Genomic DNA, 576,716 nt, shown 5'->3' with positions numbered 1-576,716 from the left:
CTGTTCTCCATAGTGGGTGTACCAGATTGCATTCCCACCAACGGTGTAAGAGGGTTCCCTTTTCTCCACACCCTCTCCAGCATTTATTGCTTGTAGACTTTTTGATGGTGACCATTCTGACCGGCATGAGATGGTACCTCATTGTGGTGTTGACTTGCATTTCTCTAATAATGAGTGATATTGAGCATATCCATAGCCATCTGCATGTCTCCTTTGGAGAAATGTCTGTTTAGTTCTTTGGCCCACTTTTTGACTGGGTGGTTCGTTTTTCTGGTATTGAGCTGCATGAATTGCTTATATATTTAGGATATTAGTTCTTTGTCAGTTGCTTCATTTGCTATCGTTTTCCCCCATTCTGAAGGCTGCCTTTTCACCTTGTTAAGCCAGCTTTTTCACTCTCCTCTTTCACCTTCATCAAGAGGCTCTTTAGTTCCTCTTCATTTTCTGGATTAAAGTGGTATCACCTGTAAGTCATAGGATTTCCTTAAACCCTGGGGTGGTTGGCCAGGCCTCCGGGGGCTCAAGAATTCCGAGACCCACTCCCTTTCTTATCTAAAGTGATGCCTGGCTAGCTGTGCTCATGGGCAGGCATGGAATCTGGGCAGTGTCCAGACAGTTCAGAAGCAAGGTCAAAGGTCTACTCTCCTGTTTCTGAAGTCTGAACAAGACTATCTCCATTTTGATTTCCCTTCTTCTCTGTCCGTGCGTGCTAAGTCGCTTCAGTCGTATCCTACTCTCTGTGACCCCAATGGAGTATAGCCCTTCAGGCTCTTTTATCTGTGGAATTCACCATGCAAGAATACTGGGGTGGGTTTCCACTCCCTTCTCTGAGGCACCTTCCTAATGGGGGGATCGAACTTTCATCTCTTGTGTCTCCTGAACTTCGAGCAGATTCTTTACTTCTGAGTCATTGGAACGTTATCTTTTTGAGTTAGTGTTTTCTTTTCTTTTTTTTCCCGATATATACTGAGGAGTGGAATTTCTGAGTCATGTTGTAGTTGCTGTTCCGCTGCTGATTTGTGTTTGACTCTTTATAACCCCATGGACTATAGAACGTCTGGCTCCTCTGTCCTCTACTGTCTCCCAGAGCTTGCTCAAATTCATGTCCATTGAGTCAGTGATGCTATCCAACCATCCATTCTCTGCCGCGCCCTTCTGCTCTGGCCTTTAATCTTTCCCACCATTCTGGTCTTTCCTAATGAGATGATTCTTTCCATCAGGTGGCCAAAGTATTGGAGCTTCAGCATCAGTCCTTCCAGTGAATATTCAGGGTTGATTTCCTTGATTATTGGCTGGTTTGATCTCCTTGGAGTCCACAGGACTCTCAAAAATCTTCTCCAGCACCACAATTTGAAAGCATCGATTCTTTGGCGCTCAGCCTTCTTGATGGTCCACCTCTCACATCCGTACATGACTACCAGAAAAACCAGAGCTTTGACTATGTGGACCTTTGCCTGCAAAGTGATGTCTCTGCTTTTTAATGTGCTGTCTAGGTTTGTCACAGCTTTCCGTCCTAGGAGCAAGTATCTTTTATCTCATGGCTGCAGTCACCATCTGTAGTGATTTTGGAGCCCAAGGAAATAAAATCTGCCATTGCTTCCACTTCTGAGCCATAGAGCATTAGCTTGGTATGAAAATAATTGTGGTTTTGCATTGTTGAAATTTGCTATTTTATATAGGAATACGTTCTGAAATAAATGTGGTTATGTTCTACATCATTTTAATGTGTGTTTCTTACTTTATGTCTTTTGCTAAGGACTTAATACTTGCTGCGCATTTTATGTTTATTTTAGGCTAGGGAAATGATGTTAGACAAAAAGCAAATTTGAGCAATTTTCTTATTTGAATTCAAAATGGGCTGTAAAGCAGCAGAGATAAATTGTAGCATCAACAACACATATGGCCCAGGAACTGCTAAGGAACATATAGTGCAGTGGTGGTTCAAGAAGTTTTCTTAAGGAGATGAAAGCCTTGAAGATGAGGAGTGAAGTGACCAGTCATCAGAAGTTGACAATGACCAGCTGAGAAGATCATCAAAGCTGATCCTCTTACAACGACACAAGAAGCTGCCAAAGAGCTCAACATCAACCATTCTACAGTCATTCAGCATTTGAAGCAAACTGGAAAAGTGAGACAGCTTGATACGTGGGTATCTCATGAGCTGACTGCAAGTCAAAAAAAGTCATCATTTTGAAGTAGTGTCTTCTTTTATTGTATGCAACAAAAACAAGCCATTTCTGGATCGGATTGTGACATGCAATGAACAGGGCATTTTATATGACAACCGGCAACGACCAGCTCCGTGGTTGGACAGAGAAGAAGCTCCAAAGCACTTCCCAAAGCCAAAAAAGGTCATGGTCACTGTTTGATGACCTGCTGCCCATCTGATCCTCTGCAGCTTTCTGAATCCTGACAAAATTCATTATGTTTGAGAACTATGCTCAGCAAATCAGTGAGATGCACTGAAAATGACAACATTTGCAGCCAGCGTTGGTCAACAGAACCAGCCCAATTTTTCCCCACAACAACACCTGACCGAACATAGCACAGCCAAAGCTTCAAAAGTTGAACAAATCGGGCTACAAAGTTATGCTTCATCCACTATATTTGCCTGACTTCTTGCCAACCAAGTACCACTGCTTCATGCATCTTCAAAACTTTTGCAGGGAAAATGCTTCCACCACCAGCAGGAGGCAGAAAATGGTGTGCAAGGGTCCCTCAAATCCCAAAGCACAGATTTTTATGCTATAGGAATAAACAAACTTATTTCTCATTGACAAAAATGTGTTAATTGTAAAGATTCCTACTTTGATTAATAAAGATGTGTTTGAGCCTAGTTATAATGATTTAAAATTCACAGTCTGAAACCGCAATTACTTTTTCACGAACGTAATAGTTCTATTTTGAGTTTTTTGAGACACCTCCATACTCTTTTCCAAAGTGGCTGACTGGAAGCAGGGTTTGATCAGTCACCAGTTTTAGGCTTTTTGACTGTTTGTAGACTTCGTTTCTTCTCTCTGTCCTTGCTTCACGCTCCTCTCCCTGTAAAGCCACTCTCTGTTCTTGCCAGTCTTTGCGGCAGGGCCTGACCCCATCCCCCAGGGCTTCCAGCAGCCGCAGTGAGGTGTGGTCGTGCCCATGCCCAGGAGAGAATGGGACTGGGCCCACTGGGCCCATGTCCACCCCTGGCCAACCAGCTGTGGATGCACTGGCCACGCAGGGCCAGCGTGGCAGCTCATATAGAACTGAGGACCGGCTTGTGAGGGCTTCTGGACACGCAGGGATGAAAGGCTGTCATTCCACTTCTGTTACCAACCACCCTCACTCCTTGGTTCTCAGACTGAGAGGACAACCCCTCACCCTCACTGCTCTCCGAGGAGGGAAGACAGACTCTCTGAGAGGGCCTGCCTGCAGCGCCTTCATCCCAGGATGCCCTGCCCCAGCGCCTGTTACCCCAGGGAGCTCCTGCAACACAGCCCTTCACGCATATGCGCACACACACCCACACACACACAATCACAGCACATCCCTTCACACACACACTATCACAACACATCCCTTCACACACGCACACACACATCCCTCTCAACACATCCCTTCACACACAATCACAACACATCCCTTCACACACACACACACGCACTATCACAACACACCCCTTCAAACGCACACACACTATCCCAACACACCCTTCACATGCACACACAATCACGCACGTCCCTTCATACATGCACACACACACACACACACTATCACACACATCCCTTCACACACACACAATCACAACACATCCCTCTCAACACATCCTTTCACACACAATCACAACACATCCCTTCACAAACACACACACACACACACACACACACTATCACAACACTACCCTTCACACATACGCAATCACAACACACCCCTTCACGCACACACACATGCACTATCACAACACACCCCTTCAAACGCACACACACTATCCCAACATATCCTTCACACGTACACACACACACAATCACACCACATCCCTTCACACACACACACACTATCACAATGCATCCCTTCACACACACACATTATCACAACACATCCCTTCACACACACACATGCACACACTCACAGTCGCATATCCCTCTGGACACAGCCGATCAACTCAGATTTGACCAATACCTAGACTTGTCCCCTGACTCCACAATCAGTCAGAACCACTAGTGGAAGGGCAACTGTTGACCATGAGAGAGGAAAGCTCGGGTTCTCCCGGGATCTCCGTGGGATCTGAGGAGGTGAGCGTGCCCACTGAACAAGGGGAGAAGGGAGTAGTTGATCAGAGATCAGAGAGGAAGCGAGATAAGAGAGACCTGCAGCCCAAGCACCGGGCAGGTAACTTCAGTCTCCGACTTCCCAGTTCCCATGTCCATCACCAGAGGGGCCTGGCTGGGGTTAGGTTTCTTTCTTTCCTGGGCCCATGGAGATCCCTGAAAATTCCAGTGGCAGCCTCACAATTCCATCCATCCAAATTTTTATTTCAGGTCACCAAAAATGCCTTACTCAGAAAAATTAACTTCCTTATTTCTCCCTAAAATGAACCACAAATAATCCAACTTCCTTATTTCACCAAGGAGAGAAGATGCAACCAGCCCACCCCCTTATTCCTCCTGCTCAAAGCGCCATGGACACGTGTGTCCGGAGCGTGCCCCAGAAACATCCATTTAAGGACACTTGGAACAATGGCTGGCACCATGGCACTCTCCTGTCCCAGCGCCACCTGACCTCCCCCCAAGGGAGGGCACAGAGAGCAGCTTTCCTAAAATGGCCTGCAGAACCATCCTTAGGACCGCACCCCCAGACGTGGGCATGGCATCCCTGGGGACAGAATGCGAAGGTCCCCGGAGAGCATGGCCCTTCTCCAGTCCCCAGAGCTGGGCTGGTCATGGCATGTCAAAGAGGAGCCAGAGCAGGGCTCTGAGAACAACGATTCCTCCAAAGCACCAGCGCTGGTGCTCCCGCACTTAACTAGCTTCAGAAGCTGTTCGTAGACTGGGCAACCGTTCCCTGGGAGGAAGGCGGTCAGACCCGGTCACAGAGCTCCTCTCTCCCCACCACGTCCTTACCTTGCGAAGTAGCTCACCCAAATGTGGGCTCAGTCACTCAGGTCTGACTGTTTGCAACCTCACGGACTGTAACCCACCAGGCTCCTCCGTCCATAGAATTTTCCAGGCAAGAATACTGGGGTGAGTTGCCTTTTCCGCCTCCGGAGAATCTTCCAGACCCAGGGATCGAAACTGTGGCTCTTATGTCAGCAGGTGGATCCTTTCCCACTGCGCCACGTGGGGAGCCCTGCTCAACCAAGACCTCATTCCAACTTTCTCTCTCCTCCAGCAAATCTGAAGATATTTATCCAAAGTCAGTAAACTTCTTTCTTTTTTTGGTGAAACTGATTTACTTAATTACTTCCAGCGGGCCTGGGTCTTTGTTCCTCCGCAGGCGCCTCCCTAGCTGTGCAAGCAGGGGCCGCTCTAGTCGCGGTGAGCGGGTTCTAGTTGCAGTGCGCGGGTTTCTCACGTTGCAGAGCACAGGATCGCGGGTGCCCAGGCTTCATTAGTTGCTGTTCCCGGGCTCTGGAGCACAGTCAACGGTCGTGGAACGCGGGATCTTCCCAGATCAGGGATCCAACCTGTGACTCCTGCACTGGCGGGAGGATTCTTTACCACTGAGCCGCTGGGAAAGCTCTCAGTGAACATTTTTACTTTGAGCCCACTGTGTGCTAGGACCCGCCTGCAATTAAAGTACACGCACACTAATCCCTCCTTGGCAGGAGCCACTGTTAACACCAAAATCTTATTTCCTTGTTCGTGAAATGACAAGTTTGGGCGAGGCATGGTCTCTGGCCCCGCCTCGCTCTGATGGTCTAGAAATGGCATGCCTCATCGCTACTGTGTGTCATGATAATGGATGGAGCACGAGTTTATTCCTTATTCTTGGGCCATTTTCTTTTTTTTTTTTTTCCATTTATTTTTATTAGTTGGAGGCTAATTACTTTACAATATTGTAGTGGTTTTGCCATACAATGACATGACTCAGCCATGGATTTACATGCATTCCCCATCCAGATCCCCCCTCCCACCTCCCTCTCCACCCGATTCCTCTGGGTCTTCCCAGTGCACCAGCCCTGAGCACTTGTCTCATGCATCCAGCCTGGGCTGGTGGTCTGTTTCACCCTAGATAATATACATGTTTTGATGCTGTTCTCTTGAAACATCCCACCCTCGCCTTCTCCCACAGAGTCTAAAAGTCTGTTCTGTATATCTGTGTCTCTTTTTCTGTCTTGCATATAGGGTTATTGTTACCATCTTTCATATATATACGTTAGTATACTGTATTGGTCTTTATCTTTCTGGCTTACTTCACTCTGTATAATGGGCTCCAGTTTCATCCAGCTCATTAGAACTGATTCAAATGAATTCTTTTTAATGGCTGAGTAATATTCCGTTGTGTATATGTATCATAGCTTCCTTATCCATTCGTCTGCTGATGGGCATCTAGGTTGCTTCCATCTCCTGGCTATTATAAACAGTGCTGCGATGAACATTGGGGTGCACGTGTCTCTTTCAGATCTGGTTTCCTCGGTGAGTATTCTTGGGCCATTTTCTACATCTGTTTCCTGATCTCTCCATGTCCCCAGCGCAAGAGGGTCTTTGTGGAGTAAACTGATAATTGCTTGCTGAGAGTCCAGTTAATGCCGGGGAGACAAGACCGGTCCCTGTCCGGCTGGCGGAAAGGCTGACGTCCGACCAGCAGCATGGAGCGAACCTGAGAGGTGACGTGTCAGCATTCGCAGCCGAGGCGCAGCGGCAGTCCCTGGGCTGGGCCGGGTAATGTTCCCACTCCTCCCTCTCTCCACCCCCACCCTCTCTTAGCAACTAGTGGTTAGGCTAAAAAGATGTGCCCAGGGTGCCAGAAAGGTAAAAGAATTGCCCCCCCAGTCCAGACAAAACTCAAGAATAAAAGTTCATTTCAGGGACTTCCCATGTGGTCCAGTGGTTGACTCTGCACTTCCAAGGCAGGGGCACTGGTATGATTCCCTGATCAGGGAACTGAGACCCCATGTGCCCCTCGGTGTCGCCTAAATAAATAGTAAATGATTTTTAAAAGTTCATTTGGACAATCTCATTCAAAATTCTGCGATCAGTAAATTTCAGATATGGAAGCATAAACTAGTTTTAACTTTGGCATGTGTGTTAGGTGTTTGTTTTTTAATGTTATTTATATTTCAAATTGTGGTGCTGGAGAAAACTCTTGAGAGTCCCTTGGACAGCGAGGAGATCAAACGAGTCAATCCCAAAGGAAATCAACCCTGAATATTCATTGGAAGGACTGATGCTGAAGCTGAAGTTCCGGTACTTTGGCCACCTGATGCAAAGAGCTGACTCATTGGAGAAGGCCCTGATGCTGGCAAAGATTGAGGGCAAGAGGAGAAAGGGGCCAAAGAGGATGAGATGGTTAGACAGCATCACTGACTCAACAGACATGAATTTGAGCAAACTCTGGGAGATAGTGGAGGACAGAAGAAGCTGCTATCTATGGGATCACAAGGAGTCAGACACAACTTAGTGAATGAACAACAGCGACAAATATTTCTAATTACATGAGAAGAGAATAGTAAGGGCTACCACAGTGCTCAGGCAGCTAAGGTCTAAAATGGGCCCTGGTGCTGGGAGTTGGGTTTGCAGCCTTGGAATTGGTGGCCCTGAGTCATCACTTTTCTATCTCTGCAGGTAGCCGGCTCTTTTTTCTTATCCCTTGTGGTTGTTGAGTCTCTCAGTCGTGTCTGACTCTTTGCAACCCTATGGATTGCAGCACACAGTCTTCCCTGTCCTTCATTATCTCCGCGAGTTTGCTCAAACTCAAGTCCATCGAGCCAGTGATGCCATCCAACCATCTCATTCTTCCCTTCTCCTCCTGCCCTCAATCTTTCCCAGCATCAGGGTCTTTTCCAATGAGTCAGTTCTTCACATCAGGGGACCAAAGTATCAGAGCTTCAGCTTCAGCGTCAGTCCTTCCAGTGAATATTCAGGGTTGATTTCCTTTGCGATTGACTGGTTTGATCTCCTTGCTGTCCAAGGGACTCAAGAGTCTTCTCCAACACAATTTGAAAGCATCATTTCTTCAGTACTCAGCCTTCTTTATGATCCAACTATCACATCCATACATCACTACTGGAAAAACCATGGCTTTGACTAGATGAATCTTTGTTGGCAAAGTGATGTCTCTGCTTTTTTTAATATACTCACTAGGTTTTTCATAGGTTTTTTTCCAAGGAGTAAGCACCTTTTAATTTCATGACTGCAGTCACCATCCACAGTAGTTTTGGAGCCCAAGAAAATAAAATGTTTCCCTGTTTCCATTGTTTCCCCATCGATTTGCCATGAAGTAATGGGACCGGATGCCATGATCTTAGTTTCTTGAATGTTGAGTTTTAAGCCAGCTTTTTCAGTCTCCTCTTTCACCTTCATCCAGAGGCTCTTTAGTTCTTCACTTTCTGCCATTAGGGTGGTGTCATCTGCATATCTGAGGTTATTAGTATTTCTCCGGGCAATCCTGATTCCGGTTTGTGCTTCATCCAGCCTGGCATTTCACATGATGTACTCTGCATATAAGTTAAATAAGCAGAGTGACAATATATGGCCCTTACATATTCCTTATCCCTTAAAATATCTTAAGACCTTAGTTGCAAAACAAGCCTCAACTCACCCAAACAACACCTGACCAAGTCCAGATGGCTTTGTTGTATCAACGTTTTTCCCAAGAGGAGGGGCTGGAGGGAGGAAAACAGCCCCTGCAGAAAACAATTGCTTTTTATCCCTAGAAGGTTGAGTTGATCCCAGGCCAAAAGGAAAATGCTCCGTCCTCTGGGGTATTTTGGAAATAGGTGGGACCAGGACTCCATAGGACAGTTGGGTGGGGGCCGTCTGCTTCCTCTTGCTTACAGGTGGCTCTTGGCGCGTGTGTGCATCACCACCTGTACAGGGACTGGTTGATACACTTCTTCCAGTGGATTGACTCTTTCCTTTTTTTATTCCAATAGATTCATTTTAGAATTAATTCACTATTGAAAACAGGAAGCCAATTTCTTTTGCCATGAATAGAAGGTAACACGACCATAGATTCAGTGAGTTCTCGCTTGAATCCATTGCCTGCCAAGGGCTTTTAACAAGTGGTAGGGAGGTGTTGATGATATATTTGGCCCAGAGAGAGTGAAATAAAATTAAAAAAGGAAAGCCTTCTCAATATGTGATCTGAGGTTATTTAAGACCACATCTGGGTAAATCGTTTCCTACTTGGGTCTTTTCTATGAAGCAATGAGCTCCCTGTTAGAAAGAGATGGGTCAAGGTCATTTGCTACCAGCAGAGCGCATAGCAGAATGTCTTACTTATATTGAGTGTGCATTCAACACTTCTACGTGTTGGGTACCCTGAGTATAAGGCGGCCGGCCGGGGCTGTGCCAACCAGGGGTCGGATCCTCCCTCAGACTTCTAACTTGATTAGGGATGGGAGAGCCTGTGCATAAAATTGGTGGGAGGAGTTGGAGCCTCCCTGTCCTGAACTGCTACCGAGTCCTGGGGTCTCACAAGCAGGGTGGGGCTGGGGGAAGGTGCCCCAAGTGCCTCACTCTGGTCTGACCCAGAAGGTTCTGGAGAGCCCAGTGAGGCCGTCCTCTTTTCTGGGAGAACAACACCCCAGCACATTCCATAAACTGGTCTGTTAGTACTTGCAATTCTTAAAAGAACAATAATTTGTTGCCACCTCTCCCGTGGCCCCCACCCAATGTTTACTTTCTCCCTATTTTCAGAATTCAGTGCTAACTGGGGGCAAATTGCCAAGTGTCTGAATGGGATATAATTATGTTCCCAGCTTGGGAATTTTATCTCTTTTCCCGCCACCCAGGAGGGGAGGGGAAAGTGAAAGTGTTTTGGAAATTAAAATTCAACTTCGCCATTCTATTAGCATCAATTTCATCATTTTCAAATTCCCGAGCCCAGGGAGGCTTCAGAACCAAACTTAACCTCTTTGTTCTGACACTTAGTTCCTGCCTTGAGTAAAGTCTTAACTCTGAGGCCCCCCAGCCTGGAGGTGCCGGGCCCCCCACAGCAGAGGGAAACGGGTTATGCAGCACCCGCCCTGTACCGGGCACTGTGCGCTGGCAGCCGGGACACCAGCTGCTACCAGGATGCTTTTGCAAGCTCAGGAAACAGTTTCTTGGCCTTGTTCTCGCTGGCTCCATCTTCCAGAAGAGGTGCAAAGTTGCTTCCAGAATACTCAGATAAGAATGCTCCCAGATCTGAAGCAGTGGAGCAGTTCTAACCACCACCTCCCCATCCCCACACACCAGCTGGAAGCTTCCTCGGGAGGAACAGGTGTTTATAAGAGTCTTACCTCCCATCCCCACCACACCCCACCATCTGGCCACAGCCAGTCCCTTTCCCTCGCAGAACCTCGGCTTCTTCAGCTCAGCATGGTCCCCCGATCAATCCCTCAGCCCTGGTCCCCTCAGGGAGCTCCTATCTCACCGGCACCACCCTTTGACACGTGCCTCACACCACAGTCCTCCTTGTCTCTCCCTTCTTATGTCCAGGCCATCTCCGAGTCCTGTGGGTTTTACCGGATAGTTTAGTTCAGTTCAGTCTCTCAGTCGTGTCTTTGTGATCCCGTTGACAGCAGCATACCAGGCCTCCCTGTCCATCAACAACTCCCAGAGTTTACTGAAACCCATGTCCATTGAGTTGGTGAAGTCATTCAACCATCTCATCCTCTGTCGTCCCCTTCTCCTCCCGCCTTCAGTCTTTCCCAGCATCAGGGTCTTTTTAAATGAGTCAGCTCTTTGCATCAGGTGGCCAAAGTAGGAGTTTCAGCTTCAGCATCAGTCCTTCCAGTGAACATCCAATGAACCGAATAAATGCCTAAATATCTCTCAGTTCTGACCACTCCCCTCCACGTCCACCACCACCACCACCCTGCTCCAGTTCCTCGCCGAGATGCATGCAGATCCTGCCCTGGCCTCAGGATGTGACACTGCCCTCTCTGCTCAGGGCAGATCTGATCGTATCGTGCGCCTGCCTCACCTCTGCTGAAAAGTCACCTACGCCTGTCCTTGCTCCTGTGCTGAAGATCTGATTCCTAACTATGGCTGCCGGGGGAGGCCTGGTCCTCGCCAGCTTCAGCCACATCTGGCCCTTGGTGTGGCTGCCTGGGCCTGTCTGTGGTTCCTTGAATGCCCCATGCTCTTGCCTGCCACAATGCACTTGTGCAGCCTGTTTCTTCTTCCTGGAAAGGCATACTTCACGTCTCCCAAAGCCTGGCCTCATTCTGTCCTATTACTCAGTTCTTGGCTGAAGGTTCACCTCTGCCTAGATCCCTCTTTGAAGAGCAGCGCTGAGAGCGTCCGGGCCCTCGACATACCCTTCCAGAGCACTGGGTACTTCTTCACCTTGCTCTAAGGTGGTTACTCCTTTAACCACCTTCTTGACAGTAACCCTCATGAAGACAGGGACAGTGGTTTTTTTTTTTTTTATATTTATTTATTTGGCTGTGTCGGGCCTTAGCTGTGGCATGCTAGGTCATTCTGTGCAGCACACAGACGCTCTAGTTTCAGCACGTGAGCCCAGTGGCCCTGTAGGATGTGGGATCTTAGTTCCCCGACCAGGGATCAAGCCTGCATCCTCTGCACTGGGAGGCAGATTCTTAGCTACTGGACCCCCAGAGAAGTCCCAGCAGTGGCTGTTTTAATTGACATTGTTGCCCCAGAGATGAGCACCTGACACACAGCATAGACACACAGTGTAGTTGAGTTGAGTTGAATGACTGAACGAAGATCGTTCTGAGAGCCAAATAAGGAAGAGGGAGTGTGAAACAGAGAGGAAATTGATGTTTGGAAGGTGTCCATGGGGTGGCCAGTGTTTCAGATACATGGTTCTGACTAATTTTCACACATCACCCATTTTTACATGGAGGAAACTGAGACTCAGAGATATCAGTTCACCTGCCCATAGTATTCAGCCAGCAAATGGCAGAGTTAAGAGTAAGAGCGTGGTCTGTTTAACTCCAGAGCTCATGATCTGCCCCACTCCCCAGGCTGCCTCCAAGTCCAAAAGAGGAAGGAATGTGTCTTGCAAATTCTTGAGATAAATATCAGTCTTTATTTACAGGGAAGCAATGGAGAAACAAATGTAGAGAACAGACTTATGGACATGGGGAGAGGGGAGGAGAGGGTGAGATGTGTGGAAAGAGTAACATGGAAACTTACATTACTGTGTGTAAAAGAGGTGGCCAAGGGGAATTTGGTGTGTGGCTCAGGAAACTCAACCAGGGGCTCTGTATCGACCTAGAGGGGTGGGGTGGGGAGGGAGATGGGAGGGAGGTTCAAAAGGGAGGGGATATAGGTATACCTATGGCTGATTCATGTTGAGGTTTGGCAGAAAACAACAAAATTCTGTAAAGCAATTATCCTTCAATAAAATAAATAAATAAATAAATAAACATCCTTAAAAAAAAGTCCTTTATGAGCACCCCCAGAGCTACTTTTACCATAATAATAACAGGTGTGCGTGGGGAGGAGTTGCTGGAAAGAAAAAGCTTCAGGGGCAATGGAAAGGGTCTGTATTTTGCTTGGGGGTGGTGGTAGCACAGATACAGACACACACATATATATGTATGGGCTTCCCTGGTGGCTCAGCTGGTAAGGAATCTGCCTGCAATGCGGGAGACCCTGGTTCAATTCCTGGGTTGGGAAGATCCCCTGGAGAAGGGAAAGTATTCTTGGGATTCCCTAGTGACTCAGCTGGTAAAGAATCCACCTGCAATGCTGGAAACCTGGGTTCGAGTCCTGGGTTGGGAAGATCCCCTGGAGAAGGGAAAGGCTACCCACTCCAGTATTCTGGCCTGGAGAATTCCGTGGACTACTGTCCATGGGGTTGCAGAGTTGGACACACGACTGAGCGACTTTCATTTTCATATACATGTGTATATGTACGTGCTCATTGAAATGTGCACCTAAGAGTTGTACATTTCATCATTTATAAATTTTACCTCCATGCCAGAGCTATGAATCGTTGGTACTGTTGAGGAAATTTGAGCATGTCTTCATTAGCTAATATTATTGTATCCATGCTAAATGCTGCCAAAGTTTACCCACAGAGTTATCATGTAACACAGGAATTCACTCCTGGTACCTGAAAGAATTGAAAACATGTATATACAGAAAAGAATTTGTATGTAAATATTCATAGCAACATATTCAGAATAGCCCCAGGGTGGAGAAAACACAAATATCCATCAACAGATGAACAGATGAATGAAATGTTTTTTTCTTTTTCTTTTAAATATGTTTTTTTAAGTACAAAAGACATGAACAAATAATTTTCAAAGGCAAAAAATCAACCTAAAAAATAAAAATCAAATAAGGTATGGTATATCTGTCTAGTGGAATACTATTTAGCAATAAAAATAAACAAAGAGATGCAATGAAATCAGTGCTCAGAGGGAAATTTGTACCTGTAAACCCCTACACTATCAAAGAAGAAAGATCTCAAATTAATGACCTAAGCTTCCACCTTAAAAAACTAGAAACAAAGGAGTAAACTAACCCCAAAGCAAGCATAAAGAGGGAATAAGAAAGATCAGAGTGGAGATAAATGAAATTAAAAGCAGAATAACAATAGAATCAGTGGAACCAAAAATTGCTTCTTTGAAAAGATCAACCTCTTGGGGACTTCCCCGGTGGTTTGGTGGCTAAGACTTCATGCTCCCACAGCAGGGGGCCTGGGTTCAAATCCTGGTCGGGGAACTAGATCCCAAATGTCCCAACTAAGAGTTCCAACACCACAACTAGAGACCCCACAGGCCATACCAAAAGGCTCCACATGACGGAACAAAGATGCCATGTGCCGCAACTGAGACCTGGAGCAGCCAAAGAAATACATTTTTTTAAAAAATCAACTTTGTTGTCAAGATATTGGCAAAACTTTAACTAGACTGATCAAGAGAGAAAAAGAGAGAAGACTCAAATTACTAAAAATCAGAAATGAGAGTGGGAACATTACTACCAAACTTATAGAAAGACAAAGAATTATAGGAGAATCCTATCAACAATTGTAGAACAACAAATCAGGTAATGTAAATGAAATGGACAAAACCTGAAAAGGCACAAACTGCCAAAAAAAAAAAAAAACAACCCTGAAAAACAGAACTACCATCAGTTCAGTCCAGTTCAGTTCAGTCCCTCCATCGTGTCCGACTCTGCGACCCCATGGACTGCAGCACACCAGGCCTCCCTGTCCATCACCAACTCCTGGAGTTTACTCAAACTCATATGCATTGAGTCAGTGATGCCATCCAACCATCTCATCCTCTGTCATCCCCTTCTCCTCCCACCCTTAAACTTTCCAGCATCAGGGTCTTTTCAAATGAGTCAGCTCTTTGCATCAGGTGGCCAAAATATTGCCATATTATCCAGCAATTCCACTGCTGGGTATATATCCAAAGAAAATGAAAACACTCAGAAAGATAGATACACCCCAATATTCATAGCAACAGTAACTTACAATAGACAACATATGAAATAAACCTAAGCATCCATCATCAGATGACTGGATAAAGAAGATGTAGTGATATATACAATGGAATATTACCTGTAAAAGAGAATGAAATTCTGCTATTTGCAACATGGATGTACCTTGAGAGTATTATACTTAGAGAAATGTCAGACAGAAAAAGACAAAGACTACATTATCAGTGATATGTAGAATCTAAAAAACAGAATAAACAAATGAATATAACAAAACAGAAACAGACTCACAGGCACAGAGAAAAAACTTGTGGTTACCAGTGGGGAGAGGGAAGAGGGAGGGACAATTATAGGAAAGGTAGATTAGGTACAAACTACTATATATAAAATACGTTACAAGAATATATTGTATAGCACAGGGAACTATAACCATTATTTTATAGTAACTTTAAACAGAGTATAACCTATAAAAATATTGAATTATATGTTGTATGCCCGAAACTAATATAGTATTGTAGACAGTAAAAAAGTGAAAGTCACTCAGTCATGTCCGACTCTTTGTGATCCCATGTCCATGGAATTCTCCAGGCCAGAATACTGGAGTGGGTAGCCTTTCCTTTCTCCAGGGGATGTTCCCAACCCAGGGATCGAACCCAGGTCTCCCAGCGGGCGGATTCCTTACCAGCTGGACCACAAGGGGAGCCCAAAGTAAACTCTGAATAGACATATAAGTAAAGAGATTGAGTCAGTAGACAAAAAATTTCTAGCAAAGAAAAGTTTAGAACTAGATGGTTTTTTGAATTTTATTAACTTCTTAAGGAAGAATTAACACTCTCCTTCTAAAATTCTTCCAAAAAAATAGAGAAAGAAACGCTTTCCAGCTCATTCTATGAGGTCAATATTACTCTGATATCAAAGCCAGACAAAGACACTTCAAGAGGGACTTCCTTGGTGGTCCAGGGGCTAAGACGCCGAGCTCCCAACCCCACATGCCCCAACTAAGAGTTCTCACACCTCAACTAAAGATCCTGCACACTGCAGCAAAAGTCAAGATCCTGTGTAATGCAACTGACCCAGTGCAGCCAAATAAGGAAAGAAAGAAAATATTTAAAATTTTTTCTTTAAAAAAAAAAAAGACATTACGAGAAAAGATAACTACAGACTGACATCCCTTATGAACATACATGCGAAAATCTCAACAAGGGACTTTCCTAGTTGCTCAATGGTAAAGCATCTGCCTGCCAGTGAGTTTCAATCCCTGGTTCAGGAAGATTCCACTTGCCCTGGAGTAAATAAACCCGTACGGAACAACTACTAAGCCTCTGCTCTAGAGCCCGAGCTCCGCAATGAGAAGCCACTGCAGTGAGAAGCCCCCACTCTCTGTAACTAGAGAAAACCCACACGACAATGAATAGCCAGCACAGTCAAAAATAAATAAGGGAAATGATTTTTTTAAAGAAATTCTTAACAAAATATTAGTAAACCAAATACAAACCAAATATACGATGACAAAGTGGGATTTTTTTTCTAGGAATGCCAAGATTGGTTTAATATACAAAAATCAATCAATGATGTATACCATATTCATGCAATAAAGGAAGAAAACCACATGATCATCCCAACTGTTGCACAGAAAAAAAATGCATTTGAAAAGCTCCAACATCCTTTCATGATAAAAACATCCAACCAACTAGGAAGGAAAAGACATTTTCCTCAACCTAATCAAGGGCATCTGTGAAAAGCCCACAGCCAACATCATACTGGTGATACTCTCCCCCTACGATCAAGAAAAAAATCAAGCATGTCAGCTCTCACCACTTCTCAACATGATGCTGGGGGTTCTAGCCAAAGCAATTAGGCAAGAAAAAGAAAAAAAGCATACAGGCTGGAAAGAAAGAAGTAAAATTATCTCTGTTCTCAAATGACATGATCTTATATAGAGAAAAGCTTAAGGAATCCACTAAAAAAAAAAGCTTGTTTAGAACCAATAAACAAGTTCAGCAAGGTTGCAGTATACAAAATCAAGGCATGAAACTAAATTGTATTTCTATGTCTTAAGCAATAAAAAATAAAAAGTGAATAAAAACTTTCATTTATATTATCATCAAAAAATAAAATATTTAGGAATAAATTTAACAAGAGAAGAATAATATATGTATACTAAAAGCTATACAGCATTATTAATAAAAATTAAGCAACAGTTAAATAAGTAGAAAAATATCTCATGTTCATGGATTAGAAGATTTAAGATTTATATGATAGAAGTACTCACCATATTGTTCTATAGATTCAATGCATTTCCTATCAAAATTCCAACTGATATGTTTGCAGAAATGGACAAGATGGTCCTAAAATTTGTGTAGAGACTCAAGAACTCAGAAAAGCCAAACAATTTTGAAAAAAAAGAACAAAATTGGAGAATTCACAATTCCTGACTTAAAAACTTACTGCAAAGGAGGAGAAGGGGATGACAGAGGATGAGATGGTTAGATGGCATCAGCGTCTCCATGGACATGAGTTTGAGTAAATTCTGGAAGTTGGTGATGGACAGGGAGGCCTGGTGTGCTGTGGTCCATGAGTCAGACACGACTGAGCGACTGAAGTGAACTGAACTGAACTGAATTACTCATCATACCTTAAGTATAGTGCCCTTGCTCCAATTCAACTAATATCTTTATGAAATATGCCTTATAAAATGTGGAGGGTTCCAAGGATAGGTACTTTCTGGCACATATTCTGTCATTACCTCAATACCTTACCTAGGTCACATATGATTTACTTAATTTTGTTAATCCTTTCAAAGGACCAGCTTTTACGATTGTTAATTTATGCTCTTATCTTTGTTGTTTTCTTCTTTCTTTCCCCTTTGCTATTCTTTTTCAACTTCTTGAGATGGACACTTGAATCATTAATTTCCAAACCTTTCTCCTTTTCTAAAATACCCATTTTGAGGCTGCAAATTTTCTCTAAGAACTGCATTAGCTGCATCCTACAAGTTTTAATATGAGATACCTTTATTATCCTTCAGTTCAGAAAGTTTTCTGATTTCCATTTTGATTTCTTCTTTGACCAGTTTAATATCCAGGCAATTGGGGATTTTCTATTTTTATTTTTTTGTTATGGATTTATAGTTCCTTGTGGTTAAAGGATCTAGTCTGAATAATTTCAATCTTTTGAAATGTGTTGAGTCTTTTTTTAATGGGCTGGTATATGGTTTATTTTTATAATAATGCATGTTCACTTGAAAACATGTAAATTTAGAGTTCTCAAGTCAAATTTGTTAAAAAAATATATATCACTGACTGATCACAGCTCTTCTTATATTGGGTTTCCCAGGTGGCACTAGAGGTAAAGGATCTGCCTGCCAATGCAGGAGATGTAAGAGACATGAGTTTGATCCCTGGGTCGGGAAGATCCCCTAAAGGAGAGCGTGCAACCCACTCCAGTATTCTTGTCTGGAGAATCCCACGGACAGAGCAGACTGGCGGGCTACAGTCCACAGTGTCACAAAGAGTCGGCCACTACTGAAGTGACTTAGCTCATAAGCTCAGGGTCCTCCACCCAAACTCTAGGGGCCAGAGGTGATTCAGAATTCAAAAGTTTTTCAGATTTTAGAAAGATGATTTTGTGCATATTCTGGAACCACACCTATTAGTCAACTACATTAACATACAATCAATGGGTTATTCCATTAAGACTATAAATAGCTTGGTCAGATCAGACCTTGCCGTCAAATGAGCTTTGGTGGCAAACTTGCAAAAACACTTCAGAGGGATTACAGATCTGTAGTGAAAGCTAGTGGCCAATATAGGCAAGCATTTCCTGCGCACTTACCAAGTGCCAGGAACTGTGCTGGGTGCTAGCCCTCACCTACACGCTATGTGGAGGGTATGATTTTTATGCACATTTTACAATGGAAGAAACTGAGGCTTAAAATTGAGCATAAAAGCAGGAAGTGTCCAACGCTGGGAAGAGACGTTTAATGGATGAGAATGGAGGCTCAGAGAGGTGAAGCGACTTCCCTGGATCGCAGAGCACGAGGGGTCCAGCTCAGCCCACCCGCTCCGGACCTTGTCCTGCAGAGCCTCCCCTCACCCTGCTCTTCTCTGTCCCAAATCTGGGCCACAGGGAGCAGGCAGCCTCAGGAAGGAAATGCCAGCCTCACAGAAGCAATTGCTTAAGCAAAAGAGAATGCAAAATACCTTCCTAGGAACTTGTTCCCACAGGCAAATGTCTACTACCTTGATGACTGGTAATAAACATGCAGATGCCTGAGTGAATCTGAAGGTTGGTTCTCTCTGTTCACTGCGTCCTCTTCAAGTGTCCTTTGACTAGTGGTTCCTAGACTTGCGGTTTCACAAAACTTGTTGCTGCTGTTCAGTAGCTAAGTCATGTCTGACTCTTTGTGACCCCCATGGACTGCAGCCCACCAGGCTTCCCTGTCCTTCACTGTCTCCCAGAGCTTGCTCAAACTCTTGTCCATTGAGTCGGAAATGCCATTCAACCATCTCATTCTCTATCAGCCCCTTCTCCTCCTGCCCTCAATTTTCCCCATATACATGCTACTATATATAAAATAGGTAACTAATAACGGCCTACTGTATAGCACAGGGAAGTCTACTCGATACTCTGTAAGTAATTCCTCTCTAAGGTAGTGGATGAACAGGGACGCAGAAAGCATTGTACACTCTTCATATACCTCACTTTAGGGAGAGGATCCCAGGAACAATGTGTTAACAAGCAGAACAGACGGTTGGGACAAGGATCTGGGAGTTTCCAAAGAACCTGGATTAACATGGTGCCGGGTCCATGGAATGCACATTGGGAATTTTTTGTTATGTTATTATTATCCTTCTTTTGAAAGAATAATAAAAGAAACACCTGTATATTGCTTCACCAAGACTTCCCATTTACTAATATTTAAACACTTGCTTTATCTCTCTCTATATCAGCACTGTTCAATAAAAATTTCTGTGATAATGGAAATGTTTTATACCTGAACCATCCTAGTGAATGTGAAATGGCCTCTTGTGGTTTTTAATTGCATTTCCTAACAACTAATGATGCTGAGTATCGTTCCATGTGGTATCGACCATTTATATATCTTCTCTGGAGAAATGTCAGTTCAAGTCTTTTGACCACTTTGTAATTGTGTTGTCTACTTGTTATTGCACATTAAAAAGCAGAGACATTACTTTGCCAACAAAGGTCCGTCTACTCAAAGCTATGGTTTTTCCAGTAGTCATGTATGGATGTGAGAAATGGACTATAAACAAAACTGAGCGCCAAAGAATTGATGCTTTTGAACTGTGGTGTTGGAAAAGACTCTTGAGAGTCCCTTGGGCTGCAAGGAGATCCAACCAGTCCATCCTAAAGGTGATCAGTCCTGGGTGTTCATTGGAAGGACTGATGTTGAAGCTGAAACTCCAATACTTTTGCCAACTGATGCAAAGAACTGACTCATTTGAAAAGACCCTGCTGCTGGGAAAGATTGAGGGCAGGAGGAGAAGGGGATGACAGAGGATGAGATGGTTGGAGGGTATCACCAACTCAATGGACATGAGGTTGAGCAAGTTCCGCGAGCTGGTGGTGGAGAGAGAAACCTGGCATGCTGCAGTCCATGGAGTGACAAAGAATGGGACACGACTTAACGACTGAAAAACAACAACACATTTTCTCCCATTTTGTGGTTTGGCTTTTCAATTCCTTTTTTATTGAAATATAATTGATTTACAGTGTTGTGTTGTTTTTTCATTTTCTTGATGGTGTTCTTTGATGCACAAGTTTTTAATGTTGATGAAATCCAATTTATCTAGTTTTTCTTTTGTTGCTTGTACTTTTGGTGTCATACGTAAGAATCCATTTCCAAACACATTGTCATGAAGATTTAAGTCTATGCTTTCTTCTAGGAATTTATAGTTATACCTCATACGTTTAGGTCTTTGATCAATTTTTAGTTAATTTTTGCATGTGATATAAGTATCCTACATAATTTTCATTCTTTTGCATGTGGATATCCAGTTGTCCCAGAACCATTTCTTGATAAGGTTATTCTTTCCTTAGGCTATTCTTCTTGGCACTCTTGTAGAAATTCAGCTGACTCTAGATTTATGGGTTTGTTTCAGTTCAGTTCAGTTTAGTTGCTCAGTCGTGTCCGACTCTTTGAGACCCCATGAACTACAGCACGCCAGGCTTCCCTGTCCAACACCAACTCCCGGACCCCACCCAAACTCATGTCCATTGAGTCAGTGATGCCATTCAACCATCTCATCCTCTGTCATCCCCTTTTCCTCCTGCCTTCAATCTTTCCCAGCATCAGAGTTTTTTCAAATGAGTCAGCTCTTTGCATCAGGTGGCCAAAGTAGTGGAATCTCAGCTTCAACATAAGTCCTTCCAATGAACACCCAGGACTGATGTCCTTTAGGATGGACTGGTTGGATCTCCTTGCAGTCCAAGGGACTCTCAAGAGTCTTCTCCAACACCACAGTTCAAAAGCATCAATTCTTCAGCACTCAGTTTTCTTTGTAGTTCAACTCTCACAGCCACACATGACTACTGGAAAAACCATAGCTTTGACTAGATGGACCTTTGTTGGCAAAGTAATGTCTCTGCTTTTTAATATGCTGTCTAGTTTGGTCATAACTTTCAAGGAGTAAGCATCTTTTAATTTCATGGCTGCAGTCATCATCTGCAGTGATTTTGGAGCCCCCAAGGATAATGTCAGCCACTGTTTCCACTGTTTCCCCATCTATTTGCCATAAAGTGATGGGACCAGATGCCATGATCTTAATTTTTTGAATGTTGAGCTTTAAGCCAACTTTTTCACTCTCCTCTTTCACCTTCATCAAGAGGCTTTAGTTCTTCTTCACTTTCTGTCATAAGGGTGGTGTCATCTGCATATCTGAGGTTACTGATATTTCTCCTGGCAATCTTGATTCCAGTTTGGGCTTCCTCCAGCCCAGTATATCTCATGATGTACTCTGTGTATAAGTTAAATAAGCAGGGTGACAATACACAGCCTTAATGAACTCGTTTTCCTATCTGGAACCAGACTGTTGTTCCATGTCCAATTCTAACTGTTGCTTCCTAACCTGAATACAAATTTCTCAAGAGGCAGGTCAAGTGGTCTGGAGTTAAAACACTATGAAGGAGATGATTTAGACCAGACTCTGTAGTAGGTGTGGTCTAATTCCATGGACTGCAGCCATGAAATTAAAAGATGCTTGCTCCTTGGAAGTAAGATTATGACAAATCTAGACAGTATATTAAAAAGCAGAGACATCACTTTGCCGACGAAGGTCCATATAGTCAGAGCTATGGGATTTCCAATAGTCATGTATGAATGTGAGAGTGGGACCATAAAGAAGGCTGAGCAATGAAAAATTGATGCTTTCGAATTGTGACGCTGGAGAAGACTCTTGAGAGTACCTTGGACTCCAAGGAGATCAAACCAGTCAATCCTAAAGAAAATCAATTCTGAAGATTCATTGGAAGCACTGATGCTGAAGCTGAAGCTCTGATACTTTGGCCACCTGGTGTAAAGAGCCAACTCATTTGGAAAAGATCCTGATGCTGGGAAAGACTGGAGGCAAAAGGAGAACAGGGTGGCAGAAGATAACGTGGTTCGATAGCATCAGTGACTCAATGGACATGAATTTGAGCAAACTCCAGGAGATAGTGGCGGACACAAGCATCTGGCGTGCTACAGTCCATGGGGTCGCAGAGTCGGACACGACTTGGCACCTAAACAACAACAACAACTGTTGTAGGTGACAGAAGCCCAAGTCAAACTGACTGAAGCAAATAAGAGACTTTATTTACTTGCATAAAAGGTCCAGGGGGATTTCTGACTTTAAGTACAGTTGGCTCTAGGTGTTTAAATGTTGCGGTCAGAGTGGCTCTTTGTGCCAATTTTCCTAATAGTGTCTACTAAAAAGGCTTTGATTTATGGTGCCATATTTGTTATATATCAGATCTATCATTTATTTTTATCTATCATCCCATCATCATCATCATTTGTATCTATATTTGTATCTATGGCTATCTATCTATCTGTATATATGATAGGATAATGTTTCCCATTTAGTTTCTCTTTCATAAAGTTTCCTTAGCTCTTTGCGGACCTTATTCTTCCATATGTAATTTTTTTTTTATTCTTCTGTATGTAATTTAGAACAAGCTTGTTGAATTTCTCCAAAATGAAATCCATCTCTAGATGTTTGGGATTGTACTGACTTTGTAGATCCAATTTGAGCAGCAAGTTTTGTGATATAAAGTTACCCTAACCATGAGTATTGAGAAGGTACTCATTTATGTCTTCTTTTGTATTCCTCAACAGAATTTTTCAAAGTTCACCTTAGGAATCTTTTGCATTCTTTAAGCTAATTTTTAGAGATTTTAATATAAATTTAAGGACTTTTTAAAAAAATTTGAAACAATCTTAAACATACCAGGGAATTGCAAGAATAATACAGAGATGCTTTTTTCCTGAAGCATTTGAGTTTTTGCTGGCAACATGAGGCCCACACCCTCACATACTCCTTTGGGTTTTTCATACAAATAAGGACATTCTCATCCATAGCCACATCAGAGTTGGGAAATTAACCCTGATACACGACTATCATCTCATCCCCAAGCCTCATTCAAGTTTCAACAATTATGCCAATCATGTGGTTTTTAAATAAACATCTATTTGTTTTTATTTCTGGCCATGCTGCATTTTGTTAGCTGTGCCCGGGGTTTCTCTAGTTAAGGCAAGCAGGGGCTACTCATTAGCTGCAGTATGCAGGCTTCTCACTGCAGGGGCTTCTCTTGTGCAGACCCCTGGCCCTAGGGCTCGTGGGCTCCCTCATTTTGGCACATGGGTTTATTTCCTCTGAGGCATGTCCCCTGACCAGGGGTGGAACCTGTGTCCCCTGCATTGGCAGGCGGATTCTTAACTGCTGGACCACCAGGAAAATCCTCAACAACATTCTTAATGGCAAAAGGAATCACATGTTCAGATCACATCTTGCATTTATTTGTTTTTTTGTGTCTCTTTAATCTCCTTTGATTTGGAACTGTTCCTCAGTCTTTCTTTGACTTACATGACCTTAATACATTGGAAGATCAAGGCAAGTTATTTTACAGAATGTCCCCCAGTTTAGATTTGTCTGATATTTCCTCACAATTAGATCCAGGTTACGCGTATTTGGCAGGAACATCAAACAAGTGAAGCTACGTTCCTCCCTTGCCATCCTGTTGAATAGCACGCAATTTCAGTCTGTCCTGTTGCTCAAGCTGTTTACTTTGATCGCTTGAGGACAGGTTTTGCCATTGTAAAGCGACCCTTTCTCTATTTGTAATTAAAAGTATTTTGTGGAGTGGTTCTTTTAAATTCTGTAAGTCATCTATTTTCATGGAGCTTTCAATTTATTCATCCATTTATTTATAGCAATACAAACTCATGGTTTTCTATTTCATTCAATTCATTCCTATAGTTACTTATTTTGCTTTCAAATTGTCCTGTTTTTGTCCAGTGGAAGCCCTTCCAAATTGGACATGTCCTTTTGGTGTGTCCGCTTCATTCTTTGAGAACTTCCTTGCTTTCTCTTGTGACAGCATGACCTAAGCTCATTTTCTACTTTCTCTGCCCTGGAATCAGCCATTCATTCAATGAGACCTGGTTCCTTTTTTAAAAAAAATCATTTATGCATGTATGTGGCTGCTCCAGGTCTTGGTTGCAGCACTTGGGATCTCTGATCTTTGCTGCAACATGTGGGATTTGAGTTGTGGCATGCTAACTCCCATTTGTGGTATGTGGAATCTAGTTCCCTGACCCAGGATCGAACCCAGTCCCCTTCCATTGGGAGTATGGCGTTTTAGCCACTGGGCTACTAAGGAGGTCCCAAGAGCTGGTTCCTTTTCATGGTGAAGAGTATTTAGAAGGGCTTCCCAGGTGGCTCAGATGGTAAAGAATCTGCCCGCAGTGCAGGAGACCTGGATTCAATCCCTGGGTGGGGAAGGTCCCCTGGAGTATTTAGAAGCCAAGAGCTGAATATAAGAGTGCTTATTGCTATTGTAGTCTCACTGGCCCCATTCTCGAGGCTGCAGAATATACGTCACTCTCTCCACCAGCCTGGGGACCCAGCATCCTGCCAGGCTCCCCCCATGCTGAGTACCCTCCCCACCCCAGGGGTCCCCAGCACCCCACACAGGCTGCCCCTCTGCACGGACGTCGCCTTGCTGTGCACTGTTGGGGACTGAATTTGGGGGAATGGGCAGGAGAAAGAATAAAAAGGGAGAGGAAGCTAATTTACTTGCTACTTTAGTATTGTATTTTTCTTTATATTTTTCAGTTCCCTATGGCTGATATCCAAAAAAATGCTCCTAATTTTTATAAATAGATCTTTTATCTGGTTATTATTCCATTGTTTTTTCTGCGTAGGTGACTAGTGTATAGTCTGCAAGTAATGACAGATTCACTTGTTAGCTTCTAATCCTTACATTTCTTTTGCTTTTGTTTATCATGTGGGCTAGAACCTTGAGGCTAACTGTATAGTATCTGTGATATCAGGTATCTTTGAGTTGTTTCTGATCTTAGAGGCATCTAATGTTTGTCCATTAAGAAAATATTTGTTCTAAATATGGAGGTTCCTTAAGAAACTAAAAACAGAGCTACCATATGACCCTGCCATCCCACTCTTGGGCATATATCCAGAGAAAAACATGATCTGAAAGGATACATGCATCCCAGTGTCCATTGCAACACCGCTTACAGTAGCCGCAGCATGGAATCAACTAAACGTCCACTGACAGGGGAATGCATAGAGATGTAGTATCTGTATACAAGGGATTATTACTCAGCCACAAAAAAGAATGAAACGATGCCATTTGCAGCAACACAGATGGGCCTGGAGATACCATACTGAGGGAAGTAAGTCAGACCAAGAAGGACAAATACTGTATGACATCCCTTACGTGCGGGATCTAAAATGATACCAATGAACTTACTTACAAAACAGAAAGAGACTCACAGAGCTAGAGAACAAACGAAGGTTGCTAGGGGGACGGATGGGGGCAAGGGATAGTTAGGGAGTTTGGGATGGACAGGTTCACACTGCTATATTTAAAACGGATAACTGACAAAGACCTACTGAATGGCACATGGAACTCCACTTAATGTTATGAGGCAGCCTGGATGGAAGGGGAGTTTGGGGGAGAAAGGATACATGCATATGTATGGCTGAGTCCCTTGACTCTTCACCTGAAGCTATTACATTATTGTTTGTTAATCAACTATACCTCAATACAAAATAAAATTCTTTAAAAAAAGAATATATTTGTTCTAAGAGTTCTTCAGCCCCAGGTCTTAGCTGTAGCACGTGAGATCTGTGACCTTCATTGATTGCAGTGTGCAGGAACTTTAGCGGTGGCGTGTGAGCTTTTAGTTGCAGCACGTGGGATCCAGTTCTCTGATCAGGGATTGAACCCCAGTCCCCTGCACTGGGAGTGCAGAGGTTTATTACTGAATCCCCAGAGAAGTCCCCATTCTAATTTTTTTACCTATAATTTTTATCAAAATTTGGAAGTTTTTTTCTATTTCTAGTACATAAAGAATTTTAAAATCATAAATCATTACTGAATTTATCAAAAGACTTTTCTGTGTATATGTGCCTCTAATGAAATAATCACGTGATTTTCCTTCTTCAGTCTATTAATTAACATGGAAAATTTTTGAAGGTTAATTTTCTTTTCTTTTTTTTTTTTTTGAGTTTCATTTATTTTTATTAGTTGGAGGCTAATTACTCTACAATATTGTAGTGGGTTTTGTCATACATTTACATGAATCAGCCATGGATTTACATGTGTTCCCCATCCCGATCCCCCCTCCCACCTCCCTCTCTATCCCATCCCTCTGGGTCTTCCCAGCCCACCAGGCCCGAGCATTTGTCTCATGCATCCAACCTGGGCTGGTGATCTGTTTCACTATAGATAATATACATGTTTCGATGCTGTTCTCTTGAAACATCCCACCCTCACCTTCTCCCACAGAGTCCAAAAGTCTGTTCTGTACATCTGTGTCTCTTTTTCTGTTTTGCATATAGGGTTATTGTTACCATCTTTCTAAATTCCATATATATGTGTTAGTATGCTGTAATGGTCTTTATCTTTCTGGCTTACTTCACTCTGTATAATGGGCTCCAGTTTCATCCATCTCATTAGAACTGATTCAAATGAATTCTTTTTAATGGCTGAGTAATATTCCATGGCGTATATGTACCACAGCTTCCTTATTCATTCAATTTTGAGATGGGTCTACGTGTTAGGTGTGACCTTGGGCAGCCTGTATGTTGACACTCAGGGCTATGTTCCTGCGTTGCTGGAGGATTTGCGTGGTATGTCTTGCTCTGAAACTTACTGGCTCTTGGGTGGTGGTTGGTTTCAGTGTAGGTATGGAGGCTTTTGGATGGTCTCTTTTTACTTAATGTTCCCTGTAGTCAGGAGTTCTCTGGTGTTCTCAGGTTTGGGGCTTAAGTCTCCTGCCTCTGGATTTCAGTCTTATTCTTCCAGTAGTCTCAGGACTTCTCCAACTATACAGCACTGATAATAAAACTTCTAGGTTAATGGTGAAGAGATTCTCCACCGTGAGGGACACCCAGAGAGGTTCACAGAGTTACATGAGGAAGAGGAGAGGGAGGAGGGAGAAAGAGATGAGCAGGAGGAGAAAAAGGGGGACTCAAGAGGAGACAGACAGATCTACGCAGTCGTCTGTTCCTAGAGTGTTCTCCGTAGACCAGACACCCACAAAGATTCACAGAATTGGATTGGGAAGAGAAGGGGAAAGGAGGAAATAGAGGTGTTCTGAGGTAGAAAACAGAGAGTCGAAAGTGGGAGAGAGTAATCAACACATTCCTGAATAAAAATGGGAACTGAATATTGGATTCTTAAATGTCCAAAATTTATATCACATACTGAAAAACAAAGATTAAAAATCTAGAGTAGAGGTTAGACTCTTAAAAATACATATTAAAAACAAAAACACAAAAAATTTTAGAAATATATATGAAGTTCAGTTTAAAAAGGGCTCTTTTTTTTTTTGCAAGGTTATAGTGAAATGAAAATGAAAATTAAGGAGTAGTAGAGGAGTAATAGAGGACTTAAAAAGAAAATAAGAGAAAAAGAAAAGTAATAAAAGAAAAAAAACAAGAAAAAAATTTTTTTCCTAATTAAAAAAATAATAAAAATATATGAAAATGAAAGTTAAGGAGAAATGGGGGAGTAACAGGGAATTTTAAAAGAAAATAAAAGAGAAAAAATAGAAAAGAAAAGAAAAAGAATTTTTTTTAATTAAAAAAAAAAGGTAAAAATATATCCAGGAATTTCTCTGGAGCTGTTGCGGTCAGTGTGGGCTCGGCTCAGTTTCAGATAGCTCCTCGTTCCAGCTTACACTTCTCGATATCTACAGGCCCCTTCCGGTGTGATCGGTGTTACCTACAGGGATTTTAATCTGTTGCACCGGTCCCTTCTGAAGCGGTTCCCTTTGTTTATTTGGCTTCTGTTTGCCGGTCTCTCTCATGCCTCATTTCTGCCCTGACACAGGCGGGCGGAGGTGGCCTCTTATTCAGGCTGCTAGTTCCATCACGCTGCGGGGAGGGGGGGCGCTGCTTTCCCCGTCTACGCTGCTCAGGCTCCCCGCTGCTCTATATGGAGCATGCCCTGCGCTGCGCGCGGTTCCAGCCCTCGGGTGATCCACAAAAGCGCGGACTTGGTTGGGCCTGCGTTTTGCGCCTTCCCTGGCCCGAGCAGCTCAGGTCGCCAGGCGCTTGACGGGCGTGCTCTCCCTAGGTGCGGTGTGCCTTATCCTCTCCGCGGCCCCAGCCCCAGTCCCCGCCCACGCCCGGTTGGGTGTGTGCGCCCTGTCTCGCCTCGACCCTCCCGGCGGATGTCGACCGTCCAGAATCTCAGGAGGTCTTTGATTAGAAAGTGGAGGCCTGTTTGCAGTGCGGCAGGGGGTGCGGTCCTTGGGGCCGAGCCTGCCCCTTTCCCTTCCCGCTGCCTCCTGCCTCCGGCGGGGCTGGGCCGGTCCGCAGCCTGCGAGCTCTTCTCTGGACTTGCTCGGTCCCTTTGTTCTGCGAACGGCCGGCAGTGTGTTCGGGCCGGTTAATTTTCTCTCTCTCTCTTGCTGTCCCACAGTTTAAGTTGGTATCCCACACAAGCTCCTTCCGATTGCCCCCAGGGCACTCAGGCCCGGTCCTTACCCTAAGCAATGCCGCCCGCTCCTCTCCTTTCTGCCCCCACTTGCTGGAGGCGGATGCGGCCTCTGGGGTACTTCTCTGCTGGGAGTTGCTTTTAGGCATGTAGTCTGTGGGATTTATTTATTTTTCCTTCCAGTTAGGTTGCCCTCCGAGATTCAAACACTTCCCCCAGACCCGCCAGTGCGAGGGTTTCCTGGTGTTTGGAAACTTCGTCTATTAAGACTCCCTCCCCGGACGGATCTCCGTCCTTAGCTCTTTTGTCTCTCTATTTATCTTTTATATTTTGTCCTACCTCCTTTCGAAGACAATGGGCTGCTTTTCTGGGCGCCTGATGTCCTCAGCTAGCGGTCAGAAGTTGTTTTGTGAAGTTTGCTCTGCGTTCAGTTATTCTTTTGATGAATTTGTAGGGGAGAAAGTGGTCGCCCCGTCCTACTCCTCCACCATCTTGGCTCCTGAAGGTTAATTTTCTGATGGCCAATTCTCCCTTCTTATATATGTTAAAGCCTAAACAACAGCAGCATAGGACTCAGTTAGACAATATGTTGTTTAGGATTTTCATCTTCATGTTCATCAGGCGAAAGGCAATGCCCCCCACCACCCCCCAACCTGATTCTCTGTCCCAGATCCTGGCTGCCAACTCTGCCTAAATTTGCCCTCCCTCTCCAGACTTACCTAAGCAAGGCTCATTCTTAACCTGGACTGAATTCGACATCTCATCCTCCGCAGCATGTCACTGGTCACCCACACAGTTCTACTTCAGGCCCAGGGAAACAGCTAGTATCGACCTATTTCCCTCCTGACTCACCCAGGCTTCTGCTCCCCTCTGCCCGTGAAGCTGTCCTGGCTATTCCCAGGGGCACTCCAGGAGCCTTTATCAGCTTTCTCCCACCCTATCTGAGCTGGAACTGCCCCCCAGCCCCATTCCCAACCCCATTCCCCGCTGTACTGGGACTCCGTGGTGTCCTGGGTCACCCCCAGCCTGCATTATTGGTCCCATGTGGAAGGATTGCACCAACCCCTTCCCTGCATAGACATGCTGCCCCCTGCTGGTCAGTTGGTTATAAAGCATGAACGTTTTCCAGGCCCTTGGATGCTTACTGTTATGATATTAAAAGCTGTGACCAACCTAGACAACATATTAAAAAGCAGAGACATTACTTTGCCAACAAAGGTCCATCTAGTCAAGGCTATGGTTTTTCCAGTGGTCATGTACGGATGTGAGAGTTGGACCATAAAGAAGGCTGAGCACCGAAGAATTGATGCTTTTGAACTGTGGTGTTGGAGAAGACTCTTGAGAGTCCCTTGGACTGCAAGGAGATCCAACCAGTCCATCCTAAAGGAAATCAGTCCTGGGTGTTCATTGGAAGGACTGATGCTGAAGCTCACCTGATGTGAAGAGCTGACTCCTTGGAAAAGACCCTGATGCTGGGAAAGATTGAAGGTGGGAGGAGAAGGGGACGACAGAGGATGAGACGGTTGGATGGCATCACTGACTCAATGAACATGAGTTTGAGCAGGCTCAGGGAGTTGGTGACGGACAGGGAAGCCTGGTGTGCTGCAGTCCGTGGGGTTGCAAAGGGTCAGATACAACTAAGCGGCTGAACTGAACTGAAATGAACTGGATGCTTACTGAGCTGCCCTGTCGCGCTTTTAAACCGCAGTTTGTAAGCACTTAACACGCTTTATCTAACTGACTCTTCACAACAGCTTCACAAAGAAGGTTTTGTCATTACTCCTATTTTACAGGTGGGGATGAATGGAGGCAGTTTTGAATCCAGTAAATTAAGAATAAGGATGACAGCAGCTCATCAACGCAGCCCTTCCTTGGGACCCAGAACTGTGTGTGTGTGTGTGTTTTTTTTTAATTTATGTTTATTGGCTGTGCAGGGTCTTCGTTGCTGCGCTTGAGCTTTCTCCAGCTGTGGTGTGCGGACTTCTCTTTGCCACAGCCTCTCTCGTTGATGAGTGCAGGCTCTAGGGCATGTGGGCTTCAGTTTTTGTGGTGTGTGGGCTTAGGAGCTGCAGCTCAAGGGCTCCAGAGCATGGGTTCACTAACTGTGGCGCCCAGGGTTAGTTACTCTGAGGCACGTGGGATCTTCCCTGACCAGGGATCGAATCTGTGTCCTTTGCATTGCAAGGCAGAGTCTTAACCCCTGGGCCACCAGGGGAGGCCCTCAGGACTGCATTGCTGTTTAGTCATAAAGCCACACTCATCTCTTTTGTGACCCCATAGACTGGAGCCCACCAGGCTCCTCTGTCCATGGGATTTCTCCAGGCAAGGATACTGGAGTGGGTTGCTATTTCCCCCTCCAGGGGATCTTCCCAACCCAGTGGTCGAATCTGTGTCTCCAGCTTGGCAGGCGGATTCTTTACCACGGAGCCGCCTGGGCAGCCCCTCAGAACTGCAGCAGGCCTTTCAAAAGCATGGTCTCCTTAAACCTTCTCCCACTCTCCACAGCCTGGTATCAAAGGTGCTCTGCGGGCCCCACGCCTCCAACACCCCGTCCACAGACAGCCCGCCCAGCCTCCCCGGCTCTCAGCTGGGAGCCCTCAAACTGCCCACGACGTGTGCCCAACTCCCATACCCTCCTCCTCAGCGTCCCCCCACGCCGACTCCCCAGCTCAGGCCAGCCTGCCCAGTCCTCTGGGTCCTCTTCCTTCTCGTCTGCAGCTATTTCTCTCTCTTTCTCCAGCACCGTCCACCACCCCACCGTCTCAACCAGAACGTTTCCAGAGACACGTAAAATGCTACAGGCTCTCTCGTCTCAAAAACATAAGCACACACCCACTCTGTTTCGGCCCTTCAATTCTAGCTACTGTCCTGTTTCTCCTCTCAGAGAAACTTCTGGAAGGGCTGTCCACACTCACGGCCCTCCTTCCCCACACCTCCTCATTCTTCAGCCCAGGCCATTGTGGCTCTTGGCCCGGGAGCTGCAGCCAAGCCTGCTAAGGTCAAAGCTCAGGGACGCGGTTCAGGCTGAGGGTCTTGATCTCTCTCTCAGCTGCACTAGACGCGGTCGGCCACACCCTCCTTCTGGCAAGACTCTCTCACCTCCTGGCTGCTGGTTCTCCTCCAAGCTCTCAAGCGTCTCCTCCCCGGCCTCCTTTGACGGCCTTTGTCATTTAGCTGGCCGTTGGATGCTGGCACTGTGCATCACTCCGTCCTGCACCCTCACTGCCCTTCATCCCGTCCTCTCGGCCCGGGGCATCTTATCCACACGTGCAGATGCTGATGGCTCCCAAGAGTATATCTCTGGCCCAGGGTCCCAACAAGGGGGCAGTTTGGCCCCCACCCCAAGGAGCATTCAGCATCGTCTGAAGACGTTTGTGGTTGTTAGATCTAGGGAGGGGTGCTCCTGGTGTTTAGTGGGCAGAGGCTCTCGGGGCTGCTAAAGAGCCTACAATGCCCAAGACAGCAAAGTACCCAGCCTGCAAGGCCAGCCGTGCCCAGGCTGAGGACCCCATCCTAGCCTAGCTCTTCCTCTGAGCCCCAGGCTGGTACACCCAACCACTCACACCACAGCTCCCCCTGGATCTCTCAAACACGCCTCGGACCCCCAGCTGATTCCCTCACGCTCCTCCCCACCTCAGTTGCACCCCATTTGGTCAGCTACAAACCCGGAGTCATCCTGGAAACGTCGCCCTGCCTCACTGAGTGTCCGGCCTGTCACCAGGTGCTGCCCGCGCTGAGCATCTCTCAACACCCCACTCCACGCACCATCGTCTCCTGCCTAGGCTTTCATAAGAGTGCCCTATCTGGCCCCCCGGCGCTGTCTCAGGGGCCCCCTCCAGTGTTTTCACCGCACAGTAGTCAGAGTGGTCCATGTCGAAACGCAGATCTGATTATGACGTCTTGTTTGAAACACAAATGGCTTCCTCTTACTCTTTGTATCAAGACCTAAAGCCTTAACTCAGCTTTCGAGGCCCATATGTTCTAGCTCTTGGCAATACTCCAGCCTCTCTTGGAGCCCCTGCACAGCCCTCTCTCTGCCCTGTGGCCACCATTGCCTGGATTTTCAGTTCCCCAAATCCACCAAGCTCCCTTCTACCCCAGGGCCTTTACACGTGCTGTGCCCCTGCCTGGACCGCTCAACCTAGCTGACTCCTGTTCATGCACTAGAAATAACTTCAGAGGTCACCACTTCAGGGCAACCATACATGACCTCAAGGTCTAGGTTAAGTTCTATGACAGCCTCTCTCAGAAGGCCATGTTTCTTTCCTCAGGAAGTTAGTTCAGCGTGCAGTTCCCCTACTTACCCTTGCAATGACTTGATTAGTGTCTGTCTCCCTGGCTTGATTCTGCACCCACCAGGCAGGACCACATCTCTGCTTGCTTACCGGCTCCTAGCACAGACTGGGCACATTTATGGAGGGAGGGGGTCAGCGCAACCTCTGAAGAACAGAGGGAGTGAAATTGGATCTTTTCTCCTGGTCACATTGTGAATCACAGCAAGAGAAAGCTTCTGAGTCATCACCTTTTCTTTTCCCCCTGAAAGGCATTGCATTCATTCTTTCCTTATCACAAAAACAATCCAGGCTCATGGTCGTAAAATCAGAAACACAAAGAAATAGGAGGAAGAAAATATAACCCTATTGTACATAGTATTTCCCAAACTGCTTTTTAACCTGAGCAACAAATAAAACCTGAACAATAGGTTCAGATGCTTGTCAGGCCTTACCTTTTTTTATCACTGTTTTTCCTGGATAATATCCCATTATATGTACAGAGTATAGATTCTTTCTTAAGGGACCTGCTGCATGAGAATGCCAGGGAGCTTTTCAAAATACAAATTTCAAGCTCCGTGCCCAGATTTGGGGAGACTTGGGTAGGTCCCAGGTATTGCTACTTTAAGTTTACCCTGGAGGCTCTAATGGGCAAGGCAAGTTTGGGAACCACTGAGTGAATGAGCCCTCTATTTTGGCCACAGAGGGAGGGCCCAGCATTTTGTTATTCTTAGTTGTGCACCACCAGTGAGGATCCTTATGCTCCCACTGGCAGATGACCTCAGTTCTCTCAGACAGCTGATTCCCAGGCTGGCCTTGCGCAGTGGTAGGGCCAAGCTGCCAAACTGCGTTGAGTTTTCAAACCCCTTTGCCTCATTCGGGTCTCTTCTTCCAAGTGAAGATAAGATAGACTTGGTCTGGGGAGGGTGAGCCAGGCCTAGGAAGAACGTGGTTTTCACTGTTTCACTTTATACCCCTTTGAACAGTTTGATTTTATGATGACTGGCATGTATTCTTTTTTACAATTAAAAAAGAAACCAATAGGTTTTTCCAAAATGTCAAATGACTTCCAGCCCAGATGGATCTCTTTTGCTGAGCTCTGATCCTGATCTCCAGCTGCTTCCTTGATCTCGACCCTCAGTTGTTGAACAAACATCTTAGAGTTGACACATATGTGAAAATTAACAGAAGCAAGCTCGTTTTCCCCTCTCAAACCTGCTTCGCCAGAGTAAATAGCACTTCTGCTCACCCAGCTGCTTGGGACAGAAATGCGGAAGCCTCAGCACCCTTTCACTCACCCCCATATCCATCCATTCAAGTCCTATGGATCCTGTCTACAGATCCCATCTCACACTGGTCCAGTTCTCTCTATCCCCATCACCATCGTCCTGGTCTAAGCTGTCTCCATCACTCACTGGACTTTCGCATCTCCCACCCAGACAAGCCATTTTACCTGCAGCAATCAGAGTGGTCTTTCAAAGCCTAACTGACACCAAGACAATCCTATTGGAGATTCTCTGATAACTTCCTGTTGTACTTCGGATGCAATCGGCGTCTTTAAGGCGGCCCCCCGGCCCCCATGTGGTCTGGCCCCTACCCATCTCTTGTCTAGCCTCTCTTTGGGCTGTGACAGCTCTGGCCTTCAGGTGACTCCTCATGACAACAAGTGGAGCTCCTTACCTGAATGCCTTCACTCATCTCTGGAATGTTCTTCTCACCAAGTCTCACCTTCCCTCGGCTCTCAACTTGAATGCCCTTCTGCAGGGGTTTCTCTGACCTCATCTAGGGTAGGTTCCCCTCAACCCTCTCTCTGACTGCCTATGCTTCTTCATAACCCTCAGTCTTGATTACAACAATATGTTTAGGTGTTGTCGTTGTTATTCAGTCACTCAGTTGTGTCCAAGTCTTTGTGACCTCATGGACCACAGCACGCCAGGCTTCCCTGTCCTTCACTACCTTCTGGAGTTTGTTCAAACTCATGTCCATTCAGTTGGTGATGCCATAGAACCATCTCATCCTCTGTCATCCCCTTCTCCTCCCGCCTTCCATCTTTCCCAGCATCAGGGTCTTCTCCAATGAGTCAGCTCTTCGCATCAGGTGGCCAAAGTATTGGAGCTTCAGCCTCAGCATCAATCCTTCCAATGAACACCCAGGACTGATCTCCTTTAGGATGGACTGGTTGGATCTCCTTGCAGTCCAAGGGACTCTCAAGAGTCTTCTCCAACATCACAGTTCAAAAGCATCAATTCTTCGGAGCTCAGTTTCCTGTATGTTCCAGTTTAGATGTTATACCAATATAATTGGCTGCTGTTGGCTTCACTCACTGGAATGGAGGCTCCTGGAGAGGAGAGATGTAGCTGTTGGTTCACTGTGAACGCATCACCAGCCCAGTGCCTGACATGTGTTAAGGTTCTCAGTACATATTCATCAAAGGGTTTGAAGGAGAAAGGGCCAAAGTCTCAGTCTTCCTGCTTTAAAGAGGAGATGACGGAGCCCTGAAACGCAAAAGGACCTACCTGGTGTCACCCAGCAAGTCAGCGGAGCTCGGGGCCTCACCCTGCCGATCCCAGATGGAGTGCCCCCCGGCGTCCTGGGCTGCCCGCCGTTTAAGCTCGTCACAGCCCTGAGAGGAGAGGGGTCTCCTCCTCCTGTCACAGGCAGGCCCACTGAGACCCTGGGACCGCCCAGAGTGAACACTGCTCACACCCAGTCTTCTGTCTCTCTCCTCCTTCCATCATAACAAGCTGCAGCCCACACATTTTTACTGGGTGCCTACTAGGTTCCAGGGACCGTGCTGGGAGCTGAAGAAGTGGAGTGAGCCGGAAGGCACGCCCCTGTTCTCCTAGTACTCACATCACTGTGGGAGGAGACAGGAAACCAATGGAGAGAAAAGTCCAGTAATAATTATCCATTGTGATATCAGGCTTTGAAACCTAGCTAAGTGTTCTAGGCACCGTCTGCTTCCCCGCCGTCTCTAGGCATCTGGAAGTTCTTCTGCTCCCATCCTTTCCCCAGGGCTTCCCTCGCTTGCTAAAGCTGGCGCTTTATCAGAAATAGTAAAAATCAGAGTGGAAACAAATAAGTAGCAACTAAAAGAAATCAGAAATGTTCAATGAACAGAGCTGGTTCTTTGAAAAGATAAACAAAATCAACAAACCTTTAGCTATATTTACCAAAAAAAAAAAAAAAAAGAGAGAGAGGACTCAAATAAGAAATGAAAGAATAAACGTTACAACTGATAACTTGGAAATACAAAGACCCATAAGAGAACACCGTGAACAATTATACACAAATTGGACAAACAGAAGAAGTGGGTGTTTTCCTAGAAACATAAAATCTTTCAAGACTGAATTATGAAGAAACAGAAAAATCTGAATAAACCAATTACTAGCAAGGAGATTGAAACTGTAATCAAAAATCTCTCAACAAACAAAAGCCAAGGACCATATGGCTTCACTGATGATTTCTACCAAACATTCAATGAAAAATTAATACCAATCCTTTGCAAACTCCTCCCAAAAAATAAAAGAGGGAGGACCTCTTCCAAACATTTTTTGAGGTCAGCATTATCCTGACACTCAAACCAAACAAAGATACTACAAAGAAAAAAAAAAAAGGAAATTACAAGCCAATATCCTTGTTGAACATACATGCAGAAATCCCCAAGAAAATAATAGCAAACTTAATTCAACAATACATGAAAAGGCTCATACACCATGATCAAGTGGGATATTTTTTCCAGGGATGAAAAGATGGTTTGACATCCATGAATTAATCAATCTGATACATCATATTCACAAAGTGATAAAATAGTCACAAAATTCACAAAATATTCACAAAATTAAGGATAAAAAATCACATGATCATCTAGATGCAGAAGAAGCGTTTGACAAAATTCAAAATCCATTTATGATAAAATTCTCAACAAAGTGAGAATAGAGAAGTAAAATAAAAGACATATACAACGAACCAATGGCTAACATCACACTCGGTGGTGAAAAGCTGAGAACTTTCCTCTAAAATCAAGAATAAGACAAGGATAGCCACACTCGCCGTTTGTAGTCAACAAGTACTAGATGTCCTAACCACAACAGTTAGGCAATAAAAAGAAATGAAATGCATCCAAATTGGAAAGGAAGAAGTAAAATGGTCCTGATTTGCAGATGACAGGATTCTATGTGCAGAAAACCCTAATGACCATTGAAAATGGTTAGAACTAATAAATTAAGTAAAGTTGCAGAATACAAAATCAATATATAGAAGTCTGTGATATCTCTATATACTAATAACTATATATAAGAAAGGAAAATTAAGAAAACAATCTCATTGACAGTTGCATCAGAAAGGATAAAATACCTTGGAATAAATTTAACTTAGAAGATGAAAGACCTATACACTGAAAACTGCATGATGATGATGAAATGAATCAAAGAAGACACAAATTAATGTTAAAAATGTCCATACTACCCAAAGCAAATTCTTATAGAGATGAAAATACCAGACCACCTTACCTGCCTCCTGAGAAATCTGTATGCAGGTCAAGAATTAACAGAACCAAATGTGAAACAACGAACTGGTTCCGAATCAGGAAAGGAATCAGTCAAGGCTGCATATTGTCACCCTGCTTATTTAACTTATATGCAGAGTACATCATGTGAAACTGCTGGGCTAGATGAAGCACAAGTTAGAATCAAGATTGTCAGGAGAAGTATCAATAACCTCAGATATATAGATGACACCATGCTTATGGCAGAAAGCAAAAAGGAACTAAAGAGCCTCTGGATGAAGGTGAAAGAGGAGAATGAAAAACCTGGCTTAAAACTCAACATTCAAAAAGCCAAGATTATGGCATCTGGTCCCATCACTTCATGACAAATAGATAGGGAAACAATGGAAACAATGGCAGACTTTATTTTTGGGGACTCCAAAATCAGTGCAGATGGTGACTGCAGCCATTAAATTAAATGATGCTTGCTCCTTGGAAGAAAAGCTACAGCAAACCTAGACAATGAATTACTTTGCCAGCAAAGGCCCATCTAGTCAAAACTATGGTTTTTCCTGTAGTCATGTATGGATGTGAGAGTTGGACCATAAAGAAGGCTGAGTGCTGAAGAATTGATGCTTTTGAACTGAGGCGTTGGAGAAGACTCTTGAGAGTTCCTTGGACTGCAAAGAGATCAAACCAGTTCATCTTAAAGGAAATCAGTCCTGAATATTCACTGGAAGGACTGATGCTGAAGCTGAAGCTCCAATACTTTGAACACCTGATGAGAAGAGCTGAGTCATTAGAAAAGACCCTGATGCTAGGAAAGTTTGAAGGCAGGAGGAGAAGGGGACGACAGAGGACAAGATGGTTGGATGGCATCACCAACTCAATGGACATGAGTTTGAAAAAACTCCAGGAGATGGTGAAGAATAAGGAAGCCTGCCGTGCTGCAGTCCATAGGTCACAAAAAGTCAAACTTGACCAAGTGACTCAACAACAACAACAATCCAAAGCAATGTACAAATACAATGTAATCCATATCAAAATTCCAATAGCACAGTTCATTGAACTAGAACTAATAATTTTTAAAGTTGTAAGGGCCCTGAATAGCCAAAACAATCTTGGGAAAGATGAGTGAAGCTGGAAGTATCATAATCCCTGTTTTCAAACTATACTCCAAAGCTGTAATCATCAAAACAGTATGGTACTGGCACAAAAACAGACACAAAGATGAATGGAACCGAAATGAGAGCCCAGAAATAAACTCACACATATACAGACAACTAATTTACAACAAAAGAGCAAAGAACATAAAATAAAGGATAGTCTCTTCAATAAATGGTATTGGGAAAACTGGACAGCCTCATGCAAAAGAATGAAGCGGGACCATTATTTTATATCATACATGAGAATTAACTCAAAATGGATTAAAGACTTGAATGTGGGACCTGAGAGCATAAAACTTCTAGAAAAAAAACATAGGCAGTAACCTCACTGACCTTGGTGTTAGTGATGTTTTTGTGGCTCTGACTCCATGGGCAAGGGAAACAAAAGAGAAAAAAATGGAACTACATCAAACTAAAAACCTTCTGCACAACAAAGGAAAACACCATCAAATTTAAAAAAAAAACAACCACCATCAAATCAAAAAGGTAACCTACTGAGTGGGAGAAGATACCTGCAAATTATATATCCAATAAGGGAGTGGCATCCAAAATGTATAAAGAAGTCATACAACTCAGCAATAGAAGAACAAACAACCCAATAAGAAATGAGGATCTGAAACAAGTTTTTTTTCCAAAAAAGATATAGAGATGACCAATAGGCATGTGAAAAGTTGTTCAGTACCACTAACTACTAGGGAAAAGCAAATCAAAACCACAATGAGATCTCACCTCAAACCTAACAAAATAGCCATTATCGAAATGGCAAGAAATAACAAATGTTGGAGAGGCCAGACAGCCTCGCACACGGTTGGCAGGACTGTAAAATGATGCGGCCACTGTGGGAAAGGGCGTGGAGATTCCTCAAAGCAAGAATAGAACAAGCACATGACCCAGCGATTCCACTTCTAGGTGTTTATCCAACAAACAGGAAAACATGAATTCAAAAACACAGATGCACCTGTATGTTCATTGCAGCATTATTTACAGTAGCCAAGATATGAAAACAGCTTAAATATCCATAGATGGATGAATGGCTAAAAGAGATGTCATATATATAAAATGAAATACTACTCACCCATAAAGAACAGTGAAATCCTGCCATCTGCAGTGACATAAAAGGAACTTGAAGTTATTAGGCCAAGTGAAATGTCAGATGGGGAAGAAGGAATGCAGTATGATCTCACTCATGTATGGAATGCAAACGACCCCAACGAACAAACAAATAAAACAAAAACTCACAGCTGCAGCGATCTAGTTGGCAGAGGAGGTTGGAGGGTGGATGAAATGAGTGAAGGGTGTCAGATGCATGGTGATAGATGGTGACTAGCGTTGTGGTGGTGAGCACTTTGTAGTGTATACAAGGTTGAGTTATAATATTGTATAGCTGAATCTTACATTAAAAAAAAAAAAAAAAAAAAAAGCTGGCCGCTTACCCTGTCTGTCCTACTGACCATATTCCCCAGCGGCACTTCAGACTACCACCAGGGGGCACTCGTGCCCCATCTCAGATGGATCTTCCACTGGCCCAGCTTGGATGGGGGAAGAAGGGGAGAGATACAGATGGGAACAAAAGACAAAATGGAACAAAAAAAAAGTTCTCAGACTCCCCAGCTCGGGTGTCTTGGGGAATCCGCTATGTCAGGCCTAGAGAAAAGTTTCTCGATTGTTCTTCCTCCCTTGTCTCCCTCCTGCTTTAATGTCTCCCCATTCACTCATTTAATACACTTTTAAAATAGCTTTATTGAGTTATATAATGTCTATCCCATAAAAGCGCACCCACTTAATGTGGACAAGACAATGCTTTCTAGTATATTCAGAGTCATTCAACTGTTCGTATAATCCAATTTCAGAACCTTTCAATCCCCCAAGAAGCCTTGTACTCATCAGCAATCACTTCTCAGCCCTCCACTCCATCTTCCTCTCCCCACTCTTCCCCAGGCAAACCACTAATCTATTTTCTGTCTCTATAATGGTAGTCACTCAGTCTTGTCCAACTCTTTGTGACCCCATGGATTGTAGACCGCCAGGCTCCTCTTTCCATGGGGGTCTCCAGGCAAAAATTCTGGAGTTGGGAACCATTCCCTTCTGCAGGGGATCTTCTTGACCCAGGGATCAAATCTGGGTCTCCTGCATTACAGGCAGATTCTTTACCATCTGAGCCACCAGGGAAGCCCCAAGATTTACCTATTCTGGACATTTCCTATAAATAGAATCACACAATAGCATATGCAGTCTTTTGTGACTGGCTTCTTTCACATATTGCAATGTCATCGCGGTTCAACCATGTTGTAACCTGTATCATTACTTACTTCCTTTTCATTGCTAAATAATATTGTCATGTGGATAGACCACACTTTGTCTATCCATTAATCAGTTGACGGGCATTCGGATTTTTTTCTAGTTTTGGCTATCATGAGTAACATTATTATGAACATTAGCATTTCACTTTTAAAACCGATGTAATTCATATACCATAGACTTCATCCTTTTAAAGAATAGAATTCAATGGTTCTTAATATATTCACAAAGTTGTGCAACCATTACCACTATCTAATTCCAGAGTATTTCATCATCCTGTAAAAGACTCCCTGCTTATTAGCAGTTACTCCCTATTTCTCCCTCCCTCTAGCCCCTGGAAACCACAAATCTACTTTCTGTCTCTATGTATTTGTCTCTTCTGGACATTTCATGTAAATGAAATCATACAATATGTGGCTTTTTGTGTCTGGCTTTTTTACTCAGTGTATGTTTTTGAGGTTTTTCCATGTTGCAACATGTATCATTACTTCATTCTGTTTGTTGCTTAATAATACTGCATTGTAATGGTATAGCACATTTTATTTGTATATTTCTTGCTGGTAGACATTTGGGTTGTTTCCAAACTGGGGAAGTTATGAATGGTGCTGCTGTGAACACTCACAGACGAGTTTTTGTATAGACATGTGTTTTCATTCTCCTGCGTACATACCTAGGAGTGAAATTGCAGGATCATGTGGCAACACATTAAATCATCTGTATTTAATGTTTTTGAGAACTGACTGACTCAAAATGGGCAGCACCGTGTTCTATCCCCACTAGCAACTGTATAAACATTCTCAGTTCTCCTCATCCTCACCCTTTTGATTCTAGCAGTTCTCCTGGGTGTGAAATGTTTGCTCAATCTGCTTTTACCGAGCACCTTACTACGTGCCCAGGCCATTCGAGGTGCTAGAGATGAACAGCGAACAGGACACAGTTGGCCCTGCCCTCCTGGGGCCCAGCACCTACTATAGACTTAGGCATCCAGGGAGTAGTGAGCCCGTGGACCAGACAGGAACAGGGTGCACCATGATGACTTGAAACAGGGTCTGAGTGGCCGGGCAGGGGTGATGGTGCCTAAGCTGCTTCACCTGGAGGACCAGGTGTAAGGTCCCCTCTGGGAAAGTGATGCTTGTCTTGAGACTTAACAGGTAGGAAGGAGCCAGCCCTTTCAGCCCTGAAGGACACCATCCCAAGTCCAGGGAGCAGCAGGGCCCAAGCCCCTGACACCTGATGAGCGTGGTGTCCCCTAGTGACAGCAGGGAGCACTGCGTGCTGGGCGCTGAGTGAGCCGAGGGGAGGGAAGGGGAGGCCGGGTGGGAGGAGGAAGGTCCACCATGGAGAGTCTGAATTTAACTCTGAGCTTTGGGAGAAGCCCCTCAGGTTTTGAGAAGAGAGCTTTTACATTCTGAGAATCTCCCTCTTTTTAAAATTAAAAAAAGATGGGGCAGGAGATAGGAGGGAGGTTCAAAAAGGAGGGGATATAGGTATACCTATGGCTGATTTCTGTTGAGGTTTGACAGAAAACAACAAAATTCTATAAAGCAATTATCTTTCAATAAAAAAAATAAATTTAAAAATATATATATTTTATTTATTTGACAGCTCCAAGTCTTAGCTGTGGCACCCGGGATCTTGAATTGCAGTATGTGAATGCTCTGTTGTGGCTTGCGGAATCTAGCTCCTTGATCAAGGATTGAACCTGGGCCCCCTGTACTGGGAGCTCAGAGTCTTAACCCCGAAACCATCAGGGGAGTCCCAAGACTCTTCTTTCCGTGTGTGGAAAAAGGGTCTCTGGGAGACAGGAGCTGAGCAGGGAGCCTGGGAAGGGCACTGTTCACACAGTCCAGGTGAAGGATGGCAGAGGCTGGGAGTGGAGGGGCTGGGGCTAGATATGCTTTGGAGGTGTGTGTGTGCTGAGTCCGCATCTGACTCTGAAACCCCATGGACTGTAGCCCACCAGGCTCCTCTGTCCACAGGATTCTCCAGGCAAGAATACTGGAGTGGATTGCCATTCCCTTCTTCAGAGGATTTTCCCAACCTGGGGATCAAACCGGTGTCTCCTGTCTCCTGCGTTGTAGGCAGATTTTTGACCTGTTGAGCTGTCGGGGAAGCCCCACTAGAGGGGCTGGGTGTGGATATGCTTTGGAGGTAGAATAAACGATTTACTGGAAGACTGCACGTGAGGAATGAAGAAAGGAGAGGCACGTTCTTCCTGGCTCCTTGTATTCAGCAAACTTGCCGCGAGGCTCCGGGGGAGTGATATGACCCAGTGGACCCCCTGGGACCAGGAGGGATGCGTCTTCTGCCTTCAGCCTGGAGACCAAGGACCCTCCCCCACCAGGGGATTGCAGGGTGGCGGCACGTCTTCGTGAAGCTCCTGTGGCATCCTGAGTCCTACCCTTGGCACTATGGGGGCTCAGAAGAAGACCTTCATTCTCGCCCTTAGGAGTTCAAGCCTCATGCCAGCCCTAGTCTAGCGGCTTCTGCCCCATTCATCTCCCTGGCGCTGGGCTCCCACAAGCTCACCCCCATCCTGGAGCCCTTCAGTGGGTTGCTGTGCCCCTCGCCACGTTTCCCAGCTTGAATAGTATATAGACATGCTCTCTGCAAGGAAGAAGACCTCCCAGCCAGACGTTATTGATTTGAAATGTTTTTATCATACTGTTCTATAAGACATAAAACTAGGTACAAACTCCATGGGCTCTCATAAAACCGTAAAACCGAGTTATAAATTAAACACAAGCACAGCTACAGACCTGCCCTCATTCCGATGAACTCTAGCCCTTTAATGTGCTAGATGATGTTGTTTTGCGGGATCAAAACCACCCCTTGCAACATCGAGCCCTTTGTGGGCTGTGCCAGTGTGGTTGCTTTGCTTGCTTGTTTGCTTGCTTTTTTAGTCTGAAGCTCCCACCTGGGCTGTGCAGGCTGAATAGACTCACTCACTTCTCTTTTCCATGTGGGTGATGGGAACCCTCTCACAGGTGAGTGCATGGGCTCATATTTGGGCCCCTTGCTGTGGGCATGGCAATTCCTCTGTGTTTCAAGCCCAGGACTGTTTTAAGAGCCTTCATAGTAAGTAAAGTAAAGTCGCTCAGTCATGTCTGACTCTTTGTGACCCCTTGGACTGTAGCCTATCAGGCTCCTCTGTTCATGGGATTTTCCAGGCAAGACTACTGGAGGGGGCTGCCATTTCCTTCTCCAGGGGATCTTCCTGACCCAGGGATCAAACCCGGGTCTCCAGCATTCAGACAGACGCTTTACCGTATGAGCCACCAGGCCTTCAGATGAGAAAATGTCTTAACGGCTCAGATAACCAGGACGATGTGGTCACTTACCAAGAGGCAGACATCTTGTAGCGTGAACTCAATCCAGAAGAGGAACGTCCCAGTCAGACATTGTTGATGTGAAATGTTTTTATTATATTGCTCCTTAAGACATAAAGCTAGGTAAAAACTCCACTCAGCAATGGCCCCAGGACTGGAAAAGATCAGTTTTCATTCCAATCCCAGAGAAGGGCAATGCCAAAGAATGTTCATACTACTGTACAATTGAGCTCATTTCACAAGCTAGCAGGATAATGCTCAAAATCCTCCAAGCTAGTCTTCAGCAGTATGTGAACTGAGAACTTCCAGATGTAAAAGCTGGATTTAGAAAAGGCAGAAGAACCAGAGATCAAATTCCCAACGTTTGTTGGATCATAGAGAAAACAAGGGAGTTCCAGAAAAACATCTACTTCTGCTTCGTTGACTACACTAAAGCCTTTGACTGTGTGGATCAAAACAACCTGTGGAAAATTCTTAGACATGGGAATACCAGACCACCTTACCTGCCTCCTGAGAAATCTGTATAGAGGTCAAGAAGCAACAATTAGAACCAGACATGGAACAATGAACTGGTTTAAAACTGGGAAAGGGGTACATCAAGGCTGTATATTGTCACCCTGCTTATTTAACTTATATGCAGAGTACATAATGAGAAACGCTGGGCTGGATGAATCACAAGCTGGAATCAAGATTGCTGGGAGAAATATCAAAAACTTCAGATATGCATATGATACCACCCTAATGGCAGAAAGCTAAGAGGAACTAAAGAGCCTCTTGATGAGAGTGAAAGAGGAGAGTGAAAAAGCTGGTTTAAAACTCAACAGGAAAAAAGTGAAGATCATGGCATCTGGTCCCATCATTTCATGGCAAATAGAAGAGGAAAAAGTGAAAACAGTGACAGATTTTATTTTCTTGGCTCCAAAATCAATGCAGATGGTGACTGCAGCCATGAAATTAAAAGATACTTGCTCCTTGGAAGAAAAGCTATGACAAACCTAGATAGCATATTAAAAAGCAGAGATATCACTTTGCCAATGAAGATCCATTTAGTCAAAGCTATGGTTTTCCAGTAGTCATGTACAGATGTGAGAGTTGGACCATAAAGAAGGCTGAGCACCAAAGAATTGATTGTTTCAAACTGTGGTGCTGGAGAAGACTCTTGAGAGTCCCTTGGACTGCAAAGAGATCCAACCAGTCAATCCTAAAGGAAATCAACCCTGAGTATTCATTGGAAAGACTGATGCTGAAGCTGAAGCTCCCATACTTTGGCCACCTGTTTCGAAGAGCTGACTCATTGGAAAAGACCCTGATGCTGGGAAAGATTGAAGGGAGAAGGAGAAGGGGACGACAGAGGATGAGATGGTTGGATGGCATCACTAATTCAATGGACATGAGTTTGAGCAATTTCCAGGAGACAGTGAAGGATAGGGAAGCCTGGCGTGCTACAGTCCATGGAGTTGCAAAGAGTCAGACAGGACTGAGTGATTGAACAACACCAAACAGGCCTCCAGCATTCTTAACTGTGGCGGCTCCACGTACCCCTTGTCAGACACATTAAAAATATACCCACACCTCACGTCAATTATACCTTTTCTTTTTGCTGTAAGAGGGGATTTATTCTTGTAATTCTGCAATTGAAAGTATTTACATTAACAATGTTTGTGGGTGTGCCTGTTATTTTAGCTGTTGTTGTTTGTTACTTCAGAGTCATAAATATTCTTTTTTAGATCTGGAACACTGTCTGTGCCCTTGGAAATCTCCCAGGCCCCGGGGCTGAGCTCATGGTCCTGGAAAATAAACCAGCCAAGTCAAGACCTGCTTCTTTCTTTCCTCATCAGCCCAAGACAATTAAAGGGGGGCAGTTGGCGCCAAGCTGACCCCAAGCACAGGCCAACATGGGCTCAGAAACAGCGTTGGCTGCTCTGGGTTTTGAGGCCTGGGTCACTCAGCGGAGCTAGAATTCGCTTATACTCATTGTTTTTAGATTATCACTGAATTGAAAGCCCCGCATTATGAAAATTCTAATGAAACCAGATTACTGGGAAGATGCCTGAGGCTTCGCAGAGGTCAGAGACCCCAGTTTGAGGCCCCTTGGACTTCAAGGTCACGTCACAACACCTTGACCCAGGACCAAGCCCTCCACCATGTACATCCAGCTCTCCTTTTCAGAGGTTTTCCTCCCCATCACTCAGCCAGCCTCTGATCCCTCTGCTGTCTCTGCTCAGAAGGACCTCCTCACAGTTTTCAGACTCTTTTATGGATTTGTTTCTAACACACTTGTTTACTCACTTGGCTGCATCAGATCTGTCGCGTCGTGCGGGGTCTGCACTCGGTCCTGGGGGATTTTGGCTGGTGTGCGCCATTTCTCTAGCTGTGGCACGCAGGCTTAGTTGCTCCGCAGCACGTGGGATCTCGGTTTCCCCACCAGGGATCAAATCCATGGCAGATTTTTAATCATTGAACCACCCCTAGACTCTTTTACTTTTTTAAGTTTTAAAACATTGTGCAGGTGATACATGTTAACTATAGGAAAATCAGATAATATAGCTATATCAAAATGAAAATAGGAACATTTAAAAAAAATCAGTAATCTCATCACAGAGAAATAATCATGATTAACTGATTATTGGGCTTCCCAGGTGGCACGAGTGGTTTGATTCCTGAGTCGGGAAGATCCCTTGGAGAAGGGCACGGAAACCCACTCCAATATACTTGCCAGGAGAATCCCATGGACAGAGGAGCCTGGTGGGCTACAGTCCATGTGGTCACAAGGAGTTGGACATAGCTAAAGTGACTTAGCACACACATACACGTGACTGATTATTGCTGCATCAGTTCAATTCAGTTGCTCAGTCGTGTCCAACTCTTTGTGACCCCGTGGACTGCAGCACACAAGGCTTCCCTGTCCATCACCAGCTCCCAAGGCTTGCTCAAACCCAAGTCCATCGAGTCGGTCATGCCATCCAACCATCTCATCCTTTCTCATCCCCTTCTCCTCCTACCTTCAATCTTTGCCAGCATCAAGGTCTCTTCCAGTGAGTCAGATCTTCGCTTGAGGTGGCCAAAGGATTGGAGTTTCAGCTTCAGCATCAGTCATTCCAATGAACACCCAGGACTGATTTCCTTTAGGAAGGACTGGTTGGATCTCCTTGCAGTCCAAGGGACTCTCAAGAGTCTTCTCCAACACCACAGTTCAAAAGCACCAATTCTTCAGCGCTCAGCTTTCTTTATAGTCTAACTCTCACATCCATGCATGACTACTGGAAAAACCATAGCTTTGATTAGATGGACCTTTGTTGGCAAAGTAATGTCTCTGCTTTTTAATATGCTGTCTAGGTTGGTCATGACTTTTCTTCCAAGGAGCAAGTGTCTTTTAATTTCATGGCTGCAGTCACCATCTGCAGTGATTTTGGAGTGCCCCCAAAATAAAGTCTGTCATTGTTTCCATTGTTTCCCATTTATTTGCCATGAAGTGATGGGACTGGATGCCATGATGTTAGTTTTCTGAATGTTGAATTTTAAGCCAACTTTTTCACTCTCTTCTTTCATTTCATCAAGAGGCTCTTTAATTCTTCTTCGCTTTCTGCCATAAGTGTGGTGTCATCTGCATATCTGAGGTTATTGATGTTTCTCCCGGCAATCTTGATTCCAGCTTGTGCTTTGTCCAGCCCGGCATTTCGCATGATGTACTCTGCATAAAAGTTAGATAAGCAGGGTGACAATATACAACCTTGATGTACTCCTTTCCCTATTTGGAACCAGTCTGTTGTTCCATGTCCAGTTCTAACTGTTGCTTCCTGACCTGCATACAGATTTCTCAGGAGGCAGGCAAGGTGGTCTGGTATTCCCATCTCCATCTCTTTAAGAATTTTTCAGTTTGTTGTGATGTCCACAGTCAAAGGCTTTCAAAGGTGTAATTAATAAAGCAGAAGTAGATGTTTTTCTGGAACTCTCTTGCTTTTTTGATGATCCAATGGATGTTGGCAATTTGGTCTCTGGTTCCTCTGCTATTGCTACATATACTCTTTAAATCTCAGTTTTCACATATTAACATATTAACAAAATGCAATGAGTGCAATTTTTCAAATGAAGTAATATAAGTAAGCAAAAATAGGGTATACTACAATATATACTTGTAATAATCAAATTTTGACAAAAAAACACTTTTAGTATATTTGTTTCAGCTCTTTTACTTATTTATTAAAATAAAAATCCTAACTGTTTAGGGTTTGTTTTTATTTATTTGGCTGCGCTGGGTCTTAGTTGCAGCATATGGGATCGTGAATCCTGGTTGCAGCACAGAGGAGATTTTAGTTGTGGCAGGTGGGATCGAACCTGGGCACCCTGCATTTTGAGCATGGAGTCTGAGCCGCTGGGCCACCAAGGAAGTCTGTTTAGCTTTTTTAAAAAAAAAATAATAAAACGTAGCAGACACGCTGAAGCACTCGCCCCCAACATACACACACCCGGTGCTCCTCGGCAGTCCATCCGCAGTGCTCCACTACCAGAGTCAAACTCACAAATCTGGGGTTTATCTTCCAAACCAGTGCTCCGGATATTGTTAAACTTCAAATGAATCGAGTCGTGCATATACGCCTTTGGGTCTGTCATAATGTCTTACAGATGTGTTCATGTTGATCCGCATCAGCCAGTTTGTCCGTTTACACTGCCAGTCATGATTCTGTGGGCTGAATGGACCGCAGTTTCTTTACCAATTCCCCTGGTGACTTTGCAAACCGTGCTACATGCTATACCACTCTTGTGTTGGGAACATGAATTTCTTTGGGATCAATACCAAAGACAGAATTGCTGGGTTGTAGGACACTCACAGTATTATAACCTTCCTTTCTTCCATTCAATCACAAGTCATGAATATTTTTCCATTTCAATACTTATCCCACATCAGTAGTTTTCCATGGCTATAGAAATTCTGCCACAAATTCCTCAACATAATTATGATGGGCATAATTAGTTTCTATTAAAGTCTACTTGGTGAGGGAGTACATTTGCAGCTATATATTTGTGCATATCTTTATTTCTGTAGGAGAAATGTATAAAAGTAGAACTTCTGGGTCCAAAGGGATATGCACTTTCTGTTTTAAAATTTTTTATTTATTTATTTGGCTGTACTGGGTCATGCAGGATCTTTAGTTATGGGATGCAGCATCTGGATCCCTGACCAGGATTGAACCCCGGCCTCCTTCCCTGGGGGCATGGGATCTTAGCCACTGGACCACCAGGGATGTCCCTGGCACATGCATTTTCAAGACCAACTTCACTGAGAATTCTTGGACCGACTGCTCCTTCCACCAGCTCCCACCTCCTTCAAGGGCAGGAGAGCCTGTTTCCCAAAATCTGGCCCACTGACCCCTCTAAGTAAAGCATTTGCCTCTGGAAATCTTGTCCTTATCCCTTCCCCTCACCCATTCCTTTTCCTCCTTCAACCAAACTCTGGCCTATGGACTTTCATAGCCCTTAATCACTCTTGTACAGCATTCATCACTTTTTCATTTCCTCCACAGCTATTTTGGTGTGTGATTTATCTTCCCGCCCAGATGTAAATATTTTAATGTCAGGAATTCAATTTTCTTCAGTGTTATTCTTTCATAATTTATATACCCCCAAGAAACATACACAACATCTACAACAGACTCCACATAGACTGTTAAAAAATACCTGGAGGGCTAGAAAAGACTTGATTAAAATGTTCTGATTCAATGAAGTTACTGCATTTCCATTCCTTTCCACCCAACTGACATTTGTTGAGAAATCTCTCTGGGACAGGAGCTGTGCTAGGCCCCGGGGAACCAGAGGCAAAGAGGCCCTAGTCCATGCCTACCAGGCAGTCAACTCAATGTTGCCCCAAGCATCCTCTCATGCAGGGCAAAAAGGGAAACATGTCGTGTTATCTCCAACCCCTGATTAAAGAACAAAGACTATTTCAGCTGGGAAAGACCCTTTACCCTGGCGCTAAGTACAAGAAGGATTCCTCACATATGGACCTATGTTTTGGACAATCTGTTTAGCAGCCTCTTAAAGACAGTGCAGAGATGCTCTTTTCCATGTGGATTTAATTTCTCCATCACATTTCAGAGAGGTAAGAACATACATCCTTCAGGGACTTCCCTGATGGTTCAGCGGTGAAGACCCCATGCTTCCCCTGCAGGGGGGTGCGGTTCCATCCCTGGCCAGGGAACTAAGATTTGACCATGCCACACAGCATAAATAAATAAAAAACCACATCATTCATAAGGGTCATTTTTGTAGATAAAAGACATGGTGCCACCTCATACACTGGTGGTAGGAATGTAAAATGATATGGCCACTTTGGAAAAGAGTTTGACAGTCTCTGAAAAAGCTGAATATACTACTGACCACACAACCCAGGAATTCCACTCATAGACACCCAGGTATTCGCTCCAGGGAAATGAAAATGTATGTCCACACAAAGACTTTTAGGCAAATGTCCATAGTAGCATCATTCTACAGAAAAAAACTGGAGGCAATCCAAAATTGAAAAGTGAATGGATTAAGAAAATGCAGTACAGCCATGTTGGGGCTTACTATTTAGCAAGAAAAAGAAACAAATATCCAACACTTGCAACACAGATGAAGCTCAGACTTCATGCTCAGTGCAAGAAGGCTTCATATTACATGATTTCATTTATGCACCTTTTCCAGAAGAGGCAAAACTGGAGAGACAGAAAGCAGATTGGTGACTGCCTGGGGGTGAGGGTAAAAGCAGGAGCCCTTAGAGTCAAAGCTGTGGTTTTTCCAGGAATCATGTACAGATGTGAGAACTGAACCATCAAGAAGGCTGAGCACTGAAGAATTGATGCTTTTGAACTATGGTACTGGAGAAGACTCTTGAGAGTCCCTTGGGGTACAAGGAGATCCAACCAGTCAATCCTAAAATAAAATCAACCCTAAATATTTATTGGAAGTTCTGATGCTGAAGTTGAAACTCCAATACTTTGGCCACCTGATGTGAAGAGCCAACTCATTGGAAAAGACCCTGATGCTCGGAAAGATTGTGGGCAGGAGGAGAAGGGGACGACAGAGGATGAGATGGTTGGATGGCATCACTGACTCAATGGACTTGAGTTTAAGCAAACTCCAGGAGATGGTGAAGGAAGCCTGGCGTGCTGCAGTCCACGGGGTTGCAAAGAGTCAGACACAACTAAGTGACTGAACAGCAAAAAGTGACTGAAGCTGCAAAAAGGCCCGAGGGATCTTTAGGAAATGATTAAAGTTCTACAACTGGACTGTGGCGATGGTCGTGCAACTCTATGAGTTTACTAAAATTCACCGAATTATACACTTAAAACGCATAAGTTTTGTGGCATGTTAGTTACACCTTGTAAAGAACCATGACAAAACAAGAAAGACACAGGCCAAGCATTTGTGGGTTTTATCATTTAATTAGACAGGGAGATGGTGGATCAGTCATTAAGCCCCTAAGCACAGAATTATAAAGTCTGCCAAAGAGAAGGAAGGAAAGACAGTGAGTGCAGTGACACAGAATAAAAAGGGAAACCTCCTTGGAGAGGGTGGCCAGGGAAGGTCTATCTCAAGAGCTGTCCTTTGGACAGAGACCTGGGAAGGACACTCCTGGTGAAGAGATGGCATGGTCAGAGTCAGGATAGGGAAGTCTAGGAGTCTTACACACTTGTGGTAGTGTTTAAAGAGTTGCCCTGACCTGCTAACCACATGGCCTATGAGTGATGGGCAGGGGTTTAAAACAAGGTCTTCTTGTGCCCTAAGTTGGCATCAATCTTCCTGCCAGTCTGTTCTTGCAGCTGATGCAATTGCCCCAGTCATACACTAGCTGCCTAGCCTGTCGACACTGGCCTGCCGCTGCCCAGGGCTTGGAGCACGGTGGGGCATGGAGGTGCCTGAGCGTGTGCGAGGTGAGGAGACGGCTGAGGTGTGTGTGAGCTCACGCTGCCCCAACACCTGCTGCCCAAACTGTGAGTCACGGGCAGGGATGACCTCGGGATCCCGCCTCACAGACTCGGCCCAGGCTCAGGCGGTCCAGGGTCCAGGGGAGCTGCAGGCTGCAAGAAGACCCACCTGCCCACACCTCCTCTCCATGCGTGGGACATAACGCTCTTTTTCTTTTAATTCTAATTTTTACCTTCCACCCTTTCCCTGTCTTTTTTTTTTTGGTTTTAATTGAACATTTTATATAATTGCATTTTCTCTCCTTTCTTGATATTTTGTCACACTTTTAAAAAAATTCATTTAATTGATTATTTGGCTGCATAGTCTTATTTGCGGCAGGCAGGATCTTCCATCTCAATTGGGGCATGCAGAATCTTTCGTTGCCACATGCAAGATTTTCAGTCGTGACATGTGGATTGTCCAGGGATCAAACCCAGGTCCCCAGCATTGGGAACGCAGAGTCTTAGCCACTGGACCACCAGAAAGTTCCCCAGGATATAATGCTTTTGAGGGCAGATCTGGATTCGATTCAGATCTCCACAATGGCACTTCCGAGCTATGTGACCTTGGTCTTGACTGAGCCTTGCTCTCTTCCTTTGCTGGATGAGGATGTTGGGGTATGGGAAAGAGCAGACTTGGGACTAGAACCCACATCCACTCGGCTATGAAGCTCTGGTTTCTCCACCACGCTATATGGACTGGCTTCTTGAAATGGCCCTCACTGAGGGGCTAGTTCAGTGTTCTCAGCCCTGACCATGCAATCAGATCAAACCTGGGAGTTTGATGAACTTTGGGATCTACCCTTCAAGATTGGTTTAATTGCCCTCAAGTGGGGCCCAAGGACCAGTACATTTTAAAAGCTCCCCAGAAAAAATAAATAAATAAAATCTCCCCGGACAATTCAAACAGGTTGCCAGGGTTGAGAATCACAGATCCAACCTCTTCATGTTCTTTTTGTTTTTTAAAAATCTCTTCATTTTAGAGACAAGGAGACAGAAGCACAGACTCTGAATGACTGTACCCATCCCCAAAGATCCCCTGGCCATTTTCAGCTGAGCTGAAAATTTTGAATTCTCCCCTCTGCATGAAAGAACTATAGTGTGGATATATAAAGCCTCAGTGAAGAACCAGAGCTTTGTAATCAGATGGTTGCTCAGTTGCTCGGTTGTGCCAGACTCTGTCTGATCCCATGGACTGCAGCACGCCAGCCTTCCCTGTCTATCACTATCTCCTGGAATTTGCTTAAACTCGTGTCCGTTAAGTCAATGATGCCATCCAACCACCTCATCCTCTGTCATCCCCTTCTTCTCCTGCCTTCAATCATTCCCAACATCAGGGTCTTTTCAAATGAGTCAGTTCTTTGCATCAGATAGCCAAAGTATTGGAGTTTCAGCTTCAGCATCAGTCCTTCCAATGAATATCCAGGACCGATTTCCTTTAGGATGCACTGGTTGGATCTCCTTGCAGTCCAAGGGACTCTCAAGAGTCTTCTCCAACACCACAGTTCAAAAGCACCAATTCTGGTGTTTTAGGGATGAGGTTCAGAGAGGTGTGGAACCTTGGCTAGGCTCCCTCAGCTACAGACAGAATCCACGTAAAGAGTCTGATTCCAGAGTGGGATCTCATCCCACGGCCCCTGGCCCTAATCAGAGGGGGTCTTTGGGGGCTCCCAGCCACCATCCTTGCTCTGACTGGTTGGGTGGTCTCTGGGGAGCTCTCCCCTTGACTCCGTGGGGCTGGGCAGCAGGTTTGCTTCGAGGGCACCTGGCTCGATGCCTTTCTCCCGTCCCCACCTGCACCCCCGGCCCAAGGTCAAGGACACCCAGGAGTGGGAAACAGAGCCTGGCCTGGGATTGCTCCTGAGAACGTAAGCATTCAGGTTGCAGGATAAAAGGTACCTTCCTGAGTGGCAAGACCCACCCCAGCCCCAGCTTCCGCACAGTCCTCACTGCCCCAAAAACACCAGACACTGGCCTTCTTCCTGTCCGCCCATGTCCTGCCCACATCCAGGCCTTTGCACAGGTGGCTCCAACTGCCTGAGCCCTCTTCCCTTCTCTGGGTGTGTGACTCCATCTTTCACACTCAGCTATCCCTCTCTAGTGCCCCTGACCTCCCCGCCACGTAGAGTACCTCCAGAACCCAGCACCTCTTCCCTGTGTGATCCGTCACATTTTCTTAGTAGGTCGTGACATCCTGTCCCTCCTGCCTGATCCAGCTTGCCCACCTTGGCCCACTCTACTTCTATGCCCTTTCCCATTTCTCTGCGATTTGCCTCTTTTCAGCTATCAACCAACGAATTCACGTGACAAAATGTTTTTTGTTTATGATCAACATCTTCTCCATTTACCAAAATGCAGTGAAGTGGCTGCTCAGTGTTAAAGCAAACATAATGAAACATGAATTTAGAAGAGAGGCTGAAGGCCATTAGAAGGAGATAGGGAGAGATCTTGTCAGGCTTCTGGACTGAATTAGTAACTGAAGTTGAATATATAACTTACCCAAGAGTGTGCTAGCAGCCAAAGCAAAAGGGGAAATATACCGGGCTAGAGCAGTCTGGTTCTGGGGTGACTTGGTTCCTTGAAAAACCACACCCTTCCCCCTCGACTGATAGGGGCTGTAGATAACAGAGCTGCTGCCGGCAGGGAAGACCTTTGAGGAAGTGGGTTTCCACGCTCTGCATTCCTGTTCCTACTGGCAGTCTCTGTGCTCATCCCGGCTAATTCTCAGGAATTTCTCTGCTTCACTGCTCCAACCTGGCCTACTTTCCCCAGCTCTGGGCTCCACAAAAGTAGTGGGTCCCCCATCTGAGAAATGTCCGAACCTGGGCCAGGTGACCACTGTGGGGGAGTGGCAAAGATTTTAAAACTTTGAATAGATGATCGGTTTGTATTCAGGTCCAGCCCTCAGGGTCTGTGAATTTATGCCTAGGTAACTGCGATGTAGCCCAGATCCCTAGCCAGCTCCGGCTCCTGTATGCTCCTTCAGAGAAAACAAATTCACACATCACAACTTAAAAGCTGCCTTACTGTGGGTTAGTGACCATGTTCCACGCAGCTTCAGGCTCTTCATGTAGAAAACAGGGGTGATACTGACCACAAGGAATCATGGAGTCAATGACAGTGCATGTCTAACTTTTATTTGTGTATTTTCCTACACGATCACAAGCAGAAAGGGTTTTGAAGCTCCTTAAGAAATAAACAACAACAAATAGAACTAAGCAACTACATTAACCAGAAGATTAAAATCAGAAAAGTTATTTCAGGGACTTCCCTGGTGGCCCAGTGGCTAAGACTCCGAGCTGATCGGAGATCCTGCATGCTGCAATTAAGACCTGGCCCAGCCAAATAAACAAATATTTTTTCAAAAGACAAGGAACCAAGGAGGCTATGAAAAGTTAATGTGTTTCCTCTCATAAAACAGACACACATCTATTAATGCAGCTCAATGCAGACTCTTATCAAGGAGTTAGCAGTGGTTAATACTTGAGGAGCGGGGTTATGAGGGATTTTTTTCCTGTTGTATTCATTTCCATATTACTTACATTATTGTACAGTGAGCACGCATTTATTACCCTTGAGATCAGGAAAAAAAACCAGATTTTCTTTATTTTTAACATTAAATATGGAAATCAGGGCAAAGGGAGAAATAGCACAAAGAGTAAAGGAAGGTCTTCCCTGGCGGCCCAGTGGTTAAGAAACCTGCCTGCCAACGCAGGGGACACAGGTTCCTTCGATCCCTGGTCCAGGAAGATCCCACGTGCTGAGGGGTCACTACTGAAGCCTGCACATCTAGATCCTGCGCTCTGCAAGGAGAGAAGCCAGTGCAATGAGAAGCCCCTGCTTGCCTCAACTAGAGAAAGCCCACATGCAGCAAGGAAGACCCAGGGCAGCCATAAATAAATAAACGTTTTTTTAAGTAAAGGAAAAGCAGGTATAATGTGAGCATGCAAAATACATCCCAGTATTTAATCCTGCAAAGTATTTAATCCTGGTCCTGTATTCAAACCACGCAAAGGGCCAAGCGTGGATCCCAATGCACGTTTGATAAACAGCACCTACCGTTGCTCAGGACTTAATGGACCGCCAGTCCCTCAGAGAAACTCAAACTGCCCAATGGAATCAGAGTAGCTAGTGGCCCAAAGAGGAAAAGGTCAGACTGAAACATCCTGGTCCCCAGCCACACCCCAGGCAACCTCTCTACAGGGTTGGGTGAGTCAAGAAATAGTCTAATTGGATCTGACAAGCTCTGCCTGCCCTCCTGGGCCAACCTCCTAATGGGCTCCTTCTAACTACATCCTCTTAGACAGGCTGGTGGGTGGGTGTGATAGGGAAGTCTGTTCCTAGAGAGTCTGGTGATACCCCCCAGGAGCTCTAGACTATAGTTTCAGTTCCGTTATGGAAGACAAGACAAAATAAAAAATTGAATAGCTCTTATAATGAGTGTCATTTTGTCTGTAGACCTGTAGCTGTCCAGTTTATCCAGACTCTGACTTGGTACGTGGTATCAGCAACCCCCTACCCAAATGAGTTAACCACTAAGGATTCCTTGGGTACCTACTGTATGCTAGACATCACCGTCAAGATGATGACAGAGGAAAAGTAGAGGAAGAATACCGATAAAAACTGCTGCCATTTATTGAAGGCCTATGAAATATAAGCCTCTCCACAAATTCTAGAGGATACTTCTTGGACCTGTGTTGGGAAGATCCCCTGGAGAAGGAAACGGCTACCCACTCCAGTACTCTGGCCTGGAGAATTCCACGCATAGTCCACGGGGGTCACAAAGAGCCGGACACGACTGAGCGACTTTCACTTTCACTTTTCACACTTCTTGCATCTTGATGAGTCCTCAGGCTGGGATAGCCCAAAATCCCACATAAACTCAAAAGCCAGGTACCTTTGAGACCCTCAGGCTCAGGGGCCTGGCCAATCAGAACCCCTGGCCACACTGATTGGCCAAGAAATGGATGCATGTTCCAGTAGCAGCCAATGAGACCTGATTTGGAGACCGCAGTTAGAACTGTTGAGAAAAGAGTCTGTTTGTGCTGGAGCTGCCGGAGACTAGGATGCATGGCTAGTGTGCTGGCAGCCACTCTGTGATCAGGAGGACAGCCTGCCAGAGAATGAGGCCAGCAGAGAGGGAAAGAATCTTGAGGGACCGAGAGATTGACCCTGAATCCTGACGCCATCATCTGAGCCCCTCAGTGCAGCCATGCCTGGAGCTTGCTCGACCCTGCCCTTACCAGTTTAAGGCAGTTTTCTGCCAGTTCGAGCCCTGATGCGCTGACTACTGTACCCAGAAACCTGAGTGTTTGGCAGAAGCATCCTCAACACCCAGTCGATAGGAGCCTGACAAGGGAATCGGGTTCTCCTGCCACACAACGGCCCACCTTTCCGTCGGCACAGCGAGTCTACAAACGCCAAGAGGAGCAGTGAGGAGCCAGAAGGAAGGAGCAAGTCCTCTCAGACCCGCTGGGCCACCTCAGGGGGGTCACCTTCCCTCTCTGAACGCTCATGTTCCTCACCTGCAACAAGGGGCTGGGGTGGGAATCACGGTATCTGTAGGTTTGCTCCCATGAGGCTGTTTGGGGGAGGGGAATACTGGGGATCAGCAGAGTGGGCAGCAAACCTCCTCCCTGGTGTCCTCAGAGCAGCGTGAAGACCAGGGCCTGTCCTTCCCAGGCAGCCTGGCTGGCTGGAACAGGAAAGACTCAGCCCGAGTGCTGGAAGCCCTCAGTTCTAGTCCCGGTTCGGCCGCCAGACCGGGGCGTGGCTCGGGGTAAGCGCCTCCCCGGGCGGTGTGTCCCCTTTAGAAGTGGAAAAAGCCTCGCCCTTCCTCCTTGGTTTTCTGGAAGAGTCAGGATCCCATCTTGTTCACTGTTGCACAGCCCCAGTACTCAGCTCAGCTCCTGCCTCACCGATAGAGCATCCCAGAATGCCCATCGTGTGAGCAAGAGAACCGCAGTCAGGATACCTGACCTTTCTTTTCGGAACATGCTGTTGGACTACGACATACACAGAAAAAAAGCCCAGATCCTAAGGAGTCTTCACAAATGGCACATCCCCGTACCCAACCCTCCCATCCGCAGGCCACACTCTACCAGCACCTGGAGGTCCCCGGGTGCCCCCTTTCCAGTCATTCCTTCCACAAAGGCAAGGCTGGCCTGACTTCTGACAGCATCAAAGTGCTTTGGACTGTATAGAAATGGAGCAATGCTCAGCATTTTCCAGTGATTCATAGCTTACAAAGAGCCCATGTGTACGTGAACTCATTAAATCTTCACATCAGTACTGAGGGTAGGCAGGAATTACAAATCCTACTTTGCAGAGGAGAAAACCGAGGCTCAGAGAGAAGGGAATCCCCCAAATTGCATCACTGGTAAGTGGACCGCCAGGATAACTGGTTCCATTTTCCGGTCTCCCTGGATCTCAGAATGTCCCTCCAACATTAGAATGCAATGCCCAGGAATGCTCTGGGCAGCTGATAGTGTAAGTCACCAGTCCCCAGATGGAGAGAGGGTCCAGACCTTCAGTCCAGAGAAGATCTGGTCACCTTCAGGGCAGGGCCCACCTCTCCCTTCTTTCAATCCCTGGCACTCAACAAACTTTGTGAATTCTGGCAAGTGGCCCCCCTCCCCATCTGCTTCCCTCCACGCTGGAGAATCCAGAGGCTGTACGGAAACAGGGGGAGTTATTTCCCCAGGCCCCTCCCTGCCCACCATGTGGCCACACTGCCCAGGAGCAGATGGTCCCTTTGCAGAGTCACTCTGGGCCAGCTCCTGAGCACGGGCTCTGCTGCCAGCTTCTCCCCCTCCCCAAGTCTACCTCTGTCCCCCATGGCTGGTTGGCAAGATTCCCCAGGTCTTTCCTTCGGGCCTCATGAACTCTTATACATCCTTCAATGCCCCAACCCCCATGTTCTCTGGAATGTCTTCATTTCTCCTAGCCATCCACTTATCACAGAAATTAACCCATATTAATTTCTCTTTCTCAACACAACACAATCACAAAGTTACACGGACAACACACACCCTGGCTGTATCTTTTTCTCTCCCTTTTTCACAAACTGGGCTACACATACAGTTGTGCCAAATAACAGCCGCGGCCTTCGCAGGCACGCACACGGACACAGCACAGGCCACACCACAGAACCCAGGGGTTTGGTTTCTACTTGCTTACAGCGAGACACAAAATGTCTTTCTACCATACCAACGTGCGTGCACAACAGGCCGCGAGAGTACAGATCACACGTCACACAAACACACACACACACACTTCCCTCACTCAGGCAATCACACGACCACAGGGAGAGACAGTCCTTCCCTGACATACAAGCCGGGCAGGCATGGAGAAGCATCAGTCCTCCTCTCTGGTTCCTTCCCTGCTCTTCTCAAGCCTCTGTCACCCTTACACACACACACACACACACACACACACACACACACAGCCCACCCCCCCCACGCACAGCCCACGTAAACACGCATGCGCACGCACACACACACACCCTCCTTCCCTCTTACACACACACACAGCCCACCCCTCCCACACACACAGCCCACGTAAACACGCACGTGTGCACACACACACACACCCTCCTTCCCTCTTACACACACACACACACAAAGCCCACTTAAACACACACACACGCACAGCCCACGTAAACATGCACACGCACACACACACACACACACACAGCCCACCCCTCCCACACACACACAGCCCACGTAAACACGCATGCGTGCACACACACACACACACACACACACACACACACACACACAGAAGCACGCAGTAACAAACCCTCATAGTCAGTCTCTGCCTTCTGTCACACAGAAACACATAGGCGCGCACGGGATCCATCCCTCCCCCGGGCTTTTCTGTCTCCTCCTTTCCTCTGACACACACACACACACAGATACACACACACACCCCTCCGCCTCTCAAGCACACACACACACACACACACACACACACACCCCTCCGCCTCTCAAACACACACACACACACACACACACACACACACACACACCCTCCGCCTCTCAAGCGCGCACACACACACACACACACACGCACACCCTCCGCCTCTCAAGCCTCCCTCACTCTTACACACGCGCGCGCGCGCAGCTGCAATGCCCTGGCTCACACTCCCTGCAGGCACCAGGCAAGAAGACAAAGGTCGCCGAGGCTCCCGGCGCCGCGCACCGAACGCAGCTGAGCGGCTCCCTGGCCTTGGCCGGCCCCGAGCCGGGTCTCGGCGAGGTCTGGAGCCCGCGCCGGGCGCGGGAGCCCCATCCCGGGTCAGCCCTCGGGGGTGCGCACGCGGCCCCCCGGCCCCGGCCCCGGCGCGCCGAGGGTTAAGGCGCGGGCGCGGGCGGGGGAGGCGGCCCCGGGCGTGATTGGCCGCGTCGCCCGGGCCCCGCGCCCCCGCGCCCCGCCATTGGCCCGTCGGCGGGCCCGCCTCCCGGGGCTCTTAGCGCGAGCCGCGCTCACCCGCGGGGGCCCAGCCTCGCAGTCCGGGCAGCGCGGCCGAGAGGCGGAGTGGGGCCGGGAGCGCGGCGCGGGGCCGGAGCGGAGCGCGCGAGCGATGGTGAGTGCCGCGCCCGGCCCGCCTAGACGGCCCCCGGCGGCGGCGCCCGAGTGGGACTCGGGGCCGGCCCGGCGCGCGGGGGGCCTGGGCGCCGGCTGCGGCTCTGGGAAGGCGTGCAGTCGTGGGGTGCGCGGGCCGCGCTCGGCTCGCCTGGCTGCGCCGCGCTCTGTTCCGTCGGGGGCGGCTGGAGGGGGTCGGGGTGGCCGCTCGGTTCGTGCTCCCTTGCTGTGGTTTTGCGCTGGGGCGTCCGGAAGGCCCGGAACGCGGCTGGGCTTGGAGACCCTCGGCGGGTTCCGTAAGGGGGTCGGGGGCCGTCCGAAGCGCTGGATTCGGTAGGACCTGAGTGTCCCGGGACTGTGAGGCGGGTCTGGGGCTGAGGCTCGGCTTGGAGCGCCGTGGGTGGCCGCGCCGAGAGCTTCGGAGGAGTAGTTCGGGCGCCCTGGGGCTGGATCCACTATGCCCTGAGGGTTGAGAGTGGATGCTGTCAGAGACCGGGGCCCCTGGGGTGCCCTAAGCCCAGCGATCTGGCTTCCCCAGCATGTCCCAGTAATGGGTCTTCATCGGAGGGGGTTGCCGAGGCCACTGACTCGGATGGGCAGCGGCACCAGGAAGAACGGAGTTGGACTTGGGGACTTGGGGGGACCCGGGGGGGGGGGGGGTCGGTGCTTCTGAAGTCCCCGGAGAGAAATCCGTTTGGTCAGGCTGAGTTCGTTGAGGCTGTTTTAGAGAGGAGGGTGGTTCTGGAAGGAAAGCCAAGATCTTTCAGTACCTCTCTGGGGCCTGGTGACCACCATCATGGAGGCCGAGGCCACCTACGTCTCTGCGGCTTGTCTTCTCCGAGGTCAGGCCCCTCCAGTTCCCTCTCTCTCATCCTGCTCTGCCCTGTGGAGTGGACACAGGGCACCATGTGGGGCCTGAGGAGGGCCTGTGTCGGTGATGGTGGCTGCCAGGGCCAGGGACGCAGCCACACCTCCCCGTCTCTGTGACCATGCCATCAAGCCTGAATGTGCCAGGTGTGGGCAGGAAAGGGCCCCTGTAGCCTGATGAGTCCCCCCAGCGACTCCCCGGGACCAACTCCCACTCTCTCCGGGGCTGGAGCCCGCATACAACATCCCGTTCTTCCCCTCAAGCCAGTCCCCCCTTTTCTCGCCCACGAGTGTCTGCCTCCCTGCACCACCACGAGCCACTCCAGAGTCAGTGATAATGAAGCTATGGCTTGATTCCGCACTAGAGGCGCGTAGAGACTCTTGGATCCAACCTAGCTCTTTGATCAGGAACCTCCCCCTGGATTGCTCTTCTTGAACTGTTGCAGCGGCAGGGTGCTCACTCCCAAGTGGATCGGCACTTGATTTAAGGTCTCAGTATATGGGAAATAAAAAAAGGGTGACTTCGAGGTCATATCATCCACTCTGCCTCCAAGCCCACCCTGACCTTAGTACTCAGAAAGAGAAATTTATCCTTCTCAAAAATCAGTTAAAGAAGGAGAGTTCGGTCACTTTGCCCTGGTGACACATTTCAGAGCCTTACAACCTTCCAGCCTGTCAGAAAGACCCCTGGTTTTGTCCTCAAACAGACTTGGGTTTGAATTCTGGTTCCTCTGCTTCCCCAGAGGGACAAGTGACATCATCACCTCTGAGTTTCTGTTTCCTCTTCATCTGTGAAATGAGATGATATGTCTTATCTGTCAAGGATGGTGTACAGACTTGGTGAGCTAACCCAGCAAGAGGGCTTTACTTGAATACAGCTTTCTGATACAACTTTAAGCTCAAGGTGGGAAGTTCTGCCTGACATCTAACCTCTTTGCTAAGTGCAGAAGAAGGATTAAAGTTTATCATGTGGGGAGAAAACAGGGAGGGTGATACTTAGAAAATCAGGCATTAGCTCATCATTCAACAAAGATTTATTGAACTCTTCTATATGCCAAGTCTTGTCTAGGGAGGAAAAAAACGGTCGTAAACACCATGGTAAGACCGCTCCCATGGGACTTCCCCTGGCCACCCAGGGGTTAGAGGCTGCGCTTCCACTGCAGGGTGCCCGGGTTCAATCCCTGGTCAGGGAACTAAGATCCCACATGGCACATAGCATGGCCAAAAAAAAAAAAGAGGGCTTTCACTAGTCTATAAATGTCCACACCATCCTCAGGCTAGGTGGCATGTCTTTAGGAGAGGTAGCGCGATGCTGCCAGGGGAGGGCTCCCTTCTGGATGGAGAGGTGGGAGAAAGCTTCACCGAGCAGGTGGCGTCTGAATTGGAAAGAACATCCCAGGTCAGGGCACTTCTGCGAGCAGAGGACCAGAGATGTGGGCGTGTGGGAAGTACTCTTGGAAAGGGCCCGATGGGGCTTGCTCGGCCTCTGGGCACCGGAGCGGCAGGAGAGAGGGGGAGGTGGCAGCGGACGCTGCTGCGGCTGGACGGTGGGAGGCTGGGGCAGGCCGAGGGGCCGCAGCTCCACCGTGGGCAGTGGGTCCACCACGATCGGGCGGGAGGAAGGCTGGCGTCAGGCCCCTCGGCCCCTGTCATTTTGGTTTCTCCTAAACACCAGGCCCTGTGCTCATTCCTGAGGTGGGGGTGACTCAGGGCTGCTAGAGTGTTTATTCCTTGGCTCTCCTGCTCCACGGGTTTATACAGTTCAGTGTTCTTGCCAGCATTGCCAAGCTTCCCCGGCCCCGGGGTTCCTAACGGGGCTCTGCTCCGAGAGTGCGTGGGCTGTTTCCTGTGTCCTGCCTCCATCTGCTTGATGGTCCCCAGCTCCCCACCTCCATCTCTAACCCCTTGGCAGGGAGTCAGCGCTGTTCTCAGAGGCTTCAAGTAGACCCCCTCTGCAGACGTGGGAGATGAGGGTTCTCAGGGGGCGTTTTGTCCCTCCTGTCTCTGATTGTCCTCATACTGCCCAGCAGCAGGCACAGAGAGGTGAAGGAGATTGTCAGGGTCACACGGCAAGACGGTACCAGAGCAGGCGCAAACCTCCTGGATGTCCGGGGGGCTACCAGACAGACAGGTTGGGGGAGGGAGGCCCAGCCTGCTCTTGTGGAGCCCTGGGAGTGTTTCTTTACCTTCCCAACTAGGGGCTGAGCTGAAGGGTCAGCAGTCATCTTTACTGTAAGTGGCTGAGCTGAGAACCAGGTCCAGCTCCCAAGGGTCAAGACTGGGTGTCCCACCCACTTGCCGCGTGACTTTGGGTCAGCTCTTCCTTCTCTCTGCACCCCCTTTCCTACCAAGTGCGGCCGGTTTGCTCCTTGTCAGGATCGCAGGCCAATACCACCTAGTACACGACATAGAAAGGTTTCACACACTGTTAAGAACTTGAGGGAAAGTATGATTGAAGGCAGGAGGAGAAGCGGACAACAGAGGACGAGATGGTTGGATGGCATGACCGGCTCAGTGGACATGAGTTTGAGCAAGCTCTGGGAGATGGTGAAGGACAGGGAGTCCTGGCTTACTGCAGTCCATGGGGTCACAAAGAGTCGGATGCCACTGAGCGACTGAACAACAACAGAATGACTGATTGAAGATAGGAGGCCAGCCACATGCCCGGGAACCAGTCTGCAGGGAGCTCCGAGAGTACAAAGTATCTCCCCAGTGTGGCCTGCCCTGTGCTGTTGGGTTATTGCTTATAGGCACATTATTAACTCTTGTTAAAGAACAGATACATTGTTTCCCAGGTGGAATTGGAGAGACCAAGCCCTATACAGGGTAGAAGCAGGATTTAAGTAGTAGGAGGGCTACAGTGTGGGTTCAACAGAAAGTTTCAGGTGTTGGCCAAGACATAAACAGCTTGGCCAAAGTCCACACTTTGATGTCAGGGTGATAGCAACAGTGAGGGAGGAGCCATCAGCAACTGTTTACGACTTTTTGTCCTTCTCAATTTTTTCTTTTCAGTTAACTAGGTAAGCGCCCTGCCCTGGTCAAAGTGCTGCATTCATTCATTCATCCACCCATTCATTCATTCACCAAAAAAGTATGCCTCGCATAATGCCAGGAGCTGGGGCTGTGGGCATGAGTGTGAATGAGACTGGTAGGTCTGTTTTTCAGTCTGGCAATCAGGAGATAGGGAGGGGGAAATTACAAGTGTGATTTCTGTTGCCAAGGAGACACACGGGGTGCTGTGTGCGCAGATAGGGCAACCTGGGGCCGTAGAAAGACTGCCCTAGAGGCCGTGCCGTGGAGGTTGTGGCCTTAAAGAATGGACGAGACGGGGAAGAGCATTCCAGGCGGGGGCAGCTGTAAGTGGGAGATGGGACAAAACTTGGTGCTCTGGGAGTCAGTTTGCCTGCAGGCTCGGAAGATGACGCCTGGGAGGTGGCTGGGGTGGGCGCGAGCAGGGAAGGCTTGGTTCAAGATTTGGGGCTGGATCCTAAGGGCGGTGAGGGGAGTGATGTGGTCAGGTCTGCATTTTTTAGATAATCGCAGAGGCTGCTTTGTGGAGAATGGAGGGAAAGGGCAAGCCTGGAGGCCGGGAAACCCTTTAGGAGGCCACCAGAGCGGCCCCAGGAGAGACCACAGTAATCTGAACACCCGCTATAGCCCCCACCCACCCCACCCCACCCCACACGCTGCCCAGGGTGGGCGGTGTGGCGAGGAGGGGGTCTGGCCCTAGAGGCCCCCCAGAGTCCTCTGCCCTGTGGGGTTGGACCTTCCTCTTCTCCTGCTTTCCTGCGAGTAACTAGCGGGCCTCCAGGAACTTTGATCTAACAGAGGAGAAAGGCGAAGTTTCCAAAAAGTTCTGAAATAAGGTAGAAAATGGGGATGTAGCTTCAGGGTCCCCCGGGCCATGCGGGTGTATTAGGGAAGGCTTTCCAGAGGAGGCGGCATTTGAACTGCTTCCTCGGGCCACAGTGAATGGAATGGAAGGCTTCCAAGGAGCCAAGCTTTGGAGAGAGGACAGTGAGGAGATAGGATGCTCCTATAGAGGACAGATAGGAGATAGCCAAGCTTTGGAGAGAGGACAGAGAGGACAGTGATTCACTGGGAAAAGACCCTGATGCTGGGAAAGATTGAAGGCAGGAGGAGAAGGGGATGACAGAGGATGAGATGGCTGGATGGCATCACTGACTCGATGGAACGAGTTTGGGTAAACTCCAGGAGTTGGCAATGGACAGGGAAGCTTGGCGTGCTGCGGTCCATGGGGTCACAGAGTCAGACACGACTGAGCGACTGAACTGAACTGAAGGTATAGTCTGGCCAGGGGCAAAGATTAATGAGTAACCAGTGCTGACTGACCCCACTGCCAGAGAGGGGCGCTGGGAGTCTAGGACCTGGGGGTCCTGCCCTTTCCCCAGTGGCCCTGAGGATGGGGTGCCCAGGCCTGTCTCGGCTCCCTGACGAGCCTCAGAAAGGCTCCCTTTCCCCACAGGGCTCCTGGTGGGGGAATTAGTGAGGGGCAGATGTAAACAGAGGAACAAGTTTCTGGGAAACATTCAGGAAATAAGCTGAGAGAGGATCCAACTTCAGGGAGGTGGGCCTGGCTGCTCGATCTCCTTAAAATCTTGGAGTGCTTGTGTTAAAGGGGGATTTGTAACCACCTAATTCAACAGCAACCCACTCCAGTACTCTTGCCTGCAAAATCCCATGGACGGAGAAGCCTGGTAGGCTATAGTCAGTCCGTGGGGTCGCAAAGCGTCGGACACGACTGAGCGACTTCACTTTCACTGTTTTATAGGAGGAAAGACTGAGGGGTGATGTGAGCGTCTCCCATGTGCCTGGCACTTACGTGTCAACCGTCATACCAACCGCAGGGAGCAGGTTCATCCCCATTATGGACCTGGGAAGGCTGAGGCTCAGTGATCAGTTAGGGAATTAGGACCTGTAAGCAGGCAGCAGCTTCCCGATTACTCAAGATTCTGGCTTCAGTCCCAAACTGCCACTCGATTTGGCAGAAACTGCCTCCCTGGGAAAACCCCCTGGGGACGGGGATGGGACTGTTGGGCAGTGGCCAGAGGTCCGGGGAGCTGATTTGGGCTGGACGCTGGCCCGGCCGACATGCTGATTACCTTTCGCCTTTGCCCAGCACTTGAAAGTGAGGTCCTTCCGCCCACCCCCTTCCCCACCTGTCCGTGATCCCACGGCCAACAGGTGGCAAAGCCAGGGCTGAAACCCAGGCCTGTGTCCCCCCAGCCCAGACCCCTATCTCCCAGCTCCCGGCATTGCCCCGGGGGCCCGGGACCAGGACCCAGTGGCCCCTGTCTGGAGTCCCCAGCCTCCTGACCTCAGGCTCACCGTGTGTGAGGAGCGGCTCCTGACCCAGAAGACAGACCCTCCTCCTTCCCAGGCTCCTCCCCACCAGCTCCTCCCCTCCTCTCTGGGGAAGGCAGGAGTCCGGTTACAGGGTAAACACCGCCGGGTCAATATTTACCTCCGCCTGGAGCTGGAGCCTGCCTCCCACGCGCCGCCTCCCCAGGTGAGCGGGTCTGCCCCGAGCTGGTCACCGAAGGCAAGGCCGAGGGTGGAGATGCAGCTTCAGCCTGCGGCCCTCGGCAAGATGCGCTTAGTTTTCCCATCTGTAAAATGGAGTGGCTGGAACAGACTGATTCAAGGGGCCCTTTTCAGCCGTGGTATGTAGGATTCCAGGCGTCATGCTCTGGTTGAGCACAGGTGTGGAGTTGGCCAGACCGGGGTTTCCATCTCAGCTTTGCATTTCCTCCCTGCGAGGTCAGTCCCTTCCAGCTTCAGTTTCCCCAGTTTGTAAAATGAGCTACTAACGGACCTGTTTTGGAGGATCACTGGTGAGGATGAACAAGCTGACACCTTGATGCGCAGAGTTTGGGGCACAGGATAAGAAGTGAGTGGGGCGTCCCTGATGGCTCAGATGGTAAAGAATCTGCCTGCAGTGCTGGAGACCCGGGTTCGATCCCTGGACCGGGAAGATCCTCTGGAGGAGGGCATGGCAACCCACTCCAGTATTCTTGCCTGGAGAATCCCCATGGACAGAGCCTGGTTGGCTGCAGTCCATGGGGTCACAAGGAGTCGGACACGACTGAGCGACTAACACACATAAACACAAGAAGTGAGTGGTGGTGGCTGGTGGTAGTGGTTGGTGGTGGTGGCTGTTATTCCGAATAAACATTTGATAATCCTCGGGATCCAGGCACTGGGTTGCGTCACTTGGGAACAAGAACCAAGGGTGGGGACTGTAACCTCAAACCCTCCTAGCACTTGGGCGGGGGGAACCCAGGCGTTGAAACAGCCCCTGGGTTAACACCACACATACACACATCTACACACGCACACACCCAGGTCCAGGACTGACCTCAGCGATCTGTGGCGTGAGAGGGGTGAGGGAGGAGGCAGAGGGGAGGACGGATGCACTTCCGAAGCGGTTAGTTCACAGGAGCTTCGCGTCCAGTACAGAGAGCAGCTGTTGCCTCCGGCCCTGGAGAGGAGGCGGCGTGGGGCAGGGCAGGCCCAGGGGGGCTCGGCCAGCTGGCAGGAGTGGCCCCGGGTCCAGCCTGGCCCCCTCGCTTTCTGCGCTGTCTCTTGGGACACGTCACCTCTCTGGGCTTCATTTGCCTGTCTCTCCTATGGAGATGGTGGCGGCTTGGTACTCCAGTTGGAACAGTTATATCGGATGCTGTTTCGGAAGAACCCAGCTCCCTCCTGGCACATCCAGGGGCCTCAGCCTGTTTTATCAGCCACTTTTATGGTTACAAGAACCACTCGCCGGTCCTGCTCATCAGCGTGCTTCTTGAGGGCATGATTGTGCATTTTTTAAAATTGTGACAGAGGGACTTTCCTGGTGGTCCTGTGGTTAAGAATCCGCCTGCCGGTGCAGGGGCCACAGGTTCGATTCCTGGTTGGGGAGCTGAGATCCCACCTGGCCACAAAGCAGCTCAGCCCATGGGCCACAACCACTGAGTCTGTGTTCTGGAGCCCGTGAGCCGCAACAAGAGACGCCCCTGCAGTGAGGAGCAGCCCCTGCCCACCGCAACTGGAGAAAGCCCACGCAACAGCACCGAAGACCCAGTACAGCCATGAATATAAAAGTAATTAAAACGCTGCGGCATAATTTACACCCGATGCACACATCCTGTACAACTCAGTTTTCACAGATGTACACACCTACCAACCACCACCTAGAGCAAAATACAGAACCTTCCCGCGGCCCCCGGAGAGTTCCCATGTGCCCCCCCCCCCCCCGTGGGAAGTTCCCAGGTCAATCCCCCGGCTACAGGGGCCGCTGACCCGTCTTCTGTTGCTCTGTTTTGCCTGATTTTAGACTCTGTCTGCGTGAATTCACATGTGTGTACACCTGGGTCTGGTTCCTTTCCGCTTCCGTCAGCACTGAGTGTTTGTACCGCCTCTGAGCTGGGGCCAGGATTCCTGCCTTTGGGCTCTGTTATATGCCGCTGGGTGGATGTGCAGGGCCATGGATGATGTTTGAGTTGATTCCAGGTTGGGGCGGCAGTGACATTCCCGTGCCTGTCTCTTGGGGGGGTCGTAGGAGTGGAACCGCCCGGTCGGAGGGTCAGTGTGTGTTTCCTAGAAACTGCCACACGGTTCTCCAAGGAGGGTTCTGTTCACCTCTTTGCTCGGGGGCCCATGGCCTAACCCAGAGTACCTGCTTGACGAATGTCTTTCTAAAGAAAGATGGAATTTGAGTCCTTGCTTGGTCTTAAGGCTTCAGACCTATGCCGATGCCCTCAGGACTGACCGGTCGGGGCAGGGGGTCTGCCCAGATCCAGAGCTTTGTCTTGGAGCCCCTCTGTCCTCAGGGCGGGGCGGGAGTCTGGCCCGGGGAGCCCAGGCCGTGAGGCTCGGCCACTGATTGGCTGTGGGGCCTTCGGAAGCCCCTCCCCTCCCTGGTCCTAGTTTCTGCTTCTCCCAAATGTGGTGTGGAGTGAAGGTTTCCGTGGCTTCTCCTCTGGGCGCATCTGCTCCCCGTTGCTCCATGCTTTTCCACCTCTGGGCTTGCTCCGGTGCCCCTGTGTCCCGTATCTCCAAGGAAGGACCGACCCTTTAGGAAAGTGGATCGTCTCTTCATTCTTGGCACCCTCGCTAAATACCTCCTCGTGAATCAGTCCTCTCTGGGTGAGATTCCCCACCCCCAGAGGGGGCCCCTGACTGTGGGAGCCCCACCCATGGAGGCTCTGCAACGGTGACAGGGCCAACCTGGATCTGAATCCTGCCGCTGCCGGCTCTGTGACCTTGGGCAGTCCACCTCTGAGTTCCTGCATCCTCTTCTGCAGGGTTGATGAGGCTGAAGTGAGGTCCTGCCTCATGGTGGGGGCAGCAGAACCCCCGCCCATGAGGAGCTGCCTTCTAGAAGAAGGAGCCACAGACTTAAACATGCAAACCAATCAACCAGAAAGATTCCATCAGAGAAAGGAGAGAAAAGGAAAACAGGGATGAGGCTGTGAGCTGGGGAAGGGGAAACTCGATGGCTGGGAATGGATGAGGAGGGGGCGGCCAGGCAGAGATGCAGGGAGCAGAGAGAATTCCAAACAGGACAGCAAGTGCAAAGGGCCTGAGACAGAGACGAGGGGTTTGGCACAGTATGAGTGGCCGGAAGGCTGATGGGGCTGGCTGATGGATGGAGGGAGCAAGGGGGAAGTGGGTAGGAAGAGGTGGGTGTGGAGAGAGCGGGTCCTACAGGGCCTTGTCAGGCTCGGGGTTGGGGGGCGTGGCGTTGGCATTTCCTTTTTTAAATTAATTAATTTTTGGTTGCACTGGGTCTTCCTTGCTGGGCGTGGGCTTTCTCTCCTTGTGTCCGAGCAGGGGCCTGGCTACTGTTGGTGTGGTGCATGGGCTTCGCATTGCGGCGGCTTCTTTTGTCGCCGAGCACAGGCTGTAGTGCGTTTGAGCTTCGTAGTCGCAGCCTGCGGCCTCAATAGTTAGGACACGCGGACTTTAGTTAGTTGCCCGCGGCTTGTGGATCTTCCCGGACCAGGGACCGAACGTGTCCCCCTGCGTCAGCAGGTGGACTCCCATCCAGAGCACCACCAGGGAAGTCCGGCATTTCACTTTTCAGTGATGGGGAACCTGCAGGCCTCCAGACAGGGAGGGGACGCCTTTGGCTTTAGGAGGGCCCTGGCTGCTGTGTGGGGAGATGGCCTGTAGGGGGCAGGAGTGAGGCAGGGAGGGCCGCGTCCAGTGGGAGGGCCTTTCACCTGCCCTGCGGCGAGGCTTCTGTTACGCCAGGACGTGGGGTTTGAGCAGCTCCTTCAGAGGAGGGGAGAGAGGTGATGGAGCCATCCCAGGTGCTGAAGACGTTCCTGGTAGCTGAGCCTGGTGGGCAGAGAACTGACCCTTGGGGCCAGAGAGACCAGTCTTAAGACCTGCCTTCGAACTCAGCCTTCCAGAGCAAGCTTCGGGTCCTCCCAGGGGGACCCCTTTCCCAGCACCCCAGGCCCTGGGGACCCAGGGACATGGAGCGAGAAGGGCCCCTCTGCACCCCCTGCCGAGAAGTGAGGCGGAGGAAGTGATGGCCTCCAGGGCTCCCAGTCCTCCCGCCCCTCCCGAGGCTGCAGCTCCCACGGCCCGGCTCCAGGCTGTCCTGTGGCTTTGTGGTTCCCGGGTGTCCCGGGCTGGTCTGAGAAAGGAGGCGGCCACAAGAAAGCGGTCCTTCACCCTCCTCTGCCCCTGAGTGGGTGGTTCCTCCGTATCCTGCTGGGCTTCCCCGGGTGGCGGGGAGGGAAGCCACAGGGAGGCAGGGCCTGGGAGCTCACGGTCTCATGAGAGCCACGTGCAAGTGGGAACTTAGATGTCATCTAGGGCGGCCGCTTCGTGGGAAGACAAAGGCTCAGGAAGGGAAAGAACAGTCTTGTGGACCCTGACTGCTTCCCCTTCCGTGGGAGCCCTCTGCAGCCAGCAAGAGTTAAGAAGTTAGTACGAGGTCTTTCTGTATATCCTCCCTTAAGCATCAGCTCTGGCTTGAGCTGGTGTCTTTGAGGAAAACGGGATCTGGAAGTTGAAACCCTGGAAAACAAAGGGCCTGTATCTGGGAGAGGAACGGGATTAGAATAGAGGCATTTAGTGGGAAGAGAAAGGGAACTCAGAAGGCTGAAAAAAAGTTGGAATTCAAGCTGAATCAGCATTTGCTGAATGCACCTTCTGTGCCAGGTATGGGGGTATCTCTGCCCCTGCCGCAAGGGACTCCCAGGCCTGTGGGAGAGACAGACAAGTCAATTAGCAACAAGTGAGAAGCCACAGCCTCTAAAGGCTGGGGGAATGGACAACTGATTTGGCTCAGGGAGGTGATTATTTTGAGCTGGGTCTTGAAGGATGAGTAGGAGCTCGTCAGCCAGGCAGAACCAGAATCTAAATCGAAAGAGTCTGTCTTGGCCTGGCCCCACTACCCTGTGCGCCTTAGGAGATGTGATTCCTCTGGTCCTGGCCGCTGAGCGTGGGCGCTGGGCAAGTGTCCAGCCATTTCTCAGCCAACCCTTGCTCCTGTCCTCTCAAACCCTGCTACCTCCTGCTTCTGCCAGGGTGGTGAGTGGTTGACCAGCCTTGTGTGGAGAGTCTCTGCCCTCTCTCTATGGCCGGCACCTGGGTCCTGAGAAGCACGCACAGACTCCACTGCCGGTGCACCTGTGGCTGCAGTGAAGGCGCAGAGTCGGTGAAGGATTTCCTCTTTCATTTTGCACCTCTCCTCACCTCCCTGCACCAACCCCCACCCCCAGCAACCTGAGATGTACTTTGCATAACGCACTTCCTCAGATCTTTCCAACAACCCCCTGGCAATTAGAGGTTCGTTGTCACCATTTTAAGCCTGCAGAACACCTGACCTGCCTCTTGAGAAATCTGTATGCAGGTCAGGAAGCAATAGTTAGAACTCGACATGGAACAGCAGACTGGTTCCAGATAGGAAAACGAGTACGTCAAGGCTGTATATAGTCACCCTCCTTATTTAACTTATATGCAGAGTACATCATGAGAAATGCTGGGCTGGATGAAGCACAAGCTGGAATCAAGATTGCTGGGAGAAACATCAATAACCTCAGATATGCAGATGACACCACCCTTATGGCAGGAAGTGAAGAACTAAAGAGCCTCTTGATGAAAGTGAAAGAAGAGAGTGAAAAAGTTGGCTTAAAGCTCAACATTCAGAAAACTAAGATCATGGCATCCGGTCCCATCACTTCATGGCAAATAGATGGGAAAACAATGGAAACAGTGGCAGATTTTATTTTGTTGGGCTCAAAAATCACTACAGATGGTGACTGCAGCCATGAAATTAAAAGATGCTTACTCTTCCTTGGAAGAAAAGTTATGACCAACCTAGACAGCATATTAAAAAGCAGAGATGTTACTTTGCCAACAAAGGTCCGTCTAGTCAAGGCTATGGTTTTTCCAGTAGTCATGTATGGATGTGAGAGTTGGACTATAAAGAAAGCTGAGTGCCAAAGAATTGATGCTTTTGAACTGTGGTGTTGGAGAACTCTTGAGAGTCACTTGGACTGCAAGGAGATCCACCCAGTCCATCCTAAAGGAAATCAGTCCTGAATATTCATTGGAAAGCCTAATGTTGAAGCTGAAACTCCAATCTTTTGGCCACCTGATGCGAAGAGCTGACTCATTTGAAAATACCGTGATGCTCGGAAAGATTGAAGGTGGGAGGAGAAGGGGATGACAGAGGATGATATGGTTGGATGGCATCACTGACTCAGTGGACATGAGTTTGAGTAGACCCTGGGAGTTGGTGATGGACAGGGAGGCCTGGCGCGCTGCAGTCTACGGGCTCGCAAAGAGTCGGGCACGACTGAGCAACTGAACTGAACTGAACTGTCACCATCTTAAGCCTGCAGAAGGCAACAAAGAGAGGTTGAGCTGCATGTCCATGGGCAAATGGCTAAGCAAATACTCTAGAATTTGCTCCTCAATTGGTCTAAATCTGAGGCCTGTGCTCATGTTTCTAAACCGTGAGAAAGCAGACCCGTTCATGATAGGCTGGCCTTTCTGGTGACAGGTGCTCCCACCCCCATCCACGCAGCCTCTGGGCTTCTCATCAGGGCCCCAGGATTGCTGCAGGGGGGCGGTGACAGTGTCACTTGACTGTTTTAGTGGCAGCCCTTCTCAAGCCCAAGTGTGCGTGAGAATCCTCAGGGACCCCGGTGACAGATGCACATTTCACTGCCATTGTCACACGCATTCTGATACCGTCTGAGTGGAGTAGGGTACAGACCGGAACTTACGTTTCCAGTGAGCTTCCTGATTCTGATGCTGGTGGGTGATTGATCACACTTGGGCAACCCTGACTTACTGCACATCCGCTCTGGAGCCAGCGCCCTTGTGGGCCTTGTTTTGTCATTTCAGCCATCAGAACATTGCCTGGTGGGGGAAGTTGGTACAAAAGAAAGTGGGGAGTCTTGAGACTTTGACCAGTCATAATGAGGACATTTGTAACCAATGTGTCATACGTATTTAATCTTCAGATTAATTGGCTGAGGAAACTAAGGCTCAGAGAGGTTCAGGGACTTAGAACCCACATCCCTCAGCCACTGATGCCTGTGTTCTCAGCCCTGCACGTGGCCTCTTTTGCACATTCCCAAACACAGGTTCTTAGAGGCCTAGAATCGAAGGAAATATGGGAAGATTGGTGGTGGTGGTAACTACCATTTGTTGACCAACTCCTATGTGCCAGGCACAGAGTATAGAATGGTGAGCACACAGAAGTGGTCTTGGGTGATTGCACAGATTTCTGATTTTGAGCAGGATACTGTGTGACCTTATGTCTGAAGAGCCCATCCCAGGCAGGGGTTGGGGGGAGGGCATCTCTCAGGAAGAAGCAATTGAGAAAGAATCTGAAGAGTGAGTTACGTATTAACCAGGTGAAAAGACAGAAAAGGACTCTAGGGTAAGAGAATGGCATGTGCAAAGGTCCTGAGGTGGGTGACCTATACAGCATGTTCAGCATAGCTGGAGTAGAAAGTAAAAGTGACCCAAGGTGAGGCAGAGGGTTTGCCAGGCCCTGGACCCCATGGGGCTGTGGACCAGGTGAGCAACTTGGACTTCATCCCAACAGCATGGAAAGCCACGAGAGTGTGTGTGTTTCAAATCAATAAACTTTATAGGCTTTATTTTCTTCTACAACGAAAGATCCCACTTAAGCCTGTGAAGGAAGAAAAGGCAAACATGTCTAACTCGTGGGGTGGATGGTCCACCCGGCACTGGATGGGGTGCCAGCAGGGGATGGCAGGACCCGAGTCGCCTTTTATTAAACTCTCTCTGGCTGCTGAGTGGAGACGGGTTCGGGTGAGGGGGCAGGAGTGGAGGTGGGAGATGGTGGCCCTACCCGACGGAGTGGAAGGGAGAGGCAGACCGAGATGCTGGGCGGTGGAGCTGATCACTTTGATGAGTGAGGACAGGGCCCGGGAGGTGTGTGAGCTGCTCTGGGTCAGGGTCACGCAGCGTGTCGGCGGGCCTTCCCGCAGAGCTCTGACTCGGGGCTGAGCTTCCGGGCAGCCCTTTTGCAGAGATCCTCCTGCCAGGCCTTCTCATGCCTGCGCCCACTCCCAACTCCCCAGGGGTGGGGCCTGCTGACTTCAGGGGTGGGGGGACTTCATGGCACAGATCTGTCTTTGAAGCATCTACCAGGGGGAAGGTGCTGCTCTGACCCCCGGATTCTTTCCTTATGACCTCTGCTCTCTGCCCTCTGCCCAGCCATCCCTGGGCTTTGAAGGAGTCTGCAGAAGTGGGGCTGGGATGGGGACTGGAGCCGCTGTGCTTACATGGCCCCTGCTTGGGCAGGAGTGGGGGCCCTTCTAAGGACCTGAGGAGACACCCTGCTGTGGAAAGAAAGGACCAGAGCCTGGGTCTCTGCCAGTGGGGTCCCCCCGCCAGAAGTAGGAGACGCCACTGCACCCACACCTCTTGAGCTGGAAACAGCTGGCTGCCATTTAAGGTTTTTCTCCTCCCCCTCCCAGCCCCGCACTAACTCCCGGGCACATGCCACCTCTGAGATGTTCAACTAGATGAATTTCTCACCCTGCAGGCCTCCCCCCTGCTCTAAACCATCCCCTCTGCGGCTCTGAGAGCCGTGATGCTCCTGCATGAACCGCATCCCCTTTGTGTGGGAGCCCCCATTTTCCTCTCTGTGGCTCAGGCTCCCCTCTCTCCTCTCCAGGTTCCAGAGCCCACTCTTCTCTCGGGACCCTGCTCCCTGGGAATCGCCCCTGGACCTTGGACCTGGGTGTGATCTCTCTCTGGGGCCCAGGTCCCCTGCTCTCTCAGGGGTGGTACACACACAGAGATGTGCACACAGACACACACCCACACACAGACGCGCACACACACACACGTGCACACGCGCGTGCGCACACACATGCATACACAGACGTGCACATACATGCGCGTGCACACGCATACACAGATGTGCGCACACATGCACACACAGAGACGTGCGCACACATGCACACACAGACGTGCACATACATGCGCACACATACGCACGCACAGAGACGTGCACATACATGCGCGCGCGCACACACACACAGACGTGCGCACACGCGTGTGCACACATGCACCCACAGAGACGTGCGCACACACACACGTGCACACAAGGGCTGGGTCCTTCTCCCCCGACACACAGGGTGTGCGCACTCAGTCGCTTCAGTCGTGTCCGACTCTTTGCAACCCCGTGGACTGTAGCCCACCAGGCTCCTCTGTCCCCGGGATTCTCCAGGCAGTAATGCCGGCGTGGGTTGCCATGCCCTCTTCCAGGGTATATTCCTGACCCGGGGATCACACCCACATCTTGTGGCGTCTCCTGCATTGCAGGCAGATTCATTACCGCTGAGCCACAGTAGGTACACAAGTAGGTACTGACACATAGTAGGTACTCAAGAAGTGTATTCTCTTTCTCCTGCCACCCCTCTCACCCCCCAGCCTGTGGCCCCTTCCGAGTCCCCCTCCCCTACATGGGTATTGCTGCTTAGGGGGCCACATGCTGTGTGACACCCGGGCCTGGGAAGCGATTATCAACTCGGCACCTTGGACAGGGAACAGGCTCAGTGCTTCCAGCCCAGCCCCCTGCCCTGATGTCTTGTTGAGTCGGTTTGAGGCAAGTGTGGGACACGACAGAGGAAGTCCCTTGCCACCGCCGGGAGCTCAGCTGAGGACGTTGGTGCCCTGGCAGGATACGGGCAGCAGCGTTGCAAGCGAGCTGGGGGGGTTGGCGTAAGAGCCACTGGTGGCTTCTTGGGGAAAGAAGCCAGGATCTGCCCGGGCCTGGAGGACAGTGTCTGGACACCTGCTGTGGGTGCAGCGCTGTGGGCCACCTGTTCTCCCCGTCCTCGTACCTGTCTGCTCCGCGGCGCGGGAGGCAGGAGCCACCACCGAGTGAACGCTACCTCCCAGCCGGCCCTGTGGCGAATGGCGGTTGCACACCATCAGAGTCAGTCTAAAGAGATGGGTCCTGAGACCTGCCTCATGGTCTGGTGGTTAAGACTGCACTTCCGCTGCGGGGGACGTGGGTCCCATCCCTGGTTGGGGACCTAAGATCCCACATGTTGCACAGCCACCCTCACCCCCCCCCCCCGCCAAAAAAAGAGAGAGATAGGTCCTAGTGTGTCCCCATTTAACAGATGAGGAAACTGAGGCTTGGTGAGGCAAGGGAACTCGGCCAAAGCCGCACATCTCAGAGCCATGACTCCAGAGCCAGGAGTGTTTTGCAGATTCCTCGGGAGTGTCTTAACTTCCGGGCTGGGTCGGGGTGGGCTTGTGGCTCAGAAAAGCCATCAAGCAGTGGAGAGAGAGAGGCTAGCCAAGGAGCATGAGAAGAAGATTGCTCTGGAACCCTGACTTGGGATCTCTCTGGAGGAAAGCAGGTGGTCCCCTCCAGGGAGGGACCAGGTGGCCGGAAGCAAGTTTTGAGCTGGATGAGGAGCTGGCACTGTTCTGTCCTCTGGGCACTTAATGCCCTTTAGTTGTGCCTGTGGCTTCCCTGCCCTGGAGGGGAAGCCCTGGAGGGCAGAGACCCTGCCTCTTGGCCCACCTGCTCTTGGCAGACAAGAGACGAGTTGGGGGTGGGGTGCAACCCCACAGTGCTGGAAGAGGGGAGCCATCGGGATGGGGAACAGCCTTCCCGGGCCAGAGGGATGGTCCTGGAGCCAGTGCGTGGTTCACAGGATCACCAGGGACGGGCTATTGAGTGTTAACGCCAGCTAATGGCGACATCGAGTCCGATACATAAAAATTGCACTTTGCAAGCAATTGCGAGCCCCGTCTGTTGTGTCATATGTTTCTTCCAAGAGCAAAATCTGGAACAAAATGTCAGGGAGCATCTCTGCCAGTGATCTAGGATCTCTCCAGACTGAAGAGGGATTTTTTTTCCCTTCTTTGGTGATCTGAGAGTTTTCTTACTGTCCCCAAGTCACAGTGAGTCAGCCATAAAGCTCATTCAGGAAAGTTCGGAGGAATCTTTCTCCTCCGTCAGGTTCCATCTGGGCAGGGCCAGGTGACACCCAGTGACACAGTCGAGGCTGGGGGAGGAAATCCAGGCATGCTCCACCAGCTGCTTGTCCCTGCCACCCCCGCCTGCGTTTGTCATCCGTTCCCAGGGCACAGGGCCATCTCGGCCCGGGCTGGCAGGCAGATCAGTGACCACAGGGCTCCTCCAGCCTGACTCAGCGCAGCCCTGGCCCTCTCTGGGGGAACGTGAGTCACTTCTTCAACCCTGGAGTGTTTTTCTTTGTGTGGAAAGAAGGGGAACGGAATGGGGGTGGGGATAGCCCCACTTGGGGCTCGTTTCCCAGGCCACAGAGGGAGGGGTTCCAGGCGACTGTTGGAGGGGGCAGCCGGACCCAGTTAAGTCAGTAAACTGCTGAGCTGAGCAAGTGGAAGGTCCCTCCCCTTCACCAAGCCTGATCCCTTTCCTCTGCCCCCCCCAGCACCCTCAGTTCAGTTCAGTTCAGTCGCTCAGTCGTGTCCGACTCTGCAACCCCGTGAACCGCAGCACGCCAGGCCTCCCTGTCCATCACCAACTCCCGGAGTTCACCCAAACTCATGTCCATTGTGTTGGTGATGCCATCCAACCATCTCATCCTCTGTCGTCCCCTTCTCCTGCCTTCAGTCGTTCCCAGCATCAGGACCTTTTCCAAGGAGTTGGCTCTTTGCATCAGGTGGCCAAAGTACTGGAGTTTCAGCTTCAGCATCAGTCCTTCCAATGAACATTCAGGACTGATTTCCTTTGGGGCATGCTACTCCTTTCTATCCCTTGTGAAGTGACCAAAGTGAAAGTCACTCAGTCGTGTCCAGCTCTTTGCGACCCCGTGAACTATACAGCCAGTGTAATTCTCCAGGCCAGAATACTGGAGTGGGTAGCCTTTTCCTTCTCCAGGGGATCTTCCCAACCCAGGGATGGAACTCAGGTCTTAACCACTCTTTAACTTGACTAGGTTAAGAAGGTATCTGGGGATGGGAGATGTTAATTGGGAATGACTGTTCTGCAGATTTGAAAACCTGACTTCAGCAAGGGTGAGAGGTGTGATGAATTCCATCCATCAGTGATGAGTGCCAGGGCGTGGGGACAGGGGAGCCGCTTCGCTGGAGAGGACCTGGGAGGCCTGGGTTCACCCTTCCCCTCTTGCCCAGATTCCCCGTTATTTGCTAGGTGACCTTACAAAAATCTTTTTCCTTCTTTGAGACACTTTTCTCATCTGTAACACAGGGCAAACAATTACCGCCCACAGGTGTTGAAAGATAAATGAGGAAGCATCTGCAGAGCAGCCTCATTTCCTTTGCATCCTAACTCAGATGTCACTTTCTCAGAGACCCCTTTCTGGCCTCGCTCCTGAAAATTGTCCCTCCCTTCATTTTCTGTCCGTTTCCCTGCTTGATTTTTCTCGTCAGCTCTCACTACAATCCAACACACTGCCTATTTTTAATTCATTTTCTTTCCTCCTCTCACTAACCCATAAGAATTTCTGTGGGTCTTCTTCCCTGGTTTAGCCGCTTAGAACGGGGCTGCCACGTGGTAGGCACATAAACTTTTGTAAAAGAACGAGTAAGTGAAAAAGCGAGTGAAAAAAATGAACAAAGTCATGTGAGCCTGGGTCACAGTGCATAGGCGTTGGTAGGGCCTGGGTTCCTCTTCGTCCTTCTCCAGCTGCGTTATTCTGGACGGCTGAGTCCTTTCTCCCCACTCTCTCCAGGTCAGCTCATCCCCTTTTTAAAAAGTGGTTTGGCTTCTCTGGGTCTTAGTTGCGGCATGTGGGATCTGGTCCCCTGACCAGGGATGGAAGCTGGGCCCCCTGCATGGGGAGCTTGGAGTCTTAGCCACTGGACCACCAGGGGAGTCCCCTGCTCACCCACTTTTGAGGGTTCATGCTTTATATGTGAGCGTTTCATACTAGTGCATGAGATTGCCCTGGGGAATAGAGTGGGGGGCAGTTATAATAAAATTAAAAGTTACTGGAGGAGGTGGAAAGGAGGTTCAGGAGGGAAGGGTATATATATATACACATATACTTACGGCAGATTCACGTTCTAGAGCAGAACCAACACAACAATGGAAAGCAGCTATCCTCTAACTAAAAATAATCAATAAATTAAAGGCACTGTTTTGGAGTTGGATGCAGAAGGTACATGCATTTTTAAGATTTTGTTTTTAAAAGAAGCTTCAGCGAAGACTTTCCTCCGTGTCCTCAGGCCTCCCTGGCTCCAGGCTCAGTCTCTGGGTGCCTTCGGGAAGGTGTGAGGAGGCTTGGTTTGGGAAATGACCCCGATCTGGAAGCCCCACAGCCTGCCCTCCCTCCCTCCTGAGTCCCCGCCCCGGATTCCGGCAAACGTGCACGGTTTCTGCAGGGCGCACACCCCGGCGTGTCTCATCCAAGGCCCCGGCCGATCCCCTTCTTAAGCTGTTTCTTTTTTTCCAGGAGAGTCAGCCCCTGGGACCTGGAGCCCTGAAACCCCCTTTCTTTAAATAAGCATTTTGTTTTGAAATAATTTGGGGCTTCCCTGGTGGCTCAGACAGAAAAGAATCCATCTCCCATATAGGAGACCCGGCTTCGATCCTGGGGTTGGGAAGGTCTCCTGGAGAAGGGAATGGCTCCCCACTCCAGTATTCTTGCCTGGAGAATTCCATGGACAGAGGAGCCAGGCGGGCCACAGTCCATGGGATCGCAGAGTCAGACATGACTGAGTAACTTTCACTTTGGAATAATTTTAGGTTAACAGAAAGGTTGCAAAGATGATAAGGCGTTTCAGTTTCCTCCTCACCCAGCTCTCACTCATGGTATTAATAACATCTCTCATGACCACAGGAGGTTTGTGAAAACCGAGACACCATCGGTGGTTCATTGAGGTTCATTAAACCCACACTCTGGATTTCACTGGTGTTTACGTGCGTGTTCTTTTCTGTTCCAGAATCCCATCTGAGACACACACGACAGTTAATCGTCCTGTCTCCTTAGCCTCTGGCCTGTGACCGTTTCTCAGACCTGCCTTGTTTTTTATGACCTCGGCAATGTTGAGGGCACAGGGCAGGTATTTTGTGGAACGTCCTTCTGTTTGGATTTGTCCTGGGGCCTTTGTGATGCCTTCCTCTCTGTCTACTGCACAGAGTGGTCCCCAAGGCCATGGCCTTTTCCTCTGCCCTGGACTCTACCCGCCTCTCTTCCGCTGATGCTGCCTGTCCATGGTGAAGACCACCTCTGCCCTCCTGCGTCCCAAACCCGGCTTTTCCTGCCCTCAGTCAGTGGCTTATCTGTTCAGTTGCCTGCTTGGAGTTCAAAGTGCCACCAGATGCCTCCTTGCTCAAATTCTATCAATATTCTGCCCCCCCTCCACTTTCCACCCATACCCTCTGTCAGCCATCCTTGTCCCTGGATTAAGGCAAAGTCTCCTGCCCTCACCTGCCTCCAGCCTTGCCCCTCCAACTTGCCTCCTCACTGCAGCTTTGGCCAACTTTCTGAAACATGTCTGGCCGTTCTGCTTAGATGCAGCCCATTGTCCTGGGAGAAGTCAGACTCCTCCATAGGAATTCTCAGGTTTTCGTGTCCTAGTCTTTGCCCCGTTCTCCAGCATCGTCTCTGGCCTTTCTCCACCCTGTCGTCCCTGCTTCAGCCAAATAGAGGTACAGTACCCCTGCCGGCCCCCAGGGCAGCGTTCTCTGCCCTTCAGCCTCTACCCCTCTGCATAGACGGTGCCATCTGTCTGTTTTCTGCCGTTAGAATGTGAATTTCATGAGGATACCGATCTTACTGGGTTTGTTCTCCACTTCCCTACAGTACCTTGGACATTGCCTGGCACATAGTAGGTGCCTGATAGTGGTGGCAAGATGGGGTGGGGGGCACGATGGGTGATGGGGCTGGGTTGCCATTTCCTTCTCCAGGAGATTTTCCCCACCCAGGGATCAAACCTGCATCTCTTGCCTCTCCTGCGTTGTAGGCAGATTATTTACCACTGAGCCACCAAGGAAGCCCAGGTGCTTGCTAAATACTTGTTAACCAAGGTGAGAAGAGCATGGGGTAAGAAAGTTACTTATCAGATAATCCCAGATAAGCGTGAAAGTGCGGCAGTGAGAAATGCTGTGAAGGCAGAGTTCATGGTGCTGCGCGTGCCTGTGTTAGGGGCCTGGACTCGTGGAGGTCAGAGAGATAATGACGCGGTCCGTGCAGTCTGAGGAGAGGTGCTGTGGCTAGGAGGGGAGAGAAGAGCATTAGGTACAGGGCGTGTGCAGAGGCCCGGTGGGTGAAGGGAATATGAAGGACTGGAAAGAAAAGCAGAGTTACTGGGGCCCAGCCAGGGTAGGGAGAGCGAGGGAACATGGTGACGTGAGGCCAAACAGGGCGGCAGGGCCAGAGCTTGGGGTGGGGTGCTTATCATTGTTAGCTTCATCCTCAGAGCCCCATGAGGCCACTGAATGGGGGTATAAAAGAGAGAGAGAGGAGGGGGAGAAGACAGGGAGAAAGAACCATGATTGTGTCTAGGCTCCGTGACTTTGGACAGGTCATCTAGTCTGCCTGAGTGTCAGTCTCCTTGTCTGTAAAACTGGGGACAGAACCACCTACTTTATAGGGTCGTTGAGGGGATCAAATGAAATAAGCACTTTGTCCCATTTTGGTGCATGGTTGGGGGCCTGGTAAATGTCCCATTTCTTCCCTCCCTTTGTCCCCCCACCACCAGCAGCTGCAGACTGTGAAAGAGACGTTAACGAGCCCTGTTCACAGCTCAACCGAGCTCTCTGCTCACGGCCCTTCCCCTTTCCCTGCCATCTCAGCCTCTGCCCAGCAAGGAGGGAGGTGATGCCCTTCTGTCCCTCCCGTCCCAGGCCCACCTCCTGCTCTGACCAGCCAGGCGCTAGGATCCCCACGGCCTGCCTCTCCCCGGGCTCCGCAGGGACCAGCGAGCGACTGGAAAGCCAGCCGACGTGTCCAGCTCGCTCTGGGGCTCACGAGTTCGAGTGCAGAAGGGCTGTGCCTGTCCTGGTGACCCAGGAGCCCACCCAGGCCCGCCCACTGCTCACAGAGCACCGCCTGCCCCGCTCCGTGGACACAGTCTCTCAAGCTCCCTTCTGTACCCACTTTGCACTCATCACCCTGTTGAAGCCACATCCGTGCAGGACATGAATCAGTGTCCGCTTTTCACAGATGAGGAAACTGAGGCCCAGGGAGCTGACATGATATTCCCAGGCTCTCATTGCTTGTTGGTGGCAGGTCCACCTGACCTGGAGACCCAGTGCCCTGCTTTGCCTCCTGTCGGACTTGGAGGCTGAGAACCCTGGGAGGAGCCTTTGAGGCTACAGCCAGTGCCTCTGAATGCAGCCAGTCTTGGCATATGGAGAGAGGCAGTTTGTATTATTTTGCAAGATTGTCCCACATACAGCAGAAAGTGAACAACTCTGGCCCCTAGGCTTAAAGGTGAGTCCTCCCCAGCCATTTGACAACCAAAAATGCTCCCACATATATCCAAAAACTCATTAGAGGGGTAGAACTGCCCCCAAATTGAGACCTGCTGATAATTGAGTAAAAAGAACGGTAGTACTAACATTATTGAGGGCCCGCTGCTGCTTCTGTGTCATCACTTCAGTCATGTCTGACTCCGTGCAACCCTACGGACGGCAGCCCATCAGTGTCACATGGGAGGTGAGCATCGGGGGTGAGTTTGAACTCAGGACTGGCAGAGCAGCGCTCTCTTCACTCCATCTGATGCTCAGAAGGACAAGATGAGCCCCACTGACTGGAGCTAGCCAGAGAAGCCACTGGCCCATGGCAGGGGAGGATTTCCACCTCTGTAGCCTGATGCTTGGGGTCTACTGCCGTTGCCTCCACCCAGACACCTTTGCTGTGTTTGTCCTCATCCCGTTTCTCTCCCTTCATCACCCCGAATCTTGTGCCCTTGGACCGGGCCCATCAAGCTCCTCCTCTAGCCTCAGTCTTTCTCCTCGTCCTTGGAATTATCCTAATCTTTCACGGAGTGGGACATTTTAGAGGATCAGGTGGCCAAACTCGTATGAAGAAAGTGCTCTGAAGAAGGTGCCAGGCGGGTCCTGTGGGTTCAGGAAGTGTTTGCGAACTCTGACCTCCATTGTCCTGCCCGACTCAATCCTCTGACTGTCCCTCTGTCTGTCCCTCTTCCTCTCCTCTCCATCCCTGACTTTTTCGGTCCTCACCTGGCTAGGTATGTAGGCCAGCTTCTGAAGCTCAGTGCCAAGCCGGCCCCACCTCCGTGTCTCCCATGCCAGTGTCTTTGCCACAGGGCCGGGGGCCTTGGGCTGGAGCGCATGGGAGAAGGGCCTGGCATGGTCCCAGCGTGTGCCCTCGGCCTGCCCTTTGCACTGACCAGGTGGGAAGGGCTGACTGGTCTCCTGCCCTCAGAGCACCACTGGCATTTCCATGGCAGCTGTATAGCCAGGCCCTTGGCTCCTGCTGGGCAGAGTCACCAGGTGCCCACAGCTCCTGGACGGTCAGCCTCTGTTTGGAGGCTAGAGTTGGGCAACATTCACCTGCCCTCAGTTCTTAGAGAGCGGAGCAGCACGTGGCTCAGGTGGGGTGCGGGGTCTTCTGGTTTCATCTGACGTACCCCTGTCCCCAGCTGCCCGTGACTTCTCTCTGAGCTTTGGTTTTCTTGTCTATAAGATGGGGATGTAATGCTGATCGCAGAAATCGTCCCAGCTGCCTGCATGAGCCTGAGGGTGGCGGGGCAGGGGGACACCTCGGTCAGCGAGCCTGGAGAAGCTGTCCTGGGACAGAGCTGTGGAGAGGCGGGAGCAGACCAACAGGACGCGGCTCTGTTTCATTAGGACTTGGGAGTCAGATCGGCCCACCCAAGCAGAGTGGTCTGCGCCTTTCTTCTCCAAGCCTCCGTTTATCCTCCCTAAAGTGAAGATAGTTCTTCCTGTATGACAGGATTGCTGGGAGCATGGAATAAGATATATGTGGCATGCCAAATGTGGCGCCTGACCCAGCATCCAAGAGGTACTCATTAGGCGTTGATTGCGTTTAAGGGCACTGGCTGGTCGCAGCCCCAAGGAGGGGTGTTTCCTGTGGTCAGCCCTGCCTGCACAGACCCCGGTCCTCCACAGACCCCATTCCTGGGCAGGGCTGCGGGGCGCCCCCAGGACGTGCCCCGCCATGGGGAATTCCTCCTGTGCTATTCACAGACTTCCCCAGGATGGCCGAGCCCCTCTCTGTAAACGTCCCCTGCCGCCCCGTTATCTGGCTTTCCCTGAAGGCCTTTGTCGATTTCTGGTTTGTGTTAGGTTGTTTGTGTCCCGTCTTATCTCCCCCAGGAGACGGGCAGCCAGCTGAGTCACAGTGACCCGCGTGTGAGACCCCAGCTCTGCCACCGATCGGCTGTGGGGTGCTGGGCAGATGCCTTCACTTCTTGGAACTTTGGTTTTCTCTTCCGTAGAAATGGGGATAATAAAGCCTCCAGCAAAGAGTGGTCGTGAAGTTTACATGAAAAGGCCGCATGGTGCCTGGCGCGGGGCAGAGGATGAGTCAGAGAGAGCCTGGCCCCACCCCCTTTTCCAAACCAGCAGCGGCGGGATCCTTACGCCCTGACCCAGGGGCCAGGGAAGAACCTCACAGATAATCAAGTCACCCACCGCCCGGGCAGTGGGCAGAGGCGGCTACACAGCCGAGCCTCCGTCTGCTGGAGTTCCCAGGACCTCATGGCCGAGAGGAAGCTGGGATCTCAGGAAGTCTCCCCAGAAGGAAGAGTGGAAGAGGAGACACAGATGAGCCCCCTGCAGGGATGTGGGCAGGCATGGAGGTTAAGAGCACAGACTCTGGATCAAGCGCTCACTTCTTCCACTTAATGAGGGCTGTGTGATCCCAGATAAGTGAACTGACCTCTCTGGGCCTCAGCGCTCCACCTGGGAAACAGGGTATGACGATGCACCCCATCTCCTGGGCTTGCTGTGTGAAGGTGATGAGGTGAAGCATGAAAAGTGCTTGGCACTCTTTGGTCATGATTTCCAGTTATTTATTTTTAAGAAGTGCTCTCTAGGACCTACCGAGTGCTTCACCAAACTCCTCAATTTCCCCTAAAACAATTACCCGTGAAGTTTTGTTGTTGTTGTTGTTTAATTTTATGAGTTTATTTTTCCAGTACCTTCCAGGAGCCAGGCACTGTGCTTCATGCCTTCATCATTTTAACTCACATAATCCTTTTTTTTAAGTTGTATTTTTGTGTGTGTGATGTGGACCATTTTTAAAGTTTTTATTGAATTTGTTACCATATTGCTTCTGTTTTACGTTTTGAGTTTTTGGCCTCAAGGCCTGTAGGATCTTCGCTCTCCCAGCAGGGATCTAACCCACACCTCCCACGTTGGAAGGCAAAGTCTTAGCCACTGGACCACCAGGGAGGTCTCTGCCCAGTGTAATCTTCATTGTCATCTCTCGTCCCCATTTTGTAGATGAGGAAACTGAGCCTCTGAGAAACGGGGCCACCTGTCCCGGTCCACATGGCCCTTGACTCCCAGAGTCCAGCCCTGTCTCACTTTGCCCCTTTTCTGGGGATCGTTATGGACCGGCTTGGGAATGTCTTGCCAGGTATCAGCTGGATACAGCAAACCCCAAACACAATCTGTGCAGAGAATCTGTAAACAGAGGATCCGGAGTGGGGTGGAGGCACCCGGGAGAGTGAAAGCCAGCTGGGAAGGGAGCTGGAGGCAGGAGCCTGTGACCGCGTGTGTTTATTCAGCCTGTTCCAGGCAGGCAGGGGGCCCTGGCCGGCCAGTGTAAACATCCGGCCCGCCTGTCGGCCTGCTGGGGGGAGGCTGAGGCAGCGGGGAACCAGCAACCAGGGCCTCCTGGTGGCAGCTCGGCGGGGTACCTTGAAGCCGACGGGGACGGCACTCGGTATTGGGCACCTAGCACGTGTCATGTCACTTACACACAGCATCTCATCACATCTTTTACAGTAGCCCTTTTGGTCTCTTATTTTTACCTTGCTGATGAAACAGCCCTGGGAATGGTACAGCCCCCAGCTGTCAAAAGCCCACAAAAGTCGATTTGCTGAGAGGGTGAGTTTGTCAGAGTAGCTTAGACAATATTCCTTTGCTTCCACTTCTGCTGGTGCCACTCTTCCTGGGCAAGCGCTGCTGGGACCCTAATTCCCTTTCTCCCCTGCTGGGGTGCGCCATCTGGGAGCTGTAAATCGCCTCCCCTGATTTAGTGCTTCTTAGCCCATCACCGCGTGCGGGACTGGCCGGGCTGAGGAAGGCCGGCTCAGGGTTTCTGCCCCTTTCTTAACCAGGGAAGGGAATTTGGCTGGCGCTGGCTTTGCAGCCTTGCGGAGTGAGTCTGATGGATCAATAAGACCTTAGGTGTCATTCCCGCCCATTTAACAGGTGGAGAAACAGAAGCCCAGAGAGGAGAAATGTTTGTCCCAAAGACTCACTGTGAATGGCCAAGGCAGAACCGGTGTTCAGGTCTCCAGGGAGGACACCCCTAGTCCTTTTATAATGGGGGTGGGGTTAGGAAAGGACAGGGATGGGGTAAGTGTGTTCCTGGTGCGTCATGATCTGAAATCGGATTTCACGGCCACCCCACTCCCTTCTGCCCTCTCCAAGCCGTGCCCCAGAGATGCCCTTGGACTCTGGGAAGCTCAGATAAATTCCTGTGTCTGTGCCAGCGGGCTGGTCTCACTTGGTTCCAGTGACTGAAAGCCCATGCAGGGGCCCTGCTCCGCCACCTGCTGCCCCTTTCTGCCCCAGGTCTTGTCCTGCCCCATCCCCGCACACTCCCACCACCCCCAGCACCACCCTACTCCCCCCACCCAAGTTCATCTTGGAGTCCAACAGAACGACCACTTGCGTTGTGCCAAAGCTGGGAGGAATCATTTAAATATTGACTTGGCCTAAAGGGTCGTTCGGGTCTTTCTGTAAATCTTACAGAAAATCCTGAACGACCCTTTTGGCCAATCCAACATGACAGTGTCCAGCGCCTAGGCACTGGTTGCCCGTGGGGCTCAGGCCTGACCAGGGGTGTTCCTGCCCCCCCTCGGAGAGGGCTGGGGCTGGCGGTGGCCCCAGTCGGAGGTTGAGGTCACACCTTTTGCCTGGATTTGAACCAGGAGCCACACACCCGAGGGTCCACACCCTCGGCCACACCTCTTAGAGCCTGGGACCTGGGACAGCCTCCCCAGAGGGTTGGTTTGGGTATGAGGCGGTTCAGACTCCACCTGGAGCGTGAGGAGTGCAGTCTCAGGTGAGTCCGAGGAGATTTGGGTGGGCAGGGAGCCCCTCTTTGCTGCCCACCTCGCAGCCGGAAGGGGCGCCGAGGCCAGAGCCGGCGAGGCTGAGGAAGCCTGGGGCCACGGCGGGAGTCCGGCCAGCCAGGCCCATGATCTCCTTCTGTGTCCCGGCCAAGGGACCACGATTGCCCAATCCCCACATGCGTCACCAGTTAGGAATCACTGAAGGCCGGCCTCGGGATGAGTAAACCCTTTTCTCCCCTTGATCTGAGGCCTGTGGACTGGCCCTGCACCTCCATCCGTTTGTTTTGGGAGACTCTCCCGACAGCTGTGAGGACAAGAGCAGCTGCCGTGCGCCTGGCCCCGCAACAGCACCCCGCACCCTACGGGGTGCCAGCCCCCGCCCCGCAACTATGCACCAGGCTCTTTCCAAACCCAGCCGTGTTTGATTCTCAGATAAGTCGTGGGAACTAACCGAGGTCTTATGATCCCACTTCCTGGAGGAGAAGACTGAGATCTTGCAGCCACAAAGCCGATTCTGGCTCTCCTTCCAAGTGTGCCTGTTTCCAAAGCCCATGCCTTTTTTGATATGGGACAGAGTGGTTCAGACATATAAAAAGCATAGAGTTCAGCAAAAAAGAAACACTGGTGAACATCCAGCTTAAGAACTAGAACTCTATGGCTGATTCATATCAATGTATGACAAAACCCACTGAAAAATAAAAAAATAAATTAAAAAAAAAAAAAGAACTAGAACATTCCAGATGCAGCTGAAGGCCCCACACGGGTCCCTCCCTGATCCCATTGCCTTCCACACACCCCCACTCCGGTTTCCAGAAGAAATGACTTTCTTAAATGACCGCCTCCATTCTTTTACTAGGTCTTTCTGCCTCCCCTGATGATACATGTGTGTGTTAGTCACTCAGTCGTGTCTGACTCTGCAACCCCATGGACTGTAGCCCACCAGGCTCCTCTGTCTGTGGGATTTTCCAGGCAAGAATACTGGAGCGGGTTGCCATTCCCTTCTCCAGGGGATTTTCCATGACCCCGGAATCAAACCTGGGTCTCCTGCATTGCAGGCAGATTCTTTACCGAATGAAGCACCAGGGAAGCCCAAATGATACATAGCATTGCTCCTCTGTTTGAAAACTTAATGCTAGTAATTGGTACAAGACTTTTCTCTCTGCGTGTTGTGCTTGGGTTGGGTCCAGGTCGCTGCAGTGGGGTAGCGTGTTCTGTGTCACATGCATCGGCACGGTTATGCCAGCCGGGAGAGGCAGCCATTTAAGTTGCTACTCATTCACTACTTTTTTTTTTTTTGAGTCAGTCTTTTTATTTTATCTTATTTATGTTTGGCCGTGCTGGGTCTTCACTGCTGCACGGGCTTTTTCTCTTCTTTGCAGCGATTGGGGGCTACTCTCTGGTTGCAACATGAGGGCTTCTTATTGCGGTCTTCTCTTATTGGGGCGCACGGGCGTATTTGTCCCACAGCATGTGGGATCTTCCCAGACGGGGGATGGAACCCATGTCTCCTGCATTGGCAGGCGAATTCGTCGCCACTGAGCCACCAGGATAGCCCCCTCATCCACTATTTAGATGATGCCATGGAGCTTCCTTGTCCATGTCTCTGAACACGGGAGAGTGTCCAGGTTGTGTATATATTTGGCCACCTGAGGCAGAGCCGACTCATTGGAAAAGACCCTGGTGCTGGGAAAGATGGAGGGCAAGAGGAGAAGGGGGCGACAGAGGATGAGATGGTTGGATGGCACCATCGACTTGATGGACATGGGTTTGAGCAAGCTCTAGAAGATAGTGAAGGACAGGGAGGCCTGGCATGCTGCAGTCCATGGGGTGGCAAAGAGTCAGACACGACTTAGCGACTGAACACCACCAGTGTTAAAGAGGGGCTTCAGTAAGCCCCCTGTATCACAGGACTCTTTGCTGAGAGAATTGATCAATAATTTGGGGGGAGGTTCCTGCTCGAAGAGTTAAAAACCCCTAATGACAAGAGTGTTCCTATTTTGTCTGCTGCTATGAACTGCACCCAGAACAGTGTCCGGCACATAGTAGGTGTATAGTAGATACCTATTGACTAGGTATGCATGTTCCAAGCTCTATGTGAAGCCTTGACATTCACAGCCGTAAGCAGTCTGCTGTGCAGATGGGTTCTTCCCACCTCACAGATGAGCTTAAGAGAGGTTAAGTCATGGTCCCAGCATCCCAGAGCCAGCAGTCCAGTCAGTTAGCTCCAGAGCCTGCTCTCTTTCCTAATTCCAGGCATCCTCCGAAATTGTCTGTGTAGCCAGTGGAGGCCTCAGAGGCCAGGAGCTGCTTCTAAAGCCTAGTTACTTGGGGACTTCCCTGGTGGTCCAGTGGCTAAGACTCCACGCTCCCACTGAAGGGGGTCTGGGTTCGATCCCTGGTCTGGGAACTAGACCCCACATGCCTCAACTAAGACATGGTGTAGCCAAATAAATACATAAAAATAACTAGGTATTTTTGAAAAATAAAGTCTAGTTGGCTCGGTAGAGGTGCTTAGGGTTTTTAAGGTGGTCTGGAGGCTGGTAGGGTGTGGTGGAGCCTGCTGGTTGTAGCTTGGGATGCCACCATGGGGTTGGTGGAGCGGCGGGGGGGTAGGGTGGTGAGTAACATCTCACTGCTGAGGCTGACCCATGGGAGAACTGCAAAGGCTGGGACCGTGCTGGATTCTGATGCAGTCAGTGGGAAAGACCTGCCTAGTGCAGGCGGCCTGACCCCTCAGAAGAATCATTTGTGTGGGGCGCGAGCAAACCCAGATTCAAATCCCAGACCAGCCACTTAGTAAATGTGTGGCTTTGGGTTAAGTCACTCAGCCTCTCTGAACCCTGTCATCTCCATCTGTTCAGTGGGGATATGGAGTTTCTCTTGCAGAGTTGTTAATGTGTTTAGAATTGAGCATAACAGGCGCAGTGCCTGGATAGCATAGTAACTGCAGTGCAGGGGAGAAGGATATTCCGTTAGGGATACATACACATCACTGCAGGTGCTCACAGACGGGGCAGCTTAGGACATTTAATGGAGGACATCTGATTTGGGTTCTGAAGGGTGAATAGAAGTTCTCCAAGCCAAAGAGTAGACTATGGGTCCAGCAACTTCTGTGTGTCCCGACTGGACTTGGTATTGAGAGAAACATCATAGTGTTGCTTTGAAAAAGCAAAAGGAAATGTAAGTTGCTTACAATCTGGTAGAGGTGGGTGACCTCTGACGATGATGCTGACCACATAGATAAAGAATCAGGAGTTAATGGTACTGGGATCCGAGGAACACGTGAAAACGGTGGGCTACGGCAGTCAGGAAGTTCTAGGGGTAAGTGATAGGGCTTGAATGAGAAAGGAGAAGACGAGAGGGAGAGAGACTGCGTGATTCCTGGTTTCCTGGCTGGGCTAGGTCAGGGAAGGGGCCTCCCCAGCCTGCCAGGCGACTAGGGACAAATCGTCCGTGTCACCAAGCCTGGTGCTGTTTTCGCCTTTCGAAGAGAAGTTGTTTCTAATTGTGCAATTGCAAATTGGCTCCTGCGCCGGCCTGAGGAGAAGCCAAAGCCCCAGAGGGAGGGAGGAAGAGCCGGAGCTGGATGGCTACGCAGCCAGGAGTTTGGGGGCCCAGGAGGGGGTTCGGGAATGGCGCTGAATGAGTGTCCCAGGCAGGGACGCCAGCCGCGCCTCGGCAGACCTCCCTGCCCAGAACTCCCCCTCCATTCTGCAGGACCCTGTGGTTCCCGAGAGGTGGGCGGACTGTTTGGATTATAGCCTCTCCCCGGCTGTGCGACCTTGAACCAGTTACCTAACCTCTCTGTGCCTCTCCTTTCAAACATCTCACATGTGATCGCTGCGATGGTTAAACCAGAAAACACGGGTAAAGCACACGGGGCCTGATGAAGTCGCTGCTCAAGGAATGGGTTTTGTCGCTGCTGCTCTTGTGATTCAGCAGCGGCAACAGCTACCCCATCGCGGCCGCTATCTGTCATCACCACCCCCGTGGCCCCAAGCCACGGTCTTGCTCCGGGGTGAACTCCAGCGTCATCCCAGCTGCCTCGGCATCTCTCCCTGAGCCAGAATGTTCCTATGCCATGGTATTAGCATCTAGCATCACAACCTGTCCCCTTGGCGGGGCCCCCTCTTAAGAGGGGGCAGAATTTGAGCTCTGCTGTGCCTTTTTGCAGATTATTTCCTTAATTCGCACCCTGTGAAGTAGGTTCAGGTGCCTCCACTTTGTAGATGAGAAAACGTGCTCGGAGAGGTAAGGTGACTTGCCCAGGGTCGCATAGCAGTAAATTACAGGGATGCAAGCCCAGGTCTCTCTGATCCCGAACCATCGCTCTTCCCACCCCAGGAGGGGGCGGCGGCTTGTTCCCATGGCCGGAAGCCTGGTGCTGTCTCTCCCTGCAGCCACCCTGCGCCCCCTTTATGGCCATGTCCCCCGGCTCCTTGTTCTCCAGCCCCCTTGACTCTGCTCCGCACCTGGGGACCACTCTGGGCCAAGACTGCAGACGGGGCGGCCTGTGTCATCCCCCACCATCAGCAGGAGTCGGGCCTCCTCGCCCCAGCAGGCATTTCCTCCCAAGCTCCCCAGGCAGCCTGACACATGTGTGATGAGGGGAGTAATGGGGACCAGATGGGAGGCTGAGCCGGGGGTGGGCTCTGTTAGGCAGACATTCCTGGTCACTGAGGCAACGCCAGCCCAGTAGCATCTGGTTTGGCCAAGGGTCCAGCCTGATTGGCTGGGGCTGGACTTGGGGAGTTGCACCGCCATCCCCCCGCCCCCGCCTCGGGAGGCCCTGATGTGGCAGCAGGTGGGGATGAGCAGTTCCTGCTGAGACAGCGTTTAGGAGTCCAGGAGGCAATAACAGGGGCCGGAGGGGCAGAGGGAAAACAGCAGGGCGTTCAGAGCCAGACCTGGCGCCCCGTCCTGGCTGTCACTCTCGGTCACTGTCACCCCAGCAAGTCATTGCACTTCTCTGGGCTGCAGTTTCGTCATCCACATCATAGGGAGACGATGATAGTACTTACTCTATGGGTGCGTGAGAATCAAATGCATAGCAGTGCTGAGGTCAGAATGCTTTACATATTTTATTTTATTTCATCTCATTCTCATAGCCACCCGTGAGACTAGTCTCTGTTTGACTCTGTGATGGTCTCTGTTTTACAGGTAAACTGAGGCTCAGGGGTCATGGCACTTGCAAAAGTCGGACAGGTCACAAGAGGCAGAGTTGGGACCTGAACCCAGGCTTCCAGGGACCCTTTTAAGTTTTCACGGCTGGGTGACTGGGACAGCCGCATACCCGGTCCCCACGGCAGCCCGTCACCCCAGTAGCATGCTGGGATCTGGTGGCCAGGTGTGCGGAGTGCCGAGGAACACAGAGGAAGGAAAGCGTGTGGGGCCAGGGTCTCCGGGGTGTATCTGTCAGCTGCCCTCCCCCCTCCGCTTGCTGACAGCAGCCCGTCCCTTTGGAAAGTGCCCCTGCCCCGCTCCTCAAGCTGTCAGCTGGGCGCCGGTCACAGGACCTTGCCCCGCCCCTTCCCAGGGAGGTCACATGCCCCAGGCCTGGCCAATCAGAGCCCTTCCCTGAGACTCTATAATTCAACCCAGAGAAAGGGAGGGGTTCTTTTCTCTAGGGCTCTCAGCTGCCCGGACGCAAGACTGGCCCCCTTCTGTGGGTTCCGAGGACGTCAGGAGATGAGGACATGGGACACACAGAGGGAAGGTGAGGGTGGGAGTAGACGCAGGGAGAGCTGCTCCAGCAGCCCAGCGCCGGAACTGGCTTTCCTGCTGCCCGAGGTCTGATCCTCCCTCCCTTCCAGGCAGTTGCAAGCCCCTGCATTCGCTTTGTTCCAAAATTCCCTACGAGCTGAGCTGTTGTCACTTACGATCCTGAGAGCTTCCCCAGTGGCTCAAACAGTAGAGAATCTGCCTCCTAACGTAGGAAGCTCAAGTTCCATCCCTAGGTCGGGAAGATCCCCTGGAGAAGGGAATGGGTACCCACTCCCAGTACGCTTGCCTGGGAAATCCCGTGGAGAGAGGAGCCTGGCAGGCTACAGTCCACGGGGGTCATAAAGAGTCGGACACAACTGAGTGACTGACATACACACAACCTTGAGGGTCCTGACTGAGGGGGCTTCACAGAGGAGGTGGCATTTGAGCCACATGTTAAAGGGGTTTTTGGATAATCAGCGATGGTGAGGTGGCCTCAGGCAAGAGAAGCTGGTGAGAAGAGCCCGCTCGTGACTTGCCTGCGGGGCTGGCAGAGTGTGAGGTTCGGGCAGTGCCTAATTACATCGTCCTAACAATCCGGTGAGGTCAACGCTGTTATTCTGTCACCTTCCAGATGGGAAAACAAAGGCGCAGAGGTTCAGCAGTTTGCTTAGGATCACATCGCTGGTAAACGACAGAGCTGGGGGTTTGAACCTAAGCCGTCTGGCTCCAGCGTTTCTTCTCTTAACCACAGAGTAGAGATGACCACCCTCTGACTGCAGCCTCGAGTTCTTTCCATGGAGCACCATGTCTCATAGCCCAGCAGGGATGCAGCTGCAAAGCCCGCATTTGGGATGTGGCCCCGGGACTCCAGGGTCCCAGCGTGGGCTGGGCAGCGGAGAAGAGAGGGAGGGAGGCCCCTGTGGAACCTTCCAGAGGAAGTAAGGTGCTCTCCTGGCCCACTTCCATCCCGGGCTTGCCGGGAGCTTCAGCCAGGTGCCCTGCCGTTTCTGTAAGCTGTGATAATCTCCAGACACGGTGAATGATGGGCTCTGGCTGTGTCTGGCTAAGCCCTTGGCAGGAGGTCAGCGACTTTAAGAAGCTCTGGCTTCCAGCCGAGGTGCTGGAGAGTTATAAAACCACTTCCAGCCCGGGAGGCCCTGGGCAGGCAGGAAGAGGGGAAGGACTGCTCTGAGAATGGATCCCCAGGGATTATCAGCCTCAGTCCGCAGCTCCTGCCTGCCCCAGGCTCCGGCACCTCCCCTGTGTCGACAGCTTTTTACCCTATACTTACAGTGTTAGGGAGCATCAGCCCCATATGATAAGCGAAAAGAGGCTGAGGCTCAGTGAGGCTTAGTAACCTGCCCAAGGACACACAGCCAGATCTCCCAGGTCTGTGTCCAGGGCTCTGAACAGCCTCACTTCTGCCTCTTCGGCCCCGTCCCTCATCTGAAGGATGTCTGGAACACACGCCAGAGCCCCCTCAGTTCTTCTGGTCTTTCCCCCAAAACACTTCTTCTTCCCTCTGATTCCAGAAAAAGGATTCTTCTTCCGTGAGAGAGTACTTCTCCATTTCTCCACTGGAGGAGCCCCCAGCCCCTGGGAGTCCCACCCATTTGGTTCTGGGCCAGGGGGTGGGGACTAAGACTTCCACCTGTGCACCCGTGTCTGGGCCCTGGCAGGCCCGGGGGAGCCAGTCTTGCTTGTTAGGCTCAAGCTCCAAGGGAGGAAGACTTTCAGTTCAGTTCAGTCACTCAGTCGGGTCCAACTCTTTGCGACTGCATGAACCGCAGCACCCCAGGCCTCCCTGTTCATCACCAACTCCTGGAGTTTACCCAAACTCATGTCCATTGAGTCGGTGATGCCGTCCAACCATCTCATCCTCTGTCGTCCCTTCTCCTCCTGCCCTCAATCTTTCCTAGCATCAGGGTCTTTTCCAGTGAGTCAGCTCTTTGCATCAGGTGGCCAAGGTATTGGGAGTTTCAGCTTCAACATCAGTCCTTCCAGTGAACACCCAGGACTGATCTCCTTTAGGATGACTTTAGTTGGGGGCAAAAGAAAGGCTGGGTAGGCCGAGCCTCAGAAGATTAGCCCTGCCAGAGTAGGGCAGGGAGCAAGGCTCTCCAGGTGGAGAAACAGCGAAAGTGAAGGTCCAGAGGTGGAGCAGTGGGCGTGCTCTAGAGCACAGCCTGGCCATCACCGTGGGTCTCATCTTGGCCCGCGAGGCAGAGCGTCCACCTCCAGCCCTCCCTTGTTAGCCTCAGCAGTGCAAAGAACCCCAAACTCTTTGCTCTAGACCCAGAGCTCCAGATCTGGTGGGGACAGGTGACCAGGACGGCCCCGGGCATGCAGGGAAGCCCCTTTGGGAGCCCGCGTGGCCCTGACATCCTCCCGTCCGTGACTGTGACACCGACGTTGAGAGCTGCCCTTTGTGAAACGCCTGCCCTGTTCCTGCCCCTGTGTTTTGCATTCCCCCCCAGGTCCCGTTTGACACTCAAGAACACCTTGCAGGGAGGCCCCTGCTCCTCTTCTTGCAGCGGAGCGGCAGCTCCAGAGGTGGCGCGACTCACTCAACGTCACTGTCACTGAACAGCTGAGCCGAGCGGGTCTGACGTCAGAGCCCGTGTCCCCAGCTGTGAGGGGTGGTCCTAACTCAGCTTTCGGGGCGTGAAAGCAGATTCAGAGGAGCGATCAAGCAGGGCATCCAGGGCTACACAGCCTGGGCCGGTGAGACTTGGATAGAGCTGACACCCTGGACCCAGGAGGAAGGCAGGGGTCTGGGTGCAGGGAGACGAGGGCCCCTCCATGGCCTTCAGCCATCCTAAGCCCACATCAGCTCCTTCACCAGCACCGAGTCCTTAGCAGCCACAGCTTTGAAAGGATGGTCCAGAGGCCTGGCTTCTGCTCCTGGCCGTGCCCGCTTGCTCAGGGGACTTCCTCCCTCTGGACCTCAGCTAGTTCATCTGTAGAATGGGCTGGGGCAGGCATGGGGAGTGTTCAGACAAGCATCCCCCGCCGACCACGACTCCAGCCACACTGCCCTTCTTCCCTCTCCTTTTTCCTTTAATACAGGTGTATACATTTTTTTAAATGGTATGTATTTATTTTGTTTCTGGTTGTGACTCTTGCTGCATGCAGGCTTTCTCTAGCTGCAGCAGGCGGGGGCTACTCTCGTTGCGATGCGCACTTCTCGCAGTGGTCGTCTCTCTCCCCGCAGGCCCCAGGTACGTGGGCTTCCGTCGCTGTGCTCTTGGGCTCTGTGGTTGCAGCGTGCAGACTTAGTTGCTCAGAGGCAAGTGGGATCTTCCCAGCCCCGGGACTGAACCTGCGTCCCGTGGAGTCTCAACCACTCTGCAGGCGGAGTCTCAACCACTGAAACCCCAGGAAGTCCCCTCCTGCCCCTTGAGCTCTGCTTGGTCCTGTCTCTGCTCTGGCTGTTCCCTCTGCCTGAAGTGCCCCCCTCACGGCCGGCCGGCCCCCCGGCATTCTGGTTTCACTTGGCGTGTCCCCTGCTCACGACGGCCGCTCCGGTCTTCTCCAGTATCCCCCGCCCCCCCGCCCTGACATCCTTTCTCCGTAACACAGGTCACTCTCAGCACTGAGACAGTCAGGGTACGGGTTAGGGTTTAGGGACGCCAGAGTCAAACTCAGTTCAGGTCAGTCCATTCGCTCAGTTGTGTCTGACTCTTTGTGACCCCATGGACCGCAGCACGCCAGGCCTCCCTGTCCATCACCAACTCCCGGAGTTTACTCAAACTCATGCCCATTGAGTCGGTGATGCCATCCAACCATCTCATCCTCTGTCGTCCCCTTCTCCTCCCGCCTTCTATCTTTCCCAGCATCAGGGTTTTTTAAAATGAGTCAGCTCTTCGCATCAGGTGGCCAAAGTATTGGAGTTGCAGCTTCAACATCAGTCCTTCCAATGAACACGCAGGACTGATCTCCTTTAGGATGGACTGGTGCCTGGGTTCAAATCCCATAGTCCACCCCTTAGAACTGATGATTTTGGCTATAGTCTCTCTGTGCCTCAATTGCCTCATCTATTAAATAGGGTCAATAATAACAACATACTATCATTTTTGTAAGGATTAAGTAATGTGTTAGAAAACACAGTTGTCAGCACACAGTAAGCCCTCAAAACGTTAGGTGCTGTTAGGATAGATAATAACTGTTAGCAACATTATTCCATCTCCGACACCCCACCCCGCCCCGCCCCGCCCCGCCCCACTTTAAACATCCAGCTCCTGAGAGCCAGGACTTTGTCTTGTTCAATGACGTATATCAAGCATGGAACCATTTCCTGGTACACAGTAAGTGAAGTCGCTCAGTCATGTCCGACTCTGCGACCCCGTGGACTGTAGCCTACCAGGCTCCTCCATCCATGGGATTCTCCAGGCAAGAATACTGGAGTGGGTTACCATTTCCTTCTCTAGGGGATCGTCCCGACCCAGGGATCAAACCCAGGTCTCCCGCATTGGAGGCAGACGCTTTAACCTCTGAGCCACCAGGGAAGCCCATGTCACAGAGTAGGTGCCTAATAAATAGTTGTTGAGTGAATGAACGGGTGGACGGATGAATGCTGACATTCCCAGCTTCTCAGCGGCTCCGTATGTCTGGACATGGGGGAAGATGGATTTAGGGAGGACGACCCTGGGCCAGCCCCGGCTCAGTGTCCAGCAGCCCCTATGGCGGGCACACCCCAGCCTGCCCTCATGGTGTCTGTGGGTGTTTGCTGCTGTTTCCCAGCTCGGAGTTTTGCATTTTTGCAGTCGTGCATGGAGGCTAACATAGATTTTCCCCTGTGCTCAGCGGCCTTCCCTCTCAGACAGAGTTGGGCCCAGCCTACTTATCTTTACCAGTGCCCATCACCCTTCCCCCAGTCCAGAGCATCAAAATTTTTTTGGGGGGGGGCATGCCATGCGGCATGTGGAATCTTAGTTTCCCAACCAGGGATTGAACTTGTGCCCCCTGCGCTGGAAGCTCAGAGTCTTAACCACTGGACCACCAGGGAAGTCCTCCAGAGCATCTTCACAAACGAGTCTAACAGAAATGTCCTCAACCGCGCCTTCCACCGTTCGCATGCCTCCCTCTTGTTCTAGGATTCAGGGTGGGACTGCTGACCCATCCGTCCCCCTGCAGGTCTCTTCTTGGCTCCTGGGCCTCTGAGCACCCCAAGAGGTGCCCAGTCCCAGGAGGGAGGGAGAGATGGGTACGTCGCTATCTGTGCAGACAATACCGAGGCTCCGGGGGGAGGTTTGCTGGAAGCCCTGCGCTGGCAGTGGCCAGAGGCAGAGTTCAAACCCAGGTCTCAACATGTGCTGCTTGTTTTCATTCATTCATTCGTTCGGCTCAGTTGCTGACCAGCTGCTGTGTGTCAGACACCGCACAGGGCTCACGGTGCCTGCCCTGGCTGGGGGCCCAGAGTTACCCGGCGACAGAGCCAGCTACCCCCGTGCTGTCCGCTGGGACTCCGTGACATGGAACTGTTCTACGTCTGTGGCTGCTAACCGTGTCTGACTACAGGACATGTGAAATGTGACTAGTGCAAATGTGGAGCTGAATTCTTTTTTTAAAAAATTAATTTATTTATTTTAATTGGAGGCTAATTACTTTACAGTATTGTAGTGGTTTTTGCCATACATTGACATGAATCAGCCATGGGTGGACATGTGTCCCCATCCTGAGCCCCCCTCCCACCTCCCTCCCCATCCCATCCCTCAGGGTCTTCCCAGTGCACCAGCCCCGAGCGCCCTGTCTCATGCATCCAACCTGGACTGGTGATCTGTTTCACATGTGATAATATACATGTTTCAGTGCTATTCTCTCAGATCATCCCACCCTCGCCTTCTCCCACAGAGTCCAAAAGACTGATCTTTGTATCTGTGTCCCTTTTGCTGTCTCGCATATAGGGTCATCGTTACCGTCTTTCTAAATGGAATTGAATTCTTAATTTTGACTTTAGTAGCCACATGTGACTCACGGCTACTGGGTTGGACATTATGGATATGACAGTCCCCTGAGGAGCAGTCCTTCGCGGCCTTGGATGGTGGGTCTCAGACTCAAACATGAGCAGGGGGACCGCGTTGATTTCCCAGGGGGCAGCTTAGGGTCTGTCTCCTTTCCCAGTTGTCAGTATGTTAAACTCACAGGTGTTTGCTTCACACCCACAAAGGAGTCAGTCACTGTTTTCTCTGAAATGCAAGACCCTCCTAACCCATCATGCAGTCTTCCCTGGGTTTTTTTTTTCTCGTTATTGCGGTGTAACTTATATAGAGTAAAATCGCACAGTCCAGAAGCAAACGGTTTGACGAGTTTTGACAACTGTCGACACCCGTGTAACCCCAGTGGCATCAAGATAGACACAGCCGGAACGTTTCTGCTTTCCCAGACAGCTCCCTCCTGCTCCTCCCAGTGAGTCCTGTCTTCAGAGCAACTGCCGTGCTGACGTCTGTCACCTTAGATTAGTTTTGCCTGTTTTTAAGCCTCAGAGCAATCATTTTTGCACTTTTGACTGAGACGAGGTTGTAAGAAATACGTCCCTTTGTTGGAGACACAGAGCATGATGGAAAACGGCAGCTGAACCTGGGTCCCAGCGAGGAGGATTCCAGAATGTGGGGGCCTGGGGCTTGTGGCCAGTCCAGAGGGGGCAACCACCCTTCAGCTCGAGCTGGCTGTGGCTACTTGAGAATGTGGGCCCAGCGCTTCCAAGTCTTTTTTTTTTAATCCTTTTTTTCCCCTTTTTTTTTCTTCTTCGCCAAGTCGTTTTTAAAGGAAAGCTGAAAATACTGGTTTTCATGTAAAATCTCCTTAATGTCGGCATTTCAAAACGTGTTACAACACTGCCGGCCAGGTAACTCACATCTGTGTGCCAGACTCGCCCTGTGGACTGCCGGGATGTGAGTTCTGCCTTGGGCTCATCAGGATGTTAGTTACCATTCTGTCTGATATCTGTGGCGTGGGCCCTTGGATTCAGGTCTTGTTCCAAGTACTCGATGTTATTAAGTCCTCTAATCCTCTTAATAATTTATTAATTCATCCATTTCACAGATGAGTAAACTGAGCCGCGAGAGGGATTACGTGACTCGCCCAAGGTTACAGGGTACTTGGCTGGCACTTGGACCCTGACTGCCTGCTTTCTGAGTCCCAGCTCTTAACCACTACACGTGCTCCCCCTTGAGGAGCGGGGGCGGAAGGCAGAGCTTCCCCGGGGATGGTTATGCCACTCGGGGTGCAGCTTGGCCAGCCAAGAGCGCTCCCGCCCTAAGCGAGCGGCTGGGGCCCCGCCTGCTGGGCCCACCTGCCTGCCACAGTCCGTGTTCATGTCCGGGCACCTTGACTGTCAGCTGGTGGAGCCCCAGTTTGGCAAAAGTGCTGGGAAAGCAGCCAGGGGTGGGGCTGGCAGGCTGGAAGCCTGGCTGAGGGTATCTGGGAGCGCTGGGCAAGTGGGGACAGAAGCCGCAGTAAGCTGGCAGGGGGAGGGCCCAGGCCTGGAGGGTGACAGGCGCTTGGAGGAGGTGCCAGCCGCGGAACAAGCCCGCTGGCCCGGGTCAGGCCAGGCCGCTGCTACCGGGAGCTGATGGCTGCGGGATCCCCATCCGCTGACGCTACGCTCACGCGGGCCTGTCTCCTGGGGAAGGTCGGGAAGGGGAAGGAAGGGATCCCAAGGCCAGACAAGGCTGCCTTTGCCTTCTCCCCTGGCGCTTCCGCACAGGGGGGAAACTGAGGCCCAGAGAGGGCACCACCAGGACCCAGACCTGGACTTCCGGCTCCCCGTCCTGTCCTCTCTCCGCTCCATTTGGGTCCACGTTCCTCAGGACCCAGAGATGTGGGGCAAGGAGGTCTGTGGGCGCTGGCAGGCAAGCGTTCCAGAAGCCCGAGGCACATGCCAGAGGGAGGCCAGACCCTCCCCTCTGGCCGTTGTCTGTGTCACTGAGCCAGGGCCGGCCCTGTATTAAAGACGTTTTTGCCATTATTATTTTTTTTTCTCCAATTCGATCGTCACACCTCCTGCATAAGGACCTCCTGCATAAGGTAACACAGACTGGGCTCAGCCTCTCAGGCAGCTGGTTCCCCTAAGGTCAAGGATGCTTCCTGAGTAAGACCAAAACACCACATAACGTGGGTGGTACCCCAGAGCTCTCAGAAACCTTTCAGCAGCCCAGCCACCACCACCCCCCGCCCCCACTGCCACACACACACAGGGGAGCCCTCCGGGTCTGGTTCCAGGTCTTGTGCATTTTGAAGGAGCAGCCTGGCCTTGAGGTCCTCTCATCACCTCTCTGAACCTCAGTTTCCTCATCTGTCAAATGGGTACAGTGCTACCTACTATGCAGGGTTGTGATGAGGGCCTGGCATATGATAAGATAGGTGCTCAGTAAACAGGCATCACAGAATCTCTAGGAAACACCTATTGAATTGAATTGAACTTTTAAGGACAGAGGACAGACACATTCCAGGTGTAGCCCAGGAGAGCTTGATCCACACTTTAGTGCAGAACCAAAAACAATCTCAACTACAGCTTTCAGGGGTCCTGTTTTAGAGGGTTAAGAGGAGCCGCTCAGCCCTCTTCAGCTATGTCTACACTGGCAGAAAGCACTAGGGGGCACGTTTGTCATTAGTTTCCCCGCCCCCCCACCCAAGAGCTGCAGACGCTTACTGAGCGCTTGCTGTGTGCCAGGTCCCATGCTCAGCCCTTCCTTTATGTCATCATTTATACAGGAGGAAGTGGGCTTGGTAACTGGACCCTGGACCCTCCACCAGTACGTGGTGGCCTTGAGACCTGAACCTACATAATCTGGCTCCAGACTCTGTGTGCTTAGGAATGGAAAATAATCTACCAGAACTATGTGCAAATATTCACTGGGGGCAGTCTTTCACAGTTCTGAAGCCTTTGTGTGCACGTGACCCCGTTTGGCCCTGGCGTCACTAGAGGAGGACGGTGTTGTCATGCCCATCTTACAGTTGAGGATGCGGAGGCCCCGAGAAGGGTTGCAGGGGGACCGAGGTGGGAATGTGGGTCCATCGCCTGATTCCAATGTTCTTTCTCCTTCTCAGTCACCTCTTGGGGAAACAGTTATCTAAGCTGAGTGGTGACAGCCAGCAGCCCCCAATGAGCTCGACATCGCTGTGGCCCAGCCTGGCCCACCGCCACCATGGACCCACCCTCACTGGGCAAGCACCATCCGAGCCCCAGACCCCATTTCCTGCATCCGTATCCCTTTGATATCAGAGCTTTAGAGCCATTAGCTCTCAGAGAGAAACAGAGATGAGGGATTTTCAGATTCCAGCCCTCAGAACCCCTGAGGAAAGCAGACCCAGGGTCAGGATGTGGGGTTACTGAGTGCATGAGTGGCAGCTCCACTCAGTCTGTTTTGTATTTTGGGTTGCAGTGTTACGTTTTCAAAAAACAAGCAGCTCGGCAGGACCCAGGCCCACACACCAGCAGGCCAGGAGCCCCGGCAGCCAGCTGGGCCCCCACCTGCCAGTGTGGCCACAGTAACTGGCTCTGCCACGCCGAAGGGCTCGCCCAGCCCACGCAGGGGTCCCCACATGACTCTGGTGACTAGTGGGAAGTCTTCTGTTGACTTACAGGACATCTCCCATGACAGGCCACTTTTTCAAAGACTGGGAAATGTAATCAACCTACCTGATACATGGAAATAAAAACAGAAATTAGGTGAAACAAGGCAACAGAGGAATATGTTCCAAACAAAGGAGCAAGGTAAGACCCCAGAGGAAGACCTAAATGAAATGGAGATAGGCAATCTATCCAATAAAAAATTTAAGGAAATGGTCATAAACATGTTCAATAAATATGGGAAAATGGATGAACACAGAAGTTTAAGAAAGAATTAGAAAATGGAAAGGGAAATTGAATAGCTGAACAATACAATTGTTGTTCAGTCAGTAAGTTGTGTCCAACTCTCTGTGACCCCATGGACTGCAGCACACCATGCTTCCCTGTCCTTCACTATCTCTTGGAGTTTGCTCAGATTCATGTCCATTGAGCCGGTGATGCTATCTAACCATCTCATCATCTGCCACCCTCTTCTCCTTTTGCTTTCCATCTTTTCCTGCATCAGGGTTTTTTCCAATGAGTCAGCTCTTTCCATCAGGTGGCCAAAGTAGTGGAGCTTCAGCTTCAGCATCAGTCCTTCCAATGAATGTTCAGGACTGATTTCTTTTAGGATTGACTGGCTTGATCTCCTTGCAGCCCAAGGGACTCTCAAGAATCCTCCAGCACCACATTTCAAAAGCATTAATTCTTCGGCACTCAGTCTTCTTTATGGTCCAACTCTCACATCCATACATGACTACTGGAAAAACCATAGCTTTGACTATATGGACTTTTGTTGGCAAAGTAACGTCTCTGCTTTTTAATATGCTGTCTGGGTTTATCATAGCTTTCCTTCCAAGGAGCAAGCGTCTTTTAATTTCATGGCTGCAGTCACCGTCCACACTGATTTTGGAGCCCAAGAAAATTAAATTTGTCACTGCTTCCACTTTTTCTCCTATTTGCCATGAAATGATGGGACTGGATGCCATGGTCTTAGTTTTTTGAATGTTGAGTTTTAAGCCAGCTTTTTCACTCTCATGAAACCTCATCAAGAGACTCTTTAGTTCCTCTTCACTTTCTGCCATTAGAGTGGTATCTGCATATCTGAGGTTATTGCTATTTCTCCCAGCAACCTTGACTCCAGCTTGTGCTTCATCCAGTCTGGCATTTCACATGATGTACTCTGCATATCAGTGACAGGGTGACAGTATACAGCCTTGATATACTCCTTTCCAAGTTTTGAACTAGTCAGCTGTTCCATGTAAGGTTCTAACTGTTACTTCTTGACCTGCTTACAGATTTCCCAGAGACAGGTAAGGTGGCCTGGTATTCCCATCTCTTTAAGAATTTTCCAGTTTGTTGTGACCCACACAATCAAAGACTTTAGTGTCGTCAATAAAGCAGAAATAGGTGTTTTTCTGTAATTCCCTTGCTTCCTCTATGATCGGTGAATGTTGGCAATTTGATCTCTGGTTCCTCTGCCTTTTCTAAACCCAGCTTGTACATCTGGAAGTTCTCGGTTCATGTACTGCTGTAGCATACCTTGAAGGATTTTGAGCATAATCTTACTAGTATGTGAAATACTAATACTAATACTTGTACGATAGTTTGCGCATTCTTTGGCATTACCCCTCTTTGGGATTGGAACGAAAACTGACTTTTTCTAGTCCTCTGGCCACTGCTGAGTTTTCCAGATTTGCTGACATGTTGAGTGCAGCACAAAAACAGCATCATCTTTTAGGATTTTAAATAGCTCAGCTGGAATTTCCTCACCTCCATTAGTTTGTAGTAATGCTTTCTAAGGCCCACTTGACTTCATACTCCGGATGTCTGGCTCTAGGTGAGTGACCACACCATCATGGTTATCTGGGTCATTAAGACCTTTTTTGTGTAGTTCATCTGTATATTTTTGTCACCTCTTCTTAATCTTTCTGCTTCTTTTAGGTTCTTGCCATTTGTGTCTTTTATCATGCACATCCTTTCATGCAATATTCCCTTGATATCTCCAGTTTTCTTGAAGAGAGCTCTAGTCTTTTCCATTCTGTTGTTTTCCTTTACTTCTTTGTTCATTTAATAAGGCCTTCTGATCTCTTCTTGCTAGTCTCTGGAACTCTGCATTCATTTGGGTATATATTTCCCTTTCTCCTTTGCTTTTAAAGTGGAACAATACAATAACCAGAATTAAAAATGAGCTAGAAGGAATCAACAGTAGATTAGATGCCACTAGAGAGTAGCCCGTGCTCACTAGACAAGAGCCCACACAGTGAGAAAGACCAGTACCGCTCCCTCCCCAAAAAAATCCTGAGCAAAATAGCAGATTGAATCCAACAATGCATTAAAAAGATCATACACCATGATTAAGTGGGATTTATCCAGGAATACAAGGGCGGTTCAATATTTGCAAATCATTCAATGTTATACATCAAATTAACCAATTGAAGAGTAAAAATCATATGATAACCTCAATGCTGCTGCTGCTAAGTCACTTCAGTCATGTCCGACTCTGTGTGACTCCATCGACGGTGGTCCACCAGGCCCCTCTGTCCATGGGATTCTCCAGGAGCATAAAAAGTTTTTGACAGAATTCAACATCCATTTATGATTAAAAAAAAAGTCTCAACAAAGTGAGTATAGAGGGACCATGTCTCAGTATAATAAAAGACATATATGACAAGCCCACTGCTAACATCATACTCAATGGTGAAAATCTGAAAGCATTTCCTCTAAGATCAGGAACAATACCAAATGCCCACTCTTACCACTGTTATTCAACATAGCATTGGGACTCCTAGCCACAGCAATCAGACAAGAAAAAGAAAAGGAATCCAAACTGGAAAGAAAGAAATAAGGCTATCACTGTTTGCAGATGACATAACACCATATATAGAAAATCCTGAAGATTTCATTTAAAAAAAAAACTATTAAAACCAACAAATGAATTTAGTAAAGTTGTATGATACAAACTTAATATTAAGTAATCTATTGTGTTTCTGTGCAGTAACAATGAATTATCAGAAAAAGAAATTAAGAAAACCGTCCTGTTTGCAATTACATCCAAAAGTAAAATACCTAGGAATAAATTTAACCAAGGTAGTGAAAGACCTGTACACTAAAAACCGTAAGGCACTGATGAAATAAATTGAAGAAGACACCAAAAATGGAAAGATACACCATGCTTATGCACTGGAAGAATTACTGTTGTTAAAATGATCATACCACTCAAAGCAATATACAGGTTCAATGAAATCCCTATCCAAATACCAGTGGCATTTTCACAGAACTAGGTAATTCTAAAATTTGTCTTGAAATACAAAAGACCCCCAAAATAGTCAAAATAATCTTGGGGAAAAAAAGCACAAAACTAAAGATGTCATCCTCTCTGACTTCAAACTACAACAAAGCTACAGTAATCAAAACAATATGCTGCTGCTGGTGCTGCTAAGTCGCTTCAGTCGTGTCCGACTCTGTGCGATGCCATAGACGGCAGCCTGCCAGGCTTCCCCATCCCTGGGATTCTCCAGGCAAGAACACTGGAGTGGGCTGCCATTTCCTTCTCCAGTGCATGAAAGTGAAGTCGCTCAGTCCTGTCTGTCTCCTAGCGACTCCATGGACTGCTGCCTACCAGGCTCTGCCTTCCATGGGATTTTCCAGGCAGGAGTACTGGAGTGGGGTGCCATTGCCTTCTCCCAAAACTATGATACTGATGCAATACAGACACACTGATCAATGGAACAGAATTGAGAGTCCAGAAAGAAGCCCACACTTACATGGTCAATTAATCTATGACAAAGGAGGCAAGAATACACAATGGGGAAAAGACAGCCTCTTCAATAAACAGTGTTGGAAAACTGGACATGGAAAAGAATCAAACTGGGTTACTTTCTCACACTGTATACAAAAAAATAAACTCAAAATGTGTTAAAGATTTAAATGTAAGACCTGAAACTATAAAACTCCTAGAAGAAAACATAGGTAGTATGCCCTTTGACTTTTTTTTAGGAGTATTCTTTGGATCTGTCTCCTCAGGCATAGGAAACAAAAGTAAATAAGCGACTGGGAACACATCAAGTGAAAAGCTTTTGCATGGTCAGTGAAACTGCCAGTAAAATGAAAATGAAAATTTCTCTGAGTGGGAGAAATTGTTTGCATATGATATATCTGAAAGGTTAATACCAATATATATAAAGAACTCATACAACTCAACATTGAAAAAGCAAACACCTGGGTTAAAAAATGGGCAGAGGACCTGAATGGTCATTTTTCCAAAGACATACAGCTGGTCAACTGACACATGAAAAGAACGCCCAACATCACTAATCAGCAAAGAAATGCAAATCAAAACCACAGTAATATATCACTTTATACTTGCCAGAATGACTTTTATAAAAAATGCAACATGGAGAAGGAAATGGCAGCCCACTCCAGTATTCTTGCCTGGAAAAGTCCATGGACAGAGGAGCCTGGCGGGCTGCAGTCCATGGGGTTATATGACTGAGCATGGAGGTGGAGGGAGATGGGTTGGTAGCAATAAAGTGGTAGAACTAAAAAAAAAAATGCAACAAATAAACATTGGCAAGGATGTAGAGAAAAGGGAACCTTTGTGCGTTGTTAGTGGGAATATAAATTGGTGTAGCCTCTATGAAAAAGTATTAAGGTTCCTCAAAAAATTAAAAATAGAAGTACCATGTTATCCACTCCTGGATAGTTTTCTGAAGAAAACAAAAACACTAACTTGAAAAGATATATGCACCTCAGTGTTCATTGCAGCATTATTTAAAATAATCAAGATATGGAAGCAACCTAGGTACCCATTGATAGTTGGATGGATAAAGAAGATGCGGCACGTATATATGCACATGTGTGTATATATGTATATATACAATGGGATATTACTTAAAAATGAAATCTTGCCGTTTGTGACAATATGAATGGACTTAGAGGGTATTATGCTAGTAAAATAAGTCAGATAGAGAAAGACAAATACAGTGTGATTTTACTTACATTTTAAAAAATGAATAAATGTATCAAAAAGAAACTGAGTCATAGATACAGAGAGCAAACAGGTGGTTGCCAGAGGGGAGGCAAGTAGGGGAAAATGAGTGAAACAGGTGAGGGTGATTAATAGTACAAACCTGCAGTGACAAATGAGTCTTGGGAATGAAGTGTATAACATGAGGAATAGTCAATAATATTGTGATCATTTTGCACGGTGACTGATGTTAACTACACATTGTGGTGATCATTTTGCAACGTATAGAAATAGCAAATCATTATATTGTAGGAACTAGTAATAACAGCGTTTGAGTCAATTATACTTTTTGAAAATATTAGAATAAAATTGGATGTGTTAACTCAAAATAACATTAGTAAATAAAGGACTCTACAGGGTTAAAAATGCATATGCTTTCAAACCACTGTTTAAATCCAGCAATTACTTCCCCATTTTACAGATGGAAAAAGTGACTCCAAAGCATGTGCTTTTCCCATAAATGATGATAAGATTCAGGCATGTTCCAAGTTTCTTAACTTACTTAACCCTTACAACCCTGAGGACGATAGTTGTCTCCATCTTACTGATGAGGACACTGAGGCTCAGATGGTTAAGGGCCCTGCCTCCCAAGTTCACACCTTCAGCCACTCCCAGCCTGACAGGCATACCTCTTTTTGTCTTGGAGAGGGGAAACGACTTGCCGAGGCCCAGGGTGAGGCAGTGTCAGAAATGGGTCCGGGATATAGATCTGCCTCCCAGCCCACGCCCTGGTTACCTGCCGTGGTCCAGGACGTCTCTGGACTGGAGTTGGAGATGACAGGCCTGTGCGGAGCCTGGCTCTGTTCTGCACTGGCTGTGTGACTGTGCCCCTGTGAACAGACCTCTCTGAGCCTGCTCCCTCTCCCTGGAAAGGGAGTGACAGGGCCCACGGCATGGAGTTTATCATGAAGTCTAAATAGGACCATCCACATTAGTAAGTCTACCCAGGGCCTGGCGCCAGCTGAGGACCCTGGTCACCCTCAGTTCAGGGATCCGAGGGATCCCCAAAGCTTCCTGCCCCACCCGCCTCCTCCCTGCCTTCTCCCCAGCCCTCTCCCGCCCACCTGTGTAACACAGATACTAATTACAGCCATTTCCAGGAACCGCTTCCTGCTTGAGCCTAATTAGGCAGTGCAGTCATCACCATTATAAATGTCACTAAGTGAGACGGATTAACTTTGTCCTAGGCTTTGTGTGATTAGATCAGCAAATGCTGAGGCACAGTTGGCATTCCCAGCCTGAGACTTACCCAGCCTGCTCATCCCACACAGCTTAGGGCCTGCTCCAAGTGTCTGGTCAGTCTCAGCACCCCTGATGGCTTGGTGATAACAGCAGGCAACTCGGCCCCTGGGACTTCCCTGGTGGTCCTGTGGTTAAGACTCCGCGCTTCAAATGCAGGGCATGGGGTTTGATCCCTGATCAGGGAACTAAGATCCCACATGCTGCACTGTACAGCCAAAAAAGTTTCTTTAAAAAGTGGACAATTCAGCCCCTTTGACCTGACTGAGAGGCGGTGCCTGAAGTGGAAGGACAGAGCAGGTTGGCGCTGCCTTCATATTTGTCATAATGGCAAAACCACGGGCTTTGCAAATAGACACATCTGGGCTGCAGCCCGGGCTTCGTTAGGTACCAGCTGTGTGGCTCTGGGGCAAGTCACTGACCCTTCTTGTACCACAGTTGTTTTACACTGTGTAATTGGGAGTTAAGGTTAAATTACACTGTGTAATGTCAAGTTGCAGCACGGTGCCTGGCATGCCATGGGTCCTCCCAGGTCCTCCCCTTCCCGTCTTCCATCATCTTCAGTGTGAAGAGCCAGCCCCTTCTGAACCCACCGCCCGACAGTAACATCACCTGAGCTCTACTTGTCTGTGAGGCACTGGGCTTTAGGCATCTTATTTAATGCATATAAAGACCCTGGGACTTCCCTGGTGGTTCAGACGGTAAAGAATCTGCCTGCAGTGCGGGAGACCTAGGTTTGATCCCTAGTTCTGGAAGATCCCCTGGAGAAGGGAATGGCTACCCACTCTGGTATTCTTGCTTGGGAAATCCCATGGACAGAGAAGCCTGGTGGGCTCCAGTCCAAAGGGTCACAAAGAGTTGGACATGACTAAAGTAACTTAGCAGGCATGCATAAAGACCCTGTGAAGCAGATATCACAATCATTTGATAGGAGAGAAAACGGAAGTACAGAAAGCTCTGTCAAGGTCACACAGCTGCAGTTGGCTGCTGGTCACTCTGTTGGGATGAGACGCTAGAAGCCTGTGTAGCTGTCTTCAGGGATCACAGTAAAGTCCAAGAAGGCTGCCTGTAGGAAGATGCATCTGAGCTGAGGGGTTAGACAGGGGAAGAAGGAGAGGAAAAGCCTCCCAGACAGGAGACAATGGTTATGCCAAGGCCTCGAGGAGAAAGCACAGTGTATTTAGGGGCCTGACTATTCATTTTATACTGAGATTCAGGCATCAGTGGGAGGCTGGAGAGGATCCAGGAGCAGACTGAGAGGTGGGCGGAGGTTGGGAGCCCCACCAAGACTCACGCTTTCTCCTACCAGTTCCGGGGAAACTTCGTGAGAAGGAGGAGAGTGACTGGATCATATCAGTTAGTTTAAACAGTTCTGCTGGAGCCAGCGGGAGGTGGCGGACTCGGGGGAGTGAGGGGTTCTAAATCAGGGAAGGCTTCTGGGCAGAGGAGGGGCAGAACCAAGTGGGCCTGGACAGAGGGGCAGAGATGGAGGCAGGCAGGTGGGGTGGAGAGAGGTGAGGTGGAAGCCTCACAGGGGGCTGGACAGTCAGCAGGATGGTAGGGGCCTGTGTCGAGGAGTCAAGAAGAGGCTGCCGGCCAAGCTGGGCTTGGGTGTGGGCTGGCCGCCCCGGCAGGCGCTGGGGTGCAGTCCCCTGAAGGCTCTCAGTGCCTCCCGGGGCCCCTGGGCAGGTGAGTCAACACCAGGCCAAGTGGGTGAGTGTTTTCCAGCTCCCTGCATGTGTGGGCTGGTCTCCGACTGCCAGCATGTGAGGGGGAGCCCAGCCTGGGACTCTGGTCCCAGCCTAGGGTGACTGACTCATGGACTGGCAGAGCTGCAGCCTTCTCCCTGGAGGTGGTGAGCAGCCTTGACCTCCCGTGTAAGCTCTGTGCCCTTGACCTTCCGGTCTTTCTCCCCTTTAGGCCTCCCTGAACTCCTAACTGCCCCTCGGTCCTGCTCACCTTCCCCTTCTCCACGCTCAGGCCTCCGGCCCCACCCGGCCCCACGTGCAATCCCTCTCCCCCACCCCACCCCTGGTTTTGTTCCTCTATTTCCCACGGCAGCCCGTCGTCTCCAGAAGTCGACCTAGAGAGCCAGGCTGCAGGGTAGCACGGGGAAGGAGGAAGAGGATCTCAGAGGGTCAGGAGGATCTGGGTTGGAGTCCCAGCTCAGCCCCAAGGGCAAGAGGCTTCCTGCCTCTGTCCTGTCTCTTCATCCATGAAACGGGTCCCTGGCTTTGTTCCACAGGGTGACGCATCGTGAGACACAAATGAGACCAAGGTATAAAGGAGCCTTGAGAATCGGGCGGTGCTGGGCTTGTGGTGGTGTCAACAACTTTGTTTTCTGGTTTAGGGGCAGCTAGTTATTTTTTTTAAATAAACATTTTATTTTAGAACTGTTTTAGATATATAACATCATTGGGAAGATTGAAGAGAGTTTCTTTACACTCCACACCCGGTTCCCCTATTATTTACATATGACATGGTACATTTGTCAATTGATGAACTAACACTGATACATTGTTGCTAACTAAAGTCTTTTATGCCTTTTTTTTTTTTTTTTTTTTTTTTTTGACCCTGCTTTGAGGGATCCTAGAGCCTGGACCAGAGATGGAATAAACCCAAGCCCCCTGCACTGGCTGCGTGGAGTCCCAACTACTGGTCCACCAAAGAAGTCTCTTAATTTGTCTTTTTTTTTTTTTAATTTTTTTTTTTTTTTTGCCACGTCACATGGCTTGTGGGATCTTGGTGCCCCTGGGGATTGAACCCTGGGTCACAGCATTGGAAGCACCGAGTCGTAAGCACCTGCCTGCCAGGGACTTCCCTCAGCTGTCTTTAAGTTTCTGCCTGAGGTCCTTTTTCTGTTCCAGGATCCCACCGAGCATGGACTGTGCTTAGTTGATCAGTTGTGTCCAGCTATTTGCAACCCCTCGGACTGCAGCCCGCCAGGCAGCTCTGTCCATGGGGATTCTCCAGGCAAGAATACTGGAGTGGGTAGTCTATCCCTTCTCCAGGGAATCTTCCTGACCCAGGAATCGAATCGGGGTCTCCTACATTGCAGGCACATTCTTTACCAGCTGAGCTACCAGGGAAGCCCCCCACCAAGCATAGTCCATTACTTTTAGTTGCTGTGTCTCCTTAAGTTCATCTTGACTGTGGCTGTTGCTTTGGGGAGGAAAGCACAGAGGTAAAGTACCATTTGCATCCCATCATGTCAGGAGTACATCCTATCCTTCAGTGATTGGAGTTATCCTTGTGGACTTTAGCCTTGATCACCCAGGAAAACAGTTGTTTTTGCCTTGAGTAGGGCAGCAGAGCGAGATGCACAACAAACGTGAACTGAGCTAAAGCCAAGGTCAGAAAACCTGGACGGGTGCAGAAGCAAATGGGAAAGCTGAGGAAGGAGAATAAACAAAAGCGTCTCATCAGGCTGCAGTGTCTCCCCCCAAGTGCCAGGTCACTTGGGGATGGGATGCTCGGTGCCAGGCAGTTCATTTCAGCTCATTACATCTTTTCAGGGACTCCCCTGGTGGTCCAGTGGCTAAGACTCCACACTGCCAACGCAGGGAGCCTGGATTCAATCCCTGGTTGGGGAACTAGATCCCACATGCCACAACTAAGAGTTCATATGCTGCAACTAAGACCAGTGCAACCAAATAAATAGATTTTAAAAAAAATCTTTACACTGAACCATTTTATAGACGAGGAAGCCAAGGCCTTAGGAGGGGAATGCCATGGTCACATGACCTAGGGAACCTGGGTTTGGGCCCAGGTCTTCACTGCTTCATTCCTGCTGTTGAAAAAATACGTCGACGCCGCAGTCCCAGGAGAGTCCAGTCAGGGCAGGGGTGTTTCATGATGCAGATTGTTTCAAACTCACTTTATTCCAAAAAAGATTCATGATGGGCTGTAACTAAACACATTCAATCAAATGATGCACAGAAGAAATGAAAAATCAGGAGCAGGGAAAATAGAGCAGAAAATGCGGACAAGGACAAAGCCGAACATAAAGGCCAGAAAAGTGCTTGATTTGGCTGTGAGCTCCCTCAGCTAATTCCTGTAATTCTTATCAAAGAGCTAAGAAGCAATTCACTCCTCCGGGAACGTTGTGGTAAATTTAAAAAGGACTTAATCACATGGAGGGGCTTCCCAGCGGTTCCAGTGGCTAAGACTCTGTCCTCCCAATGCAGGGAGCCTTGGTTTGGTCCCTGGTCAAGGAACTAGACCCCACATGCTACAACTAATGGTTCTCATTTGCTGTCACTAAAGATCCTACGTGCTGCTGTTAAGACTAAAGATCTCGAGGGCTGCAACAAAGGCCTGGCACAGCCAAATGAATAAATATTTAAAACAAGAAAGAAATTAAGCACATGGAAATTTCTCATGTAAAAGACACTGGGCAATGTTATAGATCATGTAACAGCAGTAGTAGATGTTACCTGCTGTCATCTTCAGGAGTGATGGCTATATTTTTACTATATGCTCCTTTGTTGTCCTATTTGAATTTTACTTGTCATCAAGAAACTCAACCCTGTTTCTTCTTCACTGAAGTCACAGATGCCTTTGCCCGAGTGAAAATCTTGGATACAAATTAACCAGTTATCTATATACTAGGTTCTGTGTTGGATAGCAGGGATGGAGGGAAATAACGGAATTGTTGCCCATCCCCCAGGTCCATCCCTGTGATGAAGACACCTGGACAAACGCCTGAATGAAATGCAGGTGCTGTGCTTGGGGTACACCAGAGGGGCGGGTATAATCCCCTCTGACTGGAGGGGAGGGGGGACTTCCTGGAGGAAGAGGTAGGCTAGACATGGAGATCAGCAGCTGTGGTGGAGAGAGCATAGTCTTGTATTATTTTGGCAGCATCGAGTCTTAGTTGTGGCACTTGGGGTCTAGTTCCCTGACCAAGCATCAAACCCAGCCCCCCTGCATTGGGAGTGCAGAGTCTTAGCCACTGGACCACCAGCGAGTCCCAAGGTGGGGACTTGGGGGAGAGGGTACCAGTCATAGGTCCCTTGAGGGTGGGGAGCGAGTGCTCTCCCCCAAGCTTACAGCCTGGGGCCTGACCGGCATCACGGACTCAGCGAACTCCTTTGGGAGGTCAGCACCCACAGGGACAGCTCGGGGGTCAGGGTGACAGCCGTACACCTGCGAGGTGTGTGCAGGGTGAGTCTGGGGAGGCAGGTTTGGGCCAGTTCAGGGGAGTCCTTGCATGTCAAGCTAAGGAGTTTGGATTTTGTTTTTAGGCAGTGGGGATCAATCGGAGGCTTCTGAGTCCCGTGATGATACAAATGGTAACAGTGAACCCTTAGTGGGAATATGCCTGGTGCCCAGCACTGCTCTAAGCACTTTATTTATTTATTTATTTATTTATTTATTTTTAAGCACTTTATTTTTAAGTTTTAGGTTTTTAAAATTTTTATTTTGGGCTGCACTGGGTCTCTGTTGCTAGGCACAGGCTTTCTTTAGTTGCAGCGTGCAGGGGCCACTCTTCTTTGCAGTACGCATGCCTTATTGCAGTGGCTTCTCTCATAGAGGCGGTGGGCTCTGGGGAATGCAGGCTTCAGTAGTTGTAGCACACAGACTTAGTTGCTCCACAGCATGTGGAATCTCCCCTGACCAGGGATCGGAACCGTGTCCCCTGCATTGGCAGGCGGATTCTTAACCACTGGATGACCAGGGAAGTCCCTAAGCACTTCATATTAACTAAGTGTCACGACAGCCCTGTGAGGGAGGTGTTATTGTTATCATCCCCGTTTTACAGGTGAGACTGCCAAGGTGGGGAGGCTGAGTCACTTGTCCAGGCTCACACAGCTGGGACATGGCGTAGTGAGGCTCTGAACTGAAGCTTGGAACTAGAGCTTTTCCTCGCTCTATTATTGTCCTTGTTAAACATAAGTATTTAACTAACATAAAAGACGGAGAAGGAAATGGCAACCCACTCCAGTATCCTTGCCTGGAGAACCCCAGGGACAGAGGAGCCTGGTGGGCTGCCGTCTATGGGGTCGCACAGAGTCGGACACGACTGAAGCGACTTAGCAGCAGCAACATAAAGTATGAGTGTGTGTTAGGTGGGCTTCCCAGGTGGTGCCAGCAGTAAAGAGTCCACCTACCAACGCAGGAAGTGGAGTGAAAGTCGCTCAGTCATGTCCGACTCTTCGTGACCCGATGGACTGTATAGCCTGCCAGGCTCCTCTGTCCGTGGAATTCTCCAGGCCAGAATACTGTTGTGGGTCGCCTTTCCCTTCTCCAGAGGACCTTCCCAACCCAGGGATCGAGCCCAGGTCTCCCGTATTGCAGGCGGATTCTTTACCCTCTGAACCACCAGGGAAGCCAACTACAGGAGACACAGGAAACACGGGTTCAATCCCTGGGTTGGGAAGATCCCCTGGAGAAGGGAATGGCTCCCCTCTCCAGTATTCTTGCCTGGAAAATTCCACGGACAGCGGAGCCTGGAGGGCTACAGTCCCTGGGCTTGCATAGAGTCAGATACAACTGAACACACGTAGACGTAAGGATTCAACAGATCCCAACTAGTTACTGGCATAAAAGGCAAGAACTGATGGGGGCTCTGGCCACATAGGGCAGCATCTCTGAGAAGCTGAGACTTGGAAACAGAATGTGAAAACGACTTGTGGGCTGTGGTCAGGGAGTCCCAAGCCTCCGAATTTCACCCACAGCTGCTCTTTTTTTTTTTTTTTTTGCCTCTGACGAGCTCTCAGTTTCTTGGAACATCCCCCTCCTTTGGGCAAACCAACACAAAAACCATCAGAGTGACTCACATGATTAGGAAAGATGACCTGGTGGGATCACCCCCGGTGCCACTGAGCCCAGAGGCCTCTGTCATCAGAAACAGGAGCGTTTATAACACTTCTCGTTTCTGTTTCAGCCCAGGCCTTTGATTTCCACAGGGTGGGGTTTCCAGAGCCGGGCACCATCACAGCCTCCATCTGTCTCTCTTTCATCACTGTGTCTGTGATGGATCTGGAGACCGTGGTTCCCACTTCTCCGCTCCTGGTCTCCACCCAGCGTTTCTCACGAACTCCAGGCCCTCACTTCTCATCCACGGCTCAGCGGGGGCCGGGAGAGGAGCGTGCAGATCAGGGTAGCATCTCCCCAGAAAGCCACCGTTGTTCGTCCCTTTCCTAAAGCTCCCTGGCTGTGGGTGTCCTCATGACCACAAACGAGGCCATCAGGGAGAACAGCTCTGGCTGGCCTGCCACTCACTGCCCCTGAAGGCAAGGCCATCCCCGCCTGGAGCAGCAGCTCCCCTTCTGCAAAGAGCAGGAGGCCAGGAGGCCCCACGGTCCAGGTCCTGCTCTGCCGCGCAGGAGCTGAGCGCCCGGGCTTCTCTGCAGGCGGGGTGGTGGGCTGAGGCAACCAGGACTCCCATCCCGGTTCTCTGGCTCTCTAGCCAGGGAGGGGACTGGGGGGAGGGCTGGGGGGAGCGGGGAGAGGGTGCTGATGCCTCCCCCATGCTCACTCTCCTCTGCCAGGTGGAAGTGGGAGGTGGAGATCCCACCGCACCGGGCTTCCCCGGGGTCAGGAGGGGTACGGATGCCTGGGGCCCAGCGGCTCAGCGTTGGTTGATGTGCCTCGCCCCCTCCCACATCTTCCGTGAGAGGGAAGTGATACCTGCTGAGGCCAGGGCTTTGGTGGGTGTGGGGATCCAACAAGACAGTGAGCGGAGGGCCCCACCCAGAATCGGGCAGGTAAGAGACAGGGCTCCCCCCACCCAGCCGCCCCCCCACACCCCTTGTTGGAATGCCACCTGCTGACTGGGGCCCACGGTGCTCCCCACGGATGGAGACGGCTTAGCCATTCCCACGTCCGAGGTGGCTTCTGTTTCACTCCCCGGCCCCAGGGCAGGCGGCATTTCGAGAAGGTCCCCTCATCTTTTGTGTGCTGAAAAATAAACAGCTCTCCTCAGATTTCTACTCCAGAGATGGGTGAGCTTCCTAGGTGAGCTTCCGTGGTCATCCCTGCATAGACAGCCCTGGGATGGGCTGCCAGCCTCCTCCCTCGCCTCTCACTTTCGCGCAGATGCCGGTGGAAGCTCCAGCCCCACTCTAGGCTTTTGGGGGCATAGGGCCTCGCAGGACCAGTCCTCCCTTCAAGGTTCCCCTAGTTAAGGTGCTGTGTGCATCACTAGAAGGAAACCCGGGATGTGGGGAGGGGCGGGGGAAGGCCGAGGACACGGCGCAGGGGGCCTGAGGCTGCCTGGGGTCAGAGAAGGCTGGGCAGGAGAGCTTTCCAGAAGGACTGATCTCTGAGTTGAGACGGAAGGAGGAGAAGCCATTGCTTCACTGCACCTGGGCCAGTTACTTCCCCAAACCTCGGTTTCAGGTTCTGTAAGAGAGACTGATGATACCTCCTTCCGCGCGAACAGCAAACAGTGAGAGGCTTCAGTGAGATGCTGAGTGTAAAAGAACCGACAGATACCTCGTCCGTCTAAGCGCCCAGGAAACAGTAGCTGCCTGCCGTGCCAGGCATGGAAGGTGTTTGGTGACTTGAATTTCTTTTTCAAGGGTCTTTTTCCTGGGGCAGTTAACACCTGTTACTTAGTGTAACTGGTTTCCAAAAAAAACCCAGGGTGAAATTAAAACAGCCCATGGCCCTTTCTGTTTCTCCGGGGAGCAATGGGAAGTCCTGCCCCCAGTGGGAGTGGAGCAGAAGACCCCAGAATAAAAATTCTTCCCACGGACCCTGCCTCCCCCAAGGTCCTCAGACATGTTCCCCTTGTCCTTGGGTATTGCAAAATTAGACGCATTTTCAAGGCCCTTCCCCAGAGTAATTTTCACTTCTCCTTTACTTGTTCTTGCATTCATTTTAACAGTGTTTGGAGCGCCTGTGCTATGGCAGCTGATGGGGATTCTGTGTCAGACAAGGTCCCAGCTCTGATAAAGCTCACAATTTTGGTGAGGGGGAAGGAGACAGACGTTAAAAACCAGCATAGATAAGTAACAGACTGCAGCAAAACAGGTTGCCATGATCGATAATTTGGGTTCTGCTCCGGGTGGCTGGGACATTTGAGGGTGTGACGTTTCCGCTGACCTCTATCTGCAACAGAAATCTGCATGGGGGGGCGCAGAGACATGTTCCATACAGAGGGAACAGTGCTATAAAGATCTCGAGGGCAGGAGACACTTGGAGAATCTGAGGAACAGAGGGAGGGCGGGAGAAGCTGGGACCTGAGTCAGCGAGGTGGGTCAGGGGGCAGGGTGGGCAGGGGCCACGGAGGACTGGTAAGGGGACTGTCCCCGCAGAACTGGGAGCAAGGGTAACAGGAGCTGAGTTTCCTGTTGAAGGCTGGGCTCTGGCTGCAGAGCAGGCTGTGAGAAGGCAGGAGGTGAAGCCAGGAGACCTTGGGATCTGTCACCGTGACCATCACCCCAGGTGTCACTCAGCTTTCTCTACCTGCTCCTTCATGCATCTGTGAAGTCAGCTATGGGAGGGAACAGGAGCGTGCTTTGGAAAGCTGAGAAAAATGTGTAAATGCAGGAGGGTTCCAGATCTCACCGGGCATGGATGGTCCTTTGGGAAGCTGCTGAGTAGGCTTTTCTGGGGCCTTGAGGGGCAGGGAGAGCGCCCAGGGCCCACCTCTGAGGGAAGGTGGAGGGAACAGGCCTCTTCTTGGCTGTCGGCTGGCCCCAGAGCCCTTCCTGTTTTGAGGGTAAGATCACACCTTGGAGCCTGGAGCCAAGCATGGGCTTCCCTCCAGCACGCACAGAACATTTTTCATTCTAAGGAGAGTGCTCTGGAATTTTCTGAGATCATCGTGAACTCTGGCTTAAAGACCCCTGAACTAAAGGGAGGCGGAATTGGGGGGGGGGGGGGCACATGCCTTTTTTATTCCCCCTGTGTGTGTGTGTGTGTTTTCCCCCAATCTTTCTCGCTCCCATAGGAGAGGCTGCTCTTGGTGCAGCTCAAGGACAATGGCGAGAAAAACTTCTCTCTTGACCTTTGTGGCCAAACTAGGGACCCTTTCCTAATACCTGGCTTTTGGCATCTGCCACCACGGCTTATAGATGGGGGACTTCATGTTTCTTAGAAGAAAGGGTGGCCGCGAGCCCCTTCCTGCCTGCAAGCGGGAGGGGCCTCTCCCCGACCCCCAGCCCGGCCTCTCCCCGACCCCCAGCCCACTCCCCGACCTCTGGGAAGGGGGAGAAGGCTTCGCCTCCCTGGGGACTCTGGGGGGCGGTCTCCCAGCGCGGCCGAGGAGGGAGCCGGAGCCGCGCGGACCAGGCTCCGCCCTGAAGGTGGTGCGAGGCCGGGCCCAGCCCCACGGCCGGCCCTCCCGGGCCAGAGCCGCGGGCGCGCGGCGGCGGGGAGCGGGCGTCGCGGGGTGCACCATGCGGAGCCTGTGGCCGCCGCGGCCAGTGGCCGCGGCGCTGTCGGCGCTGGGGGTAAGGCGCGGGGTTGCATAATCGGGGAAGGGGCGGGGGTGGCGGAGGGAGGCGGGACCCCCCTCCGCCTCCCCCGGCGCGGGCCTGGCCGTGGGCCGGTCCCGGTGTCCCGGCCGGGGCGGGGCGCGGCGGCGGCGGCGCAGGCGGCGGGTGGCCGCTTCCCTGTTCTCCCCATTCGGGCGTGGGAGCCATGGAGGCGCTAAGAGAGTCGGTGCTGCACTTGACTTTGCAGATGTCGACCTACAAGCGGGCCACGCTGGACGAGGAGGACCTGGTGGACGCACTCTCCGAGGGCGACGTGTACCCCAACCACCTGCAGGTAGGCGCCCCCAGCCTGCCAGCCACCGGGGGGTGGGGGGCCCGTGCCAGCCCGCCAGCCCTTGGGCTCCGTGGGTTTAAAAAAAGCCTTTTCTGGTTAGCAGTACCCCTGAGGCGCTGGGCTCCCCAGCAGGCCTCCCCTCCCCACTTCCACGCGTCCCCAACCCCACCTGCTGCTGGGTTACAGACCATGTGGCCGAGCAGAAGCAGCATCCTGGAGGGGTGAGCTGGTCCAGTTCTCTCCACGGAAGAGAACGGTCCCTGAGTGCTGAGACTTGCCCAGAGTTTTAGGCAGAGCCTAAAACCTTCCGAGTTGTCGCATGGAATGTCCCGGAACCCTGTCAGTCCTGGGCAGATGGGGCGTGGTTGGTCACCCTGTCTGGCGGACATTACCCCACGTTCTTCCTCTTCTTCCCCAAACCCTGTGTCCTCCGCTCCCCGGCTCTCTGCCCCTTCCAGCCTGTACTCGGGAGGCCCAGGCCCTCCCCCACCAGGCGCTGCCCCCCCCCGGGGCTCAAATGTGCCCACCAACTCCGCTCAATGCGGCTGCTTTCTGCTCTTACCCCGGAGGGATGAGCTGGGGCATCCAGACCAGGACCTCAGCCCCGGTTGGGCGTGAACTGAAACAGGTGGACCTGAGGAATTTGGAAATACCGAAGGATGCCCGGGGGGCCCTGTGAGCTGACACCTGAAGAACCGGCTTGCAGAAGGCCTGGTGAGCCGCTCAGTCTAGGAGGACTTCTGCCAGGTCGACCCGGGGAGGCCTAGAGGAGGGTCTTGGGGCTGCTGCAGGAACTGATACCAATTCACAAACCGCCCCCAGAGGGAAAGCGTAGGTTGTGTGGAAACTTAGGCTGCCAGGCCCAGTCCTACTCGGGCACACCTCTCAGAAGCTGGGATCATGATACCAGTAAGGGAAACAGCACTGATTGACGCTCGTTCAGTAGGCCCCGGGGAGGTCCAAACCCGACTCTGAGTGGTCTGCACACACTGCAACAGGACTCTAACCTACATGGTCCCACTCAGCCTTCAGGAGCAGCCCGTGAGTTATTGTCTTTACTGCTCCTCCTCACAGTCGAGGAAACTGAGGCTCTGAAAGGGGAGACAACTTGCCTTAGGTGCACTGGAGCTAGAAATCCAGGAGTAAGAAATCAAACCCGGTCTGTCTAGAGCCGCCTCCCCGTGGAGCCTTCTGAAGAGGCTAAATCCAGCAGGAAATTAGATTCCTGTGGCAGGCGCTTTTGCCTTCCCGAATCAAAACAGAATCTAATCAGCCGTCTTTTTCAGTCTCATCTTTCACAGAAGGTTCTAAAAATATCAGCACAAAAGCATTTCGGAATTCACAACAAAGTAATGTGCTGTGTTATCATCATAACGGCAGCCCGCATGGGTATAGGCTTTTTCAGGCCGCAAAGCACGTTCGTCGGCCTGAGGCCGCCTGGCAGAGGGGAGGCACCCCGGTCTCTGAGATGTGGGGGGGCCCAGGTGTGAATCTGACACCACCTGTGATCCTGGGCGATCTGAGCTTCTCTTCCTGCATCTGCACAATGGGAGTTAAGAGAAAATGCCTGTGGTGCACGTTTCGGGGCCTGCCAGGGTTGTTCTTTGTGATCGTGAGGTAAGGGCGCTTGTGGCTGTGTCACACTTGACAAAGCGGAGTCTCAGAGAGGTTAGGGACATTCCTGTGGCCACAGAGCGGTCATGAGGTTGGAATGTAGTGTTGATGCCCCGACTCCAAGCCACCCAACCGGGTGTATCATCCACTTTCACTACAGGAAAAGCCCTAAGGATTTGGAGGCATTTCTGTAGGTACCCAGCCTGGCTTTCCTTGAGCCTCCACAACTTCCCCAAAGCAGACTAGCTAACAATTGTTCTTGTAAGAGTCGAGAACCTTTTCATTTCATCTTACAGAGTTTTCTATGAGTTTTGTGTCTTTAATCACAGGAAGTTTTTTCCAGTATAACAATTTTTCATACTAATTTGTGAAAAAAAGAGTCAAGTATAAAAAAACATTTACAAAGAGACAGTAATGCCACCAATCAGAAATAACTACTTCTCATTTTTCACATTTGCTTATATGTATTTTTTAATATAATTGAGCTCACTCTACATCCATAACATTTTGTCCTACTTTTTTCATTTAATGCCACTTCATAAGCATTTTTTGTGTGTTGTTAGAAACTTCGGAAACATCAGCTGTACCGCAGTTTTAAAAATAGTTCCAAGGAGTTCCTTGATGGCTTAGTGGTTAGGACTTGATGCTTTCACTGCTGAGGGCTGGGGTTCGATCCCCGGCCTGGGAACTAACATCCTGCAAGCCTTGTAGTGCAGCCAAAAAAATAAAACAACACTTCCAAAACATGCTGCCATTAAATATCATACTACTTTATGGTACCAATATATAAAAATACATTTACTCAATCTGCTACAATTGGACAATAGACCCAGTATCTGTAACACTGTGGGTGACCAGCTTCTAACCTTTCGAATAATTTTCCATGAGTAATTGCTAGAAACTCAACTGTTCCCTCAATTTTAGGCTTTTTAAAATGGATCCAACCCCCCTCCACCACCTACCAAATCTCCATCTCTTGACAGGCAGCTATAAAAATCAGCTACTTGATTTTTCAAGATTTTGAAGCCCGTCGTTCCTGAAACTCCAGAGTTGTCAATACCAACACTAGGAAATGACAACTTGCATCTTTCAGCCAAACTTGCCACCTTTTGCCTGAACATGCTGACAAAGTGTTGTGTTTAGCTGGAGCAAATTTCTACTTGTACCTCACCTGAAAGGATTTTTCTTTTCCTTGATCTCATATGTGAGGTACAACTTAATTGCCATCAACTAAAATTCATCAGCGTGGACTGAGTGCAGAGTTTAAAGCCCCAGCTCTGACATGAAGCCCCAACTCTGCCTCTCATGGGCTCTGAGACCTGAAAGCTACTCAGTTAACCAGCTTTTTTTTTTTTTTAACAAGATGGGGTTGATAATAATCCACTTCTCAGAGCTGTTGCAGAGATTGAAATGAGACAATCCAAGTGAAAGCACGTAGTGTAATGCACAGAAAATGTATTTGGTTGGGATCATTATAAAAACTCACCCGGCGTGATATCTCAGTGATGCCCTAAATGTAATAGCTTTGCCTCTGTTCGGCTCAGACTGGCTGCCTGGTCTCTGTCCCTCCCGGTACATGCCACACCATTTCAATGGCTCAGAGGGAAATAACTAAAGTCATACCTGCAGCTGGGGCTTCCCGGGTGGTAAAGAATCCTCCTTCCAATGAGGAAACACAGGAAACAGGTTCGATCCCCGGGTGGGGAAGATCCTCTGGAGTACGACATGGCTACCCACTCTTGCCTGGAGAATCCCATGGACAGAGGAGTCTGGAGGGCTACAGCCCACGGGGTCGCAAAGAGTCGGACACAACTGAGCCTAAACTGGGGAGCAGAAGGCCACTGCTGCTGCAGCTTGGCCACTTCAGTCGTGTCCAGCCCTGTGCGACCCCATGGACTGTAGCTCACCAGGCTTCTCTCCAGGGAATTCTCAAGAGTACTGAGTGGGTTGCCGTGCCCTCCTCCAGGGGATCTTCCCAACCCTGGGATCGAACCCAGGTCTGCTGCCCTACAGGCAGATTCTACACTGAGCCACCAGGGAAACCTCCCACAGAAGGCCACAACTATTTACCAAAACCTTTGAAGCTCATCCAGTTACCCCTAAAAATCAAATTTATTTTTCAAGAAAAAGGAAAGCCAAGATATTTAATTCTTAGTGGTAGTTTTCTCTAATCCCCCCCACACCCCTTCCCTTCATGCACAGAGCTGTCTTTTGTCAGCAATTGCAGAGACAGTCCCGTTAAGTACTTTAAAAAGATCTCTCTGCTTTCCAGCAGACTCTTTCAACTCCATCTGCCTGTTTGATCTTTTTACTCTTGAACTTAGGGTTGCTTTAGGATCCAAACTGGTCAGACCTTACACCTCATCTAGCTTCCTCATTTTAAAAATAGGTGACTGGGACTTTGCTGGTGGTCCAGCAGTTAAGATTCCACACTTTCAGTGCAGGGATGCAGAGGGCACAAGTTCAACCCCTGCATGGGGAACTTAGATCCCCCAGTCTGCATTAAAAATATATATATATATATAAAAATAGGTGACTGAGGTCCAGAGGCTGCCCAGGGACACACTCGCAATCTTGATAAAGCCAGGGTTGACCTTTGACTTCTCAGGTTCATGCCCTTTCTCCTGTGCCATTGACAGCTGGAAGGTGCATCTTCTAAATACTAGACTTGGATTCCTGTTGAGATGCAAGGAGTCCCCTCCCCCCAGCAGGTACTGATTCAAGCTGCTCTCATTCATTGGGAGAGTCAGGCAGTGGGGTTGAGGGGCTGGTAGGGCTCCGGGAGGAAGTGGAGAGGACAGGAAGGCTTCATAGTTTCAGCCTGGCCTGGCCCCGGTGGCCTTAGCCAGAAGCTCGCCATGTAGAAACTGTCTTGGAAGAAACTTCCCCAGCCTAACACAGGATATCACGCAGCGCCAGGCTGTCACGGTCTGTCTGTTCCAAGGGGCTGACTCGGAGGCAGGCGGCCCCGTCTCCCTGCCAGCCCTCCCCGGGGTGGTCTGGCCTCTGGGCTGCAGGGGGTGGGCTCCCTGCCAACCCTTTGGCCAGACTGACTCCTGTTGGCTGCTCCACTCAGCTCAGGTCGCTGGCGGACCAGGCAGTGTCTCAGGAAACAACTGCCTTCCCTGCGGACCCCCTGCTTCCTCCGAAAGCCAGGCTCTCCACCCCTTCTGCTGCCGGCTTGTCTCCTGGGCCCCAGGTGTGGTGGCCCGTCCTCGCCCGTAGAACCCGTTCTTGCTGGGAGCCTCGCTGAGCCAGGCGCTCACTTCTGTAACCGAATATTTATCCCTCAGCAGGGCTTTGTTCCCTTGGCTGTGGCAACCCTGGGAACTCCTGGGCTGGATGGCTCAACCGTTCCTCTCTCTCTTTCCCCACCTCTGTTTCCTGCTTGGTCTTCCTCTCTACCTTTCTTTCCAGGCATCCTTTCCTTTCTGTCTCATGCTCTGTCTGCCTCCCAGGACCAATCACTAGGATGCTGAGCCGGCCAGCGAGCTGAGCATTCACAATGATTGTGACCCCATCTTCCAGGATGCTCCTTGGCTGATGCTGCGCCCAGTTACCTCGCTCGAGACCAAGTGGGCTGCCCGTCACTAACCCTCCGACCCTCCACGTTGCTGCAGACCCCTCTCTCACGATCCACATGCTGTCATTTCCCAAAGGCGGGCTCTGAAGGAGGCAGGGCGGGGAAGGGACTCACTGAGCCAAACAGTCCCAGCCCCAGCCCCGGGCACAGCACCCGGGAATTGGACAGCCTCTCCTGGAGCGACCTCTTGACCCCGGCACAGTCTGCTGGTGACTTCTCCTGCCGTGGGAGACTGCATCTGGACTTCGGCCCTCAGAGGCAAGGCTTGTCCAGAAGCCAAGAGGCCCCTCTGCCTGGTCGTTAAATCCAGCAAAGAACCGTACAAAGGCTAAAAACTCTGCCTTCAAATTCCATGTGCCCTTTCTCCCTGGAATTATGAATGTTTAATTTAATTTTGACTTAATTCTGTTTGCGTTTTGCAGTGAACGCCATCTGTCTGTTTGATGTTAAACAGTGAGGCGAGGCGAGGCTTGCTGCTCCTGGTGGGCAGCGCGGCCACGGGGCTGATGCTGCGGGCTCGGGGGAGATGTAGGTTTTTCTATCACCCTCTCTGCCCCCTGCTTCCTGTGTTTCTTCTGGAGCTAATACTCACGCCTACTCTTGGGGGTGCTGGGAAGATGGAATAGCATCATCCAGCAACAGAATAGAATTAACACGGGCACCCAGAAAGCCCTCAAACATCAGCTGCCGTGATTGCTGCTTTTGCCTTCCTTCCCTTTGTCCTTTCATCCTCTTCCTTCTATTTCTTCTTTCTCTCCCTTCACTTCCTCAGATTCCCGCACCTTGCTCTGTCTACATAAGAGTGAGTTTCCTGCCAAATGTCAACATGAATCAGCCATAGGTATCCATATGTCCCCTCCCTTTGGCAGAAAACAACAAAATTCTGTAAAGCAGTTATGCTTCAATTAAAAAATATTTAATGTAACAGATCACCAGCCCAGGTGGGATGCATGAGACAAGTGCTCGGGCCTGGTGCACTAGGAGACCCAGAGGGGTCGGGTGGAGAGGGAGGTGGGAGGGGGGATCAGGATGGGGAATACATGTAACTCTATGGCAGTTTCATGTCAATGTATGACAAAACCCACTGAAATGTTGTGAAGTAATTAGCCTCCAACTAATTAAAAAAAAAAAAAGAGTTTCCTAGACTCCCCTGGTGGTCCAGTGATTAAGATTCAACCTTCCCCAAACGGGGGATGCAGGACCAGTCTCTGATCAGGGAGCTAGGATTCCACATGCTGAGCTGTGCAGCCAAAAAAAAGACAGTTTCCTGCTTCCCCAGCCCCGACAGCTTTGCTCCCTGGCTTCCCAGGGCTCTGGTGCCTCTCCAACCAAGGTTAGCCATTGCTTAGCTTTCCACCTCTCTCCCCTTGAGCTGAGCCTTGATAATGGGGTCACTGAGAGGCCCAGCGGGGGAGACAGAAGGGGAGCTCAGTTCCGTGCCCCAGAAAGAATGAGAACAAATGTCAGCATTCCCAGACAAGGCAGCTTCTGCTTCAGACCCTTTGGGGGCCCCTCTGGACCCCAGTGCCACCAGTGAGCTGGGTGAAGGAATTGCTACCTCTGAGAAAGTGCTTCATAGACATCGAAGCTGTGAGCGCGTCAGCATTGTCCCAAGCTATGTCTGCACCAGGAGCGTGGTCAGAATCTTCATGTCTCACCATTTTAAAAAGATTCTTCAGGGGAGCTCCCTGGTGGATCAGGTGGTAAAGAATCTTCCTGCAATTAAAGAGACCTGGGTTTGATCCCTAGGTTCGGAAGATCCCCTGGAGAAGGGAATGGCAACCCACTCCAGTATCTTTCCTGGAGAATCCCATGGACAGAGGAGCCTGGTGGGCCACAGTTCACGGGGTCATAAAGAGTCAGACACGACTGAGCGACTCACACTTCAGGGCTTTTGGGAGGCGGTGTCCCTCTCTGTACCTGCTTTCATGTCCCAGCCTTCTGGACCTCCACGGAATTCTCACCAAGCCTCAAGTTCCTTTTCTTGGTTTTAAGATCCATCATCTTTTTTTGCATCCCCACAAGGAGTCCTTGTCTTCCCTTTCACCAGTGCAGCAGTCCCGTCATTTCCTGTTCAGAAAATAGCCAGTGATGATCATGAGGCTACTCAATGCCCTTCGCTTAGGCGACTGGCCTCGGGGTCCCCAGGCGTCGGTGTCAGGCTCCCTGAAAGCTGTGCCATGGCCCCCAGGGGCAGCCGTCCTCTCAGCAGTTGGGGGCCACTCTCAGGTCAGAGGCTGGGTCTCCCCATCTCCCCTGGCAGGCTGTGGGCCTCCCTGCCTCCATGCCCGTTCCCCTCGAGCCTTGCTTCCCCTTCCACCTCAACTTTTCCAAAGGGTGAATCTAATCCCATCGCTCCCGCCCTGGGAAGAAGTCCCCCACCTGTAACCCAGTTTATAGCACCCCTGAGCATCCAGGCCTTGCCCCTCTCCTTCTCCCTTCCCCTCCCCTTTCGCCTGGTCAGCTGCTACTTATTCTTTTAAGACCCAGCCCAGGGGGCCCCCACCTCCAGGAAGCCTTCCCTGGCTGAACCCCTGCCCAGCCCAATCTGTTTCTGTATCTGTCTCTCTGCTGGGCGGTGAGAGCTGAAAGCGAGTGGCCCTGAGTTGGTGCTCGACTGTTGACACGTGGCCACAATGTCACTGAACTGAATCCCACCTTCAGGGTTCCCTTCCTGTCCCGCGGCCCCGGCTTCGGCAGGAAGCACCTCGTGGAACAGAGGGGAGCCCCCAGCGGGCTTCGGGTGTGAAGGCCGGGCCCTGGGCTCTGAACGCTGTAGGCTGGTGGGTCCCTCCTCAGCTTGGAAGGCCCTGTCACACCCTTCCCTTCCTCTCATTGTGCCTTCTTTCCTGTTTAGCTGACTGTGAGTTAGGCCGAGAACGTTTTTTCCTCCCTCTGAGGACCTGCTGAGATGGAGCCGTTTCCCCTTTGCATCCCCCCTGACGTCTCCCAGGACTCGATGCTCTGACCCATGGGTGGGCTCTGGGATCCATACCTTTGGACCCAGATCCGAGCTCGACCCATCTAGCCATGTGAGCAGAGGCAAGGGGCTCACCCCTCCGGGTTGCGGTTTCCTCATTTGTAAAAAGAAACCTGGCGCGCAGTCCTCGCGGGGCCGAGCCGGCGTCAGCGGCCCAAGCTGCCCGTGCCCCCGTCTGCGCTGCGGCCGTCAGGCTGGGGGTTGTGTCCCCCTCAGAGCCCAGCCGGATGCGCCCTGGATGCCTGCGCGTGCAAACATCCTGTTCTTTTTTGAACTCCTTACTGGAGAAACAGGGAAAAACCCAATCTTTTTTTTTCCCCTCCTAAACCCGGATCGGGTGACACAGAAAACACAGGCGCGGCTGGCCTGAGCTGCTTGGCTGCGAGCTGCCGAGCAGCGTAGCCGCTCCTTTCCCGGATTGGGACGGGTTCCGTGGGAACCAGACCACCCCTGAGACGGGAGGGCGGCCCAGATGTCTCCCCGGGGCCAGGACCTGCTGCGCAGCCCCCTCCTCCTGGGCAGTGAGGGCCCCGGGCTCACGTCCTCCCCGTTCCGCCTGCCTCCCGCCCTGCAGGTGAACTTCCGAGGCCCCCGGAACGGCCAGAGATGCTGGGCCGCCAGGACCCCGGTGGAGAAGCGGCTGGTGGTGCTGGTGGCGCTTCTGGCGGCGGCAGTGGTGGCCTGTCTGGGAGTGCTGGGCATCCAATACCGGACAAGTAGGTGCCTCTCTCTGTGATGGGTCTGGGCTCCGCTCACTGCCGCCCCGGGCCGTGGCCCCGTGTGTCTGCGGCTGGCCTCCGAGGCTCAGGGGGAGCTGGGACTGGGGGGCTGGGGGGGCTGCTGCAGACCGAGGCCTGGGAGGTGGGCGGACGGGTGGCAGTCAGGTTTGGGTGTCAGGAGGAGGTGAGTGTGAATCCTGGCCTGGCAGCTTGTTATCCTTGTGACTTTGGACAGGTCACTCAATTTCTCAGAGCTTGTGTGTTTTCTGCTTTCAGTGGAGACACCGGTGGTCAGTTTGGATTCCTCCCACAACTAGCCCACGTTTCTCTGTCCAAACCTGTGTAACAATATGATCAGACCCCACTTTGACCTCTGAGGATTCGGGATAATCCTCAGATTATCTACCGGGCACATACCTGGTGACCGGTAGACCTTCTCTGGCTTCAGTTCCAGGTACTCTTATTGTTAGGATGTGGGCTGGTTAGACACGCAGGCTGGCCCTGCCGCCCATCAACAGTTCCAACAAAGCAGCAGTAATGGCTTCCGTTTGCTGAATACTTTCCATGTACCGAATACCTTGCCTCTCCTTTACAGATGTAATCTCGTTTCCTCCTCGCTGCCACTCTGTGAGGTGTGGTTGCTTCTGGCCCCGTTTTCTGCAAAGGAAACTGAGGCAGTGAAACTAAGCGGTTTGCCCAAGGTCATGTGCCTAGTGCAGGAGGGATTCAGCCACGGGCTGGCGGGCCCCAGAGCTCAGGCTCTGTCTTCTGTGTAATTGATGGTACACCCCAGTGTGTGTTACCACCCCCAGGAAAGCTGTTCTCTGAGCCAGGGGCCCTTTGCATACCTCTGTCATCTCATTTCTCTGTCCTACCTTGTATAGTAATATGATCAGACCCCAGTTGGATCCCGCTGTCAGGGGTCTGAGGCTGGTTCTCTGTGTCTGGTTGAGTGCATGTAGCAACTGCCTCTCGAAGAATCCATGCTCCGTAAGCTCTTATGGACCAGGAAAGGGCAGATCCAAGCTAATAGGGATGGGAGTCCAGATAATTCCAGGATCTCTTTCTCCTCTGTGCCCTTGTATCCAGCTCTCTAATGGCAAGAAGCCACCTGGATGAGCAGCCTCTGGGGCTATGCCAGGAGTTTAACCCCATCGACTTTGTCACCTGGGGCTCATCCCATCAGAGAGATTGTGAACCTTCATAGGATCTGTCAGTTCAGTTCAGTCGCTCAGTCGTGTCTGACTCTTTGTGACTCTGTGAACCGCAGCACGCCAGGCCTCCCTATTCATCCCCAACTCCTGGAGTTTACCCAAACCCATGTCCATTGAGTCGGTGATGCCATCCAACCATCTCATCCTCTGTTGGTCCCTTCTCCTCCGGCCCTCAATCTTTCCCAGCATCAGGGTCTTTTCAGATGAGTCAGCTCTTCACATCAAGTGGCCAAAGGATTGGAGTTTCAGCTTCAGCATCAGTCCTTCCAATGAACACTCAGGACTGATCTCCTTTAGGATGGACTGGTTGGATATCCTTGCAGTCCAAGGGACTCCCAAGAGTCTTCTCCAGCACCACAGTTCAAAACCATCAATGCTTCGGTGCTCAGCTTTCTTCACTGTCCAACTCTCACATCCATATATGACCACGGGAAAAACCATAGCCTTGACTAGACAAACCTTTGTTGACAAAGTAATGTCTCTGCTTTTTAATATGCTGTCTAGGTTGGTCATAACTTTCCTTCCAAGGAGTAAGCGTCCTTTAATTTCATGGTTGCTGTCACCATCTGCAGTGATTTTGGAGCCCCAAAAAATAATGTCAGCCACTCTTTCCACTGTTTCCCCATCTATTTGCCATGAAGTGATGGGACCAGATGCCATGATCTTAATTTTCTGAATGTTGAGCTTTAAGCCAGCTTTTTCACTCTCTTCTTTCACTTTCATCAAGAGGCTCTTTAGTTCCTCTTCACTTTCTGCCATAAGGGTAGTGTCATCTGCATATTGGAGGTTATTGATATTTCTCCCGGCAGTCTTGATTCCAGCTTGTTCTTCCTCCAGCCCAGTGTTTCTCATGATGTACTCTGCATATAAGTTAAATAAGCAGGGTGATAATATACAGCCTTGATATACTCCTTTTCCTATTTGGAACCAGTCTGTTGTTCCATGTCCAGTTCTAACTGTTGCTTCCTGACCTGCATACAGCTTTCTCAAGAAACAGGTCAGGTTTCTGGTATTCCCATCTCTTTCAGAATTTTCCACAGTTTATTGTGATCCACACAGTCAAAGACTTTGGCATAGTCAATAAAACAGAATTAGATGTTTTTTCTGGAACTCTCTTGCTTTTTCGATTATCCAGCAGATGTTGGCAATTTGATCTCTGTTCATAGGATCTGGGGACATCAACTCCAGGCTTTGTTGAGCCTTCTCCACTGTGGACTTGCTGGCCTGCATGACTGGCCACACTGCATTGGGGTTGCGGAAGGGGTTTGGAGGCCTGAAAAGAGTGCAGGACTTCAGCTGAGTCATCCTCCCATCCCTCCTGGATCAAGCACTCATTCATTCACTCATTCATTCACTCGTTATTCATTCCACAAACATTGAACGAGTGCTTACTCTATGTCAGGCACCTAGGTGGTACCTGAGAAATAATTGCTTAGTTATTTAACTGACTTTTAATGGTTTGTAGATGTTTTACCAAATGTGCCTAGCCCAGCAGGTGATTATTGCATATCTGATGAATTAATTAGTGATTTCCTAACCATATGTGCTCAGCATAATGCCTGCATGCCATAGGATACTTTGCAAAGTGAATAAATAAATGATTGAATGAACAAAGAGCAAGAAGGAAGACAGAGTGGGAACAGCCTTTCTCTATTGATCACCCTTGTCCTGCAGCTGCCATCTTGCTTCGTCCTAAAGCAGGTTTAATTCCGGAAAGTGCAGGCCTTCTCCAGCCGTGTCTGCCCAGCATGGAGTTGATGAGATTCCAACACGCACATGTTGCCCTGAGGTTGCCCCTAGACGTTCCAAGGACGTTTCTCCATCAGAAACCAAAAGGAAGCCCCTCAGGCCTGGCTTCTAAGGATGGGGCTGCACACACGTCTGTCGTTGCCAGGTGGGGCCCACAGGGAGGAATCCTGCTTCAGTCTATCCCGTTTGTCTCAGGTCTCCAGAAGGGTTTTCCCCAGCCTGGTCCTCGGTGAGGGGAACTCTTCCCCTAGGGTGGAGCTGGACTGGGGATCTGGTGACCCTTGAGCCTGTTCATGTGTCTTTATCAGCTGCCTGAGCCTGGGAAAGCAGTGGCCGCCCCAGATGCTGGTGATAACCTCATTACCCAGCAGCAGGTGCTGGCACTATCCACATCTGGGCAGACATTGGGCAGGTCAATGCAGATTTTGGTGATTCTCAAAGATGCACCTGTAAGTTATGTCTGAGCACTTAAATACATATTTATCCACCTTCCTGTTGCACCCTTCTTTCCAGAAACTTACAGATGCTTTGCAAACAAAGGCAGCAAAACAAACAAAACATTTTCCAGAAAATATTCTGAAGTGTCTCACTTAGTGTTGAGGCCAGGCACCATCAGAGCCTCTAACCGTTAGCTAGATCTGGGACCTGCTCCTGCCTTCTCGATGGATCATGCACGACCTAAAGGGAAGAAGTATTTCTGCATCTACAGGTGGATCAAAGGCTGGACAAATCTCCTTTATTCATTCATCCATTCATTCAACAAACACTTAATGAATATCTGCTGGGTGCCAAGTCTGCTGAGCAAAGGAAGTGTAAATGCAAGTAAGATGCTGGCCCTGGTCTTTGCAGTGGTAAAGAACCCACCTGCCAATGCAGGAAATATGAGACTAGGGTTCGATCCCTGGGTCAGGAAGATTCCCCTGGAGGAGGGCGTGGCAACCCACCCCAATGTTCTTGCCTGGAGAATCCCATGGACAGAGGAGCCTGGCAGGCTTCGGTCCATAGGATCGGAAAGAGTTGGACACCGCTGAAGTGACTTAGCATGCACGCACGCATGCAAGATGCTGGCCCTACTCCCAGGCTCACTTCCTAGTGGGGAAGGCAGGCAGGGTGATGGCCATGACACAGCAGAGTGTGTCAGGTGGCAGGCCTCCAGGCAGCCAAGGGGACCAGGCAAGGGTGAGGTTTCCCCAAGGAGGGAGAGCCTGGGCTGAGTTTTGAGGTTGTTGACCTGGGGTGAGAGGCACGTAGAAATTATGAATTAATTAATCAAATGTACACAAAGCACTTCCTAGGCCAAGGACCATTGATAAGGGATCTACAGGCCAATAATAGTTAAATAGCCAGGCAATTACTGCCTAAGTATCACCTGGGTGTTTAAGTATTGCTGTGTACCTAGCAGAGTAGGTGCCTAAGTGAAGAACTCAAGCCTGTCAGACTGATTCCTGGGGACAGGTTTCCTATTTAAAACCAAGGCCCGCTGTGATAACTGCAGAATATCTCTCTGTCTCTCTCATGCACACACATACGCACAGATTCTGTCTTGCTCCCTCAGGATCAATCTCTTTACAGCTGGCCTCTGGGTTTTCCCACCCGCCAAGTTATTTGTCAAGCTTGACTTCCTGCAGTTAGTTGTATAAAAACAATAGGTATTCTTTTCCTTTTCCAAATATGAAGTTATATCATAATAGTGAATAGGCTTTTTCAGATGACACAGAAACTCTTTTCCCCCACCCCCATAAAGACTTTGGTACATTTCCTTAGTTGAAAAGCAAGGCATGCAACTCAAAGGTCTCATCTAGAGATATTTGAAATTGTGCTATGTCCCCTACCATATCCTTTCTCTATTTTCATGCCTAAGGTGAAAGTCACTCAGTCGTGTCCAACTCTTTGCGACCCCATGGACTACACTGTCTGTGGAATTCTCCAGGCCAGAATACTGGAGTGGGTAGCCTTCCCCTTCTCCAGGGGATCTTCCCAACCCAGGGATCGAACACAGGTCTCCTGAGTTGCTGGCGGATTCTTTACCAGCAGAGCCACAAGGGAAGCCCATTTTCATGCCTAACGGTTCAATAATCTTTAATTGTTGTACAGTCATCTCAAAACAAGAAATTATTGGGTTGGTCAAAAAGGTTGTTCCAGTTTTCTGGAACATCCTCCAGAAAAACCTGAGCAACCTTTTTGACCAGCCCAATACCTCGAAATAGAATCGCCCTGACTTTTGTGCTGTCCTGCGACCCTTCTGAGCCCTTCGTCCACGCTCAGGACCTTGGGTTTATCATCAGATATTAATTAGCACACATGTTGCCCAGCCCTGGCTAGTGCTGCATCTCCAGGTGAGATGACCATCAGCCCTGCCAGCCGGTGCATTCTCTTCTGCTCTCTGAGGGTTGATCTGGGAACATCAGATGCTAAGACTCCAGGGAGCTGAGTCCCCTGCCCCCGCTGCCCAGCCACGAGGTCACTTCCTCATCATCAGGCAGTTGGTCCTCCTTTTTCTCATCTCCAGAGGGAGGAACCGAGCTTCAGAGGGATGAGGTTACCAGCACGAGGCCAGAGGCAGAGAGCTGGGCTTTGCACCCAGGTCTAGGAAGGAGCCCCCAGCACCTGCCCTGCCCCCCTCCTTTGCGCGCGGTGGGGAACTGAAGGGCCGGCCAAGCGGCGGTGCGGGCAAGTGGGAAGAACCCAGCTTTGGCATTGCCGAAGCAGCACAGAGCGGGTTCAGTCCGGGCGTTCCCCTGCCGCCGCGGGACGCTCAGAGCCTCGCTGTCCTCATCTGCCCCCGAGGGTCTCGCCCCCGTTATAGGGAGACCATCCCTCTGGTTGCCTGTCTGCTCCGGTCAACCAGTGGTGTGGATCCTCCGTCTCCTGCGGTCGGGTTCGTCTCACCGCCTAGGCCCGGCCCCTGCTAAGGCAGCCCCCTGCTTGCTTCTCCCGCTTGAGCCCACTGACCAACATCAGGGCCAGAGTCGGGCCCCGTCCACCAACCTCTGCCCCAAGTCCTATAGAATCAGCTCAAAGTGAAAAATGAAGTCGCTCAGTTGTGTCTGACTCTTGCGACCCCATGGACTGGAGCCCACCAGGCTCCTCCACCCATGGGATTTTCCCAGGCAAGAGTACTGGAGTGGGTTGTCATTCCCTTCTCCAGGGATCGAACCCCCATCTCCCGCACTGCAGGCAGACGCTTTACCGTCTGAGCCAGCAGGGAAGCCCATAGAATCAGCTCAGAGGAAGCGGATTTCTTTGTTCCTTGTGCTTTGGGAGCGCCTGTAGGATTTGGCAGCCCTCCCCCCGGGAGCCTGTCATCACGGGAAGAGCTCCCTTCCAGCCCCAAAGCGGAGAGAGGGTGGGACTCAAACCCCACTGGCCACTGAGCAGGGAGCTTAATCTCCCTCCCTGTGCCTCTGTTTCCCAATATACAAAAATGGCTTTAAGCAAAGTGATCTCTTAGGATTGTTTCTTTTTCGCTTTTTTGAAAATTCAGTGAGATGAGTCTCCTGCCTTGTACCCGGTGGGAATGGTTTTTCACGGTTCCTTCTGTTCCTCAGTCTTTCTTTCTTCCTGGCACCTCGTCCGCGTCACGGATTTGGCACAGTGAGTTCGTGTATAATAAGTAACGGACATTTCTCCTTCTGTAGTCTTTTGACTTTTCTTAGATAAGTTTGTATCTGCCACTAAATTATTAACTCCTGAAGGAAAAGACTATGCTTTTATATCTGCCACCACACACACACACCTACCTGCACTTAGCAAAGAACCTGGAAGATGCTCAGTAATTACTTTGTTGAATAAATGAATGCATGAATGAGTAAACCAATTTGTTGAGCATCAGGAAATAATTTTAAAAAATCAATGAATATTTATGGCACTGATTAAAAGAAGCACCTTGGTTCTGGTTTTAAAGTCATAGGAAGGATTTTAGGCAACTCGACAGAAGTCTTATTTGACAAGCCAGGAGATCATAAATCCACTGAAATCTTTGTCTCTGTAGCGTTTGGTCTCTCTGTTTGGTCAGGGCTGGGGTGGCCCAGACCACCTGCACTCTATTTGCATAGCCTCGTCCCTTCTGCCCTTCACTGGCCTCTTACCCTTGACCCCTGCCAGGAACGCCCTCCGTGTGCCTAAGTGAGGCCTGCATCTCAGTGACCAGCTCCATCTTGAGCTCCATGGACCCCAGGGTGGACCCCTGCCAGGACTTCTTCACCTACGCCTGCGGAGGCTGGATCAAAGCCAACCCCGTGCCTGATGGCCACTCACGCTGGGGGACCTTCAGCAACCTCTGGGAACACAACCAAGCCATCATCAAGCACCTCCTCGGTAGGCACCCGGCGGGGGGACTGGGGAACGGGCTGCAGAGGGGGGCTGCCCTCTGGACCCGGCCAGGCTTGGCTGAAGGACGGGGTTGGCAGGATGGGGAGACGAGAGGGTTGGGAGCAGACAAGGCTGGGTTAGAATGTCTGCCCCGTCTCTGGGTGTGTGATCCTGAGTCACTTATCACTGAGCCTCACTTCCTCCATCTGTAAAAACGGGACTAGTAAGGTCCAAACTGTGGAGTTTCAAGAGCTAGGGAGCACGTGTGTGAAGCATTAGCGTGGTATGTACGGCATGTCATAGGTGTGTAAGTACTGTGTGTGTAGCTGTGGTCATAATTTATGGCTTCGAGCTGTGGCTTAGTTTTTGACTGGTTTTGACTGGGAGTTTTGCAAGTTGTGAGCAAAAGGAATGAAGGCATGCTGGATCCAGATTTTAAGGTTGTGAGCCCATCCAGGTTCTGACAATGGTTTATCTGAGAGTCATCCAAAGGCAGGAGTCTTCCTTGGCCTTGTGGTAATCCAGCTTGTGTGATAAACCGTCTTACCAAAGTTCTTCGCTTTTTACCTTGTTAGGCCATTAGCACTTCTAGTTGACCTTGGTGTTGGTGGTTTTATCCTCAGGTTATAATCCCATGTCTGTCTTCTTTGAGGCTGTGTCCTTAGTTAAAGTCTGTTGAATTAACATCTGCCCCTGAGGGTGCTCCTCCATGTGGAATCAAAACAGGCTGTGCTGTAACCCGTAGAGGTCCCAACTTGAACCCCTTTGGGACCAAGACCTTCACCATGCCTGTCTCCTGCTGACCCCTGCCCCATCCTGGGACCCTCAATGCTGATAGGAGCTCGATCATGGAAAGTCAGTCCATTAATTCACCAATGATAGAACTGAGATTGAAGAAGTACTTATTAAATTAAAAAAATACTTTCTTAAAAAATAATACCTTCTTAATACTCAAAAGTAGGTAAATTGAAGAAGACATCTAAAAGAGGGCTCAGTCATGTCCGACTCTTTGTGACCCTTTGAACTATAGCCCGCCAGGCTCTTCTGCCCATGGGATTCTCCCGACAAGAATACTGGAGTCGGTTACCATTGCCTCCTCAAAGGGGATCTTCCTGACCGAGGGATCAAATCCTCATCTCCTGCACTGGCAGGCAGATTTTTTACCACTGGCAGCACCTGGGAAGCCCCTAAAAGGGGACAGATGGTCTCAACGGGACAGAAACCTTCCTATGAGACAGGATAAGATTTCTAACTTGATGATTATGAATTTCAGGAGACTGTGTCTTTAAGATGAAGGTGGAAATTTGCAAACCAGATTAAGGAAACCTTTGCTTTCTTCCTCACCTCAGCCCCAGCGGCATGGCTGCTGCAGGGTGGAACTCACCCACCACTTCTCCCTGGTACCCAGCAGCTCCAGGGCAGGGCCCCTGGGCACAAGGAGACCTGCTTGTCTCCCTGAGGATCAGAAAAGGTGGTGGGTGGAGGTGGGGCGGAGGGAACCCCAGGTCAGGAATAACCCAGCCCCCTGTGTGTGCTATGCCACCCACTTGCCTTTGCAGGGGGACCCAGCCTTTTATTTCAGAACTAAAAGCAAGTATGTCTGTGGTGGCCAGACCGAAACTCAGGGTTGTCCTTTCCCCAGCATCTAAAGACACAGCTGGAGACTGGGCAGAGATCATCAACCAGAGCAGAACAGAGGACTTCCCTGATGATCCAGTGGTTTAGATTCCACACTTCCGCTGCAGGGGGCACAGGTTCGATCCCTGGTTGGGAAGCAAAGATCCCATATGCTGCACGGTGCAGTCCAAAAAGTAAATAAGTTGTATTCGGGGACTTCCCCGGCAGTTCAGTGATTAAGAGCATGTGCTCCCAATGCAAGCGGCACAGGTTTGATCCCTGCTCTGGGGACTAGACTAAGATCCCACAGTGCTGTGCGGCGTGGTCAAAAAAATTAAAAACACAGCAGGAGGATAGTCTCGGTAGGATAACATTACGGCCTAGTGCCTCTGCGTCCTTCACCAGGACCTGGATTCAAGTCCTGGTTCTGCCACTTACTGTGTGATCTTGGGTCAGTGACACAACCTCTCTGGGCTTCTTGTCTCATCAGTACAATGGGAACCACACCTCCTCCAGGTTGTGAAAATTAAGTGGAAAAATATCTATAAAGCCCTTTGCTGGAGCCAGGCATATTGTGGTGGCTGCTGGCTGTGCTGGTGTTACTCTTGTTATTCACCCTTGACCTTTGCCCAACACTTTCCAGTTTACAGAGCTCTTTTGTAGATAACCATTCCTTGTGACCCTGCTCCTGTAGGAACTAGGAAGCTGTTGCTCATCCCACTTGATAGATGAGGAACCAGAAGTCCAGAGAGCTCCCCAAGATGGGCTAGTAGGTGGCAGAACTGCCACCGCCTGAATCCTGGCCACATGTCCCTTCCTGTCCCAGGCCACCTCCTCTGGGTACCAACGATGGTACAGCTCCCTGCCCATCTCTTTGGGGAGAACTTGCAGGAAGCACAAAGTGTTGAGAGTCTGAAGGAAAGAAGGAAACAGACTGGCTCTTGCTGAGCGTCTGCTCCGTGCTGGGCTGTGTACCAGGCTGTTTATATCCACTGCCTCCTTAATCCTCACGGTTACCCTGGGGCTTAGGAACCGCGGTCCCATTCCTGAATCACGAAGCTGAGAGAAGTTAAGCTCGCCAAGGACACCCTGCTGGTCCAGGGGCTTCAGCCAAGGGGACCAGTTCCCACCAAGAGGGGACTAGGGAGAAAGGCAGACGGGCCCGCGGACTCCCAGTCAGGCCCAGAGCTGGCCCTTGGGGAGGGCACCCCTGGGTCCTGATCTGCTGCTTCTGGGAGGATCGTGGGTCTTATCAGGAAGACCTCGGGTCTAGGCCGAGACTCAGCCCATCCGCACACCCCGTCCCACCCCCACAGCGGTGGCCTCCTGTCTGGACTCTGGCCTTTCATCCCCGCTGTCCCTGAGGCCGGGGAGCTGCAGTGAGCTGGCATGCAACAGCCAGGACCCTGTGTTCAGGCCCCTGACCCCGGGTCAGGGCCCGGTGGGGTCAGGAGCCCCGGCAGGCTGGCCGATCACGTGTGGCCTTGGACGAGTGACGCGCCTTCTCTACAACTCAGTTCTACGATCTGTAAGATGTGGGTGATGGTGTTGCCTGATGCTCAAGGTTACTGTGCATGCCATCTCGCATGTGATGGTTAGCATGCTTGGCACAGAGCCTGGCACCCAGTAGGCGCGCAGCAGAACTGCCCTCCTTGGTGGTAGGGGTGGGTGAGTTCCAGGTCAGCCCCCTCCCTACGGCCTGTGTGACTACAGAAGGCTGCCCCGCCTGCTTCAGCCCTTCACCTATGAAGTGGGAACCAACTCAAAGTACCAGCAAGGGTGTTCTGAGGATTCGTGGGTGGTCACAGAGAGAGTAATTATTGCTTGTTTTATTTCTTTTATTTCTTGGACTTGCCTGGTGGCTCAGACGGTAAAGCGTCTGCCTACATTTCGGGAGACCCGGGTTCGATCCCTGGGTGGGGAAGATCCCCTGGAGGAGGGAATGGCAACCTGCTCCAGTATTCTTGCCTGGGAAATCCCATGGACCAGAGGAACCTGGCGTGCTACAGTCCATGGGGTCTCAAAGAGGCAACACAACTGAGCCACTTCACCTTTCACTTATTTCTTAAAAAAAAGAAGTGTAATCGGAGTCTAGTTGCTTTACAAAGTTCTGTTAGTTTCTGCTGCACGGTGTAGTGAGTCTGCCTCACATGTGTGTACATCCCGCTCCGCTTTAGGCCACTCCGAGCATTCCGGTAGAGTTCCCCGTGCGGTATGGTAGGCCCTGCTTGATTATCCGTTTTACACGGAATATCCGTCCCAGTCTCCCAGTTCATCCCAAGCCTCCGCTTTCCCCACTGGCATCCATAGGTTTGTTCTCTGCATCTGTGACTCTCTATCTACCTTGTAAATAAGATTGTTTATACCGGCTTTTTCAGATTCTACACATACGCGTTAATATACGGTGTTTGTTTTTCTCTTATGGAAGCCCTGATGGAGCCTCTTATCAGAAGGAGGTATGAGAGTGTTAGTCGTATCTGACTCTTTGCAATCCCATAGTCAGGATGCCGCTTTTTCTCTCTTAACAGATGGGAGCTAGCAGTTCCAAAAACACTTCTTTAAAATGTATTAAAAAAACTGGGGACAAGTTTGATCCCCAGAATTTAAAAAGACCCTCCTGATCTTCTTCTGTGATGCTGAATGGCCACAGCATCCTTTGGAAGACGGGGAACGCTGGCCTGTTAAAGGGTCTCTCAATTATGATACTGTTTTCCTTGGAGGAGGAAATGGCAACCCACTCCAGTACTCTTGCCTGGAAAATCCTATGGACGGAGGAACCTGGTAGGCTACAGTCCATGGGTTCGCAAAGAGTCAGACATGACTGAGTGACTTCACTTTAGCCAGGTATTCTGTCCTTGGTATTCTCCAGGCGAGAATACTAGAGGGGGTAGCCATTCCCTTCTCCAGGGGCTCTTCCCAGTGCAGGGATCTAACCCGTCTCCCGCATTGCAGGCAGATTCTTTATCTGAGCCACCGGGGAAGCCTCAAGGAGGTGTGGGTGTATGCATCACCATGCTGGGTTGTTTACTTGTATTATTTTCTTCAAGCCATGGAGTATATGCCCATTTTACAGATGTGATTCACAAATACAAAGGAAACCGATCTCCTGGGAGAGGGTGGAGCTGGGGCCTCAGACCTGTCTTCTTTCTCTACTGATTCTGCTGTGCAGAGGTCAGGGACAGCCCAGAAGTATGGTCTGCCCTGCAATCTCCTTTCCCTGAGAGCTGCCTGATTTTGTTCTCCAGGCCAGGGGACACCTGGCCCGGGCCCAGTGAGCAAGTAGCTGGAGTCCCCTCATGTCGTGGTGACCGAGAGCTTCCCCACGAGGCATATCCTGGCATCCCCTCCCCCCAGGCTCACTCTTGAAAACCAGTCTGGAAACGGCCCCTCCCCTGTGGGCCTTGATACCTGGGACTCTTGATACCTGGAAATTCCTGAAGGGCCAGGAAGTAGGTGAGCAGGTGAACAAAATATGCAGGAGCGTGGGCCAGTGCATTCTTGGGCTCCAGGTCAGGCTGGTTTCAGCTCCCCCAAGACACAGGGGTCACCCAGCAGGCCCTAGCAGGGATTGGATACACAGGGGGCCTGGCTGGGCAGGCTGGCCTGGGTGGGGACGGGTTCTCTGGGAGGAGAAAGACAACTCCAAGGCCCATGAGGAATGTTATCAGCTGGCCGGGCAGGACAGCTGTTACCATCAACTTGCCCCGTGACCTTGGGCGAGCCGCTTCTTTCTATGAACAGTGGGTTTGCTCTGGCTCCCTCTGAGGAAATCCAGGGACATCTGTAGCAGGTGGATTGAGCTGGGCCAAGTGCCACCATGGCACGTCCTGGCAGCCTGCTGGCTAGAAGGGGGCGACCTCAGCCGCATGAGACCCAGGTGCCTCAGCCGAAAGACCCTCTGCCGTCCATACACACTGCCAGCGTGGGCTGCCCTCATAAGCTTTGGGGAGACCAGAGGGTGTCCTCACTTCATCAGGGGAAAGATGCGGTTGGACCTGTCACCCCTTAGGCCGGGCCTCGCCTTAGGCATTCTACCCTGTGTTTTTAGCACAGGCTATTCTGCCATCTGGAATACCTTCCCCACGCCCTCCCAGTCCTGCAAGACTGTCAAACCTGCTACTCCCGTTATGCCTTCTGTGGTTACCGAAGGGCCTATCCAGGCTTGAGCTACAATTATATCTTGTGTACTTGTCATGTTTACTGTATTTTATATTCTAAGATGAATCATGCAAAAAAAAAATAATTGATGCCTACTTGTAACAATTCAAGTAATGCAGATTCCCTAAAGCCCAAGTTAATGGTTTCCCTTTCTTCTACTCCTGACCAGATACACACAGAATCATCCCCATGGCATCAAATCTGCCCATGTCAGTGACTTGGCAGTTAATCATGTTACCCTGTGACATCTCTTCTACTGTTATTTTGTTCTGTCTTTCCAGTATTTACCGTCTAATGTAGCTTCGTCTTCCTGTGCACATTGAAAGCTCTGTCGACAAGATCTGCATGTGAAATGCGGGCCCTTCTTTTTCTTTCATGTTTGGTGGGGGGGTGGTTAGATGGATTGGTTTTTTGAATCAATCCTTTATTTGTTTTTGGCAGCGCGGGGTCTGGTTGCTGTGGCCGCACTGTCTCTAGTTGTGGCGAGCAGGGGCTCCGCTGCCTTACCTGTGATGAAGTGGCCGCTCGTTGCAGAGCTTGGCCTCTAGCCGCTCAAACTCAGTCACTGTGGTGCACGGACTTAGTTGCTCTGTGCGTGCATGCGTGCTAAGTCACTTCAGTTGTATCTGACTCCTTGCAACCCTATAGTCTGTAGCCCGCCAGGCTCCTCTGTCCGTGGGATTTCTCTAGGCAAGAATACTGGAGTGGGTGGCCATGCCCTCCTCCAGGACATCTGCCTGACCCAGAGATCGGACTTGCGTCTCTTGTGTCTCCTGCATTGGCAGGCAGGCTCTTTACCAGTAGCGTCACCTGGGAAGCCCTAGCTGCTCTGTGGCATGTGGGATCTTCCCAGATCCGGGGCTGACCCTGTGTCCCCTGCATTGGCAGGCCGAGTCTTCACCGCTGGATCAGCAGGGAAGTCCCTAGATGCATTGAGTGATGAGTTGATCCAAGGATGGGAGTGGGTGTCCAGGGCTTCTTAGGGGCGGCTGGATTGCTTCAGATCTCCCTCCGGTGTTCCAAGTCAATATGCAGGAGGGGAAAGGGAGGGCAAGAGAGCGCAGGCCTCTGCTCTGACCTCAGCCACTCACTGGTGTGACCTTGGACCAGTGACCCAGCCTCTATAAATTGGCACCCACTGTGGAAGCGGCTGTGACAAGATACACATACACAGCCACACCCACACACAGGAAGCTGTGTGTTATCTCCGGGAGGCTTGAAAATGCGTGGGTTCAAATTCCAGCGTGCCGCCCATCACCTCTGCCTTCCTAGGCAGGTTCCTTCATCTCCCTGAACCTCGTTTTCCTTCCGTGTGTAATGGGGTGACCGTATCCACGGCAGCATGTCCATGTGGTCATGAAAAGATCCCAGCACATGGCCTAACCCGTGGTGTGTCCCCAGTAAGCGGGAATGGTCTTATCATCTCGTTCTTCTGTAGAAAAAGGCACCTCCTTATCAGCTGCCCCTTACCCTCACCGGATGGGGCTCCTGAGGCCTGTGATTGTCAGAGCTGCGTCTGTGGTTTTATCTAAAACTGACGCCGGTCCTGCCCTGACGTGGAGTCGGGGCCCCACGCGCTCCTGGCCGGCCGGTCTGCTGCGCACAGTGAGGGGTGCCCCGGAATTTCGGGACCCCCATCTCTGCAGCCGCCCAGCGTCTGTTTCCTCCCCGGGAGAGCTGTGGGAAAGGGTGTTCCAATAAAAACTTCCAGAGGAAGAAGTGGGCCGATTAAATGGGATGCTCGCTTTCCTCTCCGGGACTTTGGGGAAGTGACAGAGAAAGTTTCTGGAATTCGGGGTCCCTGGAAGGAAGTACCCAGGCAATTGGGAGTCCTGTTGTCTGGTCCTGGGCTGCCAAATTGTTTCCAGACCACTGGGGTCCTGGAGGTGCCACCATTTTCAACAGATGGCCCCCTTCTGGGTGCCGGGGCCTTCCCTAGTGGCTTAGTGGTTAAAAAACATAACAAAAAATCCACCTGCCAGTGCAGAGACTCAGGAGACGTGAGTTCGATTCCTGAGTTGGGCAGATCCCCTGGAGGAGGAGATGGTAACCCTCTCCAGTATTCTTGCCTGGGAAACCCCATGGACAGAGAAGCCTGTTGGCAAGAGTCGGATATGACTCAGTGGCTGAGCACGCACTCACACTGGGTCCTGGACACTGCCCAGCCCCTTCCTCCTAGGCCGCTCTCTACTTCTGGGAAGAAAACACGGTCTGGGGTGTCTTAAAGGAAACCAGGCTTTTCCTCAGGAGAGAATCAACCGTGCCTGATTTCACTCTGAAACCGAGCCTCCTCGCTCGGGCCCAGGTGATGGACGCCTGTGTCTGTGGAGCCCCAGACACACCTTCGCTCGTTCTCTCAGCTGTTACATACTGTCCGCTGACTGTGACACAGCTTCGCTAGGTGCCCGGGGTCGTGTAAGGAAGTTAACAGTCTTTCTTTGTGGAGCTTCCATTCCCACAGGGGAGACAGACAGTCAACAAATTAATGAGTTAATAAATGACTTCAGCTTGTGAAGACTTCAGTTCAGTTCAGTTCAGTCGCTCAGTCGTGTCCGACTCTTTGTGACTCCAAGAACCGCAGCACGCCAGGCCTCCCTATTCATCCCCAACTCCCAGAGTCTACCCAAACCCATGTCCATTGAGTCAGTGATGCCATCCAACCATCTCATCCTCTGTCATCCCCTTCTCCTCCTGCCCTCAATCTTTCCCAGCATCAGGGTCTTTTCAGATGAGTCAGCTCTTCACATCAGGTGGCCAAAGGATTGACGTTTCAGCTTCAGCATCAGTCCTTCCAATGAACACCCTGGACTGGTCACCTTTAGGATGAACTGATTGGATCTCCTTGCAGTCCAAGGTACTCTCAAGAGTCTTCTCCAACACCACAGTTCAAAACCATCAATTCTTCGGTGCTCAGCTTTGTTTATGGTCCAGTTCTCACATCCATACATGACTACTGGAAAAACCATAGCCTTGACTAGACGAACCTTTGTTGACAAAGTAATGTCTCTGCTTTTTAATACGCTGTCTAGGTTGGTCATAACTTTTCTTCCAAGGAGTAAGTGGCTTTTAATTTCATGGCTGCAGTCACCATCTGCAGTGATTTTGGAGCCACCAAAAATAAAGTTAGCCACTGTTTCCCCATCTATTTGTCATGAAGTGATGGGACCAGATGCCATGATCTTAGTTTTCTGAATGTTGAGCTTTAAGCCATCTTTTCACTCTCCTCTTTCACTTTCATCAAGAGGCTCTTTAGTTCTTCTTTGCTTTCTGTCATAAGGGTGGTGTCATCTGCATATCTGAGATTACTGATATTTCTCCCGGCAATCTTGATTCCAGCTTATGCTTCATCCAGTCCAGTGTTTCTTGTGATATACTCTGCATAAACATTAAATAAGCAGGGTGACAAAATACAGCCTGATGTACTCTTTTCCCAATTTGGCCTTGAAAAAGAATCAAGTAGGAGGCAGGGCCAGAGAAAGAAGAGGTCTTGTAGCCTTGGTGATCAGGAAGGATGGGCCTGTGGGGGAGCAGCCCCTTGACCCAAAGCTTGAATTAGAGAGAGAACAGCCCACAGGGATGTGAGGGGAAGAGTGTGGCCGGCAGCAGGAACAGTGAGCACGGTGGCCCTGGGGTAGGAGCGTGGGATCAAGAGGGCGGGAACAGGAGACAGGCTCGAGCTGGAGGCTGCGAGGTGGTGAGGCCCAGATCATTCAGGGCAGTGTTTCCCCATCTTTTTTAATGACTGCCCCCTCCCTCAAATTTTAATACGTTAGATATACACTTGTTTCTGTACTGTTATTGTGGTTTAGTCGCTCACTAAGTCGTGTCCGACTCTTTTGCGACCCTGTGGTCTGTAACCCAGGCTCCTCTATCCATGGAATTTCCAAGGCAAGAGTACTAGAGTGGATTGCCATTTCCTTCTCCAGGAGATCTTCCCAGCCCAGGGATCGAACCCACATCTCCTGCACTGGCAGATGGATTCTTTACCACTGAGCCACCTGGGAAGCCCTGTATGTATTCATGGAAAGGATCAGATGTTTCTAGGGACTTCCCTGGGGGCCCAGTGGTTAAGACTTCGCCTTCTAGTGCGGGGGTGTGTGTGGCTTCAGCCCCTGGTTGGGGAGTGAAGATCCCACATGCCTCATGGCCAAAAAAAAATCACAAACATAAAACAGAAGGAATATTATAAAAATTCAACAAAGGAAAAAAAAATAGTCCACATTTTTTAAAAACTTAAAAAAAAAAAAAAAGACTCTGATTCCACTGCAGAGGGCACAGGTTTGATCCCTGGTCAGGGAATGAAGATCCCGTATGCTGCTTGGCAGAGCAAAGAAAAAAAAAAAAAGAATAAGATGTTTCTGCTATTCAAGAATTAATTTTTTCTCCCTTTAGGAGCAATATTGCCCCCATTGAGAATGCATGCTGTAGGGCCCTCTGCGCAATGTTAAGGATTGTGTATACGCCTGTGCCTCTTTGAGCTAAACGTATTCAAGACAGCAGCTCTGTCAGCTGCCCCCAAGGTTCCTCGTGGATGGCTGATAGACCTCAAATGTAAAATATCTGAAAGCCGAAGTGCTCGTTCCACTCCCCGAACCTGCGGTCCACCCCCCACATCTGTAGTTCAGCACCCCCCTGGCTCAGGCCGGGGAAACCTGGAAGCATCCTGACTCCTGTTTCCTCTCACGTCCCCCCTACTGGCTCCTCGGTTCTTCTTTCTGCCACCCTGGCCACCCCATCATCGCCCCATCGCTCCATTGCTCCGCCGGTCTGCTGCAGCGAGCTCCCAGCTGGCCGTCTCACCCTGGCTCCTGCCCCGCAAGGAGCCTGCGGGGTCGCAGGTGCCCTTGAGCAAGGAGGAAGGAGAGGAGGTGGAAAAGATGCCATGGGTGGTCCTGACGGGCGCAGGAGCCAGGCGGGGAGGCTGGGGGGCCGTGGAGGAGCTTGGCCTGCTCACGGGGCTCTGGCTCCAGCCAGCGTGGGCAGATGCTGGGGACGGCATGTGCTCAGTCCCTGAGGGACTCGTCCTCTGTCCCTCCTTGCCTCCCTGCCTCCTTTCCTCCCCTTGCCAGTCTCCCCTGGGCCCTGGCCTTAGCACTGTCTCATCCCCCAGATACAGCATCTTCCTCATCAGAAGCAGACTCTGGGCTCCGTTTTTCTGCACCCATCACTGCGAACTGCTGTCTGCCCGCCCGATGCTGGGGGTGCAGGGGGAACTCGGCCGTGGACTGGTGGGCGAGGCCACCAAGCACCACGTCCACAGTCGCTCCACGTCCAGCTCATCCTTCCTTCCCAGAGCTCCAGCATGGAGTTCCCGGGCCTCCCCGGCCATCCTCTTCCAAGCCCCTGGACTTTCTCCTCGTCGCATTACCCCACATGTAATCAGATGTCTTGTGTGGACCACACTGTTGTCCATCTGGCCCGTCAAGCTGCGGGCCTCACGCCGGCAGACCTGTGTGTCCCGAGTTGCCCAGTGCTTCCTCCGCACCCAGCCCGGCAGCCCCCACACCGTTGGAACGTAGTCAACGTTTGTGGGGAAATGAGCTGAGGTTGACCGCAGGGGTGTGGAGCCAGGAGGAAGGAAGTTTGAAGCAGAGAGGGAGGTCGAGGCATTTCGCCTCCTCCCAGCCAGCATTCAGGGTCGTATCTGACGGGTCTGCCTGGAACTCGCCGTAACGAGCGTAGCCAGGCTGTTCTTGGGAGTCTTTATCTGGGCCTCTTATCTCAGTGGCCTTGGAGTCACGGAGGAGGGCGATGCTAGGCCCTTCTGTGGGCCAGAGCGCACAGAACGTGCCTCCCTGACGCTGGTCTGGCATTTCAAGGTCACGGCAGTGGGATGCTGGCTGCTTCTGGGGTCTGGTGAGCAGTGATAGTTCTTCAAAAACCTAGCTCCTGGGGGATGTTGCCGCAGAAACGAGGCCCCTGGGAGGCAGTGGGAGCCCCCCACTTTGCATTCCCCGATGTTCTGCTTGGAGAGTCTGGGGAGTCGGGCAGCTCTTGCCCCATCTGCCCCACCCCTGCCCCCAGAAGGCTCTTCTCACGCTCCAGGAGGGCCCGGGGGGCGCTCAGGTGTCTCCAGGGCTCAGCCCTGGTCCCCTGTGAGCTCCGGGGCTGTGTGAACCCTCCGCAGCCCCTCAGCACACCCTGGACCTCCGTCTCCATGACTCCCTTCAAAGTCCCGTCGCCAGTTCAGGGCCGTCTCCTTGACGGCAGCCAGACGGGGTGGGGGGGAGGCTGACGTCCTCGGCCAGTGGTCCCTGTGACGCTGTTTATGGTAAGCATCGGAAGGCAGGGGTGCGCTGCGGAGAAGGGCTGGGAAAGCTGATTAGACCGGTCAGGAAATGACTCCCGCCCTTGTGAAACCGGCTCCGCCAAACATTTCTTTTCTCCCAGGCCGTTTTACGCTTCCTTGCTTTGCCTCATCCTGTCCAACTCCCCGCCCCCCAGCCAGACAGAATACCCTTTCCCTTCATTTCTGTCTGGTGAGTAGCTGTTTGTCTTCCAGAGCCAGCTCAAACCGTAGAACATCCTCTGGAGACCAACCCCCCCGCGCCCCCCCCCCGCCCCCCGCAGGCCCTCCCCACTCCGCCAAAGGCTGGGACCTTTCTGTAGGTGGCAGAGCCATTTGCATTAGTGAACGCACACCCTGTCTTGAGGTCGCCTCTTTGGAATCACCAGAGGCAAGAGCGGGTCTCGTTCATGTCTGTAAAGCCTCGTGCCCAACCTGGTACCTGTAGGTGCTCAGCGTTGTTGCCCTTCGTGAATGAATCTCTTAGGAGAAGCCTCGTAGGCAAGGTGGCCTCTGAGAGGCCTTGGCAGCTGAGTGCGGTGTGAGACCTTTTCTTTATGCGTTTCCTTGTTTAGTGTTTGTATTTATTATTTGTATTTATTCCTTCCAAAGGAAGCTCCATGGGGAGGGGGGCATTGTCTTCTGTGTCCCCAAAGCTGGCGCAGAGCCTGGCATAGAGTTAGCAACTAGTACCTGCTTTGTGAACGAGTAGATAAGGTTCTGCCACAAGAGTCTTCATGGAGGAAGTGGGGTGTGGGGAATCGCCCCAGGAAGCAAAAGGAGGGGTTTCAGGGTCCAGGAGGAGGAGCGAGGAGTGCCCCGGGGGAGCCAGATGAACAGACACAGATCGCCCGTCACCTCCAGTGGGGCGGACAGGACCCTGCCCCTGCTAGGGCACGTGCAGGAGCCTGGTCCTCCGTAGCTGGCGTCGGGACCAGGGCCCCGGGGGCAAGGTGAGGGGCCAGGGTCCCCGGGTGAGGCCCCGAGACGCTGCTCGTGGGGGTGGGAGGGACATGGCAAAGGGCCTCTGTGTCAACTCGGGGTCAGACGAACCTGCCCGGCCCCTCTGAGGAAGGGCGCTGAAAGGCAGTCTGTGATGAGCGAGGCCTTTAAAGCGCTGCCCAAGTGCAGTCTTGATCACAAGAGAGGCTCTCGGGTGTCTGGGGAAGAAAACCCAGGACAGGCTTCTGTCCCGCACAGCAGGCGGGGTGTGGGGCCACGTGCCGGCTGGCAGGGACGCCGACTCGTCTGCCGTCCAGGGACAGGTCTGAAGGCGTCCAGCGGAGGCGGGGCTTCCCCTGTGTGTGGCCGGCGGGAGTGAGGACCCCTCCAGCGTGCCCGCCACGGAGGTCGCGCCTCAGCCCTGGCCCGGCTCGTCGCCTACACTGACAGGCCCTCCCGGGGCCGCCCAGCGTGGGGACGGGGCTGTGCCGCCAACCGCAGTCCTTTGTCGTTCCAGAAAACTCCACGGCCAGCGTGAGCGAGGCAGAGAGGAAGGCCCAGGTGTACTACCGAGCCTGCATGAATGAAACCAGGATTGAGGAGCTCAAGGCCAAACCCCTGATGGAGCTCATCGAGAAGGTGCACCCCTGCCCCCGTCTCCCCCTGCCCCCAGCCCCTGCTTCCACCTGGCTTCCACCGCCAGGGCCCAGCCACCTACACCTCACCCAGCTGGACCGCGGAGTCTGCTGACGTGTGTCAGGCTGCCTGAGTGTGTGTGCACATGTGTGCGTGCATCTCTGCACCGGCGGGGATGTCTGTCACATGTGTGTGTGTGTGTGTGTGTGTCTGGGCATCTGTGAGCGGGGCAAGGGTTTCTCTTTCTGGCTGCGTCCATTCCCTCAGAGGGGACGTTTGTGTGTGCGGAGGCGTGTGTCCCGCAAGGACCCGCAGAAACTCTGGGGTCAGGGGCAGAGCCCGCCCAGTGAGGAGGGCCACACTGACCCGGGCCTCCCGTCCCCCTGAGCTGAATGCCCTCCCGGGCACCGTCCAGTCAGCCTTGGAGGGACCCTGAGGGGAGCCACCCAAGCTGGCCACGCTGCCCGGCGCACATGGAAGGGTGGGCGTGGGTGTTCCCGCGGGCCTGCTGTCCCCCTGAGGCCCCCTCCTAGGTGGCTCCCGGGGGCCCTGAGGCAGGGTGGGGCACCGCGGACTGGACAGCCCTCCCCTCTGTCCCAGGCCGAGAACACTGGAAAGTCCCGACTCAGAGAGACACTCTGATAGACCTTAGCTCATCAACCTTGTAAAGAATATGGACCCATTTTTTTATGGGCGCAGTTGAATTTCTGTTTTAATAGGAGTTGCATTCACACGACTGATTAATCAAAAATGAACAGATACAGGATGGGTCAGCCACCTGGAAGCAGGTGCCATGTTCTCGTGACTCAGTGGTCAGAAACCCCCAGTGAAGACCGACCAGACCTCTCGTTTGCTCCTGAGGCCCAGAGAGGTCGGGGGACTGCAGAGGGTCACGCAGCACGTCCACTGCAGAAGCAGAACCCGCGTCCGGTCTCCACGCGCCTCATCCCCGCCCTGTCCCCTCTCCCTCCCCACAGCTCGGCGGCTGGAACATCACGGGGCCCTGGGACAAGGACAACTTCCAGGACACCCTTCAGGTGGTCACATCCCACTACCACACCTCACCCTTCTTCTCCGTCTACGTCAGCGCCGACTCCAAGAATTCCAACAGCAACGTGATCCAGGTGAGTGGCCTGGAGGTCTGGGGCAAGGACGGGCCTGACCTCCAGGCCTGATTTGCGCTTAGCAAGTGGCGGGGTGGGGTGGGGTGCAGACCTGCCCTGGCCAACAGGCTTCTGGTTTTTGAGCTTGGTGTCCCTGGCGGCTCCCCACTGAGGTTTAGGGCACGGACGTTGGCAAAGGGCAGGCTTGCCCTCCTTGGGTAGGTGGGGTACCTGCAGTGCAGGTGAATTTGGGGGTTCTGATTGGTCCCTCTGGGCCCCAGGGGTGTCGGCACGTCCTGGGCACAGCTGGAGCCACCTCCTGGTCACCCCACCTCTGTCTCTCCAGCCTTTGTGGCTCTGATTGGCATAGCTTTGAGTCCACCTCTTCCCACCAGAGCCTGCCCCAGACGGTCAGCACACCCAGGGGAGCCCCAGCCCTGGTCTGCCCACTCTCAGATGCAGAGGTGAGAAACCCAAGCTTCTCCTGGGTTTCTCCCCACGCCTCCCACTCACTCACTGTGTGACCGTGGGGGAGTGCCTCAGCCTCTCTGGGCTGCAGTTTCCTTATCAGTCAAGTGAACCATAACAACACCTACTCCAGGCATGTCAGAGGGTGACCGAAGGCTCTCTCAGGAGCCATCAGGGATTGACCCTGCCTCCCTGCCCAGCTCCCAGCAAGCCCTTCACAGGCACTCTCTCCTTGTACTCTCATCCTAGCTCTGAGGACTCAATGGTTCCCCTGTCTTCCAGCTGAAGAAGCTGAGGGTCAGAAAGGTTCGGTAGCTTGTCTAAGGTGACATAGCTCTGAGTGATTCTGAACTGCTCATTATCTTAGGAAGTGGTTAATTAAACAGAGAGAGTCTGCAGAGCCTTGGAGTTTTAAGAGGAGGATGGCTCCGTCTGGCCCATGAGAAGGGCGCTGACCACATGCATCTGTCCCCTCATGGAGGGCCCATCCCAGGCGTGGCCCCTGCTAACAGCTTGTGCTTCTGTGCACGCCCATCCCTCTGTTGCTGTGTGCCGGCTGTCCCTGGGGCTGGTGGAGGCTGCGTGGGTATACGTGTATGGGTGTGTGTGTGCAGGTGTGTGTGCACGGGTGTGTGTGCATGGGTGTGTGTATGCAGGAGTGCGTGCACGGGTGTGCGTGCATGACACCAGATCCCCTCTCACCCCTACCTTTCTCTCCAGGTGGACCAGTCTGGCCTGGGCTTACCCTCAAGAGATTATTACCTGAACAAAACCGAGAACGAGAAGGTGGGTGTGCCTCTTCCGAGAGAGTGGCTCCTACCCAGCCCACCTCCCTCCGTGGTTCATCCCCCTCGGTGACCCCTCAGTATCCACACCTCTGCAGGTCTTTGAAGCTAGAGAAGCATACAGGGGTCCCTTACCTACCAGTCCCTGGCAGGGGGGAGGGGCCTCATTTATGCCCATTTTAGAGTGAGGCTCTTCCACGTTTCACCCTGTGGGCACAGTGGACAGGGACAGGTGTCATCTGTCCCCATTCCAGAGAGAGGCAGATCTAACGGCCACTACCTCTGGCCTTCCTGGTGATCCTGCAAGTCCTGAATGCCTCTGAATGTCGTTCCCCTCAGCTGTCATATGCATATTATTTTTCCCTGGCCTGTTTCAGAGGAGGAAATAAGGCTCAGAGATGCTGAGTGACCTGCTTAAGGTCACACAGCCGGCCGTCAGTGGTGAGGCTGAGATTCTCATCTAGATCCGCTGACTCCAAACCACCTACTCCCCCCCGCCCCCGCCCCGGCTGCCTCCCGTGATGTCCCAGGGAGACGTGGCCTGAGGTTCGTCATCTGTTCATTCACGATTCTACCCACTTCTATTGCGCGAGTGCGTACTAAGTGCCTGATGCTGGAGAGACAGTGGTCTATAAGGCCAGCCTGCTTCCCGCCCTGTGGGGCTTCGAGTCTAGGAGAGGAGGCAGATGTTAAATAACTCACCACCAGATTCGAGGTATAATGAGCAATTGTACTAAGGGAAGGGTGAGCTGAGAAGGTAACCTGAGGGTCTAATTCAGATCTGGAGGCCTGGCAGAGCGGGGTGGTTCAGAAGTAGTGTGTTCCAAGACGAGAACTGAACGCTGGCCCCACTGGTGGTTTTCATGCATCCCAGAGGGAGTGTGGGCCACGACAGCAGAGACCGACCCACGTGGGGCCCTGGGTGGGCCTTATCCTAGGGGCCAGGGGGAGCCAGTGAAGGGGTGTGCTGCCAAAACCATTGCTGAAGCTGGTTTCCTGGGTAGAACCCCCAGCTCCCTGGCTGCCCGCCCAGGGCTGACCTGACTGCCCCCTGGCTTGTCCAGCGGGCAGCGGGTGGCAGCCGCTGATGGAAGTGGGGGGCTGGGTCCCACAGGTGCTGACGGGGTACCTCAACTACATGGTCCAGCTGGGGAAGCTGCTGGGCGGAGGGGCCGAGGACACCATCCGGCCCCAGATGCAGCAGATCCTGGACTTTGAGACGGCTCTGGCCAACATCACCATCCCCCAGGAGAAGCGCCGGGATGAGGAACTCATCTACCACAAAGTGACGGCAGCCGAGCTGCAGGTAGCCGAGCTGGCTGACGCGGAGGCTGGGGTGGCCGTGGGATTCAGGATGCAGGGCGCTGGGCTGGGGGCATGGACACCTCCTTCACCAGAACAACCCCACGAAGCACAGGGGTGGTTGTTATCACCAGTTCACAGATGGCACTGAGGCTCAGGGAGGTTGAGTTGCCGGCTGAAGGTCACACAGCCAGTGACGCCAAAGCTGGTCTCTTGCTGTATTCCAGGCTGCTTTTCTGAAACCGTAGTTAGCTGGGGAGAGTCTGTGCTCGTGACAATATTGAATCGAAGTGATTGGGCGTGTCCATTCTCTCAAGCTCCTTGAGCCTGGCACATAGCAAATAAACACAGCAAATAAATCTGATGTCACCTTCCTTTTACCAAGCCAGGAGGTTAGGTGATGTGCTCAAGGGCTCCAGGCTTCTAAGTGGCAGGGTGGCTGGGACCCGGACTCAGGCTTGGCTCACTGGAGCTCTGCTCTTGACGATACTCTTGACCATGACCCCTGCGGCCTCCTGGAGCTGTAGCAGGGTTGAGGTCAGCACTGAACGGCTCTCTACTGGGTGTAAACCATCTGAGAAGCCACTGTCTTCTCTGTAGATCAGTTCAGTTCAGTCCAGTCGCTCAGTCATGTCTGACTCTTTGTGACCCCATGGACTGCAGCACGCCTGGCCTCCCTGTCCCTCACCAACTCTTGGAGTTTACTCAAGCTCAAATCCATGGAGTCAGTGATGCCATCCAACCATCTCATCCTCTGTTGTCCCCTTCACCTCCTGCCTTCAATCTTTCTCAGCATCAGTGTCTTTTCCAATGAGTCAGTTATTCGCATCAGGTGACCAAAGTATTGGAGTTTCAGCTTCAACATCAGTCCTTCCAATGAATATTCAGGACTGATCTCTTTTAGGATGGACTGGTTGGATCTCCTTGCAGTCCAAGGGACTCTCAAGAGTCTTCTCCAACACCACAGTTCAAAAGTATCAATTCTTCGGCACTCAGCTTTCTTTATAGTCCAACTCTCACATCCATACATGACTACTGGAAAAACCATAGCCTTGACTAGACGGACCTTTGTTGGCAAAGTAATGTTTCTGCTTTTTAATATACTGTCTAGGTTGGTCATAACTTTTCTTCCAAGGAGCAGGTGCCTTTTAATTTCATGGCTGCAGTCACCATCTGCAGTGATTTTGGAGCCAAAAATAATAAAGTCTGTCACTGTTTCCACTGTTTCCCCATCTATTTGCCATGACGTGATAGGACCAGATGCCATGATCTTAGTTTTCTGAATGTTGAGCCTTAAGCCAACTTTTTCACTCTCCTCTTTCACTCTCATTGAGAGGCTCTTTAGTTCCTCTTCACTTTCTGCCATAAAGGTGGTGTCATCTGCCTATCTGAGGTTATTGATAACTTCTCCCCGCAGTCTTGAATCCTCTGTAGATCAGCCTCTACCAAAGTCTGCCCCCTGGTGGCTGCTTGGGACTTGCAGGTGATGAACTGGCCTCGATTCCTCCTTCTTTTTTTTCTGTTTGTTTTTATTTACTTTTTTGGCTGCACGGGGTCTTAGCTGCGGCATGTGGTCTTTTTGGTTGTGGCTTGCAAACTCTTCATGGCATCATGTGGGATCTAGTTCCCTGACCAGGGATGGAACCTGGATCTCCTGCATTGAGAGCATGGAGTCTTCACCACTGGACCCCCAGGGAAGTCCCCAGTTCCTTCCTTCTGGTTCGTGGCTTGTAGACCTTCCCCCAGGCCCCGGGGTCATAGAGGAGTCAGCAGAAAGGCCTCAATCAATCCTCCTGTTTCCTGCCATTGCTTGGCTCCCCCCCAGGAAGGATGTCCAGGCCACCTCTGCCCACCAAGTCCTGCCCATCCATTCAAGTTCAGCTTATTTTCTCTCCTTTTCGGAAGAACACCTAGACCCCTGCCCCCTTTTCTGTCTCCATCTCTCCCTCCAACAGGTGTCTGTAGGACCACGCTGGGACGTGCTCTTGCCCCGCTTCTGGATGAGCTGGGGACACCAGCGAGGAAGCAAGCTCAATCTCATTGCCTCGAGCTTTGTGCAGAAGAGGCTGAGCCTTGGAGCTGGGGCCGGGCAGAGGCAGGGAGGGTGAATCTCACACGGGAGTGAGTGGGAGCCAGGCTGCCCAGGTGTCCCAGGTGGGCACACCGCCCACACAAGCCTGGGGATGAGGGCTGGAGAGCCCGGCCTCCTTCCGGGTGCCAGCTGCCCTTCAGGTCCCCAGAGAGGCTGGCATCGTGGGGAGTGGTGCTGAGTGGGTTGTTATGGAGATCAGAGGCCTGTGCTGGGTGCCATCTGGCACTGTTTTTCCCTCTCCGAGGCCAGGAAGTCGAAGGAGATGCTATTTGCTGAGGCAAGTTGATTTGGTTTGCTCCAACCGGTTCTCAGCCCAGAGGGACTCCGGCGGCCCCTGTCCCCCCTACAGTGGCCACGAAGCCCGAGAGTGGCTGAGAGAGCAGTCGCCCTGGGTGCATCTGCCCCAGAGTGGCCTGCTGGCTCTACCCCCAGATGGCCTTTCAGCATTTCAACAGGCTTTTGCTCTGTTCTTCCAAGTGGAAAGGAAAAGCTTGTCCTCCCTCCCAGCTGCAGAACTCCCCGGGTGGGGAGGATATTAGCAGAGGCAGCAGCCTGGAGCGGTGTGAGCAGAGGATTGCCCCAGCCCAGTCCCACCACCAGCCTTGGGCAAGTCACATAACCCCCTCCTCCTTTAGCCTTGGTTTCCTTCCTTATAAAATGGGCTTTGCTCGCTCACTCACACCTGCTGTGTTCCAGAACACAGAGACAGATGAGAGGCAGATCCTCCCCTCGTAAGGGGCGTGGTTCTTACCCACCCTTTTTTGTTAAAGATTTATTGTTTATCTATATTTTTGGCCGCGTTGGATCTCCATCGTGGTTCACCTTCTCTAGTTGCAGCTAGACTACTCTTGTGGTGCATGGGCTTCTCTTTGTGCTGACTTCTCTTGTTAGAGCTCCCGGCCTCTAGAGCACAGGTTTAATAGTTGTGGCACACGGGCTTAGCTGCCCCGTGGCATGCGGGATCTTCCCGGACCAGGCAGGGAACTGGACCCCTGCTGTGGCAGGCAGATTCTCAACCGCTTGACCACCAAGAAAGCCCAGGTCTTACCTTTAAGTCACAGAATTTTTGGAGGCCAGGTTCAAAGGTATGGAGTGTCTCCAAAGGGATGGGTACATATTACAAAATTATGTCTAAGTGTTTAAAGAAGTGGTGGATGCCTGAAGCCTGGTGTGCTGGATGAGAATCTGCCCTGCCCTGCCCATGGGGTTGCATGATGATGAGATTAGGCAAAGGCTGAGATCTCAAGCTTTGCAGACTGGCCTGCAGTTCGAACATGTGACAGTCATCGTACTGTTCCCGTGTCATCAGTGATGACAGCCCATGTCTCCGGCCCTAAACCAATTTGACTCATTTCACCCTTGGACAGGGAAGGATGTCTTTTTGTTCCTTGGTATCTGGAAATGTAGTCTTCTTCCTACACTTCAAGGGACTCAGGAGTGGGCGCCCCAGCCTTTCACAGTGTGGTTCTAAGAAGCCATGCCAGGTCAGCCCCCAGCAGCAGAGTCTGAATTGAGGACCACGAATCAAACCTCCTTCTGCAGCTTCTCTAAGGGGCCTGAGGACCTTCCTATTCCTTCCTAGGACCTTCCACATCAAAAATTGACTGGGAATGAGCCCCATCCTCTGATCTAAATTCTCTAGCTGAGGTGGAATCTGTGGGCATGCGTTCTCTCCCTTTGCAAGCCTCCTTGAGCTGGGGGCTTGGTGACCAGCAGGACTTTTCTTCAGCAGCAAGTGTAGAAAATAGAGCTCATCTGTGTACCTCAAAGGCTTAGAGTCACAAGTGGAAGGTCCTGATTGGTTAAAACATCTATCTCCATGGACACGGACCCAGGCACACGAGTTTTAAGTTAGGTGTTCGCTAAAGCAATAAAGAGTGAAAATTTTGGTAAACAGCACACACCTTATTTCAGAGTGGTGGGAATTTACCTGCCCAGAACACCTGCTCTCCCTAAAGGAACAGGCTTGTGTTAAGTACATAGGGATTTATCATCACCTGTATCTCTACCCCGATTGGAGTCCCAGTCACCAGCAGTTGTATAAAGCTCTCGTTAATTGTGTAAACAGTGACATTTTGTCAACTTGGCTGTTCTCGCAGGGGTCTTTGCCAGCAAGTCACACAGTCACATGGCACTAAGTGTTGGGCTCTGACCAGCTCACCTGGACACCATCACGTTTTGCAGCCACAGATATTTGAGGGGGAGCCCCAGAGGTTACTTGCTTAAGGAGCTCCTGCCAGGAAAAGAGAGTGGAATGGACAAGCTGGGGAAAAAAGAAGCTCAATTTGTTGAGTGAGCCGTCCCAAGAGGCACTTGGCAGGGACTGTTGCCTCCACTGAAAGAAAGCCTGTGGAGTGACTTGAGGTCCCAGAGCTGGTTCATGGTGGGCACCCCAGTCCAGGTCTCACGCAGGACATGGCTCTTAATATTTATTTATTTATTTATTTATTTGGCTATGCTGGGTCTTTGCTGTGGCATGTGGGAACTAGTTCCCTGACCAGGGATTGAACCCAGGGCCCCTGCCTTGGGAGCATGGAGTCTTTGCCACTAGACCACCAGGAAAAAGTCCCTGAGAGCCATTCGCTAAATGTTTCCCAGCTCACCACTGCCCGCAGGACTGGCTCCCTTCTGTCCTTTGAGATCCTCGCTCCCCAGCAGCTGAGCTGCCCTTTAAAACCAGAGAGACTGCCACGTGGGAGGTTTCCATGGCCGCCTGTGTCACTGAAGGCATTATCAGTATTTACCAGCCAGGTGTGGGTTCATCAGTGTAACAGGTTGAGTTCACTTTCTTAATTGATCTTCCCGTATGAAGGCCATTTATAATGCAACTCTCACTTCCCTAATTTGTCTTTGCACTTTGCCCATTTTCAAGGGGACAAAGAACAGAATTTGGAATGAGTCCCAGGACCACTCTTGGGAGCCTTTGAGCAATGATTGCAAAGCTAATCAATGATTATAATAACTAACATTGATTGAGTGCTTGCTCCTTGCCAGATACCATTGATATTAGAAGCATTTTTACTGTAACACAGGATATGTAGTCCTGAAAAACCTTTCTTTCTGTAAAATTACAGGACTAAAAATAACAGAACATATGGGGGAAATAGGACTAGAGCAGATCATTCGAAAGTTGTGTAACTTGAGGATATCATGCTAAGTGAAATAAGCCAGTCACACAAGGACAAATACTGCATGGTTCCACTTATATGAGCTGTAGAGTAGTCAGATTCACGGACAGAAGGTAGAATGGTGGTTGGCTAGGGCGGGGGGTTGGGGAGATATTGTTTAATAGAGTCAGTTTCAGTTTTGCAAGATGGAATCTGGGGATGGATGGTGAATGTACTTAATGCCATAGGTAAGGTGGTAAATTTCACGTTATGTGCATTTTACCATAATTATTTAAAATGTAGCATGACTTTGTAATCAAAACACTCCCAAGACAGTAACTGGAACCTTGGGAGAGAGCTCGGCATGGCTGGAGGCTGCCTGGGGAGTGGAATGGCGCTCCCGGCTGTGGACGCCGAGACCCTGCAGACAGACAGACAGACGGGAGCTCTGCGTGTGAGTGGGCTGCCGCTCGGCGGGCCCAGGGCAAGTACAGCCCTCTGGGAGCTGAGTCATGCGAAGCAGGCGTGTGCCTCTGTGGGGACAGAGCCCTGGGTGTTCCTTTTAAATTTTCTTAAAATAGAGCCGACCGGCTTCCCGTGTGTGTCTCCCTTTCTTGCTGAGGTTGACATCCTACACTTGCTTTTCCAGCTTCCAAGCCTGAGAAAAACTCCCCTGTGGACCAAAGCACTCCACACGCTCTACGGCCATCATTCTTGTAATTGACAATCATGTAGAGGACCGATCATGTAGAAACTAATGAATGTTACAGAAGCACTTGTTGAGTTGAACAGACGAGGTTAAGTTGTTTAATCCCCGCATTAACCCTATGGGATGGTTTCTATGAAGATAAGCCTCACTTTTCAAGATCCTGAGGCACAGACTGTGAAGTGTTAGTTGCTCAGTCGTGTCTCTTTGTGACTCCATGGACTGTAGCCGGCCACAGACTCCTCTGTCCATGGAATTCTCCAGGCAAGAGTACTGGAGTGGGTTGCCATGCCTTTCTCCACGGGATCTTCCCGACCCCGGGATTGCACCTGGGTCTCCTGCTCTAAGGGCTGATTCTTTACCATCTGAGCCACCAAGGAAGCCCTTGAGGCACAGGGGGCTTCATCAACTTACTTGAGATGACACAGCTAGTGAGAGTGTGAACCCGGGCAGTTTGGTCCAGGTTCTGCACGCCCCCATGACACATCCCCCTGAGGCTCAGTTTCTTCATCAGTAAAGTGGGGATAATGGTACCGACCACCCAGGCTTGTCGGGCAGCCTGGCTGAGCGAGGACGTGTGCCACCCGCAGTGGCTCCTGGCCTTGGAGGGCCTGACCGGCAGCTGCTGCTTCCATCCCCGTGTCTGCTCTTCTTCCATCTCAAGTGACCGATCGGCGTTCGGCGCCTTGTATGGGTCCTTCTGTGTAACGGGACTCTGCCAGCGGCCAGCCGGCCCGGGCCTGACGTCTGCCCAATGCCCTCTCAGCCAGCGCCCGCCTCTCCTGCTTTGTCGGTGGGTGGGGAGAGGGGGGCTCCTTCTTCAGAAGGGCGACCTGGAGACCTGGGCTCTGAAGAGAGGCAGCCCAGCCAGAGTCACCCTGTCCGCTTTCCTTTCAGACCTTGGCGCCCGCCATCAACTGGCTGCCCTTCCTCAACACCATCTTCTACCCCGTGGAGATCAATGAGTCAGAGCCGATTGTCATCTACGACAAGGAGTACCTGAGCAAGGTGTCCGCCCTCATCAACAGCACAGACAAATGGTGAGGGCACCCAGCGCCCGGGGACGGGCCCCTCTGCTCAGCCAGGACCCACCGGCTGGCTTTTTTTTTTAATATTTATTTGGCTGCGCTGGGTCTTAGTTGCAGCACTTGGACGGTTTTAGTTGCAGTGTGTGGCATCGAGTTCCCCAACCAGGGTTCAAACCGGGGCCCCTGCTTTGGGAGCACAGAGTCTTAGCCACTGGGCCCCTGGGGAAGTCCCCTGGGCTAGCTTTTCTGGGAGGCTGCAGGGCACGCTGTCTCCTCCACCGGCCCCCTCGGTAGCCTGGGGCACACTTCTTTCCCTTCATCCGGTTCATCGTCCTCATCCATGAAGTGAAGATACAAATAGCACTTACCACACAGGGTTGTTGTGAGAACTGAGTGAAACAATTGGTGTGAAGTGTGTTAACACAGTGCCTGACCCCGAATGGGACTCAGTAAATGTTCGCTAACACTTTTAGGTAATACTTATGATTGTTTTTAATTTTAAAGATTTGTTGTAGGGAATTCCCTGATGATTCAATGGTTAGGGCTCTGGGCTTCCATGGCAGGGTCCCAGGTTCAATTCCTGGCCAGGGAGCGAAGATCCCACGATCCTTGTGGTATGGCCAAATAAAAAGGACGTGTTATAGAAAATTTTTTAAACTACAGAAAAAAGGCGACAAAAATTAAAATTACCCAGAGCGCCATTGTTGATCTTATGGGATGTGTGTGTGTATGTTTGTGTGTGCATTTGTAGAGAGAAGCATGGATATGTAAGTGAGAGAGAGAGATGGATGTTCTAATACATCGTTCCTTTTTTTCCCCATCATTGTGACCACATGGATAGTTTGCCTTTCCTTAACATTTATCATAAACATTTCCCCATGTCAGCCCAGGCCCTCTGCACATCTCATTTTCCGTAACTCCATGATAGTCCATCGAGCATAAATGATCATTTATTCACCATTCCCTGTTGTCAGACATTAGGTTGGTTCCGGTTTGAGCCTGGATGTTCATTATAGTGAACACCCTGTGTGTGTGAAGGTGACTTGCCTGCAAAGGTGATATCAGCCCCTGATGACTCTGCGCTCCGGGGGTGGGGGCAGTGAGAGCTCCCGTCCATGGAGACTTGGGCCCGGCTGGTCAGAGCGTCCTTTCCTGCCCACCCGATTCTTAGGCCCTTTTCCCCTCTCTGGCCTCCTGGCTGGGACACCCTCAAGCTTTGGAAGTGGCCACCCCTCCCCTGCTTTGGCCGAGCCGCACCCACCATCCAGCGGGCGTGTCTGGACCCCTCGCGGTCAGTGGGGGGCTTGCTGCGTCCGGCCCCGGGCACGTCTGAGCCTGTCTGTGCTCCCGCTGCAGCCTGCTGAACAGCTACATGATCTGGAACCTGGTGCGGAAGACGAGCTCCTTCCTTGATCAGCGCTTCCAGGACGCCGACGAGAAGTTCATGGAAGTCATGTACGGGACCAAGAAGGTGAGCCTGTCGGCGGGCGTTTCCCCCACTCACCAGGGCACCAGGCCCTGAGCTCACAGGGAGGGAGGTGCCAGGCTGCGGAGGAAGAGGGCCGCCCAGGGGTCCGCCCTGGTGTCCGCCAGCGCGTGGGAGGGGACCTGAGGCAGCGGGGTGGCCAGGAGCCCCCAGGAAGGGGCGGTTACACTGAGTCTCCAGGTATAAGGGCTTCCTTCCCAGGAGGCTCAGCGGCCAAGAATCCGCCTGCCAAGGAGGAGACTTGAGTTCGATCCCTGGGTCGGGAAGATCCCCCAGAAGAAGGAAATGGCAACCCACTCCAGTATTCTTGCCTGGGAAATCCCATGGACAGAGGAGCCTGGCGGGCTACGGCCCACGGGGTCACAAAGAGTCAGACACGACTAAACTGCAAGTATAAAGTAGACCCAGAGGTTTAGCTAATTTACGGCAAAAAGTGGCTTCGGTTCTCTCGCTGCTGACTTCTCAGATGCGATGGTTCTAAGGCTTTCCTGGTGTAAGAGCACTCCCGTGACTGTCACATCCCTGCAGAGTGGGTACCACCCTCAGCCCCCTTTTACACGGGGGCTCTCCAGCTCCAGTAATCCTGCTTCTTCCCCGTACAAATAAAACCCTTGGAGCAGCCCCCCTGACTCCTGGAAAGTACGACACCAGTGTCCACCGATGTTATTCTTCTCCTCCCAGGCCCCAGTTCGGGGGTCTCTGCTACTGTAAATGCCCCACTGTGACCCCTGCCCGCCAGCTACTTCCACCTTCTCCAGGAAGCAGAGGTCATCTCTGTCTGTCTGTGTGCCCTCTCACCCGTGCCACTGTGCACTCCGAGCACAGTGTGCCCACACTGAGGTGGGGGCTGTGCCTGAGGCCCCCGTGTCTGCTGAGGGAGCTAGTAGAAACGGATCAGCCCTCGCAGGTGCGGAGGGGACCCCGAAGCCAAGCGGTACCCCAGCCGCAGAGCAGGAGAGGCTGGAGAGCCAAGCCTTTGGCCAGCGCGCCCTGCACCCACCCAGGACCACAGCTTGCAAGACCCCAGGGGGCAGGCACAGCTGGCTCTGCAGGGCTCTGCCCCCCACCACCACCCCACCCCCCGCCCAGGGTCCAGGGGGAGTGGGCGGGGCCAGGGATGGCAGGATGTGGGTCTCAAAGTTCATCCTGGGGCCGGGTTCTCCGTGTCCCTCTCTCTGGTGGGAAGGGGGCTGAGGAACAAGCCCTGATCCTGATGAGAGGGGCTTCCTCAGCCTGAGGGCCGCCCTGGCCCTGCAGGGAAGGGAGGGGAAGAGCTGGCTGCCCTGCCCGCCTCCCCGCTCCAGCTGCTCCTCCTGCCCTGGGCCAGCCCTGGAGGAGCGCCTGGGTCCAGACCTGAGCAGGCCGGGACTCTGTGCCCTGGAGCCCTGGGCCTCCCGGGGGCCTTTATACAGGAGGGGCCTGACCAGGAGCCGGCAGGGCGCTTACTGAGACGGCCCTGTGTATGGAGCACACACCCCCGCCATTGCTTCCCCCCACCCCTCGGGTTACAGATGAGAAAACGGAGGCTCAGGGAAGTCAGGGCTTTCCCTCGTCACCCTGCAAGGAGGCCGTCAAGCTCAAATTCAAACCCAGATCTGGATGACTACAAATTTTAGTATATTTGGCTACCCACTATTAGTAACAGTAAATAAAAAGTAGCCTTGTTGAATGTTTACCCTTATAGACATTATCTCCCCCAAGTTCCTAGAGTAGTCCTCTGTGTTGGAAACTACTGCCATCATCCCATTTTACAGATGAGGAGACTGAGGCTCAGTGAGGCGAAGGGACTTATTCAGAGTCACACAGCTTCCAAGTGGAGAAAGTGAAAGTGTTACTTGTTCAGTCGTGTCCACTCTTTGCAACCCCATGGACTGTAGTATAGTCCAGGCTCCTCTGTCCAAAGGATTCTCCAAGCGAGAATACTGGAGTGGGTTGTCATTCCCTTCTCCAGGGGTTCTTCCCAACGCAGGGATTGAACCCAGCTCTCCTGCATCACAAGCAGATTCTTTACTGTCTGAGCAGCCTGGCAGTTCCATAAGTGGAGAGTAGCTTTCAAACCCAGCATGTCTGATTCCACAGCCTGTGCTTCTAAGCTCTGTACCACTCAGCCTCTCCTCTGCAGGAACCAACAGTCACGACTGAGCATCCTGAGAGTTGCCAGGGGCAGCAGGTGGGGAGGGCAGAGTGAGGAGTTGTCAAACAGGTACAGAGTTTGAGATCTGCAAGGTGCGAAGTTCTGGAGATGGGTTGCACAACCGGTAAATATAACACTGCCGGACTTTATACTTAGAGTTCCCTGGGCCAGGCTCAAAGTGCAGCTGCCGCTCTGACCAATGAGACGCTGAGAGCTGGTGGGATACATGGAGGCCTGGGCAGAGGCAGGGGTGGCTGGGAGACCCTGAAGGTGCGAGGCTCTGGGCCGGGGGTCGCTGGATGCCCCCGGATGGAGGGATGGAAGATACTGCCTACCTGTTTCTCCTTCTCCAGCCCTCCTCACCCCCCGTCATGACTGCTCCTGGGTCCCGGCCGGGTCCACCCAACTTATGTCCAGCACAGCTCAAATCACAGCTCCACTGTGTGACCTTGGGGAGTCCTGGTGCCTCTCTGAGCCTCCGTTTTCTCATCTGTTCTTTGGGATCATGCCTGACCTCATCTCTTAGGACCCTGGGGAATGGCCTCCATGTGGGAAAACACTTTTAATTTCCTAAAGCTTTATAGAGCGTCCAGTTGTCCATCGGTATAGGGAGATAATAACGCAGAAGTTTGCGTCAGAAGATCTGAATTTACAACCACACAACCTTTTTAATATAAAGTTTTATTTATGTACTTTTGGCTGCTCCGGGTCTTCCGTTGCTGTGTGCAGGGGCTTTCTCTAGTTGCAGTGCTCTGATTTCTGGCTGTGGTGGCTTCTCTTAGTGGGGAGCATGGACTCTAGGTACACGGGCTTCAGTAGTTGCAGCACACAGGCTTAGTTGCCCTGTGGCATGTGGGATCTTCCCGGACCAGGGATTCAACCCCCGTCCCCTGCCTTGACAGGCAGATTCTTTACTGCTGGGCCAGCAGGGAAGTTCCTAACCACACAGTTCAGTTCAGTTCAGTTGCTCAGCCGTGTCTGACTCTTTGTGACCCCATGGACTGCAGCACACCAGGCCTCCCTGTCCATCACCAACTCCCGGAGTTTACTCAAACTCATGTCCATCGAGTCAGTGGTGCCATTCAACCATCTCATCCTCTGTCATCCCCTTCTCCTCCTGCCTTCAATCTTTCCCAGCGTCAGGGTCTTTTCCAATGAGTCAGCTCTTCGCATCAGGTGGTCAGAGTATTGGAGTTTCAGCTTCAGCATCAGTCCTTCCAATGAACACCCAGGACTGATTTCCTTTAAGATGGACTGGTTGGATCTCCTTGCAGTCCAAGGGACTCTCAAGAGTCTTCTCCAACACCACAGTTCAAAAGCATCAGTTCTTCGGCACTCAGCTTTCTTTATAGTCCAACTCTCACATCCATACATGACCACTGGAAAAGGTCCATATAGCTTTGACTAGACAGACCTGTGTTGGTAAGGTAATGTACCTGGTGGACGTTTAATAAGCATTAACTACTGTCGCTGATGCTGTTAAGCTTGTTGTGCGTCTGCTTCTTCCCCCAGATGTTCTGGGTGCTTCAGCTGAGCTGCTTGAGGGCAGGACCCAGCACTGTCAGGGTCCAGCTGAACTGCTCAGAGAACACTGGCTGTGTGAGTTAATGAGCACAGACATGAACGGATGGGTTAATGCAGAGAATCTCCTGAGGAGACAATGAGTAAGAATTGTTCCATCATTCAACCGCCCCAGCCTGGAGCCTTCACAGAACCCAGGAGCTACAGTCCTCTGGTCCTGACCTCCTGAGTGATCGGCCTCTGCAACTGGGGCAGGTGGGGCACATGGCTGGGGGAGTTTAAGTGGATTTAACAGCCAGGAAGTGAAAGAACTTAGGAAAGGCTGGAGGGCCTCTTTCTTTCTTCCCTCTGGTGTTTAAGAAACTTTTAAACTAAAGCATAATTTGTTGTTGTTTTTGTTTGGTGGCTAAGCCCTGTCTGACTCTTCTGGGACCCCATGGACAATAGGCCATCAGGCTCCTCTGTCCATGGGATTTCCCAGGCAGGAATACTGGAGTGTGTTGCCATTTCCTTCTCCAGGGGATCGTCCCAACCCAGGGATGCAACCTGAGTCTCCTGCTGGGCAGGTGGATTCTTTGCTGAGCCACCTGGGAAGCCCAACTCTAATTTACATACAAGTAGATGGGAAAACAGTGGAAACAATGAGAAACTATTTTGGGGGGGCTCTAAAAATACTACAGATGGTGACTGCAACCATGAAATTAAAAGACACTTGCTCCTTGGAAGATAGTTATGACCAACCTAGACAGCATATTAAAAAGCAGAGACATTACTTTGCCAACAAAGGTCTGTCTAGTCAAACCTATGGTTTTTCCAGTCATCATGTATGGATGTGAGAGTTGGACTATAAAGAAAGCTGAGCACTGAAGAATTGATGCTTTTGAACTGTGGTGTTGGAGAAGACTCTTGAGAGTCCCTTGGACTGCAAGGAGATCCCAGCAGTCCATCCTAAATGAAATCAGTCCTGAATATTCATTGGAAGGACTGATGCTGAGGCTGAAACTCCAATACTTTGACCACCTGATGCGAAGAACTGACCCATTAGAAAAGACCCTGATGCTGGGAAAGATTGAAGGTGGGAGGAGAAGGGGCCGACAGAGGATGAGATGGTTGGATGGCATCACTGATTCGATAGACATGAGTTTGAGTAAACTCCGAAAGTTGGACATAGACAGGGAGGCCTGGTGTGCTGTGGTCCAGGGGGTTGCAAAGAGTTGGACATGACTGAGTGACTGAACTGAACTGAACAGACTAAAAATGTGTACATTAAGTATGCAGTTCAGTGAGAGTTGACAAATGAAATCACTCCTGCTACCACCAGCCCAATCAAGGTAGAGAGCGTGTCCATCACCCATGTGTCCAGAGTGCTCTGTGTAGGAGGTTCCCTTGCACCCCCATCGGTCCCCCCACCAGCCCTGCCCCCCCCAGAGGTGGGTGTAGATGGGCTTCTTTTGCTCAGCATAACGGCAGTGGAATTCATCCACATTGTGTCTATCCATCGCCCCTTCTCCTTTTGTTGCCGAGTGGTGTGCTGTTGTATAAAAATACCACATTTTGTTTATCCATCTGCGTGTCGACGGGCATTTCATTTGTTTTCAGTTGATGGCTATTATGAAGCAGGCTGCCCTGAGCCTGGGTGGTTTTCACCACCTGTTCTTCCTAGTTAAGAGGACCCGGCTTCCTCTGCAGTGCAGAGGTAGTGTGAGCAGGGCCACCGCTTGTGGTCACGAGGACTGGGTGGGTGAGCAGGCAGCACTGAGCCCAGGCTGGGTGCTTGCCCCCAGGCCTGGCTCTGTGAGGCTTCAGCCCAGCTGACCCGTCTCCAGCCTCCAGCATGTCCTGTGGGCTGGCGGGCTTGTGGGTGAGACCGAGGTCGGATGAACACATCCAAGTCCCGCAGAGTCCTGGTGCCAGCTCTTTCTCCAAGAGGCTTTAAATGGGGCTGCAGCCCTTCTGGGGTTTTCTGTTACTTGGGGGGTAGAAAGGGAACTTCCCAAGGTTCTTTGCGACCAGGATCCTTAGCATCCTCCAGGAGAGGGGCGTGGGGTATGGAGTCCGGCATGTCATGGTTCCGGCGGCGGGGGGCCTCTGGACCAGTGGCTTCCCCTTGAGGACTGTCTGCGTCCTCATCTGCCTCCCAGGTCGTTTGGTGGCTCTGTAGGACACATCGGCATCTGTGGAGCGCTCTGCAGGAAGCGATGGATGGCAGGGATTAGGGTGATCCCCGGGCCTAAAATAACTTCCGCTGGGTCAAGAAAGGTCTCCCTCCAGTTCTGGACGGAAGCACGGACCCCGCTGTCCCGCCCCCCAGACAGACAGTGCCAAGTAACGCCTCTGACTTGTGTTTTCCAGACCTGTCTTCCCCGCTGGAAGTTTTGCGTGAGTGACACAGAGAACACCCTGGGCTTCGCCCTGGGCCCCATGTTCGTCAAAGCGACCTTCGCTGAGGACAGCAAGAACATAGTAAGTCCCCCCGCGCGCGGAGGCAGTGACGTCACCCCCGCCACCCCCGTGAGCCTGCCAGGCCGCGCTCTCATCCGCTCTGGACCAGCCCTCCCCCGGGCCAGGGCTCCAGCCCTAACTCCAAGGTTCCATTTTCTAAAGCCTTGCGTAATCTGAGTTACCTGCAATAGAGAGTACGATCACAGTGGCAGGTCCTTTGTCTGTGGGATTTCATGTCGCCCTCCTGGCTTCCCAGGGAGGCTGGTCTAGCCGTCTCCACCTCCAAGGGTAGGCAGGGCCCAGAGGGGTCATGTTGGCAGAACAGCTTGACATGAAGTGATGGCAGGCAGAGGACACCCTTGGCTGAGCATCTGGAGACAGCCGGGGCCCAGCCCGGGTGCCGGCTTTACCTCTTCCTGGTGGGGGGTCTTGGGACAATACTCTGACCCCGTGGACCTGGAGGTGGGTGCGCCCATCCTGCAGGCGGAGACGGAATGGCCTTGTGCACGTGGAGAGCAGCTGGCGCAGAATAAGGGCTCAGGGAGCGGTAGCTGCTCTGTCATTCTTGTTGTGGTTCAGCCGCTAACTTGTATCCAACTCTTTGCGACCCCACAGACTGCAGCACGCCAGGCTTCCCTGTCCTTCACCACTTCCCAGATCTTGCTCGAACTCATGTCCATCGAGTCGGTGATGCCATCCAACCATCTCACCCTCTGTCGTCCCCTTCTCCTCTTGCCCTCAGTCTTTCCCAGCATCAGGGTCTTTTCCAGTGAACTGGCTCTTCACATCAGGTGGCCAAAGTGTTAGAGCCTCAGCTTCAGCATCAGTCGTTCCAATGAATATTCAGGCTTGATTTCCTTTGGTCCCATTTTTATTACTAACTTTAACTGCACAGATTTTTATTTGCAGTCAGAGGTTAGCAAACTGACTCAAACCTCTTACGTGACCTTCCTGTTAGTGGCTGATGCAGATTCTGAGCCGAGTTCTGTCTGTCTTCAGTCTGTCTGCTCCCCCTGCTGCCCGACTCCCCCTTCCTCTGCTCCAGAGTCTTTTTCAGCCTCTGGATCTGCTTTTGACATTCATCTCCAGCCTGAACATAGTCTTTCTGGACCCACCCCTCAGAACTCGGCTTCTCTAGATTTTAAAGCCCAGTCCATTCGAAAGGAATTCCATCATCCGACACCTCTGAGAACAGCTACATGTCCTAACATCTCTGAAAAGAATCGCAGGGCATGGCGCTCAGTAAAGGCACTGATAAGTCCTGCCATGAGAGTCTTTTCCAGTGTTCCCAGAGCTTACCCTGAGTGTAAGTGACCAGGGAGCCCTGTTTATAGAAATCCGTCTCATCTCACAGGATGCTAGCACTCAGAGGAAGGAGGTTGGGGGACCGTGGCTGTGGACCCCCTTCCTCAGCCCAGCCCCTCGGAGCATGAGGCCTGGAGCCAGGATCTGAGTCCAGGCTCTGGCCCCGCGGCATCCTTCTCCAGGGGATGCCCGCTGCCCATGGGCAAGTTCAGTGCCCACACCTGACTGTCTCCTCAGGCCAGCGAAATCATCCTGGAGATCAAGAAGGCATTTGAAGAGAGCCTGAGCACCCTGAAGTGGATGGATGAAGATACTCGGAAATCGGCCAAGGAAAAGGTGAGGCTGGCCGGGAGCTGGGAGGGGCCCTGCACAGAGGAGGAGGTGGACGAAGGAGGGACTAGCTCTATCCGGTGAGCCCACCACGGATGCCGTGGGCAGTCCAGTGCGATGGGGGGAGAGCCGTGAACACATGGCTCGGATTAATGACTGGGTGGAAACAGACCGTGCTAAGTGTGCAAGGGAGGGACTTCCCTGGTGGCCCTGTGGCTGAGACTCTGAGATCCCAACGCTGGAGGCCCGGGTTCAATCCCTGTTTGGGAAACTGGATCCCTCGTGCTACATCTAAGACCTAGCACAGCCAAATAAATATAATTTAAAAAAAATGTGTGCAAGGGAGAGGTGCAGAGCAACGTGACAGTGGATTGGACATGGTCCAGAGCAGCAGGGAGGCCACGGAAAGCTTCCCGGGAGAGCTGACATTGAGGCAGAGATCCCAAGGATAAGCAGAAGTTAGACAAGAGAAAGGGACGTGGAAGCCCTGAGCGGGGAGGAGCCTGGCCACTTTCCCTGGGCCCCAACCTTGAGCCTGCCACCCACAGAGCCCTGCTGGGCGTTCACTGTCCTCCGTGTCTCTCCTGCCCAGGCGGACGCAATCTACAACATGATAGGCTATCCCAACTTTATCATGGACCCCAAGGAGCTGGACAAAGTGTTCAATGACGTGAGTGGCTCCCTTGCCTTCTGCCCCCTTGCATTCCTGAAATGCCCCCGGGGGGCGGGAGGGGGCCGGTGCTTGGGATAGGGCAGAGGCTGATGTGGGTGGGCTGCTGGAGGCACCATGACTGTCAAGACGTCTTGAGATGAAGTGGTGTGGGGTCTGGGGACAGACTGGGCACCAGGGGGCCGATCTCTCCTCCTTCCTCCCTGGGGCCAACCGGTGGCCCCTGCCCCCCAGGACCCACCAGCAGCCCTTGGCCAGCACAGCACAGTCCGCTCCATTCAGTGAGTGGGAGATAATGGGGGAGGGGGACAACCAGATCATAGAAGGCGTAGAGATGATCTGCATCCCTAAAAGCATCAGAGTGGAGCTCCTATACCTGCCAGCCCCCAGAGAAACCTGGACCTGTCTCCTGTCCCCTGGCTTCTCCCCACCTCCCCAGGGAAACCTGGACCTCTTGTTCAGACCTTGAAATGCTAATGGAAAGGAGGAAGCCTAAACCCCAGATGCACGTTTAAGCTTAATTTAGGCAGCAGAGTAGTTGATACGTCCCTGGTGGTTAGAGCTTTGGGCAAATCACTCCGTTAAGTGGATTGTGCTTCTGCCCCGAACGTTTCATACCATGTAATTGAAATTTGTGAATTCAGGCATTTGTGAAATTATAATAACCTCTCATTATGGTTATATTTAAAACCTAAGAATATGAAAATTATGGCTGAGAATACGGGACTCATCCATAGCCTTTTTCCTTGAGAATAATTTTAGATGCTCCAGGGTATCATGATACAAGATGAGGGTCTCCTGGAGACAGCCCAGGCAGACCCCATCTGGATTAGAGTCTGGACTCCAAGCGCCTGGCCTTTCACTGGAGCCCTGATGTAAAGAGCAGGTCTGAGAGAGAACCTCACACCTGTGGCAAGAGCCGAAAGGCCAGGCTGAGTGGGGAGGAGGGGTGTAGGCATGCCTGCGCCCTGATAGTTCACAGCTCCCCCTGGATTTATGAGATCTGTGCTGGCCTGTGTGGCAGCTACTAGCCACAGATCTCTAGTTTTGTGAATTAGAATCAATTAATTCATTAAATTAAAAGGTTGCACTCACCACATTTGAAATGAGCTAGAGCCACATGCGGCTGATGTCGACCATATCTGACAACACATGCATAGAACCTGGCCATCATCGCAGAGATTTCTGGACCCTGCTGGACGTATTGCCCACCCAAGGCCCTGGCATGATGGCAGGGGCTTCCTGTTGCCCCGAGGCCCTGCTGGGCCGCCCCAGGTGAAGCTCTTAGTGTGTCCTTGAAGGGAGAGGACGCCAGCCCCCGGCCAGGATGAGGGCCAAGAAAAGAGCCCCAGCCTGCAGCCCCCATCTGCCCTGCGGACCAGTGCCCCGGCCACGCGGGGTTTCAGCTTTCTCGGTTTTAGAAGACGGGGTCTGCGTCCGAGGCCCTGAGCGTGCTCTGACCCTGTGGCTTGCTCCCTCCTGCATAGTACACCGCCGTGCCAGACCTCTACTTCGAGAACGCCATGCGGTTTTTCAACTTCTCCTGGAGGGTCACTGCCGACCAGCTCCGGAAAGCGCCCAACAGAGATCAGTGAGTCCCTGGGCCTCGCTGGGGGGACGCTGGCTCCTGCAGGCAGGTGTGGGGCCCAGCGCTCCTTCAGCCTGAATCGTGTGCGGGAATGTAACTGTCCTGCTGGTCCTCTGAGGTGTGGGGACTGCTGTTATCCCGCTCGGCTGCCGGGAGCCGGGGTCAGCCTGAGTCCCTGTATCCTTAGTGTCCGGCCTGTTGGCAGAGGGGGGTCCACCTGACCTCACTGCCCAGCTCTGCCACTGCGGTGTTCAAGCCTTTGCTTCACTGTCTGCAAATAAGATGTGTGTGTGTGTGTGTGTGTGTGTGTGTGTGTGTGTGTACACACGCACGCACTCAGTTGTGTCTTGACTCTTTGCAACCCCATGAACCGATGCCCACCTGGCTCCTCTGTCCACGGGATTTCCCAGGCAAGAAGACGGGTGGGTTGTCAGCTGCTACTCCAGGGGATCTTCTGGGCCCTGGAATCAACCCCGCTTCTCCTGTGACTCCTGCGTGGCAAGCTGATTCTTCACTTGCTGAGACATCAGGGAAGCCAAAGGGTGGAAGCTGCTGCTTTCTCTTTGCCCCTGGTTCCCCCTTGTGGACAACAGGGGTTAGAACATCTCTGTTTCCTCTTTCTGTCTTCAACCACAGTACACCCTAAACATACAAGAAAGTGGTCTTTTATCTCCAGAATATGCTGCAGGCACTACCCCAGTGTTGTGAATTTACTAGAAGTCTTTTAGCTTAAACTTTTCCGTTTAAATTAAGTCTCCTACTCATTAATGTATCCATGCTTACTGCATCTCTGTGGGACTCACCTGGAGGAGACATAGTGACTAGCTAGGCTCTCGGAGAAAATAGCCTTTCTGTCTCACTCCACTCCCCACTCGTCCTTCATATCAGAACAATCATTGGGAGGCCAAATTTTTCATTAATATCTACCATCAGAGCCTGTTCTATGTTCAAAAAATCATTGAATCCCCAGAAGCTTGTTTATGGGGATTGCACTGACTTTTCTGAAAATTTTATGAAAAAGAACTGTTTTTTAAAGTTTACTAAAAAGAGAAGGACTGTTTTACTTTTTGCAAGTTTCTTTAATGTCTGGCTTAATGGGAGACAGCAGGACTCGCACATCTGCTCCTACCTTCAGCCTGCTGCAATATATTGTTTTGAAATGTGTAAAGATATTCTAGCCTTACACAGATGTGTAGTTAGAAAAGGAAAGAATATTTTAAGTCTTTTTCATACGTGTGCACATCCTTCATTGATACTACTCCAAAACATGGCAGGTAGTACTTTTTTAAATTAATTTTTATTGGCACATAGTTGCTTTACAATATTGTGTTTCTACTGTAAGGAAAATGAATCAGCTATACGTATACACACATCCCTGCTTTTTCAGGCTTCCTTCCCATTGAGGTCGCTGCAGAGCCCTGAGCAGAGTTCCCTGAGCTATATACTAGGTTCTCATTAGTTATCTATCTTATTCATGGTATCAGTAGTACATGTATGTTAATTCCAATCTCTTGATTCACCCCACCCTCCTTTCCCCGCTTGGTGTCCATAGGTTTGTTTTCTGGCTCTGTGTCTCTGCTTCTATTTTGCAAATAAGATTATCTGGTTAATTGCGCTGCAGAGCCTGAAGCCATGCTCATAAATGTTTCACATTCTGTTACACTAACGTTTCATCAGTATGTCTGGCCCTTTGAATGGATCCTTCCTTTACCCATGCGTGACTTTGTAACACCATGCATTGGTGATTTGGAAAACAATGCTTCACTGAGTTTCACATGTCTTCCAAACAGTAATGTCTTCATTATACATTATATATCCAGAAAAATCCACATCGGGTAATATCACTGCTGACCTCCAGAGGAAAGTCTAGGTACTGGACAGTTATCAAGTTTGCCATGGCCAATACCAATTTTTCAAGTTTTTGCTTGAAATTTCAGTTGTTTTGAAACCTTGAGTTTTTATCATTTGTCAGTTTTATCAACTGACAAACCACGTCAGTTGTTTTGCTTGAGGTGATGTGCTCACTCTGTTCATTTTCAAGAAAACGCCTGCCAGACACCCATCATCCTCTCAACTGCAAACGGCATTCCGTGAAAAAAACAGAAATGCTGGGACTTCCCTGGTGGTCCACTGGTTAAGACTCCATGTTTCCAATGCAGGGGACGTGGGTTCAATCGCTGGTCGGGGAACTAAGGTTCCACGTGCCACAGGGTGGCCAAAAGATTTAAAAAAGAAATAAAAACAGAAATGCTTACAAGTGCTTCCCATCCGGTCACACAGACTATTAAGAGACTTGTACTCAGGGTCTAGGTTTAACGAAGTTAATAATTATTATGCTGCATCATCAAGGATGTTCTTAAGTGACAAGACCTTTTTTTTTGGTGAAGAACATGGTGATCAACTGAACTGGTACCACTGCCTTGACTCAGCTGAGGCTCCAGCAGTTTTACCCAGCGTTGCCTTTCCCCCATCAGTATAATGTCAACACGGTGGGAAAGGTAAATAACATCTTAGTATTTTAATGAAAATAGTTTTGGCTTCACAGAGTCCCTGAAAGGGAACTGGGGGCTTCCCATCTCACCAGGTGTCCATGCAGCCCAGTTTGAAAACTGCTGGCAGATTCATTTTTGAGCCTGGAGAATAATGACTTTTATAGTATAGAATGGTCCATTTTGTTCTTTGTGGTTTTTTTTTTTTTTTTTTGAGATGTTCAACATTTTTAATAGTGAAATGAAATGTAAAATGAGATTTCATTGTCCACTTGCTAACACGGCTAAAGTTGATAGTTTCTAATACTGAAGAAGATGCTAGGCACCTAGAAATATCCAGCCTGGCAAGTGGAGGTAGGTGTAAAATGGTACAACCATGGTGGAAAACTGGGAGTTCTTTTCTCTTTTTTGGTTTTTAATTTTTATTGCAGTACAGCTGATTTACAAGGTTGTGTTAGTTTCAGGTGTACAACAAGATGAACCAGTTAGTTCTCCACATACACATATCCACTGGGTTTTAGATTCTTTCCCCGTTCAGGCCTGATAGAGCCTTGAGAGGCCTTGACCACTGTGCTCTACCGTAGGTCCTTGCTAGTTATGGCATTTCAGCTCTTTGCAGGGGTCTCACTGTGTGGTGTGACATCAAATCCGACCAGTTCCTTCCTAACAGACATTTGGGTGTTTCTAAGTTTCCTCTCTCAAAAGCAGGGCTGCCTCGTGCTTGCGTGCCCTGGGCCGGGGTCAGGGGGAACCCACGCTTTCAGGGCTCCCGGCGCCACGCAGATGGGCCGTCCCGCCCGCCGTCCCCGCTCCCCGGGGTCGGAGCGCCCACGTGTGTCTGGCTCGCAGGTGGAGCATGACCCCGCCCGCCGTCCCCCTGGGTCGGAGCTAGGTGGGCCGTCCCCGCCCGCCGTCCCCGGGGTGGGCGCGCCCACGTGTGTCTGGCTTGCAGGTGGAGCATGACCCCGCCCGCGGTCCCGCCCGCTAACCCTAACCCGCCATCCCGGGGTCGGGTCGCCCACGTGTGTCTGGCTTGCAGGTGGAGCATGACCCCGCCCATGGTGAACGCGTACTACTCGCCCACCAAGAACGAGATCGTGTTTCCGGCCGGGATCCTGCAGGCGCCCTTCTACACCCGCTCTTCACCCAAGTAGGACGCTCCTGGGGCTCCGTCCTGTCTCCTCCCTGCCCGCCCCCCACCCCTGCGACCCCTCAGCAGACCCCCAGCCCAGCCTGACGGCAGGGTCAGCCCACAGCAGACCCCGCCTGCAACCCCGTCTGACCGAGGGCTCCTTGTCCCACCGGCCAGGAGATGTTGCCATGGAAACAACAGGCTCACTCTCTGTGCTTCCCTCCGGGGTCTCCTAGACCTCGAAGTCCCTACACAGCGGGAACTCAGGGGCCCACCATGGAGGCAGTTCAGCTTAGTCGCTCAGTCATGTCGACTCTTTGCAGCACGCCAGGCCCCCTCTGTCCATCACCAACTCCCGGAGCCTGCTCAAACTCATGTCCATCACCATGGCATGATTGTGATCACCATGATAGTGATGCCATCATTGACGCAGGAGCCCCAAACAGGGGAATGCCCCTCTAGTGGTGTTCTAGAACAGTCCCAGCTGGGAAGTGAGGAAGGGTGAGAAGTCTCGGAAGTGAATTCCACACAGGCCTGGATCTGAACCCCTGGCCTGCTCTCTGCCGACTGAGTGGCCCTTGGGTAAAGTGGCTGAACCATCCCACACCTCCATTTGCCCCCTTATAGTCAGTTACTGAGGCCTAGCTCTTTGCGCTGACCCAAGAGGGCAGTGCCTGGCACGGGGCTTGGAGTGCAGCGGGCGCAGGCTGACACAGCCGGCTCTCCAGGCTCTGGCCGGCTCGGGGGCCCAGCTCCCGTATCTCCAGACTGAGGAAGTGGTGGGCCCTCTGCACATGGCTTCACCCTCACCCCCGTTTCTCCCCCTCCAGTGCCTTAAACTTCGGCGGCATCGGCGTCGTCGTGGGCCACGAGCTGACTCATGCTTTTGATGATCAAGGTACGGGTTCCTCGGGGTCCCCTTCAAATGAATCCCCACCGGCTTCCTGGCCCCACTACTCCTGCTTTTTTGCTTTTATGCTTCTTAGCCTTGGCGACAGAACGAGATAGAAGGTTAAAACACTGGCCCAGGCACCTACCAGTTTGTGTGGACTCTCACAAGCCCCATCATTTCCGCAGGCCTCTATCTTCTTATCTGTGAAATGGGCGCGATCATGTGGTGCTTGTGAGGACTGGGCAGGCTCACAGTGGGACAGCCTGTTCCCCGAAGGTGTGCAGTGCTGGGGGTTGTATAGTGCTCCCCCCTGTAGTCAGTGGGGAGCGAGCGTTTCTCCACCACCCCAGAGACTTTTCTGATCCAACGACAAGTAGAAGAGTTAGTACCTCACCAGCTAACGTCCAGAATCCCCCTCGTTGTCTCCTGCCTTGGGGACCCTGAGACCAAGAATGAGGAGGCAGGACCTTCCTGTGACTTTCACCCCGCCGCTGGGCGCAGGGTCAGAGGCCCTTCACCAGCCTCGACGGTGAATCCAGCTCCACCGAAACTTTGAACGTGCGGGTCCTCAGTCGGGTCACATTCCTCCATCCCCCACCCCACCCCAGACGGCTGATTCATCCAGGTCGCTCAGCACCCAGCCCAGCCTCATCTCCGCAGTGCTGGGGGGTAGACGGCCGGACCCGTGGCTGATTTCTCCCTGGGAGGAGAGGCGCGACCGCAGCACGGGGCTCTGGCTGTATGTCTTCGCCGCCCGGCCTGACGCTCCCCTCTGACTCCGCAGGCCGAGAGTATGACAAGGACGGGAACCTCCGGCCCTGGTGGAAGAACTCGTCTGTGGAGGCGTTCAAGCAGCAGACCGAGTGCATGGTGGAGCAGTACGGCAACTACAGCGTGAACGGGGAGCCGGTGAACGGCCGGCACACCCTCGGCGAAAACATCGCGGACAACGGGGGCCTCAAGGCGGCCTATCGGGTAGGGGGCCCCTCCCTGCACACCCCAGACCCGAGCCTGGGTCTGGCCAGGTGCTCCTCGGTTGAGAGTGGTGGGAGACAAGCTGGGCATGTGCAACGGGTCTGTGGGCCTCAGTTGCCGCATCTGTGGAATGGGTGGCCGTGAGGACCGAGTGTAAGGGTGTCTGTGAAGCACCCAGCTCAGAACTGACACACAGAGGCTGTGTACCCCAAGTTCAGCCTCCAGAAAGGGTTGGGCTGGACCCACCTGAAGACCTGCCTGTCCCTCTCGTTGCAGGGGGAGCCGCCCCTGACCCAGGCAGCAGTGGCCCCGGGAAGGGAGGGAGGGGGACACTGGTCACGGAGCCAGTTCCGGCTCTGGTCCTGGTTCTGCAGTGAGTCACTCAGCCTCCCTGAGCCTCGGTGCGTGTGGCTATGTCCGTCCCTGCATTGCTGGGTGTGAGAGAGATGGCACGTGACGGCTTGGGCACAGGGTCTCGTCCGGGGTGGCCCTCAGCGATGTTGGCTGAGTTGGAAGGGAGAGATGCCAGAGGCTAAGGCAGAACCTCTTCCTCCTCCCCGTGGCAGCAAGAGCAGGAAGCCCGAGAGATGCTGTGTGTTGAGGCCTGTGGGCCGGGCCCCCCAAGATCCCTGCAATTAGGTATCTCACGCCCACTGTGCAGGCAACAGAAACAACCAGAAACGTCCGGTGACTTGCCTGACGTCCGTTAGTCGGTGAAAGTGTGTTGTACACTTTTGACCTGCCGCATCCTGTTTTTGGTGCTGGTGGTTCTGGGATGAAACAGCAACGGGTCCTACTCTCATGAAGCCCCCACCTGTAGCGGGTCAGCGAGGGAGAGGAAAGGCAGTTCACATTCCTACGGATAAGTGTGACGATGTCAAGTGCTAATAAGACGAAGAAGAGGAGACAGGCCAAAGGAATAAAGAAAAATAGGGGAGAGGGTGGTCAGGGGAGGCCTTCTAGAGGAGATGACCTTAGAACAGAGTCCAGTAGAGTGAGGAAGAGGCAGGGAAGAACAGTAAGTGCCGAGACCGTGAGGTGGACCCAAGCCTCGCACAGGCCAGGACAGGAAGACGGACGGGCAGGGATGGAGGGCATGGCCCGGTGCAGGAGGGGCGGCTGGAGGAGCGGTTGTCCCGGCTACGGCCTCTGTCGACTGAGCAAGGACCTTGGGGTTTATTCTGGCTGCAGCGGGAGCCACTGCGGGCGTTCACTCAGGGGAAGGATCTGCGTCACCCTCTACAACCAGGTCAGCAGGCCTACAGCCTGTGGGCCACATCCAACCCTTAGCTGGCTAAATCAATAAAAATAAAGTTGTGGGAGAGAGGGGACAGCTACACCCACTCATCTCCATGGTGCCTGTGACTGCTTTCACATATCAGGGTGTTCCTTGAGCCGTTGCATCAGAGAAACTGTTTGGCTTCCAAAGCTGAAAAGACTTACTCTCTGACCCTTTACAGAAAATGTTGCCAGCCCCTGTTGATGAGGATGACCTGAGTTGCTGTGTTGGGAGGGGGTTGGAATTGGACCAGTTTGAGGTCAAGGAGACTAGTTAGAAAGCTGCTGTGAGGTTGTCCAGGCAAGAGATGGGCTAGAGCAACATGAAGGGTGAGATGTAGTTAGATTGGGGTTGTTTGATTGATTGAAAGAAGATGAATCAAAGGAGAGTCCTGGGGTTTGGACCTGAGTAACTGGGTGGTTCAATTCAGTTCAGTCGCTCAGTCGTGTCCGACTCTTTGCATCCCCATGGCATTGCAGCATGCCAGGCCTCCCTGTCCATCACCAACTCCTGGAGTTTACTCAAACTCATGTCCATCGAGTCGGTGATGCCATCCAACCATCTCATCCTCTGTCATCCTCTTCTCCTCCCGCCTTCGATCTTTCCCAGCTTTAGGGTCTTTTCAAATGAGTCAGCTCTTCGCATCAGGTGGCCAAAGTATTGGAGCTTCAGCTTCAGCATCAGTCCTTCTAATGAATATTCAGGACTGATCTCCTTTAGGATGGACTGGTTGGATCTCCTTGCAACCCAAGGGACTCTCAAGGGTCTTCTCTAACACCACAGTTCGAAAGCATCAGTTCTTTGGTGCTCAGCTTTCGTCGTTGGCGTCATTTACTGTGATGGGAAAGCAGTGTGTGTGTGTGTGTGTGTGTGTGTGTAAAATGCATCTTGGATGTCCAGCTGGAGCAGTTGAATGTTCCCAAGAAAGGCTGGGGCTGGCAGGTGCATCTGTATTTAGAAGGAGGTGGTACTTAAAGCAGTGGGGTTGAATGAGCTCCCTTTGGGATGAGTGCAGCAGAGGGCGGCTCCTCTAGGCTGAGTTGGGCTCAGGGCTGAGGCCCAAGACCCCCAGAAGCCAGGCCCTGTCCCGACGGGGTGCATCTTCCCAGGTCTCCCCCACTAGCCCCCCGCTGCCACACGCTTCTTCCTGTGTCACGGGGACCCTGAGCTCTGCTCTCCCCCCAGGCCTACCAGAACTGGGTGAAGAAGAACGGGGCTGAGCAGACGCTGCCCACCCTGGGTCTCACCAACAACCAGCTCTTCTTCCTGGGCTTTGCACAGGTGAGTTCTTTAGAGAAAAGCTAATACCCAGGCACAGTCTGCCATCTTGAGTTCCAGGAGCACTGAAAACCAAAAGGCAAATTTCTTCAAATAGAGAAGCCCTAGCTCGTGGGTGCATCCACAGGGCATTTACCCTGTAAGAAGGCAAGCTTCATCTTTGGGGAAATTCAAGGACGGTCGAGAACCCTGTTAGGGGAATTCCTGCATCAGGTAGAGGAGAGGACAGGTTTGCTTGGATGGCTAAGGGCCCTCCCAGTTCTGCGGTTCTAGAAATGTTTTAAACTCAAGGCATCCCAGGTTGTCCCTAGAGTTGGCAATCAGCATGTAGCCTTCTGTTGGTGCCCAGAGTCACAGGGCCATGAGGCAGTTGGTTCTGCCCAGGAAAGGAGTGATCTGGACTCAGTGCGAAGTGTTCAAACTGGTTTGGGGCCAGAATCCTTTGTGCAGGTGAAGCGTAACGCAGATGCCTGGGACAGACATTCAGCTGGTCTGGCTGCAGGAGAGGAAGCTGGATGAAGGCCCCCCAGCCCTCTGCTTCTTCCTGACCCAGGTGGCGGGCCCTTCATGGGGGTCTCAGAACCGGAGGAGCACTTATTTCCCTGTTAGAGTGATGGGGCCAATCTGGCAGCCTTGGGGACCCGCAGTGACTCCGCCCTCTCCCTTGTCACCCCCTCAAAGGTCTGGTGCTCCGTCCGCACCCCTGAGAGCTCGCACGAAGGTCTCATCACCGATCCCCACAGCCCCTCCCGCTTTCGAGTCATCGGCTCCATCTCCAACTCCAAGGAGTTCTCAGAACACTTCCACTGCCCGCCTGGCTCACCCATGAACCCACATCACAAGTGTGAAGTCTGGTGAAGGGCCAAGCACCCCGAGCCAAGATGGAGGGTGAGGGGGGGCCCAAGAACACGCCCCCGGGCCCACAAGACTGCCCCCTCCATCCGGCGGCCAGCCCCCTCCCCCGACTCTGCAGGGTGGTCAGCCGGAACCAAGCCTGTGATGTGAGCTGTCACCGTAGTCTGAGATTTGACCCCCTGTGAAGACCCGGTCATCCCAGGCACATGTGTGTCAACTCTGATGGGTGTTGGGGCATCAGCCACGTTGCCCACCGGGTCTGGATCCTTGCCGACAAGGGCAGGGGGGCCCAGCCCCCTCCGCCCACATGCAGCACCAGATAACCACAAATACCACTGTGTCAAATGCTTTAAAGATATATTTTTGGGGAAACTATTTTTTAAACATTGTGGAATACACTGGAAATCTTCAGGGAAATGATGCATTTAAAACACTTTTTTTTTTTTTAAAGAAAGGATCGCTATATTTATTATGTTCTCTTTTTCTAAATAACCTGTGGACAAGGGAAAGCCCCTGACTACCCCCCCTCTCTTCCTTCCTCGCTACAAGGTTGGGCTGAAGCAGGATTCCCAGCCACCGAGCAGGTCCCCACGTGGAGAGGTGCTTCTTCCTTTGGGGTGTGTGGTTCCAGCCCCCTCCCCTGGTTCTTGCTCCCAGCAGAGGGAAGGGCAGCTCGTTGGCAGCACCCCCCGGGGGTGCCTGCCTCTGAACCCAGAGTCCATCAGTGGGGTCCCCCAGCAAGGAAACTCCGGCCCCCAGAGTCACACTAGGGGACTGATGGCTGCGTGAGGCCAGGTCTGTGCCCTCCACCCGGACCTGGGTCACGAGCCCTGCGAGGCTGACACCCCCCGCCAGGCCCATGCTGTGCCATGGGGCCCTCTCTGCGTCCCCTTGCTCTTGGACGCCTCCGTCAGCCCGGGACCGTGGCTGCCCTGCAGCGCCCCATCCCAGCCGTTTTGGAGCCTGCCTTGCACACCTCTTCTCCCGGGGGAAGAAGAAAAGAGAAAGCAGCGCTCATCACCCGGGCCCTGGATCCTCCCTTGGGCTCTGACCTCCACCACCTCCCTTCCTGGCTTCCAGGGCCCCAGCCAGCCCCAGCCTCCCCACTCAGTGCCTTATCTGGGGCTGCACCCGGGCTGCACCCCCGCTGGAGGAGACCGCCCTCTGCCCCCAGGGAGCCCCCGCGTGCCCTCTATGGAACACCAGGCCATGCCCTCCGACCCAGGGCCCACACAGCTGCCCCTCACGGCTGCCCAGCGGCTCGGGCAGGCCGGTCAGCGGCACCGCGGCCAGGAGTCAGGACCCCCTGAACGTGCCCCGGGCTCCAGCCCACCCTCAGCCCCTTGGCTGAGTGGAGACAGTACTGGCCGTGGACCCTCCTCTTCTTGGGGGGGTGCTCGTAGCCGGGGGAGGGGGGTTCAGGGGGCAGGCACGGTGGGTCTGGCCTGAGGTGTCAGGGCACCGGGAAGGCGTCTCCTCCGCGCGGCCACAGCTTGTCGGGATGGCCGCGTTGGGACGCCCCGACCGACGGAGCTCACGGAGCCCCAGGCCGGCCCCCTGGGGAAGCGGGCGCCCCCAGAGGAGACCCGCCGCCCCCAGAGGAGCCAGTCCTCCCGGGAGGAGCAGACGGCAGCTCGGCCACCGCCAGGCGCCCTTTCACCCGCCCGTGAGCTGGGGCGGGGGTGGTCGGGGGGCTCCAGGTGAGGCCCTGGCCCCCACAAGCGGAGCGCCGGGGGCAGAGAAGGGGCGGAGTTCGGAGCCTGCCTCTCACCCCGCCACGGAGGGCCGGCTCTCGGGGGCCGGCCAGGCTCCCTCCTGCCCTCCAGCCTCCCCAGAGGAGGGTCCCAGCCCCCTAGTCTGGGGACTAGGACCCCCCAGCGAAGGCAGGCGTCCCAGGGCCGAGGGTCCAGCCAGAGGCAGGGCAGCGATGGAGGCCAGGGGCGCCCCAGCCCCGGGCTTTGCGCAGCCGCCCTCCCTCGAGGCCCGGGGAGCCCCGGGGCCGGCGTCTCTGCGGGGACAGGGGCGTGGGGTTTGGAGCTGGGAATCTGTTGTATTATCACCTTTCGGGCTCCTGAGTCCTGTGTGGCACCATTGTAGCTGAAATAAAGTACTTACACCGAAGGCCGTGTGACCGGGTGTGCGTCCTCCCCCAGGCGTGTGTGTCCTGTGGAGCCGCCAGTGGCCCCGGGGCTGGCCGCGCCCCCTCCCCGGAGCAGAGGCCTTGAGTGAGTGAATGTGGCTCAGTCGTGTCCGGCTCTTTGTGACCCCGCGGACCATACAGTCCCTGGAATTCTCCAGGCCAGGATACTGGAGTGGGTAGCCTTGCCCTTCCCCAGGGGATCTTCCCAACCCAGGGATCGAACCCAGGCCCCCCGCATGGCAGGGGGATTGTTTACCAGCTGGGCCACCAGGGAAGCAGAAGCCCTGGACCCAGACTGATGAATGCCTCTGCCCACCTGGCCCCTCTTCCGTCATCACCAGGAGCGTGTGAGCGCCCCCTGCTGGTGAGAACGATGAGTGTCGCCACACGGGCTCAAGGGACCTCCTGGTAAAAATACTTCTTCCCTCATCCTGGAGTCACTGTTTCCAGGCCTCAGGTGCTTGGGCAGGGCAGGCAGTTCAAGGAAGAGTCTCTGACATACCCTCATGCCTCTTCTGGGCTTTACATATATTCTTCCCTCTGCCTGGAATACCCTACCCTGACTTCTTTTGGCTGATGGAACTCCTACTCATCCTGCGATGCCCAGGTCAGCATCACCTCTGGGAAGCCATTCCTGACCTGCAGTCCAGATCAGGCGGCTCGAACAGACTTCCCTCTCCTACCAGACTTACAGCCGGGGCTGCCATAGCAAAGTGTCACAGCGTGCTACCTTAAACAACAGAAATGCATTCTCTTGCGGTTCTGGAGGCTGCAAGTCTGAGATTGAGCTGATTCGTGCTGAGGAATGTGAGGGAGAATCTCCCCGGGGCTTGCTGGTCCTCTTTGGTGCTTCCAAAACTTCTCCCTTTGGTGCTTCTGGAAACATCCCTCGTCTCTGCCTTCATCTCACATGATGTTCTCCCTGTGTGTGTCTGCCTCTGTATCCAAATTCCTTTCTAACTTAATTTTTATTTTATAATGAGGTATAGTCGATTAACAATGTTGTGTTCTTCTCTTTTTATAAGGACATCAGTCATATTGAATTAGGGCCTACTCTGAAAGCGAAAGTGTTAGCTCCTCAGTCCTGTCCAACTCTTTGCGACCCCATGGACTGTAGCCCACCAGGCTTCTCTGTCCACAGGATTCCCCAGGCGAGAATACTGGAGTGGGCTGCCATTTCCTTCTCCAGGGGATCTTCCCGACCCAGGGATGGAACCTGCGTCTCCTGCATTGCAGGCAGACTCTATGGTCTGAGTCCCCCAGGAAGCCCAGGGCCTACCTTAGTGACCTCACTTGTATTCATTTATTTATTTGGCTGCGCTGGGTCTTTGTTGTAGCACGCTGGATCTTTTATTTGTGTCATGCAAACTCTTAGCTGTGGTATGAGGGAGCTGGTTCCCTGACCAGGGATTGAATCCAGGCCCCCAGCATTGGGAGTACGGAGTCTTAGCCACTGGACCACCAGGGAAGTCCCCTGACCTTACCTTAACTGCATTCAAGTTCATGTAATGAACTTATATTACATGCATTATATATATATATTACATATTTTATATATGTAATATGTTACATATATGCATCTTAATTGCATGTGATATAACCCTCTAAGGTCATATTCTGAAGTACTGGGGATTTCAGCCTCAACATGAATGGAGGGGCAGGGGCAAATTCTGCTCCTAATGCAGGCCCCAATTCTGCAGGCTACGGAGGTGCCGGCCCCACCCCAGCAGCCCAGCGCCCGGACCGGCCAGGGACTATTGGAGAATCGGGTGAGCGGGCGGGTGGATGGATGAGGGAATGGGCAATGGCTGTAAGTGAGACACGATTGAGACCGCCACCCCACAGCACACCAGCACCTAAGAGCTCAAGTCCTGTGGGCTGAGGTGACGGAGGACACTTGCTAATGGGGAGAGATTTCATCTGAGCCTAGGCTGAAGGGGGAGGATTGAGATTCACACCCCAGAGCGGACGGAGTGATGGCCCCAGGCAAGCACCCATCTGAGAGGCAGGACTCCTCCGGCTGCCTTGCTTTAAAGGGAGTGAGTCGATTTTCTTCTCCTAGATCCCATTTTTCCAGCTCTCAAATGGACAATTAGCTCTCTGTTGTGACCCACGGTGCTGGGGAGATGTGAAGATCCTGGAGACGGTGATGCACTTGGAAGCTCGTTGGCCGGCTCACACGAGGCGAACCTTCTTACCGACCGGTGTGCCTGGCCCCTAGCCTCCAGCGTCTCTCCGCGGGACAGCCTGGCCTCCTCCCCTCCCACTGCTGTCTGTCCTAGAGGAGCACGCTGCTCAGAACTATACCCTCCCACCACAAAGTTTAAAAAAAAGTCACTCATAGTCTCATCACCTGAAGATTAAAAAAGAGTAAGCTGTTTAAAGGTCTTACTTTCGCTCCCCGTCACCAGCTCCCCCTCCCGCCTGAGTCCCCTTTCTGCACCTTACGCAGTCCAGGCCCTCTCCTGCCTGTCCTTCAGAGTAGAATGTTCCCCCAACACACACACACACACTCTCGCCAATGAATGAATGAATGCAGAAATTAAAGAAAGCTTCCCCATGCTGCGTGCCTGCTGCGAGTCAGGCTGTGAGCCGTGTGCTTATGCACATCCTCTCCTTGAATGCTCACAGCAGCTTTCTGAGAGAGGTGCTTTATCACCCGGATCACCGGGGAGCTGTGATCTTCAGAGACGGATTCTGAAGCCAGGCAGCTACTTGGGGGAATGTGAGAGGCTGCCAAGAACAGGGCCACTTCAAGAGTCACACACGCGCGTGCGCACGCACACATGTGCACACACACACACACACAACCACACAAGCACACACCTGCACGCACACGTGCATGTGCACACGCACACGCACACGCGCGTGCGCGCACACACACACAAGCACACACACGTACACATACGCGCGCGTGTGCACACGCACATGCACACGTGTGTGCGCACGCACACATGTACACACACACGCACACACACACAGGCTGAAGGTGCAGAAGGGAGACATTTCTTCCTGCAGAGCCCATCTCCCTGACACTCTCCCTTTCCCCATGACCAAGTGAACAGGCTCCCTTCTCTTCCCTGGAGTTCCTGCCCCTCCCTTCCTGAACCTCCTCCCTTTTTTGTAAGTGACAGATCCGCTCTTCTTAAAGCATGCCCCCCTCCCCAAGCAGGAATGTTAAAACTCCAGCTCGACCTTTTGGACTTTACCATACAGTTAAAGAGATAGAAACACATGCAAGATGTGACCAACTAGAAAATGTATGCAAACTACGGCTTCCCAGGTCGCGCTAGTGGTAAAGAACCTGCCTGCCAATGCAGGAGGCATAAGAGATGCGGGTTCAATTCCTGGGTCGGGAAGATCCCTTGGTGGAGGGCATGGCAACCCGCTCCAGTATTCTTGCCTGGAGAATCCCATGGACAGAAGAGCCTGGTGGGCTGCAGTCTATAAGGTCACAAAGAGTCGCACACGACTGAAGTGACTTAGCACGCACACACATGCAATCTAGTAATAACAATCAACTTTGAGAGCCAAAGGATTCAGCAGAGGCTCTCCATGAGGGTTGAGGAACTGCAGAAGGAGGGATAAGACAATATTCTAAACTTTTAAGAATCTACTACAGTAATAAAACAATGAAAAATGGGCGAAACCCTTAAAAAAAAATTGTAAAACTTTCCTGAGGAACATAAAAGAAGACCTGAATAAGTGCAGATGAATATCCTTATCACGGATGGAAAAGTTCAACACAATAAAAGATGTCAGGTCTCCCCGACATGAATCTCTAATTTCCATGTACTTTCAACCAAACTTCCAAGATAATTTCCATGGAATTTGATAAGCTGATTCACATGGAATGGAAAATGTACCAGGGCCAAGACAATTTTGAAAAAAATTAATGAGGGAGCTGGGCCTCTCACAAAATGTTGTAAAGCTTTAGCAAGTTGTATAACATGATGCTGGCATAGGATCAAAGAAATGAAAACAACTTAATAGATTAGAGAACCAGAAACAATTCTATGTGTATGTGGAAATTAGTATCAGAGAAAAAGAGGGGGTGCTTCGCAAGCGGTTCATGCACAGTCAGTCAGTCATGTCCGATCCTTTGCGACCCCATGGACTGTAGCCCGCCAGGCTCCTCCGTCCATGGGATTCTCCAGGCAAGAATACCGGAGTGGGTTGCCATTTCCTTCTCCAGGGCGTCTTCCCCGCCCAGGGATCGAACCCGCATCTTTTATGTCTCCAGCATTGACAGGCAGGTTCTTTACCACTAGCGCCACCTGGGAAGCCCTTCCCAAGTGGCTCAGTAATAAAGAATTCACCTGCCAACGCAAGAGACAAGGGTTTGATGCATGGGTCAGGAAGATTCCCCTGGAGAGGAAATAGCAACTCACTCCAGTATTCTCGCCTGCGAAGTCTCATAGAGGAACCTGGCAGGCTACAGTCCATGGAGTGGCAAATGAATCAGACACAACTTAGCAACTGAAAAGCAACAATAAAAAAGCCCTTTAAATCAGTCTGGAAATGATGAACCATTTAATAAACGTTAGGATATCCATGTTAGGATATCCACCCAGGAAAAAATGAGATCTTGCCTTTCTCACACAGTTCTCACATGCAGTGATCATGGCAATAAATTCTACATATACTAGAAAACTAAATGTGCAGTAACTATAAAAGTATCAGATGAAATAGGAGAGAAGTTGTTTAAGAGTTTGGGTAGGCAAAGCTATCTTTGAAAAGACACAACTATTCATAAATAGGAATGTGATTGTAGAATTTCTAAAAATATAAAAACCTCTAAAGAAATGAAAACATACCTTAAAATCCTATCATCCAAAAAGTCACAGACATACACTCAGACACACGATGAAGAAAAAAAGGAAAAGATTAATATCTTTGGCAACATCAAAATGTAATTCATTTATAAACCAGATATAATAAATAAAATTAAAAGATTAGATAGATAACAAGGACCTACTATATAGCACCGGGAATTATATTCAATATCTTGTTATAACCTATGATGGAAAAGAATCTAAAAAAGTACACACACACGCGTATCTGAATCACTTTGCTGCTCACCTGAAACTAACACAACATTGTAAATCAACCATGCTTCAATTAAAAAAAATTAATTAAAAGATAAGTGACAGATTGGAAGAAAAAAACTTCCAACATGTGCAGCTAATGATCCAGAACATATATAAACAACTCATAAAATAAAACAGCCAACTAGGCAATAAAGAGAGCAAAAGATTTAAAGAATTCATTCAGGGAAGAAAACATTAAAAAAAAAATTATTTTGAAAAGGTAATGCCGCTAATAATATGGGAAATGCATTTAAAATTCCAATCAGGTAACACTTTTCACCCATCAGTTTGACAAAAGTGATGGTATTTGACATGAAGCATTGGTGAGAATAAAGGAAACTGGGTACTGCTGCTCACTGCAAGGACCAATCTGACAGTGTTTTTTCAATATCAATTGCATTCACCAGGACTTCCAGGTTTGGAAGAAATGGTGGCTCCCTAATTTCAAATCAACCCACTCACCCTCCTCCCAAAAGAAAGTAAATCAACAAAGAAAGGAAATAAAACCACACAAGAATCTTTGAATTAACCAAAGCAGAGAAATAATCCAAATTCCAAGAGAAGTCACATCAGATACAACTGCAAGCCTGTGGGTGCAGAGAGTGATGGAGAATAACATACCAAAATCATATCATAAACGAAGATTAAAAAGATGTTCAAGGGAGAATAGATCCAAGTGTAAACTTAATAAAGGACATTGAAGAAAATCCAGAAAGCAACCATGAGAGTGAAAATTAGGTGAAGAAGTAAAACTGGTCAGAGAGAAAATGGTAGAACTGAAAGATAGGCAAAGGGTTAGCATTTTAAAAACTATTTATTAAGTTGGTGCAAAAGTTTTGCATTGTTGAACTTTGCATTGTTGACAACTTTACACATGGACATCACCAGATGGTCAACACCGAAATCAGACTGAGTATATTCTTTGCAGTCGAAGATGGAGAAACTCTATACAGTTAGCAAAAACAAGACTGGGAGCTGACTGTGGCTCAGATCAGGAACTCCTTATTGCCAAATTCAGACTGAAATTGAAGAAAGTAGGGAAAACCATTAGATCACTCAGGTATGACCTAAATCGAATCCCTTACAATTATACAGTGGAAGTGAGAAATAGATTCAAGGGATTACATCTGATAGACAGAGTGCCTGAAGAACTATGGATGGAGGTTCATGACATTGTATAGGAGGCAGGGATCAGACCACCCCCAAGAAAAAGAAATGCAGAAAGGCAAAATGGTTGTCTGAAGAGGCCTTATAAATAACTGAGAAAAGAAGAGACGTGAAAGGCAAAGGAGAAAATGAAATATATCCCCACCTGAATGCAGAGTTCCAAAGGACAGCAAGGAGAGATGAGAAAGCCTTCCTCAGTGATCAATGCAAAGAAATAGAGGAAACAATAGACTGGGAAAGACTAGAGATCTCTTCAAGAAAATTAGAGATGCCAAGGGAACATTTCATGCAAAGATGGGCTCAATAAAGGACAGAAACGATATGGACCTAACAGAAGCAGAAGATGTTAAAAAGAGGTGGCAAGAATACACAGAAGAACTGTACAAAAAAGATCTTCAAGACCCAGATAATCACAATGGTGTGATAACTAACCTAACCTAGAGTCAAACATCCTTAGAAGTGAAGTCAAGTGGGCCTCAGGAAGCATCACTATGAACAAAGCTAGTGGAAGTGATGGAATTCCAGTTGAGCTATTTCAAATCCTAAAAGATAATGCAGTGAAAGTGCTGCACTCAATAAGCCAGCAAATTTAGAAAACTCAGCAGTGGTCACAGGACTGGAAAAGGCCAGTTTTCATTCCAATCCCAAAGAAAGGCAATGCCAAAGAATGTTCAAAACTACCGCATAACTGCACTCATCTCACACGCTAGCAAAGTAATGCTCAAAATTCTCAATGTACTTCAACAGTACATGAACTGAGAACTTTCAGATGGTCAAGCTGGATTTAGAAAAGGCAGAGGAACCAGAGATCAAATTGCCAACATCCATTGGATCACCAGAAAAGCAAGAGAATTCCAGAAAAGCATCTACCTCTGCTTTATTGACTATGCCAAAGCCTTTGACAGTGTGGATCACAACAAACTGTGGAAAATTCTTAAAGAGATGGGAATACCAGACCACCTTAGAAATACCAGACCTCCTGAGAAATCTGTAGGCAGGTCAAGAAGCAACAGTCAGAACTGGACATGGAACAGACTGGTTCCAAATTGGGAAAGGAGCAGTCAAGGCTATATATTGTCACCTGGCTTATTTAACTTATAAGCACAGTGCATCATGCGAAAAGCCAGTCTGAATGAAGCGCAAGCTGGAATCCAGATTGCCGGGAGAAATATCAATAACCTGAGATATGCAGATGACACTACCCTTATGGCAGAACGTGCTGCTGCTACTGCTGCTAAGTCACGTCAGTCGTGTCCAACTCTTAGCGACCCCATGGACTGTAGCCTACCAGGCTCTTCCGTCCATGGGATTCTCCAGGCAAGAGTACTGGAGTGGGTTGCCATTGCCTACTCCAGGCAGAAAGTGAAGAAGAACTAAAGAGCCTCTTGATGAAAGTGAAAGAGGAGTGCTCGCTTCGGCAGCACATATACTAAAATTGAAACGATAGAGATTAGCATGGCCCCTGCGCAAGGATGACATGCAAATTTGTGAAGCGTTCCATATTTTTCATGGAGGCAACCTAGATGCCCATCAGCAGACGAATGGATAAGGAAGCTGTGGTACATATACGTTATGGAATATTACTCAACCATTAAAAAGAATTCATTTGAATCAGTTCTAATGAGATGGATGAAACTGGAGCCCATTATACAGAGTGAAGTAAGCCAGAAAGATAAAGACCAATACAGTATACTAACGCATATATATGGAATTTAAAAAGATGATAATGATAACCCAATATGCAAAACAGAAAAAGAGACACAGATGTGTAGAACAGACTTTTAGACTCTGTGGGAGAAGGCAAGGGTGGGATGTTCTGAGAGAACAGCATTGAAACAAGTATACTATCAAGGGTGAAACAGATCACCAGCCCAGGTTGGATGCATGAGACAAGTGCTCAGGGCTGGTGCACTGGGAAGACCCAGAGGGATGGATGGGATGGGGAGGGAGGTGGGAGGGGGGATCGGGATGGGGAATACATGTAAATTCATGACTGATTCACGTCAATGTATGGCAAAAACCACTACAATTTTAAAAAATTTTACTCATTTAAAAAAAAAAGAAAGTGAAAGAGGAGAGTGAAAAAGCTGGCTTAGAACTCAACATTCAAAAAATGAAGAGTAAGGCATTGGGTCCCATCACTTTATGGCAAATAGATGGGAAAACAATTGAAACAGAGACAGTGTCTATTCTGGGGGGCTCCAAACTCACTGCAGATGGTGACTGCAGCCATGAAATTAAAAGATGCTTGCTCCTTGGAAGAAAAGCTATGACCAACCTAGACAGCATATTAAAAAGCAGAGAGGGACTTCCCTGGTGGTCCGGTGGCTAAGAATCCGCATTCCAATGCAGTGGAGGCAGGTTTGATCCCTGGTTGGGGATCTAAGATCCCACATACTGAAACCAGAGAGCTCATGCATGACATTGAAGACTCAGTGAAGCCAAAAATAAATTTTAAAAAATAAATAAAATTCATGTTAAAAAATAAAATTAAAAGAAGAGACATCACTTTGCCGACAAAGATCTAGTCAAAGCTATGGTTTTTTCCAGTGGTCATGTATGAATGGGAGAGTTGGACTATAAAGAAAGCTGAGCACAGAAGAATTGATGCTTTTGAACTGTGGTGTTGGAGAACTCTTGAGAGTCCCTTGGGCTGCAAGAAGATCAAACCAGTCCATCCTAAAGGAAATCAGTCCTGAATATTCATTGAAAGGACTGATGCTGAAGCTGAAACTCCAATACTTTTGGCTATCTCATGGGAAGAACTGACTCACTGAAAAAGACCATGATGCTGGAAAAGGTTGAAGGCAGGAGGAGAAGGGGATGACAGAGGATGAGATGGTTGGATAGCATCACTGACTCAATGGACATGAGTTTGAGCAAGCTCTGGGAGTTGGTGATGAACAGTAAGGCCTGGCGTGCTGCAGTCCACGGGGTCACAAAGAGTCAGACTGAACAGAGCAAATGAACTGAACTGATTGTTGAAATTTGCCATTTGATATTGAAGTACATTCTTAAATAAGTGTAGTTACATCATTTTCAAGCACATTTCTTGGTTTATAAGATTTTTGCTAATGAATTATTACTTGCTATTTACTTTATATGTATTTTAGACTATGAAATGATTTTAGACAAAAAGCAAATTCGAGTGATTTTCTTATTCAAGTTCAAAATGGAGAGCAATTCTTATTCGAGTTCAAAAGCAGCAGAGACAATTTGCAACATCAACAATGCATTTGGTCTGGGAACTCCTAATGAACGTTCAGCGCAATTGTGGTTCAATGAGTTTTGCAAAGGAGATGAGAGCCTTGAAGTTGAGGAGTGCCGTGGTTGGCCATCCAAGGTTGACAATGAACACCTGAGAGGGTCATCGAAGCTGATCCTCTTACAACTGCAAGAGAACCTGCCCAAGATCTCAGCATCGACCATTCTATGGTCATGTGGTGTTTGAATCAAATTGGAAAGGTGAAAAAGCTCAGTAAGTGGGTGCCTCATGAGCTGACTGCAAACCAAAAAATCGTCATTTTGAAGCGTCATCTTCTCTTATTCTATGCAAAAACAGCAGCCATTTCTCAACTGGATTGTGACATGCAACGAAAAGTTAATTTTTATGTGACAACCAGCAACAACCAGCTCAGCAGATGGACCAAGAAGGAACTCCAAAGTACTTCCCAAAGCCAAACTTGCATGAAGAAAAGGTCATGGCCACTGTTTGGTGGTCTGTTGTCGGTCTGATCCACTACAGCTTTCTGAATCCTAGCGGAACCGTTACATCTGAGGAAGTACGCTCAGCAAATCAGTGAGACGCACAGAAAACTGCAGCGCCTACAGCCAGCATTGGTCAACAGAAAGGGCCCAGTTCTTCTCCACGACAATGCCCGACCACAGGTCGCACAACCAGCGCTTCAAAAGTTGAACAAATTGGGTTACAAAGTTTTGTAGTCACCTGACCACTTCTTCAAGCACCTCGACAACTTTTTGCAGGGAAAACGCTTCCACAACCAGCAGGATGCAGAAAATGCTGTCCAAGCGTTCGTCGGATCCCCAAAGCATGGATTTTTATGCTACAGGAATAAAAGAATTTATTTCTCGTTGGCAAAAATGTGTTGATTGTAATGGTTCCCATCTTGATGAATAAAGATATGTTTGAGCCTAGTTGTAATAATTTAAAATTCAGGGTCTGAAACCCTAATTCCTTTTGCACCAACCTAGCACTTCTTTTTGGCCGTGTCGGCTCTTAGCTGCGGCAAGCGCGTCTCTCCTTGTGATGTGCGGGCTTCTCTCGTCGCAGCATGCGGCCTCAGTCGCTGTGGCTCACGGGCTTGGTTCCCCTGAGCCGCGTGGGGTCTGAGTCCCCTCACTAGGCACGGAACCCACGTCCCCTGCAATGGAAGGTGCGTTCTTAACCACTGAATCGCCACGGATGTCCTATGAGCTAAAAGTTAGAGCTGTAATCCAGGAAAACCCTCTAGAAATGAAAGACGTGCATCTACACACCAAAAGGGCTGACTGGGCACCATGGAAATCGATGCTAAATCATCAACTCTGAGATAGACCCTTATTAAGTTATTGGGCTTTAAAGATAGAAAACACACACACACACACAAAGATAGAAAACACTAAGGCCCCCAGACAAAAATGTGAACTAACTTAGGCAGACGTTTGAAAAAACTAACATACATTATACGAGGTATCTAGAATAGACAAATTCATAGAGACGGAAAATAGAACAGAGATGACCAGAGGCTGGAGGGACGAGGAAGCGGGGAGTTATAGCTCAAGGAGTACAGAGATGTTGTTGGAGATGATGAAAACGTTTCAGGTATAGACAGTGGTGGTTGCACAACATTTTAAATGTATTTAATGACATTAAATTGTACACTCATGAATGGTTAAAGTGATAAATATTATATGTGTCATATATATATATATATGGTTACAGCAACATAATACACAAAGGGAAGCAATAATGGGGCCACACTGGGACCTCCTGGTGGTCCAGGGGTTACTGCTTTCACTGCCGGGGTCCAGACAGTGTCCACCCCTGGTTGGCGAACCAAGATCCCACAAGCTACGAGGTGTGGCCAAGAGCAAACACAAAGCACAGAAAAAAATCATTCTTAGCTCGTGAGTTGCACAGAAAGAGCAGAGGGGCGGGCCTGGCGCACAGGCGTGGCTGGCCAGCCCCCGCCTTGGGCTTAGGAATGCTGGGCTGTGTGCATGCTTACTCGCTCTGTCCTGTCCGACCCTTTGCGGCCCCGTGGCCTGTAGCCCGCCAGGCTCCTCTGTCCACAGTGATTCTCCGGGCAAGAATACTGGAGCCCGTAGCCATTCCCTTCTCCAGGGGATCTTCCCAACGTGGGGATTGAACCCAGGTCTCCCACATTGAATGAAACAACGGCATACTCACAATTCCTCCCTCCCATCTGTTGTGGATTGTTGTCATGTATTGTATTTTTGTATACGCTATAAATCCACACTGTTATTAGTTTTGCTTTAGATAGTCAATTATCTTTCAAGGCGATTAAAATAGTCCACACATGACTTTTTTTTTTAACACATGCCTTTTATATTTACTTTTTTTTTTTAATATTTAATTTTATTTTAACCATTTCTGGAGATCTTCATTTCTTTGTGTAAGAGATGAAGCACATCTGGGTGCTTATTCTGATATCATATTCTTCCACAAAAAGAACTCCTTTAAGATTTCTTGTAGTATAGGTCTGCTGGTGATGAAAAATCTCTCAGTTTTTGTGTATCTGAACAAGTCTTCAGCTCACCTCATTCTTAAAAAATTATGTACAATATAATTGACATTTTTGCATACAGTTTGATGGATTTTGAGATTTGCATAGGATCCTTTGAGACTTTCCAGGTGACATGGTGGTAAAGAATCTGCCAATGCAGGGGACACAGGGATGTGAGTTCGATCCCAGGGTCTGGAGGATCCCCTGGAGAAGGGAATGGTAACCCACTCCAGTATTCTTTCCTGGAAAATTCCATGGACAGAGAAGCCTGGCAGGCTACAGTCCTTGGGGTCGAAAAAAGTCAGACACAACTGAGCAACTGACCTCGTATGCATAACATCCTCTAACCACCAGAATCAGGATACAGAATAGTTGTGCTTTCATTTAAAAAAAAAAAAAAGGGGGGGGGTTTATTTTGACACAATTATTGACTCATAGGAAGTTGCAAAAAAATAGCATAGAAAGTCCTGTGTTATCCTTCCTCTGTGGTAACATCTTACATAACTATTGTACAACATCAAAACCTAACATTGTCAATTCAAGAAACTTACATTAGTATGAGATACTGTTAATCAAACTTATTAGGACCTTATTTACATTCCACCAATTTTTATACACACTCGTATCTCTGTGTGTGTCTCTGTGTGAGTGTATAGTTGTAGGCAGATTTATGCCATTTATGGATTCATGCTACCAGCACCTTTATTTTTGAAAGTTTTTTATTTTTATTTTTATTTTTTTTTGTTTTCAGCCATGCCATGTGGTATGCAGGATCTTAGTTCCCCCACTAGGGATCGAACTGACACTCCCTGCAGTGGAATCATGGAATCTTAACCACTGGACCACCAGGGAAGTCCCCTGAAAGATATTCTTGATGCAGATAGAATTCTGGGTTGAAGTTTCTTCAGCACTTTAAAGAGGTCAGGGCTTCCCTGGTCCTCAGTGGTAAAAAAAATCTGGCTGCCAATGCAGGAGATGTGAGGTCGATCCCTGATCCAGGAAGATCCCACATGCCTCGGGACAACTAAGCCCACGTGCTGCAACTATCGAGCCCATGCCCTAGAACCCGAGAGCCGCAAGTACTGAGCCCCTGCAACCTAGAGCCTGCGCTCTGCAACAAGAGAAGCCCACGTTCTACAACAAGAGAACAGTCCCCACTCTCCACAACTAGAGAAAAGCCCACACAGCAGCGAAGACCCAGCACAGCTACAAATAAAGTAAATAAAATTATTAAAAAACCAAAGATGTTAGCTCATTGTCTCCTGCTTGTATGGTTTGTATGGCTATTAGCATAACTGAGGCCATCTTGGGACCGTTCAGTTCCTCCTGTCCTCCCACTGAGCCTACCTGTGGCTGGACTGGGTAGTGAGTAAATCTCTTCTCTGTGGTCAAAGGTTTTGTAGTTCATAGACACTGTTTAATGGTTGTTTAGGTCCAGGTGGCCTCCATGCTCCACGATGATGAAGACTTTAACTGACATTCCCAGCGCCCAGGAGACTAGTTACCCATTCATATATCTTGACTTAGGAACGCACTTTGTGTTTCCAAGCACGCATCGCCACACCCGAGGCTGAGTGTAAAATTGTCCCGGGGCCTCTCGGTGCCCAGTGCAGCTGTGAACGCCTCTGGATCACAGTCTGCTGATTCCACCCTGCAAGTTGTCCTTTAATAAACTGATCCGTCGATCACATGGAGCTGCCTCCCTCACTTCTCAGTCTCAAGATGCCTTTTCAGTTCAGTGGACACTTTTTCTCCCTCTGTCCTCCCTCTTAGTTTCTGACCAGAAGTCTACGGCAATTCTTATCTTTGCTCCTTTGTGTGTATCAGAGTATCTTTGGCCCCCTCGTCTGCCTTCAGGATTTTCTCTTTATCTTTGGTTTTCAGCAGTTTGACTACAATGTCTCTAGGTGTCTTTGCTTTTGTTTTCTTATGGGATGCATGCATGCTAAGTTGTTTCAGTCTGTGTCTGAGTCTTTGCAACTCTATAGATGGTAGCCTGCCAGACTCTTCTCATTCCATGGGATTCTCCAGGCAAGAATACTGGGGTGGGTTGCCATGTCCTCCTCCAGGGAATCTTCCCAACCCAGGGATCAAACCTGCGTCTCTCACGTCTCCTGCATTGGCAGGTGGGTTCTTTACCACTAGCGCCACCTGGGGACCCCTTTTTTATGGGGGGTGTTATTTATCCCACCTGGTGTCCTCTGTGATTCTTACATCTATATTTGATGTCTTTCATAATTTTTGGAAAAGTTTGATCCACTATCTCTTCAAGTATTCATCTGCCTGTTCTCTCTTTCTTCTTTCTGGGATTCCAGTTACACATGTATTAGATAATCAGATTTTGCTCCACAGCTCTTGGATGCTCTGTTCTGGTTTTGTTTGTTTTTTCACTTATTTCTCTCTCTGTGTCTCAGTTTAGATAATTTCTATTGAACTATCTTCACGTTTACCAACTCCTTGCTCAGTTCTGTTGAGTCTGGAGATTAGTCCATAGAAGGCGTTCATCTCTGCTACCATGCTGTTTTGTGTTTTTCTTCTAGAATTTCTGTTTGACTCATAATTTCCATCTGCTGAAATTCCCCATCTGTTTGTGCATGTGGCCCATCTCTTCTACTAGCATTTTTAATGTACAAATCGTGATTGTTTAAAAATCCTTCTCTAATAGTTTCAACAACAGCATCATTTCTGAATCTGGCTTGGTTGACTCTTTGTCTCTTGACAGTGGATTTTTTTCTTGCTTTTTAGTGTTTTATAATTTTTAACCAAACACCCAGACATTGTGTGTGGAAGAGTAGAGACTAAATTAAGTAGCATCAGTTCCTGGAAATGAGCAAGCATCTTTAACTAGACAATTAGTGTAAGAGCTGAAGTCAGTGCACAGAGGGGCTGAGCTGGTTTGGACTATGTTGTTGCTATGGTTACCTTCCTTGCACTACTGATTTCCAGCTCCTCTAGCATCATCTCAAACTTTGGATGAGGACTGGGTTGCTGGAGGGTTTTTAACAATGGTCCTGCTTCATCCCCTCAACTTTCCATCCCTCACCTGGGTTGCTTATTACTTGGTGCTTGCTAGCCTGGTTTGGGGGCGGGGGGGTGGGGGGGACTTGGTTCTTATTCTAATCCAGCCTCAGTCTTTGGCAAACCATATCCCTGGGTTTGAGAAGCCTCACTCTCAAAGATCACTAAGCTTCCTTAGCGATCCTCTCCTCCTCCCCACGGCAGCAAACTCTGCCTGGTATTTTGGCAGTTCCATGCAGGGGAGTGAGTTTCCGGCCACCCTGACCCCCAGTGATGGGAGCCTTGTAATGGTATGGGCATAGGATCTTGGTCCAGAGGGTTTCTGCCCCTCCCACGTCTCCCAGCCCTGACAAGTCATCACATGTGCCTGTGGGGGAATGGCTTGCCGCTGGTCCCCAGCAGCTCTAGATTTTCATTCTATAGAGGAGACGGGTCCTGGGGAGGGCAAGACTTCCCACCCTCCCTGCAGCTGCAAGCATGCCTCTCCTCCAGGTTGATGGAGGCCTGAGGGGAGAAACCTGCAAGAGGGTCCGTGTGTCTGCGACTCCTGGGGGTCCACAGAAGGCCTGTAGCAATGAGTTACAGATTTAGCCTGAATCCCTTACGTGCTTGGCACTTGGCAGATGCACATTACACACTTACTGCATATTGGGAGGAGCTCATGGACTTTTCTACTGTTTCTGCACCTGTTAAACCGGGGTGATGAGGCCCACCTCACCGAGCACTCACACGAGGCAATGGCTAGGAGAGGGTTTGTGATGAGTGGCAGTGCTTTAGTCACTGAGTCGTGTCCGACTCTTTGTGATCCCATGGACTGTAGCCGCCACGCTCCTCTGGCCCATGGGGTTTCCCAGGCAAGAATATTGGAGTGGGTTGCCATTTCTTTCTCCAGGGGATCTCCCTGACCCAGGAATTGAACCTGGGGCTCCTACATTGCAGGCAGATTTTTTTTTTTTTACCAATTGAGCTACGAGGGAAGCCCAAAAGAAGTGGAGAGCAGCAAACACACACACAGGATGGTAAACCCTGGGATCTCTGCTTCCTCACCTGTGGGAAAACTGAGATGTGCGGTGAGACCAGGACCGAGGGTGAGTGGGGTGTGGGTGGCATGTGCGGCGGGGACGGTGGTGGGGAGAGAGCCTGCAAACCCAAAGGCACGCTCTAGTTCAGATGGTCTAGATTTAAATTCTGCTCCCACAGCAAATCCCTGTTTGACCTGGGGTAAGGTAAATAACCAGTCATCTGTAATATGGGTTTTGAGATTCATGATAATTCAATGAAAGTTTGTCAAGAGTTTAGAATAGTACTTGGCATAACGTACTTAACAGATATCAAGGTTTTTTGTTTTGTTTTCTAACCCCTTCATTCATCTATTCAACAAACACCGAGAACCTAGTATGCGCTAGGCATTGGGCAAGGTCCTGGAAATGGGCCATTGAATGTGAAAGGGTTCTTGCTCTTAGTGATCAAGAAAAGCAGTCACTGGACAAGAAATTGCCATTGTAAAGGGCTCTCTAAACTTGAAAGTGCTGCAGAATATAAAAGTGTATGTCTGAAGAGGCAACCTTTGAGCTGAGATGTGAAGAAGAAGCAGGAATTTGTAGATAAAGGGCAGGTAAGAGTGGGAATTCCCTGCTGGTCCAGGGGTTAGGATTCAGTGCTTTCACTGCCAGGGCTCGGGTTTGATCCCTGGTCAGGGAACTAAAATCCTGCAAGCCACACGGTGAGGCCAAAAAAATTTTTTTAATTGGGAGGAGGGAGCAGTGTAGGGAAGAGTGTACCAGGCAAAGGGAACAGCAGATGTAAAGGCTGAATTAGGAAGATGCAAGTGCCTGGAAGAAGGCCAGGGAGGCTAGAGATCAGGGGGGGAAGGAGGGCGGAGGGGGGCAGAGAGAGAGGGAGGTGGGGAGGGAATGGCCACAGGCCTCATCCTCAGAGTTGAGTTTTGTCTTAAGATCAATGGGAGGGGCTTCCCTGGTGGAAAGTGAAAGCAAAAGCCGTTCAGTCTTGTCAGACTCTTTGCAACCCCGTGAACTATACAGGCCATGGAATCCTCCAGGCCAGAAAACTGGAGTGGGTAGACTTTCCCTTCTCCAGGGTATCTTCCCAACCCAGGGATTGAACCCAGGTCTCCCGCATTGCAGGCGGATTCTTTACCAGCTGAGCCACAAGGGAAGATCAGTGGTTAAGACCCAAAGCTCCCAATGCAGGGGACCTGGGTTCGATCCCTCGTCGGGGAACTAAGATCTCACATATCAAAAATAAGACCGGGCGCCACAACTAGAGAAGCTCAGCGGGCTGCAACGAAGACCCAGTGCCGCCAAAATAAATAATGAATTTTTAAGGAAAAAGATCAATGGGAAGTTATCAGAGAGTATAAGCCAGAACTTCTCTCTTAGGGAAGGGCTTCCTTCCTAGCTCAGTTGGTAAAGAATCTGCGTGCAATGCAGGAGATCTGCGTTCAGTTCCTGGGTTGGGAAGATCCCCTGGAGAAGGAAACGGCAACCCACTCTAGTATTCTTGCCTAGAGAATCCCGTGGACAGAGAAGCCTGGCAGGCTACTGTCCATGGGGTTGCAAGAGTCGGACACGACTTAGCAACAGACAGATAAGTCGGAGAATGACATGATCAGCTTCGGGTTTTTAAAAGCAGTTCTGCCAGATGTGCAAAGAACAGATCCGAGGAGAGCTGGAGTGGAAACAGGGAGCCTTAGAAAGCAGAGGAAAAAGTGGAGCGCGGCACACCCAAGGCAGCCGGGAGCGTGCATCTGGACCTTGGGAGCCAATTCCTTTTTCCTCCTGAGCCCCAAGACAAAACCCTGGTTCTAGAGACGGAATTTGCTAGAAAGTCCAAGCTTCTTGCCACTTCTAAGATAAGGCCACCAGAGGGCGCAAAACACCCTAAAGAGCCTCGGGATCAGCCCAGATCCTCCACCCCCCTAGACTGTCCTAGGACTCAAAGACAGCCCGGGGCGTCCCCTCCCCTCTCCCAATTAAAGGGCTGAGTCCGGGGCCCACGCGAGCAGGCCTCCAGTTCCTTTGTTAGAAACAGTGAATAAACTGAAGGCCTCGTGGACCGGGAGCCTGAAAACCTGAGCTCTGATCCATTTCCCCACTGCCCCCAGACTTGGGCGAGGTACTTCATGTCTCTGATTCTCCCTCCCCAGCATCTGCAAGAATCCTCACTACTGTTTTCCCTTTTGCTCCCTCATTTGGACCAGGGACCATTTGCTCCCTCGGCCCTCATTTCAGAGAGAAATGTACGGGGATTCAGAGCCTAGTGTTTGAGTCACCTGGGTTTAATCTCCATTCCAACCACAGGTGACTTCACCTGTCAAAGCCCCAGTTAACTGGAAATCCTGATACATCCCTTGCAGGGTTGAAAATTATGAGATAATGTCTCTAGTGCTTAGAACATATTAATTGCTTGATATATGGTTATTATGCAGACAGAAATTTGACTCACATTCATTAAGTGCTTACTTAATGAATCTCCAGGATTGGAGCTTTAAGAGTAATTCTTTTTGGGCCTTTTGGCAAGATTCCTTCCTTTTTTTTTTTTTTTTTTTTTTACCTTTTCTGATCCTCAGTTTCTCCAACAGAAAAACAAGAGGGTGAGATTAGAGTGGATCCTCAGTAGGAGCCATTCCAGCCCTGACCCTCCAGGCTGTTTCTATCTCCCTCCCTCCAACCTCTCCTAGTTCCCTTCCTTTCTTCCACCTTCCCATCATTTATTCATTCAGTCAACAATTATTTATTGAGTATCTACTATATTGCAGGTGCAGGAAACAAAACAGACTGACATCAAAACAGGTGTCCAGGACCGACAGCCAGTCTGTTGGAAGCATGTTTGTTCAAAACCTTCTTTGTCCTCTCTTTCAGCAATCAATCCTACAGGTTATTTTGTGTTTGAAACAGGGAAAAAAAAGATTGTGCCAAGAGTTTATTTCTGTGCATCTCTGTGTGGCTGTGTACACACACACATTTATATTTAACATTTGCAGCAGCGTCGTCATGGGAACCATTTTTTGGTGTCTCTGGGCATGAGCGCTGCCTGTGAGTGGAGGAGCTTCTATGGAACACCCCCTGCATGGACTTTTGTGCGGCGCACCATCCTGCTGGGAGAGTTCCCCCAAGAGCCTTTGTCGGCCCTTTTGATCATTGCTGCCTGTTTTTCTCATTGATCTTGTCGGATGTGAGTGAAAATGACTGGGGGTGCGGGGTGGGGGCTGAATGTCAAGCTCAGAGACTGGCAGAGCCAGATCCCCCTGGACATCTGCCAGCGAGCGGCGTGGATAGGTCAGCTTGGGCTTTTTGTCTTTTTAAACCCTTGATTTGGGAATGTTTGAGGCTTTGGGGAAGACTTGGATGAAAAGACAAAAGCAGCCAGGGAATGTATTTTCAGAAACGACAGCTGCAGCAGCCACTTTTGAACTTGGTAGGCAGTGCCAGAGCTGGGAGGGGCGGAGTGCTGGCCAGGGGGAGAGGAGGGACGCGCTCTTCATCACGCAGCTCCTCGGGGGGCCTGGCCCGCGCCTCGGTGCTTTGCATACGTTATCTCCTGTAATCCTCCCATCCAGCCTGTAAGACAGACAGTGTGGTTCTTAGCAGGAAACTGGGATGGAGAGAAAAAGGGGCCGAGCCAGAAGTGGCAAAGCTGTGTGAGAGTCAAACCCAGGCTGCGGGCTGATTCCGGCCAGGGTCAGGGTTCTACCCACTGCTCCCGCCCCTGGCGCCCTCTCTGCAGCCAGAGGGTCCTCTCAATCCAGGCCAAGACTTGAGGGGAGAGGCCGCCAGGAGTGGCAGCCCAGAGATGCAAGTCCGCGCACAAACCCCAAGTCACAGGGGCGGACCCCCTGCCTAGGGGGGCCGTGAGTGAACAAATCAAATCTCTGCAGACATTGCGTGTTTAGCCGCTAAGTCGTCTCCACCTCCTTGCCACCTTTGGACTGTAGCCCTCCAGGCTGCTCTGTCCACGAGGTGCAGACGTCACCTCCACTCCAAGTACAGGAGTGCTTTGGTGTCATGAGAGCTTACCAGGCATTGCTTCACTTCTTTATGTTATAAAGTCCGAGAGACCAATGTTTGCTTATCATTACTCTATTACAGATAAAGAGCGTGTGGTACAGAGAGGTTAAGTGACTTGCCCAAGATCACACAGCTAATGAGCTGAGATTTGAACCCAAGCAAATTGGTTTTGGCACCTGAGCCTTTCTGGTCCGTGAGCTAGGATTCTGCATAGAGCCACGTGGACTCTCCCTTCCGCAAACAGCTCCAGCTCAGAGGTAAGAAGAGTTAAAGGAACAGGAAATAGGATCTTCCTTTAATTTTCATGGCTGCACCTTGCGGCTTGTGGAACTTCCCCAACCAGGGATCAAACCCGTGCCCCCTGCAGTGAAAGCTTGGTGTCATAACCACTGGACCACCAGGGAAATCCTGAGGGTCCTCTTTTACTGATGTGTTCAGCCCTGAGCTGTGTCTTTCCACCTCACAACTTTGCCAGTCCGTTGGAACTACTAGGATCCCCTTTATACAGATGAGATGAGTCAAGGTCCAGCCGGGTGAAGTGATTGGCTAAGGTCTCAGAACTGGGATTTGAGCCAAGACCTACATCTTTCAAAGTCCAAACCCTATGCTCCAAGAGTAAGATAGTACGGCCCTGGGTGCTTCTACATTTGTCAGCTCTAGTGCCAAAGAAGTGTTCAGGTGTTTTGCTGAGAACAGGGAAAGCCATTCTAGGAAACCCTTGTAAGGCAGAGGACTCAGACCTGCCCAGATCGAGGCGCTCTCTCAAATCTGCCAGGGTAGGGTTACATTCAGTAACTCAACCAGCATCCATCCCTCAGCTATTTACAGAGCGCCACCTGCTGCCAGGCTCCGGGGCGTGCAGCAGTGAAAGCGAGTCACGGACCCTGCCGTGGGGAGCTTACCTTCTAGCCGCGAATAGCTGTGATCCAAGTAAGTACCTGTGTGAGATATCCAGGGAGCTGTGGGTGTGGATAAGAGACCGCTGGGCCTGGGTTGATAACTGATGTGCGTGTTTTACACTTATTCAAGGACTTGAGAAGGTCAAGGATATCACTTGGTGCTTTTGGCCAAAGCTTAAAGCTGGCCATGCTACAGAATGAAATGAAAGAGGTTTCTATTTTCTTCCTGTTCAGAAAGCAGGCTGTGGTACCCTGTTAGCATCCACCTCCTCTCCCCAAGCCATTTCCAGCCTCATAGAAAAGGTAAATAAGCTAACGTCTGTAGAATACTTATTATGTGCCAGGTACCAGGCTGCATCAGTCCCTTATGCACGTAGCATGATAGAATCACACACACACACACACACACACACACACAAATCGACCCACCACAAAAGTAGCAGAAGGTGGGGATGAATTAAGTTTGTCTGGGAAGGAGGCAAGTCAAAGAAAGATGATACTTGCCAGCGTTTTGAAGGATAAGTAGGAGCTCAGTAGGCAATCCAGGAGCAGGAGACACTTCAGGTGGAGGAAACAGTGTCTGGAAAGATTTGGAGACGTGAAAGTGTTTGGCTGTGCAAGGCGCCTGTCAGTAAGGAAGTGGGAGGAACTGAGGTGCAGAGATTGCTGAGTCAGAGGCCACAGGGCCTTAGGTACCTGGCTAAGAGGAGCCTGGCCTCTGTCTGATCTCCATGCTCCCTGCGGAAGGGTGAGAGCCAAGCATCTTCTTCCACTTTTCTATCCAAGTGAAAGCAAAGGCACACAAGGGGGGAGGGGGGAAAGAGCGTGACTGCCACATTTGGGAAGTTGAAAAACGTTCATCTGCAGAATTAATTCTACATCGCTGCTATTTTCATTCTCGTGCTGGTGGGAAAGGCAGAGCATAGCAACGCACCTCAGCCGTTTTCCAGGTGTCTGGAGCACTGGCAGGCCGGCTCCCACGGAGATCACCGGGGCCAGCCTGCTGCCTGGCGCCAGCTGTGGGCATCTGGAAATCCAGCTTCCTCTTCTGGTCATTAGATAGGGGGGGAAGATCAGAATCCAGGATTTTCCCAAGGCAGTAAACTTGGCAAGATGATTAAATGGCACTAGGCTTGACAAGGGCCAGGGGGAAGGATATCCGGACCACCCAGGATAGAAAGATGTGGTTTCCAGATTCAGGATTGGGTATGTGGGTGACTCTGTGAATTGCTTTGGTCTAGAGCATGCTGGTGGCCTGCTGGGCGGGCTCTAGAGACCTTTCACCAGGCCAGGCCCAGTAGCTATCAAGTTGGTCTCAGTAATAGGGCAGCTCAGAAGATCTGGTGTGTGGGTAGCTGTTGTTTAGTTGCTGAGTTGTATCTCTTTTGCAACCCCCATGGATTATAACCCGCCAGGTTCCTTTGTCCATGGGATTTTTCCAGGCAAGAATACTGGAGTGGGTTGCCATGTCCTACTCCAGAGGATCTTCCCCACCCAGGGATCGAACCCACGTCTCCTGCATTGGCAGGAGATTCTTTTCCAGTGATTCTTCACCAGTGAGCCGCCAGGGAAGCCCTGGGTGTGTAGAGGGTTCTGTTAATGAGGCCTGGAGCAGTGAGGTCACCTGCTGCTTTGGCTTGGGTCTAGCGGACATGTCCTGAACATGCTGGGTAACAGCCAGACAAGAGAGGAAGGAAGGCCCTGTTTGGATTCAACTTTTACGTGTACGCAGTGTTGGTAGCCACACTGGAGGGTAATGAGTTAATACATCCAAATGAATTAATATATGTAAAGAGCTTTGTCCAATGCATAGCACATAGTGAGTGTTCAGTAAATGTTAGTTTTGTTATCGTTGGGTTGTTTTCTTTCTCTGACCAAACCCTGAAGCCTTTGGCATCTTAGTTACTTGACCAGGGATCCAACCCATGCCCTTTGTAATGGGAGTGTGGAGTCTTAACCACCAGACTGCCAGGGAAGTCCCTAGTTGTTGTTTTTATCTGCTAGACACACTAATGGTTGTCTTCACGTGCTAGCTTATTTAATCCTCACATCAGCTCTGGGAAGTAGGAATTAACAGGTTAAAAAAAAAGTGTACTTTTTACAGGTGAGAAAACTGAGGTACAGGGGGGTTACATAACTCACTCCAGGGCACGTAGTTAAAAGTGACAGAGCTGAAAAGAACCTCTACAATGCAACAACGATTTTTTTAAAAAAGCAACCCAATTTAAAACTGGGCAAAGGACTGGAATATACATTTCTCTGAAGAAAGTATCAAATGGTCAGTAAGCACATGAGAAGATGCTTGACATCAGTAATCATTAAGGAAATACAAATCAAAACTACAAGGCAACTCCACTTCACACCTATTAGGAGGGTTATTATAAAAAAAGAAAGGAGGAAAGAAAATGAGTGTTGGTGAGAATGTGGAGAAACTGGAACCCTTGTGCATTGCTGGTGGGATATATAATGGAGCAACCATTGTAGAAAAACTATATGAGTATAGTAGCTCTGCAAAAAACTGAACATACAACTACCATATGACTCAGCAATTCCACTTCTAAGTATATTCCCCAAATAATTCAAAGCTGATACTAGTGAAAAGACACTTGTATGCCCATAAGTTCATGGCAGCATTGGTCACAATAGCTAAAAAGTGGAAACAACGCAAATCTCCACTGATACATGAATGGATAAACAAGATGTGGTATATCCATTCAATGGGTTAGTATTCAGCCCTGAAAAGAAATTACATTCTGACACATGCTACAAGATGGATGAGCCTTAAAAATAAGAAGTGAAGTTTGAAAGTGAGGTCGCTCAGTCATGTCTGACTCTTTGTGACCCTCGCCATGGACTGTAGCCTGCCAGGCTCCTCCATCCATGGGATTTTCCAGGCAAGAATACTGGAGTGGGTTGCCATTTCCTTCTCCAGTAAGTGAAGTTAGCCAGACGCAAAAGTATGGTATGAGGTACCAAGAGCAGTAGAATGGTGGTTGCCAGAGGTTGGAGGGAGGAGAGAATGGGGAGTTATTATTTATTGGGTACATAGTTTCAGTTTGGGATGTTGAAAAGTTCTGGTAATACACAAGGTAATGACTGCACAATGTCAATGCCACTTAATGCCCCTGAATTGTACACTTAAAAATGGTTACAATGGTAAATTTTATGTTGTATCTTATATTCTTATTTTTTATTTTTTTGTATTTTTTATGTTGTATCTTACAACTAAAAAAATGAAAGAAAAGTAAATGTCAGAGTTGGATCAGGACCCAGGTCTCTTTGTCCCCAGGATCCCCTGGGATGGTTCCCTGGGCCCACTTTATCCTTTGCAGGAAAATACACTTCATTTTTGTTCAGAACTGACCAGCAGACAGACTTCCCTGGAGAACTAGTGGTTAAGGATCTGCACTTCCAATGCAGGGGGTGTGGGTTCTATCCCTGGTTGGGGAACTAAGATCCCATATTCATGCAGTGTGGCCAAGAAGTTAAACAAAAAAATTACTGAGCTGTAGAGAGAAATGATGCTAATGGACACATCCGGTTGGAATTAGTTCTCTTATCCAAACAAGGCATTGGCTAGTGATGCTCAACTTGAACGACAGGCAGGTTCTGAATTAGAATGTGGAAGAGTCAGATCGTGGTAACTGTGCTCCTTCTCTCTGACCCCCTCCCACTCCCACGCCCCGTGCACCCCCAGCAGGTATCATTTTGTGTCAGTCAGTCAGTCAGTCAACGAATATTTTACTGAGCCCTCTGGTATATCACAAGGTAGTTCTCAGATACCAGCTGGGTGCCTTACAATTTAACTCAAACCTGACACCATCTACCTGAAGACAGCTTCCAATTCCACAGTTTATAAAGGATGGTATGGGAAGCCCTCTCTGATAAGATGAAGTGAAGGGCTCAGTCCTACAAGGTTCCCCCACACCCACCCCTCTGCTTCAGATATGCCGGCCACAAGCCCAGGCTGTTATCTGTGCTTCTGGTCCACTGGCTAGAGACAGGAGGTTCCCATGACCCCTCCTTGCATTGGAGTTAGTTATGAAAGCAGCTTACAGAACTCAGAGAAACATTTCTCTTGGTAGATCACCAGTTTACTATGAAAGGATGTGACTCAAGAACAGCACAGGGCAAAGGACAGGGAAAGGCTGCAGAAGCTTCCACGCCCTCTCTCTCCACGGACCTGACCTGGAGGCACTCACAAACCTGTCCTCCTGGGGTTTTATGGAGGCCTCATCACAGAGGGCTACCGTTTATGGGGTCACAAAGAGTTGGATATGACTAAGCATACACACACATACAAGCATACACACATACAAGCACACACATGCACACACGCATAACATACACTTGATTGATTAAATCTTTGGCCACTGGTGGTGGAACTCAACCTCCAGGAGAGGGACTGAAAGTTCAGCTCTCTAATCATAAAGTATATTCCCCTGGCAGCCCAGCCCCTCCTCCTTAGGTGACCTAGGGGCTTCCCAAACATCACTTCATTTACATAACAAATGAAACCTTATCACTCTCCTAGCCTCAGTTCTATTCAGCTCAGTCTCAGTCCTGTCTGACTCTTAGCGACCCCACAGAGTGCAACACGCCAGGCTTCCCTGTCCATCACCAACTCCCGGAGCTTACTCAAACTCACGTCCATCAATTCGGTGATGCCAACCAACCATCTCATCCTCTGTCATCCCCTTCTCCTCCCGCCCTCAATCTTTCCCAGCATCAGGGTCTTTTCCAATAAGTCAGTTTTTCGCATCAGGTGAGCTTCAGCATCAGTCCTTCCAAAGAATATTCAGGACTGATTTCCTTTAGGATTGACTGGTTGGATCTTGTTGCAGTTCAAAGGACTCTCAAGAGTCTTCTCCAACACCACAGTTCAAAAGCATCAATTCTTCGGCACTCAGTTTTCTTTATAGTCCAACTTTCACATCCATACATGACTACTGGAAAAACCATAGCTTTGACTGGACAGACCTTTTTGGCAAAGTAATGTCTCTGCTTTTTAATATGCTGTCTAGGTTGGTCATAGCTTTTCTTCCAAGGAGCAAGCGTCTTTTAATTTCATGGCAGCAGTCAACATCTGCAGTGATTTTGGAGCCCCCCAAAATAAAGCCTCTTATTGTTTCCATTGTTTCCCCAACTATTTGCCATGAAGTGATGGGACGAGATGCCATGATCTTAGTTTCCTGAATGTTGAGTTTTAAGCCAGCTTTTTCACTCTCTTCTTTCACTTTCATCAAGAGGCTCTTTGGTTCTTCTTCACTTTCTGCCATAAGGGTTGTGTCATCTGTGTATCTCAGGTTGGTATTGATATTTCTCCCAGAAATCTTGATCCCAGCTTGTGCTTCATCCACTCTGGCATTTTGCATGATGTACTCTGCATATAAGTTAAATAAGCAGGGTGACAATACACAGCCTTGACGTACTCCTTTTCCGATTTGGAACCAGTCTGTTGTTCCATCTTCAGTTCTAACTGTTGCTTCCTGACCTGCATATAGGTTTCTCAAGAGGCAAGTCAGGTGGTCTGGTGTTCCCATCTATTTCAGAATTTTCCAGTTTATTGTGATCCACACAGTCAAAGGCTTTGGCATTGTCAATAAAGCAGAAGTAGATGTTTTTCTAGAACTCTCTTGTTTTTTCGATGAGCCAACAGCTGTTCGCAATTTGATCTCTGGTTCCTCTGTCTTTTCTAAATCCAGCTTGAACATCTGGAAGTTCACGGTTCACATACTGTTGAAGCCTGGTGTGGAGAATTTTGAGCATTATTTTGCTAGAGAGTGAGATGAGTGCAATTGTGGGGCAGTTTGAACATTCTTTGGCATTGCCTTTCTTTGGGATTGGAATGAAAATTGACCTTTTCTACTCTAAGGGTTCTAGCAGCTCTACTCCAGGGATGGAATGAAGATCAAATATATATTTATTATAAATCACAATATCACAAGCACACAATATATGTCAGGCACTATTCTAGGGCCTGGAGATACAGCAATGAACAAAAAACAGAAGCCCTACTCTTGTAGGGCTAACATTCTAATGGGGAAGATAGACTGTAAATATGAATATGTAAATATGTCACTGGTTAGATGGTGGTAAGTATAATGAAGGAAATTACAGTAGGATAGAGTGGGCTGAGGTTGGGAGTGGGTTGTTAATCTATAAGGGATGATCAGGGAAGGCCTCTCCTATAAGGTGGCAGTTGAGTAGGGACAAGAAAGAAGTGAGGGGATGAGCAAGCAGTACTATAGCCTAAGGACAGGAAACAGAAAGTGCAAAGACCCTGAGGTCTGAAGTGTATAAAAGGAACACCCAGGAACTTCTCTGCTAGTCCAGCGGTTAAGATTCCAATTCCACTGTAGGGGACATGGGTTCTATTCCTGGTCAGGGAAGATCTTGCATGCTTTGCGATGTGGCCAAATAAATAAAATGTTAGTTATTAAGAAAAAAAAAAAGGAACATCCAAAAGGCCAGTGCACTAAAGAAGACTACAGGAGCAGCTCAGGGAGGTAAAGGTGCGGGGCGTGGGAGTCAGAGACCCCTGAACACCTCAGAGATCACTGAGCAGACTTTGGTTTTTACTCTCATTCAGAAGTGAGGGCAGTGGAGGGCTCTGGGCACAGAAGTGGCAGGATTTTAACTTTTCAATGTAAATCATTATGGGGATTATTATTATTATTTGGCCATGGCAACTTGTGGGATCCTAGCCTCCCTCCTGCAAGGAAAGCATGGAGCCCTAACTGCTGCACTACCAGGGAATTCTATGGGGATTATTTAACTTGAAGGTCCAATTACCTCTCTCTCTTCCCCATTAGATGTGGTCTCACTAGGGTCCCAGCGCAGAGCCTAGTATGTAGATGTCACTCAGTAAATGCCCATTAAATTAGTTCTGAAGATTGACTGTGATTCCAGAGGTACACAGGGGATCAATGGCCCATCCTCGAAGTGGGAAAAGAGGGGGATGGGTGTGTGTGGGGATATCCAACTTCTTAATGAGAGGATGGTATCAGGTCATGAGAAGCACCTTCGTCCAACAGCAAGAAGAGCTTGTGAGTTTCAGTCCAGGCTGTGTTGGTCACCTGCAGGGTGACCTTGAGAAAAATCTTATATCTGGCCTCTAATGTTAAAACCAGGACCCTAAGGTGATCCCTAAGGCACCTTCAGTCCTGACTAGACTCATTATAATACTTTAAACAATTATGGTAAATAAAAGTAACTTAAAATTTACTGTCTTAACCATCTTATGATAATATTTTTTGGTCCCTCTTCCATCCTTGTGAAGCTGCAGTATCTACTGCTGCAGAACTGTTGGGGGCTATGGTCAGCTGCAGAAATAGTTGAGGGATGAAGACCACTGCACACACATATGGGCAAAGGCAAAGGGGTAGGATGACTTGGCCTGGGAAGTGGGGGTGGCTGTGGCAGCAAGTTTTGCCTTGGAAGGAAGAACTAAAGGATGTAGCTTTGTTGAGATTCTGACCATGCCCTAGGCCCTGGTGATGCTATGGACCAGCTCCTCCAAGTCCTGCTTTAATCCTTTGGAGGCAGACCTCCTGTCTTCTTTTTGCAAATGGCCCAGAGAAATTAGGAAACTTGCTTAAGGTTGATGAGCTAGTCTGCAAGGTTAGAATCCAGATTTCTCTGAAAGTTTACAACCTTTGAAAGGAACTACTACCTTCATTGCCGGGAGAAATATCAATAACCTCAGATATACAGATGACACCACCCTTATGGCAGAAAGTGAAGAGGAACTAAAAAGCCTTTCACTTTAAAGTGAAACAGGAGAGTGAAAAAGTTGGCTTAAAGCTCAACATTCAGAAAACTAAGATCATGGCATCTCGTCCCATCACTTCATGGCAAATAGACGGGGAAACAGTGGAAGCAGTGTCAGACTTTATTTTTGGGGGCTCCAAAATCACTGAAGATGGTGACTGCAGCCATGAAATTAAAAGATGCTTACTCCTTGGAAGGAAAGTTATGACCAACCTAGATAGCATATTAAAAAGCAGAGATATTACTTTGCCAACAAAGGTCCGTCTAGTCAAGGCTATGGTTTTTCCAGTGGTAATGTATGGATGTGAGAGTTGGTCTATAAAGAAAGCTGAGCGCCGAAGAACTGATGCTTTTGAACTGTGGTGTTGGAGAAGACTCTTGAGAGTCCCTTGGACAGTAAGGAGATCCAACCAGTCCATCCTAAAGGAGATCAGTCCTGGGTGTTCATTGGAAGGACTAATGCTGAAATTGAAACTCCAATACTTTGGCCACCTCGTGTGAAGAGTTGATTCACTGGAAAAGACCCTGGACGCTAGGAGGGATTGGGGGCAGGAGGAGAAGGGGATGACAGAGGATGAGATGGTTGGATGGCATCACCGACTCGATGGGCATGAGTCTGAGTAAACTCCGGGAGTTGGTGATGGATAGGGAGGCCTGGCATGCTGTGATTCATGGGGTCGCAAATAGTTGGACACGACTGAGTTACTGAACTGAACTGAACTGAACTACCTTCAGTAGTAGGGCAGCCTACCACCAGGCCCTGTGATGCTGGGCAGGGCCTGCTGACATAGCTCTTTACTGAAGAACATTCATAGCTGATTATGAAGCAGCTTCAGTATAGGCAATGGGGCAAAATATTTACTTTTTTTTTCCCACAGGGGCTTTTCTCCTCTCCATGTTCATTTCAGATGAGTGGCCTATAGTCGCTACTTCTTCAGTCTTCCTCTGCCGCCTTCTTCTTTTTTTTTTTTTTTTTATGCTCTTGGTCTCTCATTTCTACGTCTTAACTCCCTAGGGTCTAGATCTCACGTCACTAAGTTCCACGCCCAGCTCTATCTTGCCAGGCCTTGGTGGAGGTTTGCATGTCTCAGAGTGGAACACCTGATACAAACCTTCTGTGGCTACTAAAGATGGCTTCATTATGCTAAAAGGCTAGTCCCCTCCAGGAGGAAAAACAAGTGAAAGAGCCAGAGAATTCCAGCTTGCAACAATATTTTCAAAAGTTTTCAATTCAGAAATTAAAGGGTCCCCCTGAGTCCAATCTTCCATTCATTTAGAGAAACAGCATGGTGACCCCACATGATAACAAGTAAGCAAAGCACCATCACTCAGCCTTGAGAAGATGTATAAACTAGATCTTCACCTGCCTGCTGGCTCTTGGAGTGAGGATGGAGAGGTATGCTGATTCTGGGAGGGAATGCAGGCCTCTGCTGGGGCTAGTGTGGTGGACTCTGTGAATGGTAGCTGGGTGGTTAAAAATGCAAAACTCCGCCGGTGGGCCAGCAGGACCCTCTTGACTTTCTCGCTCCCTATGCAGTGAGGCTCAGCCTAGGCTCTGCAGTACCCAGGGCCTCTCCAGGATAACCTGAAATCCTCTGGCAATTCACAGTTATTCTCTCCTTCAGTGAGCTTCACGTCATATTAACTGGGTACTAGATATCAAGGATATTTTAAAGGACCAAGTAATGTTCCTGTATCCAACTATTGTGGGCTCCCCAGGTGGTACACTGGTAAAGATTCTGCCTGCAATGCAGGAGACACAGGAGATATGCATTTGATTCCTGTTGGGAAGATCCCCTGAAGGAAATGGCAACCCATTCCAGTTATTCTTGCCTGGGAAATCCCATGGACAGAGGAGCCCGGCAGGCTACAGTCCATGGTGTCTCAAGAGTGACTAAACTGCCGCACAACTGAGTGACTAAACCACCAACCATCCAACTATTATTATGAGTCAGGGACTGGACTTTGTACATATTATCTTATTTCTCATGATAGGAGGCAATCTCCATTTTACAGATGAGAAAACTGAGGCATGAGAGGTTAAGTGATTTTCTCTAAGGTCATACAACTAATCAATGGCAGGGCTGAGAATCAAACTCAGGCAATTTGATTCCAAAAGCTGTACCCTTAGTTGCTCAACACGAGTTTTAAGCATCCACTTGGGAACCTAGAAAAGGTGAGCATAGCTCAGCCTGGGGAGTGAGGAAAGGCTGTCTAGAGGAAGTGGGGCCTAAGCCAACCTTGAAGCGGGAGGGGAATTAGCCAATGGGCTGAGAAAAGAGAGCATGGTTTGGGGTTGTAGCCCAGGGTGAGGAGGAAGATGGCCTTGTTTGCAGAGGAGCAAGGTGGCTGCAGCTCTGGATGTGAGGTGGAGAATGGCAGGATGGAAGCAGAGTCTAGATTCTGAGGCTGTTTTATTTCTTTACTTGTTTATGGCCTCACTGTTGTGGTGCATGGGCTCAGCTGCCCTGCAGTATGTGGAATCTTCCTGGATCAGGGGTCAAACACATGTCCCCTGAGTTGATAGGCAGACTCTCCACCATTGGACCACCAGGGAAGTCTCCTGAAGGGTTCTGAAATTTAAACTGGATCCTGAGGGCAATGTGGGAGGCATGGACAGCTCTCAGCAGGCAAATTCACAAGATCAGCTTTGCTTGTGGACAGTGTCCCTGGCCAGCGTGGGGAGGTTGCTCTGGAGAAGGCAATGGTGGCATATCAGAACTGGAGTCAGATGCCTGGGTTAGTTTTTTAAAATATTTATTTCACTGCGCCAGTTCTTAGTTGCAGCACAGATCTTTAGCTGTGGCATCAGAGCTCTTAGTTGCAGCATGTAGGATCTAATTCCCTGATCAGGGTTCAAACCTGGGCCCCCTGCACTGGGAGCTTGGAGTCTTAGCCACTGGACCACCAGGGAAGTCCCAGATGCCTGGGTTTAAATGCCAGCATTTCGACTTGAAAGTTATACAATTGCTTCTTCACATCTTTGAACCTCAGTTTCTTTGTATATAGGGTATATATATATATTGCACAGTTGTGGAGGTGAATAGGATTGACTCTAAGTAGAATGCTTAGGAGAGTTGTACCCTGGCACACAGTAGGTGTTCAACAAATTTTAGCTGCTCTGTGTCAAATGGGAGGTGTTGAGCAGGGTTATGCTTTGGATGAAAGGAGAGCACTCTACCTTTCTGACATTGCACGGTATAAGGCTTTCCCATTGATTGCCCGGGGCTAGAATCTTATCAAGGACTGTTACATTATTTTGCTCAAGATCTGTTTAAGAGAGGTAACTGAAGACCTGACACACAATAATCGCCTGATGAGTGTAGCTATTAAGTTGGAAAAGGAAACAAGCTCAGAAAAGAATAACAATTAAGCAATTATCAGTCTGTTATCATCCTGTAAGTTCCCTTCTGTTCAGTTGCTCAGTCCTGTCTTGATTCTTTGTGACCCCATGGACTGCAGTACACCAGGCTTCCCTGTCCATCACCAACTTCTGGAGCTTGCTCAAACTCATGTCCATTGAGTCAGTGATGCCATCCAACCATATCATCCTCTGTTGCCCCCTTCTCCTCCTGCCTTCAATCTTTCCCAGCATCAGGGTCTTTTCCAATGAGTCAGTTCTTCTCATCAGGTAGCCAAAGTATTGGAGTTTCAGGTTCAGCATCAGTCCTTCCAATGAATTTTCAGGACTGATTTCCTTTAGGACGGACTGGTTGGATCTCCTTGCAGTCCAAGAGACTCTCAAGAGTCTTCTCCAACACCACAGTTCAAAAGCATCAATTCTTCGGCACTCAGCTTTCTTTATAGACCAACTCTCACATCCATACATGACTACTGGTAAAACCATAGCTTTGACTAGATGGACCTTTGTTTGCAAAGTAATGTCTCTGCTTTTTAATACGCTGTCTTGGTTGGTCATAGCTTTTCTTCCAAGGAGCAAGCGTCTTTTAATTTCATGGCTGCAGTCAACATCTGCAGTGATTTTGGAGCCCCCCAAAATAAAGTCTCTTATTGTTTCCTTTGTTTCCCCATCTATTTGCCATGAAGTGATGGGACCGGATGCCATGATCTTAGTTTTCTGAATGTTGAGCTTTAAGGCAACTTTTTCACTCTCCTCTTTCACTTTCATCAAGAGGTTCTTTAGGTCGTCTTCACTTTCTGCCATAAGGGTTGTGTCATCTGTGTATCTCAGGTTATTGATATTTCTCCCTGCAATCTTGATTCTAGCTTGTGCTTCATCCAGCCTGGCATTTCGCATGATGTACTGTGCATATAAGTTAAATAAGCAGGGTGACAATACACAGCCTTGACATACTCCTTTCCTGATTTGGAACCAAGTCTGTTGTTCCATGTCCAGTTCTAACTATTGCTTTTTGATCTGCATACAGATTTCTCCGGAGGCAGGTTGGGTGGTCTGGTATTCCCATCTCTTTAGGAGTTTTCCACAGTTTGTTGTGATCCACACAGTTAAAAGGCTTTGGCGTAGTCAATAAAGCAGAGGTAGATTCACCCTGTAAATGGGGAACCAAATTCTTTCCTGGGAACAGGTTTTCATTGGGAGAAGGAAGTCTGAGATCTGGAACACAGAAGGAGAATCTGGGGAAGGGCAGTACCAGTTGGGAATTTTTCCTGGAGCTGATTGTGCCTGAAGAAGACCAGAAAATCCAATCCCAGGTAAACAGGTGTTACAAATCCAAATGATTCCAGAATATGAAGTAGCTCCTGACTTCCAGTATGGAGATGATGGATGAATGATATTCCTTCTTCACTACACTAGGAGCTGTGAAACTCTCCCCAGAAAGATGCAGTGGAGGTAGTCCCTTCTTCTAGATGTTTTTTATTCAGAGGGAACTTTTAGGGTTCCCAAGGACTGCCTAGAATTAAGCACCGATTGTGTGTAGAGCTTCATATGAATTGGAAAAAAAAAAAAAAAGGCAGTATGAAACAGTATAGCAGGAGTTAGAACCCACCTCTGATTCCAATTTTGTGTCTGCCAATTACACCCTCCATGTGACCTTGGGAAAGTATCTTGCCCATTTTTTTTTTTTTTTTTTTTTAATGATTTTATCTTCATTCATTTAGTTTTGGCTGTGCTGGGTCTTTGCTGCTGTGCAGGCTTTTCTCTAGTTGTGGTGAGCTGGGCTACCCTCTAGCTGATGTGCACGGGCTTCTCATTGCAGTGGCTTCTCTTGTTGTGGAGAACTGGCTCTAGGGCATTCCGGCTTCAGTAGCTGTGGCACAAGGGCTTGAGAGTTGCAGCTCTTGGGCTCTAGAGCACAGGCTTAATATTTGTGGCACATGGGCTTAGTTGCTCCACCACCTCTGGGATCTTTCTGGACGAGGGATTAAACCGATGTCTCCTGCATTGGCAGGCGGATTCTTTCCCTCTGAGCCATCAGGGCAGTCTCCTCTTGTGGGTTTTGAGCCTGGCTTTTCTCAGCTCCTTCTTTTGGGTGGTGGTATTGAGTCTCCCCTGAGAAGGCAATGGCAACCCACTCCAGTACTCTTGCCTGGAAAATCCCATGGGCAGAGGAGCCTGATGGGCTGCAGTCCATGGGGTCTTGAACAGTTGGACACGACTGAGCGACTTCACTCTCACGCATTGGAGAAGGAAACGGCAGCCCTCTCCAGTGTTCTTGCCTGGAGAATCCCAGGGATGGCGGAGCCTGGTGGGCTGCCGTCTATGGGGTCGCACAGAGTTGGACACGACTGAAGCGACTTAGCAGCAGCAGCAGCAGCAGCAGCAGCAGCAGCAGCAGCAGCAGCAGCATTGAGTCTCCCTGAGCCTCAGTCTCTTCCTTTGTGAAATGATTATCCCTATTTCACTGGACGGTGTGAGACAGTAAGTGCTCGGTGCCTGGGAACCATTATTACCTGGCTTGCTCCCTGATCTCTGCAGTTCTTTTCCCCTCAATGTTCCAGTGCTTAGACAAGACCCCCAATGCGGGGTGGTGGTGGTTTGCGAGCAGGTTGTGTGTGTGTGGGTGTGTTCGTTGGTCATGCTCAGGAGAAAAGGAGTTTAACAAGTGTCATAGGGCACTGGGGAGCCGACCGACGGCTGACGATCAAAGGGCGCTCGGGTCCTGAGGCAGGCCTGAGAAGAATCCTTGCACAGATCCCTAAGTTAGGGCTGCCGATTAGTAAGGCAGTCGGGTGAGGTCCCCGGGCAACTTCGGAGGCGGTCAGGTTCCTTCAGACGAAGGTGGATTTCAGATCCTGGTTTGGCTCTGTCCTTTCTCTGGCTGGGTGACCTTGGGCCGGTCCCTTTTCCTCTCCTCGCCTCAGCGCGCTCTGGAGACCGGGGCTCCTCATCCCACTCGCTTCTCTGAGCGAGGGCGAAATGTCGACACAATGGACGGTGACTGCGTTACAGGCCGGCGAGAGCTCTGTGTGATGCAGATAGGGGCACGAGGCGCGTTCCCCTCGAGCGATTTCTCTGTGGTGAAGCGCTTCCTACCGCCGTGACCTGGGTCTCTCTCCTCAGCGTCTCCCGCCCCCCGCGGACAGGGCTCTGCGGACCGCAGGGCTCCACGGCCGTTACCATTGTTCTTCGCGCCTGGGCGACAGAGGAGGGCTCTCATAGACCAGACCTCGCCTTTGGTCTCTCCCTCCGCCCGGTACCCCCGGGTCGCAGCGCGCCTGGGAAGCCGCCCCCCGCGCCCCTCCCACGACTCCTCGCCGAACTTCCCCGAGGAAGCGAGTCCGCCCCAGAGAGCTCCCGAACGGCGGCCGAAGACGCCCCCGAGCGTTTCCGAAGAATCCCGATCGCTCCCAGTCTCCGGAAAGAGCCGAAGGGGCTTCCCACCCTCGGCCTCCCGAGCCACTCCGAAAAGGCCCGAAGTTTTCCGAGCGGCCGTCCTGCCGGACTGCTGGAGGCGGCCGCAGCGCCATGTTGGATGCTCTGCTCGTTGAGGGAAGAAAATCCGCCGGCATCGCCTGAGCCCCGCTACCAAGAAGGGCGCCGCTTCCCCCGGGGAGGGGGATAAAGACCCCCCGCCGCCGGCCCATGAGGATATTGCCGTGAAAGGTCCGGTCTCTCCGCCTCCTGCCCCCGCCGGGTCCGGCCCCCCCCCTGGGGTCGCGTTGTCACGGAGACCGGCAGCCGGTGGTGCTGGCCCGCGGGGCGGCTGCTGCTGCCGGCGGCGGCGGCGGCGGCGGCGGCGGCGGCGGCGGGCGTGTGTGACCGGCCCGGGCCCCCTCCTCCTCCTCCTCCCAGCCTCCCCCCGGCCCCCTGCTCCCGCCGCCTCCCCGGGTCTGCCCCCATCCCGCCCCCCCGCTGCCCCCGGCCCCTGCACCCCGGCGCGCCCGGTCCCGCTCTGGGGGGGTTGGTGGCTTCGCTTTGCCATGAGTTTACCGCAGAAACCGGCTCTGAAATCAGGCTCAGCGGCTGCAGCAGGAACCGGACCCGGCACCGGAGCGGCGGCGGCGGCGGCGGCAGCGGTACCGCCTCCTCACCCGGCGGCGGCGGCGGCGGCGGCGGCAGCGGCGGCGGCGGCGGCGGCGGCAGCAGCGGCGGCCCCTCCTCACCCGAACATCAGGGCCCTCCAGACCCAGGCGCCCCAACAGTATCCTTTTCACCTTCCTGCCAGCCCTTCGGCTCGCTTCGCCGTGGACCGGGGTTGGGGGTGTCGGGGACTGTGGCCCCTCCGGGGACTCTCCTGCCAGCAACCGCTGCCCAGCCAGGGGCAGGGACGCTTCGCCTCCAGCCCACGCACCCGGCCTGGCGCCGGAGCTTTTGGGGGTGCCCTGGCAGCAGCGCTGCGGGGGATGGGGAACTCCCCCCTCCCCCGGACCCTCTGCACTACTGTGCAGACTAGCTCTATCGGCTTGCTTTTGGAGCCGGGGCGGGGTGGGAGACAGCGTTTCCCCCTTCTCGCCTCTGCTCCCCCCGAAACCCGACCCCCACCCCGCCTTTTATTAGGCCGAATTTGCTGGTGCCTGTGACCAGCCCCGCAGGGAAGGCTTTTTCTCTGATTGTTGTAAGGACGACACCCTCCTCCTGATCTCCCTTCAGCTCCCGCTGCAGCGGGGCATGGTGGGCTTTCTTGATTATCGTGGTTAATACATAATAAACTTTATTGGTAAATTTCCCGTGTGAAACTAAACTCAGCTCGTTCCAAAGGTAAGTCGGATTTTCAGTCTACGGTGAAATTTTGCAGAAAGCACTCCTTCTGGCTAGTGTTTTTTTTTTTTTTTTTAGCGATTGGGAGAGTTGTGATGTGGTTTGTGGTGGAACGCGATCTAAGGAGGAAATGTTACGCCGGACGCTTCCCTGTCTTTGACCTTTTTTAAAGGAAGAGGAAGTTAACTGACATTACCCATCACCCCCAAAAGTCTCACTTCTTGGAAGACTGGTGTTAAATGCTGAATATTTTTAAAGGGCTTGAATTTACTCTTCCTAGGCCTGATATCTGGAGGGTACCGTGGCTCCTGGCTGGAAAGTCTAGTGTTGAATGTGTCTAATCTCATGTTATTTGCTCGACTGTAGAGTTTTTGCACAGCTTTGATTGAAAAGACTTGGTGACGAGGTATTTTAGTTAAAAACCAGCGGGTGAAGGTAAAACGTTGAGTTCATGAATTCCACGGAGAATTAGAAAGGCATTATTACCTACCTGAGAGTAACATTTCATCATACACCCCTCCCCCCAATCCGTTGTATTTATGTAAATCAATAAATAATTCTTGGATGTTTAGATGTGTTGTGTTTTTGTATTTGTGTCATTGTGTGTTTGACTTTTAGAGAGAGTAGGGTGTTGGAGCAAGCGAAACTAACTGCTGTGAGGTCCACAGATTTTTTCACAGTCTGTGGTTTGATTCTTGCCTGTATCCATTACTTTGAGAAGGGAAAGGTATCTCCCCCTGTAGAGTCATCTCAGGTCATCGTTTTGGTTTCTGTCAAGTGCCATTTTCTCTGTGCTTTGGATATTGTTAGTCCACATTTTTTCAATCCAAGCAGTGTGGCGCAGGGTAAGATAAATTCCATTCCAGTGTGATGTGTGTACTGATTTCATAATGTTTAACTGCGTGATTCTGTTCAATTAAGAATTGCTCACTGATGAGACTGGTTAGTGATTCCTTAGTGTTTGCTGCGCGTTAAAAACCTGGTTAGTTTTGATCAGTGTCCCTAGTTGCTTTACTTTGGGGGGGAAGACTGACTGATACTCCTACTTAAAGTTAGAATCCAGTATTGGATCTCTTAAAGGTATCTTCGCTTAATGCTTTGTGAGTTTAAATTCCTTTTTAATTTCAGGGTTTCTTTTTATCTTGATTTCCCATACTTGGTTAGCGCTCTTAAGTTTCTATACTGTGCCACCAAGTAAATTATTCCTTACCTCCATCTTGGAGCTGTTTGGGAAATTAAACACATGAAAGGCAGCCTGTAGTTATGTTCTTGGCTACAAAGTGATAAGGACCAAGGTGCTGAGTATGACAGTGCTTGGTGAGTTTAGTGGTATTATTTGGATACTTAAGTGTTTCAAGTGTGCTTTTACAAATGCATTTCACAAAGGAAGGACTTCTAAAAGCTGTGAGTTGGTTGCAATATAAGTTAGTAATACTGCAACAGTTGTTAAAGGAGATAGATCTAAGTGTAGTAATATAGGTTACTTAGTTTTTTTTTTTTTTTTTTTTTTTAGGTTACTTAGTTTTATGTGGCTTTTTTTACTTTGCCTCATGTCAGTGAAGTAAGAATAAGTTTTCTTGATGTATTTCACAGTTCTGTTATCTTTTATTTGCTTTACACATTGAAAGATTACAATTGCTAAATCTGAAAGCTTGTAAGTAAATGAAGTGTCGATTATAGATTTCATTATAACATGCCAGTGGTGGAATGATATCCGTGGTAATGGGGAATTGGTTAAAAATGGATTGAAATAGAGTAATTTTGCTTTTCTACACTGAGGGAATGTGGGGATTTGTATTTGTTTGATAAAAGTGATTATCATATAAATTGATACACATAGAAGCATTGAGACAGGAATGCAAAGTTGGAGTTGCCCTTTCTATGGCTTGATTAACTCCAGTTCTTCAGAATATACTGGTGCAGTTGTGTTTGAATTGAATTAATAAGTTTAAATAGCATTTTAAATCTGTAAAAATATGAGGAGACTCATGTAACAAGATATCTGTGCTTCGTTTGTAGTGTTCAACTGGCAAATCAGAAATGCTAAATCAATTGTAATTTAAACTTAACGCAGCAGGCTCCTAAGGCCCTGTCAGGTAGAGGTCCTTGACTGCCGAGAGGCATGGGATGGGACTTGTCCAGGGATGGATGGGCCATGGTGGAGGGTGGGTGGGGACGGTGAGGATGAAAGAAGATAAACCCTGATACAAAAAGTGCTAATGGCAAGGGAGAAATATGCTTAGAGTTTCTGTAACATAGTCCAGTGTGAATAGTTGATGAAATTGGCACTTGGGATCCTTTTCTTGAGATTTGCTCACCTCACCTTCCCAGTGTGAGGTTCCAGGAGGCTCTAGTGAGAACCTCCATGCTGATTCTTAACCTTTTCTAGGTAACAAACAACTTTGACATTTTGATAAAACCTTGTAGTCCCTCTTCAGAGAAAATTGTACATGCATAGAAAATCTTGCTAACATTTTTCAGGGAGTTCTTGGGTCCTCATTAAAAGCCTAGTTCTTTAGATGGAAATTGCTCACCCTTGAGATAATTGAAGATAAATGAGTTTGAATTCAAGTTCCCAAGTAGTTCTGACTTAAACAGAACAATTTTGCAGTCTGTTATGAATACTCAATGTTCTATTTATATGGAAAGGCTTCAGGATGTAATTTCTCTCAGGGCTGCTGACACTTCTGGGGAGTCTAGTTACTGTTCAGGGGGAGTTGGTTTGGTTAAGAAAATCAGAGCAATAAGTAAAGAAACTTGATTTGGTAAAGGCCTGTGGTGACCCCCAAATGACTTGTGTCCTCAGCTCTTTTGTCTTAGATACGGCATACATTAAAAGCAAATATTCTCTTTATTTTCGGTACTATAGTTTTCCCTATTTTGCATTCTGTGTTGATTTTCAGTTTTATAGGCTGAAATCAGTAACGTTTGCTTTTTTCTTTTTTGCCTCTATCAAAGCTAAATCTGAGTGATAACAATGGTGTTTATTTATTGAGTGCCTACCGTTCTAGGAGCTGTACATATATGATTTTATTTAATTTGCACAAGAACTCTAATGTTCTCTGTTTTACTGATGAGGAAACTGAAGTTCAGAGAATGTAAGTAACGTTCTCAAGGTCATCTGTCTAGTAGGTAGTGAACTGTGGTTCAGACTGTGGTCCTAAGGCTTATGGATGTCCTTTCTGTATGCTGGGCTACTTCTTACCAAGTGTGCATGTGGGAGTGATGGAAGCAAGGATGCCCTCCCGTATTTTATAGCTAGAGGAAGTCTAGCTATATAAAGTGAAGGATCTCTGTGGAGTAGTCTAAAGTGCAGTGATGGTATACCATGTTTTAATCAGCTCATAGCTACATACAGCTAGACAAGGAGGTTATCTTTACCTCCTTGAGCCTTAAAGCATAGGAATAGGCCTGCCACATTTGATTCAGTGCATGTTTCTGCTTGTTCAGATGTTAGCAAGGCATCTCTCAAAATACCTGTATAACTAGCAACTAGAACTGTGTAGCTTATGCATTGGCCAGTAGTCTATTTACTCCTAAGCCCCACCATCAACAAAGATGGATCTGTGCTTTGAGACCCAGATCTCCCTCCTCTTGGGAGGGAGAGTGAGAGAGTGACGCGAGATGGAGATGAAGAAGGAACAAAGTTAGATGCCTGATTCGCATCAGCTCTTGCCTCTGCTGCTGCTGTGCCCTGTACTAGGCTCACTGGTATTTTCCGTCAAACTCGGAGAACTTAAATTACCTGAGGACCAATAAGTTGCTTTTCCACACTGGGGTTTCTGATAAGATTTTTACAAAAAGACCCGCTAAAAAATGTTGTTGAAAACCGTGTTTTAAATCAGAATAGGGTTGCCACCTTCCAGCTGTTTATGTTGGTGCTTTAAGTGGCAAGTTTAAAACCTGCTCGCTCATCCAGCACCTCCTGTGTGTCACACTCAGTGTAGGTCTCGGGTTGGCCTCTGCCCTCAAAGAACGTGGTCCAGACAATGAACAGACAGAATACCTTGAGGCAAGTACAATTACTCTGCTCTAAGAGCCTAGCCTGGGGGCAAGGAGGAATTAGGGCTTCCTACAGGAAATCCTGAGCTAAATTAGAAGGATGAGTAAGAATTAGCCAAGGTTTAGAGAGCTTTCTCCTCTGCCAGCTAACTTTTCCCAGTTCCTTTGCTGTTGCTGCTACATAGAATGTTAGTACTAAATGGATTTCAGGCATGTTTCAGGTTTTTAGCAGTGGCAGAGAACCTAGAAAGACATACCAGAGAACATGGCAATCAAAACACAGTTGCTATAGATTGAAAATATCTTAAACATCATAATATGAATATATGAGAAGATACATTGATGTTAATACATCGGATCCTGATTTCTGTGGTTGGTTCTTTCCTAGTCTCCTTCCCAGTCATCCTATAATATCCCCTGCCCTTCTGATACTAGAATAGCTTGGAAGCAGTACCTGCTGGCCTCAAAATATAAGTAGGTTTCACTTGGTGTATTGAGATGGTCAGCTGATAGGGAGTTTAAAAAAAAAGTCTGGATTTGAGTTTGGCTTTTCCATTTTAATGTGTTATCTTGAACTGGTCATGTGACTGCTTTGGGCATCAGTTTCCCTTCCTCTAAATGAAGAGGTTAGACTAGTTTACTAAGTGATCCTCTTGAATTGTAGTGGCTTTTAATTCTGAAGATTATGGTTTGAGGATTTGTTTTGTTCTTGCAAGTAGATGGGAAGGATTTATAGAGACCTTTTAACGGTTTCTTAGTCTGTTTGATGGTCAGTGATACGTTTCTGTGGTGACTTAACTGATACTAGAGGCATTCTAACATGGACCACAGGGAAGGCAGCTTGCTCATATAAGAAGCCTCTGGTTTTTGTCTTGTTAATGTTAGATTTAGCCAAACAGATTGAAATACTTCTGTGACTTTAGTAGTGAAGACTTTATTGTCTGTGGTAGGATGACTCGAGGCTATAAATAAGGTTGCCATGTCGGATGGTGGCTTGCTCTGGGGGATGACCCAGCTAGTTCATTATGAGGTATGAGGGAGAAAGTATGTTCTGAAACAAAAGCCTGTGGTGAGGAACGGTCTCTATTTTTACTTTAGGAATGATGGTTTGAGTTAATATAATAGGAAATGAAGTATTTCCTGATTATTAGGCAGGCGCCTGACTTCAGGCAGTGAATAAACTGCAGCTGGAATTTACATGGATGAAATATTGCAGGATCCTGAGATACTTCTGAATTCTCAGTTGGTTCCTAGTTCTTTGGCTTGCTGCCAGTCAGAAGGAATTTTTCACTTTCCTATACCCTTAGCTGAAATTTGAGGTGGTTTGAGCTATGTAAAGTATATTTGAAACTTAACAGTTTTTATGATCTTTATTAACTAGTAGTTGTTTTGTACTTTTTTGAGCCCTGTGTGGGTGTTCCCTGACTCTTCTGAGACATTAAATTTTATCTACAGAGAATGTAAACTCCTTAAAGGCAGAGATTTTTGTTTTTTGTTCACTCTGTTGAGTTGCCAGCACCTATAACAGTGCTTGGCAGGTAGTCGGAAGTCTGTAAATGTTTGTTGAATGAAATGTTAACATAAGAGTCTAAGAATCAGTTTAAGGTAAGTTTTGAGATAATATAGGTGACATCACAAGAATTCTGGTACTCAAAGCTGCCCTAAAATTGTTTGCACTGATGTGTAATGGAATTGAAAATAGTTCCATAATTTCCTTTGAGATGGCATAAGCATTGACCCAGTTTGCAAAGCTGTCTAAAGTGGCTGGATTGCATTTGAAGTATAGATACTGAGAATTAGTTTATATAAAGGCCAAGGAGAAAAAAACAGTCAAATGTTGCTGTTAAAATTTTTGTTTTATACTTTTAATAATAATACATCAATTCAGCAAGGTTTAAAAAATATAGAAAAGTAAAAAGGAAGTCAACCATAATCTTAGTATATAGAGATGCCCACTGTTTAACATTTTGGTATATTTTTTGTCCTTTTTTCTATGGATTTTAATTTTAATGGGCTTAAAATCTGCCCTTTTTTGTAACATAACTTAAGGTCAAATTACATACAGTTTTGTATCTTGCTTATTTTGTTGCTTAACTATCTGCCAACAGAAACTAGTTTTTGAATAGTTTTATTCTTCATCAATTTGGAATGAACTATTTTTGTTGCTTTGGAAAGGTTTTCTTGAGAATATTCTTTTACCTTTGGCTTGTAGCTCAGAAGTTATGACTGCCCATTAGGAAGAGGAAGACTGAAACCTTTATCAATAAGTCAGACATTTTTGAGTTACTGTGCCTATAATATTTTGTGTTATTTATAACATTAAGTGTATTGATATAACTTCATAGGGGCTTCTCTGGTGGCTCAGAGGTAAAGAATCCGCCTGCCAATGCAGGAGACATGGGTTTGATCCCTGGGTCGAGAAGATCCCCTGGAGGAGGAAATAGCAGCCCACTCCAGTATTCATGTCTGGGACATCCCATGGACAGAGGAGCCTGATGGGCTATAGTCCCTGAGATCACAAAGACTGACACGACTTAGCGACTAAGCAACATAACTTCACAGACTTCCCCCCCTACAGTTACTTGCATTTAAAAAATTATTCCTTTGACTCCATCTTCATCCATGTATTTAAACATACTTTAAAAAGACGTGAACAGGGTGTTATTTTCTAGTTAGGAATTGTATACATGTGTACATGTATATTGGAGAAGGCAATGGCACCCCACTCCAGTATTCTTGCCTGGAGAATCCGAGGGACGGGGGAGCCTGGTGGGCTGCTATCTGTGGGGTCGCACAGAGTTGGATATGACTGAAGCGACTTACCAGTAGCAGTAGCAGTACATGTATATCTGATTTTCAGAAAATGTTGATATTTATATGGAGTGATTGGAGGGAGGATAAGACCATATGGGGTCTCATGCAGGGCTCAGGAAATAAGATTGAAGCATTGGAACAACCAGAATTTTGGAATGACAATGTGGGAACAACACTCCATCACAGTAGAAATAAGTACAGTCAGTTTTGAGCCAGTACAATATTTGTTACACTGAGAATGGAAAGGACTGAAACTTGTAGATAGAATGGAGGAATATTAAGAAAGAAAGGGTGAGTGAGATGACCCCCCAACTCTTTCTTGGCCCTAGAAAATAGCATAGAAGACATAGAATTTGAACTGTAAGATGAATTTTTAAAAAATTAAAAAGTTTTTAAGTTTACAGTCAGGGTTTCGTTGGGCAGAGAGGAAAGGATTGTGGTGAGTGGGTCATCAGCATGAACAGAGATTTGGGCTTGAAATAAGCATGGGGTATGCTGGATTGTTGGACTTCCCTGGTGGCTCAAGTGGTAAAGAATCCGCCTGCCAGTGCAGGAAATATGGGTTTGATCCCTGAGTCAGGAAGATCCCCTGGAAAAAGGCATGGCAACCCACTCCCGTGTTCTTCCATGGGAAGTCACATGGATAGAGGAGCCTGATGGGCTACAGTCTGTGAGGTCGCAAAAGAGTCAGACGTGACTTAGCTATAACATGCGGGATTGTTAGGGTCTTGATCATTATGCTTGGAGTGGAGGATTCTTGTGATACAGTCCTTGAGATAATGGGTCCAGATTCTAGAGGACTTTGAATGAATAAAAGAAAAGGTTAAATTTCGTTTGTATAAAGCATTGCTTTTTTTGGTGGTGGAGGGACACAGTTTTGTTGAGATATAATTTGCATATACCATACAAGCCACCCATTTAGAGTGGATGGTTCAGTGGTTTTTAATTTATTAACATCATTCCTCAAACATCACTGCAATAAATTTTAGAATATTTTCATTACTTTCCAAAGAATTCATTAGAACTACCAGTACCTCCCCCCCGCCCCCCAACCACAGGCAAGTACTATTAGCCTACAGAGATTTGCCTATTTTCTGGACATTTTGTATAATGGAATAATGTAATGAGTGGCCTTTTGTGAGTGGTTTCTCTCTGCATAAGTTTTTCATGGTTCAGCTATGTTCAAGCATGTTTGAGAACCTTGTTTTTAATTGTTGGAGAATATTCCGGCTGTCATGTTTTCTTCATCTGTTGGTGGATATTTGGGTGGTTAAAACATTTACTGTTATGTATAATTATGAGTGTTTTTGTGTGGATGCATATTTTGATTTTTCTTGAGTAGATACCTAAGACTACAGTTGTTGGGTTTTATGAGGTAGCTCCATGTTTAACATTTTGAGGAACTGCTAAACTGTTTTCTACTACCATTTTACATTCCTACCAGCAAAATATGAAGATTCCAATACTTGTCATTGTATGTCTTTTTGATTATAGGTTGTTGTAGTGGGTATAAAGTAATATCTCATTGTGGTTTTGATTTGCTTTTCCTTGATGACTAATGATGATGTGCATATTTTTTATGGGCTTATTGAACATTTGTCTTTGGAGAAATGTCTGTTCAAATCCTTTGCCCAGTTTTTAACTTAGTTGTCTTTTTATGATTGAGTTGTAAGAGTTCTTTATATAGTCTGGATACAAGTCCCTCTTCAGATATAACATTTACAGTTTTTTTTCCCCCATTGAGTGGGTCGGTCACCTTTTTTCATTTTTTACTTTGTCGATCGTGTCCTTTGAAGCCCCAAAGTTTTTAATTTTGATGAAGTCCAATTTATCTGTTTCTCTTTTGTCACTTGTGTTTTTGTATTGTGTCTAAGAAGGCTTTGCCTAATTCAGGGTCATGAAGATTTACATCTTTGTTTCCTTCTAAGTTTATAATTTTAGTTTTTATACTTAGGTCTCTGATCCATTCTGAATTTGTATGTATGATGCTAAGTAAGGGTTTAAGTTTATTCTGCATTTGTATATCAAGTTGTTTCAATACTGTTTGTTTAAAAGATTATTTTATCTTCATTGAATTGTCTTGGCACCCTGTCAAAAACCCGCTGCATTTCATTTTTATTTATTGAAAACTGATGATGAAACAGTAGTTTTGAAGATTTATTTGGTTGAGGTGTGCAAGTTGAAATAAGGAACAGGAAAGATTAGGAGAGAAGGAATGGCATCACAGAACTACATGTAAAAATAATCCATTAAATGTTTGCGATTTAATGAGATGTGCTCATTTTTTATGACATATTGAATAAACAGACTTCGACCATTTCTACCTTTTGTATAATGCCTGAAACTATTCAAAAGGAGATTTTGCCTCCTTCTGTTATTAAGGTAAATTCCTATTAGGCAGTGATAATTTTGTGAGAAATAAAGTATGGCCATTTGACTACTTTGCTGTCTTGTCAAGAATTGAAATTGTAAGTTAAAAATTCTTGGGTTGTTGTATTTCACATAGAATGTTAGTTCTACCTAACGTGTGTATGTAATTTTCAAATTAAATTTGATTATTTATTTATTTATTTATACCCTCAGGCTGTCCTAACATATATTATTATAAAGAAACAAAATAGAGAAATAACTGCTATCCTCTGTCTGGTAGGATTTTTGTTTTTTTAATTGTTTAGGAAAGACCCCGTTAAAGAGGAAACTCTGTAACTTCCAGGTCTGATGACAGCAGGGTCTGTTTGCTTTGGATGGAGATTTTTCACACGCAGTTTCCTCAATGACCTGAAATATTACAGTGTGGGGATGGGGTGTTGGTTTTTAAAGATTGTGTTTACTTCCCTTGTGGCTCAGCTGGTAAAGAATCTGCCTGCAATGTGGGAAACCTGGGTTCAATCCCTGGGTTGGAAAGATCCCCTGGAGAAGGGAAAGGCTACCCACTCTAGTGTTCTGGCCTGGAGAATTCCACGGACTGTATAGTCCATGGGGTCGCAAAGAGTCGGGCACAACTGAGCGACTTTCACTTTCACTTAGCTCTTACTAAATATGCAAAGGAAGTAGGTCTTAATTACCCTGTGTGGAATTTTGAGGATATCAATACCTGGTTAATACTGTTGAGTCTTTGAGGCTAATATGTCATATTCAGCCAATAACTTTTAATATTATGTTGTTGATCTTTTGCGGAACTAATAGAATTTGGAACTAGTCCAACTTTCTGAGGTAACTGCTGTTTGAAAAGCAGACAGCAGAGTACTTGACCTTAGCTTATTACCTTTTATGCTGTGACTGGGTGAGTGTACTTGAATGTGGTACGTTTTAGGCTAGGCAGTGAGAGCTGAATGCTGTTCTGGAAAGTTGGTGATTTCATTCTTGACCTTCTTTAAAAAATCATTAAAAAAATCTAAGCATGTAAATATGCAGTAGCTTATTTTCACATTACATAAGCCTCCTTTGGGGGTCTCCTGATCTAACTTCCTGGCCCCTCCCTCAGGGGTATTTGTTCAGAGGCTAGGGGAGATGAGGGTGACTTACCTAAGCATCTGGTTTATGCCAGCTCAAACTGACTTGATAGCTTTAATAACATGCACACTTTGACCTACTAGCAGGGTAACCAAAGGTCCTTTTTCTCCTGTAATGGTCCTGGTTTGCATGGTAAATTATATGGTCATCCTACCCAGTAACGGGCTTCCCTTGTGGCTCAGCTGTTAAAGAATCAGCCTATAATGCGGGAGACTTGGGTTTGATTGGGAAGATCCCCTGGAGAAGGGAAAGGCTACCCTCTCTAGTATTCTGGCCTGGAGAATTCCATGGACTGTGAGTCCATGGGGTCGCAAAGAGTCGGACACGACTAAGCGACTTTAACTCACTCACTTACCCAGTAACGATTATATAGCTTAGAAAATTAAGAGTGTTTATGTTATTTCTAAGTATGTTGCTAAAATGCTTTGTGAGGCAGCAAAATCTTTTATATCGATTGGTCCAGTAATTTGTATTTGATGTTATAGTTATTATAGAGGTCTTTGACACCAGCATGTGAACTAAGTAGGAACAAAGCAATTGTCAGTTCACTAAGTAAAAAGAACGACTTTACTTGAAGTAAGTTTAGACTTGGAGAAGACCTGCCGAAATAGCAGGATGCGTCCCCTTACGTCTCTCACCTCCCTCCCCTACAGTTAGCATCCCCCCTAACCAGGCAGAGTGATCAAGAGTAGGAAGTTAACTTTGATACAGTATTTTCAGCTAAGCTACAGACCTTAATAGAATTTTTACCAGTTTTTCCACTATCCTTTTTCTGTTCCAGGATCCCACACTGCATTTAGTTACTATTTTTGCTTAGTCTCCTCTAGTCTGTAATTGTTTCTCTGTCTTTCTCCTCTTTCATGACTGATGCCTTTGAAGGTTACCGATCAGATATTTTGTAGAATGTCCCTCAGTTTGGGTTTATTTGATGTCTCCTCGTGATCAGAATGAGGTTATGAATTTTGATAAGGATACCAAAACGCACACTTTCCTAGTGTATCATATGAAGAAGTTCACCTTGTCAGTATGGAATGGTCAATATGAAGTGGTTACTTGGTTAGATTGATCTTCCTATATGGAGTTGCAGTCTCACCCTTCTAGTAAGTGTCTTGTGGAAGACTTAGCAAATACTGGTTCTCCTCAGACTTTGGCACACTAATCTTAGTAACTGGTGGATATTACATGCAACATTTATTAAGTTTGTGGATGCTTAGTTGGGACTTTCTAATTCTCTCTTTCCTTTCACATGTATTAATTGTAATTCTGCTGTGAGGAAGAGCTCTCCTCCATTTATTATTATATATTCTATTATATATTTATATCATCACTGAGTCATGGATATGTATTATCGTTATATGTTTTGTTGCTCAGATTATTCCAACTTTGGCCATTAGGAGTTCTTTCAGATTGGTGCCTGTGTTTTTCCACCTAGCTAGCAACTTTTTTTTTTTTTGGCTGTGCTGTGCATCTTGTGGTATCTTGGTTCTCCACCAGGAAATTGATTCCAGGCCCCTACCAGTGAAAGTACAGAGTCCTACCCACTGGACTGCCAGGGAGTTCACCCCCCACCCCAGCCACCCCACTCCTGCTGCTTTTGAAAGCATTTCTTTACTTTCTGGCACCACACGATGTTTCAGGTTAATATTGTATTTTCCCTGCCTCAGTGCTGCAATCAGCCACTTCTCCAAGAAATCCTGAGCCTTCTTATTGGAGAACTGTGTTAGTGACCAAGCTCTAGGCCTAGCTGTGTTCAGTGTCACTAGAATGTCCTTGCTTCTAGGCCCTTTCAGCAGACAAAATTAAGGAATATATGTATTATGCTAACCCACTTATATACACATGATCTGTATTTCTGTATTTATATATACATATGAGTCCCACTGCAGTGCCACCCAGTTTGTTTTAGCATTCCGCTTCTCCTTGTTTATTAAATGTCTCTAGTAATGAGGAGCCTGACTCTGCATATCTGTAATCGTCTCACTTCATTTACACAAAGAGTACAAAAGAGTTTGAGAATTTCTAACGCTTTTCTTCTACTTTTGGTTTTGATTGTTTGTTTTGAGTATGTGAAACATTACTCTGGTTCCAAGAGTCAGAATTATACTTAAAAAAAAGATGAAAAATGCACTCAGAGAAGGAGTGCTCCTCCTGTTTACGCTCCCCAGTATCTGTTTCTGCTGCTTCTTCGTCTTGTTTTAAGATTAATCTTCTGCCTCTCTTTTCTTTTTTCTTTTTGACTGTACTGGGTCTTCGTGGGCTCATTGGGCTCTCTAGTTGCGGCGATGGAGGGCTGCTCTCCAGGTGTTGTGGGAGGGCTTCTCACTGCAGTGGCTTCTCTTGCTGCAGGGCCTAGGCCCTCGGGCCTGAAGGCTTCAGCTGTTGGGTCTTAGGGGCTCCAGAGCATGAGTGGCGTGGCACAGGGGCTTAGTTGTGCCACCGCATGTGGAATCTTCCTGAACTAGGGATCAAACCCATGTCCCCTGTTTAGCAGGAGGTATCTTAACCACTGGACCATCAAGAAAGCCCTGTTTCCCCCTTCTTTTCCACCTATGCTTGGAGGTAACCTATTTCTTAATTTCTGGTTTATCTGTTCTGTGTTTCTTTTACACAAATGAGTAGATACCTGTGTATTTTCTTTTATCTCTTTTCTTACAAGGTAGCCATATTGTCATGGTGAACCCCGTAATCTCCTTGAGTTCCAGTTTTCTCATCTGTAAAGTGAGGAAAATTGTACCTCTCTCCTTTTCAAAGGGTTTTGATACTGATTGAGATAATGAAAGAGTAAATGCTTTCTAAACTTTACGATGGCCTTTATAAGGCAACAGACAGCATTAGTGGTTTCTGTCCACAGCATTAGTGGTTTCTGTCCAGGGAAAGGACTTGACTTATTTGACCTTGTAACACAGTATCAGAAGCTTTTGTTACTGTGAAACAATTTGGGAATTAAAGCAAAGTTTTTTTGTTGTTCTAGTTTTTCATTATTCATTATTATTTTTTTTTTTTTTACCAATTTTCAGTATGGCTTTAGGTTATCACAGTGTATCATGTGTAATTATTTCATTTTATTTTTGAGCTTGATGAGCATCTGAATTCCCCAGCAGTCATGTTTTTAATTTATATTAAAACTTGGTCAGATTTTAAAAGTATTCCTTCTATTAGCATAGTAGCTAAAAGAAGGAAATGTGTACAGCTTTTTGTTTTGTTCTTGTCTTGTTTTGCTCCCAGAGGTGTGAATTTGAAGGACTTTTTATGTTTAGGTTCTATTGGGAATTGCAGGTCCAGTGTCTTTACTTCACATCTGATAATTTTATTTAGTCAGAAGATATATGTATTTCACATTCTTTGAGTTTGCCTAAGAGTAAATTCTTTTGATGAGCTTTGAAGTCAGAGATGTACTCTAGTTATCCCCGTAGAACCCATGGTCAACCTACCTGCCTTGTTTTCTGTTGTTAAATTTTGAATGCCAGGTCTGGTGAATTGTTTTACTTGAAGGAGCTTAACCGAAATAGAAATTTAGTCATTAAATGTTGCAGTTTATATAATAATTGCAGTTTATAAAATAATTGCACTTTTTAAATAACAGCCCCTTTTCTTCAGTTAACCATATATTCATCACAGAGTCTAGGTGCAAAAAGTAAGTCTCTGCATGCTTTTAGTGAAATTAAGGCTTTGGTCTGTTCATAATAGTACTGTGTATGAAGATGCCTGTCAGTGATAAGAACAGTTGTGAGAAACTGCCAACTGGCAGGTGGCAGAGTAGCCTTCACAAACATACTGCTGGCCTCTTTTCCTAGTTTTTCTCGGTCAACTCAGTGGAAGAGGGTGCCTAGTAACAGTAAGGTTAGGGTGCTGAAGGGAGAAGGAAAGAACTAACGGAATCCTGAGAAAAGAGTGAGAGGCAGAACAGAGGAGGGAAGTATTGGTCATTGTTTTGGTTTCATAGATTTAGCTAACAGTCCCTGAAGCTTAGTAGGCACAGCAATTATTTATTAAGTGAACAAGGAGCACGTTTTATTAAATAATAGTATTTGCTAACTGGTGAAGGAGTTACAAAACAAACCTGAGGTATGCTCTCTGCCTCTTACATACTTTAGTCAAGCAGTTAAAAATTTAAGATGCTTTCTGAATGGAGATAAGGAGATCAGAGGCCTGAAGATGGTCGAGGACTAGAGGAATAGGAAGCAGGACTTGGGTAGGCAGAAGGGGAGGGACATTTTGGGAGGAATGACAAGACAGTTGGGGGAGGATGCGTTTAGAGCAGGTAGGAAATGGCACATGTTGTGTTTGGGGTGTCAGAGCTGCTTGATTGAAGTGGAAGCCAGTGAATGTGCAGTGTAGCAAACAATCTCTGCTTTCGTCTTGTAGCAGGTGGAGGTTTTTTGAAGACTTAAAGCCTACTAACACGTTTGGTTGTTACAAGAAGGTGAAGATTGTGCTGAATGGGTTGAGATAGACAGGAGGCATGGAGATTGTATGCTGGGTCCATTAAAGATTTTTCCAGGTTTTTCTGCTGTACATCTAGGCCAGAGGGAAGTGAAAAGGAAAGGATGATCATATCATCTTTTTTTCTCTGCAGTTTTTTGAAGTGCTGAGGAGGGGGTCACTTGACTTAAGAGGGTAGGGTGGGAGAGAGCTGGAAGAATGAGGGAAGAGGCTTCCTGGAGAAAGGGATATTTCTAAACTTAAGCTGGAAGGATGAATGAGCCATATGAAGGATAATGGTAGGACAAGGAGTATTTCAGCCAGGAATCAGCACATGGAGAGACTTAGGACAGTGACAAATGACTTGTTTATCATTGCTGAGACAACAGTTGGGAGGGGAGAAGTGGAAAATCAGAGGCCCCAGAAAAGACCATATACACCATGCTAGTGGTGGTGGTCTAGTCGCTAAGCGGTGTCCAACTCCTTGCAGCCCTATGGATTGTAGCACGTTAGGCCCCTCTGTCTGTGGATTTCACCCAGGTGACGGCGAGGAGCCATCAGAGTCGTAAGCTGGGGAATGATGTGGCGAGATTGTGTTTTAGAAGGGTCATTCTGGAAGGTTGTTAGGAGAGAGGACCAGATTATCTAAATTTAGTAAATAATTAAAATCCAAGGTTGATAATGTGAGTTACAATTTTTACTTGGGACTTTTAAGATAGATTGTATATGCTTTTCCTAAGGGTGATTTTCAGTTTGTTTACTTTTTTTGTCTGCAGTTTTTCAGATTTATGAACTATATATAGATATGTTTGTTCAAGAGGCTTGGAGCTAGGCAAATTTCCAGGGTTGTTCCCCAACCTGCACTTAAAGATCACTTGGACTTGATTTTAAAAAATACGTATAGTTCTAATTTAAGTTTCAGGCTTTGTTTACAGTTAGTGCATGGTTAGTAACAGGTTTGTAGCAGATAGCTTGTCAGTTTATAGTTTAAAAGGTGTATTGTCTTGGTACTTAAATAAAGGCTTTTCTTTACTTAATAGTGAAAGTACCTGCTGGCTAGCTAACAGGGCATCTTTTATCATAGATACATATATGTATTGCATATATCTGTATCTCCCTGTTAGTTCAGCTCGGAATTTGAAATGTGAGGTTAATTTGACTGCCCTAGAAATGAAAGGGAAATTATTACAGTGTAACGCCTAGATGGGACTTCCCAGGTGGCTCAGTGGTAAAGAATCACCTGCCAGTGCAGGAGACACGGGACACGTGGGTTTGGTTCCTGTGTCAGGACGATCTGCTGAAGGAGGGAATGGCAGCCCACTCTAGTATTTTGGTCACAAGCAGTTGGACGTGGCTGAGCGACTGAGTGTGTGCACACACACGCACGTACACAGACAATGCCTGGATAAACCATTGGAATTGAAACCAGAAAGCAATTAGGAGTTGTTTCTCAGTCCAGTACTTTATTGGAAATCACAGCTTTGAAAAATATACTTGGAGGGGATCCTACTTATGACAGAAAGATTCTTAAAGGTGAAACACCTTTGGTTCTGAGAAGTGAAACTGAGTTGAACCAGAACTGGAGAAGGTAATTCCATTGAGTGTCAGGTTATTTGGCTTCTCTGACTCCCAAGAAAGATTAGTAATTCATATTTTATCCACTTATTTTCAGTTCCTTTGAATAAGCACTGAATGGTGCTCTAGTTAACTATATTATGTGACTAAAAAATCCTCTTAATTTTTCTTATTGGAAGCACATTTTCTTACATTTGAACATGTATCACAGTAGTAGTCTAATGGGTTATTGCGATCAGAGACAATTAATCAGAGACAGTCCTAGTTGCAAGAATGGTTTTGGAATGCTCTTTTAGACACTTATATTATTTTTGCTTTGAGAAAAGAGACTGTTCACTGTGCTTTAGGAGCTGGTAGCTAAGTCTGATGCTTCTTAGTCCTTAACTAAGAAAAATGGAGCTTGGACAATAGATGGTTTTATAGGCCTGTGAAACCCAACAGCATGTTCAGCAATGTAAACAATGGCAGCTGTCTTTTGCTGGCTTGTCTGTTGTTCGAAGTGTAATGAAACTGCTTCTCACAAATGGCTTCACCTGCTGACTCATCTTCCAACCCCTAAACAACCATAGGGTCCAGCATTATTTAATACTGGGATTGAGAATAAAAAGAATCCAAGTCTTAGAATATGAGGGTAGTAATGGATCATGGAAATCTTTTAACTCAGCCCGTTCTCAGATGGCCTTAACTATTAAAAAAAAAAGGTCATGATGGCAGATGCCATATTTGATAGTTATAAGAATTAGTATATACTGCTATTCAGAGTGCCATTAGGATCTTCTTGAATGATTGAGGACTCTTTTCTGTATAGAAATCCTTGAGATGTACTTTTTAGCTTTTTTAAAAAAATAAAACTTTATTCTGAAAGTGGTTGTAAGTCACTGGTACAGGGGCAGCGCATGTTTAGTCCCTGCTGTATACAGTAGGAGGACTGTGGGGAGAAGTAAAATGAAAGATGGATATTGTGAAAAACTTCCAATCTAATTAGAAAATAGATATGAGAAAGGAATGGGAAATATTTACGAGTCAACTTATTAATGAGTGAATAAGCTGATTCACCTGATACTGACTGTGTGAAGAAGCTTTTATAAATTTATGGGAGGTCTTAGAGCAGTGGATGCAAAAAAATCTGTTGCGGAAGTGAAAACTTCCCATATATTTGAATTCTAAAGATTGGAAACTGTGTTCCAAGAAACTGACTCTATTTCCACAGGAAACACAGGGAAAACTAACGACTTACAATGGTGGTTCTCAGATTTTTTTCTCCCCTGTGCATTGTTAAATATTACTGAGGACATTCTTAAATATTTTTGAGGACCTCACCTTTTCTTATGTGGGCTATATCTGTTGATGTTTGTAATATTAGACAATAAAGAAAAATTAAAAATAGCCACTTAGTTTAAAAAAAAAGACAAATCCATTATGGATTAACTTAGTTTGAAAAATGAAAAATAACCATTTTTCAAAACAAAAATTAGCATTTTATATTTTTGCAAATCTCTTTAATTTATAGTGGAATAGAAATAACTGTTATCTGCTTCTGCATTCATTCTGCTATACAGCGTTTTGTTTGAAGGAGCTTGGAAAGGAGTATTTTAATGTCTTTCTCAGATAATTGTGGATATTCTTTTTTATTATACCGAAACTTGAAAGTGGTAGTTTTTTAAAGGTTAATTTCAGTTTGGAACCTAAACCTTGTCCATGAACTTTTAATGCACTTAAATCCATTGGTTTGTAGTGTACTTTGAATGGATCTTTTACCCAAGCATGATTTTGTAACATCATGCATTGATTGTCTGGAAGATAATAGTTCAATAAGTTATGCAGATTTTTCAAATGTTGATGTATTTCATTATACAGTATTTGGGAAGTTTTTGAGCTCACGGTGGTAGATACCAACTCAGCTGTGACTTGTGAAGTATGGAAGGGTTATTGAAATCGCATTAGAAACCAGTCTTTGGGTTGTAGGCAAATGGATTTCATTTTCATGAAGAAGCTTCATGTTGATGGCCCTGAAAATGGGTCATTTTATTATCCTTGTTCCTTCTCCTGGTGTTAGCAGGTTTGACTCATTCATTTAAGGAATACAGAACTGGAAATAGTTGCCCTTTTCAGATAGCTTTGTTAACCTGGAGGAGTTTCTGTGATGGAATGTGCAGGAGTACTTTTGAGGATTGCTGCTCTAGGTGCTTGGTTTCCTGTTGGTTAAAGATCTGGGAGTCTTTAGAATCTCTTCTAAGCATTTTTGTTTCCTCATCCTCCGACAGTATCCATTTAGAGTCCTGGGTCCTGGATCAGTTCTTTTTTTTGTTTGTTTTGTTTTCATTTTTAAGTTATGTCTAATGCCACAACTAGAATTTCTTTGAAAACTTCATTTATTTTCTTTTATTTATTTTCAGCTGTTGCTGGGTCTTCGTTGCTGTGTGGGCTTCCTCTCATTGCGGGGTGTGGGGCCTACTCTGGTTGCGGTGTGCGGGCTTCCCATTGCGGTGACTTCTCTTGTTGTGGAGCACAGGCTCTGGGGCGTGTGGGTTTCAGTAGCTGGTGGCACTGCGGGCTCAGTCGTGTGGCTCCCGGCTTCTAGAGCACAGGCCCAGGGCTTGCGGCACACAGGCTCCTTGGCATGTGGGATCTTCCTGGATCTTCCTGGATGAGGGACTGAACCTGTGCCTTCACATTGACAAGTGGATGTTTTACCACTGAACCACCAGGGAAGCCCCTGGATCAGTTTTACCTCACAGAATTGTTTTCATTTTTTCCCAGGCTCTGCCACTGTCTTCGTTTAAACTCATTCTCTTTCACTAAATAGGTATCTAGGATGAGACAGAGACTAAAATGAATCTCTTTTCCAAGTGGGTGGATGAGGCAGCTTGACCTAGGATTTTGCTTCTTGTGCCCCTTAGTGATAAGCAGAAATTGGACTGTTGTTGTATTAAACTTTGTTAAGGTTCTAAGGAATTGCTTCGACATTATATCCAAATCTGCCTAAGTTTTTTTGTTTTAATATCATCTGGCTTTTACAGTTTTGTACTTTGAAATCCAGTGTTCAAATAAAATTCTGATTGTTGTCATGTCATCATTTATAATAGCAAACCTTTTGAAACATTCTAAAGGCCTAATAATAGAGTTCTGGGCAAATTCTGGGCTCAGTATGCATTGAAATACTATGTAACCCTTAAAAGTCTTGCAGAACAGTTACGGACATAACAGCATCCACGTTTATTCTGTGGAGGCCAGTTAAAAGTAGCATGTGTGGTCTGATTTTATCTTAAATACATAGAAAAGGTGCTTGCTTATACAGCGGTGTTCATAGGGCTATTGCTGGTTGCTGTTGAAATTGCGTGATTTTCATTTTATTTTCTCTGCTAAGTCATTTTTGCTTATGTTAACCGTGTATCACTTTTATAATCAGAAAAGTAAAGCAATTTCTGTTTTGAAAAATGAAGCTTAGCTAAAATGTGACTCCTTGCAAGTTCCTCAGTTCAGCAAAGACATTATATTAGGAGCATGAAGAGGATTTAAAATACATTTGTAGATTTTCAAGAGGGACTCAAGGGAGAGAGGGAGCTTATTTTAAATTATTAAGTAAAAACTTGTGAATTATGTTCTTTAAGCCTTCTGATTAAGTTGATCTTTGCCGTGATAGCAGTACTTGTGCTGATTTTCCTAAATTTGTCTTCATGACTCCAAGAGAAGCGGTTTAAAGTGTTTTAAAAGACATCACTGGAAAAAAAAAAGCCTTAATTTTTAACGATGTGGCAGATTAGGGCAGCGATTTTTAAAGACACCTCTTATTTATTATGGCGTTTCCTTTTTAGAGTCCTTAGCCATCTTGTCGTCGCTGTCCTGGCTTTCGTCTGGGGCTGCAGCAGCGCTGAGCCAAAAATGGCTGCTGCTGCAGCAGGCGCAGGCAGGGTACAGGGCTGGGCTGCGGAGTGACGCAGGAGAAGCCTGGAGAAGCCTGCTCCAGGTCGGGACTCTAAAGCTTGTCACCAAGAGAGCTGGACTTTTCTCGTGGAGGAGATGGCACATTGCAGATGCTGCTGTGGAGAGGGAATGCCCCTGTGCATTGGGATTTGTCACCTTAGCAGGGGAACCACCCATTCTCTGCAGGAGTGAGAAATCTTCGCATATGCTGTCGTTTTGCTGAGCAGGACTGGCCATTTTTAAAAAGCAGCAAGGCTTACCTGTCTGTTTCAGTTGATGACAGAGAAGTGTACAGAATGATGGTGATTTCTGGCTCGGGGAATAAATTTACTAAACGAGTAGCTTAGCTTTTCCCTCGGAGACATAGTGGGTGGCATAGAGTAGGGGGTTAAAATGGTCTGTCCCCATGTGATGTGCAGCTTGTGTGAGGGGCACTGTATCCCGTCAGAAGTAAACCTCAGATGCTGGGCGAGAGATGGGGAGTGGTTTGAACACGTGAAGTTGCGGTGTGTGCTGCTCACGCTACTTCTGAGAGGGGTTTTCACTGCCGTCTGGATGGGGCGTGTGTGCCTGAGGTCCTGTCCTTTCTGCCTGTGACTGGGGTGGGCAAGGGGTAGGAACTCTAGGATAGGCTGCTTAGCAACCAGGAAGATACGCTGTATCCCACATGTCTGGATGAGTAACAAAACTTTGTTCATTTTTCTTTTAATATGACGTAGAGAAAAGGCTTTAAAAAAAAACAAAAAAAAACTCCTGCAGAAAAGCCATATATAATCATTGTAAAAATCACAGGAAAAAAAGAAAAAGAAATTACTTGTAACATTACTGCCCGTGGATGAAAGTTGTTAGCATTTTTACATATATTTCCTTGGAGGAATTTTTTAAATATATTTATATATTTAAACATGTGTTGGCATATATATGTTTATGTGCATATACTCATTTGCATAGCTTCAAATCATACTGTGAACATTTATTTCACAGTATGAAATGGTATACTGTTTTAATATATTGATATACTCCTATCTCAATATAGATTTTGAAAGGACTTCTTAATGGTTTTATAAAATTTCTGTATATGGCTATACTACATATACTTAAAACACATTCCTTATCACTGGATTATTTGGTTAACAATTTTGTCATTAAAAGAAGTGCTGAGACTACCATCTTTGTGTGTAATGTTTTTCAGTATTTTAAGTATTTTTTTGATAAAAAAAAACTTACTGGATCAGCAGGTGTGAACATTAGGATGCATATTGCTGTATTTTTACCAGTATCAGATATTCTAATCTTTTAATTTTTGTAAATTTGATAGGTAAAAATTATATAGTTTTAATTTGCATTCTAGACTATTTTAAAGATTTAGTTGTTTTCTCCCATGCTTATTAACTTTTATTTATTGCTTTGAAAATTGCCTGTTTATAGCCTAGTTTCATGTCTTGATTGAAATCTTAGTTTCAAAACTTAGATAATACATGTCTGTTGTATAAAGAATACAAATTATATTGACTTAAGCATCTGTATTATATATTTAAAAATGTGAAAAACCTTCCATTTCCATTGTTAGAGGCTATCACAGTTGAGGATTCAGCATGTCTCTCCTTACTGATCTTTTTGTATGCATTTACAGATTGAGAGAAAGAGGAAGTGGAAAAGGGAGGAGGAGGGTCAGGGAGAGGGAGTGAGACCTGGAGTCCTGTAGGTGATAGTCCCAGCTCCCATGATCTAGTGTCCGTGTAGCTTGGGAAAGCAGTTTAACCTTTTTGTGCCCCACTGTCCTCATGTATGGAGGAGGAAATGGCAGCCCACTCCAGTATTCTTGCCTGGAGAATCCCATGGACAGAGGAGCCTGGTGGGATACAGTCCATGGGGTTGTAGAGTTGGACACAGCTGAAGCGACGCAGCACGCACATCCTCATGTGCCTAAGATTGTTGTGAGGATTAAATAGTTGTGCACATAAGGTGCGTAACATGGTACTTAGCCCCTCATGTTATGTAGTCACAAATAGGTATTATTATTTTTATATTATTGGTAGTTGTATGTTTAACAGGATTTCTCAGGTGGCACAGTGGTAAAGAATTTGCCTACCAGTGCAAGAGATGCGGGTTCAATCCCTGGGTTGGGAAGATTCCCTTGGAGTAGGAAAAGGCAACCCACTCCAGTATTCTTACCTGGAGAATTCCATGGACCTAGGAGCCTGGCGGGCTACAATCCGTGGGGTAAGAAAAAGTCTTGACATGACTGAGTGACTGAGCACATATTGTTAAACAAGATTATAAGTGTGATTATACAGCACATGATTCATAATTGTTTTTTTATGTTTCGTATAAATCTTTCCCATGTTGATACTTACAGATGGTTGTGTGCCTGCTTAGTTGCTTAGTCATGTTTGACTCTTTGCGACCCCATGGACTGCAGCCTACCAGGCTCCTCTGTCCATGAGATTTTCCTGGCAAGAATACTGGAATGAATTGCGATTTCCTCCAGGTTATCTTCCTGACACAGGGATTGAACCTGTGTCTCTTGCGTCTCCTGCATTGGCAGGCTGATTCTTTACCACTAGTGCCACCTGTGAAGCCCAGGGTTTTTTGGTGTGTGTGTATCAAAATCTGTAGTGGCTATCCTTGTACATATGTGTGAGCATTTAACTTGGGTGGAATCCTGTAAATTGAATTGCTGAACTGGCGAGTGTAAATAATAAACATTTCGCAATTGCTTTTTTAATATCTAAGAATTTTTTTTTTTATTTTGGTCCTTTTTTTGTGTGTGGCAGTTGTGTCTTATTTTATGATTGGAATGTTACCTTGAATCCTTTCATAGGTACTTGTTTTCTGTTGCCTGCACCATCTCTCTCCCTTCAGGATTGGTTCTGTTTATTCCTCTTGGTTCTTTACTTTCTTAATTTCTGGTGATTGTTAGTTTCCATTCATATTTATAAATGAAAGATGAGGTAGAATTGTATAGTTGGCAGATGGATTCCCTGCAGTTAAGTAATAGTCCTCAAATGTTGTCCTTAAGTATTGTGAGTGGGATCTGACGCCAAGGACATTTTCCTGTATTTGTGCATTTATTTTCTCTTGGAATAATATTTTTAAAGGAACATATTACTAATAAAAGTGGACTAATATTGCTATTAAAAATTGCTAATTAATAGAAGCATATTACTAGTAAAAATTCCACTAATAAAAGGGGAATTAGCAGAATAAATCTGTTCGTTCATGTTAACAAGTTTGTAGTCAGTCAGCGTTTTATATATCTTATATATAAATTTTATATATTTGCATACTGTCTGTTTGGTGACGTTTCTCATGCACAATATTTTTCAGATATATTTTAGTTATGATTTTGAACTCATTCTCACAAATAGATTCTATGGAAGTGGAGATTCCTAAAATTTCTAAAAGTATCTATCTCTGTAGGGAATTTGCTAGGTTTTTGGAGAATTCAGGTGTATTTTTACATTTTCATTATTGCATTTGCAGTATCTAGACTTTCTTGTTGAAATGAAAAACTCCTGTGACTTTATTTTTCTCATAGTCAAGTCCTCATCTAATAAACCAAAATCATTTAATGATAAAATCACTTTTCTGATTTGTATAACTGTTAAAACTTTACATTTACCTTTCATTTACTGTAGTTTTTAGCTTTTCAGAATTTTGTGCAAGTGGCTAGGTTTTTATGTATGCCTGTATGTAAACAAAATTAGTATGAGTACTAGATAATTGAATGGTTTCAATAATACCTTACCATTCAGACTTGGATATTTGTTTTCCTTTAAGTGACATCACAATGTATATTTATAATTTTGTTTCAGGTGAGTTAAATGTGATAAAATATGAGGTATAAAATACTGGATAGATACTTTAAGAGATATTGGTGAGGAACATTTAAAAGAAAAAGCAAAACTGGAGTTGAACAGACCTAGGTAGTTTGTGGTTCTGTGATTTACAATCGTGATCTTTGGCAGTTCTGTTTGGCAGATCTTTGACACATCAAAACATCTGATGTGTTTTGAGTGTCAGTTGCCTTGAGTAATAGGGACTGATGATACCTCAGGAGCTGTTTTGTGACGTAAATGAGATCTCTTCAGAATACCAGGTATACTGATTGGCATGTAGTTGGTACTCAAGAAATCATGCTACTATTAATCTAGCCTATTTTAACATTTTTTATTTTAAAAACTAAAAATGAATCACATTATTTTTGTTGTTTTGCAGTCCTTTATTCCTTAATAATCTGGACAAATTTTTGTTAATAATAATATTGATCTTATTTTTTGGAAATGACTGGAATTCCTTAGTGTGGGTGTTCCTTAACTTATTTTTATTTAAGTCTCTATAATCTATTTGAGTTATTTTCATTTTCTTCTATTATGAAGCTTGCTGCACTAAATGTTCTTATACAAATACTTTTTGTACTTGAATTGCTATTTTGAGGATAAATTAAAAAGTAGACCAAAAGGTGTGAAAAGAAAAGTTTGTCAAAGTATGAAGTAGACCAGAAATTAGGAACATTAAATATTAGTTATTATGAGTTTTAAATAGTTTGGTTCTTCATTCCATTTAGATCTTTATTGTTTCTCTATTTTCTTTTTTATGTTTTACTTTGTATTATTTTGCTTTATTAAATGTGTTCTAATTGGCCACTTTAAATTCTTTTTTTTTTTTTTAACAAAATGGGGGAAATAAATAGAATGGCATTAATTATAAAAGGGAACCAGGACTTTTTTGTTAAAACCACCATTTTCTGTTTGGTCAAGGAAATAGTACGTTTAAAATGCTGATTATGTGGCTCATTTAGCGCTCTTCTTCCCTTTCTTGTTTACCAAATAATTTGTTCGTGTTTTCTGTTTTTAGCAAACTTAACAGTTTAAATTTTATTCCAAAAGAAGGTGGCCTTCAAAAAAGTAGTAGAAGCAGCTTTTGTTTAAAAAAAAGCTTGAGTATATTTTAGGTGGTACTAAGTGAATACCTGAATTCACTCCTAAATTGAATAGTATTGAAATAGAGTATGTAAGTTTAGATAAGTCAAATTCTTACTTGTTGAAGTGTGAGGTTATTGATGAAGTGTGACTTCTTCTGTGTCTCATCTGTAGTGATTATCTTAGTTCCTAGCAGATGTCTGATAGACAGATATATTAATAGGGAGAATGAAAGGATTTTGGAAGTACTAGGGCAGTCTGCAGAGCATGAGTCATAAATTTCTTGCATCTTCTGTGAATGACTGTGAGCTCCTTGAAGGTGAAAACAGTCGTCTTTATCTGAGATGATAGGTAGCAAATCCTGGTGGATTTTTAAAAAATGGTAATTTTCTTGAAAATGTGTCATCTTTATTCCTGACATTTATTGTTGTGGGTTGGTAATAAACCTTGAAAATATTTTTAGGAAATTAATCTGTGAGTCTGCATATTTCATTGTCTTTAAGGTTTGTCATTTAAATCATAGCTTTTAAAAACAAATATTTTCTTGAAACCTCACACTTACTGTAAGATGTTTAGACAGCTCAGGAATGTGTATATAAAATAGGAAGTGTGTTCTGTGGCACCTTAAGTAAAAATGATCTTTAGTTTTTTTATTTTAGTAGTTAAAAAATAAGCTTAGGTCTATATATACAGAAAGGAATTTTATTCTTAAATAGAAATGGAATTTTCTGTTATCTATTTATCTGTGTTAAATACATAAAACAGGGATTTAGACCTGTTATTTATTTAGACCTATTAATCAGGTCTTACATATTATGTAAATGACAATAAATTAGTTTAATTATTTGGATAGTACCTTTTTCTGAGAGCTTTAAATACTAGCGTGATGCTTGTTGGGTTGGAAATCTATTCTTTGTTAAGATTGTTGATTTTTAATGATCAAGAAATGAACGATTCCTTTACTTCTCCATAGACATGTCCTTTAAGTTTCATATCGAGATTCATACTGAAATAGGATTTGGCCAATAACTAGAGGGAGATATTCTTACCTTTTAAAATAGGTTGATTCTGGGACCTGGTAAAATGTTAAAGAGCAAACTAGGCATGTTGCACCTGACATCATTTTAGACTTAAAAAAAAAATATATATTTTTTTTTTACAGGTGCCTTTAGTAAATAAACTTTATTAAGTTACAGTTTTCATACAATAAAATACATTGAATTTGAGGGCATAATTTGATGTTTTGAAAAATACACACAACATATGTATAGTCAATAAAGATAAAATTTTTACATCACCCCAAAAGTTCTCACATATCCCTGCTAAAAAATCCTGCTTCACCCCTTTTTAAGTTAATTAATTGGAGGATTGTTGCTTTTCAATATTGTGATGGTTTTTGCTATACAGCAACATGAAAAACTTAAAATATCTTATTACTGGTATCTGCAATTAATCACATTGAAAAACTATTGGGCACTGACAGTGTTTATCTGTTTTCTTTCTGTTATGAAGCGCCATGTGGCTTGCCAAGATCTCAGTTCCCCAACCAGGGAGTGAACCTGGGCATGGCAATGAAAGCCCCAAATCCTAACCACTAGGCCACCAGGGAACTCCCAGAAGTGAACTTTTTGTTAATCCAGCAAAGTTTATTGTGTGCAAGGCATAGTCCTGCCTCTGTTATTGAGGATTATTAGGATTACCATAAACCTGCCTAAGATTTTTAAACAGTGATGTATGCTCAGAAGTGAATGTGTTGACATACTCTTTAGTGTATAATGAAGAGACTCCTTGGTTTTAATCTGCATTGCTCCACTGATAGCATGTTACCTGATCCTGACCTGTGTGGCACTCAGAGGTGTCAGGAATCTAAACTTCTGTCACAGCATGCCCTTTGCTGGTCAGGTGAATCTTGTGGTCCTAGAAGGCTGCTCCAGCTCCAGCCTGTAAGCTTGCATTCCAGTTAGCAGGAAGGAGAGAACAGAGATCCTTCTTCTCTTAAAGGGCCCTTGCCAGAAGACTCATATGCCACTTTTACTTTTACTGAGGAAAGAGAGGAGAAACAAAAATTGGGGGGCATCTAGCGGCCTCTGGCAAAGGGGGTTTTTATGAAGCTCTGTACAGCAGAGTGATGGGCTCATAGTGGAGGGTCCAGTCAATCACAATTTATTTTTTATATTTCAGTTCTTTCAGTACTTCCTATCTGCTGAGTTATTAAAGAAAAGTGAAAGTGAAGTCGCTCAGTTGTGTCAGACTCTTTGAGATCCCGTGGACTGTAGTTTACCAGGCCCCTCCATCCATGGGATTTTCCAGGCAAGTGTACTAGAGTGGGTTGCCATTTCCTTCTCCAGGGGATCTTCTGAACCCAGCGATTGAACCCTGTCTCCCACATTGCAAGGCGGACGTTTTACCGTCTGAGCCACCAGGGAAGTCTGAGTTATTACTCCATTATATATACACCATGGAGATTTAAGGAGGAGGGGGTAACAGCTATACCTGTTAAGACAGTCTCTTTCTAAATTAGCTCTAACTTTTTTGAGCACACAGTTACTCACATGAGACAGTTAAACAGGAGTTCATTAAAACTCAAAAGAAATCTGTTAGATATTAGCTAGCGGTTGAAAAGGAAGATAGTAACAAGTAGGTTTCTCAAGATGTAGTTTGGTCTGAATGCTTCTTATGCCAGTGCCACATACCCACATATAAAAGAACTTTAAAGAGTGTAATTGAGTCATAACCCAAATAACACAATTATATTTTAATAGTGTATTATATTCAACTTTAAGGTACTCAGTAATTCACCAGTAAAATATTTGTTATGTATGTCAAAGAATGTTGAAATCCTCAGTAATGAACTAAAAGAACAGTGGAAATAGATGTAGGATGAATCTTCATTGGAAATTTTCAGCTATTTTTTCCCTCAACCCCCAATTTCATTATTATAAAATTGCTGTTTTACTCTGGTATTTTTCAGTTTTTATAAAGTTAATATTTTTAAAGCGTAATTTTCTATCATGTTTGAGTAGATATGAATATTGAAATGAATTAGAAGTAAACAGAACAGAATATATATAGGAAAAAATTTCTTATGATGGTGACTCTAAATTTCTTTTCCCTTTTTGTGTTAACCTAAAAGATCTCATATCATCTGTCATGTTTCATTGAAAGAATATTCAGCTGTAATTTGGTATTTTCTGTTTTCATAATGGAGCATAATCAAAGCTTTCTTGTAACTTTAGGAATAAGAAATTAGATGTATTAGATGTATAAAATCCCTGCAAAGAGGAGATTCTTGCTCTTTGATAAACAAAATTCAGTGAGTACCTAAGAGTATGAGGCTGAGGACACTTCAGGCTACATAAGTGTTATATCAGAACAATGTACTTTCAGTCTTTCTCTTTTAATAATATCTTAAAATTTATTGTATTGAATTTGCTTTTGCTTATAGTGATAGACTTTATTTTTGGGGGCTCCAAAATCCCTGTTTGGGCTCGAAAATCACTGCAGATGGTGACTGCAGCCATGAAATTAAAAGATGCTTGCTCCTTGGAAGAAAAGCTATGACCAACCTAGACAGCATATTAAAAAGCAGAGACTTTACTTTGCCAACAAAGGTCTGTCTAGTCAAACCTTTGGTTTTTCCAGTAATCATGTAATAGATGTGAGAGTTGGACCATAAAGAAAACTGAGCACCAAAGAATTGATGCTTTTGAATTGTGGTGTTAGAGAAGACTCTTGAGAGTCCCTTGGACTGCAAGGAGATCCAACCAGTCCGTCCTAAAGGAAATCAGTCCTGAATATTCATTGGAAGGACTGATGCTGAAGCTGAAACTCCAGTCCTTTGGCCACCTGCCATGAAGAGCTGACTCATTGGAAAAGACTCTAATGCTGGGAAAGATTGAAGGCAGGAGGAGAAGGGGACGACAGAGGATGAGATGGTTAGATGGCATCACGAACTCCATGGGCATGAGTTTGAGTAAGCTCTGGGAGTTGGTGATGGACAGGGAGGCCTGGCATGTTGCAGTCCATGGGGTGGCAAAGAGTTGGACACAAGTGAGCAACTGAACTGACTGATAATAAAGTAGTAAGAACTTAAAATGCCTTTCTTCCTTCTGTATCTTTATTTGTAGTTCATGAAAATGGAAATCACTTAAGAAATAGAAACACTGTTACTTCAGTTTTCATTCAGATAGCATTTTCAGAGTGACAGAGTGACTTCATTTTTGAGAAGTAAATTCCTTCTCTCCCCTTAGTTTCACTGTCAGTGTTTATGTTCTAACCTTGTCATTGGAATCACATGTCCATTGAAAAATAACTGGTAAATATTCTGCTTTCAGTTTTAGCTGCCTTTAATTGTGGCTTAATTGAAATCTATTCTGACTAGTAGGAATAAATAGATTCTGACTGTGAGAATAATATATGTGATTATATTGTGGAAAGAAGTAAGCTGCCAATGAAAGCACTTAAATAATGTATTAGGGTTTGTATGGAGAAACTTAGGGTCTCTTACACAAGACAGCTTTGATGTCTACCTTAGATTTTCTTGACCTTTTTACTAGTATAATACTTAATGATTCCCTTTTAAGTAGACTCTTTTGATATTTTAGATAATATGCCATAATTCTGTAAAAAAATTAAGTGTTCTGGCTTTCTGTGCACGCTGCCTTTCCTCTGCCCTCTCTGCCTGGTCGGCCTCTGGTGTCTGCTCTCCTCTATGGTCTGTTTCAATCCTCTGCACTCAGTGTCTTCCTCTGTAAAACTAACTAACTATACTGAATTAGTTCCAGAATCCTTTTTGGCCTTTTTATTTTATTAACCCGATTAGGGTAGAAATAGTCACATGTATCGTTTTTTTCCCCCCTCCTTCCTCGAGCCTGGGCAGCAGCCCTTTTTTGTTACTAAGGTCTTTCTTTTAGGCAAAATAGGGAGATTTGTGGGGGGAGGGGATTAGCTGAAAATCAAATAAACTTTAGCAATAAAGCATTATCAGAGAAGTTTGAGTCAGTTGATATTGGAGGCAGTCTTACAGAACTCTTTTCCTTTGATTGTATTGCTTATGATTGGAATTTGATGCACATTTTAAACATTTTTTCTTTGTACCTTTTCTCTTTCGAAATAATCCTGTTAGGAAAAAGTATGAATTAGTAGATTATTCAGGTGCCTCCAGAATCAAGAGACATTCCAGGCAATGTCTAATAGAACTTTCTGTAATGTTGAAAAGATTCTACGTCTACACTGTCCAGTATGCGTGTGTGCTCCTCTGTCCATGGAATTTTCCAGTGAAGAGTACTGGAGTGGGTTGCTGTTTCCTCCCCCAGGGCCTGTTCTTAACCCAGGGCTCGAACTTGGATCTCTTGCATCTTCTGCGTTGGCAGTTGGTTTCTTGACCACTGCGCCACCGGGGAAGCCCACATTGTCAGGTATGGCAGCTATTAAAGGGCTTCCCTGGTGGCTCAGAGGGTAAAGCGTCTGCCTGCATTGTAGGAGACCTAGGTTCGATCCCTGGGTCAGGAAGATCCCCTGGAGAAGGAAATGGCAACCCACTCCAGTACTCTTGCTTGGGAAAATCCCATGGACTGAGAAGCCTGGTAGACTACAGTCCGTGGGATCGCAAAGAGTCAAACATGACTGAGCGATTTCACTTAACCTAATAGCTACATGTGGCTAGTGGCTGCCATACTGGACAACGTAGCCCCATGTTGTCCATTCAACCAGCAGATTTTTTTGGCGTACTCAGAAGATATGCCCAGCATTGTGTTAGATGCCAGAGGTATTAGGGTCCTGCAATAGGGTGAGGGAGAGATGATTAGAGAGATAAGTGTGATACGTCTCATAGTTGCTACATTACAAAAGAAAAACAAAGGAAGCGTAGATGGTGGTTCTTAACTAATACAGGCCGAGGGTGACACTTTGAGGTTGCTCTTACGTTAAAAGTTGTGTTAGGTCTTCCCTGGTGGCTCGATGGTAAAGGATCTACTTGCCAATGCATGGGACATGGATTCGATCCCTGATCGGCAAAGATCCCACATACTGTGGAGCAACTAAGCCTGTGTGCCGCAACTCTTGAGCCTGTACTCTAGAGCTTGGGAACTGCGACTCCTGCAACCCGCACGCCCTAGAGCTTATGCTCCATAGCAAGAGACGCCCTTGCAGTGAGAAGGCTGTGCACCAGAACCAGAGCATAGCCCCTGCTCACTGCACCTCCGAGAAAAGCCCAGCACAGCACCCCACCCCCCCCACCGATTGTATCAGCTATCCCCCGGTATTGAACTCAAGTCAGTCCTTGTGTTTCAACATCTCCAAGGGATATGGAACCACTTGGTTATTGTTGTTTTTGAGTGTACAGGGTCAGCTCTAGTATTTTTGTGCTTTAACTCTGGACCATGTATAGAATTGATAGGTCTTCATTGTGATGAGATGAACTGTTTCTGTTGTGAACATCTGTAAACAGAACTGTAAATCATTAAGGCTATTTGCCTAAAGTGGTTACTTTTAAGTGGGTAACTTAAAAGTACTTAAAAAGTTAACTTTTAAGTGCGGCTTATGTAGTTTTTCTAAGGCCAAGTCTTGTTTGAGTTATAATATTGCTGGCAAGTAGGCTGTCTTGGTTCTGTAATTCCTGGATATACATATTATGGAGATAACTTTGGGTCAAATTTCCTGGGCTTTGGGACTTTTACATACGAATATTCAGTGAAAGAGTAATAGTTCTTCCTCTTCTTTAGGACTGATCTTTGTCTGAGTTCTAGAGATAAAGGGATGCCTGTCAAGTCCTGGGACCCCTGGATGTCATTGTACTCTCTGGGTCCATTTATAGTCTCTCGGGTTTGATTTATTTAGAACCTTCTCTGCCATGACTTGGGGGAGGGAGGGCCTTTGAAATTCTCATTGCTGTTACTCTGGTCCTTGGGTGACTCTGGAGGAAGTCAGGATAGTGTGAGACATGTGCCTAATGAATGAATTTTCACAGTCTCTCTAGATACTGAAGAGCAGGAGCTTTGACTTTTAGCCCCAGGGGACAGATTCTATAAGAATGCACTTACAGGTAATTTAAATGAATTGCACTCTTCAGTAAATGCCTTGTTTTTAGGATGTTTTGAAGTTTATTTCTCTGTAATTCTTGTAAAAAGAGCTTGAGTTTGGTTTTGATTTCTCATGTAACTCAGTTTAAGGAGGAGGAACATTTTTATTGCATGTTAATCTAGAAAAATAGAGTTTGTGGTTTCAATTTGTTGAGTTAATGTCATTGTCAGATCATAAACACACGACCCAAGAATTCTGACAACATAGATCCTTTCTTTCTTTATGTTGTTTTTTTTAAAGACTGAATTTAGGTATGATTGAGCCCAGTGGGCTGCTGTCTATGGGGTCGCAGAGAGTTGGACACGACTGACTCGACTTAGCAGTAGCAGCAGCATAGGTTATTTTAGCTAATATTTTTGAAACGTCAATCTAAGATTCAGATTCCGGTAATACTTACTGAATACTTTAAAATTCATTCATGTTTTACTTTTTCTATGGATTATTTGTTGGGTGGAAATATGTAAACTAGGTATGTAATTTTAGGTTTTCTAGTAGACATGTTCAAAAGTGAAAAATAGATAAAATTAATTTTAGTAATATACTTAATCCATTACATCCCAAATACTGTCATTTCAAGATGTGATTATTATGGCATTTTTAGTGAGATACTGTATTTTGCATTCTTTCTTTGTGCTAAGTCTTTGCACTCCAGTGTATGTTTTACACTTACAGCACATCTCACCTTGTCGTACCCATATTTTAAGTGCTCAGTAGCCTCGTGTGGCTTAGAAGTTACCTAGTGAAAAATGGATTTCGATTATATAGAAAGAGTAAGCTGCTTTCCTGTGTGCTTTCAGAGGAGGCCTGGACTGGCTGAGCTGGGGGCAAAGGAAAGGATAAAGAGGAGGAGATGTGTGGCAGGAAGTGCAAGTCAATGGGGTTGATACGCCACACCTTTTTCCAGCTGGGTCAGTTGCTTTACAGCAGCTATAGATACATTTGCTATTTACTTTTTGCTGAACTAGCTGCTTTATGCAGGAGTTAGGTTTTCCTTTCCTATTGTTCTGCGGTCTCTCAGGGCTAAGCACAGCAAAGTGCACACGCAGTCGCTCAGTCTTGTCTGACTCTTTACGACCCCTGGACTCTAGCCCTACAGGCTCTTCTGTCCATGGGCTTCTCCAGGCAAGAATACTGGAGCGGGATGCCATTCCCTTCTCCAGGAGATCTTCCTGACCCGGGGATCGAACCCGAGTCTCCTGTGTCGGCAGGTAGATTCTTTACCACCGAGCCACCTGGAAGTCCAGGCACTGAGTAGACAGTAATGAATGATGTTCACTAGAAGTCTATACTGAGAATAGGTAGTTTCAAACACTGCCTGTGAAGATTTTTGGCATGATTTATTGCATTTCTGGGAGTTAGATTTGTTTTGTTTCTCATGTTAGTTACACATGCATCCATTCTCAAAGTTATTCCACAAATTAGGAGTGGAAAAAATATATACACCATCAGGAATAAGTACACATGTGAAGATCTACAGTTTGTAAATACGACATACAGTGCTATATTTTTTGCATTTTTGTCCTGTAGCAGTTGCCCACTAATAGTAACTAACATTTGATTAACATGTAGACTGTTCATTTTTGGTTCTACTGCTTTTTCATACTGTTGTGGATAGGTTGGTGGGATTGACCTCACTGTATAGATGATAAAAATGTGTTTTTTTGGGGGTCACAAAAGGCATTTACTTGTCATGGTTGGAGTGTATGTGTATGTGTTTGTTTGGTGGGAAACATGTGTATGTTTGGTGGGAAATAGTTCTCTAGAAACTATAGTAATAGTATGATAATGATTATTTATATTTGTGATCCGTGAGATGCAGAGTGACGTATCCAGGTTGAAAACTGAAAACATGCATTTTGAAATGCTACAGCTACTATACAGTAATATGTTGTAGTATAGCAAACCCATGTATACATCAACCAGTTTCACAAACAAAACATTATCAGTGTAATTGAAGACCTCAGCATGTACCTCCTTGACCATTTGATTCTTCCATTAGAGGTAACTTATCCTGAATTTCCCTGGAAGAGGGCATGGAAACCCACTCCAGTATTCTTGCCTGAAGAATCCCAAGGACAGAGCAGCCTGGCGGCCTACAGTCCCTAGGGTTGCAAAGAGTCAGACATGACTGAAGTGCCTTAGCACATCCTGAATTTGAGATTTGTTAGTGCAGTATATTTCTTTATTTATTTACTACATACTTAAATTGATTTCTCTAAACCTTTTTAGTTGTAATTCAGTTGTGGAAGAAATCAGAATTATTAAATCTAAATTCGTGTGTGTCTATTTTTTCAGCCTGCGAGGAATTTCTGAACTTGTTTCCAACTTTGTATTTCTGAATAGAGTTATTGAGTCATTTTGACTGAAAAGTTGCAAGGTTTTGTTTGAAAGAGCTAATCTAATTATTACTAGCCAATATTTTGACTGTTGAGATTTTTGGTGACTTCACTGGCAGTCCAGTGGTTAGGATTCTGTGCTTCCACTGCAGGCGGCGCAGGTTCCATCCCTGGTTGAAGAACTAAGGTCCTGCATGCCATGGGGCATAGCCAAAAAACCAACAACAAAAAAACTAACAGATTTTTGTCTCGTAAGGGTAGGGACATCACAATTTCAAATTATTTTGCACAGTGAAGCAATAATACTATGTGAAAGTGAAAGACGCTCAGTCTTTCGACTCTTTGTTACCCCACGGACTATACAGTCCATGGAATTCTCCAGGCCAGAATACTGGAGTGGGTAGCCTTTCCCTTCTCCAGGGGATCGTCCCGACCTTGGAATTGAACTGGGGTCTCCTGCATTGCAGGCAGATTCTTTACTAACTGAGCTATTGGGTTTTTATTAAATATGGTCTATTCACTGTTAATAGGCCATAAACATTGAAGAAGCAAGTGACATTAAAATACACAGTGGAAATCTAGGGCCACAGTGTAAGGACTAGAGATAATGCATGTAATGACAGTGATCTTTAAGGATCTAAATTCTGGTATCTGTTCTTCTTTATCCATAATTGGCAGTAGCAAGCTGTACTTAACCTTTTTTGGTTAATGGGGGGGACTAGAATCCTGGGGATTGGGGACCCTGGTGGGCTGCTGTCTGTGGGGTCGCACAGAGTTGAACACGACTGAAGCGATTTAGCAGCAGCAGCAGCAGCAGAGTATACAAAGTGCCTTAAACCATCCTGGGTGCTCTATTAGCAGCATTTCAGATAGTTTTTAAACGTTAGTGTTTGTGGCCCTTGGGTTTAAATAGCTGCTTGGAAGCCTAGTCTGTTATTAGCCTCTTTTTTAGTTATTAGAGAAGATGGTGATGAGTGGACTATGTAACCTTGAAATTGTTCCTTTTTTATTTTTATTACTCTGAAAGGTAGGGCTTTGGCAGGGTATCTGTTGAAATTATCTGTTTATGTATGTTGTCCACTTTTTTCACTAAGCCCTTGAATATATTAGTCATAATTAAAGAAAAAGAAATTCCCTCTCTGATAGTTATAATCTGAATTGTCCCCAAGTCTAGTTGTGTTGATTGCTTTTTCTCTTGACCATAGGCTGTTTTCTTTTTTGTGTGTGTCTCATAATTTTTGTCTAGGTGTTGGGTATGTGTATGTAGAACAACAGTAGACACTCAGGTAAATAGTACTTACGCTTGGAAGTGAACGTATCCCACCTCTGTTGGGCTGTCAGTGTGTGGGCACAACTCACCTAGTCCTGAGTTGAGGTTTTTTTTTTTTTTTTTTTAAACTTATTTTGCTCTATTTACTTGGCTTAGTTGATTCACAGCATGTGGGATCTTAAGTTCCTTGATCAGGGATTGAAACTGTGTCTCCTGCATTGTAAGGCAGATTCTTGTCACTGTTCCCTTTCCTCCTGCGGCAGCCATCGTTTGTCTTGTATTTGTACATGTTCTTGAGTGGGGTTTCCTGCCCCTCACCCAGCATTAACAGATTTCTGCGTGGTGTATTAATGTGGAATCCTAGGCACAAGATGGTTACTTACCTATTATTTTATCTCAACAGCAACAGATGTTTGCCATTGTACTATGACAGAGAGCGTTTGTTGCCCCTACTCCAGTGGCCTGACAACTTTGCTTCACAGGAGGAAAGGATATTGGGAATCAGGTGTGACTTTGTGTCTGTTCCCAGCAGTGACTGGTCTCACCTTCTCAATTCCTTTGCCACTGAGCAGGACTCTCTGGTCTTTTGCCATGAAACCAGTCTTTCTCATGATTACCCTGTGGAGGCCAGTGGAGAAGAGCTGGCAAGTGAGCACAGATTCCCGTTATGGATAGGGCACCCGGTTGGGAAGCTGGTATGCTAGCCTCTACCTTTTGGGAGTTTATTAAACATTTAGCATCTTTCTTTTTATTCATTGTGTTATGGTTACCCCGCTCTCTCCTCGTCGACCATATATGTTCTTTACTGAAGTTTCTTGTTTGATTGCCTTGCAACTTAAACAACCTTTGATGGGCTCAAGAAACCCGGGGTGTTTCAGGTTATCTGGCCTTTTTCTTCTTTTAGAGTGAGTGCCATGTTGGTTTGTTTTTTTTTTTTTTTAGTTTTCTGTTTTTTAAGCTGAAACAGAAATTTAAAAGTAATGTTTAGAGTTAACCTGTAGTAAACTTCATTAGAAGGATTCAAAGTGGTTTACAAAAATACTTGAAATAATAATGGATGATAAAATTAGGTAAAGATGGCTTCTAAGCCATAGCTTTTTAGATATGTCTCCTCAAGCAAGGGAAACAAGCAAAAATGAACAAATGGCATTCTACCAAACCAGAATTCTGCACAGCAAAGGAAATTATCAATAAAATGAAGAGACAGCCTGCCAAATGGAAGAAGCTATTTGCAAATAATTTATCTGATAAGTATTTAATATCTAAAGTATGTGAAGAACTCATCCAACTCAATAACAATAAAACACAATTAAAAAATGAGTGGAGGAGCTGAATAGATATTTTTCCAAAGACGACATATAGATGGCCAGCAGGCACAGGGAAAGATGTTCAACATTGCTGTTTATTAGGGAATTGCAAATCAGAACCACACCTGCCAGCATGGTTATTATAAAAAAAAACAAGGAATGACAAGTGTTGTTGAGGATGTAGAGAAAAGGGAACCCTCATATACTGTTGGTGGGAATGTGAACTGGTACGGCCACTATGGAAGGCAGTATGGAGATTCCTCAAAATTTAAGCATAGAAATACCACAGGATCTAGCTGTTTCACTTCTGGGTATTTATCCAAAGATTCCAAAAACCATTTGAAAAGATAACATGCACCCTTGTGTTAACTGCAACACTATTTTCAGTAGCCAAGATATGAAAACATCCTAAGTGCCCATCAGTGGATGGATGGATAGATAGAGGATGTGATATATAGACACATTTCCACACACATACGCACACAGTGTAATACTATTCAGCCACAGAAAGATGAAATCTTGACATTTGTGCAAACATTGATGAACCTTGAGGGTATTATGCTACGTGAAGTAAGTCAGAAAGAGAAAAGACGAATGTTGTGTGATTTCATTCGTAAGTGGAATATAAAAATGAATTAGAAAAGAACAACCAAACAAAACCAAATATAGGTACAGAGAGCACAGTAGTGGTTACCAGAGGGTGAGGGCAAAATGGGTAAAGGGGATCAGCTGTATGGTGATAGGTGGAAATTATGTTTGGTGGTGAGCATGCTGTAGAGTATACAGAAGAAGAAATATAATGCGGCACAGATGAAACACATGTAATGTTATAAATCAGTGTTACTTCACTAAAAAAATAAAACCAGGTAAAGATATCAAAGGAGAGGGGAAATAAGGGCAGGGATTAGAAAAGTGCCAACAGACAGACAGGTAGAGCATGAGTTTTGTATACAAATGAATGCCAGAGATAGTTGTTGGTTGTGAGTTACAGATTTGAATCTGAGCTTCATCATGAGCAAAAGCTAAGTTACATGATTGACAGTTCAAATTTAAATTCTTTTCATTGATGCCTTTTAAATGTGGGAAGAATTTTTTTTTTTTTACTTTTACTGGCAGAGCTGGTGAAGTGAATTATGTAATGTGTAAACATTATATATATTTATATATTTATTGAGTATGGTTTGATTTACAATATCCTGTTAGTTTCAGGTATATTAGTTTATATATGTGTTAGTTTCAGCACAATTTTATATATATATATATGTATATGTTTTCAGATTCTTTTCCCATATAGATTATTATAAAATATCATAATTCCTTGTGCTATATAATAGGTCCTTGTTGGGTCTCTATTATATATATATATAATAGTACTATGTGTATGTACTGTATAGAACAAGGAACTATTTGAGGGCTTCCCTGGTGGCTCAGATGGTAAAGAAACTGCCTACAATGCAGGAGATACGGGTTCAATCCCTGGATCGGGAAGATTTCTTGGAGTTGTTGTTCAGTGGCTCAGTCATGTATGACTCTTTGCGACCCCATGGACTGCAGCACGCCAGGCCTCCCTGTCCTTCACCATTTCCTGGAGCTTGTTCAAACTCATGTCCATTGAGTCGGTGATGCCATCCAACCATCTTGTCCTCTGTCGTCCCCTTCTCCTCCTGCCTTCAGTCTTTCTCAGCATCAGGGTCTTTTCCAATGCATCGGCTCTTTGCATCAGGTGGCCAGAGTATTGGAGCTTCAGCTTCAGCATAAGTCCTTGCGATGAACACCCAGGACTGATCTCCTTTAGGATGGCCTGGTTGGATCTCCTTGCAGTCCAAGGGACTCTCAAGAGTCTTCTCCAACACCACATAGTTCAGGAGCATCAATTCTTTGGTGCTCAGCCTTCTTTATGGTCCAACTCTCACATCCATATATGACTACTGGAAAAACCATAGCTTTGACTAGACGGACCTTTGTTGGTAAAGTAATGTCTCTGCTTTTTAATATGCTGTCTAGTTTAGTCACAGCTTTTCTTCCAAGGAGCAAGCGTCTTTTAGTTTCATGGCTGCAGTTGCAGTCACCATCTGCATTGAGTTTGGAGCCCAAGAAAATAAAAGTCTCTAACTGTTTCCATTGTTTCCCCATCTGGATGCCATGATCTTAGTTTTCTGAATGTTGAGTTTTAAGCCAGCTTTTTCACTCTCCTCTTTCACGTTTATCAAGAGGCTCTTTAGTTCCTCTTCGCTTTCTGCCATAGGGTGGTGTCATCTGTATATCTGAGGTTGTTGATATTTCTCCTGGCAGTCTTGATTCCAGCTGAGCTGCATCCAGCTGGGCATTTCACATGATGTACTCTGCATATAAGTTAAATAAGCAGGGTGATAACATTCAGTCTTGACATACTCCCTTCCTGGTTTTGAACCTGTCTGTTGTTCATGTCTGGTTCTAACTGTTGCTTCTTGACCTGCATACAGGTTTCTCAGGAGGAAGGGAAGGTGATCTGGTATTACCATCTCTTTAAGAATTTTCCACAGTTTGTTGTGATCCATACAGTCAAAGTCTTCCCCTGGAGTGGGAAATGGCTTTCCACTCCAGTATTCTTGCCTGGAGAATTCCATGGACAGAGCAGCCTGCCGGGTGTACGTCAATGGGATTGCAAAGAGTCAAACTCAACGGAGCTAGTGACACTTTCATGTTATGTGTTAATGCCAATCTCCTGGTTTATTCCCCTCCCTTTCCCCATTGGTAGCTGTAAATTTGTTTTCTGTGTCTGTGAGTCTCTTTTCTGTTTTACAAATAATTTCATTTGTATCTTTTTTGAGATTCCACATTTAAGTGATATCATATGATATTTCTCTCTCCCTCACTTACTTCAGTTAATATGATAATCTCTTGGCCCATCCATGTTGCTACAAATGGCATTGTTTCATTCTTTTTTAGATTCTAAATAGTATTCCATTGTGTGTATGTATGTTTCTGTGTATCATATCTTCTTTGTCCATTCATCTGTCATTGGACATCTAAGTTGCTTCTATATCTTGGCTTTTGTGAATAGTGCTGCAGTAAACATCTGGGTGCATGTTATCTTTTCGAATTATGGTTTTCTTTGGCTATATGCCCAGGGGTGCAATTACAGGATCATATGGTAACTCTTGTCTTTTAAGGAACCTTCATACTGTTTTCCATAGTGACTGTACCAGTTTACATTCCCCCCAGCACCATCTCCAGCATTTATTATTTGTTGATTATTTGATGATCGCCATTCTCACTGGTATGAGGTGGTACCTCATTGCAATTTTGATTTGCATTTCCCTAATAATTAGTGACATTGAGCATCTTGTGCCTGTTGACCATCCATATGTCTTCTTTGGAGAAATGTTTGTTTACAGCTTCTGCCTATTTTTTGATTGAAGATGTTGTATTTTGATTTAAGATATTGAAGACTTGATTTTTTTTTCTTTTAACCTGTACTGTTTTTTTCTTTAGTTTGTTGTTTATACTTTTCTCACACTCTCTCCTGAAGGAGTTGGGTCATTTTATGAATATTCGTGCCTGATCGTTCAGTGTGAGCTGCTTAGCCTCTGACACATGGTTTGTGAGATCGTTGCCGTTTGAATCCGAGTCCCTGGAGTCGCTGTTAACCTGTTGCTGCTCGGAGTCCCGGGCGTCCTTACGCGTAGACAGGGTTAAGGGGTTAGTTCATTTGTTCAGTGCACACGCATTTATGGCATACCAGCTATGCATGCATTGTTTTAAGAACTGAGGGACAGTGTTTTAAGAACTGTTTTAAGAACAGTGAATAAAAACAAGCTCCTTTCTCATAAAACCTATATTGTAGTAGGAATAGAAAGATAGTATGAAATAAGTGAGGTCATATGGTAGTAAGTGCTATGTGAAAAATATGAAGTTGGAGAGAATTGTTACTTTACATAGGGTTGGCCAAGAAAGTCTTTTTTAAGTGGAAATTTGAACAGAGAGATGAAAAAAAGTTGAGCTGTCGATTGTGGGAATATCCGCCTATTTTCCAATAGAACGTTTTGCAGAGGAAACAGTAAGTGCAGGATCTCTGAGCTTGTCCATGAACACATTTGAGGTAGGTAATGGAGACCAGTGTATTTGGAGATGAAGTGGGGGAGAAATTTGTGTATATCCTTGTAGGAAATGGTAAGAATTTTGTATTGATATGGTAAGCCTTTGGAGGGTTTAGAGCTGAGACATGGTATTTGTATGACTTTTGTAATTATGTCTGACTTTAGATATACTTACCTGCCTAAAATCTATAGTGTTTTACTGTGGTGCATTACCATATCCCATCAGTCTCTAGAGATCAGGGAGACTCTTGTTTTCTTCCATAACATTTGTTCTGTTTCCTGGAACATTTTTCTTTGAGCTTAAGGAACCTATTCTTAGGATCAAATAAGCATGCTTTCAGAAGTCTCTAAATTGTCTTTGGTCATTTGTTTATTAAGGTACGTTATTTGTGAGTGATGCTAAAGATACTTGATGCCTGTCAAGGATGGGGAGTGCCACCAAGTGGGACAAAGTAGATTACAATATAGAGGTGAGGGTTCCAAAGGCAGACTGAACTAGTGCTTCATCAGTTGAGATAGAGTCAACTCTTAATGGTATCTGATGCTTTTGTTTCCCTTACCTTGACAAGTGTTTGTTTAAATCTCTTCAGCTTAAGACTTAATATTAACACTTTACATAACCACAGTGTAGTATTATGGTTAAGTGTAGTATTATGTATGAACTCCGAAGTCAGAATATTTATAAGCTCGAAAAAGTTTTTTTTTTTTTTCCCTTTTCTATTCTTCAGTTGTCTCATCCTGAAATAGAGCAAAATAATAGAACTCTTCTCCTAGGTTTGTTGTGAATGAATTAATGTGCATACAACAGGACCAGGCTTAGTAGGTGCCTCATAAAATTAGCTATTCTTATTATATGGAATATGTAACTGTAAGACTTTCTTTATAAGGGCCGTTTGTCATTGACAAAGTGAGGTCACTATTTCAACAGTATTTAACACTCTTTTTAGACCTTCCCTGTTTACTTTTGTTTCACAGTAACTTTGTCTGTTGGCTCATATGGTAGAGAAAGCCTGCAATGCAAGTGACCTGGGTTCGGTTCCTGGGATGGTAACATCCCCTGGGGGAGGGCATAGCAACCCACTCCAGTATTCTCACCTCGAGAATCCCCATGGACAGAGGAGCCTTGTGGGCTACAGTCCACGGGGTCGCAGAGTTGGACACAACTGAGCCACTCAGCATAGCACACACAACTTTGTCAACAATTGAATGATCTTTATGGGATATGCTAACTCTGAGAAGATCATCATCCAGATGTGCCTGATTGATTTTTCCATTTTGAAATAAACTGGTGACTATTAAAATCTTAAGTGTTATTGTCTCCCTGAGATTGATCTGATATTGGGTATATAGAGATAATTCATGCTTAAGTAACTAATTCAGTTGTACTTATAGGCTAAGGGACATCTTAATTATAATTCTTGCTCTTGTCTTAATCTGACTTTTAAGAATTGCTCATGTATGTTAACATATGATATACTGTTATGTATTAATATTAGAGCCTTAATACCAGTAAAAAGAAACAAAAACCTTTAAGTTAGATCTGTAATTATCAAAAGTACTTTGCTTTCCAAGCTCAGTTCTCTAGGCATGAAGAACGGTCATGTTTTCTTACTTGTTTTTAATGTTAGAAATGTATTAAACCATTTATGGCTGCGCTGGGTCTTGGTTGCTTTGCACGAGTTTTCTCTGCTTGTGGTGAGTGGGTCTGCTCTCTCAGTTGTGGTGTCTGGGCTCCGCATCGCAGTGGGCTCGCTTGTGGAGCTCGGGCTGCAGAGTGCGTGGGCTGCGGTGACTCGGGCTCACGGGCTTGGCTGCTTCGCAGCGTGTGGGGTCGTCCCAGATCCGGGAGTGAGCCATGTTCCCTGCATTGGCTGGTGGGCTCTGAACCACTGAACCACCAGGGAAGTCTCATGTGATTTCCAGTTTTATGCTGAAGTGACATATTACTGTGCTCTCTAATTGTGTTTCCGCTTTTAGAAAGCTGTTTTTCCTAGCTCATAAGCTCCATATAAATAAGCCAGATTTGAGCTTTCACATAATATCATTGTAATGGGTACACAGTTACTGAGAAATAAGTGGCTTTACATGGATATTTCTTGCCTCTTGTTCGTGTCTGTAGTAGTCGATACTGCCTTGGTGTATTTTTTTGGTAATGTGTGTTGCTTTAAATGTGATCTTGAAGAACTTGTTTCTTAACCTGAATAAACTGAAACAATTAACTGATGAGGTAATTTTAGATCTACTTGGTGTTGAAGAAGGACAGAACCAGAAAACACCAAAGTAACAAAGTCACAAGGGATGTGTTTTTCTCTCCCTCCTTTTCTGGTTAGGAGTTGATAAAAGGAGCGCCTCAGCATATGTGTTCGTGAATGTCTTTAGTGTGACCAGTTTAAAATTGGTTAGTATTACTATAATCCAAAGAGTTAAACTATTTAACTTTTTATAACTATGCCTTGTTGTCAGACCAAAATGAATGCCATTTTGTGCTTACTTGAAAAAGGACTATACAGAATGGAAAAACTAAAAATTCATCTGCCATATAATTCCAGCTATCCCACTCCTGAGTCTATATTTGAAGAAAATAAAAACACTGACTCAGAAAGATACATACATCTCAGTTTTCATAGCAGCACCATTCACAATAGCCCAGACTTGGAAACAGATGAATGGATAAAGAACATGTAGCGTGTGTGTGTGCATGCGCGCGCGTGTGTGTGTGTGTGTGTGTGTGTGTGTACATAATGGACTACTACTCAGACAGTAAAAGGAATGAAATTTTGCCATTTGCAGCAACATGGAAGAACTTGGGGGCATTATGCTAAGTGAGATAAATCAGATAAAGAAAGAGAAACACTGTGTGATATCACTTATATGTGTAATCTAAAACATGAAATGAACTGGTGAATATAACAAAAAAGAAATAGACTCAGATATAGGGAACAAACAGTTATCAGTAGAGGAGAGGGACAAGATAGGGATAAGGAATTAAGAGGAAGAAACTACTATGTATGAAATAAATAAGCTACAAGGATATACTGTATAGCACAGGGAAGATAGCCAGTATTTTATAATAACAATGGAATATAACTTTTAGAAATTGTTAATCACTGAAATTTATTTAATATTGTATAATTATAATCAGCTCTACCTCAATAGAAAACTAAATAGAAATATACAGTCAAAAAAAAAAGGGAAAAAAAATGGACTTAACAGAAACACAAGAATGCCAACATACTGAAATTTCAACAAATTTTGGGTAATGACAGTTTCAGAAGATTTCAAGATTCTAAAGAATTTGTTTCTACTGTAGGCAGTCAAGCTTTCTTCTCTGTACATGCCTTCTAAAGCGAGGGAAAAACCCACCGTTTAAATTTCTGTGATACAGTACAGGCATACTTTGTTTTATTAGCACTTCTGTGTACTGCCTTTCACAGACTGATTTGTCAGATAATGGTTAGCTTTTTTTTTTTTAACAATGAAAAATATTTTTTAACTAAAGCATGTACAGTTTTTTTTTTAAGACAATGCTATTGGTACTCAGTAGACCACAGTATAATATAAACCATAACTATGTGCCTTGGGAGACTAAAATTTGTATGACTCACTTTATTTGTGATATTAACTTTGTTGTGGTGGTCTGGAAGCACACCCACAGTGTCTCCCCGGTGTGCTTGCATCAGATTTGCTGACTTTCCGGTGCTCAAGGCCTGTACTGCCCTTGTAATAAGCAAAAGCACGTCTTTACTTACTACAGGTCCTTGGATGGCGTTTTAATGTTTGCCAGATGAAGTACATTTATTTAAAGTTGTGTCATACACCTTGGATATTTGGAAGAGATAGATAATTTTTGAAATATTTAAGGAAGAGAATATGTGTTTTTAATCCCTGAGTTGATCCCTTGACTATTAAAAAGCTACTATGCATTCCATAGCATTTCTATGTTATAGAAATGCCTTCACTATATTGTCATTTAATGCATTTTGTTATCACAGGAATTTTACCATAAATAATGTTTTCTATGTTTTTCATGGGACCTTTGTGGCAGAATTTTATTTGATTATAGTCTAGGAAAGAGAGTTTTCTTTCTTTGCTTTTGCAGTCGATTTTCTGCTCTTTAAAACATTGTCCAGTGCAGTTTGTCTCCAGCTCCCTTTTGTAAACTTTAGTGTCATTTTTTTAAAAACCTTTTCATTTTGTATTGGGGTGTAGCCGATTATGGGTGTTGTCATAGTTTCAGGTGGACAGAGCTGTTAAATTTTAAAGCCAGTTTTTTGACCCAAATCCTCTAAACCACTTCAGTTTAGGTACTGAAAGCATCATTTTCTTTTTTGATTGATTCCTTCCCCCCAGCCCCCTCAAGTGTTTTGTATTATTCAAGTTCACAGATATCTCATTGTGAACTAGGGCAGGTAAAAAGAAGTACAAATCTTCTGAGACTAGTTAGATGTTTTCCAGTCTTCAGATATTTTGATAAGACACCATTAAGGGAGAATGAGGAGGATCATGAAGCTATAAGAGAAAAAGCCAAGCATTAAAAACAGCAGTTTCTAGAGAATTTTATTTTAATTAAATAAATTAAAGGGTTTGGGTTACATTACTCTTTTATTTGCATTCATATTTCCAGCTGTGTAGTTTTGCCTGCATGCGTGGTCTTGGCTTTTAAATAAAATACCCAGTCCCCACAATCATCATGTTTTATGTCTTGCCTGAGTCCGAATCTGTAGTTACTTGAAACTCAGCATTGCTACTAGTGTAAATGCAGTTACACATTATTCACATGTGTAATGCAAACTGGCAGACTAAGCCCCAAGCTGATGTGTTAAATGCAGTGTAAAGAAGTTTTTCACACATTTGAATTGTGTTATTTTCTTCCATGAAAATGCTCAGTATTATTGGCCTGGACTGTAGTAATTGAATCACAGTTGAACTTGAATTAGCCTAAACTGAAAAAAGTCTGTTGTTTGACTTGGCAGGAATTTGTTCTGTATCTGTGTGTGCTAACTGTAGAAACAATCGAAACATTAGGTATGTGAAAGCTTATTAAGTAATGAGATGATTATTTAAAAAGCAGCAAGTTTAAACTTGTAACTAATTTTCAAATTAATTTATGACATTCCAAAAATGTGATTCTCCTCTTTTACCTTGTACTTCATAACTGAAAAGAGATCAACAGGAAAATAAGTTACATGGTTTGAATTAGTCATTTAGATTTTTGGTTTCCAATGTATGGGAAAGTAGAAATTATCTGGCCCCTACATGATTTTGTTTTTAATTAGTAATTACAATTTATTCTGGGCATAAAGAAATTTTCCTATAATGTTTTGAAGGAAATACTCTATTGAGCTCACCTAATTTCCTTTATTCTTTCCAGTTTAGATATATATGGCTTTAAGGTTCTGTCTACTTGTTAAGTTCATTGTTCATAAATACAAGAATTCATTCCAGAGGGGAAATAGAGGATGGTGACCTTTAGGTTTTACCTGAGCTCAGGTGACCTGGGTGGAGTCTGTGATCTTGGGGAAGCCACTTAACTTCTCTATTCCTCAGCTTCCTAATCTGTAAAATTGGTTTAATAATAGCACCTACTTCACAAATAAATGGCAAGTACATTTGCATGCTTAGTATGGAGCCCAGTTGCAAGAAGTGCTCAATAATGTCTCCTGTTACTCTTGTGTTTTTGATTGTGTAATTCTGTCACCAGTAGCGTGCCAGTGCTGCGGGGCAACCCCTCTCTGTCTTACTTTCAGCATCCTTCTTCATCCCAGGAGCAGACTGAGATGGAACAACTAGCCTTTGTAGTTTTGTTTTTTAAAAAATTTATTTTTTGACTACACTGTGTGGCATGTGGGATCTTAGTTTCCCGACTGGGGATTGAACCTGAGCCCTCTGTAGTGGAAGTACGCAGTCTTAATCACTGAAACCGTCAGAAAAGTCCTAGCCTTTGGTTTTTATAACGTAGGCACATGTTATTATTGAGCTTCAGCTTTAAAATGTGAAACTTTCCCTCCTTTTTTCATGCCTGTCACCTAAATTTTAGGTGGGGCATTGGAGTAAGTGTTTGAAGTGATGGATTAGTTTCATTGATCACTCAAATATTCGGACTATTTAGAAGATCTTAGGAGTATCTGACTAGACTACTTCTATTGTTAGTCATCTGTGTGGCAGATTAAAAGTTGTAAATTCTAGTTAGGTTATTTCATCTTCTCTCTTAGGCACTGTGGAACACATGGGGAAAATTAAATACTATTCCTTTAAGGTATAAATAAAACTTAAATATTTACATTTATAACAATAAAATACCTTGCTGTTTTTTGTGTATGTAGTCAATAAATACAGTTGATCTGAGGAAAGGGAAGCTTGAAGGCAAGAGTAGTCATAAAATAGTTTGTTAAGAGGAAGGATTTAAACTTGGTCTGAGAATGGTTAGAATTTGGGGGAGTACGGAGGAGCTGGATGATGAAGCTGCGACTAAGGCGCACAAGAGAAAATATGGTGTATTTAGAAAGTACTGAAGGACTCCTCCACAGAAGGCAGCACTTACTGAGCCCTGGAACTGTGCCGTCTGCAGTGTAAGGGTCTAATATGTTTACTCTTCACGGCAGCTCCACTTCACGCATGAGGTATAGAAACTTGGCCACACTTGACCATAAGGCTGCCCCCAGTCCATGGGGTCGCAGAGTCAGACACAACTGAGTGACTTTCACTTCTAACTTTGTTATAGTGGCAGAATTGTATTTGTGCATAGATGAAGGTTGTCTGTTGCTGTGTAACGAACCACCCCAAACTAGCTGTAAGTGACTGTCACAATACATTTTCTCATACTGCAAGCACCAGTATAGAGTATCAAGCAGTGGATATTACACGAGTCGTGAAGATGCCCCTCCACCCCCGCTTCCTTTGTAGCCTGCTCCCACTTGCCACCTTCCAACAGCATAGATTGTTTTCATCAGGCTTTGAAGTTTTTATGAGTGTAAACACAATGTCTGTGTCTGGTTTCTTTTATTCAGCACTGTGAGGTTCAGAGCAGTTGTATATAGCTGTATTTTATTTTCATTGCTGTAATATCTTAAAAATTGATGTAAAGTTTTAGCAAAGTCAAAGGTTTTTTTTGTGTAAGAGGCATTGAAAGTGTGTGTAAGGTTCTAAGCCATATATAATTAAAAATAATTTATGGATGCTAAGGAATATGCTATTTTAAAGGGCAGGTTATTTTTCTGAGCTTATTATTGACATAGTCTGAATTATCTTTAAGAAATTTCAGTCATATAGTTGTGTTCAATAGCTCTTCAAAATAGCTGTTCTTTCCTGTTTTTCCCTTTAAAAAAATAATTTTATGAAGACAAATATTCTATGATCTCACTTATATGTGGAATCGTAAAAAACCAAAAACCAAAAGAAAACCAGGCTGGTAGATGCAGAGGATAGATTGGTGGTGGGCAGAGGTGGTGGGGTGGGGGTGGGGGTGGGAGGGTTGAGTGAATGAGTGAAGGGAGTAAAAAGGTACCAAATACCAATTATAAAATAATAAGTTATGGCGATGTGATATGTGGCATGATGGCTGTAGTTGATAATACCTGTACTATGTATTTGAAAGTTGCAAATCTTAAAAGTTTTCATCATAAAAAAACTGTATGGTGACAGGAGTTAACGGTACTTATTGTGGTGACCATTTTGCAGTACATAATAAATAGTGAAGCTAATGTATGTTGATTTTACCTCAATTAAAAATAAAAGAATTTTATGAAGGTGGAAGGTGAACTTTTTGAAGTAGTACAGGGGAACAGTTAGGATCAGTGCTGATCTGAGGTGGAAAATGTCAGAGTGAAATTTAAATTAACTTCATCCTAACTCCCACAGTGACTGCTAAAACGGTCGTTTTTTTGTATGCTATGAGTGAATGATTCTCAACTAGTTTGGTCTAGGATCCCCAGCCTATTTTTTCATTTCTACCACAGATGTTTGTGTGTGGTGCCAAACTTTAGAGTAGTGGAGTTGATGTCTTTGATTATTTTTGCTACAAAATGAGAAATGAGAGTAACCATAGATGGAAGGGTGCCCATACCTTATTATTAAAAAAAAAAAAAAAAAAAAAAAAGATGTGGCTGGGCAGTCAGTGGTAGAGAGCTCAGCAAAGGAAGGCAACTTTGCAACATCTCTTCCTCCCCCTCTTGTTTCCTACACTGACATTTTACATGTCATGGCTTTTAGTTTCCTCTCCATAGTTCTTCCCCTGTTTCTTGCTTATACAGATGATTTCCTTGATTTAGCTGAGAAGAGTAAAGCAGTGGGAATGTCAGATAAGGAAATGTGTTCTCATTTTACATCCTAGTTTTTCATGAAAATACTCCTCCGTTTATATCACGCCAAGATTCCTTCGGTAGTTATCCTTTCTTTTACAGAGCTCCCCCATCATCATCTTTTGGCCCTGTTCCCATTCCCTTTCACTGTCAAGTTTCCCTTGCTTGAGCTTTACTGAGCTCTGTACCACTGATTGCTTACTTACCTCGGCCTTCCTCTCTTTCACACGCACGTTCTTCACTCTGCTACTGAATCCTTCTCTTGTGCCCATAACCTGTTCAGAACTTCTCTACACGAAAAGTACCTTTCTCAAGTTGCTGCTACTTGAGTGGCATTTTGGCCAAGTATATTTGAACATTTCAGCGTTTTTGTTTTGCTTTGTTTTTTTTTAACTACAAAATGCTGAAAGGTTGATTTCTACTTGATGTTTCCAAGTTCCTCATCATCGATTCAGATACTTGAGCCTGTACCATTTGGCTTTCGGCTCTTGTTTTGCTTTAGTTGTTCTTAACCTTGGCTGCACATTGGAATTATTTTGAAAGAGTTAAAATTCTGATTATCACTTTTAGATTTAGTTCTGTTTTAGTGCTAGAGTGGAACCTGAGCATTGAGGGGTTTTGAAAGCTCTACACATGTTTCTAATGTGTGCCTGTTGTTGAGAACCAGTACCTTGATAGAAATCAGTAGCCATCGAATTGATTCCCTTATCAAGTCAACTCTTAGAACCTGAAGGAGTGTATTTTGGGTTTTGTTGGTCAGAATTCTTTCTCTTTAGGTGCAGGTGAGAAAAGGGTTAATGATTTGAAGGTCTTGACCCCAGTAGTTCTTCTCTTGCATACTTCTTATTCTGCTGGATAGTTGACCAGATAAATGTCTGTTCTCCTGACCCAAGGGTCCTCAGACTAAGGTCTTCTATCAGAAGGAGTAGAAAGTCCATTTTGTTCTTGGGCACAGGCTGAATTCTCTAGTCTAGCTTTTATCAGTGGTAAAGCTAACATTTTTTTCCCCCCTGTCATTTCCTCCTTTCTCTCTTGCTTAGAATTTTGAAGGGATATGAGTATGATTACGTGAATTCCCTCACATTCCAACATATGCTGCTTTTCATCCTTTGTACTTTCTTTGTGTTGAACTGATTAAGTCACCAGCAGAACCTGGGACACTTTCTGTCTAGGACAGAGCTTATCTTATGGACTTACTGCTTGGAGGAGAGGAAACAAAAATAGCTTGCTTGTGCACAGTGACACAGTTTTAGATCCAGTAATGTGAAAAATGACAGCACTGTCCCGTTCTGCAGGCTAAGACAGTAAGCGGGGGGGAGTAGAGCTTCAATCCCCATGTTGTTTCTCAGATTTGGTCTTTGGGTCCCATTGTCTTCACTGTACTTCTTTGGGATATCATCTGCCTCTATAACTTGAAACCTTACCCTTAGATGACAAATCCATACTCTTTCTTCTCTTGGACCTTTGCCTAGTTGCCTGCTGCATATTTTCTCTTGGAACATTTTGCAATTGACTCAGACTCAGTAAGGAGATAGCTTTCAGTCCTAAGCATCAGCAGAACCTGGGTTATCCTCTTGGCTTTGCCATCGTCTTTGCGCCCTTGTTTGCTGTCTTTGCTGAGTTTTGCTGTTCTCGTCCGTGGAGGGGCCTGGTGGAATTGGAGTCCTTTCTAGTCTGACACAACTCTCTGATCTTGTGTCGCCTCCTGCGTACTTGCGCTACCCATGCCGCTCACACCATGTAGGCGTAGACTGTTCTAGGTACGTTCTTGTTTCCCTTAATTAGAATGCCTCTTGGTCTTTCTCTTCTCAGTCTGAATCTTCCTCTACAATCCATATCAATCCTTTTGTTTCTTGTAGAATGGTTCCTGATCATTCCAGTCCACAAACACTTGTTTTCTGAATTTCTACAGTCAGTGACATCACTGATGTGGCATTCCTCAAAAAATTTCTTGAGTAGTTATTTGTTATGTACATATATTACTTAGCCAAACTGTAAGGTCTTTGAGGATAAGTCTGTATTCTGTAGCATAATGCCTTGCACAGATGAGCATTTGATAATTACTTTCTGCCCTTTTGAATAGGCATTCACTGTTAATTCCTTGCAGATTACTTTGTGATCACCTTTGCTAACTTAGAATAGGTGAGTATCACATTTCAACATGAGATGGTGATTTGATAGCCTCTAAATGGAAAAACCTATTTATTTTTTTCCCCAGAATTTAATTTCTGTGAATATTTTGCTTGTAGACTATTTTGAGACTTTTGTTTAGTATTTGGATATATGAAAATTAAAGCCACAGATTGAAGGTGTGAGTTATTGAGATGTTGAAATCCTGTTAACTGGTTATATATAAGCTCCAAGAATGTGGGAACTTTGTGTTGTTAATCACTTGATCTCCTGTTCCTAAAATTGATGTCTAGACAGAAGTATGTTCTTAGTTAATATTTGTTGGATGAATGAGTGGATAAACAAATAAGTCCTACAGAACTGGGAGTATTTATTCTCTTCTCTGTATCTCTGCATTGCACTTGAGCTTTCTGTATGGTAAGGACTGTCTTACTATATCTGCTTTTCATTCCTTGGTTGGGGGAAACCAGATGAGTAGTGGATTTTGACCCACAGAACCCCAAATTTGTCTTATGCGTTCTTTTCTGATGGTGTGGTGGATGAGACTGAGGTTCAGATAGGGTAAACTGGGACGGTGGTTCCAGTGGTGTTGTCAGTGTTGGTCACTCAACTGTGTCTGACTCTTTGCGGTCCCATGGACTAGGAGTGGGTAGCCATTCCCTTCTCCAGGAGGTCTTCCTGACCCAGGGATTGAAAATGGGTCTCCCTTGTTTGCAGGCAACTTCTTTACCATCTGAGCCACTGATAAAGCCTGTTGTCAGTAAAAGGGGATTAGCAAAGAGGATCGAAGGTGTAGGGCCAAAATGGAGGTGGGAGGAGGTAGTGTCCTAGTCATAGAACTAGGAAAGTTGAACAACTTTCCACTTGTGGTGGAATGGGCAACTTATAGATGGTCTGGAGGCACTTTGGAGGTGAATTGTGGGTAGCCTGTGGTGACTTTTTCCTGGGCTCCATTGTTGTTGAGTCGCTCGGTCGTGTCCTACTCTTTGTGACCCCATGGACTGCAGCAAACTAGGCTTCCCTGTCCTTCACCATCTTCTGGAGTTTGCTCAAACTCATGTCCAGTTAGTCTGTGGTGCCATCCAACCATCTCATCCTCTGTGGTCCCCTTCTCCTGCCTCCAATCTTTCCCAGCATCAGGGTCTTTTCCTGTGAGTCAGTTCTTCATATCAGGTATTGGAGCTTCAGCTTCAACAGCAGTCCTTCTAGTGGATATTCAGGGTTGATTTCCTTTAGGATTGACTGGTTTCATTTCCTTGCTGTCCAAGGGACTCTCAAGAGTCCTTAGTATTTAAATCCGCTATGGAGTTCTGGGCTTCATAGCAGACTTAAATGATCAGGTCAAGATTTGTGCAAGGGGTAACGGTTTTCATTTTACATTAGAGTCACAAGTAGCGTACACACCAACAAGAAGGAAGCAATAATAAAGAGGAATATCTGTTGATATTTTGACTCTAAGAATTGTGTTTTAAAATCTCATCAGTTTTTCCAAGTTTCAGTTTGTCTTCTACTTAAAACTAGTCTAAATACATAGTCTACCTAAAACTACCTAAATACATAGTCCCTTGAGAAACAGAATAACTTGGCATGATTTTTGTGTCTTTTTTTTTAAAGAAGGCGTTCCAGTCTTTGCCAAGACTTGTATTTCATTTGTATGAAAGGATGAATAGAGTTAATTTTTCTGGTTTGGTAAAACTAATTTTCTTTTAATTCAGTGGGCTTTTAGTGGTGTTCTTTGCCTTTAGGAGGTTATTCCAGGACTGCTGCATGCTAGGGATTGCAGTCTTGAAGATGCACAAATGATGAGCACAGACTTCAAAATCAGCATGATATTTTGGACTAATAACCTGACTAGGGCCAAAGTTAGTTCAGGTCGTTACTAGGGAAATTCCATATTCTGTCAGTTTCATCAGCAATACAGAATTAGAATCAGTTAATTTTTAGAACTGGAAGGAAGTGTACTGAGTTGTTAATGGTGATTGTCATTAGCTTGTGATTGAGTGATTTTTAATTTCTATTTTATAGTCTTATATTTAAAAAATGTCAACAAAACATGTATTTTATAATGAAGTTATTTTTGAAATGTAGTAATGGATACAGTTGATCCTCTGATTCTGTGGCTTCCATGTCTACTGATTGAACCAACCACAGATGGAAAATATTCAGGAAAAAAATTCCAAGAAGTTCCAAAAGCAACACTTGAATTTGCCCCACTCTGGCAGCTATTTACATTTTACTGCTCTTTACTAGCAATTCCATTGTATTAGGTATTATAAACGGCCTGTGGATGATTTAAAGTATATTGGAGGATGCAGATACTACACCATTTTATATAAAAGACTTGAGCATGTATGGATTCTGGTGTCTGTAGGGGATCCTGGAACCAATTCATCATAGGTACTTAGGTACGGTTGTACTAATAAAATACGTGATTTAATGAGTAAAAGGTACTCATTGTAGGTACACTGTATTAACTTTTTAAGAAAATGCATATGTAGGAGAAAAGACTGGAAGAAAAAGAAGTGTTGGAGTGATGTAGGAAGATAGAATTCTGGGTAGTTTAAAGATTTTGTCTTACAAAGTTTTGGTAATACATTTGTAATATGACATTCATAAAAGAATCAGTGGCCACTTGTCTTAGTGTATTTTGAAGCCGTGGTTTTGTTGACAAAATCGACAGCAACTCAAGAATCCTAGTTAAATGTCGTGTTTTAGGCATAGTGGGCCTTCTCATTTTCTGTCTGGTTGTGAAACACAGATAACATGTAGGCTGAAGGAGAAGTTAAAGTTGCTTGCTGCCGCTTCGTGGGGCTTCTGGACAGATGTCAGTGGTGTTGACACTGAGCAACAGGAGTGAAGGACTTTCAGGGTGGAGGGTAGAGTTGTGATAGGAAGTGGCTGTGTTTGTGTGTGGGGCCTTTCAGGAGGACATGATTCGCAGGCAGTGCGATGTTTTATCACTTAGAACAATCCAGCTTTAAGTTACATATTTGTGAGTCAGAACTATGAAGAGGGCAGCTTTAAGCATGGTCAGTGTTAACTGCATCAGTATCAGATAATTTTGATATGTGAGCAATGAGGAAAGGAAGCTGTAACTCACAGACTGTTTTCATCAAACCCTTTGTGTCTCGTGACTGCGCTTCCTAGTGACTGTGCAGGCTGGAAGGCAGCAGCATGCCTACTGCGCGCATGTGTACTGTGGTGGGGCCCGCTGCGAAAGAGACTGGGGGCTTCCCCCCAAGTGGGTTGCGGTAGACGTTGTTTCATAAGGCCAAATGGAAACTTGAATGCTCAGGTGGTACACTTGATCATTTATACTTTCATTGACTCCATTGTGTGAAATTAAATGATAAAAATGGTCTTTAACAGAATATTAGATCAAATCATTCTGTTAACACTTCATACATTTGTTTTGTCTGTTTTATAACTTTTTCTAGCAGTCTTCATCAGTATGTTTTCATAATGTAAATGACCAATATTTAGAAATTTTGTTCTTCTTTCTTACGTCTATAGCAATCTGACATTTCATATAATTAAAAAAAAACTTCTTGGCTGGTTTCGTGGCTTGCAGGATCTTAATGTCCCGATCAGGATCCAGCCCAGGTCCAATGAAAGCATTGAGTCCAAACCACTGGACTGCAAGGGAATTCCTGACATTTTAGGTAATTTTAGCATAATCACAGTGATTAATTTTATAAGTGATTTTTAGGAGTTAAAAATGATTCTGTATTTGTTTAGAAAATTTCTGGAAAGATGCATAAGAAACTTGACAGTTGTTACCTTTAGGAGAAAAAGATAGGATGATGCAAGGTACTTTTCCACCTCATGTCCTTCTGTGCTAGTACTCTCTGCTTTGTGCCCTTTTTACCATTTGACATTTAAAAAAATAAAGATCACATGGTCTTAAAACTAGTCAGTTTTAAGATGTATGTATGATCTATATACAGATCTATATATGAATGTGCTATTAACTATGTCTAGTTTTAAGATCACATGATCACTATTTTAAAGTTTTTGTCCTGTTTTCAAAGTACATAATATTTATTTCTTCCTTCATTGTTGTTGTTCAGTTGCTAAGTTGTGTTCGACTCTGTGACTCCATGGACTGCAGCATGCCAGGTTCCCCTGTCCTTCACTATCTTCTGGAGTTTGTTCAAATTCATATCCATTGAGTCGGTGATGTTATCTAACCGTTTCATCGTTTGTTGCTGCTCTCTCCTGTTGCCTTCCATCTTTCCCAGCATCAGGGTCTTTTCCATGACTTGGCTTTTCACATCAGGTGGCCGAAGTATTGGAGCTTCAGCATCAGCCCTTCCAGTGAATGGTCAGTGCTTGATTTCTTTTAGAAGTGAATGTTTTGATCTTGCAGTCCAAGTGACTCTCAAGAGTCTGCTCCAGCACCACAGTTCAAAAGCATCAAATCTTTGGCACTCAGCCTGTTTTATGGTCCACCTCTCACATCCGTACATGACTACTGGAAAAACCGGTAGTCTTTGACTATCTGGACTTTTGTTGGCAAAGTGATGTTTCTGCTTTTTAATATGCTGTCTAGGTTTGTCATAGCTTTCCTTCCAAGGAGCAAGCATCATTTAATTTCATGGCTGCAGTCACCATCTGCAGTGATTTTAGAGCCCAAGAAAAGAAAATCTGTCACCTTTTCCTCTTTTTCCTGTGGAATGATGGGACCTGATGCCATGATCTTAGTCTTTTGAATATTGAGTTTTAAACCAGCTTTTTCCTTCTCCCCTTTCACCTTCGTCAAGAGGCACTCTAGTTCCTCCTCACTTTCTGCCATTAGAGTGATATCATTTGCATATCTGAGGTTGTTGATATTTCTCCTGACACTCTTGATTCCATCTTGTGATTTATCCAGCCTGGCATTTTGCGTGATGTACTCTGCATATAAATTAAACAATTCAGGGTAACAATATACAGCCTCGTCATACTGCTTTCCCAATTTTCAGTCAGTCAGTTGTCTCATGTTCACTTCGTTACTTCTTGACCTGCATACAGGTTTCTCAGGAGACAGTTAAGATGGTAAAGAGTTCTGGCAACTTTCTTCCTTTACATATCAAATTTATCTGGTGTTTTCTGTTTTTATAATGTCCGTTTATTTTCACTGAAATACTGTTTTATTTCAGAAGTCAGTGTGATTTCCAGAAAACTGTGTAGAGGTCCTTTGGGACAGTAGAAGATTTATTCATTTGCAGATCATAACTCAGTAACAATGAAGTTGTAAACTGTACACAGATTTCACTTTTTTATTTTCTATTTTCATTGTAAGGAAACTTAATTGTGTAACCTTCAGCACATTGCTTAATTTTTGAGTGTTTTTCTCTTTGTTTAGTTAGACGTTCATTTTTATAAGATTACCTCCCAGGACTTATTTGGATGAGATATGATTTTGTAATTTCATATCTTTTTCAACTCAAAAGATAGAATTCCATAATTCTTAAATACATTACAGTCAAAATTTCTAGTTGAGCAAAATCTGCATAACCTCAGAATAAACTTTAATTGTTTAAGTGCATTTGTAATCTGATTTGTCTCATGAATGAATTCTAATGTAGTATTGCATAAAGTCAGCCATATGCATATATAAAATTTTAGTCATAGACTGGGGTTTTGAATGAAAATTTCCATTAATGAAGACATACTAACCTTTTGTGTGTGTATATGGGGCTTATGTATGTGTGTATGTGTGTAATTTTTAAGCAAATTAACATTTGTTTTTAATCTTTATACTTAATTCTAGAGAATGAGCCTTTTCTTTGTTTAGAACCTTAAAGGAAATGGTGTCTTATGCCAAGTTTAGGTTCATGGATTATACAGTGGTTTAGCAATCAAATTTAATTAAGCTATGACAGCTTCTTTCACTAACTTTCCTTCAATTGATTAAATTATGGCACTGAGGAAAATAGTTTTGATCCACAGCCTGAGGGCTTGCTATTTTCAAAGGAGGTATAGTATACTGAAATGTGACATCTCTATTGTGAACTTGTGTTAAAACACTGAATTGCTGTCTTCATTAGGGAACCTCTTATGATTACTTGGCATTTGAAAAACATCTGAATAACAAAAAAAGGAAAGGTCTTTTTTAATTTAAACTTTTCTAATGTCTCTTGAAGCAAGATGGTTATGACGACTGGAATCTAAATTGGAAGCCAAATGACTATATCTCCCCTACAGTTTTCTGAATGAACTGAATTGAAAGGGTTGGTGTGTATTAGAAATTTTGCTTAATGGTAAGATGATTTGTAATGGAGGCAGGGCACATGAGTCCTCTTCTCTGGTTTATGTTAATAGACGAGAGGCTGGGTACATGCTTGGAAAGCTTTTCTGTGTCCTTGCACTCTTGATCCTCCCTGTAGCCAGGCAGCTGAGGAGATATCCCCTGAAGTGGCAGAACTCCCCATCCTCCCTCTTCTCCTGCCCCTTTCCCCCCCTTTACTATATACTGGGCCATTCAGTGGCCTTGCATTGACCAGAAAGACAAAGAATGCTTTCATACTCCGGTTTTAGCCATGGCCGGTGAGCTGGGCCTTTGTTAGGACTTGCAGTAGCCCTTTCTCTGTCACCACCCCCAGTCTCATTGTTCATACTTTGCAACAGCAACTGTGTCATTTTTAGAATTTTACCTCCTTACTTAACAAATAAATAGTTGCAAGAGAAAAGTCCAATTTCTTTTAATGAAAGATGCAAAGAAAAGCAGAGCTTAATTTCCGCTTGTGGTTTTTTGATAGAGTGCCCTGTAATAGCTTAAGTGCTGTAGTGTGAGACTTGATCTCATTGAAATTATTTTCTGTCATTTAAAAAGTAAAGTAAAAATGAACTTTGTTTCCTTTTTGTATGGTTATATTCCATCTAACTTACTGTTGGTGCTTAATATTCATTCATGAAGTACAGATAAGAATCTTCTCCTGTGTCAGATGGTTTTTAAATTATTCAGTGTTTTTGTGGTTTATTGGATAATACGAAGTGGAGAATTTAGACACTTATGTGGATTATTTAAAGAATGCCTTTTGCCTCAGTTAATAGGCAAAAGTTAATAGTGTTGCTTTTGTCCTACATTTTGCTTATATGCAAGTAAACTGTCAAGATGAAAAGCAAAAGTTAATTTTTTAAACATGTCATATTTGGATATGTAAACTTTGTCAGATAGGCCTGGACTATATTTTACAGTTTTATTTTTAATTCTGTTTTAATTTACTCAAGAGTATTTTCTTTTTACACGTGATTCATCTTTTAATGAAATATTTTAAGCATATAGAAAATTATAGAGAATAACAGTAGTTACACAGTAGACAGTAGTACACAACAGCTTTGTTGTATTTGTATTCTTGAGAGATTTTGAGGATTTTATTGAACCCTAGAAGTCTTTTTTTTTTTTTTGAACCCCAGAAGTCTTAATCTGTGCCTTATGAAAGTTTATAATTTTTCATTTCCTTATGTCACAACTTTCTCCCCTAGGCAGGTTATTTGTTAATGTGTTACCCTTGACACAACACAGTAACTGCTGGAAAGTGTTTGTGACCAATTTAAATTCTGTGTAATAAGCTGATACACTAAATTTTTAGATGCCAGAGCTAGATTGTCACATCCTAAGAAGGGGATATTATATTAAACATGGTGAAAATATAGTCATAATTATGATATATAAGCTGCTATATAAATATGTGCTTGAAATCCTAGGGAAATTTCTGCTAGTTTGCCATTGGTTCAGCTGCTATTGGTATTTCATTTTGATCTTCATACAAGAAAGAATAATTGCTCTTAGAGGTCTTGATGTTAGCGGTGATTTATTGTGTACCTACTGTATATTAAGCACTGGGTTAAATACCCTAAATAGACTATGTATCAACTCTGTGAAGTAAGGACTATTATTGCCCTCATTTTCCAGATGGAAATCCTGTGCTTAGAGATGTTAAATGTAACTCCTCAAGAAGTCATATGGGTAGTAAGTGGAAGAACTGGAATGCTAAAATCAGATTTATATTTGAGATCACTGATGTGAGTAAACTGCCTCCTGAGATCAGTGTTTCTAGAGTTGTGTACTAAACCTCTTTGACAGCCTGAATTTGGTCTATTTAAGTTAAAATTCTGAGCTTTGGATCGAGGTATGTTCAGGTTCTTCAAAACCTAGGTATAGGCTGGAATTGCTGGTTCTACTTTATCTGTTAAAGGGCTTGTGTGGGATGCATTTGATTCAATTCAGAGCTCTTGGACTGACTTGTTGCCAGTGACTTTTTTGCTGTACCCGTTTCAGACAGATATCTCATAAGCTGGATGCTTTGCTACCTAAACCTGAAACTAGAGAAAAGAAAAAGAGGGTTGGGAGAAAGGAGGAACACAGAATCTTTGCTTTTCTAGTGGTTGAACAACGCTGATGAGAGAAGATCATTTTGGAAGAGCCTAGAGTGTAAGATGCTAAGGATGAGGTTGAGAAGGAGAACGACTTGACCATGGATTGAAGCAGTGGGGACACGGTAGACAAAGCTGCCACTGCTACATTTACTTTAGGATTTTACTAAATATGGGCTAACAGGATATTTACTCCAGCATACATATCAGTTTGTTCTTTTTCTAAAAGAATGTCAATGAGTTCTCTGTCCTTGTGAGTGAAAAGCCCTTTGGAGTTTTTTCATTATGTCATTTGATGACCATTTTTGCATTAATTTAGCATAACTACATTTGTAGGGTGTCCTTTTGTACTTGGAGCTCTGTGCTTCTGGCTTGCTTACCTAGATTTACTCTAGGAAATATTCTGGATGTCAGCAGTGTTGAAATTCTGTTCTTGCCTTTAGGGGGCCCTGTGTGAGAGAGTATGATTTAGAGGCAGTACTATTTAAAGGCAGAAATCAGACTTATTTTAATAATTGTTCTAAGGTATTTTTTGACTTTTTCATTTTATTGGCATCTTCACTGATGGCGCCAAATCAATTCAGTTCAGTCACTCAGTCGTGTCCGACTCTTTGCAACCCCATGAATCGCGGCACGCCAGGCCTCCCTGTCCATCACCAGCTCCCAGAGTTTACCCAAACTCGTGTCCATCGAGTGGGTAATGCCATCCAGCCATCTCATCCTCTATTGTCCCCTTCTCCTCCCGCCCCCAATCAGTGGTGTCTGTCAAACTGCTTGTGCCTTAGCATGAATCACCATGATGGTACCAAATTAACTAGTAATGATTGTTTTTTTCCACCAATACAGATTCTCAGAAAACAAAAACAAAACTTTGATTTTCATTTAATATCTTTGATGAAACAGTAAAAAAAAAAAAAGGATTTATTAGGTCTTTACCCTCGAGTGTACATTTTTAAATACTCTGTAATGGAATGCAGGTACACATAGAATACTTTTGTTGTATTGGTTGTTTACTTTCTCAGTCATGTCCAACTCTTTTGGAACCCATGGACTGCCGCACACCAGGGTTCCCTGTCCTTTACCATCTTCCAAAGCTTGCTCAAACTCGTGTCTGTTGAGTCAGTGATTCCATCCAACCATCTTGTCCTCTGTCGTCCCCTTCTCCTCCTGCTTCAGTCTTTCCCAGCGTCAGGGTCTTTTCCAATGAGTCGGCTCTTTGCATCAGGTGGCCAAAGTATTGGGAGCTTCAGCATCAGTCTTTCCAATGAACACCCAGGACTGATCTCCTTTAGGAGGGACTGGTTGGATCTCCTTGCAGTCCAAGGGACTCTCAAGAGTCTTCTCCAACACCACAGTTCAAAAGCATCAATTCCTCAGCGCTCAGCTTTCTTTATAGTCCAACTCTCACAGCCATACATGACCACTGGAAAAACCATAGCTTTGACTAGATGGACCTTTGTTGGCAAAGTAATGTATCTGCTTCTTAATATGCTGTCTAGGTTTGTCAGAGCTTTCCTTTCAAGGAGCAAGTGTCTTTTAGTTTCATGGCTGCAGTCATCATTTGCAGTGAGTTTGGAGCCCAAGAAAATAAAATCAGTCCCTGTTTCCATTGTTTTCCCATCTATTTGCCATAAAGTGATGGGACCAGATGCCATGATCTTCGTTTTTTGAATGTTGAGTTTTAAATCAGCTTTTTCACTCTCCTCTTTCAGTTTCAACAGGAGGCTCTTGGTGCCATCTGCATATCTGAGGTTATTGTTATTTCTCTTGATTCCAGCTTGTGCTTCATCTAACCCAGCATTTTGCATGATGTACTCTGCATATAAGTTAAATAAGCAGGGTGACAATGCACAGCCTTGACGTTCTTCTTTCCCAGTTTGGAACCAGTCCATTGTTCCATGTTCAGTTCTAACTGTTGCTTCTTGACTTGCATACAGGTTTCACAGGAGGCAGGTCAGGTGGTCTGGTATTCCCATCTCTTTAAGAATTTTCCACAGTTCTTTGTTATCCACAGTCAAAGTCTTTAGTGTAGTCAGTGAAGCAGAAGTAAATGTTTTCCTGGAATTCCCTTACTTTCTCTGTGATCCAACAAATGTTGGTAATTTGATCTCTGGTTCCTCTGCCTTTTCTAAATCCAGCTTGAACATCTGGAAGTTCTTGGTTCATGTACTGTTGAAGCTTTTGAGCATTACTTTGCCAGCCTGTGAAATGAGTGCAATTGTGTGGTAGTTTTTGTTGCGTAGTTGTTCAATAATGGTTCTGATGAAAACCACTTATGTGAGTGAGTTGCAGGCAAAGGTAACCACTTTTTTTTTTTGTAACCATTTTTACTTGAAAGAATGATAAACTCTGGTTATTCAAATTTGCATATTTAGGAGATATAGTTTCAAAAATAAACCATTGTGCCTTCCTCTTTGAAGAAAAAAACTATTACCAGTGATAAAATTAGAGGTTTTAGGTTAAAAAATATTGGATTTGTATCTGTCACCATGAGTTTTGACAGCTTCCCAGTTAATAGACTTTTCTAATGAGATCAATGACAGTATTAACAGATTTTATTTTATTTATTTTTTCAGCAGATTTGACTTTTAATGTTGTACAATGGCATGTGTCTGTATCTGGAAAATCTGCACAACTTAACATGACACAGTATTTCCAGATGATCAATGCATAATATTACAAACGACTGATAGGTGAAAGATCCACTTAAAAAGCAATCTGGGGACTTCCTTGCTGGTCCAGTGGTTAAAAATCTGCCGTGCAGTGCAGGGGATGCAGTGCAAGGGATGCGATTTCTGGTTGGGGGACTAAGATCTCACAATGCTGGGGGGCAACTAAGCCCACCAAATAAATAAATATTTTTAAAAATCTTGAAAAGTAATCTGAATTAATTTTGTTGCATCTGTGTATGAAAAGTTAATTAATGTGGTTTTTAGATTTCCAATTGCATATAGTCTTTAAAAACTACCACTAATCAAGTTTTGGTGTAATAATAAAAAAGAAAAAGCACAATTATCAAGAAAGACTGTTAACGTACTCCTTCCCTTTTCCAACCACACATCTGTGTCTGTGAGACCTCTTCTTCACAGACTTCAGAATAACATGTTGCAACAGATTGATGCAGAATCACATATTAAGATACTAGTTGATCTTCTATTAAACTAGACATTAAAGTGATTTCCAAAAATGTGAAATAGTGTCACTCTTCTCCAAGAAAAAATTATATGACTATTTTTAAAGTTAAAGTTTTTGATTGTGTTTATTACCTTAAAATAGTAGATATTCAAAATTTCCTCAGTTTTGTTTTCTGATGTGATAAATGTACTTATATATAATCCATTTAAGCAAAAGTTCTTAAGATTCCTCACTAGCTTTTAAGTGTAAATGAATTCTGATGTCATGAAGTTTAGAAACCCAAATTGTACCACCTCAGCAACTAAAGCTGTCATTTCTTTGCTTTTGTTATTTTAATGAGATAATTGTTTTAAAGGGGAAATAAACTTTTTGTTAGAGTTTATTAATACTTTCTATTTCTGCTTCATTGACTACACTAAAGCCTTTGACTGTGTGGATCACAACAACCTGTGGAAAATTCTTAAAGAGATGGGAATAGCAGTTCACCTTACCTGCCTCCTGCGAAACCTGTGTTCAGGTCAAGAAGCAACAGTCAGAACTGGACATGGAACAACGGACTGGTTCCAGATCCAGAAAGGAGTACGTCAAGGCTGCATGGTGTACCCTGCTTATTTAACTTATATGCAGAGTACATCATGCGAAATGCCAGACTGGATGAAACACAAGCTGGAATCAAGATTGCCAGGAGAAATATCAATACCCTCAGATATGCAGATGACACCACCCTTATGGCAGAAATCGTAGAAGAATAGAGAGCCTCTTGATGAAGGTGAGAGAGGAGAGTGAAAAACCTGGCTTAAAATTCAACATTCAAAAAGCGAAGATCATGGCATTTGGTCCCATCACTTCATGGCAAATAGATGGGGAAACAGTGGGACTGATTTTATTTTCTTGAGCTCCAGACTCACTGCAGATGGTGACTGCAGCCATGAAACTAAAAGACACTTGCTCCTTGAAAGGAAAGCTCTGACAAACCTAGACAGCATATTAAGAAGCAGATACATTACTTTGCCAACAAAGGTCCATCTAGTCAAAGCTATGGTTTTTCCAGTAGTCATATATGGATGTGAGAGTTGGACCATAAAGAACGCTGAGAGCCACAGAATTAATGCTTTTGAACTGTGGTGTTGGAGAACTCTTGAGAGACCCTTAGACTGCAGTGACATCAAATCAGTCCATCCTAAAGGAAATCAACCCTGAATATTCATTGGAAGGACTGATGCTGAAGCTGAAACTGCAATACTTTGACCTCCTGATGCGAAGAGCTGACTCAGTGGAAAAGACCCTGATGCTGGGAAAGATTGAGGGCAGGAGGAGAAGGAGGCTACAGTGGACAAGATGGTTGGATGGCATCTCTGACTCAGTGGAGATGAGTTTGAGTAAGCTTTGGGAGATGGTGAAGGACAGGGAAGCCTGGCATGCTGCAGTCCACGGGGTCGTAAGGAGTTGGACGCAACTGAGCAACAACATTAATTACTTAGTTTCTATCATTACTTTATTTGTTAGCAGTTATATCAGTCACCTGTACGTTATTTAATTTTCACAAGTAGTGTAGCCAGGATTTGAATTTAACATCTTGACATCAGAGCACATATTGTCTTTCTCTTTGTCTGTGCCTTGGGGAACGTGGGATCTTAATTCCCCAGCCCGGAATCTACACCCCCTGCATTGGAAGCTTGGACTCTTAACCACTGGACCGCCAGAAAAGTCCTCAGAGTTCATTCTTAATCACATAAAATGTTTGTCAGAATGGTCTGCTTTTCTGCTAGATTTAACGTCTGTTAATACTTCTGACAGTTGTATCATAGATGATATTTACTTGTAGCATAGCCTTATAAATACTCTTTTCATTTCTTTCCTCTCTTACGAAGTTTTTCTCCTTATTTACTTTTTCATTTTAAAGTATAGTGTGAACGTCAAAGACACAGGGTTCAGAGACAGTGTCAGTTGAGTGTGTACCATATTTTAGAGGCATCCTACTTTGTCTTCATAATAGTTCTGTGTGACAGCTGTTACCATTTATGAGGAAACTGAGGTTTGAAGAGGTGAAGTGACTGCTGAGTTGAGAGGTATTGAAATCAAGATTCACAGTCAGATCTTATTTTTCATAAAAGTGGTTTGGTTTCCATTAATCTGCTTCCTCCCAAGGAACGTGAGTGGGTAAGGAAAATTGGGGGAATCTGGACTTATTATTACTTTGTCCAGTTATTTCTTTTGTTTTCTTCCTTCCTTCCTTCTTCTGTTTCCTTCTTTCTGCATACTTACAGAGTCTTTCTTTAACTTGGATCCTCTGCATTGTAGGTGCCTCTCCTGAGTGTAATCTGTAGTGACTGGATCTGGGCCGGCTGGAAGAGAGGCAGGGTATTTAGGATTTAGGTACTTTGATTTAGTGTTAATATTTAGATACATGGGTTTGATGATTGAAGTAATACTGTATTCTTTTGGAATCTGCTTGGACCTACTTGAGTGCCATATCCTTTTATCCAGTCTTCATATGAGAAAGTGATTGTTTTGGTTATTTGGACCGAGACTTGTTTTGGCAGGGTAATCCCTACCCTAAAAGCCTTTATCAGGAGGAAAAAAGAAGCAAACAGCATTGGATTATTATTAGCTTTGGGACTGATTTGCTTGTGTGGATTATTCAATGAGGAAGTCTTTTAAAAAGTCTTTTGTCTAGGTGGAAAAAGGATGTTAGCATAAAGAATAATAAGATAGAGAAGTAGTCTCTCACAGAAGGTACCATTTATGAAATACCTACTATGTACTCAATTCATTATAAGGATTATTTAATCCTTACAGTAGTTCTGTGAGGTATTATTTCTTATCTCCTTTTACAAATAATAAGGATAACTGAAGCTAAGTGAAAGGAAGCAATGTAGGATCTCTTACTATACAAAGTCAGGAAGCGGGGAATTCAATCCAGGTAATAGTTTGGAGGTGAATGGATAATAGTTTGGAGTTGAATGGATTTATATTAGTGGAAGAAAGGGGAAGACATTCCAGGTTTTGGCAGTTGCAGGAGCAAACAGGAAAGAGTCTAGCATTTGTTCCTTAGGAGAGGTTTTATTTTAGGGCGTGGGAAATAAAAATTGTATAGGACAGATCCCAAATTGTGGTGGTAATCAAATTACAGGATTTGGAGTTAAACATTTGGGGAGCCCTAGACTGTTCATTGATGAACCACAGTATTGTCCGGGACCGTTGATCTGATACCGTTCTGTGTAAATTGAAGAGGAAGACTCTGCTCAGGAAACCTAGGCAGCTATGGCAACTATATAGTGAAGATCTGAAGTGAAGTGGTGGCCGTGGCTTGTAGGAAGGGGAGACTAAGGATGGCTTCTGGGAAAATTACTGAAGCCGCATAGAGAGGAAATTGAGTGAATTTATAGGCTGAAACTGAGTAGTAGCAATCAGACTGCACGTTAGTTAACAATTAGACTGCTGCTGCGTCGTCGTAGAGACAGTATAGGTCTTTCCATTTTACTGTTTTATTTATTTATTTTTTTGGCTGTGCCTCACGGTTAGTAGGATGTTAGTTCCCCAGCCAGGAATTGAACCCCAAGGCCATGGCAGTGAAAGTGTCAAGTCCTAACCACTGGGCCACCAGAGAATTCCCTGACCCATTTTAACCAGTGAAATTTTTTTCTTGAATTAAAAAAATTCTTAATACAGTAGAATTTATTAATATGTAACATATTGACTTTGGGATAGGATAATTATATGTGTCTTTGCAGATGTTACTTGTAAGAATAGAATTGATGTGGGACTGTAACCCTTGGAAATGGAGTAACAGGAGAGAGTGATTAGGATGTTTGTACACAGTGGTATACTGGTGGTGGTGGGGTGTTGGTGGCTGCATACTCAAAATCACCTTTAAAAATCGGTCATCTTTGAAGAACATGATTGGTTTAAAAAAAATTTTTTTTAAAGACTGGTAAATTTAAACATGTGACCCCAGATGCATAGTAATTACTTTAGCCTGAAATTTATGAAAGGCAGTCATCTTGGCTATGTGCATTCTACATAAGAACATAAAATCTTTCAAGAATTTTGTGTTGAAATGCCCCTGACTGTTTTAAGAAAGAAAGAAAACTTTCTGGGAGTTGGATGAGTAGAATGAGACAGGAAAAATATTACCTATAGTTATCGCCATACCTCGGAATCACCAAATGAAATAACGTTGACTTCTTATGTATCTAATATCCTAAGAAATTATGTTTAGACTTGTGAAAGTTTGTATGATTTTTTTCTCTGCCAGGGCAACCCACCCCCCACCGCCCCCAACACCGCAGGGCCTGCTGGGATCTTCGTTCCCCAGTTGGAATGGAACCTGTGTCCCCTAGAGTGGAAGCAATGAGTCTTTTAACCACTGGATGGCCAGAGAAATTCCTTTGTTAGGACATTTTTACTGAATATGGAAAGTAAATTATAATTGATGTTAAAGTTTGTATTCTTCTTGTTGGTATTATTTTAGCCAAAAGCTAAAGATAATCCATTTTTTGGCTTTGTGATTGAAAGTTGGCGTGTAATTTTTATTTGTTCATTATGTATCACTCGGGACCAGCCCTCCTGGGTTACTCTGAGTCAGGTGAGACAGAGTTGCAGAATGCTTTGCAGTTCTTGTTGGCTGTGTATTTGCAAGTAGGTGAATTGATTACAGATTTTTCCAGTATACTGATATTAAGAATGATGACTATAGGGAAAGGAGAATTATTTATTTTCTAAGTGGTGGTGGTTGGTATTTTATATTGCCATTGTGTATCAAATCTTTTTTTTTTTTAGGGGAAAATAAGATTTACTCAAAAACTTTCAAGTGAACTGTACACCTTTCGATACAATTTTGCTAGTAAAAGAGTATTGATTTCCTCCATTAGTCAAGGAAACTTGTGACTGCAAACACTGAGACATTTTCAAAATAAGAGAGTTTTTAAAATACCTGCCGTGATAGCTGATGTTTGTTGAGGTTCACTGTTTGCCAGATACTGTTAAACGCCTTAAATGTTTTATTTCAGTTTTAGGAGATAGTTTCCATTTATTCATACTTTATTTTTTGAATGCTGAGGCGACTTTAGCAATGTGTTGGCTAGAGTGTAGCATCCCATGTGGTCTAAAACTTGATTCTCAAGACTTCCTGGAGGACTGGCCAGTTGGTCCTGGCGTGCCAGCAGTTAGAGTGTTATGGGCGCAGTGTCCATTGCGCTTCACGAATCCTGAGGGGGCCCTCGGGTACTCCTGGTATACTGAATCTGGTGGCTTTCCTCTGACCTTGGCAGGGTTCCTTGCTGATTCTTCCATTGTTTCACCCTCATGGCTGTGGTCCTTTGCGTCTTTCTCTTGGGTCTAAGTACTATTTTCATGTTGATGACTTTCAAATTTCTGTATCTTTAGATCAGATTTTTAGCCTGACTTGAAAATGCATGTATTCGATTGGTATATTTACATCTCCTCTTGGAACCAATTGGCATTTCAGACCTCTTGATTTCCTTTTCACCTCCACTTCAACCTGATCTTTCTCAGTTTTGCTAAATAATATTGCTCTCTTTCTAACTGCTCAAGGTAGAACATCTGTAAACCATTCTTTGATTATTCTTTTCCTTTGTCCCTCTACTCTTATGCAGTAGCAAGCCCTGTTGCTTTTACTATTTAAACTTGGCCTTTTCTCCATTTATGTCTACTATACTACTCTTTTCCAAGCTACAGTCATCTCTTATCTAGACAACTGCTGCAGTCTCCTAACTAGTCTTCTTATTTCATTTTTTTATCAGTAGAATAGTCTTCAAAAAATAATGTTCTTGTTTGCCCTTCCTCTGTTTAAGCTCTGCCATTGTTGGCTGTTGATCTTAGAGTTCATATTGTTTAACAAGCCGTGAGCGTGTGCAGGCATACGCTCCCTCAGTTTTATGTCTGACTCTTTGCAACCCTGTGGACTGTAGCCTGCCAGGCTCCTTTGTCCATGGGATTTTTAAGGCAAGAATACTGGAGTGGGTTGCCATTTCTTCCTCCAGGGCATCTTCCTGACCCAGGGATCAAACCTACCTCTCTTGTGTCTCCTGCATTGGCAGGCAGGTTCTTTATTAGCTGAACCACCAGGGAAGCCCTTACTTAATAGGCCCTACTCAAGTTGAAATGATGTAGCTCCTGGTTGAGTTTCCAAACTGTGATTACCATTCCCTACATACTCCCTTCACTGTAGTCTCAATATCATTTTTGAAAAAAATTATTTTATTGAAGTATGGTTGATTTATAGTGTTGTGTTAATTTCTGTTGTACGTTGGAAATTCAGTTATACAAGTATTTGTGTACTCTTTTTCATTCTTTTCCATTTTGCTTTAGTATAGGATATTGAATATATCCTGTGCTGTATAGTAGGATCTTGTTGTTTATCCATTCTGTATTTGTAATAGTTTGCATCTGCTGATCCCAAACTCTTAATCTCTCCCCCACTTCCGTCTAGTTTCATGATCTTTGAGCACAGCCCTTTTCCTCTGCTGGCCTTTGCATACGATGCTCTCTTCCTGCAATGCTCTTTCCCTTGCTTTTTGTAGAATGTATAATTTGGATCCTTCAGATCCCAATTTAGATGTTACCTCTTCTAACTTATCCAGAATACTGTTACTCACTTGTCATATTATTCTTTTTATTGTCATACCATTTTCACCATTTAAATTATCTGGTTTGTTCACTGACTTTCTGTCTACCCCTAGTAGTATATAAGCACCATGAGTTTAGTGCCTTTACCTATTTTATTTACTACTTTGTAGCTACTCAGAGAATATTTGTTTAAAATGAATGATTGCAGTGATTAACTGCTTAAAAGCTAGCTTCTTGCATTTGTCCTTCTAATGCCACTTTTCAGACTATTTGTGTCATATTGCCTATAATTTGGGAGCTAGAATAAGGAATTAACAGGGATTGAATATAAAATACCAGGCAGGCATTGTGCAGAGAGTGTATCCTGTACAGATGTAGTTAATCCTCAGAGCAATTTATGAATGTTATACTGTTAACATTTTATAGTTGAGGGTGCTGCTGTTTAAATATTAACTGTGACTACACAGTGTACTAAGGGCTAAAGCTGGGAATGGAACCCGAGGTCGTCTGACTGCAGTGCCTCCAGAGCACAGTGCATCAGGAAACTCTGTGCTGAGTTTGCTCTGAGGCAGGAAAGTAGGATTTTGGTCACTTGGAAACAATGGGAGATGGATCTTACTTCTTCATTCTTCTTTCCTCTTCTCTTTCACCTTTGCACTACTGTTAGCTAGTCCTTATCATCACTGTTCACTCATCCTGCTCCAGGTGAAGTGAATGACCTTCACTCTGTCCTTGAGAATTCTTTATAATTTTCTACAGTAAAGTCAGAATGAAAAGCACAGTGTGAGATTGTTGACTTTAATATTAATTTTTAGTATTGTTGAAGGTGGTTTAGATAGGAAAGAGAATTGAAGTATGTCTTCCTTTTTCTTTTAATATGGGTGAATATGTTAAAATTATTTTTTCTTCTGACATTTAATTTGTTTTCCCTTTTGTCTTTATTATTATTATTACTGCTACTATAAATTGAGATTATGGAATAAAATTAGTTAAGGATTCACTGTAATTGTTACAGAAATAGCAATTATAGGTGACTATTGACATAGCAGAATTTGTTTTAGTTATTAAAAACTAGTCTGAGTTTAAACCATATCCACTCTTTCAGTTTTTCAGATAATACCATTGTTTTGCTAATATTGGTAATTTCAAGAATCTCACTAGGATCAGTCTGTTAGCATAGTGCTATAACTCTTCTTCCATCTCCATCATGGATGAATTTAATTAATGTTTGGAAACTTAAGGTTTGTATTATCAGATATTACATAACTAAGCATTTATTATCTTAAATGGATAGTCTTGTACAAAGTATTGGGGAAAGCTCTTCTATTAGATTAAATTAAGGGTAGGCAACCTATGGTCCTTAACTAACCAGCTGTCTGTTTTTGTAAATGAGCTTTACTGGAACACACGAGAGCCGTTCATTCCCTGTGTTGTCTGTAGCTTCTTCTGCATTGCAGCGGCGTCGGTGAGCAGTTGTTGCTGAGGCCGTGTGTCTCTCAGGCTCATGCAGATACCGTGGATGCACAAATGTTTACTATTACTATTTGGCTCTTAGGAAAAAGTTTGCTGGCCTGTGGGTTACATTAACAACTTATAATTTACCATTGTAAACTTCCCTATGCAGTTTTTCACCTTTGCCTTCTTATCTCCTTATTATTTTTATTAATTGCTTTTTTTCTTTATTTCTTTTGTTGATCTATTTTCTGATTAACTGACTCTTCTGTCATTTCTGTTCTGTTACTGATACCACCCGGTGATTTTTTTTTTTTTTAAGATATTGTATCATTCAGGTCCAAAATTTCCACTTGGTTCTTTTTTATAGTTTGTATCAATCTGCTGCTGCTATCTGTCTCTCCCTTCACTTCAAATGGGTCTACCTTTACCTCTTGGAGCATAGTTAAAATAATTGCTTTTATGTTCTGTGCTTGGTAATTCTAACATCAGAGTCTTTTCAATCAAGATTGACGTGTATGTATTGTCTTCTCCTAAGAATTGGTTAGATTTGCTTGGATTTTTGTATGTCAGATAATTTTGGATTGTGTCCTGGACACTAAATGTTAAGTTTTATAAATTCTGAATCATTTGAGGAGTATTTTTCTAGGCAGTCAACCCTGTTAGATTTGATTTCACGTTTTTGATAATTGGTTACATTTTGCTGTATTTATATATTAAGTAGTTGCAGATTATATCCTGAACATTTAAAAATTTGTGTTTTGTGGATTCTGGGTCCTTTACAATCCATGGAGAATTGAGATTAAAAGTTTTTTTTTTTTCTTAATAGACAATTAACTTGGTTAGGCTCCGGGCTTAAGTTTGTCTCTCTTTGGGGGGTGGTTTTAATCTTGATTTGTTTTCAGAGCTTTTAAAATGCTGCTTTGGATCTGTCCCATTTATGTACAACTCTGAGGGTGAGCCTGGGGCTTCCGTAAGTTCATACAGAAAATTAAGAGATCTCCCCCTCCAGTTTGCTTCTGTGGAATCCTCCTAATAATCTGACCCACAAGGGCTCTTTCTCCATTGCCTCTGGCCAAGAAGGGGTTCTGGAGTGTCATAGTGCTCTTTCTTTAGTTCTGACCTGCTTAGTAATTTTACACCAGTGATGTAAATTAAGATGAAATTCTTATCCTTGTAAAGACTACCAGGGAATTTAGATGAAAAAATTGAGTGTCAGATTAGATTTCAAAATGAAATTAAATCGGAATCTGTATGATGAAATTAAATAGGCACAGATGTATTCTGTTTATATTCAAATGATTGATTACTTACAGTTATGTGCAGAATGAATCAGACATGACTTTGTGACAATTTCAGATGGAAAGAAAATACAGGTGGAGAATATTTATTACAGACAGGATGAATATATTAATAAACTTAGTTTTGAAGTAAAGAAAGAAAACTTGTAAGTCATGGTTGCACTGGTAATAAAAATTGTCTCCCTTCCACTTTACTCTGACAGGATTATACCACATCTGCCTCTCCATGAGTGGTTAAAAGGAAGTGAGTGTTTTGCCTGGAAAAGACAAAAAGATTTATTAATATCAGTGGTGCTCTGTTAATATAGTTTTCCTGTGGAGTAGAGTGCACTGTTGAATCTCTGCATTTGATGTTAGGCTAACTAGAGCACTAAGGACCTGCCAAGGATAATTTGATGTGGTTCTCATTGTTGATGAATTAATCATGATTCTTTATTTTGTGAAGTCATTTCTTCTGTTAAATGTGGATTTCTTTGTTACTGTTTTTCTAGTGTACACACATACTTTGACTCCCTTCAAGGTACTATAACCTCCCCTTTGGTGGATTGACAAAGCAGTATTGATCCACTGGTTAATAAGTAAGTGTGCTGTGGCTTGGGTTTGTTCACTGTGAGTAGAGAAGGATCTTTCCCAGCTGTTACTGAAGAGAGAAGTATGTCAGGAGTTGGGTCAAGAACCTGGCTGAGCAGATTTCCATATTGCATGGTTATTGGGCAGGGTTTCAGAATAGTAGTGTAAGATCCTGCCATTGAAAGAAATTCAGTTCATTGCACAAAATCAGCTACCCATTTTTCTGTGGGGGTAGAAACATTTTTCTGTTTTACTTTTTTTTTTTAAGTCACTCAGTTGTGTCTGACTCTTTGTGACCCCATGGACTGTAACCTGCCAGGCTCCTCTGTCCATGGAATTCTCCAGGACAGAATACTGGAGTGGGTAACCATTCCTTTCTCCAGGGGATCTTCCCAACCCAAGAATTGAACCCAGGTCTTCCGCATTGCAGGTGGATTCTTTACCATCTGAGCCACCAGGGAAGCCCAAAAAGTGAAAGTGAAAGTTACTCAGCGGTTTCCAACTGTTTGTGACCCCATGGACTGTACAGTCCCTGGAATTCTCCAGGCCAGAATACTGGAGTGGGTAGCCTTTCCCTTTTCCAGGGGATCTTCCCAACCCAGGGATCCCAATGCATGTCTCCCGTATTGCAGGTCGATTGTTGACTAGCTGAGCCACCAGGGAAGTTCATTTATTATTATTACTGTTGCATTAAATTTCTCTTTGCTATGTCAATTTTTAGGATGAGTCATACTTCTTTTAAGTCTAGTGGACTGAGGAATTCCTGGCTGTCCAGTGGTTAGGACTTGGAGCTTTCACTTCCAGGGCAGAGTTCAATCCCTGGTTGGGGAACTAAGATCCCATAAGCTGTGTTGCATGGCCAAAAAAAAAAAAAAGTTTAATGGACTAGATCATGATGATGAAGCATTTTGAGTTTATGACTCTATTGCAGTATTCTGGTGTCTGTGAGGAAAGTAGTAGACAAAACAAAGTGCTTGCCCCATCATGGAGTTTAATATTTTAAATACTTGTTTAAGAATTAAATAACTTTATTGAGATTTTCACATATGATAAAGTTCACCCATTTAAAATGTACAGTTTATTGATTTTTAGTATATTTACAGTTAGTTTCACTATCACCATGGCCTTATAACCTCATTTTGGATTGCTTCAAAAAGAAACTTATTTACTTTAGCAGGCATCCCTCCTCCTCCCATTTCCATCAGTCCTCTCCAGCCTAAGCATCCACCAGTCATTTTCTTTTATACTTTTTGACTACTTAGCATTTGTATACTTTTTTTCACTTAGCATTTTGTTTTCAAGGTTCATCCATGTTGTAGTATGTATCAGGATTTCCCTTTCTTTTAATTGCCGAATAAAATTCATTGTATGAATATACCTCAGTTTTATTCATCCATCAGTTGATGGAAACATTGTTTCTACTTTTTGGCTGTTGTAAATACTGCTGATAGGAACGTTCATGCATTAGTTTTGTGTGCACACATTTTTATTTCTCTTGCATATATATCTAGAAGTGAAATTGCTGAGTCATTTAGTGACTCTATTGCTTAACTTCTGGAGAAACTCATATAGTTATGAATTCTGACAAATGCAGAGTTTTGCAGCCCCACCATGCTGAAAGTGAGAAAATTCCTCACCCAGTGACTTTCCTTCAGTGTCTGCTTTTTAAAAAAATTTTATTAAAGAATAGTTGGTTTACAGCGTTGTATCAGTGTCTGCTATACAGCAAAGTGATTCAGTTATATGTATTCTTCTCCATTTTCATTTATCATAGGATATTGAATATGGTTGCCTGTGCTATACAGTAGGGCCTTTTTTGTCCATTCTGTATATTCTAGTTTGCATCTGGTAATCGCAGACTCCCAATCCATCCCTCACCTCTGCCCCTGGCAGCCATGAGTCTCTTCTATCTGTGGATCTATTTCTGTTTTGTAGGTAAGTTCATTTATGTAGTATTTTAGATTCCACATAAAGTAATATGATATATGTATTTCTCTTTCTGACTTACTTCACTTGATATAATAATGTCTAGTTGCATCCATGTTGCTGCAATGACATTATTTTGGTTTTTCTTTTCTTTTTTATGACTGAATAGTTTTCCTGTGTGTGTGTGTGTGAGTGATCTGACTTGGTATCTCCTGTAGACCTGGAGGGGGTGTGTGTGTGTACACATACCATATCACTGTGTGTGTGTGTGTGTGTGTGTGTGTGTGTGTGTGTGTGTGATCTGACTTGGTATCTCCTGTAGACCTGGGGGGTGTGTGTGTGTGTACACATACCATATCACTCTGTGTGTGTGTGTGTGTGTGTGTGTGAGATCTGACTTGGTATCTCCTGTAGACCTGGGGGGGGTGTGTGTGTACACATACCATATCACTGTGTCTGTGTGTGCGTGTGTGTGTGTGATCTGACTTGGTATCTCCTGTAGACCTGGGAGGGTGTGTGTGTGTACACATACCATATCACTCTGTGTGAGTGTGTGTGTGTGTGTGTGTGTGTGTGTGTGATCTGACTTGGTATCTCCTGTAGGCCTGGGGGGGGGGTGTGTACACATACCATATCACTGTGTGTGTGTGTGTGTGTGTGTGTGTGATCTGACTTGGTATCTCCTGTAGACCTGGGGGGGGGGTGTGTGCACACATACCACATCACTGTGTGTGTGTGTGTGTGTGTGTGTGTGTGCGTGTGTGAGATCTGACTTGTTATCTCCTGTAGACCTGGGGGGGTGTGTGTGTACACATTACCATATCACTGTGTGTGTGTGTGTGTGTGTGTGTGATCTGACTTGGTATCTCCTGTAGACCTGGGGGGTGTGTGCACACATACCACATCACTGTGTGTGTGTGTGAGAGAGATCTGACTTGGTATCTCCTGTAGACCTGGAGGGGGTGTGTGTGTGTACACATACCATATCACTGTGTGTGTGTGTGTGTGTGTGTGTGTGTGTGTGTGTGTGTGTGAGAGAGATCTGACTTGGTATCTCCTGTAGACCTGGGGGGGTGTGCACACATACCACATCACTGTGTGTGTGTGTGTGTGCGCATGTGTGACACACACCACGTCTTCGCCCAGCCGTCAGTGGGTGGACGCTTAGTTTACGTACGTGCCCTGGCTGTTGTCAATAGCGCCGCTGTGAGCGTAGGTGTGCGTAGTCTTTGCCTGAATACAGGCCCAGGAGTGCAGCTGCTGGATCGCATTGTTGTCTCTTTTAAGGTAAACTCTTCCCTAGACCCTAGTAGCCCCTATAGATTTGCTTTTGTGGAGTGTTTATCAATGGACACATAGCCCTTTTGAGTCTAGCTTCTTTCACTTAATTAGCATTTGAGATTCATCCCTGTTGTTACATCAGTAATTGTTTCCTTTTTGGAACCCTCCTACACAGGTGGGAAGGGCTTCCCTGAGAGCTCAGTTGGTAAAGAATGAATCCACTTGCAGTGGAGGAGACCCGGGTTAGATTCCTGGGTCTAGAAGATCTGCTGTAGAAGGCATAGGCTACCCTCTCCAGTATTCTTGGGCTTCCCTTGTGACTCATCTGGTAAAGAACCCACCTGCAATGTGGGAGGCTTGGGTTTGATCCCTGGGTTGGAAGATCCCTGGAGAAGGAAAAGTATTCTGCCCTAGAGAATGCCATGGACATCCATGGGGTCGCAAAGACTTGGACATGACTGAGTAACTTTCACTTTCAACAGGTGGGAATGTAAGTTGGTCTAGCCACTATGATAAACAGTATGGAGGTTCTTCAAAAAATTAAAAACAGAGTTACCATATATTAACAACATGGTCAACAGCCATTTTGGGAGCAGTATTGGTCTTTTTTTGTTTATTAAAAAAATGAACAAACACCCTAAGTAGAGTATGTTTCTGGGTAAATTTAAATGTGATTGGCAGGAAATCAATTTGTTATATGTTATATGTGGTGAGTTGTGTTCTGAGGTAGAAAACCAGAGTTAGAACAAGGGCATTTCTGGCTAAGCACTTGGAGGCTAATGTTTCTGTATTTGTTTTTTAGAAAATGCAATGTCATGGTTCCAGTTGTTAATGTTAAAATGATGATTTCCAGCAATTTTTAAATCTAAAACACAATGGGAAAGAAGGTAGAGGCTTGCAATCTAAAATCAAAACAGCTTAGAGAAACTAATTTTTTTTCTGAAATTGGCAAAAACTCTGAACAGAATTACAGAAAATTGAATATTCATATATTTTGTAGTAGAGGTATTAATGTGTTTGATTAAAAAATGCTGCCTAAGACCTTGATGAAGATGTTATATACCATAAGGAATACATCGCCACTGTATTGACTCTAACAGTGGAAAAATTCTGAGTTACAATAAGGGATTTTGGACCTGCATTATTCATAATAGCTTAACGTTAAACTGAATTGAAAAAAAAATTGAAATTGACTAGTTTTATTTCAGTGCACTTTTAGTGGCAAAATATAAACAGCTTTGAAGCAAAATTTGTATTAAAACTTCGGTTGTTTTTCAGTCGCTCAGTTGTGTCCGACTCTGTGATCCCTTGGACTGCAGCATGCTAGACTTCCCTGTCTTTCACCATCTCACAGAGCTTGCTCAAGCTCTTGTCCACTGAGTCGGTGATGCCATCCAACCATCTCATCCTCTGTCGTCCCTTTCTCCTCCTGCCTTATCTTTCTCAGCATCAGGGTCTTTTCTAATGAGTCAGCTTTTTGCATCAGGTGGCCAAAGTATTGGAGTTTCAACTTCAGCATCAGTTCTTCCAGTGAACACCCAGGACTGATTTCCTTTAGGATTGACTGGTTTGGTCTCCTTGCAGTCCGAGGGACTCTCAAGAGTCTTCTCCAACACCATGGTTCAAAAGCATCAATTCTTCAGCCCTCAGCCTTGGTATCATTTTTTTAAAATCATATTCTGTTATAGATTCCTCAGTTAAAGTAGGAGTGGATATGTCCGTATTGTTTAGGTTTGAGAATACAGTTTCTATTTTGCTTCTGTCCATACCGCAATTACTAAAGTTGTGGCCTCAGATTTCGGTAGTTGGCAGTTTGGGTTATTCAAGATGTTCTTTTGACGATATTTTGCATATTTGGTACCTGTGCTTGAGAATGTCAAATTCTAAGTTATTTTAATCTATTTTTATCTTTTCTTATAACATACATTAATCTTATCAGCATAGTTTCAGGCTTGGGTTTGAGATGCTCTGTCTTGGGTGCTGTTTAGGTAAATAGAAATTATCTGAGGATGCTTTACTGTTGTCAGCTGAAGGCTTCATTCTGGAATTTGCTTTTCTTACTTACCTACTGTCTCTAGTATTATAGCTCTCACCCTTATCTTTTATGAAGCTTTTCCCAGCATAGGAAAGGATTAATATTTTTAAAAAGTTATTGTAATAAAATATGCATTTCATAAAATTCAGTCATTTGAAGTATACATTGCAGTGGTTTTTCGTGCATTCACAGATACATGCAGCCATTACCACAGTCAGTTTTAGAACATTTCATCACCTTGGAAAGAAACCTATGCCTCTTGACTACCTCAGTTCACACCTCAGCTCATACCTCTCCATTTCTCCTAGCCCCAAGCAGTTGCTAGTCTTTTTGTCTTTATAGCTTATTCTGAGCATTTCATAAAAATTATATAAGAGATAGCGTGTTGTGATTGACTTCCTTCACGTAGCTGTTTGCATGGTTCATCCGTGTTGTAACGTGTACAATTAGTACAATTGCCCTTGAACACTGTTCAACATGGACTTGAAGTCCCTGGGCCCATTGTTCGTGAACGTCTTTCAATAAAGACCACGCTACTACACAGTCCTTGGCTGACTGAATCTGAGAGTGTGGAATTGCGGATATGGAGGGCCAGCTGTAAAGGTGTAAGTGGATTTCTGACTGTGCTGGTAGGTCGCCGTCTGTAACCCCCACGTTGTTTAGGAGCCAGTTGTATTTCATTTCTTTTTATTGCCAAATTAAATTCCACTATATACTGCATTTTGTGTATACTCTGCTCATCAGTTGATGGACAATTGATTTGTTTCCACCTTTGGCTATTATAAATAATACTGCATATATATATAAATATTCATGTACAAGTTTTTCCAGGACATATTATATTGTGTATATGCTTCTCACTTGAGTGAAGTTGGTGGGTCATAATGCAACTTAATGTTTAAACTTTTGAGGAAATGTCAGATTGTTTTTCATGGTGGCTGTATTATTTCATATTATCACCAGCAGTGTATAAGGGTTCCAGTTTCTCCATATTCTTGCCCACACTGGCTTTTTTACTGTAGCCATCCCAGTGGGTATGAAATGGTATTTCATCGTGGTTTTGATTTGCGTTTCCCTGGTGACATTGAGCATCCGTTAGTGTAGTTGTTAGCTGTTTGTATATCTTCTTCGAAGAAATGTCTGTTCAGATCTTTTGCTCATTCAAAAAGTTGGGTTGTGTTTTTGTTGTTGAGTTATTCTGGATAAAAGTCTCTCATCACACATATTCTTTGCAAATATTTTTCCGATTCTGTGGGTTGTCATTTCATTTTCTTAATGGTATCTTTTGAAGTACAAAAGTTTTATCTCTGTTGAAGTACAATTTATCTGGGTGGGTTTTTTTTTTGGTTTCTGTTCTTTTGGTGTCTGTAATACCTGTGCAATTCATTGCCACATATGTGGTCATGCAGATTTATTCCCTTATTTACTTTTAAAAAGTTTATACTGCTAGCTCTACATTTAGGTTTTGATCCAATTTGGAGTTGTTTTGTGTGTGTTGTGAGGTGAGCATCCAATTATTTATACACACACACACACACACACACACACATATAATTTTTTGCCTTTGTCTATCTAGTTGTCCCAGGAGGAGATGGTTAATTAGTTTCTATATGTGACAGATCTGATCAAAAATAATTTTGGACTTTCTTAAATTATTTTTAAAACATTCTGAGCTAATCTGAATCTAATTTTCTGTATCATAAACAGTGACACAGGATTTAGTTTTTTTTAGAATTAAAAATTATGTAGATGGTGTGTTTATTAACTTTAGTGCATTTACTTTTTAAAGCTAGGTTTAGTTTTCTTTTGTTAGGATTGTTTTCAAAATATGCTGGTTTATTTAAATTGGATTTCTTTAATTTTTGAAAGACATGTATCTTATGGATCAGAACTAATATTAAAGGGAAATTTCCAAAACCAGCTGTATTTGAAACAATCTTTGTTTTGAGAAATCGTGTATGGTATCTTGTGAAATACCATATAGCTTAGAAATTTTGCCCTTATTCTTGTATGTTATAGAAGTTACTCTTTTCATTATCAAAAGTAGGTAGAAATGAGAAAATAAAGAAAGCATAGATCAACTAATGTAACTGTTTTGCCTTAAAAATTAACTAAGAAGTCAGAAAAGATCTTTTTGATTATTTGTATCTGTTGAAATTAGTTGCTTGTGTCTTCTCTAAAGCAGTGTTTGTGCAAAGGAATTTGTACCCTTGCTTGCTTTTGCAATGAGTCAGTGTTAACTTGAGGCTGTTACTTTAAGAATATTGCTTATGCTTCGCATCCGTATAGCAGCTTTTCTTATAGTATTGTGGGGCAGAGTTTAGGAACTTTCACCTGGGAATTGTAAATGGACTGTTAGTATTTCAGCAAAGTGGAGGAATCTTTGTATTGACTTTCACTGCTTGTTTCAGCTACTTGTTTTCTGATTTGCCAAAATCTACCTTTTGAGGAGTTTCTGACTTTGAGTCAAACCCAGTGTCAGGTATGATTGCCGTAGATTTAGAAGCTCATCCTGGTGGAGTTCATCATCCTTGAAATGTTAGTAGACATTTGTGCTAAAAATAATTATAGTTCCCCCTCCTTCCTTCATGGTACAGTAGGAAATGTTCAGGTCATTATGTAATCTCATAGATCCTTGGATTTCCCTGGTGAAATTTGGTCTCTGAGAATTTTTTATCTGCCTAATTGACATTTAGTGTCGAGAGTTATGTAGTGAGTACTATAATAATCAATTTAAATTCTGTTGTATTTTAATACTCTTTAAGCTTTAAGTGTTGTTTCTGAAATTTACTTGTTAAATTTTTATTAGAAAGAAAATGGGGAATTAGAACTTTTTTGCATTTATATTTCTGCTTAAGTCTTATTAATTCAGTTATTACATATCAGCTGTCCAATCTTGCTAATGATTATGCTTGTATTTCCTAATGACATAATATAAATCATAACTATTTGAATCACAGAAATGTCAAGTGGGTGTACTACTCTTCAATCACAAGATTTGAAAAATAAAAAGTGTGTTCTGGAGCATTGCACATGCATATTACACACTGCACATTGTTTGAATTAGAATTGAAATAGTACTGTGAGAAGCTGTTTGCTTGTTATATTGAGCTGAAAGGCAGGTAAGCATCCAGTGATTTATGCTGGAGATACGGAGCTTGATGAGAACTGGTAATAAACTTAATATTAATCTATAAAATTCTGTTGGTAGTCTTCAGAGGGAAATAAATGAAGTGAGTAGTCTTTGTGACCAAGGGAAATGAATGTTTGTTACTGGAACATTGACCAGATATATGATTGTCTCTTTAGAAGTCTGGTAATTACAGTAATATCGTTAGCCAATGAAGTGACTAATAGAAATCCGGAGCCTTAACCTTTGCTTGTAAGATGAAAAGGTATGGTTCAGCCCTTGGGGCCTACTACTGATAACTCACTTGGAACTTACTTCCACATCGTGACAGTTAACCCTAGCTTGAAAAAATAGTAGTTGGCTTTGCAGAAGAAAGAAAGGTTTTATGTTTTCTACCATTCATGTGACCACAATGCAGAACCATAATTAAAAGTAAGTTTTCTTTCAGCTAGGGATAGTCTTCATTCTGAAAGAATTGACAAGCTAATAGAAAGGACTGACGCCCTGAAACTTGTTAGGCTCATGTTTTCTACATCGTGAATACATATGTAGTGTCTTTGGATGAAGCAGTTCCTTTATGGATTGTTTACCTTTGTTATTTCTCAGCGCAGCGTTTTAAACTAGTTCTTTGTGTGTAGGGCGGGATGGCGTGGTGTCCAACTGTTGTGTGAGGTTGCTAAGTTTAAAGAACTATCTAAAAACTGGTAGCAATGTTGTTAATATTGAATGACTGAAGCATTGGTTTTTTTGTTTAGGTTTCCATCTCTAACCTCAGTAAACTGTTGCAACTTAGATATGAGGAATTTTACTTCTAATGATTCTTTAGGCTTCCCGCTGCTTGTAGTCATTCTTATACAGTTATTATTTGCAGTTGTCACTTTGTCTTCCTGTTTCACTGAATTGAAAAGGAACATGATATGAGAATTAATTTGTTGAAGAAAGGATACTGTCTCATTGTGGGTTTATTACATTCATAGTCTTTTAAAATACATTTAAATTATAAAAATAACTTATTTTTATTGTAGAAAAGGCACATAGTACAGTTTTATAATTCTATCATCCAGAGATAATTGCTGTTAATCTTTTGGTGCCACTCTTTTGGTTGTCATTCTTAAAGAGGTGAAATATCACCTTACCAGATAGAAGAACTTACATCTTTCAGTTTTGAAGCTGAATAAAATGATACTCTTTTGAATAATATCCTGACAACATGTTGAAATATTTTAAACTAAATTGTGGTGGGGAGCCTCTTTTTTTAAAAATGAAGAGTTAGGCATGAGTCAAGTGCTCGGGCCTGTTGGGCTGGGAAGATCCAGAGGAATCGGGTGGAGAGGGTGGTGGGATGGGAGACCGGGATGGGGAATTCGTGTAACTCTATGGATGATTCACATCAATGTATGACAAAACCCACTGAAAAATAAAAAAAATAAATTAAAAAAAAAAAAAATGAAGAGTTGATGGGTAGAGATGGGAAAAGTAGTAGCTAAAATAGAAAAACAAGGAAACGGTTGTATTTGCCATTCCTTTGTAGTTAGAACAGACTTAGTCTTTGTCAGTAATTTCCACATTGATGAATTAGTCTTATCTTCCTGAATATCCTGCTTATACTTCCTTAGTCTTTTTCTCCAGGAAGTAAAGGTGGTAGTCTCATCTTGGGCCTGAAGTTAGGAGGCTTGTTGTATGGTTTTTATTTGTTTTGAGTTTCCATGGAATGGTTATCATGGGAATCCCTTTTGGAGAGATTGATTTAATCACACAAGAAAATTTGAAATACTTTGTTTTCCAGTTTCTCTGGAGAAGTAAGTGGATAGCCCCACTAATTGGATGACAAAGCTTGGGTCGTTGACAGGATTTTGTGGTCGTAATTTGCTCTTACTGCTCAGTTTGTTTTTATTCTCTTATCCTTAACTCGCTCTTCCAGAATTCCTAGAGGACCTGCGCAGCAGCCGCTGGAGGATCGACTCTTCGCCCCGACGGTCTCGGCGGTGTACAGCGCGGTGAGTGCCTCAGGGCTGTTTGTCAGGCGGCGCACGTTTCCTGCACACGAGCCTTCGCTCTAAAGCACTGTTAGATTGGTACACGACATGCGTTTGGCTAAAAGTTCGATAAGATGTCAAGTAGGATTAGATGTATATAATGTAATGTGAATAGATCTTTTCCCCTGTCATCTTACTGCAGGAAGTAGACATGAAAGAAACATTCTCTTAAGGTAGATTGACTCATGCACCTGTGCTTGTTCTCCTCCCTTTTCTGCACTCCATAAATATTGTGGTTCTTCTAGGATACTGAGTTTTAATTTTTTTTTTTTTACTATTTTTCCTTCAGTTATAATAAATTTTACTTTTTTGCCTTAAATTTTTAATTTTACTTTTTTTCAATCTTTGCATATAAAAATGCAGAAAGTTTAGAAAGCAGTGGTTTTAATAGGAGGGAATTTAAATATTTATGTTAAATGATTTAAATTCATACCTGACTGGAAATTTGAAAGAGGATGAATATAATAAAATTAGAAGTGGATTTCAGGGATCTTACAGTAAGTGAAAGGAAATTTAGGGGAAAATTGCAGAGTTTTTTAATTTTTTATCTGTGCTGCACTGTTTGTGGGGTTTTAGCTTCCTGACCAGGGATTGAACCTAAGCCATCAGCAGTGAATATGTGGAGTCCAAACCACTGGACAGCCAGGGAATTCCTGGACATATCTTTTTAATGTTTCATTTCATCATACCATTTATTTCTAGGATAGGGTACTTTAAACAAACTCATCATGTAGTGAGAGAATAAATAATTGTAATCCAACTGATACGATAAACCAATAATTCTTATCCTATTTGGTTATAAATTACTTTTAGAATCTGAAAATGGTCGTGATACTTTCTCCTAAGCAAAGAGCATATATTCAGTGTTTGCAAATAATTTCAGAACTTCACAGATGTTCATCAGCTCATTCATAAGACTCTGGTTAAGAACCTTAGTTAGAGATATCAGTTCAGTTCAGTTGCTCAGTTCTGTCCAACTCTTTGAAACCCCATGGACTGCAGCACACCAGGGTTCCCTGTCTATCACCAACTCCTAGAGCTTGCTCAAACTCATGTCCATCGAGTCGGTGATGCCATCCAACTATCTCATCCTGCCTTCAGTCTTTCCCAACATCAGAGTCTTTTCCAATGAGTCAGTTCTTTGCATAAGTTGGCCACAGTTAGAGATATGAACATGCTATTATATGCTTCATTGAGGAAGAGGCACTAAGCTGGAAGATACAGGACTTTTCTAGACAGAAAAAGGAAGAAAATGCCTTCTTAGGACGTTAGGAATTAGAGGCTCGGTTAGTGGAATGGTAACTAGTCAGTCATGTGTGGCATGTGTATTAGGTTTCATAGCAGAAGTAGAGATGAAGAAAGTGGGTTTTGAAGCTTTTAAGGTTGTTCTAAAGAGATAGAACTTTGTTATGTGGGTGATGAGTAAGGTAATTATTTTTCTGGTTTGCTCAAAACGAGTCTCAGTTTGCCCTTGAATAAATCAGCTGAACCACCTGTTAATTATTTTTTGAACTCTCTACAACTCCTAAAATGGACTCAGTTTGGATGATGAACTATCTGCTCGCTCTACTAATTGGGAGCCTTCAACTTACATTAAAAAATAATCTTTAATTCTTTTTCTGGCACAGCTTCCTCCAGGCCAGAGTTGTTTGTTTGTTTATAGTGCTGAGCTTAGGGAATCTCCCTGATGGTCTGTGGTTAAGACTTCACGATTCCACCACAGGGATCATGAGTTCTATCCCTGGCTGGGAAACTAAAATCCCAGATACTACACAATGTGGCCAAAAAAAAAAGTTTTGAGCTTAAAGGCCGTAGAATTTTATCAGGCATAACTCTTTAACATATAATTTTTTCTAATTTTAAAAGTATACCTTCAACATTAGCTTATTTAGGAAAAAGAAGAAAATGAAAATTTCTAGTAATCTTGACGGGCTTTCTAGAGGCATCTACTCTAACCAATTTTTGGTATATTTTCCTTTTTCTCTGTTGTAGGCTCTATATAAGGTATTTTATTCTCATTTGTCTCTTTATGTTTTAAGGTAAGCTTTTCCGTTTGAGACATGTCTTAAATAATAAATGGTTGTATGTTGTTTTAAGAATTTAACATTCAATAAAGGTTTCACAGATTATTTTTTAAGCTTTTAATGTGTGTCAGACACTGTTGTAGGTATTGGGAATATAGTAGTGAGCAAACTAAACCTGCAGTTCTTATGGAGCCTATTTTCTTGTGAGATAGAAAAATAGTTAAATGTATGTGTGTGTGTGTGTGTGTATGTGAGATATCCTGTTGGGTGGTAATAAATGCCTTGAGGCAAATGAGGCAAGCTAAAGGGATAGGGAATGGCTGGACATCCTACTTTAGTTAGGGCTCTCAGGGAAGTTTTATCTAAAAACCATGGCATTTAAGTAGAAACTTAAGAAAGGTGTGAGATTGCAGATTTTAGGAAAAGTGCATTTCTGGTAGAAGAAAGAGTGGTGCAGAGGTGCAGAGGTGACATCTGGAGCATCGGACTGTGTTAGGGGTACTATCAGTTCAGTTCAGTTCAGTCGCTCAGTCATGTTCGACTCTGCGACCCCATGAATCGCAGCACACCAGGCCTCCCTGTCTATCACCAACTCCTGGAGTTTAATCAAACTCATGTCCATCCAGTCGGTGATGCCATCCAACCATCTCATGTCGTCCCCTTCTTCTCTTGCCCCCAATCCCTCCCAGCATCAGGGTCTTTTCCAATGAGTCAGCTCTTCACATGAGGTGGCCAAAGTATTGGCGTTTCAGCTTCAGCATCAGTCCTTCCAGTGAACACCCAGGACTAATTTGCTTTAGGATGGACTGGTTGGATCTCCTTGCAGTCCAAGGGACTCTCAAAAGTCTTCTCCAACACCACAGTTCAAAAGCATCAATTCTTCGGCTCTCAGCTTTCTTTATAGTCCACCTCTCACATCCATACGTGACAACTGGAAAAACCATAGCCTTGAGTAGATAGACCTTTGTTGACAAAGTAATGTCTCTGCTTTTTAATATGCTGTCTAGGCTGGTCATAACTTTCCTTCCAAGGAGTAAGCGTCTTTTAATTTCATGACTGCAGTCACCATCTGCAGTGATTTTGGAGCCCCCAAAAATAAAGTCTGACACTGTTTCCACTCTTTCCCCGTCTATTTGCCATGAAGTGATGGGACCGGATGATGGGACCGGATGCCGTGATCTTAGTTTTCTGAATGTTGAGCTTTAAACCAACTTTTTCACTCTCCTCTTTCACTTTCACCAGGAGGCTTTTTAGCTCCTCTTCACTTTCTGCCGCAAGGGTGGTGTCATCTGCATATCTGAGGTTATTGATATTTCTCCTGGCAATCTTGATTCCAGCTTATGCTTCTTCCAGCCCAGCATTTCTCATGATGTACTCCGTATACAAGTTAAATAAGCAGGGTGACAATATACAGCCTTGACGTACTCCTTTCTCTATTTGGAACCAGTCTGTTGTTCCATGTCCAGTTCTAACTGTTGCTCCCTGACCTGCATATAGGTTTCTCAAGAGGCAGGTCAGGTGGTCTGATATTCCCATCTCTTTCAGAATTTTCCATAGTTTATTGTGATCCACACAGTCAATGGCTTTGGCATAGTCAATAAAACAGAAGTAGATGTTTTTCTGGAACTCTCTTGCTTTTTCCATGATCCAGCAGATGTTGGCAATTTGATCTCTGGTTCCTCTGCCTTTTCTAAAACCAGCCTGAACATCTGGAAGTTCATAGTTCACGTATTGCTGAAGCCTGACTTGGAGAATTTTGAGCATTACTTTACTAGCGTGTGAGATGAGTGCAATTGTGCGGTCGTTTGAGCATTCTTTGGGATTGTCTGTCTTTGGGATTGGAATGAAAACTGACCTTTTCCATTCCTGTGGCCACTGCTGAGTTTTCCAAATTTGCTGGCATATTGAGTGCAGCACTTTCACAGCATCATCTTTCAGAATTTGAAATAACTCAACTGGAATTCCATCACCTCTACTAGCTTTAGACCAGGGTAAAGACTTTGGATTTTAATTTAGATGTGATAGAAAGCCATTGGAAATTTAAGAGCAGAGGAGCTGACTTTTTATTTTTAAAGGTCACTTTGGCTTCTATATAGAGGGTAGACTGATGAGGCTAGTTGGCTGTGGCTCTGAGGGGGAAGCATGAAGATCATAAGAGGTTAAATGTAATACAGGCAATGATGGGGGCTTACTGTAAGTTCGTGGCAGTGAAAGAGATGAGTAGTGGAGTTGGCTATATATTTTTGAAAGAGTCAGGATGTGATGAGAGCTTGGATGTGGGACATGAAAGAAAGAAGAGTAAAGGAGAATGTCAGAAATCAATCAACACTTGAGCAGCTGAGTAGATGAGCTTGATACTAGTTACAGGAATGAGCACTGGGTGAGAAACAGGGTCTTTGTTGAGAAAGGTAATACATGTGAACGTTATTTATGTGAGGAGTTAATAAGCACTAGGTTGTTTCCAGTTTTTCCTATCATGAGTAATTTATTGCATTTTAACCCTTTTCTGTATTTGGGATTATTGTTATAGAATAACTTTCTAGAAATGCATTTTCTGAGGTAAAGTGTAGACATGGTACATTAATGTAGACATGTGACTTTGTAAACTTAGTGCTTTAGAGAGGAGATAATCAAAATCCTGTGACACAGTACCTGTTACACAGTTGACATGAATTGCTGTGCATTAAAGTTTTTGAATTTATTTTTGAGTTAGATCAGATTTGACATCTGGTATTAAAAGCTACTGTCATATATGTGGTCCTTCAGTTAATTTAAAAAGATGATACATCAGTTACATGAAATGCATATTCTCAAAAGACAAAGGGTTTTGGAGAGTACAAAGCTACCTTAAAATATGGTGTCTCTACTTTCTGATCACCTTTTCCATTTTTAGTAATTCACATTGCTTCCTTACTTTTACAGTGTTGTGCACATTAGCAGTGAGAGGAGGAGGGTAGTTGACCAGCTGCGTCATCTCCCCGTTTCTCAGCCCCAGGATTATGTATTGGTCTTCAGTCCTCTATTGTCTTGGTCCATTAGGATCATTTCTGTGTCACAAAATAAAGCTAACCTTCAGTTCACCTCCTCCTGGCTCAGCATATGGTGCCCGTATGTCACTTTAATTGAGTTGGTTGAATTCCTTGAAAGGCAAAAGATACCTGGACAGCCTTTAAAAATGATATAATCAAAGATTTAACTCTCTATGTCTGATAGGGAGGCTGTATGGCATTATGTCAGCCATTTTAGGTTAAGTTGTCTGCTGATATTAAAAGAAGTATCAGAAGTAAGACTCCTATGATGCCTTCAGCTTTACATTTTGTCTTGCTTATTATTTTATTACCATCTGGTTTTTATGAGTTTCTACTTGGAACATTTATCAGGGATGAGAGGGATGCTTATGTCATTATTCCTCATTAGCCATAATTGCATTAGAGTGATTGATCATATGAACAAAAGAACAAAAAAGGCAGAATGTTTAAATGCTAGTAAGATCAGTATGTACTATGGTAGAGAGGAAATGATAAAACTAAAGAGGCATGAGCTAGTTTGAAATATAATCATTAATAATTCTCTTGTTGGCATTCTTCTTAAGAACAAATTGTGAAGTTTTACCATATTGTATATTTTTGACTTATATAGTCAGACCTGCATATCCAAGGGTTCCTCATCCTTGGATTCAGCCAACCATGGATCAAAAATATTTGGGGGAAAAAAAAAGCTTTCAGAAAGTTCCAAAAAGCGAAACTTGAATATCTGTTTGCTGGCACCTTATCTGCATAGCGTTTGCATTGTTTTAGGTAGTAGTGTAATCTAGAGATGATTTAAAGGATTAGGAGAGGATGTGTATGCAAATACGAAGCCATTTGAGCTTCCCAAATTTCGCTATCTGTGGAAGGTGGTCTAGGAACCAATCTCTCTGATACCTAGTTCAGTTCAGTTCTGTTGCTCAGTCTTGTCTGACTCTTTGCGGCCCCATGAACTGCAGCACGCCAGGCCTCCCTGTCCATCACCAACTCCTGGAGTCCACCCAAACCTATGTCCGTTGAGTCAGTAATGCCATCCAACTATCTCATCCCCTGTCGTCCCCTTCGCCTCCTGCCCTCAGTCTTTCCCAGCATCAGGGTCTTTTTCAAATGAGTCAGCTCTTCGCATCAGGTGGCCAAAGTATTGGAGTTTCAGGTTCTTTTTCTTGTTTGTTTGTTTTTTGAGTTTCAGCTTCAACATCAGTCATACCAGTGAACACCCAGGACCGATCTTTAGGATGGACTGGTTGAATCTCCTTACAGTCCAAGGGACTCTAAAGAGTCTTCTCCAACACCACAGTTCAAAAGCATCAATTCTTTGGCACTCAGCTTTCTTTATGGTCCAACTCTCACATCCATACAGGACCACTGGAAAACCCATGACCTTGACTAGACGGAGCTTTGTTGACAGAGTAATGTCTCTGCTTTTTAATATGCTGTCTAGGCTGGTCATAACTTTCCTTCCAAGGAGTAAGCGTCTTTTAATTTCATGGCTGCAGTCACCATGTGCCTGCAGTGATTTTGGAGCCCAGAAAAATATAGTCAGCCACTGTTTCCACTGTTTCCCCATCTGTTTGCCATGAAGTGATGGGAACCGGATGCCATGATCTTAGTTTGCTGAATGTTGAACTTTAAACCAACTTTTTCACTCTCCTCTTTCACTTTCACCAAGAGGCTTTTTAGTTCTTCTTCACTTTTTTGCCATAAGGGTGGTGTCATCTGCATATCTGAGGTTATTGATATTTCTCCTGACAGTCTTGATTCCAGCTTATGCTTCTTCCAGCCCAGCATTTCTCATGATGTACTCTGCATACAAGTTAAATAAGCAGGGTGACAATATACTGCCTTGATGTACTTCTTTCTCTATTTGGAACCAGTCTGTTGTTCCATGTCCAGTTCTAACTGTTGTTCCCTGACCTGCATATAGGTTTCTCAAGTGGCAGTTCAGGTGGTCTGGTATTCCCATCTCTTTCAGATTTTTCCATAGTTTATTGTGATCCACACAGTCAGTGACTTTGGCATAGTCAGTAAAGCAGAAATAGATGTTTTTCTGGAACTCTCTTGCTTTTTCCATGATCCAGCAGATGTTGGCAATTTGATCTCTGGTTCCTCTGCCTTTTCTAAAACCAACCTGAACATCTGGAAGTTCACAGTTCACGTATTGCTGAAGCCTGACTTAGAGAATTTTGAGCATTACTTTACTAGCGTGCGAGATGAGTGCAATTGTGCGATCGTTTGAGCATTCTTTGGGATTGTCTGTCTTTGGGATTGGAATGAAAACTGACCTTTTCCATTCCTGTGGCCACTGCTGAGTTCTCTAAGTTTGCTGGCATATTGAGTATAGCACTTTCACAGCATCATCTTTCAGAATTTGAAATAACTCAACTGGAATTCTATCACCTCCACTTGCTTTGTTCGTAGTGATGCTTCCTAAGGCCCACTTGACTTTACATTCCAGGATATCTGGCTCTAAGTGAGTGATCAGAGCATCGTGGTTATCTGGGTCATTAAGATCTTTTTTGTATAGATCTTCTATGTATTCTAGCTACCTCTTTTTAATATCTTCTGCTTCAGTTAGGTCCTTACCATTTCTGTCCTTTATTGGACCCATCTTTGCATGAAATGTTCCCTTGGTATCTCTAATTTTCTTGAAGAGATCTCTAGTTTTTCCCATTTTGTTGTTTTCCTCTATTCCTTTGCATTGATTGCTGAAGAAGGCTTTCTTATCTCTCCTTTTTATTCTTTGGAACTCTGCATTCAAGTGGGTATATGTTTCCTTTTCTCCTTTGCTTTTCACTTCCCTTCTTTTCACAGCTATTTTAAGCCCTCCTCAGACAGCCATTTTGCTTTTTCTGCATTTCTTTTTCTTGGGGATTGTCTTGATTCTTTTCTCCTATACAATGTCATGAACCTTCTTCCATAGTTCATCAGGCACTCTGTCTTTCAGATCTAGTCCCTTAAATCTATTTGTCACTTCCACTGTATAGTCATAAGGGATTTGATTTAGGTCATACCTGAATGGTCTAGTGGTTTTCTCCACTTTCTTCAATTTCAATCTGAATTTGGCAATGAGTTCATGATCCAAGCTACAGCCAGCTCCCAGTAGTACACATTAAAGTCATACTAAATCTCTTGACATTTTCGTTTAGACACCATTACCATCCATTACAGAACTTCGTTCATCTTATAGAACTATACCTGTTAAATAACAGCTATTCTTTCTTCCTTCTTCCAGTTCCTGGAAACCACCACTCTGCTTGCTTTCTCTATGATTTTGGCTGCTTTAAGTAACTTCCGCATATAAGTGGAATCCTACAGTATTTGTCTTTTTAGTGACCATCTTACTTCCCTGTGGCTCAGTTGGTAAAGAATCTGCCTGCAGTGTGGGAGACCTGGGTTGGGAAGATCCCCTGGAGAAGGGAAGGTCTACCCACTCCCGTTTTCTGGCCTAGAGAATTCCATGGACAGTCCCTGGGGTCTCAAAGAGTCGACATGGCTGAGGGACTTTCACTTTTATTACACATAGCATAATTCCATATTGTTGGATGTGTCAGAATTTTCTTTTTAAGACTGAATAATGTCCCTTTGTATGTGTATAACACATTTTGCTTATATATTCCTCTATCAATAGACACTTGGTTTGCTTCTTCATTGTAGTTTTTGTGAAGAATGCTGCCCTGATACCTCTTTGAAACTCTACTTTCAATTCTTCTGGGTATATGCCTGGATCTTGAATTGCTGAATCATGTGATGATTTTATTTTCAATATTTTGAGAAAACAAATAATACTATTTTGCACAGAGGCTGTAGCATTTTATATTGTCACCAACAGTGTACAAGGCTTCTAGTTTCTCCACATTCACTCCAACCATTGTTGTTTTATGTGTGCTGTTGGTTTTTTTTGTTGTTGTTGTTTTTTATGCTAGACATTCTAATGGGTATGAGGTGTTAATCTCACTATAGTATTGATTTTCATTAGCATAATGATTAGTGATGCTGAGCATCTTTTCCTGTGTGTTTTGGCCATTTGTATATCTTCTTAGCGAAATGTCTGTTCAAGTCTTCTGCACTTTTTTGAATAAAGTTGTTGTTTTTTTGGTTGTTCAGTGTCAGTAGTTTTCTGTATACTAATCCTGTGTCACATATATGACTTACACATATTTTTCTCATTTTGTGAGCTACCTTTTTACTCTGTTGGTAATGTCTTGATAGATAATTTTTTTTTTTTTTAATTTTCATCAGCTAAGACTTGTCTGTTTTTTCTTTGTTACCGATCCCATTGGTGTCATATCGAAGAAGTCATTTCTAGATCCAGTGCAGTGAAGCTTTTGTCTGAAGTTTTCTTCTAAGGGTTTATTGTTTTAGGTCTCATGTTTAGGTCGTTGATCTGTTTTGAGTTAATTTTTGTATATGTTGTGTGTAAGGTCCAACTTTATACTCTTGCATGTAGACATTCAGTTTTTCGAGCACTGTTTGTTGAAAATACTGTTCTTTCCCCATTGAATGATCTTGACACTCTTGGTGAAAATGTATGTATGTGAGTATTTATTTCTGGGCTCTCTGTTCTCTTTTATAGATAGTCTATCTTTATGCCAATAGCACACTGTTTTGATTACTATAATTTTGTAGTAAGTTTTGAAACAATAAGTATGAGTCCTTCAACTTCTTCTATTTCAAGATTGTTTTGCCTGTTTGGAGTCCCTTGAAATTTCATATAAATTTTAGAATGGACTTTTCTATTTTTATCTGCTGGGATTTTGACAGGAATTGCATTGGATCTGTAGATCACTGTGGCTAGTACTGACATCTTAGCAATATGAAGTCCTTCCTATCTATGAACATGAGATGTGTTTCCATTTACTTATGTCTACTTTCTTTCCACAGTGTTTTGTAGTTTTCATTGTACAAGTGTTTCATTTCTTTAAGTTAATCCTAAGTATTCTTGATGCTGTTGTACATGGAATTGTTTTCTTCATCATTTGTTTTTAGAAATTCAGCTGATTTTTGTGTATTGTCTTTATATCCTGCTACTTTGAAGAATTCATTTATTGTTGTAAGAGGGTTTTTTTTTAATTTCTTTTTTTGGTGTGGAATCTGTGTGCATTGTGTGTGTGTCCAAAATCACTGTAGATAATGACTGTAGCCTTGAAATTAAAAGACGCTTACTCCTTGAAAGGAAAGTTATGACCAATCTAGACAGCATATTAAAAAGCAGAGACATTACTTTGCCAACAAAGGTCTGTCTAGTCAAGGCTATGGTTTTTCTAGTAGTCATGTATGGATGTGAGAGTTGGACTGTAAAGAAAGCTGAGCGTCGAAGAATTGATGCTTTTGAACTGTGGTGTTAGAGAAGACTCTTCAGAGTCCCTTTGACAGCAAGAAGATCCAACCAGTCCATCCTTGAAAGAGATCAAGTCCTGAGTGTTCATTGGAAGGATTGATCCTGAAGCTAAAAGTTCAGTACTTTTGCCACCTGATGTGAAGAACTGACTCATTTGAAAAGACCCTGATGTTGGGAAAAATTGAAGGTGGGAGGAGAAAGCGACAATAGAGGGTGAGATAGTTGGATGGCATCACCAACTTAATGGACATGAGTTTGAGTAAACTCCAGGAGTTGGTGATAGACAGGGAGGCCTGGGGTGCTGCAGTTCATGGGGAGGCCTGGGGTGCTGCAGTTCATGGGGTTGCAAAGAGTCAGACACGACTGAGCAACTGAACTGAACTGTGTGTGTGTGTATGTATACATATATAAAAAATATCTTCTTTCTCTATACATCTCGTGATAGACTTTTAGGTTTTCATATATTTGTTATTATGAATAATGCTGCAGTTAATACAGGAATCCAGATATCTTTTTGATATCTTGTTTATTTCCTTTGGATATATACTCAGAAGTAGGATTGCTAGATTGTATGATTATCACATTCTAAGGCTTGTATTTCTTTGAAAGATCATCTTGAATTTTACAAAAAATTTTAAGACCCAGCAATCCCACTCCTGCGCATACACACTGAGGAAACCAGAACTGAAAGAGACACATGTACCCCAGTGTTCATCGCAGCACTGTTTATAATAGCCAGGACATGGAAGCAACCTAGATGCCCATCAGCAGATGAATGGATAAGGAAGCTATGTTACATATACACTATGGAATATTACTCAACCATTAAAAAGAATTCATTTGAATCAGTTCTAATGAGATGGATGAAACTGGAGCCCATTATACAGAGTGAAGTAAGCCAGGAAGATAAACACCAATACAGTATACTAACTCATATATATGGAATTTTAAAAGATGGTAACGATAACCCTATATTGAAAACAGAAAAAGAGACACAGATGTACAGAACAGACTTTTGGACTCTGTGGCAGAAGGCGAGGGTGGGATGATCTGAGAGAACAGCTTCGAAACATGTATATTATCAAGTGTGAAACAGATCGCCTGTCCAGGTTAGATGCATGAGACAAGTGCTCGGGGCTGGTGCAGTGGGAAGACCCAGAGGGATGGGGTGGGGAGGGAGGTGGGAGGGGTGTTTAGGATGGGGAACACATGTAAATCCAAGGGTGATTCATGTCAATGTATGGCAAAAACCACTACAATAATGTAGAGTAATTAGCCTTTAACTTATAAAAATAAATGAAAAATTAAAAAAAAAAAGATAGTCTAGATTGATTATGTTTCATCATTTTCTTGTTCTTCCTGGGCTCCTATTTTACTAATATCTTCAAGTTTTATTTTTATAAAAAATCATTTCTTACCCATCACTAGTATTAGCCTCCTTTCTTTAGATAAATCTCACAATCAGCATTATTAAATATTTATGAAATCTGTATTTTTTTGTCTTTGTTAAAAATAGGTAAGTTAATTAGACCCAATATATTTGCTGTATTGCCTTTCTTTTTAAATGTAGAATTGCTAACTGTTGTAATAATTTAAGACATTTTTGGAATTACTTTTCTGCAGCATTATAAATACAACTGAAAAACCTGTGACTTCTTGGAGCTTGCTTTCAGGGCTTAAACAAGTAGATGTGGTAGAGTTATTAAGGATATTGAGACAGTTAGTTAAGTAAATATTTATTGAATAATAACTGTGTGCAAGTTTTTGTGTCAGATAATCTAGGTTAGCAGTGGTAGATAATATGATCCTTATCTTTAAGAGTTTTCATTTTATCAGATGAGATGGTTAATACATTATTTTAAACTCTAGAAAGTTATAAAGTACAGATGGGGAGAAAGTTTGGACTGTCTACTAGTAGAAGGTGGGGAAAGGTGAACATATTCCAGTTGAATCTTTTGAGTTGGATGAGAATTTTACTCTATAATGCAATGAGTCATGAAATGTACAGTTAACTCTTTAACAAATGGGGTTTAGGGGCACCCACTCTCCATGCAGTTGAAAATGCACAGGTGTATATATACCTAGGTATATAAAAATTGAACACATCTGGTCAGAGCAGTTCTTCCTGAGGAAACTGACAGAATCCTTTATAGAACATTTTCTTCATTATCGTCACTGACACTTGGTCAGCACTCACCGTGCACCAGGCTCCCCTCTCAGCGCTTCACTTGTGTTATTTCATGTAATCCGCATTACAGAGGTATGTAGGAAGCCTGACTGCATCTCTTGTTTCAGACGGGTGTTGAGTCGTTTTCGTGCCCCTGGTGGTGTGCGGGGTGCTGTGCATCTGGTGGATTGCTTAGTCGTTACAGTAGCCTTCATTCACAAATAAGGAGATGGAACTCTCTGAAGCTACCTAACTTGAGTACACATCTATCTGACTTTATAGCTCATGTGAAGTACTATATTTTACTGGGTGGGAAGCTGCCTTCTTCTTGTTGAACTCTCACGTAAGGTATAAATAGCGATACTCAGTTTTGGGGGTACCAGCACTCTTGATCATCTGTGAAAGCTGTGGATCTACTTTGCAGAACAGTGAGCATATGAAAACAGTTTTTACTGCAGGTTTAGGAGAGGTCAAGTATTCTTTGAACCTGGCTGAAGAGCCTTTACTTTGGTATGATTCCTTGCTCTAGTCTGGACCAACTTTCCCCTTGCAAGGGTGCCATGTTGTACTCTTTCCATGATTCTCAATATAGGGAAATAGCTCATTTATTACTTTGTACACTGTGTGTTAAACTGACAGATACTTTATTAAGATTTTACCCACTTTTCCATCTTGAGGTAACCCCTTTTTAAAGCATTTGTATATGTTTAGCTCATTTATATCCTTGTTATTAAAAATTCTGGATCCATCTTGTTGCCTCTCTTGGTATCTGCTGAGTAATGACATTTATGACAGTTAAGATTCCTTGTCATTAATATTTAATGTGGATGTACTCATTAAATGTTAAACCACATACCCAATTAAAATATTTAATATATATTCACTGATTTTTCTCCTTCAGAAGGATTAATTTTAAAGATATAAAGTATGTTCTGTTGTTAAATATCAGCTAGAAATGGCTTTTGAATTTCTAAAATAAGAAAATAATAGATATAGTAATCAAGTTCTTTAATGTTAGAGAACTTTCAACATGTGTTTCTTTAAACTCTGAGATAGTCTCTATAGAGGCATTTCATAAAGTATTTTATGCCCTGTTATTTAAGAGAAAAACAGCTGATGGGGCCAATTTAAAATAAAATGAGTCATAGGAAATTGGACTGTCTTAAGTAATTGTGTAGTAAATGAAGTTGTAATTATTTTAAGGAAAAAGAAACAAGGAACATTATTTCAAGATACAAAATTATTATTGTTGTGAAGTTGGTGGCATGAATACAGGTGTTTTTTTTACTGTATGTTTTAATAGACATGGAAACATTTAACTCACATCATTCCTTTTTCAATCTTTTAAAAGCACTCTGCTGTTAGGGTAATCTTACAGGCAAGAGATTGTGAAGGATTAGCATCTTTGTTGTGTTATTCTTTGATTGCATAATTGCCATATAGAATACAGAATATTCAAGAGACGGGTGTTTAGTTCTTTAGCTCTTACAAATCCCAACGAACCCTTAGGTATGTTGTTCATTCTTAGCATTGTTAAATCAGCAGTACCTTTTTTTTCTTTATTTGTTTAGTATGTTGCAGGAAGAGGGGACCCGTTCCAGGGCCAGAGTGGGCTGTTGTCGAACACTGGCAAATGAATTGGGTGAGGAGACACACATGCTGACAGAGCAAGGAACCTGACTGTGGATGGGCCCCGGGCGGAGCACAGCAGGGTGACGTGGCCCGGAGAGCTGCTGGGCCTTGTGGTTTGCAGTCTCAGGTTTTTTGGTGATGGGATTTGTTTCGGGTTTGTCTCTGGCCGGTCATTCTGACTCAGAGTCCTTCCTGGTGACGCATGCATCGCTCAGCCAAGATAGATTTCAGCAAGGATTCTGGGAGGTTCGTAGGACATATGGACTGCCATCTCCTTTCTCCTCTGACTTTTTCTGAATTCTTCCAGTTGGTGGTGGCTTGCTAGTTTCACCTTCTTTGCCAGGCCCTCCTGTTGTAAGGCAGCTCATGCAGATCGTCACCGTGGGGTCTGGTTGGAGCACGGAGCTTTGGCCAGTGGCCCCCTAATGAGCGTCTGTTCAGTGATCTTTCTGTCCTTTGGTCACACAGGGCAGCATGAGGGACTGTGATTCCTCTACCAGGGGTTGAACCCGTGCTCCCTGCATTGGAGGTGTGGAGTCTTAACCTCTGGATTGTTGGGGGAAGTACCTACTTAATCTGTCTAAAACAAATCAGAAAATTCATTAGGACTCTGTTTCAAGTATTTATTTAAAACCGTCTATAGACCAATTAAGAGAGTTTGGTATTGGTGAAAACATGCATAGGAAAGGAAAGAGGTGTAATACTGAAATGTATGATTAAAGTTCATTAGACTCAGATAGTGAGCTGGGTTGGGTGAGAATATTTCAGCTTTCTGGAAAGTCTTCATCTCATTAAAATCTTTCCAAATATTGGTCAGACCTTGGTCATTGCTAATTGTTTTTCAGAGGAAGCTAATAAATTATATAACACAAAAAAGTTTGACCCAGACCAAGTTTGGGGTGGATTTCTCTCTTCATGTATTTTATGTGTTGCTCTAAGTTCTGTGGGAGAAAATGTAGTAGAGAGGGTTCACTTACACTTTGGCTGGAAAGACAAAATGTACTCACAAAAGTTGACCGGTTAAAAGAACTAGAGGAAAGGAATTGTTTAACATTTCAGTGGAAGAGAAGAAAGCCAAAATCAAGCAATAACACTAAACAAAAGGAAACTCCTCAAACTTTGACAATGCACCAACATCTTTGTGCTTTTCTCTTAAGGGGTTTCTTTCAAACCCTAACCTGTTCATTCATCAGACTTTGTGGCTTTTTTTGGAGCACTGCTTGTGTGACATTGTGCAGAGCACAAGGGATACAGTGCTGTCTGCCTTGAAGATGCCTGTAGCCTAGTGGGAAAGTTGAAAGTGATCGATCGTTTAAGTGCAGGTGTGATGAATGCTGAATTTGAGGTAGGCAGAGAATGTCTTGCTATTCTTGCAAGCTTGGAGCCGCAGCTTGAAACTCAGCCAGGGACACTGGGCAGTGAGACATTTATCTCAGGAGAGGTGAGATATGGATTGAGTTTCTAAAGATAAGGAGAAGGTATACAAGTGAAAAAAGGTATGTTTGTGTAGTTGGAAAACTACAAAGAAAAAAAACATCAGAATATTGGCTCTTGAGCTTTGGAGCCCATCTAAGGTTGTTAGAGTTCATTACAAGAGAGGAAGGAATGCTCTAGTAGTTAGAGTCATAGATAACTGACTACATGACAGCAATTGTAGATGCAGAGAGGTGTGCACATTGGGCTTAGTGGCAGTCCACTATTTTAAAGTATGTTTTTGCATAAAATTTGATGTTCATAATGATGAATTTGTATGATCAAGAAAAAAATTCAGACTGTATTCAGTGTGCTGAAGATTTCCATCCAGAATAGTTACAAGAGAAAAATAAATATTGCTTATTTAAAGAGGTTTGTTCCTTGCTGTCTGGAAAATGTGAAATTGTACAGTAGAAGGAATAACTAACTTTCCAGGGATTCCAAGAAAGTGCAGTTATATCATAATCATATAAATTGTTCATTAAATGTGGTGGGAATGCAGGGTAAAGGAAAGAAGGGAATGAGTTGGTTAAGTCAGGAAAGTGACTTTTTTAACTTGCATTGGAGAAAAAACCACATTTCAGGGTTAACGATATTTATAAATAGTAATGTTTTCTTTGCACCGTCACACTCGGCGGTGATGCAGTGTATCTCCTGACTCGGTGGGCTGGACACTCCGAGCAGGTGTCCCGTACCAGCTGCTGTGAATGTTGGTGAAGCCCTGTCACTGTTGTATCTAGGTTGCAGCTTCTTAAAGCTTCAGGTGAATCAGCATCACCTGGTGGGGCCCAGCCTGGAGTTTCCAAATCAGTAAGTCTGGGGTGAGGCCTACAAATATGAATTTCAACAGGTAGCCACATGCTGATGCCACTGGCCCAGGGACAACACTCTGAGAACCACTGCTTTAGGTTTAGTGCAAGTCCTGCTGTTCCCCTTTTCCATTTGTAAAATGGAAATCAAAATAGGAACCCTTTGAACCCAGAACTGTTTGATTTACACTTATATGCCTAATACTAGGATTTTAAGTAACAGTTTAAATGTTTTTGAACAGTGAAATATTACAATAGCTGCCACTTTGGGAATACTTTTTATATAACAGACATTGTGATATATTTTATCTCATTTAGTGTGTTCAGTGCATCTTCACTGAATCTTCAAGATATTCCTTATTTTTCCTTTTATAGAGAAAGAAACTGAATTTAGGTAATTTGCTTGTATAATTTTTGTGTGGTAGAGCCAGAATTTAAACCCAGGTCTCTGTCTGAAAAACCCATGCTCTTTTTTTTTAAACTTTTTATTTTTGCATTGGGGTATAGCCAATTAACGATTTCGTGATAGTTTCAGGTGAACAGCAAAGGGACTCAACCATAAATAAACATATATCCATTCTTCCCCCAATTCCCCTCCATCCAGGCTGGCATTTAGCAGGGTTCCCTGGGCTATACAGTTGGTCCTTGTAACCCGTGATATTTCAGTAATTCCGTTAGGCCTAATTGTAAGATAACTTCAATCAGTTTACCCTTTGCTTGTGTTACTTGTTTCAGACTTTTTTCTAGAAAGCGATGGTCTTTGATGCATCCTCAGAATAGAAGCGTATGGCACATGTTTCATGTTACTTGGTGTACAGAGCAGCTTAATATTGTGACTTTGATAATGAGATTGTGTTTATGTTTGTTTCTAGTTCTCATCTTGGGTTTAAAAGCAGAATTCACTCACCTCTTCAGTTAGATGAATGGTTGATTGTCAGTAAGTGAAGGTCAGAAGAAAGACAGCCCCTAAGTTGTACAGTGGGAAATGACTGCTGCCATTGCAGTTGTTAAACCGATACTGGTCATCTCCCAACTCACACACGAGCATGTCTGTGCTAGGAGGGTAAGAGCTTTGCTAGTAGTGGGACTCTTGAACAAATAAAAGCCATCACTTCTCATGTCAGTTTTCAGTGGTTCCTCTTCTGAGAAAAAGGATAGCAAATGGCCTATAAGGTATGTATTTCTTGAAAAATTAAGAAGTTAATTTCTTACGCTTATGTAGAGTGTTATTTATTATATGTAAAGGTAGTTTAATAAGAGATTGGACTTATAGAGAACTTCTCGTTTCTCTGTTCCTTTCCCCACGACCATTATACCTAACCGCCTAGCATTTTAATATTGAGTCAGAAAAGGACCTTGGAAGCTTAAGACCATTCTCTGGGCTACTATTAGCAATGAATGAAGTAAAAATCTACTTACTCTCTTGGCCTGCTCCCTTTATACTACTGTAAGGCAGCACTGACCACCTGAGCCATATTCTAAATCGGTTTTACTGCTAAATAGCCATATTGCAAATAATGAGATTTGGTAGAATAAAATGGTGTAATATTTATACGTAAATGTGGAAATGGCCCCTTATGTGCACGCTTTCTCTTAAGTACTCCATAAGTCCTGTCCCTGTCAAATAACGAGGTAACGCACGTCACTTTGGTGGGTAGTCCTGGTGGCTGCAGGGCGAGAGAGGATGGCGTGAGCCTGGTCTCCCTCTGCGACACCACTGGCTTCAGTGGGCTTTTATAGACCAATCTGGGAACCTAACTGCCGAGTTCCAAAAGCAGGTTTGCTCACTATAAAATTTATGTGTGCCTATGAGGAAAAAAAAAAAAAGAAACTCAGAAGTATCAGAAATATAACAGGAAAAGAAGACCCATATCTTGCTACCTAAAGGGCCATGCCGGTCATGTTAGCATGTTTCTTCCAGTTGTTTTGCTGTGTACTTCAGAAAAAAATACTTCTGAAATCAGTGTACCACAATTTAATATCCCTCTTAAAATTATTGGCAACTTCTCAAGTCTTTCTAAATATGTATTTTAAGAGTGCAAATACCCATTCCCCAAGGAATTATGTATTTTTTTTACTGTTATAAATATGTTTAAACAAGTGACTCTTAGCTTTACTTTTTTGCTGGCTAAATAATACCAATTAAGAAAAAAATCACTCGTTGCACAGTAGTGCGAGCACCTTACAGCTTCCGTTCTCAGGATCGGCCACCCTCCCGCGTGCTGAGCTGCTAGAAAGCCGCTGTTGGCGAGCTCATAGGAGCTTGAGACTGTCGTCACCTCTCCAGTTTTAACCAGGGGGAAAAATGGTTGAGGCAGATCGTCCAGGAAAACTCTATATTGGTGGCCTCAATACAGAAACAAATGAGACAGCCCTTGAAGCAGTATTTGGCAAATATGGGCGAATAGTGGAAGTTCTCTTGATGAAAGATCGTGAAACCAATAAATCTAGAGGATTTGCTTTTGTCACCTTTGAAAACCCAGCAGATGCTAAGGATGCAGCCAGAGACATGAATGGAAAGTCCTTAGATGGAAAAGCCATCAAAGTAGAGCAGGCCACTAAACCGTCACTTGAAAGTGGCAGACGTGGACCACCTCCACCTCCAAGAAGCAGAGAGCTTTTAACAGGACTTCGAGGAGGAAGTGGAGGAACCAGGGGACCTCCATCCCATGGAGGGCACATGGATGATGGTGGCTGTTCCATGAATTTTAACGTGAGTTCTTCCAGGGGACCACTTCCGGTAAAAAGAGGACCACCACCATGAAGTGGGGGTCCTCCTCCTAAAAGATCTGCCCCTTCAGGACCAGTTTGAAGCAGCAGTGGAGTGGGAGAAAGAGCTCCTGTATCACATGGAAGAGGTAGCTACAGAGGTCCACCTCGAAGGGAGCCCTTGCCCTCTCGTAGAGATGTTTATTTGTCCCCAAGAGATGATGGATATTCTACTAAAGACAGCTATTCAAGCAGAGGTTACCCAAGTTCTCGTGATACAAGAGATTATGCACCACCACCAAACGATTATACTTACCGTGATTATGGTCATTCCAGTTCACGTGATGACTATCCATCAAGAGGCTATAGTGATAGAGATGGCTATGGTCATGATCGTGACTATTCAGATCATCCAAGTGGAGGTTCCTACAAGATTCATTTGAGAGTTATGGTAACTCACGTGGTGCTCCACCTACAGGAGGACCCCCGCCATCTTATGGTGGAAGCAGTCGCTATGATGATTACAGCAGCTCATGTGACAGATGTGGTGGAAGTCGAGACAGTTACTCAAGCAGCCAAAGTGATCTTTACTCAAGTGGTCGTGATCGGGTTGGCAGACAAGAAAGAGGGCTTCCCTCTTCTAAGGAAAGGGGGTACCCTCCTCCACGAGATTCCTACAGCAGTTCAAGCCGCAGAGCACCAAGAGGTGGTGGCCGTGGAGGAAGTCGATCTGTGATAGAGGGGGGAGGCAGAAGCAGATCTTAAAAACAAACAACTTTGGACCAAAATCCCTGTGCAAAGAAACAAACAAAAGTGGAACCTGTTCTACCATAACTACCCAAGGATTACTAAAAGGAAAAATTGTGTTACTTTTTAAAAATTTCCTGTTAAGTTCCCCTTCCATAATTTTTATGTTCTTGTGAGCAAAGAAAGTAAAACATGTTTAATCTTTGATTTTATGACATTGCTTCCAACAAGCAAATGAAACGTTAAGTGTGTTTAAGTCTTGACATGTGTACTAGTGGTGTAATCTTCCAAGTAAAAGTGTCCCTAAAGGCCACTTCCTATAGGATTTCCCCCAGTAAATGATGAGGCAAGCAGTTTATCTTATACAAAATTTCTAGTCATCTAAAATGGAGAGATGAATCCTCCTGCCTCTAGCTATTAGAGGGTGGTCGGGGGGGTATGGTACTCTTAGGATTTCAGAGTGTCTTCAAACTGAAATCTCAAATGTTCTCAGTATGAAAAACCTGAGATCAGATGCATATATGTCAGGAAAGTGCTATTCGCCCAGTAAACCCAGAAAAAAGCAAATGAATAATGTTGGCCATATTTTGCCTTTCTGACATTTCCTTGGGAATCGACAGGAACCTCCCCTTTCCCCCTCCCCGTTAAGACCATTTAAGTGTGTGTTAAGCAACGACAGAATACTAAATAAAAAGTTTGGCCAAAACCAACCATGAAGCAACAACAACAAAAAAATCAGAAAATAAAGAGAATGAAAATCAGCCATTATTTCCCAGAGAAACCTTTACATGTGGAGAGAATTCTTCATCTGCTTTTTACATTTATAAGTAAGTAAGTAAGTAAGTAAAGTTGCTCAGTTGTGTCCGACTCTTTGTGACGCCGTGGACGGTAGCCTAGAAGGCTCCACCATCCATGGGATTTTCCAGGCAAGAATACTGGAGTGGGTTGCCATTTCCTTCTCCAGGGGATCTTCCTGACCCAGGGATCGAACCCAGGTTCAGGCATTGCAGTCAGACGCTTTACCGTCTGAGCCACCAGGGAAGCCCTTTTTGCTTTTATAGACGTATATAAAATATACACATATAAACTGTCTTTTAAGTTGTACACATGTAACTTAAAGGAGATTTTTGTTCATGCATGCTTGTAAGTTAAATTTTTATCCTAGCATATCATGTACATCATTTCATGTCAAGATAGAATTACACATCATTTATTGGGTCGTGATTTGTGTTTAAATGCCAGAACTAATCTTTTGGCTGTGTTGGGAAGAAGGCACTTTTAGGAATGGAGTTGTTTACAAATAAGAATATTACTTTTTACTATGATTTATATAACTAGTCATTTGTTCATGGACATTTGTGTCATTTTTATATTCTTGCTTTCATGAATAATATAAATAATACTGTGATTAACATCCTTGCCATTTTGATCTTTATATTGCTAATTTCTTCATGATTGTAAAATAACTGATTAACATTTATCCATCTGTTTCATGAAAACAGAGCAGTGGAATGCCTATAATTTTTAAAAAGCTAATAATATAGAAGGGTTTATGAATAGAAAGAACCTATTCTTCACCTCTGTTCTTATCCATCAGAGGCAGCTGCTTTTAATTCCTCTGGCCTTACCTCTGTTATCTATAATACAGTTTGTTTTTTTTTACCATTGGTTTGTCATTATCCATTGTGCTTCAGTAAGTGGTTTTTCAGTTTATTTTACAGTCTTTCTTTTTCCATTTCCTCTCACTATAGTTAGGTTCTTGGTCCCATTACAACTAAACAAATTTTTAGAACTTGCAGTTTGGATACTTGATGAACAAGTCGTACTCTAAAGATGAAAAAGAGCAGTTTTTGTTTATGAATTCTGTTTCCTTCTTAACTCTTGCTTTTTGTTCTGTACTCTTTTTTCTGTCAGAATTTTTTCCCAGTTTTACTGCTAAGAGAATTTACATTTGCCAACTCTTATATTAAAGGAGAATGATAATCCCCGTGAATCTTTCTTGTGAGATTCTCAGGAGTTCCCATGTGACCTGTAAATAAAACAGACAAAACCTTAGGGAAACTCTTTCTGTATCTAATGCACATGTAGTGTTTTAGGTATGTTGTCAGTCTTGTCTCAAGATTTTCTTCATTGCATTGTCCAAACCTGAATTATATTAAGAACAATAAAAATTTAATTCTAAGGAGGATGGGAATCCCTTTTAGAGCCAGTAATCGTTTCCTTAAGGAATATATCAGAACATATAGGAATTTACTTTACTAGGCAGTCAATGTATTAGTCATTCTTTTAGTCAGTGATTCAATATTGCGTTTTGTTTTTGATGGAGGTTTCATGATCTGTTGTTTGTTCTGTACTTTTTGCTAATTTGTGTTTGTGGGTATTATGAACAAAGCCAGATTTAAGTGAATTAAGAGCTTTGTTATCTCATGCATATGCCTCAAGTGATAAAATCTCAGATGTTATAACTAATGGAAAATGACCTAAAACTCGTTTATTTCATCTTAATTTAATGCTTTTGTATTCCAAGAATAGCTATTGATCTTATATGTATGTACAAATGCAAACTCATGATACCCATGATTAAGATACCCTAGATAGTGAGTTAAACTGTATATTTTTGAAAATAATTTGTTTCTATAAAGGTCTTCATAAACCTCATGTTTAATTTGTAGGTAGAAATATTAGTAGCTTCCAGGTTTTGTGTATCAAGCACTTTGTTAGGCACTCTCCAAAATGTGTCTATAAATTTGCATTCATCCCTCTTAATGATTTCTATTTTACAAGGTAAGAAAGTGGGACTCTTTCAGTTATTTACCCGTAGTAACACATCTATTAAATGATAGAGCTGAAGCTAGGTATGGTCATGTGCTCTCCCATTTTATTTTCAGTACCTGTTTCTAACATGGAAGAAGGATGCTCAGTCACTAAATAATGTCTGAGTCACTTGTGACCCCATGGACTGTGGCCCACCACGATCCTCTGACCATGGGATTTTCCAGGCAAGAATACTGGAGTGATTTGCATTTCTCTGATAATGAGTGATGTTGAGCATCTTTTCATGTGTTTGTTAGCCATCTGTATGTCTTCTTTGGAGAAATGTCTGTTTAGTTCTTTGGCCCATTTTTTGATTGGGTCATTTATTTTTCTGGGATTGAGCTGCAGGAGTTGCTTGTATATTTTTGAGATTAATCCTTTGTCTGTTGCTTCACTTGCTATTATTTTCTCCCAATCTGAGGGCTGTCATTTCACCTTGCTTATAGTTTCCTTTGTTGTGCAAAAGCTTTTAAGTTTAATTAGGTCCCATTTGTTTATTTTTGCTTTTATTTCCAATATTCTGGGAGGTGGGTCATAGAGGATCCTGCTGTGATTTATGTCAGAAAGTGTTTTGCCTATGTTTTCCTCTAGGAATTTTATAGTTTCTGGTCTTACATTTAGATCTTTAATCCATTTTGAGTTTATTTTTGTGTATGGTGTTAGAAAGTGTTAGAAAGTGATGGCTGTTATCCAGAAGTCTACAAGCAATAAATGGTGGACAGGGTGTGGAGGAAAGGGAACCCTCTTACACTGTTGGTAGGAATGCAAGCTAGTACAGCCACTATGGAGAACAGTGTGGAGATTCCTTAAAAAACTGGAAATAGAACTGCCATATGACCCAGCAATCCCACTCCTGGGCATACACACTGAGGAAACTAGATCTGAAAGAGACACATGCACCCCAGTGTTCTTCGCAGCACTGTTTATAATAGCCAGGACATGGAAGCAACCTAGATGCCCATCAGCAGACGGATGGATAAGGAAACTGTGGTACATATACACCATGGAATATTACTCAGCCATTAAAAAGAATTCATTTGAATCAGTTCTAATGAGATGGATGAAACTGGAGCCCATTATACAGAGTGAAGTAAGCCAGAAAGATAAACACCAATACAGTATACTAACTCATACATATGGAATTTTAAAAGATGGTAACGATAACCCTATATGCAAAACAGAAAAAGAGACACAGATGTACAGAACAGACTTTTAGACTCTGTGGGAGAAGGCAAGGGTGGGATGTTCTGAGAGAACAGCATTGAACCAGGTATACTATCAAGGCTGAAACAGATCAGCAGCCCAGGTTGGATGCATGAGACAAGTGCTAGGGGCTGGTGCACTGGGAAGACCCAGAGGGATGGGATGGGGAGGGAGGCAGGAGAGGGGATCGGGATGCGGAACACGTGTAAATCCATGGCTGATTCATGTCAGTGTATGTCAGAAACCACTACAATATTGTAAACTAATTAGTCTCCAACTAATAAAAATAAATGAAAAAAAAAGAAGTACTGGAGTCAGTTGCCATTCCCTTCTCCAGGGAATTTTCCCAACCCAGGGATCAAACCTGCGTCTCCTGCTTGGCAGGTGGATTCTTCACCACTGAGCCACCAGGGAAGTCAATGGAAGAAGAATAGATGAGAACAAAATGAACAGTAACTAAGATAGAAATTTTGAATATAGAGTTTGTTATTGGTGTCACCAAAGCCAGTGATCCGAAGTTCATGTTAGGTGAATAGCATAAAATACGTCTAGATCTGCTTTGTCTTTTCCTGCACTTAGACCTGAATTTTTGTAACTTTCCTGTTGATTCCTTTGGATACTGTGATGTATTGCATGTAGAAATCATAACTTACCTCTGCCGCTCTTGATTAAAATTGTTACTTCTCAAATTGTTCCTTTTACATTGGTTCCCGTGTGAAAATCATCATCTTTCCCATTACTACCCAGTTTGCTTCCTCGCCTCTATATTCTGTGTTTGTCTCTTGTCTTTATTGAGACAACATTTGAATATCGTATAATTCACCCATTTAAAATGTACAGTTATTGGATCTTGGCATATTCAGAGTTGTAGAGTCCTCACCAAAATCAATTTTGGGACATTTTCATCACCCCCAAAAGAAAGCCTGTGTCCTTCGTTAGCCCGTTACTCCCCAAGACCCCAGTTCTTGTTCTCATGTTTGTGCTATGTTGCTTCAGCTGTGTCTTGACTCTTTGCAACCCCGTGGACTGTAGCCCGCCAGGCTCCTCTGTCCATGGGATTCTCCAAGCAAGAATACTGGTGTTGGTTGCCCTTCCTTTCTTTAGGGGTTCTTCCCGATGCAGGGATCAAACCCCTGTGTCTTACTTCTGCATTGCAGGCAGATTCTTTATTGTCTGAACCACTTGGGAAGCCCCACACCAGGCCTCGACAACCATTGATCTTCTTTCTGTCTCTGATAGATTTGCCTGTTCTCAGTATTTCATATAAGACTTACTTTTCTTAGCATGTTTTTGTTGCTTAATAGTATCTATTGCATGGGTATATGTATAATTATCTTTTCATCAGTTCAGTTCAGTCACTCAGTTGTGTCTGACTCTTTGCGACCCCATGGACTGCAGCATGCCAGGCTTCCCTGTCCTTTACTATCTCCCTGAATTTGCTCAGACTCATATCCATTTAGTCAGTGATGCCATCCAGCCATTTCATCCGATGTTGCCCCCTTCTTTTCCTGCCGTCAATCTTTCCCTGCATCAGGGTCTTTTTCAGTGAGTTGGTTTTTTGCGTCAGGTGGCCAGAGAATTGGAGTTTCAACTTCAGCATCAGTCCTTCCAATGAATATTCAGGTTTGATTTCCTTTAGGATTGACTGGTTGGATCTCCTTGCAATCCAAGGGACTCTGAAGAGTCTTCTCCAGTACCACAGTTTGAAAGCATCAATTCTTTGGTGCTCAGCCTTCTTTATGGTCCAACTCTCACATCCAAACATGACTACTGGAAATACTTTATCCTTGACTATGCAGCAAAGTGATGTCTTTGCTTTTTAAATACGCTGTCTAGGTTTGTCATAGCTTTCCTACCAGTAAGCAATCATCTTCTAATGTCATGGCTGCAGTCACCGTCCACAGTGATTTTAGAGCCCAAGAAGAGGAACTCTGTCACTGTTTCCACCTTTTGCCCTTCTATTTGTTATGAAATCATGGGACTGAAAATCATCATCTTAGTTTTTTGAATTTTGAGTTTTAAGCCAGCTTTTTCACTCTCCCTTTTCACCTTCATCGGGAAACTCTTTACTTCCTCTTCACTTTCTGCCATTTGAGTAGTATCATCTGCATATGTGAGGCTGTTGATATTTGTCCCTGCAATCTTGACTCCAGCTTGTATTTCATCCAATCCTGGCACTTTGCATGATGTTCTTTGCATATATTAATTAAACATGGTGATGATATACAGCACTGACGTACACGCCTTTCCCAGTTTTGAATCAGTCTGTTGTTCCATGTCTGATTCTAACTGTTGCTTCTTGACCTGTTTACAGGTTTCTCAGGAGGCAGATAAGGTGGTCTGGTATTCCCATCTCTTTGAGAATTTTCCAGTTTGTTGTGATCCACACAGTCAAAGGCTTTAGCATAGTCAGTGCAGCAGAAGTAGGTGTTTTTCTGAATTTCTCTTGCTTTTTCTATGATCCAATGGATATTGGCCGTAGATACTTGATTTATTGGCTATTATGAATAAAGAACATTTTTTTTGGTGGATGTGCTACCCTATCTCTTACCCTCACAATACAAATAAGATTATTACGTCATCATCTTAAAAATCAGTGACTCTTCTTTGCTGAGAACAAAAGATTAACACATCTTAGCAAGGAATATGCAGTTTTCCTACAGTCTTGCTAGAATCAGACTGCAGTTGTACCAGCATCTTTCCACTTAACTCTCTTTTTCCCAACCCTTTCTAAAGAGAACCCCTTACCTATTTGCTTTACTTTCTTATCTCTGTACTCTGCAAATTTCTTTTCAAAATAATGTCTCTAATTCTTCGTCTGAACTAAAGCATTTTACTTCTCTGCATGCAACTCTGATTTCACTAGACCCTTCCACAGTTTCAGACCTAGTTTTGTCTGATTTTTAATCAGTTTTAAATACAGTAAGTTGAAAATACATTTAAAAACAGGATTTATCACATCTTGTTTCTTTACTTACTGTGATATCCTTTTTATTGGAACTCCTAAGGACAAGAATTGTTTCACTTCATAGCTTAATACAGTGCCTGACAGAGTCTTGATGCTCAATCAGTATTGAGTATGTGTCAGAGGAGTTAAAATTAGCAATCATATTAAATTGGTTTGTATTATGGCTGTCTGTCCTGTCCTTTGTATTCTGTTCTGACATCAGCACACCCATTAAAAAAAGAGGAACTTTTGTTATATGTCAATTAAAAAAAAATTAGCCATTCCAGAAAAAAATACTTGTGAGCCTCATTGTCTGTGGTAATAAGTCTATATTGATCCTAGCACTGCTGAAATTAGATTATCTTTCAGTTACCTTTTGTCTTTAAAATTCTGAGATGCTGACTTTGGTTTAGTTTTAGTTTGAGGCATTCCTGATTTGTCCTGTGATAACCTTGTTTACTCTTTAGGGATTCTGAGTAGAGAAGTTAGCCACACTGATTCTGCTGAGAGGGTGAGCACGGTGCTGGTTTAGTCCTAAATCGTGGCCGACTCTTGGGACTCCCTTCCAGGCTTCTCTGTCCATGGTATTCCCGAGGCAAGAATACTGGAGTATGCAACAGTTAACACTGACCAAATAGATCCCTTCGGTTTATAAATTGCAAGGTTTTTCATAGTTTTATTTGCTAGTTTTCATAGTTAGTTCAGAGACCACTTGAAAGTTCGATCCCAACCTACTTCTAAATTTATCCTCCCCATCCCCTGACTCCTCTTCTCAGCTTGGATTCAAATACTGAAATGGATTCTTAGCCATTTGGATATCTGTTAGGCATATGTTGCTTTTCATTACCCCTTCCCCTAAGTCTGTTCCCCCTATCTCACAGTAGTATCTCCACCCACTTAATATTTCAAACCATAAACTTAAAAGCCATCATCTGTTTTCATATAGTTATCCCTTTTAAATATATATTTTAAATATTATTGTATCTTTTATTATTATTTTGTTTTCTTCAGCTAGGATGTAAACTCCATGAAGACAGAGATTTTAGAATCTTACCTAATTTTGTATCCCACGTACCAGTGTGTGACATATAGTTTGTTCTCAGTAAATACATATTAAATAAGTGAATCAGTCAATCCTCATTCCTTTCTGTCCCTTCTTTTCAGTCAAATCAATAGGAATTTTGTTTGCTCTGCCTTTGATACACAACCCAAATTGTTCCAGCTTCTTTTCATCTTTATTTTTACTGTTCTAAGTACCATCAGTTTTGGCCTAGTTTATTGTGATAGCATTTAAACTAATTGTTTCCATTCTTATGTTCTTCTGTTCTTTTCACAAAGCAGCCAAAATGATCTTTGAAAACATCAGACCTGGTCATACTGCTACTGCTAAGTCACTTCAGTCATGTCCAACTCTGTGCAGCCCCATCCGTGGGATTCTCCAGGCAAGAACACTGGAGTGGGTTGCCATTTCCTTCTCCAATGCATAAAAGTGAAAAGTGAAAGTGAAGTCGCTCAGTCATGGCTGACTCTTCGCGACCCCATGGACTGCAGCCTACCAGGCTCCTCCGTCCATGGGATTTTCCAGGCAAGAGGACTGGAGTGGGGTGCCATTGTCATGGTCCTGGTTAAAATTTCCTATAGGTTACTCCACTTATCAAAGTCCATACCATACTTAAGTCCTTAAGCAGTATTGTCTCTGCTGCAATATCTTCTTAGCTTCGGGATGGGAGGATTACTCCCTACCCCACTTGGAACAGTTGAGTCATGCCCATTGCATGACCTTGTCAAACTTTCAGGGTCTTACACCTGTCCTTTTTCTGGCATGTGAGTTCTTTCCCTAGTTTTTGTTATTACTGTGTAACAAGTCACCCCAGAATTAACAGCTTAACATAGCACCCATTTGATATCTCACAGATTAGGTGGATCTGAGCTGTTAGGGTCCTCTGCTTAGGACCATGCTGAAATTAAAGTATAAACAGACTGGAATCTCATGTGAAAAGTGAAAGTGAAAGTCGCTCAGTTATGTCTTTGTGACCCCATGGCCTATACAGTCCATGGAATTCTCCAGGCCAGAATACTGGCGTGGTAGCCTTTCCTATCTCTAGGGGATCTTCCCGACCCAGGAATTGAACTGGCGTCTCCTGCATTGCAGGCGGATTCTTTCTCACCTAAGCTGCACCTTCCTTCCGTCCTCCTCTCCTCCTTCTCTCTTTCTCTGTGTCTCTCTGTCTACCGCCCCCCCCGCCCTGACCCCCCCCCCCCGTCTCCCCCACCCCCACACACTCTCTTTCTTGGATTTCTCTTTGTCTCTTCCTCCTGTCTGTGCCTCTCTCTTTTCCCCTCTCTTCCCCCATCTCTCTCACTTTCCTTCTCTCCCTCGTGTTTTCATTTCATCTACCAGGGCATCTCATGTAAGGCGTGGAGTTCACTTCCGTACGCATTCGGATTGTTGGCAGACTTGATGTGCTTGTGGTTGCTGGCCTCGGGTCCTTGAGTGGCTCTCAGCCCTCGAGGCTGCCTCAGGCTGCGTGGGCCCCTCACAGTCTGGGAGGCTTAGTCTTCAAGAGCAGCAAGAGAGTCCCTCTCTGGTTCACTGTGGTTTAGGAGCTCAGCTAAGACGCTCAGAGCCACCCGGGGGAAGCTCTTGATTAACTTGAGGTCAGCTGTTTAGTTACCTAACCCCAGGAGTGGTATTCCATCATGCTCACTGGTATATTAAGGGGAAAGAATTATACAGAGTGTGCTCCAGAGACAGGAATACTGAGAGCCGTTTTAGAATTCTACCTGCCCCAGTTTGCCCTCTGGCTGAGGAGGATTCTCACATGGTATCCTATCTTTGTTACCTTTGATTCCTAGACATGTTTCTCAGGCAGATGTTTTTTTCTTATTTTTGTTTCATTACTGATTTGAGGTAGGTAGTCTACATTGGAAAAGTAGCGATCTGTTTCTATTTCACTAGCTTCCATTACCAGTTATTAATAAATATGAAAAGAAACAATCCTCAGAATTGAACACAGTACTTAGAGAGTCCATGGTAGAAGTGTCCATGACAGCATCTATTTGCCTGAGTATTTAAGTATTACTCGAATTATATGAAATTGCCTTTTTAAAAAATGTGAAAAAAAATTTCAATTTCAGAAATTCCACATGGTTCAACCTAATAAGTGTAGCTAAGAGTAGAGCAAGGAGGAAGGTAATATACTTTCTCTTTTCCTTGGTTTTTGGGAGGAGTTTGGCAGTAATAATGTCTGACTTTGAAAAAATGTCATGATACTTAGTAAAATTTTCTAGTATTCACTGTAGTGTTCCTTTTTAGTTGACTAAATCAGCTTTTATTTCCCAATATTTGTAGTTAAAAATATCTCTAAATATTGGGAAATAAATAATCTGAAGGAAGAAGTAGCATGATACGAAAAACTCACCAGGAGGGGTGGAGAGCTGAGGCTTGAGTATTGAAATTAGCCAAGTAAGAAGGCAATCCAACCAGTCCATCCTAAAGGAAATCAGTCCTGAATATTCACTGGAAGGACTGATGATGAAGCTGAAGCTTCACTACTTTGGCCACCTGATGCAAAGAACTGACTCTTTGGACAACACCCTGATGCTGGGGAAGATTGAAGGCGGGAGGAGAAGGGGATGACAGAGGATAAGATATTTGGATGGTATCACTGACTCAATGGACACGAGTTTGAGTCAACTCTGGGAGTTGGTGATGGACAGGGAAGCCTGGCGTGCTGCAGTCCATGGGGTCGCAGAGTTGAACACGACTGATCGCCTGAACTGAACTGAACTGAAGAAAAGCTTTGAAATCCTTCCAGTCTACCCCAAATTGAACTTGGTAATTTCCTTGTGGGAGTTGCAGCTGTTGAAATGCTTTTAGATGATTTCACTAAGTAAACTTCATCTTGGGATAAAAAATTAAGGGATGACTTCTCAGACATAAACTATGTACCATGTTTGCCTTTATAGGAATGAATTTATTTATTATTTTTTTTTCTGAAAACATTATTTCTTGACAGGAATTTTTTGCAATTCTTTTGACAAAGATTTAATTGTTTTTAAGTGCTGTGTTTTTATTGCATATGTTGGGCAACATGTATATGTAGATGAAATGAATAAAAATATATTTTATATGTGTGTATATAATGTTTAACAATATATCTATATTCATTCATATCTGTCTAGAATTCAATCATAAGTCTATATGTGAGTACTTCCTTAAAATAGAGTTTTAATTCTTTCTAGATTTGCTGATTGGTGATTTCTGGATAAATTCATCACAGCGTTACTATTTTCATTTTCCTTTTATTACTCTGTCCCTTGTGTTAGTACATAAAGTGACAGAGATGGAAGAATACCATAGCTGTGTATAAGACATTCAGAGCAAATGGGCACGCATGCTTACTGTATAAAAGATAATTTTTCTTTCTGGAGCAAAAGGCAGCATGCTTACTGTCCGTTATAAAATATTCAGGTTCCCTGAGTTCAGGATTCCTTTCAGGTAATGCAAGTCACCACATGGACACATAGTATGTGGCCTTGTTTGTGTTACCCTGAACCTTAGGTTCAAAGTGTGGTACAAACATACTCTACTGCTGTTGTTGAAAGTAATAAATAGCTCCTCATTTTGTCCAAAGGAAGAAAAAAAAACCTAGAAAGTTTTATGTTTCATTCGTGATCATGAGGTCCCCCTGATCCAGATTCACACTCTGGCTGCCTGTCCTCTTCAGGTATCGATGTGCTTTATTTGGCTAGTACAGTGTTTTGGAAGTCAGGAAAATTTTTTGTAAAAATCTTTACTTTTAGTTTTCCTTGAAAACTTGGAAGATACTGCATGACTTGTTTGAGATTCTAAATGGGGGCACTTGCCTCCAGCTGTGTCTGCTTCCATATGGGGGGTGGGCATTCACGCCCGTTCTCTGTAGACCTTATTCCCTGTTGTTTACACCTGGTCGATTCCCCCCCACATACGTTTCCTGCACAGTATTTTCATTCCTCTTGGGTCAAGAGAATGATCATGTTCAGGAAACTTTACTTTTTAAATAGCTATTTTTTGAAATTGTAGTTTATATGTTATAGCTTTTAATTGGCCAGAATATTTTATCAAATCAGGTAATTTAGTGCCAAACAAATCAACTTTCTATTTAATCAACTTTATACTTACTAATCTCAGTTTCCATGGTCTTAATGGTTTAGCTTTACATTTTCAAAAGATTCTTCAAGTTATATTGCTCATTAAACAACAAATACCATTGATTTTATAGGAGATGGTTTTAAGTAGAACTTTTTTTTTTTTTTTTAAGTAGAACTTTTGAATGAAATTTTCTAGCTGGTTCAACTTTTACTCAGTCAAAATTTTAGAGGTTTTCTTTCTTTTTTCCCTTCATTTATTTTTTGTTTAGACCAAGCCCTGCAGCATGTGGGATCCTAGTTCCCCGTCCAGGGATCTTAACCACTGGACTGCCAGGGAAGTCCTGAGATATTCTTTTAGTTTATTTTTTTTTTATATTCTTTCTACTCTTGTAGAACAGCAATATAATTAATACCACTGTAACTAATATTTTAACCTTCATCCTGAATAATTTGGTTGTTTTTGTTTCTAATCTTTTTTAGGGAGTTGAAAAGAATTATACATGCTTGAAAGTGCATAAAACATAAAAGTAGAGTTTAACAAATAATTTTAAAACAAAAACTGTCTCACCTCCCAGGCTTAAAAGAATGAAACATGATATGGCCTTTTCTGATGTCTACTTCTATTCCTGATATAGATGCCTTAAAAAAATTTCCTGCTTTTGTTTACAGTGTTGTCATTTAGTTATGTATTTCTGAATTAATACAGTCAGATTTTGTTTGTTTTGGAATCATTTTTGGAATCATACTCTATATTCTGTGTTCTTTTTTCACTCATTAACATTTATGAGAGTCATTTAAATTGTGAAATGTTGCTCTAGTTTTTAATTTGATTTCCATATAGGAAAATATTTCATTACTGATTCATTCTCCACCTAATGAATGTTCATGTTATCCAGTATTGGGTAAAAAGAACAGTGCAACTCTGAATATTTTTGTACATGTATTTTGGTGCACGTTTTCCTGTTTTCTCACAAATGTATACCTACAAAGAGCTAGGCTATGTGGCAGAGCTGCTGTACCAACTGTGCTATAATTATCCTTCAAGAAAAAAGAGAGAAAAACAAAGTAAGAGGTAAACTATAGGACATACCTGTTTTCAAAGGTACTAGCTAGTGCCAAGTTCTTTCCCAGAGAACTTGTACCAATCTATATTTCCACGAGCATATGAATGACAATTCTGGATCTTTCATATTATTGCCAATGCAAAACTATAATATCCATAAAAAATGAATATTTCTTGGCATATAATCTTTTAAATACAGTGCGCATGCACACACAGACACACTGTCCCTCTTTCTGCATACCAAGAAATGATTGATTAATTTTGCTTAAATAAAGTATTGTATAAAAGAGAAAAATTTTTTGAGCTTTGGAGGTAGTTAATTAGTTATCATAATTAGCTATTTTATACTTTTGCTCCCAGCCTTCACAGTTGAGACGGTACTAATACTACATAATGAGAAAACTTGTTTTTTTCCTCACTACATGAGAACTTGCCACTATATTCAAAGGACATAGGTTATAGCAATATGATCTCAAAAAATGTCTTACCTGTGTTCTCTTCTAGGAGTTTTATGTCTTGTCTTGTATATAACTCTTAAAGCTGTTTTGAGTTTATGTATAGCCTGAGGGTATGTTCTAACTTGATTGATTTGCATGCAGCTTTCCAACTTTTCAGCACCACTTGCTGAAGAGACTGTCTTTTCCCCATTGTATATTCTTGCCTCCTTGTTGAAGATTAATTGACCATAGGTGTGTGAGTTTATTTCTGAACTCTCTATTCTGTTCCATTGGTTCATGTATCTATTTGTGTGTGTGTGTGTGTGCGCCAGTACCACACTGTTTTGATTATTGTGACTTGATAGTGTTGTGTGAAGTCTGAGAAAATTATGCTACCTGCTTTGTTCTTTTTCCTCATGATTGCTTTGGGAATTCTAAGTGTTTTATGGTCCCCTGTAAATTTTAGAAGTCTTTGTTTTAGTTATGTGAAAAATGTCATGGGTAGTTTTATAGAGATCACGTAAAGCCTATAGATTGCTTTGTGTAACATGGGCATATCGTGATATATTTTAATATTCATTTACTATTAATTTCAGGAAAGATTTGGTTTTTTGTTTGTTTTATTTGAGTTAAATACATGTATTACACAGTCCAGGGAATTCTCCAGGCCAGAATACTATAGTGGGTAGCTGTTCCCATCTCCAGGGGATGTTTCCAATCCAGGGATCGATCCCAGGTCTTCTGCATTGCAGGTGGATTCTTTATCAACTGAGCCAACAGGGAAGCCCCTAATCAGCAATTTTTAAAAATTTTCCCACATTAGGATTTTTTTACCTGGGTAAATTTAATCTTTGTTTTATCATAATGAATTGGAGAATTGACCTGATACTTAATATAGCTAACTTATTTCACTGAGAAAATTTTTATCGTAGTGTTAAAAATATGTATCTAATTTGATGCTTTGCTTTAGTAAAATATCAAAATATTTAAAGTTTTAAAGTATGTGAAATAAGGATATAAATTTATAAAGCCTTGTTAGTGAAAGATTTGCATGTAAGAACTCTTCATTCTGGTTATTAATTTTTCCTAAAGTAGATATGTAGATAGCACTTTGATTTTTATCCTTTGAAAAATTGCTGTGCTGAGATTTATAAATGCTGTAACAGTTCATGATAAACCTCATGACCTTATACATGTAATTTTGACTTGAAATTGTAAACAAAGTTTTCAAGAAAATCATAAAGCTACTTGAAAAGGAGGAAGAAGGACTTCCCTGGACATCCATTGGTTAAGACTTCATGCTTCCAATGGTAGGGGGTGTAGGTTCGATCCCTGGTCTGGGAACCAAGATTCCACATGTCACATGGCCAAAAAAAAAAAAAACAAACAGTAAAGAAATGAAATACAGTTAATTTCACATTTAAACTTTGGTCCCTTTTTACCATATTTGTGTCTCTTCTTAACCTGTAAGCTTTTGAGTGTACTAGTTCCCCATGAGTCCATTTTATTTTAACTTTGGGAAAGGGTAGCTGAACCTCTAGGTATTCATGTCTGTTTTAGATAGACATAACCTGCCAATATAACCTGCCAGACGTAACCTGGTGAGAATACACAGAAGAACTATACCAAAAAGATCTTAGTGATGCAGATAACCATGATGGTGTGATCACTCACTTAGAGCCAGACATCCTGGAGTCTGAAGTCAAGTAGGTCTTAGGAAGCATCACTACGAACAGAGCAAGTGGAGGTGATGGAATTTCAGCTGAGCTATTTCAAGTCCTAATTGATGATGCTGTGAAAGTGCCGCACTCAGTATGCCAGCAAATTTGGAAAACTCAGCAGTGCCCACAGGACTGGAAAAGGTGTTTTCATTCCAATTCCAAAGAAAGGCAATGCCAACGAATGCTCAAACTACCGCACAATTGCACTCATCTCACACGCTTGCAAAGTAATGCTCATAATTCTCCAAGCAAGTCTTCAACATTACGTGAACTGAGAACTTCCAGATGTTCAAGCTGAATTTAGAAAAGACAGAGGAACCAGAGATCAAATTGCCAACATTTGTTGCATCATTGAAAAAGCAAGAAAGTTCAAGAAAATATCTACTTCTGCTTTACTGACTATGCCAAAGCCTTTGACTGTGTGAATCACAACAAACTGTGGGAAATTCTTAAAGAAATGGGAATACCAGACCACCTTACCTGCCTCCTGAGAAATCTGTATGTAGGTCAAGAAGCAACAGTTAGAACCAGACATGGAACAACAGACTGGTTCCAAATTGGGAAAGGAGTATGTCAAGGCTGCATATTGTCACCCTGCTTATTTAACTTGTACGCAGAGTACATCATTGGAAATGCCCGACTGGTTGAAGCACAGGCTGGAATCAGGATTGCCAGGAGAAATATCAATAACCTCAGATATGCAGATGACACCACCCTTATGGCAGAAAGCGAAGAGTAACTTGAAGAGCCTCATGATGAAAGTGAAAGAGGAGAGTGAAAAAGCTGGCTGAAAACATTCTAAAAGCACAGATCAGCATCTGGTCCCATCACTTCATGGCAAACAGATGGGGAAACAATGTGAGACTTTATTTTTTGGGGCTCCAAAATCACTGCAGATAGTGATTACAGCCGTGAAATTAAAAGACACTTATTACTCCTTGGAAGAAAAGCTGGGACCAACCTAGACAGCATATTCAAAAGCAGGGATATTACTTTGCTGAGAATGGTCCGTCTACTCAAAGCTATGGTTTTTCCAGAAGTCCTGCTTGGATGTGAGAGTTGGACTATAAAGAAAGCTGAGCACCAAAGAATTGATGCTTTTGAACTGTGGTGTTGGAGAAGACTCTTGAGAATCTATTGGACTGCAAGGAGATCCTACCAGTCCATCCTAAAGGAAATCATTTCTGAATATTCATTGGAAGGACTGATGCTGAACCTGAAGCTCCAATACTTCAGCCACCTGATGTGAAAAACCCACTCATTGGGAAAGACCCTGATGCTGGGAAAGATTGAAGGCAGGAGGAGAAGGGGATGACAGAGGATGAGATGGTTGGATGGCATCAGTGAGTTGATCGACATGATGTTGAGCAAGCTCCAGGAGTTGGTGATGAACAAGGAAGCCTGGCGTGGTGCAGTCCATGGGGTTCACAAAGAGTCAGACGCTACTGAGCAACTGAATTGAACTGAATCTGACAATGCAGGAGACATAAGAGATACGGGTTCAGTCCCTGGTTTGGAAAGATCCCCTGGAGGAGAGCATGGCAGCCCACTCCAGTATTCTTGCCTGGAGAATCCCATGGACAGAGGACGCTGGTGGGCTGTAGACATAGAGTTGCAAAGAGTCAGACATGACTGAAGTGACTTAGTGTGCATGCATGCAAAGAATTTTAGGCTTAAATTACGAAGAGTACACTTTCTTCAGAGCTTCTGACTGACTGAGTGAATTCTAGGAAAATTTAGTGTCATTTAGAGACCACTTTCATTTCTCCCTGGGTAGAGTTTTTAACTCTGTGGTAGAATTCATGGGATCTAAGAACTGGGTTAAAATATCTCACTAAATGTTATCATTTCTTTGAATTATGAATGTGGGCAGCAACTGTCATTAGTTACTATTTTCAATACAGTAATACAGAATGTATATTATATCACAATTTTGTCTTAATGTATTAATACCCATATTTCAACATAATTGGTTTTTTAATCTATTTATATAGCATTTAAAAATATGAGTATAAGAAGAAGTTTGTTTCTATTAGATTGCAAGGAATTCATGGCTCCACTCAACCTAAGGGAATGAATTGTTTTATGTTAGATAACCTCACCACCAGTCCCTCCCATCAGGAAGCTCACTGTAGCCTCTTTGCCTCCTACATCAGAGGGCAGACAGAAGAAGACAGAAGAACCACAGCTCCACAGAGACTTAAACAAAAGCCACATTACAGAAAGTTAATCAGAATGAAAAAGCAGGAAGTTATGTCTCAGATGGGTAGATGGGGCTTACCAGGTGGTATTGGTGGTAAGGAACATGCCTGCCAATGCTGCAGACATAAGGAATGAGGGTTTGATCCCTTGGTTGGGAAGATGTCCTGGAGAAGGAGATAGCAGCCACTCCAGCATTCTTGCTAGAGAAGCCCATGGACAGAGGAGCCTGGCGGGCTATAGTCCATAGGGTCGCAAAGAGTCAGACACGACTGGAGTGACTTAGCAAACACAGCTGCAGAATTGCCCCTTATTCATGGAGCTTAGCCAAATTGTCAGTGCTTTTGTGGGTTAGATTGATAGAGTTGGGTAAGACTGATTGTCAGATGCTAGAAAGGGGCCAGAGTAAAGTGGTTTCATACTTCTCAAAGGTTGATTGGTGGTTTATTACCAATAAAACGTGGGGGAGACATAATTTTTATTTACATAAAAGCATATGCTATTTTTTTTGATTGTTCAGGTTCGTGACTGTTGAACTATATGAAAATATAAAAATGATAGGAAAAAAACACTTGCATGCTTTCTATTAAGATCTTTGTGTATCTTTTTTATAAATCTTTTTTAATATGTATACATACTTGTGAGTATGTATATATTTATATATGCACACGTATTTACAGATAAATACACCTATAGAAATATGTATATATATATTTAGATGTGCTTTTTTAGAAACAAAAATGCGATTATTCTCTATAAGTAACTTTTTTGGATCAGTTTTATTGAGGTATAATTTATTTAAGGTAAAATTCACGTTATTACACTTCTATGTATACTTCCATTGGTTTTGACAGGTACAGAGATATGTAATCTGCATACAGTCATGATCTTGAAGCAAGTTATGTCACTCCGTAGAATCTCCTTGTGCCCTTTTTGTAGTTACTATTTGCTCTTGTAATCATTTATTGATATTTCCTTTTTGTTCCTTTTACAAAATATCAAATAAATGTCTTCCTATAGGATGTTGTTTCTAGTCTGGCTTTTTTGTTTATATTTTTCCTTTAAAATTTTTAGTTTTTAGTATGCTTTGAGAATCTTTTATCAAGTGGATAAAAATATTCATTTCTCTTTTTTTATAGTAATTTCATTGTTTCAGTTTATGAAATTTTAAGCTTTTAGTCTTATTTTATATTTATTTTAATATAACTTGTGAGATAGAGAGTTTAGCTTTCTGAAAACAAGCTGCTCTCGCAGTGTTTATTAGTCCTGAGTTGCTAACGCTCTTCCTGATCGCCGCTTCGTTCGCAGGTAGCCCCAGCAGCGCGGCCGCCGGGCGCCCCGGCGCCGCCCCCTTACTCGGCGCATGAGGTAAACAAGGGGCACCCGAACCTCGCGGCGACGCCCCCGGGACATGCATCGTCCCCTGGACTCTCTCAAGTAAGAAAAGCCTTTCTTTCCTAAAATAAATTTCCTTGTAAAGCCCGAATTTTTCTAAAGCAAACTTTTAAACAAACATACAATATTATTTGAAGAGAAATTTCAGGTTTGTCTTATTTCTGTTTTGTCTTACTACATTTTTAGACATACCTCCCATAATGGTGGCTAGTAACAGTTTTACCCATTTCGTTTCTGGAGTCCTTGAGAATAAACTGGCAGTGACATTTAGGTTTTTGTTTGATTGTTTTGGAAATTAGAGTATAATTCTCAGGTTCCTCACCAATCCCTTGAAGTGTGTGTGTGCATTTCAGTGTGTGATCTGATAGTCTTGCTGCTTCTCACTTTCTGGTGGATTGTTGACGGTTAGTTTCTACTTTTCTAAAAGATATGATGTCTTTTCCTCTTAGTAATTTTTGTTGGTGTGATTTTGTAAATAGATTATTAATTTAAATTGTTAGGCTTAAAATTTTGTTGGAGTGTTCAAGAGTAGTGAACTCTTAGTTTATTTCCAGTTACCAGGCACAGGAGACACTGTTATACTCTTTTAAGGTGTCCCTGTGGGTTCCCTGCATATTAAGCCCTTTCCCAAGAGCTCTTTCAGCTTGCACCAACTCACCATTACATGCTTATTTGATCTTCCTTGTGGTTAACAGTGGTATAGAGTTAGGATGTCTCTTATTGGAATGTAGACATAGTTAAGCCAGTAACTTTGAATCATGCTATTTGAGATTATCAATATTTATACCTAATAACCATTCCTTTTAATAATGAAAATTAATTTTGTAACTTGTTTCCAATTTGGTCCTTTATCTTTTATGCTTTTGAAAAGCTTGAATAATAAGAGAAAGAATTACTAATAATAGTGCTAACAGCTGGCAATTATAAGCAAAGGGTTGATGAATGATAGTTTAAACTATAGAATGTTTGGTGAAGGAATGTGCAGTATGCCAAACCATAATTGAAATAGCACTATTCATGCTCAGATGATAAAGAATCTGCTTGCAGTGCAGGAGACCTGGGTTCAATCCCTGGGTTGGGAAGATCCCTTAGAGAAAGGCAATGGCTATCTATTCCAGTGTTCTTGCCTGAAGAATTTCATGGAGAGAGGAGCCCGGCGGGCTGCAGTCCATGGGGTCTCAGAGAGGCAGGACAGAGCAACTAACACAACTGCTACTACTACTGCTATACTTCAGCTCAGTCTAAATAATTGCTGTTTAATTTTGAGCTTTAAAAGTAAAGCATGTCAAAGTGAATTCTAAATCACTTAAGATGTTTCCAATGTTGGTTTCATAGTATGGAAGAGAGCCACCCAAGCTATTGATACGGTGTGTTGGTATGTGTCTCAGTTCAGTTCAGTTCAGTTCAGTCACTCAGTCGTGTCCAACTCTTTGTGACCCCATGAACCGCAGCACGCCAGGCCTCCCTGTCCATCACCAACTCCCGGAGTCTGCCCAAACCCATGTCCATTGAGTCGGTGATGCCATCCAGCCATCTCACCCTCTGTCGTCCCCTTCTCCCCATGCCCTCAGTCTTTCCCAGCATCAGGGTCTTTTCAATTTTAGTATATGTGCTGCCGAAGCGAGCACTCAGGGTCTTTTCAAATGAGTCATCTCTCTGTATCAAGTGGCCAAAATACTGGAGTTTCAGCTTCAACATCAGTCCGTCCAGTGAACACCCAGCAATATGTCTCAGGAGAAAAGAAACACTGTGTAGTAGTTTGAGTAGGGAAAGTTTTGTATAAAGGGTTTATTAAGTGTAATAGGGGATTGGAGTAATGAGAGAAAACCTTAAAGGATGCAGAAACAGCAAATGTATAGAGTAGCTGCTTTTCCTGGGGCTAGGTTGGAGTTCCCCTGAAGATTCTTCTTCACCCCATTACCAGAGAGCGCATGGCTATGGTATACCTAACAGTAGAGAATACGTGGCGTCAGTAATGTCTTACCAGTGGAACGTGCTGGAAATCCACCTTACAGAATGTTGAGGAAAGCTGACGTCTCTAGCACCAGTTCCTTTGGCAAAGAGTTTCTGCGGAGCACGATGACTCGAGGCTCCGTAAGCAGCTCGGCTTGCCACGGACACTTCAGGTGGCCTGAACCTGGAGCCTCGGTCCCGTGTGGTAGAGAAGCTGGCGTTGCAGCCTGAACTTTCTGCAGAGGCTCCTTGTTTCTTTTCCTAAATCAAAGTTGGAAATCTCCCACATCACTTTGAAGGTCCGTTGAGGTGTCTCAAACTCAAGTGTGATGTATGTTCTCTCCAAAATGTTAAAATAAAAAAAAAGGCCTTTGTAACCGTATGCCTCTTTTTCTTTCATGCTAGCACTAGGCAGGAGGCTGCTCCACACCCCCACCTTGGGCTGAGATCGGCTTGATGTGGTTCTCTGAATGGTAGAGAAATTGTTGTGGTACTGCATCAGTGGAACTAGAAATCAGCTCTCTGGAATGTGCCAAAATTCTGCCTTCTGAGTTACTGAGGGGAAACCCCGCACAGGGCAGTTTCTTAGTGGAGGCATTCTGCTGCAGAGCAGCCTGAGGGGGTACCTGGGATAGCCGTCAGCCTCTGGGCACTGCTGGCTGCTGTACCCTGGGAAGAGTGGGAGGCAAAACCCTTCCCTCTTGCAGTATCTTTACAGTGTCCTTTACTGAGAAACATTAACACTGTGCCAGACCCATTTTCACTGAACTGGCAAATAGGTTGACTTTTGAGCTGAAAGGCAAGCGGTCAGTAGCTGGCATGTAAGGGGGAATAGCTTAGTTTTCCATTTCAAATTCTTCCTGTTCCCAGTTGTGACTTGACCTCAGCAGTTTGCCCAAAGCGCTGAAGTGTTCTGAAAGAGGGCGGCTTGCAGATGCATAGTTTGCATTTAAGGAAGGATGATCTAGCAGTGGTCTCAGTTGTTGAGCCCACCAGTATCTTTTTGTATGCCATTCTGTTAGTTGCTTTTAGAAGTCAAGAGTGTGTAAATCCCAAGAAAGGTCACCAGATGGTACCTTGCTTTTCTTTTGTGGTCTTTTTTGTTATCATCATTCTTCCTGATTTGATGAATGAACCCAGTACATCACATCTCATTCACTACCCGCTTTTATACCCACCTTTCAGACAGGGGAGGCAGCCTTATAATGAATTTATTTGTCTACTAACAATGTCTTAATGTTTGTTGATAGAATCGAGGAAATCTTTCTAAATTGACATACCTGGAAAATTGGGGTGTTTTGTGGGAAACTCAATCTCCTTAGGTTTTAATAGTTAACATGTTTGTGGATCATGATGGAAAGTAGTCTTCAAAATAGTGGGAAAAATTTTTCAGGCTTAGAGTCAAATAGATTCCAGGTTCTGGGACTTGATCTGTCTGTTTCTGGTTATATGATGTTGGTTAAATTTTTCAGTATCTCTAGAACTTGGTTTCTTCATTGCTATATAGGGTAGAATTAGAATTCTGCTGCTCTTCAAGAGAGTTTTTACCAAGATTATTTAAAATCTTGCCTGAGAAGAGGACACATGTATGCTTTCATTAAGTGACACTTGGTATTTTTGTGCATCTCCAACTTGATTCTTTTCAGGATGTTTGGGTGTGTGTGTGCGTGTGTGTCTTAACTCACCTAATCTGGCTACCATTCTGGTATTAGTGTGAAATTTAGAAGCTCCCTCTAGGAGTTTGAGATGTCTTTCCAGGTCTTTGCTTATTCCTTCCAGGGTAAAAGTACAAACCAGGCTTGGTCATTTTCTATTGGAAATAGTGTGGTTTATTCTTATACACAGAACTATTAATGTTCGATTTCAAATCAACCACAGAAAAGATGAAAGAAGCTTCTTTAACCACATGTGCTATTAGAAGTGACAATCTCCTGCTCTTCTGTGAATGAGATCGTTTTGTCCCAAGTAGCAACCTGTGTCTGTGACTAAGTGTTTGGCCTGAAATCAGTTGATCATGGTTTGAGTGAAAGCAGCTATGCTGAAGAAAAGTGAATTTCATGCCTTTGAAACATAAAAGAAGGACGTGGTAGAGAATTGCTCCCAGTCTCTTCCTTCCATTGTTAGTGATGACCTATTTAACCTGTTTCTTTTTCTTCAGGATAGGATTTTATACATGTGTGTGCAAGTACATACACTTGTGCATTTTTCAAATTTTAAGACTTTATGTGCATTTTCCTTTGTTATGTGACTTCTAAATCTTTCTAGCCCTGTTCCCTCAGGAGATTTCATTTAATGAAAATCAGAAAATTTTGACTATTCGAGATTATTATATAATAATATATAATATATATTAGATAATATATCTAATTAGATACAGATACATAAATATAGAGATATCTATCAATATATCCATAATAGGTATATGTCTATCTATAGGGACTATAATATATATCTGATTAGATCTTCTGTCTAATATATCTATAATAATATATTAGAGATTTTATATAATTATTATATATATAATTATTGACTATTAGAGAACTGTTATAGTTCAAAAGTCATTTTAGGTGTGGATTCTTTTCAGTCACCTTGAAATGGCAGTACTTGAACAGTCTCTAAACCGAGAATGTCCTTACTGTGGGAATAATGTTGGAATTTAACAGTATCTTCTGAGACAGTTTTCAAAGTAAGTAAAGAAATGCATTCTCCTGGGAGTCAGGAGCCCTGTGTTAGACAATTGTCCCAGCCTTGACAATGCTGTTTCAGAGTTCAACTATTGGAAGTTCCTATTAATGCTTAGTTTTCCTCTTTGTAAATAGGAGGCTTATATTAAATGAGATCTGAATTCCCTTTAAGATCTCCATCCTTAAAAAAAAAAAATCCCCATGCTTTTGGGAAACTACTTGAGAGTACCCAGTTCTTAATATGAAAAAATTTTGAATTCTATATTTTTGAATTAAAATTAGGCCGACTGCGTTCTGTTTCACTTTGTGTCTTTTAGAATAGATCAGAAGTTTGATAAGTTGAGTGTCTTAAATTAGTTCAGGAAAACAAAAACGTTTCATACTTGTTACTTGATTGTTGGTACACATTTGTTTTAACTCGGTTAATTTTCACATAATGGAGCTAAATTACAAAGTCAGGAGCCCAAACTGGCACTGATTGTCAGGTTCAATGACTAGTCCTTTCCTTGGTGTCACTGTCTAAGTTCTTAAGCTATGCTCACAGTAATTGCTGAGAAGACATGCTCAGAATAATGCAGAGAAGTGAAGTGGTACATGTTTCCCACCTCCTGTTCCTAGAAATTTCATTTGGTTCCTCTCTTTTTTGAGAGACCAACTTGATTATGCTGTATAGTGGACTGAGATGGTGATGGTATGTGACCCACTGGTTAGATTCTTTATTGTCTCTGGAAATACTGAGCAAAGAACTTCTTCACTGAGGAGTAGCGATTGATCATGATACTTATTTTAACTTTACTATTTTCATTCATACTGTTTTCATTATTACAAAACAATGTGATTAAATGACTTATGGTCCCTATAATCATTTTCTTTTATCCAAGTTCTAGACTTCCTTTTTCTTTCAGAAATCTAAGGAAAAATACTCAGCGTTACCTCATAGTTGTTGACTGACAAGTTGTTTCAGACTTTGCAAATTGCTTTTTTTTTAAAACTAAACAGTAATTTTATTTATTGCAAACAAGTTTTTATATTTTTTGTGAATTAAAAAAAAATGTCTTTCATGAATATGACAAATTCTGAGTTTGATGACTCTGACAATCAACCTTGCTTAAAGCAGGATAAGTAGGGGAAGCCTTGAAAATCTTTTTCACATCTCATTGTTGAAATAGATGAATGTTGACTTTCTTTTAAAAAAGAAAGTGAAGCAAAATTTCTTGTTTTTTATACTTGCCTTCTCCCCCATGGAGCATACTACAGCTGTCTAAAGCAGTCTTTGACATCATTGGTGTTTGGAAGCTGCATTTGTGGCAAAGGAAAATTTGATGTAGGCTCTAGAAACTGCAGTATAGACTGCATTTAGTTGACTCTGTTGCCAGAATCCTCTGTTTCTTTCATTTTTTTAGTTGATAATATATGTACTTACTTAAAAATTTATACTTTACTGAAAATTCACCAGCACATACTGTCATTAAATAGTTTAAAATTAATATGCCTTTACAAGTGTCATTAGTATAAAAATAAGTTATAAAGTCTTATAAATCTAATCTTTTATACCTGTGGTTTCATCTCAAATATGCTACATAATTGTGGTAAGCCCTTTTCCTCTTAATTGTTGAGATTTATCTTAATGTGGTCATATTTGATAAAGAATTTTAACTCTTTTGTCTCTTTTCTTCATTAACAAAAGTAGTTGCAGTCATATTTATAAAGTAGGACTTTACCAGATGTTTTCTAAATTTCATCTTTTATGCAATCTTAATAGCTTCCCATGCCTACGGGTTTGTTTGGGTATGCTTTTCTTTACGTTCCATGTAACTAGAGAAAAGACTAGAATCTTTATTTTGAAATATCTAAGTATAAAGAGTAAAAGTTTTAAAAGTGAGTTCTACATTAATTCAGCACTGTTTAGAAAACTGATGAATTTTGTAAGAACTGGTGAGAATGAACTGAGTGATTTTACAGGTATTCCTTTGCTGTAGGCTCAGTTTTTTGTTGATGATGTTTATTTTCATCTCAATTTTGTGAAGGGAAAAAGGTTTAGGATTTTCTCTCTTTCACATTTAAGGAGTCATTTTCTCTGGACACATTCTGGGAGGTACTTCTTGATTTCTCTCACTGCCACTAAACTGTGTTAATAGGTAGTACAAAATCTCTTCGGGAGTTTTCTTTGTAGATTTACTTCACTTACTTCCCTTAGTTTAAGAGGAGAAACTCACTTCTGTGCTACCAGTCTGTTTTTTACATAGCTGTGACATTATTTTTAAATTTTTTATGGTGTTGAAAATTGCAACTTCAGTTCACCTATGGAAATTAGCATGTACCACTAAATCGGGGAATAGCAAATAGAATAGTTTTAAAGAGAATCAGGAAATGGAGTATTCTGACTATTCACTTCAGAGTGCTTGTGATTTATTCTGCAAAAATTTATTTCCCACTTGTCTTGGTTAATTAGCTCACACTACTGAAACAAAATACCATAGACTTGGTGGCTTAAACAACAGACATTTCTCACATTTCTGGATGCCAGGAAGTCCAAGGTCAAGGTGCTGGCTGACTTTTGGGTCCTGATGGGAATCTCCTACTTGGATTGCAGAAGGCCGCCTTGCCTCCTCACGTGGCAGAGAGAGGAGAAGAGCAAACTCTCTCGTGTCTCTTACAAAGACCCTGCTCCCATCACGAGGGACCCCATGACCTCATCTAAATCGGATTGTTTCCTGCAGGCCGCTTCTCCAAATACCGTCACACTCTTAGGGGATTAGGGCTTCAGTGTATGAATTTTTTTTGCAGGTAAGGGAGAAGGCACGGTCATTCATAGCACCATTTAAGTAATTCAGAGAGCTGTGGGAGAAGCAAGCTGATAGGACTATTGGGAGAAAGGTCAGCAGAGGGGTAGGTACCATAGACATGTAGAATATTGTTCCAAATTTAATCTGTCATATAAGTATATATTCTTAACCAGATTAATTGGGGGGGGAGTTAATTTGCATGAAAGTGGGAGAAGGTTTCTCAGGTAAAGAATCTTCCTGCCAAGCAGGAGACACAAGTTCGATCCCTGGGTTGGAAGATCCCCTGGAATAAGGAATGGCAACCCACTTCAGTATTCTTGCCTGGAACATCCAGTGGCCAGAGGAGCTTAGCGGGCTACAGTCCATGTGATCGCAAAGAGTCAGACATGCCTGAACAACTAACAGACTTTATTTATTTTCATCTGCAATCAAATGAGAAAGTTTACTTGAAATGTAAGAAAGCTAGGATCTTGGGAATTCCCTGGCAGTCCAGCAGTTTCACTGCACTTTCACTGCATAGGGCTCGGGTTCAGTCCCCAGTCAAGGACCCAGGAGTCCAGTAAACCTCACAGCCTGACCAAAAGAAAAAATCTAGAATCTTTATAGAACTGAGAGTCTTGGATAAACTAGCTGATTGATTCTTAAAAGGACACTGCAGTAGTCCGGAGATTAGTAACTGTAAGAGGATAAATGGTGGTGTGAGAACCTAGGAGCTTAGAGGAAAAGTTCTTTAGGAAACTGTCACTTAGACTTGTGAGAAGTACGTTTTATTGCACATTGGTCATCAGAAACTCAGCAGGTGAGAGGTGAGGCTAGTACTTTGGTTATCGGGTGTGCATGCATGTTTGCTGCTGGATCTCTAAGTGGCTTTCAGAGACTCGTGATCTGAATGGAGCTGGTGTCAAGCCGTCCTGACAGGAGGTGAAAGCACCCTCCTACTTACAGCCTAGGTTAGAGCTGAAAGACAGTAGGTAAGTAAAGAGCACAGATAATGGTAAAAGGATATGTGTGTGTGTGCCCAGTCGTGTCTGACTCTTTACGACCCTGTGGACTACAGTCCGCCAGGCCTCCCCTGTCCATGGGATTTACTCGGCAAGAATACTGGGCTGGTTTGCCATTTCCTCACTAGAGCGTCTTCCCAACCCAGAGATTGAACTCTCATCTCCTGTGTCTCAGTTGGCAGGTGGATCCTTCACCACTGTGCCACCTGGAAGGCCCAAGAGTAGTTATCTTAGTAATAATGAATAAGATGGGACCATAAATCCCATAAATTTAACAAAAAGTAGGAAAGGAGATATTATAAAGTAAATACAGGGCTTCCATGGTCACTCGGTTGTAAAGAATCCGCTTGCCAATGCAGGAACCATGGGTTCGATCCCTGATTCAGGAAGATCCCACATGCTGCGGAGCAGCTAAGCGCATGCACCACAGCTACGGAGCCCGTGCTCTAGAGCCCGGGAGCCGCAGCCGCTGAAGCCTGTTCGCCCCAGAGCCTGGGTTTGCAACGACAGAAGCCACTTCAGCGAGAAGCCCGCTAACAACAGGTAGAGCAGCCCCCATTCTCATAGCTGGAAAGAAGCCCATGCAGCCCCCAAAACCCAGTCCAGCCAAAAAATAAATACCAAAGTAAAAAGAAACAAAGTAAATGGTATAAAACATCATCTTTGCTAACTAATAATGATGACATTAAATTTCTCTATTAAATATGCACTCAATTTGTCAAAAACTGGAATCTAGGAATATGCATTTGAACATGACACAAAAAGATTAAAAACAAAAGCAGGAAAGCATTTAAAGGAAAATGCTAATAAGAAAGCAGGTATAAGCTACCTTTAGGAGTCAACATACAGTTTAAAGCAAAAAGCTGTATGGGTGAGAAATGATTCCTACAATAAATAATTTCTAGAGAATGTAATATTATAAACTCTTAGATACTTAATGATTGGTTTAGAATATATATAAAGCAAATTTTAAAAATGGAAGTGGTCAAATTCGAATCAATGTGGGAGATTCACATCTCAGAAAAATGGACAGATCAGTTAGTATCGTATAGGTTAGGGGTTGGCAGACTATGACCCAGGGGCCAAATTTGGACCCTCTCATGGTTTTGGTAAGTAAAGTTTTACCAGAATACATCCATACTAATTTGTTTGTGAATTCTGCCTTTGTGCTGCAATTGCAGAGTTTAGTAGTTGCCAGAGATTGTATGCCTTCCAAAACCTAAAATATTTTCTATCCGGACCTCAACAGGGATAAATTTGCCAGCCCCTGATAGATTAGCAAACTAGAAAGACCAGATAATAAATATTTTGGAGTCAGATTATCTTTTGTTGCTGCTGCTGGTTTTTCTTCTTTTTCAGCCCTTTAAATAGGTTAAAAAACCTTTTCATAGGTGGCCCCACATAAACAAATGCTAAGGGTCATTGTTTGCCAATCCTTGATACAGATAAATGACACAGATGGTAAACTTGTTTTTATATAAATGTGTATTAGCTCAAGAATGTGTGTGTATTTAAATATATATTTTGATTATATGTATGAAAGAGAAATTTTGTATACAACAAATCAGGATAAAAGTAATTGAGGGAATCATTGGTTTCAGTATCATAATTATCAAACCTTAAAAATATAGAGAGGATGCTTTACCGATTCAAGTTAGCTAAACTATTAAAAAGGCTATGGATAATGTGATTGAAATAATAAATTTATAAATATATAATTTAATTTACATTTTTCTCATTCTATTAAGACTGCTATTTTCTGCAGCTTCTCATAGAGAACTTATAAAATTTAATGATATGCTAGGTTACAGAGAAAAATGTTAAATTCCAATCTTATTTATATTATTTTCTAAATATATTTCTGTAGAATTTAGAGCTTAACAACAAAAGAAAGACAAAATCTAAATTATGTTTAAACTGAAACTTTACAGACCATAATTGCTGTTTTTAAAAAACCTTATCAGAATGATAACTTATTTTAGCTAGAATATAATTTAATTAGATTAGGGGTTGGCTAGCATTATTTATTTAGAACATAATTTTGTATCTTTCATAATCTTAAGCATAATGTAGGAGAAAAAATTAAAATTTGTTTATTAGGAAATCTTAAAAAACTTTTGACTTGATAAAATCAAAATATAAACATTATCTTTAGAAATGAATGAAAAATAGCACTTTGTATCAGAATTTGTGTGATGTACATAAAGTGTTACTTAAAACATGTAGCCTTAAGGGTATATATTAGAAGATAAGAAAAGTTGATTAAAAAATTCAGTGATTTGAATGGAAAAAGTATATTGATGAAAAATTAATTAGTCAATATAAGAAAGATATAGAAAAATTTATTTGAGCTAAATTTCAGGATTATAACCCAGGAATAGCATCTAAGAAGGCTCTGAGAGTGGTTCCACCCATGGAGTCAAGTGAAAATGAAAGTGGAAGTGTTAGTCACTCAGTCATGTCTGACTCTTTGTGACCCCATGAACTGTAGCCCATCAGGCTCCTCTGTCCATGGAATTCTCCAGGCAAGAATACTGGAGTGGGTTGCCATGTCCTTCTCCAGGGGATCTTCCCCACCCAGGGATCGAACCTGGGTCTCCCACATTGCAGGCAGACTCTTTACCAACTGAGCCACCAGGCCACCAGAAAGTCAAGGCACAGTTATATATGTTTTTTAAGACAAGGCTGTATATCACATGACTTTTCACTGACAGTTTAAATAATCCACATCATCACTGACCCCTTACAAAATCAACAGGGAATGCTGTCTCTTAAGGAGTTGTCTTGTTGATGCTAAGAGAATGTTGCTCTTTATGGCTGAGCTGGTATTACTGCTGATGGGGGAGGTTTGGTGATGTATAATGCAGGTATACAATGCACAGAGAGGGAGAGGAGGCCATAGGGCAGAGAAGATTTTTTGTTTAAATTTCTCCTGTCTTGCCGTTAAAAAAAAAAAAAAGACTTTATTTCACAACTGTTATGTTGTAATTTAAGGATTGTAGGTTTTATTTTCATACATAGTTTACTTCTTCTATTGTTGATTGTAAACAGTAGCTATGAATTGCCACACTGCCTTGTCTGTTTTCATACCAGGAGTCACGAATTTTGTATATAGTAATTGTCCTTTGGATGGCCAACTCATGTCTATTGTCATTCAGAATATGTTCTTTTTGATGATAGCAAACTTGATTATTGTGTCAGAAAGAAAATTCATGAGTATGTGTGTGTAAGACATTTACATGCTGTTAGTGATTAGTGATGCTGAGCATCTTTTCATGTACTTATTGACCGTTTGTTTATATTCTGTGGAGAAAATGTCCGAATCCTTTGCCCATTTTTTAATTGGATTTTTATGTGGGGAAGTCATGTTGGATCTCAGTTCCTTATCAGATATATGATTTGCACTGTTTTTTCTCATCAGATGCCTTTTCACTCTGTTGTTAGTGACCTTTGCACGAAAGTTTCTAAATTTGAGGAAGTCTGATTTACTTGTTTATTTCTCTTGTTGTCTGTGTCTTTGATGACATATCCAAAAAACCATCACCAAGTCAGCAGTTACTTCTTTACACTAAATGCAGTGTAGGCTAACTATTCCTTTTCTTTTTAACTTCGAAATTTTACACTTATGGAGATTTTTCTCCTTTTAGAAAACAGTAGCAAGTCTAGAGAAAAATGTATTTTTTTTTTTTGAGTTATCACAAGGACAGGCATATTGGAAAGAACAATGGAAATGGTTATTAGTATGAGACCAACAGCTGCCAGTAGAAGCCCCGCAGGAGTGAGAGAAAGCATTGGAAAGTCCAGCTGCCCTGTTAAAAAAGACACTGAAAAATTCCAGGGGCTGTTAAGGGTTCAAAGAGTTTATCAGGGTTCACTTTGGGAGTTAGAAAAGTTGAATACAGAAGTGATGACTCAGAAGCCAGCTGGCTTATTTACATAACCATTTGGCAACATTTAAGAAGGGAGGGAAGTAGCAAAGGGACTGGAGGCTGGCCAACAGGCAAAGAAAATAAGTATCAAGGACCTGGAAGACATTATTCTACCATCTCCTCTTTGATTTTGAGCGATTGTTTCTTAACTTTAGCAGCAGTGAAGTTAAAAAGTATGAAACCAAAGGAGGAAAAACACTGTTGAAATGCATATTAGAAAAGTGTGTTACAAAACTTTGTACACCTTATAGAGAAGGTGAAAGTTATCAAAAAGCTGGATGCATACAAAGGGCATCCTTCATTAAGCCTTTGCGTTTGGCTTAGTTTGAATTGCTCCAAAAGACCTTAAAGAATATAGGCTTCTTGAAGAATGACCATCCGAAGAGGGTCTTTGAAAGAGAATCTCGTACTAGAAGCTATTCCTGTAACACACTCTAAAAGTAGATGTAATGCAGGTAGGAATCAGATGGACAGATTCTCCTGAAAAATAGCAACTCTTGTAGATAAGGGACAGTGAGTATAGGAGGACCTTGACTGCTGGAAAGATTTAGAAATAATTTTAACTAAAAGCTGTTCCTTCCTAATGTAACTTGAATTATAACTGTGTAAACTAGTTACTTGTTGTGTATTCCTCTTATCAGATTATGTATTTAAGGATAGTGTCTTAATGATAGATTACCTTACAGGTTAGAGCATTTCTCAGTTACTCCACTATTTTTATCATTTCAGTAAGCCTATGGATAGATATGATTATCTCTGTTTTGCAGATTGGAGATGTTGTCTGTGGTCAATCATCTTGATTGGCCCATAGTCTGAATTAGGGTCCTTCCTGGTGATGCGTGTATCTCTCACCCAAGATGGATTACAGTGAGAGGGACTCTGGGAGGTTGGTCATCTCTTCCCTCTTTTAAACCCTTCGTGAATCCTCCCAGTGAGTTTTCAGTGGCAGCACCATGTTCCTTGTCAGCACCTCCTGTTGTGAGGCAACTCAGGCAAGTGGGCCTGGCCAAGGTGGGTGGTTTCTGTGCAGCAGTTCTCTAACAGCTCTGTTTGTAAAGAGTTGAGTCCACATCTCCAGGTCCCAACTCTTGACATTATTCCTAGTTCAGTTCAGTTGCCCGGTCGTGTCTGACTCTTTGTGACCCTATGGACTGCAGCTCGCCATGCCTCCCTGTCCATCACCAACTCCTGGAGCTTACTGAAACTCATGTCCATTGAGTCGGTGATGCCATCCAACCATCTCATCCTCTGTCGTCCCCTTCTCCTCTCACTTTCAATCTTTCCCAGCATCAGGATCTTTTCAGATGAGTCAGTTCTTCGCATCAGGTGGCCAAAGTATTGGAGTTTCAGCTTCAACATCAGTCCTTCCAGTGAATATTCAGGACTGATTTCCTTTAGGATGGACTTGTTGGATCTCCTTGCAGTCCAAGGGACTCTCAAGCGTCTTCTCCAACACCACAGTTCAAAAGCATCAATTCTTCAGCGCTCAGCTTTCTTTATAGTCCAGCTCTCGCATCTATTATTCCTAGCTTTCTCATAATTCATCGTAGTACTCAGGTTCGTTTTATGCATACTAGGCTTTCATGAATAGTTTTGGGACTACAACCACCACTTATAACACTGTTTTTATGAAATAGTATGATGTGATTTAAAAAAAAACAACTTTTGTTTTTTGAAACAACTTTTGTCGTCGTTGTTAACTTTGGAAGTAGGGGAGGAGCTAAGATGGTGGAGGAATAGGACGGGGAGACCACTTTCTCCCCTACAAATTCATCGAAAGAACATTCGAACTTTGGAAGCAGAGAACCATCAGTGCACAAATTATGGAATATTTTTGGTATCTGGGAATTCAGTCAATCAGGCACTGAATTCTCCTTAGGCAAATCAGTACATTTAGCCCAGTAGCCTTGGGGAAACTGGGACTGGGATTGGGCAGAGAATGGTTTTTATTATGCCATGTAGGGAAGAGCTAAGGTTTGAATAGTATAGTTATTGTTGTGGGAACACAGTGTTTGTGAGATCAAGGTGTATTGTGAAAGCCATCCTGTTACATGAGCCCATCCGTGTTTTATGAGAAGCAAAAAAATCATAGAATTTAAATGTTAAAGTAAGTGTAAAGAATATAGAAGTTGTGGTAAACTTAGTGCAGTGTTTTTCTGCTACATATAATGTCACTGCTTAGAAATAAAAGAGTGGTTCTCAATCCTTGCTGCCTCTAGAATCTTCTGATTCCTGAGAGCCATTCCCCAGAGATTCTCTTAATTGCTTGGGATGAGGCCCAAGTGATTCTAATGTTGAGAACAGAGCTGTGGAACAGGGAATACCCACAGACTTCCTAGGTCTTCTTTGCTGGAAGTGCTTTTCAGTGAAAGGAACAGAAATCCTCATATTTTAGACCACATACAAACATAATGAATTTCTCACCTTAGGGACAGTGGCTTTGGTGATTGAGAAGTTATTTCTTTCTCATATTTATAGGGGACTGTTAACTTTTTATAGACAATATATTTTGCATTGCAGTCTGTACTGAAATAGTTTTTACTGCATTGGTAATATATACCATTTAATTTTGATGATAAAATCAAGTTCTGTCTGAGAGGTATAATTCAGCAGTCCCCAACCTTTTTGGTACCAGGGACCAGTTTCATGGAAGACAATTTTTTCACGAACTGGTATTGGGGTGGGGGAAGTTTTCTCGATGATTCAAGCACTTTACACTTATTGTGCATGTTGCACGCTGTATTTCTATTAATATTACATTAACTCCAGCTCAGATTATCAGACATTATAGATCTTGGCGGTTGGGGGCCCCTGGAATAGTTGACCCTTCTGATACAAGCAGAGTAAGAGCAGGTCATTTTGGCTTCAGCATATCAAATCTTTGTGGATTTAAAGCTGCAGTACAGTGTTTTTCAAATTTTTTAAAACAGTAAGGCTTTTATTTCCTCATATACAATGCCTGAATGTAAGGAATGGAATGCCTCTTGGGATGGAAATGGCTCTAAATAAAATTTTCTAAAAGTGTAATTTAGTGGCTGTTTGTAGTGGTTTATTTGGGTAAACAGAGGATCTTTTTTCTCACTAGTACTGTTGACTGTTTTGTGTAATTCAGTAGAGATTTATTTTACAGGTACAAGCTTAACTAAAAAAGAGCCAAGTATTCTGTTGTTACATGCTTTGAGAGCTTGTTCTGAGAAAGGCTTACATTGAGGAAGGGTCTGTGAATCTTTTCTCAATAGTACTGTTATCCTGAGTTAAGATTGAATTCTGAAGCCAGAAAGTCTTTTATGGATATTGTGGCAGGGATTTAGATTTTTAAAAGCCAGTTCAGTACCGTATTGATACAGGATTTATTACCTTTTCTGAGCAGGTGATGATCTCATTTTCTGCCTGTATATTATCAGAATATAATCCACAAATAAGCTTTCATATAGAATCATGGTGGTTAGGTACAAAGAAATACTGTATCTCTGGTATTTAAAGTAATATGAGATGTTAAGGCTCATTTTTGTATTAAATGTTTCATTTTACAGAATATGATAATAAATTAGTTTACTTGTCAAAATTGTCTCATTTTAAAATTATGCTTATTGTAAATATTTCTAGAGTTGGATTGAAGAAAGAGTGGCCTGACAAGTACAGCTGTGTTGAAATGGGTGATGAGTGACATTTAAGTGCACTCCAGAGTGTGTGGAGTAATGCTCATTAAATATCTATTTTTGAGGTAACAAAGAATAAGAGTAATTGGATGGTCCTAATGCAGACTAAAACACATATTATGACTTAATGAATGGTTGAGTTGCCTAAAACATTCATTTAAAAAAGTCCAAAAGCCACAATTAAGTAAAAGCAGTATTTTTGTTAGATAACATTTAAAATACAGGCTTTTTAATTTTCTAGCAGCCACATTTCTGGTGCTACAAAGAACTTCCATTCAGAAATGAATAATCTCTCTCTTGGAGTATTTTGAAGAGGCCCTGAGCACAGCCCAACAATTGAACTGTGATAAGGCACCGGAAAGGTTTCCTAGGGTTCTGACTTAAAACAGATTGGCTACATAGTGTCCTCTTTTTTTATTTTGCGGTAAAGAATTTCTTCCCCACATTGAAAATAGAAACTATGAAAAAGAATTACTAGCTTGCTGCAGACGTGTGCTGAGTCTCTTCAGTTGTGTCCGACTGTGACCCCGTGGGCTGCAGCCAGACAGGCTTCTCTGTCCCCCAGGCAAGAATACTGCAGTGGGTTTTGCTGCAGTATACAGGTTGCCTTTTAGAGAGTGAAGTTTGTTTTTTTTTTTAAAAAGAGACTTGACTGTGAATCCCAGTTCTGCCAGATATTAATTACATGATCTTGGATATGTTAAACCCCCCTCCAAGTGGAATTTTGGCATCCATTGAGTGGATATATAACAATACCTACATCACAGAATGGTGTGAGGATTAAGTCAAATAACAGATGCAAAGGCCCTGGCAAGTAAATGCTGGATGCTTAATAAATGTCCATTTTCTGTATTCCAGTAGCTTTGGAATATTTAACATTTTTTGAAAGTTGGGAATTAGGGACTTCCCTGGTGGTCCAGGGGCTAAGACTCCATGCGCCCAATGCAGGGGGTGTGGGTTCAATTCCTGGTCAGGGAACTAGATCCCACATAACTGCAACTAAGATCCAGCATAGTCACATAGATATAAAGAAAAAAGTTGGGAGTTAATTTTAGAGAATGAAGTCTTGCCTTCCGGGCACTGACTGACTTTACGCTTGGCCGTGCTGGACCTCTCGGCCCCGCGCTCAGTGCTTGCTGCGTGTGGGCTTCGTTGTCCAGAGCACGTGTGACCCTCCATTACACGACAGGCTTCGAGCCTGTGTCTCCTGCACTGGCAGGCAGAGTCTGATCCACTGCGCCGCCAGGGACGTCCCTAAGATCTTTAATACCAATTTATAACTGTCATCATTACTGAAAACCAGGCCTTGTTACATAGGTATTTTAATATTATTGCTTGATGTTGTTAAATTTTGATTAATTTGACTTTCACTGTATTTATTACCCTCAGGAAAAATTTTCAAACAGAAAACAAAAACACCTCATACCTCAGGCAAAGCTGATAGGTAGAGTTGTTTAGAAATCCCAGAGTAGTCACTCAGAAAGCTGTGGTATGACCTCGATGCTGTCTAGAAACTGAGGTTCATCTGAATTTTCCCGAATTCATCAGTGTGAACTGTCAAGCAAACATTACACAGAAAGGAAAATTTCTATCTAGTAAGCACATCTGTTATTTGCTTCTTAGAGAAGCAGTCCTCTTTGTGTTATAAGGTATTTGGAAAGAAGTCCAAGTGCTAGAATGGATGATTCATTTTTGGTTTATGTATACCACCTTTTATTTTGCCTCTTACTACTTCTTCTCTCCCACCTTCCAACTCTTCTTTTGACCAGTTATTCACTGCTTTTTAGAATACTCAGCAAAAAAAAAAAAAAGGTGACATGTGATATATGGTTGTTACTTTTTGTTGGTAAATCTTTTAATAGAATTCAAGATGAAAATGTTTGAAAATCATACCTTGAAATGCTTACTGTAGTCAGTATCATAAAACATTTATTTCAACAGCTGAAATATTTTTTCTAACTAAATTGAATAAAACAAAAATTGCTATGCTTCAAGACAGGAATGGGAGAAGGAGGTGGAGGATGCAATGTTAGTATATGGGTGCATGGATTGTGTATTGTTTCAGCCAAAGCTTGATTCAGATTTCTCCCAAGTCATGTATTAGAGCTATGCTTTGGATTAATTAGTCAAATTAATCAAAATTTAACAACATCAAGCAATAATATTAAAATACCTATGTAACAAGGCCTGGTACATTTTTGACATTTATCAAATGAGCCATGACGTCAGGAATGAACAGTTTTGCTGAAGATTAGTAAGAAGATAAACCTAATGAGAATCTGTCTGCGGAGGCATTAGTGTTTTTCATTTTTCATGTGTATCATCTTGCTTGAATTTTATGAAAATGAAAACTTATAGGAAATTGAATGATCTGTAGAAAAATGCCTGTGCTATATTCCTAGTGTTATGGCCGACAGAAAAATTTGGAACTAATACTGTAATTAAGATCTCAAGAGTCCATGTAGATTGGTTGTGGTATATAGGATTTATGTCGTTTGATTTCTTTTCAAACCTATTTTTTGGTAACTTTTTAAAAAATGAGATTGGACCATTTAAAAAAATGTCTTTATTGAATTTGCTACAATATTGCTTATATTTTATGTTCTGGTTTTTTTACTGCAAGGCACCTGGGATCTTAGCTCCCCAACCAGGGACTGAACTCGCACCCCTGCTTTGGAAAGTGAGATCTTAACCACTGCACCGCCAGGGAAGTCCCCTGCTCAGACCTGTGTTTAAAGCAGTTTTACGGAATTCCCTCTTTTCCCCAGATTATCAGCTTTGCTGTTAGGGTGTGATCTGTTTGAATTAACAGCTGGGTTTCTTAGAAAGGCCATTCTTTTCATGAGTCTTTGTGTGCCAGGCACAAGTGGGTTTATTTGGTAAAGGCCATTTCACAGGGTTTAAGCAAGATTGTCCTTTATAAAATGGCAGCTCTGTATTTGAGCCATTTATTTCTCCGAGAAGATTACATATTCCACAGTTTATGTGACTAGCTATGCTAGCTCTGTCTGCTCTGGTAGTCTTGCCTGGAGAGTTCCCCCAGGGGCAGAGGGGCCTGAGGGTGACAGTCCTTGGGGTCGCAGAGTCCGTCTCGACTGAGCGGTGAGCGCAGCGCAGCACATGCTGAGCTCCAGAAGCTCGTTAGTCCTAGGATCAGGAGACTTGCCTCCTGCTGCTTATTTGCCTACCTGCATATGCTTTATTCCATAGTAGTTCAAGTGTCTGTAGAATCTCTGCTGCTGTCCTGTCACTGGATCTTTTGGAATGTTCTCGTTGTCAGGTTTCTTCCTGAGCACCTTATCTGTGAGCTTGCCCACCCTCCCTCTGTCTCCTTACTCTCTGAAAATTTAAGTAACTTTACTTCCCGAGAAATCCTTTCAAGTGGATGTTACCTAGTTTTTCTATTTTCTTTTTATCTTGGGAAGCGGGCTCAGCATTGCTCTGGCCCTTCATTGCTCTGGCTAGGCCCTTGGCCTTTGACCCATGTGTACCCTCTGAGTATACTGGTTTCCTTATTGCTATCATTGGCAATTTTCCAGAGCAAATTTCCACATTCTTTAAGGATTTTAGCATTTGACACACAATTTACATTTCCATTTTACTTTCTGCCATTTACCATGAGGATATCTAGCATTCGTTTGTTGTGTCATTAAATCGTTTCTGTGGGCTCTTGGATTCTCTGTTTTTCCCCTTTTTCACTCTCCCAGAACAGCCATATACATAATCAGCAACCCATATGGACACAGTCTAGATATGCACTCTTCACTATAATAGCCACTCGAGTCACCTGCGGCTTTTGAGCACTTGAAACAGCTAGTACAGATTGAGATGTGGTATAAAATGTAAAACACAGTGGTGTCCTGGTATCTGCAGGGATTTGTTCACTGGTCCACCCTCCTGAAAAACCAAAATCTCTGCTGCTTGATTCCCTTATATAAAATGGTGTAGTATTTGCATGTAATCTATGCACATCCTCACATGTACAGGCATGCTTTGGAGATACTGCAGGTTCAGCTGCAGATCACTGCAATAGATGAATATCACAGTAAAGCAAATTGTACACATTTTTTGATTTCTCAGTGCACATAAAAATTATGGTTACACTATACAATAGTCTGTTTAAATGTGCAAAAAGTGTTATGTCTAAAAAAGTGGGCAAAAACAAAAAGATAAAAAAGTGGGCAGTCATAGACAATTAATTGGGTGGACCAATGAGAGGCTTCTTCAATACGTGGGAAGAATGGGACAGTGCATACAGCATGGGCACGCTGTCCTTGTGTTCTCCAGCTATCAAGACGATGAGTTGCCCAAGCATAAAAGCCTTGCCCAAAACTTCCAGATAGGAATGTGTAACCAGAGGGAGTACACAAGGCCCCCACATAAGTGATAGAATCTGTGGATTCATTCATTGGTATAGAGGCTTAGCGTTGCTTACCAAGGCTCAGTTAACGATTACGTTCTTATGCCCTGACAGGTTACCTCCATATAACTTTTCACATACATATTGAAAAGATTTTTTTCCCCCCATCTCAGGACTGGATCAAATTGAAGCAGCGAATAAGTTTAGGTGGGTTTGGCACCCAGACTATGAAATGGTACCGTGGAATCATTTGGGAACCCCAGTGAAATCACTTAGAGGGTAAACCACAGAGCCTTTGCTATCTTGGAGGGACTGAGGTTTCTGGTGGCAAATCCAGCAATCAGAGAGGTTCTGCCATTTGCAGGGGATTGGGAAATTGGGACGAGGGCATAGTCATTCCATGGAATGGGGGGGAGAAAAACAGGTTAGGAGGTAGTATTGAAAGAAAGCTGTATAGGCCTAGTTTGGACTTCTTGGGAAAGCTGTCACCCTCAGATGTCATCTGCTTCAAGCCCTAGTGAGCTTTCTGTTCAGGTTGTCAGATGGTGTGCAGGTCGATTCAGGGTTTGGAGTCTTTCTCTGGTGCTATCCATGGATCCAGGATTCTGCTCCCTGCACTGTGGCAGTGTGAAGATCAGTCCACGGTATCTGACTGCAGTCCTCCTTGTGAGGCTGCAGAGTCCTCTTGGAGGCGTCTTTTCCGTTACCATGATTCGGGGTTTGGGGTCTTCCTCTGGTGCTATCCATGGATCCAGGATTCTGCTCCCTGCACTGTGGCAGTGTGAAGATCAGTCCACGGTACCTGACAGCAGTCCTCCTTGTGAGGCTGCAGAGTCCTCTTGGTGGCGTCTTTTCCATGATCATGGTCTCCAGCTTGTAAAGTGTGACACTTTTTTTTCTCCTGTAATTGGGCTGTGAAATGAGTTCTCTACCAAGAATAGTTATTTTTAATGGAAGCAATTAGACCTTTACAACTTGGAACTGTGTCTCCCTTTATCCGTTGTGGATCAAAAGAAGCGGGACTTAGGTGCTTCAGGCATCCTGTTACAAGGAGAATAGACTCTCCTAAAATCTCTGCAAATATATATGTTGTAATGAAAAACAGGACAGACTTTAGGGGGGAACCAAATAGGGAGAAAAAGATACATTCTTCAACCTTTGTTGTGAGGATACACTTGATCAAATTGCTGTAAATAAATTATAGATCGCCTAAAGGAGAAGAGTAAAAATAAAAAAGACCCTTTATATGGGGAAAACAAAACATGAAAGCGGTCGGCTTTAAATTAGAGTTTTAGAAATCCTTACCCTGTTCAATCTTATGATATTAGAGTTATCAAAAAACTGTATTCCTGAATACCTGTCAGAGTCCTTTCTCTCTTTAAAGATGAAATGTTTCCAAAAGCATTAGAATAAACCAATAACTGCCTAGAAATTGCAAAGACTTGAAAAAACCATATTAAAGGTCTGATGAGAGTTCATTATAATGAGATTAAGAATGAAATTGCTTATTTCTGTGATACACATTTAAAAACTGACAACATTGTATCAGTTCATCTTAGAATTCAGAAATTTAATCCAGTTTTGAATACTTGTATTAATATACACCTTTACAAATAAGGTAAAAAGATTCACTAGTCCTTCTTATATGACAAGCCTCCTATATAATTTGTCAATATATATCAATTTATGTGATCAGCTTATTTAATATATCAAATAAGACCAATTCATTCAACATAATACCAGCTGAGAGACAAATCCTTTTAGATTCTCCAGTGGTATTCTGGGAGAGCCTAAAGCTGGTTCAAGTAAAGAAACACACAATGAAAGACTTCATTTCTAAATGAAGACTTTTGTGATTTTTGAGAAGTGTTTTAAACATATCAGTAGGTTTTAAAAAAATATTCTCATTTGTTAATTCACTTGACTGTGCCAGGTCTTAGTTGTGGCATGCCAAAGGTTTTAGACATTAGGTCAAGCAGGACCACAGATCACTATGAAATGATACTTAATTATCTATTTGACTAAAGTAATAATAAAAGATTTCAAAGGCAAATACAAAAGGTTACATAGTTGTAAGGGAAACTTAGCTCTTTTAATATTGAGAAGATTTAATTTTCTTTAATAAGCAAAGACTTGGTTAGCATGAAACAAAATAATTTTGGTAAACTACAAATTTTTGTTTCTAAGGAGGTTAATTAAAGATAAGTTAAAAGACTTTCACAATCTTTTCTCAGGAGCAAACCAATAATTCCAAAAAGACTGTTCTTTTAGGAAATGAAAATGAAAGTAAATTAGGTTTTAGTTTTATATAAGTATACCACTGATTTTAAAGCTTATTCTTAGAGGCCTTGTAATATTCAGCCAGCTTGACCACACATAAAGCTCCTTTTTTTTTTTCCAAAGAATTCTTTTCCATAAATCTTCTTGTCCTTTATTTACTCTTTCCAATTCTGAAACAATCATCGCCTCTTTACAACAAAATTGCTTTCTTTTTTTCAGCAAAATGTATTCCTCATAAGTTTTTAAACTGAAAATACATATCCATCTTGCCTTGCATTTAGAGTTGTGTTCCCTTATTGTAGCATTAAACAATTATCAATCATCTGTTACTGGAAAATTTATGAATACATTTCATAATTCCTAAAGACATATGTTCCTCATAGTTAATTTTCCAGTGTGGCATGTTTAGCAATAGACCCAAATATCTTTTTAAATTTTAAAAGTTTTATGGAAGTATAGTTGATTAATAGTTGATTATTTTATTAGTTCCTGATGTGCATTAAAATGATTCAGTTATCTGTTTCTGTGTGTGTATATATGATGTATGTATGTATGAGTAAGTGCTGTGTGCTGTCGCTCAGTCGTGTCTGACTGTGAGCCCGTGCCAGTAGCCCGCCAGGCTCCTCTGTCCATGGGGTTTTCCAGGCAAGAACACTGGAGTGGGTTGCCATATCCTTCTCCAGGGGATCTTCCCGACCCAGGGATTGAACCTGTGTCTCCTGCGGCTCTTGCATTGGCAAGCAGATTCTTTACCGCTGAGCCACCAGGGAAGCCAATGTCTCTCTATATAAATATATATGTATATTTATATTCTTTTCCATTATGGTTTATTATAGGATACTGAGTATAGTTCCCTGAACTATACAGTAGATCCTTGTTCTTTATCTGCTTTATATGTAGTAGTTTGTACCTGCTAATCCCAAACTGCTAATTTAGCCATTGTCCACCCCCTTCCCCCTTTGATAAGCATAGATTTGTTTTCTGTGTCTGTGAGTGTTTCTGTGTTGTAATTAAGTTCATTTGTGTAATATTTTAGATTCCACATGTAAGTAATATCATATGGTATTGTCTTTCTCTTTCTGACTTATGTCACTTAGTATGGTAATCTCTAGGTCCATCCATATTGCTGCAAATGGCATTATTTCATTTCTTTTATGTCTGAGTGAGTATATCTATGAGTGAGTGAGTGAAGTTGCTCAGTCGTGTCCCGACTCTTTGCAACCCCATGGACTGTAGCCTACCACGCTTCTCCGTCCATGGGGTTTTCCAGGCAAGAGTACTAGAGTGGATTGCCATTTCCTTCTCCAGAGAATCTTCCCGACTCAGGGATCGAACCTGGGTCTCCCACATTGTAGGCAGATGCTTTACCGTCTGAGCCACCAGGGAAGTTTAGCCATCTATATCTATACCTATACCTATATCTATATCTGTCTCACAGCCTCTTAATCCAATCATCTGTTGATAGGCCCTAGAGTTGCTTTCATGTCTTGGCTATTTTCAATAGTGCTGCAGTGAGTGAATATTGAGGTGCCATGTATCTTTTCAAATTTAAATTTCTCCAGATATGTACCCAGGAAGGGGATTACTAGATCATCAGTTCAGTTCAGTTGCTCTGTCGTGTCCAACTCTTTGTAACCACGTGAACTGCAGCATACCAGGCATCCCTGTCCTTCACCATCTCCCAGAACTTGCTCAAATGTCCATTGAGTTGGTGACGCCATCCAGCTATCTCATCCTCTGTCGTCCTCTTCTCCTCCTGCCTTCAGTCTTTCCCAGCATCAGGGTCTTTTTCAATTAGTCACTTCTTCGCATCAGGTGTCCAAAGTATTAGAGCTTCAGGTTCAGCATCAGTCCTTCCAATGAATATTCAGGATTGATTTCCTTTTAGGGTGGACTGGTTGGATCTCCTCGCAGTCTGAGGGACTCTCAAGAGTCTTCTCCAACACCACAGTTCAAAGCATTAGTTCTTCAGTGCTCAGCCTTTTTTATGAGCCAACTCTCACCTCCGTACATGACTATCTGAAAAACCATAGCTTTGACTGTTTGGACCTTTGTAGGTAAAGTAATGTCTCTGCTTTTTAATGTGCTGTCTAGGTTTGTCATAGCTTTTTTGCAGGGAGTAGGCATCTTGATTTCATGGCTGCAGTCACCATCCACAGTGATTTTGGAGTGCAAGAAAATAAAGTCTGTCACGGTTTCCATTGTTTCCCCATTTATTCGCCATGAAGTGATGGTACCAGATGCCATGATCTTCATTTTTTGAATGTTGAGTTTTAAGCCAACTTTTTCACTCTCCTTATTCACTTTAATCAAGAGGTTCTTTTATTTCTCTTCACTTTCAGCCATAAGGATGGTGTCATCTGCATATTTGAGGTTAATGATATTTCTCCCGGCAGTCGTGATTCCCGCTTGTGCTTCATCCAGTTCGGCATTTTGAATGATGTAATCTGCATAAAAGTTAAACAAGCAGGGTTATGATACACAGGCCTGATGTATTCCTTTCACAATTTTGAATGAGTCCATTGTTCCATGTCTGTTTCTAAATGTTGCTTCTTGATCTGCATATAGGTTTCTCAGGAGGCAGGTCAGGTGGTCTGGTATTCCCATCTCTTTAAGAATTTACCACAGTTTCTTTTCTGGAAATTCACATCTTTGTTCTCAAGCGCATTGGATGCCTTCCTGGGACGGCGTTCCAGGCCTGCCATCTCTTCCCCTCTTTTCTACTTTATAAAAGTTCTGGGCTCTCATTCAGGTCGAAGTCAGCCCTACTGGATGATATGGCTACTCTCTTTTTAGTTGAGGATGAGATGGTTGGGTAGCATCGCCAATTCAGTGGACATGAGTTTGTGGAAACTTTGGGAGATAATGAAGGATAGGGAAACCTGGCACATTGCAGTCCATGGGATCGTAGAGTCAGACACTACTGAGCAACTGAACAACAGCGACTTTTGTCTTTATCCTGATTATTACATTAAACAATATTTTGTTTCACCTCTTGCATTGGTTTCCTTCTATTTTATTGAGATTAAGATTCAGCAGATTGAGATTCACATTCTGCATTAGCCCTTCTGTATGTGACTTATGGCAAGTTACTTTATTTCCTCAGAGCATGTTTTCTCATTTTTAAAATGATTTACTTCATAGCGGTTTTGTGTAATTAAAGTAAATCTGTGGTTTATAGTGAACAGACTCCGAATAAAGAGAGTTTGCGTTTAATCCTTCGGAAACTATATCTTCCTGCTTTAAAGATTTATTTTCATCTTGCCTGTATCAAACATATTTGTTTCAAATGGTTTTTTGATATTTAGTCCTGTACCCTTAGCGATCTCATCCACTGCCATTGCAAGGAGTTTGTTTTATGTTGCTAGTCACAAGTATGATCAATACATGTCTGATTACTCTGTATGCATTTATACTTGGGGTTTTCTTTGATAATTAAAACTCAGTATGATACAGTTGAATCAATCACATTTTCAGCAAAATCAGAGAAAACAGCTAATGCAAAGACATTAAGAGGAAAATACCTGATATGTTTGAGTGAAATAAATAAGGCTAATAACATGGCAGGAGAGCAGGGGGAGCTGAGCTGACGTCTGCGAGGCAGACTGGGCCTCAGTCTTGGCTCTTCAGTGCTTCCTTACTGCTCATGTGTAGTTTCTGAGAAAGTCTTGAGGAGAGTATACCAGTTATTTTAAAATAGGCCTCCTTTGTCTAGATCTATCACGGTAGACTAGGTCCTTATCAGCTTGTGCCTGGACTATTAGTGTTCCCTAACTAGTAACCCTGACACAGATCCCTTTCTCTAGTACTCCTTATTATCATGGCAGTTCTTTTCACGAAACTAATGATATTGCTTCCGTGTTTAACATATCCTGGATTCCTTTTAAGTTAAAGTCGTTTCTTATCCTGACATACCTTTATAGCTCAGCAGTTCATCCCTAATCTAATTCTCTGGCCCCAAAGGCTCACCCGCTCCTAGGTGCTGGCATCACTGACCTTTTCAGACTTCAGCAGACTTTTCCTGGCTTTTTCATTTTCCAGGTTTTCCTGCTTCTATTGTACTCTTTGCTTTGCTTACACATGGTGCTCCTCTCCTCGTGTGGCCAACTTACCCTCCTGCTTCCCCATCCCTTGTTGAACTCTGACCTGTGGAGTTTCTCTGGAAATCTTCTCCCAGGAAGAATTAGTTTTTGCTTTCCTTCTTGCCATATTGTTCACACTGTTTAAAGCACTTGCTGTATTCTGTTACAGTTGTTAGGTAAGTTATCAGTTCCTTAAACACAGGAACCATGTCTTTTTGACTTTATCTTTAGGACTTCTGTCGATGCTGGGGAAAAAAAATTGTTGAACTGTTTTTTTTTTTCATTCCAAAAAAAGTTTTTAATGTGTTCAGTGTCTTTCACTGATGATACTGCTAGTTAACTAACATCATCAAAAAAAGAAAATCTAAAGCAGTTTTTATTGGAGGCCTTGTTGTTTGAAGTCAAGAGGCCTTGTTTGAAGTCAAGAACATAGACTGTGTCATTCAGGGATACTTTGGGAAGAAAGGGCGTCCCTTGGGGCTTCCCTGGTGGCTTAGTTGGTAAAGAGGCCACCTGCAGTGCATGAGACCCCGGTTTAATTCCTGGGTTGGGAAGATCCCCTGGAGCAGGAATAGGCTACCCATGCCGGTATTCTTGGGTTTCCCTTGTGGCTCATCTGGTAAAGAATCTGCCTGCAATGCAGGAGACCTGGGTTCAATCCCTGGGTTGAAAGATCACCTGGAGGAGGGAAAGGCTAGCCACTCTAGTATTCTGGCCTGGAGAATTCCATGGACTGTATAGTCCAGGGGGTCGCAAGGAGTCAGACACAACTGAGTGACTTTCATTTTCACTGTTGGAAGAAAACCCAGGGGGATTGTGTTGATCAAGTTCAGTTCAGTTACTCAGTTGTGTCTGATTCTTTGGTACCTCATGAACTGCAGTACGTCAGTCTTCCTTGTCCATCACCAATTCCTGGAGTCTCATGTCCATCGCGTCAGTGATGCCATCCAACCATCTCATCCTGTGTCATCCCCTACTCCTCCTGCCTTCAGTCTTTCCCACCATCAGGGTCTTTTCCAATGAGTCGGTTCTTCGCATCAGGTAGCCAAAGGATTGGAGTTTCATCTTCAGCATCAGTCCTTCCAATGAATTATTCAGGACTGATTTCCTTTAGGATGGACTGGTTGGATCTCCTTGCAGTCCAAGGGACTCTCAAGAGTCTTCTCCAGCACCACAGTTCAAAAGCATCAATTCTTTGGCGCTCAACATTTTTTATAGTCCAACTCTCACATCCATACATGACTACTGGAGAAACCATAGCTTTGACTAGACAGATCTTTGTTGGCAAAGTAATGTCTCTGCTTTTTAATATGCTGTCTAGGTTGGTCATAACTTTTCTTCCAAGGAGGAAGCGTCTTTTAATTTCATGGCTGCAGTCACCATCTGCAGTGATTTTGGAGTCCGAAAAAATAAAGTCTCTCACTGTTTCTATTGTTTCCCCATTTATTTGCCATGAAGTTATGGGACCAAATACCATGATCTTGCCTGGAGAATCCCAGGGATGGGGGCTTCCATTTATGGGGTCACATAGAGTCAGACACGACTGAAGTGACTTAGCAGCAGCAGCAGTTTTCTGAATGTTGAGTTTTAAGCCAACTTTTTCACTCTCCTCTTTCACTTTCATCGAGAGACTCTTTGGTTCTTCTTTGCTTTCTGCCATAAGGGTGGTGTCATCTGCATATCTGAGGTTATTGATATTTCTCCCTGCAATCTTGATTCCAGCTTGTGCTTCATCCAGCCCGGCATTTCACATGATGTACTCTGCATGTGAGTTAAATAAGCAGGGTGATAATGTACAGCCTTGACATACTCCTTTCCCAATTTGGAACCAGTCTGTTGTTCCATGTCCACTTCTAACTTTTGCTTCCTTACTTGCATATGGATTTCTCAAGAGGCAGGCCAGGTCGTCTGCTATTCCCATCTCTTTCAGAATTTTCCACAGTTCGTTGTGATCCACACAGTCAAAAGCTTTGGCAGAGTCAAAGGCTTTGGCATAGTCATTAAAGCAGAAGTAGAGGTTTTTCTGACACTCTCTTTTTCAATGATCTAGGAGATGTTGGCAGTTTGATCTCTGGTTCCTCTGTCTTTTCTCAATCCAGCTTGAACATCTGGAAGTTCACGGTTCATGTACTATTGAAGCCTGGCTTGGAGAATTTTCAACATTATTTTGCTAGCATGTGAGATGAGTGCAATTGTATGGTAGTCTGAACATTCTTTGGCATTGCCTTTCTTTGGGATTGGAATGAAAACTGACCCTTTCCAGTCTTGTGGCCATTGCTGAGTTATCCAAATTTGTTGGCATATTGAGTGCAGCACTTTGACAGCATCATCCTCTAGGATTTGAAATTGCTTAACTGGAATTCCATCACCTCCACTAGCTTTGTTGGTAGTGATGCTTCCTAAGGCCCTCTTGACTTTACATTCCAGGATGTCTGGCTCTATGTGAGTGATTACACCCATCGTGGTTATCTGGGTCATAAAGATCTTTTTTGTATAGTTCTTCTGTATATTCTTGCCACCTCTCCTTAGTATCTTCTGCTTCTGTTAAGTCCATACTGTTTCTGTCCTTTATTGTGCCCATCTTTGCATGAAATGTTCCCTTGGTATCGCTAATTTTCTTGTCAAGCTCTCTTGTCTTTCCCATTCTATTGTTTTCCTCTATTTCTTTGCATTGATCACTTGAGGAAGGCTTTCTTATCTCTCCTTGGTATTCTTTGGAACTCAGCATTCAGATGGGTATGTCTTTACTTTTCTCCTTTGCCTTTCACCTCTCTCCTTTTCATTGTGTCACAAAAAAAGCAGAAGCTCTGTGAATAGTGCAGTGGTTAAGTGCACTCTGTTTTAACTGGAGTGATACGTTTTTCTCCAGAGTAGACTGGCCTAATTGAGATGAAGTTTGCCAACCTAATTAGCTTCCTATTTTTGCTTTTCTTTGTTTTTCTATCACTGTTGTCAGAAATGCTTGGTGTGTTCATTGGGGTGGGGCTAGAGCTATGTGATTCCTGAAGTGAGTTTTGTCATTAACTGCTTGATATTATTGAAGTATAAGGGAATTGTTATTTACTAGTGCAAATAAGAGAAGCAGCCAGTGTTGTGGTGTTCCACTGAGGTACTGGGAGCAGGAGGACCGTTAGGAGGTGACTCAGCTGTTTTCGAAACCTGTCTCATGTGATAGTGCGTGCATGGTGTCTGTTTATTATCAGCAGAGTAAGTGCTGGGGAGTCACATTGCATGGCAGGGCTGATGTTTATTTAGCCAGCTCAGTGATGATCTAAAAATAACTTGGAGGGAATTTTCATTTAGTATCCTTAGAAAAATCGTAATGCAGTCACACTGATGAGTGCTTTCCATTATAGATAACTTTGAATATTCTTTAAGTATAAAGATGAAAAGTTTGATATTTAAATAAAAGGTTAGGGAAAGAAGATAAACTTCTAATTGTCCAGAAAATAATTCTGCACAATTACGTTTTAGCTTGTTTTCTGGACATATACTCATTTTCGGTGCTTCAGGGCCGTCATTGAGGTGTTCCTGTTCTAAATTTTTATATAGGAACTTTTCCTTTTTCTGAAGTTAAAAAACAAATGCCCTTCTGTCATAGGAACAGTAATGATGTGTATTTTCTGGATTTCTTTAATATTAAATTATGGTATTAGTAGTTTTACTCTGATTTTCTTGAGTTGCTCACCTTGTCCTCAGGGTTTGCACCACCGGTTACTGGAGTTGAGTCTTTCAGTGTGTGAAATGTGATTATTATTACCCTGTGTACCTATTTATATGCATGTCTCTGAACGAGAAAGCCCTTGGAAGCCTGAACACATCTAGTAATCATAATCTGCTCATTTGTCTGGGAAGCAGTGAGTCACTATGATTTATTCTTTTTGACATTTGGAGTGTTTGTCTTCGAAGTGCAGCATGTGAACTTGAGTCAGATTATTTCGAAAGGAAAATGGAAAATGGATTCATTAAGAAGAAATAACTGCCAACATTCTGTTTACAATAATGTTTAGCTATGTAGGAATATTTGCTTAGGTCTAGTAGTCCGTAGGATTATATTGCTTACACGGTGCTTTATATTACATGTAAAGTGGGAAATACATAGCTTTTTATGGTGGATGAATAAAGTAAATTGTCAATTAAACAATTATTGCAGTGTTTTAATCTTTAATTCTGTGTTTCAGAAGATATTAAGCAAGCGTGAGAAGATTTGTTTTTATTTTGAATATTTACTGGGATTTTTATTTTAGCATCCTTTTAGTTGGTGGTGTCATTAGGAATTTAATATACCTAATTAAGTCCATATAAATGGGACCTGACTTGAACACCATTTGAAAGTAATTCCAGCAGTTGCATTGGCTATTTGTTTTCCATATAAGTGAAAAATTGGTTGTTTCTCAGTATTTTAAATTATCTGGGCCTGAAAACCTAAGGTTCAGCCGTGATGTTTGTGCATGTTCTGAAGAACAAATGAAAAATGATTTCAAACCAACTCGCATATTATTCCACAGGAAATAAATTGAGATTTGGGAAAAGGGAAAGTGGTTCTCCAGTCCTTGTACGATTGGTGGTGGCAACAGGCCAATGAACCCTTCCTGAACCCTGAGTGACATGAATAAACAGTGTTTTCTCTTCTGTACTTGAGGAATTATTTGTGTTTCCTGTAGTACTGTTTGTAGTGTTTTTTGATGATGTCCAGTGGAGTAGGAGGAATTTTGTTTTATTTTCAGTTAATACCTCTTTATGACATGGTTACCTATATACTCTGCTTGGGTCTCATTCTCTGTGTTACTCTCCTTTCTTGGAAATAAATGATAAGACTTTGGGCTTTCCCATCACTGAAATATATAAAAGGCATTGTGTGTTGTGCAGACTGTTAAATGATGATTTTTAAATCTGTATAAGGTGATTTTTTATAACTAACTATACCGTTTATGAGTTTTGGGTGGATTACAGTGCCATATCAAGTTATCAATGTTTAGAGAAGTCTACTTGATCAAGTATTGTTTAGAATTCAACAAGATACAAATAAGCAAATATATTTGAGTATATGTAGTCAGATATGTATTAGTCAGACAACTAATTGATGATGTTGAATATATGCTGTTGAAACAAAGTTGTTTGTGATTAGACTTCGTGATGTTTTTGTATACTTAAATTTTTAAAAAATTGTGTTAATGTTAAATACATAGAAAATTTGCTGTCTTAACTATTTAAAAGTGTAGAGTTGAAGGTATTAATTACATCCACATATCTGTGCAATGTCAGTGTCTTCAGAACTCTTTTACCTCGTGCAGCTGGAACTCTGTACCCGTTAAATTATAGCCACCAACCCCTCCTTCCCCTACCGTTGGGCAGCAGCCATTCCGTTTTCTGTCTTTAAATCTGACTAGTTTAAGTACTTCAAAAGACAATCATGCACTGTCGTTCTGTGACTGGGTTACTCCTCTTAGCATCATATCTTCAAGGTTCATTCATATTGTCACATGTGTCAGAAGTTCCTTTCTTTTAATGAGTGAATAATACTCTATTACATGTGTGTACATTTTATTTATCCATTCACTTATCAGTGAACACTTGAGTTGCTTCCAGCTTTTGAATATTGTGAATACTTCTGTGAACATAGGTGTATAATCATCTCTTCAAAGCTGTACTTTTCAATCTTTTGTGTATATACCCAGAAATAGAACTGCTCAAGTATATGACAGTTCCCTCATAGCTCAGTCCGTAAATCATCTGCCTGCAATGCAGGAGACCTGCATTCGATTCCTGGGTCAGGAAGATCCCTGGAGGAGGAAATGGCAACCCACTCCAGTATTCTTGCCTGGAGAATCCCATGGACAGAGGAGCCTGGCGGGCTATAGTCCATGGGGTCACAAGAGTTGGACACGACTTAGAAGGTAGAACCAAACTCAGCCTGACAGTTCAAGTATGTACAGAACTTGCTTAAGACATAGGAGATGTGGGTCTGATCCTTGGGTTGGGAAGGTACCCTGGAGGAGGGCATGGCAACCTAGTCCAGTATTCTTGCCTGGAGAATCCCATAGAAAGAGGAGCGTGGCAGACTATGGTCCAAACAGTCAGACACGACTGAAGCGACTGAACACTTATGCTTGCGTGACTGTTCTGTTTTCCATCTTTTTGAGAGCTGTCATTCTTTTTTCCATGGTGGCTGCACTGTTTAACATGGATACCAGCAATGTGCAGCTGTTTCAGTTTCTCCAGGCTTTACCAAACATTTGTTATTTTCTTCAGTAGCCATCCTGGTGGGTGTGAGTTAGTATGTCATTGTGGTTTTGATTTGAATTTCTCTCCAGGGATTGGGGAATATCTTTTCATGTGCTTATTGGCTATTTCTGTACCTTCTTTGGAGAAATGGTTATTCAAATTTTTTACCCCTTATTTTTTTTTTTCTTTTTTTTATATTAGTTGGAGGCTAATTACGTTACAGTATTGTAGTGGTTTTTGCCATACACTGACATGAATCAGCCATGGATTTACATGTGTTCCCCATCCTGAACCCTCCTCCCACCTCCCTCCCCATCCCATGTTTCACAGTTGATAATATGCATGTTTCAGTGCTCTTCTCTCGGATCATCCCACCCTCGCCGTCTCCCGTAGAGTCCAAAAGTCTGTTCTGTACATCTGTGTTTCTTTTTCTGTCTTGCATATAGGATTATTGTTACCATCTTTGTAAATTCCATATATATGCATTAGTATACTGAATTTGTGTTTTTCTTTCTGGCTTACTTCACTCTGTGTAATAGGCTCCAGTTTCATCCACCTCATTAGAACTGATTCAAATGTATTCTTTTGAATGACTGAGTAATATTCCATGGTGTATATGTATCACAGCTTCCTTATTCATTCGTCTGCTGATGGGCATCTAGGTTGCTTCCATGTCCTGGCTATTGTAAACAGTGCTGCGATGAACATTGGTTGCCCCTTCTTAAATTAGGATTTTTGTTGTTGTTGAATTGTTTGGATTTCTGTATATTAACTTATCTGTTACTGCCTTGAGTCTTAGTTGTGGTGCATAGGCTCAGTAGTGGGCATGTGGGGTCTTGATCTTTTTCCACGAGGGATTGAACCTACATCGCCTGCGTTGGAAGGGGGATTCTTTTTTTTTTTTTTTTTTCCAATGTTAAATTTTAGTGTATAAACCATATGTCTTCAAGGAGTTGTAATTTATAATCTAGGTTTTTTTTTTTTTAAATATTATTTTATTAGTTGGAGGCCAATCACTTCACAACATTTCAGTGGGTTTTGTCATACATTGACATGAATCAGCCATAGAGTTACACGTATTCCCCATCCCGATCCCCCCTCCCACCTCCCTCTCCACCCGACTCCTCAGGGTCCTCCCAGTGCTCCAGGCCCGAGCACTTGACTCATGCATCCCACCTGGGCTGGTGGTTTGTTTCACCATAGATGGTATACATGCTGTTCTTTCAAAACATCCCACCCTCACGTTCTCGGAAGGGGGATTCTTAACCATTGGACCACCAGAGAAATTCCAGTCGCTTCTTTCTGTTCCTAGTTTATTGAGTGTTTTTATCCTGAAAGATTATTGAAGTTTATCACATATTTTTTTCTGCATCAGTTCAAATGATCTTGTGTTTTTTCTCTATTTTGTTAGTGTAGGAGTATTGAATGGTTTTTGTTTGTTGAACCAGCCTTATATTTCAGGAATAAATCTTACTTGGTCATTATATATAATCTGTTTACTGTGTTATTAAATTCTGTTTGCTAGTATTTTGTTGAGAAATTTTGAATCAGGAATATTAGTCTGTACCTTTCTTGTATTATTTTTGTCTGATTTTAGTATCTGGTTAATGTTAGCCTCATAGTATGAGTCTGGAAGTATTCTCTATGTCTTTAAATATTTGTTAAAAATCACCAGTGAAACTGTATGTTCCTGGGCTGGTCTCTGTTGCAAGGTTTTTGATGAGTAGTATAGGTCTCTTCCGTTTTTCTATTTTTTCAATATTCAGTCATTATAGGTTATGTGCTTCTAGGAGTTTGTTTCTTTCATATAGGTTAACTAGACCTTGGTGTATAATTGTTTATGGCATTCTCTTTATGAACATAATGCCCAGTCATGTCTAACTCTTTGCAACCCCTTGGACTGTAGCCCGCCAGGCTCCTCTGTCCGTGGGGTTTTCTAGCCAAGAACACTGGAGTGGGTTGCCGCTTCCTCCTCCAGGGGCTCTTCCCCACCTGGGGATGGAAGCCGAGTCTCCTGTGCCTCCTGTGTTGCAGGCAGAGGATTCTTACCGCATGAGCTATCCAGGAGCCCTTACATTTCTGTGTCATCAGTTAAAATGTCCCCTTGTTGACTTACTTATCTCACTTATTTTTCTTCCTCAGTCTCGTTAGTTTTTTTCAGTTTTGTTGATCTTGGTTTTATTACTATTTTTTTGTATTGTTCTACACTGTATTTTTTGTTTTTTATTTTCACTTACTCAATTTTTATTTTATATTGCTATATAGCTGATTAACAGTGTTGGGTTAGTTTCAAGTGTACACCAGGGTAATTCAGTTTTACATATACCGTATTTTTCTTAATATACTGTATTTTTGAAAAATCTGCTTTAGTCTTTATTTACATTTTTCTAATAGTTTTTGGTTTGTTCTTCTGTTTCTAGTTCCTTAAAGCATAAAGTTCCTGGAGAAGGGAATGGCAACCCAATCCAGTGTTCTTGCCTGGGAAATCCCAAGGACAGAGGAGCCTGGTGGGCTACAATCCATAGGGTCACAAAGAGTCGGGCATGACTGAAGTGACTTAGCCTGCACAAGGTGTAAAGTTAGGTTGTTGATACGAGGTTTCTGCTTTTTTTAAAGTTAATTTCTTTATTTTAATTGGAACAAAGATGAATATTTTTTATGATAAAAGTTACTGTTCAAAAGATAGACATCATAAACCATTAGACACCTAAATAAGGCTCAACCCCGAAGAGATATGAGGGAGAGAAAAAATACATAATCATAGTGAGGCATACTGGCGTTTCTCTGAGAATATTTTATCAAGTGCCGAAAAAGAAGAACAGGAGCATATTGAAATATGTCATTAGTAATTTGAATATAATAGATTTCTATTTAGTTTTTTTAATCTCATGTACACAAATATATTTAAAAGTTGTATCTTATACGTTGTTATTAGATACCCATAGGACATTTAGAAAAGCTGACAAACATAAACATTACTAAATTTAGAAAAGTAGCATTCTTTTGTGTGTGTGTGATTCAGTTATATATATATTATTTTTGAAATTATTTTCCGTTAAAAGTTACTATAAAACATTGAGTACAGTTTCCTGTGCTATACAGGAAACCTTTGTTGTTTGTTGAATATCTATTTTTTTAAATTAGAAATCTAGCCATCTATTCATACTAAGTCAGTTGGAATTAAACTGTCATACCTTTTTTTGTTAGGCAAAAATTCATTTTAGTTTTCTAAAATACATGTATTCTACATTTTACTTATATATATGTATGAGAATACTTCTGTAGTGTTCTTGATAGAAGCTTGAGAAAGAACATCAAAAAAGAAAAAGGACAGATGGAGAAATGGGAAAAATAGACTAGATGAAATGGGAGCACTGGATATGAAATAGAAAAAGTTAAAGAGATCCTCATATAGTCCAGTTGTTTTTAAATAGGGCTGCTCATTAGAAACATATCTTGAGCTCTGGCCAAAAAAAAAAAAAGAAAAGAAACAGCAATATCTGGGCATCTGTATTTTTAAAAAAATTCCAAGATAATTCTGATACACATCTGAATTTTGAAAAGTGATTATGCGTTTTTCTATTAAATGATAGTTTTGATGATAATAGAATTTTATTATGTTTCTGTTACCCAAAATCATGAAACAGTGGTATTAAGTAAGTTATAGTTATATAATCACAATCATAATAGTAAAAGATGTTTATCAGTTTTCACAATCAATAACTAGACCCCCCAAAAAAGAGAGAATTACAATTGTCAACATATTGGGAACATGATTAACCTAACAATATAAAATAATTACATACAATTTGGGGAGCAGGTTTGGGGAGCATACAATTTGGGTCAAGCAGAGTGATGTGGTAAAGTGGAAGTACAGTATGCACATGTTTTCATTTGCTCAGCCAGTCTCTGCCTTTTAGTTCATGCATTTAGTCCATTTACATTTAAGGTAACTATTGATGTGTATGGTCCTATTACCATTTTCTTAATTGTCTTGGGTGTATTTTGTATAGATAGGGTCCTTTCCTTCTCTTGTGTTTTCTGCCTAGAATAGTTGCTTTAGCGTTTGTTGTAATGCTGGTTTGGTGGTGCTGAATTCTTTTAACTCTTGCTTGTCTGGACAGGTTTTGATTTCTCCATCATATCTGAAGGAGAGTCTTGCCAGGTAGGATATTCTTGGTTATGGATTCTTCCCTTTCATCACTTCAAATACATCATGAGTTCCCTTCTGGCTTGTAGAGTTTCCCTTGAGGAATCAGCTGATAGGCTGATGGAAGTTCTCTTGTATGTTACGTGTCATTTTCCCCTTGTTTTTAATATTTTATTTCTTTCTTTAGTATTTGTCATTTTGTTTCTATGCGTCTCAGTGTGTTCCTCCTTGGGTTTATCCTGCTTGGGACTCTCTGTGCTTCCTGGACTTGGTCGGCTGTTTCTTTTCCCTTGTTAGGGAAGTTTTCTTCAAATTTTCTCAGGACCTATTTTCTCAGGTCCTTTCTCCCTCTCTCCTTCTGGGACATGTACAATGCAATTGTTGGTATGTTTAATGTTGTCCCAGAGGTCTCTTAGGCTGTCTTCGTTTCTTTTTATTATTTTTTCTGTATTCTGTTCTATGGCAGTGTTTTCCACAATTCTGTCTTCCAGGTCATTGATCTGTTCTTCTGCCTCAGTTATTCTGCTATGGATTTCTTCTGGTGTATTGTTCATCTCTGTTTGTTTGTTCTTTAGTTCTTCTAGGTCTTTGGTAAACATTTCTTGCATCTTCTCAATCTTTGTCTCCATTCTTTTTCTGAGATCCTGAATCATCTTCACTATCACTATTCTCAATTCTTTTTCTGGAAGGTTGCCTATCTCCACTTAATTGTTTTTCTGGGGGTTTATCTTGCCCGTTCATCTGGTACTTAACTTTCTGCTTTTTCATGCTGGTTAACTTTCTGTAATGTAGTTTTGTTTTAGTCACTATGGGATTGTACTTCTTCTGTCTTCTTCTGTCTGCCTTCTGATGGAGGAGGCTGAGGCTTGTGTAAGCTTCCTGATGGGAGGGGATGGCAGTGGGAAAAACTGGGTCTTGCTCTGGTGGCAGGGCCTTGCTCAGTAAAGCTTTAAAATCCAATTATTTTATGATGGGTGGGGTTGTGCTCTCTCCCTGGTATTATTTTTGTCCTGTGGCAAACCAGTCCTTGGGTCTGTGGGCTCCATGGTAGAAATAATGGTGATCTCCAAGAGGACTTATGCCAAGGGCCACCTTCCAGGGCTGTTGCTGCTAGCGCCCCCATCCCTGTGGTGGGCCCTTACTGACTCATGCCTCCACAGAAGACCCTCCGGCACTAGCAGGTAGATCTGGTTCAGTCTTAGTGGTGTTACTGTTCCGTTCTCCTGGGTCTTGGTGCATACAATATTTTGTGCCCTCCAAGACTGGAGTCTCTGTTTTCCCCAGTCCTCTGGAAGTCCTGTAATCAAATTCCACTGGTCTTCAAGGTCAGATTCCTGGGGAATTACCAGACCCTTTGTCAGATCCCCAGGCTAGGAAGCCTGACATGGGGTTCAGAACCTTCACAACAGTGGGAGAACTTCTTTGGTTTTATTGTTCTCCAGTTTGTGGGTCACCCCCCTGACTGGTATGGAATTTGATTTTATTGTGATTACACCCCTCCTGCCGTTTCACTGCAGCTTCTTGTCTTGGACGTGGGGTATCCTTTTTGTTGGGTTCCAGCATCCTCCTGTTGATGGTTATTCAACAGCTAGTTGCGATTTTGGCATTCTCGCAGGAGCAGGAGAGCATGTTTTCTTCTATTCCACCATCTTGAACCAGAAGCCATTCGATTTCCCTTTCAGTGCAGTTTTTGTCGCATCCCATAAATTTGGGTTTGTTGTTTTTTTCATTTTCTTTTGTCTCAAGATATTTTCTAATTTCCTTTGTGAGTTCTTCTTTGACTCACTGGTTATTGAAGACTGTACTGTTTAATTTTCACGTCTTTGTTATTTTCTATCTGCTCTTGATTTCTACTTTCATTCCATTGGGATGAGAAAATGTAGGTTAAAAAGTTGATTGAAAATTATCTTGTGATCAAACATATATTGTATTATGGCGAATATTCCATGTGCACTTACAAAAAATCTGTCTTCTGCTGTGTTGTATCACCGCAGTATTTTTTATGTCTTTTAGATACATTTGGTCTATGGTATTGTTTAAGTCCTCTATTTTTTAAAAACTAATTAGTTTAGTTGTTTTTGTCTGTGCTTGGTCTTTATTGTTGACCGCCAGGTCTTCTCCCGTCTCGGTGAGTGGCGGCGGCTCCTTGTCTTGGTGTGACGGTCTCTCGTTACGGCGGCTTCTCTTGTTGAGGAGCCCTCTGGGCCCCCTGGCTTTAGCAGTTGCAGCACGCAGGCTTGGGTGCCCCCTGACGTGTGGGTACTCTTGGACTGGGGGCTGAACCCAGGCTCCCTGCAGCTGCAGGTAGACTTTTAACTGCTGGACCACCAGGCAAGTCCCAAGTCAGTTCTATTTATTGACCCCCCCCCCCCCTTTCAGGTTCTTTTATCCATTATTGAAAAGGAGGCTTTGAAGTCTGCTACTTTTATTGTAGAGCTATTTTTTCCCTTTAATTCTGTCAGGCGGTACTTTATAAATTTAGAATTTCTGATATTTGATGAGTATGTGTTTATAGGTGGTACAGCTTTTTTAATTGACATTTTCTCTTTATGTGATGCCCTTTGTCTCTTGTGACAGTGTTTTACTTAATGTGTGTTTTGGCTGATATTAGTATAGCCATCCCTGCCCCTTTTTGGTTGCTTCCATGGAATATTTTTTCCTTCTTTGAGTTTCAATCTGTGGGTTTTTAGGTCTAAAGTGAATCTTTTGTAGACAGAATGTCATTGAATCTTGTTTTTTAGAAATCCATTCTGCCAACCTTTCTTTGAATTACACGAGTTTAATCTGTGCTGTGCTCACTCGGTTCTGTCCTACTCTTTGTGACCCTGTGGAGTGTAGGCTTCTGTCCATGGGAATTTTTGAGGCAAGAATACTGGAGTCGGTTGCCATGCCCTCCTCCAGGGGATCTTCCCAACGCAGGGATCAAACCCAGGAGTTCAATCTGCTTGTGTTTAAATTAATTACTGATAGAAAAGAACTCAAAGTTGCCATTTTGGTTTTTTTTCCACATGACTTAGAGCTCTTTTTTGTTGTTGGTGGCGTTATTTATTCCTTTATCACCTTGCTTTTCATTTAATTGAGCTTATGTAGTGATATGTTTTAATTCCCTTCTCATTTCTTTTCGTATATATTCTAAAAAATACTTTCTTTTTGGCTACCATGGGGAGTATGTGTAACATCCTTCAGTTGTAACAGTCTATTTTAATAACAACTTAACTTCAATTACTTGCAAATAGTTCTTTACACCTATGCCTCCTCCCACTTTATAATATTGGTGTCACAGATTGGGTCATTATATATTATGTATCCATTAGCATATCTTTAAAGTTGCTTTTATGTTTTTAAGTCCTGCTGCTGCTGCTGCTAAGTCACTTCAGTCGTGTTCGACTCTTAGCGACCCCATGGACTGCAGCCCACCTATAAGTGTAGTTATGAGTCCAAATAAAAATAATTAAGGTTTTTTTTTTTATATGCCCATGTATTTCCCTTTACTGGAGAATTTCTTAGTTTTTATGGCTTCTGGTTATTTTTTTGTGTACCTTTGTTTCCGGTATGAAGACTCTCTTTAACATTTCTTGTAGGGCGAGTCTTGTGCAAATGAACTCCCTCAGGTTTTATCTGGAAATTTCCCCCTCATGTTTGAAGGACAGTTTTGTGTGATATAGAATTCTCATTTAGCAGGTGTTTTTTTTGTTTCCCCCTAAGAGTTTGATTATAATATATTTCACTTAGGATTCATTGAGTCTATTTTATTTGTATGTCCTTGTCTTTCCTCAAATTTGGGACATTTTCAGCCATGATTTTTTCAAATAAACTCTCTGCCCCTACTGTCTTCTCGTGTAATGCATATATTAATTTTTTGATTGGGTCCCTTATCATAAGTTCCTTAGACTCTATTTACTTTTTTTCATTATATTTAAAATTTTTCTTCTCAGTCTTGATATAATTCCAAAGCTTTTCTCCTCAAGGTCACCAATTCTTTCTTCTGCCTATTTGAATCTGCTGTTGAACTTTTCAAGTGAATTTTAAAAAGCCAATTGTATTTTTCTGTTCCAGAGATTGTAAACTTGTTTTCACAGTTTTTGTTTCTTTGTTAATATTCTCATTTTGTTTGTATATTGTTTTCCTAGTTCCCTTTAGGTTTCTGTGTTTCCCTGTGGTTAACTGAGCATATTCAATACAGTTGTTTTAACGTCTTTGTCAAGTAACTCCAAAGTCTGTCTCTCTTTAAGGTCAGTTTCTAGAGATTTCTTTTGAATGTGTTCCTTTGAATGTGCCATGTTTCCCTATTTATTTAAATGCCTTGTAATCGTCTGTTGATAATTGAGCATTTGAAAAAACAGCCATACCTTCCAGTAAATTTGAAAACTGGCTTCTTGCAGGGGAAGACCATCAGCTGTCAGCCCAGTAAAGGCTTCAGGTCATCTCAGGCATCTTCTGTGCGTACATCTTCCCTGGGCTTGCATGTTTGGTTCCCCGTAATCCTATAGTGTACGTGGCTCCTTCTAAATGCTGTGGTTTGTCAGTCTTATCCTGACTTCTGCTCAAGGCCCTAAGTGTCCCGTTTCTGTTGTGACCTTCCGCCTCTCACCTCTTGCCCAGGTGCCTGCAGGTCTGAAGTGTCCTTCAGCTGTCATGTATGTCAGCAGGCGCCACTCCTTTCAGCACCCCAGACTTCCCCCCGTGCCATGCCACTGTCCCTGTCTGTGCTCCGAGTCAGGAGACAGAGACCAGCCCCCTCGTGCCGGCTCCAGACAAGCCACAGTGGTGCAAGCCAGTTAAGCCCTTTTCTTTCTGTCTTAAAGGAGGAGCTGGGAGTTGGATGTCTTCCTTCAGATTGTGCCAGACCAGGTAAGAGTTGAGGCAGGGAGAAACAGACTGGAAAAACACCACTATATTTCATGTTCTTTTGAATGTGGTTATGTGGAGCTCAGGAAGACAGTTTTTGAACGTTCCTGGAAGCAGTATGGATGGAAATTATTTTAGGTTCACAGTAAACCACATTAATGTGGAAAAGTTTAGTTTTGAGGAAGAAACTTCAGGATAGGGAAGCAATGTGCATGTTTAACATTTTATTTGCAAGAAGTAAAGAAGATCTCTTTCTGTTCTAGCGTTTATCTGAGTCAGTGTTCTCAAACTTTCTGGTTCAAGACTTCTTTATATGCTTAAATAAAAATTTGGGGGTTTCTTAATATTTTTTGTCTTGTATTTGTTAATATTAAAAATTAAAACAGGAATTTTAAAATAAACAAACCTAGTATGTAAATATGAATAATGTATTTTTATGAAGAAACATTTTCCAAAACAAAAAAGTTGATGAGCAGAATTGTATTATTCAAAGCTTTGCAGATTTTTAAGTACCTGGCTTAATAGAAGTTAGCTGGAATTATATCTGCTTCTGCCCTGAATCTGTTACATACAGTGTTAATTCAGTTGAAGTATGTGAGGAAAAGACAGTCTTCACAGGCCTGTAATTGGGAAAGGGAGGCAGGTGTATTTTACACAGCTTTCTCAGAAACTGAAAGTGGTAGTTTCTTAAACGTTAGTTGCAGTATGGAATCTGATTCATATTAGTGAACTTCTAACAGTGCTCTGTTACGTTAAAATCTGTTAGTCTATCTTGCACTTGAATTGATTATTTAGTTTGTGTGTTTTGTATATCATCGGGTATGGGTCATTTGAAAAATATTGCTTGACTGAGTTATGTAGGTATTTCAAATACTGTTTATTATACAATATTTAAAAAACCACATTCTCACCTGGAAAGTCTATATGTTGGGAATGTGCTGACAATTACACATTTCTAAAATTTGAATTTTCATTTGAAAGGTTGAATTTTATCATTAGTAGCAAGTAGTTTCAATTTTCTTTGTGACAAGCTCACTTGTTCATTTTCAATAAAATGTCTGTCATGTATCAAAATCTAGGTAAGTGTAGTTTGTTATTTATTCTTTCAAGTGAAAAATAGCACTATTTTGAAAAAGCACCTAATTCAACTTGTAACTTAATCAATTTTATAAATGCTTTTTCTTGATACAACCATCTAACCCCAATATACTGTGAAAGTGTTTTGTTTTCTCTCATTGGTCACACAGTATATTAAAAAGACATGTTCTAAAACTTCCTTACTTCCTTAACATTTTTATGACATCTCTATATAATCAAGTTATAGACATGGAGAATAGGTTAGTGGTTGCTAAGGGTTATGTGCATGAGAGGTGAAGGAAGGAAGGAAAGAAGGTTCCTGTGGCTACTATAGGGTAATGCAGAGGATCTTTGTGAAGAATCTTTTCTGTATTGTAACTGTAGCAGGGATTATAGGAAACTATAAATGTGATAAAATTGCTGAGAACTAAATATACACAAAAACTGGGTACATGTAAAACTGGTGAAACTCTTAAGTGATTAAAGTGTATATAAATAAAATTTAAGTAAACCAGTGGTTATAGAATTTCAGTTCATCACAGAAATTTCTGTTACACTGGTTGTGTAGATCTCAGGAAGACAATTCATTGGATGTTGAAGGTGCTTGGAAGCATTGTGCGTGCTAACGTGGTCAGAGTGCTGATCTAGTCTTTAAGGTATTATCTTTACTTCTCTGGCCAGATTTAGATGTCACACATTTACTTGATACAAGAGTTTCTCACTATTTATATCCTATAATAGCAAATTAATAAAAATGAAGAAAAGCATCTATTGCATATATTTATGCACATAGTGTTATTCACTCAGTCGTGTCTGACTCTTTGAGACCTAATGGACTGTATAAACTGCCAGGTTCCTCTGTCCAATGGAATTCCCTAGGCAAGAATAGTGCAGTGGGTAACCATCCCCTTCTCCAGGGGAACTTCCTGACCCAGGGATTGAACCCAGGTCTCCTGCATTGCTGGCATATTCTTGACTGTCTAGCCACCAGGGAAGCCACTTAATGCATGCATGTGTATATATATATATACACATAGTTATAAATCATGGAGAAGGAAGTGGCAACCCACTCCAGTGTTCTTGCCTGGAGAATCCCAGGGACGGCAGAGCTGGGTGGGCTGCTGCCTATGGGGTCGCACAGAGTTGGACACTACTGAAGTGACTTAGCAGCAGCAGCAGCAGTTATAAATCAATTTGTTAAAACAAAATTGAGAACTTTTTATAACAATGACTGAAGTGACTTAGCAGCAACAGCAGCAGGTAGTTTTTTTTCAGATTTTAAAAGTAATATCCCTAAGATGATAGAAATAGATTTGCCTCTAGTACCATTAAAGTGTCATAGTATACATTCCAACATTTTTAATCAGTCTGAAATTTTTTTAGTATCATGAGTTGAGGGTGTATATCTACCTTTCCATCAGATGATTATCTAGTTATCCCAACACAATGTATAAAGTAATTTTTATATTTCCCTAGTGCTTTGAAATACTACCAGTACATTCTGTCCATATATGTGCATATTTGAACATTCTCTCTGAATATTATTCTTTCCATATTGTCAAATGCCCCTCTGTATCATTTTTAATGACTGCAGAGGATTATACTCTGAGTATATACTCAGAGTGACTGAGTAAATACTTTGTACAGCATATCTGTCTGTCTGTTGATTAAATTGTGAATTTCTTGAAGCTTATAAAACTAGAAGCCATGTTATTGGCCACATTTAGGCACAGCATAGTCTTTTCTTTGTATTAAATTTCCATAAATCTTTTTGGTTTAGTTTTCATTGTGATTTCTGAGAAGATATTTCAGTTGTTTTCCAAAAATATTTAAAGAAGTGCACATAATATAGACATTGTATTGAATTTTCGAGTTGGCTTATATTACTCCTATCACATGAAGGGAAACTGAAAAACAGAGGTTATCTTCAGTGGGTATAAAAGTAGCCAATTCTTTTGATTCATGAAAAAAGAAAAGTACATATAGGCATGCCATAGAAATATTGTGGATTTGATTCCAGAATGCTACAATAAAGCAAATATTGCAGTGATGCAAGCCACACAAATTTTTTGGCTTCCCAGTTCATATAAAAGATGTGTTAATACTGTATTGTAGTCCATTCAGTTCAGTTCAGTCACTCAGTCGTGGCCAACTCTTTGCGACCCCAGAGACCACAGCAAGCCAGGCCTCCCTGTCCATCACCAACTCCCGGAGTCCACCCAAACCCATGTCCATTGTGTCGGTGATGCCACCCAACCATCTCATCCTCCGTCGTCCCCTTCTCCTGCCCTCAGTCTTTCCCAACATCAGGGTCTTTTCAAATGAGTCAGCTCTTCGCATCAGGTGGCCAAAGTATTGGAGTTTTAGCTTCAACATCAGTCCTTCCAATGAACACCCAGGACTGATCTCCTTTAGGATGGACTGGCTGGATCTCCTTGCAGTCCAAGGGACTCTCAAATCTCCTCCAACAGCACAGTTCAAAAGCATCAATTCTTCAGTGCTCTGCTTCTTTATAGTCCAACTGTCACATCCATACATGACAAGTCCATAGTGTGTAATAATATTATGTCAAAAAAAAAAAAACCAATGTACATACTTTAATTAAAAAATATAGTTGACCCTGGAACAGCTTTGGAGATCAGGATCCCCCGCAAATTGTAAAATCCATAGATGCTCAAGTCCCATAATGGGCACTTTGTATCCTTTGTTCGACCTTTTCAGATTCAGCCAACCAGATTGTGTAGTACTGTAGTATTTACTTACTTGCTCCAGTTTTATTAAGATATAATCGACAAACAGCACTGTATCAGTACTGTGTACAGCATAATGATCTGACTATACATGAAGCACTGTCGTATTTAATGAAAAATACACACGTGTAATTGGACCCACACAGACCGTGTTTTCAACAATCAGCAGTACTTTATTGTAAGCTTTATCTGAGCCATCAGAAAGTCATGATCTTTTTGTTGGTGGAGGATCTTGCCTCAAGGTTGATGGCTGCTGACTGATCACAGTGGTGGTTGCTGAAACTGACTGTGGCAGATAAAAAATAAGACAATATTGATGTTTGCTGCTCAGTCAGCGCCTTTTCATGAAGAGCTTCTCTCTAGCATGCCATGCTGTTGGATAGCATTTTACCCACAGTAGACCATTTTCCTTTCAAAATGTGCTCCAATTCATCATCTGACTTTTTGCAGTATTCTAAATCCTTTAATTGTCTTTTCAGCAATCTTCCCTGATTGCTAGTCTAGCAGGACTAGAGTCTGTCTCAAGAAACCCTTTCTTTGCTCAGCCATAGGAAGCAGTTCCTCATCTGTCAAGAGTTTCGTCACGAGATTGCAGCAATTCTGTCAGATCTCCAGGCTCCCCTTCTAATTCTAGTTCTCTTACAGTTTCTTTCACATCGGCAGTGACTCGAACTCTCGAACCCCTCAAGGTCATCCATGAAGGCTGGAATCACCTTCTTCCAGACTCCTGTTATTGTTATTATTGTTAATATGTTGACCTCTTCCCATTGTTCATGAAGGTTCCTCATGGTGCCCAGGATAATGAATCCTTTCCAGAAGGTTTTTAGTTTACTTTGCCCAGATCCAGCAGAGGCATCACTGTCTCTGTCAGCTAAATAGTCTTAAGAAATGTATTTGTTAAATAGTAAGACTTGAAAGTCAAAATTACCTTGTGAGTCATGGGCTGCAGAACGGATGTTAGTAAGCATGAAAAAATCATAAATCTTGTTTATCTCCATCAGAGCTCTTGGATGACCAGGTGCATTGTCAATATGCCGTAATATTTTGAAAGGCATCTTTTTTCTGAGCATTAGATCTCAAGAGTGGGCTTAGAATATTCAGAAAACAATACTGTCAACAGATGTGCTATCCAGCCTTTGTTGTTCCATGTATGGAGTACAAGGAGAGTGGAAACAGCAGAATTCTTAAGGCCCTAGACTTTTCAGAATGGTGAAACAAGCAGGGACTTCAGACGTGTTAACCCCTGTCAAGAGAGTCAGGCTGTCCTTTGAATCCAGGCATTGAATGTCTTCCTTTCTAGTTGTGCACCTCCTAGGTGGCATCTTCTTCCACTGGAAGGCTATTTTCATCTACACTGAAAATCTGTGGTTTATTGTATCCACCTTCATTCCTTACCTTCGCTAAATATGATAGGTAAGTTGTTGTAGCTTCCACCTCAGCACGTGTGGCTTCACCTTGTATTTGTATGTTATGGAGACAACTTCTTTTCTAAAACCTCATGAACCAACCCCCTCTGCTAGCTTCATACCTTCCTCCTCCGAATTCTTCACCTCTCTGTTTTCGTAGAATTTAAGAGAGTTTGGACCTTGCTCTGGGTTAGGTTTTGACTTAAAGGAATGTTGTGACCAGTCTTATTCCCAGACGACTAAAATTTTCTCCACACCAGCAAGAAAGCTGTTTTTGTTTTTTTTGTTTTTTTTTTTTTTTACCATTCGTGTATCTAATGAAGTAGTAGAACTGACTTTTCTTTTGCATTTACAGCCTGACTATTTGGCGAAAGAGGCCAGGCTTTCATCTTAATCTTGGCCTTTGACATGCTTTCCTCACTAAGCTTCATCATTTCTAGTTTTTGACTTAAAATGAGAAACATAGGACTCATCCTTTCAATTGACTGCTTAGAGGCCATTGCAGGGTTATTCATTAGCCTGATTTCCGTATTGTTGTGTCTCAGGGAATAGGGAGGCCCAAGGAGAGGAAGAGAAAAGGGGAACAGCTTGTCAGTGGAGCAGTCGGAATACACACAGCACATGTGGATTAAGTTTGGTGACTTCTGTGGGCACAGTTCATGCTGCCCCACAACAGTGGCAATAGTGACATCAAAGGTCACTGATCACAAGTCACCACAGCAAATATAATAATAGTAATGAAAAAGTTTAAAATGCGGTGAGGATTACCGAAATGTGACACAGACATACGAAGTGAGCAAGTGATCCTGGGAAAATAGAGTTAGTTGATAATCATGTTTGTGTGGCGCAGGGAGCCACATTCAGTGTCTTGTAATAACCTGTAATAAAAAGGAATCTGAAAAATAATTACATGTAGATGTATATAACTGAATCACCTGAAAACTAATACAACATTGTAAGTCAGCTATACTTGAAATAAAGATTGACATGCTTAATGTTGGGTTCCTACAAACCTTTAATTTGTAAAAATCACAATATCTGTGAACTGAAATAATGAGAAGCACAATAAAATTGGCTGTGCTTTTAATACACAGTATATAAAATAAAACCTACAATTTGTATCCTATATCCCCCTTTCAGTTACCTTTCTATGAAATAGCAATTTTAGGTGTGCTATATATCTTCCCAAGACATCTTTTTAAGTATCCTATTTGTATATATCGAAAAATACTGTACAAATAGGGTTTTTATTCTGACTAATTCTGTGATTTGCTTATGTCACTAATATTATAGATATCTTTCCATGATAGTTTATATAGATTTTCCTGATTTTTTCTTTCCTCAAAATTTACACTACATTCTCTCTTTGAATATAGTGTACTTTAACATCTCTTTTATAAATGGACTATGCAGTTCTTCTTTATTCTTTGCCATTATGAATTTATCTTTAGGGTAAGTTTTTTGAGGTGGAGTTGTGGAATAAATGTACAAGCTTATTTTAAATTGGGTAAGTATCATCTGATAAATGTTTGAAAGGCTATGGCTACTTAATTTTTAAATTAGATTTGTGTGTGTATGCACACATGCACAGTATGAATTTAGTCTTTATGGTATTATTTATTTAAGGGGAAGTGAGTGTTTTAAAGCAGGAATACTAACCTTTCATCTCCATGTAGAGTGCGAAGTGCTTCAAATTGTGTGTGAAGCATATTAAGAGCTATCTAAATTCTATAATTGCTTAATTTCCTTCTTTTATATTTTGAAAATTGAAACTTCTTACTAATTTTTTTCACATACCCTTATTTTGAAAACTGTCAGCATCTGGACCTAAGATGATGTTAGTGTGTTCTGTGTTATATGGAATTCATTCTCAAATTTCTATATTTAATTGTCCCAGTCACTGTTTTTTAGTTATTATTCTTTTAAGAATAATATGCAATATTATATATGCATATTCAAAGTTATATATGCAATACAAAGTGTATTTTGATTGGCTTGTCTTCCTTCACTGGCATTTCCTTAACAGATTGTCAGTTACCACCATTTCCTAATTTTTCTTAGTATGTCCAGTTAATAAAAATGATTAACTTAGGAGCTTTCGTTGAAACTTGAAAATAGTGATGAAAATGAGACTATGTCTGTACCTCTTGTAAACTTCTACAATGATCTGGATTGCCATTTAAATACAAAGTATTCATGTACATATCCTTGGAGAAGTAAATCTTTGTGATAACTTTGAAGATATTTGAAACAGAAAAGTATAAGTAAAATCTGTGATGACTATCAACATGACCATCCCATGTCTCCTTTGCATTTGATGTTATAAATCGTGCGCAAAGACTGTTCCCATTCAAGCTTCTGCAATATTTTTGAACAAAGTATGAAATAGTATGTTAAATAGTATGTTAAACAAGTTCCTCCAGAATAATTTAATCAATGAACTTGGTTAGTCATGTCATTAAATGCAGAAGAAAAGTACAGAGGCATCTCTCATAGTTATACCCCCTGCCTCAGCAGCAGGTACAAGTCACATCATTCCTATGGAATTTCTAAAACAGTCACAAAGAATGGAAAGATTTTCTGTGAGAAAGCCACGTAATCTGTCGGCAGAATTTCTGTGTCAGCGCACCTCTTAAGGTATCGCTCACGGCACGGCAGCGTGCACCCTCGTGTGGCAGTCGTCCATGTCCTGCTCTGATTCAGGCAGAGCCGCCTGTGCGCAGAATGTGCATCCGCTGGTGACATGCATATTATTTAGATATGGGGAGTACTTGATTATTTTTTGTCTGTTTGAAAGAGTAATTCCAAACTGAAGGAAAAGAAGTTATTTGTTTTATCAATACCCTTTTTGAGAGCAATGATAGAGTCTCAATATTTATAGAGCACCAGCTTTGTGTGGACAGTAGGGTAGTATTATACAATGAAAGAACTTGAGCGTGAATGTTAATTCACTTACTTGTTTTGCAGTGTTGACAACTGGCTCTGGTGTGGAAAATATTAGTCAAAAGTTTGAATAAGATGAAATATGGCCAGCATGCACATTTTCAACATCTGCAGTGAAGAAAGTCTTGGTTGTTCTTTTTTTCCTGTAGTGTACTAGCTATGAGAGGGGAGAGTCCTCACCTAACTTTTTGAGTAGAAAGAGATAACATTTCTCTGTGTTTTCGTAAGTGGTTCATCTCAGCACTGTATTTATTACCTGGACAGCCAGAAGTTTACTCTTCAATATACCACTAACTACATATTGAAAATACAGTACAGGGCTTCCCTGATAGTTCAGTTGGTAAAGAATATACAGTACAGTGCTCCCCACCTTATCTGCAGGTTCACTTTCTGTGGTGTCAGTTAACTGTGGTCAAGCAGTCTCAAATAAATTATTCATCAATTTTAAATTGCTAACCCTTCTGAGTTGTATGATGAAATTGCTTCTCATCAGAGATTTAAGATAAATTCTAAAAAGGTTGCACTGATTCTGAATTGCTGGATATTGTGATAAAGATCGGTCTTTAAAAACAGAGCTGTAAACCACATTAATGAACACTTTACTGAACTCTTACACTCTTTGAAATTGAGTTACCTGGGCCATGTTTACTCACAGTATGATACTGTTCTTGTCATTCTTTGACAGACCCCTTATCCCTCTGGACAGAATGCAGGTCCAACCACGTTGGTCTATCCTCAAGGTTCTCAGACAATGAATTCACAACCTCAAACCCGTTCTCCGGTAAGTAAGCCGAAGGTTGTTCTAGAAAATGTTCTCCACCTAAATTTGTGTTTGTTGTAGCTTAGGTTCTTTTGGTTCATATTTTTATTTGATTTTAGAAATTTATTACAAGGACAATTTTTAAAATTATTATTACTGTTACTACTGGATAGCATTGCATTTTCAGACCTTTCCTATGGGAATTATTTAAATTTATTAAGAAAAGAACAAATGGAGCCTTTTCCCATTTTTTTCCTTTTACTTTTTTGTGTCATTCAAGTTCTGGTTGCATTCAAGTTCACTTCATTTCAGCTCTTAAGTTTTTGTTTGTACTGTTCAAAATTCAGGAGATGTGTAAAGCATGATTTTGAAAATAAATTATGTTTCATTAATTGGACTCTGAGATTCCATTGCCTAGGGAAGTACAACTTTTGAATCAGTATTAATTACTAGATCAGTTCTATTTGACTGTGTGGACATCTGCATGACTTACACCAATGGTGTATTTATTTCTTCAGATGTTAAATAAATTGTCATAGAAGTATAAACGCTGTCATCCTCTTTGCTCATCTTTTACATGGTTTGCAATAAGTATGGCAAAGACAGAATTTGCTCAAGTTTCATCCTTCTGTTTCACGAAAGTGTACAGTGGCTTCAGCAGTCCACTCCTTAGAATGGTATTTCCTGCCCTGCATGATCAGTGTTCGCTAGAAGGTGCTTCTGTAACATCTCATTGTCTCTCACGCCCCTACTTCTATCTCCGCTCTGTGTTTTTCTCAGAGACAGGGATCTTCTTTTGGTTCTCCACCTTTGCTTTTTTGCCTGTAGTCTAGGAATATTTCATTGCATTAGCTTCTATTCATTTGATTTTATGCATGAATTTAGGAATATTGAAGTTGATGACAGAATTCCTCAAAGAACTGTAAGGTCATAGACTTCTCCAAGATGTAATCTCTCTCTTGTCCTCTTCCTACCTTCCTTTCCCTGTTGCCCTCTTCTTCAATCCCTTTTCTTAGATCCTGGTTCTCCCCCGGGGGTGGAGGAACCATTCTAAAGAGGTGGGACTTTGGTCCTAGTTGCTTGTTTGCTTGTCTGGTTTTGTTTGTTTGTTTGTTTACTTTTTTGCTGCAATGGTCAACAAGATGTCTGATGCAAGTTTTGTTCTGAGAGTGGTTTGGGAATGTGGACACTTGACCACTTGGAGTGGGCCTTGAGATCTCGCCAGATTACTTTAGATAGGCACCAGTTATAATCACTAAACATGGAACATTATGGTAAGCTGTTATTGCAAAGAATTCTGTGGCCCTTTTAACCCCTCTACGCTTTGTATAATTATTGGGAAAGCAAAGAATTTACATGGTTAGAACTGGCGCAAAACCTGACTGAAGAGCTGCATCTCTAAACCAGTTTTTTTGACAGCCCAGCAGAACAGTGCCAATACATTGCACAGACAACTGGAAGAGGAGGAAGGTTTTGGAACAGACTCCCGTTTACAGGTCCTTGGCTGGAAGAGGCTGGATAAAATACTGCATTGTAAGCAATATAACAAACTGTACTTCTTGCAGGCAGTGGTGCCTCTGGCACTCATTATTTTTGACCACATCCATTTATTGGCTGATGAACACAAATGGATTGATTGCATCCTCTCTGAAAGTCTAACCTGGCATTGCAGTTTTTGCCAGGTATTATGGGGAAAAGAATAACAAATTGGGTGGGTCTTCTCTATTGGGAATTAGACAGGAGTAATTTGGGGTTTAGAGGGATATCCCTTTGAGATGAATTTGATTTTAAGAGATAAATTTCTTTTTAAAAGGCTTCTTTTTCCCTCTTTCATTTTATAATTGGTTATCAAAGGGAAAACTGTCTATAGTTGTCAGCCATTTTTCTGTGGTCATAAACTATCTTTAGATACTATCCTCTATGCAGTTTTTGCCATCTGCTCTGCTAGTGACCATTACCACCCCCATTACTAAAAACCACACACATAACATTCCATTACATACCCCAAAACAAGTGCAAGACTAGCAGACTCTGCACTACTCTTGCTTGTTGTTTTGGGTCCAGTTTTCTTTATTTCGTTTGTGTTGGTGCTGGGAGGGTGAAGTTGGGTTTGGAATTTGGCAGAATTGCATTTTCTTCTCACATCCCAAGTTGCCATAGTCCAATCTCATCCATCTCACAGCTACCCCAACTGGTGAGGAGAGGTAAGCTGGTGCACTCAGGAAGGGACTCTTCCCATGGCTTTGTAGAGCAGCTAAAGCTTACTCCATTCTATTTCTGCATTAATGGGCCATTGGCAATTGCACAGTTTAGGCTTTTCTGTTCTTCCCTGGACAGCTGCCTTTGCAATCCAACTGGCTTCAACTGGCCCCCCTCCCTCCTTGAGGTGATCTTTGTGCCTGTATTTCTGCTTGACACTTGTATATTGTTGACAGATTTGTTTAAAAAAAAAATGAAAAACTACCTCTCTGTTCCATTTTCTAGTTGTATTGGAACTATTTAAACTGTAATTTATTGTTTAATAACCTCCAAAATAGTGAAATCATTGAATGCTTAATGGGGGGAGGGGGGCAGTTTGGCTTTTGCAGTAACCTGTAACCACCGGTTATTTTTATATTCTGTGGCGCTAAGTGCCAAAGGTGCATCATAAATACTGGTCATTCTCAGTTACCAGCTGTGCACAGAAGAGGGAGTGGGTGGGTGGGTGGGAGCGTGGGTGGTGTTAACATTGGATCTGAGTTCACAGAAGGCTGCTTTCCTTAGTATCTACAGTCCTTACCATCTTAAAAACCCCTCCTAGAAAAAAGAAACAAAAGTTTTTATTTTTAATATAAGCCAGCAGCAATTACAGTTTGTTCTGTTGCTTACAGTTACCCGTAGGATTAAGACTATTGTCATTACAAATGAAAAACTCAATAGCCAATGGTGACTAGTGCAAAATAGACTAGGGTACTTTCCCACTAACTTTTATTTTTTTAATATTTGTGTAATTTTATAAGGTACTCCTCTTGCTCATAGGAAGTTCCCTTTTGACTGGAATATTCCAAATACATAAAGTTTCAATTTTTATTGTAGAGCCTTAAAAATGGGGCCTTTCTGTGGAACAGTGATAAGACAGGTACTTCTGTACTAAGGTTAATTTTTTAACATGGCCCTTCTCTCCCATTTCCTTCTAAAGTGTCATGAAGAAATATCACACTCCCACTCCCTATGTGAATACCACGTGGGTAATAGTACCTTTTCTTGAAATTTGATGTCCATAGTTAGAGGTATGATCTGTTTTCTTTTCATAGTTGGTAAATTGAAAATATAAGACTTCAGTTTCTTTGAAGAGAAAATGTTGTACAAGAAATCTGGCTGCCATTATCATCATTATGAAAAACTACTTTACATTGGTTTTTAGCAAGTATAATGGCTGGCTAACATGCCCTGATCCTGTAAGTCATGGAGAACTCGTTAACTTATCCTGAATAATTTCAAAATGTGTTTAAAACAGTTTTCATTCCTTGAGCCATAAGGAACATTTTAGCTTCTAAGGTAAATTCTTGATTAGAGCTGTCTTCAGTCATCTCCTACATTGTGGCATGTGACCTACTGCAATTTCTTGAAAATTTTTTATATTCAGTAGTGACAGTTGAGGAAATAATTCTGGTAACTTAAATTCTGAGTTACAGGGACTTGTTTCTTAGTTCATCTTCAGTCTTCTTCACCTGTAGTAACGCGCTAACAGAAGGAAGACTATAGGAAATTAAACAACTGAAAGAAGATACAAATTTTAGCTCCTTAAATGTTTTAAATAAAACCCTTGTGTGGTTTGCATTGAAAACGGCTTACTAAATATTTTCTTTTAACTGTTAAATTGAGTGGTTAACATTTCAGTAGTTAACGTGTAGGTAGCCAGTAGGTGACTTTACATGCCTGAATATTTTCTCTTTTCTTTTTAGTAAAATCACATCAAAAGTCTGATTTTGCTCTGATGAATTATTTGATCCTAGAGACTTTGTATTTAAAATTTTATGGGTGAAAAAGCTTTTTCTTCCATTCTAAGTTAGGGAAAGTAAGAGTTGGAATATGTTTTATCCTCTTTCAAATGCTCTGTGGTTTACCTAAAAAGTTAGGTTTTCTTTTGTTTTTGTTCTCAATATCAGATAGCAGTAGGTACAAGTATGCAGTCTTGTGCTGTTGTGTCTACATAGTAACTGAGAGATTTGACTTCTTTTACTCTTTTTTTTCTTCTTGAGCTTATAAGAGTACCACTTTGACTAATCGTGTTAAAGGATGGTGTTCTTTACCTCTGCTTTGATATGCCTGGTATTAAACTTTACTAGTTCATCGAATTTAAATATATATAATTATTTATATATTTCCTTATATATTATAAATATATATTTATATGTTTATATATTTATAATATATGTGATAAATTTTCATCTTTAACTCCAAGAAACGAAGATAGTGAAATTTCCATTTCATATGTGAGATACCCTGTTTAACAAGTAAATTTGAAATCTGTCCTATTAGATTCTTTATTTTCTGCTGGACATTATAATTACCTCCTGGCTATTTCTTGTAATGGGAAAGCATTTCTCATTCCCTCCAGTATTATCAGTAGCATAAGCATAGTTGGCTTTTCATATGTTTGTCTTAATATAACCACTTAGTGTTTCAAACTTTCTTTTGTTTTATTTTGGGGTTTAAAAAAATTCCTGTCAGAGAAGCACTCTTACGTGCGTAACAGCTCAGCTGTTTCTCTCCCAGCTGATGAACGGCAAACTATTTCTGATAGAGGTATTAGCCTGTTGAATCTTCTCAGTACCTGTCTGTCACTGTCCTGCAGCAAAGCGTTGACTGTTTGTGTTTTTTCCTTCCTGTGGGTTTTATTTCTTTCGGCATACTGTGTGGAATTTTGGTTTTGTTGTGGCGTTTCTGACTCTCTGTGCCTCTCCTTTTGTGTTTGTTCTCCCTCCTTTCCTCAGTTTGCAGCGGGGCCTCGACCTGCCCATCATCAGGTACTGTACCCTTGCCCCTTCACTATTACCCTGGACTAACAGGTGGGGGCGTTGGTCGTTTCTGACTCTTAGAATGCTGCCATTCCATGGACCCACTCAGCTGTTCTTCAAGAGCAGCTTTAGGACTTCCCTGGTGGTCCACTGGCTAAGCCTCTGCACTTCCCATGCAGAGGATACAGGCTCCATCCCTGACTGGAGGACTAAGATCCTACATACCTTGTGGCATGGCCCCCACCCCCCAAAAAAGAGTAGTTTTGGTCTCATTTAATACAATTCTCCTTATTCTTCACTGATTTCATAGCATTTTGTTATTAGCAGACCAATTTTCTTCTTTTTACAACACAGTTTAAAAATAAAGAGTTTCTTAAGCTCTTACAGATTTTGTGGATATCTGCAGTAAGTTTAAATTTAACTGAATGGAATAGGCAACATTCTAAGAGTTTTCTGTTAACTAACTTTTTGATGTAACTTGTATTAATGTGTATATAATAGTATTAGTATTTCTAAAAACCACTTAATCTCAGTTACTAACATAGACCTAATAAATGGATTAACAATAATATACATTCATTTGCTGCATAGTTATCTTTATTTTTAGCATATATAGAAAATTGATACCTTATTTAATTTTAATATTTTTAGCCTATTCTTTTAAATGAAGTTATTATGTAAATTAAAATTTCAAAAATGTGTATGCAGACACTAGTTTATTTAGCAGGAATATACTAGAGGGAGTGGTTTGAGAGAAAGAGAAATAGTTGCAGTGTTTTTCTCTCAAGTATTCTGAAACATTTTCTCATTCTATGGTAGAAAGAGCCTAGGATCTTCAAAATTCTAAATCTGATAGATCTGGCTTTATATTACCAGCTCTACTGTGTAACCAACTGAGTTAAGCAGTTCTTTTTCTTAGCCTCAGTTTCTCTGTGTGTAAAGTGGGGATAAATACCCTTTACATTAGAGATAATATATGTAAGTCATCTGACATAAAATAAGCAGCCAATAAGTGTTAGCTATTTTTAATATTGTCATGCAACTTAGTATGGTTTGATAAAATGAGAGAAATATTACCAGTGTCTACCTATGGTATCATATTGGATGTTGCTTAATTGATACCTTTAATTGTCTAGCAGTAATCTAATAAAAGGCTCTACTCTCAAAATACAGTTTTCCAATCTAAATGATGGAAAAACCAAACAAATTCTGAGGTGTTAAAAAAGATATTTTGGAGGAGAACTCAGAGGTGGTTGTATGAAATGGATGACAGTTCTTTGGATTTCATAAAGAAATAAAACTCGGGATAGTTTTTGCTTGATAGAGATAGTGTTGTTGCAGTGCTTTAAGAGCTTGGAATTCGATGTCAGCTGAACCTGGGTTTATGGCTCGGTGGTCTTGGATAGACTGCTTACTGCTTACTGCTCTCAGTCTCATCTGCAAAGTGGGGATGGTATCAGTACTCTCTTTGGACTAATGAGAAGATATGTGAGATAATACAAATAACATGATTAGTGGAATGTTTGGCATATACTACGAATCTGGTGGAAAGGATTACTAATAATGAAAAAGATAACCTCTTAGGTTAAAAAGATTGATTATACATTTTTTTCAAAATAGCAAATCTACTCAAGAGTCTTAGAGTCAAGGTTTACATTTTAATCAGGGATAATGCCAGAGATTACTGACAGAGAGAAAGCTGAAAGATCTCTGTTGCAGAAGCAGAGTTAAAAAACTAGTGACTCAGCAAAAAAGTTTCTGAGCTCCTTCGTACAAGGCTAAGTGTTTCTATTACTTGAGTTCAGTTGCAGTGGTCCTCAAATAGGGATGTTTAAGCCTTTATATATTGTCAACTTTGGGAAAATCTAGTTTTTAAAAACTTTCCTCCGAGTCTAAAGGCTTGTGATGCATTTTATCTTTTTCTAAAATTTTAACAACCAAGCAAAACTTTGAAGAAATCTTTCTGAGAAAAGGTGAATTTCTATCCTGAAATCATTTTTCATGTGTAATGTATCTCAGAAAATGTATTGTCAGATTAATCCTTTATTTATCTGTAGGATGATGGTTGTGAAATTCCAGCATATTTTAGCCATTAAAAGGTAGAACTATATATGTGTGTATATTTATTATTTATCCATTAGCAAGAAACCCACACTGGTTCTTGAAGATAGGTTATTGAGATACAGCATAAACCTAGAGCATTGCTTCTGGATCCGAAAACTTCAGGTAGCTGGCTGCTTTTACTCTGATGTTCTTCCTTTTTAAACACAAATTACATTTTTTTCCCTTGTGCCTCACAGAATTAAGTAAGGAAATATACAGCGTTGGCTCAGGCTACTGCAGTAGCTACTTTGGAGAAGTGGAGGAGGGGAGAGAGTGGTTGGAGTGGGACTGCTGAGCATCAGGTAGCTTGAACCAGTGTTGTGGGATGCCTTTGAGGACCTTGTTAGGAAGAGTTTGCATCTTGTATTCATGGATGGAGAGGCCAGTTTGGCTTGTTTTCCTATGGAATTAGTATTGGCATTTTGGATGGAGTAAGCAGTTATGAAAAACTGCTCTCTATATTGCAATTCCTTTAGCAACCTTTGGGTTAATGCATACCAGTGGAATTCCTGCAGTGACAGTTTAAGAAACAAAATGAAACAAATACCTCCATACGTTTCCAGATACCCTCTGTGGAAGTGGTACTGTTTCTCATTTAAGAATGACTGGCTGAAGTCTGTATTTAAGACATCTCCTCAGACCTAAACCCTGAGAGTTTCATGAAGAAGGAGATGCTCATGATATGAAGCAAGACATAGAGAGGCTTGCATAATGAAAGCAGTACTGTTGAAAACAAATGTTGACTGGCATACAGAAAGGACATTTTTTAGGGAAAAGATTTATGTCCTGGGATATTTTTGGTTTGTTGTGATTAAGACTCAAAGTTGAATGAAGGGCCCCATTTTTTTTTTTTTTCCTTCCCATCTATGGCTGTTTGCTTTGACCAGAAAGAATTGAATCAAGGGTCAGAGTCCATTTTGACTAGTTAGGATTAGTGAATAGACGTCTGGCTTCTCCTCTATTACGTCATTCACCAGTGGCTGCCTTTCCCATCATGTGTCCTGTCAGTGTTTTGATCTCATGTTTTTTTTACAAAATAATTTGGTGCTGGATGATGTTTTGATGTTTCTAAAGTCCTGTAGTACATATATAACTTCTCATAGATGTTTAGTAACAATTGTTTCCATAAACTGTGCACTAAAAAGATGCGCAAGGTGAGAGTTGTGAGTTAATTTTTACTTGCAGCAAAATCAGGAGTATCGTCCTGGAGACGGCACCGCAGGTAGCTCTGAGAAACTGCTGCAGAGAGGCAGCAGGGAGGATCAGTGTACAGCGGTTTTTGGTGAAGGGGGAGGACATTCAGTCAAGCACACGGTTTTTTGGAGAAGGTTGTTGCTAGTCTCATGAAGGTTACTGCTAGTCACGAGGAGCAGACGTCACCAAGATAATTTTAGTGCTTTTCTAGTTGTGAGGAGATGTAAGTTGCTTCTTCTGAAACTATCTTCCTGAGGCCTGTTCTACCAGTTTTTCCCAGAGCACAGAGGGCCTCATTCTTGATCTCCACCCTGAGCTCCTTTCAGGGTGTGTTGAAGGTCAGTGGCTGCAGCAGTCTGTGATTTAATCCTTATGGAGGCAGATGGCAAGTGCCAATTTTTAGTTGGCAAAACGTTGCAAAGAAGAAAAGAATAGTTATTTAGATGAGCTATTTGAAGGTAATTCCTTATGAAAACACTGTCATCCAGTTGAGTAATCTGGAACCTGTGTATTTTTTTTCTTTTTTGTGAGATGGAGTTATCAGAATTGAAATGGAACCACAGCATTTTGGGTGGTAGACAGTTTTAGTTCAGAGAACCAGGACACTGGGTAGGATGTGTCTGTTTCTTGGCACTGCTTTCATTTAACAGATCTTTCTATGATCTTAAGAGCCCAGCCAGGGCTCTGTTTGAGTCCTTAAGTCAGGGATCCCGTGTTCTGAGTAAGGCTGTGTCAGCCACATCATCTTCCTGGTACAGTTCATTTTTGGCTTTTGCGGGGAGTCTTTGGCTTAGTAATGATGTTCTTATTCTTTTTGCACATTATAACCTGAAGAGAGCTTTACCTAAGAATAACAGTAAAAGAAGTAGTCCTAACTTATTTTATATGCAAAACACTCTTGGCTTTAGAAATATGTCAGCTATGTTTATTCCAATGTTTGAAAATCCTGAGGTACCTAGAAACTGAAAGAACAGAACGTACACCCAGAACTAAAACAAGTGACTTGGTGTAATGTAGATCTGGTCTTTGAAGATTGTGTAGTTGTGGTTTAAAGTTACTGATGTTCCTGTTCTTATTTTACTTTTGAATTTCACAAGAAATATCAAGTGTTGGTTTTATACCATGGCTGAATAGTCTTTGCATTTTGTTCATGGAACAAAAACATTTTGCAGTATGTTGATAAATGATTTTAGTTCACATAATGTTCAAAGAAATTGGATTTAGCATTAATAAATAATAAGCTTCATAAAACTTAACAGTGTTTGGCATCAAGGAGTTGTAACCTGGTGGCAGGCATTGAAACCATGCATGTTTTCCAATTGTAATTTGGTTCTTTTTGCAAAAAGATTTTTTAAAAAGGAAGAAACAGCTAGCTTGTATTCCATCCTCTCCATTATGACCTCTAAAGGTTTCTGTACTCAAAGTTGTGATGTTAAATTTGACGTCCTGGTCCCTAGTACAGAAATATTTGTATTGCTCTAGGCGGTTTCTTAGATTTGGAAAATAAAATAAATGAAGGTGTTGAATTTGCCTCTAGGACCAGACCTGGCATATCAGGGTTTAATGGATAGGAAATCTGACTAGGCATCTCTACAGTCTTATTACCAGAACTCTTGTATTTTTCAGAGCTTAATGTAGGCCAATGATGGGCAGTTTTATCTGGTACCTAACTCACAAGGAGTTATAGGATGGCAGCAGAAACAGTGACGAAAATATAGGTTGGGAGTTGTCATAACTGGGATTCAGTCTAACCTTTACTGTAAACTAACCTTTGACCTCAGCTTGATCTGTGAAATGGGTAAACTATGCTCACGCATGAAGTAATACTGAAGTATTACAATAAGAGCATGTACTTCCTAAGGGTATTGTGATAATTAAAAGTACCTGCCTGTCACAGTGCCTGACACATAGTAGGCCCGTGATAAGTGTCAGGTTCCTTTAGCAGTGAGATACCTTTGCCCTTCACCGAGCTATTTTTACCTGTGAATGAAGTGTTCTACAAAGATGCTTCTGTTTTCCAGGCTGTGCGTTGTGATCTGACAGAACACTTGCTTGTTCCTGACAGAATCCTTAGGGACTTCTTTCCTCCATCTGACATAATCCTCTGAGGGAGCACTGTCTAACAGAACTTTCTGTGATGAAGCGCATCTTCTGTGTCTGTGCTGTTCACTATGGCAGCTACTAGTCATGTGTAGCTGTTGAGTGCTTGAATTATGCATTGTGGCTGAAGAACTGAATTTTTAATTAAATTTCAATTTAAGTAACCAAGTATGATTAGTGGCTGCCTATTAAACAGCTCAGCTATAGGGCTTAATTCCTTAGGTCTGATCTCCTAATTCTTAGTGAAATCTAAATTATCTGATAATATAGGCTATGTGCAGGAAAACACAAAGAATTTTAAATGAATAACCTTCATTATAAATTGTTGTAAGTCAGCAGAACATCTGATTCGTACTTGAGTGATATCCCATTATGTGGACTCTTTACCACTTGTCTTTTTCTAGCTCAGAAAATCATAACACTATTATTTTTCCTTGCATGCTATTTTTTTAAAATATATTAACCTAACAAATTCTTAATTGAGAATCTTACTATTTATCCCTCCAGTAGGTTGATCTATCAACACATATGCAAAAAAACTAGGGATTTCAGAAGCATAGTTTTGATATATTTTTATTGCTTTGCAAATTAATAAGTACTCAGTGGTTTTAGACCTAGGAAGAACTAATGCGACTGAATAAGTTTTTTATAGTTGCTGAAAATGAATAGGTGTTTTTCAATATCCGATTGTTATATAGTTGTGGGTTTTTTTTTTTTTTTTTAAGAGATGTCTTTGTCTTTTGATGATGTTAGAAAACAAATTCATAAGAAATGTTATATTCTAATTGACAGCATCTTGGGAATTCCCTGGAGGTCCAGTGGTTGGTTTCATTGCAGGGGCCTGGATTCAGTCCTTGGTCAAGGAACTAAAATCCTGTAAGCTCTACAGCACACACACACACACACCCCAACACTACACCACCCTCCCCAAAAAAGAAATGGACATCATCTTCAAAAAGCAATGTGGCTGATGTTGTTGGCTAGGAAACTATGGTAAAGGTATAAATGCTGTGTCTTTAGAAAGATTTTCCAAGAGGTAACATTTTCTTTTTTGCTTCTAGAGTGTTTCTGTGAATGTCAGCAATCTTGAGTCCCCTATAAATTCAGCCTCTGTTTTAAATGTATCCTAGCCCTTTGGAGCTATTGGAGAAGGCAATGGCAACCCACTCCAGTGTTCTTGCTTGGAGAACCCCAGGGATGGGGGAGCCTGGTGGGCTGACATCTGTGGAGTCGCACATAGTTGGACACGACTGAAGTGACTTAGCAGCAGCAGCCCTTTGGAGCTACCCAAAGTATCACCTCAAATGGGGCTGTCCTCTTCCTCTGCCATTTTCCTGGCATACTAGTGGGCCATACTAGTGAAAGACAGAAGACTAAATGGATTGAAGTCGAGCTCGGAGATGCTACTTATGTTGTACAAGGTCCTTCTCTCCTTGCCTGTGTCATTTCAGCACTTTTATCAGTGACTTGGATTAATGCCTTACCTGCCGAATTGGCTGATGGTGATGTAGTTTTGACATTGCATGACATATTTCAAATACAGAAGATTCTTTATAATCTGAAATGATGGGTTGAAATTAGCCAGATAAATTTTCAAAAGAATAAAACACTCAATTCCTATATGAGATTCAAATCACAACTATAAGAGTACACAGAGAAGTGAAGAGCATGACTTATTGCCAGGGTATGTATAAAGAAGACTAAAGAGTTTAAGATGATTGTAACTCAGTACTAATTGGTAGTAAAATGTTTTGACAAAGGAGCTGCTGTGAACCTTGTTCGTTAATGGAAGCATAATTGGCCAGAATAAAAGAAAGATATTGTTCCTTTATTCTGCAGCAGATATTTATTGAGTGAGGGCCTGGCACATTCTGGGCAGACCTGGATATTTATATTTGGCTCTCGAGTTTGAGAACTTTGAGCAGTGGGAGAAAAAGTTGAAGGAATTTAAAAATCTTAGTTGGAAGGGCAAGGGGTGCAGAATGGTGATTGGCCTGGAACATAAAATAGTGATAAGTTGCCAGTGATGGCAGGTTGTCACTTACAGAGAGGAAGGATTTGACTTCAGTGTGAGTTTTGGGAGGGTAGATGTCAGACCAGAGGATAGGTGGTACAGAAACTTTGGAGCCAGTAGAAGGAAGAACTTTTGTGGTGTCAGAACTCCCATTTAACAACACAGTGGAACTGTGTTGAGTTGCTAAAGTCTGATAACCCCAAAGGCATGTCATTTAAAGATTTAAACTTTAGGTATATGGTTAGATTAAATGGCCTATACTGTGCTTCCAAAAATAGAACATGTTGCTTCTTTTAATGATTCTTCAGCACTCAGTGGAGAAGAAAAAGTATTCAGAAGCATTGCAAGCAGTTTTGGGAAAGCCTGTTCACATCCACACTTTTCAGTAACCTGTGGTTTGCTTCCATGCCTGCCCACTGTTAAATCTAATGCTGTATTTACAGTTGAATAGTTAGGAGGGAAGAGAATCCATATCTTTTTATTTCTTTGCTTGTCCAACCATTATACCTTTTCTAGTCCTGGAGATAACAACCTGTGTGTGTGTGTGTGTGAGAGAGAGAGAGAGACAGACAGACAGACAGACAGACAGACAGACTGAGAGATGTTGTGGGTTTTTTTAAAGGAAGAAACAAGTTCCAAATAGCCTGTCATAGTGAAAATCTTAGTGCAGTAAAGCTGAGTAAGTGTAGGCCTGTTAAATGTACCAGGGATTAAAAAAAATAGTATGAACAATTTTCAGTAGCTCTGAAGGAAATAGAGAATTAAGAGTCTTGTAGGAAGAATAAATCTGTTTTCCTGAGTGATATACATGAGTTTTCATGAAGTGATTGATGGGGTGTTTTTCTTACCAGTAATCAATTATGATTGATGTGCTACCCATTAGTGTAGTTGGATAAATGTCCTGGCACATGCCTTCAGCTTTTGAAAAGAATTCTTCTGACTGACATATCACATGTTTGAAATTACAAAGGATATTCCACTTCATGAGAGGTAGAGTGTGTAACAGTTACAAGTACAGGCTCAGAACCTGAATATGTTTAAATTATATATGGGAGACCTTAACGGTGATACTAATCTCCCCATCCCCCTCAATTTCCTCATATATCTATCTAATACTGGTGTTAATAATAGTATCTGCCTTAGAGATTTGTAGTGAGGATTAACTTAATATATATGTAGTGTTGAGAGTGGTACCTGGTAACTGAAAGTGTTATATGAATCTTTATTGTTGTTATTTAGTGTGCACGTTTAATACATTTTTTAGTTTCAAAGCTGAAGTCTTAGTTTATTTAAAAAAAGTATATTGTATGTCCACATAACCACAAATTTAGTGTTTTACTGGCTCCAGGCATATGTTATTAAGAGTATCATTAGAAACATTTGTTTGTTTCTCTTTCAAAACAGCTAAAGCAAACAGTCTTATCCTGTTCAGAAATCTGCTTGAGTAAAATGTAATCTCAATTATTCTAGACAGGATGGTTAAAAATTCCAGCAGAACAGTTAGAAGATAGTGTTGAGGAAAGTGGTTATGGGAAAACTGAACCCATATCTGTTTTTCTTGTTCTGCATAAGTTAATGGAATAGTTTCCTTTTTCTCTCTACCCCCCTCACCTCCCCTTAACACCATGTGTCTTCAAAGGCAATAAGTACTTTGACAAAATTAGTTGGTAATAACCACAGTGGATCGTCACGTGTGTCCGTTTAATCCTCTCCTTGTCTTGGCTGCCCTCTAGAGTTCATGGAAGGGAATCTTACAGAATTAATCGTATCCAGTGTGCCTGACGTCTAGGAGTGCTCGATCAGTTGAGCCAGATGAATGACCCTGCTCTCCCTGAGTCTTGTAAGAGCTTTGTGGCTCCTGATACATATACTGCGTTCCAGAAAACACTCAAGTTCACATATGTTGATGAAAAATAGATTCTGTCTGCTGTGTAATTAAGAGAAGTGGAGTCTAGCGTGGAAAGTTTACTAGTCCAGTGTTCCTGGTTGCAGCTGACAGGAACTCTTGTGTCTGTCACCAAAACTGTGTCAGTAAAGACAATTTGAAGACCATTTTCTGTAACCCCGCCCAGGCTCCTCCTGTATCATCACCCTTGCCTCTCGAATTTCCTTCTCCTCTTCCCCAGCTGCCCTCTGGTTTTCCCCGTTAGCTTCACTTTCCTGCTGTGCGTCCCTGTCTGTTGCTTTTCAGTGCCTTGTTCTTTTTAGGGTTTTCTTTGCCCTGGGGTATGAGGGATGAATGGGGACGAGCCTTGGGCACTGGATCCCAGGTCTTCCAATTCAACACAAGAAGAAAAGTCACTTCCTAACACCTGTGGGTAGCTTGATATTCAAGAGTAGGACATGATAAAACCTGAGAGGGCCAAAAGGTCAAACTTGCCTTTATTAGGACCAGTAGCAGCACTCACATCTGGAATCATCAGACAACTTGGGAGACTCTGGAGCTGGACAGCATTTTTAGACTACTACTATATTTCCCCTTTTAAACCTGTAGGTGGCCTCTTACATACGTAGTTAGTTGAAAAGAGCAAGTTTCTGTCATTGTTACTAGCAAGTCTGGTAAAAGTTGACAAGTTTAGGTGTTTCTTAGGACTTTCGCAAACTTGAGAGTAACCAAATGGCACTCCTACTGTTAATGCTCATCTCCACTCAAGATGAAAAGTAGGTCTTAGCTAAATAACTAATGCTGAATCGTATCGTGGGCGTCCATGAGAGCCAGGAATAGGCCTCAGTAGTTCAGCTGTGCTTGTCCACTGAGCAGACATTTCCTTCCAAGCTGTTAAGACTTGTGGCTATACTGTTAGAATATTTTTGCCTCCGGATTTATTTACTTTGATTAAATGTCATTCGATTCTTTAGTTCCATGTGCCCTTGAATTCTTACGTGGAGAACTGTCATTCTGATTTTCTAATCTTCTTTCTTCTCCTGTTATTACTGAATAGAAAGGTGTTTTTGTTGAGCTGCATGCTATGTCCTGCCCCTTCCTACTGATCTATAAGCTTTTCCATTGGCTTTCTTTCTGTTTCCTGCTGCTTTCTTGCTTCATAATTGAAGGGAGGATTCAGACCCATCCAGGTAACAAACTACTGGTTCTGCATGGCCTCCTTATTTCTCTATTCCCTTATTGTTGTTATAAGAGTGAGATTGATTGTTTGCTGATGAATACGTGCGTTCACAGTGGGAATTTCCTATTGGTATATTGTTTCAAGGCTTTTAAGCCCGCAGTGAGAACCATAAATAACCACAAGTACTGATTGCCATTTGAAAGTTCCTTCCAGACCATTCTCAAGCCTGTCTAGATTTTGTACTTTTATCTCAAGCTATTTGAGAAGCAAAACTGGGTTCAGTTCCGTATGAGATTGCCACTGTTTTCGAAATGAAGGCTTTTCCTTTTCTGTGTCAATTAGCATGTGACACCCTCACAGATAATGTTAATTTAATTTGACCTCAATAAACTGAGATGAAGATTTTAATGTCCAGACAGATTTGAGTTGTTGCTGTTATTCTAAATACTTTATAAATGACTTGACTGGTATCTTTTTAGGGGGCTACTTTAGCTTTTAGTAAGTTGATAATGAGCCATCAACTCTTCATGAAAGCAGGAATGCTTTTATATAATACAGCAGAACAACTTTTAGAGAGATACGAACTACCACTTTTGTTATATTTTACCACACGTTTTAACATTAATCATTTATGGTATAGAACTTTTAAATTAGTTGAGACCTCATTTTAAAAGTGAAACTGCTCTGCTGTTTTTAAATGAGTGACAACGTTGATCAAAACTTGAATTAGTGTGGCTGGGCCTCATGTAGAATGTTTTTTATTGTGTGTGAAATGTTATATTGTATTTCTAATCCAAGTTATTAAGATTTTTATTAGTGGGAAAAAGGAGAAAGCTCACAATAGTAAAATTTATACACTGCCTTTTGTAAAAATAAATAAATATTTTTTTCCTCCCCTCCTCAGTTTTTCCAGAGGCCTCAAATACAGCCTCCTAGAGCTACCATCCCGAACAGCAGTCCTTCCATTCGCCCTGGTGCCCAGACGCCCACTGCAGTGTATCAGGCCAATCAGCACATCATGATGGTTAACCACCTGCCCATGCCCTACCCCGTGCCCCAGGGGCCTCAGTACTGTATACCGCAGGTAAGCGTCTCTCGCAGCGTGGGCATCAGCTCAGATTCTCCCCAAGGGCAGCAGGGAGGATGACTGATGGCATCGGCTTTTAGTGATGCGGGAACTTTTGTGTTGGATATAAGTCTAAGCCATTTGTCATTTTTCATACTATCATGAGGTATTTTTTTCATCTCTTGAAATTTTCTAAGATGATGGAGAAATTGTTTTATATCCTATCTTTCTCCTAGCCCCTTCCCCACAGTCAGTTGCTCTAAAGTTGACTCAGTAACTAGCTGTTCCAGTGATGTTGTTCAATGTCATTGAAAGCTGTCAGCCTGAAATAATTTCTCAGTGAGCTGATATCTGCCTGTTCTTTCATTTGCTATGACTGTACCTGAGGCACACCTTTTTCTTCGTCCTCATTGCATCTTTTTTTAAATTGAAGTATAGCTGATTTACAGTACTGTGTTAGTTTCAGGTGTATAGCAAGTGATTCAATTATACCTATGTATATTCATTTTTTTAATTCCTTTCCATTATAGGTTATTAGGTGCCGAATTTAGTTCCCTGTGCTATACAGTAAATCCTTCTTGTTTATCTACTCATTACATCTTAATGACCAGCAAGCATTTTGAGTGTGTTTAACAAAGTGACTTCACCTCCTTTAAATGATGCTCTCTCTCTCTCACACACACACACCCCTTTATTTTTCCATAGTAAAAGCTGCTTTCATGTTACTTATTCATGTCTGTACTTCCTCTCTTCTAGTACCGTCACAGCGGCCCTCCATATGTTGGACCCCCACAGCAGTACCCGGTTCAGCCACCAGGACCAGGTCCTTTTTATCCTGGGCCAGGACCTGGGGACTTCCCCAGTGCTTATGGTAAGTGTGAAAGTTTGAGCAATTTCTGCTAGTTTGTTGTGCTTATTCCATTTTGTTGTGTAGCAGGACAGTTTAGATAGTGAGATTTGATGGTGTGAAAGTGAAAAAGTGTTAGTGCACAATTGTGTCCAACTCTCTGCGACCCCATGGACTGTCTCCTGCCAGACTCCCTGTCCATGGGATTCTCCAGGCCAGAATACTGGAGTGGGTTGCCGTTCCCTTCTCCAGGGGATCTTCCCCACCCAGGGACTGAACCCAGGTCTCCTGCATTGCAGACAGATTCTTTACTATCTATACCACAGGGAAGGATTTTTAAATAAAATGTTGCAAACAGTTCTGACCTGAAAGCTTTTTTTAAAGAGAGTGACTTCTAAGGAAGGAGTATTAGAGAAATGTATTTAGTTAATGACACCTTCTGAAGGAGCTGCTGCTGCTAAGTCACTTAAGTCGTGTCTGACTCTGGGTGACCCCATAGACGGCAGCCCACCAGGCTCCCCCGTCCCTGGGATTCTCCAGGCAAGAACACTGGAGTGGGTTGCCATTTCCTTCTCCAATGTGTGAAAGTGAAAAGTGAAAGTGAAGTCGCTCAGTCAGTCCATGGGGTTGACTCTTAGCAACCCCATGGACTGCAGCCTACCAGGCTCCTCCATTCATGGGATTTTCCAGGCAAGAGTACTGGAGTGGGGTGCCATTGCCTTCTCCGTCTGAAGGAGCTAGTAATCCTGAAAGAGCCCATGTCTCAATCTAATGTCTCCTACCAGCTCATCATTACCTAGATTTTTACTGTCTTTTTGCTAAATGCATAAATATACCTTATCTCCTTTTCATGATTTCTTTTTTCCTAAGCATTTACCATCATTTACCAAAGCATTTGCTAATGTTTTCCCACTGGAATGTGATACTCATGAAGGCAGGGAATTTTATTTGTTTTGTTTACCGCTATATCCCTAGTACCTCAAGGACAGTGACTGGTAGGCACTTAGAGAATATACCTGGGATGACTGAATTTAACGCAGAATACCTGTGATTCCTTTTCTGCAGAATTTTGGTAATATCTGTGTCATGGGGAGGTTTTGAGAATTAGTTAAATGAAAATGCCTTGAAAAACTACAAGTACTTTTAATGTACAAAAGCAAGCACCATGCTTATACTTGGTGTGTGAGCCAATACTAAACCAAGGAGTAATAAAAATTACATATTTTATTTGGTAAGCATCTACGACATCCTACACTTGTTTTATTCCATAGAAAGCCAATTTTAAGGGATAAAATCAGTGACTACTAGAAAAATTCAACTTTAAGAATCAGTAAACATCAGTCTTCTCCGTTACAGTAAGGAAGGAAATATTAAAATTTTAGCTTGTTCTTTTAAGATGGTTATCTACCATAGAAAAATATGTACCCTCTAACTGGGATTAGTTCCTCAGTTAAAAACCTTTATAGAATAATCTATGGGTATTAGAATAACCCAAGGAGATTTCCCCTAGGTTTTCAGGTGAAATAGGCAAAGCAACCAAGTGTGTTTACCTAGCTTTACTTCTTTTAGAAAAGGAGAACCTTCCTTTTACTTTGAAACTGCTGTTTCAAAATGGTATACTTTATAACTTCATTATATGTCTCAGATATATGTGCTTATTTAACACAGCTTTATTAAGTGGTATTTTCACTAAGAAATACTTGATGTTTTCAGAATAATGAACATATTCACATATACATTTTAAAGGAAAATTATATGTATACATTACTCAGCTTTGACATAGAATATTGCTGGCACTGTGTAGGTACTTGTGCACCCCTTGAACTTAAATTTTAAGACAGTTTCACACAAGTCTAGTGTCTCTGTAGTTGTACACTTTGTACTTGCTCTGAAAATTATGTTGAAGTGTAAAATTGGCTGTTATCTTGAATTTATTGAAGAGAAAAACTTCAAGATGAGATTCTCTTTCACAGTAGACATGCTAAAATTAATAGTATTTCTTCTTTAACTTCATGTTGCAAAAGTAATGCAGTTATATCTTTGAATTTATAGAATCATTTTGAAAAGTATCTCACTGAACTTTAGTCTAGTGTTTATTTACTGATCATATAAATGACTTTCTGATTCACAGCATTTCATCATTATTATAAGTCTGTGCTCTTAATACTACTGCTACAGTATATATGGAAACAATATAGATGAGTTTAACAATAGGGAAATATTTTAATGATATGTATATACAGTATTACAACATTTTGGTTTTATTTATTTCTATTATGTATAAACCATATTTATTTTTTTCAAATGCAATATATTGAGGTGTAATTATATTTCAGATATTGTTAATGTCTGTTCCTTTTGATAGATAATCTTTTTTCCCAGGAAATTCTTACTTAGATCTAATAAGACATTGAGTAGGTAGTTTATCACCTAGATTAAAACACTATTTCCCTAGTTTGCTTAAGATTAGAAAGACGATTTAAAAGTTTTTCATTATGAAAGTAACCAATGATGAAAAGTACAAATAATATCAAACATAAAAAGTTGAAATAGTCAGCTGCTCTCCCTCCCTACTCCCTAAAGAAATAATGATTTAACAGACTGATATATATTTTTTCATTTGTTTTAAATAATTTTAGTGCAAGTGGACATAGACTATTTTTAATGTTCTAAAACTTTCTGATCCCCCCCCCCTCATCTCACAGTGTATTCGTGGATATCTCTTCATTTCATCACCTTTAGAATTTCAAGCTACATTTATTCTGTTTTAAGAATAAATCATAATTAATCTTCTCTCTGATAGAACTTTAGGTTCTTTTTTTGTCATTTGGGCAGACGTTTTCATTTAAAAACCTGTCAGTAGTCAATATGCTTTTATCAGAACCAAAAGTTGTAATCTAATGGTTCCCATCAATTATTGGTCTTTCTGCTATACTGCTTTATGTCAACTGTCATGGTCTTATGGTCCTGAAGCCATAAGCATTCCCTTCTATTTCCTCTTTTTAGAATCTCCCCTTCTCTCATCTTTCCACTCCTGTTTCTTAATTCGTCTCTGATTCTGGTGCCTCCCTTTTTCATTGGGTAAATGTGGGTGTAGGGACAGGATCCTAGTTCTATATTCCAAAGCCAAGAGTCCTCTCTTCTAGTGCAGAGGACCTTCTTTTATCTGAACTGGCTAGGAATGAATCTAAGACTTGTTCACGCTTGCCCTTCTGCTGGAGTTTGTGAGTTGAGTGGACCATGCCCACTCTGGGGTGGACGCACCCCAGAGTTCTTAGTTCTTCATCCGTAATGTTGGAGTTCACTCCATCATACTAACAGTTTACCCCCTGCTTGGTTTAAACCTTGAATGGTGATTCTCAAAAATATTAGCTACATTGAATTTCAGTAACTAAGATCATAGAGTTTTGTATAATTTTTGCAGTGTTTTTGCAGTGTTTCTACATTGTTGAGGGAAAAATAACTAATGAGTAGTATTTGCTCAGTGTCACTTTTCAATTTTTCTCTTGTCAGTGTTTTTTAAATACTCTGATACCTGTTATGTCAGAAAAATACCTCATGGAGACAAATTATTTCCAGGCCAACCCTAGCTGGTGATTGCCCAAAGTGAAAAATACACTTTTGGGAGCAAAAGGATGTGGTTAATGGTGGGAGTGATGTTGAGAAAGAAAAAAAGGGTTGAGAATTTGCATGGTAGATGGCCCCATTCTCTCTTTAAACTGGTATGCTCTCCTTCCTTCTCACTCTGTCATGTTATTTCCTTTTCCTTCTGTCATCTTTCTACTCTTTTCCTGAGTCTCTATGGGGGCATGGGCACCTGGTTTAGTTCTTAAGAGCTGAGGGAGTCATTGTTCTGCATGGTGTGTGTAGTTGGGTAACCTTTGGCATCAAATTCAGTTTGATTGTGCTTTTGCAAAGCAGCAATGCTGTGTTCAGTGATGCGGTTATATACCACATTACTATTATGATGGGTACAGTACAGGATACATTGATTTTATGTGCCAACCTGCGTATTTAACCACTATATTTTCTTTGTTTCTATGGACAATTGAAGATTTTTGAAAGGTTTTGGAAGACCTGCAATATGTAAGACATTTGGGCTAGGTATTTTCTGGAATGTAGATGTTGAGGTATTATTCCCCCTGCCTTTCAGAGTTTAATTTGTGTGGTGTTTACTTCCCTGGCGGCTCAGACGGTAAAGCGTCTGCCTACAAGGCAGGAGAACTGGGTTCAGTCCCTGGGTTGGGAAGATCTCCTGGAGAAGGAAATGGCAACCCACTCCAGTATTCTTACCTGGTAAATCCCATAGACGGAGGAGCCTGGTGGGCTACAGTCCATGGGGGTCACAAAGAGTTGGATACGACTGAGCTACTTCACTTTCACTTTATGCTTGGGGTTTTGCCAATGAGAACAAGTCTGATTTTTCCCCCAGCCCTTTCAGTATCCTGGGCAAGTGAAATAAATAGAAAGTAAAATAAAGGAAGAAACATACATGACTATTACATTTAAAATTTTGCCAAAAAGACTTTTAAATAAAAGTGCCGTTTATTGGGTAGGAAGCCTGCTTTAATAACAAAGGAATAGGACTGAAATAATTTTAAGACAGGAACAATCCTTTCCAATTGTGTCCAGGTTGGCAAGCCTATAATTATATGTGTGTGTATTTTGTGGTTATTATTTTATAACTTTTGTATAGACCGGAGTTTGGAGAACCACTGATAGAATAAGAGTCAGCAAGCTTTTTCTCTAAAGGGCTGTGTATAGTAAATAGGTTAGGCTTTGCAGATCTGTTGCAACCATTCAACTCTTCCAGAGTAGTGGGAAACCAGTCATAGAGAGTAAAGTGTTGTCTGTAGGTACCTTTCCATAATACTTTATTTGCAAAATAAATGGTATTCAGCTGGATTTGGACCTACTGATCCAGACAAATTATCTCCTTCCATGAATAAGAGGTCCAGAAACATTAAGTAATTTGCCTGATATGTGCATGCAAAAGTGATTTACATTTATAATAGAATAGATAAATGTTTTTTAAATGTCTTTGACTGTGTAAGAAGTTGGATTAGGTTATAAAAGAAAGCTGTTGTCTGATAGGGCAGAAGGCCTGCTCTGCTGGGGTCTACAGTTGATTAACTGTTTTACTAATTCAGTGTTTAACCACCCCAATGTTGAGACCATCCTATTCTCTCAGGTTTATTCAGCTGGTATTTATTATACATATATTGTACATCAGCCTCTGCCCCAGTCGTGTTGACTCAAAAATATTTCATTAGAAGAATCTGATTTTTTTAAGGGCTGTTTCACCTTTTAGATCTTATTTCACTTAGCTTAAAAAATATGGCAGGGTGAGCAAATTGTATTGCTTGGGTAACAGCTTTTGAAACCAATTTTAGGGTGGTGTTTTCTGAGTTTGGGAGCTAGTGACATAATGTGGTAGCATAGAATTACTTATTTGAGTTCTACTTTGATAGTTCTTTGCTCAGTACTAGAGGATGGCTAAAGTGATTTTTGTCTTTTAACCTATTCAGAGGGCTTCCCTGGTGGCTCAAGACTGTCAAGAATCTGCCTACAATACAGGAGACCCAGGTTCAGTCTCTGGGTTGGGAAGATCTCCTGGAGAAGGAAATGGCAACCCACTCCAGTCTTCTTGCCTTGAGAATTCCATGGACAGAGGAGCCTGATGGGTTGCAATCCATGGGGTTGCAGAGTCGGGCATGACTGAGCAACTAACACATCCATACACATAACCTATTCAAATCCTAGTCATGCTATTATTAAGATCAGCCCTGTTTAGTTCTTTTCCAAATCTGATTCTCAAAACTGGATTGATACCTGCAGAATTCTGATACTGAAAATCATAGTGCCTCCAAGAATTTTCCACTTGAAGATTATTATGATAATGGTGGGATGGTGATGTCTTCGATAATGACAGTGATAATAGAGCTACATTATTTGACTTTTTACTAAAGTGCCAAGTATTTTTATAGTATTAACCACCTTAATACACATTTATCCTTGTTACTTTGGCTGCTATCCGTCTCTCCCACTAAAGGCCAGCCGTCCCTGACGCACCCATCGTTCATGAATGTGCTCATTTAAGGCTGATTACTCTGCAGTTCTCCTCTGTCTTTCCTGTTAATAATGTCATTTTCTTCTCCCTCTGCTGGATTAGTTCCATCAGCATACAGGTATACTGTTTCACTCCCATCTTTTCTTAAAAAAAGATTAGTTTTACTTCATATTTTTGTCCATCCATAGCCCATTTTTCTACTTCCTTTTAAAGCTTTTAAGAAAAAGAGCTGTCTATATTGTCTTCATTTTCTTTCATCTCATTCATTACCAAACCCACCCTAATGAGGATGCACACTTCACCCCAGTCTAAACAGCTTTCGTCAAGGTCACCAGTGAATTTCATTATGCTAAACCTTACCTGACATCCCAGTACCATTTGACATAGTTCAGCACTCTGCCTATTCTTAGATGGTTTTCTTCACTTCAGCCGCTGCCTTGGTTTTCTGTTTCACTTCCTTTGCCAGATTTTCTTTATATCTTTGGCCTCTAATCAACATAAAGTGACTTGGTAATTTCGCGATGGTTCAGTGGTGAGGACTCTGTACTTTCCGCGATGGTTCAGTGGTGAGGACTCTGTACTTTCACTGCCATGGGCCCAGGTTCAATCCCTGATCAGGGAACTAAGATCCCACAAGGCATGTAACACAGCCAAAAAAAGAAAAAGGCACTACTTTAAAAAATAAATAACATAAAGTGCTTCAAAGTTTAGTCCTTGGGCTTCTTTTCTGTTTGTACTCATTTCCTGGGTTACCCAGTGTCATGGTTTAAATATTGTCCATGTAGTCTAATTCCAAAATGGATACCTATTCTCTGGCTCCATCCAGATTTGAGCCTCTTTTTGTATATATCTTGGTTTGAAAGTCTGATAAGAATCTAAAAACTTTTCATGTCCTGAATTGAACTCTTGGTTTTTCTTCCCTAAAGTCTTACTTTTCCTCATCCCAGTAAATAAATCACACAATAAATAGAACCTCACTCTTCTATTTGCTCAAACAAAAGACCTTGAGGATTTTCCTTGACAGTTCTTTCTGTCATACTCTCATCTCAACCATTAGCAAGTCTGTAGGCTCTGTCTTCAAAAATATCCAGTATCTGACCCCTTCTTACCATCTCTACTATAAGTACTCTGGTTCAGTAGCAATTTAATAATAGTCAAAGTTTTGACAAAAGTCTACAAGCAATAAATGCTGGAGAGGGTGTGGAGAAAAGGGAACCCTCTTACACTGTTGGTGGGAATGCAACTAGTACAGCCATTATGGAAAACAGTGTGGAGATTTCTTAAAAAACTGGAAATAGAACTGCCATATGACCCAGCAATACCACTTCTGGGCATACACACTGAGAAATCCAGATCTGAAAGAGACACGTGCACCCCAATGTTCATCGCAGCACTGTTTATAATAGCCAGGACATGGAAGCAACCTAGATGCCCATCAGCAGATGAATGGATAAGGAAGCTGTGGTACATATACACCATGGAATATTACTCAGCCGTTAAAAAGAATTCATTTGAATCAGTTCTAATGAGATGGATGAAACTGGAGCCCATTATACAGAGTGAGGTGATTCAGAAACATAAAGAACATTACAGTATACTAACACATATATACGGAATTTAGAAAGATGGTAACGATGGCCCTATATGCAGGGCAGAAGAAGAGACGCAGAAGTACAGAACAGACTTTTGAACTCTGTGGGAGAAGGGGAGGGTGGGATGTTTCGAAAGAACAGCATGTATATTATCTGTGGTGAAACAGACCACCAGCCCAGGTGAGAGGCATGAGTCAAGTGCTCGGGCCTGTTGGGCTGGGAAGATTCAGAGGAATCGGGTGGAGAGGGTGGTGGGATGGGAGACCGGGATGGGGAATTCGTGTAACTCTATGGCTGATTCATATCAATGTATGACAAAACCCACTGAAAAATAAAAAATTAAAAAAAAAAAAAAAAAAAAAGTTTTGAAAGCTAAAAAGGATTCATTGAGGTGGGTGGTTGGAAGAAGTTAATTTCAGGCAGAAGGCCAGTGTACTCATGACAGTGAAGTCGCTCAGTTGTGTCTGACTCTGCGATCCCATAGACTGTAGCCTACCAGACTTCTCCATCCACGGGATTTTCCAGGCAAAAATATTGGAGTGGGTTGCCATTTCCTTCTCCAGGGAATCTTCCCGACCCAGTGATCGAACCCAGGTCTCCTTCCTGCATTACAGTCAGATGCTTTACCCGCTCTGAGCCACAATGTTGAGGAGATTGATGTACTCAAGGGATAGGAATAGGTTGTCCCTGAAGCAAAGGTTGGGGTTTGAGAGTGGTAGAAAATGTGGTTAGAAAGGTGGAACCTGGATACTTAGTGAAAGTGAAAGTTGCCCAGTTGTGTCAGACTGTCTGTGACCCCATGGACTGTAGAGTCCACGGAATTCTCCAGGCCAGAACACTGGCGTGGGTAGTCTTTCCCTTCTCCAGGGGATCTTCCCAGCCCAGGGATTGAACCCAGGTCTCCCACATTGCAGGTGGATTCTTTACCAGCTGAGCTCTAAGGGAAGCCCTGGATACTGAAGTATCTGGACTTTGTCTTTAGGCTGCTTTTTATCTGCCTTCTATAGCCCCAACAATAGGGCATTCTTCAAGCCTTTATGATGGCTCCCTGTGGCAGTGGTTCTCCGCAAGTAGAGAGAAGAATTAGATCTCCCCAGCCTACAAAATGGTGAGATGTATTATCCAGCCCCTGACAAAACCCACATGCAGAACATATTTACACAAACCTTTGTTTGAAAATCACGTTTGGAGGCAGTGAGCTCCGAGAGTAGATTTTTTTTTTTAAGCAGTAATTCTGGTGTCAGTTTGCAGGAGTTGGTTATTTAATTGCCTTTTTCTAGTGGATGCTGAAAAAAAGACATATGATTATGAGTGTTTGGGAATCATTCTTTAACCACTTCAGTAGCTGGAAGGGGTGAGCTGGTGGAATGAGATAAGTGAGAAGGATGCTTGTTTTTTTTTACATTTTTAAAACTAATTGTCTAGATTCACAGTGTCATTACCAGTCTTATAGTGGTTGACAAAGTAACTGAATGATTTCTTTCATTGTTTTCTAATTCTTCAGGAACGCCTTTTTACCCAAGTCAGCCAGTGTACCAGTCAGCACCTATCATAGTGCCTACGCAGCAGCAGCCCCCTCCAGCCAAGAGAGAGAAAAAAACAGTAAGAAATGTTTATTAGTTTTTCTCATTTTAAAATTGAATGTCCATTTTCTATCAAGTAAGTTTACCTACAGCTGTAATAATTACTCATCTCAGTTCACAAATGAGGGTAATTTTTGTTCCTCCCTTATATCCTCACCACTGCACCTGGAGGACTTGTATGAGCCTGTACGAGGTGTTGCAGGTACCCTGTGCTTAATATCAGTTATCAACATGCGCTAAGCTAGCTATGCTGACTGCCATCCAGCTCTAGAACGGGGAAGGTTTAGCCTTCTAAGGTCTTACTAAGTGAGAGGAATTTGAGCTGAGTTTTCACATCCATATTGTCTTTTAACCTTAGCCCTAATCAGCTGTATATTCAAATATGAATTGACAGGGGAAAAATAGCACAAGAGAAAATAGAGTACTAAGGACAATGAGGAAAATCTTTCTGATGGAGCGGATTTAAGAAAGAAAGCAGAATTTAGAAAATGTGTTGTAATTGTTTTTAATAAATTTAACAGAAGCTTTGCCTCTGTTCATTCAGTCAGGCCCAAGGGAATTAGGGTACAGTAATATGAACTATGCACTGCAGAATATTTTATAGAAAAGTGGCTTGCAATCTTTTAAAACATCAGAACACAAAAAAATGAGTGATACTTATAAGAGTCTCATATTCACACAGATAAAATAGATGTGAGTGACATCTTAAAATTACTCATTTAATAAAAACTAATTAGGTTCGGGTTTTTTTTTATCAGACACGAATTGTTTGTGCACATGTCATAATAAACAACATGCATCTGGACACTACAGGTGAAAAACTATGCTTTGGAAATGTTGAAACAGCATGGTAAATGTTGGACTTGAACATTCTTAGAACACAGAAGAGTTAATTTTAAAAAACAATGAAAACAGAAGACAGTGTTAATATATGTTACTGAAGAAGAAGGGAGAACAAATAGATTGAAAAATAATACATAAAACTATAATAGAAACAAGATTCTATAACTGATAGTAGAAATCTTAAATCTCTTCCCCAGAAAGCTTCCAGGTTCAGGTGGTTTTATTAGTGAGTTCTTTGAAATTTTGAAGAAGCCTCGGATAGCTTGCTAGGCTCTGGGTTTATTGACAAGCAGAGGAGGGTTTTATGTCTCAGCATTGTCCCAGAACAAAAGGCCTAGACCCAGGTCTTCTATCTTCATATAGTACCTTCTCCACTGTTGTCTGTAAACATAGGCCCTCAAAAAATTACAGAAATACCATCCACATTGTTCTGTATCTTGTATCTTTTCATTTACCAACACATCTTGACAGTCACTTTATATTAGTATGTGTAGAGCAGTCTCATTTTTTCTACTGCTGTTTGTTATTTAATTGTAAGGATGTAATATAAAGTTTTAACTACCATGTTTTTGATCAGCCTTTAAGATTTTTCTGTGTCTTTGCTGGAAAAAAACAGCATTGCATTGAGCATCTTTACATACATATATAAGGTTATCTGCAACATAAACCTCTATTTCTTTGCCCTAGGATATGAATATTTTTCACTTTGCTAGAGAACCATTTAGGCCTTTAAAACTTTAGAGAGTAACTCCCGTATTTTACAACTATTTGATGAACTTTGTCTTACGTTAAGCATTATAAATAAAATCAGTTTGGCATTGCTTAAAAGATAAATGTTAATAGTTTGTCTTTAGACCTAGAAATTCACCCAACTAGGTTTCATGCTAGCTTGTTGTGCTACTTTAGTTCTAGTCACCGCGAATGGCCTAAATTCCTTTGAATGACACCCTGTGGTTCTGTGATTGAAATCAAGTCAGATGTGGTAATTATCAACTTTGATGTTTGACAGGTTTCCCAGTTTGCAGCTTTATACATCATATTCCTATAAATCTACTGTGTAGACACCCATCTGTAAATATGCCATCTTAATTTATAACCTTATAGATAAGAATTCGGGATCCAAACCAGGGAGGTAAAGACATAACAGAGGAGATCATGTCTGGAGGTGGCAGCCGAAATCCTACTCCACCTATAGGGAGACCCACTTCCACACCCACTCCTCCTCAGGTAAGACAGAGCATGCCGTGGTGGGTGATGGTGTGTATCTGTCACTAACCTCTACTGAACTCTTTCTTCTGTAGCCACTTGACTGTACTTTTTTCCTTTCCATCAGTTGTCTCATAGCCTCGAATATCTAACTGATTTTTAAACAGACATGTTTGTTTCTCTTTGTAAACTGTTATAACTTCCAAATTTTTATTGGTAGCATTTCTTTGCATTGTCTGCACACTCAGAGCATAGCTGTGGCCCCTCTTCCTAATTATTGCCTGGCACCAAAAGGAGCTGCGTTCCCATGGAAACCTCATTGCTAAATGAGCATTTTATATTTTCAATATGGAGTCTTAGGAATTAAATGCTACACACTATGATAATACAAGCATTAAATTAGAAAATTTAAACTTCTTCACTGAACAGTTTTGTTTGAGATGATTGCCTGTGTTTTTTCAGAGCATATTTAAATGTCTTACAGGTATACCTCTTACTTTTAAGTCCTACATAAATGAGCTTGAGTGGAGGGTGTCTTCTTTAATTATTTACAAAGGTTTTTAGTAAGTTCTGTCAAACACTTGTTTGTTCCTGTTGCAGAATGTGGTTATCAGTGATCTTCTAAGAGCTCACTTTCCTGCTTTTAAACATCAAGGCATTCCAGGAGGAGCTGGGGTTTAGTAGACTATAACAGAGAATGAATCCCCCCTCCCCCAAGTTTGACAGAATTTTGATTTCATCATTAGTTATCTTAAACTAGGCTAAACCATTCCAAGGAGAAGAGTGATTTCAAATTTTCACAATATCTAAAGTGTGAATACTCAGCATGTAGAACAGACATAACCAACGTTCTTAAGGTCTGGGGATCTGCTTGCTTCTCCCTCTTGTGGTGAGGCTGAATGGTGAGGTACTCCTTAGAGCCCAGTTTACAAACACAAGTGATGTGGATGATCAAATATAAGGCACTTCCCAGTGACAAGATTTTAGTAGTACTGTATAGGTTAAAAATAGTTCTTTAAAAATTGAGCCCACAAATAGATGTTTAAATTTAGAGCCCCTTGAAAATATGTGACTTTTGAATAAGCCTCAAACGTGAGAATTTGTGTAACATGTTTTACTTGGAAACGATGATACTGTCTGGCTGACTTTTATCTTCCATCATCTAGCAAAGTAAAATGTGTAACCACCTAGGAATTGTGATGATTGTTAATAGAACCTTTTACTATACTCTGTTATTTCCCCAGGGATATTCCAAATCTGGAGTGACTGAACAGAGCTTATACTCAGTCTTGTCCCTGGATATGAATGTGGAACAAGCAACATTTGCACATTTAAATTAATCTACTTTATGTGCTCTGTTAGGTAGGAGCATCCTATCGCAAAAATTTAGGATTAATTCATAGGGGCAATTCAATTTTGGTATGTATTTTCCAACCTTAATTAAAATATTGTTGTCAAACTATTTAGTTTAAATTCTCAACTAGAGCGTGTATTTCTACATTTTAATTCCCTGTGAGGTTGGTTTGTTTTTCTTTAGTTTTACGGAGCTTGATCCTACCCTCTGCTGGTTATCTCTCTGTCCTTAGTCATGGGCATCCTTTATCATTCTCCAGGGATTCCAGGCCTGAATATAAATGTATGTGTTTGGATAATCATAAAGCCCACTGAATGTACACTTTTAGTTGATAAAGATCATCAGTCAATTATTCTAATGTCGGTAGTTCTTCCTGAGGTGTAAATCATCATGAAGCATCATTTTTATTTATTTGAAGCATTACTTTATTAGTTTGCATTTAAATACACACTTACCAATCTGCTGCCTTTCCAAATGCATGAAACTCATGGAATGGATAAATAACCTGTTAAGAGACATATGTACTAGAAATGTTTCATTTTCCTCTTAAGAACAGCAAGAGCACAAGCGTGATGATGGCAACTGACACTTGCCTTCATTTTTTAGGAATTCATAGAGTGATACCCAGAGAGTAAGAAGGGATAATCCCCAGTTAAGGGAAGCAGTCATTAATGCCTCGTTGTTACAGCATGTAAAAATGTTGACCTACAGTTTCAAAAGAAGCTAGAAATCTCTGTAAATAATCTGCAAGTTTTAAATGACAACCCAGTTCTACTAATAAATAGCACTATGCCACTGAAATAAACCCTTTAGATTTTGCCTAAAACTGCTTGTTTGTGGCCATGGCCTATTTCTAAATAGATCCTGAATCACTTTCTAGTTAGTTAGATTGCAGATGAGACAACCTGTTTCAGACTTTATGACTGAATAGCAAACACTGTATTGCCTTATGGAGTATCTGCTTTGAGTTACAGTTGCATGTGTTGTGAATAGCAAAGCCCTTTTGCTATGATTGAGGTCATCCCAGTCTCTTTAAGGTAAATAGAGGATACTTGCTGATACTTGATCGATCCTCCTATGAAGGATATACTGAGAAGTATTAAAGCACAAAGGTGACAAGTGGGTCATAGTTACAGCACAAACTCAAATATGTTGGGTCAGAGAAATCCATTGGTGCTGGTTGGTACAGGTGAAATAGCACAGGGCAGGGGCTTTGGGTTAGAATCACGTATACGTGGCTTCAAGCCCTGGTTCCATAGCTTGATTTTGTAACTTTAGCCAAATTACTTATTCTTCTAAAACTTTAGCTCCACATTTTCAAAAATGAGGGAATTAAAGCCTCATCGAGTTATTACAAGTATTAAGTAAATACTTAAAATTGCTTAAGCTCAGAACATAATGAACATTCAACAAATTTTATGTTACTTTTTTTTAATTGAAGTATAACTGCTTTACAGAATTATGTTGGTTTCTGTCATTCATCAACATGAGTCAGTGATAGGCATGCACATGTCCCTTCCCTCTTGAATCTACCCCACCCCCACCCCCACCCCTCTAGGCTGTCAGAGTCCCGGTTTGAGTTCCTGAGTCATACCGCTGATTCCCGCTGGCTTTCTCTTTTACACGTGGTAGTGTATGTGTCCATGCTACGCTCTCCATTCATCCACCCTCTCCTGTGCCCCATGTGTCCCCGAGTCTGCTCTATGCCTATGTTATTAGCATTGCAGTCATTGTTATTTCAGGAGGCACAGAGGGTGACTGGAAGTGTCTTGAAGGCTTCACAGCAGAAATGCCACTTGGTCTGAGTTCCCAGATTGGTATTCACAAAATGGAAAGAGAGAGAAGGGTATATTAGCAGAGTGGCTCTATATGCAAAAAGGCACATGATGATGGGAAATTGAGTGAAGGGAGACTATTATAATTTCTGATGATAAATTAGAAAGTCAGTTGAACGAGAGGAAGTCAGTTAGAGTAATATTCAGCAACTGGTTACTAAGAAAGTAAGGATTATAAAAATGGTGACTGTATAAATTATCATCTAAATTTGGGCAGTTTTAGAAATGAATGGGGATACTGTGAATCTTTTTGCTGGGACACCAGGCATAAGCCAGTATGGTTCAGGTAAACACGTTTCATGGTTCCCCTGGGTGTTAGAAAGAGGGAAGAATCAGGGGTGATTCTTAAAGCTTAGATACTGGGGTTTATAGTAAAATATAACATGGAATAGACATAGGTTTTGAATATGGGGATAATGAGTTTGATTTTGGCAAGCTAGCAAGCTAAGAGGAGTTAATTGAGAGAAACTGTGTTGGAGGTGGAGAATGGAAAGGAGAAACAGGTTTTTGTTGCTTCTGGTTTTGTCCTGAAGAGTAGATTGAATTTAAATATTCCTGCTTCCCAAGTTTTAAAATGATCTGTGGAATAACTCCTTCAGATCTTACATCTCACATGTATTTCTTGTATCCATGTGCCCATTCAGACGATCCTAGATGGATGTCATAGAGTCATAGAGTCCCTGATGCTGGTCTCCACTCTGCCATTGAGATTTATGACTTTGGGTCAGAATGTTAAGTCCTTTAACTGCCTATTTTTTCATCTGCAAAATGAGGGATTATACTAAGTAATCAGTCCTTCAGAGTCTCCCAGCTGTATCCTTTGCTGGTAGCAGTGAGGCACAAGGAACATTTTCATATTAAGAAATGTGCTACTTCCTGAAAGTTGCTTTGGACCCTGTAAAGTAGAAATAAATTCATAGTGTTGTACAGTCAGCCCTCCCTATCCACAGGCTCTTCACCTGCAGATTCAAACAACCAGGGATCAAAAATATTCAGAAAAAAATTGCAGAAAGTTCCAAAAAGCAGAAGGTGAAATTACCATGCACTGTCAAGTATTTAAGTAATATAGAGATGATTTAAAGTATTGTGTTGGCCAAGAAAATTTGTTTTGAATTTTTCCAGGCAGAAAAACCCAAACAAACTTTTTGGCCAACCCAGTATATGGGAGGTTAAATGCAAATACTACACGCTTTCATGCGTCTGAGGATTTTGTTATCCACAGGCTGTCCTAGAACCAGTCTCCCATGGATACTGAGGGCTGAGTGAATAGGCAAGTGTTCCAGAATTGTCTCCTTCCAAAGGGGTGGTGGATTAAAATCACTTAAAATTTTAAAATGAACTATATACTTTGTTTCCTCTCCCTACTCCCTTTTGTTCTTTTCCTTTCTTGTTGTTTTATTAATAAGCAGTACTCTTAAAATGAAGCACAGATATTACTTGGGGGAGAGGTCTGTGTCATAGAGTGTTGGGGTTGATAAAAGATTATTTATTGCTGGCACATATTAGCCTCTCCTGTCTTTTGGGAAAATTAGCAAAGTCAGTAGGTTATTCAGTCTTTTGAAGAGATACCTGGAAGTCATCTGGCCATTTGTTAATAAATTCATTTTTATAGTCTTAGCAATAACAGTTAACCAAAATTAGTTTCTAATGTTTAGATAATAACATTCATTTTGTAAGTACACTAAGTGGGTAAGTTCTTGCATAAAGAATTTGAAGATACCTATATAATGTCAACAAATCCACTCTTAATTTTTAAAATGTCGTTTTGTCATCTCAGGTATGGTGTGGTATGGTACAGTACAGGTGCTCAGTTGTGTCTGACTCTTTGCAGCCCCTTTGGACTTGAGCCCGCCAAGCTCCTCTGTCCATAGGATTTTTCAGGCAAGAATACTGAAGTATGATGAGTACAGTAAAGATCCTGATTATTGAATTAAACCACGTCATTCTTCATCTTTAATAATTTCTCATTAGTCACCTCCTTCGGCTTAAAAAGAGTATTTTTCAGTTACATGGACAGTGTGTGCTCAGTTCTGCCCTCATGTACGCCTCTTTGCGACCCTGTGGACTGCAGCCCACCAGGCTCCTCTGTCCATGAAATTCTCCAGACAAGAATACTGTAGTGGGTTGCCATTTGCTTTCCAGGGAATCCTCCCGACTCAGGGATCAAACCCCAGCCTACTGCCTTGCAGGCAGACTCTTTTATTATCTGAGCCACCAGTGAGGCCCAAATTTTATTTTACATGATTCTTTAATTTTTCTTGAACTGTATTTCTTCATAGGGCTTCACCAAATTTTGTGAAAGCCTTTGTTATTAAGAGTGGTATGACTTTACACCAGATATACTAAATCTGAATCTTGGTTATAAAGAAAATGTACCTTGAATTTCTACATATGTAGGAAAATTCCTGTCCTTTGCCACTTATTACCAGACATTGAGCGGTTGCATTGCATCTCATGGTCATGCAGTAACTATGATGTTTAGTAGGGGATCACAAGAAGTGTTATTAGAGATCTCAGAAAACGATCAAGTTTAATCTTTTGTCTACTACTAATAATGTATTTTCAAAATTACAGTGATTTTGTTTTGTATGTATACAAATTACAAATCTTCATTAGAAAGGAGTAGTAAAGGAAGACATTGTTACCATTAATTTTATTACCAAAGAGTTAGCTGTTAACTTTTGGTTGAATATCCTTTCAGACATCTTTCAGAGTGAGTGTGTATGTGTGTGTATCTCTGCCTACCTACATATCATTGAATATATTTGGGTTTATTCATGACTTTTTCTTTTTGGCTGGTCAGATACTCGTTTTGTGGGATATTAGTTACCTGACCAGGGATCAGACCCAAGCTCATGGCAGTGAAAGTGTTGCATCTTAAACACTGTCTGCCAGGGAAGTCCCTGTGATATTGTAGAAGTACTGTGTTTTCAGCGATCATGCAGAATATTCTTGCTTGATTATAGGTATTATAATTCTTAATGGCTACATGGTATTTCCTTGTTTGGATGTGCCCTAGTTTATTTAATTGATGTGTATTCATATTCTTTCCTGTTTGTGACTAATAATAACTATGCTATGATGAACAACTTTACTTTGGGATTATAGCCTCCAGAAATGTTCCAGGTAATCTCCTAATAGCAATGTAAGAGAATATCCATTTCCTTACATTGTTGACTTATTGCTAGATTTCGAAATAATACCTCATTTAATTTTTATTTATTGATTTGTGGAGTTAAATTTTTTCATGTTCATTGGTTATTTGTGTATGTATGAATTTTATGTTCATGTCTTTTGTACACATTTCTTTTGGAGTGATGATTTTTCTCTTATATATAAGCATTCTTTAAATGTTAAAGAAATCCCTTTGGCATATGTAGTTTTTTTTCTAGTTTGATGATTGTGTTTTAACTTTAATGATGCCTTCTGTTACATAGAAGTTAAAAATCTTTTTTCATCTCTTTGTAAGTTTTTAATTTGTTTGTTAATTGGAGGAAAGTTGCTTTACAGTGTTGTGTTGCTTTTTTCTGAACAACAGTGCGATTCAGCGGTAATCATAAATATATCTCCTCCCTCTTGAGCCTTCCTTCCCTCCCCCATCTGTTCACAGGTTTCTGGTTTTTAATAAGTAACTGATGATTTGAGGCTCAAACTTTGAAAGATTTTGCCACCAAAGATAATAAAAGGAGCAGTATTTAAGTTTGGTTATTTTACCTTTATCTTTGATTGACGTGGAATTTATTTTGATGAATACAATATTTTGGGCCTACTTTTTTCTTCTTCTCATTCTCCTTTTTTTAATCAAATAGTTCGTCTCTTTGTTTCATTATTTATTGAATAGTTCTTCACTGACTCTTTGTTTTTAGATGTTTTCATTATTTACTAAATTATCATATATTCCTGGGTCTCCTTCGGACCTTAGTCTTCTGGTCTGTTCTTGTTTTTGTTTTTGGCTGTGACCTGCAACTTGCGGGATCATAGTTCCCCAACAAAGGATTGAACCTGCCCTGGGCATTGCTGGTGCTGCATCCTAACCGCTGGACTGCCAAAAGAATTCCCTCCATTGGTCTGCTTTAATACAGTTACTATACTGTCTTACATACTGTAGCTTTTAATTTATTTTACTATTTTACAGTGAATTTTATCAACATTATTCTTCATTTTAAAAGTTTTTGTTGTTCACTTAGCCCCCTTAACTCTCTTGTTAGGGCTTCCCATGTGGTGCTAACAGTAAAGAACCTGCCTGCCAATGCAGGAGACTTAAAAGATGCAGGTTCGATCCCTAGGTCAGGAAGATCCCCTGGCAGGATGGCGGGGGGGCATGGCAACCCACTGCAGTATTCCTGCCTGGAGAGTCCCATGAGCAGAGGAGCCTGACGGGCCACAGTCTATAGGGTGGCGAAGAGTCGGACATGACTGAAGTGACTTAGCACGCACGCCCTCTTGTTAAGCCTGACAGCTTTTACATTGAGGGTCTGAGTTTCCTTCAGCATTCCTGACACCTTTAAGGAAGCAGTTCTCTCTGTTGCAGATGTATATTGTTTTATCAGGTTAGTGTTTAAAAAAAGTTTTCATCAGTCTGAATGCTTTTAATCTGGACATACATTTTTCAGTTTGTTTCATAGTTCTGTTATTATTTTATACTCTTTTGAGTCACATATTTAGGTCACCTGTTTATTTACAAAAGCTTCCCTGGATTTTTGTGTGTGTAAATTATACCATAGTCTGTGCTAGTTGCTCAGACAGTAAGCCTAGAAGTCATCTTTCAGTTTTGGTTTCATATTCCACAACCATTTTATCAGCAAGTCCTGTGTGGCTAATTTTCACCATCTCCACTGCTACTGTTATTCTCTAAACCACTTCAATCTCTATAAACAACAGTAACTTTTTTACTCATCTCCTTGCCTCTTCTTGCCTGATTGTTCGTTTTATTTTTTAATTGAGGTATAATTGGCATATCACATTACATTAGTTTTAGATGTACAGCATAATGATATTTGTATGGTTTGTAAAATGATCACAGTAAGTCTAGTTAACAACTGTCACCACCATACATAGTTAAAAGAACAGTTTTTTATCCATGAGACCTTTTAAGATCAACTCACTTTGCAACTTTCAAAAATGTAATATGATATTATTATGTATAATTGCCATTGCTGTTTATTGCATTCCATGGATTATAAAATATAACGGGAAGTTTGTACCTTTCCCCAGCCTATCCCCCATCAATCTATTCTCTTTTTCGTTTACTTTTATTTTTTAATTTTGCGTTCAAGGTAGATCATACTGTGTGTTTTTCTCTGTCTTACTTATTTCACTTAGTATGGACCTTAAGGTCCATTCATGCTATTGCAAAGGGCAGATTTCTTTTTTTTATGGTTGAATGTTGTTCCTCTGTGTATGTGTGTGTGTGTGTGTGTATATAGGTTTTATTCTTTAATGTACTTCTCTTGAAAGAATCATAAGCTGTAGAAGCTAAGGATGTTTCTGTTTTATCCCCCGTGGGTTCTCAATGTTTTCTATGTAATAGATGCCAGGGGAAAAACCAAACAACATGTTGAGTTCCCACATGCACATACACACAGCTTTCTAAGAGTGAATTCTTAGAAAGAGAATTGATTCTCTCTCACTTAGCAAAGAAGCATGTTTTGGTGCCGTTTATTTTTTTCCGTTCTAATCTTCATAATGTTTGTCGGTTATGGTCAGTACTTGTTTATCCCCAGCATTTGGATATGTCTGTGACTAGTTAATACCTTTTCTTTAGCTATTCTAAAGAGAGAGTGTTAGTAGCTCAGTCTTGTCCGACTCTTTGCGACCCCATAGACCATAGAGCCCTCCAGGCTCCTCTGTTCATGGAATTCTCCAGGCAAGATTACTGGAATGGGTTGCCATTCCCTTCTCCAGGGGAATCTTCCCAACCCAGGGATCAAACCTGGTCTCCCACATTGGAGGCAGATACTTTACCATCTGAGCCACCAGGGAAGCCTTTGTATATGTTTAACACATTAGGTATTTATTACAATGCTAACTTTAAAGTCTTTGAATGGGACTTTGAAGAATCAGTTACACATAAATGATGAAATGTGAAGCATTTAAATAACCTCTTATGATAATAAATTAAATCAGCACCTTGGTTATATTTCTATAACTATTTGGAGTCTCTTTCTCTCTGAATTACAATAGGAGTCAGCAACCTTTTTCTGTTAAGGGCCAGTTAGTACATATTTTTTGGTTTTGCAGCCAACTGTCTTTCACCACTTCTCAACTGTGCCATTGTATCATGAAAGCAACTGTAGCGAATATGTAAATGAATGGCAGTTCCAATAAAACTTCGTAAGTTTCCTGTAATTTTCATATGTCATGAAATATTGTTCTTTTAAAATTTCACTAACTTTAAAATATGAAAAGTTCTTATCTCATTAGAAATATGAAAGTAGGCATGTGAACCCTGGGCCATAGCTATTGGTCTCCTATCTACAATTACTTCTGTACTTAAGCATCCTATCGTATACAAGTTTAAAATAGATAGTTAATAAAGGTGGCATCTTTTGTGGCAGAAACAATGTAGGTTATGTCAAGACAAAGAAATTTTATTTATTTTTTAAATTATCAAATCTGATCTTAAAATTTTTATATAACTCTTAAAGTTTTCTTTTCCATTAACCGTTATTATAAAATCTTGGCTATTTTCCTGTGTTGACAGCACAGCCTTGAGGCCCAGTAGTTTGTACCTCCCACTTCTCCACCCCTGTATTGCCCTTCCCCCGCAACTGATAACCATTAGTTTGTTCTTTATATCTGTGGGTCTGCTGCTTTTTTTGTTATATTCACTAGTTTGTTGTAGTTTTAGAGTCCACCAATAAGTGATATCAGACAGTGTTTGTCTTTTGGTATCTGACTTCTCTCCCTTCACAAAAGGCCCTCCAAGTCCATCCATGTTGCTGCAGATGGCAAAATTTTCTTTCTTTTTTATGACTCAGTAGTATACCATTGTATGTGTAATCCACCTCTTTTTTAATTCACGTGTCTGTTGATGGACACTTAGGTTGCTTCCATATATTGGCAATTATAAATAATGCTGCTGTTAACATCAGGGTTCCATGTAGCTTCTCAAATTAATGTTTTGGGTTGTTTTTTTTTTTAATATATACCCAGGAATGGAATTACTAGGTCATATAGTAGTTCTATTGTTAGTTTTTGAGAAACCGCCATACTGTTTTCCACAAGAGCTGCACCAGTTTACATTCCCACTAACAGTGTATGTTCAGTTCAGTTCTGTCGCTCAGTCGTGTCTGACTCTGTGACCCCACAGACTGCAGCACGCCAGGCCTCCCTATCCATCACCAACTCCCGGAGTTTACTCAGACTCATGTCCATTGAGTCGGTGATGCCATCTAACCATCTCATCCTCTGTCATCCCCTTCTCCTCCTGCCTTCAGTCTCTCCCAGCATCAGGGTGTTTTCTAATGAGTCAGCTCTTCGCATCAGGTGGTCAAAGTATTGGAGTTTCAGCTTCAGGATCAGTCCTTCCAGTGAACACCCAGGACTGATCTCCTTTAGGATGGACTGGTTGGATCTCCTTGCACTCCAAGGGACTCTCAAGAGACTTCTCCCATACCACAGTTCAAAAGCATCAGTTCTTTGGCGCTCTTTATAGTCCAACTCTCACATCCATCCCTTTTCTTCATAGCCTTGCCAATATTTGTTATTTGTGTTCTTTTTGATTCAGTTCTTCTCCCTACTTTTTAAATTGGGTTGTTTGATTTTTTTTGTGGTTTTGTTTTTTTGTTGGATGTCATGTTGTATGAGCTGTTCATATATGTTAGATATAGTTCTTTGCCTCCTCAGGTAGGCTTATTCGTACTTTATTCTTTTTGATGCAGTGGTAAATAAGATTGTTTTCCTAATTCCTCCTTTTGATAGTTTGCTGTTAGTGTATAGAAATGCAGCATATTTCTGCATATTAATTTTGTATCCTACAGCTTTATCAAATTAATTGATGAACTCTTAATAATTTTCTTGTAGTGTCTTAGAATTTTCTATAATATCATGTCATCTGCAAACAGTGACAGTTTCACTTCTTCCTGTTCAATTTGGATTCCTTTTTAGTTTCTTTTCTGATTGCTGTGACTAGAACATACGAAACTGTGTTGATTAAAGTAGCAAGAGTGGGCATTCTTGTCTTGTTCCTGACCTTGGAAGAAATGTTTTCAGCTTTTCACCGTTGAGTATGATGTCAGCTGTGGGTTTGTCATATATGGCATTTATTATGGTGATCAAGGTATATTCCTTCTGTGTCCACTTCCTGCTTTCTGGAGAGTTTCTGTCATAAATGGATGTTGAATTTTATCAGAAGCTTTTCCTGCATCTTTTGACCTGATCATGTGGTTTTTATTCTTCAATTTGTTATCACACTGATTGATTAGTGGATATTGAAAAATCCTTTCCTTTTTGGAATAAATCCCACTTTATCATGGTGTATAATCCTTTTAATGTGTTGTTAGATTCTGTTTGCCAGTATTTTGTTGGGGACTTTTACATCTGTTTTCATCAGTCATATTGGCTTGTAATTTTATTTTTTTATGATATATGTCTGGTTTTGGTATCAGGCTGGTGCCGGCCTCCTAGAATGAACTTGGAAGTGTCTCTTCCTCTGCAGGTTTTTTTTTTTTTTTTTTTTTTGCATTATTTTAGGAGGTTAGATGTTAACTATTCTCTAAATGTTTGGTAGAATTTACCTCTGAAACCATCTGGACCTGGACTTTTGTTTTGGGAGCTTTTAAATTACTGAAATCAGTTACAGTACTGGTAATTGATTTGTCCATATTTTCTGTTTCTTCCTGGTTTAGCCTTAGGAGATTGTACCTTTCTAAGTATTTTTCCATTTCGTCTAAGTTGTCTATTTTATTGGTGTATAGTTGCTCATGCCTGTCCCTAATGATCTGTTATGTTTCCATGGTATCGGTTGTAACGTCTCGCTTTTCACTTGTTACTTTTTTGATTTGAGCCTTTCTCTTTTTTCTTGTGGAGTCTGGCTATAGGTTTATCAATTTTGTTTATCTTTTCAATGAACCAGCTTTTAGTTACATTGATTTTTTTTGTTTTTTAGGCTCTATTTCATTTATTTCTGCTTTCATCTTTATAGCTTCTTTTCATCTACTAATTTTAGGTTTTGTTGTTTCTTCTTTCTTGAGTTGCTTTAGGTATAAGGTTAATTTGTTTATTTGAGCTTTTTATTGCTTCCCGAGGTAAGCTTTTATCACTCTAAACTTTGCTCTTAGAACTGCTTTTGCTGCCTTTTGAAGATTTTGGATCATTTTTTAATTTGTCTCTATTCTTCAATTTCTTCTTTGATTTCTTCAGTCATCCATTGCTTGTTTAGTAGCATATTTTTAATTCTCCATGTATTTGTTTTTTGCAGTCTTTTCCTTTTTAATTTCTAGTCTCATAGAATTGTGATTAGAAAATATGCTTAATATGACTTCAAGTTTCTTAAATTTATCAAGGGTTGTTTTGTGATCTGTCATGGAATATATTTCATGTGCTGTTGAAAAGAATATATATTCTGTTGCTGTCTCGTGGAGTGCTCTGTATATATCTGTAAGTCCGTTTGGTCAAATCTTCCTTGTATGATCTGTGTTTCCTTATTGATTGTGTATCTGGATGATATGACAATTGATGTACGTGGGTGCCAGATTCCCCTAATCTTCTATGTACATTTATTTATTTGTTTGATTGGCTGTTTCAGGTCTTAGTTGTGGTATGAGGGATCTTCTAGTTGTGGCATGGGGGATCTTTAGCTGAAGCATGTAAACTCTTAGTTGCCACATGTGGGATCTCGACCAGGGATCAAACCCAGGCCCCCTGCATTGGGAGCTTGGAGTTTTAGCCACTGAAATACCAGAAGAGTCCCTCAGTCCTCTACTATTATTGTGTTACTGTCAATTGCCTTTTATTTCTGTTAATATTTGCTTTATATATTGAGATGTTCTTGTAGGCATGTGTGTTTAAATGTTCTGTCTTATTCTTGGATCAATCCATTGATCATTATTTAGTGTCCTTTTTGTCTCATCTGACAATCTTTAAAGTCTATTTTGTCTGATGTAAGTATTGCTACTCTAGCCTTTTCTCTTTGTTTGGAATACTTTTTTCAGTTCTTTCACTTTCAGTCTGTATGTTTTTCTAAATCTGAAGTGTAGACAGCATATATGTAGGTCTAGTTTTTGTTTTGGCTGTGCCACATGGCATGTAGGATCCTAGTTCCACAACCAAGAATTGAACCCTGGCCCCCTGCCTTAGAAGCGTGCAGTCTTATCCACTGGACCACAAGAGAAGTCCCAGGTCTAGATTTTTGTACTCATTCAGCAACTTTATACCTTTTGTTTGGAGCATTTAGTTTGGTTCCATTTAAGATAGTTGATGTGAATGTTCTTACTGCCATTTTGTTACTTGTTTTTTGTTTTATAGAGGTTTTTTATTGCCTTGCTTCTGTTGTTCTCATCTGTTATGATTTTTATGAGTATCTTTAGTGTTATATTTGGATTCTTTTTCTTTTTTGTCTGTCTATTGTAGATTTTTGGTTTGTGTTTAGCAGTCTATATTAAACGTGATTGTAAGTTGCTTCCTTTTTTTTTTCTTGCACTGTGTGGCATGGAGGATCGACATGTGCTATCTTAACTCCCCAACCAGGAATTGAACCCATGCCTCATACAGATCCTAACCACTGGATCACCAGGGAAATCCCTCACATGTATTTATAAAACTGTAAAATTTTTAGTCTTCTCCCCTCATGATGACTTTTTGATAATCATATTTTGCATCAGTTTTATGTATCCTTTTGGCTTCCCTGGTAGCTCAGATGGAAAAGAATCCGCCTGTCAGTGTAGGAGACTCGGGTTCAGTCCCTGGAGAAGAAAATGGCTGCCCACTCCGGTATTCTTCCCTGGAGGGTAACTGCCTTTTGTGGGTGTAAATGATGGCTGTTTTTTTTTTTTTTTTTTTTATCTTTTAACCTCCTTACTAGCTTCTTTTGTAGATGATTTCCAACATTTACTGTATGTTGCCTTTCAGTTCAGTTCAGTTGCTTAGTCATGTCCGACTCTGCGACATCATGGACTGTAGCACGCCAGGCCTCCCTGTCCATCACCAACTCCCGGAGTTTACTCAAACTCATGTCCACTGAGTCAGTGATGCCATCTCATCCTCTGTTGTCCCCTTCTCCTCCCACCTTCAAGGGAGTTTTTGGCCCTCAAGTGGGAAGGGACATGTCTTGAGGCATGTCTGGAGGTGACTGTGGGCTCAGCAAGTCTTTTGGCAATTTGTCTGTTTATGGGTGGGGTTCTCTTCCTGCCCAGTTGGTTGACCTGAGGCATCCCAGCAGTGGTGCCTAAACCTGTCGTGTGGGGTTAGGGTTAGATCTTGGAGCTAGTGAGTCGAGAGCAGTGTTCATGCAGTAGAATGTCCCCAGTTATGGCTGCCACTGTTATTATCTGTCTTCAGGGTGAGCCACAGTCACCAGCCTTCCTCCCCTTCTCTCCCCGCCTCTCCAGAAGACTGCCCAAGACCAGCAAGTAGGCCCAGGCTCCTGCCATATTAGTGCTTTTGACTTGAGTTCCAGTGCATATAAGATTTTGTGTACACCCTTTTAAGAGTGGTGGTTTCTAGTGCCCCCAGTCATGTGGAGCTTCCAAAATTAAGCCAGAATGGCCTTCAAAGCTACATGCTCTAGGGTCTCATCTTCTTGGTGCAGGACCCCTGGACTGGGGAGTCTCACTCATACTCCTGTTGGAAATCCTCTGCAATATAATTACTCTCATTTGTGCGTTGCCCACCCAAGGGTATGGGATTTGGTTATATCATGAGTCTGCCCCTCCTAGCCATCTTGTAGTTCCTTCTTTACATCTTTAATTGTAGAAGATCTTTTCTGGTAGGCACCAGTCTTTTTCATCGATTTTTTTTTTCTAGACAGTTGAGATTTTGATGTGTTTGTAAGGGTAGGTAAGTTCACTCTTTTTTGCTCTACCATCTTATCTACTCTTAAGCAATGAATTTTAAACTGTACAAAGAAGTATTGAAGACAGCCCCAGGTACTGTTACCTCTTTTACGTGTTGTACTCTATTTTTTTAAAAAAATGAACTCTTCCAGTGGGCCCACATCTACCAATCTCCCTTCACGCTAGTACTTCAAATTTAATGTATACATTTTAAACAAAATAGATTCTCAAGTAATCTTTATAAAGGGAATTCACTTTTTGAATACTATCAAGTATGTCATACTTACTTTAAATAAGCTTCCTTAACAGTCTGTTTGAAAAATGAGATTTTTTTCTTCTTCTGCTGGAACTTTGATTTTAAGAAATTTAGTGTGGGGAGGGAATTTAGCAGTGAAATAAATCATAAGCTTTTGCAGCAATGTGATGTTGCCAATAAACCCTAATCTTTTAACTCTGATCATCTTTATTGACTTATTTTACATTTTGATAGCAATTGACCTTCCAGACTGATTTTTATAAATTTTCACTCCTGCCAATAGTGAAAGTGACTGAAATGCAGTGATTTTGAAATTCCTTAAACATAATCTCAACAGAGTTGATCATGTTACCTAAGAAGAGATGAAACTTGAGGTTAGCTAAAATTTTCGATTATTCTAAATTAAAGTTAATCTGAAGCAAGATTAAAGTATTGGTGTGTATTAGTGTGTTATTTTCTTGGTCCTGTCAGAGGCTTTAGAGAATGCTGAATTTGGATGACACTGTAAGATCTTTGATTCCTTTTCATTTTATAGCTGAGCATTACCTTTTTTTTTTTTGGCTGTAGTGGGCAGCAGGTGAGATCTTAGTTCCTTGACCAGGAATCTAACCTGTGTCCCCTGCACTGGAAGCTTGAAATTTTTACCATTGGACCCCCAGGGAAGTTTGTAGCTATGGAAACTGAGTACTTTCCTAGCATTCTGAGATTATGTATTAGATACCTGGATTTAGAACTGTGAGTTAACCAGCCAACTATGAGTCACTTGTTTCTTAGAAATCTTTATACATGAAATCTTCCTAGCGCTTTGTTGATGGAAAAATGTCTGTGCAGTTGTTTATTTAATATGGTTGAAGGTATTTTAATCTTAGATTAAAAAACTCTCTGACCTATACAGATTTATAGATACTTATAGATATCATCAGTCTTTTACTGTCTTAAGAATCTCACCTTCACCGTGTATGTCATTTATTCTGGTGACCTTCTTTCAGCAGATACCCCTTTTTCAATCAGTTATTCATTTCCCAGACTATTGAAATAGTTAATATTTTATTTCTTTCTGGTAAATGTGACACAGTATACAGATCTTTCTTTCCCGAGTTATATAGATGACTATTTAATAAATGTTAAATAACATAGACTCTTTCCTTTGTTCTAGAGCTGTTTTCAGCCATAGAATCCAACTGAGTCGCTACAGTTGTCCCTCGTTATCCACAGGGGATTGGTTCCAGAACCCCCACAGATAGTAAAATCTGCAAATGTTTAAGTCTATAAAAGTCAGGAAAGTAGAATGAGTAGTACAGTCAACTCTGCATATCTGTGGGCCACACATCTGTGGGTACAGAAGAGTGACCATTATTTTCCCTTATAGCTATGATTCCTTCCTAACTTTAAAATTTTAATAATAAAAATTTTTTCCGACTGGAGCTAAGAATTCAGAGTAGAATAATTACGGTATTACTATCCATTTGTCAGTGATTCAAAGTTGAAAATAGAAACTCTTCATTTTTTACATAAGGAAATATAATTTTAGTGGGCTTCATTTAGGACAAATTGTGGAATGTGAGTACTTTCATGGTTTATAATGAATAGGTGAAATAATACTATTTTCTGTTTTTATCTGTTATTTTGTACATCATATATAGTCTTACATAAAATGCACATTGTACATCATGAAAAGCAGTTAGTTAAATGACATTATAAATAATAGATGTTTGAACTCATATTTCATTTTATGTTCCTACTCTCTGTGAGACATACTAATTCAAAAATATTTTTCATAAACTCCCACTTTTAAGTGGTCCTATCTACCCTGAATTTTCCCCTACCCTCCAAAAAAATAAAAGATTGTACAGGGAGCTCTGCTCTGATAGCTCTGGTAGAATTTGATGTAGCCGATTATAGCTATGAAAAATTGACCTTAGATCGCCGAGGAGAGACACTGCTTTCTTGTGTGGCTGTTGTGTAACCCTCAAGTCCAGAACAAATACCTAACTGGAATGTGATGTAGATTGAATGTTCTTGTTCTTTCTTGTGTAATTCTTGTTCCCTCTAAGTTGGAAAATGGCTGCAGTGTTTTTCAAGCTACTCTGCTAGGATTTTGATGGACATTTTTATTCCATATACTGGCTGAGTGCAAAGAAGAGTTTTCTCTTACCTGTGAAAAGCCAGATATTTTGCTCAGCTTTCTGCCTCTGAGAATATATCATCCTTGACCCAGAAAAGACATTTTAAGGTGAAAGTTCCTTTAAAGGCTTTCCAAGTTGAATTTCACCTCTGTGATTATATGGACAAATGATAAGAATCACCATTCTGTATTGTTTTCTTTGAATCAGTAACTGATTTTAAAACCCATCATGTTTTGTTTGTCCTGGTTTTGACTGATGAACTATCAATACTTTGCTAGGTAATTTATAAATGAAGTTGGCCAAGCCCCATTGGTCTTGACTGAGAAGATGCTGAATTCCTTCTCAGGTGTGACATCTGTCGTTAGGTTGAAAGTCTGTCCTTAGAAGGAATCTGTCCTTAGAAGGAACACTGGAGAATGCATTGTACTAATAATTGTTATGCAGTCTTCTCTTGCTGTGGTTAATATTAATCGTCTCTTTTCCCTCCCCTTTCTTGCTGCCTCTTTTCCTTTTCTTCCTTGTCTTCCCATATACTTTTTGAATTTATTAAACTGGCCTATATGTTTTTTCCTTTCTTTCCTTGTTTGTTTTTTGTTTTGGTTTTTTTCATTTTGTGACCTCCTGCCTTACTTTGTCTTCCCCACTTGCTTGGGTTCCATGTTGCTAGTTTTTCTGTTCGCACGCTCATTATCACCCTTTTTTGTACTTCAAATCGCAGCAGCTGCCCAGCCAGGGCCCTGAGCACAGCCCTGCGGCCTGTGGGACTGTGGAGAGCGCCCGTCTTGCTGCCCGCGCCCCTGCCTCTGCCGCGAGCGACCAGAAGCCAGGTTTGTGTACCGCTGTTCTCCTCCCTCTCTCCTTTAGTCTCTGTCTCTAAGAAATGTAGCCATGTTGCCTCACCATTTAAGTGTAAGAGTACGACATGTGAGGCTTATCTAGACTCCCCACTTTCATAACAAAGTTTTAAGATAGAAAATCAAAGTGTTCTGCCTCTAAGAAAGTAAAGTAGATATGGTACGATGAGTAAAAGTTTTTCCTCCATTTTGTTAATGCCTCACTGTCAAATGTATATTTATAGCTATAAGCTTAGCTGCCTTAAATGGTTTCTTTTGGAACAAGATTGGGGAAGATAAATCAATGTATATATTGCTTCATAAGAACAGCAGTTTCCGTTTGTAAGTTTAGCATGTTCATGTGTATCTTACTATTTTTAAAAACATAAAATGTTCGTTCTTACAAGCTTGGCTTCTATAGCCTCAGTTGAAGGTAGTACTGAGTTCAGATCCTGACTGCATCCGTCAGTATTTGGTCTGAGTCATTATGATAAGTCATTATGCTGAATATCTTAATTTCTTCATTTACTAAATGGAATGAGGAATAGCTTCCTTATAGAGTTGTTATGGGGACATGCCAAGCTTTGAAAAAACACTTAGTAAATTACAACCTAGTAAATTTGCAAACTGTGGTATTGGAGAATACTCTCGAGAATCCCTTGGACTGCATGGAGATCAAACTAGTCAATTCTAAAGGAAATCAACCCTGAATATTCATTGGAGGGACTGATGCTGAAGCCAAAGCTCCAATACTTTGGCCACGTGATGTGAAGAGCTGACTCGTTGGAAAAGACCCTGATTCTGGGAAAGATTTAAGGCAGAAGGAGAAGGGAACAACAGAGGATGAGATGGTTGGATGACATCACTGACTCAACGGACGAGTTTGAGCAAACTCTGGGAGATGGTGATGGACAGAGAATCCTGTTGTGCTGCAGTCCATGGAGTCGCAGAGAGTCAGACACGACTGAGCGACGGAACAACAACATCACCATCGTTGTTATCATCCGGAACCACACTGAAGTCTCCCCTTGTAACCCTGGACACGAGGGACCAAACGTGTGCTGAAAGAAGTATGCATGTTACCTCTCAGATTAAAAATAGGGAACTTGAAGGGAAATCTCATGCCAGAAAGTGGGATATCATAGCCTCTCCTTCTTTCCTGCCTAGCTGGATTTAGGTTGACCTTTTAGCTAAAACTGGGAGAATTCAATAGGTACAGGAGGAAGCAGGTTACTTTGTTCATGCTTTTATAATGTTTCTGACTTTATTCTAAGAGTGATTAAAATCTTATGTGTTTTCTATTTTCTTGAGTTATTTATTCTTCCAAACACCTTACTATTCTGTAGCTGATGTGTACTTTCTATACTTTCTAAAAATTATTCGTTAAAAAGCATTGGGTTTGGCAAATAATGAAAATGGAGGTATTTAGTAGTATTGTTTTTTCACTGGACTGCAAGTTAATCACTCTCACAAACTTGTAATGCATGGTTTTGATGTTATTTTACAGTATGCAAAAGTAGTATGGTATTCTTTCCCTTTAGTATTAAGTAACCTAGTATTCTTGAACAGAGACAAGTCCTAAATTTTGTTTTATGAAATAGTTGTAAATCACAACATAAGTAACATATCCTAAACCAGAATGCTTCTACAAGTTGCACTGTCAAATACTTCTTTCAGCAGTGTTCAGAGTTGGAGACTCATACATGTTTAAAGTTAAAGTATTTTAGTATTAAAACCATTCACCTTGCAGGAGGGCAGTTTGTAAGTATTGTGGAAGGCTAGTTCCTATTGATCAAACAGTCTTGAGTCAGCATTCAGATTACTTTCAGCCTGAGTTAAGAATTTTCAGGGTTCAAGATGTCATTTCTTTTGTGTGGTCATAATCTTTTTTGCTAGTTATAACTATGCTAAACATACTTAAGAATTACCATGCAGAGAGACCTTAAAATCCTTTCTTTATGCTGGCTTTCTCTGTAGGTTGATCCTTGGTACAAAGAATTCATATTTTGATGGTGGTAGCTCTGGCCTAAGATCTTTGGATTAGGAGATACCTGTGTATCTTGTCACATTTAGGCATTGATTTACAGGAGGAGAAATGCAAAATTCTTTGTTTCCTCTCATTTTTTTTCTTTTATGCCTAGTGGAAATTTGAATAATAAAATCAACATTTCAGATTGATGCTTGATGTGGCTTTGGGTGAATTCAAAAATGTTTGACATTACCTTGTTGAAAGAGTAACTTCCATTTTAAATATATTTCATAGGGCTTAACAGTAACTTTTGGGGACTACTGCTGTCTTCCTCTAGTACTAACTCAGTAATACTGATTTTCTGTTTTTAATTCTGTCCATAACTTGTCAAAATATATAATAGTTTTCAGAATAGTTTTCTTTTTTAAACTAAATATATGTAATTCAAATAATATTAGAAAGAGTTCATCATTTTTCAGATAATTTTTTTTACAGTTAAAAGTTTTTAAAAAAGTTTCTTAACTGTAGATTCGTTTTGAAATTAAAGTAGGATACAAAACTGCACTGTTTTCAAAAGTTGTTACATTATCCTCAGAAACAATAGATTCTGTATTCTACGTTCAGATTGGGTTTTCTCTCTTGATGGAAATATTACTGACGGTTTGTACTGGGATCCCATTTTATCCCCAAAGTCTCCCACTAGTTTGATTCACTTTAATACTTCTTTTTCCATAAACTTGCTTTCTCCCCTTCTGAATTGGAAGAATTTAGAATTTGAAATCATTTTCAGTTTCTTGCACTTTTAATTTTTAAAATCCTATCTGTAAATTAACATAATAGTTTTTATCCCACTGGTGATTATAAGACTTAAAGGACATTAAGTATTTATGGTATTTTACCTGTTTCCTGGCTCATATTAAGTGCTTAATAAATACTACCTGCCTTAATGGTCTGGTTTTCTGTTTCTGATGTGAACAGCTGGACTAGTTACATGCAGACCAAGTTTTCAAATATGTCATTTCCCATTTGTTTTGGTACTTGATAAAAAAGACCGGGAAACTTGATTTGTATCAATAGAAAGACTGTTGAGTGAATTAAAATCGTGAGTCAGTGTTGATAGTGTAGAGACACAGCTTAAATGATTGAACAGTGCTTGAAAAAGTGCATTCGGTCCAGTGTATTGAGGATATGGTATGTATAATTAAATACAAATAAAAGTTACCTGTGCTTTAGTAATGTTTTAAAAGCACTTGACATAGAGTAGATATGCAATGAATGGTATTCTGTTGTAAATTCAACCAGTTGTTATACCAGTGTAGCTCAATAAGGGCGCTTTGGAAATTCAGGATGAGACTGTTCTCTGTCAAATGAGACAGTCCCTCAAATCCCAGAATACTTCGTGTTGCTGGTCTCTCCCCCAGTAAGTGATAGCAACACTCATGTGGAGCTCCTGACAGCCAAAGGGTGCCCATTTAGGAGACTGGTTGCACCACCCTGTGAGAATAAAAGGGAGCAGTTTTTTCCTTTTTATAAATTGTACATTCATTATAGAAACTGTGGTTAAGCAGAAAGAAAAATTATGTATCTCATCATTCATAGACATTATCAATAATAACCTGTATATAATTCTAGGCTTTCTCATATGGATATATGTTAGTATTATATTTTTTGCTGTTGTTGTTAGCAGTAGTTTATTCTCTACATGCAGTTTTGTGCCCTGTTTTTTAAAAGAAGTGTCTTTTATTATTAACACCTTTCTGTATCATTACTCTTTTAAAAGCTTATTTTAAATGATTGCAATAATATGCCATTATATTCCCAGGCCATTATTTCTTTAACAAATCCCTTATTGATAGGCATTTATTTTTCTATTTTTGCTACTATAAATATTATTGCTTTAGATATTCCACACCTCTGTCTTTGCTCACTCTTCAGTGATTATTTTCTTAAAAAAATTCTTCAAGATGAAATTCCCACAGATTCCTAAAAATGGCCAAATAGTATAAACACTTTGAATACAGTGTATTAGATTTCAAACTATCATGGCTCTGCAAAGCATACTCTTAAAGTTCTTAGAGAAATAAAATTAGTGTTCTTTGTGATCTGTTATTTCAGCTTTCTGTATTAAAACCTTAGAATTCATTAAAGTACTTAATTCAGAAGAAGGAGCTCACAAAAATAATTTAAAATTTTTGTTTCTAGTTTTCTTTATTAATGTTAGATATTTCTTAAGAGAATATAGAAGTTTCACAAGTCTGCTTTTGCTTTTGTTTGATTTTTTTTACTTTCATAAATTAATAATTGAATTGATATACTCTTGTTAATGCGAGATTTGCTATTTTCTAATGTTTCATTCATCTAGGTTTCATTCAGTGGTCATTAAGGGTGGTTAATATTCTGATGTGCTTTCAAAGTGGTATCTTATAATGTAGGTGACCCTTGTAAGCAGTTATTCCAGTGAACTGGAAATTCATTTGGGATATTTTAATAAATATAATAGATGTATTTCTTTGAAATGTTTTTATCTCTTGCCCGGGCAACTTAGTCTGAGGTATTTGGCTTTGAGAACCGACTGATCTTATTTTTCCATTATAGTAAATAGGCAGAGTTTTAGAAACACTGGACGCTAAGCCCATCAATTAAAGTGAATTTTAAAGCCAATAAAAATTTAAAGCCAAAAAAATTTTGCCATCTGTTTATCTGATTAATGAGAATATTTTCTTTGACAGACTTACTTGAAATTTATTGTAAACACTCAGTTTCACTGGTGCATAAAGATTTTTGGCAGAGAAAGTTAAGTCCCTTTCAGTTTAGTTTGTCTTTTAGCAGAGCTTAAAATTTTTCTTTGCATTTGGCGAACATACTCATGAGTATCTGCTTTTACCACCGGAGCCTGTTTGGTTTCCAGTCTTGTACTTCCTAAAGAGAACAATCTAAGTCTTCTCTGATTTTATCTTCCTAGACATGAATCACATGTTTATTTACCTGGAATTTTAAAATATGGAAATTTTCATGAGTTAGCGTTTCTTTCATTTTTCTGGTACCTTTATTATGATTATTGATTTATCACTTTTACTCTCATTCTTTGTATGTAGACACACATTTTATATATTATTCTCATATAAGGTGTTTTTTTTAATTGGACTTAGTAGTCTGGATATTAACTTTAGTTTCTCCTTAAAGAATATATTTTTTTAAACTACTGAAGATATAAGATAAATCTCTGGTTTTATTCCTTCACACTATTTCTAGTTATATGCCTCTTTTAAGAAATATAAGTTAAATTAATATCTCAATGAATTTTTTTGTTCAGGAACTTGGTTTCCCTGATAATAGATTTCATTGATAATAAATGACACCATGATAATTTTTCTTGAAATAATTTTTTATGCAAGTAATACATGTTCTTTATAAAAATCTCCCCACATGCAGAAATATGTAGAATAAAAATAATATCTGTCTCTAATTTAATCTCTAGTTATTTACCCTTAAACTGTCCTTCCCTGCCACTATAGTGTATCCTTGGTAGAAAAATTTTACACAGAAGATCTCTCTACCTTAAAGAAAAGCCCTGTTCTCATCCCAGGAATTGTTTCCTTTTAGTTTTGATGAGATTTTCATTGTATAACATAATCATTTGGTGAATTAAGTCCTCTTACTTCAAAATAAACTTTATATGTGTTGGAGGTTAAGTGGTAACAGAAAATAGAAAAGGAATGTGCAGTGTTTTTGGAGTGGCAAATAATGGTTTGATCTGTCTTCTGCTGCTCATGTTTTAGAATAAGAGATTAAAAGAATTATCCCCAAATAATACAATATAATCTTTGATCCAAAAATTATTCTTAAATCGCTTTCTTTTTTTCTTCCCCAGAAGAGAAGCCAAAACCAGATCCAGTGTTAAAGACTCCTTCCCCAGTCCTTAGGCTAGCCCTTAGTGGAGAGAAGAAAGAACAAGCAGGTCCGACGTCTGAGATTACTACAATAGAATCCATACCAGAGCTTCCTCTGCCTCCATCACCTACTGCTCTTTCTCCACTTGCTCGAAGTACAATTACTTCTCCCACCTCTGTTGCTCTTAGTAGCCAACCAATATTCACCAGTGCAGTTGATAACAGATGTGAACTCTCTTCCTCAAAAGAAGATGCAATTCCTATACCCAGCCCCACATCTTTCACAGAAGCATCAGATCCTTTACCAACAGATGAAATTGATGATGATATATGCAAGAAATCTTGTAGTGTAGCACCAAATGATATTCCACTGATTTCTAGTACTAACCTAATTAATGAAATGAATGGAGTTACTCATGAAAAATTACCAGCCACGGAAAGCATTGTGGAAATAGTAAAACAGGAGGTGTTACCACTGACTCTTGAATTGGAGCTTTTGGAAAATCCCCCCGAAGAAATGAAAGTGGAGTGTGTCCCAACACCCATCACCCCTTCCATAGTTCCCTCCTTTTCTCCGTCTCCTCCAACTCCTCCAGCTTCCCCTCCTCCCACACCAGTTATCGTTCCTGCTGCTGCCACTAGTGCTAGTACTAGTAGTGGCCCCACCGGAGTCCAGAGAGTCTTCGAAGAGGACGAGAGCATAAGAACTTGCCTTAGTGAAGATGCAAAAGAGATTCAGAACAAAGTAGAGGTAGAAGCAGATGGGCACACAGAAGAGACTGTGGATTCTCAGAGCTTAAGTTCAAGACAGAGCCCAGCCCCAGGTAAGTCATTCTGTTACTAATTGTATCATGCTTGCTGAACATGAAAACTCAGCAGTATTTGAGTTATTTTTTAATTGGCTACTTTCCTTGACTTCCAGAAACATCAAATGAATGCTGAAATTCCTAGTCTGATTTCTTCAGTGGTGTGTTTATGTTTTAGTGCATCCAGCAAAGAGTTACTCCATTGTCTAAAAATGCAAATGAAATATCAAATATACAAAATGCCTCCAAGGTATATGTCACTGTACATGTGTTTTTTGTTTTTGCCTCGTTCATAACAGTCATTTCCTCTGGTGTTAATTTTGTTGCTTTGGGGATGGAAACCAATCAAACCCAGCGTGGTCTGTAGTCCCCAATCTTGTCTTCTCAGAATTTTAAAACCTAGTCAGTCCTTAACTTAAAAGAACTCCTCTGTGCAATACCTCTTCTTTAATCTTGCTTAAGGAAAAGAGCAATCAGAATGTCAGAGGTTTATAACTAGTTCTGGAAAATAGATGTACCCTCTCTGTTTCACAGATAAGTATAATGCTGTTCCATTTTTTCTTTTTAAAGTTTTGTTTTTCTTGTAATATTAATTTATTGTTACTTAATATCATTAGTATGATCAAAGTATTACACGCTTCTGAATTCAGAGTTATTTCTTTTTAATGTAGCATCACCTAGAATCGTGGTGATCAAAAGTTATCTGAGGCTTATCAACTATTCTTGATTCAGTAGCCGATAAGAATATGGCTTTTAACGAGTCAACATAGCCTGTCTTGTAGACATTGCTCTGTATTGTATAATTTGCTCTTTGGGTACCTGTCAAGTTACTCAATTTGACAAATGAGTGCTCTCCCTGCAGCTGATCTAGATATGTACTGGGGATGTTTTCGTCACCCACATCCTTGATATTTATTACCTATTCTGACCTGTCTAATAGGGAAATTTGGCAAGTCAAGTTTAAGATGTGACTTTCCCACCTAACTCAGTTCTCAGGGTGATTCCCTTATGAAAGTCTGTGAGAGGTATCTGGTTCCTTGGAATTGTAGAACATCTAGTTCCACAGTGAACCAGAGCAGGAAAACAATGCCAGGCAGTTGGGACTGGGAGAAATTTATCATAAATGTTTATGAATCACCTATTTCCTCAGTAGACTGGCCTCCATAACCATCAGTCTTCATACTGTCATCACTGTTATAGGAACCTTCTTCCTTGGTAGGGCAATGATGTGGGGCTTTTTCATTACTCTTTGAAAAAGCAATCTTACTTTTGGTGTGGCTACAGGTGAGTGCCCCTCCAAAGAACATTCATTTGTTGGAGAATAATAATTTGTTTGACCCTTGATTTTTTTTTTAATCCCTTCATTTACCCACCTGTGAGTTGTCATTCAACAACTAGTGATATGGTAGTTCCAAAAGTTGGAGAGGCTATTGAAGACAAATATTTTAAAATATCCAAACAAATAATAGAAAGGAAAAGCAGGCATAGGGAATACAAGTCAAAGATACAAACTATATCTCAGAACTGAAATAAGGATAAAGCAGAATTCTGCATTGATGTACTACTTACACTCATCCCTGATACTCATTCATTCTTTTAAGCAGTTTGTCACTTCAGTGGCCTTATATTATAAGACAGCTCCCCTGGATAAATGGGCAAACAGAATTTAGGGCTAAGTAATCTTTATACCATGGTTTATTTTTTTTCCAAAATGCAGATTGCTCTTGACATTAGTAATATTAGTTACCAGCACCTTTGTTCAGCTGTAAACCAGAAGATAACAAAAAGAAAAACCATCTTTTGCATGATTAGGGACGAGGTATATGTTGGTGATGTCAGGAAGTAAAGTGTCTTGGCATTTTTCTAGTTTCATGATATTTCTTAACCTATAAATGTATTTTGGAGGAACTAAAAGTTCAAAGTTTCCCTTTTATATCTTATACTCTTCAGAATCCGAAGTAAATGAACCTCAAGAACCCATATACCTCTAGCATTTTTTTAAATTGTAATGCTTACCAAAAACATTCCTGACCCTCTCATTTCAGTATTAATATTTGTTAATGTTATTGCTACGAAAGTTAGCAATGAAAATTAACTCATCATTCTTTTTATCCACCTCAAATTGTCGTATGCTTAATGACTACAATCTTTTTTGCACTTACTCATTTAGTATACTTCGTTTATTTTGAGAGGTTATTAAAATCATGACACTTTGGCTCAGTATCAGCCTTTTGTTGTTGACTTTTGGAAATAGCTCTTACTTTCTCTCCTGAGGATGAGCACTTTAAAGCAGGGCTCAGAAACCGCTTGCTTTGGACGGGTGCGTGCCTCGCAGCGAGTAGCGGTTGGTGTAGAGGCACTTATCTAAAGCGGTAAAGTCAGACATAAGGGGCATGGTCCATTACTTCTGATGGGAAACATTTTCTTGCAACTATTTAGGTTGATTGGCACAAACTGCAGCAATTCTGGCTACTTAGGGGTTGCACAGAAAGCCCTATAAAATGAGAATTGTTCGTACCTTAAGGATATGCAGAAAAGCCTCAGAGATGGGGGAGACATTGATTACCTGATTTGTATGATCACTTCAACAGTTTAAATGTGAAAAAAAAATCTGTATTAACTGATTTAAGTCTTAGGAATTTTTATTATGGGTTTTGTTATACTTGGTGAGGGAAGAAGAGAGAATTTCAGAATTTGTGCAAAAATGTTCCCCACTTACCCATTCAGGAATTCATTTTGTGCAGTTTCATGAGTGTAGATATTGTATAACATGCATGCTGTGTAACATGAATTTTTTTACTCTTAAAAACAATAGTGATTTTTTTCTTCTACTTCCTATCTCTACTTGATATAAAACTATTTGAAATTCTTTCAGCAGAAGGGTGGTGTCTGATCTGTCTTCTGACTTTGTTCATGGTGTGTTACTTCTTGGCATATTTTATAAATTTGTTTTATGAATTTATCTTCAGCTAAACTTTGCTGGATGTGTATATTGAAGGCAGGTCCTCCCAAAGCAGATTTTTGTTTATTTGTTACTGCATGTCTTGGGGAGAGCATTAACTGGTATGTAATCTGAGTTTTGTCCTAAACCAACCTTGATACCACAGAGTAAATTGCATTCCCTGTGTATACTAATGTTTAGGATAATGGAATCTCTGCCACCTAGTTGAAACAAAACTTCTTTCTTTGTCATCACTGTGGGTTGGTTCACTGGTTTATTTTGGTCTCTGTTCTAGCATCATTTTTACTCTGTTAGAGAAGTATTAGGGCTTTTTATGAGAATTCCATTTCCAAATCCCTGCTTTGTAGAAATTCAAGCTCTTGTCTCTCTCATGTGGGTGTTCAGATGTAAACTTTTTTATGGCGACATACACGGCAAAGTAGGAAGTCAAGAGATACCTGGAGTAACAGGCGTGTTTGCCCTTGGAGTACAAGATCAAGCAGGATGAAGGCTAGCAGAACTTGCCACGAGAACACACCAGTCACAGCAGACACCCTCTTCCAACAACACAAGAGACGACTCCACACACGGACGTCACCAGATGGCCAACACCAAAATCAGATTGATTGTATTATTTGCAGCCAAAGATGGAGAAGTTCTATACAGTCAGCAAGAACAAGACCGGGAGTTGACTGTGGCTTATATCATGAACTCCTTATTGCAAAATTCTGACTTAAATTGAAGAAAGTAGGGAAAACCACTAGACTATTCAGGTATGACCTAAATCAAATCCCTTATGATTATACAGTGGAAGTGACAAACAGATTCAAGGGATTAGATCTGATAGACAGAGTGTCTGAAGAACTGTGGACAGAGGTTTCTAACATTGTATAGGAACCAGTGATGAAAATCACCCCCTAGAAAAGAAATGCAAAAAGACAAAATGGTTGTCTAAGGAAGCCTTACAAGTAGCTGAGAAAAGAAGAGAAGCAAAATGCAAAGGAGAAAGGAACGAAATACCCATCTGAATGCAGAGTTCCAAAGAACAGCAAGGAGAAATGAGAGCCTTCCTAAGAGATCAGTGCCAAGAAATAGAGGAAAATAATAGAATGGGAAAGACTAGAGATCTCTTCAAGAAAATTAGAGATACCAAGGGAATATTTCTTGCAAAGATGGGCACAATAAAGGACAAAAACGGTATGGACCCAACAGAAGCAGAAAATATTAAGAAGAGGTGGCAAGAATACACAGAAAACTATATGAAAAAGATCTTAATTACCCAGATAACCATGGTGGTGTGATCACTCACCTAGAGCCAGACATCCTAGAGTGTGAAGTCAAGTGGGCCTTATTAAGCATCACTACGAAGAAAGCTAATGAATTTGATGGAATTACAGCTGAGCTATATCAGATCCTCAAAGTTGATGCTGTGAAAGTGCTGCACTCAATATGCCAGCAAATTTGGAAAACTTAGCAGTGGCCACAGGACTGGAAAAGGTCAGTTTTCTTTCTAGCCCCAAAGAAAGATCGTGCCAAAAAATGTGCAAACTGCTGCACAGTTGCACTCATCTCATATGCTAGCAAAGTAATGCTCAAAATTCTCCAAGCTAAACTCCCAACAGTATGTGAACCAAGAACTTCCAGATGTTCCAGGTGGATTTAGAAAAGGCAGAGGAACCAGAGGTCAAATTGCTTCCAACGTCTGTTGGATCATAGAAAAAGCAAAGAGGGTTCCAGAAAAACATCTACTTCTGCTTCATTGAATGCACTGAAGCCTTTGACTCTGTGGATCACAACAAATGGTAGAAAACATTTAAAGAGATAGGAATACAAAACCACCTCACCTGCCGCCTAAGAAACCTGCTTGCAGGTCAAGAAGCAGCAGTTAGATCTGGATATAAAGAACTGGTTCTAAATTAGGAAAGGAGTACATCATGGCTGTATTTTGTCACCCTGCTTATTTAACTCATATTCAGAGTGTATCATGTGAAATGCCGGGCTGGATGAAGCACAAGCTGGAATCAGCATTGCCGGGAGAGATATCGATAACCTCAGATATGCAGATGACACCACCCTTATGTCAGAAAGCAAAGAGAAACTAAAGAGCCTCTTGATGAAAGTGAATGAGGAGAGTGAAAAATCGGCTTAAAACTCAACATTCAAAAACCAAAGATCATGTATCCGGTCCCATCACTTCCTGGCAAATAGATGGGTAACAATGGAAACAATGATAGACTTTAATTTTGGGGGCTCCAAAATCACTGCAGATGATGATTGCAGACATTTGCTCCTTGGAAGATAAGTTATGACCAACCTAGACAGCATATTAAAAAGCAGACACATTACCTTGCTGACTAGTCAAAGCTGTGGTTTTTCCAATGGTCATGTATGCATATAAGAGCTGAACCGTAAAGAACGTGAGTTGTGGTGTTGGAGAAGACTCTTGAGAGTCCCTTGGACTCCAAGGAGATCTAACCAGTCCATCCTAAAGGAAGTCATTCCTGAATATTCATTTGAAGGACTGATGCCGAAGCTGAAGTTTCAGTACTTTGGCCACCTGATGAGAAAAGCTGACTCATTAGAAAAGACCCTGATGCTGGGAAAGATTGAGGGCAGGAGGAGAAGGGGACAACAGAGGACGAGATGGTTGGATTGCATCATCGACTCAATGGACATGAGTTTGAGCAAGCTCTGGGAGTTGGGGATGAACATGGAAGCCTGGCGTGCTGCAGTCCATGGTGTCGCAAAGAGTGGGACATGATTTAGTTACTGAACAACAACACAGCACCCCATATACCCAGTATTGTAGCAGTTGCAGAGGTAGCAACAACTGACCTTGTTTATGTGGCATCCAAGAGTTTGCCTTACATTCGTTTAGGCTCAGCTAAGGTTGAATGCCAACAAAGGTCCATTTAGTCAAGGCTATGGTTTTTCCAGTGGTCATGTTTGGATGTGAGAGTTGGACTATGAAGAAAGCTGAGCACCAAAGAATTGATGCTTTTGAACTGTGGTGTTGGAGAAGACTCACGAGAGTCCCTTGGACTGCAAGGAGATCCAACCAGTCCATCCTAAAGGAGATCAGTCCTAGGTTTTCACTGAAGGACTGATGTTGAAGCTGAAACTCCAATACTTTGGCCACCTCATACGAAGAATTGACTCATTGGAAAAGACCCTGATGCTGGGAGGGATTGGGAGCAGGAGGAGAAGGGGATGACAGAGGATGAGATGACTGGATGGCATCACCGACTCGATGGACATGAGTTTGAGTAAACTCCAGGAGTTGGTGATGAACAGGGGGGCCTGGCATGCTGTGATTCATGGGGTCGCAAAGAGTCGGACACGACTGAGCAACTGAACTGAACTGAATCTGAAAAAGGCTCATTCTAAAAACCATAGCCTGAAGGTCTGCATCAGTAATAGGAAATTTGAAATTTATTCTTTCCTTTCTTTGACTTAAGGTTTCTAAGAAGTATTTGAAATTATTCCTGGAATATTTAGTTACTGGGGCTGAAAATAGATCCCCAGTGGTTTGAGTGTCCCACGAGCACAGTCATTCCCATAATGTGTACCCGTGTAACCTAACTTCTCATTCTCTTCTAGAGAAATACCTTCTGAACCTTGTGAATAGACCATCTTACACATTCCTACATCAGTGTCATTTATCAACACCAGTAGAGCAATTGTTAAAATAAGTTCTGTTTGCTCCCTTATCTAGAGGCTTGAGTCTGAGTGATCCTTGCTACTGCTAAGTCGCTTCAGTCATGTCCGACTCTGTGCGACCCCATAGATGGCAGCCCACCAGGCTCCCCCGTCCCTGGGATTCTCCAGGCAAGAGTACTGGAGTGGGGTGCCATTGCCTTCTACAATGCATGAAAGTGAAAAATGAAAGTGAAGTCGCTTAGTTGTGTCCAACTCTTAGCGACCCCGTGGACCGCAGCCCACCAGGCTCCTCCGTCCATGGGATTTTCCAGGCAAGAGTACTGGAGTGGGCTGCCATTGCCTTCTCCGTGAGTAATCCTTAGGCATAAGTAAATTAAAATGACTGGATTTCGCCACCTTGTTCATCAGAATATTTTCAACAAAGCTGCCTAAAAAGTACATTTCTCCTCTGTCATTCCTATATTCTTGTTGCCTTCCACAGTGAAATCTCAAGCATTCTCTGGAGATCACTGGTAATGGGTTAAATTGTCTATTATGGAATGAGCCCAGACACCTACCTGATGGTAAAACTTATTCATGAACTCATGTGCCAAATCTTTCTGGCAAGCATTGTGCACAGGTCCTCTTTGCCTCTTCAAAGGATATACACTTCCCCACTATTTACAAAGGTTCATTTCTTTGCAACGTGAGCCTTGAAGTTTCATTCATTGCTTATTAATTAACTTCTCATATGTATCTCCGTGAATAGACATAGATTCTTTGTTCGGAATTTAGCTCACTTTCCCCCAGACTTAGTAATTAGTCTACTTCCAAAAGTAGTCATTGTTCTTAACTTACTTTTAGACAGAGTAGTCCAGACAGTTTAGGGGAAAGTTATTCTCTTTCAGGCAAGCCTAGTCATGCTAAAAGCTTTCTCTTTCTCCAATATCCATCTTCACCTTGCACATAGTAGTCTTGAGAAGTATCTTGACAAGGAAATTTTCACTACTAATACAGAAAAAATGTGCAAAATGTATTTCCCTCAGTATGTGTTTTTTCTCCACTTTTCTATTGCTATATTTTTAGCACTTGGTAATTTAGTTGCAGTCATAATGAAATCATCTTTTCATGTTTATAAGACCTTTTCTTAGGTATCGCAAACATTAATCTTCATCATTTAAAGTTCACTAGCCCAGGTGAGATGCATGAGACGAGTGCTCAGGCCTGGTGCACTGGGAGGACCCAGAGGAGTCGGGTGGAGAGGGAGGTGGGAGGGGGTATCGGGATGGGGAATACGTGTAACTCTATGGCTGATTCGTGTCAATGTATGACAAAACCCACTGAAATGTTGTGAAGTAATTGGCCTCCAACTAATAAAATAAAATTAAAAAAAAAATAAAGTTATTTCTGAGATAGAATTATTCGTACTTTGCTATTAACAAAAATAAGCCATGGAAATAAATTGGGTTGTTTAGGGTCACAAGAAGAGTTACAACCCAAGCCTTCTTTCATGTCACATTTCTATTATTCTTTCTGACATGCTGTTTACATTATTATAAGGTTCTTTTAACCTTTTCAGGATTTAGGGAGTATACGTTTATGCATATTTAAAAGGAGTTGTGAAAGCGCACTTGTTTCAGCCACAAATAGTTAATGAGGGTCTACTATGTTCTACATTGTTCTGGGCACTTGAGATTCATCACTGAAGATTTCAGTGATCCCTGCCCTAGTTGTAATATGTTAGAAAGTTTAAAGTAGTATAAAAATAATCAAGCAGGGAAAGAAATGCTGGAGGGCCATCAGGTAATAACATTTAAAGTGAAAGTGTTAGTCACTCAGTCATGTCTGACTCTTAGTGATCCCATGGCCTGCCAGGCTCCTCTGTCCATGGAATTCTTCAGGCAAGAATGCAGAAGTAGGTAGCCATTCCCTTCTCCAGGGGATCTCCCCAACCCAGGGATTGAAACCGGGTCTCCTGCACTACAGGCAGTTTCTTTACCATCTGAGCCATCAGGGAAGCTCTAATAATGATAACATTTAAATAATATGATTAAAGTTGTATTCCTCTGTAGAAAATGAAATTTGAGCAAAGATGGAAGAGGAAGAATTATCTGATCTATACTCTTAACCAAATTCTGTGATTTTTTTGTGTCCACTTTTCCTTTAGAGAACAGTGTTTTACTTTGTCTTCTTTCTTAAATTTCTGTAGGCAGAGCACGGTGGACAAGATTACCTGCTGTGAATTTAAGTGCCTGTAGAAGCACATGCTCTCCACCACCAACCATTCCTTTATGATCTATCTCCCTGTTGTAAAATCTTGTAATCAACCCAGCCTTCCCCGCGCTCAGCAGATGACTTTGTTTCTGTCTTCTGTTTAGAAAATTGAATGCATGGTGTTTACCTTTTTGTACCTTCTGTTGGAGCTGCAACCCTGTCTCTATCCAAACTTTCATATGAATTTGCTAGCTTCCCTTTTCAGTCTCCAGATTTCTCTCTTATTGTAAATATACTGAATTCTCTCTCAGACCATAAACACACCCTTATTCCTATACGTCCATTTAGTTACCACTTAAACTCATGTTTCATCTTACCCAGTCTTCTCAAGAATAGTCTACCATTCCTGATTTTACTTTGTTCACTATTACTAATATAGTCTGATTTATGCTCCCAGTATGCTATAATATTTGCCTTTTTACCACTTTTAATACTATTGATCATTCTCTTCTTCTATTTTAATTAGATTTATTTATTGTAATTTATATGCAATAAAATTTTATTTTTAGCATTAATTTCTGTGAATTTAGATAGACATGTAAAGTCATGTAATCACCACCACAGTTAACATACACAAGTTTCACCACCCCCAAAAGTTCCCTCATATTTGAGTTATATTCTGCTGGTATTATTCAACACTTTCTCCATGGGTAATTTCATCCAATGGTAGATGGCTCCAGTGGTATGTGCTAATGACTTATTTTATCTCCATTCCAACCTCTCTTCTTAGTTTCAGTCTTATATTTCCCATTGTCTGCCAAATATCTCTACTTGGAAATCCCATAGTCGTCATATTCAGTACCAAAGTAATCATCTGTTAATGACACCCAGTCTCTTATTTTATGTACGTGGCACTGGCTTTAACTGAGGTGAAATCCTTAATGTGAATTCCCTATTGACAGATTTCCTCCTTGAGTCATTCTTTTTTCATGTATGGTCATTTAACAAGATTCTCTCATGTTATCTGATATGGTTGTTGAATTTGTCCCCTCCACACCATTTTCTCCTGCCTTAGACCTGCACTTCCGCATGAATACCTCTCCTTTCTCTGGCTCCAGCTTTGACCCCTTCAAGTTCATTCTCCACTAAGTAGTTATCTCTTTAAAGTAGAGATGTGGTCTTGCATTTCGGCTTAAACCCTTCAGAGTGATGGGAGGCCCTGGGACCCTCATGGTGAACACTAAGCTGCTCACTGTTGACTGTCGTGTCATCTTGTTTTGTTTTCTTATAGCGCTGGTTTTCTGAGTATATATCCATAAGATCTGAATGTAACTTTTCATGTATTGGATTAGTCCAGACACCAGCTGCATAGTATAGTGGTGAAGATCAAAGCAACAGAGCCAGACACTCCTGAATCTTGTCCTTTTCCCTTGTCTGTCTCTATGACCTTAAGTTTCTTACCTCTGAATTGATTTTTTCTGGAAAATGAAGATAATAGTAGTATTTACTTCGTAAATGTGTAGTGACACTGAAATATGCTATATATAAAGCACTTAGCATAATGTCTAGCACATATTAAGGACTCTATAAATGTTAAATGTTATTAATACTACTGTTTTCAACTAGCATTACAGGCCCAAATGTTCTCTTTTAACTGTATTAATATAACAGAACAAATGAGTGTCATGATTCCCTCAGGGATTTATGTTCCAAAGGAGAGAAGCTCTTGAATATGATAGTGTCTGAAAAGTACTTAATTAAGCTCTGGGCTTGAGATGGTAGAAAATCCTTAGAATAGGTGCCCTTTCTCCAACAGCATTGTCTCACTTCTTGTCTCTGTGTCACATTTTGCTAATTCTCAGAATATTTTTCACTTTTTCATGATTATTATATTTGATAGAGTGATCTTGGATATTACTGTAAGATAGTGAACTTAACCCATAAATGTTGTATGTATTCTGATTGCTCCACTGATAAGCTGTTCTTCTCACCCTCCCCCCCGCCCCGCACTGGGTCTCTGAAATCCGAGACGCATGACAGTACTGAAATGAGGTCAGTTAATGACCCTGCATGACCTCCAGGTGTTTGAGTGAAAGAGTCCCGTGTCTCTCACTTTAAATCAAAAACTAGAAATGATTAAACTTAGTGAGGAAAGCATGTCAGAAGCTAACATAGGTCTGAAGCTACGCGTCTTGTGCCGAACAGCCAAGTTGTAAATGCAAAGGAAAAGTTCTTTCTTGAATGGAATTGAAACTACTACTTTAGTCAACACAGGAATGATACAAAACAGCCTTATTGCTGATGGGGAAAAATTTTTACTGGTCTGGATAGACTATCAGATCGGCTACACCATTCCTTTAAGCCACACCTAACCCAGAGCAAGATCCTAACTCTTTGCAGATCTGTGAAGACTGAGAGTGAAGAACTTGTAGGAGAAAAGTTTGAAGCTAGCAGAGGTGGTTGGTTCATGAGGTTTTAGAAGAGAAACTGTCTCCGTAACATACAAGGTGAAGCCACACGTGCTGATATGGGAAGCTGCGGCAATGTAAGAAATGAAGGTGGCTACACTGGACTACAGGTTTTCAGTGTAGATGAAACACAGCCTTCCATCGGAAGAAGATGCCATCTAGGATGTTGATAGCTAGAGAGGAGAAGTGAATACACGGTTTCAAAGAACAGACTGTCTTGTCAGGGGCTAATGGCATCTGATGACTCTTAAGTTGAAGTCCCTGCTTGTTTACCATTCCAGAAATCCTAGGGTCCTTAAGAATTCTGCTAAATCTACTCAGCCTGTGCTTTCTACATGGAATAACAAAGCCTGGATGACAACACATCTGTTGACAACATGGTTTACTGAATATTCTAATCCCACTCTTGAGACACACTACTCAGAAAAAAAAGACGCCTTTCAGAATATGACTGCTTACTGACAGTGCCTCTGTTCGCCTGAGAGCTATGCTGGAGACACAGACCAGATTCGTGATGTGTTCATGCTTACTGACATAGCGTCCATTCTGCAGCCCATGAGAAAGGGGTGATTCTGACTTTCAAGTCTTATTGTTTAATAAATACACATGCTGCCTTAGACAGCGATTCCTCTTCTGGATCTGGACAGAGTAAATTAAAGTCTTCTGGAAAGGATTCACCATTCTGGGTGCCCCAAAGGGCATTTGTGACCCTTTCGTGGGAAAGGGTCAAAATATCAACGAACCACATGACTTATCTCATGATAAAACTCTCACAGATGAGGAGTTGCTTCTTATGAATGAGCACAGAAAGGTTTCTTGAGATGGATTCTAGCCCTGGTGAAGATCTGGGAAGATTGTTGAGATGACATCAAATGATTTAAAATATTAATTTTAGCTCATATAGCAGCAGCAGGTTTTGACAGGATTGATTCCAATTTTGAATGGTGTTCTACTATGGATAAAATGCTGCCAAAAAGCCTGGCATGCTGCAGAGAAGCTGTTTGGGAAGAAGAGTCAGTTGATGCTGCAAACTTCATTGTTGTCTCATTTTAACAAATTGCTGCAGCAATCTCTACCTTCACCAACCGCCACCTTGATCAGTCAGCAGCCATCAACATCAGTGTAAGATCCTCCATCAGCAAAAGGATTATGATTTGCTGAAGGCTCAGATGATGATTTGTGTTTTTTTAGCAATGAAATATTTTTATATTAAAGTATATAATTTTTTTTAGACATAATGCTGTTGCACACCCATATACTACAGTATAGCATAAGCATAACTTTTACATGTACTGGGAAACCAAAAAATTTGTGTGATTTCTTCGTTGCTGTATTCATTTTATTGCAGTGGTCTGGAACTGGACCTGCAATGTCTCTGAGATGTGTCTGTAGTATAAAATATATGTTGGTCTCTGCCTGTGATTCCTGGCACAGAGTTCCTAACATCCTTGTAATTTATGATAACATTAAAAACATCTCTGGTTCTAATACTGGTTTTTGACTTATGTCCCTGGCATTGGGCTCTTAAAAGCCTTGTAAATTCCTAAGTGATGAGAACACTACAAGCATCTTTTGTTCCATTGAGGTGACTCTAGGTGGATTCTTGGTTGACTCCGGGGTGGGGCTGATAGCCAGGACTAATTCAGTCATGTTTAGAATCTTGGAATTTTCAGCCCCTTCTTCAGTCTTCCAGAGGGAGAAGAGAGGCTGCAAATGTAAATACTTTTGGATCATGTCTGCTTGATGAAGCCTCCATAGGAAGGAGTTCAGAGAGCCTCTAGCCTGGTGACATGTCCACACCAGGAGGGTGGTGCACCCAGCTCCTCGACTGCACGGAGCTCCTGCACTTGGGACTCTTCCACAACTCCTCTCTCCCTGTGTATCTCTTCACCTGCAGTTCATCTATGTTATTTATCATACCCTTTAATAAACTGATAAACATAATTAAACATTTCCCTGAGTTCTGTGAACTGTTCTAGCAAACCTGAGGGAGGGGATTGTTGGAATTTCCAGTTTATAGTTGGATTTGCAGCTGGCATCTAAAGTGGAAGTGGAGGACCGTCTTGTGGATCTGAGCCCTCACTTGTAATATCTGACACTTATCTCTAGGTAGATAGTTTGAGATTGAATTAAACTGTGGAAACACAGCTGGTGTCATGGAAAATTGGTTGTTGTAGGGGAACACCCCTGCATACTTGGTGACCAGAAATGTCTGAAGCAAAGTATTCTGGATGAGTAGAGAAGGAAGTCCATGGGAGGGAAGAATGGACTTTCACCTTTCACAGCCATGAGCACTGCATGTGTGCTTTTAAAAGGGGGGAGTTTATAGTATGTGAATTATATCTCAGTAAAACTTTTTTTAACAGATGAATAGGATTGTGAATAGTTGTGTTTCTACATCTATGTAATGATCTGTCAGAGGCATCAGCCTTATAACTTACTCTACGTTACTGTTTTACTAGTAGTTACATCTTACCTGAGTTTGAGAGAGTGTTCTCAGCTAGGTAGTGAATGTACCACTGTAGTAACCATTCTAGTAACCATCAAACAATACATTGTTTGATGTCATAGATATGGAACACCCAGCTGGGCTGGGACAGCAGGATCATTATTTGTGGTTGAAATGTAACGGATCTGTGTTTTGTAAATTAATGATTCTGACTTTCTTTTGTATGTAACTTAGTTCCTGTATATATTTTTAATGTATCTTTTTAATTGAAGGATAATTGCTTTACAGAATTTTGATATTTGGCAGAAATTCTGAATGTTTTTGCCTCAGTTCTGAAGGCTCTCCAAGGCCTCCTACAGCTTCTGCGCAGCACCCTTCCAGGCCTTTCTTATCCTTCCAGCTTTCCATCCATTTATTAATATCCATCCATCTCTTCAACCCCCTTCCCTTTCTGGTCCATTTCATAGACTCTTTTAGTACTTCAGCTTCTGTAATTCTCTCTACTTTGAGACTTCTCTGTAAAAGTATGTTCAGCAGACATTCCCAGAAAAGTCTTCCAGGGAAAGTATTGTTTCTGGAGATATCTGTATAGCTACAGAGATATAGTAGTTGTTTCAGAGGTTAGCCTTCAGGGCCCTCTGTTAGGCATTATCTCTTCTTAGCTGTACTTTATTTTTTTCACCAGTCCTCCAACACCTATTTGCTAGGTGCTAATCTCCACATTGCTGCCTTGATGCTGCTGTCTTCTCAACCTGCTGCTGCTGCTGCTAAGTCGCTTCAGTCGTGTCCAACTCTGTGCGACCCCATAGATGGCGGCCCACCAGGCTCCCCCGTCCCTGGGATTCTCCAGGCAAGAGTACTGGAGTGGGGTGCCATTGCGTTCTCCGCTTCTCAACCTAGACCATGTTAAAAAACCTGCTCAAAATTTAATTTTTTCAATATGACTCCCTTCACAAAATTTTACATCCTGATTATTTCTTAACTCTTAAGACATAGATATATTTATATCAGTTTGGAATAGTTGTAGTACTTTATGAATATTGATACATATGCATTTTATCTCTCTAGCTGTCTTACACCTTCTAGAGTAGTAGAACTCTGATTTGTTTTATTACCCTCACAAAACTTTTATTAAAACTTTTATTACCTCATCTATGCAAATGAATGTTTTTGTTGGTGTTAGTTTATTCTTGGTTTGTGTGTGTGTGTTTCACAGTATCTGACTAACAAATCAAGTGTATTTAAAGTAAATGAGGTACCATTACACGCCAGTCAGGATGGCTGCTATCCAAAAGTCTACAAGCAATAAATGCTGGAGAGGGTGTGGAGAAAAGGGAACCCTCTTACACTGTTGGTGGGAATGCAAACTAGTACAGCCACTATGGAAAACAGTGTGGAGATTTCTTAAAAAACTGGAAATAGAACTGCCATATGACCCAGCAATACCACTTCTGGGCATACACACTGAGGAATCCAGATCTGAAAGAGACACGTGCACCCCAATGTTCATCGCAGCACTGTTTATAATAGCCAGGACATGGAAACAACCTAGATGCCCATCAGCAGATGAATGGATAAGGAAGCTGTGGTACATATACACCATGGAATATTACTCAGCCGTTAAAAAGAATTCATTTGAATCAGTTCTAATGAGATGGATGAAACTGGAGCCCATTATACAGAGTGAGGTGAGCCAGAAACATAAAGAACATTACAGTATACTAACACATATATACGGAATTTAGAAAGATGGTAACAATGGCCCTATATGCAGGGCAGAAGAAGAGATGCAGAAGTACAGAACAGACTTTTGAACTCTGTGGGAGAAGGGGAGGGTGGGATGTTTTGAAAGAACAGCATGTATATTATCTGTGGTGAAACAGACCACCAGCCCAGGTGGGAGGCATGAGTCAAGTGCTCGGGCCTGTTGGGCTGGGAAGATCCAGAGGAATCGGGTGGAGAGGGAGGTGGGATGGGAGACCGGGATGGGGAATTCGTGTAACTCTGTGGCTGATTCACATCAATGTATGACAAAACCCACTGAAAAAAAAAAAAAAAAAAAGTGTATTTAAAGTAAACGAAACTTGCGGCCACTGTGGAAAACAGTATGGAGGTTCCTCAGAAAGCTAAAAATAGAATTACCATATGATCCAGCAGTCCCTCTCCCAGACGTACATCCAGACAGAACTCTAATCTAAAAAGATGCATGCACCCCTGTGTTCATAGCAGCGTATTGACAGTAACCAAGACATGGTAACAAACCAAATGTCTGTCGACAGATGAATGGATAAAGATGATGTGTTATATAAATGTATGCAATGGAATACTACTCAGCCATACAAAAAAGAATGAAATAATGCCATTTGCAGCAGCACGGATGCAACTAGAGATTATCATACTAAGTCAGTCAGAGGAGAAAGACAAATGTCATATCACTTATATGTGGATTCTAAAATATGACACAAATGAACTTATCTGTGAAACAGAAACAGACTGGGTGGATATAGAGAATAGACTGGTGGTTGCCAAGGGGGAAGAGGTTACGGGAGGAATGGAGTTTGGGGTTCAGTTCAGTTCAGTCACTTCGTCGTGTCCAACTCTCTGTGACCCCATAAATCACAACACACCAGGCCTCCCTGTGCATCACCAATTCCTGGAGTCCACCCAAACCCATGTCCATTGAGTCGGTGATGCCATCCAACCATCTCATCCTCTTTTGTCCCCTTCTCCTTCTGCCCTCAATCTTTCCCAGCATCAGGGTCTTTTCAAATGAGTCAGCTCTTCGCATCAGGTGGCCAAAAGATTGGAGTTTAAGCTTCAGCGTCAGTCCTTCCAATGAATATTCAGGACTGATTTCCTTTAGGATGAACTGGTTGGATCTCCTTGCAGTCCAAGGAACTCTGAAGAGTCTTCTCCAACACCACAGTTTAAAAGCATCAATTCTTTGGTGCTCAGCTTTCTTTGTAGTCCAACTCTCACATCCATACAGACCACTCAAAAAACCATAGCCTTGACTAGATGAACCTTTGTTGACAAAGTAATGTCTCTGCCTTTTAATATGCTGTCTAGGTTGGTCATAACTTTCCTTCCAAGGAGTAAGCATCTTTTCATGGCTGCAGTCACCATCTGCAGTGATTTTGGAGCCCAGAAAAATAAAGTCTGCCACTGTTTCCACTGTTTCCCCATGTATTGCCATGAAGTGATGGGACCGGATGCCATGATCTTAGTTTTCTGAATGTTGAGCTTTAAGGCAACTTTTTCACTGGAGTTTTGGGGTTAGCAGATGTAGATTATTCCATGTGAATGTATAAACAACAGGTGCTACTGTATGGCACAGAGAACTGTATTCAGTTTCCTATGACAAACCATAAAGGCAAAGAATACAAAAAAAGAATATATATTTGTATAACTGAATCACTTTGCTATATAGGAGACATTAACACATTATAAATCAGTTATACTTCAGTTTATAAAAGACATAGCAACAATATGCAAGCCATACTGTCCTAGTTGGAAAATTTTGTTGTTTAATAATAGCTATCATTGGTTAAGTGCTTACTATTTGCCAGTCACTGTTTAATTTACTTCTTTAATGCTCACAACTGTAGTATCTTATTTTACAGAAAAGGAGACCGAGACACAAGAGGAAATAATATTGCTCAGGGTTATATAGTTAGTAAATAAATGGTAGAACCAACAGTCAAACATAGCTCGACATCTAGAGCTCATAAGCACTTAGCTATATGGTCTCTCATTTTAACAATTTACTGATTTTTCATTGAAGGGGAGTTGGTTTACAGTATTAGTTTCAGGTGTGCAACATAGTAAATCAGTGTTTTTAAAAAATATACTCCATTTAGTTATTATAAGTTGTTGGCTATATTTTCTGTGCTTTATAACATATCCTTGTAGCTTACTTATTCTGTACATAATAGTTTGTTCTTCTTAACCTCTTAGCCACTGTTTTTCCCCTGCTGCCTTCCTGTTCTGCATAGGTAACCACTAGTGCATTCTCTGTACTGTATTTCCTCTCAAAATTTAAAATCATGTAAAATAATTCTGGTAATGTGGATACTCAGTTAATATTGGGCATGAATATAATACTCATATAAATGAACAGTCGACAAAAGAGGCAAATGATGGCAGGGGTTAGAGTTAAATATACTCACCTTAAATAGCTAATAAGGGACCACAAAAGCATAGAAGATGTCATCCCCAGCCCATTAGTTAATAACTCTTTCTGCAAGTTTCTACTGATTGCAAAATCCATGCTAGACTGTAACTTAGTACCTAGAACAGCATTTAAAAGTTGAAAAAGAGGTCATTATTTACATGACAGCTTTTAGTATTCAATGAAATACTTGATATCATCAAAAAACTGTTAAGATTTTTAGAACATAGTACCCCCATTAGAAGGTTTCATTCACCAGTTACCTACCTAGGAGTCCCAGAGCTGGGATTAGCTACTGCTAGTTATTATTTTTAAACACAGAATCCAAAGAAGAATTGAGTCATATTTGAAACACTTAATTCTGTACTTTGATCATTTAGGGTGATAATTCCTTTGAAATGTGATACTGCACTTTACAAGTTGTACAATCACATTACTAAATCATGGCATGACCCTCTAAATGCATAGCTTTCTTATACATGTTATAAATGAAGTCTACAGTAATCAAAATAATAATTGTATCAGAAGAATGGAAATAATCCTCAGGAATTTATTTTTTTGTATACATTCCTTATACCATTTGTATCAGGTTAGTTTTTCACAAGGGAGAGTATGTAAAAATTCTACTTATTTACATTTAAGACTTAGTTTATTCAACTCAGGGATTTCCCAGGTGGTGCAGTGGTAAAGAAACCTCCTGCCAATGCAAGAGACATGGGTTCGATCCCTGGGTCAGAAGGATTCCCTGGAGTAGGAAATGGCCACCCACTCCAGTATTCTTGACTGGAAAACTCCATGGACAGAAGAACCTGGCGGGCTGTGGCCCATGGAGTCACAGAGTCAGACGATGACTGAGCGACTGGGCACCCTCACACATTATTCAGCTCAACAACTTTTGAGCAAAACCTACTTCGAATAAATAGGTGCTGACTTTTTAATGCCAATAATAGACTGTAGAGTGTCTCTAAAGTTTGAATTTATATTTAGATGTAACTTAAATATTTAGTTGTAACTTAAAATACTTTTTGACAGTATATCCTGATCCATATTTTGAAACACAGGAAAGAATATTCAAGTTGGGAACTGTTATAGAACGCCAAGAAATTACAGACATGTGGCATAAAGATAATGTGTCAAGAGACTGATATATTCATACCTAAGTGTACGTGGTAGAAATGCAGGATTAGATTGGCTAATAGTTTTATTTCATTTGTTCAGGCAGTGTCAGTTTGTGCGTATTATCTGACAGGCCCTTTGCTGACCTCTGGGGCTCAGAGATGACTTTCTCCTGGGAACTTGATGATCTTAAAGAGAGACAGATGTGTTAATATAGGGTTGTGTAAGGTGAAGATGAGGGATAAGTAATCACATCTGTGAAGGTATGTTTTATTATTTGTAGTGGCCTCTCCCAGAATTAGAGAAGGAAATGGCAACCCACTCCAGAACTCTTGGCTGAAAAATCCCATGGATGGAGGAGCCTGGTAGGCTATAGTCCATGATCACAAAGAATCGGACAGACTGAGCAACTTCACTTCCTTTTTTTTTCTCCCAGAATAAGGTTTCACTTGGCTTCTCCACACTTAGCAGAGCACTGGCCATGTGGACTCACTGATGGAAGGGTTTTTTAAATCTGGGTTTATGTATTCAAGGTATTTAGAGATGAAAAGTATTTAGTAGACAGAAAGATTACTACTTATGTTGTATGTATCTATGTTGTAGTGATTGACACTTCTTTATTAGCACTAGATTTGCCTTAAATTTAATTGCAGTCTGTTTTGATCATGGTAGAAGTGGCACAGATGCATTTTTTAAAGTGTAAAAAAAAAAAAAATGCCCAAGACATTGTAGAGTGAGCAGTACAATGGAATTCGGAGGCTTAGAAGATGGAGTAATGGTCTCATTGGAATCATCTTTTTTTCTCATTGCTAGCCAAATTGCATAATATCCTGTCCTCTGCTGAGCTCAGGACAAACCTTAGAGTCACTTTATTTTATTTTCCTGATGACATATGATGCTTAGTGCTAACAGGCAAACAGCTTTCTTCTGTATATCCTCCCTTGTTTATCTCCATATCCTCTCCTGTTGCAAAAACAAATGACAACCAAAATGAAAGTGAAGTTGGAATTCCAAGAAGGTGTAGGAACAAAGTAGAGTTGAGAGGCAAAGTATTGTATTGGGAAGACAAAGACTTTGAAGTTACATCTATGTCTTAGTTGCTGTTGTTGTTCAGTTGCTTAGTTGTGTCCGACTCTGCGACCCCATGGACTGCATCACACCAGGCTTTCCTGTCCATCACCAACTCCTGGAGCTTGCTCAAACTCATGTCTGTCGAGTTGGTGATACTGTCCAACCATCTCGTGCTCTGTCGTCCCTTTCTCCTCTTGCTTTCAGTCTTTCCCAGCATCAGATGGGTCTTTTCCAGTGAGTCAGTTCTTCGCATCAAGTGGTCAAAGTGTTGGAGCTTCAAGCTTTAGCATTAGTCCTTCCAGTGAATATTCGGGATTGACTTCCTTTAGGATTGACTGGCTTGACGATCTCCTTTCTGTCCAAGGCACTCAAAAGAGTCTTTTCCAGCACCGCAGTTTGAAAGCATCAGTTCTTCAGTGCTCAGCCTTTTTTTTTTCCCAAAAAATCTTACAATTTATTATTTTTTCCTGTCATGGTTTCTAGAAAGTTCAGAGATCAATTTTATAATTATAGGGGTCATATATTGTTTTAATACCTTATCATTATTTTGCATTGCTTTATCATTACGTATGTAACCATATTTGGTTTTCATTTGTTTTTGTTTTTGTTTTTCTTTTTTTTTTTTTTTATTAGTTGGAGGCTAATTACTTCACATTTCAGTGGGTTTTGTCATACATTGACATGAATCAGCCTGCTCAGCCTTTTTTATTGTCCAGTTCTCACATCCATACATGACTACTGGAAAAACCATTTTCTTGACTGTACAGACCTTTGTAGGCAAAGTGATGTATCTGCTTTTTAATGTGCTGTCTAGGTTTGTCATAGGTTTTCTTCCAAGAAGCAGGCGTCTTTTAATTTCATGGTTGCAGTCACCATCTGCAGTGTTTGCAGCCCAAGAAAATAAATTGTAGCTCCAGCCTTTATTCTCTCCAGGATGGGTCCATTTAGTTTACTTTGTCCTATTTCAATTTCCTGATCTCTGACATGGAGATATTACAGTAGTACCTACTTAATACAAAAAGACCAAAATAGTGTTTATTGTTGTAGAGAGTCATTAACTTTCAATTTAATTTTGATTGCAGGACATTTGTTGATTAATAAATTTTAGGTGGGCACATAATGTATTAACCCTGGAGAAGGAAATAGCAACCCACTCCAGTATTCTTGCCTGAAGAATTCCCATGGACAGAGGAGCCTGGCAGGTTACAGTCCATGGGGTCACAAGAGTCGGACATGACTTAGTGACTAAACCACCACCAGCATACTGTATTAGATGCTGTATATACAAAGGAGACCAGTAAGATGCAGTTCTTATCTTTAAGGAGCTAAGATTCTAAATAATGCCTTCTCAGTTTGTTCCAAGTATTTGATTGTGTAGAATAGCATAGGTATATTAAGTGGGTTACTGCTTTTGACTGTAAGGTAAAAGCTAACTTTCTAGCTTTAATATTCTCAGAAACATTAAACTAGAGAAAGATATGGTCATAAAGATTGTGAGGCTATTTAAAAGTCACATGAAACCACTTAAAAGCCTTTGGGTTTTAAAGTGGCCCATTGATAAATATTTGAGACATTATCAAAAAAGACTTTTTGTGGCCTTTATTTTGAATTTATTAAAATAGGTATGTTTTTTTCATGGCATTTTTGTCGATACTGTTTATAAACATAATACATATTCTTTACAGAAAATTCATCATAAAATTGCAATAAAATTTTGAATTTTGGGGCAAAAGAAAATTAAAAGGCAACAGTATGTTAAAGGTTAATCTGTTTGTAGAGTATATGCAGGTTAAAACAAACCAACAATCTAATGGAATATTGAGTAAAGGATGAAATAGTCAATTAAACTAGGAAAAATGCTCACCCTTACTAGTGAGTGTTGAAATACCATATTTAGCTGTTAGTTTGGTAGATATAATATCAATACCTATGAGAATGGAAGAAATTCAACACTCATGTATGTGTGGTAGGAATGTGAATTACTTTTACCTTTTTGGAATGAAATATTTCAGTATCTATTAAAATACATGCTTATGTGTTTGTGCTTTGGGGAGGTGAGCAAGGAGGAAGTAAAAGTACCAATAGGTACTTTTAGAAGTTTAGAAGTGGGTTTTGTAGGAAGAAAAAGAGCAAAAAAGGTGAGGTTTCTCAAGAGCAATGGTACATACATGCTGTGGGATAGCATGTCGCTGATAAATGAATGAGACAGGGCTGTGTCATAACCTGGACAGGTTTTCATAATAAGAGAAAAAGCATTTTGCAAAGTAACTTATGTAGTTTGACCCCATTTTTTAAAATTTAAAATAAACCTATATATTTTATTATGATTATTTGTGTGAGCCATAGGGTATGGCAGAGATTGTTCACTCTATCCAGCTGAGGGAACTAGAACTCGCTAGCTGCTAGAAAGGGATATTACTTTATATTTATTTCAAAAGATATTTTTGGAAAGAAGAAAATTAAGAGGTAAAAAGCAGCAAAAGTTAGGATGAGGAAAAAAACCCTTGGAATCCCATTACTTGGGTCTATAGATTTCTGTTTTTTTTCCTTAAATGGAAGAATACTATCTATGCTGTTTTTTTCAGTCTTTAAAAACACTGTTATTTTTCAGATTCATAACATACATAGCTATGCTTATGTTTTATTTACTTTAGAAACCACCCAGACTACTTTAACACCTTTATTGAAGGATATTTGATATAAAATTAATACATAAATATTTAAAGTATATTTTATTAGTTTTGACATCTGTATATACTCATGAAACCATTATAGCCATCAAGATAATGAACATATTTATTGTTTCAGAAAGTTTTCTCCTGTTTGTAAATCCTTCTGTCCTGTACTGCCCTCACCCCAGTCCCCAGGCAAGCACTGATCTGCTTTCTATCACTATAAATCAGTTTGCATTTTTTAGAATTCTATATCAGTGAAATCAGAACCCATAACCTGTTTCCTCTGGTTTCTTGTACACATCAAGTTTGTCCATATTGTAGCACATGATAGCAGCTCATTTTTTAAAAGCTGTTGACACATAATGGAGGTACCACAGTTTGTGCACCTATTGGTGGGCATTTGGGCTGTGTCCAGTTTGGAGCTGTTATAAATAAAATTGCTGTGAGCATCATGTATAAAACTTTGCTTGGATATATGCTGTCATTTCTCTTGACTAAATAGCTACACTGGAATGACTGAATCGTATGTAAGCATATGTTTGATTTTTGTTTTTCATTCGTGTAGTTGTATCTGACTCTTTGCAGCCCCATGCCAGGCTTCCCTGTCCTTCACCAACTCCTGGAGTTAGTTTTGTTTTTTTTTTCAGTTCAGTTCAGTCGCTCAGTCGTGTCTGACTCTTTGCGACCCCATGAATCGCAGCACACCAGGCCTCCCTGTCCATCACCAACTCCCGGAGTTTACTCAAAACCATGTCTATCGAGTCGGTGATACCATCCAGCCATCTCATCCTCTGTCGTCCCCTTCTCCTCCTGCCCCCAATCCCTCCCAGCATCAGGGTCTTTACCAATGAGTCAATTCTTCGCATGAGGTGGCCAAAGTATTGGGAGTTTCAGTTTCAGCATCAGTCCTTCCAGTGAACACCCAGGACTGATCTCCTTTCGGATGAACTGGCTGCAAAATATTTTCCAAGTATTTATGCCATTTTATATTCCCACCAGTACTGTACAAGAATTTCAGGCTATTCTTTTTCTGGTTTTTTTCCTTTACAACTTCCAAACATATGCTGTACATATTATATATGGGTCTGTTTCTGAATTCTCTCTCTTTTTTTTTTTTCCCTGTTGATCTAGTTTGCTTTTTTTATACCAGTACCACACTGTCATGATTACTGAGGTGTGTAATAACTCTTGAAATCAGATAGCATTGAGTCCTTCAACTTTCCATTTTTTTTGGCCATTCTAGGTCTTTTGCCTTTCTGTGTTAATTTTAGAGTCATGTTTTTCCTACAATTTTTTCTCTGTAAAACCTGTTGATATTTCATTTGGTTTGTGTTGAATCTATAGATAAAACTGATATCTTACAATATTGAGTCTTCTGACACAGTAACATGTTTGGACATTTAAATCTGTCTTCTTTAATTCACTCAGGAATGTTTTGAAATTTTTAATATACAGAAGTTTTATAATTTTGTCAGATTCATGTCTTTTGATAGCTATTGTAAATGGTATTTTTATTTCCATTTTTATTTTTCACAACTAAATATGAGAATACAGGAGACTTTTTTTACTCGTATTCTACAGGCTTGCTAAAGTTCAGAAGTTATTAGCATTTTTGTAAAATCCAAAGAATTTTTGGGATATTCTACATAAATATGTCATATGTGAAGAAAGACAGTGTTACTTCATATCTAACTGGATACACTATTTACTTCTTTTTCTTGATTTACAACACTAGCTAGAGCCTGTAGTATAGTGTTGAGTGGAAGTGGTGAAAGTAGATATTTTTGTCTTTTCTTGATCTCAGGAAGCTTTCTAAAAGTCTTTCACCATTATGATGTTAGCTGTAGGGTTTTGAATTGTCTGATGAAAGAAGTTCTTGCTGATTAGCTTAGAAATGTGTTATTTCTATCAGAAATACATATTGGACTTTATCAGTTCTTTTCCTCCATTTCTGGAGACAGCTGTAGTTTTCTTTTTTCTTTATTAATTGCTTTCCATTTGAATGTTAAACCAGCTTTGCTTTCCTAAGATAAAACTTAGTCATGAGGTGTTTCTCTTTTCATGTATTGTTGAATTTGACTTACTAAAAATTTATGTAGTTTTTTTTTTTTTTTTGCATCAAGTTCTTAAATGGTACTGGCATATTGTTTTCTGGTATTTTTGTATTTGGGTAAATGGTGGTGCTGACCTCAGAGAATGAATTAATAAGTAGTCCCTCTTCTTCACTATTGTGAAAGAGTTTCATGGAATTGATATTGTTTCTTCCTCAAATGTTTGCAAGAATTAACCACTGAAACCATGAGAATATGTATGACTTGTACTGAGGAGAAAAATCAAACTGATTTATGCCTGAATATTAAAATTAGCATACATAATCAAAAAGTAGTGACATTGAATTGATTTAATTAGAAAAACATAATTGATGGAACCAGTAGACAGAAATTTAGTGAGGCTGGAGAAGACCTGAACAACACAACCAGCTTGACCAGCAGATACAGAAGTGCCAATGTCCGATTTGCCCAGATAGACCATATTGTGGGTCATAAAACAAGTCTTAATAAATTTAAAAGGATTCAAGTCAAAGCAGGTATATTACCTGAGCTAACAACAATGCAAATCAGAATTCATGGTTGTATCCTTTTACTGTTGATGCTATGACAGATCACCACAATTTGAGAGATCAGGAGTCCAAACTTGGTTACACTGAAAGTCAAGATATCAGGAGGTCTGTGTTTCTTCTGGAAGCTCTGTGAGAGAATCTGTTCTCTTGCTTTTTCCATCTTTCAGAGATATATATATTCCTTGCCTTGGGACCCCTTCCTCTATCTTGAAAGCCAGCAGCATAGCATCTTCTGATCTGTTCAGTTCTCCTGCCTCCCCCCTCCCCGTGTAAGAATCCTTTTGATCACATTGGATCCATTGGGTTACTCCAGGATAGTAATCTCCCTGTCAAGATTCCTTGGAGAAGAACTAAAGAGCCTCTTGGTGAAAGAGGAGAGTGAAAACGTTGGCTTAAAGCTCAGCATTCAGAAAATTAAGATTATGGCTTCCGGTCCCATCGCTTCATGGCAAATAGATAGGGAAACAGTGGAAACAGAGCAGACTTTATATTGGGGGCTCCAAAATCACTGCAGATGGTGACTGCTGCCATGAAATAAAAAGACGCTTGCTCCTTGGAAGAAACCTAGACAGAATATTAAAGCAGAGATATTACTTTGCCAACAAAGGTCCATCTAGTCAAGGCTATGGTTTTTCCAGTAGTCATGTGTGGATGTGAGAGTTGGACTATGAAGAAAGCTAAGCACTGAAGAATTGATAGTTTTGAACTGTGGTGTTGGAGAAGACTCTTGAGAGTCCCTTGGACTGCAAGGAGATCAGTCCTGAGTGTTCATTGGAAGGGCTGATGTTGAAGCTGATACTCTAATACTTTGGCCACCTGATGCAAAGAACTGACTCATTTGAAAAGACCCTGATGCTGGGAAAGATTGAGGGCAAGAGGAGAAGGAGGCGAAAGAGAGTGAGATGGTTGGATGGCATCACCCACTCAATGGACATGAGTTTGAGTAAACTCCGGGAGTTGATGATGGACAGGGAGGCCTAACATGCTGCTGTCCCTGGGATCCCAAAGAGTCAGACACGACTGAGCGACTGAATTGAATTGAACTATCAAGATCCCTTAAACTTAATCACATCTGCAAAAGCACTTTCATCATGTCAGGTAATATACTCACAAGATCCAGGGACTGGGACGTGGATATCTGCGGCAGTATGTTACTCTTCCCACCACACAACCAGGATAGTACTCAGGTGGCAGCTGACACCACTAAATGACCATTTTAAAAGTGAAAATGGTCTCAAATTATTGACTCAATCTCCATCTGACGAAACTATTAAATGAGCAAATTCTATAAGATGAATAATGTCTGTGATCTAGTGTAAAACTTGGTGATTATAGTTAATAACTACTGTATACTTGAAATTTGCCAAGAGAATAAAACTTCAGTGTTCTTACCAAGAAGAAAAAAGATAAATATATAAGATGATGGATGTGTTAACTAGATGGAGGAATCCTTTCCAGTGTATGTGTGTGCATATATTAAATCACCACAGTGTACACTTTAAATATCTTACAATTTTATATGTCGTTTATACATCAGTAAAGCTGAAATTTTACATTAAAAAAACGAAAGAAAGCAAAAGTAAACCCATAGGAAATAATAAAGATAATAGGGAAAATAAAAAATAGGAAACAGGGAATAATAGGGAAAAAAAGAATCATAAAACCGAAAAGTAGTTATTGAGCAACATCAATAAAATCAGTAAACCTGTGATTTGACTCTTACTGTGATGGTATTTAATGTTAAAACTGGAAGTAAAAATTTTTAAATTGTGTTGTAGATGTATATTTTGGTCGAATTTAAGTCTAGACTCATCTTTTTATATACTTTCTTCTTGGTTTCAGTGCTAGGTCCTGTGGAATCTTGCTTATACTACTTCAGCTTCTGTGAAGCAGTCCTAGAGCAGAGAGCCTTTTTTTTTTTTTAACAGATGCTGGGGAGAATAAATACCAATCCATCCATCCGTATCAAATAGCAGCAGCTCAGAAGACTGAAGAAACTCTGACTGACTTACATTCTAGTGTTTCTTTTGTTTGACAGACATCTCTCAGTGACCCTGTCATTCTTGCATGTTTATCACCGTAATCCTTTTCCAGTTATTTACATCTCCTTTGTAAAAACTTAATCCTTCTCTCACTTGGGTTTTTTTTTTTCTGTGTTCTGCCCTTGTTCCTTAAATAAATCGTCAAAATTACCTTGGTTTTCACAAGGATCTATGGCAGAACAAAAGGAGGGGATAAGATCCCCATCCTCAAAACACTCTAGACAGATTTCTTGAATATGATATAATCAGAATAATTTATTGTGACTCCTGGGGATTTCAAAGCTATTGTGGGGGAAAAAGGGAAAAATATTGGAGGGAGGTGGAGACAGTAATGAGAAGTGATTACAAGTGGATGTTGAGGATTTCCTTGGTGGTCCAGTGACTAAGACTGCGCCCCCAATGCAGGGGACCTGGGTTCGATCCCTAGTCAGGGAACTGGATCCCACATGCAACAACTAAGAAACTGCATGCCGCAACTAAAGATCATGACTTAGGTTGTTTCCATATCTTAGCTGTTGTATATAATGCTGCATTAAATACAGGGGTGCATATATTTTTTAAATTAGTGTTTCTATATTCTTCAGTTAAATACCCAGAAATGGAATACCTTGGTTGTGTGGTAGTTCAGTTTTTAAATTTGGGGGAATCTCTGTACTATTTCCTATACTGGCTGCAAGAATTTACACTCCCAACAAAGGTTCCCTTTTCTCCACATTCTCTCCAACATTTGTTATTTCTTATCTTTTCAATAGTAGCCATTCTGACAGGTATGGTTGCTATCTCCTTGTGATTTGGATTTGCGTTTTCCTGTTAATAAGTGATGTAGAAGATATTTCATGTGCCTGTGGGCCATCTGTATATTATCTTTGGGAAAACGTGTGTTCAGATCCTCTGCCCATTTTTTAAATCAGTTTGGTTGGGATTTTGTTGTTGATTTGTAATGAGCTCTTTATATATTTTGAATATTAGCCCCTTACTTAGATACATGGTTTGCAGATACCTCCTCCCTTTTAGGTAGTTGCCTTTTCACTTTGATGATGATTTCCTTTGCTGTGCAGAAGCTTTTAGTTTGATGTAGCTCCATTTATTTATTAAAACCCAGTGATTAAACTTGTCTATATCCCCAATATTTTTCAGAATTTGTATTAGTCATTTCATAAAAAGAGGTCTGAAGGAAAACATTTTCCATCCAGTAATGTAAAAATTTGCAAAAATCTTGAAATCATAGCTGTGCTTTCTTTAATTTTACTTATTCTCTGTTTGGGGGCTTCCTGGGTGGCTCAGTAGTAAAGAATCTGCCTGCCAATGCAGGAAACACAAGTTTGATTCCCTGGGTTGGGAACATCCCCTGGAGAAGGAAATAGCAATGCACTCCGGTATTCTTGCCTGGAAAATCCCATGGAAGTCTGATTTCTCTGTGGGGTCACAAAAGAGTTGGACATGACTTAAGACACTAAACAACAACAACTTTCTCTGTTTTAAAGAAGTAGAAAATCAGTGTTCCTCCAAGAGTTGAATTCTTATGGAACATTGGGGAAGCTCCATTAGGCATCTCTAAATTCAGGTAGTTATGAATCTCATGCAAGATTGTCTCTTGCCCTGTGGGGCTTTAATACAAGACAGGGGGAAAAGAATTTGTCTTGGGGATGTCAATAATACCTCTTTAACAGAGAACTGCTGTTATTTATTCAGTCAACAAATTTGAATTCCTGCCTGACCACCTTACCTGCCTTCAGGGAAACCTGTATGCAGGGCAAGAAGCACCCGTTAGTATTGGACGTGGAACAATGGACTGGTTCAGAGTTGGGAAAGTTAACTTCTGTTCAGTGTACATCACATGAAATGCCGGACTGGATGAATCACAAGGTGGAGTCAGAATTGCCGGGAGAAATACCAACAACCTCAGATATGCAGATGATACCACTTTAATGGCAGAAAGCGAAGAAAAACTTAAGAGCCTCTTGATGACGGTGAAAGAGGAGAGTGAAAAATTGGCTCAAAACTCAGCATTCAAAAAACTAAGGTCATTGCATCTGGTCCCATCACTTCATGGCAAATAGATGGGAAAACAGTGGAAACAGTGACAGACTTTATTTTCTTGGGCTCCAAATCACTGCAGGTGGTGACTGCAGCCATGAAATTAAAAGATGCTTGCTCCTTGCAAGAAAAGCTATGACAAACCTGGACAGCGTATTAAAAAGCAGAGACATCACTTTACTGACAAAGGTCCATATATAGTCAAAGCTATGGTTTTTCCAGTAGTCATGTATGGACATAAGAGTTGGACCATAAAGAACGCTGAACACTGAAGAACTGATGCTTTCAAATTGCAGTGCTGCAGAAGACTTTCGAGAATCCTTTGGACAGCAAGGAGATCAAACCAGTTATTTCTAAAGGAAATAAATCCTGAATATTCATTAGAAGGGCTGATGCTTGAAGCTGAAGCATAAATACTTGGGCCACCTGATGCGGAGAGTTAGTTCATTCGAAAAGACCCTGATGCTGGGAAAGATTGAGGGCAATAGGAGATGGCAGTGACAGTGGATAAGATGATTTGGATGGCATCACTGACTCAGTGGACATGAGTTTGAGCAAGCTCCTGGAGACAGTGAAGGATTGAGGAGCCTGGCGTGCTGCAGTTCATGGGGTTACAGAAAGTCAGACATGACCCGGAGGCTGAACAACCACCACCTTGTGTAAGGAACTTTGCTCGACACTATCGATGATGCCTTAAGGAATATTTTAAGTAAAAGAACAACCAATCAAATCAGTGATTTAAAGAGGCCATCATTCAGGCAGTATTTAATACAAATTGGAGGCATTGAGTTGAGCCTCTCTCATAGTTAAGCCAGTGCAGCAGTAAGGGCCTACTTAAGACATAGGCATCAGAAATGGACTAGAAAGGAAAGAACAAATCTGAGACAGTATCCTAAATTTACTTCCCTTCTTCTAATTTGGTATTAATTCTCCTTTAAATCTGGCAGCTGGTGTTTGTGTCTGTCTCTCCCCCTCCCTCACTTTCTCCCTGGCCCTCTACTTCTTCTGCACACGCCAACACACCCAAAGGTTACTGCACCCCTCCATCAATAAAGATAGGAGAGGGGGTGTATATCACAGTCAGTAGACACACGGTGTGTATCTGTGTCCATTTTTTTAAAGGACTGAGTATCTCCTAAGGAGGTGTGTGCTTTCTCTCACCTCTTTTTGTGAATTACTTTAAATCAAAACTTTAGCCATTTGAACAGAGTAACAATTCCTGCTGTGCAAGTAGCTGATTTTTTTAAAAAGCATATTAAATGTGTTAATGTTACCCGTGGAGGAAATGTTTTAATGTTTTGGGTTCATTTGATACAGTTTTGAAGGAAAAGTTTATCTACATCTTTGATTTTTTTGGTTTAGAGGAAACGATACCCAAGTTTATATTTGATCCTAACAAATCCTTCAAAAAGTGATCTGCCCTTTTCCATGGATGAAAATTAAAGCTGAGCTCATGTATATATGAAATAAAATTTTGATTTTAATGTATAGGTTCCTCAAACTCACTAATTCTTAGAAAGAATTCTTCTATGAAAGCAGAATTAATCACAAACATTTTGGAGGGGTACACATAAAACAGACTGGTTATATAAAATCAGAAGATTGATAAAAAATGAAGAGAGACCACCACATATCACACATACAAGCATTAATACTTGAATATGCATATTCATCATAAGGCTGAGGCAAAAGCAAATTTAAATGCACCTGTAGTTACCGTAATCTGAGTTCCATACTTTGAGAAAATGGTTTACCTTGGGTAGGCTGCGAAGGAGGAATAGCCATTGGTCTAATGATGTTTTCTTGTTCATATGGTCTGTAAAGGGAAGGATAAAGACAAGTTGGTTTAAGGAGTGGGTAACAAAAGAGATTTACAGAGTATTTTTATGATGGTGCAGTAGTTTTGAGAAGATTATTAAATGTCTCTTTTTCCTTGTTCCCAAGACCAGTGTGAGTGTTTATATTATACCATTTTTCCAAAAAAGATTTGAATCACCAAGAGAGATTGGTTGGTTTCGTCTCAGTGCGATCTTTTATTTCTCTAAGGAATTAGATTAGATGGTTCCTTTGGCTTTGTGTTCATTCACTTTCAGTAACATCTGTATATTTATAAAGTGACCTTTCTTTGACTCTTTCCCCTCCCTTCTCATCTGCCGTAGAACCTCACTGCTTGCTTTTGAGTCGTGCCGCCTTCTGATCTCCTCTGAAGTCACTCAGTCATGTTCAGTTCTGTGACCCCATGGACTGTAGGCTCCTCTGTCCATGGGATTTTCCAGGCAAGAATACTGGAATGGGTGCCATTCCCTTCTCCAGGGAATCTTCCCAATCTAGGGATCAAACCCAGGTCTCTTGCATTGCAGGCAGATCCTTTACCATTCTGCACCACTGACTGCCTTCTGCAGGATCCTTTAAAACATGTTGTATTTGCTTTCTGATGTTCCAAGTATCTTTAAATTGTACGTCCAAATGTTGATTTTGTGGACTTTGTAAGCCAAGTAAATTTTTAAAAATTCTTTGTAAGCTTAGGTTTCCATGTGGAACTTCTGATACAGTAGAATAATTCTATAAAAATTGTGTTCCTGGGAATTCCTGGTAGTTCGGTGGTTAGGACTCACACCTGGGTTCGATCCCTGGTCAGGGATCCTGCAAGGCATGCAGCACAGCCAGAAAAAACACATCACCTATTTCTTCCTTAGTTTTCAGCCCAGCCGTAGGAGAGGATGGATAGGCCCACAGTATTGACGTGAAGTGAGAGCTTGGTGTTGGGCAAGTGCTGCCTAGCGAATGAAATGTTCATCAAAGTATACTTTTGCTGTTTTAAAACAAAATCTGGAGTTTAGTATTTTTTGTAGCTTAAAGGCACCTTAGATATCATCTAATATTACTCTTAAACTTTATGGTTGAATATGCTAGTACCTGAGAAGGGTTACTTGCTTAAGTTCACATAGTCGATTAACAATGGATACAGGCCCCAGTCTAGAATTGGCTGGTAGCCCAGTTGCTTGTATAGATGCTCACCTCATACTGAGTTATGTGGCTTAGTATGTGCTAACCATGAGATAGGAGGACGGTAGGCCATTGGTTGAAGGCTGTGTGAGCTGATGTGAACAGTTTGTGCCTGAGACATTTGCCTGCAGTCTTTGGGCCACAATTACACAGTTCTTCACTTATCATCCATGTGTCTCCTGACTCTGCAGGAAGCCCTCTTTTTGCTAAATTTGAATAAAGGTATCATTTAGACCTAATATTTTCCATTTTTTCAGTGGGAACTAATGGCAGCCTGCTCTTCTGTTTCAGCTCAGACAGCTATGACCGCACCAAAGATGTGGAAGAAACCAAAAGAGCGGACGCGAGCCGCTGAGGAGTTGTTAGAGGCAGAATCAGAGGTAAGGGGCAGCTGTAAACATCGTCAGCTCACCTTCAGAGCAGTGGTGCTGTTTTCTCAGAAAAGTGTGTGTTTATGACTTTTTCTTGAGATACTGCTTTCCAAGCAAATCTATCAAGCTCAAAGTCAGATTTTTTTTTTTAATCCATTTAAAGAATTTTTTAAAGGTTGTTAGTAGTTTGTTCAATTTCGCTGAATTCTTGTTTCTTTTTTAAAATACCTCTTCTCAAATAGCAAAAATAAGTATTGTTGATTTTTCCCTTTTATTACCACATGTAAAGACTAATCTCGTTTTGTTTTAAGAAGTGTTTTGTTTTGTTTCAAATGCCTGTTAGCTGTCCTGGTGGAAACCATCAAGGGTATTTTAAGGAAGCTGATTTTGAATCTGTTGTCCTTTACCTGCGTCCCAGTAACAAGAGTTTTCACACACGGTTTGAGCTGAGGCCTGGGTTCTGCCGTGGGATGCTGCACACCCGGTCCAGGAGCGATGTGAGGGCGCGCCCGGCCGGGTTTCATCCCGGGCAGCGCTCTGCCGTCTCACGGTCTCTCGTCTCAGTGTGCCTGTGGCTGCATGCTGAAGCTTTTAGAGAAGAGTAGCATAAGCGATTTCCACGTTTCTTTTTTTTTCTTTTTGAGTTCTTATATCTACTTTATTAAAATAATTTTCATTGACTGTTTAAGATGATAACATTAAAATGTAGAAGTCATTTTTCAGTAGCTGTAAGTGCATCTGCTTTATAAAACCTCTCTGTCTGGTTATAATTCTTACCCTCTCTCGGCTGCTCACAATGCCCCTTTGTTCCTTCTCCCTGTCCCGTCCCTGCTCTTACATGACGCTCCATTGATGTCACAGTTAGTCACATAGCAACCTCTAAAATGCTGCTTGGGTGTGATTTCATTGTGGTTATCAGGGGGTAGGAATTGGCAATAAGTTATAGATGTGCAAATAGTTATACACTCCTTTTGCAGCTGAACAAGAAAATGTTGCTCCTACAAAGAATAAAATACCTTCGAGAGGCAGGGGAATCGCATACATTCCTGGTATGGCTGTAAGCGCTTCACAAATGGGTTTATCTTTAGAGTCAGCTGTAATTTATTCACTTTCTTTTATTATACTTTATGTTCCTTTGCCCTGTGGCATTTTTAAAAAGCATTATTGAATATTAAATGGGTAGGTCACCATTCCTGTGCTTCCAGATTTTCATCCTCGTCTTTAGGTCAGAGGTTGACAAACTTTCCCTGTTTTAACAGTCCAGATAGGCTTTGTGGCCTTAGGATCCCTGTGACAGTTCTTATCTCTACCGCTGTACCCCCAAAGCAACCATGGACAATGGGTAAATGAGTGAGTAGCTATATTTCAGTGAAAGTTGTTGGTGAACATTGACATTTGAATTTTTTGTAATACTCATATTTCATAAAATATTCTTCTTTGAAATATTTTTCCAACGTTACAAGTGTACACAAACACATCCTTATCTTGCGCACAGTACAAAAGCAGGTGAGGGGCCCGCTATTGGCCCACGGCCCATAATTTGCTGAACCTGCTTTAGATTATTACTCTTCATGAACGAGAATTGTTTAGGCTCATTTTGAACTAGTCACTGGTTAGAAAGAAAACTTAACATGTTTGGTTATTTGCACGCATACTTTTTCCAGAAATCTTAGTCCCTTGTCTTTCTAAAATTAAGAATTTACTAGAGTAGTTTAGTAAATATTGGTTGTCATTGTCTTCATTTTTCATTGATCATCATGCCATCTTTTTCTCAGGTTTTTCTCAGCCTTTAAAAGAATGTCTTTCAGAGATCAGCATATTTTAAATTGTATATTGAGTTGTTATAAGTATTTAATCAAGTATAAGTATTTAATTAAATTCTTTAAATTACAGCCTAAAGAGATAGTGTGAAGGATGATTCATCGTAAAATTGTTATTCAAGGCAACCAAAAATGTATTTAAAACTTTTTGGATATTTCATCCATCATTATATTTGTAATTGTCAGTCTGATATTCTGGCACATAAAAAACTCTTGCATTCCCTGGTGGCTCAGAGGTTAAAGCGTCTGCCTGCAATGTGGGAGACCTGGGTTCGATCCCTGGGTTGGGAAGATCCCCTAGAGAAGGAAATGACAACCCACTCCAGTATTCTTGCCTGGAGAATCCCATGGATGGAGAAGCCTGGTGGGCTACCCAGTCCACAAAGAGTCTGACATGACTGAGCGACTTAACTAACTTTTGTTAACTAAACTCTTATTTAGTAATTTCCTGTAATAATGTTTGTTTTGACAGTCTAGACAATAAAGTGCTTTCGTTTTTCAATCTGGCTTTCTGAATAAACTATTCAAGAATGGTTAGATAATTATACACTAGTTGAATAGAAATCCATCCTGCTAAAGGAAAAGTAATCATCAAATATTTAATGGAACTATTTTTTTTTTATGGATTCCCTTGAGAAATACCCCATCTAACAGTGTGCCTCAGACACCTCATAGATTCTTTGTGTTCTGAAATACGGTTTGTCATTCATGGGCCAAGTTTCTTTATACTTTTTTTTTCCAGTTAGAAATGGACTTTCTCAGTAGTGCATCCTTTGTTTATATCCAACAAGTCACCTGTTGTTGTTGACTTTAGGTACTGAGAGGGTGACTCAATAAACTCTTCTCTCTAAAGTAGCATTTTTTCACCTTTCCAGTTCCTGAAATAACAATTCTGTATGATTATAATGTAGTTATACTACTCTGTAATAAGTTTAAGAACTATTTGCAGACTCACATGCCAATTTATTAAAGATCTTGATGAGAGAAAGTGAAAGTACAAGTCACTCAGTCGTGTCCAACTCTTTGCAACCCTATAGACTATACAGTCCTTGGAATTCTCCAGGCCAGAATACTAGATGGGTAGCCTTTCCCTTCTTCAGGGGCTCTTCCCAACCCAGGGATCAAACCCAGGTCTCCTGCATTGGAGGTGGATTCTTTACCCCCTGAGCCATAAGGGTATCCCAGGAATACTGGAGTGGGTAGCCTATCCCTTCTCCAGGAATCGAGCCAGGGTCTCCTGCATTGCAGGCGGATTCTTTACCAACTGAGTTACCAGGGAAGCCCAAGGTCTTGATGACCTACACTTAATCGCAAGGTAGTATCACAGGGCAGTTTTGAGTTTAGATTATAGTTGAGTATAGAATAAGAAAAAATGAGGCTTCTAATGTATGATTCAAACTTGGTAGATCAGTTTTTTCTTAAAACATAAAAGATGCCTCACTTTCTGCCATGTTTTATAAAAATAGTGATAAATCATTTTCAACATTTATTTTTGTTGGAATTTTTTATCCGTACTCATCTTGTTGGAGGAACAAAGAAGTATGTGTGTGGGAGTGTTTGCATGAACATTTTATTTCCATTTTAGAAAACACGGCCTTAAAACCATCTGTTTCTGTTGATAACGTTTTAAAGTCTACTGTCTTTTCCCCATGATCTGATTGTTTTGTTGTTCAGTTGCTGAGTCATGTCCAGCTCTTTGCAACCCCGTGGACTACAGCACTCCTGGTTTCCCTGTCCTTCACTATCTCCCAGGAGTTTGCTCAAACTCATATCCATTGAGTCAGTGATGCCATTCCACCATCTCATTCTCTGTCACCCCCTTCCCCTCTTGTCCTCAATCTGCTGTTAGTACTAGAAGAAAATTTATTAGTATTATATCTTTTATAATGTTTCAGTTAATAACAAAGTATGGTTTGCAACTATTTAAAATTTTTTTTCATAAATCAGTTGGGATAACTACTTCCTGGTGTATATGACATTTTTTTATACCATCTTCTGTTCAGCCAATTGAGTAGAGCCTCTAATTTGGCTCCTAATGTGAATTTATCAACTGGAATTTGTAGTAAGTCCCTGTTTCCTCTGAGTGCTTCTTTCAGAGGATTGTTTTCAGAGTGTTTTCTTTAATGAAAAAGAAAGACTTTAAAGTTCATTGAGAACTTTGCCTCAAGGAGTTTTGATGGTTGATATGACCCTCAAGAAATACTTTGTTGTTGTTGTTGTATCTGAAACAGAGATGGTCAGAAATAATCTGGTGAATAAGTTTAATTCTATTTTGCCTTTTAAAAATAGGATGCACTGGAACCCAGATTTCTCCCTGGGAGAATATGTGCCAGTATGATTTGAATAAGTTCCCAATCTCAGAGAATTCTAAGAACCAATACACAAAGTAGATTTTAACCAACAAGTGAGCGATGGTCAGCTTTGTTGGAGTCAGACACTGTAAACTGTTCATTGAACTCTTTTTCCACAGCCAGAGGACAACACAAAACACACCCTCTAGCGTTTCTTTTTATATTTGCTGAGCGTTAGTGGCAAGGGTAGGAGTGCTTGATTTAGATTCTGGCTAGAACTCTTTCATGTCCGTCAAGTTCCAGGGATTAACAGTTCTTTCCTTTTTAAACTTTGGTATATTTAGATTTCATTAGTCATGTTAAAGCATTTCAATAGCCGTTGGAATTGTCTGCTTTATCCCAGGAGCTGAAATGAGAAAAGCATTTTAAATAAACTTATCATTCTAGTACAATAAGCTGAACACAGACATCCTTATCTTGAGTGATATGTTTTCTTATGCTTTTGTGAGGGGATAAGGGTGGGTCTTCATGTGTATTTACACACAGTGAAAAGAATATAACCTCTGTGTTCACTTATGCTTTAGCCTAAAGCTGAAGAGGAGCTTTCAGGGGACAAAATACTTGAATCTGAACAGGATAAAATGAGCCAAGGGTTTCATCCTGAAAGAGACCCCTCTGACCTAAAAAACGTGAAAACTGTGGAAGAAAATGGAGAGGAAGCTGAGCCTGCACGTAATGGTGCTGAGAGTGTTTCTGAGGGTGAAGGAACAGATGCTCATTCAGGCTCCACTGACAGTTCTGGTGAAGGGGTCACGTTCCCATTTAAATCAGGTAAGGTTATCCTTGTCTTCCTGTGTCTGTTTTGTTCTCCTCTTCACTCTACTGCAACTTAGAGAAGTGTTGCCTCCTCCTAAAGAAATACTGGATGGAAGGAAGAGGCTCAACACAGTGTAATATTTACAGAATAAAGCAGCAGGCATACTTGACTGACTGGCAAATCCAGAGAGTCCTTTGTTGGCGGATGTGATACCTGATGCTGGCTGGTACTCTGCTTTCACTGGCATTGGAAGAGCTGCTGGCAGAGGAAATCAGTCAGTGCTAGGCTGGTAAAATTTGACAAGAGAAATCTAATTTATTCATTTTAATTGAAAGAGATGTTTCAGATATGGTGACCACTTTCTTTGAGATAGTATACTTGTTGTTTGAGGAAGCTGGAACTAACTTTGTTGATGGAAATCACTCTGTAGAGCTGAACTCTACAGCCAGCATCAGTGTACTAAGTTATTAAGCACCAGTGATGTGGACGCGCCCTGTAAGATATCTGATAAACTCGAGAGGGTCTTTGACCTTTAGACACCATCAAGCACACTAAACCTCTGTCCCTGTGCTATGTAAACTATGGTTGGCTTTCAGATTTACCGATAGTTTTTCCCTGGACGTGCGGGGAAAGGGGGGGTTACGCAAAATGGCTTTCTTAGGCCACCAAGTCTAGAGAGACTTACAGGTGAAGTAGGGTTTGAATGTAAAGTAGCGGGCCGCAAAAATGGTCTTGGCCAGTGTTCTTCAAACTTCTGATTGTAACCCATTTAATCGGTTGTGAAATTATTTTAGTGAGTTATAACCAGCATTGTTAAGAAAAAAGAATAGAATACACATTGTCAGTGTATTACATGCAGTAAGGAATGTATTGTTTGTTGGTTTTTTTAAACTTTAATTTATATATGTATGTGTTCAGGGTCATGAAATCACATTTCTTACTGTGAGCTGTAGTCAGAAATTTTTGAAAGCCTTTGATTGATCCCATCTTAATATACTGATCATTAATATTTAATGAAAATACTACCAGTGAAATACTTGGAATGGTCCTTATGAAATTGTAAGGTTATTCTATTGTAAATTTTGTTTTTAACCTTAGGGCTCAAAATACTGAAATTTCTCCTAAAGATCTAGGCTTGTGTCACCAAGCACTGGGACTACCATCAATCCTTCTTCAGGGATTGAATCACTGGTTGTCGTTTTTAGGACTATGTAAATTATATTTTTATCCTTCAGCTTCGCAAGAATAAAGCGCACAATTAGCGGCCCCAACTGTACTGACTGAATAACCGCTTTTTTCCTCTGTAATATACACCATCAGTAATTGGGCAGGGGGGAGGCAATTCAAAATTCAGATCCTAATAAACTGTATATATTTTAGTAATATAATGTAATAAAATATCTGCAGAATTCTCACATACCATCAGTCATTGACTTGTATATCAAGAACCACTGAGATAAAGGATACAGTGTGCTATCATGAAGTGATCTAGGGCCTGATTTTGATAAGTTGTTTTGTTAATTAAAAGAAAAAACTGAAAAAAAAGGAAAAAGAAAAAACTGACTTGATTTTTTTTAAAATAAAAATTTCAAGAAATTTTCCAGCTTTATATTATGATAGGGTTGTTAACAATAGCTGAAATAATAGTAATAGTAGCAAAATAAGTACTGTGGTAAAAACTACTTTAATATTCATATGAAAAGTATTAGCTAAGAATATGTTTAGTGACAGGATTATTGGACAAAGGTATATGTCCTTTCCCAGTTTAGTTGGCTCAGCAAGCAGATCCATTATTTTATTTTCTTCAGATTAAACTGTAATTGGGGAGGGCAGGGAATCTATAGTCTGCTTAGACTTTTCAGAATCTTTAATAAGTTATTTGGTTTTGTGTTTTATGTCCTTTTACCTTTTTTCCCTCTCCATAGTAACATTCCAAATTATCCTCCTTTGGCAGGAAACCAAAAGTATTTTATATAAACTATGGAGCATAAGTTAGTCTACAAGGATGTATTATACAACATGGGCGATACAGCCAGTATTTTGTAATAACTGTAAATGGAGTACAACTTTTAAAAGCTATTTTTAAAACAGGCTTGGTGATTTATTTAATGAAGATTATTCATGTCCCTTACCAAAGTCTGCTTATGTGTAAATGAAACAGTTCCTATAGCACCTTTCTTCAGATTACTCTCCAGAGGTATCCAGAAGGGATAAAGAACAAATAACAGTTTAAATCTTCCCATGGCGTTTTCTGACTGTAGCTCACTGTTTTCTTTGGGGTTTTGTTTGTAAATGATGAGATGAAATATTGGAGTCAGCTTAGGTTCTTGCTGGGTATATACACAGTGACCTTATAGCCTGTTGTCTGTCTGCTCTCCTCTCTTTAGAATCCTGGAAGCCTCCTGATTCGGAAGGCAAGAAGCAATATGACAGGGAGTTTCTGCTGGATTTCCAGTTCATGCCAGCGTGTATTCAGAAGCCAGAGGGCCTGCCTCCCATCAGTGACGTGGTTCTTGACAAGGTGAGCTGAGCACTCAGCGAAAGCTATGTCTCTTTGGTGGGAACTGATTTTTAACTATCAGGGCAAATACGTGAAAAGAAAGTGGAAATCGCTCAGTCGTGTCCAGCTTTCTGTGACCCCATGGACAGTAGCCTGTCAGATTCCTCTGACCATGGAATTCTCCATACCAGAATACTGGAGTGGGTAGCCATCCCCTTCTCCAGGGGATCTTCCCAACCCACAGGTCGAACCTAGGCCTCCCACCTCACAGGTGGGTTCTTCACTGTCTGAGCCACCTGGGAAGCCTGAGATGCTGCAGTGGGTAGCCTGTCCCTCCTCCCGCAGATCTTCCCAACCCAGGAGTCGACCAGGGATCTCCTGCACTGCAGGTGGATTCTTTACCAGCTGAGCTTCCAGGGAAGCCCCCATAATATGTGAAGTATGAGCAATTTTTAGAAATTGTTAAAGTGACATTTGAATTAAATGTTTCATTAAGCATTATTGGGTCTTAGGTTTACTATGGCTCGTAGTAATTGTGGGGTTTGGCTCATATTTGAGTGGTAAAGTTTTAAAATTTATTGTTGGCTTATTACAGCTATTTCCTAGTGATAAGGTGGAAATTGTGTGTCTTCTGCGCTAATACACCTAAGGAGATGTAGACCTGTTTCTGCACTGTGCTAAAATCTCAATAGGGAATTAGAGTAGCATTGAGGATAGATCAGAAACCTAGATAAGTATTTGGCAGATCAAACTTAAGTGGGAGTAAGCGTAATTCAAATAGTATAACTCAGAATTTCCCCAGTGGATAATTATAGGTGGATGAGTCTTTAATCTTGTGCAAATAGATAGGTACCCTTTTTCTTTACATCTGATCTTAATGGTACATACAGAAAATTAGTACAATCAGTGTTTATTTCATCTGTTCATCAATTTAAAGATGTAAAGTCAGGTGTATATTTGCCAGAATAACTGTACATACATCAGTGATGAACCAGTTCTGGTGACTAAGCTCTCATTTTATAGAGGTACTGTTAATCCCTAAGTAAAGTGTAGTTGGTAACTTTCTTGCAGAGTGAGATCCAGTTCTTACTGAGAATCCCTGTAGCTGCTTATCCAGACTTTATTTGTAGCATTTATTCTCTTAGAGCAACAGATCTTCTTCTCTTGCTAAGTCTTCTTTCTTAGTTGCATATGGGAAAACAATTGAATGACTGGTGGTACTAATTTAAGACTACTTCAGTATTCAGAGAACAAGCTTTGTTATCCCCACTGAATGAGACTGTCCTCTTAGAAAATGTTTCTTCCTGTCTGCCTGCCTTATCTGTTTGACTTTGGCCAATGATGAGTTGATTTCTCACTAAGCTACTTAGTTTTGCTGAGTCTATAGTCACATTACATGCTTATACAAAGCCAGATATCTCCGATTAACAAAGCAGACAAAATGAGATTTTAAATGGATCATCATAGAGAATTCCCTGGCAGTTCAGTGGAATGGACTTGGCACTTTAATTTTGGGGATCCAGGTTAAATCCCTGGTTAGGAAACTAAGATCCCACAAGCCCTGTGGCACAACCAAAAACTAAAGTCATGCTACATGAAACTTGTCTCCTTTTGAGAGGTGTTGTCCGCTCAAATTACATTCTTTGCTAACCGTAAGTTAGTAGCACCCAAACCAAAACATGCTATATCAGATTTATAATAGGCAGGTGCTTTAACAACCCTGGAAAATGATTCAGAAATTTGGCTGTAGTCCATAAGTTCTCAAAATAGCTTGTCTTGTGCCATTCTGCTGGTCCTAAAGTGTCAAGTGAGCTGGAAATTTTAGACCTGATCATTCCAAGGCAACCAGGAAACCACTGTTGACCTAAGGGCTCTACAGCTAGCCCAGGAGACTCTGTCATGATTCAGCTTGGACTCCCACTGGTTCAGAAAGCCAGCTCTATCTTGTCAGCTGACACAACTTTTTAGTCTGAGATTTTGTCTTTGTGGCACTGATTGCTCTGAAACTTGTATTAAGCTTTCCTTTGCTTCTTTGTGCAGATCAATCAACCAAAATTGCCAATGCGAACTCTGGATCCTCGGATTTTGCCTCGAGGACCAGACTTTACTCCAGCCTTTGCAGATTTTGGAAGGCAAGCCCCTGGTGGAAGAGGTGTACCTGTAAGTGCAAGTTCCCTACAAACCAGTTAGTTAGAAACTGTCGTAGACTTCATGACATCTTGTCTAATGGCAGGAAAGCGACTTTTATTCTTTGATTCTTCTAACCAAGAAGAGGAAGTAGAAGAGGTGAAGACTATCCTTTCCATACTAATATTCAAACAAATAAAGAGTACAGTTGAGTTTCAAGTTTTTACTTGAAAGAAGCTGGTCTGCATTAATTTGGTCTTGAGTTTTTTTTTCCCCGTATTTTTTCAGCTGAAAGACCTGCACGTGGGTTAAAAATAGAACCAACCTTATATAGGATCCCTGTTTTGTCTTGAGGTGTCCCATATACTAGAGATGTCTGATGACATTCAGCTAATGGTCATCTCTTTGTCTTTGTTTCTACAGATTTGCATAGTACAGAGCAGGCATGGATTGCCAATTCTGGAACAGAGCAAAGCCCCAGCTTCCACTCCACTGGCGATGTCGCACCCACCCCTGAAGAGCCTGCCTCTAGGGGTGCACTGAATCCTTTTTAAAAAAAAAACAAAAAAAAACCAGTAGTTTCTGGTGTTACATTTCCTGTTTTGCTCTTCTCACTTACTGTAAGTCGTGAAGTCAAAATATGAAAACATGATATATACAAACGAGTGCGATACTGGTAAACTGCAGATTGCCTTTACACTCCCAGCGGCAGCTCTTCAGCGGTGGAAGTGGCATCACCCATGGAGTTACACTGGGCACTGCACTGAGCAGAATTTGACAGGCTCTGCCTACTCCCTGCTTTGGAGACTTGTAGAAAGCATTTGGGTGAGGTTGCCAGTGATGTGAATACCTCTTTTACCCCAACTTGGAATGATACAGAGAGAGCTTAATCTAAAGTTCTGAAGGAGCTCAGGGTTTGATGTACGTTTGTGGATCACCCTGTTTATGCTACTTTATGTTTGTAAGAATATATTTATAGAAGGTGGCAGTTTTTATTTCCCCATCACCTTTTTATTTCAGGAATGGCAACTTCTGAAACTTGCTCTGAAATAAGACTACGCCTTCTGACAACAAATCACACTTTGTAGATACTTGAATTATTTGCCTAAACTAACACTGATTGAAAACACTGGAATGTTTGTACCATGTCAGAGACTTTATAAAACCTAGAGAAAATTTTAATTTGAAGCATACTTTTTATTGAGCATCACCTTCTTAAAGACCCCTGGGTGTATAATATTCTCTTCTTACTCAGGTTTGAAATTTAAATTTATCTAATTTCTCTAAATACTAAATTAAAAATTTTTTTCTGAAGTTGGAATTTCCTCACCAGAAAGTCTTAGAAAGCAGCTTTCTAGAAACTATTTTATACCTGTTTTTCAGTATTATTTCCCTTCATTGGTGGGTTAAATTTATATTTGTTAATCTTTGTTTTCATTTTGGTTTGAGTTTATATCTTTGTTTTGCCAAACATTTGAAATAATGTTGATGCCATTTTGATTATTCTCTGGTTAATATCTGTGGTTATCATGTTGCTCAGTTTTGTTCATATGTCACTCACAGATGATATGAATTGTTGCATCTCCTCTTCCAGTATATACTGTCAGTTTTCATTATCAACTTGCTATTGTCTAATAATCAGGTATAGCATAAAGGAGGTATTATGAATTAAGCATAGCTGTATCTCACTCAAAATACTGAAACTAGAGAATGAGTTTTTAAAATAACTGTCCCAGTGTATATTTGCCCAGGAATGTATTTGCCTGTGTATATCAGGTAAATAATTATTTAGTGCAAAGTAATGTGACAGGAGATGAACCATTATCAATAACTTGTAGAGTCTCCAAAAATATTTGCTTTAATTGTTTAACTCACTTTCTTTTCATAGCTCTGTCAATTTTCCACATACTGTTTTTTCTTTTTTTTTTTTTTTCCACATGCTGTTTTTTAAGTGGAATTGTGATCAATCAGGGTAATATTGATACGTTGAGTCTTAATATAAGTAATTATTCTTCCAACAGTTCCCATAGCTAACAAATATTCTCCATTTAATTAGTCCAGCTTACTTGGTATATTGGTGAATATAAAGATGGGAATTTTAAAGAATATATATAACATATAAAGGAGCAATCAATAATGCTGCTTGGGGGATAAAAAGGCAGCCTACTCTTCATTGTTTTTGGCTCCATACAGCTTCCAAATTGGCTTATAAATAATTACCATCCAAAATTGTTAAGATCTACTAGGTATGCTTCTTAGTCTAGCTTTAGTTGCTATGACTCCTGGTATAAACTTTCCTGCAACAGACTTGTTATAAAATATTTTTAATGTATAGCAATTATATTAGTGTCATACAGTTATATATAATTTTTAACCATAAAAGTTCATCTTTTGATGAAAGTGCCCAGGCAGTATCATCTCTGTAGTTTTTTTGAAGTCTAGTTACTTGGCTATTGTAGTGTTAATTTTAATAGTAATCTGTTTGCAGATATCACAGAATGTGCCTCAAAAGAAATGTATTGAGAAAGGGGCTGTAGATATAGACTAGTAACTTGCCATTCGTGTTCATTTTAACTAAATTTGAGATTCACTGAACTGTGATGAAAATCCTACATACAGAGACGTTTCCTGAGCATGTATCATCCTTTTCTCTCTTAAAGGAATTGTTGGTTATATCTCTTAAAAAAAAAAAAAAAAAAAAAAACTACAGTGCATATTGGTCCTATTTTCTTTGGTTATCCAAGTAAGCAGAAAAGTTTGAGGTTTTAGTCTCTGAGTGAGATAGGAGCAATATATATTAAATTCTACAACAGAGATCAGTATAGTTTCTTATGTAATACATTTAAGAAATGTGGACCCTGCAAACATTATACTTTGAAGTTCATCTTCTCACCATCAGTCAGAATTTTTTGTCTTTCAAGCAAGGAAACCAGGCTTTATTTCTTTTTATATGTTCCATAACTCTTAGCACAGGATCCTAGAATTTTATCTGTATTTAGTAAATAAAGTCATTCATTACCCATGGTACAACTTTTGAATGATACTGTAAATCTGACAATTTATATTAAGCTTTTCACACACAAAAAGGATACAGGGTGTTTAAAGGTTTTTATACCAATCTGCATATCACTTTTTTAAAAATTTCTTTTTTTTCTTTGGTATTCATGATGATATTGTACAGCCTGATATGGTGCTTAGTTTTTAAGGTCCTTTTCCATGCCTTACTATTATATATCCCATGACCCTACTAATAACTTCTGTAGGTACGATAAGCATTTAATATGTGAGATGGTTTAAGTTCAGCAAAGTTGAGACTTTGCTTATAGTAACTTTGCTCATAAGTGGCAGAATTGTATTCAAGAGACCACAGTTCTTTTGTCTTCTAATCTGCCTCTCTTCTCCGTTTCACCATAGCCATTCCAGGCATTAATGTTCCAGTGAATCATTCTGAGTATAAACCGAACAATGTTAGAGATGAATTAATCAAGCATATTAAGCATTTATAAGAATAATAAGACTCAGTATACTTGGGTAAATATTTGTGAGCAGTATCTTAGTTTTATCCAGAGATATTTAAATTTGTCTTGGGAGGTTGCACATGGGTTATAATTTCAATTTTTTAATCCAGGACTTTAAAAAAAAAGTCATTTTTTCATAACTTTTTTGACTTTGAAACACTGTTGTTATCTACTTATTTAATATTTCTCACATCTCTTTGCTGCTTGTCTGAAATTCACTTATATTTGTCTTGGGACAGATAGAGTTGTTTCATAAATCATATTTATTTTTTAGAAACCTCAAACTTTCATTGGTATCTGCAATGTCTTTTTTGGAAATGAACATTTTCTAACTTTATGCAAACATAATTAAAATTATATCCACAATTTATACTGTGGCTCTTAAATGATTTTGGCATGATACCTTTTATTATACCCACAAATCATTGTTTTTAACAAGTTTCTATGTGCAGATACATGGATTAAATTGAATATCTGTGATCTGTTTATTTGAATTTTATCCAAACTTTAAAAAGGATAGTAACCAACATGAATTAACAGTCGAATATATTTTGCATTTAAAAACCAGACAATACATGGTTTACTGCCTTTTCTTAACAGTTCTTTTGCCTGAACTATCAAGGTTTCAGTAAGAAATAAATCTATAGTAGTACTGTATGGTTTAGCAGCTCTTCTTTAATTCACTCAGGAATATCTTAGTTATGCCATGTGTGGTACCTCGGGGTTTATTTGACTTCAGTTGTTTTTTTCTTTTTTTCCCCATTTCATTTGTTAGATTACAAAATAATCTAACATTATATCGTTAGTACTCAGTCCTTAGCTAGACATATTTGATTGGTGTGTATTGCCAGAAATTCTAAGCTTTGGTCCTGAAACATCCTTAATACTGCTGTTTCTAATTAGGGCACATGGTCAAGGAAGGGTATGAGAATAATTAATTCTGAGATGGGTGATGTGTAAAGTCTTTGAAGCTTATCAAAGTCCTCAGACCATGTTTCTCTCAAATATGTCTTTCTGTATGAAGTATGACCTTTTATTTATTTTCTTTATTGGATGATAATTGCTTTAGTTTCTACTTAAAGGGCAGTGTCGGAGCATTAAGTGAGATAGGATTCTGGTCTTTGTGTCTTGTGTGAAGCATTTCTTTTTTCTCCTCCTTTTTTCCTCTTGAAACCTAATTGTAATATTTCCTCATTGTTCAGAGAAGGACCTGTCAGAAAAAGTAAGGGCAGTCAGTATCCCAGATCTTGGATTGGTCATAAGCAGAACTCAATATCACTCCAGATATTTAATCTTAAAAAAATTTTTCCAGGCATTTAGAGTAGCATTTATTAGGAACATTTTAATACATAGAATACAACTTTTAACTTACCCATTGCTGTTACAGTAACATTTCTGATTTGATGATCAGTGTGACATGCTAACATACATTGGTTTTAACAGAATGAGCATAGTGGGACTCTGGGAGGAACAAAGAGCTGACAAAGAAAGGCCTTTTTTCAGGGAGCGATTTAGTTGGATTTCATTATGACATAAGGAAGATTTTAGTATTTCTGATCCAGCAAACTTAGAGGGATCTATTAAGGTCTACAGTCAGTCTGGGTGTCTATGCTGTAGATAATTTTCATGATAAGGGTGTATTTGCATTGTACAGTGAAAGTTTAGAGTTTTTGAAGCAGATTTGTAACTGTGGTGATCTCTCCCTCTGAATTTTTGTAGTTGTTCAAGTGACTAGTCCAAAGTCACATAACGAGTTAAAAAGAAAAAGAGAAGCAGCAGTTTCATTTAGAGTAGTCTTTTTTGTTAGATACAATAGCTTTTTCAGACATATCTCATTTAGGACATCAGGGTCAAAAATTGTAGTCGTGGTGTACACCATAATGATGACATTCTAACACAACATGCCCCCCCCACCAAAAAAAAAAAAAAATCACAGTTGAATGCCTGATACCCATCTTTGCATCTAGAAGTGTTTCCTGTGGTTGTCAATCCTAACTTGAGCAGCACAGCAGAGACGGTAGATTGTAAGTACTCTGTGTGGATGTAATAAAGAATACTCTTGTCCTAGCTATTGAATGTTGGACCACGGAGATCTCAGCCTGGCCAGAGAAGAGAACCCAGGAAGATCATCACTGTCTCCGTGAAAGAAGACGTGCACCTGAGAAAGGCCGAGAACGCCTGGAAGCCCAGTCAGAGACGCGACAGCCAAGCTGAGGATCCCGAAAACATCAAAACCCAGGTGAGGACCAGGGACACGCCAGTGCTGTTCTGGAATTATGATGGTATTATTTCGTCTTTTTCCCCTATTAATAAAAGCTTTTTCCTAATTTTTTCTTACTACAGACATTATTCTAAAAGCTATCATAAATGCCAACAACCTGTTTTCTCTTGAAGTTGCATTCTGTGTGCTTTTCAAAACACATAGTATATTTTGAGGACTCACGGGTCATAGAATTCTGTCATTCACGCTTAGATCAATATTTGCTTTTCTTAAAAATGTGTTTTTAGATTCTTATTCATTGTCCTGTGGTACTCTAGTTAGTATCTTGCTTTTTGTTTCATTTCTAATAAGTTAGAATTTAGAAATACATCTTATTTACAGTCCTTGGTAATAAAATTGAACGATTTGCATCTTTTGTGCACATCCTCCCTTAGAACTCCTCAGGGTAAATTGAATGAATTCCTTTAATCCACACAAGTTTGTTTTTGTGTGTCAATTTGTATGAAGCCTCTCTTCATCTTTTGCTGTACACACAGGCCAGTTCCTATCCCTGTGTTACCTCTACGATATCCTTTAGATGTTTTTGATTCTAATTGAGATAACTAATTTGACGCTAATTAAGATACTAATAGTATGTGCCTTATGGAACACTGTGAAATTTAAATGAAGTGATACAAAGCACTTGCACTTGGCGTGGTTCTGGGAGCCCAGTTACGTTCTTAGTGTGATAATGTCCCTGGGAAAGAGATGTGCCTTACAAATCCGATTGTGATTGAGCACCAGCACAGAATCTCATACACAGTAGATACTCACTAAATACTTGTTGAACAGTAAACTTAGCAGCAAAGCCGTACGTGACGTCAGGACCAAGACAGGCTGGGGCATCACAAGCCGTTTTGTCAGACCCACATCGGCTGCTTGCCTTTGTTCATCTTTCTCGCAGTTGCCCCAGTCGTTTGTCCCAAGGACATCCAGCTCCAGATTCACTAAAATCGAGTACCTAATCTTCCCTGAAGATTTCTCAACCTTTAAAAAAAATCTTCTACATTCCTCCTTCCATTCCCTCTGAGAAGTACTTAATGAATAGGGACCTAAAAGTTTTAAATTTCCCACTAGTTATTTATCATTGAAGATGAAGATGTCTTCTTTTAGTGTTTAAGGCACTTGTATTAGTGCCTTACTGTGTTAGATTCTTAAAACACCTGGGAAGGCAGGAATACATGTTTTCTCTTTTTTTCATGTGAAGAAGCTGAAGCTTGGAGGAGGTACTCACAGCCGTTGTGGTTACTGAGTAGTCCATTTGTTGTGAACTTGTACCTCTCTCTATTCTGTAACAGAGTTCTCCCTGTTTTTAAAAAATTTTTTATTGAAGTATAGTTGATTTAGAAACTAAATCTAATTACTAGTTCTAAATCAACTAAAGCTGTGTTAAGTTTCTAGTATACGGCAAAGCGATTCAGAGATGTATATGTGTGTGTGTACATATAGGTATATATTTATTTTCATATTATTTTCCATTGTGTTTTATGACAAGATATTGACTATAGTTCCCTGTGCCATACAGTAGAACCTTGTTGTTGGTCTGTTTTTTATATAGTATGTCTATTTGCTATTCCCAAACTCTAATTTATCCCTTCCCCACCCCCTCTCCCCTTTTGTATTTAGATCTGTGAGTCTGTTTCTATTTTTAAATAAGTCCGTTTATATCATTTTAGATTCCATATGTAAGTGATATCATGGATATTTGTGTTTTTCTGTGTTATTTAATATGATAATCTCTAGGTCCATCTACTGCTGCAAATGGCATTATTTCATCCTTTTTATGACTGAGTAGTATTTCATTGTGTGTGTGTGTGTGTGTGTGTGTGTGTGTGCGTGCATATATATTTATGTGATATAGGTGTGTATCACATCTTCTTTATCCATTCATCTGTCTGTGACCTTTTAGGTTGTTCCATGTCTTGGCATTCATAAATAATGCTGCCGTGAACATGGGAATGCATGTGTCTTTTCAAATGATAGTTTTGTCTGGATATATGCCCAGGAGTTGAATTGCTGTATCATATGACAACTCTACTGTCAGTTTTTTAAGGAACCGCTATACTGTCTTCCATAGTAGCTGCACCGTTTACATTCCCACCAAAAGTATAGGAGGGTTCCCTTTTCTCCATACCCTTTCCAGCACTTGTTTTTTGGAGACTTTTTAATGATGGCTATTCTGACTAAGTTCTCCCCATTATTAATTATTTCAGAGCCAGAATAATTATATTAACTTTGAGGTATCATTAATTAGTTCAGTTTTCTTTATTGAATAGATACAGCAAATCCAGTGCAGGATTGATAGACTTCTTATTCAGGGCCAATACATCCTCCTTTTCTTGACACTTTTTCTTCTCAATATAGAGCATCTTTGCTTCATTCCCTCTCCTTTTTGTGTTTTCATTCTTCTCTGCACGGGTATATCCCATGTTGACCAGTTGTTCCTCCTATTATTCTTTTTCTATCTTTTTGTCAAAACAATAGTTTTATTGTTGCTGCCACTTCCAGAAAACTCTTTCACTCTAAGGTTTGTTCCTACCACTCTATTTATACCAACATTATGAATGATAACCAGTGGATACTGTAAGAATTAATCTTCTTGAAACATTTCTAGGAAATCATTACTAATGACGTATCTAGACTCCTTCCACATACATACACTACAGTTGCGATTCTGCTGCTCAGGCCATTTCATCTCTTTTCTCCTCTTGATACAGTAATCCCACTGCTGCTGCCCGACTCATCTCTCTAATGGGCTGATTTTTACCTCCTCACTCTAGCTTCTAACTTATTATCCTGTCATTTTCTTTCCCACTAGTCCTCTGATCTTTCCTTACTGTTTTCCAATCCTGCAATAGAAGAGCCTCAATAACAATTCCTTTCTGAAATATTTCCCTTCCTAAAATATCTTCTGTGCCCCTGCCACTCTTTTTTCTTGTGGCCAGCTTTTTTTTGCCCTGTATATTCTGGCCCCATTCTCATTTCCTTCTAAAGGTATTTCCTCACTAACCCATTACAACCCTCACTTCTCTGGCTTCTAATCAACCTCATGCTTTGCTCTGTCATTTCTCTTGTAACTTTCCTGTCTTTGAAGCTGAATTTTGATGGTTTTGATTACTGTGCCTTATGCTTTATTTGTACCTAAATGAAATTACAAAACATCAAGTAGATATTCAGTTATAATGAATAAATGACTTTTGGTCAGTGTTTTGTTTTTTGATACTGGAGATTTCCTTTTTCAATTAACATATAAATTGACATATTACTTTTTAGGCGTACAACATAATCATTTGCTGTTTGTATGTATATTGCAAAATGATCACAGTTAGCCTACTTAATGTCCATCATCATGTAGAATTTTATTCTTGTGGTAAAAACTCTTCAGATGTGCAAAACAGTATTATTTTCCTTGTGTTTTCGTTTTTATTGGCGTATTGGCGATTTACTTTGTGTTGGTTTCAGGTGTACGGCATAAGTGACTCAGTTACACATCCACATGTACTCGCTCTTTTTTAGATTCTTTCTCCACACTGGTCATTACAGAGTAGGGCTCCCTGTGCTACACAGTAGGTCCCTATTTGTTGTTGTTGTTGTTCAGCCACTGAACTCGTTGTGACCCCATGGACTACAGCATGCCGGGCTTCCTTCCGTGTCCTTCGCCATCTCCCATAGCTTGATCAGACTCACATCCGTTGAGTCAGTCAGTCATCCATCTGACATCTCCTCCTCTGTCGTCCCCTTCTTCTTCTGCCTTCAGTCTTTCCTAGCATCAGGGTCTTTTTCAGTGAGTTGGCTCTTCACATTAGGTGGCCAAAGTACTGGAGCTTCAGCTTCAGCATCAGTTCTTCCAGTGAATATTTGGGATTGATTTTCTTTAGGATTGACTGGGTTGATCCCTTTTCTGTCCAAAGGACTCTCAAGAGTCTTCTCCAGCACCACAGTTCAAAAGCATCAATTTGGCCTTCAGCCTTCTTTATCATCCGACTCTCACATGCATACAAGACTGCTGGAAAAACATATACAATAGTGTGTTTATGTTAATCCCAATCTCTCAATTTATTCCTATCCCCCTTTTCCCTCTGGTAACCATATGTTTGTTTTCTGCATCTATGACTTTGTTTCTGTGTTCTAAATAAGTTCATTTGGACCTTTTTCTTTTTTATTATTCCACATATAAACAATATCATATGATATTTGCAACAACCTTATTAACTATAGTCACTTACTGTACATTGCTTCAATAAATGACCTTTTTGTTTTCCCGTTTTTCTAAGCTTAGTATTTTCTGATACATTCGAAGATCAGAAGACTGGGTTTTAGTTTTGTTTTTATTTTGTTGTATAAAGCACAAATTAAAGTCTTAGACCTAAATGATGCTATCTCAGTTGATACAGGCAGTTTGGAGAAGTGCAGTGACTCCCTCATCCCTAATAAACTTGAAATTTTTTCTACTCTATAAAAGTGAAACTGACTTACTGCTTTAAAAGTTGACAATATGATTTTTTAAAATTTAAATAGATTTACTTACTGTCTCTGTCTGGAGAAAACTTGATACAGTGGTACACTTTGTAAAAATCCCTGTATTCAGATTAAATTGTGTAAGGATCAAATAAAACATTTTATGGGTTTTTCAGTTATTATATCATGGTTTCATGGATTTTTACAACTTCGTATTTTTACTGAGGCATAGTTAGGTTTCCTTCTTTGTTTATAGTTCTATAATTCTTGCCAAACACATGGTCATGTTACTGCCACCACAATCAAGATGTAGAACATTGCCATCAGCCCCCTGAAATTTCCTCCTCCTCCTTTTTATTCCTCCTCTGCTGCTCTTGCTCGCTTCTGGCATTCAGTCATGTGTTTGTCCCTCTGCGTGTGTACACATGCGTTTGTGCACTCAGGCATACTTGACTCTGTGACCCCATGAGCTGTAGCCCACCAGGCTCCTTTGTCCATGGAATTTTCCAGGCACGCATACTGGAGTAGGTTGCCATTTCCTACTCCAAGGGATCAAACCTGCATCTCTCGCACCCACTACACTAGCAGGCGGGTTCTTTGTCTGGGAGTCCCCTGTAGTGTTGTCTTTCCAGAATGTCATATAAATATGGAATCATTCTGAGTAAAGCTTCTTTTACTCAGTGAATATATTTGATACTCATCCATAATATTACATGTAGTATTAGGTTATTTTTCATTACTGGATCCATTCACAAGATAAACACTTTCCAGGTCTTAGTAATTATGAATAAAATTACTGTGAACATTCACATAGAGGACTTGTGTGAGCAAATGCGTTTTTGTTTCTTTGGGGTAAATTCCTAGCTATTGGATCAGTGAGTTGTATGGTAAACATAGGTTTAACTTTATTAGAATATACCAAACTGTTTTCCAGGATGGTTACTGGCAAGGCATGAGAGTTTCAATAGTTCAGTCTTCACCAGCACATATCGTTTTCTGTTCTGTAAATTTTAGCCATCCTAACGGATGTGTGATGTCTCAGTGTGATTTCAGGTTGCATTTCCCGGAAGACCGGTGTGTTGGATGAGCACATCTTTTCATGTGCTTATTGCCATTTGTGTATCTTCTTTAGGACAGTTTTCTTTATAGCTTTTGGCCTGTTTCGTTGGTTGGTATACTGTCTTATTGAATTTTGAGAGGATTTTTTTATTATTATTATTATTCTGCCTATAAAGCCTTTGTCAAATGTGTATTTTTTTAAAAAAAGTTTTCCCCCAATCTGTGGTTTGTTTTTTCATTTTATTAGTGTCTTTAGCCAAGCATAAGTTTTTAACTTTGATGATGCTCAATTTATTGATTTTTTCATTCCCACATTGTGCTTTAGCTGTCTCATTTAAAAAATCTGTACATTTAAGAATACAGAATGTTTTGGAGTATCAAATGGCAACCCACTCCAGTCTTCTTGCCTGGAGAATTCCATGGACAGAGGATCCTGGTGGGCTACAGTCCCCAAAGAGTTGGAGACGACTGAGTGAATAAACCTTTGAAATTAAAAACAAAACAAAACAAAAAAAGTACAAAATTTTTGTCCTGCTCTGTTCTAAAAGTTTCTGATTTGGGATTTTACATTTCGGTTTGTGATCCTGTTTTAGTTAATTTTTGTGTTTTGTGTAAGGTATGAATCAAGATTTTTTTTTTTAACTTAAGGATATCCAATTGTTCCAGCATCATTTATTGAAAAGACTTACCCTTTGTCCACTGAATTTTGTTTACACCTTTGCTGAAAATTATATACGTGTGAGTCTATTTCTACACTTGTCATTCTGTTCTCGTGATTTATGTGTCTGTTCTCTGGCCAGTACCACTATCTGTGCGTAGTAGCTTCATATAGCAAGTGTTGAAATTAGGTTATATGTCTTCCAGTTTTTGTTATTTTTTGAAATTGTTAAGCTGTTCTAGTTTTTGTTTTTTCCATTTCAACTGAAAAATCAACTTCTTGATTTCTACTCTTTCCCCCCTCCAAAAAACACCTTATTAGGTATTTTATTTTGGTTGTGTTAAATCTGTAGATCTCTTTGGATAAAACTGGCAACTTAACAATAATGAGTTTTATAATACAGGAACATGATATAGATCTCTATTTATTTTGGTGCTTCTTGATTTCTTTCATCAATCACTTATACATTTCATCACACAACTCTTACGGGTATTTTGATAGATTCTTATCTATGTATTTCATGGTTCTGGTGCTGTTATAGATTGTACTTTTTAAAAATGTAATTTCTAGTTGTTTATTGCTAATACATAAAAATAACGTCGATTTTTGTATATTGACTTTTGTCCTACAAACCTGCTAGACTCACTTAGTGTCTACTTTTATAGATTTCTTATGATTTTTCTGTGAAGACAGTCATTTGTGAAAAGGGAATTTTTATTTTTATTTCTTCCTTTAGATCTGTATGGGTTGTAGTTCTTTTCCTTTGCATTATTACCTCCAGTAAGATTTTGAATAGGAATGGTGAAAACAGATGTCTTTGTCTTGTTCTCACCATTAGGGAGAAAACACTTATTCTTTCACCAGTGAGTAAGGTTATCAATGTCCTTTTTCTAGTTGAGGAAGTTCACTTCTATTTCTAATTTGATGAAGGTTTCTATAACATTGTAAGTAACTTCTGCCTAGTGTTTTATATGATACTTTATATTATACCATTTGTAGATGAAATTCTATTTTAGGATGTTTAAGTTATTTGCTATAAAGGGTTACGGATTGAAGTTAGGATGGCTAAAATCCTTTTTAACCTTTAACCTGTTAATCCTTAAATATGAATAAATTTATGAAAGTAAAATTGCTGGTTTAAGAGTTTTAGTACACATTGCCAAATTGCCCTTGGAAATGTGCCAAATGATAGTCCTACCAGTGGAGTGTGAATATACCTAGTTCCTTGAATTCTCATCAGTAGTGAAAAAAAATTGGGTGGTATAAATTTCTTAATATATAATAAAATAGATTTAATTATTTCTGTGACTCATTCACAGTCTTTGTTAACAGTTTAGGAAATTGCACTTATAAATTACAAATAAAATATTAGTCCTTATAGAAAGCATCATATTGTCACAGATAATATAATGTTTTCTTCCTTTTTGTGGTCCTTCTAGGAACTTTTTAGAAAAGTTCGAAGTATCTTAAATAAGTTGACACCACAGATGTTCAACCAACTGATGAAGCAAGTGTCAGGACTTACTGTTGACACAGAGGAGCGGCTGAAAGGAGTCATTGACCTGGTCTTTGAGAAGGCTATCGACGAACCCAGTTTCTCTGTGGCTTACGCAAACATGTGTCGATGTCTAGTAACGGTAAGAAGAGAGGAAGGAGTAAAACCAGAAATCTCCAAGAGGTATATTCTCCCCTCACTACATATTCTTCCCAGAAGTGTTAATGGGGCAGAGTAAAGGGGAGAATATATTTTTAGTACATGTAATATTCTCATTGTATAAAAATAGCCTTGCTTTTTTATAATGTATTTTCACCTCTGGAGGGGATATGGAGGTAAGACTGAAATAGGCATCATGTGGTCCCATGCAGTGTGGGGAAGATTAAAGAAGGTTAAAATTTGTAATGTGAAATTTTTGTCATGGGCAACTAGTTTTTCCTGGGGTATCATCTTATAGAAATAAAGCAAGTGCTTACATTTACATTTAGATTCAAAATTGGAAGGCATGTTGATTCTAAGTCTAGCCTTTATATAAAACTGCTAGGATAGTTGTGGTCATAAAGGTTTCAAAACTGATGATACTCTCTTAGATACTATTAGATTTCTTTCTCTTTACATTGTTCACAGCCTGTCAAATCTAGGGCAAGAAAGAATGGGAGACCAAAGACCTTCTGGTTAGTGTTCATTATCCTCTATTCTGCAGTAATAAAACTGCCATGTATCATCTGTGTTTTCTCTGACTGTTACCAAGGTACCTGTATCAGAAATGTGTGTCCTTAAACATTTGAGTTTTTTCTTAATTATCACACCTTATTGTCATTGTGCCTATGAAAATTCAGAACTCCATCATTTTATACCACTGTTTTGGAGTACCTGTGTTAAAAGTAGGTAAGTCTGTTGGGACTTAGGAAAAGTACATCTTCTGTCTTCAAGGGACTAAAAGTCCATATTGGAGAAAAATAGCATTAGCAAGAAAAAAAAAAACTCACTCATAATGTATTTTGTGATGTTGTAGTGTCTTGATGCCTGATTGGATGATTCAGCCTGAAATACCAAGTTGAAAGAGAAAGAAATCACCATATTCATGGGAAATGACAAACTTTTCATATGAAGCAGGTAGTTCAGCCTGAATGGAGAGGAGTGGCGAGTACAAATATAAGGAAGGAGGAATGTACTCCCCGCAGGCTCAAGTCTCAGGCAACAAGCATGGCATAAAGGCTCCAACTACTGACTTTGGAGTCTCATGGTGCTATGAGACTATGATCATTTAAACTTTAAATTCCAACTCTGCCATTTGCTGACTTTAACCTCAGAATAGTTACATAACTTCTTTAAGCATCTTTTTTTTTAATCCATAAAATAAGATTTATTTATGTAGCTTAAGGTTATTATACTGATAAAATTAGTTGGAATGAGATTGTGTTTGTAAAATCTAGCTCAGTTTTAGCCTGTCATAGCCCTAAAATTCAGAACTAAATTGGTGGTGGTGAAGGTTGTGGAGATCTTAAAATATTAGGTATAGAATGAGGAGGATTGTAATAGCTAGCACTACTAGTGATGCTGGGAAAGATTGAAAGCAAAAGGAGAATAGGGTAGCCGAGACTGAGATGGTTAGATAGCTACATCAGCAGCTCAGTGGACGTGGATTTGAGCAAACTCCAAGAGGCAGTGGAGTCTGCAGTCCATGGGGTCACAGAGAGTTGGACACGACCTAGTGACTGAACAGCAGCAGGTTGTAGTATGGGTAGATGTGTCATTTTAACACTCACCGTGAGCCTTAAAGGTTAGTGTTGTTAGCCCCACTTTATTAACTAAGAAGTTGAGGCTTAAAAAAGGGATTAATAACTTGCTCATAGTCACATAACTAGTAAGTGGCAGTGATGGAACTCAAATGTAGGGTTATTTAACTCAGTTGCCTCCTAACCTGTACCATCGTCACCTGAAGGCAAACTGATTCCTCAGCTCATGCCTTTGGCTTCATTGTCACAGCCATGACATCCTGCATTCAGAAATTAGAGCTAGGGCTAGATCCCAGAGCTTCTGGCTCATAATTTTATGCTTTTTACCAGTTTTTTATTGAACCAGTGAAGGGTTGTGAATTTTGTTGTTGTTATTTTGGTTTTTTTATACCAAAATCATTTTGCATCGGGGTCTAGCTGATTAACAGTGTTGGGATAGTTTCAGGTGAACAATAAAGGGACTCAGCCAAACAGTTTTTTAATAGAAGAATGCTATTGATGAAAATGACCCTTAAAGGCCTGGCCATAATACAAGTTAGTTTGGAATGGGAAGAATTCACAGATAAGCCAGCTACTTATGGGTCTTTTGTTGTGCCATACCCTTTTATAATGAGTTGTTAAACTTTATTGGATTTTTTTTAAATTATAAAATAACAACCTATTGGAATAATTCAAACAGAATAGGGATATACACAGAGAAAGTTTATACTCTTCCCTTGAAGCCCCAGTCAGTTAAGTTTCCTTTCCTTCCAAGGCAATCAGTGCAAGTGATATGGTTGTATTGTTCCATAATTTTCTTTATATTTATAAAGTCATATAAAAATATACACATATGTATAAATAAGATGTTTTTAATTTTTTGTTTTAATTGAATTATGTTATTATTTTGCATTTTGCTTTCTATCCCCACTTAGTATGTTTTAGGCATCCCCTTAGGTCATTGCAGATAGATTTTACTCACACCTTGTAATAGCTTCATATATTCCATTATATATACACACATACACATATAAATTTTTTTTGTTAATTTTTATCTCTTCTGCCCCTGCCCCACCCCATGTTGTTTTTAGTTTGTTTTTTTTTTTTTGGATGGTTTTTTGCAACCAGAAAAGAAGCAGTGCTGCAGTAAACAACTAAGTACATTTATTCTTACATGCTGGAGCTTTTACTTCTTTAGCATAGGTTCCCCCAAAGTTACATACCAAAGGATATATATTTTTAAACTTTTTTATTGAAGTGTAACAGAAATACAAATAGTTTGGGAAAAGGAAAATTGCTCATTTATATTTTTTGTTAAATTCAGTTCAGTTCAGTCCCTCAGTCATGTCCGACTTTGCAACCCCATGAACTATATATAGCATACCAGGCCTCCCTGTCCATCACCAACTCCTGGAACCTACCCAAACTCATGTCCATTGCATCAGTGATGCCATCCAGCCATCTCATCCTCTGTCGCCCTCTTCTCCTCCTGCCCTCAATCTTTCCCAGCATCAGAGTGTTTTCAAATGAGTCAGCTCTTTGCATCAGGTGGCCAAAGTATTGGCGTTTCAGCTTCAACATCAGTCCTTCCAATGAACACCCAGGACTGATCTCCTTTAGGATGGACTGATTGGATCTCCTTGCAGTCCAAGGCACTCCCAAGAGTCTTCTCCAACACCGCAGTTCAAAAGCATCAATTCTTTGGTGCTCAGCTTTCTTCATAGTCCAACTCTCACATCCATACATGACTACTGGAAAAACCATAGCCTTGACTAGACGGACCTTTGTTGGCAAAGTAATGTCTCTGCTTTTTAATATGCTGTTTGGGTTGGTCATAACTTTTCTTCCAAGGAATAAGTGTCTTTTAACTTCATGGCTGCAGTCACCATCTGCAATGATTTTGGAGCCCCCAAAAATAAAGTCAGCCACTGTTTCCACTGTTTCCCCATCTATTTGCCATGAAGTGATGGGACTGGATACCACGATCTTAGTTTTCTGAATGTTGAACTTTAAGCCACCTTTTTTACTCTCCTCTTTCACTTTCATTAAGATGCTCTTTAGTTCTTCACTTTCTGCCATAAGGGTGGTGTCATCTGCATATCTGAGGTTATTGATATTCTCTTGGCAATCTTGATTGCAGCTTGTGCTTCATCCAGCCCAGCATTTCTCATTATGTACTCTTCATGTAAGTTAAATATAAATTAATGATTTAAATACTCTCATAATGTTTAATTTTAAGCTACCACATTAGTGTATATTTCATTGTATATCAGCAAAGTGAACATACCTAACCCTCTGGTCAATAAATGTAATTGTACCTTTCTTCCTTAAAGATGACCACTGTCCTAACATCATAGCTAACTTACTTTTGAGGCTTGTTTTATTTAACAGTGATTTGTTTTACTTAAGGTTGGCAGTGGGACTATTCATAGATTTCTAATACGAACCAAATAACAAAAATCAAATAGCCATAAGAATAATGAAAACCTAAATATGAAAAGCTAATCTCTTAGTAGAAAAATAAGGCTATCTTCATGAACCTTGAGTGAGGGAAAATTTCTTTAGCAAGATGCAAAATAAATATAAAGGAGGAAAATATCAAATATGACTGTTAAAATTTATAACCCTTGGTGCATCAAATGGTGCTATAAATAAAATAAAAAGGTAAAGCCACAGCCTGGGAGAATATATCTGAAATGCATATAGCTGCCAAAATATTAGAATCCAGAGTTGAAGGGGAAAAAAGCAAGTCAGTAAGAAGAAAAAAAGCCCAATATAAAAAACGGACAGTTCATAGAAATGAAATCCATTGGCTCATAAACTTAAAAGATACTCAGTGTTATTCATTATTAGTGACAAGAATTGACAAGATTCAGTAAGAAGAAAAAAAAGCCCAATATAAAAAACGGACAGTTCATAGAAATGAAATCCATTGGCTCATAAACTTAAAAGATACTCAGTGTTATTCATTATTAGTGACGAGAATTGACAAGATACAGTTCTGTGCAGGTCACATCCATGAGAGTGAGGGCAAAATGCAAAGATGAGCGTAATCACTTTGGAGAGTAATTAGACAACAGTGGTGAAGATGTTCATATGCTATTCCCCAATAATTTCACTTCTTAGTGTATATTTCAGAGAAATTCCCATTTGTACACAAGGAATCACATGTTAGAATGTTTATCTAGGTATTGATTTTAATAGTGAACAACAGGAAGCAACCAAAATAAGCCTAAAGAAGACAGAAGAATATACCACAGTTTATCTTAAAAAATAATTAGGCACATGAGGAAAAGACAGCATGAATGAGAACCAACAACAAGCAAATGCCCTGTGTTGGGCTCCAGATACTGGTTTTATCAGGCACAGAGGTTAAATGAATATGCTTACATTCAAGGTGATAGATTGACAATTTCAGTAGAGAAAGATAAAGTATAAAAAGGACCAAACAGAATTTCCAAAACTGAAATTAAAATTAAGAAGGCAATAAAAGGGTTTAATAGCAGATGAGACACAGCTGAAGAAGAGAATTATGAACTAGCATGTAAGTGTATAGAATCCAGATTGAAGCACTGAGACCCCCAAAAAGAAAATTAACGAGAGGTTAAAAGATGATAAAATCAAAAGATTTCCTGCAAACCCCAAGCATGACCTTTTTTAAAAAGGCTGAAAGAAACCTTTTACAACTGGTCCTAGTAAAGCTAATTACAGGAAGAAAAAGATACTAAAAAGAAACAATAATTTGTCTGCAAGTTTCTTAGGACTCAAAAGTCACCATATATTAAAAAAAAAAAAAGTTGGTAAATCAAACTACATTAAAATTAGCATTTTTCATGAAAAAGTGTCACCATTAAGTGAGAATGCAAGCCACGTGTTAGAAGATAATTGCAGCATAAAAATCCAGTAAAGCGCACACCAACTGAGAAAGTAGCACTGACATGTACACACTATCATGTGTAAAACAGCTAACACAGGGAGCCCAGCCTAGTGCCCTAGGTGAGGAGGGAGTGGGGAGAGGGAGGCTCATGAAGGAGGGGGTATGTATACATACAATTATGACTGGTTTGTGTTGTATGCAGAAACCAATACAGGATCGTAAAACAGTTTTCCTCCAATTAAAAAGTTTTGAAAAAACTAACAAATTAATAAGAAAATAGCTTAATTTTTAAATAGACAAGAGATTTAAATATTTCACCAAAGAGGTTATCCAAATGACCAATAAATATGAAAAAAATTAATCAATTAGACAAAACCATGCAGTAATACCAGATTGCTAAATTTACCAGGTGTTTGCAAATAGGTGAAGCAACCAGAACTGTCAAGCAGGGCCAGTGGTAATATAAATTGTAACAGTCACTTTGGAAAAGAGATTAGCATCATCTACAAAACCTGGAGTTATTTATTTATTTATTTTTTGCTAAAACCAGCATTCTTAAGAATACATGCAACAGATAAACATACATTTCTTATGGGCCAGGAAGCATATGGAAATGTTTGTCGTTATTCATAGTGAGTAAAATCTTGAAACCGCCCATAAACAGTAAAATGGATGAATTGTTGCATGTTCACACTAGGACACGCAAACCAAGCTATAACTGTGTACACATGGCTCTAATAAGAGAAAGCTTTAGCAGAAGAAGCCAGACCCAAAAGAATATATATTGTTTGTTTATTTAAAGTTCAAAAGTAAATATGGGATTTGGGAATGCATATCTGGATGGTAAAACAAAGAAAAGCAAGAAAGTGGTTATTATAAAAATATAGGATAATAGGATTAACTGTGAAGGCTGGATAGTTATAGTGCTTTGAAAGCATTTAAGTGAAGCTCTGGGAGGCTTCAGTGTTCTTGAAGCTAAACTTTGAAAAGAAGAAGAGCAAGCAATATAGTGAAAAAAAATTTTAAGTGCTCAGGACCCTTAAGTTGAATATTTAGTATCTTAAAAATGAAAGATGAAAGTAAATATGGCAAGATACTAACTTTTAGCAAACTTGAGTGGTGAATACTTGAGTGTGTGCTCTTTTCTTTTATACTTTATAAGAGAAGAAGTGGCGTTAAGCTGATTATTTTCGGATGGCATGTCCATGAGCAGTGTTGGCCAAAATTGAAACGATAGTATATGTTTCACTAAGGCCAGCTTAAGCAGATTTTTTTCCTTTTAAGTTTCGGTTTCCTGTTACAATGCTTCTTGTGAAACCAAGCAAGAAGGATCTACTCTGTGCAGCGCTTTCCAGTCCTCCTTAACTGCAGGTGCTACTTGTTTTGTTTTGTTTTTAACATAATTGTTAGTTTGAGAAACAGTTCCTCCAACGGAATGAGAGAAAATGAAGAGCGAATTAAAAACTTAAGATATTACCCAGGGGAGGTATTCTTTTTCTAGCCATTATATTCATTAAGTTATTTCAGTAGCTTCACTTTCATTATCAGTATGTTTTACTGAGACACATCTGCAGGTCAAATTGTAAGATCTTTGGCCTGGTTCATAGTCCTAAGAATGTATAGACCTATGCCACTTGCATGGATTATCATGAATTTAAAGTATTGGAATATAGTTATGATTGCCCACACAGTCATATTATCTTTCTAAATAGTAGTAGTTAAGAGTAGTGGGAATCATAACAGTATTTTGAGGGGATATGTTACATCCAACTCATTTAATCCTCACAACCATTTTATTATTCCTATTTTAAAACATTTTGTGAAAGTTGGGAAATTGCCTAAATAGGGACTTTATACATGTGGAGGTTGCCAGTGTTAAATGATAGAACCCTAGTTCGAACAAGAGCCAGTGAAAGTGTTAGTCACTCAGTCGTGTCTTGACACTTTGAAACCCCATGAACTGTAGCCCGCCACGCTCCTCTGTCCATGGAATTTCCCAGGCAAGAATACTGAAGTGGGTTGCCATTTCCTCCTCCAGAGAATCTTCCCGACTCAGGGATCGAAACCAACTTGCCTGCGTTGCAGGTGGATTCTTTACCGTCTAAGCCCCCAGGGAAGAATTGGACTATAAAGAAGTCTGAGTGCCAAAGAATTGATACTTTTGAACTGTGGTGCTGGAGAAGACTCTTGAGAGTCCCTTGGAGAACAAGGAGATCAAACCAGTCAATCCTAAAGGAAGTCAACCCTGAATATTTATTGGAAGGACTGATGCTGAAGCTCCAATACTTTGACCACCTGATGCAAAGAGCCAAATCATCAGAAAAGGCCCTGATTCTGGGAAAGATTGAAGGCAGGACAAGAAGGCGGTGACAGAGGATGAGATGGTTGGATGGCATCCGACTCAATGGACATGAGTTTGAGCAAACTCTGACAGATGGTGAAGGACAGGGAAGCCTGGTGTGCTGCAGTCCCTGGGATCACAAAGAGTTAGTCACAACTTAGCCACTGAACAACAACAAGCTCAAACAGAGACTTAGACCTCTGGTTTTAAAGTCTCAGGGTTGGTTTTTTTCCTGACCTCGGGCAATAAATGGAGACATTTTTGGTTATGACTACTAGCATGTTAGTGTGTAAAGGATGCACTTTAGTGCATAAAGTTCAGGATGCTCCTGAACATCCTACAGTGCACAAGACAGCCACCTGCAACAAAGGGCTGTCCAGTGCAAAACGTTCATCATGTCAAGGATGAGAAACTTGGTCTAGATTGTTGCGATTTTAAGACTTAAGAGAATACTTATTGTCATTGTTCAGAACAGGGTTGTTTTGTTTTTGTTTTGTTGACCACACTGCACAGCTTGTTGGGGTCTCAGTTCCCTGAGCAGGGATTGAATCCCCACCCTCAGCAGTGAAAGTGTGGAGTCCTAACCACTGGACTGGGAGGGAATTCCCTCAGAGCAGTTTTTAAAGCTTTTTCTGCCTCTTTGTCATCCACTTCAATCACACCCCTCCATAAGTCACTTTGCAGTTCTTACCCAGGGGAGGACTTGAGAAAACAGCTGTGTGTCAGTTTTCCTTGACATCCTAAGGGGTGGTAGGCTTTCTAAAAAGGAATTCTTTAGATTTACAGAGGAAATTGATAACAATAGTTTTGGTTTTACCAATTGGCTCTGCATGTCAGCTGGTAAAGAATCCGCCTGCAATGTGGGAGACCTAGGTTCAATCCTTGGGTTGGGAAGATTCCCTGGAGAAGGGAAAGGCTACCCATGCCAGTGTTCTGGCCTGGAGAATCCTATGGACTGTATTGTCCATGGGGTCGCAAAGAGTCGAACATAACTGAGCGACTTTCACTTCACTTCACACCATATTTATTGTGTACACAGGCAGACTTGTTTAGACTTCTATGCAGCTGCCTGCCTTTGCCAAGCTCTTCTAAATGAAACCTCTGGCACATAAGACTTAAAGACCTTATAAGAGATAGTAACATGGGCCTCTAGAGTATGCTGCTGCTTCTGCTGGTTCAAGTAGGAATGAATGAAGAGATCTGCAAGACCTTCACAAACTGTAGCTTGCCAGGTTTTTCTGTCCTTGGAATTTTCCAGGCAAGAATACTGGTGTGAGTTGCCATTTTCTTCTCCAGAGGATATTCCCAATCCAGGGATGGAACCCTGGTCTCCTGCGTTGCAGTCCAATTCTTTACCATCTGCAGGGAATCCCCCTTCAAAGACTGCAGGGCATTTAACTAGAATGCAGGACTTCTCTTAGGAGGAAGAGGACATCTGAAAGTGAAAGTAAAGTCACTCAGTCACGTCCGACTCTTTGCAACCCCATGAACTATAGCCTACCAGGCTTCTCCATCGATGGGATTTTCCAGGCAAGAGTGCCGGAGTGGGTTGCCATTTCCTTCTCCAGGGGAATCTTCCTGACCCAGGGATCGAACCCAGGTCTCCCGCATTGCAGGCAGACGCTTTACCCTCTGAGCCACCAGGAAAGCCCCGAGGACATCTGAATTGAGTGGCAAATAAAGAAGGGCAGATAGTAGAAATTGCTATCCTGTATCTAAATCTGTGCTTAAATAAAATTTTACATTGAATTATTAGTCCTTTTTATTGCATTGTTTCATTTTAATCAAAATTTAAAGAAAATCCCTAACTCGGAACTCATTTTGAGCCTAAGTTCCTAAGAGCGGGGCACTGCTAAATTCCTACTGCCTGAAATGGTTTCTGGTACATAATAGACCCTCATACATATGTTTTGAGTGAATGGATAAATGCATGGATGAAAGTATAACTTGAGTTTATTTTGCACCTTAAGACCATGCTTTTGTTACTTTTAATCTCTGCTGTGGCAGGCATGCAAACCTCAGCTGTAAAGAATGGCACTGTGGGTAAATTTCTGCATTCTGTGTCCCGTTACACCAGATTCAAGACTTTTAATGTGCCACTGAAGAAAAGATTGATGAGAAATGACTTACCCTTTCATAACTTGACCTCTCCCTTTTCAGTCTTGTGGACATGCGTAAGTGCTGTATACCTCTTCGAATGTATCTAATAGGACACATTTTGGTAGATGTGTTCATCGTACATACAGATCATGTTATGTTCATTTTTAGTTGGGAATTCACTAAGGTCCTTCTATTTTCTAGTCTCCTGTTGGACTCCATCAATACACAACTGACAGCCCTTGGTGATTTTCAGGGAGTTTGATCCTTTTAAGGAGAAGAAGTACTTACCATCAATACTAACAAATACATTAGCAGTTCAAATCCAATTGCTTGAAGTAAATGACTACCTAATCCTGACAGCATTCATATCCAAGGTTGCTGGCTGACCGGAATGTGGCCAGGTCTCATCGCAATATGAGATGGACACTGTTAGTTTACAGTGTAATGCAGTGTCACATGGTTAGTTTACTGTTGTGTAAAAATTAAAAAGTAGGTACTCTCCAGCAAATCTAGCTTACCAAGCAGTCTTGGTATAAAATATTCCCCATTGACTCCCTCACTTTCTAAGGAATCATCTCCCAAACAACCCATCTGAAACACTTAGTATCTTAGTTTTAATTCCAGACTACAGTTTAATGAAATTATATTTGTCTGAGAGAGAGCTTCTTCTCACTGTGGCATGTCACCTTTCACTTTTGGTATTATCCACGATCACATCTTCAAGCATCTACTTTGTCTACTGTTAGGAACTGAATGTTTATCTCTCCCCCAATTCATAGTTGAAGCCCAACCCTCCATGTGATGGTGTTAGGAGGTGGGGCCTTTGAGAGGTAATTAGCTTTAGCTGAGGTCATAAGGGTGGATCTCCCATGATAGAAATGAGTGTCTTTAATAAACAGGAAGAGGTACTAGAATTTCTTTTCCACCACATGAGGATAGAGGAGAAGGCTGATGTCTGCACACCAGATATCTGAATAAGAGGGTTCTTCACCAGGAATCAGATCTGCCTGCACCTTGATCTTGGATCTTGTCCTCTAGAACTGTGAGAAATAAACATTCGTTGTTTAAGCCACCCTATCTGTGGTATTTCATTATAGCAGCCCTACCAGACTAAGACATTCACTCTTCATGTTCTCACTAACCGATTTTATTGAGTCTCCTGACCAGTCAAGTGTCCCCTGACAACACAAGTCAACTTAATACTATCATAATTTCATAATTCTAATACTATCATAATTTCATAATTCTGTTGAATTTAACATATCTTAAGAAGAAGAATATTACTGTGCATCACAGTTCTCAGGCTGTATCCTCCCTGGCCTATTTCCATATTTCCACAGCCCCTGTTAACTATCCCCAGAGGACATTAAGAGCATGTTCCAATGCAAGTCTTTAGGGCGTTGTGTAGCCAGAACTTCATTCATTTAGAGACAAATGGGCTTGCAGGTCTGTGGCCATTCTGCTGATCGTTCCATTTTAATACTTCCATGTGAACATATCTAACAAGCATATGCAGCAGTCACAGGTTATTTATGTCCTGTACATGTAAACTGTTGTGTGACCACCATTTTGGGATAGCAGATATTCAGTTTGCTTGCCTTTTGTGGTTCTCTCCCTAATTGCTTTGTGAACTGAAACTTTTTTTTGATGTTTATGTTATTACAATATAGATTTCTCTTAAATTTGACTAATAAGCGTGTCAGTACAGCTCCAAATTTAAATATAGCTCTATTAGTTTGTAGAATTCTTGGCTATGTTCTGGGCACTATTACTTGTTTTAATTAGACTGTCTCATTTAATCCTTCAAACAGTCCTATGAGATAGACGTCCCCATTTTAGAAAGAAATAGAAGTTCGGAGAAGCTAAGTAATTTGGCCAAGGACACATGTCAGAGCTGGGATGATGACTGTCTCCTGTTGCACCAGCTGCTTCATGGTGTCCCCAGTCTGTAATCACTGGAATCCTTTTGGTGATGAAGGGATTAAGGCTTAATGAGGTCGCTTGCTCACATTTACATACTGATGAGGTGTAGAGCAGGGATTCAAACCCTGATTTTACAGCTCAGGATTCCAGTGCTCTTTCACTTTGAGTGTTCCAAATACGCCAGGTAAACGTTATTCTCTGTGACTTAAAGCGCTTCCAACAAACCTATTGCATCGGATGCTTAAAGCTGCATTCAGGTTAGACACAGGGATTGTGCCTCCCTTGTTTGGATGATGAATGAATTGGGGTTAAAAGAATTGCCTTCATTTAAAATCAAGCAGGCAAAAAAAAAAAAAAAAGAAAATCCTGCAAGTGAATCTTTTCAATATAGCCTTCTCTACATAAAAGGTGTAAAAAGCAAATCCTTTAATACATTTTGTGTAGGGAAATTGTCCCTTGCCTTATGTCATTTCTACTTGTTCCTTCCTGTAAATAAAACACACAAGTTGTATTTATTTGACCTTTCTGACTGATTTTAATTCTGACTGATTTTAATTTGAATTTTCATATTATCCACATTTTTCACATCTTCTCCATAGTAAATCCATCATGCAGGAAAAATATTTTTAAGGCTGATAAATTGTGATGGTTTTTATCCCATCAGTCTATAATGTCCTTAGTATTAATATAGACAGTGGTGGTGAATATGCTAAGAAGTTGGCAAAGACCTCTATATGTGTTTATTTGAGTTTCTGTACAACAGCAAAGTGAATATAACTGCTGAATTTTTGAACCTTTGCTTTGTTCTGGAACCTAATGTCCTGCTGGGTGCTCTGTTATATAGAACCTCTCAGATATGCTGCTGCTTTATATTCTGGGTGGTAGAAAGTAAAAGATAGTCTGCTTTTGGCTTCTGCTTTGAAAGCCCTCTGCTTTCATGTTTCGTTTCTTTAAGGCTAATTAAGTACCTGCTCTCAGAACTTCCCTGCTGGTCCAGTCCCCTGTGCTCCCAACGCAGGAGACCTGGGATTGATCCCTGCTTGGGAAACTAGATCTCACATGCCACAACTGAATGTCTTACATTCCACACTTAAAGATCTGCATAGCCAAATAAGTACAAATACATTAAAAACCTACCCTCTTGTGTGATCATAGAATAGGCCTGACTTTGACATAACCTGTTGTCACTTGTATTTGTATGGCCTGAATTTGGACTTTAGCTTTCCTGTGATTGTCTAAAAAGAATCCATATTTGGTGTTCTTCCCCTCTTTCTAAGTTAAAAAAAAAGTGAAATGAAACGTTCGGCTCTGGTTGGTAAGAGCTGGCCTTGTTGAATGGTCTTTCATGCCTCACTGGGAATATGTTGGAGAGTGTGCCATCAGTTCTAGCACAAATATGCTGTGGTATTAAGTCCTCAAGTTTCTAGCCATTCAGCCTTGATCAGCAGCTATCCAAATCCATTCTGGTTGACAACTCTTTTGTGAATATAAATACAAGGCATCCTGTTTTTTATTAACTTCTCCCACTAAATCTAGGACAAAGACCATGTATTTCAGAACTTAGGGAGCCACTTTGTGTTCCAGGAAAATCATTTTGCCATATTGTCATGGCTGTTCAAAATGGTACTCGGGATTTTGTCTGTAAAATAGAATTTTTTAGTCAATCACTATGCTGGTTCACTTCCTTTATATTCTGAATTAGAATGTCTCTGTATTTAGTTACAAGTAACCTTGAAGGTAAAGCTATTGCAGTTGTCATTGAAAACAATTGTCATTGGGTTTGTATGAACATCTTCCAAACCTCCAGCCAGCCCGTTCCCTCTGTCCTGAGTCTTCCTGTGTATCAGAACAATGTGTCTAAGTTGGGCATTTATTAGACAACTTGTAGAGACCTAGTGTTTTCTTTTGGCACATAAGAAATAATCAATAAACACAGTGTATCGATAGACAAGTCAGATACTAGCATTACAGTGTTGTGACATCCCCCTTAGGAAAAGATGTCTCATATTCTGAAATGTGACCCTCACACACATCTTTCTGCATCTTTCTAGAATATTCTGCATCTTTCTAGAATAAGGATCTCACCTCCAGCAGTTTCCCTATGGCTGTGAAATTCTCCCCTGCTTTATTTCATTTTTATTTGTTTTTTGAAACAAAAGTACCTACTGTAGTAGTTTGAAAAACAAAAATAATAACCTTTGACAGTTAAAAAGGTCTAGAGGAGTGCGGAGTCATACTTGTAATAGTATTAAAAGGATTTTAAAGTCAGCTAGAGACACAACCAGCCATAGAGGATGCAGTGCATTTATATGAGAGGAATGTGTGTCTTTTCTATATAAAATTTAAAGCTTCTTAACCGTTGAAAACTTGAAATGCCTGAAGCTAAATTGTGTACCTTTTGTAGAATGCTTGCCTGTGGTTCGGTGAGCATTATTTTGCACAGTAAAGAAAATAGATTTTTGAGAAAATAATTGGATTTCTTTAAGTAATCTTACCACTTTTGCATTTTCCCATCTGGATGCAGTTGAAAGTACCCATGGCAGACAAGCCTGGTAACACAGTGAACTTCCGGAAGCTACTACTGAACCGTTGCCAGAAGGAGTTTGAAAAAGATAAAGCCGATGATGATGTCTTTGAGAAGAAGCAGAAAGAGCTCGAGGCTGCCAGTGCTGTAAGTATTTTCACAGGAAAACTGTGCTTGCGCACTGTGAGTGTCATCAGAATTTTCATGAAGCCGGCTGCCTCATCGTCCTGCTACTTCAGTAGGTAGTTTCTATTTCTTCAGGTGGAGATATACTGTATTGATGTTTAGAGGAAAGCTTTATTCCTTTTAGTGCCACGTGTTAAAACGACTTGGCCTTCTAAGATAGGGATTCAGAACCTAGACTTCAGAGAGGTTACTGAATTCCAGAAATCTCCTGAAATGGATGCGAAATTGTGGGTATAGTTTTATTTTCTGAACAGGTCTGTGGTTAACTGTCAAAACCTCAAAGGCTCTCCCTGACCCCTAGTTTAAACAAGTTTATTTCAACAACAAGACACTTGACTTGAAGGGAAAATTACATAGGATCATTTCTTCTTTTAGAGTAATTTATCCTTACTTAAATAGAGATTGCCTTATGTGTAACAGTTACATACAAAAAAATTATAAAATTTTCACTGGTTTTATAATGGTAAATAAAAAACATTAAAATTCTCCAGTCAAACAAGGAGTGCAAGAACTTTTATGTTGTTCTGTTTTTGTTAGACAATGAAAGCAAAATAATATACTGGAGTATAAAGATAAGAGTTGATGAGTATGCCCCTAATGGAGATAAAGGGGATGTTTTCACCAAACCAGGATTTATCGCCATCCCATCTTCATTTGATGTTAATCAAAACATACCATCGGCCCTTTAGTTTTCTTTTAAAAATGCACTATGCTTGTGCATATACACCAATTACTTTATGTACAGTAAAGGAATGAGAAAGGGGAAAATGAAATCGAGAAACTGCACTCTAGTAGTCAGGATGTGGTGGGACCAAGTTGTGATTTTCTAACGGAGAATGTCTTTTTGGTCTGGAGGAACAGAATTCTAGGGGTTCCCTGTTTAGTAGACACCTCCTCTCTGCTGTTGGAACACAACAGTTGTATCTTCATCCTCCACTCCCAACTGTGCAGATGTGTGTTTTTCATTGATTGGCTGTCTGTCAGATCAGAATTGATCTGCCTCACTGACAAACCCTTTCGTTCACAATGGGCTTTTATTAGGGTACTAAGTGGTGTATGCCTCTTAATGTTAAACGGCATCTCTGAACCATCCTGCCCCTACACCTTCAAATCAGTATGATCGTTTTTCTCAGTTTTGACTTCTTCCTTGAGCTTTTCATCATCTATGCCGAGTGCCATAGTCTCCCTAGCTGCCTCTTCATAGAAGACTTGCCAGGTCTGTACTGAACAAGCACACGGGCAGCACCAGTCAAACGTATGTTTTTAGCATCTATTGAGTAGTACCATCTTCATCGTCAGGATTCTGTTATTCTTCCTTATGCAATAGCCAGAGGAGAGGACAAGGCTTCATGATGAACTAGAAGAAGCTAAAGATAAAGCCCGGCGGAGATCCATTGGCAACATCAAGTTCATTGGAGAACTCTTTAAACTCAAAATGCTGACTGAAGCCATCATGCATGACTGCGTGGTGAAGCTGCTGAAGAACCACGATGAAGAATCCCTCGAGTGTCTATGTCGCCTGCTCACCACAATTGGCAAAGACCTGGACTTTGAGAAAGCAAAGGTAGGACCCCCAAATCTCAGAAACCTCCTGCAGGGACGCTGTCAGTTGCGGAAGTTGACTGTCAACACGAGTCTTCGCCTTGTCCCGGCAGCCAGGGCTGCTTGATTGTCTTTTGTCCTTCTCACGGTCAGTGTTAGGCCATCGTGCTCCTTACCACGTTTTCATTAAAGTCAGAGGTGAAGAGGGTCCAAAAGTATTTAAAGGCCGGGTCATGAATTGAGATTATTTGTCCCGTGTCCTTTATTTTACAGGCCCTTCATATGCATATGAATAGCAGTACATTTCTGTGGAATGTACAGAAATTTGGGGGTGGGGGAGAAGCTAACAAGAGCCAGGACTGACGGCAAGACAAGAATGAAGATCCAGTAGCTTTCTCAAGTTTATGCTCTAATTAATGACAGGGCTATCTAACCATAATATAAGAAATCATGGGGAATTCGTGTAACTCTATGGCTGATTCACATCAATGTATGACAAAACCCACTGAAAAATAAAAAAAAATAAAAAAAAAAATTATAATTCAAACATAACATTGTACTCTCCTCATAAGGGGTAGGGAAATTAGAAACGCATCAAAGAAATAATGTCAGAAATGTTTTATAACATCGGAATCAGCTAGGGTTATGTTTGGCTGTGACAGAAAACCCTGAATATCAGTGTACATATAAGACTGAGGTTTATTTCTCACTCATGTAAATGAAGTTCAGGAGTAAAAATTCTAAGGCTGGCCTGGTGGCTGGCTAAGAGATGACAAAAAATTTCAGTTCCTCCAGTGTAACATTTTGTCATCCCTAAGGTGTAGCCCTGGAGTACTTTTTGACATCATAGCCGAGAAGGTTAGAAAAGGGCAAAGGAGCACTGGGAAGACCCAGAGGGATCGGGTAGAGAGGGAGGTGGGAGGGGGGATCGGGATGGGGAATACATGTAAATCCATGGCTGATTCACGTCAATGTATGACAAAACCTACTGCAATATTGTGAAGTGATTGGCCTCCAACTGGTGGAAATAAATGAAAAAAAAAAAGAAAGAAAGAAAAGGACAAAGGACACAGCCACCTCTCTTAAGGTTCCAGGGAGATGCAGTATGACATTTCCATTTATATTCTGTTGGCCTGTAATTAGTCATATGGCCATGGCCTGCTGCCTGGAATATGTAGCCTTTATTTTGGGTGTATGTTCAATTAAAAATTCTACCACAGTGCCTTTTGGCCAAAAATTGTATTCCTATGCTGTCTTAAAATTCTCGTGGTAAAACTACATTTGAATTCCTTAGCCAGGAACACTAATGATTTTGTATCTTGCAGCCACGTATGGACCAGTATTTTAATCAGATGGAGAAAATTGTGAAAGAAAGAAAAACCTCATCTAGGATTCGATTCATGCTTCAGGATGTAATAGATCTAAGGCTGGTAAGTAGAAAAATAAACCTACCTCTCCAGTCTCTTTTCAGGATTTGGCCTGGGGAGGCTGTGCTAGGATTTATATGTGTAATGGCTTAATGCTTTTGCCGCATGACTCAGAACATGGAGCGACAAGCTGTGACGACAGAGCTGTGTGAAAGGACAAAGAGTGTGTTCACCTGCCTGGCACTCATTTCTTCTCTTTATTCTGGTGACCAAACCATGTGGCAGTTTTGAAGTTAGCCATTCCGAACTCAGACTGTGGTCGTTTAAATGTATTCTCTGCATGCTAAATAACCAAGAATTCTCATCTTCCAGATAAATGTCTTTCGCTCCCCGAGCCTTACGTTTTAGTCCCTGAAGTGGTGGTGTTGTCTACCTCGCAGGTGTGTTAAAAGCATTCAGTGGTCATGTACGTGCCCAGCTCTCAGGAGATGTAGCTGTTTTCCTCTCTGTTGTTTTTCCTGTATACCCTCTTGTTCTGCTGCTTTTTTTCCTCCTTTGTCATATTAAGTATAGTTTTTACCACTGCCACCTTTTTCAGCTCATAGAGGAAATACACTGCCACTGACCCTAAGATAGAGGAAGTGAATATAGGTCCCCCTCTCTACCCTGCCTTGCGCTCAGACCAGGTAGCATTGACGACGGCTCTTCATGTTACTAAGCTGAGATAGGACCTCAGGATCCTTCTTATTAACAAAGCCACTACCAGTTGATCAGAATTTTGAATGCTGATTTAAATCTATTTGCCATTCTTGCCTCAAACTAATAAAAGTAAGTGTTAAAAATTGCTCTGCCTCTTCCTTCAGTCACTCAAATTTGTATCAGATATTGAGACTGTAGCTCAGAAGGGAGGGAATAGGAGAAGTGTAACTTGACGGAGACAGCATGTCTTACTCTTAGCAGAGAGGATAACTAGAGCTTAGAGTGATTGTGGCATTTTGTATAGAAACCATAACCTTGGTATGCGAGGAAGGAAAATGCTAGTCGTCCTCGATTTAGAACCCCAGCGGAGTATGGTGTGAGCTGAGTAGCAACGTATCCGACTGGGTCAAGGCCAGAAGTCCTGATCTTTCTTGGCTGCTCTTCTCTCTCCTTTCAGAAGAACAAAATGATAAATTGTACAGATAGGTGGGCAGGTAGGTGGATGGGTAGATAGACAAGATAGGTAGGTAAATAGTTGGGCCATCCTTTCACTCTGTATTTTTATCCATTGACGTTTATATATAGTAATTCAGAGTGGATTGAGAAGGATTTAAATATTTAGCGCTAACATCTAAACTGCACATAGTGTCATCTGTAAGATGGTTGAAAAACTGCCATAGTACCAGATTTTATATGTATGTTATGCTTTTCTAGCAGTGAAAGAATAGAATAGATTTTTCTAAAGTTTGCTTTTTATTTTTAGTTATCTAGCTGACATTCTCATTTTCTCCTTTTATAGTGTAATTGGGTATCACGACGAGCAGATCAAGGGCCTAAAACTATTGAACAGATTCACAAAGAAGCTAAAATAGAAGAACAGGAAGAGCAGAGGAAGGTCCAACAACTCATGACCAAAGAGAAGAGAAGACCAGGTGAGGGGTGGAGTCTACCGGACGTTAGAGGACTTGGGAGTTTGAGGGGTGAATATGTTAAGAATTTTATATTTAGATGTGAAATGAGAGCAGAAAGACTGACCCAAACTACAGAATGGTGATTGATAAGTGAAACGGCATCACATGGAGACTGGTTGTTGTGTAAAAACAGAGAATGTGGGAAGTACATATTATTTCTTTGACTACTCCAAAGTCAGTAATCAACAAGACTTTATTGAGCATCTTCTGTATACTCAGTATGGTGAGGGATATAAAAAGAGGTAGAAGATACAGCTCCTTCCCTCAGGAAGCCAAAACTAATAAAGGGAATGTTTTTGAGCAAACGGAAGATACTATCAGTTATGAAATGTATTGTCCACCAAGGCTGTTAAAATTCAGAACAGGCGGGATAGCAACCTGGAGGAAAGGGGCACTTGAACTGAGCACTGGTAGATGGCCAATATTTGGAAGGGATGGAAAAATTTTAGTCATGAAACTAAAATAAATATATACTGTAAAGAGGAATAAATAAGCCTGAGTAGAGTAAAATTTAAGTGTCCAGAAGGATTGAAAAAATGTCAAGAAGAGTGTGTCCAAATTAGGAGCTTTGGGCTGAGCTGACGTTGAGGAGCCCCTGTGTGTTTTTGAGCAAAGGAGTAATGACATGCTGGATATGCACAGATGAAATGAGTCTGTTGCTCACTGGAAAGACCCTGATGCTGGAAAAGTCTGTGGGCAGGAGGAGAAGGGGGCAGCAGAGGATGAGATGGGTGGATAGTATCTCTGACTCAGTGGACATGAGTTTGAGCAAACTCTGGGAGATGGTGAAGGACAGGTAAGCGTGGCGCAGTGTAGTCCATGGATTCACAATGGGTCAGACACAACTTAGCAACTGAACAACAATGACAACATTGCTCGTCACATGATGAATCAAGGGGTATACCAAACTCAGAAACGCTGCTGTCAGTTGGAATCCTATGTGGAAGGAGGTAAAACTTGGCAGTGATAAAAATAAAAAGGAAGAAACAGGGAGAAAAAAAAAGGTGAAATAGTAAGAGAAAACAGAAAATTTCTGAGAAAACAGAAAATTCTACTGACTCAGTTTAGGAACATTAAAAGAGGAAACGTGTTTCAGAAAGGAAAGGAAATGATCATTTTTCTTATAAGCTTGTTTCTTCTGAGATGACATCCAAATGGGAATGCTCGTTTTGTCCACTGTGCTATGAAGAGCTCAGATGGTGACCGGGTCATATTAGTATAGAGGTTGAGATCAGAGACTCTGGAGCCAAGCTGTCTTGTGAGTTTCAGCTCTCTTGCATCCTGGCTGCGTGACCTTGCGCAAGTCACTTAATCTGTAAAATTGATCGAATAACAGTACCTAGGATTTGTGTGAGGCTGAAATGAGATACGTCAAGTGTTCAGCATAGCACCTGACACCTACTAAATATTCAATTAGCCATGACCTGCTATTTATCAGAGACACTGTATACTCTTAATGAAGTTTTGAGAGATGACTCCACCAGGGCAGAAAGTGTGCTTTTCTGTTTCACATGAACAAGGAATAATCAAGCGTGTTCATGATCATTAATATCACTTAGCAAAGAGAAAATCAAGAAGCATGTGAGAATTGGAAAAGCTTTTAGATAGACAGTTTGGTGGTCTTTCATTCAGTAAATATTCATTGAGTGCTTGTCACATAACGAGAGAGACAAAGTCCATTACCTCCTGCAGCTCACATCTTAGGAGGAACATAGGGGGACAAATACTTCAACATATTTAAGTTTGTCAGATATGTTCTGTAGAAACACTAAAACAGAGAAGGAGTAGGAGTGCAAGGTTTGATGAGTAGAGAGGTTGCAGTTTTATACTAGGACGATTGGGAAGCCTATTTAAGTTGGTGGTGTTTGAGCAAAGACTGAAGTAAGGGAAGGAGTTAATTCATGTGGCTATCTGGGGAAGTGGGTTTTAGGAAAAGGTGATAGTAAGTACAAATGCCCTGAATGCTAGAGCAAAGGTTATGGGGGGAGAGTGGTAGGAGATGGGGTCTGAGAGGCAGGAGCCAGATTACTTAGAGCAGATAAACCATTTATAAGGAGTTTGTCTTTTTCTCACAATGAAATAGATAACAGAAGTGTTTTGAGCAAAGAAATGACAAAGCGTGACTCATAATTTACTAGGGCCACACTGGCTGCCATGATGATAAAAGGTGAGGATGAAAGCAGGAAGCCACTGATGATGTTTTTGTACCAGTTGAGGCTTATTGCTGACTTAACCAAATTTGTAGTGTTAGTAGTGGTTAGAAGGGGTCTAGATGCTGATATGTTGAAAAGGTTGAACTGACAAGATTTGCTGACAAATTAAGTGCAGCATGTGAGAAAGAGGAGTCAAGGCTTTCTGCCTCTCAGTGCCTGAAAGTTTGGAGAAGCTGGTTTTAAGGGAATGATCAAACCATAGTGTGTCTTATACATTAAGTGAAATAAACTTTGGAATAAATTATTTCCATCTTATTTCTCCCTAAGTATTCTCATCATTAACTCTATACACATTAGATTTGGCCCTCCCTTAGGGAGGATTAGTCTAGCACTAAATCCTTGTTCATTTGTATGAGTTGGTTTCTTCCAGGTCAGTAATGTTTTATGAGAGATAGATACCAGTAGAGTGCCTCTACTTGAAATTGTCGTGTTGTGGGTGGTAAGGAGACTGTCAGCCGTGCTTTCAGTTTCTATTGTCTTCTTCCTGGGCTTTGATTGGAGCTGCTGAGTTGAAAAAATTGCTCACCGTTTCATTGCCAAACTGATTTGAGACAGATGAGAGTCTGGCTCACTCTGTTTTTCCTACAGGTGTCCAGAGAGTGGATGACGGTGGGTGGAACACTGTTCAAGGGGCCAAGAATAGTCGGGTATTGGACCCCTCAAAATTTCTGAAAATCACTAAGGTGAGTGTGACATTTAAGAACAACTTCAAATAGTCTCAGAAACATGACTCTCAAAATTACTTCTCACATAAAATAGCCATATTACAGATTTTGCCTGGTGGTTGTTTTTTATTGCAGATGCATTTCTACAGGCAGCCTTAGTAAGTGTACTCTTACCTAGTTGTCCTGGAATTAGTCCTTTTTATTTGTATGAGTGTTAACCAAGAAGGGCTAGATTAGGTTTAGTACGGTTTATTAAATTGACTAGGTTAATTCTTAAAGGTATGAGATACTTAGTATAAGAGAGATAATAACAGAAGTTCTTGAGAAGCCATAGTAAGTTGCAAGCTTTTATACATTGTATCCTTAGCTCTAAGGAAGGAGAAAGTGCCTCTTTAAGTTTGGCCATGAAAGGAATTAATGGTTTGCTGTATCTAAGGCATAAAAGAAATCACAGAAGACCTACCAGAAATTATTCTGTGATAAAGACTTACTGGACTCTACTTCCTTCTCTTGATAGTCTATGGGCAGTAAGAGGAAAGAATTTTCTCCTGGCAGATGTTTTCAGCAGTAGAAGTTGATGACTATATGTAGAGTGAAGAGAACCTTGGAGAACATAGAGAAAATGGAATTACATTTTGTAAAAGTGGAAACTTCCACAGCCTACTGGGTTTTGCAAACCATTTGCAAATGCGGTTTGATCCTTACTTGTAATACACTTCCCATAGATCTGAAATTGGCAGCCTGCCATGAGGATACTAAAGACAGTCTAAAACTCACAATGAAGATATCAAATAGAAGATGAGCTGTGTTGTTTGCGTCCTTACAGTTTTTTCAAAGCACTGCTTCAGGATGGAGCATTCCCTCTCTGGATCTCTCTTGATGTATCAGCTAGGATCCTGTTTTCTAAGACTCTGGTACATTCTTCCAGTTGTTTATGTCTCAAAAAGGGAATTCCATTGCTGAATACAACTTGATTCCCATCCGCTTCCATTTCCAGCAAGAGACAGTTTTAACTAAAATAATTTGTGTTTTAAAATATTGTTTCTGTGCATGGGCGCTATAATAAGGAATTGCTGGTATTAAGCTTACAACATTATTTCCTTAAATTTTAAAAAATATATAAATTAAAATAAATGTATGTATTCAGATAGTTATACTGTTGGTACTCTATATAAATATTAAAAGCTCAAAACCATTAAGGAGATTGACTGTTAACTATTAACTGCATATAGCAAGCAGCGCTGTCAGAACACAGTAGTGCCGTTGTTAGGAGGACCTGCCTTGCAGCGTTTGTGTTGTGGTGTGCATTTTATGAGGTACTCTGCATTTGTGCTGAAGTTGTGCTGGGAGAGTTAAATCTGAGAGAGAGCAGGAACTCTGACTCCCCATCTGACATGTTCCTGTCTTTTCTCTTGTTTGCCTCTACTAAATCATGCGCCTATCTCACCTCTCCTTCCCTGTCCCAACCTATTTTAGGCTTTGCTAAAATGTGAAATCTTTGGGTCTTTTAACCTGTTTCCTGACAGTCACTTGAAAAAATTAATGAGTTAATTTTGTAATATTGGTATATTCCTTTTTTTTTTTTTTCTTTTCCCCATTGTAAAATCACTGGGCGTTTTAAGAGGGAAATCATTAAAAGCTACTTAGCAAACTGCCGTACCATCTTCGAGGATCTGAATGCATTCTCCAGGCCAGTGGTTTCTAGCTGTATTTTGTGGACCCTGGAGTCCAAAGAGTTCTTCAAGGGACAGAGGAATCCCAGATTAATGGGAGCAGCTCCAACTTATGTTTCATATATGAGCATTCCAAGCAAAATTTTGTTGTTGCTGAAATTGATTTTATTGCACTGGGGTGAAAAAGAGAAGATAAACTATTCTTCTAGAATAGTTCCTACTGTTGACTTGTGACCCTTTACGTTGCAGCCCACAATTGATGAGAAAATTCAGCTGGTACCTAAAGCGCAGCTGGGCAGCTGGGGAAAAGGCAGCAGTGGTGGAGCAAAGGCGAGCGAGACCGGTGAGTGTGGGGCATCCCTTCTCCGGAAGCTGGCGTCTGCAGTCGTTTCACCAGCGTGCGTTTTAGGGCAAGATCTGTAAACTAATCATGCCTAGATTTATCGGTGTCAGACTCTTATCATAATTGAGGGTTTCCTCCTCAGTATGGATCCTTAGGTATTTTGAATATTTAAAACAAGGTTTTTTTTTTTAATTCAATTAAAAGACTATTTAAAACTTTAATCTGTTTGATTCTTTTGTTGTTTTGTTGCTTTTTACAAATTCAATATAATTAGAAAAGTTATTGGGACTCCAAATTAAAATGGAAACTCATATTGCTGAGAAAAATAATATTATTACCCAGAAGCATTTAACTTTAGGGTGTTGTGAAAGAAAAAAGAATTAGATTAAAATATTTTTCAAAATCTATGTCAGAAGTAGATTTTGAGAGATTTGACTTTAGGACTGACATACTTGGATCATAACAATTTAAACTTCATTATTGACCTCCTTCCCATATTTCCCTTCAATTACATAATTTTGACTTTTTCTTTTAAATTAAATTGTTCACTTTAACTCACATCCATACTTTTACATAAGTGACATCACAGCATTTATGCAGCATTTTTTAAGTGAAATATTTTCTTTTGGTTTCACTTGCCTTCTTTCCTCCCCTATTTACCATTCCCATATCCTACTTAGGATAATTTAGTTATATTTTTAAAGGAGCAAATAGTTGTAATGAACAAATATTTCTAAATTCTTTTTTGCATACAAAATCCTTCTAATACTGTGCTTCTGAGAGTATGGTCTGTGTACCAGAAGGTTGGCATCAGGTGGTTAGGCTTGTTAGAAATGCCTAGCCTCAGGCCCTTCCCCACGAAGGCAGATAGATCAGTTAGAAGCTGCATTGTAGTCATGTGATTTGTATTTTTTTCTCACTCCTTAATATCTGTAGATGCCTTAAGATCAAGTGCTTCCAGTTTAAACAGATTCTCTGCTTTGCAACCTCCAGCACCTTCAGGGTCTACGTCATCCACACCTTTAGAGTTTGATTCCCGGCGGACCTTAACTAGGTAAGCAGTCTGCACATTTAATAAAGACTGACTTGCTTGTCAGGCTGGCTGGCTGACTGTCTGTCTGACACAACATTCTCTCTCTCTTTCTCTTTCTCTCTCTCTCTCTTTGATGATAATCCCTATGGATAGATTCATCAATGAAGTTGATTTCCTCTAAGATAAGGAAGTTATAGAGTTCAGATGAGGTGGAAGGGAAGGGCAAGTTATCTGACAAATATCCAATAGCTTGCTCCACTCAGAAGGCCAGGCCCACCCAAAGAGCCCCGGGAGCTTGTGTTAGGGCTCTCCAAGGTAAGGCTGCAGGGTGCTCGAGAGTAACTAGCACCCTCAGGCTGTGACCCTTAAGCTGTGAGTTAAAAGTCATGACCGCCCACCCATATACTTCTCTGTCGCACGGTTCTTGGAGTTATATTTGAGGTTGTCTTTTATTTTTCACTACTCTGTATTCTGCTGTATTTCTGCTTTCATTTTGCAGGATTCTTACAGTCAGGTGTTCCATTGGCTAGTTTACTGAGAGTGGATGAGAAATTGTAGTTTAATGACAGAATAAAATGTTTTGATGTAAGCACTTTTGGAACTGAGTTTCTTTAAACTCTCAAACTTTTTTTTTTAATTATAATTAATATGACTAGGTGGATTTTCTAAGCTGTATTACTATTCCTTTGGCTTCTGATACAAAATATAGCACAGGTGAACTTTTAAACAATAACCTAGATTGTCATTGAGCATCAGTTGCACTACTCGGATGTTTGTGGCCCTTTGCCCTGCTATGCATGTCCCCCGATGGCTCTGCTCTTTGAGGACTGTGTCTGTTCCTGCATAGTGATTAGACCGTTGTCATGCCTCTAGATCTTCCTTTTCTCCTTTTAAATTCAGCGTTGTTGATCTGTCTTGGGCTGAGGACCTCTTTGCCCTGCTGGTTAGAATTGTCTGAGAGAAGACTAGGAAGACAGGAAGAGTCTCTCCTAAAATGAAGGAAGTGTGTGATCTAGGCTATTCAAAAACTTTCCATGACTTGGTCCACAAATATTTTCCATGTATTTGAAATTTCTGAATAAATAAAATATCATAAAGTTTGTAAGACAGTAAAACCGTATTATTTTGGTACTGTTTCCCTTTCACTCACTTAGCTCATACACTCATCACTGTCTTTCTTCTTAAAAGATTTTTTAAAATTTAAACAAAGAATTGCCATTGGCATTTAAAATTTTCAAGCGGTATCCCTTTAACATTTAAGGAAAAACTAAAGCACATCTTAGTCTCATTAAAGCACTGATTTTACTTGTTTATGTAAATAATTACACTTTGGCGTGTAATTGGCACCTTACACATCTAAAGCTATCTGTGAAAAGTTCTCCTGCATACTTTTAGAAAGTCTTAGTGTTGTTTTATAATTTGAATACAGAGGGAATGGAGGTCTTTATTTTGAAATGTGTTGTTTTGTCTTTTAAGTCGCGGAAGTATGGGCAGGGAGAAGAATGACAAGCCCCTTCCGTCTGCAGCAGCTCGGCCAAACACTTTCATGAGGGGCGGCAGCAGTAAAGACCTGCTAGACAATCAGTCTCAGGAAGAGCAGCGGAGAGAGATGCTGGAGACGGTGAAGCAGCTCACAGGAGGCATGGACCTGGAGAGGGGCAGCGCTGAGGCTGAGCGGAGCAGAGCCAGGGAGACAGGTGAGGGGCTCTGTATAAACAGGTACAGGTGAAGACCGGGGCCTTAAATTTGGGAGGGAAAAAATACAAGGAGACTTTGTGCCCGAGTAGATTTCCAGAATCAATACATGTTAACAGCACACAAGCCAGTGCTTTAAAAGTTAGAGGATATCTTCCTAATCTTACGGTTCTCATTACCCCAGTATCCCGTTGTTCAGCAGTTTGTAAATTTTCCCCTTTCACTATTTAAAGTGATGAAGATGAGGTCCTTTTGCCGTATCTTAAGCAATATGAATTTCTTCTAAGGTCCCTGAATTGTACCCCCTTGTGCATCCTTTGTGAAAAGTGAAAGTGAAAGTCACTCAGTCGTGTCTGACTCTTTGCAACCCCATGGACTGTCCAGCCCGTGGAATTCTCTAGGCCAGAATACAGGAGTGAGTAGCCTCCCTTCTCCAAGGTATCCTTTGTACAGCCCCTCACATGTATGAAAATCCTGAAACTGTTGTGCCACCACAGGGCAAACCAAAGAGAAAGTATCAGATGGTCTTTTATTACCTTCATCTTGGAACCTCTGTGGTTTCTGTACATGTTGAGCATGTGTGTGCTTAGAGGACCAACTCAGGTACTGCTCTAAAAACTGCCTCATGTGTTTAACCTAGCTGATTGTCAGTTTCCTCGTGTCTTATATGGAGATAATAAGTGTGCTAATTCTGTAGAGTTATTGTGAAGGTTAAAAGTGATAATACATGTAAATACTTTGAACATTACCTGGTAAATACAAAGTTTGCAAAAAGGTATTAGATGTCTTAATGATGAGAATGACAGTGATGAAAAAGTTTTAAATCTTAATCCTGAAGTAATACTGTTGTTTTATAACATTTTCCTAGCTTTCAGTTTTGTTTCATTATTTAAATTATGTCTCTTAACTGTAGTTTCTAAATGGATTTCACAGGCAAATTGAAATGTCTTTTCCCAACTGATGAAGACTTGAGATCTTTCAGTTTTAAGGACGTGCGACTTTCTTCTCCATGCGGGGTGGTTTGGGAAGCTAACGAGATAGGGTGTGAAAGCCGTCTGGTGTGTGGTGGGTCAGGCGGCACAGCTGCCCGCCGCACGTTTGCTGTCTGGGTCCTTTGTGCATTTGCCACGTGCACCTCAGCAGCTCGTGACTTCTGGGCACCAGGCCCTGCCCTTGGTCTTCCGTCTCCTGGGTCAAGAAGAAGTTTATTAGATAACCCCATGAAAGATGATATACGTGGTGACCCAAGGATCGAAAGAGCAGAGAAAACCAAGGAAGGTCCTGGAATGCAGGAATGGAAAAACCAGACCCTTAGTGTCCTTCCCTCCCCTATGTTGTAACTGTTAACGGATTTCAGGTCCTCCTGAGCAGTATAGCCTGTCTCCCCTCCTACCCCATAGGGAGAAGTTATCTGCCTTAGTCTTCCCTCACCCAGGATACATGCCTCATCCAATCAGCAAATGACCCACAAGAGCCCCAGCCCACTCCTTGTACCCTGGGTATAAAAGTGGATTAAGGACTTCTGTTTAAGGTCAGTTCTTCCTTGAACTGGCCCACTGTTCTAACAGCGTCTCCCGCTCAAATAAACTTTATTCTCCTCTCCTGCCTCATGTCTGGAGATTCTTTTCCAACCCACACCCGGACCACAGCCATATAGAAGTACGAAAGGAGAAAAATGCTATGAAAGAAACAATAGTTGTAACAGACACAGGGGGATGTTAGAGAAGGCCTCCCTCAGGTCTGAAGGAAAGAGGAGTTTTAACAGGGTTGCAGGGAGGACAGGTGAGGGACAGAGAGGGAGCATCCATGTAGGAGGAGCACCGTGAGCAAAGCAGTTGCAAGCCACCGCCAAAGCCAGTGTGCTGTAGCTCTGCACAGCTGTGTGGCTGAGCGGGCCTCCTGTGTTCCTCCGCATCGCAGCAGTGGAGAGCAGTCACAGTACAGTAGGAAAATGGAGTATACTCTAGAAAAGCGTTCAGTCACCGTGTTGTATACCTGAAACTAACAAAATACTGTAAATAATACTGTAAATCAACTATACCTTGATTTTTTAAAAAGAACAAAAAGTGCTAATTATAAAAATTTATCAATATCTCAATACCTTGTAGCTATTGTGGATTATGAAGTTATTTAGTATGTGTGTATTCTAAAATGTTTCTGTATTCTACTTTTAGGTGGCTTGCTTTGTCAAATTTGTATCTGTTTTAATGCCTTTACTTAAAAAAAAAAAACAATGTAACAGCACACAAATATTATCAACCATAATTCTACCATTTTAATGATAATTTTTGTCATTTTTCCTTTCTCACTTTTTTATCCTCACTAGTGACAAAATCAGAAATTCCAGCAACATCAACCTCTGACAAGCCTGCGTTGTCAGAGGAAGAGATGGAGAGGAAGTCCAAATCTATCATTGATGAGTTTCTACACATTAATGATTTTAAGGTAAACAGAAATTTTTAGACAGGAAGCAGCGGCACAGAAAGGCCGGTGGCAGGAGACGGGGTGACTCGGTTCTGGTCTCAGTCGGCAACCGAGAGCCGACGAGACCTGGAGTGAGTAATCCCAGCCCCGCGCACTCCAGTCTGCACAACTGAGGCACTCCTGCCGAGCAGTTCACAAGATCAACTGGCAGGAAGGGAGAGCAGCTAACAACCCATTCCCACTACAGCATAACCAAATTTATTTTGATATTAATGAACAAAACCAACACATTATGAGGAATTCCTGGCTCCTTGTATTACCTGTCATTTTATCAACATTCTCATAGTAACTTTAAAGTACAGCTGACATTACTTTTTCTTTACTTCATAAGGGGAAAAACTGAGGCACAAAAGAGTAATATGCCAGGGTCAGACAGCTGAAGTGAGACTTTTCAAGATGTAGCTTTCTGTTTGCCCTTCTTTAACCTTAATCTTCTCCTTGATCTTCATTTTAAGATAGCAATGAGTAAGATACACATACTGCCTGACTTCATGAGCCTTGTGGTCTTAGGTTAGAGACAGATCATAAACAGATAAAGTCCACCAAGTGTTCAATTGTAGTTAAAATTAATGCTAGGAGACCTGTAGGATCTTATAATGGAACCTGGTTTAGGGATCTGGGGTCATCAAAGGCTTATCTGTTAAAATTATTTGTCAGATACATTAACTACTTTTGCTTTGGTAAAAGCTTGCCAAAATTGTCCAAAATTTAGAAATAGGAAGGTTTTGCTCCTGAGCGAGTTAGAGTACTTTTCAAAAATCCTTGAAAATGCAGCAAAGATAAGAACACTAGTTGAAATAAGCCAAAGAATAGACTTCATATATTGTGACTTGTTAGATTCCTGGAAAATGAATAATATTGTTATAAAGTGGCAGCACAGCTTTTTTTTTTTTTTTTTAACTGTCTGAGCCACCAGGGAAGCCCCTAGCACAGCTAGAGGTGCAAGAGGAAGGGGGCATATGCATACCTACGGCTGATTCATGTTGATGTATGGCAGAAGCCATCACAATTTTGTAAAGTAATTATCCTGTAATTAAAATAAAAGTAAAACTGAAAAATAGAAGAGAAAGCTAAGGTGCAAAGGTGTAACATAACTTGCTCTAGGTCATACATATTTCTGTCGTATAAATGGCAGACTCAGGATTCGAATCCAAGCTTCCAGCTTCAGAGCAGAAGCTATACTTTTTCTTAGTACCTTTTGGGTATTGGTGTGTCATGCTAAAGGCTTATTACAGAGCTCATTCTAAGGAAGGTTTTTCCCTAACACTTTAATAGGTGCTATAGTTAACAGTAATACAAGTGAATACTTATTGAGCAGTTGTTTTGTGTTTGGCAATATGCCAAGTGCTTATATGTATCATATGTAGTCCTCACAGTAAGCTTGTGATAGGAAGTCAAAGCTGAGAGATTAAGTAGCCTTCCTGAACTCACACAATAGCAAGTACGTGGCAGAACCAGGATTCAGACATGTTTGTCTGACTCCACACCTTGTGTTTTTAGCCTCTGTGAGATCTGTGTGTTGAGCTCCTGCAGTGTGTCACCACGTTAAGGAATGCATGAGTGTGTGCTCGTTGCTCAGTTGTCCAGCTCGCTGGGACCCCGTGGACTCTAGCCCGCCAGACTCCTTTGTCCGTGGGGAGTCTCCAGGCAAGAATGCTGGAGTGAGTTGCTTTGCCCTCCTCCAGAGTATCTTCCCAACCCAGGGACTGAACCCAGGTCTCCCGCATTGCAGGCAGATTCTTTACTGTCTGAGCCACCGGGGAAGCCCAAGAATACTGGAGTGGGCAGCCTGTCCCTTCTCCAGGGGGTCTTCCTGACCCAGGAATTGAACCGGGGTTTCCTGCATTGCAGATGAGTTCTTTACCAGCTAAGTCACCAGGGAAGCCCATTTTAAGGAATACTTCCTGTCAATATTGTAGTATATGTAGTGAACAACATAATCTGTTTTTATGGGTCTTTTATGGAGCTTATTATGTTCTAGTGGGTGATACAGACAAAGCTGTCCTAAAAATAGGTAGTAACTAAATAAGTAGCTTCTACAAAAATAAAGTGTTTCAGTGCAAAGAAGTAAGATTCGATGGTATGATAACCAGTGATTGGGCAGTCACAGGGATTCTAGGGGTGTCATTTCAGGTTAGAGGTAAAAAACGAGAAATAGAACATCAGAAACTAGGGAGAAGGGTAAGATTATGAACTGCTGTGAACTTAGAAGCTTCACATTAGTAGTTCCATGATACAGTTAGTTGGCCCAGTATGTAGATGCAGTGACTAAATTCTCATTGGAAGACAATCACTTCAGATATAATATTGAGCATTGAGTATTTGCTGTCATTTTTACTCTCTCCTGAAAAGGCTTTATAATGATGATGATAGGCTTAAAATGAGGTAAACCCCCACAAGGACAAAGAGCATAAGCTGTAGAAAGCAGCACCATTCTGGAAGCTAGAAGGATGGGCGGTAACTTACTTAACATTCGATGAATGTGCCTGAGATGCAGATGGGGCTGGAAACAGACCGACTGATTGGGTAAAAGTGTATGTAAGAAATAGTTTTACGTGACAGTTGTCTTAAAAGTGCCAGTGCTGTGAAAACACAAAGAAGAGAGAAAAGATTGGCTTATATTAAAGGGATCTCAAGAGAGAATTCTCGATGGTTCAGTGGTTGGAACTTGGCACTTTCACTGCTAGGACCCAGGGTTTGATCCCTAGCTGGGGAACTAAGATCCTGCAAGCTGTGCAGCACGGCCAAAAACAAGAGTAAAGAGACATCATGACGTGTGATGTTGGGTTTTCAGTTGGATCCTAGAACAATGAAAAAGCTATTTTGGACATTTGGGAACAGTTGTGGAAATTCCAGTATGTACTATATATCAGATATTTAGTTGATGTTATTGTGTGAATGTTGGATTTCTTAGATACATATATAAGAAAAACAGCAGTTAATTAAATTGCAGTAAAGGTATGCCGGTGTACATTTATTACTTTGATTTCTCTTTATTTTGAAAATATTTTAGATAAAAAGTTGACATGGGAGGAGGTATTAAATAACTTAATAGGGGAGATGAACAGTGGTGAAGACACCTAGACCTGCCTTACTCGCTGCTTCTGTCTCACGTGCATCTTCCCCCTCACAAGGACTGATCTTATCAGATACTGAATCACAGGATTTTGGACTCACACAAGTTGAGGTAGCTGAGGGCAGGGAGGCACACCGCTGTCATGGTGATTCAGGGACCCTGCTGCCAGGCTTTCATTGCCCAGAACAGAGATACTGACCTAGCCAGATCATCCCATGGTAAGAACCAGTCTACAAGCCCCACATCCCGAGATCTTCCTAAAAGATTTTTAGTACTTCAGCTAACCATGTCAACTTTACTATAAAAGGAAGACATTTTTCTTTGCAGATTTTGCAAATATTGCATCCTGAGACAGAATTACCTCAGTTATCTCATTAAGGCCTTTGAATCATGACATGAATTTCTGTTTAAATATTATCTCATAATATACCATTTCAAGTTTCTAAATGATCATAATATAGATCCATGTTGTGTAGAAAAAGACATTTTTGGCTCTGGTCTTTTGAGTGATCTTTAAGAAGATGTTTACCTAAATACATTAGCCTTATAAAGATGCACTTTTATTTTTAAATATGCCCAATAATATTGCCCATATTATCCTGCATTTTACTGAGCTATATTAATGTTTAACTCTATATATATGAAACTGTCTTGCTCTTTTCTACCAATTTTGTCCTAAATAAATGTTTTTAAACTTATTTTAACACTCTGGCAATTTGATCCTTATTTTGGAGTAAGCTTTTATTTGCTGTTTGAACAGGAAGCCATGCAGTGTGTGGAAGAGCTGAATGCCCAGGGCCTACAACATGTGTTCGTGAGGACGGGAGTGGAGTCCACCCTGGAGAGGAGCCAGATCACCCGGGATCACATGGGCCAGTTACTTTATCAGCTGGTGCAGTCAGAAAAGCTCAGCAAACAGGACTTTTTCAGAGGGTCAGTGTCCTACTCAACAGTGGTATTCAGTTACTAGGCTCTTTCATAGTAATCTTAAGAGTACATATCTTTTAAAGTATTTAGCAGTTTCCATAAGTTAAAATTGTATCTGCCATAATATGTTGATGTATATTATATTGAGAGTATGTATGTTGGTTGATATGACGGCATTTGATAGATTATGCTAGGGCTTAGTGGTTATTTTCTGATTTTCTGTATCTAATTGTAGATAGATACAGATTATGATGCAAGTCAGATAACAGAGACCCTCATAACCACCAAGAAACTCAGCTCCTCATCAGCCTACATGTAAACCCTGAGAAAGAAGCTTTCTTTTGTGAGAAAAATTCTGGAAAATTAAACCAAAAAAGCTTCATCCTTTCACTAAACCATGGTTAATTTTGGCCCAGAAATGCTTGTCTGTCCACTCTACCCCTATAGAAGCATATGTAACTCCCACGTTATTATTGATTTGGTTTACTTCGGGTTGGTTTCATTATGATTTCTCTGATGGCTGAGTTGATGAGGTTTGGCTGTCACTTGTCTTAAATCCTATGTGATCAGGATCTGATTATCTTTGTGATCATCACAGAACCATGCATTGATAGGTTCTTTGTGGTACAGTCACAGAACCTTGCCTAGGCTTATGTTTTAACATCAGTATTTAAAGTGAAATTGCATATGGTTTTTAAAAAAAAATTGTTTTAGGAGCCATGTTATTCAAATGTTAAACATAGAACCACAGCCAGAGCTGACAAGTACCCATTCTATGAGAGAAGAGGAACTGAGACCTGTAGGATAAATGTCAGATGGGGTAACCCTTCCATCTCATATTCAGGGTGAATGCTCCGTGAGTGGGATGTCAGGAAGATTTCTGCATTGTTTAACTTATTTTTCTCAGTGTTGAATCTTTTTTCTTTTTTTGCAGATCTCTTTTATGGTCTTGTAAATTAAATGCACATGATGAAATACCACCATATATCTCTCAGATATGGCCAGTCTCTTAGAATAGTGTAATTATTAAATGCCAGGGTTGAATATACCTAGGAATAATTATTCATTTGATTTTTGTGAAGAATAATGGCAGTGTTCTCAGAGTCCCAGGAGATGTATATTTGTTCCTAGAATCATTAAAAAGTTATACTTCATCAGTAAGTTAGATTTCTCTTGATTCAGTGACTTGGCTAGATTCAGGCCATCTGACTCAGTTAACTTAGTAAGAAACTTTGGCCACCTCACTGTAAAAGCCAACCAGTATAAATAATAAGAGCAAATGAGCATATTTACAGCCTCACAAATTGAGTTCTGCCCCTAGTCAACTTGGAACTATAGTTTTAATAATGACTATTACATTAATTTATAAATATTTGCTTTTTGCCCAGATATTATTATATATTCACCAGAAAATTTTGAAAATGAGAATGCTAGATTACCATTTACCATTTTCCATCTTTCTTCAAACCATAGTCAGAAGTTGATTCATCCCTGAAAAGCCCTCACAGAGTGTGTTCTAGTTTCATTGGCCTTAATTGAACTTGAGAGGTGCTAGCTTGGTTTCCAGGCTGTCTCAAATATTTTCATTTCCCTGAGGAAGAAGTATCGTGTTCAGGCATGGTGTCCACACTTGCACTGGTAGTGGTGCTGTTGCGGCTGTTGGCAACACTACCACAACCACATTTCATTTGGGCCAAAAGGGAACACACCTGTGTCTCAGTAGCTACTTCAGCTTTCTCTGCCCCTGCTTCCTGCAGCTCGTGATGCTTAGTTAGACCTAACCAGGCTATCCTTAGACAAGACCCCTAGGAAGATCCCTGTTCCTTCCTAAATGGAAAGATCTGGCAATTTTTTCTAAGGTGGAAACAAAAGAGATAGCCCCATGTTAGTAGCCACTAAGAGCCTTCTTGCACATTAAATCATAGTTTCCCAATTACTTCTGAAACCTAAGTTATAAATAGATCATATTGTCCAGGGAAGCCATTTCATTGGAGTCACTGAAATGCCTTGTCTTCTGTCTCTTTTAGTACCAGTATCCAAAGATCTCTGTCCTTACTCAGCATTGTGAGGGGAGCATCAAGGTCATTCTGGATCTTGACACTGCTTAATGCCAACTTCTGAGCAATTGTGGCTTCCCTGGTGGCTTAGACAGTAAAGCATCTGTCTGTAATGTGGGAGCCCTGGGTTTGATCCCTGGGTCAGGAAGATCCTCTGGAGAAGGAAATGGCAATCCACTCCAGTATTCTTGCCTGTAAAATCCTTTGAACAGAGGAGCCTGATGATCCATGGGGGATGCAAATAGTTGGACACAACCGAGTGACTAGCACAATGCTTTCTGAAAGTCATTTCTGCCTAGTTTCCCAAGCCAGTGATGATTCTGGAAAACAAAAAAGAAGACCTCCAAGTTTACTGGACCCTGATCAGCCAACTGTTAATCTGTGGTTTCTCCTACAGCTGCTCAAAGCATACATTGCTACTTGAATAGTAAGATACACTAGACAGATGTTTCAGATAGCCTCTTTGTGTCAGCTGGTTTATAAACAAAGCTTAGATCCTTTGCACTTTTCCTTTATAGATGCTTTATCACCTCTGAGCATAGTAGTTGGTGTATGTAAAACATTTCCACAAGATCAAACCATCCCCTTGGAATCTTCAGGACTTGGATCTAAATACTCCATGATGCAAATCATTTAGGTGGGTAGGTGAGCACATTATTGTGTAGGTAGATTCATTTCAGATAGTGTGGTACAGTCATTTAATATCATGGCCTCATGAAACTTCTTTTGTAAATACTGTCTGGTAAAGGTAGTTGAATGTCTCACTGTTCACCATGGATTTGGAATCTCTTTGAAAGTGTAATGAACAAATGAAAATGTAATAAACAAGTAAAAAGCAGGACAATAAAAGTTGGAGTTGACTAGAGACCCAAAATATTTGCCCTTCAAGGAATCTTGATAGATTAATATTTTCCTTTTGGAGATGCTTATTGGGAAGAAAATTTTTATCTCCTCCTTGACTACTCTTGGAACTTTTCTTGCCACTTAAGGCAGTTCTGCTTTGGTAAAAGACACTATTTGGAGCTTAAGTGGACAAGCAGACTAAGTTCCATGTGTAGAATTGAGAGGGGCTTCTTAACCAAGTGAAGGCCTCATTTGCTCTCATAGGTGAGGTAATAGTCTTTTTTTTGTGGTATTCCTTTGAAAATGGTACTGGAATATAAGAAGGCTATCTTTTTATTTCTTTCTTTCTTTTACATGTAGTTAGATTCTCTAGTGATCAGCATAATAATACCAGACCAGTTTAATTTTGAGATGTCTTCACTACTTCTTTGATTATCTACAGCAAGATTTATATTTTTATTAAAGTTATCATAACACAAAATTGTGGAAGATGCTACTTGACAAGATCATTTCCAGTGGTGGTAGATTATTTTGCCTTTTAGCAGATGTCTAATCAGAACTTCACTGAATTAAAAAATTAGAATAAAAAATATATTTCTAACTTTTAATGATGTATGGCTTTCTTCAATTAAATTTTAGACAGGATCACAATATATAAAATAAGTAAAAATAGAGTTTCTGTAGTTGAAATGGGGTGAGGGATGTTCGAAGTCCCATTGGTGAACCTCCAGAAGTGCAGTTTAGTGAGTGTGGTAGTCATTATATACCACGAAGCAAGGCTGTACTATAGCTTTATTTCATTTATTCAGCCAGCAGAAAATGTACATTAGGCAAAGCATTGTTACAGGCTAAGTAGTAGTCCAAAGACACAGAGATAATTATCAAGCAGCTTCTGCACACAGGGCTCTAGGATTTTTCTTTTAAAATCGTACAAAAGGATTTAGGAATAGTAAACTTGAAGAGAAGTAATTTGCTTACAAGCTTTTGCTTCAGATAGCATGTGTTCAGCCAGCTGTGTTTTTTATCATCAGTATGGATTTGATCGATGATGGTATTCTGCAGACTGTACCATGGTAAACTGACTAATCAACAAGTAGAAAACTGGGGCAAAAATATGAGTATCTTTTAGTTGTAATAGATGAAAAGAACAGTTTAGACACACTACTTCAAGACCAAGACTGCTGCGATTATCTCATGAGCTCATTAGACAAGTTTATACCACTAAACCATGAAACATGAAGAGGCATTACACATAATTAATCTAGAAATCCTAGAGCCCAGCCAGATTATGTTCCATCGTTGGCACATTAACCAAGCTGGAAGTGTACATAATAAGTGAACAGTCAAGAAAGAGTCTGTTCATAGCAAATTGGTGTCAAATAATTGCAGGCTGTGAGGTCACAAAATTGCCATTTGGGATTCATGAAGCCCAGAGTTAGATAATGTGGCTGAGCTGCCAACTGTTTTGAAATGACACCTTCAGAAAAGTGACCCTGCCTTGCAGTGGTACCTCTTCTTAAGTGAAACATTTTAATGATGTGTAGCCCTCTCAGGTAGGTAAAAAGAGTAGCACACTCTGGTTAGAAACTGGAATTGCAGTGAAAAAGCACACATATTTTATGTATGCAGAGGTCTGAAAGGATACCACCTGCCCTTGACCCCTTGATTCATTCACCTTCTGATTATGTGTATTTCCTTGTAATTATGTATACATCTCCTATAGTTAAATTCACTTTTGTTTTTGTGCCTTTCAATGTATTCTATTTTGGAATGACTAACAGTCTTGAATTATGTTTTTATACTTAAAATGAATAGCTATGATTTCCAGCCTAAATAAGACTGTGCTGATGTTTTGTATTTGATGTTTCTAAATTTTATATTTAAAAATTCCATTTACTTTACTTCACGTTGAGAAATATTCCATAGCATGAAAGCCTAAAACCACCAGCTTTTCTTTAGAGGTTGCGCTGTTTGTAACGTGTGTAATGATGATGTTATATAGTAATGTTGTCAGGCTCTTTTGTATTCACACAGCTTTCTTCCCCATTGTAAGCTGCTCAAAGGAAGAATTTTTGTCTTTTCTTCTCTATGTGTCTGGTCTGTATTACACGAAGTTTTCCGTGGGTGCTTCTGACCAACTCAGAGGATAAGATACTTAGCTCCGGGGAACTCTTTACAGTTGGGATTAAATTAATAGCTTGTTACCCTAGAACATCATGAGACTGCCTCTGTTTTCATTAAATCTTTCAGATGTCGCTTTCATACAGGGGTATTTTCTGATCACCCTCTAGCAATATCCTAGTACCTTAGGTCCTGTTCTTCAGAGAATTAACCTTATCTGCAAATATGCTTTTGTTTGTTTTTGTTTTCCTCCGCACACTGATACCAGCTCTTTGAGATCAAAAGCTTGTGTACTTGATGCCTAGAGCAGTACCAGACATAGCAGTTGTTTAATGGGTATTTGTTGACTGACTGGTTTTTGATCTATGTATTTGATCTTAACTTTTCAATTACATTTGCATGTGGATTTTTTCCTGTTCTTTTCCAGTTTTTCAGAGACATTGGAATTGGCAGATGACATGGCCATTGATATTCCCCACATTTGGTTGTACCTTGCTGAGCTGGTGACTCCCATGCTAAAAGAAGGCGGAATCTCCATGAGAGAACTTATCGCGTAAGTTGTCTTGTCTCTTTTGATGGATATCTCGTTAACCTGGCAGAACTTACCAGCTGGCTTTTAGCTTAGTGCTGTTTCTTTAGTGCTTTAGGAGACTTTCACACTCAGCCTGTGGCTCTTTAAGCCTTCTAATTTCTGTATAAAAATGTTACATTTTTCTAAATTAGAGAAGTGATGGGGATATAATAGCCCTGTGGTTCATTAACGTTAGATATGGCTTCAGAATCATGTAATTGGAAAGTGATTGCTCCTGGAAGCTTAATGTTAATCTGGCTTTTATGTCTCTCATTGCTCCAGTGCTGTAAGAATTTATAGTTCCACGTGATAACCTGTCAGATTGTGGCACCTGCATGGTATGTGCTCAGGTTGTTTTGAAAGAAACTGAGCTGTTAGGCACTCCTAGATTTGGACAGGGATGGGAAATTGTTGCTACATTGTGTAGGCTAGTATTTCCCCAACTCTTCTTTAAAATATTAGTATTTCTCCCAAAACTGTTCACATAGTCAAACTGCACATTAGTGTGTCCCTGTGAGATTCACAAAGTGAATATAGCACAAAGTGAATATAGCACAGTAAAGTTGTGAGAGCCCTGTAAACAAAGCAGCAAGTAAAAATTATTTAGCTTTGTTTCAGTCAGCATCGCTTCATTTAATTGACTGTTGAATCCTTTTTTTTTGAGGAATAATTGTTAATATACTGTGGAAGATAGTTTGGGAAATACTGATTTAGACTATGGGAAAATTGGTTCCTTTCTGTTTCATCCATATTCTAAAGAAAAGCTTCCTTTCTTAAACATATTTTATAAGCAAGCTTCACACCTTCCTGTTATCTAAGGTACTTCTCTCCTTTCAGCTTAAAGTTATGTAAACTTACATAAACAGAGTGAGACTGATCTTTGCATTGCTTCTGTCACTGAAACAGAGAAAAAGGCAAAACCCAGCAATTGTAAAGCCTCTTTCCAGCTTCTCAATGAGGCATAAAAACCCGAGGTCTCTGAACTACTTCTGCTGAAAATTATTACTTCGAGCATCTTCTGGAGCTTGGACTTTCCCAGTATTGTTTAGGTTGCACAGTATCTGTTCTTTTGGCACACTTTGTTTGCCTGTTTTTAAAACAGAGAATTTGTTCAGAGGTACTTAAGCAATACTTGCATCTTTTACAGAGAATTTTGCAAACCTTTACTTCCTGTTGGAAGAGCTGGAGTCTTGATTTCTGAAATATTGCACCTTCTATGCAAGCAAATGGTGAGTGTTAAACTTAGTGTTGGACTTAGCAGTGTATTGTGTCATGATTTTGATCTTGGTTTATTTGTGAAAAACTTGGGTATTGCTGTGTAAGTAATTCTGTTAATTTCTATTATTTGGCGGGGGCGGGGAGAGTGAAGTCTCTGGTTCAGTCTAGTTTCTTCCAAAGGTATATTTGCCTTTCTGTTCTTTAGTAATTTGGGAAGAAATTATCTAATCTCAGCTAGATTTGGTAAAATTTAAAGAATCTCAAGACGTGTTTTATTTTCTCTTGAAGCAAAATGGCTATATTATTTATATTTTATTATAATAGATTTTGATTAAAACTCCTCTGCTTTCAGAGAAAGATGAGATTTATGAAATGATTAATTTTATTATTTTTGGATTAAGGCTAAGCAATCTGATTAGAAATAGGTGGTAAAATTTCATGTTGATATCACTTATACGTGGAATCTAAAACACAAATAAAGTTATCTATGCAATAGAAACAGACTTTCAAAATAGAGAACGGGCTTCTGGTTGCCAAGGGGAGGGGAGAAATGGATTGGGGATATGGGTTAGCAAATTCAAACTATTGAATACATAATGGGTACACTGTGAGGACCTACCCTATAGCACAGGGAAGTGTTTTCAGTATCCTGTGATAAACTGTGATGGAAAGAACATGAAGAAGACCGTGTTTGTGTTTATATGAGACTGAACCACTTAGCTGTGCAGCAGAAGTTAGCGCAGCATGGTACATTAACTTCAATAAAAGGATTGTTTAATGGAAAAAAGGAATAGGTGGTGAAAAAGATTCTACAGGATTGTGAATTTCTACCTTAAATTTACATTTATTTTAGAATTTATTTAGAATTACTGCATAATTCTCTACAAAGCCCTTTGCTGGGATTTTAGTCTACAAAGATGACTAAACCTTCAAAGAATTTATAGACTAGAAGAGGAGACAGACCAATCTTAACCAAAAAATTGTGTCAATGCTATATTAGAGGTTACGAGGTTTGGAAAAGTGGTATAGCTTCCCAAAGAGAAAGGTGATGTAACTCCTGGGGTGAGAAACATCAAAACAAAACAACTCACTTAGAAAGTTCTAGAGTGATTTCTGACTTATTCATACCAGAGCAAGAGATACTGGTATGATAGATTTCACTGTTTTGTAGGCACTGATAAAAAACAAAACAGCATATCATTTCTCTGTCTAAATCTGCAGAAGTTCCCCTGTATCTAATTTGTGTGATAATTACTCATAGATAGGTATACTGAATAGTCTCATCTCTAGTTCTAGCTGATTACTATATATTTTTAATACCCTTTGCTTGATGGCACTGAAGTTTTTATTGAACCCTAATTTTCTAGATCCAGAATTTTCTCCTCCTCTTCTACCTATTTGACTTTATCCCTTAAAATTCAAATTCTTGTTAGAATTCAAATTCTTGTAGAAACAGAAAGCAGATTCTCACTCTTCCTAACTAAAACAAAATTCTCATAGAACATAAACTCTGAAATTAACCTAGAGTTTAAATCCTAGCTCTGCCAGGTTATCAGCTATGCCTTGGGCAAATTAGTCTGTTAGTCTGTGAAACATCAAGTCTGTGTTCCTTAGATGACAGTGGCAGCCTCAAAGCCTGACGCTTTCCTTTATCACTGTGACTTGGTTTAGGGAGTGGACTGGAACCTCCTCATCAGTTTTCCAGCTGACAGCGGCTCTTCTCTGTTGTTTGTTAGGCTCAACCTTGCACTTCTTTTTGCCCTTGAAATAATTCTCCTTCCTTGTTCAGGAGCAGTAACTTCCTTAATCATTCTCATGTTAAGTAGCATAATGATAACCTACTATGATGAGGGCCTGCAGCAAGGCTTATTGAATGACTTTAATCACTAATGCATACAGCAGTGTCCAGGAAAAGAGACAGTTTTGAATTTATAAGCTGTGTGAATTAAACTCTTTAGATGATTATATTCAAAAAAACATCAGGAAAAAAAAAAACATCGAACATCAAGCCTGCCGATCCCCAAATAAGTCATCTGGTAAAAGAAATTATCGAACCTTAAGCAACTGTACTTCATTTACCACTACATTTATGTACATTCAGACTTCTCAGCTTAAAAGCTGAGAATCCTAAGAAATTAACTTCATATCAACACAGGGAAAAGTTTCAGTTTTTTAGCCTTCACAGTTCTGCGCTCTTAACTTTTTTTCCCCTCATTCCAATGTAGAAGTAAATGAACTGGACTTAATCTCTGTTTTAGAGCCATAAGAAAGTGGGAGCCCTATGGCGGGAGGCTGACCTCAGCTGGAAGGACTTTTTACCAGAAGGGGAAGATGTACATAATTTTCTCCTGGAGCAGGTGAGTGGCAGCAAGGCTTATACCTCCTGTTTGTTAGTGTTTCGTTTGTTTCTTAGAGGAGATAAAAGTAATTGCATCAGTATTCCAGTTATTAAGTGAAAGTTAAAATTGCTCAGTCGTGTCTGACTCTTTGTGACCCCATGGACTTCTGCTAGGCGCCTCTGTCCATGGGAGCCTCCAGGCAAGAATACTAGAGTGGGTAGCCATTCACTTCTCCAGGGAATCTTCCCAACCCAGGGATTGAACCAGGTCTCCCACATAGCAGGTAGATTCTTTACAGTTTTTAAAATTAGACCAAAATAGGAATCATGGTCAAGATGTCATTTTACATTTATACTTTAAGGCCACTTTACCTTCAAAAAGACTCATGATTCCTAAGGAGAAATATTTTCTGATTTCTTGTTGGAACCAATCACAGTTCTTGTCTGGGAACTTTTAACAACCTCATGGCTGTTTGCCTATGCATTCATTAGATGATGGATTAAAAATAAAGGAAAATTTTAAGAAATTAGACACATTTTAAAAACAAGTTACATGTGTCCTTGAACCAGGAATGAAATTGATAAATAAAGCAGGAGTAATAGGGCTAAAGCTACAAGTCTTCTGAGCTCTGGGTCTGAAAGCAGATAGAAACAAGTCAGAAGTTATATCTGTAGGGTAATAGCCTCTTACAAGGTAGAAGGTTGGAGACAGGTTTACTGCGTATCACTAAGTGGAAACTCGATAAATAAGTGTTAGGAAGTAGGTACAGTCTTGTAGATAGAACTTTAACTAAGCTGCCTACTGACTTGGTAACTGGATCCAGAAATCCACAACAAGGCAGAAAGCTCCACAATCCATATAATCTGGTCCTAAAACAAAAAATTCTTCTCAAAATGATCCTGCAAATCAAAATCCGAAAACATCTGAGGAAAATAACTGCTAAGATAGCCAACAAATTCAGCAATAGGAGAAAAAAGTCACTCTTAGGTTAAAAGAAAATAATAAAGCAATCTGAAAATGATTTTAAAGCATGTATATTTTAAGTTGGATAAAGGCATTAGATTCACAGTGGATTTTAGCTTTCTTCTGGTTTTAATCTAGATACACTAAGGAGCACTCCTGCCATGATAATAAGAACCTACATAAGGCGTAATTTATCTTTCATTGCTGGGATCATAGAACGTGGAATAAACTTCCAAATAACAAAATGAATAAGGGGGAGAAAAGCCAAAGATGAAATATGAATTCTGAGCAGTAAGCACATGTGAGAATCCCCATGGACAGAGAAGCCTGGTGGGCTATAGTCCATGGGGTTGCAGAGAGTCGGACATGGCCAAGCAACTGAGCAGAAGCACATGTGAAGGGCATGTTGCCTAATACCACTTGGAGTGCTCCTGGAGATGTTGAAGAAGCTGGAATAGTCCTAGTTCAGTATTAACCCAGCTCCACGAGCACCAAACCAAAATGCTCTTTGGAGAAAACATGTTCAACTTACCTCTTATTTTCTACAAATTAATATTATCCAAATGTATGAGTTAATACTTAAGAGTTCATTTAACACATAGTGAAATAAGTAACCATGAATGAGAGTAAACAGGCAATAAATGCAGGATGTAGACTCTGGAGACTTGGAATAATAGAATTATAACTCATAACATAAAATAGCACTATTTTAAAAAGAGTCACAAAAATGAGCAAATATGATTGGGCAGATATAAAAAGAGAAGAAACTAGATAGAATTCTGATAGATGTTAATAATATTTAGGGACTAGAAAGAGAAAGTCTGTAACGTGTCTAATTGGAGTCCTAGAAGGGAAATTAGGGAGAATGGAGAAGAGTCATTATTTGAAGAGATTGTGGCTAAGACTTTTCCAGAACTGAAAAATATATGAATCTGTAGAAAATATATGAATACTACATAGAGTAGTTACATTGTAGTGAAACTGCATGATATCCAAAAAAGAAAAAGATTTTAAAGTAGATAGAAAGAAGCATATTAAAACAACAGTGAAAGCCCAATTGTATTCTGTCAGTCAAAGTGTTACATAGATGACAATAAAAGATGGTGGAATAATTCTAAAGTGCTGAGAAAATACCAGTTAATCTAGAGTTGACTTCCAAATAAACTAACCTTTAAGAAGGGCAACATGTATTTAGAAACTTAGTAACACACTTCTAAATAACCCATGAGTCAAATAAAAAATCATAAAAGATATTTTAAAAATATTTTATACTGGATAAAAGTAAAAGCACAAACCATAAAAATTTGTGGGGTACAACTAAAGCAGTATTAGAGTGAAGTTTTTAGCACTAAACACCTGTATGGAAAAGATGTAGGGTCACAAATCATTAACTTCAGCTTCAACCTTAAAAAATTAGAATAAGGAAGAGCAAATAAAACTCCAAAGTAAATAGAAAAAAGGAAATAGCAAAAATCAGAGCAGAAATCAGTGAAACAAAAGAATAGAGAAAAGTCACTGAAGTCAAAAGCTGGTTCTTTGAGAAGATAAAGTTGATAAACCCTTAGCTAAACTAATCAGGAAAAATAAAAGATAAGGCACAAATTTCTAACAAAAAGAGAGAGGTGACATTGTACGTATTCTCCACAAAATAACAACAGATAAGAGGATTTTATGAATAATCTTTATGCCAGTCAACATATCAGCTTAGTTGAAATGAGTAAATTTCTTGAGCAAGAAGAAAAACAGATAACGTGAATATCTGTGAAAGAAATCATAGCAGTTAAAAGTGTTCCCACAAAAAACACTCAGGGTTCTGATGAGTTCACTGATGAGTTCTACCAAATGTTAAAGGAAACAGTAATGCTAATTTTGTAGAACTTTTATGCTAATTCTTTCAAAACATTGAACAGGAGAGACTATTTTCCAACTCATTCTATGAGGCCAGCATTACATTGATAACAAGACAAAGGCATTTCAAGAAAAGAGAACTATAGACTAATTCCTAATTACCATAGAGAAAATTTTGTTTACTAAATTTGTTGTCAACAAGATTTTCGCAAGTCACATCTAACAGCAACAAAAAAAGATAAAACATCATGACCAGGTAGGTTTATCACAGGAATATAAGGTTAATTTAAAATTATAAAACCATGCATAGATGTAGGAAAGATGAAGTAAAAAGAAGATCCAGAGTTAGTCCCTCTGCTGAAACAACTGTTGAGCTGGGACAGTTAGAATCAGCTATTTTGAAATAATGGAATCTAGTGGAACAAATGTACTGCCAGAACCAGGACAGTGTTTGATGAAAAAAGAGTGTGGTAAATTTCAGGTATTTTGCCTAGAAAGCTACCAGCCTGCAGCTGTGTGGTAGACAGCAGAAAGGACAGTAGTTCTGTCTTTCTGATGCCAGATTGAGCAGTAACGACCTTGTCCTCCAGAGACTGGCGTTGTGTCTTTTAACATGCCTACCACTTCACCAGGAATCCATTTCAGGACCTTGTTTCCATTCCTCACTCTGAAACAGCTTCTCAGATGGAGTCTGTTACAGAACTTAAACTGAACACTTTAGAGTCTTCCCCACACCTCTCTGTTTTTCTCCTCAGGTCCAGATAGTCACTGAAATTTCTGAAAGGTCACTGGCTGACAGCAGAGGTAGTGGGTCAGAGATTTCAGGAACCACACAAAGGAAGGAGTACAGTCCTTGTCAGAAGGTCACTAAATAAACACATAACTACGTCAGCAGCTCCTAGGTAAAGGAGAGAATCTGATGTCCAGACTTAGCACATTGCAAGGTCTGGTTTCCAACAAAAAATTATAAAGCATGCAAAGAAACAGGGAAATACAGCTCTTTCAAAGGGAAAAGAGAAACTGACAGAAAGCATCCCTGGGGGAGCCCAAACATTAGGCATACTAGACCAGGGCTTCAGCTGTGCTCCAGTGGCTAAAGACGACCACGAAGGAAGAAATAAAGGAAATCAGAATGATGAATAAGCTGAGAATACCAGTGAAGAGGTAGAAATTATAAAAAGCAACCAAATGGAAATTGAAAAGTGACAAAAGCTGGAAGGAAAAATTAAACACCAGCAGGTTTGAACAGACGAATCAATCAGTGAACTTGAAAATAGCGCAGTTGAAATTGTTCAATCAGGAATCATTGATTCAACACTGATTTACTATGATGAAAATCCGTCTTTAGTATTTGCAGATACACCTTTTATTAATTGTTTTCCCAATGAAATTCCTGGCATTGTTATATGAAACAATATCATTGAGTTTTTTAAATAAAAATGTCCCTATAGTTGTTTATTTTTTAAAAACCTTTTAATTATAATAACACATATTGAAAAATTAATCCATTTAACATATAAAAGGCTTTAAAAGAAGAATTACTCAGATTGAGGAGCAGAAAGAAAAAAGAATCAAGAAAAATGAAGAGTCTAAGGACTTAGGGGACAGCTTCAAGCATATCAGTATACCATAATGGAGCCCCAGAGAAGAGAGAAAGGGACAGAAGAAAATGTTTAAAGAAATAATGGTTGAAAACTTCCCAAATTTGATCAAAGATATGAATCTACATATTTATGAATTTCAACAAACTCCAAGCAGGATAAACAGTGAAACTGCTGAAAGACAAAAACAAAGAAGAAATATTGAAAGCATCAAGAGAAAAAGTGACTCATCTCATACAAAGAAACCTCAATAAAATTAACAGCCAATTTCGCACCAGAAACTATGGTTGTCAGAAGACATTGGAAAGATATACTTAAAGTACTAAAATTTAAAGACTGTTTGTATATCTGCAGTATTTCCTACAAAAATGAGGAAGATATGAAGACATCCCAGATTAAAACTAAGTTAGTTAGTACACCTGCTATCCTTAACCGAGTCTTTCAGGTTGAAGCAAAAGAATGCAACTCAAAACCATGCAAAGAAATATAGATAATTGGTAAAGGTAACCACACAGATAAATATAAATCAAGCATTATCTTGTTTTCCATTTGTAACTCCTTTTTGTTTACTGAATGATTATGATTTAAAAGGCAAATCCATAAAATGATAAATATATGTTAATGGGCATACATTGTATAAAGACATAATTTACAAAAATAGCTGCATAAGGATGATTTCTCATGGAATTCCCATAAGGCCCAGCTATTGTACTTCTAGGTGTATATCCAAAAGAAATGAAAACATGTAGCACCCTTATTTGAAGTCAGATGAACCTGGGTTCAGATTCCAGTTTTCTCACACTTAAGACTTTAAAATTACTTGATTTCTCTAAACCTCAGACTCCTTACCTATGAAATGCTTATTATAATATCTATCTTTTTATGAAGATTAAAAGAGAGATAATGTTTAAGAAGCACTGAGCGTAGAGAGGAACTCAGTCAACTATGCATAGTGTTGTTATTAATAAAAATGTTTAGAAAACAAGAAAAATGAGGCTTCAGAAAACTTGGCCATCCTTACCTTGACTTTTAGCTTTCTTCTAAAGTGGCTGGTGTAATGCCCTTTTTCTGGGAACCCTGTTACATACTACAAAAGATAGTGATGAGCTGATCCATAAATTTGAAGCCCAGCCTTCTAGGTTCTAGGAAGATTAGATGGCTTGCACAGAAACACAGGGATTCTGAGGGATAAATGTTTTCTCTCCAGTGAAAAAGCTAAACTTCACAGCTCACCACTGACTTCTTTAGGCCATGGTAAAGACTTTCACAATTTTAGATCATTTTATTAATGAGCAGTGTAATTAATGTTTAACTTTGCTATTAATGTTAATTGCTGCCAGACCTCCAGTTGTCTGTGTAGGTGTAGGGTGGCTTAAAGAGGTATTCTGTGTAGGTATTCTAACATCTAAGATAATGTTAAAACAAATTTGGAGAATGTTTCAAGGTTATGAGAAATCAGTTGCCTGTTCTTAAAAGAACTTACGGCCATCATCTCGTAATTTTGTATGTATATTGAAATGTGGTAGTTAACACATTTATCAATGTTGAATCAGAAAAATTGTGATACTGAATCATGTTTCTAAAGCTTTATAGGAATATGTTATTTAAAAGTGCTACGTACATGGTGAAGACAATTAAAACAAAATGAATTTTTTTTACAGAATTCCAGGTAATTTTTGATTTATGGATCCAAGGAGGATATAGGAATATATATGAGTCTTCTATGGTATTAGAGAAAAATTTGTAAATAATCTTTAGTATTTTAATCTTTATGGGTTTCGCATAGAGAAGCTGTATAAAGTAAAGCATACTTATATATACTTCATGGCCTTATACCCTAGAAAATGAAATATCACTTTGATTATTGATTTTAAAAAAAAAAAATACTCACCAAAGAGTTACATGGCATCATTTTTCACACTTGGATTCAGAATGGTCAGGAGGTGTTTGAAGGACTTGACAAAACTTAAGCTGTAGAGTTTTTGACAGCTGCTCTGTGACAATAGTGATATTAATCATAGGCTGCAGAAGGGTAGTTAAATTGTATCCTTGCTGGTACACCTGCCCTGCCTTAGAGCTGTGTCACCGCTGAGAGCAAGACTGACGCAGGCAGGGGTATGAGGTTAAATGAAATACGAGAAAGACAAACACCGCCTGATTTCACTTACACGTGGGATCCACAAAACAAGTAAAAACCCATAGATTGAGCGAAGAGGTAGGTGGTTGCCAGACCAGAAGGGATTGGAAGGGGTGAAACAGGTGAAGGGGGTCAAGAGGTACAAACTTGCAGTTACAAAATAAGTAGGTTATGGGAATGTATAATGTGCAGCTTGGAGAGAACAGTCAGTGGCATTGTAGCGACTTTGTAAGGTGACAGAGAATGACTGGGCTTACTGTGGTGGTCATTTCACAGTATATACAAAAGTCAGATCACTATATTGTACAGTTGAAACTAATAGTGTGGATCAGACATATTGAAAATGAAGACTGAAGCTCAGAATGATTTGGAGGAAAAGTAAGGAGAATCAGAGATACTCAGTATAAAAAAAATGGTATATTCAGAAGAATAATGCATTTAGAATCTTTCAGAACTGTAAATACAGATGGGCTTCTGCTGATCATTTTGATTGCACGTGAGATAGAAGAGATAGCCCATGACTTTGTTTTTTTCACAGGGTGATAATAATATTGAATTATTTTAATATGTTTAACTTTGTATGTTTCAGAAGTTGGACTTTTTAGAGTCTGACAGTTCCTGTTCCTCTGAAGCACTTTTGAAGAAAGAACTCTCTGCCGAAGAGCTGTATAAGCGACTCGAGAAACTCATTATTGAGGACAAGGCAAATGATGAACAGATCTTTGACTGGGTAGAGGTATAAAGACTAAAGATTCATAGTCTTTTATAAAGTCTAGTAAAAATACTCAGAACATAAACCATTTTTTCTGGATTTCTCATTAGTCTAGTATATACACTACATTTTGCCATTCAAAAATTTTCATTTCTTTCTCATGTTCTCACATTTTAGATACTACCCTGGATAAAATTAATAAATATGTAATTATTATGAAATATGCTGGCTTACCTTTTCATAACATACCTTAATATCTTGTGTTGTAGAGTCCATTTATCATGTCTGTATTTAACTTGTTACTATATTCCTTTAAATATTAACTTTTGTTTATGTAGATGTGTTTTATTTGTGCACATTTTCATGGAATCATGTACTAATCCAAGTTGAAAGAAAGCCATGGGGGGCTAATCTAGTTCTCTCTGTCTTATATAACTCTTGTTTTGTAGTCCTCCTAAAGGGTTGTTGTTTCTTTAACCATTTCCAGGCATTGAGAAATAATGAAGCTTCTCATAATTTTTTTAACCTATTTTCCCTCCTGTCTATGGGATAGTCTATCACCTCACCTGATTGGGAATATTTTTTTAAAGTAAATTATAATAGTCAATAGGATATATTCCTGACTCCTCCTGTAGGTTCTTTCATTCCTTCTTAAAATCTTGGTATCCAGGCCCTTGTCTGATTATTCTCATACAAACGTAACCTGTGTTTTGCACATGCCTCTCTAAGTGACATGTGTAAACAGTGTGACCATCAACTGTGGGCCAACAGTATGGAGTTAGGTGGTACTTCGGCATTTTTTGCTTTCTTTTTTAACACTGTGCTTCTGGCAGGCTCACCACAGTGAACCCAGACCGGTCCATTCAGTCTTGTAGTATCCACTTATTTATATTCTACAGGTTAGTCATCTCTTCCATCCCAAACTTACACATTTCTTTTTTGAGCCAAAATAGTGTTTTGAACATTTATTTCTATTTAGATCTTAAATTAGGCACTTTTTATAAAAGTCTTCAGGACATTTTCAACTCTAACTTGGTCATACATTTTGCTTGCCATCTTTTTCACTTTGCACCCTCCTTGCATTGGATTGCTGTGTCAGCTTTGCCCTCACTCCAGTCACGGGGAACGTGTGTGAGTAGAGTCGGCCCCAGGACACAGCAGCCTGCTTTTTAGGACCAGATCTCGTCGCCATCCTGGTGGACATTTCAGCTGTTAGCTTGCTTATTACTTCACATCATTCCTACCATCCAGTTTGTCTTTTCATCTTGCCCACAAGGGAGTACTATTATAATTTGTCAGAAGTCTTGCTAAACTCTGGGAAAGTTACAGCTTTATCCATCGGAGCTGCCATATGGTGATCATATCAGAAAAGGAGAGGAGATTAGTTTAGCATGACTTGGGTTTTTTCGTCCTTATTTATTCTTAGCATAACCGTCTCTTTCCTCTGTAAGACTTTTAAACCATTCATATGATAGTTTGTTGTAGATTTTAGGATAGAATTAGTATCAGGCTTTCTGGTATATTATTGACCTCAGATACCTTCTTTTATGTTTTAGAAGTCAGGTCAATATTTGCATACTGAACATCATTCTCTTTCAGCGATTTGGTCTTTTATTTCTCATATGTTGCCAAATGATGCTGTTTTTACCTCTTCATCCATGTTGGGCCCTATTTTCTTAAATAGTAGTATTTATTTAGCTTCTTCCAGGCCAACAGTTATTCTCCTTAAAAATAAGACAAAGGGTAAATTTTAATGAATGTAAATGATACCTAATAAAGGTGAATTTTAAAAAAGGATCAAGGAAACAAAAACATTATAATGGTCACTGAGCTCACAGTACATCTAAGGTGTTTGTTGCTGTAAATCTGATACTAGTACTATACAATAATCTGATTTTGCTTATTGTTTCCAATTAGCAGACCCATTTTCCGTATTGTTCTTGTGCATTTTTGTTAATATCTTTGCTTCATCTTTAGTGTTCTTGATACTTTTCTTCATGTCTTTTCTCTTCTTAAAAACTAGAATTATAGTGTCTGGCTTTATTTGGTAGAAGAAATACATGGTTCATTTCTTTAAAATGGAAGAAACAGTCAAATGGTTTTGAAGGGTTTTTATCTATCAGTAATTACATCTAGCTAATTTGTTTTTCTCTGACTACTTGAAATCTGATCCTTTGGGGATTTTATACTCAGCTGAAATAGCTCTACAACCTGTTTATAAAGTATTGTTGAGCCAGAGAGTAATGGTGTATTTTTATTCTCTCATTTATTCAAAAATAATTGTTCAGACTTTGCAGAAGTAATTTCCTGGGCTAGACCAGCCATGGTTTCAGTCTGTATGTTATTTAAAGTGGTACATGAGCATAAACCATATAAAACATAAACCATCATGAAATCTTTTCTACACAGCTCTTACCCCAAGTTATTCTCAGCCTTAGCTATCAGCAGCAGCGCCACGTTTCCGTCCTGTGGGACGAGAGCAGCAGCGAACGGTGGCCTGGCCCTCTCTGTTCAGCTCTGCCAGTATCCTGCAGGGCTAGCCATCTGACTTGTTAACCACTCTTGACTCTGCTTTCAAGAAACCACCAGTTCCTCCCAAGTGATATTTGTGAGGTTAGGTGTTCAGCAAAGAGAGAGCTGCTGGTTAATATACATCAGTTCTAAAATTCATAAGCATTAAACTGATCTCTAAATATCTTTGAAATTCTTAGCTTTGTAACACATACCTTTTTAAATGGCATTTTTAATTTTTTCCTAGCTGGTTATTTTAAGAGTGACTCTTTAAGTAGAAAATACTGTGCTGTGCTGTGGTATTCTAAGCTATTAAAAGAAGCTGAGATAAGCATTAATTCTGTTCACAGGCATAAGGAACATAAACTCTGGCAAATATTTGAAATACCTGCCTAGAAAATGGCTGCTTTTGTGTGTTTTCTCCTTTTGCTTCCCATCTGGTTTAGTGTAGTATTTTATATCAAAAAGATAAGATCTTAAGAGAAATAAACTAAAAAATAAGTTGGAGGTTCATTTACTCTATTTAACTTACCTCAGAATACATGTTTTTGCCATCCTTAGAAAAGAGGAACAGTTATCTCACCACTACCTGAGGTGTTTATTTGAGGTAATTCTAGAAATTAGCCTCTAATTCACATTAAAATTAAGATGAAAAAGCAGCGTTAGCACATCTAAACATAGTTGCACAGTACTGAGCAAAGTAGGCCTTAAAATACTCTGTAGCTGCGGAATAGTTGTTCTTTCAACTTTATAGATTTGGAAAGATCATCTTAAGATGGCTTATTTATTGAAAAGGGAAAATGCTTTTAAACAGTTGCATTTCCAAATGTATATAGTGCACAGCACTGTTTAACTGAATGAACAGAGGATATGGAGTGGTAAGCTCCCCGGAAACAAAATACTGCTATGTAGAACACTCTCAGAAAGAACTGGTGATAGCCCCAGTATTTCCTGGTGAATCAGAAGACTAATTTTTACTAAAAAGTTGAACATGATCTCATGTGCCCTTAGTGCAAGATGAAGCCTGGTTTAGGGGAAAATAATACCTCTGGTGTGCCAAGGGTACATTTAACTATTCTGTTTACTTTTGATTGCAGGCTAATCTAGATGAAAGCCAGATGAGTTCGCCTACATTCCTTAGAGCTTTAATGACAGCCGTCTGCAAAGCAGCTATTATAGGTAAGTGGTATTTCTGAAGGTAACATCTGAAAATCCCCCCTATGTCCACTGCCGATGATACGGGTCAGAGTTTACGTTGCCTTTACCAGCGGCACTGTAAAGCGCAGTTCCTGTGCCAAACGAACGCCGTTTCTGCCTACAGGGCCTGGCGGTCCTGGGCCGTGGGCGCAGACAGCTGCTCTGCCTGCAGCGGGCCCAGCTGTCAGAGCCGCTGTGGGCCTTCTGCTCCCCAGGTCAGCAGCACGGCAGGGCCTGCTCCTACGGTGGTCTGCCGAGTGTGACTTTTCCTTTCCTTTTCACCTCCAGCATTCAAAGGCTCCACTGCCTTCCATTCCCGAGTTAAAATGAACAATTTGAATATTCTTGTCCAATGTCGATGAAGGGCTAATCTCAAAAGAAAAGCCACTTTATGTAAATTCATGTATGAGGAAAGAAAATACCAATTATTTCTCCTGTTTTATGTTGACCTGATAAGACAATATTATTGAATGTTTATGAATTACATAGACAGACAGGATTCTGATTGGTAGAGACTCTAAACGGTCTGAACTGCACGTAGTTTTTACCAAGATTTAGCGAGGTCATCCACTTGGCCTGGGACTGAAGCCCACATTTCTGTCACTGAAATAGAAAAAAAAAAAAAATCTATCAGCTGAAAACTTGTTCAGAATCATTATAGAGATAGCTCCAAGATTCAAGATTTTCTGTCAGATGAATTTAAACACCTGGTGGTGTTTGCCATTGTCACAGCTAGTCCTCATCCTGCTGATAACGGGGCTTCCCTGGTGGCTTAGGCCTCCTGCCTGCCAGTGCAGGAAACATGGATTCAATCCCTGGGTCGGGAAGATCCCCTGGAGAAGGAAATGGCAACCCACTCCTGTATTCTTGCCTGGAGAATTCCATGGACAGAGGAGCCTGGCGGGGTACATTCCATGGGGTCGAAGAGAATCAGACATGACTGAGTGACTAAACAATAGCAACAACTGCTAGTAATAATACAACAGGTCTAATTCTTTTACCCTTCTTAAGAGATGTAAATGAACTCTCTCTTTATAATTTCCTTTTTAATGTTGTTTTTATGGTTTGGAATGTCATGAGACCACTGTCCCTGTTTAATTATGATTAAAGATAAAGAACTGAGTGCACTACTCTTGAGGGAGCCCAGCACTCTAAATACATCCTCCTCCATATTTTTGTTTTTTGTTTCAGGAAGAATTTCATGTATTCTCCTGGTGGTCTAGTGGTTGGGACTTCGCCCTCCAGTGCAGGGAGTGTGGATTTGATCCCTGATTGGGGAGCTAGGATCCCACATGCCTCACGACCAAAAAACGAAAACATAGAAGCAGTATTACAACAAATTCAATAACGTTGTTTTGTTTTAATTAAGATTTTAGAAAATTTGGCATTTCAAAATATTTACCACAGACCCCCTTGGTTCCTCTTTCCCTGCAGGGTCATGTATGTCTTACTGATTCAGAAAACTGAAAACAACTGTGTGTGTTAATGCTCAGTTCTTCTGTCTCCTCCAGCCGACTGTTCGACCTTCCGAGTGGACACTGCTGTTATCAAGCAGAGAGTGCCGATCTTACTCAAATACCTGGACTCAGATACAGAGAAGGAGCTGCAAGCACTTTATGCACTACAAGCATCGATAGTAAAACTTGATCAACCCGCCAGTAAGTTTACCTCTTCGTCCAGTCAACTCAACTGATGGGTGAGGGTAACTTATCCAAGGCAGCACTCGAGAGATGGTTTGATGGGCTTTAAACAGTGGGAAATAGAAGAATCCCTAGTGACAAAAACTCAATCAGCCTGTAGCTTTGATAAACATGAATGTTTTTAAGTGGTTGACTTTTATGAGAAAATGACAAGAAGACTAGTTTATATTACTTATATAATGATATATAAATAATCATTGAGCAGATTTAATCTCAGTGATTAAATCAGGTGATGAGCAGATTTAATCCTCATTCTCGGGCACGTCTGTCTTATAAGAATCTCTGCCATGATGATTTCCATCTGTCATGCAGTACAAGACAACCATGAACCACTTGTGTCAGTCAAGCACGTAAATGTGGCTACTGTGACTAAGGAACTGAACTTAAAATGTTAAATGTCAGTAGCTCCATGTGGTTAGCGGCTACCCTATTGGACAGTGCAGGTCTAGGGCACGTGGCATTAGCGTCTGTGCAGTACAGTTTTCCACCTTCTTGGACCCAGGCCTTAATAATGAGAGAGGGTGATACTTGTCAGAATCCTCAGATACCCAACTAAGACATGAAGGCATTTTAGACTAATTTTCAGTTAAGAGTTACAGTTAGATCTGGCTAACCAGACAAATACGGTAACTCGAACACCCAAGTGTTAGTGATCTGGTAAATTAAGTGAATCGTATTAAATCTTGAAAATTCAGTTGAAACTTCTGAAAGTAGCCAGTAAGTATATGGCTATTTCAGAGATAGCACTGAAGTAATTCTTTGGCATTTCCTTAGGCTGTGGCTTCTGCAGAGTTTTTCTTCTTGGCTAGTAGTGCTAAATCCCTTTGGGAAATAAAGGGAGGGATTGGAACAGTCCTCAAAGTATAACTGAAGAGATATTCTATCTATAAATTTGTCCTTTTTGAAACAATAAGTTGAGTTTCCATGATGAGAGTAAAACAGAAGACTAAAATTGCCCAGATCATCTGGGCACTGAAAATAATGCTATCATTTCACTGGATAAAATCCAGATGAGATAGTTTCTACCCATGTTTTTCATATGAATTATTACTCTCTTCATTTTGAAAACAACATTAGAGGAGAGAAAGTACATTCTGCCTTTTCCTCCCAATATTTATAAAAATTAGATGGTTTTATCGTAAAATCTCAAAGAAAATGTATCAAAAAGAAAGTTTAAAAAATCATTCTTGTATTTTTAAGTGTTCAGGTTGAAAACTATGTAACATCAAACAGCTCAGTAATATCAGAAAACAGTTCAAACTGAATAAAATAATTGGAATAAGAACTAGTTCCGACTGCCTAAATTTTTTCTCATTCTTTAGACAAATGACTTTGCTCTTAGGCTGTCAGGAGGGAGTGTGATGAAGTGACCCCGACGGGGCGTCCTGCCAGTGAATTCCATCCCTTCCCTGGATGGGAGTGCGGCCTCCTCACGGCCGCAGCGCCCCCAAACCGATGGTCTCCTTTCACCCCCTTGCAGATTTGCTCCGGATGTTCTTTGACTGCCTGTATGACGAGGAGGTGATCTCTGAGGATGCCTTCTACAAGTGGGAGAGTAGCAAGGACCCCGCGGAGCAGAGTGGGAAGGGCGTGGCCCTGAAGTCTGTCACCGCCTTCTTCACCTGGCTGCGGGAGGCAGAGGAGGAGTCCGAGGATAACTAAGACTTCAAATACACGAAAGAAAGAAAAGAAACAATTTAAGTATTTTTTTAAAAAGGTTCACGTCTTCGCCAATCACAGTGCAGCAAGGCCAATTCTCGCAGAAACCCCCACGTGTGCACGAGTGGGAGAGGGGAAAGAGAAACAAAGGTGATCATGGAGGAAAAAGGTACTGGAAAAAGTAACCTTCAAACCGGAGGGCGGGAGCACTAAAACCAAAATACATGTATTATTTATAGAAAATATTTTCTGTTTTAATCTTTTCTTTTTAAACGAGGACTCATACTTTAAAAAAAAAAACACATCTGTTTAGCAAAAAAAAAAAAAACAAAAAAAAAGTTGAGAACTTTTAATTTATTTTAAGGACTGCAAATGCCAGTGTAATTTTTTAATTTGCAGTTTCTGTAAACAACTTGTATAATAGAAAAGCAGAGAAATAAATTTCCCTCCCCTTCAGATGCACCTCACGTTTGTTTTAAAGCATAGTATTTAGTCCAGATTTGAGAAGGTTTGGGGTGAACAAGGTAAGAAAGATTTTTTTTTTTTTTTTGGCATCAGATCTTTCTGCCTGCCTCTCAGCTTGCTTCAGAAAATAAAAAAATCACAATAGTAATCAAAACATACATAACCTTGGAACAGAAAGAAATGCTGTGGACCAGAGAACTCCAAGAATTGTTTAAAAAAAAAAAAGTGCTACCCTGGGAAAAGTACTCTTAATACTTTTGAAATCTTTAGAGCAACTTTAAGGCTTGTAAATACATAGAACAAATATTTAAAAAAAAAAAAACAGAAATTGACTCAGTACTATTTCTTTTCACTTTCAAAATATAAAGAACAAAATAAAGGCAAACATTGCAAGTTTAAAAGAAAGTCAAGTGGCTTCTCCTTTTGACAGCTGCTGCACGTGCGCCCATCTCTGGGAGGTGCTGTCTCACTCCGGGTTGTCTGATCCAGATCGCTTCTGAGGGGTGGGCGGGCGAGAGTGTGTGTCTGTGTGTCTGCAGTTGGAAAAGGCAGGCTGCTCTGTGGGCAAAGGAGGGCACTCATGCTTGGGTGGGGGAGCTTCTCTGAAGTCCAAGGGATGCTTCTTTACAACACCAAGCAAAAATACATCCTTGGCAGGAACAAAGCCAGCAGCACCGTTATAAATCCCCGCGTGTCCCACTGCATGTATTTGGATTAGGGAAACTACTTCCGTTTGAAACGACCAATACCAGTGATTCTTAAAACCATCACTACCTCTAATGCTTAAGAAACCCAAAGATGTCTTTTAAAGAAACCAAAGTTAAATTACGCTTCTTAAAATAAGTGAGCATGTGGTTTAAAACCAAACCAATACCACGTGTGAAAATCACATTTACCCAACTTCAAATTCATGCAAGCCATTCTGGTGAGTATAAAGTGGACTGTGGCTTGGGCCTTTGCTTCTCTGACAGATACTGGAGCGCTGTGGTTGGTGTGTGTGTGTGTTTGGGGTGTGTGTGTGTGTGTGTGTCCTTTGATGGAGTTGTTGTCTCTACAAGTGGCTTTCCACTTCAATTATTTGTAGGCCATCACCCTACAAAGTGCTTTTATGAAGAAAGCCAGGCTGCTCCCAAATATGCAGCCTTGTATTCTGTATCTGAGTAACCAGAGTTCTGGCTTCCATCTCTGAAGAGATGCTCACGTTGAGAGACTTGGCAAGACTTGTAGTGCACAAGAACAAAACTTTCCATGGCAGCGAAACGTTCTCTCTCTCCGACTGTAGCTGAACACAATACAGGATCCCCCTCCAGGAGCCCACAGAGCCCACTGTGAAGCAGCCGAAGGCTGTTCTCCAAGAACAAAGTCCTGAAAGTCTTGTGACAGGCAGGTGACAGCTGCTGTCATAAGAGACAGAGCCTGAAAAGCTGTTTCAGGGTCTGACCACAGGCTCTGCCTGGGAGCCCTCCATTGGAAGAAGCAACTCGATTCTGTTATTTTGAGTTTTAACAGCTGCCAGAATCAAAGTGCAGAGGATTCCGAGCCAGAAATCCGAATGTGGTGCAGTTTTAGGTGCTGGCAGCACTCACAGGGTGTGGGGTGGGAACTGCCTTCTGGAAATCAGTGGCTGCTGTTTGCAGGGGTCTAGCCAGGAAGGAACTTCAGGTAGCAGTGATACCCTGTTCATCAGTATTTCAGATGTGGACAAGTGTAAGGATTGGAGGAAAGAGAAGAATATCAGGGGGAAAATAATTCAAGGGTTGAAAAAAGCTTCAGCTATATAAACATCTATAGTACAATAACAGAAATAAGTGTCTGCAGTCTCATCTGTAACATGAACTGTGATGAGGAGACTCCAAAGTAACTTTTGGGTAACTTGTTGCTTTATATACAGAATGTTAGATGGGATTAGCAAGGTTACCAGTGGCAAACTACCAGCAAATTGATCCACACTTGTACCAGATGAAATGCAGAAACACCGTCATGACTCTTACTTTCTCTACAGTTTTCTTACTTGAAAGCAAGGTTTGGTGATGTTTGGTTTAAGGTAATAGATGACATGGACAGCACTGACATACCTGCAGCTCTTTCACTTTGAAGCTCTTTCCCTTTGGGAAGAGGTAGGTCCGTTAAGATCTGGCTCACTCATTAAGGCGCTTTGTGCCTGTATTCAAGCCAGCTAACTTAGTGTCTGATTACATTAAAATGAGTTATTTTCCCTTTCTAGCAGAAGAACATGATGCCAGTTTTCAAAATAAACTCATTTTAGATTCTTGCGAAAACCAGCAAGCCAGTTCATAGCTGCGTCATGAACTTGTTTCATTCAGTAAATATTTACTGAGCATCTACTGTGTTCTAAGTGCAGGAAATATAAGTGAATAAGACAGTCTTTACTCTCATGGAAACTCACATTTTTTATGGAAACTGAAAGCTAGAATTTTACATGTTACATCAGCATACTAACCCACTAAGAAGTGTCTGCCCTTTGTTATGCTGGCAGATCTTTGATTTGGTTTTTGTCTTTTCTTAACATTTCAAAATACATTGTAGGTTATTTACAATTATTAGCCCAAAGATAGTTTTATCTGTTCTCGAACCACTCTTCAAACAAGTTATCATTATGGGTTTTTTGACATTTTTTTCTTTCAAATGACTCCGTTCAAACCAAAAGGATGCTAAGCTAGAAAAAGTAGTCTTAGGCTAGTGGATGTAATTCGCTGTTTTCGTTACCTAAGATTTCTTCTTTTTTTATTTTCTTTTTGGCTGCATCATGCAGTTTGCAGGATCTCAGTTCCCTGACCAGGAACTTTCATAGTGGTGAAAGTACAGAATCCTAACCACTAGACTACCAGAGAATACCCTTAAATTTTATTCTTTTTAAAAAAAAAAAAAAGGATCCAGTTTTTCAGTTTTCTCCATGCTGTTGGCCTTTATGCACTCCTACAGTCCCCGTTTTGAAGAGAGGAGCATTTTTGCATTCCTTTTAATTTTTATGTTTTTTTTTTTTTCTTATTGAGATATAGCTCACATACTATAAAATACACCCAGGACTTCCCTGTTGGTCCAATGACAAAGCATCCGCCTGCCAATGCAGGGGAAATGGGTTCGTTCCCTGGTCCAGGAAGGCTCCACATGCTGCGGGGTGGCTAAGCCTGTGGGCCACAACTGCTGAACCTGCGCGCTAGGGCTCGGGAGCCGCGACTCCCGAAGCCCACCTGGCCTGGAGCCCGCGCTCTGCAGCAACAGAGCCGCTGCAGTGAGAAGCCCGCGCACCGCAACGGGAGAGTAGCCCCCGCCCGACCTAACTAGAAGCCCAAACAGGGACAAACGCCCAGTGCAGCCAAAGGTGAATGATTTTTCAAAGTCACCCAAAATTTTCCGTATTCACCACTGTGCAGCCATCACCACTATCTGATTTCAGAACATTTTCCTCAAGCCAAAAACCTAGACAAGGTATCCTTGAGTCGTCCCTCCTCATTCTCTACTCTTCTCAGCCCCTGGGAGCCACTTACTCTTTCTGTTTCTGTGGCTTCATATGGATAAAATTCTACATCGCATTGCTTTTTGTTTTGACCTTCAATCCAGCATTTAGCAGGTGATCAAACCTCACGAGCGTTTGCAACATCAGGGACCTGATGTAGACCCTGATTGTTCTGTCTTTTCCTTTTTTGTTCTCTGTCACTTCTTTAGATAAAACTTGGCGATATGTTTACAACCATCAGCTCATTCAGAGCAAGTTCCTCACGACTTCTTTTTGTCACTCTGTGAACTTGAGCTACGTGACCTGGGATGTCCAACATCCTAGCACTGGCACCTGGGGTCTGGTCGTTTAGACCTCTCATTCATTGCTACTTGAGTCATTTTTCCTTAGGGTTGGAATTCCTGCATGAACTAGAGGCTGCTTCAGTGCACCCTGGTGTTTCAGGTTTTATCTGTCCTCTCTGATAAGGCACATTTGGACATAGTGAGTGATTTCCTGAACAGCTTGAGGCTGCTTCCTTGCCATGAGAGTAAAATTACTCATTAAGGAGTAAAAAACGCCTTGAAATGGAGCCCCTCCTACTCACTAAGGCTCCCCTGTGACTCAGGAAAGTTTCTGCAATGCAGGAGACCTGGGTTCGATCCCTGGGTTGGGAAGATCCCCTGGAGGAGGAAATGCAACCCACTTCAGTACTCTTGCCTGGAAAATCCCTTGGATGGAGGAGCCTAGTAGGAGACAGTCGGTGGGGTTGCAAAGAGTCGGACGTGGCTCAGTGACTTCACTTTCACTTTTCTACTCACTATCCCAATTTATTAGTCTTATAGACGATTACCTTTCCTATTCAATACACTTGAGCCCTATAAGTCTCAACATCCTCCAGTAGTTTAGGGAGAGATCCACTGTGTGCTCACTAGCTTCAGATACCACATGTATCCCTCGGAGGGAAAGTGATTACCTGTTAGTGTTAGGATTACCACCCATCCCATGCCCAAAGAGACATCATTTTGTGTTACCAAATCCTGAAGTCACATGTCAAAGAAATCATGTGCCAAGTTTTTTTTTTTTTAATGAATATATTATTTGAAATAAGTTTAGGCTTATAGAAGAGTTTCAAATCTAGTAGATTCCCATGTACCTTTCATCTGATTCCCTATTACCATTAATGTCTTCCATTACCAGGGGCTTCCCTTGTGGCTCAGCAGGGAAAGAATCTGCCTGCAATGCTTGAGACCTGGGTTTGATCCCTGGGTTGGGAAGATCTCCTAGAGAAGGGAACAGCTACTCACTCCAGTATTCTGGCCTGGAGAATTCCATGGACTGTACAATCCATTTGCTCACAAAGAGTCGGACACGACTGAATGACTTTCACTTACATTACCAGTGGACATTTATCAGAACTCAGAAGCCAGCATTGGTACATTGCTATGAACTAAACTCTAGACTTTGGTTTTCACCACTTCCCTTTTTGTCCTTTTTCTTCTGGATGCAATCCAGGATACCACACTATGTTTAGTCATCATGTATTCTTAGTGTCCTCTGGCCTCTGATAGTTTTTTAATCTTTCCTTGTATGTCATGACCTTGACATCACTGGTCAGGTATTTTGTAGAATGTTCCTCAGTTCGGTTTGTCTGGTGTTTTTCTCCTGATTGTTGTTGTTCAGTCAATAACCTGTGTCTGACCCTTTGCAACCCCATGAATTGTAGCATGCCAGGCTTCCCTGTCCATCACTATCTCCCTGAGTTTCTTCACACTCATGTCTGTGAGTCAGTGATGCCATCCAATCATCTCACTCCCTGTTGCCTGCCCTCAATCTTTCCCAGCATCAGCGTCTTTTCCAATGAGTCAGCTCTTCACATCAGGTGGCCAAAGTATTGGAGTTTCAACTTCAGCATCAGTCCTTCCAATGAATATTCAGGGTTGATTTCCTTCAGGACTGACTGGTTTGATCTTCATGCAGTCCAAGGGACTCTCAAGAGTCTTCTCCAGCACCACATGATTAGACTAAGGTAATGAGTTGGGGATAAAAATACTTTGTAAGTGAAGTGCCCTTCTCATATCATAATGGAGGGGTGGGGGGGCGGTATGTGATGCTCCCATGACATCATTGGTGATGTTTCACCTTAACTATGTGGTTATGGTGGTGTTTGCCAGGTCTCCACTCCAAAGTTAGCTTTTCTTTTCCCCTTTTCTTACTCTGGTCTGCTTGGAAGCTAGTCACTAACAATTCAGATTCATGTATATTTATTTTATATTTTGAGTTATAATCCAGTACCACATTATTTTGTCACATAGGTTGTTCCAGCTTTGGCCTTGGGAGCACTTTTAGGTTGATTCATGTGTTTCTTTGACGTTTCTTCATCTGTAGATTTTCGAGCACTTACTTTGTGACAGTACAAGAAACCACTACCTATAGAATCAGCCATTCCTTCTGGGAGCCTTGGTTTCTTTTAAGAGAATGTTATTTAGAAACCAAGAACTGGGCATTGGGTGAGCTCATTACTACTGATATGTCTCTGCTTCTCGTTTTGCTGGCACTTTAAACTCTTTCTTTCTTTTTACTGAAGGTGAGCTAGTTTCACAGGAACACTATGGCTTTTTGAAAATACTGCTTCATTTTTTCTGTGATAACTCTGGTACTCAAAAGACGCCATCCTATACATACTATAATTATGTTTTTGCTCATCGTCCATAACAGGAAGAAAGGAGTGAAAATACTCCCTCTCTTTCCCTATGATGATGATTTGTTTTAACTTTCCCCTAGCTAGAAATATTCAGACAGTCTATTAAAGTGTACCATACAGTACAGTGTTAAAATGTTGCCTAGATGACTAACTAATGAAGTAACCAGAAGTTAACTGACAGTGCAAGTGCTGCATATTGAAACCTGTAAGGTTTCATATTGTCATAAGGTCATAAGACCTTCATATTGTAAGGTCTTAGATGTATCCAGTAAACTTGAAAGGGTTAAGCAAATTAGGCCATCCGAGGAGCCAACTGGGCAAAAAAAAAAAGGAAATGTTACCTGGGTGGGTAGCAAGAGGTCGTACAGGAAGAAGTTGTAAGCCATAGTAGAAAAGAGATCTTGACTGGCATTGGGATATTTGTGTTCTAATACTAATACCACTGTTCACTGGTGATTTGTCCAGTCTCACTTGTATGGGCCCCCACTGTCCTCTCTAAAAAGAGTTTACTCTCGGACTTCCCTGGTGTGGTACAGAGGATAAGAGCCTGCCTGGTGATGCAGGGGGACATGGGTTTGATCCCTGGTCTGGGAAGACTGCATATGCTATGGAGCAACTAGAGCCCATGTGCCACAGTTACTGAAGCCGCCTGCCTGGAGCCTGTGCTCTGCAACAGGAAGCCACTGCAGTGAGAAACCTGCGCACTGCGATGAAGGGTAGCCCCCTCTCGCCAAAAATCTTTTGAGCAGCAACGAAGACACAGCGCAACCAAAAAAAAAAAAGGTGTTTACTCGTGCCAACCATATAAGCACATCCAGAATCACTTTCAGTACTGTTTCCCAAGCTTAACAATGCATTAAGTCTTGGTTAAATATGATATTAAACTTTTTGAAGAAGTAAGAGTCATGTACGCATGTGAGAGTTGGACCATAAAGAAGGCTGAGCACCGAATAATTGGTGCTTTCGAACTGTGATGCCAGAGAGGACTCTTGAGTCCCTTGGACTGCAAGATCAAACCAGGAGATCAACCCTGAGTATTCACTGCAAGGACTGATGCTCACACTGAAGCTCCAGTCCTTTGGCCACCTGATGTGAACAGCCAGCTCACTGGAAAAGACCCTGATGCTGGGAAAGATTGAGGGCAAGGGGAGAAGCGGATGACAGAGGATGAGATGACTGGATGGCATCACTGACTTCAATGGACATGAGTTTGGGCAAGCTCCAGGAGATGGTGAAGAACAGGGAAGCCTAGTGTGCTGCAGTCCATGAGTTTGGACATGACTGAACAACAATAAGACTATCAAGATTTTCTGAAATTTTCTAAACAAATGACTGTCCAGCAGTTGAACTTGTTCTAGCAGTGGTTTCCTTTCTGACTCTTCTGAAATATTTACCTCTTATTGATAATATGTCTTCCTACCTGTTCTAGGAAACCATCTTCGGCAAAGCTCCAACAGCACTCCTATCTAACTGCTTCCTAGAACGGCGAGTACTGTGGCTCAGCTGCACGGTAGATTCACCTGGGAGTTTTCTAAAGCACAAATCTTGGGACTCAACCCCAGGGCAGTTGTTTCCGAATTTCTGGAGATGAACCTTGGCATCATTTTGTTTTCAAGTTGCCGAGGTGATTCTAATATGAGACCACTGTGGAATGGTGAAAATAACCTGATTTACCAAATTGTTTGGAGAACAACTTATATTTTCAAGTATTTAAAACATATTTTTCAACTGCAAGGTGTTGGTTGGACACACAAGTGTGGCATTACAAATGGCACATGTTTTGAAAATACAGAGCTATGAAAGCAGGTAATGGGCTCCCTGTATAAACCAGGGGATTAGGGTATGCTTCCTTTAGGAAGAGAATTTTAAACAGAAGTCTAAAGAATTAAACATTTATGAGATGGGTTCAAGTAGACAGAATCATGGGTGCAAAGGAGATGCAGGGTATATTTGAAAAATGAAGCAAGACTGCCAGGTATGGTGAGAGTTCATTCTCACATGCAAAAGTAGAATTTGAACATGTCCTATGACAAATTAATCCAGACAAACCTTTTTTGGACTAAAGGATGAAAAGTACTTTTTTAAAATTGCCTTATACTCTCAATTCAGTAGCATTTGCTAGAGACCTACCTTCATTGATTTGTGCATGTGCTTTTTTTTTTTTTTTAAAAATAAGTTCTCACTTGGGAATGGCAGTACTTTTTCATCATTAAATGATCCCCAGCCCAAAAATTTAGCAACATAGTGAATTGGAATAGCTTCTGGCTCTTTGGAAAGCAGTTTATTTTATTTTATTTTGCAGCTTAAGTTTATATCTAAGATTGCTGCTGCTGCCATTGTTTAGTCACCTCAGTCGTGTCCGACTCTGTGCGACCCTATGGACTGTAACCAACCAGGCTCCTCTGTCCATTAGATTTTACAGGCAAGAGTACTTAGAGTGGGGGCCATGCCCTCCTCCAGAGGATCTTCCTGACCCAGGGATCAAACCCAGGTCTCCTGCATTGCAGGCAGATTCTTTACTGCTGAGCTACCAGGGAAGCCCATATCTCAGATTAAGGTCATTGAAAGTGTGGACCTTAGACCAGCAGAATCAGTATCACCTGTGAGCACATCAGAAATGCCCATACACAGACCCTAACCTACTAAATCAGAATCTGAAGGAATGGAAGGAGCCCAGGAAACTTTTAACAAGCTCTCAGGCACACTGAAGTTTGAGAACTACTGCCTAAGGAACACTTAGTATCCCTGCCAGTTTATAAAGCTCTTCACCAAAAGCTAACTAAAAATAAGTGCTATTTGTAAAACATTTCAGTTCAGTTCAGTCGCTCAGTCGTGTCCAACTCTTTGTGACCCCATGGACTGTAGGCTTCCCTGTCCATCACCAACTCCTGGAGCTTGCTCAAACTCATGTCCATCGAATCAATGATGCCACCCAACCATCTCATCCTCTGATGTCCCCTTCTCCTCCTGCCCTCAATCTTGCCCAGCATCAGGGTCTTTTCCAATTAGTCAGTTCTTTGCATCAGGTGGCCAAAGTATTGGCGTTTCAACTTCAGCATCGGTCCTTCCAATGAATATTTTAGGACTTATTTCTTTTAGGATGGACTGGTTGGATCTCCTTACTGTCCAAGGGACTCTCAAGAGTCTTCTCCAACACCACAGTTCAAAAGCATCAATTCTTAGGCACTCGCACTCAGCTTTCTTTATAGTTCAACTCTCACATCCATACATGACTACTGGAAAAACCATAGCTTTGACTAGATGAACCTTTGTTTGCAAAGTAATGTCTCTGCTTTTTAATATGCTGTCTAGGTTGGTCATAGCTTTTTTTCTAAGGAACAAGCGTCTTTTAATTTCACAGCAGCAGTCACCATCTGCAGTGATTTTGGAGTGCCCCCAAAATAAAGTCTGTCACTGTTTCCATTGTTCTCCTATCTACTTGCCATGAAGTGATGGGACTGGATGCCATGATCTTAGTTTTCTGAATGTTGAGTTTTAAGCCAACTCTTTCACTCTCCTCTTGCACTTTCATCAAGAGGCTCTTTTGTTCCTCTTTGCTTTCTGCCCTAAGGGTGGTGTCATCTGCATATCTGAGGTTATTGATATTTCTCCCGACAATCTCGATTCCAGCTTGTGCTTCATCCAGCCCAGCATTTCTCATGATGTACTCTGCATAGAAGTTAAATAACCAGGGTGACAGCATACAGCCATGACGTACTCCTTTCCTGATTTGGAACCAGTCTGTTGTTCCATGTCCAGTTCTAACTGTTGCTTCTTGACCTGCGTACAGATTTCTCAGGAGGCAGATAAGGCGATCTGGTAATCCCATCTCTTTTAAGAATTTTCGACAGTTTGTTGTGATCCACCCAGTCAAAGGCTTTGGCGTAGTCAATAAAGCAAAAGTAGATGTTTTTCTGGAACTCTCTTGCTTTTTCAATGACCCAGCGGATGTTGGGAATTTGATCTCTGGTTCCTCTGCCTTTTCTAAATGCAGCTTGAACATCTGGAAGTTCACAGTTCACGTACTGTTGAAGCCTGGCTTGGAGAATTTTGAGCATTACTTTGCTAGTGTGTGAGATGAGTGCAATTGTGCGGTAGTTTGAGCATTCTTTGGCATTGCCTTTCTTTGGGATTGGAATGAAAACAGACCTTTTCCAATCCTGTGGACACTGCTCAGTTTTCCAAATTTGCTGGCATATTGAGTGCAGCACTTTCACAGCATCATCTTTTAGGATTTGAAATAGCTCAACTGGAATTCCATCACCTCCACTAGCTTTGTCCATAGTGATGCTTCCTAAGGCCCACTTGACTTCACATTCCAGGATGTCTGACTCTAGGTGAGTGATCACACCATGATTATCTGGGTTGTATAGATCTTTTTTGTATAGTTCTGTGTATTCTTGCCACCTCTTCTTAATATCTTCTGCTTCTGTTAGGGCCATATCTTTTATGTCCTTTATTGTGCCCATCTTTGCATGAGAAGTTCCCTTGATATCTGATTTTCTTGAAGAGATCTCTGTTCTTTCCCATTCTATTGTTTTCCTCTATTTCTTTGCATTGATCACTGAGGAAGGCTTTGTTATCTCTCCTTGCTATTCTTTGGAACTCTGCATTCACATAGGTATATCTTTCCTTTTCTCCTTGGCCTTTAGCTTCTCTTCTTTTCTCAGCTATTTGTAAGACCTCCTCAGACAACCATTTTGCATTTTTGCATTTCTTTTTCTTGGGGATGGTCTTGATCACTGTCTCCTGCACAATGTCATAAAAAACATTTAGGCTTTGTTTTCTCGTCTGTAATACAAAAATACTAAGCCCTTTCTACATCCGCATGACTTGGTGCCATCTAATTCAGTCTGCACCAGCCCTCTGGTACATATATAAGTTGGTACTGCTTGCTTTCAACAGTAAGAATCTAAATGCCACAGAAGTTTTGCTCCTAGCAAGTGTCAGCGCTGAGACTCACAAACTGGTTTTTTTGGAAGGCAGTGATTTCCCAAATAAATATTCTCTTACCACCAGAAGTCTTTATTCTACACTTGGGAAAATGGTATAGTGGATATTTGTTGGAGTATTGGAATTGGAAAAATATAGAGTCTTTAATGCAAACCTGTCTGGGTTGTTTAAACCTCAAGTTTCCTCATCTATAAACACATACACCTCATAAGGTTGTTTTGAGGATTAATTAAAGGAGAGATAAAGCCCCCAGCATTCTGCCTGGAGCACCTAGGGCCTGTCCTCCCTGTGTCCAAAGTTCTCTATCACATTCTACAACCCTAGTCATAGCCACATACAAAATTGTACTACATTCATTAACTGTAGATCATGGTTTGCCCATCCATGTTTCTTTACTGTTCTTTGTGTAGTTTAAAAAAATTTTTTTATTGTTTTGTTTTTCCTAGGATGCCCTGAAATCTCAGGCTTCTCCTCTGACAGATAACAGATAGGAGATTTAGCAGCTTTTACTTTTCACTTTTCCTAGGATTCAGTAAGAAAGGCATTAAAACAAAAGGAGAAACATCTTTTGGGGGCATAAATTAATGGTATCCTTTGCAAGTTACACATTGCCCTACCTATGACAGAAAGAAAAAATAACTAGTTTTTGCTATAAAACCATAACAAACTACTAAAAATACCAAGTACTTAAAAATACATATTCTGGGGGAAATGCGTATTATGTCATATACAGCTCTGCCCTTGTTCCTAATGTAGGAGATGCTAACTACTTTGGATAAAGAGACAGCTATATTAGCTGGTTAGACTAAATTTCAGGATTTTTTAAAGTATCATAGACTCATTCAAGTAAAGTGTAAAGCAGAGACATAAAAATGTCAAATTTGAACATTTGAAATTTATGCCTTTTTGGTCAAAATGTTTTTTCTGTTGAGAAGAACAAAGACATCACTGATAAATCAAAATTTAAATTTTAAAAGTTGAACTAACAATCTGAGTCTCAATCTTGAAACTTGCTCTTTCCAAACTTTGGGTTGAAATTTTGACAACCTTGCTGCAAGTATTTCAGGAATATTCAAAGCCAGTGTTTTATGGTATTTTCCCTTTTTGAAAAAATTTCATTTTCTCACCACTGTGCAGTTTCACTTTGTTTTATAACAGGGAAAGTTCCTTTCTATCATCATCTTTTTGGGACTTCAGTTTTGTTTTTTAACAAATGGGTCCAATTTAATGATTCTTTTAAAAATGTCTTTTGTCTCCAGTTAAATTTTGATTCATGTTTTAAATTACTGGGTTTTATTGGAGGGGATATCTTTCTCTTTAAAGAAACTCTCTCAAATTTCCCCATAACCATGAAGGAAAGATGTGTTACGGTGACCAGCTCATTCTGCTGGGACTTTACTGGTTTAAAAACTGAAGGTCCTGCCTCACACTAACCCAACCTCCTCGCAGCAGGTAAACCATGATAGTCCCCCACCCTTGTTGTCACTGATCTGACTGTCACTTAATCTCCTGCCACCATCACAGGCCTGGCTCCCCTCAGACATCTTCCTGCAAGTATGATTTGCCCTTAGAGTCACAAAGTAGGTTCAGAGGGAGAAAATGGTACTGTTGGCAAATTTGCTTCATGTTACACTGTCAACACTGGATATATTTTGATTTTTAGTTAAGTTTGGCAAATCAAGAGTGTCTTTATAATGTCTAAAATGTGGTTGTCTTGCTTCTGGTGTTTAAAAGGGGGGAAACATGGTTCAACACATACAATTCCCAGAAACTGACATGAGCCAGGCTTGAAAGCAAATCCTGTTTCTTTCCCTAAGAGATGCAGGACTAAGTGCCTTAGGGACCTTGATTCAGTTCAGTTCAGTTCAGTCACTCAGTTGTGTCCGACTCTGCGACCCCATGAATCGCAGCACGCCAGGCCTCAATGTCCATCACCAACTCCCGGAGTTTACTCAAACTCACGTCCATCGAGTCGGTGATGCAGTCCAGCCACCTCATCCTCTGTCGTCCCCTTCTCCTCCTGCTTCCAATTCCTCCCAGCATCAGGGTCTTTTCCAGTAAGTCAACTCTTCACATGAGGTGGCCAAAGTACTGGAGTTTCAGCTTCAGCATTAGACACCTGTAAAAACATTCCCAAGTGTTTTTATTACTTTGAAGACTGAATTGTAAGTTCATCCAATATATCAGCCACTTCAAACTTAAAGGACAGCTTTTAAAACTTACCCTCCTCAAAATGACAGTAAACTCTTGGCATTAACACTTTTCAGATCTCTTCAAGAAGCTAGAAACATTGACTCCAATTGAACACCAGAGGGCTAATGACATCTGAACAGAGGCTCTCAATCTGTGAATGGCAAAATTAATGGATTTCATCCAGCACTGTAAATACATATATTATATATATACACACACACATATATATGGGGGGAGAACTTATGAGGGTAAATGTTATTTTGGAAAGTTTATTTGGTTTGTATATTCTGATATATGATATCCAAAACAATTGGGATCAGACATATTTTAGACTCAGAATTTTTCAAAGTTTAGAAAGAAGTGTTTCAGTTTGATGACTGCTAGGATGAATGGAGTTAAAATTATTGTCACCAGTGAGTAGAAGAAAGTGCAACACTGGCAGAGGAGGATGCGGGGTTGTTACTTATCTCTAAACCAGGGTCTTGGCCTCAGGAAATAAATAAAAGAGAAAAACCATTAAAAGGGTGGCAGCGGTGAAGTGATATTAAATGTCTTCGTCAGCCTCCGGTTTTGTTTTTTGTTTTTTGGTCCTAATAGTATAAATTGTTCTCTTGCCATCCCTCTTCAAGCTGCAACCAAATTTGAGAGTCATTTCCAGTCTTCCTGACTGGAAACCAGAAAACTCAAGTGACCCCCAGTTCTACTAGAACATACCTTCTTAAGGAACCAATCTCCAGCCAGGCTTTTGGTTACTTCTGTGTGAAATTACAGAATTGGCCTTGATTTATGGGGAAAACAAAGATAGACTTGCTAGGAACAGAAACATCTCTCCCCACCAGACAATCAAGAATTATTCTTCAAACGTCTGTGTTAACACACAGTAGAATGTGAGTAAAATAGGTGGATGTGTCTTTCATGCTCAACCTCATGAGGCAGTGTTGTAGCTCTGGTCTGGAATACTCCTGGAATCTGAAATTGTTTCATCTTCTTCTATCCTTATGCCTAAATCTCCAAAGTGACATTATTTTGTTTTTCTATACAAAACATGACCTTTTACCCTAATAGACTTAAGTATCACTTAGTGAAGAATAGCCAAAAAAAAAAGAAAAACTATTGCGTTAACAACAGGCCATGAAGTCTGCAAAACTTGCTAAAGTTTCAACAAGGACTTGGCTTCTGAAAAAAATGGATTTTTTTCTTGAAAACTAGAGATGCTGCAATTGCATTTTGGGGCTTTTCTAGTTCACAAAACCCTATATTTCCTCACGATTCTGGGACTCCTGAGTCATTCCTCTAACCTTGATGGCCCTGGGCAGAAGTGTGAAGTCATCACAGACAACAGCACATTTACTCCTTTTCTTTCTCCTAGGCGCTCCTCCTCTATGCAGACACTCAGAGTTCTTATACTTCTGATCCCTGACTATGCAATGGAAAGCTTTATATTTTCAAGTTCAGAGATTAAAACAATGAATTCTCAATTATCAGTTTGAGGCCTATATGTCAGCTCTCCTTGATATTAGCATTTTAAAAGTACTTTAGAAGAGTGAAGCTTAAAAGGAATGAATGGTGCCAACTTCAGGGATTTTGATTTCAGTGTGAGAGGTCTCTTTTTGCAAGAGGGTCTTACTGACGCTCTGATCACAACCTCCACACACTCCATGAGGGCGGAGCTGCTCTTCAACTTGCAGGTCTATGTTCCCTCCAGTGCAGAATGTCAGACAGCCTAACAGCTTAAGTAAAGGGTACAAAAACCATCATGTAACACTGTTTCTCAAGAAACACAACTGAATGATGTTTTTACTAGTATAGCTCAAAGAAAACCAAGTGAGATAAACTATAAAACCATACCCCCATGGAGTCTTAACTCAGATGTGGCTAAGCATAAAAATCAAAACTGACCAGACATTACATTTAGCAGAGGTAAAATGCCTCAAGCAATATACATGTCTAATAAAAACTTCAAGTCCTTTTTTGTAAGTGAAAAAACACCTTCAGATTTAAGGAAATGGTAGCTTTAGTGCCTAGTTGGGGTGGGGGTGGGGGGGGTGGCGTGTGTGCAAGTACCTCTGTGTGCACACGAAGAATTGTGTTTCAGGGTTTCTCCCCTCGAGTATATGTGTTCTAAAGAACAGAGTAAGTTGTGTGTGTTTTAAGCAAAAAATCTGTGTAAAGGTGGAATCTAGTTTGCTCTTATCTGTGTCAGCTCCTTGTCTGAGATGGGGGTAAAGAAAGTTTCGGGAAAAAGAAAGGCAGGATGTTTTAAGCAAATAAATACATAAAAATGGAAGTCTTTTTAAAAGGAGACAAAAGATAGAAACGGTGATGAGATGACCCCAGCTCCTTGTGAACATGATTAATGGGACACCAGGATGCCAGGGCACTAGTAATGCCATTGGGACATTAATGGTAACATTCACCTTGTAAGGAATTTGTGGTTGTAGTGACGTTTTTATATAGCTGAGTTTGGAACGGATGGAGTGGATGGCTGTGCCTGGGAAAGCTGGTGAGACAGTTAACAGTGCTCACGGCAACGCCAGAGCCTGAGGGCTGGGTTATAAAGTGCTTAAGATGGTTTCATAGTAAATCTTCAGATGGACAGGTACACGCATTCGACTGCCTGTCACACTGCTCTGAGCCTCAAGGCTATTGTAGTGTTTACTATTTCTCTAATAAGAGTATATTCAGTAACCAAACCCCCTCTACCCCCGACAAAACACCTACTACTTTAGATACATCAAATTTTCCCCAAACCGACTTTGAAAAAGTTCTAACGTTTTTCAGCGGTAACGTACATAGCCTAAGCACGTTGGTACTAACGTAAAAATTCGAAGGGAATTCCCTTTCCAATCCCGAAGTTTCCTTCTTGAGGACACTCCCTGCTTATGTGG

At 42.8% G+C, this 576,716-nt stretch overlaps 2 protein-coding genes, 1 long non-coding RNA gene, 1 other non-coding gene and 2 pseudogenes across 19 annotated transcripts; 5 read left to right on the top strand and 1 right to left on the bottom strand.

The window, feature by feature from the left end:
* Window positions 1–60,709: 60,709 nt before the first annotated feature.
* Window positions 60,710–181,903, top strand: ECE1 (endothelin converting enzyme 1). Of its 2 annotated transcripts, none has more exons than XM_065929992.1 (19): window positions 60,710–60,819; window positions 120,587–120,673; window positions 129,425–129,566; window positions 136,637–136,849; window positions 150,364–150,485; window positions 151,460–151,606; window positions 152,774–152,839; window positions 153,953–154,144; window positions 160,943–161,085; window positions 162,430–162,544; window positions 168,567–168,677; window positions 170,199–170,297; window positions 170,884–170,961; window positions 172,449–172,552; window positions 176,078–176,188; window positions 177,001–177,068; window positions 177,847–178,037; window positions 180,502–180,597; window positions 181,276–181,903. In XM_065929992.1, the coding sequence occupies exons 1-19, from the start codon at window positions 60,817–60,819 to the stop codon at window positions 181,450–181,452; spliced, it is 2,265 nt and encodes a 754-aa protein (XP_065786064.1). In that variant the 5' UTR covers window positions 60,710–60,816; the 3' UTR covers window positions 181,453–181,903. The 2 variants fall into 2 exon arrangements, with proteins under 2 accessions (XP_065786064.1, XP_065786063.1); XM_065929991.1 differs by lacking the exon at window positions 60,710–60,819 and adding an exon at window positions 120,247–120,354.
* Window positions 181,904–191,251: 9,348 nt separating this feature from the next.
* On the top strand, window positions 191,252–191,353 carry LOC136165689 (U6 spliceosomal RNA). Its single transcript, XR_010662691.1, has one exon. It is a non-coding gene; the product is annotated as a U6 spliceosomal RNA (small nuclear RNA).
* A 28,237-nt stretch (window positions 191,354–219,590) lies between these two features.
* On the top strand, window positions 219,591–560,512 carry EIF4G3 (eukaryotic translation initiation factor 4 gamma 3). 15 transcript variants are annotated; one of them, XM_065929988.1, is made up of 37 exons: window positions 303,810–303,885; window positions 342,675–342,803; window positions 384,253–384,309; window positions 384,676–384,721; window positions 393,580–393,675; window positions 395,074–395,187; window positions 398,631–398,663; window positions 410,035–410,214; window positions 410,953–411,067; window positions 420,210–420,307; window positions 422,236–422,358; window positions 440,620–440,728; window positions 446,575–447,417; window positions 480,140–480,228; window positions 484,915–485,161; window positions 487,535–487,668; window positions 489,688–489,807; window positions 490,198–490,308; window positions 495,361–495,531; window positions 503,167–503,364; window positions 517,706–517,852; window positions 519,219–519,455; window positions 520,759–520,863; window positions 522,299–522,431; window positions 525,272–525,366; window positions 527,271–527,364; window positions 528,301–528,418; window positions 529,874–530,094; window positions 532,419–532,537; window positions 536,413–536,585; window positions 542,028–542,153; window positions 543,319–543,400; window positions 545,648–545,746; window positions 552,867–553,013; window positions 556,598–556,679; window positions 558,209–558,355; window positions 559,878–560,512. In XM_065929988.1, exons 2-37 carry the CDS (start codon window positions 342,778–342,780, stop codon window positions 560,057–560,059), a joined length of 5,217 nt encoding a protein of 1,738 aa, XP_065786060.1. In that variant the 5' UTR covers window positions 303,810–303,885; window positions 342,675–342,777; the 3' UTR covers window positions 560,060–560,512. The 15 variants fall into 15 exon arrangements, with proteins under 15 accessions (XP_065786049.1, XP_065786051.1, XP_065786048.1 ...); XM_065929977.1 differs by lacking the exons at window positions 384,253–384,309; window positions 384,676–384,721 and adding an exon at window positions 219,591–219,875 and having other exon boundaries at window positions 440,623–440,728; XM_065929979.1 differs by lacking the exons at window positions 384,253–384,309; window positions 384,676–384,721 and adding an exon at window positions 219,591–219,875 and having other exon boundaries at window positions 528,358–528,418.
* LOC136164677 (uncharacterized) lies at window positions 219,887–221,003 on the top strand. The gene is made up of 2 exons (XR_010662387.1): window positions 219,887–220,432; window positions 220,511–221,003. It is a non-coding gene; the product is annotated as an uncharacterized lncRNA (long non-coding RNA).
* Window positions 322,571–324,025, top strand: LOC136162815 (RNA binding motif protein, X-linked-like-1; annotated as a pseudogene).
* Window positions 518,772–519,070, bottom strand: LOC136162814 (small ubiquitin-related modifier 2-like; annotated as a pseudogene).
* Window positions 560,513–576,716: the final 16,204 nt, after the last annotated feature.

This window comes from Muntiacus reevesi, chromosome 3 (genome assembly GCF_963930625.1).
Source record: "Muntiacus reevesi chromosome 3, mMunRee1.1, whole genome shotgun sequence".
NCBI lineage: Eukaryota > Metazoa > Chordata > Mammalia > Artiodactyla > Cervidae > Muntiacus > Muntiacus reevesi.
The sequence above is the reverse complement of the archived record's forward strand: the minus strand, read 5'-3'. Positions and strand labels throughout refer to the sequence as shown.

Coding starts and splice junctions, on each gene's coding strand:
- ECE1 (XM_065929991.1), top strand. CDS start 120,301: ATGCGGAGCCTGTGGCCGCCGCGGCCAGTGGCCGCGGCGCTGTCGGCG. Junction 168,678..170,198: donor CTGAGGACAGCAAGAACATA/GTAAGTCCCCCC, acceptor CTGTCTCCTCAG/GCCAGCGAAATCATCCTGGA. Junction 180,598..181,275: donor TCTTCCTGGGCTTTGCACAG/GTGAGTTCTTTA, acceptor ACCCCCTCAAAG/GTCTGGTGCTCCGTCCGCAC.
- EIF4G3 (XM_065929976.1), top strand. CDS start 219,655: ATGAGTTTACCGCAGAAACCGGCTCTGAAATCAGGCTCAGCGGCTGCA. Junction 342,804..393,579: donor CGTCCCCTGGACTCTCTCAA/GTAAGAAAAGCC, acceptor ATTCTTTGACAG/ACCCCTTATCCCTCTGGACA. Junction 480,229..484,914: donor TGTTAGAGGCAGAATCAGAG/GTAAGGGGCAGC, acceptor CTTATGCTTTAG/CCTAAAGCTGAAGAGGAGCT.